Source organism: Lissotriton vulgaris, chromosome 10 (assembly GCF_964263255.1).
Source record: "Lissotriton vulgaris chromosome 10, aLisVul1.2, whole genome shotgun sequence".
Taxonomy (NCBI): domain Eukaryota; kingdom Metazoa; phylum Chordata; class Amphibia; order Caudata; family Salamandridae; genus Lissotriton; species Lissotriton vulgaris.
The window spans coordinates 507,585,824-508,162,539 of NC_141698.1; positions in this window are offsets into that span (position 1 = coordinate 507,585,824).

Here is a 576,716-nt window from a genome sequence, read left to right on the forward strand (position 1 = left end):
CAACAGTGAACCGTTCCCACCCAATAAAGAGCAAACTTGTGTGTTCGGAACACTTTAGCCAATAAAATGTCCATGTTGTTCCAAAGACGAGCAAGGAATGACTGCTAAGCCTTCTACTTTTAATACTTAACAGCCAATGAACATTAAACTTGGTAAATCCCGCTTGGAGCACGTTACCCCAATACTCCCCGAACAGGAAGGAATCCCTAACAAAACTTTTCCACAGACTTCTTCTACGACTAACGGTTCCTATGAAAAAAAATATATAAATCTCCAGCACAGTAACTATTTCAACTAGCAACATATTGTGGTGAACTTCTAACCTCTGTACTCATGCAAGTGATCCATGAACTGTTACTATGGTGACAGGCAAAAAGGTAGTGACTGTCCCAAAAAAGTTATATTTACCCTGGATCCTCTACAAGACAGAAACGAAACCAAAATACCACATTTACAACGCATTTGCACAGTTTTTTTTAATAAAAAGAGGCCTGGGGGGGCTCGAGTGGAGGAGGAGGTGGTCCCCGGAACTCCGGGGGGGCATGAGCCCCCGCATACATATAGTTAAAGATCTGGGGGGTAGCGATCCCCGCGCAGGGGAGACCCTTAAGGCCCCCCATTATGAAAAAAAAAATGCCCCAGGAATTTGGCCCCCCGGAGGCTAATTAACAATAAAGCGGGCTTCGCGTTTTTTTTCTTTTTTGCCCAAAACGCGTACCATGCGTTAAAAAAAAATATATATATATATATCCCGCGTGACGTCATATACGGTGCCCCGTACATGTACAGCACGAAAGATTCTAATTGTGCAAAAACATATTTATGTATTTAATGTACATATTAAGGGAAGGCATTATCTGGGATAATCATGAAAAAAGATTTTTGTAAAACTTTAAAAAAGTGTATATTACTTTTAAAATCAAATACGTAAATATCGGCCGTACGTCGTAAGAGTAAAGATAGTTTGAAGACTTATACATTTTATAAAACAATATACTACTGCACACTAAAGAAGAAAAGTCAACACAATCACTGACCCCTCTCCCAACATTTAAAAGCCCCTGGGAGAGGAGGTAAATTAATCGAGACTGAATACGTTAGTACAGCTTACTGTGCTTATGCTACCAGGAAAACACAACAACAGTACAAAGCCCAGATTTCCATTATAGTATACACCCACACCACACCTATCCAGCACATCTGTCACTACACACGTGACCCTATGTATAAAAAAGACGGGGCGCAAGTGTTCTACGCCATATTAGAGTTCTTTCTAAAGTACCTAACAAGGGGCCTACTACTACATGCGTGGCCTCTTTGGTCACTGAGTTTTTGGTGCCCGAAGCACTGAGCGGGTGAACAACCTGCGATGATAATGATGGGAGCACAAGTATGTTGTCAGCCATATACATTTACCACCCATGATAAAGTCATAAGCATGATAATAACTCTCTGGTGACGGACACGCGTTGTAATGGCTGTGGCTTACGTGCTTCAAATTAGTTTTTAGGTATACATGTGACCAAGTCTGATAACATATGAACCAAGGACAAACACAGGAAATCTCATCGATCACAGACAAGATAGGCGGAGGGTAAAATGAAAGTAACAGGTATAAAAAATAACGGAGGAAAACTTACATGCTGCTCTCTCTATTGAAAACCAATCTGCTTTCCTACTTGAAAGAGAGAGCAGATTAATGTACTCTCTCTTTCAGATAGGAAAGCGGTTTGCTGTGGTAAAGTGGGAACAGCGACGCTCCCGCCCTACCATAGCAAACAGCAGTGTCCCGGAGGTAGGCACCCGAGACACTGCAGGAGCCGGCCCTGGGGGGCGGTGGTCCCCAGGGCCATCAAGGGCTCCAGGAGGGGGGCCGCGCGACCCCCTCCCAACATTAAAAAGCACCGGGGGCGCAGGTCCCCAGGGCTGAAAGGACATTTTACATATTACTGCCCCAGGAAGGTGTACGGGGGGAGAAGGAGCTGAAAACATACTTTTTAGAAAAAAAAACCCAGAGGGAGTGACGGTCCCCGGGGCTGCGGGGGGCCTTACAAGCCCCCCCTTTATAGATACAAATTTCCCCCAAAATTTGCCCCCCCGGGAGGCTAATTAAGAATAAAACCGACTTCCAGTTTTTTTACCTATACGTGTACCCCGCAATTTCTTATTTATATTTTTATTTTTTTCATTGGGGGTCTAAAGATCCATGCGGGACCCCCTGAGCAGGCCTAGAAGGTCAGGATGTTTCTACAATGCCCCCTTTCCTTTTTTTTTTACTTTGTTGTACTGTTTTCTTGTGACTCGGTTCTACCGAGGCACAAGATGGCTGCCAACACTTCCTGGTTTGGAGTGTTGACAGAGAGTTGACATCCAATCAGCATGCAGCTCGTGCTCGTAATTATAGGGATTTCGGTACGCGTGTGGTACTTCGTCTCTAGATATCGCTATGATTTTACTTTTGATTTTCTCAGGAACTACTGAACGGATTTACAACATTTAACAAAAAGCACAATCTGCGAACCAAACTCTACCTCTCAAATTTGGTGTAATTCTGTTTAGCAGTTCGGGCTGTAGCCCTGGCTAAAGGTCCCTATGGAAAATTGCATGGGGAAAACATGTTTTGGGACCTCCCTTTTTTCTTGGCCCCCACTTGACGAATCACCCCCAAACTTTCAGGGAAGGAGCGCTTCAGCCTGTGCGGGCTCCCCCGCACAGGCTGAAGTATTTATCAGGGACTTGAACAGCAATAGTCTTAACTTAAGATTTACTGCTGACATCAGCACTTCGGAGGTGCACTATCTAGATTTAAGGGTCTTTGTGAACAGGGGGAGGTTGGAGACGGCCCTGTATAGAAAACCGACGGCCGGAAATAGTATACTCCATGCCAAAAGCAGCCACCCCCCAAGTCTGATCCGAAGTATACCTTATGGCGAACTTCTCAGGCTGAGGCGCAACTGTTCACAAGACTCTGATTTTGTAAAAGCAGCAGAAGAGTGCGTCATGAGATTTCGGATAAGGGGATATGATCAGGCAGAATTGGAGAGGACCTATACGAGGGTAGCCAGAATACCCAGAAAACAACTATTAGAGAGTAAGAATAAGAAAGATCAATTATCTGAGATTAAAAACAAGTTTCGTATGATTACGACTTTCTCAGATCAGGCTAATATTTTAAGAAATCTACTCTCAAAGAACTGGCATATTCTCCGCACTGATCCCATAATTGGAATTGAGGTTCCTCTGAAACCTTTAATAACTTTTAGAAAACTGGCATCCATTAAGGACAAAATTGTTCACAGCCATCTTACACCAGTAAAATCGAAAGTGAGTGGGTCACTTAAGGACAGGAAGGGATTCTTCCCATGTGGGAAATGCCGTGCCTGTGATAACGGTAAACGGGTATTTTCATATAAGATCCCAGGGATGTTCCAATCGAAGTCCATTAAAGAGTTTATTACATGTACAACCCCCTATGTTGTTTATTGCCTTATCTGCCCATGCGGACTCAAATACATGGGGAGTACTATCAAAAATGTGAAAATGCGTATCTTAGAACATCAGAGAGCAATCATGAATAAAGATATTGCATACCCTGTAGCTTGACATTTCGCCAAGGTACATCAAAGTAACAGGGAGCTGTTACAATACTTTGGCTTGGATCACACACACCAAAATCTAAGAGGGGGAGATAGATTACTCAGTCTCCGTAGATCGAGTCTTGCTATATCATTGATATGCAGACAAAACACCCGCAAGGCCTTAATAGTGGGGAAGAACTTACTGTTCACCTAGGGAGATGAAAAACGTATCTACAAAATGGGGAATGTATAAAACTGTAGTGATGGTGGATTTAATTCATTTCCTGAAGATGGTTTCTGTCGATTTTAATTGATATGATGTGGAAGGTTATGACTTGGATCTCAAATCTGTAATGAACTGTGAGATGTCAGAATTTATTAAATTAATCATGTTAACCCCCTCTCTCTCCAGCCCTGTAGGGAGTGGTGACAAGAATTTCTATACACCCTAATGTTTTATAATTAGGATTAAGATAAAGGCATGTTGACATTTTTCTTAAATAGCCGATACACAGCATTATTCTGTCTTTTCTTTTTCAGGTTATTAGTTCACATTGCATTACGCACAGAAGAATGTACTTTGACCATGATTTGTAATATCTGTAGCCATTGATGTCTGTGGCTGTTGCATATATATGCTGAATCACCTGTGTGTGCTCAATTGCTAACTGTATCACACTACGGGCCAATCGGTGATGTATGTGTAAAATGCCGGTGACATGCCGATACATGGCAATATTATAAACACGCACCGGCAATAGCGGCTCTTATGGCTTATATGAGACGATATGGGAGGTATTGTAAAATATGTATTACCTAACCTCCTTCAAAATGGCCGCTATATTCGCATGCACTTTCGTATTGGTCCGTTGTCAGTTACATCTGGAAGACGTATATATAATGCTGTCAGGCGGTCAAGAATGTGAACATTGACAAAGGACTTTTGTCCGAAACGCATCTGTTACACTTGTTTGTGGGCTAAATAAATCTTTGCTGCTTACCCCTGGAGTGCGTGTAACGTTTTCTTAACGGAAGCGATTTGGAGCTACGATTGTTTACCGAGAGTATCGGCGCGAGAATCTGCACCCGCTTGCGAGTGCCTCGGGATTACCGATGCGACTTTGGAACGTGGATATATATATATATATTTATATATCTCTACACGTACAATCCAGCGCAATCCTTCCAAGGTTGGTCAAAAAGGAATCACACAGGAGCCGTGGCCTCTATTCAAGTGCAGGTTTATTGCAGACACAACGTCCTACGCGTTTCGGAGTGGAACACTCCTTCGTCACGGGCAAACTTTGTGCATTTCATCTTTGTTAATAAAGTAAATTAACGTGTCACGTGATACAATCAACATAAACAAAATACTATTTCATATTATAATTCATATGAGTATTTCAAGTTTGTTAAAAAAGGTTTTCTAAAGGGAAGGTGAATGACTAGCATATTTTGAACATTGTTTTAAAGTTTCCACATATATAAAGGATGTAATTTCATGGTTTACGAGTAGCGCGTTTAAACAAATCACATTAATTTGTATCAGTTTACGGTCACTTCTCATTCTTATAGTCCATCTGTTCAATCAAAATTAAAATAAAACTGATAATATTCGTAATTCTGGACGACAAAGAAATTGTAAAATAAATTACAGCATTTATAAACATGTGTCAGCCGTCCTGGGATTCGAACCCGTCATCTCCAAAAGCAATTTATATATATATATATATATCTGCAAATACCTCGCAGCAGCGACGCTTTCCCCAGCGAAACACGAGGCAAGGACCATCTTTTTTTCAGCATTCTTTTATTCAGCCATTAGACAGGTTGTCATAATGCGTTTCGGCCGTCCCAGCGGCCTTAGTCACATGGCATTACAGATTGCTTTAGCCCTTTTTAAAGTGATATCGTGCAGTCACATGTTTTAATGATGGACATAAACAAAATACTACATGTATAAATACATATATATTTTTTCTCTCTTCCCATTACTAATGGTGGTTGATAACTGTATTAATACATAATGCAATCCTGCATTTGTTCATTTAGAGGTATATTTACAAATCTCTATTCACCTTTGGAGATATGTTTAAATATTTTGAACATTTGAATAACAGCATAAATGCTTAATCCTCCCACAAAAAAATGCAGACAAGATTCTATCAGTTTTGTCCATCAATTATTGGATAGCTATAGTGCATAATTGGTGCTCACCAACGTGTATTAAATCATAATACAAATAATAATAGTCTCTACTATTTCATAATAATAGAGTAAAAAAGATCCAAAAAGAATAACATTTATCTAAAAGGACCATGCAACAAAAGATGAATCCATATTGAACATTTTTCCAGCCACTAAATATTAGAAAAGAAGGTAGTAATACCACTTGGTATTATTTGGTTTATGAATATATTCTCAACTTTAACTATGTTATTGCATAAACTATTTTCCACAAAAGTTTTGTGGCATCAACATAAAGTGACATCGTGTCAATTAGTGCAATAAGAATAAAGTGACATTGTGTCAATTAGTGCAATAAGAATAAAGTGACTGGTGCTAAGGGATTACGATGGGATGAAGTGATATGGGGAGGGGAAAATTTGACATTTTTCAAGAATTATACTCATTTGATTCAAGACTAGGAAGAGATCATACAGTACCAATGAAGCAAATATAGAAAAAACAGCACCATAAAACCAATCTAAAAAAGGGAATCGGTGACATAACTAAAATCAGCTATCATAAAAAACACTAGGATAAAAAGTTACCCCAATATTTTAAAAGACGGCTAAAATCAATCAACTCATATATATACATCACACTAATTTATAAATGTTACACAATATATCAAAATATAAATACATGATGTGCAAAAAAGTGCAATGCATAATCCAACTCCTCTTATACTATGGTTAAGGTGCTGTTTAACATATGGCTCCAGTCTAGCATTTATTCAAGTAGGTCATAAATATGTGTGGAGGTCCTCCGTGGTGTTCAGACCCCCTGGCCACTTGGAATTAAACTCTAGAATATATTTGGTTTCCAGCCAGCGCATACATGCCTCTCTGTCGCCTCCTCTTTTAGTTAACGGAATTGATTCTATGGCAAAATATTTAAGACACTGAGGCCTACTGTTGTGACATGCCTCAAAGTGTCTAGCCACCGGGTAACTTTGGTCTTTGTTAACAATGGCGCAGAGGTGCTGTAAGATGCGCTTGTGGATTTGTAGTTTACTGCTACCAATATACCTGAGTTTGCAATCACATTCCAATATATACACGCAATATTCAGTTCTGCAGGTTATATGCTGTTTTATCTCCCTGGTAATTCTAGGAATTACTGTGGTGTACTTTTTGGTATTAACACCATGTTGACAAGCCTTACATGCCAGGCATTTGTAGAAGCCCCTACTAGTAGGCCGCCACGGTTCTTTTCCTACATGTTCCTCACTATTTTTTTGAGAGGATGGAGCCCATACTTAAGCCTTTACGATAATGTCAGAAATCATACTTGCGCCTGCCTTACTGTGTTTGGGAGTTGACAATGTGCAGTAAATAAGACGGGCGCTTAGCGAACTACATTACCCAGAATCCTCGGTTAGCCTATTTGAGTTCCTGTGACACGCATCCTGTTGCGTGTTATTCCGCTTTGTTGCTTTGATTGAGCGGAGGGAGAAGGAGTCGGGGAATACGTGTTTCAGCAGGGAGGTTCTGTGTTCGTTGTTACTCTTCCTCCAGGTAGGAGCGGTTCCCCGCCTTGTTGTGACCGCCATTGAGCGGAGCGCTGTGGGGGCTCCCACGCGTTGCCGTGATTTCTAGCGCGCAGTGACGGAACTGCGGCGCTTGTTTGTTTTGCTTCAGCATTGTTAACTGTGGGGCGCGGAGGAGCAGGTTCGCCTCCGTGGGACAAACGCTGAGCTCTTGGTTATTGCCCGTGGTGGCATATGGACGTTAGAGCGGAGCGTGGTAGTGTGAGGAGCTACACGCTGCCGTCTCTTATTTGGTTTCTTTCATTTTCTACTTCGAGTAGGTGGTGCACGGTGGTAGCAGCTGCTCCGTGTAGCCAGAACAAGCGCTTGTGTTTTCTATGCTCTATATCTATTAGTGAAGCTTGCGGAGCACGGCGGTGGTAGTCACTGCGTGTTACCGTGGCTCGAACACTTGAATACATATCGAGTGAGCTGACTCAGTATCACAGTATACCATATCATTCATATTACCTGCAATAATTCTTAAACGTTACATTCAAGTACCTGTGTTCCTAACAGAGGCTGGAGTGCATCTACTCGCAGAGCGGAGTGCTGTGGTTCTTGCTTCCCACGCATTACCGTGTCTGTGTGGCTAACAACAACAGCTTCTCCTTATTATTTTCTTTGGTGTTCAGTTGTTCCTTTATCAAACCTTCACCCAGAACTCCTTATTATGGATAGCTTGTGTTTCCGCCAAGGTATATAGGAGCTTTTGATGTATTCATATGTATGAGTTTATGCAGGTGATGTTTTTCCTAACTTATGCCTGTTTCCATTAGGGCCCAAGCCTATATCCTTAGAGGGGAATCCAAGACCACCCAATTGCCGAGTTTATGTTTGTTCTCACAGGTACTGAGTTGCAGAGGAATTAGTGGTTTATTTGATGTGTTGAGTGTATGGTGTTCTTACCTGTGTATGCTCTGTCGTTTCAGGTACATCCCTTCCCAGCTGACCCCTTCCTTCCCTTCCCTGTTTATTATTTTGACAATTACCCCTCGCCTAATGGCTCAAATCCTCTGTTGATATTTGTATATCAGAGTGTTTGTGACGTTTGGAGGTGGGCCTTCTATTCACCATCCGGATCCCGTGGAGCATATCCTGACAGAATAACACGCCCACGAATACAAGCTACACCCGATCCGGGTGGGGACTAAAATGGCTACCTTAGATGAAGTGCTTCAGGCATTGATATTGGTGCAACAGGAACTGGTTGCTTCAAAAGCAGAGGCTACTGCTCTGAAAGAAAAAGTAGATAGGCTAAGCAGAAACCCCTTCGATGCCTCTCCCTCACAAATACAGGTCACGGTACCACCTCCCATTCCTCTCGCTAATCCAGAAAGGTATTCAGGAGACCCAGCTAAGACACAGATCTTCCTGACACAGGTTTTGATGCATTTCTCGTGCAAGCCGGCCTCCTTCCCCTCCAATCACTCCAGAGTCGCTTTTGCCATTTCATATCTAATAGGTGATGCGGCCAATTGGGCAGTGCCGTTGGTTCGCAATGACGACCCCGTGTTAACAAATTGGAATGCATTCCGGGCAGAATTTGAGCGCGTATTTGACCGAAGGGCCACTACGTTTAGTGCAGATAGAGAGCTCCTGATGCTGAGACAGGGGAAAAGAGACTTGATTTCGTATTTGACGGATTTCAATAGGCTGGTGGCTGAAACAGCTTGGCCTGAGGAAAAAAGGATGTCTCTTTTTTATCAAGGATTAAGAGAAGGGCTGAAGGACATCATTGCTCAAATAGACCCTCAGCCAGCTACATGTAAAGACATGATCAATTTGACCCTACGTTTAGATGGGAGAATGAGTGACAGGAAACGTTGGGAGCGGGGTTATTCAGGGTCCGATTACAGTCCTCGCAGGACGGTGTCATCCCCCGAGTCCAGTTCAGAACCCATGGAGTTAGGGGCTGTAAAAACCCCTCTGTCTAAAGAAGAAAAGGAACACCGTCGAGCCCTGGGTCTGTGTCTCTACTGCGGAAAAAAGGGACACTATGTCAGGGACTGTCCTACTAAACCCAAGACGAGCGGGGGATGGAATCGTAACAAAAGATTAGCCATTACCGCTGTAGGGGTGACTGGGGATGAAGAAGCGAAGGTAGACCCTCCCCTAGCAATCAGGACTCCTCTCTATCAGATTCCATCCTTGTCAGTGATGACGCTATTAGAAACAGAGACTCACATACTCCTTCCCATGTATCTGGAGAGTCAGGCACAGAGTCATCAGGTGAAGGTGATGATAGATTCAGGAGCCACGGGGAATTTTATCGACAGTGGATTGGTAACTGCTCTGTCTTTAGTGCGAGTGCCAAGAGACGTTCCTGAGGACGTATTGGCAGTAGATGGGAAACCTTTGAAGTCAGGAAAGATTACGGAACATACAGACAAGCTTGTTTTGTCCGTGGATATTCCAGAGGGCTATCATAGGGAGGAATTGACCCTGAACATTATCGAGGCACCTCAATACGAGGTTATTTTGGGTATGCCTTGGTTAAGTCACCATAACCCCACGATTGATTGGAGAACGAAGGAGGTCCGGTTTGATTTCGAAGAGTGCAGAGAGCACGTGGTTTCCTCTTGTGGAACAACCACGGCTGTGTCATTCCTGCCCTTGATAGTAGCCACTGCTGCTGAGAAACAGGTGGTCTTACCCTCGCAATATAGGGGTTTTGAGGAGGTTTTCAGTGAACGTTTGGCGGAACAGCTACCGCCTCATCGTCCATATGATTGCCGGATAGATTTGGTTGATGGGGCTACTCTGCCTTCCTGTCGGGTGTATGCACTCTCAGTTCCGGAAACAGCACACCTAAGGGAATATCTCGACCACTATGTAGAGATAGGGTTCATTCGTCCCTCGAGGTCCCCTGCGGCTTCTCCTTTATTTTTCATCAAGAAAGCCAATGGGGAGTTGAGGGCGTGTGTCGATTATAGGGTGTTAAACAAAAACACAGTCAGGAATCGATACCCCTTGCCTTTAATATCAGTCCTGTTGGATCAGGTGAAGGATGCTAGAATATATACTCGTCTGGATCTCAGAGGTGCTTATCACCTGGTCCGGGTAAAGGAAGGCGATGAGTGGAAGACGGCCTTTAAGACCAGGTATGGTCTTTACGAATATACTGTCATGCCGTTCGGGTTGTGTAATGTCCCGGCGGCATTTCAGTATTTCCTGAATGATGTCCTAAAAGAGTTTGTCGACATATGTGCAGTGGTTTATATAGATGACATTCTCATCTATTCAAACACCACCACACAGCATCACGCTCAGGTGTCTCAAGTGTTACAGAAACTAGGAGAGAACAGGCTGTTCTGCAAATTGTCCAAGTGCGAATTCGATGTGTGTGAGGTGGAATTTCTTGGAGTGATGTTGAGCCATTCAGGGTTGCAAATGTCAGAGAGAAAGGTGAAGGCAGTACAGGAATGGCCGGTTCCAGCGAGTGTGAAGGATGTGCAAAGATTCTTAGGGTTCTCTAACTACTACCGTAGATTTATTGCTCAGTTTTCTCAGGTGGCTGCCCCCTTGTCCAGATTGCTTAGAAAGGGGGTTCCTTTTATGTGGACCAAGGACACTGAAGGAGCTTTTCAGACTCTAAAGAATGCATTCACCACCGCACCAATACTGGCCCATCCTAAGCCGGAACATCCTTACATAGTCGAAGCGGATGCTTCAGACGAAGCAGTGGGGGCTATCTTATCGCAAAGGAATCATATCTCAGGGCAACTACATCCTGTTGCCTACCTTTCAAAGAAACTCAATCCGGCAGAAAAGAACTACACGATAGCCGAGAAGGAACTACTGGCCATTAAAAAGGCATTCCAAGAATGGCGCCAATATCTGTGGGGGGCGGCGTTCCCTGTTACCGTATATTCCGATCATCGGAACTTGCAGTACATGAAAACAGCACGCAATCTCACTCAGAGACAAATGAGATGGATGCTGTTTTTCTCTGAATATGACTTTGTGATCACTTTTCGTCCAGGGGCTGACAACAGAAAGGCTGATACGCTTTCCAGGCAACATCAGAGGGAGAACTCAATAGGGATTCCCAAACTTGAGTCCATCGTGGATCCGGACAAGGTTGTGTGTGTGATACACGCGGATACCTTCTTGGATCGCGTCAGCCGAGCAAAGACCCCTGGAGAGTGGGTAGCATGGGCCACCCAGGGAAGAGGTCGCATGATAAAGAAAGGACTTCCTTTTCAATACACCAAACTCTTCCTCCCCGATGATGCTACAAAAAAGACCGCATTCAACTGGTGTCACGATTCTCAGTTGGCTGGACATCAAGGGGTGGGTAAAACAGTACAGTTGGTGCAGAGGTATTTCTGGTGGGACACAGTCAAGAGAGATGTGGTGGACTGGGTAAGATCGTGTAGTGAATGTGCCATGGCCAAGAACGAGACAGGGAAAAGGAAAGGTCTATTGGTTCCCCTTCCGACTCCTAAAAAACCATGGCAAACCATCAGCTTAGATTTTGTCACGGGTTTGCCTCCGGATCAAGGGATGACTGCCATATTAGTTGTGATTGACAGTCTTACCAAATTGGGCCATTTCGTTCCCTGTGTAAATCTGCCCACAGCCGGACAGACGGCACAGCTCCTATTGTCCAACATCATTAGGCTACATGGGGTACCCGAGGTCATTATATCAGATAGGGGTCCCCAGTTTATCGCCAGATTTTGGAAATTCTGGTGTCAGGCCTTGGGCATCCGTACCTCCCTTTCAACCAGCTTCCATCCGCAAACGGACGGACAGACGGAACGGTTGAACCAAACCTTGAAAAAATATCTCAGGTGCTATGCCGCGGAGGCACATGATTCATGGGTTTCCTTATTGTGGATGGCGGAGGTAGCATACAATAATGCTTGGCACTGTTCTCTGGGGGTCTCCCCGTTCTGTGCTACATATGGGTATGATGCTAGGATCCTTCCAGTTACCATCCCTGAAGCGATAGACAATCAACCAACAGTTTTGGGTCAAATGAGGAAAGTTCAAGCCATTCACCGGAAAATCAGGGTTCATTTGACCAGGGCTAAGAAAGAGTATAAGAACTATGAAGACAGACACAGGAAACAGGGACCAACGTATGCAGTGGGTGACAAGGTATGGCTGTCAACCAGGAACATCAAATTCAAACTCCGTAGCATTTTTCACCCTCGGTTCATTGGGCCGTATGTAGTGGTAAAGCAGATCAATCCGGTGGCATACAAATTGAGGCTGCCTGGTTCCCTTCGCATACACCCTGTCTTCCATTGTAGCCTGTTGAAACCTGCATTTTCAGACAAACACAGGGCTCCCCCTCCGGTGTTGTGTGATGGGGGCTTTGAATATGTGGTGCGGAGCATCAAGGATTCCAAGTACAGGAGGGGTGTGTTGGGTTTATCTGGTATCCTGGAAAGGATATTCGGTGGAAGACGACTCGTGGGAACCAGTATCCAATATCCATGCCCCTGATGCTATCCGGTCCTTTCATCGGAGGTTTCCTACGCGCCCTGGGCCTAGTAGGCGCTGAGAGGAGGACCTACTGTCAGAAATCATACTTGCGCCTGCCTTACTGTGTTTGGGAGTTGACAATGTGCAGTAAATAAGACGGGCGCTTAGCGAACTACATTACCCAGAATCCTCGGTTAGCCTATTTGAGTTCCTGTGACACGCATCCTGTTGCGTGTTATTCCGCTTTGTTGCTTTGATTGAGCGGAGGGAGAAGGAGTCGGGGAATACGTGTTTCAGCAGGGAGGTTCTGTGTTCGTTGTTACTCTTCCTCCAGGTAGGAGCGGTTCCCCGCCTTGTTGTGACCGCCATTGAGCGGAGCGCTGTGGGGGCTCCCACGCGTTGCCGTGATTTCTAGCGCGCAGTGACGGAACTGCGGCGCTTGTTTGTTTTGCTTCAGCATTGTTAACTGTGGGGCGCGGAGGAGCAGGTTCGCCTCCGTGGGACAAACGCTGAGCTCTTGGTTATTGCCCGTGGTGGCATATGGACGTTAGAGCGGAGCGTGGTAGTGTGAGGAGCTACACGCTGCCGTCTCTTATTTGGTTTCTTTCATTTTCTACTTCGAGTAGGTGGTGCACGGTGGTAGCAGCTGCTCCGTGTAGCCAGAACAAGCGCTTGTGTTTTCTATGCTCTATACCTATTAGTGAAGCTTGCGGAGCACGGCGGTGGTAGTCACTGCGTGTTACCGTGGCTCGAACACTTGAATACATATCGAGTGAGCTGACTCAGTATCACAGTATACCATATCATTCATATTACCTGCAATAATTCTTAAACGTTACATTCAAGTACCTGTGTTCCTAACAGAGGCTGGAGTGCATCTACTCGCAGAGCGGAGTGCTGTGGTTCTTGCTTCCCACGCATTACCGTGTCTGTGTGGCTAACAACAACAGCTTCTCCTTATTATTTTCTTTGGTGTTCAGTTGTTCCTTTATCAAACCTTCACCCAGAACTCCTTATTATGGATAGCTTGTGTTTCCGCCAAGGTATATAGGAGCTTTTGATGTATTCATATGTATGAGTTTATGCAGGTGATGTTTTTCCTAACTTATGCCTGTTTCCATTAGGGCCCAAGCCTATATCCTTAGAGGGGAATCCAAGACCACCCAATTGCCGAGTTTATGTTTGTTCTCACAGGTACTGAGTTGCAGAGGAATTAGTGGTTTATTTGATGTGTTGAGTGTATGGTGTTCTTACCTGTGTATGCTCTGTCGTTTCAGGTACATCCCTTCCCAGCTGACCCCTTCCTTCCCTTCCCTGTTTATTATTTTGACAATTACCCCTCGCCTAATGGCTCAAATCCTCTGTTGATATTTGTATATCAGAGTGTTTGTGACGTTTGGAGGTGGGCCTTCTATTCACCATCCGGATCCCGTGGAGCATATCCTGACAGATAAGTTATTAAAGGGTTTGGGGGCATCGCATCTCCAATTGTGGGATCATCTTTGACAAAATGCCAATTTCTTCTGACTATACTCCTGATTTCTTTTCCTGCTTGGAGTATGTCAAAACTAGTCTGACTTCATTAGCACTGTTACATTGCACTGTCTTCGGTTTCTCTTTGTAGGTCAACAAATCACCTCTATTCTTAAGCCTAGATTTCCTCATAGCAGTGTTCAGTATCTTGGCACTGTAACCCCTATCCACAAATCTCAAAAAACGTTCGTGTTGCTTAGCAATCATATCATCGTTATTGCTGCAAATACGGCGGATGCGAAGCATCTCACCGTAAGGTATTGATTTGATTAGATGTTGGGGATGGGCACTCGTTGCATGTAAAAGAGTGTTACCTGCCGTCGGTTTCCTAAAAAGGGTACTGGTAAGAATATTATTGGATATAAAAACCTGTACATCTAAAAATGTCACCGACTCCCTGCTTACATTAGAGGTAAAATGCAGATTAAGATAATTGTCATTGATTTCATGTATGAAATTTAAAACACTCTCCTCGGAACCATGCCATACAATAAATAAATCATCAATAAAACGGAGCCAACAAGTCATATTAGTGGTGCAGTATTTCTCAAATTTACGCTTAAGGACCAGTTCCTCCCACCACCCCATAAACAGGCACGCGTAACTGGGGGAGAAACTGGCCCCCATTGCTACACCCTGAACTTGTTGGTACATTTGTCCGTTAAAAATGAAGAAGTTATTGTTAAGGCAGAATGTTAGCATTTCCAGAAGCATTTTGGTATGGTGAGTCAATTCCATTGGCCTGCGACTCAGATAGTACTCACACGCACGCAGGCCGTCCCTATGCTTTATACAAGTATATAGAAACTAACATCCAGTGTTACCAACAGCAGATCTGGAGTCCACATCACCTCCTCTAATTTTCGCAGAAAGTCACTAGAATCTTGTACATATGAATTTAAAGATTTCATATGTGGCTGCAAAAAATAGTCAATATATCGTGAGAGGTTTTCCAGTGGACCACCACAAGCTGCAGTTATTGGTCTGCCAGGTGGCTTGGTGATACTTTTGTGGACCTTTGGTATAAAGTATATGTATGGTGTTAGTGGGTGATCTTTCTTTACATACTTGAACTCATCTCCACTTAGCATACCAAGGCCCTTTCATGCCACCAAGTTCTTACACAGGGTCTCTAGCATAGCCCTATATTTCTGAGGGTTGCTCTTGGTATAACATTGTATATCGTCCAATTGTCTATGTGCCTCCTCAAGATAATCCGTAGTGGGCCACAAAACAATGTTTCCACCTTTGTCCGAATTACGAACTATAACTTCAGCATTTTTAAACTTAGAAGATAACAGGTTTAATTTTCTTTCCTGGTTCGTATATTGTCGTTTATTAGTTTTGGTGTTTACGGCCATCTTTTTAACTTGTTGCACAATTGCGTCACTAAAAGAATCAAGTCCATCACGTGCCGCCAGTGGTATATATTTCGATTTTGGCTTAAATGGGGTTTTTGGTTTCATCTGTCCACTGGAGGCCACTATCTCCTGTGTCCCCATGTTTTCATCAATCCCCAGCTGGCACATATCACGGTATAGACTTAAATCACTGACTGCCAGTTCAGAGGTGCTTGCCATTGATTCAGTTGGAGCATTTCCGGTGCTGGCTGTTTTATGCAGGAATTGTTTTTTAAGTTTTAGTTTCCTTATATATCTGTAAATATCAGCCCTCGTTGTGGTGTAAGAGAAATTAGATTCGGGGCAGAAGCTTAAACCTAAGCTTAGAAGTTGCTGTTCCGCAGCTGATAGTTGTACTGTGCTCAGGTTTATTATAGATTTAGCTTGTTGTTCTTTGCTGATTTGTTGACTGTCCCAGCTCTCACTACTTGGAGGATCCATTGTGTTGTCTCTGACTAGACCTGGGGTTTCTTGTTCCTCCCCCGTCCTCGGCCTCGTCCCAGCTTGGTTGTCTCGCCTTTGTTTGGCAGCTTTTCTCCTGCCCCTCCTACGTTGGGATTTGGTTGTGACAATTTTCCCTGGAAGTGCGATCTTAGGGTTGCCTTTCTGCTGTCTTTTAAGACCGCCAACTCTTCCCCCATTGTCAGAACAACATTACTTTTGCCTCTGGCACCCTCATTATCAGAGCCACTTTCTGCGGCAGAGCTGTATACAGATATATCCTCAGACTCAGCTGGGGCTGCTCCTGCACTGGCTGCTCCTCTTTTGCTGGCTGTTGCTGCTCTTAAATTGTCGTAGCGACGTGCAAAGGTAATACAAATCATATTATATATATATATGATTTAGTGACCAAGGACAAGTGTTGTCCGAAATGAGTCAGATCTGAGGACTACATAAACAACAGTGACAGATTTCGTGTGGTTCGTGTTTCTCTGTTCGCCACATGGCTGTGCAGAAGTGTAGAGAATCCTTTGTTTTTTCAGAAATATATATATATATATATATGATTCAACTGACTCGGCCTCGACATCTGATCTGAGTTCCACTGTTGTCATCGATACCGGCACAGACTCAGAAGATGGCAGCATCACAAGTAGGGGTGGGTGGAAGTCGCGTAATGGACATTCGCGGAGAGGCACGGAAATGGAACCAATTTCCGTGCCTCTCCACAAAAATTTCCGTTACGTGGCACCTGCCCGCCTCCCGCCCACCTCCCACCCACAATAATAAACAGATTAAAGCCAGGAATGTGCATGCGCAGGCTCCCGCGCATGCGCAGTTTCAAGAAGAAGGCACGATAGACCAGTATGAGATGTCCCTGCGATAAGGTAAGTGTTTTAAATCTTTTTTCAGGCTTTAATCTGTTTAATATTGCAGGTGGGAGGCGGGCGGGAGGTGGGCAGGCGGTGGGCGGCCAACATCTGTTCCACCCGAGTGTGCGGAAATTTGCCCTGTTTTTCCGCCTTCTTTGCGGAAGGTGCAAATTTCCACACATTCCGTGGGCGGAACAGACATGTCCGCCCACCCCTAATCACAAGTAATAGTGGCCCCAGACTGAGAAACAACTTCAGCTTAACAGAGAAAATAGTTTTTTTAGTCGAAGACAGGCGCCAAACACTGCGGCAATGACCACAGAAGAAACAAAACACAGGCGGAACTGCAGAAGGAGGGAGCGCAGAAAGCGCAGGAAATTAAAAACGAAACTTCAACAAAAAAAGAGGCAATTGGAGACGAAAATGACTAGCTACTCCAATAGAGATATCAATCTCTCGAATACACAACTAAAAGAGGTGGAAAAACAACTTCTCTCTTTGGGTTTGACATACTGCCCAGAAAGCAGTTTTAATTACACCATAACTCGAATTGACATTTTTAATATCATTCGGAAACTAAAACTCATCAAATTTCTCAAACAAAAACATGGTAACAAATCCCCACCTTCCAAAAGCAGTGTGGGGGTTAACACACCAGATACTCCTGCAGTTTCAGACAAAACCACCATCAGTACTATGTCTGAGCTAGAAACTCTAAATGACGATCCCTCCACACAAGTACTATTAAATAACGCTGGCATTGACACACATACCGCCATCAAGAGCCCATTCAAGCCACCATCCACTTTCACTTCCTCCATGCCTAGAGATGCCATTGACATTAACAATGATGTCATTGTGGAAGAAGTCGAGAATTTGCACAAACGAAGTACCCGTGCAAAAAACAAAACGAATTTCAAACACAAACAATATATGGACCTCATGAGCAAATTTAAAGCCAGAACTGATTTAATCATCAACAAATCAGAAAAAGGATGTAACATTGTCATATGCCCTAAACACATGTTCATGGAAGAAGCACACAGACACCTGAATGATGCCATATGTTACAGGCCTACCAACATGAAGGAAGTGATTGCAAGCGGCAAAGAACTCAAGAGATGCCTGAACAATTACAGGACTCTAGGCACTCTCAGCAAAGATGAGTTCAATTTCCTGAACAATTAATTTCCTGTTTTACCAATCTTGTACTTCCTACCTAAAGTACACAAGTGAACATTGCCGGTACCTTGCCTGGCCTATCATATCGACACGCAAAAGCCTTTGCAAAAACATATCGAAGTATGTAGATTATTTCTTACAAGAGCACATCACCAACCTACCTACATACATGAGACACTAGCGATTTCTTGCTTAAAATCAAAGACATCCAGTGGTCACTGAACTGTATCTTGATGTCCCTCGACATAACTTTGCTCTACATGAGCATCCATCACCCTGATGGACTTAATGCATGCTGTAAATTTGTGACCAAAAGACCTATCCACTGTTATAAACAAAATGAACTCATTATGTTTCTTATTGAGTGGTGCCTACAGCAAAACTATTTCATGTTCAACAACAAGATTTACCAACAGCTCAGGATTGTGGCTATGGGGGCTTGCTTTTCCCCCAGCTATGCCTGCCTTCATGTGGGCTGGTGGGAAGAGCGGGTTCTCCAGGTCACACATTATGAAGCCTGGTCTAACAACATTCTTTGGTGGCTACATCACATAGACGATGTTTTTGTGGTGTGGAGGTTTTCTATGATCAGTGTTACATCGTTTTTCAATTATATCAACTGTAATGATTTAAATTTGGAGTTCAATGCCACCATCAGCACTGACACTGTAGAATTTTTAGATGCAAATGTTTATGTTTCAGAAAACACACTACAGTCCACCCTCCATAGAAAAATCACTGCAGGTAACTCTACCCTTTCACCCCACCAGCTTTCACCCAAAATATCTTATAGCTAGCATTCCATATGGAGAAATGCTTTGCTTACGCAGAATCTGCAGCAATCCCACTGACCGAGTCAAATGCCAATTGGAGTCCCAAATGAGATTCAAAGCCAGGGGATACACTGAAAAAACTATCACTGCTGCGATCACCAAAGCCAATTCATTTCCTAGAGAACTGTTATTACAGAACACATCCGCAGATACCACTGCTGATAAAGACACTCAAGCGGACCTGGACACTAAGGGATATGTAACCACTTGCCTCATTATGACTCACAACATTGAATCAAGAGCACTCAAATCCATTTTCAACAAACACTGGGGCATTATCAAAACTGACTCCACACTAGGACCCATGGTTTCCCCTAGGCCTGACATCACTTACCAGAGAGTCTGGTCCATGCATAACACTATAGTCAGGAACAGCACTGAAATAACCAATACCAACAATTGGTTAACTAATGCTAAAGGTTTTTGCAAGTGCAGCAGTTGCAGGGCTTGCAGATTTGGAGTTAACACCACCCAAATCTCAGCAGAATTCAGAAGCAAACCCATAATGATACAACAGATACTGACCTGCAGAACAGAATTTGCAGTGTACATTCTCACTTGCAGCTGCGGACTCAAATATGTAAGAAGCACTAAGCTCCAAGTGTACCTACGAATTTTGTAATACATTAGAGCCATTGTCAACAGTGACCCGACATACCCTGTCACCAGGCACTTGAAAGAGACACACCAGAACAACTTAGACCACCTCAAATACTGCGTCATTGTTAGCATTCCGCCACTCAGACGTGGTGGTAACAGAGAGAAACTGTTGAGACAACTGGAGTTGAAATACATAATAGAACTCAACACTAATGCCCAGCAGAAATAAACATCAGTGAAGACCTTTACAACTTTTTATAGTGTCCATTTACATTATTCACTCCAGTCTTGCGCGCTGTGACTTTCTCCAATCTGACATTTGTAGAAGTCGGCTGACTTCAAGTTGGATGTCCACTTTTTAATCCACTACAAACACAGTTTTTAACTATACTGCTCTAATCTCACCTATTCCTTTAGCAACTGTTTGAATTTTTGTCCTCACCACATCTCACGGCATTAACACTAAGTTTAACCACAATTATGCACTTTTTTATAACTTCACCCATAAGTGACTGCACTGTAGATCATTTTTGTCACCTATTCGACTTCTTTTTTAGCAGTTGACTCGATTTCCGTACATCAGGCTCAACCCTCAACATGTTAAGATTAAACTCCAGCAACATCTAGACCCTTCTTCTGCACCAGCCCTAAGCTTATAATTCTTGACTGAATTAGTTGCGCATCGACTGATATATAGACTTTGGCATTGGCTTTCACACACTTTCACAAATATGAATGTGTTAAATACATTGTTCCCCTCTTAGTTACAATGGTACACCACATTCCCCCCACATTTAATTGTGCCACATGACACTCATGGTTTCTAGGATGTATTCACACACCCACGATTCATGATGGATACCGTCTAATTTTGTTTTCCATCAGACAACATTTGGGAGACTTCAAACCCAATCATTGCATTCATTTATCATATTTCTTTATCTTTTACCATGCCCCAGGCACCACCAGCACACTAGCTTACCTTCTAATCTGCTGCGATCAACTGATGTTACAGAACATATGGCCATCCACACCTACATATAGAGGGGTAGTCTTTTCTCTATGCCTGCTACCAATATTGCATGTCATTTCTGCGCCTAGTCATCCCTCCATGACAAGATGTTTTACTACATGCTGCAAAAGTGTAAAATTGTATGCCTTGTCACTATGAAAAATTGAATGTCTCTCACCTTAGTGCACTATGTGATCAAGACCACAGGCATGTGGTCGAAACACGTCATCCTGACATGCTAAGACAATAACATTTCTTTATTGCATCTTTAACTGGAGTCTGTGCCCTTGTTTGGCCCACCGCGGTCGTTCTTTGGGATCGTGGTTTCATATATATATATTTAGGAGGAAGCTTAACTTCGTGGGCACTATTCTTTCTCCGCCGACCGGTTTCGGAGCCTCCTGCTCTTTCTTCATGGGTGTTTCCCTAAAACTACGCAGCTGTCAAGATATCGCTCAGCAGGCATTTGAATCCTTCCGCTATATGAAGCTTTCTGATAGGTATTCATTTCCTCCCTCTGGTGGGTTGGCCCTTTGGTGGGTTGCTTGCTGGGATTTGTAGTATAACCATCTGGTGGGTGCTGCATTGTTCGAGTGATAAAATAAATTTGAAACCCTAAGTTGTGCTCCGTGCCCCCAATGCTAGCTTGATTTCCAGGGCTCTTGCGTTGCTTGCGGGCTGATCACGAACGACCACGCCGTTTCGTCATTCAATTTGAATATATATATATATATATATATATATATATATATATATATATATATATATATATATATATATTACCTACTGGCGGTCGCCAGTAGGTAGTTATAGTTAGGATTTTTTTCAATGTTAAATCTCAAAATTCTATTTGGAATAACTTTGGCACCGGTTGACGAATCTGCCTGAAAATTTCCTGAAAATGGCCTCGTCGAGCTCCGGTCCTTCCTTGAAAGTTTGGGGGGGATACGTCAAGCGGGGGCCGAGATAAAAGGGGGGTCCCAAAACGCGTTTTCCCCATGTTAATTTCCATAGGGCGGTCGATTTCACTTTTAACCCGAACGGCTGAATGGATTTCCACCAAATTTGGCAAAATTGTAGGGATTGGTAGCCCGATGTGCCTTTGCTATGTCTCAAGATATGTGCTGCAGTGGATTTTGAGTAATTTAGGTTCAAAAAAAAATATATATCTATAGCAGCGCTCCGGTGCGCGCACCGGGGAGCGCTCCGGGCGCGTGACGCGAGGTGCACATGGAAAGCTGATTGGCTCTCGGGTGTCTGTAAACATTCGAAACAGTCCAGAGCCGCCGCCATCTTGTGTCTCGGTAAAATCGAGACATAAGAGGTGGCTAAAACAAAGGGGGAACTGACCATAAGGCGTCAGGGATAGACCCCTTTGACCCCCTAGGTTTGATGTGGGGGCTATAAAAGGGCCCCGCGGGGCATTTAAAATATTTTTTTTTTTTCGTTTTGCGCGGGGGAAGCGCCCGGTGCGCGCACCGGGGAGCGGCCCTGGGAGCGTACTATGATGGAAAAAGGTGACAGAGTTTTTAAAAAATGAAGTTTTTATTTAGAAATTGGAGGTAGTTCTAAAAAGAACTTTTTTTTTTCTTCTTTTTGTTGTTTTATATTTTTTTTGTGTTTTTTGAACTTTTTGAACTTTTTTTGGCTTTTCAAAACAGTTTTATATTTTTTTTTGTATTTTTTTAGGGGGAGAAACAAAAAAAGGGAATTGAAACTGGCTCAACTGGAGCAAAAAAACAAAAAACCCAAAAAATTACTTCTTTTTGGGGCACTTGTGATTATCACCTGCAAGGACGATGAGCTTAACGCTTTTTTCGCCATAGGCGATAAGCTTGCCACATGCAGAACAAGTGATTTTAAAATCAGCAAATCTCGGCTGAATGCAAGGCATCACCTCGGATGTTTCTGGTTCAGAGGAAGTGGGTTGGTTTCTTTGGGAGGGGGTCCTTGATGACTGGGGGAGGTTACTGGCCAGTTCCCGGAACTCTGCACTAGAGTAGTTGATTGGGTGCTTTCTGGTCATGTGCCGAATCATGGTATAGTTACCAAATGAATATTTTTTGTTTGGGTTGCCCCGTGAAAGTTCATCATTGCAGATGAGGCAAGTCACCTTGGGCGCATTCACCTTTTTTTTCCCCTCTGGAATTGAAAAAAACTCCCATACAATGTGTGGTTTGGGTTTGTATGGGGTATTTTCTTCTGGCAGCCATCTTCTTCTCCCCTCCTCCTCTTCCTCTTCCTCCTCCTCCTGTTCTTGACCACCAATATAATTTGGAGCTGGTCCTCTTGGTGGTTGTGGTGGTGGTGGTGGGGCAGATGCACCAGCTGATGCTACTAATGAAGCCATTATTTGGAGCAAAAAAGTAGAGAGAGCAACAAACAGGTCTTCCTCAGTCAAAGGACAAAGTCAGAATAAGGAAAAAAGGTGGGGTCTTTCATCATTTAGAAAAAAAAACTGTCCTGAACCAATGAGAAGTGTTATTTTCAGGTCACAAGACCAGGGGCTTCATCATTATGAAACTAAAACTGTTATGAACCAATGAAAAGCGTTATTTTCTGCTCACATGACCCGACGCGCTTACGCTACGCGCCCGGGGCGCGCCCGGGGGCGCGCCCCGGGTCGCGCAGCGTAAGCGCGTCGGAAGTTTACGTTGTGCGATCGTATTCGCTCGAGTACTTCCGGGTGCGCTTACGCCGTGCGTATCACGCGGTCGCGGCTACGCGATACGTCACGATCATGTTTTCGTTTGCGATATTGGCGCTCACGGGACGCTCCCCGGAGCGCGCCCCGGGGCGCTTTTCAGAAATACGCTTTTCGGGGCGCTCCCCGGGGCGCGCTCCGGGAGCGCTCCCCCCAAAAATTAAAAAAAAAAAAATGGGATAATTGTAGGGACAGGTAGCCCTATTCTGAAGTGGTTTGAAAAAAAAATAACTTTAGAAAAATATGTATTGTGCTACATTGGGCTTAATATATGTTAGAGCCAAAATGTAGCCCAAATGTAGCCCAAAGTAGCCCAATGTAGCCCAAAGATGGCCACCAGAGACCAAAAATTGTAAATGTAGCCCAAATTTCAACTAGATGTAGCCCAACTGTAGCCCAATGACAGAATGTACCAGAGTGTTAAAAAGAACAACTAGAGGGCTAACAGTCTTATTTATAAAGTGAAACTTATAGTTAGGAATTAGCATTTAAAAAACCTATGAAATTCACTGAAAAAACCATAGGTTTCACACCGGTTATAGTTAGGAATTAGCATTTAAAAAACCTATTAAATTCACTGAAAAAACCATAGGTTTCACACCAGTTATAGTTAGCTGGAAATTTTACTGATATAAAACCATTGAAATTCCCACGTTATAGTTAGTCGGACTCACTATAACTTGCGCGTGCAATGCACTGCTGATGACATCACATATTACATCACTCATGACATGGTCAGTGACATCACTCATGACATCACTGATGACACCATCCAGTGAATATGTGTCTTTCTGAAAAATAAATATTAGTGAGTTATGTTTAAATATTTAAATACATATATTAGTGTTTCACTTTGTGTATAAGTGGCTACATGTGTTGATAAGTAGCTACATGCGTATGTATATGGGTTATTTGATATTTTTATTAGTATCAGTATGAGTGTCTATATGGTTTGGTGGGGGTATTACTTAGCACATAGATGCATGAGTGACTGACTCTTTGTTTGTATGTGTTTTGAAGACAGCATATGTACAGGACTGTATGGGTGGATGAGTGTCTATATGTGTTTGTTAGTGAGTGAATGACTGTCTCACTAGTGTCTTTATCAGTAACTACATATGTTTTAATCTAGTATATATGAATATTGATGTATATAAGTGAGTATATGTGAGAGTAAGAGATTGTAAGATTTCCTGTTTAAATAAGTATGTGTTTCTATAAGTGATTGTTTAAGAGAATAAATATGTGTAATTTTCAATAGAAGTAAGGTGGAAGTGTGTGTATAACTCTATATTCAAATAAATGGTTGTTCAATAGTTTATTTGCACGTGTGAATATGTGTGTGAGTAACGTTTGGATGAATGTCGGTGTGTAACAGGATGTATAGGTGTATCTCTTCATATGATGAGTGAGTATATGTATGAGTGACTATATAGAACTGTTGGTGAATGAGTGGATGTGTATATAGATAGTGGAAGTACAGAATTGCTTGTTGTAACTGATATAGGTATGTCCATTTTTTAAAAATTTCAGTTTCTATTTTTGAATATGTGTCTCAAGGGTTACTTTACACTGAGAGGAGGTCTGTCACTGTGTCACAAGGATGGTGTCATCAGTGATGTCATGAGTGATGTCACTGACCATGTCATGAGTGATGTAATATGTGATGTCATCAGCAGTGCATTGCACGCGCAAGTTATAGTGAGTCCGACTAACTATAACGTGGGAATTTCAATGGTTTTATATCAGTAAAATTTCCAGCTAACTATAACTGGTGTGAAACCTATGGTTTTTTCAGTGAATTTAATAGGTTTTTTAAATGCTAATTCCTAACTATAACCGGTGTGAAACCTATGGTTTTTTCAGTGAATATATATATATATATATGTATGAAAAACAATACATTGGAACTGCACCACTTTTCTTAACATATGTGTACAAAATCCTAAATATCCACAACATCCACTAGGACCAATTGATATGAAAAGAGTTCATTATCCCATCAGTTGCCTATATTTTCTTTATTCATTATCCCATCCGTTGCTTATATTTTCTTTATTGCCAATAGAAAGCCATCAGCCAACGCATTTTGTCCTATTCAGGTAGGACTTCTTCAGGGCACCTAATCAATTCATGTGGCGCCCGCAATCCTAGTAAAAGAATGATTCATAACATAAATTATGTTGATTGAGAAATAAACAGGTTTCTCAACCAATGCCTCCTATAGAGGTCCTCTTTAATTATTGAAACCAGTTGTTGTTCAAATTAAACCCATGGACCGATGTATAAAGGTCCCAGGGTATTCTGGTATAGTAACCACAGACAGAGTAGGCAACATGTAAAAAGCCAATATGTGCGAGCACATATGGATGAGTATTATCCATACTCAGCCAAAAGTCGGAGCGGAAAGCGGCAGGCAGTTGGGTATATTGATTGTAATGCCTTCCAATCCTTCTTCCTGCATAAGGCCAGGGATATCCTCTCTGAGATTGATACAACTCCTGTCAATCATAGCTCCTTACCCCAGCTCCAAGACCCTTCCCCTTATCAGCTGCTTACCACTTTTCCCAAACTAGACTCCGCTTCCCTAGCATCTCTGATGAGTTAGATCAAATCAGGTTCTCCTGAAGATCCCTGCCCTCTTCTTTTGAATGGCTCTTCCTGGGTTGGAAAGACAGATCATCACCATGCTAAACAACTCTCTAGAGACCCCTTCTAAAGAAACCAGGGGCAGACTCAGCCAACCCTAAAACCTATAGGCCCATCTCCCAGCTACCCTTCCTGGTGAATGTTTTGGAACAACATGTCCTCAAAACAATCTCATCTTTCCTGGAGGAACACCATCTACTCCAGGGGTGCCAGGCCGGTTTTAGAGCTCATCACAGTACTGAGCTGGTGATGCTGTCAGTACTTGACAAGCTCAGAGTTATGTCTGACAGTAGAAAACCCAGCGCCCTGATTTTATTGGATCTATCAGCGGCGTTCGATACTGTCAGCCATGCACAACTGCTGGCCAGACTCACTACTCTGGGCATCCCCGGGTTGGCATACCAATGGCTTGAATCCTTCTTATCAGTCGGTCCCAGAGAATCCAGTTGGGTGAGCTGGTCTCGAACACGGGCATGCTTAGTTGCAGCGTCCCTCAAGGATCTGCCTTGTCCCCACTTCTTTTTATTATATATTTGCAGCCGCTGGTAGCGGCCTTAGCCAACTTTGATTGTAGATTTTTTAACTACGCGGATGATACCCAACACATCCTCCGTATTGACAACTCCTCCCATGCACATGACTTAGCACAAAACATTCTCAGATTTACAGTGAATTGGATGACAGCAAATTCACTGGATGAGACAGAAGTCCTTGTTATCCTAACTAAAAGCACCCCATGGAACGACCATTTTTGGCCCTGAGAGCTAGGTGCCACCCCCTACCTGTGCCGGTCATTAAGAGCCTTGCCATAAAAGTAGATTCTGAGCTCTCCATGGCCAACCAAGTCACCTCAGTGGTTGGCACCTGAACAGGCCTGATGAAGCAGTTGCAGAAACTCGTCCCCCTTCTCTCTACTACCTCACTTCAGATGATAGTATCAGCCACTATTATCTTGAGGCCCTGACTACGGTAATACTGACAGTCTTCATTAGAGCTGATGTTGCATAGTTTGGATCATGAAAAGTAAAACGCAGGGAAAATGCCCATGTGATCCTTAACAAAAATTATTGAAGGAAATATTGTTTTATAGGTAAGAACTCCTGTTAAATTAACAGTTTTAGACTTTCCTGTTGCTCCTATAACATGAGAGCATGGTCCTAAGCATACAATGTAGGTGCTTTTATTAAGAAGAATCATTTTAGAAGTGTCTGCAGTTCTATACAAGTAATGTAAAGTGTATGAGCAAAAGTGTAGAACATTTCCTTTTTTTTAGGGTTTTCAGATTAGTACACAGGAATACACCAATGTAAGGATTTAGGGTATGTCTGTGTTCTTTTTCTCTTGTCCTCTGAGTTTGATATATGAACACAGACTTCCTTGTCTGCTTGGGATTGGGTAATGTATTACTCTTGTCAGTTCACCAAAGAGGTCCTTTTATACTTGTCAATAGGTCCAGGATGTTGTTTTTTTACTCTCACATAGATATATGAAGTGGTTGTTGAGTGCCTTGCTAATATATGGGGCGTCCTAAGACTAGGAAATATTCGGAGACTATCCTCTCTGTTGATAGACTGTTTCTGTGCCTTGTCTAAAGACCTTTTGTTCTGTCCACCAATAGATATTTGCTGCCTTACAACCATTGCCAGAGGGGCCCGGACATCAGATTCAGCTTGGGGAGTCAGCGTCAGCACCAGTCCAGCTTGAAGCCAAAGTGAAGGTAACCAGCACAGGCATTGCTGGCAACTAGGACCTCAGTGAATGTGGAAGCCCTGAGAATAATTGTGTACCCCTGCCACTGTCTTGGGCGAAAGATGGGGTCAAAAAACAGAAAGGAGAAATTGTGGATAAAGTGTTTGATGCATAGCTGAGAGTCACAGTCCAACAACAATGGCGAGGAAGCTTTGCTTGAGGTGACCCATTTTGAAACAAGGGTTGCTTCAGAGATCCTAGCATCAGGCCTCTGAATCCTTGTCCTAAAGTGAATGCAAGTTTGCACGCACCTTTGTGTATTGGTCAAGAGATACCTGAGCACACTAGATGCAAATGTGTGGCCCCAACGAATGAGCAGTGCACCAGCAGAGCAATACAGGAGTTAGGGAAGGACTTGGTTTTAGGGTACAGGTGCTGTGTCTCTGGGGCCTGTTAGATTGAAGTGAAGAAAACTGGTGCACTGCCTGAGACACTGGACAGGATCGCTGAGAGCATTTGTCCTGTGGGGGACTGCCCTATCCTGAAAGAATAGATTTTTTCCTTGAAATTGGGCTGTGATTCTTGAGTTGCGACTTGTGCAGCTCCAGCGTGGAAACAAGAGCCGCCTGTGAGGCTCAAACGGACACAGGGAGAAGACTCCCCTCTGGCTTGGTTGTACAGCGGCTTCAATTTCCCCAAGGACTTCTTATTTTTCTTGTTAATAATGTCCCCCTTTAGTCGTCCCGTTTTTGAGGAGGAGCAGCCCTTTGCAGCTCATTGTCCTAATTCCTATGGCCCTGTGTGGTCCTCCTGGTCCCAAATATAATTAATGTTCTAGCCCTCTGTAACAACCGGATTTTTGGACCAGATAGAATCAGCTCACAAAACACCACCAATCCAGCCGAAATGTAACCATCTCCCTCCTCAAGACCTATTTATCCAGGCACCTGGGTATCTACCTGAGGATGGGGAATTAGCAATATACAAGCTCATGTCATCAAAAACACCACTAAATCTATAGGATTACTAGGAATACTCACTGATTACTAAGGACTTCCATGCTCTACACCACACTCATACCTTATAGTCTTGCGGCAACTCAGACCCAGACTATGCTACTCTCCTACTCATATTGAAGGGGGCAGTTCCGATAACATACCATTACACACTGACCACAATCAGTGCTCGCGCAAGCCACAATCCTGTGGGTATACACACTGTGTCCTCTCAGTGCTCTCATTATTTCATACATACACAAGCCACAATCCTGTGGGTATACACACTGACCACAATCAGTGCTCTCATTAACGCCACTTTCCCTAGCAGCGATCTCATTACACACCGGGTCCCTCCGGTGCTCTCGCAAGCCACAATCTTGTGGGTATACACACTCACCACAATCAGTGCTCTCATTAACGCCACTTTCCCTAGCAGCGATCTCATTACACACTGTATCCTTCCGGTGCTCTTGCAAGCCACAATCTTGTGGGTATACACACTGACCACAGTCAATGCTCTCATTAACGCCGCTACACAACGACGATCACTTTCCTATGAATACCTTCAGCTCTCTCTCTCTCTGTTGGGAAGTTTCTCTATATATATCTAATATCTACTGGGGATGTACAATTGTTATATTTTATGTGGTACACAAGAATGGCCAAATCACAATATGCAAAGGTTATTATCAAATACAAGTGCTCCTCTACTCCCTTGCTCAGTTACCATTTACCTGGACGGGAGATGCATCCGTTCACATAACAGCATCTGACTAGAAGAAAGGTTAACTTTATTATGAATAATAATACTTGCACAACTGTTCACTAAGAACTGGGGTTCCTTTATTATTATAACATCTCAATAATAGCAATCTAGACATAGCCTGAAAAGTAAAGGGGAATAGACACATACACATATCTGCGGGGTCTCTTTTATTATAATGGAAAGCTTTATTACTAACACATAAAAAGGAAATGGGTTATAACAGACTGCACACCGCTGAAAGAAAAAGGATTTATCAGTATTAATGTATATGGGCACTAATATAACAGGACAGATATCACCTGATTAGTATGAAGTCTTGTTCTAGTTGTCATCTGGGTTCCTCTCTCGTCTGTGCCTTGGCTCATCTCAGATTCTCTCCTGCACTCTTGGACACACATCTGCGCCGATCATTCTGCACTGGATTCCTCTCCCCCCATGAACTGTCTTCACATTCCAACTTCAGTCTAATGATATAGTTTCTGCCGCTCTGATACCGTTCGCTCCACTAGCTTCTTCACTCTGTCTGATTGCTCCAGCTCCAATGTCCAACTCACTCCAGCTGCTCCCACAGACTAATCCACGATATAACTTCAGTCTCTTCCAAAAGGCATCACTCCAAACTCCAGCTGTTAACTGCCTGCTCCAACTGATCACAACTCCTTCCGATAAGTAACTGCTTCTGACTGCTTTCTTCAGCTCCAAAAATCATCTGACTTCTCTCTTCAGCTCCAAACACCATCTGTCTTCTCTCTCCAGCTCCAAACACCATCCGCTTCTGACTACTCCAGCAACCAACTGACTTCTACCATTCCAAGAACCGACTGACTGCTCCGCCTCTTCAGCACTTCGCTAATATGGAATGCTCTCCCCTCATGGAAATTTCCAACAGAGAGCTGCCTCCCACCGAATTCCTGTGCCAGCTCCGAGGCTCCCTACGCAGCCTGCAGTGACCATCTGCATGTTACGTCTGGGCCCATGAGACAAACACATTCTTTCAATAAGATCCAGTCTCCGCTGGTTTTCCCCTAGCACACAACAGGCTTAACTATAAGCATCACCTTTACCCTGCAATCTCTTCAGTCAGCAGGGGCAGAAAGCAAAATGGAGTCTCTCTGGTTCTGGGCCTTGTAGGCCCGAAAAGGATGAAATAGACACTTAACTCTATCAGAGTACATACACAAACCATACCAATATGTAATATAAAGTCAGGACTACAGGATCCACCCTCTACTATAGGTAGGATGATGAACGGACACATAATTATGTCAAAGCCAATAGGCGATAGACGGATTAGAGTCAGGAATAAGGGATCTATCATCATATAAAGCGGCTATCCTCTAGTTTATGCTTCTAGGTCTGGAAAAAGGCCTGAAAAGGACCAAAACAAGCTAAGAATAGGGATCCAGGATGGTAGCAAGCTTAAAGTCACCATCACTCAGAAATAGAGCCAAAAACCCGGTCAGCACACCCTCACAAAAAGAAAATGGAAAAATCAAGTGAAAATGTTTTTATTAGAAATGTGATTTGGCTATTTTTAAATTGAAATGAATGATCACTTAAATGCATAGGAGCCCTGAAAATGTTTACTAGATGATTCTAGGATTTGCTTATGACTAGAAAAAATGATCATTTTGTTTGTGATAATTGGCATTACTCTCTCCAGCTATCTTTATGTTAATTATGACTCGATGCTTTGTTCCCTTTGTATTCCTGCTTATACCTCATGTGTACCAGCTTAATAACATGTTTAAAATGGAAAATGCCCACCTAGCAATGAATTAAGATATTGATAAATTTATTAAAATTAATGTGCAAATATTTTCTGTGTTCCTACTAGATCATAGGAATGTGTTTAGCTCATGCTAAAAGGACTCTGTTAAAGATTGCAGGGATTTGTTAGCATGAACTGAAAGCCATTTTTGTATTTGGCAGCCATTTTAGATAGCCATGTGCTCGCCATGTGCTGTTTCCCTCTTCGGAGCCTTGCACATGCTCAGAAGGGCCTAGCTAGTAGATTATTGTTGATGTATGGAGATGTATGGAGAAGTAACTCTCCTCCCACTTTGTTGAGCTAGCAGATCTTGCATGCCCATATTAGGCATTTTGCATGCTTTCATAAGCCAGGACTGCCCCTTGGTCTTATGCTGACTATGTAACCCTCAGATGTGAGACCCTTGCTCATTGCACCATCAGGATTCAAGCAAACCGGGCCGAAGACGGCTGTAATGCCAGAAACCGGTCCCCGGGAGCTTGTTTCCTTCCCAGTGTAAGAATTGGCTTTTGTAGTTTGGTTTGCCCTGTTCCCATCATGCACTGGGACAGGAACAGACTAATTTGCATACAGCCAGGTTCTGAAACTGGGATGGTGCAGTGAGCTAAAAAACGGTGTTGGATCTAGCCCTGATCTCTTGACTGGGTGAGAGCTTTCTGCTTAATTCAGAGACTCTGTCCCTCACCACCCCTTGTTGTAAATATTTTTGTCCACCCTAAGCGTGGAAGGGTATTCTCAGATATGAGACCCTTGCTCATTGCACCATCAGGATTCAAGCAAACCGGGCCGAAGACGGCTGTAATGCCAGAAACCGGTCCCCGGGAGCTTGTTTCCTTCCCAGTGTAAGAATTGGCTTTTGTAGTTTGGTTTGCCCTGTTCCCATCATGCACTGGGACAGGAACAGACTAATTTGCATACAGCCAGGTTCTGAAACTGGGATGGTGCAGTGAGCTAAAAAACGGTGTTGGATCTAGCCCTGATCTCTTGACTGGGTGAGAGCTTTCTGCTTAATTCAGAGACTCTGTTCCTCACCACCCCTTGTTGTAAATATTTTTGTCCACCTTAAGCGTGGAAGGGTATTCTCAGATGTGAGACCCTTGCTCATTGCACCATCAGGATTCAAGCAAACCGGGCCGAAGACGGCTGTAATGCCAGAAACCGGTCCCCGGGAGCTTGTTTCCTTCCCAGTGTAAGAATTGGCTTTTGTAGTTTGGTTTGCCCTGTTCCCATCATGCACTGGGACAGGAACAGACTACTTTGCATACAGCCAGGTTCTGAAACTGGGATGGTGCAGTGAGCTAAAAAACGGTGTTGGATCTAGCCCTGATCTCTTGACTGGGTGAGAGCTTTCTGCTTAATTCAGAGACTCTGTCCCTCACCACCCCTTGTTGTAAAGACTATGTAACCCTAAGCATATATAAGGCCCCAGTTTTCTGTACTCCTTAGACTGCATCATACAGTTTCTGAGGGTACTGTGTGACGTAGTCTCCCTCATCTAAGGTAAATAAATTTGTATTTTATATTTCAGCTTTTGTGCCAATCTCTTCTTTGTTGGTTTAAAAGGACCAGGTATCAGTGAGACCCCTGAGAAGGTTTCTATTTTCTTCAAGGGGTTGAGGTGTTGATTGATATAGCCTAGACAGGAGTGGCCAAAGAGCTTGCCCGTTGATTACATGACAGTTAGGATCCAAGTTCTTAAATGTATGACCTGTAATGTTCAGGGTTTGGTATCAGTGGCAAAAAGACAATGTACAATGTTACATGCGACGAAGGGGGCGTGAAAATTGCCATTCTGCAAGAGACTCATCTTACAGCGGCGAAGGCGGAGAGATTATGCTGCAGGTGGTGAGGCCAACTATTTGCTATTTATTTCTCCGGTTACATGAGAGGAGCTTTAATATAGATAAGACCCCTTTTGAAAGCTTGCACTCGCTCATTGATAAAGAGGGTAGATATGTATTTGTCAAAGGTAGGTTGCTGGGTAAAGGGATCACATTGGGTTGCGTCTGTGCTCCTAATCAGGAACAGTTGGCTTTCTTCCACTCCCTGTCTGTGACACTGGGCCAAATAATGGGCAGGGACATCCTGCTGGGCGGAGACTTTCACTGTGTTTTAGAAGTGACCCTGGATCCCTCCCCTTTACCTTTACCAGGTGCACCAGCCTATAATCTAGCTATGGGCTTTTGGGAGAGGGCACAGCATTGGGGGCTGAAGGACTTGTGGCATGTATGACACAGCAATAGCTGTGACTACTTCTCATCCATTCATACACTCCATACCCGTCAGGACAGCTTTCTTTGCTCTGATTGGTTGGATCAATATGCAACTGCTACTGAATACCTTGGCCGCACATTTTCTGACCATAGCCCTCTCTTGTTAGGGTTTAGGCCCATTGATGACTGGCCGATAATCCCTTCATGGCGACTGCAACAAGCCTCTCTTGAAGATGTATGTTATAAGGAATACCTACAGTCGCTTATTACTGATTATTGTGAGCACAATCAGGGTACAGCATCATCATCCTAGGGGAATGGGAGGCATTCAAGGTGGTTAGGGGACACTGTATGAGTAATTCCATAGGCATTACCAGGGAACTACATGACGAGTTGTCCACTCTGGATACCACATTACTCACATTGGAGAGCGCCCTGGTGATGGATCCAACAGCCCAGATACATCTGACTGATGTGAAGGGAGCTACAATGCAATTTTAGGTTGCTTGCGTTGCTACGACTATATAGGCGGGGCTCATGCAGAAGAGGTTAGATCTGGAAGGCTGCTGGTCCGGCTTTTCTGCCCGGTATTAATGAGGAGTTTTGTAAATATTAAGAGACCCTTTATTTAGAACCCAGGCATTGCCTGAGAGAGCATAGGATGAATTGTTTGGATAGGGTGTCTCACCGTTTTGCCACATACAACGCAAGAGGTATTGAGAGGACCGGTGAAAACTCAGGACATGGCCATGCAAAAGAATCTGGGTGCGGATGGCCTTCCGGTAGAGTTCTATTCTGCCTTTGTGGGCTCTCTGGCTCTAAAATTGGGAACAATATACACTGATACACTGAGGCTGGGCCATCTACCTGACTCCACTCGTTGTGCTACTGTAATCCCACTACTTAAGACTGATGTGATAGCGGTACCGACAACAGCATTCCGCTCACTGACTATGTTGAATATGGACTTTAAAGTCCTAAGTAAAATAATGGCAAACAGATTGCTCCCATACATGCAAACTTTAAAGCATAGAGACCAGAATTACTTTATATCACAACATAGCACATCTCAAAAAATCAGGAGATTGTTTCACATACTCTATCATCCTGAGATTCAGTGAACAGAGAGGCTCTTGTCATGTCCGCCGATCTCGAGAAGGCCTTCAACTCTATTCGATGGGACTTCCTCTTGAAGATCATATCCACTTTTTTTGTAATGTATGCGGTGTACCTAGGGGACAGTTTCTGACGTATAAATCTTTGGTGCAAACATTCTCGGATCTGTGGGCTAAAGGAGAAGAGCCCCCATGCCACGAGCTGCTACAGCTTCTCCTTTAATTCAGGTTTGTTCTGTACTTTGTGACATGGTTTAATAAAGCACAGAGTACATTGGAGAGACTACAACTGCAGATCCTGAAGGTGTGGTGGGCAGTGGCATTGGGACAGGAAATCGCAGACGTGGAGTGGGACAGGATGTTGGTGCACCCTAGGAATGTCTCACATAATACGCGGCTGAAATATGTACAGTTTAATTAATGACATATGACGTACCTCACCACTCATATGTTGCAATTAATATATGGTGGAGAGCCCCGGATGTCCTTGATGCCGAGAGTTAGACACAGATTTTTGCCTTATGACTTGGGGGTGAAGTGTACTGCAGACAGTGTAGGCTGTGGTCTAGCACGACCTTCGGCTTTGTTGGTGTGCACTCTTCCTTGCACTATACGGATCTGTCTCCTGGGTTCATTTCTCACACACAAGGCCCGAAAGGTGAGCTCTAGGTTCATCAATTTGGCACTTGCCTTGGCTTGATGAAGAATAGCTATTGTGTGGAAGTCAGAGAGGGGTTCAAATCTGGAGCCTTGGCCGAGAGACGTTTTGGTTTGGGCGGAAGCGGAGGATCAGGCACTTAGACGAAAGGATGCTAGGTCGATACGCAGGCACCCATTCGCGAACCTCTGGAGGGAGGTTGTGATGAAATGAGAACACCTTGAGGAAGACACAAACTCGGATACAGGCGACCCTGATGATGGATTAGGAGAACCCCTCACCAGTCGAACAAGCAGTTGCGAGATGCAAGGAGGGAGATGAGGTAGAATAGGATGGCTGAGAAAAGAGCCTCCCACTGATATATGCCATGCGCCTCCTGCAGTGACTGATAACCAGGTAATAATTGTCACAGAACCCCGTGCCCCTCCAGGTCAAGATAATCGACTAGGTCCTGTTACTGTTGCATATCGACTCAGGTGGAAGACCACATGAAACCAGAAACACTCTCTACCCCGAGGATACCTCCAGAGAGTAAGGGGCCCGTTAGGATGGCGGGCAGATCGCCCCTGCCAGGCCGGCGGTAGGCCCCGCCGGCCTGGCAGGGGTGATCCGCCCGCCATACTTGCCGGAATGACCCCCGCCATATTAGTATGGCTGGGGGGTCCGCGGCGGATAGAAAGACCATCCGCCCCTTTTCAGGCGACCGGGACAGAAAAGGGTTTATATGGTGGCGGTGTCTATCAGACGCCGCCAGCCATATTACCATGGGCATTTTCCAATGCCTTTCCGTGGCTGCAATGCCGCCTTGGAAAGGCATGCAGAGTTAAGGACTCCGGGGGGGTAGGGGATGCACATGGGGGTACCTATGGTACCCCCCTTGCATTTCAAAGGACAACGTGACAGGCACCGCGCGGTGCCTGTCACGTTGTGCTTTGAAATGCATAACATGTATTTTTGCGCCCGCCGCAATGTTAAAAATACAGGATGTGCCCGCCACTGTGGCGGCGCATCCTAATTCCCACCACGGGACCCCCGCTCTTATGGCGGGCGGTCCCGTTATCCAATAGGATGGCGGGCGGACAAAGTTCACCCGTTATCCTAATGACCCTCTTAGTTTGTAGATTTAGTACTGCTTTTTTTAGTTTCTTTAGAATATGGTTTACCCCAGTTTCCCCCTTCCACAAAGGGCTATCTGCTAAATCACCTGTTGTGTATTACAGCGAACACATTGGACTCTTTTAGATACAAGATGCATTCTATTGAAGTGGGACAAACTGAGAGTTAAAGAATAGAGTGCTCTGCTGGAAAGTTGGAAACCAATGAATATTGTAGATATATACCTATACAAAATGTGAATGCTAAAGCGTAATGGTTGCGTTTGTCCGAAATATAATGCATAATAAATAATGTCTGTATTATCATGTATGAGACTTGCAGTAAGTGTAGACGCCATTGTAAAGACTGTGAGTACAACCAAATGGTTGAATTCGAAATTCAAATACCAATAAACTGATAATTAAAAAATATGTATATTCTGTTGGTTAGTGTTTAATCATCTTTGATCAGTTTTAACTGAAAACCAGAAACCTTAATTTTGCTTCATTTTGATAAAAGACACAAAACTCATTCATTTAAGTATTGCCAAACTATACAGGATGCTCTTAACAACTAACACCTCTATAAATAGTTTATAGAAAATGGTAAATGAAGGTATTTCTATTTGTGTATTCTACGTGCAGAGCACATGATCGTCAGAAGATTTCTTGGCCCAGTGTTATTTTCACTATCTGGTATATGAGTCACACTAACAGGTACTGCACAATAATCCATGGGGATGTACATAGCCATTGTTGATTAATGTTTCTTCAATACATTATTAATTTTCATAATATATCCATTTATTTGCCCAATGCATTTCGGGCATTGGGCAAATGATTGGATATATTATGAAAATTAATAATGTATTGAAGAAACATTAATGAAGAAAATATCATGAAAATAAACATCAATTGTTAATGAAAAAACGAGTAAAAAAGAATTTTTGAGTGCGCCAAAGGGACGTTACACGGGCATCGTGTAACGCACATCTTCTTTTCATACAAACCTTGGGCCCAGAAGGTTCACTTCGGTACCACCAACTACACAAACAAAACCTAGAATCACAAAAAACTCATATGAAACACGCGAGTGCAACTACCACTAACCATTAGTTGGTCGTCTACTTCATAGCCATTGTTGTTCATCACACATTTGTACAAATGCAAATGCCAGGAATGTCTACTGATAAACTTAAACAAAATTCGATCGAGCAGTAGTAAATAGTTAACTCATGTGTAATATTACCCTACGACACAGTAACACTATATGGGAGAAATGTCAATGCAAGGCCCGGTGTTGGCATTTCAAAGTGTGTCCATCAAAGTTTTTGAACACTCACACGAAAGTCAGAATATGGGCTTTCACAAACTCTCTATCTCACCTTAGAAGTGGTCAAGTAATTTGCCTTTGCCAAAGGCAGACAGACATAATTTGCCAGTATAGGAAACAGAACAGGGACCGCCCAAATGTCATAGGGGTGAAGGGTAAAGGGTTTCTCCTTGTAAAAAAAATAATTTCCCTTTGGAGGGAAAAAAATCAAAGGTACCTTTGCACAAAGGTTCTGGTATTTGACTGAGCCTGATTGTACGTGTGTGACCAAATGGTGAACTTTCTCGATACTGGATGGACTGCAAACAGTGCTTCCTTTGTGGTTTCACAGTTCCTCCAATGTGTGAGCCCTTTGTTGCTTCTGGGTCACTTCTCTTAGCGATCCTTTGGTGGTTTATCCGCACCTTCAGTGGGTGAGCCCTTGGTTGCTTCTGGGTGACTTCTCATAGCACTGGCGTAACGAAATGTGAGGGGGCTTACCTGCACGGTACTTAGGGGGGGGGACCCTCCGGGCTCAATCAGGAGCTCTCCGGCCAGAGTGCAGTGCCGAGGGGGGCCCTTCGAGCTAGGGGACCCCCGCACCTCGTGGGCTGCGGGGACCTGTGTTACGCCCCTGTCTCGTAGCAATCCTTTGGTTGGTTATCAGCACCTGCAGTGGGTGACCCTTTGTTGCACCTGGGTCACTTTTCACAGGGCTCCTTTGGTGGTGTATAAGCACCTGCAGTGGGTGAGCCCTTCGTGCTTCTGGGTGACTTCCCATAGCGCTCCTTTGGAGGTTTGTCAGCGCCTCCAGTGCATGAGCCCTGTGTTGCTTCTGGGTGGACTTCACATGGCTTTCCTTTGATGGTTTAGCAGTGCCTCCAATGGATGACTCCTTTGCTGCTTCTGGGTGGACTTCATATAGCACTCCTTTGGCGGTTCATCAGAACCTGGAGTGGGTGATCCCTTTGTTGCTTCTAGGTGATTTCTCATAGCGCTCCTTTAGGGATTTATCAGCAGCTCCAGTGGGTGAGCCCTTTGTTGCTTCTGGGTCGACTACATATAGCACTGCTTTGGTGGTTCATCAGCAGCTCCAGTGGGTAAGCCCTTTGTTGCTTCTGGGTCGACTTCATATAGCACTCTTTTGGTGGTTTATCAGCACATCCAGTGGGTGATCACATAGCACTGCTTTGGTGGTTTATCAGCAGCTCCAGTGGGTGAGCCCTTTGTTGCTTCTGAGTCGACTTCATATAGCACTGATTTGGTGGTTTATCAGCAGCTCCAGTGGGTGAGCCCTTTGTTGCTTCTGGGTCGACTTCATATAGCACTCTTTTGGTGGTTTATCAGCACATCCAGTGGGTGATCACATAGCACTGCTTTGGTGGTTTATCAGCAGCTCCAGTGGGTAAGCCCTTTGTTGCTTCTGGGTCGACTTCATATAGCACTCTTTTGGTGGTTTATCAGCACATCCAGTGGGTGATCACATAGCACTGCTTTGGTGGTTTATCAGCAGCTCCAGTGGGTGAGCCCTTTGTTGCTTCTGAGTCGACTTCATATAGCACTGATTTGGTGGTTTATCAGCAGCTCCAGTGGGTGAGCCCTTTGTTGCTTCTGGGTCGACTTCATATAGCACTCTTTTGGTGGTTTATCAGCACCTCCAGTGGGTGATCATATAGCACTGCTTTGGTGGTTTATCAGCAGCTCCAGTAGGTGAGCCCTTTGTTGCTTTTGGGTCGACTTCATATAGCACTCTTTTGGTGGTTTATCAGCACCTCCAGTGGGTGATCATATAGTACTGCTTTGGTGGTTTATCAGCACCTCCAGTGGGTGAGCCCTTTGTTGGTACTGGGTCGACTTCATAAAGCACTGCTTTGGTGGTTTACCAGCACCTTCAATGGGTTGGTGATTTCAACTAATGATCTGACTCCCTATTCTCAACTATAGCCAAACTGATGCATATCAACAACATTTTCAACATTTGATACTGTCCATCCTAAAGCTGGCTGGTACCTGCAGGCTCAAAGGTGTCTATTCTCCGACTCTCCTTTGTATCCCATGAATATGCATGTCATCATTTGGCAAACTGTGCGTGTGCCTCATCACTCAAGCTTCAGGCACCTCACACAATGTGTTCATTATAAGCCAGACTAAAAACAGAAATCCTTTCAAGCCTTCCCTCCATAGGGGCACATGAACTCAATGCAAGTCAGAGCAGTTCTGTAACATAAATAGTGCAGTTAGATACCCCACAGACAGCGCTTTTTACCTCACAAGAGACAATGTATTTATGACTAATCTTCAAAGGCAGCTAATGCTGCTAGTATATTCCAACAGATTCATAAAGAACAACATAGTTTGTATACCTGGTTCTCATATTCCTATCACCCAAATGTCATTCGCACCCCACGTTAAAAGATTGAAATTGATCTACTGGTTAGTGATAAATGGAATCACACCTTATGCTAAACTCCGGATCCAGTGCCATATTAAGGTTTTTTCAGCGAGACATATTTTAGGGCCCCTTCTTCAGAACAACTTTGAAGTTCTTTAAACATTTTCTGCTAAATCAAGCTCACATGATGCTAAACAATATTGAAAGATACTTAAAAGTTCAGAAATGGAGTCATGTAAAGGGTGCACTTTCCCTGTTGCGCCTTAAAAAAGGTGGCCGGGCCCAAACAAACATAGAATGCGCTGCTCCCAGGGCAAATGTGAAATTTCAATGCCCTGTGAAAAACGGGGCGGCTGCTGTGAAGCCGCTTGATGTTTTCAAAGTGCAGACGGCAACCTGCCTGTACTTTTAAATGGGATGTCTGGGGGGGTCCATGTGACACCCTCCCCTCTTCCAGCGGACTGCAATCAGAGGACCCAACTATAGTGCGCCATCTTTGAGGTGGCGCACTGTCAGTGTGTGCCTCCTAAGAGCTTCTGTGCCTCTGCGTCCACATCTGTAATACGGAGTGGGTGCGGAGGTCAAAGGGATTCCCTCATTTGCATGGTTTCACACCCCATGCAAATGAGGGCACACCCTCTTGAGGAATCAATCAATCAATCAGACCACTTGTATAGCGCGCTACTCACCCGGAAGGGTCTCAAGGCGCTTGGGGCGTATTATGTGAGACATTCCTAGGGTGCACCAACACCATCCATCAAGGAAGAACTTTCAGTAGGAGGCACAAGTGTCTGCGGCCCCTACTGTAATACCAAAGAGCCCCAGGGGCACGCAAGTGGGCCCAAATGCCTATTGCACTTCTATAATATGGCCCCTGAAATATTTATTTGCAAGTGCCCCGAAAAGAATTTAAATGACACTTTGTAGCGAAAAAAGAGTAAGAGGTAGGGCTAAGCAGTAAGCATAGAGTGGATGAGGTAAAGACATATAGCTGGGATGAAAGAGAGAGAGAGAGGAAATCAGTTCCCTGGGGGCCCATTGCACACATTGACCATTGCCCTAAAATATATCTGGCCTGATCCCTCCAACCTCACCAGCCTCCAATGGAGTACAGAAGAGGAAGTGCCGACAGAAAAGGACTTTTCTGTCCTCAGTCAGTTAGCGGTGTTTAGCTGAGAGCTTTCATGAAAGTCAATCTGTGCCTTTTTCATGAATCACTCTGCTTGAAACGTCAGCCCTAGTTTCCTCAGTCGAACATCACAGTGTTCACAGCCTTCACTTGCCACGGGACATGTTGCAGAATCCCAAGAATTTCTCAGCGGTGTCATTTTGCTCAGAGTATTGTTTCCTGGAAAGAAGATGACTTGTAAACACTATCAGAAAATGGAAGGTGTGGAGGTAGCCGTAAATGCGCAGAGTTGCAGCAGGCATATTTAATTCAGAAGTAACAACAAAGTGCTGTGATCTGAAGCGGGCAGGCACCAAGGAGTCAGGAACCAGTGGGACAGAAATATTCGAGGAGGACGTCAGAGAGACAGTTTATTCGGTATTGGGCGGTGCTCCAGGCCATAGACAACTTTCCTGGAACCTTAACTTTTGTACTATTTATCATCTGCAGTGCGCCCTCTAGGAAATGGGAAGGCTGATTGTTTTACACGCACATTCCCCTGTAGTCATAATCTACTGGTTTTCATAGTGGTTGCATGTTCAGTACATGGTGAAAGGGAAATTCGCTTGGACCAAGGGCTTAAGAGTGGAAGCAGTATTGTGAATAAAGAGAGGGACCTTATGTCACAAGTCACGTGGGTCATCATGACATATTAAAGTGCGACTGCACTTAGATATCTCAGGCCATTCGCCTCCAGTTGTAAGCATTGATTAGGGCGTGCTGGCTGAACAGTGTGCACAGGATGGTGAAGACTTTTTCAGCGAGGAAGATTTTCTCTTTTTGATGTGGTTGGAATTTTTCTGATGTCTAAATCAAGGTATCACCCTTTGGAAGAACGCATAGTTGGTGATTCGCTGGTGTCTGCTCTGACAACGTCTCTGGTTTAAGAGTAGCAGTGGTAATTGGAATCTGTCTTGTTTCCACTCAAATGTGTGTCTTTTGCTTTCTCGCTCTAAGTGTGCCAGTATGGGGCCCTGGCCTTTTTGTGCCACTGGATTAAAGCTATCCTGCCTGATGAGGGGTGAAACTCTGAAAATGCCTGATTCTGGTCCAGGTAGAGCCTGGCTCAGAACCGTTGGGTCAGGACTGTTCCCATGAGGCACAGAGTCAAGACTGATTTGCATATTATGAGGTCTAAGCTGGGATTGCATGGTGAGCAAAAAAAATATGGATTTAACCCAGATCTCTTGACTGGGGGTGAATGTGTTGATTTGTTCTGCATTCCGTTCATCAAATGTGTGTCTTTTGCTTTCTCGCTCTAAGTGTGCCAGGTATGCCCAGATGTGGGTTCCGGGCTCACTGTGCCACTGGATTCAAGCTATCCTGGCTGATGAGGGGTGAAACCCCGAAACAGGTCCTAGGATGCCTGTTTCCGGTCCAGGGAGTACCTGGCTTGGCAGTTTGGGCTGGACTGTCCCCATGGGGCACAGAGTCAAGAATGATTTGCATATGGCCAGGTCTAAACTGGGGTGGCATGGTGAGCAAAAGAATGATGGATTTAACCCAGATCTCTTGACTGGGGTGAATGTTTTGATTTGTTCTGCATTCCGTCCATTAAATGTGTGTCTTTTGTTCCCAATCTACAGCCAGCAGTGGCAGTAAGAGAGAGAAGAGCACAAGCAAAGCCTAGACTTATTGCTTTCAAAACAGTAGTGCCATGCTATCAGTTTTGCTGATGCCTGTTTGTAAAACAATTTTTAATCAAGTAAACAAAAATCAAAAAGGCCACCAGTGCAGCACGCCTCATGCATGCACAACAAAAGCCATCTCAGAATACTTTTTGCTTGAGAACCCCATTCCAAGATGGCTGTAGATGAGTCATGACACACGTGCATGCCCCATGAAGTGCCAGCGACCATCTTGGAATGGATCTTGAAAAGCACTCCAACATGATCACCAGTGCATGTGCATGCATCGTGACTTAAAAACAAATGGATATGTGTCCTGATGTACTAATGGCTATTACGGCTCTTTGTTTTTAAGTTTCATTTTCTGTTTAATGATGGCCAACAGCAATTTCAGGGACAAACGTTTTTTAAAAAAAACTGCATGAGAGAACAAAATAAAATTAGCAAAAGGCCCAGTAGCAGGGTGCTGCTTTCAGGCTCTTGGGAATCTTTTTTTACATTTGTTTAAAGGGAAATTAGAAGGGGGCATGGCCAGCAGAGCCTAAGCCAGCAGCTTTTTGCTGAACCTCCTGGAGGGAAAATCCCAATGGGAATGCTGATTCTCTTGGGTGGCTGCCAGGGAGATTCTGGAGATTGCCCACCCCTTGAGTGCTACCTAAGGCCCAACGGAATATACAACTTTGGCAAGAGAGAACGTGCAAGCAGATCCAGGCTGCTTGTTCAGGCCTGTCACGGGGGCCTGGCAGGCATGATAATCCTGAGACTGTCACCGACAACATGGCAAAGGACATGGTACCCCTGAATCCAAGCATAGTAGAGAAATTCACCAAGCGCCTACACCAGGACGATGATCCAGCTGCGCACTAGACACACGAGACAGCCCGCCCGGCCTACCTTTTACTGACGATGGTGTGAGTGCGGCAATCCTACTGCAGGCCATCAAGGACTCCAGATTAGCTCTAGAAACCGTAGTAGGGAGGACAGGACGGGTGCCTCCCTGCTGTGCCAGGACCTCAGCAATACAACTGACAGGGTCAAGGAAGCTGAAACCCACATCTTGACCCTTGAAGACATGATATCCCACTTGCAAATGTTACACAAGCTCCAACTGACAGGCTTGGACATGGCATCCTGGGCAGAGGGCATTGAAGGTTGATCTATTCATAAAAACATATCATTTGTAGGATTCTCTAAGGGAGCAAGTCCCCGCCCTAAAAGTCTTGATTCCTGGCTCTGAATGTTCCTTCCTGTGGACCAGTTATCATCCTGCTTTCTCATCGAGTGAGTGCACAGGACCCTAGCCCTCAAAACTCCCCCTGGGGCGCCCAGAACAGAGAAAATATTGCTTGCTTCCTAACTACCAGGACAGGGACCCAATTCTATGCACAGTTAGAATTAAGGGTGAAACCTGCTTTGAATCCTTACAGATATTAATTTTGCAAGACTTTACGAGACTGGTCCTGGTCCAGTGCACATCTCTTGAACAAGTGAAGCCAAAACTTAGAGCAGTGGACGTGAAATATTAGCTACTTTGCCCTGGCAAACTAAAGATATTCTTTCAGGACGAAACTTTATTCTTTGACAGGGAGTGGGAATGGATCGAGGAACCCCCACAGGGGGGGGGGGGGGGGCAGGTGAGGACTCCTCCCACCCTGCAGCCATGGCCTCTACTCCTGCACATGATGCGGGATGGCGCTTCTCCGGTATGAATATGAAGCAGCGCTGGCACTGCCAAAGAAGAACTCTGCAGTGCAATCCAGGCCAGTTGAGGGACAGCACCTTGGCCTCCCCAGTCAGATGATGGCTGTGCCTCACCAGGACCTTCCTGGGCCGGTACGATGGGTGCTATATCCATGCATCCACCTGGGTTGGATAATGCCATAGCTTCACCTTGGTGCTCCCCGTGGTTCCTTAACTGCTTTTCCAGAAAGGTTCCAAATGTTGGGTCAACAGGTGCCTTCGAGAGGAGGGAATTGAGTGTTTAAGCCACTGGTTGTTTATTGTGGTCTATTTGTTCCTTTGTTCAACTAGATAGCAAAATGGGTTAGATGACATTGGACCCGTTCTCACACTATAAGATAGTAAGCTGGAACGTCAACAGACTCTTAGACAAAATCAAGAGGGGGTGGTTTTCCGATATGTTAAGAGGCTGTCCAAGGCCATCCCCCTCTTACAAGAAACACATCTCCTGGGCTCTACCTGCCCCATCCTCACCAGGTGCATTATACTAGAGTCTTCTATGTGAGTTTCACCTGGGGGCAAATGGTTTAGCTGTTTTAACACAAGACCTATCAAATCTCCATCACCCAATCCCAAAGCGACCTGCTAGTCATTTCATGCTCTTGGAGGAACCTTGGAAGGGAATCGCAGGGTGATGGGGAGTACTAATTGCCAAATAGCTCCAAAATCTCTCTCAACCCTACTACACACTCCCCCTGGAGTTTTCCTTCTAGGTGGAGAATTCAATTCAATAATGGATAGATCCCTTGACATGAACTCAGATGCCCAATCCCCCAGGCCTCTTGTGCTACATCATTGAACCACCTTACTGGGATCAGTCAACATATGGAGACATTGGCGCCCCCAAGAGAAGTCGTGCACATACTGCTCTACCTCCCACAATAGCCTCTCGCGACTAGACTACATATGCGCACCACTAAAATCACTTACCCTGATTACAGGTGCCCACATCCTGCCTTGGGCATTGTTTGACCATGCCCCAAATGAGATTCTCCTGAGGGCCACAAGCTTTGGTATACCAGAGATTTGGAGATTAAATGCCTTGTGGCTGCGACACAAGTCACAGACTGAAGTCATTGAAGTAGCCATTATGGATTATTTTGACTTAAACTTCCACTCTGTGGCTCCCCAGGCTAATTTATGGGAAACATTCAACACAGTAATATTGTCCATGCTTTTGCAGCAGTCTGTGATAAAGGATGGGATTGAGACCTTGAGATTGCACAGCTTGAAGACCAAATCCTAGAGTTGAAGGTCTTTACACAGCAACACCGGCGCGTTGATGCCCAGCTACACCTAGAATAACTGTCAAACACTACAGCAAACTCACTTGAACACAGCTCAAGTAGCAGGTGTCCTCACCACCCACCTCTCATATGAACAGGGCAACAAAGTTGGGAATTTTACTTATTGGTCCTCCCAGGGAATGACCCACCCCTGTACAATTCAAGCAGTCAATACACCAGACAGGTACACTTCAGCGGTGATCACAGCAGTCTTTGTGGAAAACTACTTCCTATGTAATATTTCCAGATTGACAACCAGCAGACATCTAGCGGCCCACATCCCTCCCTCCTTAGAAGCAATTCAAGTGTCATGTGGCTTCCAGGCATTTTTGGGCAGGTAAAGTGGCTCACCGTGAGGGAAACAGCAGAAACTGCCAAAATCAGAGAAGCAAAAATTACCACAATTCGCCCAAATGCAGCCATGGGAGACAGTGATAAATATTTGCCTCTCGATATTAATCAGGAAGAGGCTGAAAGTCGGCAGCCTCAAAGGGAGGTAATAGTCTGGATTTTAATAGTATCAGCGTGGCAGGAGCTTTAATTCAACTAGCTCTTGAACTTTACACAGTTCTGAGCAGCTTTCAGCCATCCCCATTAAGGCTCTATCAGAGGTAGGGATCTCTCTCGAAGAAAGGAGTTTATCAGCCCCACAATATATGAATTTTCTAACCAAGGACCCAGTGAAAGAATCCATAACCTTCAATCCAATCCAGTGCAGAAGGTTCTGAGATCCCATACGCAGTCTTCAAGGCCAATGAGGAACACAGAGACCCTCCAGACTAATGCTTTTTTAATTCCTTCATTGGCTTCAGAATGAGTCACGGCTCCTGAGGCAGATGGGCTGCATACTTCAACAGATGTTGGATGAATTGCATGAAATGAAAAACACTCAAGACAAAGTACACTCGGAGGTTCAGCTTCAGCTTAGTAATACGAATGCTAGCCTCCTCCAGATGAATTACAGATTGATGCAGGTAGAACAGTGACTCTCAGGTTCAGAAGACCGCCACACGAGCTCCGAGTTTGGTACAGCTAAAGTAAGTCGATAGATTGTGGAGTCGCATGCTAAATTGGAAGGATTGGAAAACAGGTCCAGACGTTTGAATCTCTGGTTTGTTGGCATCTCAGGACAAGAGACTGACCAAGATCCTATCAAGTTTATTGCTAAACTAGTTCAGAACTAGGTGCATCCAAATGACCAGGAGAAAGCAGACGGTTTCTAAATTATGAGAACCCAGAGTTCCCTTTTTCCAGTCAGTAAACTCAAGATATCCTCGTACATTTTTAGTATCCTTTGGGGATTTTCAAATAAAAGAAAATATTTTATCCGAGGCCATAACATCAAAAGAATTCCATATGGAGGAAAAGGGTCATCTCAATATCTTTTAGACATGTCTATGCAGCAGCACGCTGCGGATGAGAATTTAAATCTATGATCGATCCATTAAGGAAGCAAGGCATTCAAGCTGTACTAATACAACAATCCAAAATGTAAGTGCTATTGGATGGTAAAGTTCATATTCTAACCACAGTTGAAAAAGTCACTGAACTCTTGAAGCAGCACTGTCGATAGGAACATTTAAAATGACAAGCAAGGTGTCAATAAATGCTTATACAGTCATGAATGTATGGTCTTTGTGGGACCATGATTTAAAATTATAGAAATGCAGTGGAATCGGCCTCTCCACTATGTAGTATTTATTATGGCAGTGGCTATTGATAGAGCGGGCTCACCTGCTCGGGATTTTACCATACTCACCTGGGCCCATAAAACATACACACTTTGAACAGGTAAACCTATGCTAATCAGATTAGTGTTTTAACCATTTAGGACCTATACCACTGACTTACCAATCCTAGTCACCGGTACCTAGAGTCCTAAGGGGTCAAGGGAGTTAGAATAATAGGCAGTATATAAACATTTGCACTCATAAAAATAACCACAAACTCGGCAAATGATTTAAACACTTTATATATGTAAATTCTTAAATGTCAGAGTCCATACTAAATTAGTCACAACCTTTTTCAATCTGGAAGAATATAATCAAAGTAAAATGATGCAAAATTATTATGAGACTTTCTTTAAGCATTGAAACATAGGAAGGGTAAGAAACAGGAAACAGTACAATTACATACCCACATTAAGCATGGGCGAATTTTGCGAATCTCGCGTTCGCGAATTTTGCGGATTTGCGAACTCGCAATTCGCAAAATCCGCGAATTCTCGCGAATTTGCGGATTTTTTTTTTCTGTGTTCGCGCGGGTTTCTGCCAGTTCGCGAGGGTTTTGTACAATTTCGCAAACGCGAACTTACCTGTCGGGTCGCAAGTTTTGCGAACTTGTTGTTTCTACGTGTCCAGCCTGTTTGGGACACTCTTCTTCATCACTGCCACTCTCTGTCACCACTGCCACTCTCTGACTACTCATGCCACCCTCTGGCCCACCCATGCCACCCTCTGTTTCATCACAGCACCCTCTGGCTGTCCAGTCAGTGTACATTATTGTGGCAAAGCAAAGCACACCTTACCTGCCTCAAGTGACCTGAATTAATTTGGGGCTGATTAATGTGTCACAGAATATTTTTTTAGCTGGCACCTGCTTCCTTAGTGCTTCCTGATTAGTGATCTTTTGCACTTGCTAAGTGCTTTCATTGTTGCAAAATTAGTTACAACACCTGCCCTGCCCCAACTGACAATAATGAATTAGGGGCTGATTAATGGATTTGAACTTCCAGCCTGGCTCCTGCTTGTCTCCCTTAGCTGTAATTCAGGACCTTTGTGGCATATGTGTAACTATTCTGAGGTTCAGAGCAGGGTCACATAATAGTTGCAACTGGCAACTGAACTCTGGAGGGGCCCCTCAGGAAGCACTACAGGAAATGGCTACTAATGATGAGCCTGAACTTTTGAACCTGGTAAGTAGTTTCAGTTTTGCTAAGATCGTATTTCTGCAATTTAGCGCTTATTCGCGGGGCGCGAAGTTGTACTGGGAAGCCGCGAACTCACGCGAACAGTGCGAGCAAGCCATAAAATCCGCTGCTCGCGGATTTGCGGATTTTGCGGGAGATTTGCGAATCTTGCGGATTGCGAATTTACCGAAAATCCGCAAAATCCGCGAGCGAAACGGATTTTCCGCCCATGCTTAACCCACATGAATGTTATATTTACCTAGAATGGTGTGAAGACCAACCCTGGCCATGGGCTGGGATAAAGAACAGGACTTCTAGTAGTTCTGATGACAGTAAGAAAGCATAGGTGTAGATAAGGACCAGTGATGACCAAATTAAGATGGATTCAGGTCTGAAACAGGTACCCTTTGCTAAGTGCAACGCCAGTGTCACACCCCTCACTGCGGCTAACAGTTGGACCCCGATTGGGTGAGCAAATCTTCCCCCTCAGGAACCCCGATTGGGTTATCGAATCTCCTCCCCAGAACCATGATTGGGTTATTGATTCTTCTGACAGAGTGCTCCGCCAGCACCTCTGCTCTCGATCGCCTATTAAGTGCATGGGGTCAGTGACAGGTCAGCTATTTAGACAAGTCGCACAATCTAACTAGCTAAGCCGACCTTAGTTATACAATTTCCCAGGGCAGTGTACCACCCCCCAATGTTGCAAATGTGTGTATTCCCTCAATTTGATTGGTAAAAAGACGAGGAGAGTCATCACACCATACCAGTTATGAGGTCACTTGATTCAATAATGCAAATTATCTTCCCGCCCATAACTTTAATTTCCCATGCATTTTATTCCACCCAACAATGAATGTTCTAATAGTAAATACAATGTTAAACAATTTATCAGAAGCTTCTTCCTCTCGAGAGGTTGCGGGGTGAGTTTCACAGGCGCATCTTCAAGCAAGACTGTTGTTGGCATAGATTCAATGCCATGGCTTCTGGACTCCTGAGAACGCAGCACATGCGCAGTCGCGGGACCCAAGATGGAGCAACATTGTACTTGATTGGTCCAAACACGAGCTAATAGAAAGTCAAAGAAGAACAGTTTTAGAACAAAGAATAAATGAATGCATTGTATACCTTATCTCTACTCTATTCCCATTACTTTATTTTAACTGCAGCGTTAGGAATTAAGCAGAACAAACAATTTAATAAAAACAGCAATGCAAGCGTTAGCACATGAAAACATAGAGCAGCCATCTTTAGTTCTAGACTTTATACATGCAACACAGGTCCCATGCACACAGAAATCATATGTAAGAAATAAAATATAGACAGAATCAATCTATATTGCGAGTGACATGTCAGCCGGACAGTGGTCTCCAAAGTTTACTCAATATAAAGTTCAATACAACACAAGTAGTACCTTCCACAGTTTAGCCAGTGTGGAACACAAGCCTGTGCCCAGCACTTGCAGAGCAGGTACAAAGGTGGAATTAGAGAGCGAAGAAGGGCTTTTTAAGGCAAAGCTCGTTATCTGTCATAAATACAGTTGTACAGAATTTTTAACAGAGCACCACTACAACACATCGTAATCACGTTTATAGTATTAGGTGCTCAGTAAGTCGACGGCGTTTTGGAACCCCTAGTAAATCACGGGGACCATCATCAGGACATTTCAATGAAAGCCTTAACAGAAATTTAGCCTATTAAATGCCTAAAAAGGAAGGGGAAAAGGAGGGAAATTACATACAATAGGGGCAAGGTTGTAAATAAGGGTTTCAAAAACCCAGTGACTTGTAGTGAAAAGTGCAGTGCTACGTTCACAGGAGGGGCGGCTTGAAAGACCTACGTGGTTATGAAGTGGCGCAGATGGGCATGCTAGTTCATTTGGCCAGGAGATGAAGCAATCAAATTGACATGCACTTTGCATTGACGTTTTAAGCTGCTAGTAACGGTGTAGTGGCTATAACCGTGAAGGAACAGGGGCACATAATCGTGTGGAGCCGGGTGTCTGACGTATCACAGGGTTTAAGGCAACACTGAGAGCGTGTGGTGTCAGGTGATGATCGTGACACATGCACGATTGAGGGCACGGCAGTAGTGCAAAGAGCGGATTTAAATAACAGAGATAAGCCTCGAGGAACAACGTCCAGCCTAAACAGATGCCTGCTTACCGTTACGCTTGAATCAGGAACGGCAGGGTTAAAAGAATGGTGGCACAACCCTACAAAAAGGGAGTAATAGGGTAAACCAACGTGCGTGTTAACAGTTAAAATTAAGTGAGGAAGCTAGGTACCGGGTGCTTACCAGAATCAGGCGCGGAAGTCTGCGGTCTGATATGGAGATCTGTCGGAGCCAGGGGACCTGAAATAGAGCCCGAGGCATGAGGAATTAATTACGGGCTACGAGGAGGGGCTGGAGGGTGCGTCAGTGCGGGAATAAAGAACGAGCTTACCGGTTCAGTCGGTCGGCAAGGGTGCTTCCTGGCGTGCTGGTGGGGCGGATGTGAATGACCAATAAAGAGTGTGCTAATTGGTCAGGGACCCTGTGGGGAGTGAGGGCATAGAAATAAAAGATGGACTCACGCGCGACAGCCATCTTGAGAAGGTGGTTAACATCGCAGTGAGGTGCCCCAAGGAAGTGCATGTGACATTAACAAGGAACAGTTTAAAAAACCTCACAGGAATACAGTAATTAACTGACTCAGAATCCCAAACTAGATCAAGGCAGTCCATTCATCCTGCAAATTTAGTCCTGAATTCAGGCTATCAGTTTTCAGAATCCATTTGAGCTCTTCTCTGTTCAGTAAGTGCGTGAGGTCACCGCCCCTGGGTGGGAGTGTGACCTGTGAAATCACAGTCCAACGAATGTCATTTTCTGTGTGCCCTTTTTCCTGAAAATGTTCAACCAACGGGGCATTGGGCGTTTTACATCGAACACGGCTCCGGTGTTGGGATATCCTCAGCTTGATTTTTTGTTTCGTTTGCCCCACGTATATCATGTTGCACGGGCAGAAGATAGCATAAATGATATTGCAGCTGTTACAATTGGTGAATATTTTCAGTACATTTCTCACACTTTTATAAACAAATTCTTTACATCTATAGAATAATCGCATACAACACAAGTACCACATTTGGAGTGGCCACGGAGCGGTGGTAATTGCCAAAGGTCTTCCAGTGTAGTGTTTCTTACTGTTGGTAAAGCCGCCCTAACCAGCTGATCTTTAAGGTTTTTATTTTTCTTAAAGGCAAATAGGGGGGTATCCCAGTTTAGTGGACCTGAATTCAAAATGTGCCAATTCTTCTTTATACATTGCTTGAAACGATTTGAAATTGGGAAGTAGGTGGTTACACAGACCAGTTTGTCGGATGGTTGTTTAGGTTTAGGCTCGAGAAGTGTTTCTCGGGGGCAGTACCAGGCTCTTTTCATGGAGTTCTTTATCTGACGCCTGGGATAGCCTCTTGCTTTAAGTTTTTCAGATAGAGTATTGGCGTCACAGAAGTAGTCCTCCTTTTTAAAGCAGTTTCTTCTCAGTCTAAGAAACTGGGAATATGGCAAGCTATCCCTTAGCGCCCTAGGGTGACAACTGTCATAGCTCAATAGGGTATTTCTTTCAGTGGGTTTAGGGAACAGAGAAGTGTATAGGGAACCCTCTTGATGTTGGATATTAAGGTCTAGGAATGAGATGTTCTGCCTGTTGTGGGATAAGGTAAAAGTAAGACCATTACAATTATTGTTGAGCCAGTGTAGTAGTCCCTGAAGTTCATCCAATGTGCCACCCCAGATAAGGAAGATGTCATCTATATATCTCTTCCATGTATGCAACCCCTGATGGAATGGGTTGCTGGGAGACAAGATGCTATTGGTCTCCAGCCAGTCCATGTAAAGCATCGCTAGGGTAGGGGCAAAAAAAGCTCCCATGGATGTCTCCCGTACCTGCTGATAGAATTGCGAGTCATACCTGAAAAAGTTCTGGGTGAGGCAAATCTCTAGAAGCTGTACAATGAACAGAGTGGGGACCCTATGGGGGCTGGGCCGGGTGTTGAGTATACTTTCCATAACGAGCAAGGAGTCTCTCTGAGGGATGTTGGTATATAGAGACTCAACGTCAAGCGTACACAGAGTCTCATTGTTGGGATCATAGGGATAGTCTTCGATTAGGTTGATCATGTGCATGCTATCTCTAATGTAGCATTGAGTAGCTGGCACAAAGTCCTTCAGAAAATAATTGATGTAGTGACCCAGTGGTTCCAGTACAGACCCGCGGCCGGAAACTATCGGTCTACCTGGAGGGTTTTCTAGTCTTTTATGGATTTTTGGTAATGTGTAGATAACAGGGATTCTGGGGTTAGTGATATTCAAAAAATTGTATTTGTGTTTGCTAATGATACCATCAGATAAAGCCTCTGTAGTGAGTTGCCTAATCAGAGTCTGTATCTCTTTCGTGGGATTGCAAGGAAGTATACTATAATGGTCCGTGTTGGAGACTTGGCGTAGCAACTCGTCTTTATAGTTGCTGACATCCTGTAGAACAATGCCGCCACCCTTATCCGCTGGCTTGATAATCAGCTCATTGTTATTTCTCAGAGAGGCGATGGCAGTTTTCTCTTCAAGTGAAATATTAAAAGGTATGAAGAGATGTGTTTTTTCAATGGCTAAGATTTCTTTCATGATAACCTTCTCAAAAGTAACAATCTCCCTCTGGATCATATTAGAAGTGGGAGCAAAAGTAGAGGGTGGTCTAAGCGGTGTCACTACAGTTTTGGGTTCCGAAGGATTAAGTTCGAAATAAGAACGTAACCTTAGCTTACGGAAAAAGGCCATTAGCTCAGACTGAAGGTCAAAGAAATTAGGGTAGGTAGCCGGGACAAAGGATAGCCCCCTACGTATAAGGGATGATTCATGAGTAGTCAGGGTATATCTTGAAATATTGAAGATGGGGATCGTGTCGTGGCAGAGTCAAAGTTTACCATTGGTAAAATTTGTGTCTCGTCTGACGTTCTCCCGGTGGATTGTGCCATCGCTGCTGTTGTTTTACCCTTCCTCTCTTTTGCGGTTAGGAGTTGCCTCTGGCTAAAAAATGAGTTTGATTGCGCGCCTGGCCACTAGCACCCTCTCCAGGATCAGAACTATCTGATGATTCAGCTGAAGAGTCAGTGAAGCCCACCACTGTATTCCCTCTATTGTAGCGGCCCCAGGGTCTGGGGGTATGTTGGTGAGGGTGGAAATTGCGGTTTACGTAGAAATCTTTCTGTAGATATGGATAGGTGCGTTCAAGTGAGAAGAACTTAATATCCTTCTTTACTTTGTTCGATTTTTTATTTTGCTCAATGCGGTGGAATTCCAACACTGTTTTGTCAATTTTCTCTAACAAGGACTTTGCGTCAGTAATTTGTTTATCATCAGTGATCTGTTTCTGAAGATCCTTGATGATATCATCCAGCCTTTTGAGTTCCTCAACAGCTGTTTCTATCCCAAGCACTAGCCAGTGCCGGGAGCAAGTAGTACCAATACTGCTAAAGCCAGTGATATACTTGGGATTCTCGGTGAATACACCGGGAATATTTCTAACTTGCAAACCCAGGGGAATGGTATTAGATTTTAGATATTGGGTCAGCATTAACATCATCAACTCCAACCAAGCATGTTTTGTCTTTTGTTTTTCTAGATCCTCAGAGAGGCTGACATTGCCAGTAACAGTAGGATCGTCCTGAGTATCAAACAAGGAGGGACCTGCACAGATTTTATTAATATATTCAATGGAGTATAAAGGGGCTGAGTCAGACATTACAAAAGGACAAACAGTGAGGAGAAACAAAGTGTACGAGGCTGCTTGTACCAGGGTGAGGGGGCGAGGGACCACTTAGGCGAAGTGGAAGGAAGGAAAGTCCCTTGCAATCAAGCGATTGCGCAAAGTCCTGTTAACAACAACAAGGGGCCCCAAATCAGTCAGCAGGGACCTCAGGGAACATACTTTATACATGCAACACAGGTCCCATGCACTCAGAAATCATATGTAAGAAATAAAATATAGAAAGAATCAATCTATATTGCGAGTGACATGTCCAGCCGGACAGTGGTCTCCAAAGTTTTCTCAATATAAAGTTCAATACAACACAAGGAGTACCTTCCACAGTTTAGCCAGTGTGGAACACAAGCCTGTGCCCAGCACTTGCAGAGCAGGTACAAAGGTGGAATTAGAGAGCGAAGAAGGGCTTTTTAAGGCAAAGCTTGTTATCTGTCATAAATACAGTTGTACAGAATTTTTAACACAGCACCACTACAACACATAGTAATCACGTTTATAGTATTAGGTGCTCAGTAAGTCGACGGCGTTTCGGACCCCCTAGTAAATCACGGGGACCATCATCAGGACATTTCAATGAAAGCCTTAACAGAAATTTAGCCTCTTAAATGCCTAAAAAGGAAGGGGAAAAGGAGGGAAATTACATACAATAGGGGCAAGGTTGTAAATAAGTGTTTCAAAAACCCAGTGACTTGTAGTGAAAAGTGCAGTGCTACGTTCACAGGAGGGGCGGCTTGAAAGACCTACGTGGTTATGAAGTGGCGCAGATGGGCATGCTAGTTTATTTGGGCAGGAGATGAAGCTATCCAATTGACATGCACTTTGCGTTGACGTTTTAAGCTGCTAGTAACGGTATAGTGGCTATAAACGTGAAGGAACAGGGGCACATAATCGTGTGGAGCCGGGTGTCTGACGTATCACAGGGTTTAAGGCAACACAGAGAGCGTGTGGTGTCAGGTGATGATCGTGACACATGCACGATTGAGGGCACGGCAGTGGTGCAAAGAGCGGATTTAAGTAACAGAGATAAGCCTCGAGGAACAACGTCCAGCCTGAACAGATGCCTGCTTACCATTACGCTTGAATCAGGAACGGCAGGGTTAAAAGAATGGTGGCGCAACTCTACAAAAAGGGAGTAATAGGGTAAACCAACGTGCGTGTTAAGAGTTAAAATTAAGTGAGGAAGCAAGGTACCGGGTGCTTACCAGAATCGGGTGCGGAAGTCCGCGGTCTGATATGGAGATCTGTCGGAGCCAGGGGACCTGAAATAGAGCCCGAGGCGTGAGGAATTAATTACGGGCTACGTGGAGGGGCTGGGGGGTGCGTCAGTGCGGGAATAAAGAACGAGCTTACTGTTTCAGTCGGTCGGCAAGGGTGCTTCCTGGCGTGCTGGTGGGGCAGATGTGAATGACCAATAAAGAGTGTGCTAATTGGTCAGGGACCCTGTGGGGAGTGAGGGCATAGAAATAAAAGATGGACTCACGCGCGACTGCCATCTTGAGAAGGTGGCTAACATTGCAGTGAGGTGCCCCAAGGAAGTGCATGTGACATTAACAAGGAACAGTTTAAAAAACCTCACAGGAATACAGTAATTAACTGACTCAGAATCCCAAACTAGATCAAGGCAGTCCATTCATCCTGCAAATTTAGTCCTGAATTCAGGCTATCAGTTTTCAGAATCCATTTGAGCTCTTCTCTGTTCAGTAAGTGCGTGAGGTCACCGCCCCTGGGTGGGAGTGTGACCTGTGAAATCACAGTCCAACGAATGTCATTTTCTGTGTGCCCTTTTTCCTGAAAATGTTGAACCAACGGGGCATTGGGCGTTTTACATCGAACACGGCTCCGGTGTTGGGATATCCTCAGCTTGATTTTTTGTTTCATTTGCCCCACGTATATCATGTTGCACGGGCAGAAGATAGCATAAATGATATTGCAGCTGTTACAATTGGTGAATGTTTTCAGTACATTTCTCACACTTTTATAAACAAATTCTTTACCATCTATAGAATAATCGCATACAACACAAGTACCACATTTGGAGTGGCCACGGAGCGGTGGTAATTGCCAAAGGTCTTGCAGTGTAGTGTTTCTTACTGCTGGTAATGCCGCCCTAACCAGCTGATCTTTAAGGTTTTTTTTTTTCTTAAAGGCAAAGAGGGGGGTATCCCAGTTTAGTGGACCTGAATTCAAAATGTGCCAATTCTTCTTTATACATTGCTTGACACGATTTGAAATGGGAGAGTAGGTGGTTACACAGACCAGTTTGTCGGATGGTTGTTTAGGTTTAGGCTCGGGAAGTGTTTCTCGGGGGCAGTACCAGGCTCTTTTCATGGAGTTCTTTATCTGACGCCTGGGATAGCCTCCTGCTTTACGTTTTTCAGATAGAGTATTGGCCTCACAGAAGTAGTCCTCCTTTTTAAAGCAGTTTCTTCTCAGTCTAAGAAACTGGGAATATGGCAAGCTATCCCTTAGGGCCCTAGGGTGACAGCTGTCATAGCTCAATAGGGTATTTCTTTCCGTGGGTTTACGGAACAGAGAAGTGTATAGGGAACCCTCTTGATGTTGAATATTAAGGTATAGGAATGAGATGTTCTGCCTGTTGTGGGATAAGGTAAAAGTAAGACCATTACAATTATTGTTGAGCCAGTGTAGTAGTCTCTGAAGTTCATCCAATGTGCCACCCCAGATAAGGAAGATGTCATCTATATATCTCTTCCATGTATGCAACCCCTGATGGAATGGATTGCTGGGAGACAAGATGGTATTGGTCTCCAGCCAGTCCATGTAAAGGATCGCTAGGGTAGGGGCAAAAATAGCTCCCATGGATGTCCCCCGTACCTGTTGATAGAATTGCGAGTCATACATGAAAAAGTTCTGGGTGAGGCAAATCTCTAGAAGTTGTACAATGAACAGAGTGGGGACCCTGTGGGGGCTGGGCCGGGTGTTGAGTATACTTTCCATAACGAGCAAGGAGTCTCTCTGAGGGATGTTGGTATATAGAGACTCAACGTCAAGCGTACACAGAGTCTCATTTTTGGGATCATAGGGATAGTCTTCGATTAGGTTGATCATGTGCATGCTATCTCTAATGTAGCATTGAGTTGCTGGCACAAAGTCCTTCAAAAATAATTGACGTAGTGACCCAGTGGTTCCAGTACAAACCCGCAGCCGGTAACTATCGGTCTACCTGGAGGGTTTTCTAGTCTTTTATGGATTTTTGGTAATGTGTAGATAACAGGGATTCTGGGGTTAGTGATATTAAAAAAATTGTATTCGTGTTTGCCAATGATACCATCAGATAAAGCCTCTGTAGTGAGTTGCCTAATCAGAGTCTGTATCTCTTTCGTGGGATTGCAAGGAAGTATACAATAATGGTCCGTGTTGGAGACTTGGCGTTGCAACTCGTCTTTATAGTTGCTGACGTCCTGTAGAACAATGCCGCCACCCTTATCCGCTGGCTTGATAATCAGCTCATTGTTATTTCTCAGAGATGCAATGGCAGTTTTCTCTTCAAGTGAAATATTAAAAGGTATGAAGAGATGTGTTTTTTCGATGGCTAAGATTTCTTTCATGATAACCTTCTCAAAAGTAACAATCTCCTTCGGGATCATATTAGAAGTGGGAGCAAAAGTAAAGGGTGGTCTAAACGGTGTCACTACAGTTTTGGGTTCCGAAGGATTAAGTTCGAAATAAGAACGTAACCTTAGATTACGGAAAAGGCCATTAGCTCAGACTGAAGGTCAAAGAAATTAGGGTAGGTAGCCGGGACAAAGGATAGCCCCCTACCTAGAAGGGATGATTCATGAGTAGACAGGGTATGTCTTGAAAAATTGAAGATGGGGATCGTGTCGGGGGCAGAGTCACAGTTTACCATTGGTAAAATTTGTGTCTCGTCTGACATTCTCCCGGTGGATTGTGCCATCGCTGCTGTTGTTTTACCCTTCCTCTCTTTTGCGGTTTGGAGTTGCCTCTGGCTAAAAAATGAGTTTGATTGCGCGCCTGGCCACTAGCACCCTCTCCGGGATCAGAACTATCTGATGATTCAGCTGAAGAGTCAGTGAAGCCCACCACTGTATTCCCTCTATTGTAGCGGCCCCAGGGTCGGGGGGTTTGTTGCTGAGGGTGGAAATTGCGGTTTACGTAGAAATCTTTCTGTAGATATGGATAGGTGCGTTCAAGTGAGAAGAACTTAATATCCTTCTTTACTTTGTTCGATTTTTTATTTTGCTCAATGCGGTGGAATTCCAACACTGTTTTGTCAATTTTCTCTAACAAGGACTTTGCGTCAGTAATTTGTTTATCATCAGTGATCTGTTTCTGAAGATCCTTGATGATATCATCCAGCTTTTTGAGTTCCTCAACAGCTGTTTCTATCCCAAGCACTAACTAGTGCCGGGAGCAAGTAGTACCAATACTGCTAAAGCCAGTGATATACTTGGGATTCTCGGTGAATACACCGGGAATATTTCTAACTTGCAAACCCAGGGGAATGGTATTAGATTTTAGATATTGGGTCAGCATTAACATCATCAACTCCAACCGAGCATGTTTTTTCTTTTGTTTTTCTATATCCTCAGAGAGGCTGACATTACCAGTAACAGTAGGATCGTCCTGAGTATCAAAGATGGAGGGACCTGCACAGATTTTATTAATATATTCAATGGAGTATAAAGGGGCTGAGTCAGACATTACAAAAGGACAAACAGTGAGGAGAAACAAAGTGTACAAGGCTGCTTGTACCAGGGTGAGGGGGCGAGGGACCACTTAGGCGAAGTGGAAGGAAGGAAAGTCCATTGCAATCAAGCGATTGCGCAAAGTTCTGTTAACAACAACAAGGGGCCCCAAATCAGTCAGCAGGGACCTCGGGGAACAGACTTTATACATGCAACACAGGTCCCATGCACACAGAAGTCATATGTAAGAAATAAAATATAGACAGAATCAATCTATATTGCGAGTGACATGTCCAGCCGGACAGTGGTCTCCAAAGTTTACTCAATATAAAGTTCAATACAACACAAGGAGTACCTTCCACAGTTTAGCCAGTGTGGAACACAAGCCTGTGCCCAGCACTTGCAGAGCAGGTACAAAGGTGGAATTAGAGAGCGAAGAAGGGCTTTTTAAGGCAAAGCTCGTTATCTGTCATAAATACAGTTGTACAGAATTTTTAACACAGCACCACTACAACACATAGTAATCACGTTTATAGTATTAGGTGCTCAGTAGGTCGACGGCGTTTCGGAACCCCTAGTAAATCACGGGGACCATCATCAGGACACTTTTTAATGAAAGCCTTAACAGAAATTTAGCCTCTTAAATGCCTAAAAAGGAAGGGGAAAAGGAGGGAAATTACATACAATAGGGGCAAGGTTGTAAATAAGGGTTTCAAAAACCCAGTGACTTGTAGTGAAAAGTGCAGTGCTACGTTCACAGGAGGGGCGGCTTGAAAGACCTATGTGGTTATGAAGTGGCGCAGATGGGCATGCTAGTTTATTTGGCCAGGAGATGAAGCAATCCAATTGACATGCACTTTGCGTTGACGTTTTAAGCTGCTAGTAACGGTATAGTGGCTATAACCGTGAAGGAACAGGGGCACATAATCGTGTGGAGCCGGGTGTCTGACGTATCACAGGGTTTAAGGCAACACAGAGAGCGTGTGGTGTCAGGTGATGATCGTGACACATGCACGATTGAGGGCACGGCAGTAGTGCAAAGAGCGGATTTAAATAACAGAGATAAGCCTCAAGGAACAACGTCCAGCCTAAACAGATGCCTGCTTACCGTTACGCTTGGATCAGGAATGGCAGGGTTAAAAGAATGGTGGCGCAACCCTAAAAAAGGGAGTAATAGGGTAAACCAATGTGCGTGTTAAGAGTTAAAATTAAGTGAGGAAGCAAGGTACCGGGTGCTTACCAGAATCGGGTGCGGAAGTCCGCGGTCTGATATGGAGATCTGTCGGAGCCAGGGGACCTGAAATAGAGCCCGAGGCGTGAGGAATTAATTACGGGCTACGAGGAAGGGCTGGGGGGTGCGTCAGTGCGGGAATAAAGAACAAGCTTACCGGTTCAGTCGGTCGGCAAGGGTGCTTCCTGGCGTGCTGGTGGGGCGGATGTGAATGACCAATAAAGAGTGTGCTAATTGGTCAGGGACCCTGTGGGGAGTGAGGGCATAGAAATAAAAGATGGACTCGCGCGCGACAGCCATCTTGAGAAGGTGGTTAACATCGCAGTGAGGTGCCCCAAGGAAATGCATGTGCCATTAACAAGGAACATAGTTAAAAAAACATCACAGGAATACAGTAATTAACTGACTCAGAATCCCAAACTAGATCAAGGCAGTCCATTCATCCTGCAAATTTAGTCCTGAATTCAGGCTATCAGTTTTCAGAATCCATTTGAGCTCTTCTCTGTTCAGTAAGTGCGTGAGGTCACCGCCCCTGGGTGGGAGTGTGACCTGTGAAATCACAGTCCAACGAATGTCATTTTCTGTGTGCCCTTTTTCCAGAAAATGTTCAACCAACGGGGCATTGGGCGTTTTACATCGAACACGGCTCCGGTGTTGGGATATCCTCAGCTTGATTTTTTGTTTCGTTTGCCCCACGTATATCATGTTGCACGAGCAGAAGATAGCATAAATGATATTGCAGCTGTTACAATTGGTGAATGTTTTCAGTACATTTCTCACACTTTTATAAACAAATTCTTTACCATCTATAGAATAATCGCATACAACACAAGTACCACATTTGGAGTGGCCACGGAGCGGTGGTAATTGCCAAAGGTCTTGCAGTGTAGTGTTTCTTACTGTTGGTAATGCCGCCCTAACCAGCTGATCTTTAAGGTTTTTTTTTTTCTTAAAGGCAAAGAGGGGGGTATCCCAGTTTAGTGGACCTGAATTCAAAATGTGCCAATTCTTCTTTATACATTGCTTGACACGATTTGAAATGGGAGAGTAGGTGGTTACACAGACCAGTTTGTCGGATGGTTGTTTAGGTTTAGGCTCGGGAAGTGTTTCTCGGGGGCAGTACCAGGCTCTTTTCATGGAGTTCTTTATCTGACGCCTGGGATAGCCTCTTGCTTTACGTTTTTCAGATAGAGTATTGGCCTCACAGAAGTAGTCCTCCTTTTTAAAGCAGTTTCTTCTCAGTCTAAGAAACTGGGAATATGGCAAGCTATCCCTTAGGGCCCTAGGGTGACAGCTGTCATAGCTCAATAGGGTATTTCTTTCCGTGGGTTTACGGAACAGAGAAGTGTATAGGGAACCCTCTTGATGTTGAATATTAAGGTATAGGAATGAGATGTTCTGCCTGTTGTGGGATAAGGTAAAAGTAAGACCATTACAATTATTGTTGAGCCAGTGTAGTAGTCTCTGAAGTTCATCCAATGTGCCACCCCAGATAAGGAAGATGTCATCTATATATCTCTTCCATGTATGCAACCCCTGATGGAATGGATTGCTGGGAGACAAGATGGTATTGGTCTCCAGCCAGTCCATGTAAAGGATCGCTAGGGTAGGGGCAAAAATAGCTCCCATGGATGTCCCCCGTACCTGTTGATAGAATTGCGAGTCATACATGAAAAAGTTCTGGGTGAGGCAAATCTCTAGAAGTTGTACAATGAACAGAGTGGGGACCCTGTGGGGGCTGGGCCGGGTGTTGAGTATACTTTCCATAACGAGCAAGGAGTCTCTCTGAGGGATGTTGGTATATAGAGACTCAACGTCAAGCGTACACAGAGTCTCATTTTTGGGATCATAGGGATAGTCTTCGATTAGGTTGATCATGTGCATGCTATCTCTAATGTAGCATTGAGTTGCTGGCACAAAGTCCTTCAAAAATAATTGACGTAGTGACCCAGTGGTTCCAGTACAAACCCGCAGCCGGTAACTATCGGTCTACCTGGAGGGTTTTCTAGTCTTTTATGGATTTTTGGTAATGTGTAGATAACAGGGATTCTGGGGTTAGTGATATTTAAAAAATTGTATTCGTGTTTGCCAATGATACCATCAGATAAAGCCTCTGTAGTGAGTTGCCTAATCAGAGTCTGTATCTCTTTCGTGGGATTGCAAGGAAGTATACAATAATGGTCCGTGTTGGAGACTTGGCGTTGCAACTCGTCTTTATAGTTGCTGACGTCCTGTAGAACAATGCCGCCACCCTTATCCGCTGGCTTGATAATCAGCTCATTGTTATTTCTCAGAGATGCAATGGCAGTTTTCTCTTCAAGTGAAATATTAAAAGGTATGAAGAGATGTGTTTTTTCGATGGCTAAGATTTCTTTCATGATAACCTTCTCAAAAGTAACAATCTCCTTCGGGATCATATTAGAAGTGGGAGCAAAAGTAGAGGGTGGTCTAAACGGTGTCACTACAGTTTTGGGTTCCGAAGGATTAAGTTCGAAATAAGAACGTAACCTTAGATTACGGAAAAGGCCATTAGCTCAGACTGAAGGTCAAAGAAATTAGGGTAGGTAGCCGGGACAAAGGATAACCCCCTACCTAGAAGGGATGATTCATGAGTAGACAGGGTATGTCTTGAAAAATTGAAGATGGGGATCGTGTCGGGGGCAGAGTCACAGTTTACCATTGGTAAAATTTGTGTCTCGTCTGACATTCTCCCGGTGGATTGTGCCATCGCTGCTGTTGTTTTACCCTTCCTCTCTTTTGCGGTTTGGAGTTGCCTCTGGCTAAAAAATGAGTTTGATTGCGCGCCTGGCCACTAGCACCCTCTCCGGGATCAGAACTATCTGATGATTCAGCTGAAGAGTCAGTGAAGCCCACCACTGTATTCCCTCTATTGTAGCGGCCCCAGGGTCGGGGGGTTTGTTGCTGAGGGTGGAAATTGCGGTTTACGTAGAAATCTTTCTGTAGATATGGATAGGTGCGTTCAAGTGAGAAGAACTTAATATCCTTCTTTACTTTGTTCGATTTTTTATTTTGCTCAATGCGGTGGAATTCCAACACTGTTTTGTCAATTTTCTCTAACAAGGACTTTGCGTCAGTAATTTGTTTATCATCAGTGATCTGTTTCTGAAGATCCTTGATGATATCATCCAGCTTTTTGAGTTCCTCAACAGCTGTTTCTATCCCAAGCACTAACTAGTGCCGGGAGCAAGTAGTACCAATACTGCTAAAGCCAGTGATATACTTGGGATTCTCGGTGAATACACCGGGAATATTTCTAACTTGCAAACCCAGGGGAATGGTATTAGATTTTAGATATTGGGTCAGCATTAACATCATCAACTCCAACCGAGCATGTTTTTTCTTTTGTTTTTCTATATCCTCAGAGAGGCTGACATTACCAGTAACAGTAGGATCGTCCTGAGTATCAAAGATGGAGGGACCTGCACAGATTTTATTAATATATTCAATGGAGTATAAAGGGGCTGAGTCAGACATTACAAAAGGACAAACAGTGAGGAGAAACAAAGTGTACAAGGCTGCTTGTACCAGGGTGAGGGGGCGAGGGACCACTTAGGCGAAGTGGAAGGAAGGAAAGTCCATTGCAATCAAGCGATTGCGCAAAGTTCTGTTAACAACAACAAGGGGCCCCAAATCAGTCAGCAGGGACCTCGGGGAACAGACTTTATACATGCAACACAGGTCCCATGCACACAGAAGTCATATGTAAGAAATAAAATATAGACAGAATCAATCTATATTGCGAGTGACATGTCCAGCCGGACAGTGGTCTCCAAAGTTTACTCAATATAAAGTTCAATACAACACAAGGAGTACCTTCCACAGTTTAGCCAGTGTGGAACACAAGCCTGTGCCCAGCACTTGCAGAGCAGGTACAAAGGTGGAATTAGAGAGCGAAGAAGGGCTATTTAAGGCAAAGCTCGTTATCTGTCATAAATACAGTTGTACAGAATTTTTAACACAGCACCACTACAACACATAGTAATCACGTTTATAGTATTAGGTGCTCAGTAGGTCGACGGCGTTTCGGAACCCCTAGTAAATCACGGGGACCATCATCAGGACACTTTTTAATGAAAGCCTTAACAGAAATTTAGCCTCTTAAATGCCTAAAAAGGAAGGGGAAAAGGAGGGAAATTACATACAATAGGGGCAAGGTTGTAAATAAGGGTTTCAAAAACCCAGTGACTTGTAGTGAAAAGTGCAGTGCTACGTTCACAGGAGGGGCGGCTTGAAAGACCTATGTGGTTATGAAGTGGCGCAGATGGGCATGCTAGTTTATTTGGCCAGGAGATGAAGCAATCCAATTGACATGCACTTTGCGTTGACGTTTTAAGCTGCTAGTAACGGTATAGTGGCTATAACCGTGAAGGAACAGGGGCACATAATCGTGTGGAGCCGGGTGTCTGACGTATCACAGGGTTTAAGGCAACACAGAGAGCGTGTGGTGTCAGGTGATGATCGTGACACATGCACGATTGAGGGCACGGCAGTAGTGCAAAGAGCGGATTTAAATAACAGAGATAAGCCTCAAGGAACAACGTCCAGCCTAAACAGATGCCTGCTTACCGTTACGCTTGGATCAGGAATGGCAGGGTTAAAAGAATGGTGGCGCAACCCTAAAAAAGGGAGTAATAGGGTAAACCAATGTGCGTGTTAAGAGTTAAAATTAAGTGAGGAAGCAAGGTACCGGGTGCTTACCAGAATCGGGTGCGGAAGTCCGCGGTCTGATATGGAGATCTGTCGGAGCCAGGGGACCTGAAATAGAGCCCGAGGCGTGAGGAATTAATTACGGGCTACGAGGAAGGGCTGGGGGGTGCGTCAGTGCGGGAATAAAGAACAAGCTTACCGGTTCAGTCGGTCGGCAAGGGTGCTTCCTGGCGTGCTGGTGGGGCGGATGTGAATGACCAATAAAGAGTGTGCTAATTGGTCAGGGACCCTGTGGGGAGTGAGGGCATAGAAATAAAAGATGGACTCACGCGCGACAGCCATCTTGAGAAGGTGGTTAACATCGCAGTGAGGTGCCCCAAGGAAATGCATGTGCCATTAACAAGGAACATAGTTAAAAAAACATCACAGGAATACAGTAATTAACTGACTCAGAATCCCAAACTAGATCAAGGCAGTCCATTCATCCTGCAAATTTAGTCCTGAATTCAGGCTATCAGTTTTCAGAATCCATTTGAGCTCTTCTCTGTTCAGTAAGTGCGTGAGGTCACCGCCCCTGGGTGGGAGTGTGACCTGTGAAATCACAGTCCAACGAATGTCATTTTCTGTGTGCCCTTTTTCCAGAAAATGTTCAACCAACGGGGCATTGGGCGTTTTACATCGAACACGGCTCCGGTGTTGGGATATCCTCAGCTTGATTTTTTGTTTCGTTTGCCCCACGTATATCATGTTGCACGAGCAGAAGATAGCATAAATGATATTGCAGCTGTTACAATTGGTGAATGTTTTCAGTACATTTCTCACACTTTTATAAACAAATTCTTTACCATCTATAGAATAATCGCATACAACACAAGTACCACATTTGGAGTGGCCACGGAGCGGTGGTAATTGCCAAAGGTCTTGCAGTGTAGTGTTTCTTACTGTTGGTAATGCCGCCCTAACCAGCTGATCTTTAAGGTTTTTATTTTTCTTAAAGGCAAAGAGGGGGGTATCCCAGTTTAGTGGACCTGAATTCAAAATGTGCCAATTCTTCTTTATACATTGCTTGACACGATTTGAAATGGGGGAGTAGGTGGTTACACAGACCAGTTTGTCGAATGGTTGTTTAGGTTTAGGCTCGAGAAGTGTTTCTCTGGGGCAGTACCAGGCTCTTTTCATGGAGTTCTTTATCAGACGCCTGGGATAGCCCCTTGCTTTAAGTTTTTCAGATAGAGTATTGGCCTCACAGAAGTAGTCCTCCTTTTTAAAGCAGTTTCTTCTCAGTCTAAGAAACTGGGAATATGGCAAGCTATCCCTTAGGGCCCTAGGGTGACAGCTGTCATAGCTCAATAGGGTATTTCTTTCCGTGGGTTTACGGAACAGAGAAGTGTATAGGGAACCCTCTTGATGTTGGATATTAAGGTCTAGGAATGAGATGTTCTGCCTGTTGTGGGATAAGGTAAAAGTAAGACCATTACAATTATTGTTGAGCCAGTGTAGTAGTCCCTGAAGTTCATCCAATATGCCACCCCAGATAAGGAAGATGTCATCTATATATCTCTTCCATGTATGCAACCCCTGATGGAATGGGTTGCTGGGAGACAAGATGGTATTGGTCTCCAGCCAGTCCATGTAAAGGATCGCTAGTGTAGGGGCAAAAATAGCTCCCATGGATGTCCCCCGTACCTGTTGATAGAATTGCGAGTCATACATGAAAAAGTTCTGGGTGAGGCAAATCTCTAGAAGCTGTACAATGAACAGAGTGGAGACCCTGTGGGGGCTGGGCCGGGTGTTGAGTATACTTTCCATAACGAGCAAGGAGTCTCTCTGAGGGATGTTGGTATATAGAGACTCAACGTCAAGCGTACACAGAGTCTCATTGTTGGGATCATAGGGATAGTCTTCGATTAGGTTGATCATGTGCATGCTATCTCTAATGTAGCATTGAGTTGCTGGCACAAAGTCCTTCAGAAAATAATTGACGTATTGACCCAGTGGTTCCAGTACAGACCCGCAGCCGGAAACTATCGGTCTACCTGGAGGGTTTTCTAGTCTTTATGGATTTTTGGTAATGTTTAGATAACAGGGATTCTGGGGTTAGTGATATTAAAAAAATTGTATTCGTGTTTGCTAATGATACCATCAGATAAAGCCTCTGTAGTGAGTTGCCTAATCAGAGTCTGTATCTCTTTCGTGGGATTGCAAGGAAGTATACAATAATGGTCCGTGTTGGAGACTTGGCGTTGCAACTCGTCTTTATAGTTGCTGACGTCCTGTAGAACAATGCCGCACCCTTATCCGCTGGCTTGATAATCAGCTCATTGTTATTTCTCAGAGAGGCGATGGCAGTTTTCTCTTCAAGTGAAATATTAAAAGGTATGAAGAGATGTGTTTTTTCAATGGCTAAGATCTCTTTCATGATAACCTTCTCAAAAGTAACAATCTCCTTCGGGATCATATTAGAAGTGGGAGCAAAAGTAGAGGGTGGTCTAAACGGTGTCACAACAGTTTTGGGTTCCGAAGGATTAAGTTCGAAATAAGAACGTAACCTTAGCTTACGGAAAAAGGCCATTAGCTCAGACAGAAGGTCAAAGAAATTAGGGTAGGTAGCCGGGACAAAGGATAGCCCCCTACGTAGAAGGGATGATTCATGAGTAGACAGGGTATGTCTTGAAATATTGAAGATGGGGATCGTGTCGGGGGCAGAGTCACAGTTTACCATTGCTAGAATTTGTGTCTCGTCTGACGTTCTCCCGGTGGATTGTGCCATTGCTGCTGTTGTTTTACCCTTCCTCTCTTTTGCGGTTCGGAGTTGCCTCTGGCTAAAAAATGAGTTTGATTGCGCGCCTGGCCACTAGCACCCTCTCCGGGATCAAAACTATCTGATGATTCAGCTGAAGAGTCAGTGAAGCCCACCACTGTATTCCCTCTATTGTAGCGGCCCCAGGGTCTGGGGGTTTGTTGGTGAGGGTGGAAATTGCGGTTTACGTAGAAATCTTTCTGTAGATATGGATAGGTGCGTTCAAGTGAGAAGAACTTAATATCCTTCTTTACTTTGTTCGATTTTTTATTTTGCTCAATGCGGTGGAATTCCAACACTGTTTTGTCAATTTTCTCTAACAAGGACAATGCGTCAGTAATTTGTTTATCATCAGTGATCTGTTTCTGAAGATCCTTGATGATATCATCCAGCTTTTTGAGTTCCTCAACAGCTGTTTCTATCCCAAGCACTAACCAGTGCTGGGAGCAAGTAGTACCAATACTGCTAAAGCCAGTGATATACTTGGGATTCTCGGTGAATACAATGGGAATATTTCTAACTTGCAAACCCAGGGGAATGGTATTAGATTTTAGATATTGGGTCAGCATTAACATCATCAACTCCAACCAAGCATGTTTTTTCTTTTGTTTTTCTAGATCCTCAGAGAGGCTGACATTACCAGTAACAGTAGGATCGTCCTGAGTATCAAACAAGGAGGGACCTGGACACATTTTATTAATATATTCAATGGAGTATAAAGGGGCTGAGTCAGACATTACAAAAGGACAAACAGTGAGGAGAAACAAAGTGTACAAGGCTGCTTGTACCAGGGTGAGGGGGCGAGGGACCACTTAGCCGAAGTGGAAGGAAGGAAAGTCCCTTGCAATCGCTTGATTGCAAGGGACTTTCCTTCCTTCCACTTCGCCTTCAGTCTGAGCTTCCTTCCACTGCACCTTCAGTCTGAGCTAATGGCCCTTTTCCGTAAGCTAAGATTACGTTCTTATTTCGAACTTAATCCTTCGGAACCCAAAACTGTAGTGACACCGTTTAGACCACCCTCTACTTTTGCTCCCACTTCTAAAATGATCCCGAGGGAGATTGTTACTTTTGAGAAGGTTATCATGAAAGAAATCTTAGCCATTGAAAAAACACATCTCTTCATACCTTTTAATATTTCACTTGAAGAGAAAACTGCCATCGCCTCTCTGAGAAATAACAATGAGCTGATTATCAAGCCAGCGGATAAGGGTGGCGGCATTGTTCTACAGGACGTCAGCAACTATAAAGATGAGTTGCAACGCCAAGGATCCAACACGGACCATTATTGTATACTTCCTTGCAATCCCACGAAAGAGATACAGACTCTGATTAGGCAACTCACTACAGAGGCTTTATCTGATGGTATCATTAGCAAACACGAATACAATTTTTTGAATATCACTAACCCCAGAATCCCTGTTATCTACACATTACCAAAAATCCATAAAAGACTAGAAAACACTCCAGGTAGACCGATAGTTTCCGGCTGCAGGTCTGTACTGGATCCACTGGGTCACTACCTCAATTATTTTCTGAAGGACTTTGTGCCAGCAACTCAATGCTACATTAGAGATAGCATGCACATGATCAACCTAATCGAAGACTATCCCTATGATCCCAACAATGAGACTCTGTGTACGCTTGACGTTGAGTCTCTATATACCAACATCCCTCAGAGAGACTCCGTGCTCGTTATGGAAAGTATGCTCAACACCCGGCCCAGCCCCCACAGGGTCCCCACTCTGTTCATTGTACAGCTTCTAGAGATTTGCCTCACCCAGAACTTTTTCATGTATGACTCGCAATTCTATCAACAGGTACGGGGGACATCCATGGGAGCTATTTTTGCCCCTACCCTAGCGATCCTTTACATGGACTGGCTGGAGACCAATACCATCTTGTCTCCCAGCAACCCATTCCATCAGGGGTTGCATACATGGAAGAGATATATAGATGACATCTTCCTTATCTGGGGTGGCACATTGGATGAACTTCAGGGACTACTACACTGGCTCAACAATAATTGTAATGGTCTTACTTTTACCTTATCCCACAACAGGCAGAACATCTCATTCCTAGACCTTAATATCCAACATCAAGAGGGTTCCCTATACACTTCTCTGTTCCGTAAACCCACGGAAAGAAATACCCTATTGAGCTATGACAGCTGTCACCCTAGGGCCCTAAGGGATAGCTTGCCATATTCCCAGTTTATTAGACTGAGAAGAAACTGCTTTAAAAAGGAGGACTACTTCTGTGAGGCCAATACTCTATCTGAAAAACTTAAAGCAAGAGGCTATCCCAGGCGTCTGATAAAGAACTCCATGAAAAGAGCCTGGTACTGCCCCCGAGAAACACTTCTCGAGCCTAAACCTAAATAACCATCCGACAAACTGGTCTGTGTAACCACCTACTCCCCCCTTTCAAACGTGTCAAGCAATGTATAAAGAAGAATTGGCAAATTTTGAATTCAGGTCCACTAAACTGGGATACCCCCCTCTTTGCCTTTAAGAAAAATAAAAACCTTAAAGATCAGCTGGTTAGGGCGGCATTAACAACAGTAAGAAACACTACACTGCAAGACCTTTGGCAATTACCACCGCTCCGTGGCCTCTCCAATTGTGGTACTTGTGTCGTATGCGATTATTCTATAGATGGTAAAGAATTTGTTTATAAAAGTGTGAGAAATGTACTGAAAACATTCACCAATTGTAACAGCTGCAATATCATTTATGCTATCTTCTGCCCTGCAACATGATATACGTGGGGCAAATGAAACAAAAAATCAAGCTGAGGATATCCCAACACTGGAGCCGTGTTAGATGTAAAACGCCCAATGCCCCGTTGGTTGAACATTTTCAGGAAAAAGGGCACACAGAAAATGACATTCATTGGACTGTGATTTCACAGGTCACACTCCCACCCAGGGGCGGTGACCTCACGCACTTACTGAACAGAGAAGAGATCAAATGGATTCTGAAAACTGATAGCCTGAATTCAGGACTAAATTTGCAGGATGAATGGACTGCCTTGATCTAGTTTGGGATTCTGAGTCAGTTAATTACTGTATTCCTGTGATGTTTTTTTAACTATGTTCCTTGTTAATGTCACATGCACTTCCTTGGGGCACCTCACTGCGATGTTAACCACCTTCTCAAGATGGCCGTCGCGCGTGAGTCCATCTTTTATTTCTATGCCCTCACTCCCCACAGGGTCCCTGACCAATTAGCACACTCTTTATTGGTCATTCACATCCGCCCCACCAGCACGCCAGGAAGCACCCTTGCCGACCGACTGAACCAGTAAGCTCGTTCTTTATTCCCGCACTGACGCACCCCCCAGCCCCTCCTCGTAGCCCGTAATTAATTCCTCACACCTCGGGCTCTATTTCAGGTCCCCTGGCTCCGACGGATCTCCACATCAGACCGCGGACTTCCGCGCCCGATTCGGGTAAGCACCCGGTACCTTGCTTCCTCACTTAATTTTATCTCTTAACACGCACGTTGGTTTACCCTATTACTCCCTTTTTGTAGGGTTGCGCCACCATTCTTTTAACCCTGCCGTTCCTGATTCAAGCGTAACGGTAAGCAGGCATCTGTTTAGGCTGGACGTTGTTCCTCGAGGCTTATCTCTGTTATTTAAATCCGCTCTTTGCACTACTGCCGTGCCCTCAATCGTGCATGTGTCACGATCATCACCTGACACCACACGCTCTCCGTGTTGCCTTAAACCCTGTGATACGTCAGACACCCGGCTCCACACGATTATGTGCCCCTGTTCCTTCACGGTTATAGCCACTATACCGTTACTAGCAGCTTAAAACGTCAATGCAAAGTGCATGTCAATTGGATTGCTTCATCTCCTGGCCAAATAAACTAGAATGCCCATCTGCGCCACTTCATAACCAGGTAGGTCTTTCAAGCCGCCCCTCCTGTGAACGTAGCACTGCACTTTTCACTACAAGTCACTGGGTTTTTGAAACCCTTATTTACAACCTTGCCCCTATTGTATGTAATTTCCCTCCTTTTCCCCTTCCTTTTTAGGCATTTAAGAGGCTAAATTTCTGTTAAGGCTTTCATTGAAATGTCCAGATGATGGTCCCCATGATTTACTAGGGGGTCCGAAACGCAGTCGACTTACTGAGCACCTAATACTATAAACGTGATTACTATGTGTTGTAGTGGTGCTGTGTTAAAAATTCTGTACAACTGTATTTATGACAGATAACGACCTTTGCCTTAAAAAGCCCTTCTTCGCTCTCTAATTCCACCTTTGTACCTGTTCTGCAAGTGCTGGGCACAGGCTTGTGTTCCACACTGGCTAAACTGTGGAAGGTACTCCTTGTGTTGTATTGAACTTTATATTGACTAAACTTTGGAGACCACTGTCCGGCTGGACATGTCACTCGCAATATAGAATGATTCTGTCTATATTTTATTTCTTACATATGATTTCTGTGTGCATGGGACCTGTGTTGCATTTATAAAGTCTGTTCCCCGAGGTCCCTGCTGACTGATTTGGGACCCCTTGTTGTTGTTAACACATCTTTAGTTCTAGTGCGCAGAAGCAGAGATTTCCCACCAAGCTAAGAATACGTCATGTCACGGGAGTGTGACGGAAGCATGCGCAGAATAATTCCCACGTTGCGGCGGCCATTTTAAGATACTCGAGTTACGGTTAGTAGAAAACATTTTGAAAAGCTTCCCCTAGATACTAGAAATGTCGTGTGGTGCATTGTTAGTAAGACAAAACATGTTGATTAAAGTATTGTATATTATTTCGAGAGGGTTGAATCCGAGCAAGTCGCTTTACGAGTGAAACCTTGCTCCATCAATCCCCTCTTTGATGATATTTTATATCATCACCAATTAAAGAAACAGATGCCAACTTTTCAGCATTTACTCATTTCTATTTCTTCAAACATTTTAGGTTTTTCACCATTATTCATGTGAAAGTTTTTCAGCTTTTTATACAAATCCCCATTTAATTCTTCAAGTTCAGTTTCACTGAAGTTTCTTTTCTTCCCTTTCTAATTTACTGTTATGTCTTTTTATGTTTGCGGCATTTACAACAAATTATTATCCCTAAAATCAGTAGTGCTGCTCCCACCATTGGCATCAGTATTTTACCTACAAAACTCTTTCCTATGTTAGAGAACCAACTACCTATTGAAGAGAGGCCACTAATTAGTGTCTTCCATGCACTGTCAACCTCCAGTGGTTTCAATTCTTCTCTCAAATGTGTAAGATTTTTCGTGTACTTCTTAATTTCTACGCTTTCGTCTGGAATGTAAGTGCAACAATGTTGCGTCTTCAACATTCTACAGACTCATCATCCTTTTGCCAATAATATATCAAGAGCAAGTCAATTTTGTAAAACCATTGATCTTACCGCAACTAGTTTGGTATTGATCATTAGAAATCCACTAGCAGTGTCAGTCGATAAGCGATCCACCACTGTTGACAATTTGCAAATACTTTGAGTGTTCAGAACTACTCCCACTGAAGGTATTATTGCACTAAGAATGTCACCTACAATTTCAGCAAATGATGCTCTTTTACTATAAGTTAATCCATTAGTTTCTTCATTGCTTCCAGTGATTTTCTCTACGTGGTATACCTTTGGAAATACTATTCCAAAATAGCAACTCCCATACCAATGATCAGGCAATTTAAAATAGGCCTTGTTCCCACAAATGTAATAGATTCCAAAGTAAACTGGTTCAGTTTCATCTTTGAAACCCCAACCCCCAATAACTTTGAAATTATGTTCGCACTCACTGGAACCAATAAATATATTGTTATAATAATCTGTTTTCTCTCTATGGAGACAAAGTTTCCCTTTCTTTTTGAAATCCAACAACATAGCAGCTTGAGTCTTGCCGTTAGAGGTAAACTCTTTATTTCCAGCCCATTTAGGAATCTTTCGTTTATGATCAAATGCTTTCTTATTGAAATCCTGTCTCCTTTTCTCTACTAAATCTAGAAAAATCTTTTCTTTCCCCTGTAATGTACATGTTACATTTTCTTTGTGTGATTCGGCCATAGTTATTGATCCTATTGTTAGAAAATAATCTCCCATAAAGTGTGTATAATCTCTAGTGTTTGAAATAAAATTTAAAGTTCAGCGTAAAGGAACTTCAGAAAAAACGACATCAAAATTTGAATAATAATACTGTAATTTTCCAGTTCTGTAAAATAAACTAGCTAAAATTCTACATGAAATACCATAGGTCAGAGGTAAGTGATGGTAAGTGACCCCTTCAGCTACTGATGTGGGCAACTTCATGCACACGTAGCAGTCACTGATGTCCATAGCTTCTACATAATGTACTAACAAATTGGCAAATACATTTAAATGAGTTCTATTTCTAGCTCTTCTTTAATGTAAGTCTCCCTCATCTGGTGCTTCTAAACCTATTCCAGGTTGCTTAAGACTAACTGCTTTCCATTGTGTATTATTATTATTATTATTATTATTATTATTTATTTTTATAAAGCGCGTAGTCACCCGGAGGTATCCCAGCGCTAAGAACCCTAATACTACAGACCTGAGGAACCAGGAGCAGAGAGCAGGAAGAGAGGAGGGATGCGGATTCAGAAAGAGGGGGGGGCAAAGATAAAACTAGGGGAAGAGATGCGTCTTTAGCTGCTTCCTGAAGCGCAGATATTGTGGTTCAAGACGCAGGTCGCGAGGGAGTGAATTCCAAAGGCGAGCAGCTTGTACCGAAAAGCGTCTTCCTCCTGATCGGGCTTTCCTGAATCTTGGGGTATTGATGAGGTTTTCTGCGTTTGAACGAAGGGATCTAGTGGTTTTATAAGGGGTGATGAAGTTGCTAAGGACTGGGGGGCCTTGGTTATGCAATGTTTTGTAGACGAGGCATAAGGCCTTGAATTTGACTCGCTCCCTTATGGGGAGCCAATGAAGTGTATGTGTATCTATTTTCTTTGGGGAATCTACTTGCTCAGGTAAATTAGTGTTATTCTGCATTTCTTTGCTCATTAGGTAAGGTATAGATAATGTCAATCCAAACCACACTATAACTATTATAACTATACTACAAGTGCACATTCTACAACATGTCTTTAGACAATTTCTTTTCGGTCTTCTGTTAACATTATAATCAGCCATTTCTGACTAAGAAGACTTTATCCCCTAATTGTAACTTTTCCACAGACTTTAACCTGTAATTCTTTTCTCAAGTTGGTCTCACTTGTTCGTCAGTCTGATCAACAATCAGTTCGTCATCACTCAGTTCTAGATTTTCGAAATCTTCAAGGATGACGTAGGTCCATTCAGGTCCTTTGAACTTGTTATTCAGTCTTTTCAAACGTGGACTTCTCCTTCTTGGTTGCTGTGTGGATAGTCCAGCTTGGCTTGATATCTCATTTACTTGCTCTGGTTCTTCATTTATTGTTTTGGGGGACATTTTAGGCTTTTGACAAAACCAGGCCACTTATCTCCCTTTCTAAGTCTTGTGGCTGGCACTGTGCTTTGACTTTCTTAAGATGCTCTCGTATTTTTGTTCAGTTGTGACACTACTTGTTCTTCATCAACTTCTGAATTCCTCTCTATCTGACTTGGTCCAGGGCTTAACTTTGTTTCTTCTTCTGCCTGGATACTAATCTGGCCTTGTTCAGGATTTTGCTGTATTTCACTTTGATTTTGACTTTGACTTTGTTCGCCTTCTTCTTCCTGAACACACTTTTCTACACCTATCTGGTCCTGCTCAGGTCTTTGGAATTCGTGATTGTCTTCTGCCTGAGCTTTCGCCCTAAAACCTATCTTTCCCTCCTCAGACTCTGGAGTTCTGGCCAGAGTTTCAATTGTCTGAGTACACCAATCTTTACTTATCTGGTCCTCCTCAGAATTACTATTGACTTGGACTTCTGTAATCTGAGCACATTCTTCTATTCCTGACTCATCCTCCCTATCACTCTATCTAGATAGGTTTGACTTCTGGTTCTCACAAAGTCTACAGGTATGTCGACTACTGGAATCCATTCATCCTGACTGGTGCTCGGTTGTTCCTCATCAACTACTTCAGGATCAACTTCTTGAGACCCCTCAGATGCACAACCTTCAGCTCCTACATCATCAGGTTCAGTCACTCTCTTAGTATGACTCGCGTGGATCCAGTTTGGAATTCTCCTGCACTTCACAGCTGTGGTGGTAACCAATATCACTTGATGTGGCTCTCCCCACCTTGGTGCTAGCCAAGATTCTCGAGTATGTTCCTTTATCACTACCCAGTCACCTGGATTCAGGTCATGTGCTGGAGTTGATCATCTGGCAACAGCGTCTTCCCCAACCTGGTGAGAGATAGAACGCACTTGGTCAGCCAGTTCTTTGCAGTACTCGAGCACTAAATCATCAGATATATTTATCAGCTTGTGTCCTGGTACCCATGCCTGCCTCATTGCTCTTTCCATGAGTATTTCATGGGGATTCAAGCCTGTGTTTCTGTCTGAAATGCTTCTGAGTCCCATCAGAACAAGAGGTAAAGCATCAGGCCACTCAAATCTGGTAGATTCATACATCTTTCCCAATCGTGCCTTGATTGTGCCATTCAGTTGTTCTACCACTCCAGAAGCCTCTGGGCGGTAGGCACAGTGCAGTTCTTGCTCAATTTGGAATGCTTCACAGATCAGATGAATTATTTCATTATTAAAATAAGACCCTCGGTCTGATTCAATTGTTACTGGAAAACCAAAATGTGGTATGAGTTCCCTCAATAATAATTTTGCTACAGTGATGCTATCATTCCTGGGGGTAGGGTAGGCTTCCACCCACTTTGAAAACAGACAGACAATGACAAGGACATACTTCAGACCTCGGCATGGGGGTAACTGGATGAAATCAATCTGGAGTCGTATGAAGGGAACGTCTGCCTTTCCAATTTTTCCTGGCAACAGTACAGTTTTCTTTCCAGGATTCATTCGTTGGAATGTTATACACCTCTGGCAAAGACTCACTGTCACGTTCCTGAATCTCGCATTGAACCAACTCTGTCTAAACTGCCTAATCATCGCATCTTTACCTATGTGTGAACTTCCATGATGCATCCTAGCCATATGAGCAAGCATACAATCTGGTAACACAGGTCTCCCATCGAGGTAAACAATAACACCATCCTCAGCCCTTCTCCAACATCCTATTTTCTCCCACTCTTCCTTTTCCTTAATTTCAGCCTAATTTTGCAAATCTCTCACTTCCCATGTTTTCACTCTTTCAAGCAACATTAGTTGGCAGCTGTTTCCATGTGCATCAATTTTCTTATTTATTGCCATCTTATGTTTGGCACAATGCTGGGCTAGTTGGTCAGCATATCGGTTACCTGCTGTCACTCTGTCATTTCCAGATTGGTGAGCAGCACACTTGACCACAGCCACTTCTTTTGGTAATTGAATTGATTCCAGCAAGTCTTTTACATAATGTCCATTCTTAATAGGAGTACCCGAAGAAGTCAGAAACTCCCTTTGTATCCATAGTTGGCCAAAGTCATACACAACCCCGTAACCTTACTGACTGTCAGTGTATATGGTTACTTTCAAATTTTTCCCAAATTTGCAGGCTCTTGTCACTGCAATTAATTCGGCTACTTGTGCAGACTTGACTCCAGGTAAATAGGATGCTTCAACTGGACCCCACAAGGTACACACAGCATAGGCAGCACGTAATCCCCCCTCTTCATGTCTCATGCATGAGCCATTCACAAACAGCTCATATTCAAAAGTCAACAATGGCTCCTCTTTTATGTCTGGACGGGGCTTAGTACTTTATTATGTGAGGTCGATGCAATCATGCTCGACTTCCCCTTTCACTTCTGCGAAGTGTGAATCAGGTAACAGTGTAGCTGGATTTAAGACAGTGCATCTAGCAGTGGTCACAATTCCTGCACCTAGAAGAATTCGCTCGTACTTAGTCAGCCGACTAGGAGTCAAATACTGAGTATGTGTTCTGGTTAACAGAATCACCACTGAGTGTGAGACATACACAGTAACAGGGTGTGCCATAACAATGGATTCACTTTGCGTAAGACTCGTGCAGGTTGCAGCTACTGTTTTCAGACATCCTGGGAATGCAGATGCCACTGGATCTAGTTTGGGTCAAAACAGACAATGCACAATTGTCGCGTGCATCACAAAACAATGCAAATTCTTTTGAATAATCAGGCATCCCTAAGACTGGAGCTGAGCAGAGACAGTCTCGCAGCTTCAAGAAAGCAGTCATGCTTTCGTCATTCCACTCTACTGGGTCTTTTGCTGTCTTTGTTTTCATCTGTATCAGGGGTTTAGTTAGGGCTGGAAATCCCACAATCCACTGCATGCAGTAACCTACAACTCCAAGAAACATTCTGATTTCTTTCTGTGTTTGAGGTAGATTCATGTTTCTGATTATTTTAATTCTTTCAGAGGTAACTCTTCTGACACCTCTCTCTATCTGGTGCCATAGATATTTTACTGATGTGGTGCAGAATTGCAACTTCTTAGGTGACACTTTATGCCCTCCTTCTGCCAAATGATTCAGCAATGCAATGGTATCAACAACAGTCATTTTGAGTCTTAGACGCCACCAATAGGTCGTCTGTGTACTGCACCAGGACAGACTGTCCAGATAGAATCAAAGATTCAAGAATTTTTTTTCAATATTTGATTAAAAATCTATGGACTTTCTGTGTACTCCTGAGGGACATGGTTCCAAACGTAGACATGGTCGTCGAATTTGAACGAGAAAAGATATTTGCTACCTGGATGTAATGGTATGGAGAAAAATGAATGGCACAAATCAATTACCGTGAACCATCCGGCTCCCCATGGTATCTGATACATGATCACTGCAGGATTTGGCACAACCGGACAACAGGGGACGACAATTTTATTAATCTTGCGGATGTCTTGTACGACCCTATATTTCCCGCTCGGTTTCTTTATGCCAATTATAGGTGAATTACATGGACTGCTTATTATTTCCTGCAAAATGCCTTGTTCAACCAACCGCTTTATTTCTGCTGCAACACCTGCTTTTATTTCTGGGGTCATTTTGTATTGACGAATATTTGGGTAAACTGCACCTTCTTTTACTGTCACTTTTACCGGATCAACATTAGCTATTAAACCTATGTCTTTCCCAGTGAAATCCCACACTTCAGGATTCACCGTATTCTGTAATTCTTTTGGGAGATCTTCCACTAGCATCTTTTTTGTTTCCCATTCTTGTTGGGCTAACATTAATTTATAAACTCCATCTTCGTCTGGAGTTTGAATTTCAACTCCACTTGGGGTACAAAAGATTGTGCAATTCATTTTGCACAGTAAGTCCCTACCTAATAGGTTCACTGGACTTGAGTCGCACACTACACATTTGTGCATTTCTTTAAAATTCCATATTCTTATTTCCATGGGTTCTGTAACAGGGGTACTAATTTGTTTATTAGAAACGCCCACTAGTTGGATCGCTTCTCCCAAGAGGGGTAGGTTTGGAACGTCTGCTGTTCTTACAGTAGAATGGGTAGCTCCAGTATCCAACAAAAATGTAACATCATTTCCCTCAACTTTTCCCTCAATGTATGGATCTGCCTGCTCCACCGGCAAGGATGCACCAAGCACGCACTCCTCGTCCTCCCCTCTCAGGCACCATCAGTAACTATCTTCTTCGAAAAATGTGTCACTCAAAAGAAATTGTGATGTCACTGCGTCCCTCCTTCCACTTCCCTCCCGATTTGTGGTATCCACCTTGTAATTTGCTTGGCTCCCAGAATCTGGCATAGGTGCAAGTGGTAACTGGTTCTGCATTACCTGTTGCTGTGGCTTCCTTGATACCCCATTCTGCGTCTGTGAATTCAAATTGTCGTTTTGCACATTCTTACTCAATACAGCCTTGCACTTGTTCCTCCAACCCCCATTTTTCCGCACCCATGACAAGGAAACTTTTTCTTGGCCTCCTCTCTATTCATTCTACCTCTCGGTTTACCCCCATTTCATCTCCTTGATTCTGATTATTTTTTAATTGATTTATCTGGAGTTCCTGCTGCTCTGCTAATTTTGCCTATGCCCATATTAACTTTTCTTCTAAATGCTTTCGTTTATTGTCAATTTCATCCCCACAATATTTTGCGTACTTAAGTATTTCATCTACCGGCTTGGCCTGCCAGCAGATTTTATGATCTTTAATCATTTGCAAAATTTTCGGCTTTAACCCTGACACAAATCAATAAATAAAATGTGTCATGTCTTTTGTATCAATGCTTTACAAACCACTGTACTGAGTAAATACCTGTAAAAGGCGTTCATAATATACATGTACTGATTCATCTTTATTTTGGGTAGTTCTGTCTATTCTTGTCCAATCTGTTTCTTTCGGGGGTACTTTCCCTTTCAGAAATGTAATGACTTGATGATACTTTTTCATCACGTTATCTGATGATGCTCCTGTCTTTGGGTCTCTGGGGTATTTCTGACTGGGCCAGTCAATAGTAATTTTACATTCTGTCCAAAAAAATGCGGGTACTACAATGTCAAACAACCCATCTAAATCCTTTAACAGTACTTTTGAAACTTTTACAAATCTTTAAACTTGTCTGTACCACTCTACAGGTTTCTCTCTGAGTTTTGGGAAATCATTTGTAAATGATAAAATATCCTGTCGGGACCATTGGACATGCACATAACCTCCTCCTGGTACCTCTCTCATTGGACACAATCTTTCTACCTTTTCTGGTTCTTTTAATAAATATTCATTTGTAGTATATTTCGCTTGGGCTTCCTCCTTTTTCTTTGCCCATCTAGCTTTCCATTTATCTAAATCACCCCACTTTTGCAATAGGGACAGTAGCTCCTTGATTTGCACTTTTCGTCCTGACACATTCATATTTTCCAAATCTTTGTCAGAAAATTCAGCTCGGTAAGGTTTCTGTAAAACTTTAGATTTTCCAATATCAATTCCCATTTCAGAAGCCAAACTCATTAACTTTTCATGATATGTTTTAGTATTTCGAGTGATAATTCGACATATAAACAACAATTTGTCCTCACTGAAAGTGTTTAACCTATCCAATCCCACATTTCCAGCAATCATTTCCTCTAATTCAACTCTTAATTTCAAAATATCCAATACCTTTGACTGTGATTTTGGCTTTTCTATTTCTCTGGACCATCTCTCTATTTCTTCTGGGGATACTACAGTAGCGCTTCTTGTACCTGAGGATGTTTCCATTCATACCTCTCTAGAGGTTCCGGAGTGTTTTTCCTGATCGAGTCACCCACAGGTTCCCTTATAGGTAAATCCATCAGGGAAATCACTGACTCGCATTCACTTGCTTGATCATCAACTATCAAGGGTTCTTTTCTAGATTGCACTACAGGTGTAGTCAGAATGGGACGTTTAGGACAGGACTGCTTTTCTCCATATAATGGAACAACGGGACCTATGGTTACCGGAATGGTCAAGGCTTCAAGACTCATATTCAACTGTGACATTTTCTGAATTAATTCACTTTTATTTATGGCTTCTCGTTCCATCTCTTGTAGTACTTTAAAAAAACAAAAACATTTGAGTTTTACATAGCGCGAACTAGACCCGAACAGAATCAGGTATCAGAGCGCTTTACATAGTACCAGTTACGTTACATGAGGACACACATTCATTTTATGCACGGGGGATTAAGTGATTTGCCCAGAATCACTGAAGGTTTTGGCGTCGTTACCGAGACTCGAACCTAGATCCAGAGGTCCAGCGCCCTAGCCGTTAGGCCAACTCCTTCATGCACTAATTGCGGAACCAAAGGTGGTTTTAAAAATGGGGAGAAAGGGTTAACTCTATTTGCTTCTTCATGGTAAGGTTGCAGACTTTTGATTAACAAATCCTTCAAGTAGTCATCATCTGATTCACCACTAGCCATTACATTTCTCGTTTTCTCTGTGCACTTGCTTCCTGACGGTTCCTCTAAAGTCATTACAGGATATAATCCTTCTACTAACATAGACCGTCTCCATTTCTTCATTTGTTTATCTCTTGTCTCTTTAGGAAATCTGGGATAAAATATACTCCAATTTCTGTCGCTTCTGGGTCTATCTCGCTCAAAAGCCTCAGTTTACCATTCTTCTAATGCTTCTTACTGAGTTAATCTAGGTCTGGGATCTAGTTCATTCATGCGTGTTCTCAAATTGTACAAAATTCTACCATTAAAGGTACCATGCTCTGGAAATGCCAAAACACCATCATCGTTTGTGTATTCTGTACAGTTCTCTAACCACACACAGGTGTGGTAATCCCTTTTTACCATCATGTATGATGCGGGCATATTTGGTGGTGGAATAATAATCCCTTCTCTAGTTTTAATTGTTCTATCCTTCTTAAAGAAATACTTCATTTTCTTAAATAGCGAAATTTTTCTCTCTCCTCCGTACATGATATGAGGTCTTCCTCTTATGTATTGTTCCTGCGCAAAACCTAAGTACCTCCCATCGAGTCTATTACCTATAACTGTTGGATCTAAATGCCACATATACTGAGGATTTTAATATGCAGCTACACTCAATTTGTTTATTAAATACTTCACCAATACCAGCTGGTTTCTTCCAGTCCAATCAGTATTTAGAAATCAAATAAATTTCGACCAATAATTGTGCAGTTTTTTTTATGAGACAAGTTCCCACGCTCCTGCACTCACCCCTCCGTTACAATTATTTTCTCAGTTACACACCCACTGTTTCAACCAATACCAGCGCAGCTCTTGGTGACGTCAGTTCAGCACCGCAACTGACTGCCTCCTTTGCAAGGTAATACGAGAACTTAAATGAAATATTCATTAATTAACAACGTAGAAACATTCGCCACTGTGCCTAAGTGACTAAATTCGAAGGAAAAAATAATTTCTCTCACTGCGAGTAGATTCCTTCCGCCTACTCTTCATACAAACATTAGAGAACCTGTTACTCCCTCAGGCTTAACATTTTTTAGGTGAAATAAGGCCAAAGTTTCACCAGTGAACTCCTTTGCTATCATTTATTCACACATTTAAACCGAAAATCCTTAATCAGTGCTTCCAGTTTTACCTAACAATGCACTTACTTCCTTAGGCAAGTGACCTCACTGTAATGTGGCTTCTATTTACCACCCGCTATTCTGCCCCCGGAGATTCCAAAACAAACATAGAACAATACAAACAGGTTTTGGTTAATACATAAATCAAATACAATCAACTGATCAATACATGACTAACTACCTATCTTAACTAAACCTTAACCATCATACTGCTACCAAAACAATACTGATAGAGCGCAGGCTCACCTTCTCGGGATTTTACCATACTCACCCGGGCCCATAAAACATACACACTTTGAACAGGTAAACCAATGCTAATCAGATTATTGTTTTAACCATTTAGGACCTATACCACTGACTTACCAATCCTAGTCACCGGGACCTAGAGTCCTAAGGGATCGGGAGAGTTAGAATAATAAGCAGTATATAAACATTTGCACTCATAAAAATAACCACAAACTCGGCAAATGATTTAAACACTTTATATATGCAAATTCTTAAATGTCAGAGTCCATACTAAATTAGTCACAACCTTTTTCAATCTGGAAGAATATAATCAAAGCAAGATGAAGCAAAATTATTAATAGACTTTCTTTGAACATTGAAACATAGAAGGGTACGAAAAGGGAAACAGTACAATGACATACCCACATGAATTTTATATTTACCTAGAATGGTGTGAAGACCAACCCTGGCCACGGGCTGGGATAAAGAACAGGACTTCTAGTAGTTCAGATGCCAATAAGACAGCACAGGTGTAGATCAGGACGATGATGACCAAATTAAGATGGATTCAGGTTGGAAACAGGTACCCTCAACTAAGTGCAACGCCAGCGTCACACTCCTCGCTACGGCTAACAGTTGGACCCCGATTGGGTTAGCGAATCTTCGCCCTTAGGAGCCCCGATTGGGTTATCGAGTCTCCTTCCCAGAACCCCGACTGGGTTATCGATTCTTCTGAAAGAGTGCTCCACCAGCACCTCTGCTCTCGATCGCCTATTGAGGGCATTGGGTCAGCTATTCGGACAAGTCGGACAATCTAACTAGCTAAGCCTACCTTAGTTATACCATTTTCCAGGGGAGTGTACCACCCCCCAATGTTGTAAATGTGTGTATTCCCTCAATTTGATTGGTCAAAAGACAAGGAGAGGTCATCACACCATACCAGTTATGAGGTCACTTGATTCAATAATGCAAATTATCTTCCCGCCCATAACTTTAATTTTCCCATGCATTTTATTCCACCCAACAATGAATGTTCTAATAGTAAATACAATGTTAAACAATTTATCAAAAGCTTCTTCCTCTCGAGAGGTCGCGGGGTAAGTTTCCCAGGCGCATCTTCAAGCAAGACTGTCGTTGGCATAGATTCAATGCCATGGCTTGTGGACACTTGAGAACGCAGCACATGCGCAGTCGTGAGACCAAAGATGGAGCAACATTGTACTTGATTGGTCCAAACACGAGTTAATAGCAAAGTCAAAGAAGAACAGTTTTTGAACAAAGAATAAATGAATGCACTGTATACCACTTATCTCTACTCTATTCCCATTACTTTATTTTAACTACAGCGTTAGGAATTAAGCAGAACAAACAATTTAATAAAAACAGCAATGTAAGCGTTAGCACATGAAAACATAGAGCAGCCATCTTTAGTTCTAGTGCGCAGAAGCAGAGATTTCCCACCAAGCTAAGAATACGTCATGTCACATGAGTGTGACGGACGCCTGCGCAGAAGAGTTCCTTCGTTGCGGTGGCCATTTTAAGATACTCGAGTTACGGTTAGTAGAAAGCATATTGAAAAGCTTCCCCTAGATAGTAGAAATGTTGTGTGGTTCATTGTTAGGAAGACAAAACATGTTGATTAAAGTATTATATATTATTTCAAGAGGGTTGAATCAGAGCAAGTCTCTTTAAGAGTGAAACCTTGCTCCATCACTATCTCTGGTAGATGGCACCCACTTAGGGGGGAATAGGCGCCATGCCACTGCGCCTCTTCCCAGAGGGGAAGGGTTCACAAAGGAAGGAGGAGAGAGGAACTACACGAGGTACCCTAGGCAGGGAGGATTCCAGAGACACGGGAAGTTCAACGGAGGGAGAGGAGAAGTTTCACAGGGGGGTGTGGGTGATGAGCACCATCAAACAAAAAGAGATGATCAGGATAATAGGATGACACCACACATTAGCATAAACAGGTCACAGAAATTAGGCAGCAAAGGGTTAGCTGTGTCTATAGCTAGGAGCAATATACATGAGAGAGCGGTAAAGTGGAGTAATTTCTTGATTATCTGTAGACTCCAAAATGGAGAACTGTAGAGCAGTTTCATGTAATGTCAATAGCATTAATGACCAAAGTAAATTTAGGTCTAGCCTGTCTTGGCTAAAGGCTTCAAGCGCCCAAGTGATCTTACTCCAAGAAACACGCTTAACAACCTCCAAAAAACTACCAAAAATGCCCAAATTCATATCTTAGGCATTGTTTGCATCAGCAGGTGCAGCAGTTAGAGGTGCTGCTATATTTCTTACCAATAAGTTTGAAAGGGAGGTGATCCAGGTGATAATTGATCTGGGTGCAAGTTGGATTTTGGTGAATTTAAAAAGCTCTCATTAAGCCATGCATATTGTAAGTTTTATGAGCCCATAGAAGATGACTCGACACCTCTGGAAGAAATCTATAACATTCTAACTGCTCTTATGGGGATTTCAATCATCTTCAGCAAGTGGGGTGTGACTGCTAGCGTTTGAATAAACAACAGAATAAGCCTAAATTGGTGCAGGCCTTGACTAATCTAAGGCGCAACTTCACTTTGATTGATCCTTGGAGAACCAAGCATCCTAGGGGACGTGAGTTCACTTGCATTTTAATTCAGCATCACACATTGGCTATTTTTTAAAAAACATACCTGGAGGAGAGCAGGATCAGGTATTCTCTCAATTCTATTCTCTGATGACTCTGTACCCTATGGAGATCTCAATTCAACAAGCCCTGTGAAGGAAAGGCCAAGAAGGTCTTTGGATAAATCCCTACTTACGCAAGAAGGATGGTTTTCTATTATGCGTGCTGCATTGACTGAGTTTTTTTCAGCGCAATGTTGGCACATCCGCAAATCAATTGACTTGGGCAGCATGCAAATCCTTTGTTCGAGGAGAGCTTATTACATACACAGCCCAAATTAACAGAGGAAACCTAGGGGCATATTACCAAGGCATGCAATAATTTCATCTCCCTATTAGCAAGCTGTCGCTAACATCAGTTAGCGACAGTTTTTAGGTGGTAGCGAGCGGTTTGGGGCCCGCTTTGCATGTCAGAAATTTTTATCGCTAATGACATGCAAAGTGGGCGTATCCAACCTGTTAGCGACTGAAAGCAGTCGATAACATCGCTATCACCCATTATCAACGCAGGCGTAGCGACAAAAAAATTCGCGCTTAGCGCGAATATCGCTGAAAACTAACGCCTGCTTAGACCAGTTCTTAGCCTGTATATCCAATGGGAGGTGGATATTCAGGCTAAGTCCCTATTAGTGATAATGCCTGAATATCGCTGGATTTCCAGTGATATTCACGCATTTAGCGCTATCGCCGGATATTTTATCGCTTTGGATATAAACATTACTAATAGCACGTTATCTCTGCGATAAAATCTGAGGACATTTTTTGAAACATTTTACCAGGAGAGCGAGCATGCGGGACTCCTCTTAAGATGAGCATTAACCGCATCGCTGCAGCGGCTATTTTTCCGCTACGCGTCTTTTTTGTAAAAGCCGCATTAGATGACGAGCTCAGCTCGTCATCCGCACACGCCCCCTGCGGCTGATGACGAGCTGAGCTCGTCATCAGCATCGAAGGGGTTAAAGAAAAAAAGGAATCAGTCTGCGATTGAGGGAATTTTTGATGTAGAGGAAAATTGTGTAGTAATGCATATCGATCAGATATGAAGTGTATTCTTTAAAAAAAAAATATTGGTATTATTTTCAAAAACAAAAAATAAATCACAACAAGATTCAGTTACAGTCATACGGTATAATACAGTAATAAACAATGTTGCAAATAGTACATCTTTATAGCCTTTTTGTGCCCTTTGGAGACCTAACCATGTACAGCCCACAGATTTGTATACATTACCATGGAGTTTCCCTTTCTCTTTAGGGTTGAAAACCCTCTATTGGTCATTGAGCCTGAAAGGATTATCTCTCTGGGGTCCATCTAATCATCTCCTACTGTTAAATCAAAGCCATAATATTTCCACCACCTGACCCATACCTTGTGGGATTTCTTCAGGCATCTCCTCATCTTATACGTGATCCCTTCAGCCGCCATGTACATGTCCATCCCTGCTCTCCATTCTTGGAGTGTTGGTGCGTTTATGGCTCCCAATTTTCTCACCACAGCTCTCTTCGCCACCACCAGTGCAAATGTAGTAAAGATTATCTACCCAGGTCCACATTGTCGGAATTCCCAATAGTATGAATTTGGGGTCCGGGGGTATAGTGGCCTCCATTATGTTACTCAATTCCTGTAATATCTTTCGCCAATAGGCCTGGTTCTTAGCGCACTCCCAGATGTTATGGTAGAAATCGCCCTCCACATGCCCACCTCTTTGGCATTTAAGTTCTCTTGCTCACTCTATTCGGTCGTATTAGGCCCTGTGGAGTAGTTTATATGGAATGAGGCGAAGGTGCGATTTGATCTCCACCTCTCTAGGGTGCATTAGAGTTGCCTCCCAGTCAATGTTTTCCAGTTAGCCCAAGTTTCCTTCCCAGGTAGATCTTAGTTTGCCCAGTCTGTCAGGTGGATTATTATTCGGGGTCTTGTAGGTGAGTGATACAGTCTTGGTCGTAACATTTTCTTGGAGCAATCTCCCTTCCAATGGTGCACAGTCTGGCAGTGGGGAGTTAACTATGTTTTCTGTTTGCCATGCATGTCTAATCTGTATGTATTTGAGGAACTGGGAAGTCTGTAGTGCGAAATCAGTCTTAAGAGTGTTGAAACTTTTAAGTTTACTCTTGTCCAGGATATCTCCTATTGTGGAAATGCCTATGTCATCCCAGCCTCCAAATCCCTTTAGCTTCTGTATTTCTTTTAACCAGGTGCAGTGCATAGGGGCATTTGCTTGAAAAGTTTCTGTTCCCATCCCATTGCCTTCGTTGCTTTTCCCCATGCCTCTATTGTAGCTTGAGTGGCCGGGAGGAGCTTCCCCAATGCCTTTATTGCTTTTCCCCATGCCTCTATTGTAGCTTGAGTGGCCAGGAGGAGCTTCCCCTTACCTCTGCCTCCATATAGATAGTACAAAAAAGTATGTGGAGAAGTGTGGCTCAGGGGTTAGAGGCGGCAGACCCGGTAGCTGAGATCGGCCCTGGACCAGGGTTCAATTCCCCGCCTCGGCGGGTCTTGGGCTCCAAAAATTCCACGGACTCGATAATTCTCGCTCCGGTGCCTTCTCAACTCACGGGTTCACACTCTGTGACTCTGGGCAATAGCTTGCTTAATCTCCACAACGGCCCCTCGCGGCGGGATGCCTGGCTTTCACCTTGTGGATACCCTGCCGGGGTTATCTCACAGGGGAATACCAGGACGGGTTCCCTAAGCAAGCGCTGGGAAACCCTTTGTGGGTAGCTGTGCGCTATATAAGCTCAAATACATTTACACATTACATTACTTCTGCCCATGGTTTCATTCTCTAGTCTATAGGTAGGATGGTCACCTGGTGCATGTATCCACTCATTGATTGGAGATAGTTGTTCCACCCAATAGTAGGCCTCTATATCCAGGAGTGATATCCCTCCATTACACTGATTGTGATGCAGGTTATGTAGTGCAAGCCAAGGTTGTTTCCCTGGCCACAGGAGTGAGCCTTTATCTCTCAGAAGGTTAATTGTGGTAGGGGGAAATACATGTTTTGTAGGGCATACAGAAATTGAGGCAGAGTAATCATTTTGAACATAGAAGCCCGGCCTAGTATAGTAAGTTGAAGCAATTTCCATCGCTGTGCATCATCTTTGAAATTCGTGCTGATGCGTTTAATGTTTTTCTGGTAGCAAAGTTTCTTGTCCGTGGTGAGGTAAATTCCTAAATATGTGAACCCGTTGTGTGCAATCTGGAGATCTCCGGGGAGTGTGGGCCATGTGATCAAGATACCTGGGCTATATATCACTGATTTGTGCAGTTAGTTGTATACCCCGAATTTTGCCCATATCTGTCTATTGTGTGAAACAGGTTAGGTATCGTCGTAGCTGGGTGCGCAATATATAAAAGGACATCGTCCTCGTACAGAGAGATCTTTTCTTCCATGGTGTTCTCTGGCTTGATTCAAAACCCCTCTATCTCAGGACTTCGGCGGACCACACAAGCCAGAGTCTCTATCGTAAGGGTAAAGAGTAATGGGAATAGAGGTGCCATGTCTTATGGGGAAGTCTCTGGAGGTCTTGCCATTTACCCAAACCCTAGCCCCAGGGTATTTATATAGTAGTCCCTCCCATTTCCTGAAGTTGGGACCAATACTAAATTTAATCAAGGTAGCCTTGAGGAAGATCCAGTGGACTGCGTCAAACACCTTTTCTGCGTCCAATGATAGGAGTATGTGAGAAGTATCACAGTCTTTTACCTCCATTATCCAGTTGTGGGTTCTGCGCAAATTCCACCTGGTTGCCCGACCCAGCAGGAATCCCAACTGATTGTGGTGTACTAGGGTCGTTATTACTTGGCGTAGTCTTGTGACAAGGATGGTTGCCAGTATCTTCACCTCTGTATTGAGTAGGGATATTGGACAGTAGGATTCACACTTATCTTTTGGTTTCCCTTGTTTGTGTATTGGTAGTATTGTGGCCATACGCAAGTCTAATGGGAGGACTCCCTCTTCACAAGCTTCCTTAAAAAGGTTTAGAAGGTGGGGACTGAAGAGATCCATACATCACTTATATAGTTCTGCCGGTAGGCCACTAGCAGTCGGTGGTGGGAATAGCTGCCGGGCGGTGGCGTGGGGAGGAGGAGGGGCAGGGTGGGGGGATCGTAATCTATGCGTTCCAGAGGATTACAGGTAGGTAAACATATAAATAAATAAAACGGGACGCTGATAAAAATGATTTGGACTCCTACCTGCCCTTGTTCTTGCCGTGAAGGGAACGGCTGCGCCAGAGTCTCTTCAAAACGCCGTGAGGGGAACGGCTGCGCCGCGAGGGATGAGACCACATTTCCCAGGTGCCCCGGCAGCCAGGCGCACATCTGACACCACTACTGCGCCCGGAGGCGCTTGAAAAGCGAGGAGCGCCGAGCGCTCACTGGGACGCTGATAAAAATGATTTGGACTCCTACCTGGCATTTTCCTGCCCTTGTTCTTGCCGTGAGGGGAACGGCTGCGCCGCGAGGGCTGAGACCACATTTCCCAGGTGCCCCGGCGGCTAGGCGCACATCTGACGCCACTGCTGCACCCGGAGGCGCTTGAAAAGCGAGGAGCGCCAAGCGCTCACTGGAACGCTGATAAAAATGATTTGGACTCCTACCTGGCATTTTCCTGCCCTTGTTCTTGCCGTGAGGGGAACGGCTGCGCCGGAGTCTCTTCAAAACACCGTGAGGGGAACGGCTGCGCCGCAAGGGCTGAGACCACATTTCCCAGGTGCCCCGCTGGCCAGGCGCACATCTGACGCCACTGCTGCGCCGGAGTCTCTTCAAAACGCCATGAGGGGAACGGCTGCACCGCGAGGGCTGAGACCACATTTCCCAGGTGCCCCGGCAGCCAGGCGCACATCTGACGCCAGTGCTGCGCCCGGAGGCGTTTAAAAAGCGAAGAATGCCTCCCGCCCCCGTGGGACGGGCGCGGGACGAGCCGGGCGAAGCCCGGGCCCGTGTAAGCCCGTTCAAGACCGGACAAGGACGGGACGGGCCACCCCTCTTTCATCTGCTCCAGTGACTTACGGTCAGTCTATTTTTCAACTGTGCGACTGTACCTGACCCCTCTCATAAAGGAGTATAAGAGGCAGGCCCCTAACAGTAATCATGTCAACTGTACTATCCGATGCCCCGAATATTAGGAAGTCCACCGGAGGATCACTAATGGGCACCCTGGACAACTTCCTAGTCAGGGTATTGTCAGCACTGGCCAAGGATGTCGAACTGACTGAGCAGAGACTTTCCTTGGAAACCCCATTTGATAAAATATCTTCATTGGGAAGCCGGGCGAGGGTAAGATCACCAATTCACCACCCGTTTGACTCCCAGGACACATTGCCCCCCTCGGGAGTCGTGGAGCAAAGTATTACATCACAGCCTGTTGTTATCTATGAAACAAGCTTAAACTCCCCTACTGGGACGGACGTCCAGAATGTCCCAAAGATTATTCCCTCTCCCAATATTAAAACCCGCTCAGCCTCCCATGCAAAATCAGGTCTTCCCCAGCGAGATGCGGGAGTGGCCGCTAAAAGGAAGCGCACTGGGGCACAAACAATTGTAGGAGGCAAAAAAGCTAAAACTGGCAAAATGGATGTGCCTAATGAAGCCCCAGCTGCCAGTCTTCCTCTTAGTCCAGCCCATTTAACAACAATTGTTACAGAGGAGCATAGCGGGCCTAATTCTATTTTAGGGGAAGAAGCACAACTTGATATGGGCCCTTTGTTTTGGAAGAGACTGGAAAGCACCTTCAAAAAATGTTGCAACCCAATTACCACACGACTGGACTCAATTGAGAACAGATTGGTCTGCCTTGAACTCTCACTCGCATCACTCCAGCAGCAAGCGGGATTGAGGGCTAATGATTCTATTCACAGGCAGACGAAAACTTCAGGTCAAATACCAATTGACCCTAACGATGTTGCAGCATCAAACAGTCGTACTGTCCCCACACAAAGAACTCCTGCCTTATCCTCTGTCAATGAACAAGCTCCCAGCCCGCCAGCAGGTGCAAATACAGCCATAAGGGACAAACCTCAACAAGCAGCTGCTGGCAGACCAGCACCCAGACTACAAAAATTGCCCTTGGTCCAGAGTGTTGATTCCCTGCCCAATATTAACCTTCCACCCCAATCAGCGGCCTATGTGGTGGTTCTGGTGGAGGTTCCTGCTCTGGCCCAGGGGAAAAGGGAGACATACGTAGAACTTAAAAATAAGTGCACCTTCTGGCTCAATCAGAAATGACCGCTTCCAATAATTATAACAGCAGAAATTCTGTTTGCCAGGAGAGTGAATTGGATTGGCAAGAGCACTAAAACCATGGTGGGGGACTGTGTCATAATTAATTTTAGAGACTGGAGGTGCGTCGAATTTATTTGTAATTGGCCCCAAAATGTTTTGCTGCCTGGAATTCTTACACTGCCATTGTCCCATTTTTATGAACCCCGGCACCTAACCCCAAGAGACCTATTCTCACAGGAGGAAGCGCTGAACCCATGCCCTTTGGGGAACATCATGCTCTTTAATAGATTAGATGCCCTCTCAGGTCTGGGGGATTGCGACTGACGCTCTGTGCCCCAAACTCCAGCTCAGAATATTATATCTCTAAGTAACGGGGGACTTGTGGAAAAGGGGTCTGGTCAAGTTAGTGGCCAGCCACTACCAGATGTTAATAGGAGATTGGAGCAGAAGGGAGCAGGAGATCCCATTGATCTGCCATCATCCAGTGATGAATCCTTCCTTGATAGGGATTCATCACCGAGAGGATTAGCGATAATTCCACCAACAGCTTATATCACTGTACCTATTACTGCACCATCCGACCCAGTACGAAATGGGCCTATGAACGTTTCTGGTGGCTCGAATAGTTTGGTTAATTGTGGTAATTTGTCACCCAGAAATTATAACCAAAATACAACTTTAAAATTTTTATCTTGGAATATAGCAGGTCTCGCCGCCAACCAGGATAACCCTGAATGGTGTGCCTTTGTAGACCTCCATGGGATATGTATATTCCAGGAAACATGGGCTCTTAACCCCATACATAGACTGGTCTATTCCACGTACATGGAGCCAGCTTTGAAAGGTCCCAGAGGCAGACCATTGGGGGGATTATGTATCTGGATAGGTGCCCATCTTGGGTTTTCGGTGAAAAGAATAGACACCAACAGCCCTGACATAACCTGTATTATATTGTCACACACAAAAACACCTAAACTGGCACTTATTAATATTTACTCGAGGCCAGCAGGACTGGGGGGCACCTCCAAGACCTTAGACTCTTTGTCCTCTCTTTTGCACTCCCTTCCGGGAGATGTTGCGTTGATGATTGGTGGTGACTTCAATTGTCATTATGAACCACTTATTGGAGTCCCCCAAATCTCAACAGAAGAGGATGAAATATGGTCAATCCCGCACCCAAACATGTATCCAGCCAAACAATGGTCAGCCATAGTACTTTAGCTAACTTCTATAACCTACTCCTTTTCCATCAGAGCATGTAATGGGCGTTTTAAGAGGGATAGCCCAGGGCACTCAACCTACAGTGGAAGGGGTCACTCTTCTGTAATTGATTATTTTAAGGTTAGTATGCCCCTATGGTCTAAGATTCTCAATTTCCAAATCTCTAGTCGCACGGAAAGCGACCACAATCCCTTGTCAACTGAGATTAACTATGATTTGATAACTGAGGGTAATGAAATTTACGAAAACAGCGACCTCAGAATAATTCAAGGCGGGAGGAGAATCAGATGGGCAAACATGAAGAAATCCACTGAAGATATGGGTAAATTGTACCTGAGCATAATTCCCCTCTTAGAAAGGGCAAATCTAATCATGACTCTGCCATTTGGTAATAGAGCACAAAGGACCCTGTCAGGCTTACATGGGGAACGTATCACCCTGTTGGCGAACTCCTTTTATAAAATAACCCCTATTAGATCTAAAACCCATGTTACTAAACACCCTTGGTTCAATAAGGGCTGCAAAGAACTGAAGCACAGGTTACCTAAGGTACTGAAACAAGGCTCTCCCGCCGCCGTGACTGAAGCCAGGCGTGCTTACAAATTAATTACTTTTAATGCAAAAAAAGAGTGGGAAGAAGAACGATGGCACGCCATCAGATTCGCACTCGAGGCCAAAGATCCACGGTCCTTCTGGAATCTAGTCCACATGGAGAAACCAGAAGGCAGGACCTCGATTGATCCAAATATACCTGAAGAATCTTGGTCTCTACATTTTAAAGAGCTTTATTCTATTCCCCCAACATCAAAAAGCTCAGCCCCACTGCTTTGACGATTATGGACTCTAACTGGCCCACACCACTCTTTACCTTGGATGAGGTTCTTATTGCAGTGCATTCCCTGCAATCGAACAAAGCGCCTGGGTTAGATAGGATCCCAGGCGACCTCTTCAAAGAAGAACCGGTAGTTTGGGCCCCCTATCTTCTATTACTTTACAATGCAATTTTGCAGGGTTTACCTTTCCCAGGCACATGGTTGGGGGCGGAGATAATCCCCATTTTTAAGAAGGGTTCCCCGCTCGAACCATCAAATATAGGCCAATCAACCTTATCGATGTAAGCCAGAAAATCTATGCGAGACAACTTCTACAACGCCTACTGGATTGGGTAAATGATGACAATATCCTGACTCCTCTGCAGGCAGGTTTTAGGGCTAAAACGTCCACAATCGATCAACTGTTCTGGCTCCAGGTCCTTTACTGGAAGCATGTTGTCCTGGACCAGGGAAGTTTATATCTAACGTTTGTGGACCTAAAGTCAGCTTTCGATATGGTGGATTGAAATCAACTCTGGGCTATTTTACTATCAATGGGGGTGCCACCTTACCTATGCCACCAATTTAAACATCTCCATGATGGCACCTATGCCAGAGTACGCTTTGGAAAGTATGGACAACTAACTGGGCCCTTTCCGGTTGAGAAGGGGGTTAGGCAGGGCTGTGTTCTTGCCCCCACCCTCTTCTCCCTTTTTCTTAACGGGCTCATAGAAGACCTACTATCAATCAAAGATATGGACTCCCCAAAACTAGCCTCGCAGAGATTTCCTGCACTAATGTTTGCAGATGATACTCTGCTTCTCTCAAAATCCCCCATGGGCATGCAGAGGGTCTTAAACCAGTTCATTACATTTTGCAAACATATAAATCTGGTTGTTAACATTGATAAGACAAAGTATAAGGTATTTAATGCCAACACCACTAATTGTCAACATCCCATGATGGAAGGTAGACCACTAGAAAGAGTCCCAACATTTGATTACCTAGAGTTGACCCTAACCCACAAAATGGGATGGGGTGCACAAATGGCTAAGGCCAATCTAAAACTTATACAGACAACTGGGGGAATCTTAGAAGTTAAAAAAAACGGTGCCTACAAAATTATTAGTGCCCCACTGGAAATTTTTAAAGTTCAAGCAAGATCATCTTCCCTTTACGGGGCGGAACTTTGGGGACACGTTCCTTCTACTGATTTAACCACTACAGAAAATAACTGTATTAGGCAAATTCTAACCCTGCTTTGAAGTACTCCATTAGTCCCACTTAGGCTAGACCTGAATATTAGGCCCATTGCCGATGCTATCGCCTCACGTCCCCTTCTTTATTGGAGGAGGCTGTGGAGCAACCCTGAACTGGAAAGTTACAAAAAGGAATTAAAAATTGTGCTAGCCTCCCCAGGAGCAGGTAGAATTCATTGGCTACGTTTTGTTAGACAGTCTCTTGCTCAAATTGGATACGAAAACTTATGGGCAAACCCTGAGGCAACATCCTCAACTATTTCTAAGAAAACATTGTCCAGTGCTGTGAAGGACTTTAACCTCGGGAGGACCCTTCGCTTAGTTCCATCAACGAGCCTGACTGGTGCCTTCCTGAGTCATAAGTCCATATACAGCTTTGAACAAGAAATAGATGTAATCCAACCTACTTTAGCGAAGAAGCTGTACTTACAGTTTAGATTTGGAACACTGCCCCTTTATTCTATGACTGACAGGTGGACGGGGGGTTCTGTACATCTATGCCCTGGCTGTAGAATTAAAAATGAAACCATTTTGCATGTTACTCTTTTCTGTCCAGCCTATTCACTTATACGAAGAAAGTGGATAATACAAATATGCAACAATCTGGGCATTAGGGACTATCTAGCCTTCTTTAGGATTTTGAAGTCTGACACAAATCCATTGATAGTGTCCGCTATAACTAAGTTTTTGTTTTCTATGTGGTTTACACGAAGGAAATTACTTATCTAACAAGGTCACTTATGGACTTATCTGCAGAGACTTGAGAATTAATTGGATCAACAAATGTTATCTTAAATTTTTTTAACTTTTTAAAAGTATTTACATTTTTATAGTCTTAACAAATTGTCTTCTCCCTTCTGATTTCATATGATTTTTTTTAACACTTATAATTATCAATGAACTGTTGAAAAGTGAAAATGTATTTTTTATGTGCTTTGATGGTTAAAACAAACCGAAATAAAGTTTATTGAATGAATTGAATGAATAAAACGAATTTCGTTGCTCGCACTGCATCCCCAAATGCAATGCAGTGAACACAACAAAATTCTTTTTTTTTAATATGTTTACTTACCTGTAATCCTCCAGAATCCATATATTACTACCCCCCACCCTGTCCCTCCCCACGTCACCGCCCGGCACCTACTCCCACCGCTGACCCTGACTGCGGTAGGCCAATTGGTCCTGGGGTCTTACCTGGACGTAATTGGGTTATAGATAATTTAAGTTCTTCGATCATAATGTCAGAGTCTAGCCCCTCCCTGTCGGTGCCTTCCAGCATTGGTGAGTGTACCTCTGCTAAGTATTCTATAATGTCAGGGGTCGTACAGAGAGGACGAGCGTCGTAGAAGTCTTTGTAGTAGGATGTGGAGTTCCGCCATATGTGCTCATCTTTATTCTGTGGTGTCCCTTGTGGGTCTACAATACTTTCTACCCATTTGGCCTCTACTTCCTTTTGGCCAAGCCTGGCTAGGAGTTTTCCTGATTTGTTCCCTATGTCATAAAGTTTATGTAAGGTAGCCTGTGCCTGCATCTTGGCCGCCTGGGCTTCCAAGGCCTTGTACTGATGTTGTGTGTCCGTCAGCTGCCTCAGTATCTGGGAGTCAACTTGTATTATATTCCGTCTCTCAAGGGTTAGGATCTGAGTTTCTAGTCTGGTCAGATCTTCCTGTTCTTTCCTCCATTCCCATGCTACGCAGGACTGTTTAATACGTTTCCAGCAGTATTTCTGTCGATTGTGTAGCGTTCTTGTTTGCAGTTTCTGCGTGCATGAACTGAGAGAAGGGTAACATTTCTCCTGACCCATTTCCTGGTCACTCCAACAAATGTACCCTGAGGATGTAACCACGTTTGTGTCACGCAGAAGGGGGAGATTTCTTAATCAGAATCGCCACTCCCCTTAAGCTGGAGGTGTATTCAGCATGGGCTAGGACAGTATATGCCCCTCGCTATGAACCCGCATTTTGTGCCCATTAGGTGGGTTTCCTGCAGCATCACCACATCTGAGGGGATGCGTCTTAAAAAGGCTGATACTAGCCCTCTTTTGATTTTGACCCTGAGGCCATTAACATTCCAAGTCAAGGTGGTGAAGGGTTCACTTTCAGACCCCATCATCGTTGTCTATGGTGCATTTGTGGCATACATCAGTGGGTATAGGGTTGTATGACGTTTCAACGCATGCTTTTACCACGCATGCCTTTACAACGCAGGTATTACAACGCAAGTCATTACAACGAATTGCGTTGGGGGGCGCTGGATAGTGGAATAGTTTAATTTTCTATTCCAACTTCAGTCCCTGTGGATAGTAGGGAAGGTGTTGGATAGAAAATTAAACTATTCCCTATCCAACAGCGCCCTCCAGCGAAAATCGTTGTAACGACTTTTGTTGTAATTCCTGCATTGTAATGGTAGTGCGTGGTAAAAGTTTCGTTGTAAACGATGTTCCCCGGGTATAGTAGAACGGAGCCTCACTAAGCAATTGTGTCTGATCATGTGTTTTATGTAGATCCCCTGACTGAACCAAGACTGGTACCTATGCAACAACAACTTTTCACTTAATCTAAACCCGTCCTAAACGACTCTCCCTCCCTACCTCCCTCCCCTCTCATTTTACAGCCTTCCCCAGGGTACTACCCCTGGCGTTGTGAGTAAGGGCGGTAGAGGTCTGTCGCCCACCCTAACCCAAACCTTACCTTTCCATTCCCAACTCCTGCAGCATAGTAAAGAACTGAAGAAAAAACTGAGAAGAAAACATAACCAAAATAAGAGAAAGAGAGGGCAAGGGGGAAGAGCAAGGAAAGAGATGGAAGAGGGAATGGATACAACAGAAATCAAAGTCCCAGGCCTCTTCTGGCCTTTCACCTACTCTTGGTCACAGAGTGTCTGTCTCTGTGCAGGGCCAAGAAGTTGTTGTCGGGGGATGGCAGTTGTCGATCTCGGCCCTTCTGGTCTAATTCTATGGCATGTCCTTGAAGCCTTTGTTCATGAGTTTGAGTTGGGAGCCTCTCCCTGTGTAGCTGGTTTCGCCATCTCAGAGTCCTGTTCCATTGCTACTATTTCCGTTATCAGGGGGTGTTGCATTGCTACATCTTCATCATCGCCAGATGTACTTTCTCTAGTGTCCGTCTCTGTATAAGGTTCATGTCGCTTGGCTATATGAGTGTTGCGTGGGTTCTCGGCCCTCTGTGATTCTTGTGTCCGCATGATTTTCCTTCTTAGGCGTCCAGTCCCTTTAGTGACATAAGGCGTTGCTCCCTGTATACGTGTTATATGTAGGGTATTCTTGGAGCATTATATGAATCTATGTATGACTAGCAGCGACACATCACCTAGTGACATTTAGTACTTTCTTCATCCAATTAAACTTTCTGCTTTGGAAAATAGCTTGCGGGAGGGGACTGAAGCTCTCATCACGCGGGTAGAAGCTCTTTCATAATGCCAAAGCATGTGGAAGTGATAGGCTGCCATCAGAATTCTACAAAATATTCACAGCACAGCCTGTAGATTTTTGGGTGGAATTATATAATGACATTTTTAATGGTGGCAAAGTCCCAAAGGAATTTACTGAGGCTATTATTGTCCGCAGGCCCGGACTGGCCGTTGCGGGCACCGGGCAATCCCCCGGTGGGCCGCATGGGTGGGGGACGGTTTTGGGCCCCTGCAAAATCAGCCCTGTAACAAAATCGGCCGAAAACCGGCCCTGGCAAAAAGCACGGTCGCACCCGGGGGGGGGGGGGGGGGGGGGGGGGGATGGGGGGATGTCAGCGGCCGAGCACTCTGCCAGGGCCGGTTTTGGTTCCCAGTCCGGCCCTGATTGTCTGTTTTCTTTAAAAAGATAACCCCCACACCAGCCTAGGTCATATCGACCTATAAGTCTCTTGAATTCTGACTACAAACTTCTTGCCAAAATCATGACAGTTAGATTAGCCCCTGCCACATCATCTGTGGTTCATAGTGACCAAACCAGCTTTTTACTCGGGAGAACCTTGTCAATAAATACACACTTCCAGTGCAGGCTTTAGATTATTTCTCCAACAAGGTAGATATAGCTCTTATTATGTTAGATGCCGAGAAGGCTTTCCACGTGTTCAATGGGAAGTGCTATATACGATCTTCCTGCGATTTTGGCTTCTCTTCTAAATTGATTGGGTTGCTGAGTAATCTATATACAAACGCAGAGGTCAAAATTAAGGTAAATGCTCAGTCAGCAAGTACGATCTCTATATCTCAAGGCACGCAGCAGGGGTGCCCTATGTCACCAGTATTATTTGCTTTGTTTGTAGAGCACTTAGAGGTGGCTCTCAGACAAGACCAAGAGATTAGGCCACCACTCCCTGGCCTACCAAAGCTATAATTATTCGCCAATGATGTTATCCTATGTCTAGCAGGTACAGCTGATAACGTCAAAAAATGCTTTTTGCAAAATACAATCCTTTTCCAATATTGGAGGATATAAAATTAAGGGGCATATTATCAAGGTATTTATCTCCGCTTTTTTGGCTTTAACAGCCAAGAAAGTGGAGATAAAATTATCTCCCTATCAGCAACACGGTGCTAACACGCAAATTCGCATGCTAGAACCCTTTTTCTCTACGCTTCCCCTTGCATCTCTAATAAGATGCAAAGGGGGCGTTCCAGAGAAAAATAATAGGAGAAATGTTGTTAAGCGACATTTCTCCTATTATCAAGGATTTCGCTAACCCTGTTAGTGATAAAAAAAAGCAGCACTAACCGTGGTTAGTACTGCTTTTTTTACACCTGGTATTTTCCTGACTTAGCCATGATATCCTATGGAAGGTGGATATGATGGTTAAGTTTTTTGAGCACCTATCATCAAGCTAACGCCAAACTTCGAGAGATTATCGTTGGTTTTCCAGCGATAATCTCTCAATTGGCAGTTAGCGCAAGGATTTTTATCACTTCTGAGATAAACCTTGCTAATAGCAAGTTATCTCTGCGATAATTTCCGGCGATGCTCAGCGTTAAAAAATTTGTTGCTAAGCATCGTTAGCGATAAATATCGCTAAACGTTGGTAATATGCCCCTAAGTAACCAGGTAAAATATGAGGTGCTCTTATACCACTATCCTTCATGATTCTTCCAATGGATATGCAGCAAAATTTCTAGCCCCTTAAGCTTTTTAGGTACATTTTGTTTCTCATGACCGTTTAGATTTATTTAATTTGAACTACATGGCGGTTCTCAGCAAAATGCATACAATGGAGAGGAGTTGGCCTAACGGCTAGGGCGGTCGACCTCGAATCTTTGGGACTGGGTTCGAGTCTCGGCAAAGAATGCTCAACATCCTGTGAATCTGGGCAAATCACTTAATCACCCCGTGCCTGACAAAATTGAATGTGTCCTCATGTAATGTAACTGGTGCTATGTAAAGCACTCTGATACCCGATTCGGGTCAAGTTTTCGCTAATTAAAACTCTGTAAACAAAATGTTGATCAGTTGTCACAATCTGCCGCTCTTTATTATAGGATGGGTGGCGATTGTTAAAATGTTGCTTCTTCCCTTACAAATTGTTGTCTTCTCTAATGTAATGAATTTAGTCAAGCAATCCTTTTTTAAGGAGGTCGATAAAGTGCTTCAGTGTTTTTTGTGGCAATGGGCAAATGCCTTGCATCAAGCTATCAATGCTTCAATTATCCATGGAACATGGGGATCTGTCACTCCCTGTAGGCGGAATTACTATTAAGCAGAGTTTTTAGATTGAATCGTGTATCAGAGCATAGCCCTTCATCTAGCTTCTATTACCTACAGAAAATGCTGGCTGAATATGGAGTTCAACTACTAGCTTTTCTGAAGATTCCAAAGGTAACCAAGCGGGTACAGCAAAAGTTTTCGCATGTAATAACTAACACGCACTTGCAAGAAGAATATCAGATCTCTTTGATATATCCCTCAATACCCTTTAAAGAATGTGGGCCATTAGATGTATCTTTTCCACTTAGCATTATTAAGAAATGGGAGAAGTTGGGGGCATTACATTCTTTGTCATTTCTTGCTAGCAGGACAGCTAAGAATCTGGGACCAAGTAGCGGCTGATAAAGTCAATATATCACTCGATGTTATATTCTCCTACCGTCAAATTCACGTTCATTTGCGTACCAGATTTTATATTTGTATCCGCACTATGCCAAGGCTCTTTTGGTTTTCTCCTGTATTTCTCAATATCCAGAGAATAGGATGGATTTTTCTAGCTGGTGCAAATTCATTCTGATGGTTTTTAAGGCATTGCATGGAGCCAATTATAAGCGCATGGCATTCTATAAAAAATGAGCTTTATGTTATATCCCCTACTGCCTTCACAAGATCTTTTCATCCTAGTCTGCTAAGTGCTTAAGATGTGGGCATTCTAGAGGGGACTGAGTGCATGCTGTCTATAAATTCCCCAACTTATTTGACTTCTGGAGTAAGATCATGGCATTCTTAGGCACAAAGCTTCAGGATCTTGCAAAGGTGGAAGTCCTCAGCCCCACTGTCATATGAAAACCGGAGAGCAAGAATGGTTTGGGTTAGGAAATTTGAAGAACTGTACGCTCAAAGGGTGGGTACACTCGGAAAAGCTAAGGGAATTTGGGATTCATCGAGGGAGGGGGTGGCAGATGGATAACGTAAAGTAGTAGTAATATTATGAATTGCTGGATGTGTCTCAAATTATAAATTATGAATCGTGGTACATGCTGTTTATTCCTTGTCAAATGAATGGCATTTTACGGATTATATTCTTTTGATTTTATTTCTCTTCATGGTAATTGTAGTCCATGATAATACTCATGATTATCAACATGAAATAACAAAATTACAAAAATACATTGTTACTAGCATTACAAGAATGGTGAAATAGCTGAATATTTCAACCATTAAAATGTTTGCAATGATCTTATGAATATATGAATAGAAATCATACTGATACTCCTACCTTAAACTACCTATACTATAAAGAGCATAGTGATCGCTAGATCGCTTGGAGCAACCTAACTCTCCATTACCTGTGTGTAATACAACAGGAAACCATCTGGTGTAGAACAGGCTGCCGTCCTTTGCAGGATAGAGGTAGGAGTCAGCAGGGCTCGATGTCAGTCCCAAGCGAACGTTCCAGGATAATCCATCAAAGTGCTCCTCTGGCGAGCTAAGCACAGATACAGTTTTTATAATAAATGCCTGGCTCTATTCACACTGTGTCAGAGGTACATTGCTGATGTTATTGTTTTTGTTTCTGATTCAGAGCTGTCTCCAAAAGAAAAACAAAATGCAAGGGCATCAAGCTCAGTGTATTTTTCTTTGAACACAATTTACAAGTGTTGTGATAAAAATGCTCATGAAGAAATGTGCTTGCAAGCAGAACACTCTCTGAGTATGTACATGCAAAACATGTAAAAAGGCACGGTCTAAAAATATGTCAATTTTAAACGTGTAAGTCAAGATGGATGCTTTTGTGCACAGGCTCCGTTGAATCCCATAACAGTAGAAGATATTGGAGATCTGGATCATTATGACTGGCATGAGGCCAGTATGGCCCCACCGGTGCTGGCCATCCCGGCTACCCTGAGGCTAATTCAGTTCAAATACTTTCACAGTTCATGTTACAGTCCATACCATCTGTGGCGAATGGGGAAAGTCGAGTCACCATACTTCTGGCACTGTGATGACCCAAGGGATTCCTGTTATCACATTATATGGGCATACCTGCATATTGCTAATAACTGGAGCTTATCCACACCAGATTAGCAGGCAAGGGTGTAGCTTTGGGGGTGGGGTGTTTGGGGTGTTAGACCCTCAAATAAATATATTTTATGGTAAATGGGTGGGGCCAAGTGCTTTCAGTCATGTATGGTGAGGTGTCTGTCCGATTTCATCAGGAATTTTTACACACACATACACATACACACACATACACACACACACACAAAAAGCACATACACTCTCTCCCTCACATACACTCTCTCCCTCTTGATGTTATGAAACTCTTGTACTGTATTAGGATCGGATTGTAAAATTCTTAATGCTGGGGCATAACCTCTAGTCTCAAGTAGGCGACAGATAGGCTTTAGCCATTTGGATCTGGGCTTATTATAGGCACTGCAAACAAAAAAGACATGTGGGATAGTTTCCAGTTCAGCGATGCAGTGCGGGCAGGTGGCAAGCGTCTGATGGGGGGGTTTCCATTTGGAGGTGCGTTCGCGGACTGGTAGAGTTCCCATTCTAAACTGGATATATAAGGCCCTGTCTTTAGGTTTTCTAATGAAATCCATTTAGGGTTCAAGCAAGGGTACTGTCTTGTGCAGGCGAAACTCGTCTGTGAGTCTACCTAGATAATCCGCTCTAGATTCTTGGGCGTCAACCCACAACCAGTATGCCCGCTTAACCTCCAGTTTAGATATTGAAGCACCGGACTCCCATACAACCCACAGGCCAATGGCCATTAGGAGCTCCTTCACTTTAGGGAGCCAAGCAATTTTGTGAGACCCCTGCAAGTTCATAACTTCTTTAAGGCCGTCTTGATAGCTATCTAGCTCTGGTGTGCGCCACAGGTGGGCCCAATAGAGGAGCGGACGCAAAGTTATAAGATCTTTAATAGATCTGCGTCCAAGATCGTATTGGATGGGTTTGCTTGGGGTGCTCCTAGCGACAGACAAAAGCTCCTTATAAAATGTATTCTCCGCCATTACGAGGGAATCAACATTATTAAAATCCCAGAGCTCTGCTCCATACAGTGCACTGCCATCTGCTTTTGCAGAATAAATCTCCAGAGCGGGAGCTATGGGTCTTGATACTGAGGATCTATGCTCCCTGCCTAGGACGCCCACAACCCGTTTATGGTTTAAAGCCATTTTTTCAATGTGAGAGTTCCATTTAAGTTGGTCGGATATCCTGATCCCAAGATAGTCAAACATTTTAACCCGTTCCAATGGCTCTTCATTAAGTGTGAGCGGACGATTGGCTTTCCTACTGGGATTAAAATAAAGGAGCTTGGTTTTAGAAGTGTTAATAACCAACCCCCTTAGATTACAAAAAACACAGAACCGATCCAACAATTTTTGGAGCCCCATGGGCGTTTTGGAGACTAATAGCGTATCATCAGCAAAAAGCATGGCGGGGACTTTCACACCGGCCAAGCTAGGGGCATCAGCATTAATATCAGATAAAAAAGAAACCACCCCATTAACAAATAAGGAGAAGAGGGTCGGCACCAGGACACATCCTTGGCGGACACCTCTGTTCCGCCAAGGAATTTTTGCCGTTTTCTGCTCCTGCGTGCCCCGCCGAATGCATGCATTCGTTCCATCGTGCATGCGGGCCAACAAGTTCAGAATGGGCAAAGGAAACCCCATCTCATGAAGAACTGCCCATAAGCGCCCTCGAGGGACCAGGCCAAACGCGGTCTTCAAATCGATAAAGGCCAAGTACAAACTGCCCTTACCGATCGAGACTGTCTTCCAATGGAGTAATAACAGCCTGAAAGCCTGATCTACAGTACTTGTACAAGCCCTAAAACCTGCCTGGAAGGGGGAGATAATATTGTTCTCCTCTTCCCAAGAGAGGATCCTTTCCAGAAGGACTCTGCCAACCACCTTCTGGCCAGCGTCGATCAAGCTGATCGGACGATAGTTGGCAGGGTCACCCCTAGGCCCCTTCTTGTAAATAGGTATCACTTCAGCCTAGATCTAAGCCACCGTCATTAGTTTTTCTTACTAAGGCCCAGAATCGTTCACCGTTCCTGTTCTGGCTAGCCAGTTGTAGCTCTTCCCAGTGGGAATCATCCCAAACCATCTTTGCCACTAATAGTGCGCGCCTGTACACAGCTCGGGCTAGACAAACCTCTGTTGGATCTCAGGTTTTGATGGCACAAATCAGTTTGGACTTAGCCCCTCTGTATTCGTGGTTAAACCTCCTAGCTGTGGTCTTCCTACGCTTCAATTGACTTGCCCCACGTCCATCAAGGAAGAGAGCGGCCATCTTGTCTATTGTCTCCACGTAGACCGTGTTAACCTGGGCAGAACCTGGATCATCAGTACAGAGTGCAGAGAGCTTCTTAGTTTGATCTCTTACGATCTCCCCCAGGGCATTTGTCTTTTGCTTATTAATGGCAAATTTATGCCATTTAATGAATCTTTTACAATTCGAGGGTACTAATTCTCTAGTCGCCATTGTTAATCTATTGCTGAGCAGGGGATTCCCCACATTTGTCAGGTTGCACAAGCTAAGTGATAGTGGGTTATGGTCGCTATGGATAGATGGAATTACTGCCATATCTGACACATATCTCCACGGTCTCTTATCAACCAAAATGTAGTCTATCCTGCTGGGGCAACTAACCCTATTTAAGGCATCAATTTACATTCCTATCCGGTTCCACTTCCCCTCAAGTCCCACTCATATGTCCCACTTGTTGCATAATATATTTTAACACTATATGCCAGCATGATTGTTGGAAAATCTGAAGCTCACCCCCCCTCCACCCCACCCCCCTCCAATTTTACTGATCCAGATCCCCCTTCGATGACCATATGGGAGACCAGGATGAACTTTTGCTGCAGAGAAGGAGATTTACAAATGGAGGGGCTGCTTCTCTAAGCACCAAAATATCTGGGTCCCATGGTCTTCTGGGTCAATCGTCGCAGATGACTAGCCTGTGCATGCAGTACTTACACAAATCAATGTGAACTCAAGCACTTAATGCCAGCCATGCGGTTTACTGTTCTACTGTCTTCTGAACAGGAAAAGCCAATAAATATGTACGCAAAAAAAAGGGAAAATAAAAAGCATGGACTGAGAATGAGAGGTGGAGCAACGGGGAAGCAACGGTAGGATGGAGGAGCAAATATGTTTGGGGGAACAAGTGGACAGGACCGGTGAAGGTTATTGAGAAATGTGCTTTTATGAAGTGGTAAAAATAAAAGAAAGAAAAAAAATTAAAAATAAAAAGGCGGGGAGTGGAGAGGGGTGAGAGAGCAACGGACCACCAGTGGAGGTTGGAAGGAGGACAGACTGGAGATAATATAGAGTATAGATGTGAGAGGAAGAGAGTAGATGGGGGTCGGGTAGATCAAGAAAAGCCATGCACGTCTATGGAGTTCGACATAATTTGGAATAGCTCTTACATCACCCATGGAAGGATACAATTGATCTAATCAGACGTATGGTAAAGAAGACATACTCCAATTCTAGTACAGAGCAAAGAAAGGGGATGAAAGCCATTGGATGAGGAGTATGGATTGAGATAAACAATAAGCCATCCAGACATGAGAAAAGAATTGACCCAAAGTCCACGCAATGTATTGTATTGTATTGAAGCTAGCAGGATATGGTTTTCAGCAACAGACAGTTAAAGCTGTATGTAGAGAGACGCCCAAAAAGTGTCCACCTTAATGGCTGGCAGATAGAAGGAAATAATGGAATGGCGAAACGTAGCGATGGCAAAGCAGCGGAGAACTTTTTGCTCTGTAAAGAATGTGAAAAGGAAGGCTCTTAGAGTCAAATAAAACAGTGTCGACCTGAGAGGGTTGCCCTGTGCATTTTAAAATGTTCAGAAATGATTTGCATGCCGAGCGTTGAGTGGGTTTAACTTTTTTTTAAAGCTTTTGTCAAGTTGTTTTTTCATACATTTGTATTTATGTGCCTGTAGTTTAAAATTGATTTGCATACACCTCAGCACAGTTTTTGAATGATTACATCTGTTCTCTTACCATGTTTTATGTATTATAATTTTATGACAGAAAAGGCATCCGTCTGGAATACCCACCGTCTTGCAAAGCATGTACCGCTGTGTTTGATATTTCTGATTCATTTTTGTACATAATTGGCAGAACGATTTTCTCTGCGCCTGATTAATTTCGAATTGGTTTTACATTTCGCTTTCAAAAGTGAGAGTTATGTCGGAATCTTCTTACTCTTACTTTGCCCATTCATGTCTTCAGCTCGCCGGAATGACTTACTGTCATCTTCATATTGTCTACATGATTTATTTGCTCTCAAATGTTTCATGAATTTTAGCTTTTCCCTGACCCCATCTCCCAAAAATCCAAGACATAGGTTTTCACGTCGGAGGCCATTATCATAACAATGTGTATTGAAGGGCTTACAAATCAAAATGGTTCCTCAGTTTGCATATTCGAATGTACTTTATTTTAAGGAGTGCAGTTTGTAATTCCTAGAAGCCGTAGCGTGCATTCTAATGGGAGGCACTACTAAAATTCCGCACATCACATAACAAACCATATTGCCGCTTTCTTATGTAATCACCATATAACAGAACATCCAAAAATCACGACAGGCAACAAATGTATAAATTAAAGGAACCACTACTATATAAAATAATTCGTTCTTGAAAGATGACACGATTGAACCCAAATTCTGAGATATATGATGCACAGATGACACTGCAGTCTTGCTTGACTCTGGAGTCATTGAACTGGTTTTTCAGTGGGTGGTAAAAGAGGAACACAAATACGGTTTTATATAGGCAACACTTGCCATGATACTCCTTTCAGGGATCGCCTACCAGACAGTGCAAGCTTACTATGTGCTTCCATCCCATCCACTGCTTATCATTTGTTGCCTAGATTGTAATTCTCAATTGCTTGCTTCTTATTCAGAGGCTTGACTTCCTCTTTTGATGGTCCTCCCTCCTTGGAACATATCATTTTCGCAATGTTAATCAGCTGGCTTGTGTCGTTTTACTATTCTGACTTGTATTCTTCCACTGCTTACATTCATGGAACTCCTTTTTTCTTTTTGGTTAAGCACTACATGGGTAAGCATGTGTTGTCCATCTCTCTCCCTTCTGTGCTTCTTTCTCCCCAAATACCAGGCCTTAAGCCCTTGTGTTGCTCTCTCTTTTGTGCTGCTCTCTCTTGTGTGCTTCTCTCTTCTGCGAACCATGTGCTCCAATTGTATGCTTCTTTGCCGGCCCGGTGTTGCTCTCTCCATTATGTGCTAATTTTTCCCTACTTCTCCCTCCCACTCCATAGTAGCCAGCCTCACCCACTGTTCTTTTTATGTTTAGGTGTGATAAAAAAATATGATTTTTAAATTACTGATCAAAGTGGTATCCATCATCTTGAATTTTTAAATAAAAAAATAAAAATGTCACCTGCTTTATCCTGTAGATATGTGCATGTTGTGACTCACTTGCAGAATGATGCAAACTGCAACAGCAGTTGTGTCTTTCTGCTTTTTTTCCTTCCTTTTCCCCCGATGCATTTTGCATTTGCCAATGCTGCACAGCATTGGCCAACTGCATTGACAAAGCAAATAAGTCCCAATGGTGAGACCTCTTGGCTTTGCTGGTGCTTGTTGGTTTGACTTAATGAATCCGTTTAGCTGACATGGCTATGCCTATGTGAGGGTCCTGTAGTTTTGAAGACAGCACATCACTGCTGAGGCGCTTTATAGGCAAACATAGTCTAGATTTGCATTTGAACCCTTACAGGAAGAACAAGTTCTTCCCTGAAAGGAATCAAAAGCAAACCCAGACAAATTGGCTGAAACAAATGGCATCATTTTGACTGAAGCTAATCAGACAATTTTGAGATGTTTCTGGTGTGTAATTTATTGGGCTTGGATCAAATGAGGATTTTGGGACAGGAAACAACTGAAAGAAATGCTAGGCTGCTGTACTTTAAAATATTTTTACTAACCTCATAGAACATTTCTAATCAATCTATCAAATATCTTTATTTGGTCTAATAAATATAGACCATGAAAGCACATATAAATCAGATACAAATCCATAGTCTCAATGTATTAAATACAAAATGACATTTAATCAATGAATTTAAAAAGTGTGTTTACTCAATCTACGTTGATTCAGCATATTTATCATATAAACAAGTTAAAAGAGCATAAAACAATTTTCCATAAAAATGATTCTTGGGATTAACTTCTCATATGTCTCAGTTGGCAAAGGCCTTTACTAAAATGAAGCAAAAAGAAAGAATAAAAACCTCAGGAAGGGTCCGTCATATACTCACCCTAATATGAAACTGGACGGTAGATACTTCTGTACATATATAAGGGTAATTATAAATATATAGCAGCATTCAATTTTATGGCTCAATTTATCAAAAAAACAACAGCTAGGATAACGGTTTGGTCTGACAATAACTGTAAGTACAAAAGAGCCGGTCTATAGTGAGAAGTGTGGCTCAGGGGTTAGAGGCGGCAGACCCGGAAGCTGAGATCGGCCCTGGACCAGGGTTCAATTCCCCGCCTCGGCGGGTCTTGGGCTAAAAATTCCACGGACTCGATAATTCTCGCTCCGGTGCCTTCTCGACTCACGGGTTCACACTCTGCGACTCTGGGCAATAGCTTGCTTAATCTCCACAACGGCCCCTCACGGCGGGATGCCTGGCTTTCACCTTGTGGATACCCTGCCGGGGTTATCTCACAGGGGAATACCAGGACGGGTTCCCTAAGCAAGCGCCAGGAAACCCTTTGTGGGTAGCTGTGCGCTATATAAGCTCAAATACATTTACATTTTTACATAGTGATAAAAACTCCTGGCCCTTCGGATAGGGAGCAAGTATCCTTTTCATGAGAAGAGATACATCGGACATAACAGTATCAAATTTTCCAAGGTTTGTAAGGTGGTCCCATCATATGGGCAGGTTAAATTGGAGTTACTATTGTATTGTCCAGGAGGGAAATATAAGCTACACTATATTGAGCCCACTCGAAATCTTGTAAGCAGGGATCTCTTCCACGGATTTTTGGTCAAGATGAGGTACGGTTCAGTGCCTGGGTTTGTTTCTATTATCTTACAGGATCTCATAAATGCTTTATCCAGGGCCCTTGATTGCCTCATTTCAGTGCTTAGGCTAAGATATTTCTCTGTCATCCTTTTCCCATCAGCTTTAACAATAGACTGGGAATAGTAGTACAATTCAGGATGCTCCAGTTTAATTGGCATGTTTTTGATGTATGCCAGCCATGGTATCATATGCCCTTGATCGCAGTTGAGACAATCCTGAATTACTTCCCTGGTAAAAACAATATGTTCCTCAGCCCAGACTGAGATCCATTAGAGTAATGGGGAAAATTTAACAAAATCTTCCACAAATCCTATACCCACTTCAACATGGATAAACCCCCAAGAACTTACTGCAGACTTGGTTCTCATCCCTCTGTTTTTTGTGTGGAGTTTTGGTAACCCCAAATAGCTGCACCATGCACAAGGACTGGCAGGCATTTCTTCCTATATATTTGGAGAAGAGGAGCTATGGGTTTGTTTCCTATAGAGGCACATAACTTAAAATGGACGCCACATGATTGGTTAAAACATTGGCCTCTAACAGCCATACAGGGCCTCCAATTGTGATACTGGTCAAAGGTTACACCGAGGTATGAAAAAGAACTGACCCGCGATATCGCACTGCCCTTGATGGTTAAGGGCCTATCTGTGGTAGTAGTCTTCCGGCAGATCATTAAATAGGTTTTAGGGATATTAGTGTCCAGGTCGATATGATTCATACATTTTACAAACAAGTCCACTAATCCCTTTAGACCATTAACTGTACAAGATAACAAAACCGCATCACTTCCATACAGCAGAGTCGGTACAAAAACAGAATTTAATCTCAGCATATCCTTTATCTATTTAAAACATATTTAAACCATTGATATACAGTACAAATGTGAGGGTGCCAAAATACACTACAACAACAAGAAAACTTGAAGGTCTAGAGAGTTGAGAAAAAGAAGTGGCCACAAGGAAATATCACACACCACTATCACGACTAACGGTGAAGGACCATCAGTTGTAAAGAAGTCCTATCAGCCCACCCATATGGCGGAACATCGTCATCTAGGACCTTATCAGCAGGTTCTTACATGGCCAAGCCCAAAGGTCATTGCTTGGTGCCAGTAGATCCTGATACTGAAAGAAGATGTGTCCTCACTGAGAGTGGTGCTGATAGGGTGCAGTGCTCAGAAAGATAAGTGACGGTGATTGAAATGACGGTCAGGGTAGAAAAATATGTTTATTGGTATCTGCCCAGACGCCAGGTAAAAAGGTGTGATGGCAGTGTGAGAATATCACTGTACAGTAAGCATATATGATCTAGGCCAACATGTTTCTGCCGTTATGGTATTAGTTTACCGGCATTCTTCAGGGCCAGGCTGGATTATTAGCTACTGCAACATCCACCATAATTAGTGTGAAAAAATAATAACTAAATCAAAAGGATATATATAACATGGTTATAGAAAGTGGAATGGTGTGGCTAGATGAACCACCCTACCGTATCCTCGTTAATAACCGTGTAACGAGCAATCCTTTCCTGCAAACATTGAGAAAAGGGACAATTTTGTGACAACAATCGAACAACAAACTTTTAACCAGATGTGTGAACAAAAATTGTGGCATTCATTTACTCAGTGGGCCAGTCAATTTCATGACGGCCAAATTGTAACCTGTGCATTGTATATAGTCACATCCAGATAATCTGTGTACAATTAAAAGTAATAAATCTAACATACACTTACCCAGCTTTGTGTGGGAAGTAAGCATCACTTCACCCGGCAATGGCTCGGATAGAGAGGCCCCGCTCTATTAGACATATGGAGAAGGACAATTTCAGGACATGATGGCTGACACTATCTCTATATGTGTTTTAGAAAACAGAAATACTTGGTCAAAAAAGCCCATGAGGTCAAAAAACACGATAGGCTGCACTAAGATGGCTGCATTCAATTAGGGGTATTATTGTTACATCATATGCCCAATTTATATCATATTCCCAATTTACAACATTCAAAATTAAAAATTAGGAATTATGAAAAACATTTTAAAGTCTTAGTATCGACTTCAGCAAATAATTATGGTGTTGTGATCTAATGTCGACTAAAAGGCTCCAAAGCTGCACCCTTGTTCAGTGAACTAACATGGGTGGAACTGCCAGAAGAGACTAGGGCGGCTAGCGGGTGTAGATCAAGAAGCAGGTTCCTAGCGTCCTTACCTGTCCGTCGGTGCCGCCAGGAGTGTGCCTGAACCGAAAGGGAGGTACCGACGGACGGAAGGAACCGCGTATTTATACCCCCGCTAATTGAAATGGCATTAGCAAATTTTAAACACCTGCGAATTCGAGGCGTGGCAATGGACAACTCGATTCTGGGCATGCGCACATGTCTCTCTACTACATCATGCCGCGAGGCTGTTGTCACTGCCTCGCGCATGCGCAGAACGCTGAATACTTCGTGGCGGAGGTTGGTCCTTCTTCCAGGACATCCAATCGTGGTGCGGCACGGGCCAGCTCGATACTGGGCATGCGCGCTGGTCTAAACGCTACGTCATGCCGAGAGCAGATGTCACAGCCTCGCGCATGCACCGATTGGTATAATACTGTGTCCGAACTGCTACCACGATGGGGTAGTTGACGAATGTCACAGGAATTAACCCTGTTTCGCTAGATGTTGAGATATATGTATTTTCACGCATATGCAGGTAGAATGATATTGTCGTGGAACACTGCTTGCATGTATACTAATATAATTGTATTAAAGATGTTCTCACGCGTTAGAAATGGCAAAGTTTGATCTTGACACTAACCTGCTAACATTGCAAAATAACATATCTGCTATACATACACAATGATTAGAAAATTATTATGAAGAACTATGTGGAATGAAAACCAACAGGGGTACTTTTCATATGTCGGTTTCAACACTATTGTACTGGTCCTTAGTGGTGTGTGTTATTCATAGGACACAAAACCTCGTTTTGCAATTGTAATATACGTCCTCATGAAACGCGGCCAGTTTACTAGGGTGTGAAAAGGTGCGTGTCTAATAGTATAGCACGTATCCTCGACTGGAAAATCCTAATGGGTGAGCTGTGTCTGGTGCTATAACTGAATATGTCAACTTTCAGATAGACACCCAAGGTATATTATCATTCAACCCCTGGACATCCGTCCTAAGTTTAAAAATCCAACGTTGTTCCCTGATGAACAAAAAACGTGACACATCAGTTACGTGCGGGGGAATGAACGGTTGTTCCAGCACTACACATTGAAGTTCTTCTGCTTTATGTTTGAGCTCCAAAAGGTGATTCGTTAAGCGAGTAGATTGTTTATTGCACCGGATGGTGCTTTGTGCTCGCTTATACGGAGCTTGATCTTCCTGGTAGTATGTCCGATGTACACCAGCTTGCACGGGCATGTGATCATATAGATCAGTTTGTCTGAATTACAATTGGTGTGGTTATTTAGGCGCCAAGGTCTGTTGGTCCCTCTATCTATTGTCAGGGTTTTACATGTTTGTGGACAGACGGCGCATCCTCCACATGGATAGTGACCACGTACCGGTTCTGTGTTCCAAAGAGTATTGATGACTTCTTTTTGATGGTATCTTGGCCTAGTGTGGACAAGATTGTCTCTGATGCTAGGGCCTCTTTTAAAGGCAAACAGAGGACGTGGAACATCTCCCGACGCTGTATTCAGTATTTTCCAGTGTCTAAGGACAATTTTCTTCACACCATTGGAAAGGGTGTTGAAAGTGTGTACCATGGTCATACGATCTGTAGATGTTTGTCTGCTCTTGGGTTCAATGAGCGCTTCCCGGTTGTTGTTAGACGCTCTTTTGCAGGCACGTCTGACCAGATTGTTCGGATAATGTCGTTCCCTTAGTTGTGTCGACAATTCTTTTGCATGTTGTTGAAATGAGGTCTTGGAGGAATAATTTCTTCTGACTCTTAAGAATTGTCCTACCGGTAAGTTATCCCGGAGTGCCTGGGGGTGGAAACTGTGATAGGACAGCAAGGAATTGCGTGACATCGGTTTCCGGCAAAGTTCACTTTGTAGGCCTCCTGTTCCTGGAAAAATCAAGATATCTAGAAATGGAAGTTTCTCTTTGCTTGATTCCATAGTGAAGTTAAGATATTGATTTTGTGAGTTGAGCCAATTATGGAACAACTCGGCGTCATTGGTAGAACCTCTCCAGATGACTAACACGTCATCAATATATCTTCTCCACAGCAACACCTGGTGGAGAAAAGGGTTGCTGTGGTGAAGGATGTGATCTTGCTCAAATTGATGCATGTATAAATTTGCAAGGCTCGGGGCAAAAACGCTCCCCATAGAGGTACCGGAGACCTGTAAAAAGAGTTCGTCCTCATATTGGAAAAAGTTTTCCATCATGGCCAACCTGGCACATTCCATGATGAACCCTACCGGAGTGATGGTATTCAATTGTCTTGATTCAAGGAGACTTCTGATACATTCCAGTGTCTCTTGCTGTGGAATGCATGTGTATAAAGACTCGACGTCAAAACTGACCAAGAGGTCAGTCGTGACATTGAATTCCACTTCTGCCAATAATCTCAGAACATCACCGGTATCTTGAAAATATGTTGGAGTTTCTGATACGATTGGTTTTAAGAAAAAATCCACAAACGTGGACAGAGGCTCCAAAAGTGAGCCTATTCCTGAAATAATTGGACGTCCTGGTGGTGGCCTTTTATCTTTATGTACCTTGGGTAGGCAGTAAAAATAAGGTGTTACAGGATGAGTCGTGATCAAGTATCTCGCTTCTTGAGGCGTGATCCAGCCTTCACCTGATGCTTCTTCAATAAGGATTTTGATTTCATGTCCAATCCTGGTGGTAGGGTCCTCAGTGAGGCGGCGATAAGCTCTAGTGTCATTAAGCTGCCTCCTACACTCTGCTCGGTAGACCTCAGTAACCAGGAGCCCAATGGCTCCACCCTTGTCATCTGGTTTAATTGTCAAGGATGTGTCTTTACCCACATCTATAAGAGCAGCTTTTTCAGCTCTCGTGATGTTATGATAAGGTCTTCGCTGAGATTGACTGAGATTCTTGAGGTCATGGGTTACTGCTTGTTCAAAAGCGATGACCCGTGCTGGGACTTGATGGCTCAGAGGCGTGTAAGTGGATTTAGGTCTAAGGCCTGTGTTACAATCTATCAGTTCCTCGGTGTCCGCTGTCTCTCGGTTGGTATTAAAGAAAAAATGGAGACGTATCTTCCTGTAGAAGTTCTCAAGTTCACGTCTCAGAGTAAAAGGGTCACATACGTTCGTAGGAACGAAACCTAACCCTTTGTTCAGAACAGATTTCTCGTCTACTGTGAGTGTCCGAGTACTCAAGTTTACGAATAAGTCGCTGTCCCTGTCCTTGACGTGCTCGTCTGTTGTTGACCTGTTCGGGTGTCTGTATGTGAGGGGGTGGTCTCTGGTGCCCAATGTACTCCCTGTTGTCCTCTCCTTTTCCCTCGATTTCTGCCTCGGCCCTGCCATAAAAAAGACTGATCGTGGTAGAATTGCGGATGAGGTGGAAAATTAGGCATCTGATAGCCCACCGGGGGTAGACCCATCGGTGGTTGTTGGTAGCCCCAGGGAGCTGGAGGCCACCATTGGCCGGGATTTGGATAAAAGTTCGTCATCCCTCGTCCTCTGCTAGATCTTTTTTGGTAGCCTCTTCCTCTCTCTCTGCCAGGGGCCCCTGTGTTTGTATTGTTCGAATCACTAGAGTCAGTGTCCGAACCGGAAGAAGAATAGTTTGACCCGTATTTCTTGCCTTTAGAATTGTAGTCTGGGGCTACATACGAGTCACTAGTATAGGGATAAGCTTGTTCCATGGAAAACCGAGCTAAATCTTTCTTAAATTTGTCAATTTTGCTCATTAGGATATTATCTCTATAATCTTTATTCGTTTTGTTAGTTTCATCCATATTCTTTTTGAAAATCACAGGTCTGATTGCAGCGTTAATTTGTCCTTCTAGAATTTGTATCTCGATAAGCACGGCGTCTGCTGCTTTCTTAGCTGTCTTTATTATTAAAATCAGCCAATCACGCGTGCAGCGCCAAGCTATTAGAGACCAATTACGTAAAAATTCTTTGTCTGTAAGAAAAAGTCTGGGTACATTGGTTACAATTAGGCCCGATGGTGCACATTTACCCTGCAGGTATTCATTCATTATCACTCCATGTAGAGAAATGCGAGAATGGTTCTTTTTTAAATTCAGCAAAGTTACCCAGTCATCCTGAGTGGTGGTGATTGTCGTGGGTAAATCATCAAGAATGCTCGGATTGTCACTAATGATGTTGTTATGGTCTTCGTCATTAAATGCTAACCCACCAAAGTCAGCCATCGCGTAGAGACCTGTGGGGCTAAAGAATCAACCAAGTGAGCGGACAATAAAGCTAACCTCAATTGTGAGGAGCTAGAGAATAAAAAACCCGCAGCCGAGGCTGCTCAAGAACTAGGAAAACAACTGTCAAAGGAGGGTCTGGGGGACTATATTTACCGACCTATCAAGCTCATACCCCTCATGAACTATACTACAACAACAAGAAAACTTGAAGGTCTAGAGAGTTGAGAAAAAGAAGTGGCCACAAGGAAATATCACACACCACTATCACGACTAACGGTGATGGACCATCAGTTGTAAAGAAGTCCTATCAGCCCACCCATATGGCGGAACATCGTCATCTAGGACCTTATCAGCAGGTTCTTATATGGCCAAGCCCAAAGGTCATTGCTTGGTGCCAGTATATCCTGATACTGAAAGAAGATGTGTCCTCACTGAGAGTGGTGCTGATAGGGTGCAGTGCTCAGAAAGATAAGTGACAGTGATTAAAATGACGGTCAGGGTAGAAAAATATGTTTATTGGTATCTGCCCAGACGCCAGGTAAAAAAGTGTGATGACAGTGTGAAAATATCACTGTACAGTAAGCATATACGATCTAGGCCAACATGTTTCTGCCGTTATGGTATTAGTTTACCGCCATTCTTCAGGGCCAGGCTGGATTATTAGCTACTGCAACATCCACCATAATTAGTGTGAAAAAATAATAACTAAATCAAAAGGATATATATAACATGGTTATAGAAAGTGGAATGGTGTGGCTAGATGAACCACCCTACCGTATCCTCGTTAATAACCGTGTAACGAGCAATCCTTTCCTGCAAACATTGAGAAAAGGGACAATTTTGTGACAACAATCGAACAACAAACTTTTAACCAGATGTGTGAACAAAAATTGTGGCATTCATTTACTCAGTGGGCCAGTCAATTTCATGACGGCCAAATTGTAACCTGTGCATTGTATATAGTCACATCCAGATAATCTGTGTACAATTAAAAGTAATAAATCTAACATACACTTACCCAGCTTTGTGTGGGAAGTAAGCCTCACCTCACCCGGCAACGGCTCGGATAGAGAGGCCCCGCTCTATTAGACATATGGAGAAGGACAATTTCAGGACATGATGGCTGACACTATCTCTATATGTGTTTTAGATACAAAAAACAGAAATACTTGGTTGTTCAAAAAAGCCCATGAGGTCAAAATACACACCTGCCTAACCCCTCTCAAGAGCTTGAGAGAGTCATGTCCTTTAGGCTAGTCCTGTCATGTATGCCCCCTTTTTACATACACTGTCCCATCTACATGACAATAACGGTTCTGAACAGGTGACCTTTTACCTAGAAGTTTGCTCCTGTCTTTTCAAGACCAGGCTCTTAGTATTACATCATAATCCCCCTCTGTACCTGACACACATAAACATGTCCTCAGACACTGCATACTTATTCTATATAAGGGTCCCGCTGTGCATGATCACATTGTTTTAGAAAAACATGATTGTTTTCAAAACATTTATGATTGTTTTCAAAACATTTGGATTCTAGAAGAAACCTTGGAATGACCACTCTAGTATATAAGACCCTTATTCCACCCTGCAAATTAGAGGAGAATTCCTTCCACTCTGACATGGGGTCCTGCATGCTGACTCTTCGAAACGCAGTGGTCTGACACCTCTTGCGAGATGTCATCTTCGGAAGAGAGAGGTCCTTCATTTTCTACCATCAGGTGAGGGGGTTGGTTCTTCCGTAGGGGTTCTTGGCTATATAAATATATATCTATACACATAATACATGCTACACCTAGATCTAGGTTATGTTCATTCAGGCAAATTACGTAAGGTGGCATTATAGAAGTATGCAAGTACTATTGCCTTATCTGAACTGTATATGTTCATCTTCCTAGCACTATGGTAGAAATGTATCTACTGCTTACTACATTAGTACTTGTGATTTCTTCTGTATGCTTCGGTCTCCTGATTGTCGCAGCAAATATAGTTTACACAAGACTGACACTGGACCAATAAATACTTATTGAAACATCCTAATCGCCATCCTGTGTATTTTCTGAGAATAAGTAAGCACGAATGACTGAGCGAAAAGTACAGTACTGTTTTTCACGATCCCTGAGGCAGAAACTACCTAAACCACTGTAAGATACAGGGGTGACAGTGGCTCTGTAGAGCTAGCTGGTCTAACGTCTGACGTAGCCTGTGGGGGCGCCTGGAATCGGATTAGAAACCAAGGGGTCTATTAGGGTGTCAGGCGGATCGCCACCGCCCACATGGCGCTGGCAATCTGCCCGACATTTCCCTCTGCCCGCATCCCATTTCCCCTGCCATATTACGATGGTGGGGGGGTCTTTTCCAGTGGTTGACTCGGCAGAAAACATCTCCAATATGGTGGCGGTGTCTGCAAGACACCGCCATCCATATTAGGATGCAGGCGGAGATCAGCCTTTCCATGGCGGTGAAAGGCATCCGGTCTTTGGCATTGGGGGCCCGTTGCGGGCCCCCATGGTGTTGGGGGGATGCATATGGGGTACCTATGGTACCCCCCTGCATTTTGCATGCACAACGTGGCAGGCACCATACAGTGCCTACCACGATATGCATGCAAATGCACAAGCTGCATCCACAGCATTGTGGCGAGTGGCGCTGTGAGCACCTCCCGCCACAATGCTGGGAATAGGGGATGCCACCCCCACAGTGGCAGTGGCATCCTAATTGCAGGTGCAGGACCACTGCACCACTGGCACCGGGTCCCAGCGGCGGTCGGACATAAGCCATCAGTTTAGGTCATCCATACCACACAGGTCCTGGGGATTCCTAGGAACTACATGACATGGCGCCACCAACGTTGCTTTGGTTCTTATATTAACAGTTCAAATCTGAGTAGTTCAGTCGTGCTTTTTCAGAAAGTCCTACTCACACTTTTCAGAGATGTTTGAAGTGGGAAGGGAAATCCACCTCAGCTGAACACATATACACTGTTTATTGACTAAAGGTTAAAACAAGCTTGTATGGGTAAATGGTTCCCACAATGTGCAAAACCCCTAACTACTAAAACTCTTATTCTTCTCCTTTTGAGAATGCCTGACAATGTGAATGGTGGCTCGTGTTCAGGGGAAGATGAATTTGCCAATGCTGTCAACATTACAGAAAACTGCAGATATGCAGGAACTATAAATTTGTTAGAGCATGATGTACCCACAATAGGTGGCTGTGTTACTTTGTGATTGAGGCACACATACATTGTAGTTAAACCACCGGAAGAATACATTCCATACGAAGACACTGAAGTCCTGTTAACTTACCAGCAACACAGAAAGTGGTTTAAAGGCACCCTTACACACACAACATCTGTCGTAAGACTCGGTCCACTCAGCATAGAAGGAGCGACCTTGCCGGTTTTTGCAACATAAACTCCACATCCTGAGATAGATACACTATCAGTGGATGAAGTTCTTACAATATACAAAGACATAGTCCAGCTATGCAGACATATTGCTTAGTTTGTCATGCAAACATTAACAGTCCAACCTGCAAGAAAATGCTCCAGTTGGTCAACATTAGACCACACCTATATGTAGCCCACAAACACTAAAATCTGTAATGGGAACAATCCCCGCTATACTGGAGCAAATTCCGTTCTGCATAGCACAAAAACTTGCACCGATGGCAGCAGTATTTCCTCATACCGTCTGCAGGAAAAACATAGAATGCTAACAATTTGCTTGCCAATGAGGATGGTTCCCTTGATTAAGGATTGTACCACTTGAGGAACAATCTTTGCTGCCATTTCCATCAGAATACACAGTACCCCTTCCATAACAGTAATTCCAGATGTATTGAAACAGATGCAGAATTAGTAGAGGCAGGACCTGCCCTAGAATTGGGAATGACACTGATGGGTAATTTTGCCCCAGGCTCTGCAATAAAGCTGAGCATCATGAAAGGGGAGGCAGCAGCAGTGGCCATACACCACAGCCTATAGGAAATAGCTCCTATGAATAAGGAGCAATAGTTCCCAAAAAGTATTAAAGAAACCTTTGCCACATTAGGTAGAGCTAGCTTGGGAGCCAAACCAGGAACACAACAAATGGCGGATGGTCCTGGCAAGGACAACTCAAAGCAAGCACCTTCTTCTTCTAAAAAGAAATGGGATAACAAATAATCTAAATATAACAATACAGAAAAGAATTCACAATCTAGGGATGGGTCTACACACCCAGAGTCCTATCAAAAGAGCTATAACCTTAGGAATCGTGATAACATTAGGAAACCGGACAGGTATCAGAAAACTGATACATGTTCCTTTCGTTCCTTTCAGGGTTCATTAAAAAACTCAGAGAGGGACGGGCGATCAGAACAAGAGGCAGAAGATTGACCAAAGACATAAATGAAAACAAATCGTAATTCAGATTAAATTACTAAGCGGGAAGAACAACCTAGAGCGAAGCCTCAATTCAAAAAGGAGAAAGTAGCTGTCTTGAAAATTAGACATGCCCAGGGTCCTGAGGACTCAGCTTATGAATGGTGAATGGGCTCTGAGGATGCTAGGCAGCGCTGTAACAATAGCTCGCCAGAACCTGAAGGATTTTCTGGTGACAGCAGTATTGAATGAACATATCACGGTGGAAACACCTGATACAACAGTTATTGTCCCACATAGACTGTACAAAATCACTCTCCAAATAGAAGGGGGCATCTCATAAAAAGTTAAAGGTCCCTTTTGGGAGAACTTAACATTTGGATATGACATCCTCATGGCAGAAAAAGTTTGGCCGCCAGAATTTGTAATGGATTTCTCAAAAGGGGAAAGTGTAATTTTGCTTGCTTTCTCTGACCTTGTTCCAGAATCTTTTAAAACATTTATGCACAAAGAAGGGGGCACTAGTGCTAGCTCTGGCATTAAACCGCAACCATGTAGGGTGGGACGTGGAGTCTACTCACCACAAAATCCCATTAAATTGGACTCCAAATCCACAGATACAGTACCCTATTAAAAATGATGCAAAAATACAGGTCAAAGAAATCTGAATACCAAGGTGTGATTGAGACTTGGACCTCCCCAATGAACAATCCTTCGTGTCCAGTAACGAAACCTGACAACTCATATCATCTAGTTTTGGATTACCGACATTTAAACACATGCACACAAACATTTTCAGTTCAAAATGCACATAGTGCCGCATTAATGAATAACATGAGGAAGAAATACAAAACGACATTAGATATCTCGAATGGATTCTTCTGCCAAAATATAGCTCCAGATAGCAGATATTTGAGAGCATTCTCTGCCCTCGGCATTCAGCATAACTTCTGTCATTTGCCCCAGGGGTATAAGAACAGCCCGTGGCTATTTTCGCCAAGAGTGTCAGAATTATTTACAAACATGTGATGAAGAGGCGGTGCAGAGACAGTATATCGAGTCCAAAATATTGAGTTGCACAAACATTGAGTCATTAATGTTGTGGGTCAGGAATATCGACAGCAAGAATATTGTGGTCAAGAATATCTACTTAAGGTAAGAAATAGTGTTTTTAAAAATATCAGTGTTTATTTTCGTTTGCAAAAATATAGTTGTTAAAAATATCACTTTTTATTATTGTTATGTAGTTTAGTATAAATATATTATATGTATGTACGTTTTTTGTATAAGAATTGTTTATACTTTTAATGTATGTATTAAATATTTAGTAGTTATGCATTTTTTTAAACCTGAATTTTGCACTTTTAGTACCGTAGCGGGTTGTGAGTTTATAGGGGAATAGGGTGGGGAGTAATTTAATTATATTAAATTATTATTTTTTTTTTATGTTATTTTTGTATTGTTTAGTTCCGTAGCGGGTAATCGGTTTATAGGGAAATAGGGTGGGTACTAACTTAATCATATTTAATTTATTGATTAATTTTTTATTTAATAATATTTGCTTACTTAAGATGTTATAGTGTTAAATGTGTAAATTAATGTATTATTAATTAATTAATAATTGGTTGTTAATTCATTGTAATTAATTAATTGGTCATTAATAATGGTAATTGTGTAATTAGTTTTAGGTGTGTGTGAGTGGTGTTAATAGGTGTGAATGGTGGGGAGAAATTTATTTTTTAATTTATGAATTAATAATTGGTTTTATTTAATTTTAATTAATTAATTTGTAATTAATTATGGTAATTGTGTAATTACTTATCTTTGTGTGTGGTAGTTTTCATAGGTGTAAAGGGTGGGAAGTAAATTGTTTTTAATTGATGAATTAGTAATTAGATGTTAATTAATGTTAATTAATGATGGTAATTGTGTAGTAGATTTCATGTGTGTGTGATGTGCATAGGAGTAAAGAGTGGGAAGTAATTTGTGTTGAATTAATTAATATATAATTGTTAAATAATGCAAATTATTTGATATTTATTTTGGGTAAATGTTTTAATTTCTGTGTGTTTTGTTTTTATTTTTAAAGGGGTAAAGGGTGGGTATTAAATAAAATGTTGTTGTTTAATTATTAGTTGTTAATAGTAATATTTTTTTTAAATAAAATAATGTATATATATATTTTTTTGAAAACCTTTATTGCAACACTATAAAAGTACAAGTATGGGCCTACAACCGCAGGGGCCGGCCGCTAGTCAGAAATGTAACCAAACATATCACGGTTCAACACAGCTCATCAGCCGACAGCCCTGAGGTCCGGCAGCGAGTCAGGATAACGTTTATCTTGGAGCGTTTGAATAGGGTACAGAATATAATAAAGGTTTCATTTTATATTATAGAGATGGACGGATCAGGTGCCATATAATCCAGTTAAAGGAGACGGGGGACAGGTCAAGAAACAGGATATATGTCAGAAACAACAATATGAGGGACCCTGGCGCCAATACCTATACAGCGAGATAAACAACAATACAGGAGACAGTTTCATAAGCGCCAGTTCCCAGATCCTGCCCACCCGGACTGTCGGTTAACCTAGAAAGCACTAAATTCCAGAACACAGTGTAATCAGAATAGTACACAGACGATACTGACCCGAAAGGAAAGAAAGGGAAGGGAGAAAAAGGCCATAGAAAATAAGAAAGGCAAAATAAAAATAACCCCCGTCCAACCCCCCACCCTGCACCCCTGCCTATGGCTATAGCCTAACCCCACTAGCACCGTGCCTGTCGCCCTAAAAACTAAAACCCCTAAAAGAAGGGAAAGAAAGAGAAAAAACTGAGGAGGGCCTAGTAGTACTTGCCCCCAGCCCCTTACTCCCCCCGCCAGAAACAGGCACCCCCTATCGCAAAGAAACGGATGTTATGCGAGCAGTATGAAAGTAAATAGGGGGAACCATGACACACCGCCCAGCCTCTGAACTCAAATCATCATAAGTCGAACAGTCACAATAGCATTTCAATCCGCCCCGAGTTAAGTAATCTCACCCCTGACCCTTCCGGACCAGCACACAAGCCCTCCCCAACGAGACCCAATGGCATATAAGCAAGTCATAGAGGAGAGGAAAGTCACTGAAAGTCAATCCATTACCGCTTGCAGCAATTGAGTCTACGGGAGCTTCATGTACAGAAAGCCTCCCTCTCCCAACAAGACAGTCTCAATGTTTCTTGCCCCGGGGTAGCAACATTTCCAAAAAGGGGGGGAGACGATCAACAGATGAAAAAGGGCCCACAACACAAGTCTCCGGGGGTAGGAAGCCATTCAATTCCTCGAGAATCAATAACAGTGGAAGGTGCAGTGGCACTCTCACGACCTCCAGGACACCATCGTCCAGGGCTACGTCCGGTGATTCCAATACTCGCGTCCCCATGGGGTCCTCGCAGTGAGGCAAAATGGCCGCTGGTTGAATGGCTACAGATGGTAGTTCAAATAGTGGGGCAGGGTCCGGTACAATCTGCAAAATCCCCGACAGGCTTGCATCCATTTTATTCATGGAGACAGTCATTTGCGAATGAAGCGCCCAGAGTTCCGCCAACAATGGCCTCAGCGATGGCTCGGGTACAGTGGGATCCATGGTCTCACACCCGAGTCCGACCACAATCACCCACCGAGTGGATTGGTGTCGCCGGGGGGGACCGACAGGGATCACAAGAATGCAAGCGTAGACAGCAGCCCGTTGTTCTCCACAGCCGCGATCATCCGGCTTATCGCCGCAGGCCGGGGCCCCAACCCGCCGAGCCCCGGAGGGAGCCGGCACCGGGTCCACGGGACGGGAACCCCCGCCCGCCGCCAGCAGCAAGCAAGGTCACCACACCATCAGTGCCGAGCAAAAAGAGCAGTCACTGCCAATTCCAGGCGCAAAAGAAGCCTCCACTAGGATCGACCGGACCCTGCCTCGGTCTCTCAGCAGTTGTTGTTGCACTACCACTCGGCCACGCAGATACTCGAGGCCCCGGCTTGACTGCCGGAGTAGGCCGCAATCTGCAACACGGTGTAACTCCATGAAACCGGACGATAAAATTCCCCGGATTTCACATTCGGAATGAGGAACTATTCATGTACGCAGGGGCTGGGTGTAAAATCAGGATATTATGCAGGATCTTGCGGCAGGATACGGAGGTCGGCGGAGCCGAGAGCCTAAGCAGCCATCTTGTTTGCCATCGTAGCTCCTTCATAAAATAATATATAAGTGTGTTTTATTACTTTAATTTAGGTGTGTGTTGTGGATATTAGTGTTAAAGCTTGTGTACTTAATTAATGTTTTTTTTATTAATAAGATTTATTATTAATTATGTTAATTATGGAAATAAATGTAATTAAAAATGTTGAAGTGTTTTATTATTGGTGTGGTGTTATAGGGTATGAAATAAAATAAATACATTTATGTTTAAAATATTTTGTTGTTGTCAATATTTGCTACTTTTAAATAATTATAATTTAACTAAGCATGCAAGATTTCCCCTGTGCAGGCAAATTCTAATTGTGCGCAGATTGGATGGCCCCCGGCCGTCGGATGCACATGCCCACTGTGATGTTGAATGGCCGGGGGCCGTCCGATGCATGGAAGAGGTTATAAATGTATTTATTAATTTATTTTATATATTTTTTGTAGGTTTTTGTTATATGTAATTAATATTATAATATGTGTTCTTTTTATATGTTTAATATATTTAAATTTATATTTGTCAAATATTGTGTTTTTATTTTTATGATTTTTTAAATTTTGTAATAATTGTTTTCCAACTGTTTAAGTATTATTATGAATTTTTATCCCTCCGCTATCCAACACTTTCTCTACTGTTGCATGGTTTGGAGTGGGAATAGTAATTTTTACCCCTCTGCTATCCATTACTTTCCCTACTATTGCACTCACTGGAGTGGAAATATTAATTTTAGCCCCTCCGCTATCCAACACTTTCCCTACTGTTGCTATCATTGTAGTGGGAATAGTAATTTGTACCCCTCCACTATCCAACATTTTCCCTACTGTTGCAGTCACTGGAGTAGGAGTAGTAAATTTAATTCCTTCGCTATCCAACACTTGCCCTACTATTGCACTCACTGGAGTGGGAGTAGTAATTTTTACCCCTCTGCTACCCAACACTTTCCCTACTGTTGCACTCTTTGGAGTGGGAATAGTATTTTTCACCCCTCCACTATCCAACACTTTTGGTACTGTTACACTCACTGGAGTTGGAATATTAAATTTAGTTATTTCGCTATCCAACACTTTCCGTACTGTTTCACTTTAAATTATTGATATATATATATATATATATATATATATATATATATATATATATATATATATTTTTTTTATTCGATATCATTTTGACGTTTAAAAATTAAATAAAGATAATAGTTAATACATTATTTCAAATAACTATATTTATATGTATAATTTATTATGTTTGTGTGTTTATAGTTTTTTAACTACGTTTATTTGCTATATTTAGTTAAACTGTATATTACATTTAATTATTTGTATTAAAAATAAAATTAGTATTTAATATATATTATATTAGTTTATATATATTTTTAAATCGATATCTTTACATCTATATTTTTTACCTCGATATTTTGGAGTGGAGAATTTTTATACCTAACTTTTAAGGTATGGGATTCTATATTTTTTCTCGATATTTAGAACATCGTTGTTTGTGACATCAATAATCTATCAGTGAACTGAGGAAGCAGTGTCCTATGTAGATTACATCTATCTGACGGATGATGAATTACTCGAACAAGGTGAACAACATAATTGTGGGATTCGCCAAATTAAGCTACAAATTTATTTTCAAGAAAGCAAAAATTGCCAACCTCAATGTCCTATTTTGGGGATATGAGCTATCAGGTTAAGGCAAGAGCCTGGCAGCCAACATTTTAGAAAAATGCACGCTGATCCAACCTCCGAAGACTCTGAAGGGTTTGCAATCTATTTTAGGATTTCTAAATTTTGGCTTAACATACATTCTGGATTATGCAAAAAAGGGTAAAACCTTACTACAACTTAATAAGACCTGATTTCGCAGCACATCAGTGGACACAGGAATATACAGATGTTACCTGTTCCATTCAGGCTGACACGATAGCATTAAAACATTTGCACACTCGTATGAATTCTGCAAACTTGGTGATCCACGCGGTCCCTGGTTTCTCAGGGTATGCATACATCACTTTCAATGAAGGTTAGACAATCCCAATTGCATACAAATCACATTTATACATAAATTCTGAAATGCGATTTGCGGACACAGATACAAAATACTGACACAGACTGCTGTAGTGAGAGAAAGAGCACTAGCACAGGGGAAACGCATAATAGTTGTAACCCTGGTACAAACTTTAGAAGTGGTGATCAAAGCGAGCATTCTAAATGTGAAAGCACTGCATCCACGATGGCTACAATGGGCTATCTCCCCCACTGCAACTGACGTAGATTACAAATAGGATCCTACACTGAAAACACAAGCATTTTTATGGTACGAATACCCTCTCCCGAATGAAATCTTGCCTCTAGAAAAATATGAGTACATCATTTACACTGATGGTTCAACTCAGCCTACCATTGGAAGCAAACAACTGTATAGCGCAGCATGTGCTATAGTGTAGGGACGTATGAAGGATGGTAAGTTCCACTCTAGCACTACAACTGCACAATCTCTAGGAGATTACACAGTCCAGCTGGCAGAACTGAAAGCCCTGATACTCATACTACTTCACCTGTCAAGCCTGCAAATTCACCTGCCTCTGAACCTGCAGACCACCCATCGGACATAACATCAACAACAACCACCTCAAGTGCATCCTCCTCAACACATGCTCCGTCCACAAGCACGCCGTCAAACTCTGGGACCTCCTCGACACAACAGCATCAGACATCGCCTTCCTCATAGAGACATGGATGAACGCTTCCTCGGCCCCCGACATCGCCATAGCCATCCGGGACGACTACAAGATCACCCGGAAGGACCGCATCAACCAAACCGGAGGAGGAATCGCCATCATCTACAGGGACACCATCAACATCAACATCACGACCAACGGCGAAGACACACTCTCCACCGCCAAACACCTACACTTCCAGATCCACACCGACCCCAAGACCACCCTCAGAGGAACGCTCATCTACAGACCCCCGGGCCCGTGCACACAATTCAGCTAAACCATCACCGACTTCATCAGCCCACATGCCCTGGCCTCACCTGAATACATCCTCCTAGGGGACCTGAGCTTCCACCTGGAGAAAAACAACAACAACAACACCACCACCCTGCTCGACAACCTCACCACCCTCGGACTCAAACAACTGGTGAACACCCCCACCCACCTCACTGGCCACACGCTCAACCCCATCTTCTCCGCCAGCAACAACGTCTCCTTCAGCCACTCCACCGGATTACACTGGACCGACCACAGATGCATCCACTTCATCTTAAAAAAGAATACATCACACCACCGCACGCAACAAATCCCCCGTAGATGCTGGAGCAAAATCACCACAGACCAGCTCCTCTCATCACAAGCCAGAATCCGCCAGCCGACACCGCTGACACCAATGACGCAGCCCACAACCTCGCACAGTGGATCCCCAACTGCGCCAACGACCTCGCTCCACTGAAGAACCCCCCAGGCAAGACCGGCAACAGGAAAACCTCATGGTCCACAGAAAGACTCAAAGAAATCTTATCGAACCCTCGAAAAAACCTGGCGCCACGAACGGACAACAGAAAAGCTGATAGTCCCCAAGAACGCCACTCGCGAACACCACCAGCTGATCCGCACCACCAAAAGGGCATCATTCAAAGAGCGGCTAGACAACAACACCCACAACAGCAAAGAACTCTTCAGCATCGTCAAAGAGCTCTCCAACCCCAGTGCCAGCAACAACAACATCACCCCATCGCAAGACCTCTGCAACTCCCTTGCCACGTTCTTCCACCGCAAGATAGCAGATATACACTACAGCTTCGGACCCCAGACTCCGCCTCCAGCCACCAAAGCATCGACCACCACCACCACCCTCAGCACCTGGACCCCCATAAGCACGGAAGACACCACCCACGTCATGAACACCATCCAATCTGGCTCCCCCTCTGACCCTTGCCCCCATCATATCGTCAACAAAGCCGACATCATCATCGCACCCCATCTCCGGAACGTCATAAACAACTCCTTCACGTCAGCCACCTTCCCTGAGAGCTGGAAGCACGCAGAAATCAACGCCCTTCTGAAGAAACCCACAGCGGACCCCAAAGACCACAAGAACTTCGCCCCATCTCTCTCCTTCCCTTCCTGGCTAAAGTCATCGAGAAGACTGTCAATAAACAGCTGACAGCTTTCCTCGAGGCAAACAACTCGCTCGACCCGTCCCAGTCCGGATTTTGAGCCAACTAAAGCACCGAAACCGCCCTAATCGCAGCCACCGATGACATCAGGGCCCTGATGGACAACGGAGAAACAACCGCCCTCATCCTTCTAGACCTCTCAGCAGCCTTTGACACCGTATGCCACCGCACCCTAACAACCCGTCTCCACAACACTGGGATCCAAGGAAAGCCCCTGGACTGGATCACCTTGTTCTTCTCCGACAGAACCCAGAGAGTCCGCCTCCCTCCCTTCCGCTCAGCGGCCACCGAGATCATCTGCAGAGTACCCCAAGGCTCCTTGCTCAGCCCTACCCTCTTCAATATCTACATGAGCCCCCTCGCCCCCATCGCACGCAAACACAACATCAACATCATCTCCTACGCCGACGACACCCAACTGATACTCCACCTCACCAAAGACCCAAACGCCGCCAAAACCAACCTCCATGAAGGAATGAAAGACGTCGCAGAATGGATGAAGCTCAGTTGCCTGAAGCTAAACTCAGACAAAACGGAGGTCCTCATCCTCGGACAATCCACATCCGCCTGGGATGACTCTTGGTGGCCCACAGCACTGGGCTCCGCGCCAACACCCACGGACCACGCACGCAACCTGCGTGGGAACCAGAGATAACCATCTTTGCTCACTCTACATGATATTGGAAGTGCTGGAGGGATTGCCACCTGCGGATGCAATGTTCAGCGATGTTGAGTCTTCAGCACGGGATTCATAAACAATCTGGCCTTCCCTATGCTGGGAACTATTCAGAAATTTTTAAACATTTACCAAATTGAAGGACAAACTGACTTTGTTTTTTTTCTCCTTCTCTGCTCTAACTAAGGATAATGGCTTTTAAGGTGCTCAGTGTAATAATACCCATTACAAGTTTTGAGGACCTTTTGAATGCTTTTAGGGAAAATGGATTTTCCTTCATGGACACTTTTCACGGCTTTTTAAGTGTTTTTATTAATTATAAATAATCTTATGCTTTTAATGGCTTTAGCTATATTATTACCAAGCGGACCCTGTTGATCTTTTGATGAGGAGTGGGTGTCATGTCCTTTAGGCTAGTCCTGTCATGTATGACCCCTTTTTACATACATTGTCCCATCCACATGACAATAACGGTTCTAAACAGGTGACCTTTTATCTAGTAGTTTGCTCCTGTCTCTTCAATACCAGGCTCTTCGTATTTTATCATAATCCCTGTACCTGACATACATAAACATGTCCCAAGACACAGCATAATTATTCTGTTCATGGGTCACCACTTTTTTCATCCTTGGCCAACAAACCTGCTGTGCACGATCGCATTGTTTTAGATAAACATTTATGTTTGTTTTCAAAACATTTATGATTGTTTTCAAAATATATCGATTCTAGAAGAAACCCTGGAGTGACGACTTTAGGATATAAGACTCTTATTCCCCCCTGCAAATTAGAGGAGAATTCCTTCCACACTGATAAGGGGTTCTGCATGCTGAATCTTCGACACACAGCTGTCTGACATCCCTTGCAGGGTGTCATCCTCGGAGCAGAGACAGGGTCCTTCATTTTCTATCATCAGGTGAGGGGTTGGTTCTTTGCTAATGAATTCTTGGCTATATATATATATATATATATATATATATATATATATATATATATATATATATATATATATATATATATGAAGCTGAGCCCTCTGTAGGAAGCAGCAACTGATCGGAAATTTGCATCCATATCATTTTGGAGCAGATGCAGCAGGAGACGCATTCGGGCACAGTCATCTCTCCTTTCTCATGCCAACTGGTTTCGGGATCATCCTCCCTTTTTCAATGGCAGCTGGTCACTCTGAAAACGTTACGTGCATTTCCTTGTTAAGAACCTGCCCCAGTGGGCGTGTCTGAAAGACGGCATTCTGGTTCTTGTGGTGCTTCTAATCATTACTCAGGTGAGTTGGTTTCAAGTGGCAGCGAAATAAAAGTTTGTAAAAACTCCGGTGGGCTGATGCACTGTGGCGTTGGGCATCCTGTTGTAATTATTCATCTGCTCACAGGACTCCGACCTCCCGTAAAAATGACGCCGGTTGGCGCCATCCCAGGTCCGCCCTGAAGCGGCTTACATGCTCCCCGCGGCTGGACTCGAGCCGCAAACATCCCAACACGTATATATCTATACACTTATACATACTACACCCACATCTAGGCTAGGTACATTTAGATAAATTACGTAGGGCACGAGTTATAGGAGTATGCTAGTGCTCTTGTTGTATCTAAACTGTATATGTTCATCTTCTTAGCACTATGGTAGAAATGTATCTACTGCTTACTATATTAGTACTTGAGATTTCGTTCGTCTATGTCTGTCTCCTGATTGTCGCAGCAAAAATGTTTTACACAAGACTGAGGCTGGACCAATAAATACTTATTGAAATGCCCTAATCCCATCATGTGTATTTTCTGAGAATAAGCACGCACAAGTGACTGAGCCAAAAGTACTGTACTGTTTTCTATGATCCCTGATGAATCAGAGTTGTCATGTTCAGTGGTTGGCAGAAACTACCTACACCACTGTAAGATACAGGTGGGTGGCAGTGGCACTGTAGAGCAAGCGGGTCTAATGGCACACATAGCCTGTGAGGGTTTGGACACCAAGCCCTCAGTTTAGGTCATCCAAAACGTGTAGGTCCTGGGGATTCCTAGGAACTACATGGTCTGTGCACTTTCCACCCTGGCCGAATCTAACAGTAACAGCTAGTGCATAGCCTATAAAAAGTCCAGCAGGGCTTTGGGCAAGCCCATATTCTCCAATATGGACCACAACCTTGACCTATTAACTCAGTCAAAGGCACTGCTTGTGTCCATGAATGGCAGTACTTTTCTTTGCCACCTCATACTTTCCAATCACCAGCTCAAGGTTTAGTCATGACTTCATAGTTCCCTTCCCTTCCCTAAAACCATACTGAACCAGACTTAATATGTTGTTGGTTAGGCACCATTCCTCAAGCCTCCCTAAAATAACTTGTCCTGCCAACTTTAAGATTGAATTTAGCAGAGAAATTGGTCTTTAACAGCTAGGATTCTGACGATCCAATTTTTTAAAGACAGGTACAATTGTGGCACACTTCCATACCTTGGAGATTCCTCGAGCTGCAGCTGTAGCTGCAGCTGTATTAAGGAAATTGGTTAGTAAGGGGGCCCAAATGGGGTATTTAGCTTATATGGGTCCATTGGGATCCCATCAGGGCCAGGGGCCTTGTTGGTGGGGCTGATCCTAATTGCCTCTCTTACTTCCTCTAATTCAAATATTATGGATAGGGGAAACTCAATTAAATCCTCATCATCAGGATTATTCCTGCTTGGGTCATTTGAATAAATCACCGAAAAACGTTTTGCCACTGTTCTGGTGGGATATTTGTACCTATATCCTCTTGGGTGTCTGTAAAATTATCGTTACCCTTGACAATTTTTCCAGGAGCCCCTAGAGTCCCCCTTAGCACCGGCAGTCATTAATCTTTACCATGTTTCTTCCTTTAAAATTTGCTTCCTATATTATATGGCCAACTTATAGCTTGTTCTTGCCCGCTAAACATCAGCTTTATTCTTAGGACTGGCATTAAGGGTCTCTCTTAGCCGTTTATTTGCTAATCTGCATTCCTATTTGAACCAGTCTGATTTCTTTTGCTTACCTGGGGCATATAAATTCTCCATGAACTCATTGGTTGTATTATTAAGGGTCCCAAAGGCATCCAGAACCTCACTTGGAGGAGGATCAGCTCTAAGCAGTGGGTCCATAAGCAAATCCCGGTTAGCACCAACTAGGGACTTAAATAGCTCTGGAATCTGGATGTTTCACCACCTTATTCTGTGTCCCTTATCTATGGTTTTTAGTTGATCATTCTTGTTTCCCCTGAAGCTATCAGTAGATCACACACTAGGGGGTTATGATCACTGTAACCGGTTGGGTATGACATTGCCTGATTTGACCCGTTCCCCCATTGAACTTGATAAAAATATAAAATCAATGGTTGTTCCCTTTCCCCATCCTATGAAAGTTGGTTTGTTGCTAAAACCTTGCCCACTTAATGTGCCCAAGTCTATTAGATCAGTTTGACCTCAAGCTCTTATCAACCGCTTTCATCTTATGTCAGCCACGTCTGAGTGGCTATATTGCACTTTCCTATCAAAAGGATTCTCAACTAAACTAAGTTGACTTATTTTAGCATTAAAATTACCCCAAGCATCAAGTTAAAATTCTGCAACAAAAGAAGAGCCCTTGTTTCAAGGGTATGCAGTACCTTAAATAGTGCAAAGATTTGACGTCCCATGTTAACCACTGATTTATCAAAATTGATCAGAAAGAAATTCAAGTTTTGAGTTGCCACCACCCATATTACCTGTATCCCCTTATACTTAATGAGAACAATTGTGGTTTTAAATACAATTGTTATGTGGATCAAGATAGATAATCCGCCGTGGGCTCTCCGTCCCCCCACACATATTGCTGGGATGTGAAAACACTTATAACCAGCAACATAGACCATTTCTAATTAGTAGGAATTTGTTGCGAAAGTCAGGACTCTAAGGATGCTATACACTGTTATTTATCTGAATTGTTTTGGTGCCTCTTGGACGATATAAGTGTGTGGCTTAATTATGCAAAATCCTTCTACTTGGGGAATTTCTGGACCGATCATCCAGTTGTAAATGACAATGTTGAACTAACTGCTGGTGTACGTTTCACTCAGGAGAACAGATGAATTTATGTTTGCGAGAATATGCACATTAAAATGTGTGTGTAGCTCACAAATTAGAGAAATCCCCCTTACACTAAAGGGGTCTGTGTTTGACCAAAGTGGCTGTACATAATGTTTTTGACCAAAGTGGCATTACACGAGTTGCTTGACTAGTTTTCAATAAATATGAAGGACTTGGTTTCCCAAATTCACAGGCCTCCACCTACATTGACACACAGCCAGTGGACCGCTGGAGAGAGCTGGGCTCCATCCATGGAGGAGCAGAGGATGAAATTATTATTATTGTTAGACCTGTAAGCATTAGGGAGGTATTCCACTAAACTTTTTGCCTTCTCCTCCTCTTGTTTTGCCGAATTCATGCCTTGGGACTCTGTAATCTTTACCACTGCTTACCAGTGCTAAGGTGATTGCGCTCCCTTCCTAAAACATGCTAAAATTGGATTACACTTGAACAAATTATTTAATTTACTTATGAGTCCCTAGTAAAGTAGTACACCAAATACATAGGGTGGGTAAATTAAATGCTACTAGAGGGCCTGTGGTATGTTTTGGGAAACCAACTTAAGTAGCCCCTTACACCAGCTACCCGGCTTGCCATTGCAGCCTGTGAGAAGTTTTAAATTGCCAATTAGACTTCCCAAAATAAACTCCTGGTCAGTTGAAAACCCCTTTTTTATTACATATATTCCACCCCTAAGATAGGCCCTAAACAGCCCATAGGGCAGGCAGCATTGTATTTAAAAAATTGGACATGAACATTTAAGTTTTAGTTGGCGTGGCTTGGGCACCGATGTGAGCGGCAGAGGATCCCGGAGCTCCTCCTCGGCCGCCCTTCTCCCGCAATTATCCTGGCACTAATTTGGGCCCCCAACCCCGTAATGTGTATCGGAAGGGCTGGTGCACCTGGTGACTGCTGCGTAGAGAACCGCAGTGCCCCACAAACCGAGCAGAGGATCTTTTCCCCTGCAACCGGAGCAGCCGCGGCCTGAGCTCTTACAATGGCGGCCGGCGTCATCGGACGAATTGCCTGACTGCAGCGCGGTGCTTGTGGTGGAAAGCGGCTAGTGGTAACCAGAGCGGTGTGAGTGGAAGTGGACTGATCCCACGGGCTTCTAAAGGTGGAGTGCAGCTCTCTGTGCCCTCCAGGGACATCGTGAGCAGCCCAGCAGCGCGGTGCCTGACTCTAAAATGGCGGCGCCTCACCGGGGGTTTTGAATACACCTCGTCGGTGTTGGGGAGATGGCAGAGTGACCCCTGCAGCTCACCTCTTGCACTACTGCCCATGCTGCACTCGAGAAGGTGTGAGGAGTAGCAGATGACTGAGTGCACCTCCTGAGTGACCAGCCAGATGAGAGGGTAGACTGGGGCCCTGGGGTCTGGTGGTACTATACTGGATCAGCAGTGAGGTGAGGGAGCGGAGAGGCGTTGGGCCACGGGAAGGTGTTGACCTGACGAGATTCGCCACATCCTCGAGCGTCTGAAGCAGAGGTGGAACGCGGAATACCGCTTACTGGGGCCTTGTGGGGTCCGAGCCAGAGTCCGCGGCTGAGACATTGAACTGCAGGTGCACAAATGCCATGAGGAACCACGGGCTGGCAGCCTGGTTTTTCCCTGGAGGGCTCCTGAAGTGTGTGAGCTCATCGCTGGCGGAAAGGACCCGATAGTGTGACTGGTCTGAAATTGGCTGGGGCTGAGAGAAGAAATCTCGAGTGATCCTTCCGCGATGGAGTGTACACAGGTGGCGGCGAGAGGCTGTGCTTTTCAAGATGGCAGATTGACTACTAAAAAGAAGGGGTTTGAGGTCTAGACGACCCGGGGCACGCCATGGAAGAAGGGTACTCTGCGACTGGGAGTGGAGTTCCTGTGCCACCGCAAGACCCCTCACTGGGTGACATTATGCAGGCCATAATAGCCTCGCGTGAAGCTCTGGAGAAAATAATGGACCTTTCCTTATTAAAAGATAACCATCGCAAACTCAGAGAGTGAGTGGTGGCTAACGAGATAAACTATGAAGGATGTCCCAGGCCCGGTTGATGCCCTGCAGAAAACGCTGAAGGAGGTGGTACAGAGGGTGCATGCACTAGAGCTCCGAGCAGAGGGCAGCGAAGGGCGCTCCAGATGCAATAACCTACGTGTGGTAGGAGTGCCGGAATGGGAAGAGGGACCCGATACTCTACAATTCCTGGAGACATGGCTAAAGACAGAAGTGGCGCCGGAGGGACTCTCCCCCTTTAACGCGCTGGAAAGAGCTCACAGAGTGCCGGCCCGGCCGCCGAGACCTGGGGCCCTGCCACGCCCGATTGTGGTGCGTCTGCTGCATTATCGAGACCGGGACCATATCATGCGGTCTTCCAGGGAGCTACAGAACCTGCGCATTGGCAACAGTAAAATAACGATTTTACCAGATTACACCCGAGAAGTCCAGCGCCACCGAGCCTCTTTCTTAATGGTGAAGCAGAAACTACGGCAGCTACACCTTCCCTACGCCATGTTGTTCCCGGCCTGGCTCCGAGTGTCCACTGATGGAGGTACGCATTTTTTCACCATGCCACAGGCCGCCTGGGACTGGTTAGAAGCTCAAGGGGAATCGCTGTCCGTTGTTCTGCCTCGCAATCACTCCCCATCCACACAGTCAATGCAACAGCCCGTATCGCCCATAGATTGGCATCAGGAACGAGACAAGGCGATGTTGGCGGTGGCAGCCATCAGTCATGGGGAACTTAGTCCGGCCAGCAACGTCTCGGAGCGCACGAAAAGTGGAGAAGGGAGCCCCGGTTCTAGCAGCGCCCACGGACTTTCGAAGCCGACCTTCCTGAAGTAACCCCGCAGACGGCGGATGGGGTATTTGACCAAAGAAGCAGCATGGACACTGTACCTGACTGTAGGGGGTAATTCTGCCGCCTAGTGGGCCTTGGGCCTTACTCTGATTTGGAGGGTGAGATGTTTGAGAGCAGTTTGGGCACCTAGAGGGGGGCCTGAACTGAGAGTTGCTAACCTGGGAGAGGGGAGGGGGTTGGATGGAGATCCGGGGTTATTGAAGTTGACGTCCTAAGCAGCCTAACCTGAATAGATTTTCTTAGTTTAGTTTTTGGTTTGGATGGAGATGCCATGTTGGATGCCTGTCCTGGGGAAGGGGAGTTGGGGTTGTGTTATGTGGAGGGTTTGGGTGGGGGGACCCGGGCGTGTCAGGGGGGGAGTGGAGTGGACCTTTGCCTGCATTACACACAGCAATGGGACCCGCATTAGGATACACTTGTCTCACATGGAATGTACGGTGTATTCATACTATGAATAGGCGCCACATGATACACGCTTTTTAAATACATAGGGGTATACATATTGCCTTCCTTCAGGAAACCAACCTCATCGCAAAAGAAGGGAAAGCTCTTCAGTCTTTTAAACTACATTCTCTGCATATGCGAGGGGGGTCTTAATCTGGGTAAGAGTGTGGGTTCCCTTCCAGGGCACTTCACAGATGATAGACCCTGAGGGCAGATATGTGGTGGTACAGGGGAAATTAGACGGTAGAGACTAAACGCTGGGATGTGTTTATGCACCTAACATGGAACAGCCCGCCTTTTTCTCTCTCTTATCCCACAAACTGGCGTCAGTACTGGTAGGCCACTACTTCTTGGTGGAGATTTTAATTGTGTAACGGATATTGACCTAGATTGATCTCACCTCCCCCTTTCGAATGCACCAATGGGCAAGCTAGCAGTGGCGAGATCTACCTGGCAGCAGACTTGGGGGTTACTAGACACCTTGAGGGTTCAACATCCCTTAGTCAGAGATTATTCCTTTTTCTCTGCCCTCCACGAACTACATGTCCGACTTGATGCTTTCCTCTGTTCCCCAGATGTGCACGGAGAGATTTCCCGGAGTGAGTATATCACTCGAACTATTTCAGACCATAACCTATTGCTAGTTCAACTGGGATGGTCGCGACTGCACCCCAAAATCCCTATATGGCGTTTGCGCCCAGAGGCGCTTGAGGATCAGGTATTCTGCACTACTATAGCCTTGGCCATTGAGGATTATTTTCGAATTAAGGAGGGGTTTGCGGGTTCGGTGACCGTTGAATGGGATGCCTGTAAGCGGTTGTGCGAGGCCTATGTATTTCGGCAGTGGCGGGAACCCGGAAAGCTCTACTGCTGGACATACGAAGAGATGATGAACGTTTGAGGGTTTTAGAGAGGGAGCGACCTGAACATCCGGATATTAGAGGTAAAGGAGGCAGTAGCAGCGAATGTAGAACGATTACGTTGCTTTGATTATAAAAATTATATCACACAGGCGCATTCAGAAAGAGATAAATCGGGGGCGCTTTTGGCCTGGATGGCTAATCCAGTTCGTCGCGGCTCGGTCATCCTGGAGCTGAGAGACCAAGGGGGGAGGGCCCGATATGACCAACAAGGGATTAACAAACTGTTTTATGACTACTACACGGAGTTATACCGTAGCCGTGTGCTTTAATCTGCTGAAGAGTTGCAGGATTTCATGGGGGGGGTCTGAACTTACCCGAATTGGGGGACGAGGATGCGAAGTTGCTGGGTCGGGCTATTGAGGTGCGAGAGGTGAGAGTAGCCATCAAAGGTATGGCCCGTAATAAAACGTCCGGTTCCGATGGCTTCCCAGTAGAATTTTACCTTACTTATATTGATCTCCTTGCCCCTCCCCTTGCGGGGTTATATAATGAAGCCAAGAAATTAGGTAGGTTGCCAGAATCCACCAGAGAGGCGATCATTATTCCCTTATTGAAGCCAGGCAAACAACCCTGGGATAGAACGGCCTAACATCCGTTGTCCATGCTCAACCTAGATTATAAAATCCTGAGCAAAGTTTTAGCGGCTCGACTGCTGCCCCATTGGACCAATTGATACACGCCGATCAGTCTGGGTTTATACCTGCCCGCAACATGGCACTTAATATACGACAGCTTCTGCATGTGTTGGAGGCGGATTCCTACGAGGCGGATACTGCTGCGATCTTTGCTGTAGATATCGAAAAAGCTTTCGACAGTTTAGAGTGGGAATTCTTGTTTCATGTAATGCAGCAGATGGGGCTTTGCTATACGCTGATTCTAAGGCCAGAGTTCAGACAGGGAAAGTAATAGCAGAAGCCTGTAGGGTGGGTCGAGGCACGCATCAGGGGTGTCCTCTCTCCCCATTATTGTTTGCCTTGGCGATCAAGCCCCTCGCGGCGCATGCTCGATTGGGGCAGGCATATCAGGGCCTGGACGTATATGGGCAGGTCCATCATATAGCCCTTTATGCTGATGACCTCTTAATGTTCATGGCGGATACAGATGTGAATCTGGAAGGTGCTAAGTCGTTGTTGCGAGCCCTTAGTGTGGTGGCGGGCTGAAAGTCAACTGGGCAAAGTCGTGTTTGTTCCCGGTGCGGGGGGTAGGGCTCGCCCTCTGTCAGTAGACGGGGTGAACTGGGAAGAGCGGCGGCTTCCTTATTTGAGCACGCTGATTTACCATGAGCAGGCGGACGTTCTGGAAGGGAACGTGGGGAAGGTGGTCAGGGGAATCAAAGCAAACTTTGAGTTCTGGAGCACTCTGCAATTGTCAGTGGCAGAGCGAGTGGCTCTACTTAAGATGGTGACCCTTCCGCGGTTGCTATACTACTTTAGGACCCTCCCGATATGGATACCGGCTAAAGTCTATGATTACCTCGTTCCTGTGGGGTGCGGGTAGGAGTAGGGTAGCACTCACTACACTCATGAGGCCCCGGGCAGAAGGAGGGCTGGCGGTCCCAGACTATGAGATGTACTATTTAGCAGCTCAACTTCAATGGCTTATGCAGTGGGTAGCGAGGGCTACTAGGGGGGGAGAAGAGTCGGGAAAACTAACGGGTCCACTGCTGGTGTTGCCCCGCATTGTCTTGCGCCTTCCAATTGGGGATATGCACCTTACTCAGGAGTTTGACACAGCCCGGAAGTGCTGGAACAGATACCAGCGACGAGGGAATATATCGACCCCTTATGTGCCGGATATCCCACTGAAGATGTACACGGAGCTGCCGCACGGAGGAACTTCATCAGGATTCAAGCAAGCCGGGCCGAAGAAGGCTGAAATGCCAGAAACCGGTCCCCGGTAGCTTGTCTCCTTTCTGGTGAAGAATTGGCTTGGTAGTTTAGTCTGCCCTGTTCCCATGATGCACTGGGCCAGGGACAGACTGATTTGCATATAGCCAGGTTCTGAGCTGGGATGGGGCAGTGAGATAAATAACGGTGATGGATCAAGCCCTGATCTTTGGACTGGGTAAGAGTGGTCTGTTTAACTCAGACACTCTGTTCATCACCACCCCCTTTTCTAAATCGCACGGAGGAACTTGGCAGATACTAGAGTTATGGGAGCAGCAGGGCTTGTCAACTATGGATGACTTGTATGAGGAAGGCACCCTAATGCCATTTGATGTCCATAAGGACCGCTTTGAGTTGCCGGGGGTGGATTTTTGTTGCATGCAGCGTTCACAACAGCAGTGCGGAAACACTGGAAGTCGGGGATGGTGGAGCCGCCTATGTCTATGGGGTGTCAATATGTTGTAGTTGCGGCGGGCAAAATCAAGGCAGTAACATGTTTATACAGGCGAATGACCCTAGAAGCCCTGGTCCCCTTGACAGCCTTAAAAACAAAATGGGAAACAGATTTAGGGTGTGACATTCTGGATGAGGCATGGGGTGGAATAGTGGAGAGAGCTTGAAAAAGTATGCGCAACGCGCGGTTCCATTTGGTGCATTTTTACATCCTGCATAGGGCTTACCTCACACCTGACTGCCTTCATAAATATTTCCCAACCCTGTCGGCGTCCTGCCCTGGATGTTCCATGGATGAGGCTGATTTCAAGCATATGCTATGGGACTGCCCACTGCTCGAGCCCTTTTGGCAGGGAGTGACGGCTTTGCTGAGGGAAATCACTGAAAGAGACCTACAACCCTCCATGGCACAGTGCATCCTCCATTGGTTTCCTCACACCTCAAAGAATGAAATCACTAGTAAATTTTTAGACCTGGGTTTCCTTCTAGCTAAAATATCTATAATCTCCCAATGGAAGGCGAATAAAGGCCCTAGCCTAGATAAATGGAAAGCTGAATTTAGTAAATGGGCCGGGTGTGAGGGAGAGGTCCGGCTCCAAATTGCACACCGAATGGGTACTGAACAGGCGTTAGAGAGGGCGAGGGCCTGGGAGAGACTGGTCACGGAACTCACACTCCCGGAGGATGAGGAGGGGGTGGGTCTAGATGAGGGTCCTGGGGTAAGTCCACACTAAGTTGAAGAGGTAGCTGTGGACGTTTTTAGTCAGAGTGGGGGAGGCTGCTTGCTTAGGGGCCCGCCCCGACATCCGCGTTCCAATTACACTGGCATTTCCTATACAACTGGTGTCCAAACTCAGTTCCTACTTGTTGGCCGAGCATTTGGCCTTCCCGAGGGGTTGTGTTGGGCCGAGATGGTGTTGGTTTCCAATAGACATGTCGTCTATACCACATGTTTTGCTTTGATCCAGTTGCTCTGCACGATCACAGCTTTATGCTTCATCACGCTCCGATGAAGACACTCTACGACACACCCGGGAGGGGAGGGGGGGTGAGATGTAGGGGGGGAGGACTTAGGGAGGGACAGTTGGGCAAAGTCGCAGTTGGGTGGGGGGGAGTATGGGTGTGTGAGTGGGGGTTTTGATCCTGTTTCCACATTTGGCTTCCACTGTCGCTGTTGCCGGAAAATGTACGCCAAAAAGGGACTATTCTGAATATGGCCGTAATGTTTGTCAATCTAACTGCTATGAGGAATGCCACTGCACATGGTACCTATTCACTTGCTGGAATGTTATATTTTGTGCTTTCATAACAATAAAAATTGTATGGAAAAAACAAATTAACAATTAGGTTTTATATTTCCTGGTCCTGAAAACCTCACAAATGTGTTTTTCACTATTGTGAGTCCTGCCCCTCCCATCAAATATCATTGGGTTACATTATTACATTTAATAAGTGATAACATGTGTTTGGGAGCAGGTATAAATATGATGTTTGGTGCCTAAGGCATTATAATTTAAAATCCTCTTTAATGGTAAAGTCGGATTATAAGTCACAATTCTGAAAAAGCCTCTTTTAGAAATTTGTGAGTGGCCTAGCTCCTTCTCAGGCAGCTAGGACTCTAACATGCTACAACCATGACAATGTCATATGTCATATGTTCAAATTTTAATAAAAAACCATTATGCAAATCAATTTCAACAAAGAAATTCATGAGTATTTACATCATACATCTGATTTCATTAAATCCAGCTTGTTTTCATACATTAGAACGGATTTGAATATAGACAAATGTTTCAATTAAAAAATAACTACACTCCAACCCTATGCATTTTGGGACGAAGTCCCTTCTTCAGGGGTTATCTGTGAAAGAGAAAATTGGAAAGAAACAAAATTAATTTTTCCCACAACGTCAAATTCTTCTATATATTGATAATCTACATAAATGACCAAAGTAATATGCTCGCTGTGATGTGAACAGACCTTCACCCAGTGAAAAAACTGTTAGTGCTCACTCTAAACTTACTGCAAAATGTCTGAACGATTGCTGCCGCCAACTGTAAAAATATATAAAACAATGTTGGTCATAAGATAATGCCTGAAGGTGAAACTATGCGTCGAAGTTTGGCATTAACATACCTTAAAACATGGTGCTTTGCACGTGTCACAACGATGTATTCAAAAGATACATGGATGTGACCTGAAAGTGAGATTCACAAATTAGAGAACATCGTACGTAAGTATATCTGAGCGTAACGATGTGTTGATATGCTCATATGCTCACCACAAGAAGATAGTAGCAGAAAAAATAAGCGATCAGTCTATGAGTTTTTTCAGGAGTCCGAGGTTGCTGAAAGAGTAAATATGAATAACTAATCTATCATCAATAAAACATTATCAAAAAGAAGATAACCGTCAATCTCAATGTGCTCACCTGAGGAGAGAACAAAACATTCCACAGTGGAAGGAAATGGAAATTCGATAGAGGTACCGTAATCGATCTGAAATGCAAGAATGAAACCAAGTAAAGAAATTTGTTCTAAAATGAACGGAGAAGAACTACTTTCAAGACGGGTGCTCACCTAGTCACTCGTGGTAACCTTTATCTTAGGCAACTAGTCAGCTTTTGGATTACCATAATGTGTAGTGAATCTTAAAGAGAGGGGAAAAGCGCAAGTTTTTAGAAAATTGAGGAAGCCTTAAATCAGTCCACATGCGAGCAAAACGATGTTGTCACCAGAATCGTGATGTATAACTCCTCTGGTCGCGTCTTGTTCGATGCACCGAATGCCAAGTATGCTACGTATTCTCCTAGCGGTCAAGTCCCTGTTGTGTTGAGTCACGTGATGCAAACAATGCGCACGGAAGAGAGACTATCCTTCTCTCCGTGTGCTTAATACGTGCGGGTAGATATGTAACGATAAACCAGTTTACTTTTGGAGATTCCCTATGTGCAAGTTAAATAATAAAAGAGGATAAAGTGAAATAAAAATACTGTGTCATAATTCCAAAAAAGTGAATAGAAAGGACAGACGTTATTGATCAACGGGTCTTAGTTGTAGTCATAGAAAACGTACTTAACTGGAAAAAACGGACTCTATGAATCAAAAATTAGTGTCCCAAAATCACCCGATGTATTGTAGTTTAATTGTGATAAGTTAGTGAACATATACAGTGATAAATAAATGTTAATATTAAGTTGCTGAACACCATGTAGGAAACTTCGAATTCTGGTTGCGAGGTCAGTATTGACCAATGATTATCACCTTGAAAAGAGCATTAATTATCCACAAATAACAATAAGTTGTCAATGATGATAACACCAACAGTAACACCATTAGCTGACCACCTGATTTGTTCCTTCTGAGTGTACTAACCCTGATCTTTTGGAGAAACCTATAGTGCAATGTGTTTGAATGTAAAACATGCTAATGACTTCTTTAGAGGAAACACAACATTTCAAGTTTATCATTGAGTCCTGAAGGGGTCATTATTTTAAACTTTTTTATCCAGAATACTTCTCTTTGAAGAAGTTCCTTAAAATTGTCTGCCTCTGGTTGTTTGGTAACCTGTTCAATTATTTGGAATTTCAAGTGAGCAATTGTGTGATGTAGTTCAATCTAGTGGGTTGCGAGATGGGAAGTTAGATTCCCAGTGCGTATCCTGCTTTTATGTTCAGACAGCCGAGTTTTCATTTTACTTTCAGTTTTTCCCACATATAAAAGTCCACAGGGAAATTTGATGATGTAGACAAAATGTTTTGAGTCACAGGTGGTGCGATTTATCAATTTGATTTTGGTCCTTGTTCGGGGATGTAACAGTATGTCTCCCAAAATTGCGTTGTTGCAATGTATGCAATTTACACACTTGAAAGTGCCTGATTTTCTTGGTAGTTTGAAGGTTTCTGCTCTGCCCTTATTGGTAAGGATTTCTTTAATGTTTTGTGCTCTGGTATATGCAAATAAAGGTTTTTCTGCAAATAATTTTTGAAAATCCTCTTCAAATTTTGAGTAGATCCCACTGTTTCATGATAGTTTGTTTGATGTCTCTTGATGTAGTGGAATATTTTGAAACGAACACCATACGTTTGGTTGGCAATCTTTTTGTTTTTTCCAAGAGTTTTTTACGAGGCATCAATCTCGCTTTCTCTATTTTATTGTTTATCAGAGTTTCTGGGTATCCTCTATCCAAGTAGTTTTGTTTTTGTTGTAAGAAAGTTTCTTCACAAGTTTTGAAGTCTGATGAAATGCGACGAATTCGTAAGAATTGGGATACTGGTAAATTGTTGATCAGAGAGGGAGGATGAAAGCTGCTGTACAATAGAGCGTTGTTTTTATCTGTGGATTTCTTGTGTACTCTTGTATGTAGAGTGCCATCTACTAATTCTATGAAAACATCCAGAAATTGGAGTGATTTCCTGCTAATAGTTCATGTGAATTGGATTCTCGGGTCGACCAGATTAAGACTGCGTATGTTGTTCAATAGTAAAAGTTCAGAGCCTTTCCAGATTAAAAACATATCATCCATGTATCTTCTGAAAAAGATTAAACCATCTTTTCAAGTGATGTCCGTTAGAATGAAGTTATTTCCAAATTTTGCCATGAACGTACTGGCATAGGTCGGTGCTCCCAGAAACCCCATTGAGGTTCCGTTGAGTTGAATATAAAATGTATCATTCCAGGTGAAGTAACTATTCTGTAGGCAAAATTCCAGAAGTTGGAGAATGAAACATTTCGGTGCATCTCGATTTTCATCACTCAACAAGGCCCATTCGACTGCTTCTAGACCACTGGCATGGGGAATTGAGGTGTACAATGCAACCACGTCTATGGTGCAAAGGATCCACTCGATACTGGTTCTGGGATGTTGTTTAGACTGCGAAGAAAATCTGTAGTATCTTCAATATAAGTTGTCCATTGCTGGACAAACGGTTGTAGATAATGATCTATGAATCTTCCAGGGTTTTCAAATATGGATTCACATCCTGAGACAATTGGCCTGAAGGGAGGATCTGTGAGGCTTTTGTGAATCTTGGGTAAAAGATAAATCCTTGGTCTTCTTGGAAATAAATTGAGTAAAAACCTTTATGTTGTTGAATAAATCCAATTTAATTCCTCTGCTTTATTCAGGATTTCTTTAAGATTCTCTGTGATTTCAAATGTTGGGTCATTGGTTAAATTTCCATACATGGTTTTGTCATTCACATGTTCGAAGACTTTCCGTTCATAGTGATCTGTATCCTTGATTTCTAAACCTCCTCCTTTGTCTGCTTTTTGGAAAGTTATAGCTTGATTCTTTTCCAATCCATTCAATGCGCTGTATTCAGCACAGCTGAGATTTTTGTTCTTCCTTCTGTAGTTGTGTTTTTTTATGTCCTTTTTCAATTAGTACCTCAAAAGTATCCAAAGTCTTATGGGACACAGGTGCCATGAAAGTACTTTTAGCTTTAAATACAGGTATTTCCTTGTTTGGATCCGGAGGACAGATATTTGTAAAGAAGTGTCTTACTCTGAGAGTCCTCATAAATTTGAAAATTTATATTTCAGTTTCTATTTCTGTGGAATTGTAGGTGCTCACAAACGATATACCTTTGTTGAGTACTGTAGTTTCAAAATTTGTGAGTTGAATTTGTGACATGTTGACCACCAAACTCATTTCTGTGTTTGACTTCTGAGACCTTTCTTTGCTTTCTCTTTTTCTTTCTCTTTTTCTTTTTCCTTTTGCTCTTCTAGTTTTTTGTCTTGAGTTTTTGCTGATGATTGTGCTGTCATTGCCTCTGGAGGTCGCGCTGACTCCATGCTTCCCTCTAAAAAAGACACACTTGGGGAGTATCCTGATGGTATTAAAGATACTTCCTTACTAGTGTCCGTTCCGGCTGTTGGACGGTGTATTCTATGTCCGTTTTCTATGACTACAACTAAGACCCGTTGATCAATAACGCCCGTTCTTTCTATTCACTTTTTCGGATTTATGACAGAGTATTTGTATTTCACGTTATCCTCTTTTATTATTAAACTTGAACATAGGGAATCTCCAAAAGTAAACTGGTTTATCGTTATATATCTACCCACACTTATTAAGCACACAGAGAGAAGGATAGTCTCTCTTCCGTGCTCATTGTTTGCATCACGTGACTTAACACAACAGGGATTTGGCAGCTACGAGAATCCGTAGCATACTTGGTATTTGGTGCATGGAACAAGACGCGATCAGAGGAGTTATACTTCACGATTCTGGTGAGAACATCGTTTTGCTCGCATGTGGAATGATTTAAGGCTTCCTCGATTTTCTAAAAACTTGAGCTTTTCCCCGCTATTTAAGATTCACTACACAATATGGTAATCCACCCGCTGACTAGTTGCCTAAGATAAAGGTTACCACGAGTGACTAGGTGAGCACCCGTCTGGAAAGTAGTTCTTCTCCGTTCATTTTAGAACAAATTTCTTTACTTGGTTTCATTCTTGTATTTCAGATCGATTACGGTACCTCTATCGAATTTTCATTTCCTTACACTGTGGAATGTTTTGTTCTCATTCCTCAGGTGAGCACATTGAGATTGGCGGTTATCTTCTTTTTGATAACGTTTTATTGATGATAGATTAGTTATTCATATTTACTCTTTCAGCAACCTCGGACTCCAGAAAAAACTCATAGACTGATCGCTTATTTTTTCTGCTTCTGTCTTCTTGTGGTGAGCATATGAGCATATCAACACATCGTTACGCTCAGATATACTTACATACGCGGTTCTCTAATTTGTGAATCTCACTTTCAGGTCACATCCATTTACCTTTTGAATACATCGTTGTGACACATGCAAAGCACCATGTTTTAAGGTATGTTAATGCCAAACTTCGACGCATAGTTTCACCTTCATGCATTATCTTATGACCACCATTGTTTTATATATTTTTACAGTTGGCGGCAGTAATCGTTCAGACATTTTGCAGTAAGTTTAGAGTGAGCACTAATAGTTTTTTTCACTGGGTGAAGGTCTGTTCACATAACAGAGAGCATGCTACTTTGGTCATTTATGTAGATTGTCAATATATAGAAGAATTTGACGTTGTGCGAAAAATGAATTTTGTTTCTTTCCAATTTTCTCTTTCACAGATAACCCCTGAAGAAGGGACTTCGTCCCGAAATGCATAGGGTTGGATTGTAGTTATTTTTTAATTAAAACATTTGTCTATATTCTTATCCGTTCTAATGTATGAAAACAAGCTGGATTTAATGAAATCAGATGTATGATGTAAATACTCATGAATTTCTTTGTTGAAATTGATTTGCATAATGGTTTTTGATAAAAATTTGAACATATCGCATATGACAATTGTTATGGTTGTTTCATGTTAGAGTCCTAGCTGCCTGAGAAGAGGCTAGGCCACTCACATTCTCTAGTTACATATATGCTCAGTAGGCATAATTCTAACATTGCACACATATCAAACCTACACATAGAGTTATCATTGAATAGATTGCGCTTCTCCACCCACTTTCATCTTTTAAGAAAGTTGTAATTTTCTTGTCCAATCAGAGGGTGCCTGCAGCTAGTTTCCTGGCTCACATGACTAGCTGTAGATGACAGTTGGCCTTTATGCATTTCTCCATCACAGTCACACAATAGAGGGACTGGGTGTTGGCAGGATGGGGGGCGGAGATGTGCACAGCCCCACTTGCTCTTCACAGATACTGGCTCAACTCATACACAAGGAACTTCACATTAGCATATTGCCCCTGCAGACAGACTGGGACCAGGACAGGGAGAGAAGAAATTCCAGATACTTCGGTAGGGAGGACATTCGAGAAGTTTTGTTCTCTTTAAAGCTGACACCAGGTATAACCCATCATTTGGCTCACCACCTGACCTATGGCAGGCCTCTAATAGGACTGTGCAGCAACCTGTGGCATACTATGTACTTCAGAAGACAGTACTGCTGCACCAAGAGGACTGTCGCGCTGCCCGTGCCCTCAAAGGACTGCCCTGGTGCTTCAGACCTGCTTTTCTACTTGAACCCAATTTGCCAGAATGACTCCAAGGCCTAGTTGGCTGGCCTCCTGATCAGAGCAACAGGGAGAGAAACGGCTCCAATCAACTTGAACCTGCACCTGGACTCAACCTGAGTGAGTCTTAACCATCCAAGTTGTGCCCCTCCAGTCCTGGACCGTTGGAAGTAGTGTTAAAGGTCCCCAGATAGCCCAAATCCCGAACTTGGTACTTGGAAGATTTTCATTCAAAATGTTGTCTGAAAACCGAAAGGAAACCAGAACCTACCAGCTTGCAAATTTGTCCAAGGTGCATCGCAGGTCAGCCTTACTTCACACAGCTGCCTCTAAGTTCTTCTCCACAGCAGCAAATCCTGTTCAGCGGCTCCTCGCAGAAGGTGTATCCTGCCATGTGGTGCTCTGATCAGCTACAGCCTGCAGCTTGATCCAGTTGGATATTTTGGACTTCTATACAAGAGACTAAGGGCCCCATTACGATGGCGGGTGGACTTTTTCTGCCCGCCAACATAACGGAAAACGGGACCGACCCCCAGTGGTGCCGCGGTCCCGCAAGGCCAATTAGGATGCGCCCACCACACTGGTGGGCGTATTCTGGACTTTAGCATTGTGTCAGGCGGTGCTGTAAGCAGCACCCGCTGCAATGTTAAATACGTGCTGTGCCTGCCACCTTGTGTATGGCAATGAAGGGGGGGTACCCCCCAGTGCAGCCACCTACCCCCACTCCCACCGGGGCACCAACGGGCCCCCAATGTCATACTCAACATGCCTTTCCATGGCGGAGTCTCCTCCATGGAAAAACATGCACACTGCACTCATCATAATATGTATGGCGGTGCCTCCAAGGCACTGCCACCATATTGTGGGCCTTTTCCGCCCGGAAGGCAATCATGACGATTGCCTGCCGGCAGAAAAGGGACAGTTGGTCTTTCCGTCTGCTGCGGTACCCCCGTCATGGTAATATGGTGGGGGGTAAATAGCGGGTGGGCGGGGAGTTATGGCGTGCGGATTGCAACAATGGTCGGGCAGTGGCGATCTGCACGCCATCATAATAGGCCCCTAAGTCTGAACCTTGAAATCAGCACTGCGACTACAACTCCTTCTTGGACACCTCTTGCTGACTTGTCCTACTGAACATTACTTTCCCAGACATTTTTCTTCAAAAAATCTTTCAAGTACAAAGGTAAGTGGAGACTGGGGCCTAATCCACAGTGTGTATCCAAATCCCTCTCCATCAGATTTGGCCATAACTTTCAACGTTGCTTCGGGCTAACACAGCTTGATGTCTGCAGTTGACACTTTGATCTTGTAAGTGCTATTTTTTACTTTAAACTTTTAAAATGTATAATTCCAGTTCTACTGCTTATATTTTTGGCATTGTGGTGTCAATAAAATTATTTCATTTTACTCCATTGTTTTAAATTGTTTTGGAGTTTGTCTTTTGCTGAGTTTTCACTTTATTACTGTTTACATGCTGCATAAACACTGTGCACATTGCCACTAAGTTAAGCCTGATTGCTTTTGTGCCAAGCTACCAGAGGGTTGAGCACGGCTAACATAGTGTCTTTTTCACCCTGACAAGGATTGTGACAGTTGCTTGAGTAGGGTTTCACCCCCACTCAATTAACATCCCAATTTCTCAAAATGATGAGCTTTAAAAACCTCTTTCTCATTAACGGATCCATTGGGATGTAGGGCGGATCGCCAGCCCCCGCATGGCGGTGGCGATCCGCCCTACATCCTTCCTCGCCTGCCACCAATTTACCCCGCCTTCTTTTTAGTGGGGGGTACCATGGCGGACGGGAAGACCGTCTGCCGCTTTTCAGCCCTGTCAAGAAGTCAACCGGGCAGAAAAGGGTTTAATATGGTGGCGATATTAGCATGGGGCGGAAACATGCCCATTGCCGCCATGGAAAGGCAGGCAGACTTTGCTTTCGGGGGCCCGTTGCGGGCTCCCAGGGCATTGGGGGGGTGGGGGTGTACATGTGGGCTACCTATGGTACCCCCCTGCATTGTCATGGACATGGTGACACTCACTTCACGGTGCCTGTCACCTTGTGCAGGACAATGCACTCAGTGCATTCCCAGCATTGTGGCGGGCGGTGCTGTGAGCATCACCCAACACAATGCTGGGAATGGAGGATGCCACCACCACAGTGGTGGTGCCATCCTAATCGCCGGTGTGGGACCGCCACACCACTGGCTGCTGGTCCCAGCACCGCTAGGGTGGCGGGAGGACAGAAGTCCGCCGGCCATCCTAAAGGGCCCCTAAGGCTTTACATGGTTGTATAATAATTATCTTTCTCCCCTAACTCTGATTCTGAGTATCTTGGAACAGGGATGGTATTTGCAGCACCCGGTAAATGCTGATTCCATTAGGCGAGATAGATATGCACCTAGTGCAGCAATATCCTCTATTCTGAGTTTTGGAGGGTAAAATAAGGCATTCTGTGTGGATTTGTGATTAATTGCACACAAATATGCATTTTTGCAATTTTCCTCTGCCTGTTCCCCCTATACATTTTGGCAGGTTTACCATGCCACAATTTGTTAGGGAAAGCAGCTTTTGTATGATAATAATCACACAATTTGTATTTCAGATCCCTGTATAAACTCTTGTTTCTTTAGGATAATTAATAGGTAGGCCTATCATACACATTCCCTAATAACTTCAGCATTATTGCCCTGCCACAATTTGTCAGCACAACTGTTGTGTGACAATCATCACACAACTCAGAGTTCAGATCCTCCTGTTTTGTAGGATCATATTTGGATTGCCTTACTGTGCATATTCCCACAATACATTTCAGAATGTATGCTCTGCCACATCCTGTCAGGGAAAAAATCAGTGGTGTGATAATTATCCCATAAGTCACATTTCAGATCTCTGGACAAACTCCTGTTTAGGTAGAATCAGAAATGGTTAGGTTTGCCAAACTCAGAATCGGTGTACAAGAGATGCACTCATGCCAACCTCATACCATAACTTTAATAGAATGTTCCCAGGAGAGAGGGAGGATCTAAGCATACACTAACAGAGTAACTAAGTACAAGTAAAGTCTAGGGGTATTTCTTCAGCAGGAGATGGGTTGCAGGCTAGATTATAAAATTAAAAACATTTCCACTATGACAAAATAGTTGTTGGTTTCACATTTCAGTATTCAATAAAATTATCAAATACATTCCTGGGAATCCCATCTTCCAACCATGGCCTTATATCTAACATTGCTGTGCATTCTTGGTATTGTAGTAATGAAAGTCCTAAAATCAACCAAGTGGATGACAATTGTAAGTAGAATTATTTTGAATAGGATGCTACACTAGAAAGTGATATTCCTATCTGGTTTTCCCACACTTCAATAGAATATGGATGACAACTCAAAAGTCTACAGAAATGTACATTATCACTAATTTTAAGAATTTTTCAACCATCATCTTCTTTAAACTGCAATCTTCATCTAGATATGAATTTATTTGCAAGGTAATGAGAAATCATTAACTGCAACTAAATTACTACAATCAAACAGTGGGAAATCCCAATGTCTGCTACTCAATATAGTGCATGGATTGCTTTCTCCCCACTGCTTCATCTAATGGAAAAGGGACTCTTAACAGTTGCCATTTTTTGTAAAGAGAAATATAAAGGAAGCGGGTATATGCTACAATTTAAACAAGCATTTACAATGCAATAGGTCTCGCAGCATTAAAGTTTGAGTTATTGGCATTGTGTATGACAATGCCAATAGTTATAACTTTTGCAAATGTAACACCTATAGCATTTGTAACGCAATATGTGTTGTACTTACGTGACTTAGATTTATTGATATTACCAATAATAATGGCTGTTAATATTTTTAATAATTAATACTTAAATAAAAGTTATTGCAATTGAGTCGGTGGAAAGGTGAAGTGGGTCGTGTCCCCGAGTGATGTTGTGGTGTAAATGACAATGCCTTAACAATGTCTTCACTGGGGCTTTAATGCAGCGTGCCTTCACACATAAGAGGCAGTATTTGTTTCTTCAGTAATGAACCATTACCTCAGAAGCTACTGCGGTTTCTGTGCACACCTTAGGGACAGGGAGCTCGAACCAGGTCCTACTGCAGCTTACCCAACTCCTGACAATGGCCCAGACACCCCTCCCTCTGCACTTCCTCATTCCCCTGCAGCCACGAACTTCTCTGCCAATTGGGGGACACCAGAGTCGCCGTTCTTTGGCTTTCTGTTTTCAAAGTAGTCAGACAGACTGTCATCACCAGGCCTGGTGCACTATCGCTAGCTCTGCCCGGCCCGCTCCTTTGGTACTCTGCCCAGTCACTCCCGGTATATTAGTGCCCGCTCTGACTGCACTGTGCCGGTCTGGGCTTACCTTACCTTACATCAGAATTCACAGTCCAAAGAACTCTCTCCGTGTCCCCAAGTAGCCCGGCTCGCTGTCTTGACAACTTGCACCCACTAACCCGACGTTACGACGTGGTTGAAACATTTCCCAGAGCAACCGGCTCATGCCAGGGAGCAACTGCTGCCTTTAACCACCTGATGCACGTGCACTGACTTAAACAAAACCAGTGGTGGCGGGGCGGGCCACAGCAAAGCAACTTCCACGCACAGCAGAGAGCCCGAGGGAACACGAACCCAAAACACACAGCATTAGTTTCAAATCGCAGGGGTGGTCGCTAAGCCTCACCTAGCAGTCTCTGGGCAGCTGAGACCTCGGGTGGCTGCGGTCTCCTCTCTGGGCTCCAGCAGAGGTCGGCTCCTTGTTTTGGCCGCGGGTGAGGTGAAGCAGCTGTCAACCTGCGGGTGTCCCCAGCCCTCGTGGTCCGCTATTTGCTGGTCCGCCCGCTCTGGAGTCTGTTGTTCGTCCTCATCCCCGGCGGGCGCAGCATCGAGGGCGGGGCCTGGCGGCGGAGTCCACCCTACACGGACTCCCAGGAAAGCCGGTTCTAACGCTGCTGCCGCTGCAGGCCCCGACGATGAGAGAACCCTGAACCGCAACCCCCCCCCCGCTCCGCTCCCCACCCCGCGGATAATTAGAACAAGCACGGAACTGCACCACAGAGGAGCTGGCGCGCGCACCAGAGAAGCGGGGGCAAGGGAGCGAGAAGACACGCTGAGATGAGGTAGGAGATGTGTGTGTGTAAGCGCCCGGGGTTCTGTGTGTGCGTGTGTGTATGCTCGGCAGGGGTGGGGGGGGTCCTGTATGTGTGTGTATGCGCGGCGGGGGATTAGGCTGTATGTGTGTTGTGCATGTGTTGTGAAGAGCCTGCTGGAATCGGAGCGCGTGTTCATGCGCGCGACCTGATCCGATTCCGGCAGGCTGCTTGCGCTTAACAGTCTCTTGTCCGCTCTGCCTAGTCCTTGAAAGCAAAAAGGACTGAAACGATTACAATAGACTCGCTCTGCGACAGCAGGGGCTTTCGCCCCTGCAATCGCAGGTACGAGACCTAAAAAGGAAGAAAAACACATGCTCTTTTAAGATTTCATGTGCCTCCTTAGATCACCGAACTTGAACAATAACAACTTTAAAATGGAGAAGGTAGAGACGCGTAATATGGAATAAACCTACATCAATTCTTAAGCGGGAGTAAATACAATATTTGTCTTAACACTCATTAAGAGTGCCTCAAATTTGGTGGAATTTGGTAGTGCTAATTCCACATTTACTGATACTGTGAGTACCAGTAAACGAGAGGAGGTTGAGTTACAGGAATTACAGCAAAACCATGAGGGGCGTCTGAAATATTACAAGGGTGATAGAGCGCTGGGTGCTCCCAAATTTTGTAGGGGTGCATTATACTCGTGAATAATATGCACTCACGTATATCTTGTTGTATTACTGTAATTTATGTTATTAGAATGGAGCTTGCATCATTATACATAAAGATACTGGGGTGAAATCTGTAAGGCTGTATACAAGAATGAGTAGGAGTTTGCACATGTTTAGAGAAATCATGTAATTATGCATGCACATTATGAATATTATGCAATATGGGGAGCGGAGCTAGCTCGGGAGCGTGATGGCTGCCTGAGCCCGGAGCGCCGTGAAGCCATCACACAATCCGGCAATTATCCTGCAGCAAGGGCATGATTTATGCATCTAAAATAGCCCCCGCAGCATCAGAAGCAGACCGGAAGAGCGAACTGGCCCAGTGATTGCTGGCCTGCGTAGCGGCAACGCGAGAAGGAGTTACCCTTGGCGGCTGGGCCGTAGATCCCTGGCTCACAGTGACTCACGAGGCCGGGCTGCGTGGTGAGACGTGTGGCTGAGGAGGGCCCCTGGTGCCACGGGGGGCGGGGCTTCGGAGGAGCGACCCCGAAGGAAGCTGTGAATGCCCCGGCGTTGTGAGGTGCACCAAAAGGCAGCTGCGGACTATGAGTAATACCAGCTGAGGGGCGCTGATAGATCCGGGCGCTACGGAGTGGCATCGGGAGGCTGGCGGCAGCGGCTGGGTGCTTCCTAGTGGAGAGAGCGCTGGACGTGGGGGAAGGAAGCCTGTGGCCTCCACGTGTTTGCACATGGAAGTGGAGGCCCATTCAGGACGCCCACGCATCAGCCCCGCAAGATCCCGACAATTTGGTGGACTCCTGAGGCCGGTTGCAAGCGAGGTGGGGGGAGCAGAGCTAGGCCCTGATTGAGGCCTTGTCTCCCCGGGATTGACTGCTAGTTATAGGGAGTGCGGGGTATGGCGACCATTGCGGGTTGGTTCATGATGGGTGGTTTTTGCGAGCTGCAACCTAGAGGGTTATTCCCCTTCCACTATGTTGGGTGATAGTACTTGTACCATCCACTGTACGATTTCCCTTTTTATTTCATTCCCCTACCCTGCTGGTTGACGCCGCCTACCCGAATGGGATGTTGGCTAAATGGCTGTGTATACTCAAACAATGCGTGTGCTAAGTGTCTTCTGTTCAGATGGATCGAATGTGCAATGACGTGTTGTGTGAATGTCAATTATTGCAATAAAATGTTTAAAAAGAAAAAAAATGAATATTATGCAATATAAATGTATCTACTTCTTTATAAATGGTTTGTATAGAGACTTATGTAACGGGTGTGCATTAACAAATGTTCTTAGATTAACCAATCTAGTAGGCCTAACTTTCGTTTCTCCAAGTTACATTTCTCCTTGTCTGCTCTCAAGTTATAAGTTAATTAGAATTTATATTTGTGTGGAGAGTTTCTTTCTCGCCCTACTGCATGTGCAGGAATACGACCTCATTATTTAAGATTTAAGAATATAAGAGGAGAGGAATGTCTTTGAAGAGCCTGAACAGATAGAAGGGAGGATGCCTTTCGTGTTTTGTGAAACCTGGGAACCAAGGTCATTGGATAAAGCCTAAATTAATTAGAATTTTGTGGAAAGTTACCCAAAGGAGGTCTTCACGGAATAGGTTACCATGTGACCTGTCAGGGGTGTAACTTTGTCTTTTTGTATTAGGAACAAGGAGAGATTTGGAGGACTCTGCTTTGGACTGAGGAAAAGGAGCATCTGAGAGCGAGCTCCATAGCTTTCTGCCACTTGACCCATTGAGCTAAGTGTGCTTCTTAGGAAGTCGTCACAAGCTGACACCTTTTTGAAGGGAAACTAACTGAGAAGTTAAGTAGGGATGTCACTCTAGAAGTAGAGTAGGGACAGATTATTCCCTTAATTTTGGAAATACAAATGAAAAGGTATTTGGACACAGCGTCATTATTCTGTGCCTATTGTGTAGAATGAGTTATATTCGCAGCCTTGGCTCTGTATTGATATTCATGTATCTCTATACTCTTGTATTGAGGTGTGTCAATGTCCTACTCTTTTTGGCCTTATAATAAATTAGAAAACTTGAATCGAGAGTCTGTGATCCTTTAGACTCTTGGGGAAGGGGGAGTGGCGTAGCTAGAGCTTCTGGCTATCCCTCAGATTGCCGCCCATGGCCGGGGGGCTGGAGAAAAAAAGACAGCGAGCAGCGGGGGAGGATTGGCAGGGTTTAAGTTATAACGCCACTGTCTACTCCACTGCAGGTGAAAGCAAAGGTCGGAGTGGAGGTGCTGCGCAGGTCCACCCACTACTTTCACAGGGTGAATGCCGTCCACCCTGCCAAGAAGTTGGGCCACACAGAAATATGCTGAACTTGTCCCGGTGTCATTTTCAGACTCCTGGACATGTTCAGCAGCACCTTCACATTGTCCTCTTTTCATTTCCATTAGCAATGTGCTGGCAGCGAGGGGGGCTTTTTATCTTCACCTCCAGATGGGCCAAAGATAAAAGCCAAGTTAAGGAACCATTAGGCCTCCCTTTGATGGAGTAGCCTGGAAACTTACACTTAAATGTAAATGCAATGGAGGGAAACAAAAGCACACAGCTTGTTATCTCTTCACAAGTTCTTAAGAGAGGCATGCTTTTGACTTTGTTAGGTCCCTTTATGTAAGTGTATGAACTGTAAGAATGTCATATGCGTTAGTCTGTCCCAGTATTTACACACAATTTAAATAGCACTATTTTCATGCAAGTGTGTAAATCAGTGTACAAGATGTGTTGCATGAGTCAGTGAGGGTTAAAAGTTGTAGCAGTCACATATCCTACATAGCTCACTCTGCTATATTGAAAGGCTTACTATTTATGAACTGCAAGTAACGAAAGGATCTGTGTTCAAAGCAATAACCCACTTACCTGGCTACATTAAAAAAAAAACATTCTATCATCTGCATATTACATTATATGCTTTCCAAGCACATTAACCTTCTATACTACTTCAAGTCAATTCTGGGACTACACAAAACAGAAATCTCTCCAAGAAATACTTTAACCGCCCGGGTTATCTCACCAGTTATTATTCCATGATATATACTGTCGGCCTGTATCAAATAACTAATGCACTGGGCCTAAAAACAAACGTAAGGACCAACCGTTTAGGTAGTCCATCATGGCTCTTGTATGGGACAATCCTTACCCATTAATACAGCATATACCATCAGATTCCAAATCCTGTACCCCTGGGCACAAGTCCTAAAAAAAGAAGTGGGGATACTCTCCAAGTCAGGTGGTGTGACAGGAAGTGACATCACGACAGGAAGTGACATCACGACAGGAAGTGACATCACGTGTGCAGCAGATCTATCCTTTGCACGTATTGCAAGATTTAACAATGGAAGCTGCTCATTACTTAAGCCTGTGACTTAAGGTCTCTGTATAGAGGAATTAACAGCCCAAATGTGGATGACATTTGGTGTACAAGCGAGGCATACTAAAACATGGCACCATGAACAAAAGCAAATAGCTGCCAAGTTTTCATGGTGCTCAGTAAAATAAGTGGGGGGACGCCGTCCACCCATGTGGTACCCCGACTCGTGCCCTGTCCATTATACTTGGGTGGGTGGCAACGCCAGCAGTGGCTGGATTATGGCAGATGATGTACTCGGCGGGCAGAGCCTACTTAAGGTGCGGTCATCTTGCAGCTCGGCAGCAAGTTAGCATCTACGAAAACTATAAGGAAACAAATTAGCCCAGTAATATTCAAAAATCAATGCAACTGTGCTAGTCATGTGCTGGCCACAATGTCTGCATAACGTGTGAAAGGGGTGACAACATTATCTAAATGTTAAGCAACTTTGTTATACGGTTACCTCAGTTGGCAGTTTGTCCTTTTAGGCTCCTGAATTGTTCCAGAGCAAATGTGAGCTTGTTGTGATGTTGGAAAGCTCTCACACATGAGCTAAAGTAATCAGACCTGTACCTCCTCTGGCTTTCCTGCTTGAGTTGTCCCCTCACCCCCTCCCTCATTGCAGCTTGCCCTCTTCTTGCTTGCTCCTTTTGTGAACATCAAGCCACATCTGCACAAGCACTAGTGGTTTCAGTAATTCCAAATGCAGAGAACATGACATTTCAGTTTAATGCTTCTCTGAAATAGGCAGCACTTGCTAACACCACCAACCACTAAACATGAGGATAAATCCAAGAGGAGATCTGAACATATTGTCTAAATGATGCAGGTGCATCTGACAGCAAGTTAGCATCTAAGAAAACTAAAAGGGGACCAAAGTATCCCAGTACTATTAATAAATCAATGCAGCTGTGCTAGTCATGAGCTTGCCACTATGTCCGCATAAAGTCAGAAAGCTGTGACAACACTAAGTGTTACACAACTTTGTTACACCTCAGTTGGCAGTTTGCTCTTTTAGGCTGCTCAATTGTTCCAGAGCAAACGTGAGCTGGTTGTGATTTTGGAAAGCTCCGACACATGAACTAGTCTGACCTATAGCAGCGTGTGGTGATATGACGCTGGTTCGGTGCATACACATGATCCCCACAATGGTGCTAGGACAATTTTTAGAGGTGGGTGCTGCTGCCAAAAACTACTGCACTGAAAAAACTTTAGAAACATGAAACAAATCTGGACAATAAAAAAAAACGATTTGCCTCTTTATTGTTCATTCTACAGCGAAACTTTCAAGTTTTATGGGGGTGTTTTGAACGCCGTTGCTGCTGTAAGCTTCTTGTATATAAGCAGTTAATGTCAGTTAATGTCACATGTAAAGCATTCTGACACCAGCCGGAAAAGTGACCTCACAGAAAAACAACGTAAAACAAATAGATAAATATTATAATTGCCTTTATGTAGCGCATACTACCCATGACGAGTTGATGAAACTCTTTCCGCAAGTAGTACTCTACTATCCACGCTAAGCCTTAACAAAAGAGGAAACCCTGTGCATTCATAAAAGGTATGAAAGGAGTAATAAAAACCCACGTGTTAGATAAACCAGGACACCATTCTAATCCCACTAAATAGGAATGTACACAGCATGAATTTATTCTCCAGTCATCAAGAGTGGGAGGGACATCCCCTCCCCCCCCACTGCACCGTGCAGTATTTTGTTTCCCAGTTCCACTTGGTGATAACATGATGACCTCTTCTGCTAGTGTATATGTCTGTACTTCTGATGAAGCTAAATGTGAGAAGCCCAGTGTCACCTTCCACTGTTTCACCGAGTTTCACACATTACCCACATGTTCTTCCTCTGTGCCCACCAGGCACAACGCCCTTTGGACACAATGATACATATAGAAGGGGTCCCCGCAAGAGAGACGTGTTGTGTCTAACAACCATCAACTATTGTTTAAACAACTTCATAGAACAAGAGATGCACGAAAAAAATCAATCTAGGTACTGTAATTTATTATCAATACCATGAGGTAGTTGCACAATCAAACATTTAGCCCCAGAAAAAGGGAAAGGGAAGGGAGAGTGCTCAAGGGAGTGTAAGATAAAGGAAGGGATAAACACAGTTAAGGAAACAAGTGATGAGTACAAAAGTTTCCAACAAAATCAAAGTGATTCAAATACATAAGCCCAAAAATCAGGGCACACAATGATGAATTATTACACAGATGAACTTTCAGCGGACACACAGTCAATTTAAAACTGTAGAGGGCTTGTGCCGGAAGTTTAAGAGGAAAGCCGTCGACGTTTCGACCCCTATGTGTAGGCCACGTTCAGTCCTTAGGTGGGGTCTTCATCAGGACATATGCAACAGGGAAAAATAAGGGGCAATCCATGGAGTCGTGGCCCAACTGGGCTCAGGACGTGGAGGTATGATGGACTGTGCAGTGGTCACAGGTCGATCACAGCGTAATTAATTCGCAGAGCTTTCCGTCGGTACACCTTGCGTCCCTCTGAGCAATGTGATGGTTGTTAGACACAACACGTCTCTCTTGCGGGGACCCCTTCTATATGTATCAGATATCGCCCAGGTCCCCGCGACTGCATGGGTTCAACCCCCCTTTTTGTAATGTGCTTTGGACACAATTGGCTTCAGCCCCCCTGTTTGTGTGTGTCAGCCCGGGCTGAGACATCTTCCCGGGAAGACAGTTTTTGAGCTGCCAGCCACCCCAGAGCACTTCACAGGTCTTTAAAAGACCATTCACTTAGTAACAAGGCTTTGTGTGGGTTTTTCACACCTTCTTAGAGCCCCTGCAGCTCCACGCTGCCTGTGGCCGTAGGAATTAGCCCCCCCCCCGAAATTTTTATCAGCCCCCCAGCTGGGAGCGAGGATAATCTTACCAGGATTAAAGTCCCATAGCCAGGAGTATTGAAACTACGCGGTAGCCAGCCCTGTCTTTGGCAGCGGCAGTGAGGGCAAATGATGCCATCAAAGAAAGCCCAGCTTTTGAGCAGGGGGGACGGTGTCCACCCGGTAAAATAAGTGGGGGGATGCCGTCCACCCGCGTGGTACCCCGACTCGTGCCCTGCTGTACCCTCTGAAATGTTTATGAGCAGTAGACCCTCTATGTGTGGTCTTAGAAATGTAACTCCAGAGTTTCCAGTGTCTGCTTCAAAGCAGTGCTTAATTTGAGCAGGTAGTTTCCGGTGCTGGGCACCAACACTTAACTGTCAACATTGGTGCTTTGGACAGCCTTCCAAAAGTTGGTGCTGTCTGGTTAATTTAGAGATGACCATTACAACAGTTAATTATTAAACCAATATACATTAAAATGACTTTTACCTGCCTCCCAAGCCATTTTTATGGCTTTGGGGCCTGAAATAGTCCGAATTGTCACACTTGTAGGAGTGTGAAAGTCACTATTATTGACAGCACTATCATTGGCAGCACTGCAGGGGCAATGTGTGGTGCATGCTGCAGTGGCCTCCTGATGAGAGCTATGCCACTTATTTTTCTTACAAATTAAGCACTGTTTGAAAGCAAACATCTGGCGATAGCTCACCATTTGCCATCACTTTGGCGAAAAAGGCCTAGTTTTAGTCTTCGCTTGTCACAAACTCCAAACATGGCACACAGGGACAAGAGCACAAAGTGCAATACGATCACAAACGTCTGCCCTCCATCGTGTCTTCTCCAAAGCTAGCCCACGCTGTTAGGATGAAGAACCTTCTGCAAGAGGATATGCATTTTGTCAAATCCATTTAATCCTGCCTAAATATTTGCAGTTCGCTGTCTAAATCGGATGTTATCCCATAGTCTGAGGCCGCATCGTTTCCCACTGTGCCTCCACTAGGTTCGAAAATTCAAAGTTTAGTAATGAGGCCGCCGCAGCAGCGATTGACAAGGCATCAATGCATGCTTCGACCGCACCAGAAGGGGACGGAGTGTCGGATTATGGCCTGTTAAAATAAAATAATTTATTCGGAAGGATGGGCCCGTTCTGAAGGTTCGTGCTGGTGTGTTGTTACAGTCGCCCAACAGATGGGCTGCCCCGTCGCTGATACATTGCATTTAAATAACCCCTTGCACATTTCACATAATACTGCTCTTTGAAAACCTCGAAAATGGCCTTGAGTCCATCGCAAATACAAGTCTGAGGAATAATATATTGCATGCTCAAAACGGACGGTATGACTACTATGTCGCGGTAAAGGCCTTTCTGGTTTCAGTTCGCACATGTGCCTGGCGCCCCCATATTAGTGCCGCCTAGCGCGGACCGCCCCTACCGCCCCCCAGCTATGACAGTGTGGAAGGGAATGTATAATGCGTAAAATTTGTCGTCTCCCCTCCACACCTTCTTAGCAGGCAATACAGACCATCGGCCAGAGGTTTCTGAGAAAAACTAGAACGTGGACTCCGTCCCCATCAAGGGGAATTGGGAATTCTGCATCTGGTTCACCAGTTAATCCCTCATTTTTATAATCCCCCCCTGCAGTTTAGCGAAGAGATTTCAAACTCATTAAGGAGTGTTGGTGGGTATCTGGTAATTCCAGTAACAGTGCCAATCGGAATTAGTAGGCCACTGGTAAGGACGTCTTTACAAACTTATTTCTTGGTGCACGATTGTTTGTCTGAATGTGCAGCACATTGCTACACAAGTTGCTGGCAATGGTGAAGTTCAGTATAGGAGACAGAAGAATTTTTTTGTAGAGGAGGGCATGTTAGTGCAGGGGTAAGGCTAATGTTTAAAGCCTTGGTAACCGGAACTGATTCGAAGTCAGCATTCTGTTCTTTCTCATCGTCATTTCCATTATATTTTTTTATTTGTAAAACATACATTATTCTTTTTCACTTTTCGTCTTTGTTAATTTCTTTTTTTCGCTATCTCTTTTGATAGTAAACAGTTTTTTCTGTGGAAACAATGTGCAAATAAGAAAAACAACTGGTTTTCCACTCATTTAATGTCACTGGCCCCTTAAAAATTCTTAGACCAGCTTTTCACGGTGATGGGAGAAATGGTTCACATGTTGGTAAAAGGGATTCGGAGATTTTTGTTGAAGAGTCTCTAGGCAAGGCTTAAAACCGCCAACTGCTTGAGTGTCAAAGTGTTAATGTGCTTTATTAATCCCAGCAGAGATAATCCGCTCAGAGCATGAAACAGATTTGATGAGGTGAGAAATTTGTTTGAAACCTGAGGTAATGCTTTTGTTTGTGCTCAGATGCTGAGAGGAGAATTATCCTGCGCTGAGAGCGAAAATAAATTCAGATTTTACTTTACCAGGCAGGAAAATGGCGATGCTATATTAAGTGGAAATGCATAAAACGGACGTGTGTAGTAGTTGTGACTTTTTTGTGGTTACATTTTTCTCTTTTTAGCAGCGTTAAATATAACAATAGATTGCATTGCAATGCATTTTCCATTTTAATTATGAAAGGGCTAAAGTACCTCTGCCGCACATTATAATGATATTGTGAGACAGCAAGGAGCTTCATAAGCATATAGAGGAATGAGGTCAAAGGTTACATTCCTTTGTAAGGTTATCGAAACTCTGATGTTATGGAAACTCTGATGTGACTTGCAATCTCCTTATCATATACAGGAGGGGAGGGTGGCTTTTCCCCACATAATACGTGGTATCACCATCACATCACCTTTCCCACACACCACATAAAACTTTGGTGCGTAGCTCTTTCATATGAAAGAACGAGCATGTTTGCAAACATGAATACCACATATAAAACCTCCATCGCAAAATTAAACACATCAAACACGTTAGATATTTTTTGCAACAGATTTTGGAAACAGTTCAATACAAGTCAGTTGAAAAAAAAGATGCAGTAGCACTAACTATGTAGAAACATGCAGAAAGATTCTAGCTATTCTCTATCTGAGGAGTGCAAAAAACTAAATATATGGAAAGGGGCGACCAATCGGTCCCCCCGAACGTATGGCAGAGTACCACGATCCCCCCGGGAAGCCATCTTGGGCGGGAGGCGAGTCTCGGCTGGTATGCCCGAAGCGGCGTAGCCGGGGCGCGCCTTTTCCCGCCCTCGAGTGGGTTGGCCTAGACACTGACGCGGCTGGCCACGCCCTTGGGGCAGGCAGGGGCGGGTTTACGCCCGCCCTGAAGACGGATAAAAGGAGAAACAAGACCAGAAGGCATCCTCTTGTTCCTGTGCTCTGAAGCTGCACCTCCTCGCTGCACGTGAGCTCGAGACGGAACGAAGAGCCAATTTTGAGCGTTGTAATCGTTCTTGTTTGTTTTTCAGATACTCTGTTGGAGAATGCCGAGGAAGGCGGGAAAGCGAATGACTACCGACCAGATGCTGCGTGTTCTCATGAAAGAGGTGACCGACCTAAAGAGGCGAATGGATAAAGACGAGGAAGGGGGGCCGAAACGTCCTTTGGCGGGAGCAGCCCCGGAAGGAAAAGGCAAGAGGCCCAGGAGGGGAGCAGCTGGGGGAGACATCCCGAGTCCCAGTGTCCCGCTCGAAGCACCCACTCCCGTGCCGCTGGAGAAAGGGAATCCGATTCCCGTTGTTGTCACCCCCGCGTCCGGGGATGATATGCCGCCCGAGCTGGCGGCACAATTAGCAGCGTGGTTGGGTAAAGGTAGCGAGGGCGCCACGGCTGTCGACGCGCAGGTGTTGATGAAGCAACTGCGTGAAACTCGGGAAGCAGCGACGATATCCACGCCGGCTGCGGCCGCAGAGAAGCCACGGGGGACGGTTTTAGTCGCAGAGACAGCGTCCGGTGCAGGTAAGCGGCCATTGCCGATTGCGAGGGAGGAGTCGGCACCCTCTCGAAGGGAGAAGTTGGGCCAGCATGTCCCTTTAGCTATTAAAGAAAAGATATGGGCAGGGGAGTATGTAAACATCTTCTCGTTGCTTACTGATCATTATGAGATGGAGCATGTTAAGGGTCAGAAGGACCTCATGCATCCGAGTGTTTGGCGCGCAAAGATGGCCGCCTTTAAGGTAAATGAGAACATTGGCAATTGGGGCAAGGCGTGGGGGGTTTTCACATCGATCTTGGGAGAACGAAGGCCCGAATTGCTACCCGAATTGCCGATTTATCAGTCACGAATCATGGGGTACTCTGTATCACACGAGGGTAATCATTGGTTCTGCTATGATAATATTTTCAGAAAAGCAAAAGAACATGATAAAAACTTAACTTGGGATTGTTATGATTCTGTGTCCTGGTCCAAAATGAAGGATACCGGTATGTTGAAATTGCCATTGGTAGGGAGTAACGTGGGCGAATCCTCCCGTCAGTATGCGGGGACGCCCTTTCGCTCAGGTACGGGTACCGACAATCACTCGAGGCCTACCGGCAATGCAGGTAAAAAGGGGGTGTGTTGGAACTTTAACAGGGGCAAATGTACTAGGCCCCAGGGGTCGTGCAAATTTAGACACGAATGTAGTGGGTGTGGGCAATCATCCCATCCTGAGTCCACGTGCAGAGCCAAAACGGGTGATAACGGGGGTAGAGGAGGTGCCAAACAGGTCTAACATAGTCCGAGGGGCGCCTTTACCTACCCCGATTGATACCTTGGCAATGATTCCCTGGCTCAGCGAATACCCGGATCGTGCTTCCGCTGGGGTGGTGCGGAACGGGTTTTCATATGGTTTCCGCATCCCAGTGGGGGACTTTCAGGGTGTGGAAAAATGCAAAAATCAGATATCGGTCTTGCAGCATACGACCGTGGTACAGGAAAAGATCCGGAAGGAGGTTACTCGAGGTCGAGTCGCCGGTCCGTTTAGTGTACCCCCGGTTGCTAACTTTGTTTGTTCTCCTTTAGGGGTGGTTCCCAAGAAGGACCCGGGTGAGTTTCGGCTGATACATAATTTGTCAGCCCCACGTGGTCTTTCCGTAAACGAAGCGATAGACCCGGAAATGTGTTCGGTGCGGTACGCATCCTTCGATGAGGCCGTAGCCATTTTGAATCGCCTGGGGCCCGGTGCGCTGATGGCAAAATCTGATATCGAGTCAGCGTTCCGGTTGCTCCCGGTACATCCAGACGATCAGCGTCTCCTGGGATTCATGTTTCAGGGTCAATATTACATGGATAGGTGTATGCCGATGGGATGCTCTATATCTTGTGCCTATTTTGAGAAATTCAGCAGTTTCCTACAATGGGTCTTCACAAAGAAGACGGGTTTCCAACGTGTGATGCATTATCTAGATGATTTTTTGTTCCTGGGGGCAGCCGGGGATCCGGAATGTGGGCAGGCTTTGGCTGCATTTTGTGTTTTAATGAATCAGTTTGGCGTGCCACTGGCACCAGGTAAGACTGTGGGTCCTTCGACTTGCCTCGAGTTTTTGGGGATCGAGTTAGACTCCGGAGAGGGTTGTTTCCGTGATAAAGTGTTAAAGTTCAGGGCATCCCTGCAAATGTGTATGAGCGAATCTAAGGTTAAGCTGCATCAATTACAGCAGTTAGTGGGACAGTTGAATTTTGCCCTAAGAGTTATACCAATGGCCCGCCCTTTTTCCCGTTCGATCGCTCAAGCCATGGTCGGACTGAAGGAGGGCCATCATCGCACAAGGCTCTCGGCAGAGGTCCGCCAGGACATGCGCATTTGGTTGGCATTTCTGGCGGATTTCAATGGTCGAGTCGTCTGGAACAAACCGGCCGTGTCCTCTGAGGAGCTGGGGCTGTGGACAGATTCGGCAGGGAGCATAGGTTTCGGTGCCATTTTCGGCACTCGATGGTCTGCACAAAAATGGCCGGCATGGTGGCATGACAGTGGACTGACAAGTAACATTGCTTTCCTGGAACTTTTCCCCATTTTGGTGGCCCTGAGAACGTGGCCCGAAGGGTTCAGAGATCACTCTGTGGTATTTTGGTCTGACAATATGACCGTGGTTGAGTGTATCAATAGCCAGGCAGCACGATGCAAATGGATTTTGAGACTGCTTAAAGAAATCGTATTACTGTGTATGCAATTGAATGTGCTATTCAAAGCAAGACATGTCCCGGGCGTTATGAACCAGGCGGCTGATGCCCTTTCTCGTTTTCGTATGCATGCCTTCTGGGGTTTTCTTCCCACAGCGGACCCGGAGCCGGCACCCTTTCCCGAAGCTCTCTGGTCTCTCGGTGCCCCGAACTTCGTAACCTCGTGGGAGAGAGTTTAGCACCCAGGACGAGGAAGGCATATGAAGGGGCGTTCCGGTCCTATTTAGCCTTTTTGGGGACTGCTAGTGAGGAGCTTTGGGGCCAGGAGGAATGGGTAGTGAACTTTCTGATGTCTTTACATCTGGCTGGGAAATCGGTGGCCACGGCCCAGAGGCATCGGGCTGCCATTTCCTTTGTTGCTAGGGCTCATGGGATCCAGGACCCGACAGCGTCTTTCGTTGTGCAAAAAGCGCTGCGTGGGTGGCAACGCCTTGAGGGTCGCAGAGTAGATGAGAGGCGCCCGATAGGTTTGGATAGGTTGGCACAGTTATTATCCGGACTCCCTACAACATGTTCATCTCACTTTGAGACAGTGTTATTCCGAGCCGCTTTTACGCTGGCATTTCATGGGGCTATGCGGGTAAGCGAATTAGTGGCGAGGAACAAGGAGGATGTTACGGGAGGGCTGTGCGCAGAGCACGTTCAAATCAGAGGGGAGACAATGATTGTCTCGTTTGTAAGGTCCAAGACCGATCAGAGCGGGATGGGCGACTGCATAATTATACGCAGGATTCCCGGGTCGTCCATGTGCCCAGTGAAGTGTTTAGAGGATTATTTAACACGAAGGGTGGCATCATGGTGGGGGACCTTGTTGAGACACGCGGACGCCACCCCACTGACAAGGTTTCAGTTTCAGCGGGTGCTTGCGATGTCGATTACAGCTGCGGGCTTGAACCCGGGCGAGTTTGGGACCCATTCCTTTCGGATAGGGGCTGCTACAGAGGCTACAGCCAGGGGTCTGAATGTAGAACAAGTTAAACAAGTTAAACGTGTGGGGCGTTGGGCCTCCAATTGTTATAAAAGGTATGTGCGTCTGCACATGTTGTGAAGCTGTAATGATGTACTCACGCTTCTTGTTTTGTTTGGTTTTCAGTTACGCAGGCCTACGAGGCGGGGCGGACTATGCAGTCGACCCAACACCGGGACAGCGGTCAGACATCACCGGCTGTGAAAAAGGAGGTGTGGGTCGTGGGCCACTCATACGTGAGGCGTGCCGCGGACGTATTCAAAGCAGGTGACATGGTGCACGTGGCTGGGGAATACGGGTACAGTGTGTCCTTCTAAGGAAAGGGCGGTCTCTGTATTGACCAATTTCAATCATTTTTCGAGGGTTTGCTAGGGCGGACGAGGTCACCGCCGTCTGTAGTCATAGTACATCTTGGGGGCAATGATTTGGTCACCACTGGTAGACGACTTCTCCTGGAGGCGATGCTTTCCACTGTAAGTTGGTTAGCGAGGAGAGTTCCAGGGTGCACAATTGCGTGGTCCCATATGATCCCACGAAAAGTGTGGCGGGGGGCTTTTTCTGTTTCTGCTTTAAATCACTCTGTGAGAAAAATTAATAACAAAGTGAGTAGGTTGTTCAATGCACTGCATTCTATTTCGCATGGATGTATTAATGATGACAGTATGTATTTGGGGGACGGTGTTCATTTGTCTCGGGTGGGGAATGAGTTACTCATAGGAGACTTCATAGCTTGGCTAAAGACGTTAAAACATGACCTTTAGATAGGAGTGGTGGGGGGTCCGGATAGCCGGTCAACTATCCGGACCTGTGGCGGTAAGGTCATGATCGGTGAGCACTAATTGGAAGATCCCTATGAGTGGGCGTTACCCATTACGGATGGGGGCGCTCGGGGGAGGTGGCCATTGGCCCCTCAACGGGGAGGCGGTCCCTTCTAAGGATGGGTCGCCGAAAGGAAAGGGAAGGCGGTCAAGGCCCCTTCATGGGTAGGAGGGGTTACAGCCCCCTCCTGGTGAATTTCCCGGGGCCAGGACGTCTGCGACGGCAGATGTGGTAAGTTGTGTGGGGTGTGGGGGGGGTCTACGCTACCTTCTAGATACCTCACACGAGCCTCGTACGACCTTTAAGTGGCGTCGAGTTTTATTGGGGCCCCCGTCAAGTCAAGGGAAATTGGTAGTTGCACTTGAGGTATGCCTCCGTGCCGCCCCTCACAAGGGAGGGGGATATGTCTGGGTTAGGGATCTTGACACCGGTTACGACCTTGCCGTTGGCCCTTAAACGTTAGGATGTACAATTTCAAAAATTTCAAGTAAATGTTTTGTAGGATGTTAGTTCGGCTAGGAGAACCTTTGTATTAGAGGATATGTTAAGGTTAGCCAAACATCGCAATGTGGTAATGAAATTGTACATAATATGAAACTGTTGATTTAATGTTTTAATTTTGTTTCATATTTTAATAAATACGGCCGGGAGAGTCACTCCCTCCCGTCTTCCAAAAACTTCAGAATTGTTTCCGGTTTCCCATCCTTGGGGATTGTGTTGAGAGGGGGTGGCGGGTATCTCAGCCATATGGAAAGGGGCGACCAATCGGTCCCCCCGAACGTATGGCAGAGTACCACGATCCCCCCGGGAAGCCATCTTGGGCGGGAGGCGAGTCTCGGCTGGTATGCCCGAAGCGGCGTAGCCGGGGCACGCCTTTTCCCGCCCTCGAGTGGGTTGGCCTAGACACTGACGCGGCTGGCCACGCCCTTGGGGCAGGCAGGGGCGGGTTTACGCCCGCCCTGAAGACGGATAAAAGGAGAAACAAGACCAGAAGGCATCCTCTTGTTCCTGTGCTCTGAAGCTGCACCTCCTCGCTGCACGTGAGCTCGAGACGGAACGAAGAGCCAATTTTGACCCACCCACCAGCCCCTGAAGACAGCGAGTGGTTTTAATAAAGTTTGATGGATATCTCTGATTTTCGTTTACAGGTTGTGGTATTATCGTGAAGATTTTGAGTATGCAATAAAGAACGGTCGATTTGTGTTATGTTTTGCGAATAAAGTAATTCTGCTTTAGTGTTCATCAGTACGCATGCTTTGAATAAAGTTCTTGTTGCTACTGGTGGTTATATGTAGTCATTTAGTATTTAGTTAGCATTGTCGTATTTATTTTGGTCGGGCGGTAAGGTCATGATCGGTGAGCACTAATTGGAAGATCCCTATGAGTGGGCGTTACCCATTACGGATGGGGGCGCTCGGGGGAGGTGGCCATTGGCCCCTCAACGGGGAGGCGGTCCCTTCTAAGGATGGGTCGCCGAAAGGAAAGGGAAGGCGGTCAAGGCCCCTTCATGGGTAGGAGGGGTTACAGCCCCCTCCTGGTGAATTTCCCGGGCCAGGACGTCTGCGACGGCAGATGTGGTAAGTTGTGTGGGGTGTGGGGGGGGGCTACGCTACCTTCTAGATACCTCACACGAGCCTCGTACGACCTTTAAGTGGCGTCGAGTTTTATTGGGGCCCCCGTCAAGTCAAGGGAAATTGGTAGTTGCACTTGAGGTATGCCTCCGTGCCGCCCCTCACAAGGGAGGGGGATATGTCTGGGGTAGGGATCTTGACACCGGTTACGACCTTGCCGTTGGCCCTTAAACGTTAGGATGTACAATTTCAAAAATTTCAAGTAAATGTTTTGTAGGATGTTAGTTCGGCTAGGAGAACCTTTGTATTAGAGGATATGTTAAGGTTAGCCAAACATCGCAATGTGGTAATGAAATTGTACATAATATGAAACTGTTGATTTAATGTTTTAATTTTGTTTCATATTTTAATAAATACGGCCGGGAGGGTCACTCCCTCCCGTCTTCCAAAAACTTCAGAATTGTTTCCGGTTTCCCATCCTTGGGGATTGTGTTGAGAGGGGGTGGCGGGTATCTCAGCCATATTCTTTCTGCTTGTCATTATATGCTATTAAGATAGATTGAGGAAAAAAAACAGCATTCCATTTGGTGAGTTAAACAGCTACTTTAATTATGTAAATGTAAATTGATACTTGTATAGCGCACTACTCACCCACAGGGTCTCAAGGCGCTTTTACAAATACCGCTGTGGAACCCATCCTGGCTTTCCCTGTGAGGTGTCCACTCCTGGGCACCCCCAAGGTTGAGGCCAGGCATCCTTAGCGTTGTGGAGATTAAACAAGCTATTGCCCAGAGTTGCAGAGTGGGACTCCATGATTGGAATATGCACCGAGGCGAGAATTATCAGGTCCGTGGAATTTTTTTAGCCCAAGACCCGCCGAGGCAGGGAATTGAACCCTGGTCCCGGGTTAAACCTCTGCATCAGAGTCTGCAGTTCTAACCATTGAGCCACACTTCTCTGCTCTGTAACCTGGCCTGCCTTTCACTTAGGCTGCTGACTCTGGCAGCAGGCATTGTGATATTCAGAATTAAACTGTAATAACATTATAGCAGTTGAGTTTCTGGCATCACAATACAACCTCAATACTTTATTTTGATTTATTTCAATGCATAAAAGTGCAAAGTTTAGTTGCAATAATTGATTTTTTTCCCACCCAAAACAAAAACAGCGAGGGCGCTTTAATTAAATGCAAGAATCAAGCAACCCACAAGACCCACAAGACCCAAACTTCCAATAAGAACACATTTTACACATGCAGGATAATACACACCCAGACAGCCAACCGTCTTGGTACCAACAGTATGCAATGGTACTGCAACACACTGAACACCAGACAACAGTAATTGTTACTGCAATGTGTCTACCTTGTTTGAATATAAAAATCCAATAAAAAGGTTTACAAAGAAAAAAACACATCAAAAACTTCACACACGATGAGGGAAAGACCTGTGTGCACAGTGAGATTTAAAAACACAATTTCAATCATTCTATAAATATATTAGTACTGCGCTCACTTCCTGTGGCCCACCGTTTAAACCACTTACAATATACAAAACACCAAACAGAAGGAGCACTGTTGTAGTCTTAGTGTTAACACTCAAATTCTGAAGTTCGTGAATTATCCACTTCCACTGCAAGCTTTTTTTTTCTCAATGACTGAGTCCAGTCCTTTATTAATATATGATTTTTATTATATATTAATCTTTCTTTGCATTCAAAAGAATTTTTCAAATGGACACATCAAAAAATAAATCATAAAATGCACAATACACACTCCACAGCCTAAGCATTTCGTCCCCACCGGGACATCATCAGGGCCCGAGTAATGCTGAGTAAGTCCTAATCTTCCTCCATAAACAATCACCTTATTCGTATTGAACCAGGTCAAGCATCTATATTCTATACCTTTCTATTACGATCCAAATTTATCACTGATTAGGTTTTCATCAATCAACCATTCTAGAGTGTTCTAGCTTTCAATAATCAATCCTGATTATGAAGAGATACCTTTCTATTATGATCCAAAAATGATCACTGATTAGTTTTTCATCAATCAACCTTCTAGTGTGTTCTAGTTTTCAATAATTAATCCTGATTATGAAGAGATACCTCCATAAAGAATTTAATAATCTATGTATTCAAATGTAATCTCAAAAAATATCCAGATCCAAATTTCCAAGTGACATCTATTTTTCATAAACCACACCATCTATTCATCCCACGGGATTTATCAAACCAAGTTGTCCATGGAAGGTGTTCGGAACAGCGAGTTCCGCTATGAATAGATGGTGCGCCCTTAGCGTTAATTTTCCCTGTTCCTTGTTAATATGCCCCTCAGTCCTCAAAGAAATATTGTTCTTGAACGTCACAAATTCCTACAACGATAAATAGCACAGATAGGGGTCCATTACGATGGTGGGAGGACAAAGCCCGCCCGCCATCGTCACAGTGAACAGGACCAACCGCCAGAGGTGTGGCGGTCCCTCTGTGCCCATTAGGATGCAACCGCCACCCTTGTGGTAGCATCCCATGTATTTGATATTGTGGTGGGTGGTGCTTTGTGCAGCACCTGTCACAATAATAAATATGCATTTTGTGCATTGGCATACACAACATGACAGGCACCGCGCAGTGCCTGCCACCTTGTGCATGCAAATGTAGGGGATACCATAGGTACCTCACAAGTGCACCCCCCCCCAACACCACAGGGGCTTTCAACTGGCCCCCAAAGCCTAAAACTGCATGCCATTCCATGCTGCCATCGCCGCCATGGACAGGCCAAAATCTGCACTCATCATAACAACAATTGCCTGCGTGCGGAAAGGCGGCGGAATGTCTTTCCGTCCGCTGCTGTGCCCCCGCCATTGTAATAAGGAGGGGGGTAAATGATGGGCAGGTGGCGAAAGATGTTGGGCGGATCACCACCGCCGGTCGGGCGGTGGCGAACATCCCGACATCATAATGGCCCCCAACATGTTTCCGGTCTGTACTTATGTTTAAAAACTTAAAAATATGGAAAATTTTACTTCTTGTGGGGGACTTTCCATCTTGTCTTTTGTGATTTCCATGACAACAGCTGAGCAGATAGAAGGCATGGGAAGTTAAAAAACAGGTTGAGATTTCCCTATATCGAGGCATATGTTAACATATATTTGTATTATAATGCTGATATGTACCTGTGGCTATAGTCTCTTGCTATATTTGGACGCCTAATTTGCTAAAACGAGACTGGTACCAACGTGTGAGGGCATATTTATCAGTTAAATAAATGTGGATTAAATAAATGTGCAAATATCAAAACACAAAATAAATCTGGATAAATACCAATAAGATGCCCAAAAAATAAGTATGTGTAAATACAGACCAAAATGTAAAATATGTTTATACCATAAAACCGGAAGCCCTATTTACAACTTAATTAACATCCCACTCTATACCGCTAAAAAAGTAGCAGCTCACAACTAAAATATAACTAAAATAAATCAGTATTACATAATGTACATCATTGATTCTCAATTACATAATTAATATAAATGCACAATGTATAGCTAATTAATGATTACTTAACTTCCCACCCTACATCCCTACAAACCCAGCAGCCTACACCTAAAACATAACTTAAATATAAAGTTATTGCAGATTTTACATAATTAATAATCAATAAAAAAATTACCTGTTGATTATTTATAACTTAATTTATGCACCCCTAAAAACCCAGCATTACACACATAAAATATACCTAAACATATAATTACCACACAATTTACATAATTCATAATCAGTTAAATAATTTACAATAAAACAATAATTAATTGTTTATTAATCATTAGTTAATCTACAAAGAGCATAACATATGAGAACAAATATAAATAGTGCGCAATTTGCATAATTAATAATCAATTAAACGATTAATAATAAACTATTAATTAAATGTTGAGTAATTACCATCATTTTATTAACTTCCGAGCCCATACCCCTACAAGTGTAGCAACCCACTACAAAATTCTAAATTACAAACGGCATTTAAACAAAAAATGATAAACCTCTTAAACTTACAAACTATATTTAAAAAATATTGTGACAAAATATACAAACAATAATAACACATACAATTATGGTATGAACTAAAACAGAATAGGAAAATTAAAAAACAATAGATTTTTACATCTACATTATTGAAAACAATATTAACGACAGTGATATTCTTAACAACGATATTACTTACCTGAATAAAAGGCTATGGTAGACAACGATATTTTTGATTCACAACATATTTGAATCACAATATTTTGCTTCCTATATTTCTGTCTCCCGATATTTAAAACTCAATATTTTATCTAAATACCAATTCAACCTACTCATGGTCACCTGCCTTTCTGAATCCTCCTCATTTGTCCTCTATTAGGGGTCCTAGAGGTTGAAAGGCTAATTCTTATAGCTTATGTTTGCATGGTAAAGGTAGCATCCAGTATAAAACAGCCTTGGCACCGAGCATACTTTTATACCCTTCATCGGCACAAGTTTTAGAGCTAGTCATAGGATATAGGATTTTTTGTGGGGTTTGGTTTTCAACTGGATTTAGTCATCTATATTGCCTGGTCATTGAGACACTGTTTAAGCATTCATAGGTTCTGAAGTTCACAAAGTTTTCAGGACTGGCTTCTTGCCATCTTGAAAGTATTGGAATTTGACTTTTGTTATCTGAAACCTCACCTCTTTAGAGTTCAGCTCCCTAATTTACTGTGTTGTCTAGTCATCTAAAACCCTTTACCTCCATTCCATATTCCTGTGTTGCCTGTGTTATCTGTAAAGTGCTTACCTAGTGGCTAGGCTTGTACTATATATTTCCTTCAGATAAATATTAAATATTAATAAAAAATAACTGCACTGCCACGTCTGTCCGCTACCCTTTGTTCAATTACTTTTTAAGTGTAATCCCAGCTCAGCATTTACTAACATGACCCTAACTAATGTTGCAGTGCTCCACAGCATGGGATACAGAAATAGCTGCTCCTTCAGATATTCACTTCCCCATTGAAACATTTGAAAACAACTCTCCCCTTTGCTAATCACACTTTGTTAAATCACCCAAAAACCCACATCCACCTCCCCTTTAGACCATCATCTGGTCAGATCATTTTGTACAAGTCCTTGTACAAGTTCCTTATGCCAGTATTCCAATCTGTATTTGAGCCTCTTCCCCTTACCATGGACCTGCAATCTGCACAGGTCAGCATATGTGTGCTCCAATATACTCTCAGGATCTAAACATTTTATTCAAATGAAGAGGATGCAGGATTCAGTCTCACCCCAATATGGAGTGGCAGTACTATATGAGATTATTAAATTGGCGCAATTTCATGTCACCTTGGTTCATGTGCTAGTAGTATGCTTGAGGGTAACAAGCCTACTATAATTCTGGGGTCTAGGCTCTGTGTTGTGTGGTATGAGTGGTAGCAGAAATATTTCTGTAACTTGTCAGCATTCTGGATACTGTGGAGGGGTCTGTGTGAGAAAAAGTGCAGTCAGTCAGAAACATTTTGTTATCACATCACAGGGTCTACCACATTGGTTACCATGTTTGTTGTCTTGGATTGGTATAACATTGAAATGCTTGGCCGCGTGCTGGGTACAGGTGTGTAGAGTAGAGTGGTGTCAACATTGTAGACCTGATTCACAAAAGTAAACTTACATGTATGTGCAAGTACATGCTTTTTCAGCATTCACAAAGCTGTATTTTAATAGTAAGTTTACAAGTGCAGAGACTTTGCAGTTGGGGTGGAGTACTCCTCACATAAAAAGATAGGCTTGCCCTCTCTTTCAGATTTACTATTAGCAATGTACCCCATAGCCACATTGGGGAAAGTGATGTACTTCGGAGAGACTGGATTTATTCCAAATTCAAAGTAAGCAACACTGGGGGAAGTACTGGATTTCTAAGGGCAGATTTACTATTCTCACTCTAACCAACACAACATTTGTAACATTTTTAAATTGGGAGGAATTTATGAAATATCACAAAATAACTAAAAAACAAATTAAATTAAATTAGATTATAAACTTGGGGGTGAGATTTACAATTAATACGGAAAATAAAAAATAGTTTAATTAATAAAAATGGTAATAAATGTTATAAACATCACTAAAAAATAAATATTTTCAGTAAATGCTAAACTAAGATGTAATATGGAGTGGCAGTACTATATGAGATTATTAAATTGGCGCAATTTCATGTCACCTTGGTTCATGTGCTAGTAGTATGCTTCAGGGTAACAAGCCTACTATAATTCTGGGGTCTAGGCTCTGTGTTTTGTGGTATGAGTGGTAGCAGAAATCTTTCTATAACTTGTCAGCATTCTGGATACTGTGGAGGGGTTTGTGTGAGAAAAAGTGCAGTCAGTCAGAAACATTTTGTTATCACATCACAGGGTCGATCACATTGGTAACCATGTTAGTTGTCTTGGATTGGTATAACATTGATATGTTTAGTCACGTGGCGGGTACAGGTGTGTAGAGTAAAGTGGTGTCAACATTGTGGGCCTGATTCACAAAAGTAAACTTACATGTATGTGCAAGTACATGCTTTTTCAGTATTCACAAAGCTGTATTTTAATAGTAAGTTTACAAGTGCAGAGACTTTGCAGTTGGGGTGGAGTACTCCTCACATAAAAAGATAGGCTTGTCTTATCTTACAGATTTACTATTAGCAATGTACCCCTAAGCCACATTGGGAAAAGTGATTTACTTCCGGGAGGTTTGATTTATTCCAAATACAAAGTAAGCAACACTGGGGGAAGTACTGGATTTCTAAGGGCAGATTAACTATTCTCACTCTAACCAATAGAACATTTGTAACATTTTTAAATTGGGAGGAACTTATGAAATATCACAAAATAAATAAAAAACAAATTAAATTAAGTTAGAATTTAAACTTGGGGGTGAGATGTACAATTAACACGGACAATTAAAAATAGTTTAATTAATAAAAAATGTAATAAATGTTATAAACATCACTAAAAAATAAATATTTTCAGTAAATGTTTAACTAAGATGCAAGTGTATAATATGTTCAGAACATTAGACATTTTTTCATGATAATTGTAAATATAAAAAAACATTAAAACAAAATCAACTAATAATTAATGAATGAAATATAAAGGTAACTACATTAAAAAAAGCCCTGTAAATATTTCATTAAATATATCTATTAATAAACAGTTCCAAACTTACTCCCTAACAAATCCAACAGCCCACCCAAAAATAAATAAATAGTTACAAATAAATATTACAATAATTTAAACTTAACAAATACACATATACGATTTAAAAAACCTTATCAATATCTGAACAATTCTATTAAATTAAAAAAATTAAAAAAGTGACAACCTATTACCCAAATATTTAATTACTAAATTTATTACATTAAAAAAATGACCAATTTATAATAAATAAAAAACGTACGAAAGATACGTTCAATAAGGCACTTCCCACCCACTGCCTTACAAACTCAACAACCAACCAAAAATACGAAATAATTAAGAAACAAAATAATGAAATATTTAAATAGGAATAAACATAACAATAAAAAAACAAAAATATGTCTTACTATAAAGTAATGGATACACAGAAAAAATCATTTGCAAATAATTCATAACCTATTCATGAAATACTAATGAAGATTACTAAATAAAAAAATGATCAATTTACAGTACAAAACTCATATAAATTAAAGCAATTCCCACCTGGTGCTCTACAAACCAAGCAACCTGACAAAAATAAAATTATGATACTAACAAAAATTTCTACATTTAACAAAAGAAATATATCCCAAAATACAAAACTCCATAAAACATAAACAAATACAAAACTAAAAACAATCAAAAAATGGATAAAACCAAAAAAAGAAACAAAATATATGTTATTAAAGAAATGAATAATATTTACATCAATAGTTTCTGCAAATTTATAATAAAATTGTATTCTTACCTTTGATATTATGTCCCATGATAGTTTTGACGTCCCAGAAATTGTCCCACTACATCATGTACCAACAAAATTATTGAGTTGATATTTATGTGGAAAACCACAATCTAATTTTACAGTGTGAGATTATTTTGTAATGATGAGTAGTAACCCTAGTGTTCTCAAGGGTAGCAGCAACATACTCTTTTCAAGTCAGTTCTCTCTCTCCAGCACTCTAGTATGACTCCAGCAGCTAAGGAGAAAGCTATTAAAGTCCCTGAAATTTAGATAAATAGCAGATTGGGCCACCTGTATAACAAGTGGAGTTTAGGTAGCGTACTGTTGGTCCTTGAAGCATAAGGTCCTCAAATCTAAACCAAGTACATGGGAGAGTTAGAATACATGGTTAAAATATATGCAGAGTCACAAAACTGTACAAAGTCAACCTGCAAGACACTGGGAACATAAGGAAGCCTTAACAGCTCAGGCTGAGAGCTTGAGGTCCTGTAGGACGGGTAACAGGAAGTGCCGATAAAGATTCCAAAATACCTCTAAATCATAATATTAACCTTTTGACAGGTGGTACAATCTCTCTGGCTCGACCGCCTGATTGGACACCATCCAATAAGAGTAACCTATGTGACTGCTTACAGAGTAGCAATCATCTATGTAGTACAATTTAGAGGGCCTTTATCAGGTATTTTCTATTACTCAGGTTTTCATATCAGTCACTAGTAACCAGGAAGCCTCTTGAATATCTATCAATAAATACCAGATTGTTTACACCTAAGGTCAGGTGTTTCTAAATTCATATCCTAGTAGTCTGTCTGGGCTTCATTCTGCAGTCAGAACTAGGTACCACTGAACAATTGTAATTGTAGAAGTGCACTCTGCTCTTTCAAAAAAGAGACATTGAACCTATGACAAGTGGGTGGTTGGTGTGGCTAACTGAAAGTCACCATTTGGTCTCGCTGCATAAAACCATGTCTTGGAGGGTGACCTACACTTGTCCATGTCTCTGGCAGAGTTCCCATCAGTGGGTCTTTGCAGCCCTGAGTCTAGAGACCAATTTCAATTGTTCTCTCTCCATCTGCAATGACATATTGTCACATCTGTCAAAGTTTTTTGTAGTTGCTAAGGTTGCATATGTGACAGTTCCATACTGGTTTGGGTGTTGATGTCCATTGCAGGTGAGTACAGCAATTCTAAGAATTTAATCAGATCCTCAGTGTCATGGAATTCTCTATGCTTCCCATGGATGGTGTTTGAAATTTCCTCAATTGTGGCCTCAGTGCCAAGAACCTTTTGCACCTCAATTTAGTATTGTGAAGTTTTATACTACATTATTGTGCCCAATACTAGTACTCAAAATTAGGTAACACCCAACTACCTCATCCAAAGGCATGAACGCACTCCTGCCTAATTTCCAAAATAATAGCCCTAAACAGATAAAGGAACTTGAGAAGCACAAGAAATTTGATAACATTGCAACACCCTATATGTGTTAGATGTTTAATATTAAAAGTGCCAGCTCAAACTTCATTTTCCGAACTGTAGGTGCACAGTTAGAAGGAACAATACTCTCCTGTTTTAGGGACTATCTTGAAGATTCCTAGATAAACTATGCTATCTGTCCTAATGGTATCCCAACAACTAAATATTGTTGGTAAATAAGATTTGTGTTTTACTGTGATTTAAATGTACCCTGATTTTTGCCCAAAGTGGACAGCCTTCTCCTTTACCGCAAGGATTGAGTAATCTGGATCCAAGAGCGATGACATTAGCAATATCGTCCGCATATGCTAACAGCTTATAAATGATATCACCGGAATAATAGTGGTATTATTCAAGAGTTTCTGTAGAAAGGAGAGCAGGGTCACACCCACTGACTCCCCAAGTAATCCTAATGTTATCTGATTCAACTCCAATTATCTGTAGTTTTGATTTCAAGTTATGATACTTACAGCAGATAGCTGTTTGAAAGTCAAGCCCAACCCTGGACTACTCTAAAATCTTACAGACATATTGCCAGCTGACATGACCAAAGGACTTCTCCGCATCAAGCATGATCATTGCCATCCGGGTCGATGACTCACCGTTACAGCAAACAGTGTAAAGGCCCTTCTTACATGGTCTGTCTTACTGTAGCCTGGCACAAAGCCCTCTTCCATTGGAGAGACCAGTTTGGTAATGAACCCAAACAGTACTTTAGAATATATTTAAGCATTACTGTTTATCAGTATAATAGGCCTATATGACCCTGGGTTCAGCAGTGGTTTTCCTTATTCTAAAAAACACCACCATATTTGTTGTTGCCCAACACCCTGAGGTCGCCTTGCCATACTGTGCCTCCAGAAGAGTAGCTACCTTGTCTGCAGAAAGCAAAAAAAAGGTGCAATATAATTCCTCAGGGACCATATCTGACTCTATGACTTTCCTCCCCTATATGCTTCCCCAAATATAGCCCTGTACAGCTTCCCCGGGTATTGCTTGATTTGATCTGGAGTAGGAAACTGGTTTTCCCGATACAAAGTTTTTAATATTCCCCAAAATCTCTAGCAATGTTGCTGGTAGAAATAACCACATTTCTGGATTTACCATAGACTGCATTAATCCCATGCACAACCTCTTTATACCTGATTCTGAGAGCCAGATACCCCACTACGATATCACTGTAGCCACTGAATCATAGCTCTCCATTTTATATATATGATATTTCTCTGCTGCTGTCCTGACATGTAAGCTGGTGGTGTCTGCCTTTAGAGCTGCTATTCTTAATAAGCATTCCTGATCCACTTGGCCCTTTAGAAATAGCCCTCTATGGAAGGATTTTAAACTGACAAGTTCCTCGAACTTGGCTTTCATTTTATTGACTTTTTCTTTCTGACTATATAGGCGGAAGCTACGAGTTTCACCACTGATCCTTGCTTTAATTGAGTCCCATATCACCCCAAATGGAGCATTACCCCTATTTATAATTTGAAAATCTGTCAACTGTACCTCCGTATGGCTTACATATTCAGAGTTCAGAAGCATTGCTCTGTCAAAACCCCCCAGATGCTGTGGGCGAGCATTGTCAGGGAGACATAATTTAAGTACTAGAGGATTATGGCCTGAGAAAACCTGGGGGAGTATTCTGACCCAGGTTGCTAGAAATGGAGGTCTCTAATTGGCAGAGGTAGGTACCTTTGTCCAAATAGGGACCCTTGCTTCTAGTCAGGGTAAGGGATATGCACACTTTAGATAACCCCTGCTCTCCTCCTGGTTAGCTTGGCATGAGATGACAGACTTATCCCAAAGGCAATGTGTAGAGTATTTGTACTCAAAACACACAGTAATACAATGATAATACCACAAATGGACGCTACACCAGTTTAGGAAAATAAAGTATCTTTATCTAAACTCAACAAGACCAAATCAACAAAAATCCAACATACAGGTAATAAGAATATTACTTTAAAAAGGTTTCAAACAACTTGGCCCGTAGAAAACAATGGATGCGTGATTTCTCTCAAAGTACCTGTAGTTGCGACAACATTCACAAGACCAAGGATGTACCATGTTACAACGCATACCATTACAACTACCTACTGTTACAACGCGACCATTACAACGCATACCATTACAACGCATAGCGCTTTGAGGTGCTGGATAGTGGTAAGTATAATTTACTATTCTAACTCCAGTCCCCGTGGACCCTAGGGAAGGTGTTGGATAGTAAATTATACTTATTCCCTATCCTAGAGCGCCCCCCAGAGCAATGCGTTGTAATGGTATGCGTTGTAATGGTCGCGTTGTAACAGTATTGCGTTGTAACAAATGCGTTGTAACAGGTGTATACCCAAGACCAAACATTCACAGAGATAGGAAGCATTGAAAAACAAAGCATTGTGCCAGTTCATGAGACCATGGGGCGGTGATGTAACAGTTATGCTGCACACAGGAGAAGTGTTGAGTCAAATCCGGTCTGTAGGGGGAAGTGTTGCGTCAATTCCTAGACTGTTCTGGTCCCCAGGTGATGGGTCAGGAAAACTTGCCACACAGGTAGGATTCATGGAAATTTTGGATGTGTTGTCAGTCGATGCAGTAGCGTTGAGGGGCGCTGCGTCAGTTTCTTCAGCCACGATCCCTTGATGCGTCAGTTCTTGCAGCGTTGAAAGGCTCTTCACCGGTTTTGGCAGCGGCGCGGCAATGCGTGGAGATTCTACTCGCACAGCAGTGCTGCATCGGAAATAGAGTCACAAGAAGAGCGATGCGTCAATATTCTTGTAGTTATGTTGCTTTTCCAGCTCCCAACAACAGGAACAACCTCCAGAGGCCCAACACAGTCACAGGCACCTCTTGGCAGGTCAGAACTCCCAGCAAGGAAGTTCAGGGGAGCTGGGGAGAAGTCTTTTTTTGTCCCTGAGACTTCAGAACAGGAGGCAATCTCTACTCAAGCCCTTGGTGATCTTCCTCAAGCAAGGGGACACAGCACACAGCAAAGTCCTTGTCCTTTCCTTGGCAGAAATAGCTGCTGCAGGCCAACTCCAGACAACACACAGCAAAGGGGCAGTCCTCCTCCTCAAGCTTCTCCAGCTCATTTCCTTGACAAAGGTTCCTCTTGATTCCAGAAGTAGTCTAAAGTTCAGGAGTTTTAGGTCTAATACCAATACCCCAAAATGTCTTTGTTCTCTTTGTGCAAGGGCCTCTGAGCCCAGTCCAAACCAATTCTGCCATCACTGTTGCAGTATGACCACATGGGGGTGGAGACAACATTGTGCAAGGGAGACAGAGAAATCTCCTCCCACTACTCTAAATTCAGCCGAAGTCTATTCAGCTCAGCTCTGAGTCATCCAGAAAGGGCCAGGCACTTCTCAATCCCAAGGGCTGTCTACAGTGAATGCACATCATCAGCTCCTGTCACTCCAAAACCAGACAGTCAATACACAAACATACATAGGCACACAGAATGGTTAAACAAGAAAATGCCTACTTTCTAAAAGTTCAGTTGAAGCGGGTAGGCCCAGGAACCAGTGGCTAGATAGGGCCTAGTTAAAGTAGCACAATAGGAAATCTAGCTACCACTTTTTCTGATGTTCTCTACTTAAACAGATGAAGAACCAATATCTGAATTAATTAGTCATGGTTAGTTATTCAACCATTCCTTCATTTTTACATTTTTACATTTTTCAAATATCATATATGTTTGAGATAGAGAAGCACTTTTTTTTAAACAAATACATTACATAAATTATAAACATAATAGACAACAATACATGAACAAGACTTCAAAGTAATACACCAGTCAATCATTGGCTACCAGGAATCATCTCCCAGGCATGCGCTGTAGGAGCGTTTTAGGCCATTTCTATAATTGCTGTTTGTTTCTTTATTTTAGCTAGTACAACAGTGACGTTCTGTCATCGTCTTTCCGAATCATAGCACTCAAAGGAATGGTTGAAGAAATAACCGGGACCAATAAATTCAGCTATTGGTTCTTCGTCTGTTTAAGTAGAGAACAACAGATAAAGTGTCAGCTCGATTTCTTGTTATGCTACTTTCTAAAAGTGGCATTTTCAAACACACAATTTAAAAACCATCTTTACTAAAAGATGTGTTATTAAGTTCAGAGAGCCTAAACTTTATTTCCCTATCTTGTCCCAATAGGAATTTATGTTTGTAAGAGGTTACATAGCATTTCCCATTCTATCCTTTCAATAGTGAAAAACGAAATTGGCAGTATTTCCCTGTCAGGACATATCACACACACCAGCACATGTCCTAACTTTCACATACACTGTACCCTGCCCATGGGGGTACCTTGGGCCTACCATTGAGGTGCCTTACATGTAAGAAAAGGGAAGGTTAGGGCCTGGCAAGTGGGTGCACTTGCCAAGTTGATATGGCAGTTAACAACTGCGCACAGGCACTGCAGTGGCAGGTCTGAGGTACCTTTTCAAAGCTACTCATGTGGCAGGCTAAATCAGTGCTGCAGGCTCACTAGTAGCATCTGATTTACAGGCTCTGGCACACTTCAGTGCACATTACTAGGGGCTTATTAGTAAATCAAATATGCCAATCATGGAGAACCAATTGTAACAACAATTCACACAAGCAAATTATAAACTTAAAACTCTGAGATTTGTAGTTCAGCTAATAGCCAGAGACAGGTTTGATCTGAGGCGACGCTATTTATATAGTGCAAAAGCTTGCCCTGACATGTATATTGACACATCTGACCGTTGAACCTTAGTTGGTATTCGACACCACAACCTCACAAATTTTTCTTATTGATCCGGATATGAGGTTCCTGAAGTCATACGATATCTTCACTCAGAGACCTCAATCCTTCGCAACACAAGAGTGTTTAGAACTGTTGTTCAGTCCCTGAATATTAATTCATATGATGCAAAAATTACCCATAAACGCGACTTTCGGCCACCATAGTTATCCCAGCGCCCTATTAAAAGCTAAGAAAAGGGCCTCGCCAGCCTGAGCCATCCAAGCCACCTGTCGTACCATGTTACCAAAAAGATCTCCATAGATCGCAAATTGTGTTCCCTCATCATTTTCTAGTACGGTTCCGCCCTGACGTCCCCTCAACACTTCCCCAAACCCCCCTAAAGAAAGTCCTCATCCCCCTCCACCCTTTCACACACCCCTCAGATCCACCAAACAACCCTCCAGCCCTGATGGCACGGTCAGACCAGCTAATCTGATCTGGATGATGGAGGAATAATCCCCCCTCCCTTGTGAGAGCAACCATCAATAGGCAAACATTAGAAATGAACCTAAATAGCTCCTTAAATACACACCTACTATTTCCTCGCAACAGAGTACCTCACAATTGGCTCTTCCTTCTGATAGATACTACACATTAGCAACTACATACCCCACTCTATAGATTTAATTGTCACCTAAATTAAATCATTGCTTATTCCCAAACATAATACCATACAAAATATAAGGATTGCATCTCCAAGATGGGGACTTCAAAACAAATTGTCTAGATAATGCTTGGCCTTAATCTCTGAGTTAAACATGTTTTTTTAAATTATGTCTGATCTTTAAATTTGCAGTATTCAACAGAAATGCCTGGATTCCTTTAGCCTGAAAGGGCTTAATCATTTGCTGGAGTCTCTATCGCCTCTCAACTATTGCGTGACAGAAATCGCGATACATGTCCATCTACACTACACCTCACATCTGGATGTGCTTTTTTGAAAACTGCCAGGCAGAGTAGGTAATTACCAAACAATACAAGATTAACCCTAGGCATAGTGATAGGAGAAGTCCCCAGGTTTTTCCAGTTCTGCTTCTGATAGAAAGGGAATCTACGTTCTTCTTGCACCTCCCGTTCCTAATCCCACCGAGGAATATCGGGGAAGGCAGCTTTAAAAGGTATATTAATAAAACTCCTTGAGTCGTCTCTCTCAACACCCTCCTCGGTCAAGAGCACCCTCAGATTGTTGTGTGTCTGCTAATTTTCAAAGTCCCCCAATTTCCAAAGAATATCAAAGATTTAAGAATCATGACCCGAGGACTGCTCCCTTACTGATGCTAACTTAGATTTGAGGTTAGCTGTCCTGTCCTCTACCACTGAAATTCTTGTTGCTATCTCGAAGCAAGTTTTGGATATCTTGCAAATGGGCCTCACATTTTCCGTGCAGTGCTGGTCTCCTACTGTCAGTGTGGGTCTCATCTCGATAGGCCATAAGGCCTTGATGGTTATCTTCCAGGGTAGGCTGACCTGATTCCTCAATGGCGGTCCAGGCACCCCCGTAGCAAGATCTGGTAAATCAGAGACTAAGGGGCTCATTACGAAGGCGGGCGGACCTGATTCCGCCCGCCATCGTTGCGGCATGTGGGACCACCCGCCAGACATGCGTTGGTCCCACCACTGCAATTAGGATGTGCCCGCCATACTGGCGCGCGCATCCAGGGCATCTAACATTGCGGGCGGTGCTGGCTGCAGCACCGTACGCAATGCCAAAATGCCTAGCTGTGCTATTCCCTGCACCACGTGGCAGGCATAATACGGTGCCCGCCACACAGTGCAGGGAAATGCAGGCGGGTACCATGGGTACCCTCTCCCAGTGCATTGCTACCCCTCCCCCCACACAAGGGGGGCCCGCTATGGGCACCCGAATCCGTTTCCGCCTGTCTATTTGTGGCGGGATGACTGCTGCGAAATGACAGGCGGAAAGGGATATCCTATTCCCTCTGCAAGGCACCGCCGCAATGTTGGCCCATAGTTTAATTCCGCAAGGCGGGCGGAAAAGGACCACCTACTGGAACCGTGGTGGACTGTCTTTGTGTTGGCCACGCGTAGCCTGTGGATTCCCCCCACCATCATAATCTGGTGGGGGCAAAATTGCAGCCAGATGGCAGAGGGCCCGCCACTGCACGGCTGGTGGTGGCAGTCCCTCCGCCATCGTAATAAGCCCTAAGTGTGGGGACACCGATTAATCCCATTTCTGATCTTTTCTTAAACCAAGGTTGCTGGCCATTGCCCTTAGTACCTCCGGCTGTCCTGCGGATTGTGGAGGTGGAGTTCCCAGCCCAGACATCAGCCGCAGATGTAGTATCACTTAATTTGCTTGAATCCTTATCAAGACTGCTCTATCTCTTCTTGTCAGACCCCTCACTATCCTCTGAATCATCTACAGAAAGGTCTGATAAAGAATCAAATCGCTCCACAACATCGGTATCCAAGATATTCCTACTATGCCTGGTTTTGCAAGTCTCCTTTATACTAGCAGTAACATGTGAGGCCTGACTCTTCAGCCTGCAAAACCCCTTGGGGATGGTATCACCATCCTGTGAAAGAGCCATTGTAAGTGTCCCCAAATCAGGTCCCCCTGATATAGCCTTTTGGGCTGCCAGTACCTTGTTAGTGTCCACAGATGCCCCAATGCGGAGGCTGGAGTTAAGGTCAAAGTTGACATCAGGGCACCCCCTTCCGAATCACAAGCTAATATAAAGCGCATGCTCTGGGCACCATTTGACTGGTCCCTTCATTAACAAAGTAGCCAACAGTCTCTAACATCAGTCATATCCTTCATGGTCGCTGCTCAACCAACCTGTAATCCAGCGCTGGAGTCCTCCTGAGCCATTTCTTTAAGGGTTACAGACTCCATGATGATGGCCCTAGAAGAGAGCATTGTCGTAAATAAAGCAGAGAGAGTCCAGAATGCATTTCTCCCCCAAGGCCCCTACGCAAACACTTCCTCTATTTATGCTAGATATTTCACATATTGATGCAGATATTAATTCAGACAGGTCAGATCGGCCTAGTTTATGTCAAGTTGCCTAGAAACGCCCTTAATGACATTTCTTGCTCGTAGACTACATGTCCCAGAATCCTTAGCGCTGTGGGAGGAGTATAAAAGGGGGAACCGGACAAGGCTGGGTGTTGGATATTCTGGTTCCGAACCCGGTGTGGAGCGTAGTGTTTCGTTGGAGTCCTGTTGTGCTTCCCTGTGCCTGTTCCCCAGTTCTCTTCAGTCCGCTTCTTAGTTCTCATGGGAAGAAGCCATTCTTGTACCGGCCCGGTTGGGTAATGGACGAGTTGCTGTTCTGGCCTTGACTCGGTCTTGTGCACGCATCAAGTGGCGGCGTGTATTTAAACTGGGAGTGAGTCAGCCTACCGCATCTTACCGTTACAGCGTGTGCGGTATATATCAGGCGTTAGTCTTTTGTCACGTACCTTACGGCGTCCCCGTTGGCTGAGCCTTTTTTCACCGGCTCGTGCGGGGAACGTCAGTCCTTTGTTTTTTCGTTTCGGCGTCCCTGTTGGCTGAGCCTTCTTGCACCGGCTCGTGCAGGGAACGCCAGTGTTCTGAGTCTTACATCGGCGTCCCCGTTGGCTGAGCCTTCTTGCACCGGCTCGTGCGGGGAACGCCATTCGTTTGTTTCATTCATTTCGGCGTCCCTGTTGGCTGAGCCTTCTTGCACCGGCTCGTGCAGGGAACACCAAGTTCTCTTTTCCAGTGGGGGCCATACCTGAGTTTTCGGATATCAGGTACTGTAATTACTAATCTATAGGGTGACGTAACCCAATCTTTATTTTACTGTTTTCATACCTTTCCATTCGAAACTTTGGTCCGTGCAGTAGGATGTTGTAACGTTCCTAGCCACCATCAGTTTATGCCTGGTATGTACTCAGTGATAAATCATAATTAGTTACCAGAAGGGTCTTATCTGCGCTAAGGATTCTTATGCTTGTGTATTACAGGTGGAGTTGCTATACGTTTATATCTGTATCTCGGACCTGAGAGTAGGGGGAAGAGAAGCATCTTCAGGGCCTACTTTTGTTTATTTACAGGTATAGGGGACAGTGTTCCTGTAGTTTTGCTTGTGTGTCACATATATCAGGAAAACAATATGATCATTATTCTCTCTTTTGTCGTTACAGTTCTCCCTCCCTGCTGTTCCCTTCCTTTCCTTCCTGATTATTATTTTTTCCTTCTGCCCTCGCTTGATCCTTCCTGGACCCAGGCTATCACAGCATTCTGGGTTCGGTTAGATCAAGAGGTGGCCTTTCTCACATCAACCTGCTGATTCCGAGGACTTGGAGGATAACAGAACTGTCAAGTTGCCTAGAAGCGTCCATAATGACATTTCTTGCTCGTAGACTACATGTCCCAGATCCTTAGCGCTGTGGGAGGAGTATAAAAGGGGGAACCGGACAAGGCTGGGCGTCGGATATTCTGGTTCCGAATCCGGTGTGGAGCGTAGTGTTTCGTTGGAGTCCTGTTGTGCTTCCCTGTGCCTGTTCCCCAGTTCTCTTCAGTCCGCTTCTTAGTTCTCATGGGAAGAAGCCATTCTTGTACCGGCCCGGTTGGGTAATGGACGAGTTGCTGTTCTGGCCTTGACTCGGTCTTGTGCACACATCAAGTGGCGGTGTGTGTTTAAACTGGGAGTGAGTCAGCGTACCGCATCTTACCGTTACAGCGTGTGCGGTATATATCAGGCGTTAGTCTTTTGTCACGTACCTTACGGCGTCCCCATTGGCTAAGCCTTTTTTCACCGGCTCGTGCGGGGAACGTCAGTCCTTTGTTTTTTCGTTTCGGCGTCCCTGTTGGCTGAGCCTTCTTGCACCGGCTCGTACAGGGAACGCCAGTGTTCTGAGTCTTACATCGGCGTCCCCGTTGGCTGAGCCTTCTTGCACCGGCTCGTGCGGGGAACGCCATTCATTTGTTTTATTCATTTCGGGGTCCCTGTTGGCTGAGCCTTCTTGCACCGGCTCGTGCAGGGAACGCCAAGTTCTCTTTTCCAGTGGGGGCCAGACCTGAGTTTTCGGATATCAGGTACTGTAATTACTAATCTATAGGGTGACGTAACCCAATCTTTATTTTACTGTTTTCATACCTTTCCATTCAAAACTTTGGTCCGTGCAGTAGGATGTTGTAACGTTCCTAGCCACCATCAGTTTATGCCTGGTATGTACTCAGTGATAAATCATAATTAGTTACCAGAAGGGTCTTATCTGCGCTAAGGATTCTTATGCTTGTGTATTACAGGTGGAGTTGCTATACGTTTATATCTGTATCTCGGACCTGAGAGTAGGGGGAAGAGAAGTATCTTCAGGGCCTACTTTTGTTTATTTACAGGTATAGGGGACAGTGTTCCTGTAGTTTTGCTTGTGTGTCACATATATCAGGAAAACGATACGATCATTCTCTCTCTTTTGTCGTTACAGTTCTCCCTCCCTGCTGTTCCCTTCCTTTCCTTCCTGATTATTATTTTTTCCTTCTGCCCTCGCTTGATCCTCCCTGGACCCAGGCTATCACAGCATTCTGGGTTCGGTTAGATCAAGAGGTGGCCTTTCTCACATCAACCTGCTGATTCTGAGGACTTGGAGGATAACAGTTTAGCACACCTGGGCAACAACACTTGACTCTGTAACAAACGGGGGTCTCCAGCCCACTACAAGCCCTGGCACTCTACAGACCAGTACCCGCCCCTTTCTACAGTCGAGCTGCTTTGTCTCCTTAACATATCAACAATTGAGGGTCTACTTCTGGCCGGTTGGATTAGTCCAGCAAACTGTAATGCAGAAACAGAAGATGCCCCCTCTGGTACCCTTCTGCGTGACCAAAGTCGATATGCCTAAAAGCAATCCAGCAAGTACAAAGACATCAGAAGCAATGGAGGGTGTGGCGGAAGCAGCGGAGATAGCTGGAGCCCCAGACACAACATGCCCCAGAGGCACAGACTTAGCCGAGCCAGAGCATCTGCTGTCCTTAGAGGCAGGTCTTCGACTTTGATTACAGGCAGGCCACTTCCCCTGAATGACATGTGAAGAGTCCATGGCCTGTGTTGCACTTCGAATCCCTCTGGGTTTGGCCACTTTTGCTTTCGGTGCCATCCCAGCGACTGTAGTTCTCCCAGGGATCAAACGTGCAGCAATCACGGCAGGCAGAGCTGATCTCAGGTGCGCTGAAAAGTGATAAGACTGTAAAAGGTAAGGCCGATTTCAACCGATAACCTTTAAGTATTGCCCAGCGTTAGCCGCCTCTCATACCACTCGAAATTATCAAACAAAGAGGCAGGCGCTGGAGACTGGAAGGCAGGAAACAGGAGTTTATTCCGACGGAGCAGAACACATCAAATCAGACAAAAGGGTATCTTCTCGAGGTGCTCTAACCGCATCTCTGAGGCCTGGCATCTTATACACAGGTTTATGGCTTTATTGCATGAAACACATCTTTGTCAACACTTTGATGTACGGAAATACATCCTCGGAATCCCGGCTTCCAGCCCGTTCACATTTACAGTAGAAGTCCCCACCCCGATCTCAGTAGGGGATGACTGTCGCGCAGCTGGACATTCCGCTGGTTCCCGGAATGTGTGCGGCTGATCGGATCTCATGGGGTGGGGGCTTTGATCAGTCGTAGATCCTTTGAAGAGGGCAGCTTCCTACTGTAGGGGGCAATAAACTGCATCCGCAGGGCCAGGTGGTCGCCTGGGATCGAGCCGGACAATCGGGCACAGAGGAAGGGGGTTCATCAAAGGATGTGTGGTGATGAAAGAGATGGAGGGACGTGTTAGCCGGGTACGGGATGTGGGTCCGAGGCAGGGTCGTGCTGAAGGGGAGGTTTATGGCCCAAGCATGTGAGAGCGGGGGCTGTCGGTGCACGGGGGGATGCTTGCGAGGTCAAAGGGAGAGAGAGAGAGACGCGCTGGCTATCGGCAGTGGGCAGAGAGGCCGTGGCATTCAAAATGGCTGCTACTTACGCGCACATATGAGCCTGAAAAGGGACAAGATGGCGCCGATAATGTTGATGTCGCAAACTAGATTTTAACAGTCCTCCCTTTTCAACATATCTAGCCAGTTTGTCAATCTATGTCTATCCCCATTATATTTCGGATTTCTACTTCATACAAAGCTTTCATGGGTTCAGCTTCAAAGTCCAGAGTCTTAGGGCAGATACAGTTAGCAAAAAGTGACCACAGGGGTGGCAAGCATTGAACACCCAGGCAGAATCCACATATTACGACAATCGGTATTAATACGATCATAAGCAACCTCCACCCCCAGTCCTTTACAGCACTCCAGAACCAACTCCCAAGCGACCATTCTTCTTGTGCCTGATGAACTTCTGAGGAAAGTCTGTGGAGGTGTTCAATGGCTTTGTAAACTGAGGGTGAATTGTCCGGTATGTAGGTGCAACAGCTAGACCCAATGATACGGCATGCTCCTCCACGATCCGCTAGAACCACATCTAGAACAAGGCGGTTCTGAAGAGCCACCAGGCGGACCGCCTGAAGCTCGGCTGTATTGTTTGTGAGGATGCCAGCTGTAATGTTCACTGTCATTTCAACTGCCTGGGTCAAATGTCGGATGGCACGGCTGTTCGCCATCGGGCCCCAGTGTGGAACAAGTCCCTTCATTGCGTCCAGGAACTGTGCTCCGGTGGAGTCGGCTTGCTCAATGTCTTTTGCTCGCTTTTGTCAGTGATGGTTTGCTGGAGCCACATAGGTCGGAGGAAGGATGAAGGCAATGTAACAGGTACCCCCCCCCCCAGCCTTTGGGGAGCCAGGTGTAGACTTTCGTACCATAAACAAAGTACATGTTCGGAGAGGTGACAAAGGAGGGCGGATCAGTTGAGTCCAAAGTTCTGGTGATGCGACAAGCGCTGTGGCCTACCAGCTGTGTCCCAAGGCCTTCGATCCATACAAGGCCCGAGACATTGACGACAGATAGGGCCACAGTCAGGGTGGCAGCTGTTCGCTTCCGGAGATAGGAAAAAGTGGGTCTGGCTGGGTTGTTGAACACCTGCATTTCAATCTGTTCTTTGGCAGGGATGTCCATATGAATAGAGGCGTTGGATGTCAGAGGGCAAAAGGGAGCAGCAGTTCTTCCTGTTTTGTTCTGCCAGACCCCATGATAAAAGTGTGCCACAGTTCTGCTGGAAGTGGCATTGTCCCTGTAACTCTCTTGCAGGAGGATCAGCCAAGCAAGGCAGGAACCATGAATGGAAAAAGGTGAAGGGAAGAAGGGGATGGAATGTCCAGTGGCATGTGGTAACAACCCACAGATCCAGCAATTTGTGGCATTGGCGGCAAGGTTGTGTAGGTGCAGCAACTGCATGAAGGAATTGTTCCAGAACTCCTTACGTCTTTCTCGGAGTTGAGGTGAAAGAGAGACCAGGTAGTGTTCTTTCATGGTAGTAGGCTGTGCAGTAGTTAGAAATGTCTTATTAGCTGGTGCGCTCTCTTCCACGATCCAGAGGGTGGTCATGAGGAGGAGGCAAAAGAGAAGGGCGATAAAGAGGGCAATAGTCTTTGAGCTGTGAATTTTGTCAGTCTTTGGGTTTCTGTAGTGGGTATTCGGATGTCCGGTTGCTTCCATCATCTTCGTATCGGGCGCTTCCATCATCTTCAAGGGGCTCGGTAGTGGGCAGAACCACAAAACTTCATTTGGCTTCTCTCCTGGCAGCCTTAGTAGTGTTAGGCCTCCGCTCTGAGAATTGTAACTTAGTCAGTGGTCTGCTTAGCCGAAGCTCCCTCCTTTCGTCGCAGGTTATACCCTTCTCTGGATGGCACAGTGGGATCAGGGAATTCTGCCAGTTCAAGTGTCTCTGTATCAGGATAACAGCTCAGGGAAGGTCGATCTTTGTTCAGGAGCTCTTCTTGGGTGGCCACGTCTTCGGTCGTCGTCAGGGTGGAGGAGATCTTCTTGTAGTGGTGTGCATGCAGCCAATTTTTCTTCCCTTCCACTCGAAGAGCTGTTCGGGTGGTGATCAAGACTTGCCAGGGGCCCGTCCACCGGGGTTCCAGACTCTTTGCACGCTGGAAGTTCCGGATCAGCACGTAGTCCCCGGGTTGGATGTCGTGTCCGGGACCCCTGGAAGCATCAGGGATGGCCTGCAGCACCTGTTGATGGATAACAGACAGTGTCTCAGTCAGATTGTACAAATAGTCAGACATTAGGACGTCCGGGACGCCGTGAATGGATGTCGGTTTTGGTGCGGACCAAATGCTCATAGGTCGGCCGAAAACGACATCGTAAGGGGTCAAATGATGTTTGGTGGGGGTGGAACGCATTAATAGCAAAGCCAGTGGGAGAGCGTCTGGCCATTTCATTCCTGTGGGAGCCACTATCTTAGCTAGTTTGAGCTTCAGCGTGGCATTATGTCGCTCAACTAGTCCAGCAGATTGGAGGTGGAAGACTGCATGGAATTTCTGTTTTACACCCAACCCCTTCAAGATGAGATGGATAACCTCGGCTACGAAGTGGGGGGCATTGTCGCTCCACAAAATTCGACAAAGGCCGTAGCGAGGGAAGAATTCTTTCAGTAATACCTTTGCAGTGGCAATGGCAGTGTTGTCGCGAGTTGGATAGGCTTCCACCCACTTGCTGAACGACAACAAGCACATACTTCAGACCTTGGCATCTTTCTAGCTGGATGTAGTCCATCTGTAGGACTTCAAATGGATGATTGGGGACCCCAAACCCTCCCCGGGGTACTACAGTTCCTTTCCCAGGGTTGTGTTGCAGGCATATCAGACATTGTTGGACCAGACGTTTAGCTGAGTCTGTAATCTTGTCATTGTGCCAAACTTTGGAGACAGGTTAGGCCATAGGGGCAGATCCTATGTGTGCAGGGGAGTGTGCCATGGTCAGTATGGGGATCAGGTATGAATTGGGTAGCAACCATTTGTTCGGGTCTTTTGTCCGCCAGCAGCCTTCATCGTCTTTCAATCCCACCCGTGCCCATTCAGTCAATTCGTGTGGTGAGCTGGCCATCTGGATGTCCCTAATAGTTTCTCTAGTGTCCGTCAATTTTTCTGCTTGTGACCTGGTCACATACATGCGTGTCGTTGTCCTATTCTCGGCTGTGGTCCGGGCAGTGATGTCGGCCAGTGCATTCCCCTGCCCAATGATGTCCGTCACCTTTTTGTGTGCCTGGCATTTGATTACAGCAAGTTGTTTGGGAAGGAGGACCGCTTCAGTCAGGGCGGAGACTAGGTCTCCGTGTAGGATGAGTGTGCCGTGTGAGGTCAGGAATCCCCTCTCCTTCCACAAGAGCCCGAAATGATGAACCACCCCGAAGGCATACTGGCTGTCGGTGTAAATATTTGCTGTTGTTCCTGCTGCTAGGATACACGCTTGTGTGAGGGCAATCAGTTCTGCTACCTGTGCAGATTGTTGTGTGATGCGGGCTGTCTCTACTACAGTTCGGGCTGTGGTAACTGCATAAGCAGCTGAGGTGGTACCGTCGGGGAGTTTGATGCAAGAGCCGTCCACCCACAGCTCTCCGTCAGGGTCTGGGAAGGCAGTGTCTCGGAGGTCAACCCTACTCCTAGTCTGTTCGTCCGTGAGGGTCACACAGTCATGTATAGGGGACGCATTGGGGTCGTTCTCAGGTAGGGGCAACAGAGTGGCCGGATTCAGCGTGGTGCATCTTTCAGTGTGATGTGGGGTGCAAGCAGAGTCAGTTCGTACCCAGTCAGTCGTGCACTAGTCAGATGTTGCGTTTTAGTCTGGTTCAGGAGGGTGTCGACTGCATGGGGTACTAACACTGTGAGGGGGTTCGAGAGCACGATCCCCTCACTTTGTCGGATAGAGACAGCAGCGGCAGCTACGGCTAGAAGGCAGGCAGGCAAAGCTCTGGCTACGGGGTCAAGAGTAGCAGAGAAGTAAGCACATGGGCGTTGCTTGGGGCCAATGGACTGAGTCAGGACAGACAAAGCGCACCCCTCCCTTTCGTGAGTGTAGAGGGAGAAGGGCTTTGTGTAATCGGGGTTCCTAGGACTGGGGCTGAACAGAGGACATCTCGTAGTTCTTTGAAGGAGGATTGGCATTCAGGGGTCCAGGGGCGCGGGAAGGGGACATCTTTAGCCAGCAGGGAAAGTAGTGGTTTCACAATGAGGCTGAAATTTGGCAACCACTGTCGACAGAAGGAGGTGAGGCCTACCAGGGAGCGGACTTGTTTCTGGGTCTTAGGGACAGGGGTTTCTAGAATGGCCTGAATTCGATCAGGTGTAAGCTTTCTCCCGTCTTTGGACAAGAGGTGGCCTAGATAAGTGACCTGGGGTTGGCAGAATTGCAACTTCTTCTTGGAGACCTTAGGGCCATTTTCCGCGAGGAAGTGCAGAAGTTGGATGGTGGCTGTGACTGCAAGTGGAGTGGTGTCGGCCGCCAAAAGGATATCATCGACGTACTGTATCAACACCACTCCATCGGGTAACTGGACTGCGTCCAGTTGTCTCTTGAGGGCCTGGCTATAGATGCTGGGACTTTCAGTGTAGCCTTTGGGTGCTCTACAGAATCTATATGAGCGGGCTTTTAAGGTGAAGCCGAAGAGGTATCGGGTGGATGGGGATAGAGAAGAATGCGTTCTTGAGGTCGATTACAGTGAAGGTGGTGGCGGTGGAAGGAATCAGAGTCAGAATGGTGGTGATGTCTGAGACTACGGGGTACTGAGGTACAACTACTTTGTTAACCTCTCGAAGGTCGATGATGAAGCGATACGCTTTCTCATCTCCCTCACTCTGCTTCTTTACAATGGGTAGGTGAGGGCTGTTGCAAACATTGCTAACTACTTCCTCTACCACTCCTGCATCTTTCAGGGACTGGATAATCTTTACCAATGCCTTCTCGCCCTCGGGTGATATCCGATATTGTGGAAGTTTTGGGAGTATTGCGTCCTGTCAAACAGTTATGTGCACTGGGTCGATCATCATGCGCCCTACGTCAGAGTCAGTTTTGGCCCACAGATATAGAGGTAGAGTGTCAAGCAGGGACAGGTCGGCATCAGTGATGGAAAACATGTGTCGGTGGGACAAAGTCTGAGCAGGGTCGGGTTGTCGTACAAAAAGACTCGAACTTCGTCTTGCGAACACCTAATAGTAGCTCAGAAATGCTTCAATAAGTCAAGTCCCATAATGGCATCGGGGGTGTTGGATGAGAGCAAAAACGTTGTGTCAGTGGTGTTATTTTCCAAGTCAAAGGAGATCGGTGTGGACAAGGGATTAGTGGAGGGCATTCCATCAAAACCTATTGATGTTACGTGTGAGCCAGACAAGGGTGCCCTTGGAATCAGTCGTTTAGATAACGCACTACGTGTTGCGCCAATGTCTACCAAAAATGGAGACTTCGTACCCAGGACCTTAGCGGTGACATAAGGACCTTGCTGGTCAACATAGAGCTCGACTGGATCCCTCCCTTGCCCTTGGTAGTCCTATGCGAAGTCGTGGGTGTCGTCGCAGTCAGACTGTTGGTACTGGTTCTGTCGGGGATGGTCAAATGTGTTCGGTCTGCCTGGCCTGTCGTTGTTGGTGTCGTTCGTGTACCCTCGTCCCTGTCCTCTATTTCTTGGCCCACCCGCTACATCTCTTGTGTCCCTATTTTTGTTTATTTCTAACAGCTCCAGACACTGGGACTTCCAATGACCAAATCCTTTGCAAAATGCACACTGATTCTCGTCGATGTCTTTACGTCCAGCGTAGGGTGCGGGTGTACGGTCTTTAGGGGGTGGATTTCTAGGAGCATTCGAATGGTAATTTCCTTTGTACTGCTCCCTTCCGATAGTCACTCCCTGCAACTGTGCGATCATCACCCTTTCCTTCAGGTCCTTTTTCTTTTTCTCAGTTGCCCTATCATTCTCGTTCTTCTGATGTTCATAATACTGGGCCATCTGAAGGATAGCCGCAAGTTTGGAGGCCGCCCAACTACTCTTGCTAGTCTGTAGTTTCTGTGAGACCTCCGGTGACAGACCTTTGACATAATTCTGGACAAACAGATGATGTCCGGTTGCAGTGGTCATGTCCTGGCCACTGTAATCGGAAAACACAGTCTCAAACCGGGAGAAGTATTCTGATACATCTTCCTGGGGTTTCTGGTGGCAGGCCGTTACTATCGACCAGTCCACCTTCTTTTCTGGGATCAGGGTCTTCAATTTCTGCACAATCTTGTCTGGGAGTTCTAAAATGGATTTCAAAGGTTTCTGTCCAGGCTCTCGTTGTCTGTCTATGCCATCGAGTTGTGACCAGGTATGTCCGAACAACTCAAGGTGGTCGACTTTCCGGATTTGCTTCCACACATGAGCTGGCAGACATAACCCGAAAAACAAATTAATGTCAGCTAGGGTCATAATTGTTGAACCTAAGGCGGTACCTAATTCAGTGTAAAAGGCAGTGGGGTTCTTCCGTAAATCGGGCAGGGATTTTCGGAAAGTCAGGATATCTTGTCGATCCCATGGTTGGTAGACCCAGTTATAAACTACCCTCCCTCTAGCATCTTGATGGTTAATGTCATCATACGTTCCCTGACCTCGTGGGGTAACCCAGTAGGGAGCGGCCTCCTTTATAGGCATCATTGTGTCAGTTTTTTCTGTTCGGGGTTCGGTCGCTACAGGAGTCGTAGTCTTAGCTTCTAATCTCTGTTCAGTGAGGTGGCGGAAAACTTCAAGCGTACTCGTGAAGAGGTCCGTCACGTCACATTGCCTTCATCCCCAATGTCAACCTTCCTATACAGGATCGTTAGGCTCTCAGGACCTTTGTCTTGGTATCGGTCCTCATAGGCATTGAGGGTGTGATAACAAAATCGCACAACAAAGTGTCGTCTGTGGCTATCGGCATATGAATTGTACATATCCGTCACATATTCCTCGCTCTCCTTCCGTTCCACCAGTGTCCTTACTATCTTATCGATCCCTGCTCTTCATCCATGCTCAACCGGTTCATTTTAGTGGAATCTTTCTTTCGGGTCTCAGGGTTGTCTAATGTTGCTGCTTGCGCTGCATTGAGTACGAGGGGCTCGGTCGGCGCGGAGGCCGTGAGGACCGAGGCCCTGGCACTATTCTCACCTGTGCTTGGGGGCTGCGGGTGTTGTACTAAGGGTTGGGAAGGGGCGTATGGAGGGGCCATGTAGATGATTGGAGGACCCAGTAATAAATCATCATTCGCTCGTTGTTTCGAGGGTAACTCAGGGTAGAGCGTAGAGGGTGTTCTAACGGGACACTGGTCCGATGTTTCGGACTCTTGCTTCTGCTTGGCTTCCTCTCTCTCCTTTATCTCTTCCTCTAACTTTTTGGCAGCTAGGTGAGCTGCTTTTCGTAGCTCTTTCTCTAATCTAACTTCGTTTCTCCTTTTCCGTTGTTTTGCTTCTTTGCGCCACATGCCGAGACTATCAAGCATAGTGTGCGTTGTCTTATTGTTACGAAGGGCTGTTTCCAGCCCGTTTATTTTATCGTCATCAAAGGATCCTGTCAGTGGCCACTGACTTTCCTGATCCTTTCTTGTATATTTGTGCCATAGCTTGCTATAGGCTACAGCGACTAATCCATACTTGGTGAACATGTCCTTATTAGGGGTGCCTTCCAGTGGAGCTGGATGGTTCATCTCTAATAAGCGGTCCGGGCTGAACCAACTACCAATCAGTGGGGAGAAGATAGGCATGACAGATTACAAAGGGGGACAAAGGTCCGCACTACCTATCCTTCACTACTTGCAAAGACTAGACAGAATATTTCTATTCTACGTTCTTTGCAAACAGAGAATATCTCAAAAGAACCAACTTCGAACAATCAATATTCAGACAATCAATCAATCAGTGGGGAGAAAAATAGGCATGACAGATTACAACGGGGGACAACAGTCTGCGTTACCTACCCTTCACTATCTGCAAAGGAAGAGAGAATATTCCTATTCTTCCCCGTTTGCAGGCAGAGGATATCTCAAAAAACAATCAAAGAGCAATACTAGTATTTTCCAAACAATCAAACAATCGTTTCGCAATTTGTCGTGTTACACGACCTTACCCGGACCGCATGGAGTCAAGTCAAGTCAAGTCAGAGAATTTGTATAGCGCACTACATACCCGGAGGGTCTCAAGGCGCTTAGGGAGGGGAGGAGGATTACTTGTCAAATATCCACGTTTTAAGTTGCTTTCTGAATGCTAGGTGGTTCTGGGTAAGGCGAAGGTAAGTGGGGAGTGAGTTCCATGTCTTAGCAGCCAGGTGAGAGAAGGATCTGCCTCCCATGGTGGTCTTGTTGATGCGAGGAACAGTGGCGAGGGCCTGGTTGGAAGAACGTAGTTGGCGGGAGGGGGTGTAGAAGGACAGGCGTGAGTTGAGGCATTCTGGTCCGATGTCGTAGAGTGATTTGTGTGCGTGGGTTAGCAGTCGGAAAGTGATCCTCTTATTGACGGGTAGCCAGTGGAGGTCTTTCAGGTGAGCAGAGATGTGTTCGTTGCGCGGGATGTCTAATATGATCCTGGCTGATGCGTTTTGGATTCGTTGTAATTTCTTCTGGAGTTTAGCGGTAGTACCTGCGTAGAGGGTGTTTCCGTAGTCCAGTCGACTCGTGACCAGGGCATGGGTGACAGTTTTTCTGGTTTCGGTGGGGATCCAGCGAAATGTTTTTTTGAGCATGCGGTTTCTCGTCTTCCGCTTCCAGCGCCCGATCGTCCTCTATTCTCCGTAATTGCCGCGGCACTCCTGATGGTTCCCAGTCAGGACCGTAGATCACTCGAGAGAGGTCTGCTTGGAACCGGTGAAGTTCGGATGATCGGCTGCCAGACGAGGGTCTATCGGGCAGGTGCATTCCCGATCGTTGCAGTCGTTCACTCTGTCGTCAGGACCTCTCCCACTGGATCCACGTTTCACTGATGGGCCCCACGTTTGGGACGCCAATTGTAAAAGGTAAGGCCGATTTCAACCGATAACCTTTAAGTATTGCCCGGCGTTAGCCGCCTCTCATACCACTCGAAATTATCAAACAAAGAGGCAGGCACTGGAGACTGGAAGGCAGGAAACAGGAGTTTATTCCGACGGAACAGAACACATCAAATCAGACAACAGGGTATCTTCTTGAGGTGCTCTAACCGCATCTCTGAGGCCTGGCCTCTTATACACAGGTTTATGGCTTCACTACATGATACACATCTTTGTCAACACTTTGATGTACGGAAGACATCCTCGGGATCCCCGCTTCAAGCCTGTTCCCACACACATTTACAGTAGAAGTCCCCACCCCGATTTCAGTAGGTGATGACTGTCACGCAGCTGGACATTCCGCTGGTTCCCGGAATGTGTGCGGCTGATCGGATCTCATGGGGTGGGGGCTTTGATCAGTCGTAGATCCTTTGAAGAGGGCAGCTTCCTACTGTAGGGGGCAATAAACTGCATCCACAGGGCCAGGTGGTGGCCTGGGATCGAGCCGGACAATCGGGCACAGAGGAAGGGGGTTCATCAAAGGATGTGTGGTTATGAAAGAGATGGAGGGACGTGTTAGCCGGGTACGGGATGTGGCTCCGAGGCAGGGTCGTGCTGAAGGGGAGGTTTATGGCCCAAGCATGTGAGAGCGGGGGCTGTCAGTGCGCGGGGGGATGCTTGCGAGGTCAGAGGGAGAGAGAGAGAGACGTGCTGGCTATCGGCAATGGGCAGAGAGGCCATGGCATTCAAAATGGCTGCTACTTACGCGCACATATGAGCCTGAAAAGGGACAAGATGGTGCCGATAATGTTGAAGTCACAAACTAGATTTTAACAAAGACACCTGCTGCAGCGATCTCTGTGTGCTCATCAGTTTTGAGGGGATTATATTACTGGCAAGATAACCATAGTGGTTAACACACTTCTGGGAAAGTTCTGTGATTTGTCCATTCACAGTTCTGACTCATAAAGTAGCATTGAGGGTTAATGTACCTGCTGCAAAGCACAGCATGAAACATGCAGTTCAGAGAATTGTATTTTATCTAGATAGGTAAGTGGGCTACTGTGTATGACACTGAGATCATTTTGTTACCTCCCGTTCATAAGTTGCAATCCTTTGAAGATAGCACAGAGATCTACTTACTGACGTCCAGGAGCTGCATGCAAACTGTAAATCATGGGTTCAGATTCTTAGGGCCTCATTTATGAGAAATGACGCATCGCTACGTGAAAGCAGCGATGCGTCACTTCTCAGTGCGCACTCCTTGCGACATACCTGATGCGTCATATATTTAGTGTGACGCATCATGTCGCAAGGATTTACAGATACGTCAGTTTTTCTGACGTATCTGTAAGCGCAAAAGTGATGCATTGCTGGAGTGTGTCACAAAAGTGACGAAACTCCAGCAATGCGTCCTTTCATATGGGGCAAGCCCCATGTGAAAGGGCCTGCATCGTTCTTACGCCTGCTGTGAGGCAGGCGCAAGATTTTGACGCAACGGCGTCCTGGAAGTGACGCAGTGAAATCTCATAGATTTCACTGCGTCACTTATACAAATCTTTTTGGGGAGGAATGCCCCCCTGCATACATTATACCTGACGCAGGTATAATGTAGCGCAGGGGTTTACAAAGTGACGCATCTGCTTAGATGCGTCACTTTGTAAATAGTGCGCAACAGGAGGCATGTTTTACGCCGCCGATGCCTCACAAATAGTGATACATCGGAAGCGCAAAACTGGTGCAAAGCCTCATAATTGAGGCCCTCATTGTTTTTTTCTCACTCTGTTGTTATTCTAAGTTGCAAGTTAGTTACTTTAGGAAGTAATAAAGTCTTGTTAGTACGACAACCACAATCACTGATTTACGTTTTATATCAGGCTTTGTGTTTCTCCCTAAGATTTAATCTTAACATTTAATGTCTAAATGTGTGGATGAGATGTGATTCCTACCCCTTATGACCCTCATTGTCCTATGTAACATTTCCTGTACATTGATTTACCCACTTGTATGATTTATTGTGCATCTGTGTGCTGTAAAGTGCTCTGACACCCTACAGTGTAATGAACAACGCTGTAAAATAATTAAATAAAAAAATAGCAAGTGCCATTTAATCATTATTTGTGTAATTTCACACACACACACACAGATAAATCTTCCATTCTTACAGGGCATGCACATATCTTATATAAGGGGTTGCTCAAAGTCAAAAACCTGCCTCCAAGTCACAGTTTCTCTGAAATACTTGAAGTGACTAGCTGTGTGGCTTTGTTTCCTTCCATTACATTCACATCTAGATAATAGGCTCCAGATAGCTCCCAGTCAGGGTGGCACTTGAACAAAGGAAGGGCTGATGCCCTTAAATCAGCCCTTTGCTTTGGGCATGGCTGCAAGTGATAATGAGAAACCCCCTCGCTGCTTACAAGTTCGTGCTCTGAACGGAATGCATGCAAACTTGTGGGCTTTGCTTAACCATGTCCCTGTGTTGAGAAATTACGCCAGATCATTTTCAGCATGTTTCCCTGGGTTGGCCGGATCCCAGATCGGCCCCAGAAATAGCTGCCAGGACCAGAATCCGGTGGATCCCCTACTTTCTAGAAGTCGTGTGACAGATAATGCCACAGTGTGAGCTGTCAGGTCTGCTTCACCACAAGCCAGACACATAGCCCTTGCTTCGTCTCTTCATGCATAACAAATAGTCAACCTGACAATGACGTATCTGAATCAAGTGGATGGCTTTTTAAGGCAAGCAGCCCATCTTGAAAGAGACCTGGCCTCAAGGCCAGTTAATGGGGTGGGTGTGATAAACAAAGAAGCAATGCATTTGCATGGGATACAAAACATAACTTGCCTAATGAATAATAATTATGTAGGTCACAATTTGTTGCCCCTTTTGATTGGCTGTGAATGCAAGGGTGAAGACCTGCACAATTCTGGTCTTGTGTTCCTTTCTTAAATGGAAAACATTTTTAAGCAATACCTGCCTCTGTAAGGAACAGGTGCAGCTTTCGATAAAAATAATTCTTGATGGGACGCAATTGAGGAGGAGGCAGTGATAATCTAGAACAATGTCTGCATCTTCTTATCTCAGGACCACCGACATGATTCCCAAATGGAAGATATCGCAACAGGATAGCTTCCCCTTTGTGGTTCAGTTATGACGCCAATTGAGCAGTCACAAATGTTAACCAGTGTGTGGTTGAAATTTGGGCCATGAATGACAAGTAGGAGGGCACGACCTTTCAGAACCCTTCTAATTGCAATTTGAAAAGGGTCTCAACAACCACTTTTATAAACATGAAAGGATTTTGTAACTCGCAAAATGACTTTATTACAAGTGAAAATCCCTTTTGTCGTGGTCATAATCTTTGTAATTTTGAGACTCACAGTGTTTGTGACCCCAGAATGGCTTTGGGTGTCTGACCCTATATTACTACACAATATTATGCTTGTAGCGTTTATGGCCTCATCAGGTTACTTACCAATTAGTGACAACAAGATTTAGCAACTGTTCAGCATTGTCAAAGTGTTTATTTGCATTGAAATCCATATTGCTGCTTATAGATATATTGCCCACATCTCACTATTGCTTGTCATGCATCAAATGTTATATTGAAATAGATAATTCTACTCTCAAATCTCCTATTACATCTGCCGAAGTCCACGCTCGGACCGGGCTCAGGGTCAGTCCCCCTGGTCGTGGAGACCCAGATTACTTGAGATATACAAAACATGAGCTCTTGGGGCTAAGACCCGGAGGAGGTTTGCCAAGATGCACACGGTATGCCTGTGATTCAAGACACAGCTGCCCTTCAGGGGCATGTAAACACTGTGGCTACCAATTATTTAACATACAAGATCAGTCGGCCAGAAGACATCATAATATGTCTGATGAAGTAGCTGCTAAAGACAAGCAAACTAAAATTAAATGTGTACTTATAAATGGCAGGTCCCTGATCAAACATGCCACAGACTGTGCGCTATTCCTAGAAGAGAATAACATTAAAATTGCCTTCATCACAGAAACCTGCGCTGACCTTGCTTCGGGTCCTGAGTTGGCAAAAGCAACTCCCCCTGGTTTTCTATGTTTTACCTTGAATAGGCCTCAGAGGAGGGGTGGGGGCTGTAATGTCTTATTACTTACCGGTAATCTTCATTACCCCGATTAGGGTCCTCCCCGTCCCAGTCCTAACAACGTGAGGCAGTCCTGCCTCCACCCAGCCAATCACAACGCCAGTATTCAAAAGTTACATAAGCCCCTCCCACCTACCGCCATGCCTGTTATCAACAAGACTCCGACACAAACACAGCGGGAGGGCGGGAGGGTACAGGACTGGGACGGGGAGGACCCTAATCGGGGTAATGAAGATTACCGGTAAGTAATAAGACATTACCCCCTCATGGGTCCTCCCCGTCCCAGTCCTAACAACGTGAGGAACTCACAAGCAGAGAACCAACAAAAAACGCAGGACACCAGGGATCCATGCAGAGTACAAATCAGTAAAGATCAATGAACAGCAATGTCCAATACGCCAACAGAAAAACAGCCAGCAGAGGCATGCAAAACAACAAGCCAAGAAGGTAGCACAAATACGAGACGGGACAGCGGGTGGCCGCCCAACAAAATCCCGGATAGAAAACTCCTGCCGCCCCAGCCCAGGAAGCAGGCACAGAACATGTCTAACGACCCAGCACCAGAGACGGAGGAGGCAGACCCAAAGGACCGAAAAGGCAGGTAGACCGCCAAACGCACCCACTGACCAAACTCAGAACCGGAAAACCATAACCCCCAAGCCACACCTCCACAGGAGACAAACAGGGCAGGAGAAAATGGAAAAACACCAGGGAACGAAGGTGGGAAAAAACCGGAGAGTCCAGCGGACCACCAAGGAAGGGGGAACAAGGGACCCCCCAGCAGGTAAAACAGGAAAAACACCTCCAGCTGCCAAAGGAAATGGGAAGAACCCCCAGGCAGAAAGACCGGAACAAGCCACAAACCAACCCAATCCGGCAGGAACTCCCAACTGGGAAAAGAAACGAGCAGAGCACCCAAAGCACCCAACCGACGAGCAGAGGTGATGGCCAGCTAAAAAGCCACAGTAGCTGACAACCAGAACAAGACAGCCACCAGCAAGAGCTCAAAAGGGGGCAACAGCAGACCCCCCCAAACAGCAGGCAAAAACCCAAGAAGGCACGAGTACAGGAGAGACCGGCCGACGAAGCCGAAACCTAGAAGAAACCGACTCCCCAAAGGGGCAAAAACCACCAAGGAGGCTCCAGGACCCCGACAAGCACGAACTGCCGCCCACTGAGAAGACAAAGCGGAAGGGGCAAGGCCCCGTAAAAAAAATAGTCCTGAGAAAATCCAACACAGAGGTAGGATCCCCCAGCACAGGAACGACCCAATGGGAAGAACACAAAGAGAAAAAAGAACCCCAAAGACGACCACAGCACCCAAGGGCCGAAGGCCGACGTGACAACGGGATGCCACGAGCCACCACAGAGGAACAGCCCGAAGACGCCAACCACAGCCGCACAAGAGCCAGGCCGTCAGAAGCAAGTGACATCAGGGCAAAAAACAGCTGTGGACCAAAAAGCGGAGCCGGAGTCAATGAAGTCCGGCCAAACCCGACCCCCGCCAGCAGCAGCAGGAGCAGAAATCAAAGACAGAGAGGTTAACGATACAGACACCTACACACACCCCCTTACATCCCCAGACTATGCAGGAGGAGAAATAGGAGGGAAGGCACACAGAAAGCCCAAAGGCCAAGGAAATGTGCAGGGGCCATGCAAATCCACACCAAATTGAACCAAACAAAGAAAATGCGCCGCTGAAGCGAGCACAGAGGGCACAAAACAGAGGACAGGTGGAAATGGCCCAAGCAGGGTCTACAAACGAAAACGCAGACAGTCCTGAACACAAACTTGAAGCCCAGAGAGGAGACACGGCCCAGAGAGAGCTGCTGGAGCCCGAACCACCAGAGGCACAAGACACACCAATGAGCCATAGCGTCGTGGGAACAACACATGGAAGCCAGCAGGAACAGAGACATGCAACTGGTCCCCCCAAGAAGGCCCAAGCAGCAAATAGCCACGGGAAGGCCAGCACGAATCAAAAAACTCGCCCGCCACCAAGGACCCCATTGTGGCGCCCAACCCCAAGGACAGGCGTCCAAGGACAACAAGAGGAGAGAAGGGAGCTGAAAACGCACCCCAAACACCAGGTCGGGAGAGCAAAGCCACCAGGCCAAAGTAGGAACCAGAACAGGGGAGAGAGGAACCAGAGCCATGTAACCTGCACGGAAAAGGACCCAAAGAGCCAATCAGAAGAAACACCAAGGACAGGAGGAACAGGCAAACCCAAGGAACCACAGCCGTGGAGGCAGCCACCACCTCCTGGAACCGCAACCAACCCCAAAGGGCAGAAGGGCGACCCAGCAGGACCCACAAAAGAGCCAACAGGGAAGAGAACCGAGCCGGAGGGTGAAAACAACCCCCTGCAAAGTGACGAACAGGCCCCGAGAAACTGAAGGCCCCGAACAGGAACCAGAAGAAAAATGGCCAGAACCACAACGAACCCCAGTAACCGGAGCAAGGACACAACGCCACCATCGCCAGAACAGTCACAAGGAGGGTGGAAGCATAAACCGAACAAAAGCCACATAGGGAAAAGCCAACAGCACTCCCCAGGCGGTCACCCATCCAGGTGTGGACCAGACCTGACCCTGCATAACATAGAACAACAGGTGCAAGCAGAGCGGAACCGCCAACCAGCAAAAAACCTGCACAGCAGGAGCCAGCACCGCGGAAAAAACCTGGTGAATAGGAGAGAGGCCGAAAAGCAACACCCGAAACAGAGAAAGGAACCCATCCACAGTAAACCGCAGGAACCGCGGACCAGCCAGACGGATGGAACGTGAAAAACAGACAATACCCAAATCCAGGGAAGCCCAAAAAAAATAAAAAATAAAAAACACCCACCAGGAAGAGGGGAATGACAGACCGCAAGGGGAACAACCGACCAGCGGCACCAAACGGTATAAAGCCCCGGGACACAGAACCGTGCAGAAAGGAACCAACGGGCGCCAGGACCAAGAACAAAGAGGAAGAGGAACCTTGGCCCGCTCCGCCACCGGAATCAGCACAACAGCGCCCAGAGACAAAAAGAGACCGACGCCCAAAGAAGAAGGTAAATGCAACACGGGTCAAAGGACAACGGAGCAACCGTGAAAACAGCCCAAAAAGGGGGACAGCCCGGAAAGGAAGCCGGAAACCAAGAGCGAAGACCGACAGGACCCACCAGTCGGAAAGCAGACCGGACCAACAAGCCAGGAACAACGGATCCGAGCCCCCAAAACCGTAACAAAAACAGCAACGGAGACAGGGAACCCACTGCCAGATGAACACCAGGAGTGGGACACAGACCCAAAGAAAAAGAGAAGCAACCGCAACCACCAGGTCACAGAGACCCCCCTCCCAGGGCACAACAATACCCAAAACCCTGGACGACCAACACCCAGGGGCAGCCGTAGGCGCAACAGAGGCCGGGAACCAAACGGAACACAGCCTCCCCCACCCCCGACCACGAAAGGGCCGAGAGGAAGACAGAGCACCACCACACAGACTGTCAGTAGAGGGAGCCAAAAAGCCAAGGAGCCACAGAAAAACAGACAGTGGACCAAGACGCCAGGACCAGGTCAGCCGAGAAGAAAACTCAACCCATCAAGCCAAGACAGGAAGGAAGGCCCGCAAACAGCCAAACTCCACACAACCCATGAGAAGGAACAGTGAAGCACAGGCCGAACAAGAGCCAGCACGCACCCCAAAAGAAGAAGCAACACATGGAAATGCAGGAAAGTGAGAGACAAAGTCCGCCAGGCGAAACCACCATCCCAGAAAATGAGGAAAACCCTGCATAACTGCCGCAAGCCATGCAACAGACAGGATATCCAACAGGACAACATGGAAGGAAAAGGTCAACCACCACAGAGAAAACAAACTGTGCGGAAAACCCCACAGCATCCAGGGATCTAGGGCCACAACCCAGCATCACCCTAATAAAGACCTATCCGCAGGACAACGCAAAGTAGGCCCTGGTAGCGCATACTGGGCAGCCAATACCAACAACTGTGGAAAAGCACAGATTGAAACTATATCAACCCAGGTAATTGGACAGCATAGGCAGGAAGATCCCGTGAACACCAGTAGCCCTTCACAGTATTCAGCGCAGCCCCAGAATCTGCAAAAATTACATCCACCTGCAGAACCTGGAAACTATGCCGCATGGAAACAGCCCAGGCAGGCACAGGTGAAGACGACCCTTCACACATGGTGAGTGAACCCGAGCAATCGAACCAAACAGGAACTCGCCACACAACAAAGGAAGTGCCCAGCAACCTCCAAGCAACACTGCCCCCAACCACCAAATCACACAACGTGAGACCGGTGAAAATTACAATGGGCAGCCCTGTAGTCTCCACCCACAGCCCCAGGTCAAAAGACCAAGACCGTGGGGGCCGGACGCTGCACTAGAACCACAGCGCCGGAACGACCCGGGGCCAGGACACCACAAAAACTCCCCGCCCCAGCCCAGCACATGAACGGGGAGAGTCCCTGACCCCAGAACAGGAGCGCAGCTGACCGGGGGACCGGAGCAGCCGCGCAGAGAGAAAAACCCACAGGAAACAATGCAGAAGTAAAAAACTGCAAATGAAATAATCCCGTGAAATTCACACAGTAAAACAACGCAAAAGCATAAAACTGCAAATGAAACACTCACGGCACCGTCCTGAAGAAAGCCAGAAACAAAAACAGGAACCGGGAGCACCAGCGTTCCGACAGCCGTCGGAGCAGAAAAAAAACAGGCATGGCGGTAGGTGGGAGGGGCTTATGTAACTTTTGAATACTGGCGTTGTGATTGGCTGGGTGGAGGCAGGACTGCCTCACGTTGTTAGGACTGGGACGGGGAGGACCCATGAGGGGGTAATGTCGAGCCCAGCACTGGGCGAGTCCAGGAGTACCCTAGTTTGAGGGGTTTTACACCCCCTCCCCTCTGAGCGTGTGAACAGTGGGCCATCCTAGCATAGTCGCAGGCGGCACGCTGTGAAGTTAATAAAAGCCCAGGGCTCTGGCCGTGGCGTCAATGCAGTAGCCGGCCACTATAGTGAAACACCGGTGTCCTGTGCATTATTTAAAGTGGGGCCTACTGAGACGCTACATTGGTGACAAGGGGTGGTCTCGCTACCCTGTCGTGCCCACTCGTACCCTAACGCTGGTACCTTGAGCACTGCCGGCCGCACAGCCACGTTCGGCCTGCCTCACTTGCCATATCGCGCCATGCGGCGCTGTGCCCTCCTGGGCCGCGAGTGCGTGGAGCCATCCTTCGCCCTGCCCGGCCGGGCCCAACCTCCGAGCGTTGGTTCCCCAACTCCAGCGCTCGGTCTCTGGCCTCCTGCTGCTGCCGCCGGCCGTCCTGCACACCGGCTGCGCAATTGCGCACACCCGGCAACAACCAGTCGAGCTCTGGGCCCACGGACGGGCGGCAACTGAGGATGTGAGAGCGCTGCCAGCTCCCAACATCGAAGTCTGCCTCTCAGCCCGGCGCTGCATCCCACACAAGCCCACCGGTGCCGCCTATCCTTCCCTGCATTGCTGCGCTCCCCGGAAGGAGGGGGGAAAAGGATCCAAATCCCCAACGTCGGAGCCCTGCCATTCCTCACGGATCTTGCGTGTGCTGTACCCTGCCATTTCTCACGCATTTCGCGTGTGCATGCGCCAGCCTGAAACATCAGGGTCTGTTTCCTGCACATTTCCCACTATTTGTGAACACGGAGATCCGCAGCACACCCCACCTATTACCCCTGTGCCAGGCGTACTCCGCCACGTCACAAGTCGGCCTTCGCCCTCCACGCTGGTCCCCTGCAGTCATGACCACCGTACCTCCCCTGGAGCCATTCACGATCACAGGCCCACCACCGTCGCAATCTGCGAGGTGGAAGAAGTGGGTGGAACGCCTTGAGATCTTCTTCATCGAGGTTGTGCGGCGGCATGCCATGCTGCTGCACCTCGGAGGAGAGGCGATCCACGACATATCAAAAGAAGTTGTGGAAGGGGGGCTGCCCAGAACCTACACCACAATGCGGAACGCAATTACCGCGTATTTCAAACCCTTCGCCAGTGCTGACTACGAGAGGTTTTTGCTCCGCCAGGCCCGCCAGCTCCTGGAAGAATCTGTAGACGTTTTTTACGCCAGATTGAAGAAGCTAGCCAGCATGTGCACCCTCTCTGATGCTGATGACGAAATCCGTGCCCAATTCATCCAGGGCTGCGCGTCATTGAAATTACGCGAGAGGGTATTGGAAGTGGACAATATGCCCATGCGCGACATCCTCGCACTAGGACGGTCTAAGGAGTTATCCAAAGCCAGAGCCGCGCACATGGAGCCGACAATCAATCTGATGGCAGCCAGCGTGTACCGGACACTGGAGAATGCACCAACACTCCATTCCACGAGAGTGTAAGTATACGCCTACGGCACCAGTTGCCTCCTACGCCTGTGCGGAATGTTCAGGACGGACCTGTCCTCCACGACTCTACTCGCCTACAACCCAAAATCTATGTGTCGCAAGAAGGATCTGCATTCCTGCTTGGTTGCAGAACGGCCCAAGACCTCGGGTTGATCCATTTTGCGCTCACAGTCCAAGCCCACAGCATCGACCATATGGTATGAAAACACCCATTGCTGTTTGAAGGAATCGGCTGTTTAAGGGGACCCGCCATCCACCTCCACATAGATGGTGGCCCTCCGACACCGACGCATAGCGTTCCACCTACAACCCAAGGTAGAAGCGGAACTGCGTTTGCTCGAGCAGGCTGGAATAATCGAGAGGGTAATCTGCCCCACTCCCTCAGTGTCGCCCATCGTGGTAGCCAGGAAACCTAAGCAGCCAGACGCCCGAGCGAATCTGCGTTGAAATGCGCATCCCCAACCTCGCTATCAAGCGTGAGCGCCATCTGACGCCAACAATAGACAACATCATTGGGGAGTTGTCTGGTTTGAAATGGTTCTCCAAGAGGGATCTGAGATCTGGGTACCACCAAATCCCCTTACACCTGGAATCATGCCCGATTACCACCTTCTCCACTCACGCCGGACTCTGGCGATCCGCCCGCCTCAATTTTGGTGTATCAAGTGCAGCGGAGGTGTTTCAAAACATCATCCAGAATGTCCTGCAAGGGCTAGACGGCGTCCTAAACGTCACTGACGACATCCTAGTTCACGCACCCACTCTCGAGGAACACATCTGACGCCTCCAGGCAGTATTTACCCGGCTTCAGGAGCGAGGCCTAACCCTCCACCGTGAAAAGTGCGACTTCCTGTGCAAGGACATTAGCTTTTTTGGCTATCGGTTCTCTAACCAGGGAATAGGCCCGGACCTGGAGAAGGTCAAGGACATCCACGAGGCTCCCGCCCCGACATCAGTGACAGCAGTCGGCAGTTTTTCTCAGGATGGTCACCTACTGGGGGCGGTTCATCAAGGACCTCTCCGATCTCACCGGCCCCCCTTCGCGACCTCACGAAGTCCACTGCCACCTGGGAGTGGGGCCCAGAACAACAGGAGTCATTTCAGAAAACCAAGGCTGCACTCTCGGCTGACACAACGCTGGCCTATTTCAACCCCCGGAATTAATCGCAACTCATGGTGGACGCCAGCCCTACAGGCCTTGGAGCAGTATTATCCCAGCAGCAAGCATGCGGAGAATGGGCCCCAATTGCGAATGCAGGCCGAACCCTCACACCAACAGAACAGCGATACTCGCAGATTGAAAGGGAAGCCATCGCCATCCTGTGGGGGTGTCAGCACTTCCACATATACTTATATGGACACCCCTTTGTGGTGATCACTGATCACAAACCCTTGGTCTCGCTGTTCCAGGGGTCCTCCTCCCGTCCTCCTCCTCGGATTGAAAAATGGGTGCTCCACTTACAAGAATTCCAGTTCACCGTGGAATACCGACCAGGCACCCGAAATCCTGCCGACTTCCTGTCAAGACACGCCCGCCCAATTACCGATTCAGAAGCTGCAGAAGCCGCTGCTACGGAGGAGTACGTCAGGATGTTCGTGGAAAGGTCAAGGCCGCTGCCGATCTCTCTAGAAGAGGTGACGCGAGCCACCAAAGACGACGACTGCCTGCATATCGCCATTCAGGCCCTCACATCAGGCAACTGGAAGCCACTCCAAAGCCCGGCATCCTTCCGCACACCAGGAGCCTAAGCAACTCTGAAAGCTCTACAACAAGTCCGAAACGAACTCTCTGTATCTCCTCAGGGATGTCTCCTGAGAGGTCCTCGCCTGGTACTACCCGAGTGTCTCACCCAACAAGCAGCCCTCCTGGCTCACGGTGCACATCAAGGCATAGTGAAATCGAAGAACCACCTTCGGAACAAGCTCTGGTTCCCGGGTCTAGACCGGATCGTGGAAGCCATCGTCCAAAGGTGCCCAGTGTGTCTTGCAACCAGTCTGCCCGACCACCCTGCTCAGGTAATCACCGAGGAAGGGCCAACATTCCCGTGGGAACGAGCCAGTGTAGATTTTGGCAGCCTCCCAGGTGGGAAATACATGTTTGTCGTAGTGGACGATTTCTCACGATATCCAGAAGTAGAAATACTGTCATCCACCTCCGCCTCAGAGGTCATACCAAAGTTGGAGAAAATCATCGCCACCCATGGCCTCATCGGGGAGCTGCGCACTGACAATGGGCCACCCTTGAATGGGGCTGAGCTAGGGGAGTACCTGCTGTCTCACAGTATCAAACACCGACGCATAACCCCAAGGTGGCCCCAAGCAAACGGGGAAGTCGAACGGCTAATGAGGACCCTAAGCAAGACTATCCAGATATCTCTAGCGGACGGCCAAAGTCTGGAGTTAGCCATCTATCAATTCCTGCGGGAATACAGACTGACACCCCACTGCACGACCAGAGCCCCGCCAAGCCATCTCTGTTTTGGCAGAGTAGTCACAGATACCATCCCACACCACCCAATGTAGGCAACATCCCCGGCCCCACTGAACCAGTCCATGGAACAAAGAACTAAGACAAATGCAGAAGCGTCCCGCCGGAGGAAAGCCATCAATGGTCCGATTGAAGTTGGCGACCAAGTGTTGGTAAAATATCGCCACCCTCGGGGAAAGTTCAGACTACCGTTCGAATTGGACCCTTGGACCGTAATCCACATCAACGGTACCATGGTCACAGCATCCCGGCGGGTGGAGAAGGTCACGAGAAATGTGTTGTTCTTAAAAAGAGTCCCAATGGATGAAGACGGAGCATTCCCGGAGCCGAGAAGTTGCCACCAGGACACTCCACAGGGTCCAAGCGGAGAGTCTACAGGTGATCAGCCGCCCAGATCTTCCAGCCCAAGGAACGCACCTGCCAGGCAAGACCAGGATGATAGCCCATCGCAAGGAGCAGAGAGAAGCCAAGATCCAGCTGAAGGTGACTGTTCTGAGGACACGTTTCAAACCCCGCCGAGCAGGGGCAGTCAGGGCAGGTATCAACTGCGCCCCTGTCCAGGACCGTCCCAGAGGTACCGAGACTTTGTTGCCAGCTGCCGGCCAAAGAAGAAGGGGGGGACCTGTATGCAGTCAAGACCAAGTAAGACTGTTCCAATCTGTTTTGTGGTTTACGGAGACTGAGACGTTGTGACAGGCTGTCATATGCATGTTTGTTTGTTTTATGCAATGTTTTTCATCTCTAGGTAAAGGAGGAATGTAATGTCGAGCCCTGCACTGGGCGAGTCCAGGAGTACCCTAGTTTGAGGGGTTTTGCACCCCCTCCCCTCTGAGCGTGTGAACAGTGGGCCGTCCTAGCGTACGCCGGCGGCACGCTGTGAGGTTAATAAAAGCCCAGGGCTCTGGGCGTGGAGTCAGTGCAGTAGCCGGCCACTATAGTGAAACACCCTTGTGCTGTGCATTATTTAAAGTGGGGCCTACTGCAACACTACAGGGGCCTAGCAGTCTTATATCATGATTTAGCAAGGGCGAATTTTGTGAATTCGCAATGTGTGAATTTGCGGATTTGCGAATTGGCAATCAGCAAAAATCGTGAATTCGTGCAAATTTGCGTATTTTTTTGTTTTTGCGTGTTCGCGGGTGTTTGCGAGGCGCTTTGCGTGTTCGCGGGTTTTTGCGAGGCACTTTGCAATTTCGCTAGGTTTTTTTTTTGCCTGCTTAATCACTGCCACCCTCTCATTTTTTATGCCCATCTGCCCTCTGTACCACTCGTTTCTGTGCCCTTCTGCCCTCTGCCCCACTCATTTTTGGTCCCCTTCTGCTCTCTGTCCCACTTTTGTGCCCTTCTGCCCTCAGCCCCACTTAGAATGGCGCCGGCAAGCTGCCAGCGCCATTCTAAAATAGCTAGAAATAGCTTCAGCAGGAAGCACTAATAGATAAAGTAAAGCAGGTGCTCCAGTTGAAGGTCAAATTAAGTTACACAATCATTAATCACCCGAAGTTTGGGGTGATTAACCTAAGCAGTGCCACGGGCCGATCTAATCGGCCCTGTGTTAAGAGTGAAAGTGCTCTGGCCGATCTGATCGGCCCAAGAGCTGACACTCATTTGGGAGGGGTTTATTTCAAGTTATGCTGCTTGAAAACCGAAAATTGCTTCAAATAACTGTCTGGAACACTTATCTCTTTCTTTTTGAAAGCTGTATTTGCCCATATTCAGTCTCACTCGCAGTAATTTCTTCATTTGAAAGTAAGGCTGTAATCGGGTTCAGGAAACGAGCGTTTTTGAAGCTGCACTAGCCGTTGTTCACCTCTAGATGGCTCTAATCTGCCAGCAGCCCCAGAGACAGTGCAGCAAGCGTCCGAGCTGGAGAGGGTTGCACTGCAGAAGCTTCTGGCAATCAGGCTGAAAACATCCACAAACCAGCACAGGTACGGCTCATTAAACAGTACAAATTACTTGGTTAATGTGACAAATTTATCTGGCATCAAAAGTATTCATTTAATGCAAAATTGACCGTCACTTTTAATTCTCGGGTGACTCTCCGACTCATTTTCTAAATTAACTGTCCATTCCCGACCCGTCTAAATACTTCCAACCTTATTTCCACTTGTATTTGATCAGTTACTAAAAGGCCGTTCTCTCCTCTCAGAGCAGTGGCGACAGGCCTTGGAAGCAGGCCTACCGAGCATGGCCACGATGAAAATAAAGCGAGTAGGCAATTTACAGGGTTTGGGGGAAGTATCACACATGTGCAGGCCAATATTTTAAAATATTTAGCATGAAAATTCGAGCTTTCAAGAGTGCAGGGAACATCTAACAAATAAATGAAGGGAGCACGTAACAATGGCCATAACGAGGTTAGTGGTTCATGTGATTTTATCATGCACAAGGGGTGAATTTCGTGGACAGTGCCTTTGAAATCAGAGCTTTTCTAACTGAAATTAAACTGACTATATTGTAATGTCAATGGGTTTGCATTAATTTCGGCCTGTTTTCCTCCTCAGTTCTTACAGTGCCCTCACAAGCTGCAATACAAAGGATTTATGTGATAACGATCTCTCATGCACTAGAAAATGTATTGCCATGAAATGAAAACATAAGTTATTGCTTCGTAACTGTCTTTACTATCTAACAGCTTTGGCAAAGAAAGGCTACGGTTTGAAAGCTGTGTTTGTGTGTTTCGTCTGTGTTTTGAGAAGCAGCTCAGTTTTCTAAATTATAGCATGTACATAGTTCTATAGCTTTCTACTGTATGCAACATAAGCTACGTGGGAAGGGAAATAATTGGATTATTTGCTTTAGGATGGATGGATGGATTGACGAATGCAGTGTTTTCAATGCTGTGGCCTTCTTTGTCGATAGGCTTCAGATTACATTTGTTAAAAAACAGACCTGTATTTTTTTGGGGAGTTGAGTTGAGGGAGGATGGAAGGTGCAGGCACAGTGACAAGCTTGGTGTTGGACTGACATTCACTAGCAGCCATGAAATATATTCGGACTTGTAAAGAGTTTTGCACCCAGTCACAGGCAGAAGAGGGACAAAAAAGCCACAGAATGCTCATCTAATTTTTGAGGTAGCACTTCACGTGTCTATCTCCCTGTCATCACAAGCCCTTACCATTTAGCAGATTCAAGGAATCTGCTTGTGAAAAACATCATGAAGAGACCAGTGTGGCTGGAGACACCTTGCTCCTATCACCTACCATTTAGCAGATGAATAGGGGCATAGGTAAGCTTTGTACGTATTGTTTGTGTGTCTGTTAGATTTTTTTGCTTGCTATCCCAATCATTCGAAATTGAATTTTTTGCTGACTAGCATGCAAAGATACACTACTATTTACAGACAGAGGCCCAACTGCAGACCGCAAAATCAATCAGCCTCTGTTTACACTTGAGAAGCTTGATTTTCTTCCCATTTTCACAAATAGCTGCATGACACATTTTTCTGCAGGGAATGCACTTTGAAAATTAGTTAAAAAAAACAAAAGGACAGCCCGAATTTCCCGATGCATATTTGTATTTTGCATATTATGCTTTTACTTGATGGGAAAGCATCAGGCTAGACCTGCATTTTTCTTTTGCTCTGAAAATGTATCATTGTTGAAGTTGAGCATTTTGCAAAAATGAAAAACATCCTTAGCTACCACTTCACAGGCTAAAGTGTGCAGACCTCCTTGTTGGAGGGAACTGTGTAATCTTAAGGCTGTGGTATGCGAAGATAGTCTGATGAAAGGTAAGCTGGTTTTATCACTCGGGTGAGTTGTTGTGATCCTGCACCTCTTCCCATCAACCTCTTTCTCCCCTTATGCTGAGAAAAGCGGAGAGACGGAGATGATTCTTATTACGAATAGCATGGTATATACATTGTGGCCCTTATTTATGAGGGCGTCCACCACCGTTGCATCACCTTTTTGTGTCAATGCGGTGGTGTAAACAACGCGCCACACTGCACCCTATTTGCAAAGTGACGTATCTAGGTAGATGCGTCATTTTGTAAATGCATGCGCTACATTATACCTGTGTCAGGTAGAATGTATTTTGGTTGGGCGTTCCCCTGAAAAAAACCTTGTAGAAGTGGTTTAGTGAAGTCTATGTGATGTCACTATATCACTCCTACGACTTGACTGCGTAACAATCCTTACGCCTGCGCCAAGCAGGTGTATGGAGTGATGCAGGGCTTTTTACATGGGACTCGTGTAATGACACATTGATGGAGTTGCGTTAGGTATCCGACACTCCAGCAAGGCGTCATTTTTGCGCCAAATTGTATGACAGGATTCCTGACATATCTGTTGAATCCTTGATACATGGAGCTCTGTAATGTAATTACATCACATCCACAGTGTCACAAAGATTTTGTAATTAAAAGTGACGCATCACAGTTTTTAGCCTGCGATGTGTCACTTTTCATAAATGAGGCATTGTGAGAGTGTTTGAGTATTCATATGTGTTGCTTTATATGTACTGATTGGTGATACGTTAGACTGTGTTGCTCTCTGTGGGTATGCATATGGATATTAGGTGTCTGTGATGTTGGTCATGTCTGAGGTATTGGACTTTTTGCTTTTGGATGTATGAGAGTGTCTCTGGGTGTTTGTATAGCTAACTGTGGCAGTTTGGATTCTGAAGAGGAAATAGTACACTGTATATCGAGTGTGAAGAGGTGCCTGAGATCTTAGTGTCTTCAGGGCGATTGGTGCGCTATTTAGCTGTTTAGGGAATGTGGTGGGAATGTTTTTACTGGGCTGTTGGGTGTGATTGTTGGTGTTTGGAGGGAATTGTAAGAGTCTCTGGAATTTTATTTAATGAAGCAGATTAATTTTTGGGCCGAGTAGTTGTTAGGATTTTTGGTGGTGTTGGTTGAGTACCTTTGGATATTTTGAGGGTGATTGAGTGCTTGTTGAGGGTTTCTGAGTGCTCTGAGGATGTACACACGCAATGCAGGTTCTTGAGTGGCATTAGAAGGTTATGTGGGTACATTATGAGGGCATCTAGGGTGTCCAGGGAAGTGGTTATAGTGCCTTTGATGCATTTGGAGTATTAGGATTTTAGGGGCCTGGAGTATTAGCTTTTGAGGCACTCTCACTGTGCCTTCTTTCTATATTCTGGCAGATTCTAGGAGGTGACCCCAGGTGCTGCCCACACTAGTGATGTACATCAAAGGCTGGCTTTGGCCTGGAAAGTTTCCAGAACTTCGGCGAGCTCTAACAAGTCTCTCAATATGGCCCTGCTTCCATCTTACACCAACCGCGGTCTTCAGACAACTCCAGGATCCACGGTGCTTCTCTACTCTGTGCTCCACACTGAGCAGTTCTCACTGTTTCCTTCCTGTGGTCAGCTGGATCAGTGTCCTGGGGAGGAAGCAAATGGCAATGGCTTTACGGTGCAAAGGCTCTACCACCTTCATGATTTCTGCTTGTAAGTCAGTGAATCAGTGCCTTTTGGACTTGTTCTCGAACACCTCTGCTGGCTGTGGGGACTCCTCTGACATGGCAATGGCCCTAATGGTGCCCGTGGCCCCTTCCTGGTGTACATGGGTCACATATAATGATGGCCGTCCCGATCAGACCACATACTCAGGGTGACTGTCCCAACAGCCTGTTACCCCCTCCTCTTATACAAGAGGTCACAGACACAGGTGATGGCCCATAGTCTCAGGTGATTGGGCGACAGCCAAAATCTCAGCTGTATTGGCGATGGCCCTCCACACAGGGTCACAGACACAGACATTGACCTCAACAGGATGAGTGTTACAAGGTAACTGCCCGCTACTTCACTGTACCATCAATCTCGAGGCGCAGTTTGTAAAGATGCATGACTGGGGAAGAATCACAAGGAAAAGGGATCTTTTGAGACACTCATAAAATACAAAAGGTTTTTAGAGCAGAAATCTATTTGGAAGGGGCTAGTAAATACACACAGGTTCATAGGCTGGCTGGCTGAGCTCCTCCATGCCAGGGTTAATGATTGGAAGGCACCAACAACACTGGATTGCAAGACAAAATATCAACCACAAATATATTGTGCTTCTAAAAAATCAGAGCCAGAATATCAACTAAAAACAGAGTTATGTTGAATCTGTGTTTAACTTGTCACATCTACAGGTGCTTTAAAGACAGAGGTCAAATGTCTAACTATGTCTTCTGACAAATTACTGCAGGATTGGTGTTTACTTTTCTTTGTCTGACTGCACAGTGAGAGGAGTTTTAAAAGTGCCTGCATTTCTGTGGCTGGACTGTGGCAACCCATACATAGTAGTGATGGAGGATAGAGCCAGGTCCATTCTTAACATTTCAATTGTAAGTGTAATTATATTTGCACTTATTTCATGCTTACTACCCCAGACCAGGCTTCAAATCATTTTTTCAATGAGTAGCGCGATACTACGGAACCCAAAAAGCATTAGTTGTGAATTAGTATAGAGAAATGTGAAAGTGGTGGACATGTTAGTCACTTATTTGGATTCAGAAGGATAGCGAATTGATAGAAGAGGGAAAAAGGTTTACATTTATATAACACTTGTTACCCCATATGGGGTGTTGAAGTGCTTTTTTGGCGAGTAGCACGCTACTCCAGAAACCATAAAGGATTAGTGGATAATTAGTATAGTGAAATATGAAAGTAATTTAAGTGGTGGATATTAGTCAGTTATTTTGATTGAGTAGAGTAGTTGGAGAGATAGTAGAGGGAAAAAGGTTTGCATTTATACAGTCCTCGCTAACCTTGATGGAGTTTTGGTATCTTGTTGTCAGGGGGATGGTCAGATGCGGTGTTAGTCTAGCAGTCAGGGTCCTGTTCTGTGACTATCTTTTGATCTCAGCTTGGATAAACAATGAGCTTAGCCTTCATGACCTTGCGGACAGTGCAGAGTAAATAGAACTACTCTACTCTGCATAATAAATAGCAGTCCAACTTATCAGAAAAGGATACAGAGAAGCATACGGTGTTTACTGACAAATTGGGTGGATATAAACCAGTGGAAAGTCAGTCACGTTTGATGTGGGGGTGAGAGATGGTGACCAATGTCTTTTTAGAAGTGATTTTATTGCCCTTGGTTTAGCACTACATGGTTTCACTAATACCAACAGTGTTCTGCATGAGAGTTTCTGATGGGATTCTCTGCTTCTAAAAATGCTACTTACAATCCAACTCTGCATAGTAAAAGGGCGAGTATCAAGTAAATGGATTTGTGCGATTTGGGGATGTGTGACTAGTAGTACTTTAAATCATTAAATTATCTTTTTTCTTCACATGCTGGAAACCGTACTCATGAGAACACTTGGATGGTGTCTGTGATGAAGGTGAAGAAGATGAATAATCACGTCATGCTGGAAATACTGTTGGATGTTGCCAAAGAAGCATCATTCAGGTAAGTCGGTGACTAGAAGGTATACCAAATCTGTGGACCTCCTGGGAAGCATCTTGGTATACGCTCTAGGAATCCGGATCTAGTTTTTACTCTTTCAACAAGAGGAGCACAGGGTCAGGATATAGACATGCTCGTTTTCCCCTCCTAAGTGGACCAGGAACTTCAACAATAGTCAAATACACATTTAGCTTAGGGACAGCTTGTTGGTTCAAGGCAACCTGCCTCTCGTTTTTGTATCTCCTCGCTCTGCCATGAATGTGTAATACAGGGACAGGTTGTAGGCACACTCTCTCTCTTTTTCCCCTTCTAGGTGGACCAGAACATCAACAACCATCAACAACACATGTTTAGACTAGGGAAAGTTTGTAGGTACATGCTTTGCAGCTTGCCTTGAGCTAATGCCCTCACTGAGGTGCGTTTGCAGCCAGCAGACCCACAGCACCACTTTGTACAGTTGGTTCAAGGCAACCTCCGTCTCCTGTGGTTTCTCCTGGCTGTACCAACAATGTTTAGTAAAGGGTCAGATTATAGGCACACTCTCTCTCTTTCTTCCCTCTAGGTGGACCGGGTCTTCAACAACCGTCAAGTACACATGTTTAGCCTAGGGACAGCTTGTAGGTTTATGGCAGCTTGCCTTGTGCTAATGCCCTCACTGAGGTGTGTTTGCTGCCACCAGAGATTCAGCACCACTTTGTACAGTTGGTTCAAGGCAACCTCCGTCTCATTTGGTTTATCCTGGCTGTACCAACAATGTTTAGTAAAGGGTCAGATTATAGGCACACTCTCTCTCTTCCTTCCCTCTAGGTGGACCGGGTCTTCAACAACCGTCAAGTACACATGTTTAGCCTAGGGACAGCTTGTAGGTTTATGGCAGCTTGCCTTGTGCTAATGCCCTCACTGAGGTGTGTTTGCTGCCACCAGAGCTTCAGCACCACTTTGTACAGTTGGTTCAAGGCAAACTCCGTCTCATTTGGTTTATCCTGGCTGTACCAACAATGTTTAGTAAAGGGTCAGATTATAGGCACACTCTCTCTCTTTCTTCCCTCTAGGTGGACCGGATCTTCAACAACCGTCAAGTACACATGTTTAGCCTAGGGACAGCTTGTAGGTTTATGGCAAACTCGCTCCTATTTGGTCTCTCTTGGCTGTGCCAACATTTTTATTTTTTAACATAATTTACAAAATATATTCCAATCATATATTCATAGCACTTCTCAAGGATGTAATCAATATCTTTAACTGTTATCCCCAGTATGAGATATGACCCCAAATGCATCCCCGGTTGGTGGTGCCACAGGGTTTCAACATATGTCCATGGGTTTCTGATTCTGCCTGTCTGACGTATTTATCTAGGTACCTTAAGGTTATTTATTTATTTATTTCTATTTTTTGTCCTCATATTGCGATAACGGTGTGATTTCGGAGAATCAGGTATCTGCCTCTTGTTTCTGTTCGACACTGCCCCTCGGTCTCTCTTGTCTGGGGAGTTTTGTCATCCTCCTGATGATCTTTAGAGGAGTTTCCTTTGCTCGTTACATACCATTACCTCTGATTTTGGAGCGGGGGGAGCTAGTCACTTTGACTACTCAACAAGTACCATACTTGTCTACCAGAGGATGTATCGCTTTAATCATAGGCCTAGTATTTCCCTCCTTGCAAGTACTATTAATACAAAAAGAAGATTTTCTTGCCCTTTTGTGAGCCCCCCTTCATTTGCTTTATCTTCGATCCCAAACAGGATAAGAGTGGTACTTACAGTTAGTTAGTTGCTTGTTCAGGATAGTACTCAAGGTCTTACCAACTTCGTCCCAGAATGCTTTCAATTGGGGGCATTTTTTGAACATGTGGTCTTTTGCGTAGGTTCATTTATTTCTGTGGTTCCTCCGAACGCATTTGATCTCTCATTAGCTCTATGAGGGCTTTCACCTCTTCTGGCTCTTTCATGTTTCTCATTTTATTTCGCCACATTATTCGAAGCGAGGGTGGAAATTTCATCTGCACCGTGGCGCCTAGTTGTTGTAGTTCTGAAATTAGATTCCCCAATTCCCACTGCCTAGTCTGGGAGGCCTTTGACATGTCGGACCTTATTCTAAAAGTCCAACTGTCTTTATTGTAGGTTCCCTTCTTCAATAAGGTCAGTTATTTATTAACACTATGTGTAAAATACCTCTAAGGGATTTTTCAGGATACCAGGTAACTGAATAAGGTGTTTTGACATTTTTCCGTGCTCCCCATGTGTCTAAGATAGGAACTATTGCAGTGGCCATTCAGCAAAACAAAAAAAAACGTATAACAAACAATCCTATCAGTGGTCATTCTGGGCCATATAGTGGGTTCCCAGTTGTTCGTCATATAAATTGCTTCCAACACTCCAGGCCCACAGGCAACAGAATCCCCAGCCACAGGAGGTCCCTCTTTCAAGCCAGAAGCTTCTCTAGTAATACTTCTTGAGGAGTAAATCTACCCGTCAGGCCTGTTTCCTCCCTGCAGGAACCCGCCGGCCTCTGTGCCACACACTGTAATTGGGCAGACAAATTATAAAACTCAAAGTAAGGGGCTCCCAAGCCCCCTGTCAATGGGAGAGCATTGAAGAGTCTCCATTGACACCCTGTTTTGACCACCATTACACACCACCCAAAAGAAATGCTGCCAGGTCATGCTGGTCTAAGGAGAGTATACTTGTAATGCCATATTAATTTCCCCAGGGGCACATACTGGGGTATTGTCATCCAAACTAATTTGGGTGATGTGCGTCCCTCGGGACTCAGGTCTAATGAGCCATGTCAACAACTACCAGGTCTACCCTCCTAGTCATGCGCCCACGCTATGTATTCTTTATAGGCGTGGCACCATAAACACTCCATTGTTTTGTTAGAGTTCCCTGTCCTCCCCGAGTTGGGTTTGTACGTGTTTATCTGGTCACATAACATTGTCCATTTTACGCAAACTGGTGCACAGTATGCCCTCTTGTTATTATTGCGCTGGTTAGGCCCCTCCGCATCCTCTGCGTGTCGTTCCAGGACGCACATTCTCTCTGAGAGGTCCCCTACATTAGGGTTCAATGCCTTCTGTTCTAGCTATGACTCACTCAGAGAATTTTCATTGTGTCCATCTGATCTGCTAGTTTGCTGTGTTCTGCCCAGATCAATCCCAACCCCATCGACACAGCACTGATCTCCTGCTGAGTTTTACTACATTAGTAACTTGGGACCCATTCAAGTAAAAGGTACTCCAAAAATATTTACGTATACTATACTACAGGTTTGAACTATAAAGAATAAACAAAGAAAGAATAAACTTTTTTGTATTTTTTACATTTTTATGTATTTTTTTGTTTTTTATTTTTTATATTTTTTTATAACTGTTATTTACTCAACCTACAACTACTTCAACTAAACTGCAAACACTGAAATATTTTAAATAGTAATGATAATGTAAAATATTATGATAATTATGAAGAAAATTGTAAGGCAACAAAAAGCTAGTTCTGTTCCTCCTGAACACTAGGAGAGGGATGACAGTGACTTAACTGGGGATAACATTGCTCATGAACACCAAGTTTACAGGCAGGACACCAGTGGCGGGACCTTTTTCTCCCCCCAGGCTGACTCCTGTCAGAGCACACAGCACAGTCTCTCTCTTTTCGCCCAGGCAACAGCGCAAAGCCGTGCTCCTCACTACAAAGAGAAAGTAGTGGTGTTGTAGATATTTGTTCTTGAGAGGCACCATCCTGCCGTAGACAAAGTGCCTCTACAAGACTCACTATAAAACTGTGGCGACTCTGAACATTGCATGGATCAGTATTCAATTTATACAATTCGTAAGCATTCATGATCGACACATCAATCAGATTACGCCAAACCTTGGACCAGTATCTGTGTGTTGATCTCTCTGCTGCAAATTCGTATATTTTGCGGTCGCTTACATCAACCCCACCCATTCCTTTATTGTAGTCTAGAATGACTTGAGGTTTGATGATTGACTTCCCAGACCTTGTCTGTACAGTCACATCATCTGCTAGGCTAGAGGTGGACAGCAGTAGAACAGGCTTGCGTTGGCTTTTCTTTTCTCTAAAGGCGCATGCCAATACCCCTTTCTTTCTCATATACTTAGACATTTCTGCCTGCAATTTGGCCCTTGCAATCTCTGGAGGCAGCCCTTTAGAGTTTGCCCGCACTGTGCCTGTTAATAGAGTTTTGTTCTCTAGTAGCTCCTCCGCTAGACTGACACTTGTGTAATAGTTGTCAGTCATTAGATGATACCCTTTACCAAGTAAATCACATGAGCGGAGAAGACTCATCACCTTGTTGAACACAAACCCCTTTTCTGTTCCTATTGTTTTATCCTTCCCAGAATATAAATCTACATGAAGGACATAACTGTTACTGCTGTCACATACCTCAAATTTCTTAATGCCAAACCTAGCATGCCTTTTATTAGGCATGTATTGAATGTAAGCCACCCTATTTTTCATGCCAATCATTGATTCGTCAATACAAATCACCTGATGTGGCACATAGTACCGCTTGAAAGCATGGTTCAATGAATCAAGTACTGGCCTAATCTTATGCCACGGGTCATAACCTTCAACTCCCCTCACCTTTGCAGTGGCATTGTCATTTATGTGAAGCATTCTTGTGACAATAAGGTATTGCCACAATGGCATGACTTTCCCAAAGAAAGGTGTGGCCTGAGAAGGGTGTGACAAATCCCAGTAATGTTTCACATTACGTTTCTTTATGAGGCCCATGTTAATAGATAAACCAATCCATTTTTTCAAGAGGCCTACAGTCAAGCCCCCATTCATCCATCGACGTAGCCGTGAATGGGGATGCTCACTGATCCAGTTTGCCATTTTGTCCAGCAAATCTCTTGCATACTTGTTTGTTTCACGAACTATGTGTACAAGCAGTTCCATAGTTAAAAACAATTGCAAATATTCAACTGGGGGGGAATTTCTTGGTGGAACTTTCCGGACTCCTGGATTCCTCACAATAAACTCAATACCATAATTGTTATTATCATTGCCTGGTGCAATTTCATCCCAGACAGTCTCATACAGATCTTCTTGAGATAAATCTTCTTCTTCTTCTCCTCCACACTCACCAAAGTCCTCATCACCTTCACTCTCTTCCCCACTGCTGGACTCCAGACCCTCCCCAGAATCCACCTCAATGTCACTGTCACCCTCTGAATAAATATCTGGAGCTTCATCCAAACATTTGAACAAAGATTCCTCTGTGTCAATCTTAAATCGTTTGGTGTTCATGTTCTTAATTAGAAAAAATGCACAGGTGAAAAAATTAGCACCCTCCCTCACAAGCCTTAGTTGTGTAACTTCTGTGAGGTAAAAATGATTAACCAACACGTCCTACTCCCCAAAAATTGGTGAGGACTATGGTTAATGTAAAAAAAAAAAAACAGAAAAACAATCCAAACCCTCCTTCACACTGCCCAAGTTTTACTTAAAATAATTGAAAAATGAATTCTAACACACCCTATATATTCACAAAAAAAGAATCTGTAGCATTGAAAAAACAAAACAATTATAGATTAGTAATTCTCTCACAAGCTCCTAAAAACCCAACCACTCTCCAGCACACCCAAATCCCTGTCAGAGAAATTTCTGTCAGTGAGGGGGCTAATGTATCTTTTTGGCTGCTCATGGCAGGAGTACGCTGACAGAGAAGAAGGACTAGCAGACACAGTCCACCTTTCAGTGGAAAGAGTCGGCCATTTTGTATTAACTGTTTGAGGTAATTTTTCAAAAGCATCGCAGCCATATATATTTTTCTCAAACTGAAAAAGATAGCCTAAAACAAATTTGATATTACCAACATGACTTATTTTTCTTCTGCTAATTCTGCTTATAGCGAAATAGGTATTTACATATATTTTCACTGTTAGTTTTGAATAGCTGATAATACTTTTAATACTGGTGACTGAATTTGTTTGGAATGTTAACCTCTACTGTAATGATGGTCTAATTTTCCATTTCCTAATAGTTAATCGCTTTGAATCTCTCCATTGTATCCAGCTTTACTTTTCTTTCTCTGACTGCACAGTGAGAGGAGTTTTTAAAGTGGCTGCATTTCTGTGGCTGGACTGGTGCAACCCATACATAGTAGTGATGGAGGCTAAAGACTGGTCTATTCTTAACATTTCAATTGTAAGTGTAATTATAATTGCACTTATTTAGCATTTACTATCCATGACCAGACGTCAAATCACTTTTATTTTCCTCCGGAACCCAAAAAGGATTAGTGGTGAATTAGTATGGTGAAATGTGAAAGTAATTTGAGTGGTGGACATGTTAGTCAGTTATTACAGCACCCCTTTGTACAGTTGGTTCAAGGTGCCCTGCCTCTCCTTTTTGTCTCCTCGCTCTGCCATGAATGTTTTGAACAGGGACAGATTGAGGGCACACTCCCTCTCTCTTTTTCCGCTTCTCGGTGGACTAGAACTTCAACAACCTTCATCTACATATGTTTAGCCTAGGGACAGCTTGTAGGTACATGCTTTGCAGCTTTCCTTGAGGTAATGCCCTCACTGAGTTGCGTTTACTGCCAGCAGAGCCACAGCACCTTTTTTTACAGTTGGTTCAAGGCAACCTCGCTCTTGTTTTGTCTCTCCTGGCTCTGCCAAGAATGTTATTTTTTTAACATATCTTTATTTTACAACATACATTTGAATCATATATTCATAGCACTTCACAAGGATTTAATCAATCGCCTTACAGTTATCCCCAGTATGAAATATGACCGCACATGCAACCCCGACTGGAGGTACCACAGGGTTTCAACATGTGTCCATGGGATACTGAGTCTGCCTGTCTGACGTATTCATCCAGATACCTTAATGTTAGTCATGTATTCTCCCTGTGTGCAGAATACCTCTAAGGGAGTTTCCAGGATACCAGGAAACTGTATAAGATGTTTTGCCATTTTGCAGTGCTCCACATGTGTCTAAGATAGGAACTATTGCAGTGGCAGTTCAACAAAACAAAGGGTAAACTTATAACAACAAACCATCCTACCAGTATTCATTCTGGCTGTATAGTGGGTTCCCAGCTGTTTGTCATATAAATCCCTTACAACACTCCAGGACCACAGACAACAGAATCCCGTGCTGTGGAACGTCAGCCTTTCAAGCCAGAAGCTTCTCTAGTAATGCTTCTTGAGGAGTAAATCTACCCGTCAGGCCTGTTTCCTCCTGGCTGGAACCAGCTGGCCACTGTGCCACCCACTGTAGTTTGTCAGATAAATAATAACATGCGAAGTCAGGGGCTCCCAAGTCTCCGTCAATAGGAGAGCATCGAAGAGTCTCCATTGGCAACCTGTGTTGACCACCATCCCACACCGGCTCTCAAGAAATGTGCCAGGTCATGCTGGTCTAACAAGTCTGGTCGTCCATATAAGGATTCATAGTATATTTGGAAAGGTCAGCTAGGGCAAAGGGTAAGGAGAGTACCAAAACTGCACCACCAGTGGCACCGGGGCGGCTTGGTGCAGAGGTCAAAGTCGGAGGTTGGCCCAATGCTTTCAAATGGAGACTTGGAATGCCTAGAGCTACACTGCTTGCAGAGAAGTAGATTGGTTGCAGGTGCCAAGCTTTGGGGGTTAGCACAAGCACATGGGGGGGGCTTCAGAGCAGAACCAAACATACACCACCAGGGGCACAGGGGTGGCCAAGTGCAGGATGCCAATTCAGTTCCAGGCGCCCAATGCCTCTCAATAGAGTTTCTTCTTTTGCCAAAAAGTCTGCAGGCATGGCACCGGAGGTTGCAGGCGAGAGATCAATGATAGCAGAGGTAAGTAGAGGTGTAGAGGGTAATATGGGCAGGAAGGATCCAGCCGTAATGCATTAATGACATTGAAAGACTTAGAAAAGTGTAATTAAAGGTCAAAGGTCAACAGACATGATCCCCGTCACCAATGAAACCAATGAAAGCACAAGTATTTATCAAGACAAGTACAATAATGCAACACAAGTAACACATTATCCAAGGGTAGTGTGCAGTAACAACCTTGATACACCTAAACAAGTATAATTAGAGGTCAAAGGTCATAAAGCATAACCTCCTCCAACACAGTAACTAAGGAGGATGCAGGTACTCATCATTACAATTCCAATAATGCCTCAATTGTAACAAATGATCTAACAGTAATGGATTAAAGACCATGAAACACTTAGAACAGTGTAAATAGAGGTCAAAGGTCAAATCACATGACCCCCCTCCTACCAATTTAATGAACAAAAATGTAAGTAATTATCATTAAAATTCAAACACTGCAACACTTGTAAACAATGGTCTCACCGTAATGGAATAAACTCCGTAAACATCTGCAATAAGGGCAAATAGAGGTCAAAGGTCACATTTTATGACCTCTACAATAATTTGAACAAGGGAAAAAATAGTACTTTGCATGCCGAGTCCAATAATGCCACACTTGTTGAAATTGATCCAAGGGTAACAGAATAAACAGAAAAAAGGTTAAAAAAATGTGTATTTAGGGGTCAAAGGTCACGTTTTTTTCACCTCTTATAAAATTTGACTAGTTGACCTGTGAGATCAGACAACGACCTTTACAAAGATACCTCACTTTGAAAAAACAATTTCACTGTTACAAAGATATATCCTTTGCACACTTCCAGTAGCTACCATTTAGGGTCAAAGGTCAAGGACTGTGACCTTCAGGAGTTATATGCATGAAATCATATGCCAACCATTCACAAAATATGCATCACTACTGTGCCTAAAAGTCAAAAAATATATTTTGAGATGTTGAACATATGTCCAATAACAAGATTGAGATCATTATATGAAAAACCCCAATAGACGAAACAGCATGTCGGCCATTTTGTAGCATGAAAAGTGCTGTCAAAAGCATCAAAAATATGTATTTTCATAAATTTACTAACGGTAGTCTCTGAACCATCCATTTTACTTCTGTGAACCAATTCTGCTAGGCTTATAAGTTTAGATTCTGCACAACAATAGAAAAAACATGACAAATGTTTGTGTTTATATCTATGTCATAGTTTGACAAAGAGCCATAAAAAACACAAAAAACAAAATCAAAATCAAAATCTGCCCTATTACCATTGAGCAAACAAACTAATAAATATTTCTGAGTATCAGCTTTTGGAAAACACTATTTTTTTTATTACCCTACCAACGCGGTCATTTACACATATCATTTTCTCAGTCACCTGGCGGCCATCTTGAATTGTGTCATGTGACTTCAGGGTGTTTTATAAATGTAAGTTTTATATGCAAATTAATAGTTTAAGAAGTACTGAAACCAAAAATGTATAGTTTCCCAACATTATAATCATAATTACACAAACTACAGCATGTTAAAGCAAAGCACTCCAAAAAGTCATTAAATGGCTTAGCACTGAAGGATTTTCAATGGGCACTAATAGGGTTGATGATTATGTAACTGAATTTGAGCACCACCTGCTTTACTTTATCTATTAGAGCTTCCTGTTGAAGCTGACTTTTGTAACTATTTTAGAATGGCTCTGGCAGCTTGCCGGCGCCATTCTAAAAGAGTTACAAAAGTCAGCTTGAACTTTTGACCCAATCCGTTCCGTTCGCGGATTTTGCGGGAAATTCGCAAATCTCATAGATTGCGAATTTACCGAAAATCCGCAAAATCCGCGAGCGGAACGGGTTTTCCGCCCATGCTTAATCATGATACTATGAATCCCATTTTTCATCCAGCTTCTAACACTTTTTGTGAGGCGCTTTCCTTTAACTTTACCATGGAGCTATATAAAAACTTCAAAGGGCTACTTCTCTATCACCCTCCAGGCCCCAGAGCTGGGTTCCTGGAAACAATAGGCACCCTACTCGAAGTTGGAATGTGCTTAGAATCATTCGTGGTATTAGGGGATTTAAATTTTTTCCTCGAAGATACCATGGACCCGGATACCATTAACATTAATAGAATAATGGAGACTGGGGAATTGAAGCAGCTAGTGGAAGGTCCTATGCATTTTAAAGGGCATACCCTGGACGGGATTTATTCTAACAACCCTGATCTCGCCTGGCATGAGGTCCAAAACCCTTGGCCTGGTCCGTTCATAGGGCCATTATTTTTAAGTTACAGGAATCAACAGCCCCTAAATCCAAATCCAGGCCCACAAAGATGCTGGAAAAAAGAATATGGAAAGAATTAGAGAGGGCCCAGCTAGAAGAGGAATTAAAGAGATCCTTTCTCCCACTCCCCCTTGAAGTAGATGAAGCTGTGGCGACATATACAACCTGGCTAGATTAAGCCTGTAAAAATTTGGTCCCCATAAAAAGGTGGACCCCCAAGCGGGCCAAACCCTCGGCCCCCTGGTATTCAGACAAGCTTAACTCTCAGAAACTGGTCTGTAAAAAACTCGTAAGGGTTTGGAGGAAGAAATTCAAAAACACTGATAAAGAATTATACAAGCACAGTCTTAAATGTTACAAAGAACTGTTGTTTGCGCCTTGACGCCCGCTGGGCTAAGTTGCGCGGTCACAAATCACACTTCATTCATTGTTGGAAACTAAAAAGAACTTCTACTCGCGTGAAATTCTTCTAGCGAAGTCTAACGCCAAAGAATTATTTAAATCGGTTAAAAAACTTGCCTCACCAAACACTCCTAAGATTGCTAGTAGCCCTGAACTGTGTAATAAACTGGCTACTTTTTTCCGACATAAGGTGGAATGCATATATTACATTTTTGTGCCAGTCCAGAAGGAAGAAGGAACATTCCCCAGGGAAATGGGTCAGACAGAACCCAACATGGGGCCTGTATTTGATCATTTCATCTCCTTAGAAAGATCAGAAACCATTAATCTCTTGAATTCCTTATGCTCAGGCACCCCCAGAGACCCTTGCCCAGTCTCGATCCTGAAAACCATTCCGGAAAGTATAGGATCCGCCTTACACCCCCTGATCAATAATATCTTTGCTTCTGGGTGTTTCCCCAAAGAGTGGAAGAGGGCTTCTATTCTCCCCCTATTGAAAAAAACAACAATGGACCCCTCAGATCCCAGTAGTTATAGGCCTATCTCACGGCTTCCATTGCCAGCAAAAATCATTGAAAAGGCTATGAACATCCAGCTTAGCTCTTATCTTCAAACCAATCATTTACTTGATCCAACACAATATGGTTTCAGAACCGAACATAACACAGAACTGGCTCTTATTAAATCTTTAGAAGAAGTAAGGGAGGCGTTGGACAGTGGAGGGAAGGCTGTATTGATCCTGTTAGACCTATCGGCAGCCTTCGACACGGTCCATCACATGGTTCTGATGGACCGGCTGCCGGAGGTAGGAGTACAAGCTGCTGCATTCCTTTCTCTCTGATAGATCACAGACGGTCGATCTGGATAATAACAAGTCCCATCCTTTCTGCCTTTCTTATGGGGTCATTCAGGGGTCCTCAATAAGCCCCACGCTTTTCAATATTTACATGATATCGCTGGCTAGCCTAATAAAATCTTACTGTTTTCAGCTAACCTCGTACACCAATGACACCCAAATAGTGTTATCAATTAATGATGGCGAGGAAAAAGAAACAGAAGTGGGTTTTCATGATTGTATGAAGGAGATAGCTGGGTGGATGGCATCGAACTGTTTAAAACTAAATTCCACCAAAACCGAGATCATTGTTTTCCGAAATAACCCTCATGTTTGGACACCTGATTGGTGGCCAGCAGATTTGGGCAACTGCCCTTTACCGACACTAAAAGCTAAGAACTTGGGGGTAACATTTGACAGTAGATTGATATTTAGCAATCACATCAGTGCCCATGGTCTCTGCTTGTTTCCTGATATTACTAATTTTAAGGAAAATTAAACCTTACCTTACCTCTCAGAAGGAAATTTCAGGACAGTGGTCACGTTACTCGTTATGTCAATACTGGACTACTGGAATGGTATCTATCTGAATGCCCGAAAACAGGACATCAATAGGCTTCAGATAGTGCAAAATGCAGCAGCCAGGCTGCTGTCAGGTACTCCCAAATTCGTTTCAGTGGAAAAAGAGCTAACCAGGTTACACTGACTTCCGGTGAAGCAAAGGGTTCGCTTTAAGGCCTTATGCACAGCTTTTAAGGCTCTTAATGGTAAAGACCATGACCACTTGAAGAATAAGTTCAAGTGGTATGTTCCCGCTAGCACCCTTCGATCGACTTGAGCAAAAAAGGTCCTAACCCCCACGGAGTTTTACTGTATGTACTTGTAAGGCTTGGAATGTTCTGCCATTTCATCTGAGGAATGCCTCGGATCTCCTTCGTTTCAGGAAGGAGCTGAAGACGTGGTTGTTTACCCAATGACCCTCTCCCCACTACGGCTCGGCAGTATATAGCGCCAGGACACCCCAGGGTAACCGCTGCGCTCTACAAATTCAATTAACATAACATAACATGAAGAGACATAACTAGGCAGCAAAACAATCCCATCCTATAAGAGGAAATTTCCTTAAATAACTCAAAAACGATATATATCAAGTTATAATACGAAATACAAATTATACTAAAACAGTGTTGGATTTGGCCCTATCTGCAGGGTCACCCTTAAACCTTTTGCCTTCACTCCTCCTATTTTTTCTGAGTTCGTTTCTGTTGGCTCTAGGACTTTGTGCACTCTACCACTGCTAACCAGTGCTAAAGTGCTTGTGCTCTTTCCCCTAAACATGCTGAAATTGGTTTACACCTGATTGGCATGTTGAAATTTATTATAAGTTCCGTTTAGAGTTGTATACCATATACACAGGGCGTGTAAATTAAATTCTACTAGTTGGCCTGCTGCACTTATTGTGCCACTCACTTAATTAGCCCCTGAAAACATATCCTAGGTCTGACTTTGCAGCCTGCATGGAATTTTAAACTGCCAATTCGACTTGGAAATATAACCCCAGTGTCAATCCTTAAACTCCCCTTTTCTTGCATATAGATCACTCCTAAAGTAGGTGCTAGGTAGCCCGTTAGGCAGGGTGCATTGCAATTAAAAAGTTGGACAAATAAATTTAAGATTTACCTGTTCCAACTGTGAAAAATGTGTAAATTTGTTTTGCACTACTGTGAGGCCCACCTATCATTTAGGATAACATTGGGTTGCCGTATTTCATTTAAAAAGTGCTAATATTTGATTGGGATCAGGTAAGCATGTGGTGTTTGGTGTCTGAGAAATTACAAATCCACTTTAATGATAAAATTGGAATTTAAGTTACAGTTATGAAAATGCCACTTTTAGAAAGTTGGCATTTTTCTGGCCACCTATGTGGTGCCTGCAGCCTGCTCCTAGGTCACATGACCGGGTGTACCTGACAGATGGACTTGGTTTATTGCTCCAAGACACCCACACGATAGAGGGATTTGGTGTGTCTTGATAGGCCATCAACTGGCAGGAAGGGGGGGCAGAGCTGTGCACAGCACCACTTGCAATTAAATAGGCTGCGCTCTGTCTTCACAGAAAGGATTGTTCAACCCTGCATTGTTCATAGAGCCAGCTTGGAGCCAGAGCATGGGAATCAGGAAAGTTCAAGGACCTCAAAGGGAACCCTCTAGAAACTTCTCCTAGATCAAAGGAGGCACTATGTATAAACAGGGTACTCTCAGATCCACTCTTCAGTTCACTTTTTGGACCGGCGGAAGTACTCTCAGACTCCACAAGAATGCTTTGCTGCACCTGAAAGGACTGCTCTGCTGCCTGGAGCCCGCCTTGAACCATCAGAGGACTGCCATGCTGCTTGAGTCTTGCTTCATCACCTGAACCCAGGACTACCAGAGTGACTTCTAGGGTTAGCTTGCTTGCTTCCTATCTAAGAGCCTCAGGAACAGAAAAGTCTCCCACCTTCTTGAACTTGCACCTGGACCCAGACTGAGTGATTCCTAACACCCCCTTCAATCCTGGACCCTTGTTGTTGGTGCTAAATATGCCCAGATAGCCAAAATGCAAAACCTGGATCTTGAAAAAGTTTGCCTAATAACTGGTCTAAGAACCGAAGGAAGACCGGGAGTAACCTGCTCAGCTATCTGCCTGTTAGAAATGGTGGTCTCTAGTTGACAATGGTTTGCACCTTTGTCCAAGTAGGAACCCTTGTTCCTAGTCAGGGTTTGGTAAGGGGGATACAATTCTAAAATAATTCATGCTCAGGCTGAGAGCGTCGCTGTGAGCCGCGAGCAATCAGCAGCGGTAGCAACGGAGACGCAGGCCATGGCCTCAGCGTCAGGAGCCCAGAGTACGAGTATTCAGGATGTGCCGGCGGAAGGAGCTGCTGTCCTTACTCCTATGGAGAAACAATGCGTTCACCAAGATGACGACCGGCGGCCCCAAGCAGAACAGACCCAGGTACAAGGGCAAGAGCGGGGTGATGGCGAAGATGCAAGGTCATTGCCAGGAAATGAGGTGCTTCTTAAAAAAGGGGTGGTTCAGGAACACGCTCAAATACAAGTACAAGAGCTTATAACTGTAGCATTGACTGAGGCTGCATCTGAGGCAGTATCTTTACGAGCAGTGACAGCGACATCGAGTGGGTTTAATATAACCACATCTACTGAGCTAGGGGCAAGTGGAAATTCTGCGGAGTCAATTATGATCATGGACGATGAGTTGCCAAGACAAGACATTGGTGGTGTGCCCAACGTGAAGAGCCTTTCTGACCTAGGGGTCCTAAGGGAAGACAAGGCAGAAAATGGAGAGGAATATGCTACTGAGTCTTCCTTTGTTCAAGGAATAACTTTGCCAGGCTCACCTAATGATGAATGCTTTTATTCAGTCAATTATGAAGAAGGCGCCTCTGACACGGATGTGGATTCAGGATTAAGTGAAAGCGGTAACACTGAATCAGACTCAGATGAGGCCTCCCTTTCACTAGATCACCACACTGGAAACTCAGAGAGAGAAACATCAGAACCTGAGCGAGCAACGGTAAAAGGGGCCCCGGGGCGTCCCAAGTCGAACAGCGCCAGGAGGAGGGCACACATGAGAGTTCGTACTACGTTAAGCCCAACACAGAGGGCAGTAGCTAAGAAGCTAGACTGGGACTACTCTGCTACATCACAGGTTTACCCTGAGGGTTTAGGTCCTGTGCCTCATCAACTTGAACAATCACTTGGTCTTAGCTCTAACCCTGATCCTAATTCTAATCCTAACCCCAACTCTAACTCAAGCGCTAACTTTGATTTGTTATTTGAAACTTTAAAACAAATGCAGAGTGAGGCAAGAGCTGAAGGAAGAAAGGATAGACATGCTAATAAAAAGATACAGGGGTCACTGCGAAAAGTCAACAAACTATACGCAGACATGGCTGGCAGAGTTGCAGAAGTTGAGGATAGAACTGGGAAGTTGGAGGATTTGGTTGCGAAGCTCCAGGTGGACAAACAAGACCACGAAAAAACAACATCAGATGTCCTGTGGAAACTTGAAGACTTTGAGAACAGGCAAAAGCGAAATAACATAAGATTGCTTGGAGTGGATGAAGGAAAGGAGGGACAAGATGCTCGAGCATTTGTGGTGGAGTTGTTCAGAGGAGCATTCCCTGAAAATACTAAATGGGATTGGGAAAAAGAGGTGCAGCTGGGCCCACCGGTTTCCTCTGGTTCAGAAAAACGGGAGTACAATCGGCAAACCAAGGGCAATACTGGTGTACATTGGGAACTTTTTGGCAAGGGAGGAAATAATGAGCAAAGCAAAGCCAGGGGCTTAGAGAGTCTACAAGGATGTTACATGTTTTGCACGGCCGAATTTCTGCCATACCACCGTTGAGAGAAGGTGGCAGATGAGACAATTAATAGCTCCCTTCCGAAATGTTGGGTGTGAAGCTTACCTGATGTTCCCATCTTGTCTCAAAGTAGGAAGCAATGGGCAGTTTAGGGGTTTCTATTCTGAGATAATGGCTCAGGAGTACCTCTCATCACTGAAGGAGAGCAGGGGCCACAAAAACCAGTCAATGGCTTTAGCACAAGTCAATTGCAAGGCTCATAAGTAAGAGATCTCTAGATAAATACTAGTATAAAAGGGCAATAAAAGATATAAAATCAGGATCAGCACATGAGAAATAAACAGTTAAGGAAAGGGGGAGGGGGGAAGACGCCCTGGGGCCCTGGCTGTCAAACATAGGTCAGGATTGACCTATTTGCTAGTAAGGGGGGGGACCACAGGGGTGGGTTGTCCGGGGAGGGAGGGACGAAGGGGGACAGGGCACAACAGATAAGAACAAGCACGAGTGATACAGATTTTGGTTTGGGAATGGCTTATTATGTTTTGCACACAGAAAAAGATCAAAATAATAATAACTGAACAGAAGTTAGAATCAGATGTAATTGCTATCTGTGAAGGGGAAATAGAAGGAAAAAGTTTTACTTTTGGTCTTTTGATTATATTGATGGTAATATGTCCAAAATTACTTAATGGTAATTAGTATAGTAACTTGGAACGTTAGTGTCCTGAATGATTGTCAGAAAAGGCAAAAGATTGCAGTTTCATTAAACGGGATGAACGTTGACTTTATTAAACTAATATTATCGTTACACAGGGATATCTCTTGGATCAATTAGGCTTTAAGGTATTAGCACACTCAAAACAAGGTTCAAAACACAGAGGGGTTGCTATATTATCTAGGAAAAGGAACTTGATTGTAAGAAAGAAACTTGAAGATCAATGGGGTAGGTGAGCACTAATTGAATGTCTCTTGGAGGGAGAGTGGTACACCTTAGGGGTAGTTTATGGCTCAACGGAAGATGACCCGGAGATCCTCAAGTTTTTAGATGTGGAATTAGCCACTTGGGCCCCTCGTGTAATACTGGGGGGGGGGGGGGATTTTAATATTAATGGAGTGGATGGGCTGGGTGCATGGTCATTTGGGAGATATATGGGGAGGAAAAAGAGAGTCCACCGAGCACTAGGACAGCTAGTAATTAATAATATGCTTACAGATGTTTGGGGGAAAGTAAGACCTGGGGATAAAGGGTTCACACACTATTCTGCCCCCCATCGGGTGTGTGTGAGACTTGATTACTTTTTTGCCTCTAACTCATTGATCTCTAGGGCTAAGATTGAGATACTTCCCCGAATATTGAGTGATCACAACCCGCTGGTTCTAAGGCTAGATATAACTACTAGGGTTAGCAAGGAGAGATTCTGGACTTTCGAGTGAGGTCTCCTACAGGATCAAAAGTATATATTGCACATTACTCGTGGATTAAAGAGTTTTTTTTAATTAATAGGGGGAGCACGACTACAGGGATAGTTTGGGACGCCTTTAAGGCGAGAGCACATGGGGAAACCTTAAGCTTTAGTACCTATAAACGAAACCTGGAACAGACTATGAATAGAGATCTGGCAAAGGCAGTGGTGGACGCAGAGGAAGAGTTACATCTTTGTGTCGCATCAGGGGCTCAGTTGGATCAGGCCCTCATAAAAATAGCAAAGGTAAAAATGGAAGCTGAAGAAGACATTGCAAATAAAGCAGCTAAGATTTTTTTGACCAGAAGGGAGAGATGCCACGAGTTTAGCGAAACAGTGGGGCGGACCCTAGCCGTACGTACAAGGCAAAAGGCTGCGTCGGGAGAAGTAAGGGAAATCAAAGATTCTGTAGGTAGATTACATATAGATTCAGATGAAATAAGAGAGGTATTTAGGGAATTCTACGCCACATTGTATGACGATCAGCAAAGACTAAGCCTGGAGGCTGTGAGATATTTAGATGACATCCCAGTGACGCGCTTGACGGAGGTAGAATCGGAAGGATTGGAAAAACTGTTAGATTCAGAAGAGATTAAAATTGCTTTATCAAATCTTCCCTCTGGTAAAGCATCAGGCCCTGATCAAATTCCAATAGAATTTTATAAGGTATTCTGGGATGTTCTTTGGGAGGACATGGCAACAAAGATGCGGAAGGCACAGGCTGGGGATTCTATACCGGGTTCATGGGGTGGTGCTGATATCGTGATCATTTTAAAAAAGGGAAAGCCAGCCAATGAACCTGGATCGTACAGGCCAATCACACTGACGAAATCCGATACTAAAATATTCTCTAAGGTTCTGGCAACAAGATATGCTATAGTAATAAGTTCCCTCGTGAGCAGTAACCAGCACGGGTTTATTCCGGGCAGGGGTACAACGCACCACACGCATAAGGTCATTACATTATTTGACGCCATGGAGGTAGCAGGAGACCCGATGGCGGTAATGTTATTAGATGCAGAAAAAGCTTTCGATCGGGTCTCCTGGGACTTTCTGTGGCATATTTAAAAAAGAGCAGGTTTTGGTAATGGTTATATTAAAGCGAGTTAGGCATTATATAGAGATCCGAGTGCTGCTATCAGGGTAAATGCAGGTTCAACCCGCACCCTTACAACAAGGAGAGGCACTAGACAGGGTTGTCCGTGCTCCACGCTTTTATTTGCTATGTACATGGACCCACTGATCCGTAGAATAGAGAGTTGTGAGAATATTCCCCCACTGTATACGCGTATGGGTCAATGCAAGGTGCTTGCATACGCTGATGACTTGGCAGTAGTAACACCTAATCCCGCAGAGGCATAGTACAAGTTGAGATTGAGGCTAAGAGATTCGGTCAAGTCTCAGGATATGCTCTGAACACCAGTAAAACGCAAATAATAAAAAATTGTTTTGTGGAATGCTCTGATCACCGAGTGGTGCAGGCTGGAGTATACCTAGGAGTAACCATCTCATCTGATTTAGACACTTTAGTGGAGAAAAATATAACACCAATTTTGACTAAAGTTAGGAAAGATTTGGACAGGTTAGAAAATTTACATCTTTCAATTGTAAGACATACCAATATTGTAAAGATGATGGTTTTTCCTACATTTTTATATATTTTCAGAGCGATTCCACTTCTGTTTGATCTTAAATGGTTTAAGGGATGTGAGCATATGATTAATAGATTTATTTGGGCAAAAGGAAAGACAAGGAGAGCACTTAGGTATATAGCACTGCCCCGAGATAGGGGAGGATGGTCCTTGCCGGATTTAAAACTTTACTATTGGGCAGCGGCGCTACAAAATATGGCAGGTCTTTTAGGAGGGGCAGAAGCAGAAGGGCAGGACGAGTTCGGCACATTAGCAATATACAGTTTAGTTATGGGAGCAGAAGCAGAGAACCTGTTTTTGAAGTTTACAGATTTGAGTTATTTTAAAAGGACACGATTTAAGACGATCTTGGCAGCTTATACTATCTGGGAAGCATTCGCAAAAAGTTTTGGATTAGGGAAATATAATGCTTAAACTAGGATGTGTGCGAATCCTACTCTCCCTGCAGATATATTTACGGGTTTGGCTTTTGGAGAATTGGGGAGGAGGGGATAAGGATGATTGGTGATATTAGGAATACACAAGGGGTATTACAATTTTCGGAGTTGCAGACAAAGTATGGAATAGACCCGAGACACTTTTTTAAATTTCTACAAGTAAGAAGCTTTATCGAAACAAAGGGGGGGGGGTTGGCAGGGTTCGGTAAAATCACAATTATGGATATTATACAAACAGGCATGGATTGTACGATCACAAGATTATATTCGGAACTGATAAAAGTGAAGCAGGATGACACTGACAGGATGGCGGAGAAGTGGGCGAACAAGCTGGCAATAGGAGAGGAATGTTTTCAAATATCGGTAGAGCTGGGGCATAATATCCTATGTTCTGCACCCCTACAGGCACAGCATTATAAAACTCTATTTCACCTATATTATACCCCTGCGAGAATTGCACAGTGGGGAGGGATTTCAGGAATTAATTGTCCTAGATGTGGAAGTACAGACGCTGATCTAGTCCATATGTTTGCGACATGTACACATTTGCAAACAACTCAAAAAGATATAGAGAGATTTTTTAGCAGTGTGCTTTGTAGTAATATTAGTCTTTCACCCTCGATAATCCTCCTTGGCGTCAATAAAAATGATAGGCATATGGAGCGGGGATATCTCATATTAGTCGCAATGGCAGTGTTGAGATTATGTATTGCTTCAGCTTGGTTGGACGTTATACCCCCAACATATCATCATTGGTTAGCCAGGTTATTGTCGATATATAATCTAGAGACTGCAATATACGCTAGAAGGGGGAAAAAGGGGAGAAAGTTAGGGGAGCGAATTTGGGATCCGATTAGGCAATGGAAAGAGGAATCTAGACCGTGACCTGGATTTATTATTTTTCTTTTTCTATTCTCTCTCTCCTCTAACTCTTTACTTTGCTTCCATGTTTTCAAAGAAAGTCCTGCCTGTGATTGTATATCTCCTGCTATCTATATAGCAAGAGGAAAATGTAGAAGGTGCTCTTTATAACCATTATGTGCAAAGTATTTATTTGTTTGATTGTATGAATTTTTGATTTCAATTTCGTGCCCTGTATCGTATTAAAAAAAGGGGGATAAAATGTTCAATAAAAAAAAAAGGTAAGCGGGTCACAGGTCACGGTTTACCCGCGAGACCTGGTCAAGCTGTAAGGGGGACAGGGAATCAGAAAATGAACAGTCCCAGCTCACTCCCCACAGGCTCCTCCCCTCGCATTGTGCGTCGTTGTGCGTTGTTGTCGGATAGCCGTACAGTTTGTTACCCAGTCATCCGAAAGCATCAACCAATCAAACACACACCAAAATAACAGGAGGCAAAGGTATAAATACAGGGGAAACCTCACGCCAATGGTGCCAGGTCTAACAACGCCCACGTTGCACCGTCAGTCTACTTGACTTCACCGCAGCTTGTGATAAGTTTTTCCCCACAGCAACAAAACTTGTTCAGCTGCTCCTCTGGGAAGGGTGTATCCAGATTCCTGGAACTCTCATCAGTCACAGTTTCCTGCCTTATCCTGCTGGAGATTTTTGACTTTTAAAAAAGTGACTATGTCTGAACATAGAAATTGTCACTACAACTTCGTCAAGCGGTTCCCAGATGAAGACGCTCCTTCCTCCGACACTGCCTAAAGCCATGCCCCCCAAGACATTACCTTCTCAGAACATTTTCCTGAAAATTTCGTCCAAGTCAAAAGGTAAGCACAGACCTGGCTCAATCCACTTCTTGTATACGATCCTTGCTCCATTGCAGTCAGCCATATTTCTTAACTTTGACCCAGTATCGGACGACAAGATGCCAGCAGTTGGCCCTTTGATTTTTTAGATGCTAGATTTGTGCTTAAACTTTGAAAAATCATATGAACTCTGGACCTTCGGATTGGATTTTTGTTTTTTTGTTGTCAACTAATTTATTAAAGTTTCTCTATTTTTCAAAGTTGGTGTGGGATTTTTGTTGTGCTGTCTTTTCAATGTATTACTGTTTGTTTGCTGCATAAATACTTTACACATTTCCTAGAGGTTAAGCCTGACAGCGTTTGTGCCAAGCTACCAAAGGGTTACGCTCAGCTTAATTTTGTGAATTTTGTAGTTCACCTTGACAGGGATTGTGGCTGTTGCTTGAACAAGGGTCATTCCCCCTTCAACCAACAACCCAATTTCTCACAAACAGCATTATGAAGGGGTGGTCAGCTTGTATACAAGTTTCACCATAAAATAGGGCGAGGTCTGGATGCTCAATAGACTGACACATTCACTTCTTTCATTTGTGTTTGACCCTCTGGTCACAGGTTCAAATCTCAACAGTAACACTTAACTGTTCATCCTTCTGAATCCGCTACTAATGAGTGCCATTACGTTTGGTAGCAATAAACAGCTCTTCAGAGGTGGCCGGCACAGGTAAGTGCAGTGGGGCAGGGCAGGGCTGGGCGCTGCAGAGGGTAGAGTCGACAGACGGAGTAGGTATTATTTATTTATTTAACTCTACCTATTCCATCATCTGTCGACTTCTCCCCCTCCCACCCCGCCCAGCCCCACCCCACTGTTCTTACCTGTGCCGGCGACCGCTGCAGCTCTTATGTGTCAATAGCACCAAGAGGGTGCTCTGGGGTTGAAAGTTCACCCTCCCGAAGAAACTGTTATGTTCAATGTCACATTGAGGCATTGTATAACCTTCCAGCAGATGCACAGTTGGTAACCTGTTTTTAATACTGCCATAAAATTATTTGGGTGGTAAAACACATGGGTACTACCATTGTGCAATATGTTGAAATCTTGGCACGAGGCTCCTTTGTTAGCGAACACCTTTCCTATCCAGAAATATGTAAAATATCTAGAAATATGTCACATTTGTGAAATATCTCACTTTGAAAAATACAAGTCATTGAATTCACTGCCAAAATTAAGGATTATTTTACGAAACTGCCAATAAACTGAGCTGAAAGGTTCTTTTGAAGTGCTCTAAAGCGCCCTCAAAGCAGACTTGTCTTTTCCAGTGGTTTGAAATGCCCACTTCCGGCGAGCTTTGCTCATTAGGCAGCTTTCTAAAGCTGAGTGACTGCCAATTAATATGGAGTACAAATAATTGCGTTATACACTTGTAACTGTAAGGCACGCTAGAAAAACATGGCTTCGAAAAAATGCCACGTAAGTACAGGCTCATTGGTACCATTTGCTACTTTATTCAGCACCCAATTAAGCCAATTATCATATCTCTGCTGACAGCCATTCATTCATCCTGTTATAAATCGTGTTGACAGAATAGGATGCAGGTATTTTGGGAAATATCTGGATACATATAATCAGGATCTATTTATAATCTACCCTATATTATACAGTAATCTATCCAAAGGGTCTCATGACATGACCCCCCTCCATCATTTTGTAACAGCTGGACTGGAACAGTTGGTGGGTACCACTGGGCAGGTGTGTGTAACATAAAACCTTAATATTGTTATGCAAGGCTTCTTTGGGGTTGATTCGCGGACTCGGGCTCTGAACAGGAGCTCAAAAATAACAATGCATGCGTTATAAGATTTGGTATCAAACGAGACAAGAGAGCACAAACCGAAAAAATAAAGGAAGGGAGGGGCGGTGGAGACAAAGGTGGATGGGGGAGAAATGCATGGAAGATGGCGAGAAGTCTGGATGGAGAAAACTAAAGATGGGTGCAAAAAAGTCGGGGGAAAAAAAGAAGCCAATAAAAGAGGGAACAAGAGGGAAACGTGACAAAAAGACAGAAAGAAGGAAAAGCCTCTGCCGTTTTTTTGTTACAATTTTTTGACCCATGACTAACTCCCTGAACAAGTGCCAGGCTCGACTTCCTCACTCGCTCATTGGATGACATTCGTGACTTGGTGCAGAGTGGGGGATATTTGAGTGTTGTGGCCACCCCCTTGTCCCACATCAGCATATTACGCTACCGCTTTATTCTCGTTTCCGCTAGTAGCTTGAATCACTGATTTATTCATGATATCCTAATTGTCTCTATTGAATACAAGTAATAGACATGAATTGTTTCAGTTGTAGTCTATGCAATATCCTCTACCAATATATTGTCATCCTCATTAAAGAAATCATTATTCACCGAGAAGAGCTTTCTCGAGGCTATTTTCTCATCTGACTGGAAAATGTTTTATTTGCTTAGGTGTTTCCAAACAAAATCATGAAGTCAATTCCCTTTCTGGTGGAATCTGTGAGTGTAGAGGATTAAACAAGTATTGGCAAGGCCAACACACCTGGCTTTAATTTGCTGATGCTGTTTACATGCATTACTATTACTCTCGAAGCACATAAAGGAGAGAGGAGTCTACAGCGAGACCAAGGCGCTGCAGACTGCAGTTCAATAAAATGGAAGCCAGAGAGTTTGTCTGCTTTTTTTTTCGCAGCACATTCCATTCCGTCCTACGATATTTCACAGAACCGTTTCCACACATGTCCAGGGCCGGACTGGGAACCACAACCGGCCCTGGCAAAGGGCTCGGCCGGCCCCCTCCCCACTCGGGGGGTTGGAGGTGCCGCTGAGCTCTTTGCCGGGACCGATTTTCAGGTACAGGGCCGTTTTTGCAGCTATTCTGCAAAAACGACCCTGTAACAAAAACGGCCCCCTGGGGCCCAAAACCGGCCCCCACCCATGCGGCCCACCGGGGGATTGCCCGGTGCCCGCTATGGCCAGTCCAGGCCTGCACATGTCAGAGTCTGCCTTGACCTTAAATCTCAGAGATCCAGGTCTGAAACATTAAAGGAAATGCTCTCCTTTCATCCATGGAGCTCAGAGCTTACTTTCGTTCAGTTCTTACATAATGTCATCAAGAATAATGGATTTTCTTTTCTTTTTTTTTCAGGGTTGGGGAGGGTTCAGCCTGCATGTAGCAGAATCATCATGCTGCTGCTAAAGGTACAGTTCCTCAAGTCAGTCCTTAAAGTGTCTCTCACAAAGAGCTAGCACTGCAAGCTGTTACAAAATGTCCCTCTTGAGTCAGCCCCCCTCAAACCAAGGCTAAAAGAGAAGTGCAAACAGAGCACACCCCCTTAAATGTCTCATTTTGTTGAAAGTGGAAAGCTGTCGGTGGTGGGAGTGCTGCCAGGCGGTGACGTAGGGCAGGGGAGGGGCAGGATGGGGGGTTGTAAACTATGGAATACGGCCAAATACAGCTAAGTAAACATATAAATAAATACATCGAATTTCGTTGCGCGCACTGCATCGACAAATTCGATGCAGTGCGCGCAACAACATTTGTTTTATTTATTTATATGTTTACTTACCTGCATTTGCCCGTATTCCGTAGTTTACTACCCCCCACCCTGCCCCTCCCCCACCCCACGTCACTGCCCGACAGCACTCCCACCACTGACCGCTCCTGGAACAAAGCAATGGAAAAAAATCTCAAAAGTGTTCTGGAGACAGCAGATCATAACGAGTTTGTGGCTTCTGCACATTTGCATATACAATTTAGCTTCTTTTCTGTGGGCTAAATATATAGGTAGTGTGTAGTGGGCTGGCCCCACGTGTTCAGGTGACATAGTAGACGCACCCAAGCATTCCACTCATGTCAATCACACTAACATTCTACACAGAACTCACACACTGGCTGAGCAACTAGTTACAAGATGAAGGGGAACATAAAGACATAAAATGAGGATACTACATAGTGTTGGGGTAGGATGAGGCTGTTCATTATTCGAAAAAACAAGTGGGAGAGTAAGGGATTGTGTCCACATACGATGGACGAGGGATACTCCTATTCCCCTGGTCAATATTGAAAAACAAATGGAGGAGTAACACCCGATGAGCAGGCTGAAGGTTTTCCAAAAGTGGAATAAATATTCCTTTTTATAAAACCCCTCACTCACCACCTAGTGGTGACATGCTTCATCATCGGGGTCCACCCTGGTGGCCTAGCGTCACCAGGGTGTGCTTCGACACCTGGAATGCAGTGGAGCAGGTTGTGAGGTGTAAGTGCAAAAAAATATAGTGTTAAAAATTGTCCTGGTTTAGCTTTGTGAGTAAGTTTTAATGAAAAGCAACTGGACAATATTAAAATAATAAAGAATGAGATACTGGAAGGGGAGTTACGACCTACGTATCTCAGTATGTGTTCATAGTGCGTTGGTCAACATGTTTCAACCGTCAGGGAAAATTCCCGGTATTCATCAGGACCAAAGGAGATGGAAGGTATGAGCCCCCTAAAAGACTCACCCTGTCCTAAATCCTTAATAAACCAGTGGTAAATTGTACCAAAGGTGAGGTGCTCTCAAAAATGTGGAGCATCAATAAAAACTTGAGGTGTTTTCCTAAAATACTTCAACGAGCAGGGGGTAGGTGCATCACGCGGTACAACGTATTAGTTTCCAGGCGTGGCAGGCGGCCTGTTACCTACGTCTACCTACGATTTTTTAAAATTTGATATAATCTTGAATTTTATTCCTTCAAAATTACACTGAATTGCTTTTTCAATTTCTCAGCAATTTAAATAAACATGTATGTGAAGGTCAGACCTAATTTCTCCAGGAATAGATAGAGCAAGTAAAGGACAAAACAAAGCCTTATTTTGCAGAGAACATTGGAACTGTGTAAGGAAATGCCTCTTCTTGCATGATCAACCCCAAAGATTTGTTGGTGTTTTGACTCAGAGATTGCACTGCGGCCTGCCAGCCAGTGTTATGACCCTCCAAAGTATATGGTTTTTGGCTTACACCCAATTGGTATAAATGTATTTACTTATAAGAGCCTAATATTTGGTACTAGTGGTACCAAGTGCCTGTAAGTTAAAGTGTCCTACCAAAGCTGCAGCACTTATTGTGCCACCCTGGTTGCGACAACGTACAAACATGTCTCCCAGCCTGCCACTGCAGACTGGCAGAGCAGTTTTAAGCTGCTAACTCAATTTTGCCATTTAAACTATTTGCAAAGCCCAAACAAACCTCTTGAATACAGATGTCACCCCTACAGAAGGTCTATCGAGCCCGAAGTCGAGGTGCAGTTTATTAAAGTGTAAGACATATATTTTTATATGGTCCTCACAATAAAAACCCCAAATGTCATTTTTACTGCAGAAACATTAGAAGTCCCCTCAGCGGGTACAGGGTTACTTGCTGACACCTCAGCTGTACTAATATTTGAACGGGACTACTAAATGTGAGGAAACGGTGTGTATTGTATAATGTGGTTGTACAACCTCACAATGTAATACACTCAAAAACCCCTTTAGGATCCTTAGGTTTCGTTAGTCAAAACCTTCAGCTGAACTCTGGGTAGCTGTAGGCCTGATCACCAAAGCTTAAAGAAAGAAACAAGCGTAAAGCATTTAAACAGCACCAAAACAATTGAAGAAGAAATCTACAAGACACTAAGCAAACCTAATACCAATTAATCAAGATAGACTACATATTATGTATTTTTAGACACCACAATAAAAAATATCACCCAGGGAGGTTCTGGAGATATAGATTTTACAAGGCATACTAAATCACAGCATTTAACTCAACTACCAATAAGCACTGGGAAATGAAAGAACTTTGACACTTAGAAAACTTTGTCAGTAAAAAGTTGTGAAAGTTGTAATGCGGTAGGTTAGAGTTAATTTGGGAGACCAACTTCAGTGACCACTCTAGCAAGGAGCCAGTTAGGGTGACCAGCAAGGCCCTCAGAAACACTTACCTCCTCAGAAGATGGAAGTGGTCCTGATGCTAAGGATACAGGATGCTTGAAGATGCTTGAGGATGCTTTGGATGTGTTGCAGTCACATCCACAGAATTCCCTCAGTCCACGAAGGTGATGAGGGGCCTTGCACTTAGCAGGCTTCTTTCGCTGTTGTGTCCCTGTGATGTGAACAAGAGGCCAGTCGGCTGACCATTGGAGTCTCTTCACATTGGCTGGGCTCTGGAGACCATTTCTCCCTGAGCAGGATACAGTAAACACAGTTCCACTCCTTTGCTAGGCACCAGGATCAGTGGGTGCAGTCCACGTCAGTGCAGACTCTCTTCACCAGGAACTTGGTGCAACAGGGGAGTCCTTCTTCCGTCCTTTTTCCAGTCCAGTCAAGAACTGAGCTCTGGGTGCCTGGGGTGCCCTATTTATGCACAGCAAATGCCCTCAGGGAAGGATGCGGTTGGTAGCCAATGGGCTACCTAGGTTCCCTTCCCCCTGCTGATCACCTTCTGGAAAGTGTGGCATCTGGCTGTCCCGGGATACATCATTCTGCCAATTCCCATGATTGCAGACCCCTTCTCTTGGCATCCAGAGCTCCCTAGCCCACCCCAGAGGTGTGGCTATAAATTGGAACTACACTCCTCTCAAAAACCAGTTTGACAACAGGTTTCCCCTCTTCTTCCTGCTAGTCTGCATAAACAATGCAGCTGCCCCTTTCTGAAGGGTTACACATTTGCCCTTCTAAGGCAGCTTCAGCTGTGAAGCTCGCCTTTTGGCCCAAAACATGACTGGCTTGCTGCATGAGGGAGGTAACACCTCTCTCCACTGCAGGCTCAATTTGTCTCCTTTCCTGGCAGTCATGAGCACATCTCTACAGGAGGACAGAAAGCTGTCTTGGGTTTAAGTTCTATGTGCAACCATCAAGGGCACACTACCTAAAGGCACCTGTACAGCCCATGAAGAGCTTTAGATGGCCTATCTCTACGATCTGTTGACCATTCAACCCCTTTTATTGTGGATAAAAATAGGGCTCTGCAAAGGGACTGCTTTAAACAAACACATTTTTAACCCCTTCGCTGCTAGGCCTTTTCCCCTCCTGTGCTAAGCCCTTTTTTGGCGATTTGGGGTAGTGCGCGCTTAGGCCCTTGTAACATTTTGACCACATAAGGTATCCACGCCTAACTTGCGTCCTTTTCTTCCAACATAATGTGGATTCTAAAGGCGCCCAGGGTTTGTGGATTCCCTTGGAGGGGCCCCGGAAATTAACCAAAATATAGTGTTTTTTTTGTTTTATTCAGAAAAATGGGGAAAACGGGCTGCAAATGAAAGCCTCTGGGTTTTTCCCTGAAAATGTTATCAAAAAAGGGTTTGTGGGGCTGAAATCTCCATTTTCACAGCTTTTAGGAAATGACAGTCTTTTGTCAGAGAATTGACATTTTTTACACAGTTTTGGCATTTTTCTGGGACATAGCCTATTTTTGCTATTTTTAGAGCTTTCCACCTCCTTCCAGTTAATGGTAGAAATGAGTTTGAAAGCAATAATGGATCCTAGAAAGCTGTACATTTTCGAAAAGTAGACAAAATTCTGAATTCAGAAAGGGGTCATTTGTCTAAATCCATGAAGGTTTCTTTATAGAAACTAACAGTTAAATATTGGAATAATTGAATATTTGTTGAAAAAAAAAGCCTTTTGTCTCAACGTTTTCACCTATAACTTTTTCTAATTTTGACAGCTCTTGGAAAGCAATATACCGTTACATCCGTTAGACGTTCCTGGTTGTGGGGATATATAGGACTTGTAGTTTTACCAAGAACCCGACGAACCCAGATCCAAAAACTGAGCAGCAACTTGTAATGGTATTTTTTCATTTACTGGGTATAGAGCACTTTGTCGTGGAAAATGTATACATGGAAAAATCTGTATGAAAGACACCTATGTATTTCTGAATTGGGTACAAATTATAGAGTTCAGAAACAGTATATAATTGCTAATTTTCAAAATTGGGAATACTCATACTAGCATGAGAATTATTGGTCATTTTTCAATTTTTTTTTTTTACACAATGTCTTTCATTGAAAGGGAGAAATGCGCAAAAGCTCAATTGGTAATAACAGTTGATTTACAAATCTGAATTACCCCAAGTCTCCCAATAAAAACGGTACCTCACTTGTGTGGGTCGGCCTTGTGCCTGCGACAGGACACGGCGCAAACTGCAACGTGGTGACACCTAAATTTTGCAGTTACAAATTGACCCTTTTTTAGCAAAGTGCCTACCTGTAGTTTTTGCACCCTAGCTCTGCCGGCACCTAGGGAAACCTAGCAAACCTATACATTTTTGAAAAGTAGACACCCAGGGAAATTCAGGATGGGGTGACTCGACTGCCTACCACCAGGTCTTGTTACCCAGAATCCCTTGCAAAGCTAAGAATTTGACAAAAAATACACATTTTCCTCACATTTCTGTGGAGGAAAGTTCTGGAATCTGCGTGGATCAACAAATTTCCACCCACCCGGTGTTTCCCCAGGTCTCCCGAAAAAAATGGTACCTCACTTGCCTGGGTAGGCATAGTGGCTGCGACACGAAACAGCGCAAAACGCAACGTGGTTGCACCTCAATTTCCCAGTGAAATCTGGCGCTCTTTGGACAAAGAGACTACCTTTTGTTTTTGTGCCCTAGCTCTGCCAGCACCTAGGGAAACCTAGCAAACCTATACATTTTTGAAAACTAGACACACAGGGGAATTCAGGATGGGGTGACTCGTCTGCCTACCCCCAGCTTTTGTTACCCAGAATCCCTTGCAAATCTAAGATTTTGACAAAAAAAACTCATTTTCCTCACATTTCTGTGGAGGAAAGTTCTGGAATCTGCGTGGATCAACAAATTTCCACCCACCCAGTGTTTCCCCAGGTCTCCCGAAAAAAATGGTACCTCACTTGCCTGGGTAGGCATAGTGGCTGCGACACGAAACAGCGCAAAACGCAACGTGGTTGCACCTCAATTTCCCAGTGAAATCTTTCGCTCTTTGGACAAAGAGACTACCTTTTGTTTTTGTGCCCTAGCTCTGCCAGCACCTAGGGAAACCTAGCAAACCTATACATTTTTGGAAACTAGACACACAGGGGAATTCAGGATGGGGTGACTCGTCTGCCTACCCCCAGGTTTTGTTACCCAGAATCCCTTGCAAAGCTAAGATTTTGACATAAAAAACACATTTTCCTCACATTTCTGTGGAGGAAAGTTCTGGAATCTGCGTGGATCAACAAATTTCCACCCACCCAGTGTTTCCCCAGGTCTCCCGAAAAAAATGGTACCACACTTGCGTGGGTAGGCATAGTGGCTGTGACATGAAACAGCGCAAAACGCAACATGGTCGCACCTCAATTTCCCAGTAAAATTTTGCACTTTTTGGACAAAAAGACTACCTTTTGTTTTTGCGCCCTAGCTCTGCCAGCACCTAAGGAAACCTAGCAAACCTATACATTTTTGAAAAGTAGACACCCAGGGGAATTCAGGATGGGGTGACTCCTCTGCCTACCCTCAGGTTTTGTTACCCAGAATCCCTTGCAAAGCTAAGATTTTGACAAAAAAAACACATTTCCCTAACATTTCTGTGGTGGAAAGTTCTGGAATCTGCGTGGATCAACAAATTTCCACCCACCCAGCGTTCCCCCAGGTCTCCCCAAAAAAATGGTACCTCACTTGCGTGGGTAGGCATAGTGGCTGCGACATGAAACAGCGCAAAACGCAACATGGTCGCACCTCAATTTCCCAGTAAAATTGTGCACTTTTTGGACAAAAAGACTACCTTTTGTTTTTGCGCCCTAGCTCTGCCAGCACCTAAGGAAACCTAGCAAACCTATACATTTTTGAAAAGTAGACACCCAGGGGAATTCAGGGTGGGGTGACTCCTCTGCCTACCCTCAGGTTTTGATACCCAGAATCCCTTGCAAAGCTAAGATTCTGACAAAAAAACACATTTCCCTAACATTTCTGTGGTGGAAAGTTCCGGAATCTGCGTGGATCAACAAATTTCCACCCACCCAGCATTCCCCCAGGTCTCCCAGAAAAAATGGTACCTCACTTGCGTGGGTAGGCATAGTGGCTGCGACATGAAACAGCGCAAAACGCAACATGGTCGCACCTCAATTTCCCAGTAAAATTTTGCACTTTTTGGACAAAAAGACTACCTTTTGTTTTTGCGCCCTAGCTCTACCAGCACCTAAGGAAACCTAGCAAACCTATACATTTTTGAAAAGTAGACACCCAGGGGAATTCAGGATGGGGTGACTCCTCTGCCTACCCTCAGGTTTTGTTACCCAGAATCCCTTGCAAAGCTAAGATTTTGACAAAAAAAACACATTTCCCCAACATTTCTGTGGTGGAAAGTTCTGGAATCTGCGTGGATCAACAAATTTCCACCCACCCAGCGTTCTGCCAGGTCTCCCGAAAAAAATGGTACCTCACTTGCGTGGGTAGGCATAGTGGCTGCGACATGAAACAGCGCAAAACGCAACATGGTCGCACCTCAATTTCCCAGTAAAATTTTGCACTTTTTGGACAAAAAGACTACCTTTTGTTTTTGTGCCCTAGCTCTGCAAGCACCTAAGGAAACCTAGCAAACCTATACATTTTTGAAAAGTAGACACCCAGGGGTATTCAGGATGGGGTGACTCCTCTGCCTACCCTCAGGTTTTGTTACCCAGAATCCCTTGCAAACCTAAGATTCTGACAAAAAAAACACATTTCCCTAACATTTCTGTGGTGGAAAGTCCCGGAATCTGCGTGGATCAACAAATTTCCACCCACCCAGCGTTCCCCCAGGTCTCCCGGAAAAAATGGTACCTCACTTGCATGGGTAGGCATAGTGGCTGCGACATGAAACAGCGCAAAACGCAACATGGTCGCACCTCAATTTCCCAGTAAAATTTTGCACTTTTTGGACAAAAAGACTACCTTTTGTTTTTGCGCCCTAGCTCTGCCAGCACCTAAGGAAACCTAGCAAACCTATACATTTTTGAAAAGTAGACACCCAGGGGAATTCAGGATGGGGTGACTCCTCTGCCTACCCTCAGGTTTTGTTACCCAGAATCCCTTGCAAAGCTAAGATTTTGACAAAAAAAACACATTTCCCTAACATTTCTGTGGTGGAAAGTTCTGGAATCTGCGTGGATCAACAAATTTCCACCCACCCAGCGTTCCCCCAGGTCTCCCGAAAAAAATGGTACCTCACTTGCGTGGGTAGGCATAGTGGCTGCGACATGAAACAGCGCGAAACGCAACATGGTCGCACCTCAATTTCCCAGTAAAATTTTGCACTTTTTGGACAAAAATACTACCTTTTGTTTTTGCGCCCTAGCTCTGCCAGCACCTAAGGAAACCTAGCAAACCTATACATTTTTGAAAAGTAGACACCCAGGGAAATTCAGGATGGGGTGACTCCTCTGCCTACCCTCAGGTTTTGTTACCCAGAATCCCTTGCAAAGCTAAGATTTTACCAAAAAAAACACATTTTCCTAACATTTTTGTGGTGGAAAGTTCTGGAATCTGCGTGGATCAACAAATTTCCACCCACCCAGCGTTCTGCCAGGTCTCCCGAAAAAAATGGTACCTCACTTGCGTGGGTAGGCATAGTGGCTGCGACATGAAACAGCGCAAAACGCAACATGGTCGCACCTCAATTTCCCAGTAAAATTTTGCACTTTTTGGACAAAAAGACTACCTTTTGTTTTTGTGCCCTAGCTCTGCAAGCACCTAAGGAAACCTAGCAAACCTATACATTTTTGAAAAGTAGACACCCAGGGGTATTCAGGATGGGGTGACTCCTCTGCCTACCCTCAGGTTTTGTTACCCAGAATCCCTTGCAAACCTAAGATTCTGACAAAAAAAACACATTTCCCTAACATTTCTGTGGTGGAAAGTCCCGGAATCTGCGTGGATCAACAAATTTCCACCCACCCAGCGTTCCCCCAGGTCTCCCGGAAAAAATGGTACCTCACTTGCATGGGTAGGCATAGTGGCTGCGACATGAAACAGCGCAAAACGCAACATGGTCGCACCTCAATTTCCCAGTAAAATTTTGCACTTTTTGGACAAAAAGACTACCTTTTGTTTTTGCGCCCTAGCTCTGCCAGCACCTAAGGAAACCTAGCAAACCTATACATTTTTGAAAAGTAGACACCCAGGGGAATTCAGGATGGGGTGACTCCTCTGCCTACCCTCAGGTTTTGTTACCCAGAATCCCTTGCAAAGCTAAGATTTTGACAAAAAAAACACATTTCCCTAACATTTCTGTGGTGGAAAGTTCTGGAATCTGCGTGGATCAACAAATTTCCACCCACCCAGCGTTCCCCCAGGTCTCCCGAAAAAAATGGTACCTCACTTGCGTGGGTAGGCATAGTGGCTGCGACATGAAACAGCGCGAAACGCAACATGGTCGCACCTCAATTTCCCAGTAAAATTTTGCACTTTTTGGACAAAAATACTACCTTTTGTTTTTGCGCCCTAGCTCTGCCAGCACCTAAGGAAACCTAGCAAACCTATACATTTTTGAAAAGTAGACACCCAGGGAAATTCAGGATGGGGTGACTCCTCTGCCTACCCTCAGGTTTTGTTACCCAGAATCCCTTGCAAAGCTAAGATTTTACCAAAAAAAACACATTTTCCTAACATTTTTGTGGTGGAAAGTTCTGGAATCTGCGTGGATCAACAAATTTCCACCCACCCAGCATTCCCCCAGGTCTCCCCATAAAAATGGTACCTCACTTGCGTGGGTAGGCATAGTGGCTGCAACAGGAAACGGTTCAAATTGTACGGTGGTGAATTTACAATACCCAAATGCAAAACAACCTTGATTTTTGGGGGGGGCTCCTGAGTCTTTGGCCCGGGGATCGGTGGTATTCTTTGGACACTACAAAACCCAAACAATTCTGAAAAGTAGACACCCGGGGGACTCCAGGGAGGTATGGCATGCGTAGGTCCCCCAATGTTTTCCTACCCAGAACTCCTTGCAAACCTTAAAATTAGGTAAAAATATCACTTTTCCAAACTTTTTTGCGTGGGATCTCCGTGCCGGCAAAAATGTCCTACCACCCAGCGTTCCCCTTGTTCTCCCGAGTAAAAGGATACCTCACTTGTGTGGGTGCCCCAAAGCAGAACAGTCCGAAAATACATTTTGAAAAAGTAGTATTTGAGCTTTACAAATTAAGCCCCCTGCCTTAGACAGAGGCCTTTGGCCCACCCACACAAGTGAGGTATCCTTTTACTCGGGAGAACAAGGGTAACGCTGGGTGGTAGGACATTTTTGCCGGCACGGAGATCCCATGCAAAAAAGTTTGGAAAAGTGATATTTTTACCTAATTTTAAGGTTTGCAAAGAGTTCTGGGTAGGAAAACATTGGGGGACCTACGCATGCCATACCTCCCTGGACTCCCCCGGGTGTCTACTTTTCAGAACTGTTTGGGTTTGGTAGTTTCCAAAGAATACCACCGAGCCCCGGGCCAAAGACTCAGGTGCCCCCCCCCCCCAAAATCAAGGTTGTTTTGCATTTGGGTATTGCAATTTCTCCACCGTACGATTTGGACCGTTTCCTGTTGCAGCCACTATGCCTACCCACGCAAGTGAGGTACCATTTTTATCGAGAGACCTGGGGGAACGCTGGGTGGGAGGAAATTGGTGTGAGCCCAGTGACGCCACGCTTTCCCACGCATAAAAAGTGTGAAAAAACGGATTTTTCCAGCAAAAATTGAGGTTTGCAAGGGATTCTGGGTAAAGGAACGTTGGAGGATCCACACAAGCCATACCTCCTTGGAAGCCCCCGGGTGTCTACTTTTCAGAAATGTATGGGTTTGGTAGGTTTCCCTAGATGGCCGTCTAGCACGGGGCCAAAAACCCAGGTAACCCCTCTTGCAAAAACTGGCGGTATTGACATTCAATACAACCAGCTTTTGCAAGAGGGGTTACCTGGGTTTTTGGCCCCGTGCTAGACGGCCATCTAGGGAAACCTACCAAACCCACACATTTCTGAAAAGTAGACACCCGGGGGCTTCCAAGGAGGTATGGCTTGCGTGGATCCTCCAACGTTCCTTTACCCAGAATCCCTTGCAAACCTCAATTTTAGCTAAAATAAAATCAGTTTTTTCACACTTTTTTGCATGGGAAAGCGTGGCATCACTGGGCACACACAAATTTCCTTCCACCCAGCGTTCCCTTAGGTCTCCCGATAAAAATGGTACCTCACTTGCGTGGGTAGGCATAGTGGCTGCAACAGGAAACGGTCCAAATCGTACAGTGGAGAATTAAGTTTTCAATTTGAGAGCGTGTGATTCAAGGAAATTGTGACAGACAATTTCAAGTTTGCAGGAGATTCTGGATAAAAATCAACAATAGAATTCACCAGAAAGACATGACCATATACTTCCATGGTTTAACAATAATAAATAAATTTAGTAAGTTATTTATGGCTATAATGTACACCGTAACAGAGTTACTCAAAAGTCAAACATTCAAGGCACGGCTAACTATTCCTCAAAGACACACACATACAGGTTGGATTTGGCACGAGGGCGAGTGATGGTTCAGTACATAAAATTTAATTAACAAGATATTTCAAAAAATGAAATGCTCTGTCAATAAGTAAATGCATAAAAACCGAACCAGTGACTCGCAACTCGTGAGCTGTAAAGCCACGACAAGGCACCAACCGTTTTACAGGCCATTCGCGCGCCTTTCATACCTGATACAAACCAGACCATTGACACCATCCAGAAAGAACAGCAACACATTACAACAATCACAATAAGGGACAAGGTACACCCTACTTCAGAAAGAGATAAAAGACAAACATTACTGCACAGCCATCAAATCCGCAAGCACACACACATTCTGGTTGGATTTGGCACAAGGGTGAGTGATGATTCTGTACATACAATTGTATTTGCAAGTAATTTCAAAAAAATGAAATACACTGCGTATAATTGAAAGTATGATAAACTGAACCACTGACTCACAGCTCGTGAGCTGTAAAGCCACGTCAAGGCACCAACCTCTTTACAGGCCATTCATACACCTTTCGTACGTGTGACACATACAAAACATTCACACCGCCAGCCGCGGACCCATCACATTTCAACACTCACACCAGCAGACAGCGCCATTCAAGGGCCCATCACTTTCACACACCCACATTTCTGACATTTCAACAACCCAAAATGATGGACTGCGTGGAGTGTCACTCACCTAGCAGTGTGTGTAGTGACCAAAGTAACTACTCACACACCGCCAGCCGAGCGCCAGTCCACCGACACCACCACCCAAGCACCAGACCATGCACACCACTAGCCAAACACCACTCAGCGCACACCGACAGCCAAGTACCACTCCACACACACCACCAGCCAAGCAACACACCACGCACACTGCAAGCCAAGCGGCACTCCACACACAACGCCAGCCAAGCACCACTCTGTGCACAGACAGCCAAGTACCACTCCACACACACCGCCAGCCAAGCACCACTCCACGCGCACCACCATCCAAGCACCAGACCATGCACACCGCCAGCCAAACACCACTCAGCGCACACCGACAGGCAAGTACCACTCCACACACACCACCAGACAAGCACCACTCCACGCACACCCCAAGCCAAGTGCCACTCCACAAACACCGCCAGGCAAGCACCACTCCGTGCACAGACAGCCAAGTAGCACTCCACGCACACCACCAGCCAAGTGCCACTCCACACACACCACCAGCCAAGCGCCACTCCACACACACCACCAGCCAAGCGCAACTCCACACACACCGCCAGCCAAGCACCACTTCGTGCACAGACAGCCAAGTATCACTCCACGCACACCACCAGCCAAGCGCCACTCCACGCACACCACCAGCCAAGCGCCACTCCACGCACACCACCAGCCAAGGACAAATCCAAACACAACACCAGGCAAGCGCAAGAGCACGCACACGGCCAACAAAACACCAGACCACGCACACCGCCAGACAAGCACCAGTCCACAGACACCGCCAGACAAGCACCAGTCCACAGACACCGGCAGCCAAGCGCCAAACCATACACACCGTCAGACAATGGACACTACACGCAAACCAACATCATACTTTAGTTTTTTTTGAAAATAAAAGAAAAACAAAAACAAATTGCAAATTGATACAAATCTACTAACTCAACAACTACACTAAAAAGACTACACAAATGCAAACTTTGAAACTGAACAATAAGACCAACCAGTTCACTTTACCACTCATTGATACTCCCAAAAATTATTTTGCGTGTGGTACAATCTATAACAAGCAGGTACACACAGCCCGGGGTTTGAAGGGCAGTCAGGGCAGTACATACGAACCTCCTTCCGCAAACCTCTTCGCCAACAGACTCTACATCTCCGACTGGGAAAGTCTTTTGAGGTTGTAGGAGGAATTTGACCAGGAAAATGGCGATCTTTCAATCTGGCAATATCCTCCACCACTCCAACTCTAGGAACACTTGCCTGTTCAACTAAAACAAGGCTGCCTATTACAGACTCCTGAAACTTTTCAAAAGTAACCTTTGACTGGGGACAAGATTTCTGGAACACAACAAAAGCATTAAAGGTTGCCAAGTGGAAAAGATGGATAGCCAACTTCTTGTACCAAATGTAAGCCTTACGAAGAGCAGCATACGGTTCCAACCTCTGATCTACTCTGTCAACACCACCCATGTACTTATTGTAGTGCATTATGCACACAGGTTTGCGCACTTCTGCAACCTGACCCCAAACAGTCACCGGTTCAGTGCTTTCATCATGTATTGTAGTCAACATGTAGACATCTCTCCTGTCTGAAAACTTCACAGCTAGAAGCTCCTCACAACGCAATGCACTACACTGTCCCCGAGCAAGCTTCTGACACACAAGTTCTTTTGGGAAACCTTTACGGTTTGAGCGGATTGTGCCACAAGCAACAGTGTCCACTTTGCCCAATTCCCTGAACAACCGCACACCAGTGTAGAAGTTATCGACATACAATGATGGCCTTTGTTAAAAAATCCACGACCAAGTTCCCACACAATTTTCTCAGTCACTCCAAAAGTCGACGGACAACCAGGGGGGTTAATCCTGGATTCCTTACCAGTGTACGCCCTGAAATTAGAGACATATCCAGTCTCACTGTCACACAGCATATACAGTTTGATTCCATAGCGTGCCCTCTTACTAGGAATGTATTGCCGAAATACCAAGCGGCCTTTGAACAACAGCAAAGACTCGTCCACTGCAATTTCTTTCCCAGGATAAAAGATCTCAGAAAATCGATCAACGAAATGATCAATGACAGGCCGAATCTTGAAAAGACGGTCACAATCAGGGTGATCTCGTGGCAAAGCAAGACTATTGTCAACAAAATGCATCATCCGAAGCAGAAGCAAATACCGATCACGACTCATGACTGCCGGAAATATAGCTGTAGCCATCAAGGGACTACTAGACCAATATGAAGCCATTGATGGTTTCCTAAGCAAGCCCATCAAAAAAGTTAAACCCAAAAACTTTTTCATCTCCTCCAAATTTGTGGGAGTCCACCGGGTAGCTCTAGCGTGGGGCTTAAGGCTGGCACTGTTCACCCTCAAAAAATTTTCAGCATACAAATTAGTCTGCTCTACAATCTCTGCCACAAACACATCATCCATAAACAACTTGAAAAAATCAATAGGCAAAAAGTTTTCTGTGTTCACCCTACACCCTGGAACACCAGTAAATTCAGGCAATGCCGGCTGCACCATGCCTGGTGCAACCCAGAGGTCAGAACTTTCAACATCAAGTCTTGCAGCCGCAGGCTGCCGCCCAGCTGCCTCTCGTCTCACTGCACCAACTGGAATACTAGCAACCCCAGGCTGCAGCCCAGATGTCTCTTGCCGCACTATTGGCACAGGAATGTCCTCCGCAACCACAGACACAACAATGTCCTCTGCAACCACAGGCGCAGCAACGTCCTCCGCAACCACAGGCACATCATCCACACCAAAAGTAGCTTCATCAGCACTCAGAGTGTCTTCATCATCAGATGAAGCCATGTGTAGAGAAAACTCACTACCTGAATCTTCACCTCCCACCTCTGGTTCAGAATCAGAGTCAGACTCTGGACCATGGTCAGAGGAAGAATCAAAAAGCAATCCAACAACTTGCTGAGCAGTAATCCGGCGGCTAGCCATTATCCTTACAAATAAAGGAGTCTGCACAAACAACTCAACAACCCCAACACTGCGCAAAGTAAGATAACAAATGTAAGCCTTTTTAAAAAAAAACTAATTTAGAAAATATATACAATTCACTTACAAGACACAACTACGCTCACCAGCACCTACTCTGCAAAGACACAGCAAAGAGGCAACGATATCCCACTAGAAAGAAGAAGAAAAAAAACGTACATCTACAGAAGGACACATCAAAAACAAATGCAAAACATGTTTTACAATCACAACAAACAGAAACCAAACATACTCGTATTTTACTACACACTTTGCAAAAAAATACAATCGCAGTACAATTGAACAAAAAAGAGGTCTCTTACCAAACACATACAACTACAGAAACAGCAGAACAACAGAACCACCAGTAACGGAACCGCACACTGCAACACTCTAAAGAGAAAAAAAAACAATACACATTACAACAGGCTATGTCACAAATGGGGGGTCTGTCCCCAAGGGGGGGAGATTATAAATCATTATAAACGTGGGCCCCCTGGAAGCAACCTAACGGAGGGCAGAGAGCCCAAATAAAGACACAGCAGAACATACTTTTGAAATGGGCACAAGGAAGCAACCCTTGGCCAAAGGGTCGCTCCCTATAAAAAAAAAACCTGAAGTCTAGTGGGCTTTTCTATCCCCCCCTGGATCCATAAACGGTAAAAAAAGTTGAGGGGGGCAGAACAGTCTACAATATTTATAATGCCCCCTGGAAGCGACCCTTCCCCAAGGGGTCGCTTCCTTTTCAAAATACAAACAAATCCCTGGTGACTAGTGGGCTTTTCTGCCCCCCCCCTGGGTGCAGATTGGCCAAAAAATGACCAATCTGCCCCAGGGGGGGCAGAAAAGTCTGAAAAATTATTTATCCCCCTAAGGAAGCGACCCTTGCCCAAGGGGTCGCTTCCTTTATAAATATACATTATTCCCTGGTGTCTAGTGGGCTTTTCTGCCCCTCCTGGGTCCAGATGCGGCCCAAAAAACGGCCAATCTGCCCCCAGGGGGGGCAGAAAAGTCTAAAAAAAATATTATGGCCACTAGGAAGCGACCCTTCCCCAAGGGGTCGCTTCCTTTTCAAATAAAAACAAATCCCTGGTGACTAGTGGGCTTTTCTGCTCCCCCTGGGTGCAGATCGGCCGAAAAAACGGCCGATCTGCCCCAGGGGGGGCAGAAAAGTCTTAAAAATATTCTATGCTCCTAAGGAAGCGACCCTTGCCCAAGGGGTCCCTTCCTTTATAAATAAAAATCAATCCCTGGTGTCTAGTGGGCTTTTCTGCCCCCCCCTGGGTCCAGATGCGGCCCAAAAAACGGCCGATCTGCCCCAGGGGGGGGCAGAAAAGTCTGAAAAATGATTTTCCCCCAAAAGGAAGCGACCCTTGCCCAAGGGGTCGCTTCCGATTTCAAAAACAAAGTAATCCCTGGCTCTAGTGGGCTTTTCTGCCCACCCTGGGTGTAGATCGGCCAAAAAAACGGCCGATCTGCCCCAGGGGGGGCAGAAAAGTCTGATAAATATTTTGGCCACAAAAGGAAGCGACCCTTGCCCAAGGGGTCGCTTCCTGCACAAAAATACATCGCCAAAATCACTCCCTGGTGTCTAGTGGGGCATTCCTGGTGCACGATCGCGACGCTGTGCGCGATCGGGCACCAGGAATGCCCTGCATTGGGACATCAGGGGAGAGGAAACACAGTTTCCTCCCCCCCCGATGCCTCAAGGCACCGAAAACCGCCCCCCCCCGCCCCACCGGAGCACCAAACACGCACCTTGCTCCTGGACGCGCTGGAAACAAATGGCTTCCAGCGCGTCCAGCGCTTCCTGATGACGTCGGCGCGTGCTGTGCACGCTGACGTCACCAGGAAGCGTGGGGGGGCCAGGGGGTGGCAGCGGAAGGTCTTCCGCTGCCACCCCTGCAAAAACAACTAGGATCCCTGCACAAGGGGGGGAGCGCCAGCGCTCCCCCCCAGGGCTGTACTGATGACGGAGCGGTTCCGTCATCAGCACAGCCCAACCGATGCTGATGACGGAACCGCTCCGTCATCAGCATCGAAGGGGTTAAAGAACTGCATGACCCTTGATCACGTCTCCCATATCTCGTGACTCAAATATATCAGGGAGTGTTTTTCAAGCCTGGAAAGAGCAGACCTTTTTTTAATCCGGAATCAAGCAGCATGAAGAATCTGGGTTGAATAAAAGAGACCTTTTTTCGACAGTGGTCATCAGTCAGGGAAGACCGGGAGCTAAGGAAGTCCAGCGTACATAGTTTTATTATACTAAAAACTATGCAATTCACTGAACTTTATTAATTAGGACTTTTAAGCTCTTATGATCAGTTTCTATTGACTAGGTTCCGGTTTGACCTCTTTCATCTTCTTCTTGCCCATCCAAGGGGGCAGACCAGTGGCTAGAGTTTCCTGCCCTGTGGCTGTGACAGAAAGTCTCCACAGGATATGCTCCATTTTTTTTAATGTTTTGCACCTTTTATGAACTACTAGGAAGACTTATATTATCCCTATTTAAAAAGGCTAAATTTAGGCAGCAGCGCCCTGCCTTTACCTTTTTATTAATGCTTTCAGGAAATACAGTATCATATATTCTTATCTTTTTGAAGTCTGCTGTTAGGCTCAAATCTAGCTGTGATTAACAAGTGGAGGGCATATCACGGCAGGACGCGAGCTGGGTATTCCCCTTTTTTATCTTGTAACCTGTTTACGTACTTTTATCTTTTTTAAAAGAACAAATAAGTAAAGGTACAACATTTATGTACGCAGCACCTGATGTGGCAGTTGTTTTCTATAGATTTGATATCTTGTGTATATTTTTGTTAATTTGACTTTCATGGTTGTTTGCAAAAGCAGAATAAAGTTGTTGTTGATGATATTATTAAGGGCACAGGAGATGGAAGGCAGTAAAGTGGCAGCTTTGTAAAAGTTGTGCTCTGTAAATTGTTACAATAATTTTGACTTGAGAACCAAGTCAGGCTTAATGGAACAAGTTGTTTGATACCTTGGAGAATCAACTTTAGTCGCACCGTTCAGGAGTTAGCACTGCTGGGGGGTCAGCGTGTAGCCCTTCACTCATCAATGAGGTGAAGCAGTCTTTCCGCAGTAAAAACAACAGTTTTTTGTTTTTACTGCCAGAACATGTAAAATACATGTTGTGCCCATAGAATATACTGCACTCTGCCTTAGGGCTTGGTAGGCCTGTCGTAGGGCTGACTTTTTCATGTTTCAGTGGGAGAGTGGACTTTTCCATGTCTATTAAATGATAAAGATGGGCTAGCATTTGAAATTGCCCTTCCAGTCTGCAATGGTGGACTGGGAGACCTTGTTTTAATCCTATCATCCCAGAGTGGAAACACCTGTGCTGCAATCCCTGGCAAGAAACTCCCTAACTTACAGACCCCGGGGACCCATGGTACCATATAATTACAGGTAAGTTAGTCTATGCAAATTGGGAATAGCCAATGAAACAAACATGTTTTGGGTTCTGAGCACTGGCACTGAGGTCTGGTTAGCAGGCCTTAGTGCACTTTCAGATTAAAAAAAACAGCAGCATCAGTCAAAAAAGTTTGTCTTGACCATACAAAAAGGCATTTCCTTACACTTAAGATTATATTTCAAGGTATCAAAATGATTGTAGCAGTTAACCTGACTTGATGCTCAAATCTGATTTCATGTACCTTTTTAAGAAATGCAACTTTGCAAAGTTGCCACTCTGTTGTCCAAGTCTGTGGCCGCTCACTGATGTTGGATACTAGGCAGCCTTCTGCCCTCCTGATGAGAAATGTGAACGACTACCAGGACCACAAACCATAGAGGCCTGCCATTGATAGAGGAGCCACCTCTCCCTGGAAGGAAGCCACACAGAAGGTGAGTCCAAAAGGAGAGCATGATATGGGAAGCCACCTTTGAAGGGCAAATGGTGAACATACATGACAGGGGTATGCCAATTGCCAAACTGTTTTTTCCCTGGGCGTGTAGCCCTCAGGTTGCCACACCCCTAGGATGAGATACCAAGCTCCACATACTGTGAGTGAGAGGTACTGCCATCTTGGAAGTGGGCAGAATAGCACAGTCAGGGACAGCTAGATCCCCCACAATGCAATATGTCGTCAGGAGGGGAGGTTCCTGGTAGCCCATTGGGTAGTACCTGCCCCATCCCCAGAGGACAACTTCTGGGCATACATATTGCACTCCTAGCATCCAGACCTCAGATCACATCTGGAATGGAGAGAGGACCAAAGAAGGAGTGCCCAGCTGATTCCTGTCAAACAGAGGCTGCACCAAACACTGGACTGCACCTGCTGATCCTTGAGCTAGCAACGAGAGGACTGTGCTTGTGGTGCCTGACTCATGGAAAAGTCACTCCCAAGCCTCAGACGGAAGAGGTGAACTCCAGGAGTCAGTTAACTAGATTTCTATTGCAGCACAATGGCAACATAAGCATAATAAGCCATTCTGGACTGTCAGTAGCCACAATTTCCTGTTTGGATTGCCACTGACCCTAGGTATGCATTCCAGATGCCCAAGTCCAGAGGGTCAAAAGCTGCACCCTAGTGTTCCAAACCTTCTAGAGTCTTCCAATTGCTGCCCAATATGGACACCAGCCTTCACCAAAGGGAACCACTGGTTTTGCTGTGACAGGAGACTAGTGGCAAATAAAGACAACATCCTCAGCATCTTCAGTATCCTGTATCCATAGCATCAGCTGGAAGCCAGAATAGCCAAAAACAACTCTTGTGAAGTTTTACAAAGTTTCCAAGCTTTACGGTTACCAATCCTTGTGGGCTTTTTTGAGTGAAAATCTGAGATTTACGTTTTACTTTTTGAAAACAGTATCTCCGGAACCCTCTGGTGGATTTTGTTAATTTGGATGTCTACAAATTTATCAACATTGAATCTAGTTGTATAAAATGGTGTCAGATTTCCTTTATGTTGTGTGATTTTATTTTGCTGTTTTGGTACTTCTAAATGCATTACACTGTTACTCTGTTACTTTGTATATGCCTGACTGCTAAAAGCCACAGCTACACGGATAGATCTAAGGTTTAACAAACAAGCCGGACTGGACCCAAGTTGTTTTTGTAAGTGTATACTGTTTTGACTTTGCACAACTACACCATATAATATACCACATTTCCTCACAAACTGCATTTTAGGGTTATATCTGGAAGACGTATTAAGCCATAATCCCAGACCCGCCCATTCCACTGAGTCGGTCATTCTCTCAGTGACGGAGGAGCTGCGGAGGATAGCAGACTCCAACATCAGCCAGGCCTTGGTACTCCTGGATCTGTCGGCCACCTTTGACACGGTCGACCATGATATTTTGGTCGGTTGTTGTCAGGGAGGCCGGCATCCAGGGATCGGCCCTTAATTGGGTCTGCTCTTTTTTGAGCAACCGTTACCAGGCTGTTCGTCTCTCCCAGTTCTCTGCTGAGAAAGTTGGCATGACATGTGGTGTCCCACAGGGCTCTTCCCTCTCTCCTCTCCTTTTTAATGTGTACCTTACCCCCCTCATTCGGTCTTTACAAAGCAGCAAGGTCACCGCATTTAATTATGAACAATCTGATTATAATTTTCAGTCTACCCTGTGTCACATCAGTGACTGGATGGGGGCAAACCATCTTAAAATTAACCCCGATAAGACCGAGTTGGTTCTTATCGGGGGTGCCTCTAATCCGTGGAGGTCTAACTTTTGGCCAACAAGTTTGGGCCTTCCCCCCCTCCCTACTAACTCAGCAAAAAGTCTTGGGGTGATCATCAGCAACGATCTCTCGATGAAGCCCCAGATCAATGCAGTAGTCTCTTCTAGTTTTTTTCATTTACGTAAAATCCGCAAAATTGCCAGTTTCCTCACCACCGATGCCCTCACCCTGACCCTTCTGGCTTTGGTCATTTCTAGAATAGACTACGCCAACTTTCTCTATGTTGGTATCCCTACCTATCAACTGAATTGACTACAGCTGGTTCAGAATCAGGCTGCACTGTTAATTTTCAATCAGCCCAGGCACCAGCATGTGCGTTCCCTGCTGAAGACCCTTCATTGGCTCCCGGTAGCAGAACGCTGTTATTTTAAACTAGGCTGTATCATCTTCAAAGCCCTAGCTGGCCTTGGCCTGTAATTTATCTCTTCTTTACTCCACCATTATGTCCCCTCCCGCAATCGTCGCTATTCCCACTTGGCCCTACTTAAGACCTCTGCTTTTAAACGCAAGAAACATGGAGGGCTTAGATTCTCCTTCTTAGCCCCATCCTTTTGGAATGCACTTCCCTCAGAATTTAGGCTTACTGTTTCCCACACCCATTTTAGGTCCCTCCTTAAAACCCATCTGTTCCGTAAAGCACACAACTGAGTCCCCTCCTGATCTGCTTCCACATGCTCACAGCACCAAGAAACCGCCAGGTGTTAGCTGCGCTTTACAAATACTTTTACATAACATAACATAACATAACATGATGAAAGGAGACACTATTGCTTTCTCTTCGCATATGAAGAAAATTCAAGAGCTCAAAATACACATTTTAGAGCCCTTGAAAGCGATTGTATCCCGATCTCTGACTGCTGCCATGATAGTCTCTTTTAGGTGGTAGTTAAGTACACAGGTGAGGATATCTTGTGGTTGTCCAGGTACTAGAGAGGGATGGCTGGCCCTGTGTATGTGTGGTTCAATCTGATTTCCTTGTCGGCCAAGTCTGGGAGCACGTGGTGAAATGGGTGGATGACGCAGCTTTTCAGGTTCCCAAGTATGCTTGGAAAAGGGTTCCTGTTCCATATGTTTGAGTGGTCGGACCAGTTCTTCAGATCCTCGATAAGTTGTTGCATGTCCTTACCCCGCTCCCGCAGATCCAGGAGATCCCATCAATAGGATTCCAGTTCCTCCTCTCTAGTGTCCCCTTTAGTTTCCAAGGTGGCCACCCTCTGTCCCAGCTCCACTAAGTCCCTTTTGACCTCTATAATGTCAGCGGAAAAATCCTTCTAGAGCACCGCAATGTCCTCTTGAAGTTTGTTGAAGATGGTGGCCATGAATGAGTGGGTAACGGGGCCAGTGCATTGTCCCCATTGGGTGCAGTGTTGGTTGTGGTCGGTATCATGGGGTCTGTGATGGCCAAATCTATTGAGGGGTCTAGTTGTCTAGCAGCTACCTTAGTAGCAAGTTTTTCACAGTGCGTCCTTTTTCATTTTGGGAGCCTCATGGCAGGGGCTTCAGGATGGGCCGGGGCCATATGGAAGGTTGATTGGGATAGGTGCTATTTTGGATTGGAGTTGTCACCTATGTGTGTCTCTGGTCTACTGGGGGTGTCAGAAATTCACCTCCAGATGTCATGTCCCTGTCGGGAAGCCCTTGCTGGGGTGACAGTGTCTCAGTTAGTGGTGCACATCCAGTCCCTGTGGCTGATGTGGGGCCCCTCGTCAAGGGGAGGAGGACCCTTTGTATGCACAGTTAGTAAGCGCATGAGGGAGATTGAGGAAGATAAGGAAAGGGGAGGATGCTCAGCATTCAGTTTTGCAATCTGGTGGCGGCCTTAAATGCTGTAGTGGTGAGGCCTGTTTCCCACCCTCAGCCTTATTTGTGTGGTGTACTGTTTCTCCAGGCTGCTTAGCTGGCCATCACTCTCAATGTCTCTTCGGGGGTCTCTAGGGTCGCCACCTGGGTTGCACTGCTGTTTGCCTCTCCCTGGTGGTCAAGGGGAGTACAGCTGGTATGGCAGCCATTCTTCAAGGCCCATTCCCCTCGCATGGGCACTCCCACTTTGCGAACGCAGGCGAGGGTCCCGCATGCAGGTTCTGTTTGGCACACAGCAGGGGGAAGGGTCAGCCACGGCGGTGTCTCTGTGGCCCCCTGCTTTGGCACTATGAGCAGTTTAGCAAAGTTGGTGCAGCTCACTGAAGAACATTAACACAGCTCATCAGCTGCTCCTCGGTTGGCGTCGGGCCTCGTGGCTCTGCTTGTCTGTCACGTGCATGACTGCTCACCCAGCACCTTTGACTATCCATACCTGGGCTCAGGAAGTGCATCAGGGGGCCGAGGACTCAGTGCTCTATGGCGTAAACAGTGGTTGTTGTCCCTGTATGGAGGAGCTTCCCTGAGTCACTCCCTCCTCGCCACCATCTTGGCCACACCCCCTATTATTTTTTTAGATGCCCAAAACATATTTGATTATGTCTTCTGGAAATTATTGTTCAAAGTTTTACAGGTGATGGGATTTCCGGCTCAACAAAATAGGGTTTTGATATCCCTATATGAAGGGGCAACAGCCACAATAATAGTGAAAAGAAAAGCAATCAAGGAAATCATTATTTCACAATTCATCCAATATTGCTGCCCTTGGCAATATATATTGATGTGTTAGCAACAGCCATTACATCCTGCCAATCAACTAAATAGGCAGTGGGGATGCGGTAAAATTGCATTTATACAGGTATATAATGAACAAAAGCTAGAGAATGAAATATTTTTGTTCAACACAACCACTCAGGCCTTCGGGCATTGCTATAAACAATACTAAAATGCCCAAAAAGTATTTTGGGAATATGGGTATCTCAAAATTTGGTAGTACTTTAGTACATAAATTTCAATCCCTTAGTATTAGAATTTAAAAATGTATTAGAGAGATGGAAGAATTTACCACTTTCAAATATAGGGAGAGGCACGCTCATTGAAATTATCATTCTTCAATTGTTGGTATTTCTTTTCTCCACATTACATTTCTTGGAGCTAATAAGGAGGTGATTCATAAGTTACAAATTGTTCAAAATACTGCTGCTCGCCTGCTCTGCCAGATTCCCAAATTTTCTTAAGTGTCTAGTTCTTTGCGCGATCTCCACTGGTTGAAAGTGGAGAATCGCATTAAATTTAAGACCTTAACCTATATGTATAGGATTAAAATGGGTAAGGCCCCCCAATATTTGAGATCCATTGCTCAATTGTACGTTCCTCCTTAATCTCTTAGTTCAGCCAACCAGACAAAATTTGTGGTCCCAAGGTAAAGATTATTTAGAGTAGGCGGTCGATCCTTCTCCTACCTAGGGCCTACTTTGTGGAATTCTCTTAATTTGTCTTTAAGGAATGAACCTAGTTTTGTACACTTTCGTAGAATGTTGAAAACCTGGCTTTTTAATCAATAGGCTTCCATCCTTCTCTGCATCTGACCTTTTTTCAGGCGGCGCTGGGAAAACCTTGGGTAGCTGAGCACCTTATAAAATTAAATAACATAACATAACATACTATGTATACTCTCTGATGAAAAGGTCTTTATGTGAACCAGTGAATTGGGTACGCATGATATGGCTTTGCATCAGCTCAAAATGGTTTTGGAACACATTTCACCAGTTTGTGATGAATTCTCTTGAAACTCAGATACATTTAGACACAATCCTGTTAGGCAGTATAAGCCATATGAGAGGCAGACCCAAATCTGTAAGACGTTGGTTGTGTACTGCATCCTTAGCTGCAAGGTCTGTGATCACCACCCATTTGCTGTAAAAAATTGCCCCACGAAATGAAAAATGTATATAATGAAATTTCACAGTCAAAAATATATTATTGATATTTGCTAATCTGAGTACTTCTGAAAACCAGAGAGCATCTAACCATGTGGAGAGAATCCCTGAACCTCTAACATATGATGAGTACAAATGCCAAGAAATGTGCTGGCTAAAGCAAAAACTACGAGCTTAATAAGGGTGGAATAGGCCATTTAAATAATGCAACTCTGGCCCAGGAGTTCTAAAGAGCTAACCAACTAATGCTTTTATTGGGAGAAAACGTATGTATCCAATTTAAATAAAATTCCAAATGTGCTCTGCCTGAATAAAAATGCAGCACGATTTCGAAGTGGGAAGTCTCCAACAAGATAATTAAAACCTGTTTGATGAGACTGCACCATGCCGGAGAGAGAGAGAGAGAGAGAGAGAGAGACAGAGAGAGAGAGAGAGAGAGAGAGAGAGAGAGAGAGAGAGATACAGAGAGAGAGACAGAGAGAGAGACAGAGAGAGAGAGAGAGAGATACCACGTTAGCATATATGGAGAATGTATTGATAAAAATATGTGCAGATATTTTCACACAGGTACCCTTACAGACATTATAAGATGTCCGCTTGAGTCAGGCTAATGCTGTTCACGATTTTTTCACAAAGATACAACACTGAAAGCTGTTACAAGATGTTCCTTTTGAGTCAGGCTCAAGTCCTTGAAGAAGCTTTCACAGGCATGCATTATTTGATGTCTCCCTTGAATCAGAGCAACCCATTGACGTGTCTTTCACAAAGGTGTGCACCTTCCTGCAATTACCAGATGGTGATCAAGAGTCAGTCACAAGTCCTTGCTCTTCTCTGCCAGACTGAAGTACTCAACCTAGAAGTTCTACAGGCATCCCCGGTTAAAACAAACACCACTGTGACTTCAGTCTCAAGTTACCAGAGAATTATGAACGGAGCTAACCTTGTTGAATGTATCCTTTTGTTGAAAGTTGATGGAAGTGGTTTTGGGCAAAACTGATCACAGAGGAAGTGCGACTTCCATACATTCAACAAATTGATATATTTACTTTTTGTAATCTAATTATTTTTGATTCTTTTTGTATAGGCTAAATAAATATGCCAGTTCTGCGTTCTGGTGTGCTAGCCATTGAAGCTCTGAATCCATTTCCTCTATTTTCAGAAGTGGCAGGTGAAGATATTCTAATATTTATAGCTTTCAGCAGTCAAAAGCGTAGGAGGACTTGGTGTTACTTGATGTCTGCCTACAGTCAGAACAAGTGCTTTAAGATTCTTTCACAAAGGTACTGTTCTGCAGGCCATTACTCTCTCTCCTTTTGGAGTCAGGGACAAGTACTTAGTGGAGCGGGTTACAGTACCTTCAGGATTTCTTGAGCCTAAGATGGACCAGTAGATCCTCCGCTATGCGGAGGAACGTCACCCCTAACCCCGCCCGCACCCTCAAAAACGTGAAAAATAACATTTTAATAAAACAGGTTTTAAACCTGGTTTATTATCATTTTATTTTTCTTCTAATTGTGCTGAGTCATGGTGGCAGGCCAGTGCAGGACAGGCACTGAGGGAGAGTGGTAGGTGCATTGCCTTCAGTGCACCTGTGGGTTTTGCCAGCTATCTGAGGACAGCTAAATCAACATCTGAATTGAAGCTGTCTCCAACCTGAGCTGCATTGCCAGGATGGAGACAGAAGGCACATGCTCCTAGTCTCCCTGGGAGCGTAAATCAAGGGTGATTAGGCCAATCCTGACACTGTTCTCATGCTGTTAGAACAGCATCAGGATTGGCCACAGGGGATTCTGGGAGCCTGTGTGCAGAGGAGCAGAAATTCACAATGTAGCTAAAGGCAAGTTCATATTTTTTATTATTATTTTTCAGCCTAGTCTATCTTTAACATCCCCCCACTTCACCACCCTTCTGGGACACCAGACGCCACTGCTAAGATGGCTGTCCTGAAGTCTCAGATGATCCTGGCTTTTGATGTTGATTTTGTGCAATTTTGAGCACTCATCTTGGATAAGGCCATCCTATTCTGCAAAAGGAGAAAACAATGAGAATAATAATCTTATGGTCAGTCTCGTACACAATTCCTGACCCATACATTAAAATAAATATAAATAAGTTGATGCACGCAAAACGAATTTTTTTGTTTAATATACTGCCACTTTTTAAATGACATCATAGTAAACAAATAGCTAGAAAAAGCTAGCAGAATTGTTATCATTTTGTCAACTATTCTCCAAAAGCATCATCATTTAGCATTGTTGTGGATTTTTGTACAATGTCTTTATAATGGTCTTTAAATGACTGAGGTGCAAAATGAGTATCTAGTAGCTCCTTTCACATTTTTAGCCTTCCATTTTATAGTTCTCATAGATCTTTATTGCTGGAACCATAACTCTACTGTATTATTATTATTATTGCATTTATTGAGCGCACAGCCACCTGGAGGTTTCCCGGCGCTTGCATTGGGAACCCGTCCTGGCTTTTCCCTGTGAGATAGCCCCTACAGGGCATCCCCAAAGTGAAAGCCAGGCATCCCGCCGCAGGGGGGCCGTTGTGGAGATTAAGCAAGCTTAATGCCCAGAGTTGCATAGTGAGAACCCATGATTAGAGCAGGCATCGAAGCGAGAATTATCGAGTCCGTGGACATTTGTGCTCAAGACCCTGCCGCGTCGGGAATTGAACCCTGGTCCCGGGTCTGACCTCAGCTTCCGGGTCTGCCTGCTCTACACCGTGAGCCACACTTCTCCACAATCAGAAGCAGAAGTATCAGTTTCCAAAAGCAGATATTTTTTAATGTTGCTTGTTGTGGCAGAATGAGTGTATGCGGAATACAGCATGATTCAGATGGTGTCCAAATCTTAGTGGACATGGGTTCATTTTCTATCATCTTCAGTTTTGTGTGCCTTAAACGACGTGTGTGGGTAAACTGCTGCCATCTTCCTAAAAATGGAAAAGGCCATTACATTTGTAGTGTTCTTTTGAATTGCTAGAGACTACCAAGTATTGGCCAGCTTTGGACATTAGCTCATGATTTCTTGATGCATGTTAGACTGATTCTAGACACCAAATAGTTCAAAGGTCCTATCCACCAAGGCAGGCTCCTAATCATCCTCATTCTAGAACACAATCTATCCCCTTCAAACCTCTCCATCGCTTCATCATCTTGGACCAACCACACACTAATAAGATTCTCGCTTTCCACACCCACAAACACAGGTGAAACAAAATGACCCAAAACAAACTCATACAGTTTTACGTGAAACTACAAAACACTCCTCTAAATGCTCTATCTTCAGTGTATTACTCATCCCCCTATTCAATTAGATATCTCAAACAATCCTTACTATATCACAAACAAAATATATTTCAAATGCAAGATGAGTCTTGATTACCTAGCGCCACTTTAGCCTAAACATGTCTCTATGAAAGACAATGTGCACAGTCTGGTTCAATCCACACCTCACCCAGCTGAAGTAACAAGAAGAGGCTTGAATGACTGACTAAAAACCTACAAGGAATCACACAAACAAGTCTATAAATCACGTCACTTCAAATATATGAGAGAAATTTGTGTAGAACCTTCGCACACAGAAATCTTGAAAATCCCTATCATATATATAACGAAACTGGCCCCCAGGGGTCCAAATCTGGCCCCCACCTTGGTGGCCCACCAGGGAAACGGCAATATGGCCAATCCGGCCCTGCCTATAGTGCTTTCGAATTAGGCATAGATGTAATTGGGCCAGAGATTGAGGGCATCAATGTGTTCTCTTTCCACACAGGAAGAAATATGGTCAGCAGTGTATTTCAAAGGTCCAATTTCTTTAGCAGCTTTTTTGACAGTTTACATTGTGATGGGAGCCAATGTGCTGACATTTAATTACTGATACTCTAAGAGTATGTTTTTATGATTTCGCATTTGAGAGCCAGAAGAGCTCCTTTCTTGTGTGGAAGAATTGAGTGTGTTGAAAAAACATTATAATATGCAAGGATCATTTTAATTTGGGATGACATGGTATCTCTTCTATGTACCATTGCAGATTAAAACCTCTTGTAAGCACATTGTCATGTGTAAAGAGAACTAGATCAGCCATCAATTCTTCCATATCTCAATGAAGAAGTAATGTCCTATGAGTGACAAATTATACATAGTCTTAAATGTGTTTCTCAGTTGAAGTGGAGATATTTTTGGTAAGACATTCAAAGGAGTGAGAGGCATATGTAGGTAATTCACATTTTCCGATTCTCAAATAGCGAATTGAGAATTGCAAAATGGAATGTAGGTAATAAATCACAATTTTTTTGAGAATCTCTAAAATTCCTTAATTGTGATTAGCAAATTGCGAATCGCAATTAAGGAATGAGTGTTCAATTCATTCCTATGGGCCAAGAGGCCCATAGGAATGAATGGGGATATATTCTCAAATTGCGATTTTCTATGAGAAAATCGCAATTTGAGAATCGCAATTCCAAGGGTGCCAGAATGTCCAAGGGACACCTGTTGCACCCCTGGAATGTGCCTGTAAGTACATGTGGTGCGGTGTACAGACAAAATATCGACTCCAAAATATCGACTGGACATAATATCGAGTTTTAAATATAGACTGGACAAAATATCGACTGGACATAATATCGACTACAAAAATATCGTTTTTCAGGTAAGTGAAGTAATATCGACTGTATAAAATATAGATAGCAAAAATATCGAATTTTTAATAATATATAATATTTTATAGTGTATTTTTATGTAATAATATGTGTGAATAGTGTGTATTAATGTTATAAAATATTTTATTAAATGAATTTTGTTTTTATAATAATTGCGTAATGTAATTCTGTAGCGGGTTGTGGGTTTATAGGGGAATAGGGTGGGAAGTAATTTAATAATAATTAATTAATTAATATATGTTTGTTAATATTTTTAATTAATAATTAATTGATAATTAATTAATATTAATTAGTTAATTAATTAATATAATTTTGAACATATTTTGTATTAGTAATTAATTGTTAATTAATTAATTGTAATTAGTTAATTACATTAATTAGAGTAAATTTTTAATATATATAATTTTGTGTTATTTTTAAGTAATTAATTTGGAAAAAATAATATTAATTATTAAAATAATTACAGCTAATGTTCTAATATATTTACTTTATTGTTATTGTTAATTAATAATTAATTGGTAATTAAATAATATTGATAAATTTTGGGTAAAGGAGCATTTTTAGGGTTCAGGGTCAGTTTTCAGTTTTAGGGTAAAGGGGTATTTTTGGGGTTCAGGGTCAGTTTTCAGTTTTTGGGTAAAGGGGCATTTTTAGGGTTCAGGGTCAGTTTTCAGTTTTAGGGTAAAGGGGTATTTTTAGGGTTCAGGGTCAGTTTTCAGTTCATGGGTAAAGGGGTATTTTTAGGGTTCAGGGTCAGTTTTCAGTTCATGGGTAAAGGGCTATTTTTAGGGTTCAGGGTCAGTTTTCAGTTCTTGGGTAAAGGGGTATTTTTAGGGTTCAGGGTCAGTTTTCAGTTTTTGGGTAAAGGGGCATTTTTAGGGTTCAGGGTCAGTTTTCAGTTTTTGGGTAAAGGGGTATTTTTAGGGTTCAGGGTCAGTTTTGGGTTTTTGGGTAAAGGGGTATTTTTAGGGTTCAGGGTCAGTTTTGGGTTTTTGGGTAAAGGGGTATTTTTAGGGTTCAGGGTCAACAAATAAGATTGTAAAAAAATATTTTTATTATTTTCATTTATTATTTAATTATTATAATTTAATTTAAGTAGTTTTAAGTATATTTTAGTAATTAAAATTTAATATTAATTTAATTTAACACTGTTTTTAATAAAGTCAATATTTTTTACATCTATATTATTGTTAACGATATTTTGTACTCAATATTTTTGTACTTACCTGTTTGTAGATACAAACTCGATATTTTGACTGTCGATATTTTGTCCACGATATTTTGGCAAGTCGATATTTTGTCCCTCGATATTATTTCAGTGATCCATGTGGCGCACATACATGCCCAAGGGCATGCCTGTGCGCCACATGGCACTTTGAGTTAAAAGAAAAAAAAGCATTTTGACAGGAAATCGCACAATGCCACCTATTTGGAGTTGTTGGTATTTTGCGATTCCTTAGGCCAAAATCGCAATTTGCAAAGCATCCTTACATAGCATTTAAGGAATCACAAAATTGTGATTCCCTAAATGCTTGAGCAAAATAAGGAATCGCAATTTTTGCGATTCCTTATTTTGCTATGTGGTCCCTACATACCAAAACGCTGTTTGCAAATTCTGGCATTTGCGAATCGCAAACGCCTTCCTACATATGCCCCTAGGTGTTTTGATTATGTTTGCAGTGAGATATGTCCCTATGTTCCTAGTTCTTACTTGCAATGTGCACGGTGTACCAAGAGAATGCAAATTGTTTGAGGCCTTTAAGCAATAACTACATACCATCCAACTAATTAAAATTATACTATTTCTCTCAATTCAAATTTACTTTATTCGGTAATTGATAAAGTTGACCATAAAAGTTCATTTACTTAAGTCAATACAGTTAAAAATTCCAATTGCTACAAAGTTTAAAAACCATAATAAAAACTTTACAAAAGATTTGCGATATTTAAAAACATGTTTTAAAAATGCAGTTAGAGAAGCTATAATAAATTCATTTTCTAGCGACTGCAAAAAATGGAACGCCAGTTTACATTGTCTCAGGCCTGATGTTTTTAAAACTGGAATAATCCACATTTTTTTGGGGTTAGGATAAAATTTACAAAAAAACATTACATGCAATGTAGATTGGGTCGAGATGTCGTCACAAGGACATTTGCTTAATATTCCTGACCAGTCGTTAGGAGTTGGAAAGATCAGGCTTCTATGTAGAATATTACATCTCAACCAGGTCAGCAAAAATCTCTCATAATCATTAGTAGTCAGGGTGATATACATTTGTATTCCTGTATGTGTATAGGTCATAGAGTATATTTGGATCGTGGACTTCTTCAATTCTGTGGTGTTTCTAATTTCACACAAGGGTTGTATACACATTGCTTTGAAGACTTTCCTTGATACAGTACACAGTGTTGAAGTTAGGTGTGAGTATACGTTCCTTTCCTTTGAATAGATGAGTAAAAAGGGTAAATCCTTCTTATCTTTTGTTTAATCTTGGCATAGGCCATAACCATGTCCATTCAACTCTTAAATAATTCATTTAATTTTTGTTGACTTTATCCATGTTTTATTTATTGAACAAAAAAACCAAGAACAGTCGACACGTGTTTCACACTATGTGGGGAGTAGCGCCAGGGCTTTCTCAAGGCTAAATGAATTGGGTTACATCTTTCTCTGATTTTTTCAGTTTTTCAGATGCAGGATAACACAATGTTTTTGTTTCACATTCAATTTTTCAATGAAGATAAATCTCCAGATGTAACAAGGTCCTCCGGGTAATCCGGTTGTCGGCGTGAGTCCCATGAACCGGGTCAGCAAAAATCTCTCATAATCATCATTAGTAGTCAGGGTGATATACATTTGTAAAGCTGCATGTGTATAGGTCATAGAGTATATTTGGACCGTGGACTTTTCCAGTTCTGTGGTGTTTCTAATTTCACACAAGGATTGTATACACATTGCTTTGAAGTCCTTCCTTGATACAGTACACAGTGTATGTGGTTCTTTATACTATTCAGGACGGGCTAAGTAGGTCAAAAATGTTCTCACATATTCCAACTATCTTATCTGCCTAACTCCTTCCAGCACACGGACATCTATACATATATATTGTGATTAAAGGCCATCTCTTCTGACGTCCAAACTTTATGCCATAGGAGGACGTGTTGGATCCTAATTAAATCCTCCAAAAAGTGCATACCCAGTTCTTGGTGACATGTGTAGTTTGCTGTGCTATATGGAACACCCAGAAGCGACCTGAGAAACTTATTTTCTGCAATTTGTAATATATTTACATTTGCATTCCCCCATATTCCTGCTCCATAAGTGGCAATGGCCACAAATTTAGCTCTATAAATCTGTAGCATTTCAGATGGGCAGCGTCTGCCTATTTGTTTGTTAAAAGTTTGCAAGGCCATCAGGGATTTAATGAACAGAAGTCTTCTGGACTTGATCGCCTGGGTCCAAAGCCCTGAGTGGTCAAATAAAATTCAGAGATAGGAAAAGGTTGAAATGTTCTCTATAGGCTTGGATTCTATGTGGAGGATTTTTGACTTCCTTTTTAGCCCAGTCCCAAGGTACATTGTATACGTTTTCGAGATTTACTATTGCCCTCAATTTTTGAGGTGGTCATAAATGTCTGTTTCTTCTTCAACATCTCAAAGGAAGCTGGACGCTGGACCAAGACGAGTGGTGAAGGAGTGTTATACAATATATGATGGAAACTCCTAAATAATACAGACTATCACAAGAGTCTCAAGGGGACACAGATTTGAAGCATCACTTTCACCATGGAATCAGCCAAGATTTCTGAAGTGATGACATATGTGGATCAAGAGATTAGACCCCTGACATAAATGGCCAGCTGTGGTGCAAAAATACCTCATAGTGAATAGACTGGGAGTGGACATGAGGATACTTATATTTACGGGGCTGATATTGTGAATAATTTGACATAAAATTGCCTTGGAGGCTGCTTAGTGCTTATGCATATTACCTATTTGTGCAGTTGGGTTCAGGTTTCCATCATCATTGACCCAGGACTATTTTTTGAAGGGGTTTGCTGCATTTCTTACATGTTGCCATGACATCCAAGGTGTAGATCCAAGTTTTTGTTCCATTTGCCCTCAATTATTGATGGGACGGGGGTGCTAAGGTTAATTACTGAATTAGGGTTGGGATCTGATCATGAGAGATGTACCAACAATAATATTGTGATGGTAACCCAGTCTGAAATCTAGCTACAGAAGTGAATATGAGTGTTTTCTCTAAGTGAGAAGGATGCATTTTGGTAACTGTGATATCAAATCAGAATACTGTGGTAAATGGGCTACTATGGGTATCTCTAATGGTTAGAGGAATCAACAGTTGTTGGACTTGGCCCTTTTTGCAGGGTCACTCCTAAACTTATTGCCTTTCTCCTAGACTTTTTTCTGACATGGTAATGGTGGTTTTAGGACTCTGGGCCCTTTAGCACTGCAGTCCAGTGTAAAGTGCATGTGCTCTCTGTGATAAATATGGTAAGATTGGTCTACACCTGTTTGCCTATTTATTTTACCTGTCAGTCCCTTGTATAGTGGTATCCCACATACCTGGGGTTGGTAAATTAAATGCTAATGGTGGGCTTGCATCCTTTTACTGCATATCAGTCACCCCTACGATAGGCCCTAGCTAGCCCTATGGGCAGGGTGCATTGTAGGTAAAAGATAGGACATGTACCTTAAGTGTGTGACATGTCCTGGTAGTGACAAGCAGCCAGTTTGGTTTCTCACTACTGAGAGGCTGCCCTCCCATAGGGATGCATTGGGCATTCCCTGTTCAGTGTTTCAGTTGTAATTCCTGATATGAGAGGAGCAGTTTGGTCAAGTTTGGTATGTTTGGAACAGTAATAATAAATGCTACGCAATGGTATGCGCAGATTTATTATCACTATTTTAGAAATGCCATTTTTGGAAGTGGGCATTTCTGTGTGCTATGTGTCTGTCTGCCTGATGTGGATTGCATGTCTTGCTTTGGAGTGGCAGGGGCTGGTGAGGTGTGTATGGCCGCAGGAGGGGCAAGGTGAGTCAGCGCTAGGCTGAATAGGGCATCTGCATTTGGAGTAGTGGGAGGAGTAGTCCCTGACCCTGAATGGGATTGTGCCTGCCTGGTCGAACGCTGGCTCTGCCCACCAGTGGTGTGTCTGATGACAGAGCTCCAAACTGACAAAGGAGGGTAGGAACCCTGTAAGCAAAGTGCTCCACACCCCCCTGGACCAGTTGCAACTGGTTTCCCCAGCCCTGTACCAGGGCAGAACAAAGGAAGTGTGGATATAAATATTTGGGCTGTGACCCTATAAAAGGTGTGCTTCCTTGTGCTTATTTGGGGACTTTCTGCTGCTGGGACCCAGGAGGAACCAGCACGAGGGACTGCCTCCCTGCTGGAGGGCCATGTGTGCTGGCCTGTCTGGACCCACCTGTGGCCCCTGAACCTTGAAGGCCTCTTGCACCTTGTGAGCACTTTACTTTTACTTCCAGGAGAAAAGGAGCGTGGGTGGCCCGCAGCGCTGTGCTGCTAGTTGATTTAGAAGGAATCCTGGTGCAAGGATTCCCCCGAGTTGCTGGTAGTGGAGCTAGAGACCACCCCGCATTCATGCCCTGGAGTTGAACGGGTGCCCACCCTGCACTTATGCTTCTTTGGCGGGTGCCCACCCTGCATTTATGCTTCTTTGGCAGGTGCCCACCCAGCATTTGAGTTTTGTCCTACAGCGGGATCCTACCCCGCACTTCGCAGCGAAGACCAAAGCTGCCACTCCCGGAGTGACCCAGGAGCCAGGCGGCCTTGCTTGGTCATGGGCGGGGCCAAGAAATAGTAGTCCGGCTGGCTGGAGGCAGACAATTGCAGCGCGGCAGACCCAGAAGTCAGGCTAGCGGGTGCCTGCTAGTAGGTGGGGCCCCCATGACCAGAGAGAGCCCTGCATGCTATTCTAACCCCTTTAGTGAGGCGAGAGAAGAAGCCGGGGGACCTTGCGGACTCCCTGCCGAGGTTCCACACCGCCAAGCCAAGTGAGGGAAGGAGCTCGACCAGAGTCTCCCCAGGTGACCGGTGACGAGGAGGAATCCGTCTTAAGCCTTGAGGGCTCCATGTGCAGGTCGACAGAGTCTTCCCCGGCCTGAGAAGAAGACGGAGGAGTCCTGACTGAGATGCCCCGGTGAGTGGGGGCTGACAACACAGAACCGGGGAACCGAGTTAGAGCTCCCACTGCACAGTTGGTGCACAGAAATTTGCACCGTGAACGGAGCTCCCTGGGGCTGGTTTCTTGTTGGAGGCATTCTATATTTAGGAGTTCCGGAGAGGGGCTACTCGTAGGGCAGAGTAGTACTAGAGTCTGTTTTTTCTCACAGCTGCACCTCAGTTGCAGGCAGCTGCAACGGTTGGGCAAGTGATTGTAGGAGTCCCAGAGGTGAGCACCCAAGTGGCACAGTGGTGCCAGTGCGAATTCTCTTTAGGGCAACCTTATTTTAGAGTCCCAGTGGGAGACTCAGGAGGCACAGCAGTGCCAGGGCTCATTTTCACAGCTGCCCCACTGGACAGTGGGCAGCTGCAATGTTTGGGGGCATTTTATTGGTGAGGAGGCAGGGGGTGTGTAGCACCCCACGCCCCAGTGCCTTTGCGCAGGAGTTTCGCTGCATTGGCAGCTACACCTTGACTTTCTGGACAGAGGGCAGTGGGGCCCCCCCATTTAGAGGCCAGTTCGCCTGGGGTCCTACTGTGTTCTAGGCTAATGTGATTTATGCCTTCTGTTATTGCCTCAAGGTGATACCTATTGTGCAATGTGTTTATGCTTATGAGGTTGTTGCATAATGTGTTAATGCTGGTGAGGCCTAATACGTAATGTGTTTATGCTTATGAGGCGATTGCATAATGTGTTTATGCTGGTGAGGCCTAATGTGTAATGTGTTTATGCTAATGAGGTTTGGGCCTAATGTGTTTATGCCTAATGTCATGCTATGATATTTTAGGATGGTGTCTAATGCTAATGTCATAATGCTAAGGTCATTGTGGTACCAGTTACTGGTTGTGTTTTATATTTACTACCTGCATTCTGATGGTTCTGACCGTGGCCCTATTGACCTGGTCCTGTATATAATCTCCTGTAAATATTGCCTAGTGCCAGTTGGCACAGTGTAAATGTGTGATTATGTTTCTAATGTGTTTATGATAATACAAAGGCTATTTGTGATATAACCTTGTGCGGAGTTTCTTTTGTGGGGTGCCTAGTGTGTTGCTGCTGTGTGTGTGTGTTGCACAAATGCTTTACACATTGCCTCTGGGATAAGCCTGACTGCTCTTGCCAAGCTACCAAGGGGGTGAGCAGGAATTATCTTCAGTGTGTAACGTCCTTGCCGTCACTAAAGTAGTGGTTTCTACCTGGCTTAAGCGCATGCCCTAGCGAACCAGAAATCCCATTTCTAACACCAGTCCATTAAAACAATAAACAATTATGCAGTACTTTAAGCTAAGGGAGATAGTAGTTGCATCCTTACAGGAAATGCACATTTAGAGGCAGGTAAGCCGTGAACCAGCTAACCAGTAGAGAATTTGGGGGCAGTACGTTTTCACCTTTTCCATCAATTGCTGGAATTGGTGGCATTTTATTCAAAAGAAACTCCCATTTTACCGGACTTCAATAGTGCAATGATGTCCAAGGTAGATGGATAAATAACCTGCACCTAGTGTCTGAAATTGTTTGTTTGGGGTTTGATTTTTTTTATTTAAACCTTTATTTTTCAGTTTCTTGAAAAATACAAACCAATACAACAGAGCACTTGGTGGAGTACAGTATATAAGACATGACTAGTGGCACATAAAACTATTCTTTTTTCCATTCAACACTCAAACTGCTCTGCTAGGGCACCCTGTTGTGTGTGTCCCATCCCACCAATCCTACAAGCGTAGTTGGGGGTTGACTTTGACACTTTATCAAATATGTCACTAGATAGGTCTCCCCACTGAAACTAGAGAAGCATGTGCAAAACGGAATGAGCAGTTCAAGCTGTATGAGATTTTGAAGTTGTCAAATTATCAATCAAGAGGCCATGCTAGTCAGATGGACATGGTTCACATATATGTGCTGACCACATATTAATCATGAAAGTCGATACATCTCTTTGAAGAAGTGAAATATGTGTTAGGGTGCTTTCTGGTCTTCCCCCTTTAATTAAGACCATCAGGGGGTGTAATCTCCAGGAAACATCTCCATGTGCGGTGATTTCAGACCGTCCCCACAGATGGACCAGGCTTCAGGCATAGATTGAGACATGACAAAGAGGAATACTAAAGGTCAATCTGGGGTCGAGTGACGGATTTCTTTTGTTATGAGAGGCTTCCTAGAACCATGTGCAGGCCAGCTTTGTCAGAAGCGATTGCGAGCCCGAGTTTACAAGCTTAAGTGAGTCTGCCATAGACTGAGGCCCTGCCTCAAAGTTTAGAACAATGGGCCCGATGTAGGTAGGCCGTTACCGATCGGTAACAGCCGAAAATACCGATTTTCGGCCCTTACCGATCGGTATACAGCCATCAAGATGTAGGGCAAAGAAAATCGTCCAAATCGGTACATATACCGAATCAGAAACACTATCGAATCGGAAATAATCCAAATCGGAAATACCCCGATTCGGAAAGATAACGAATCGGTAACATACCGAATCGGAAAAAAATACCGATTCGGTCCATGTACCGAATCGGTAGTGACACCGAATCGGAAAAAATACCGATTCGGTCCATGTATCGAATCGGTAGAGACAGCGAATCAGAAAAATGCCGAATCGGATAACCTACCGATTCGGTAGAGTTACCGAATCGGAAAATCTCCGATTCGGACAGATAGAGAGATGTAGGGAAGCACTGAAATACCGATTTTGGCTCAAAATCGGTATTTCAAAATCGGTATTTACCATGGATTACAATCAGGTGGTAACCAACTCCAGCCCATAAAAATAGACCCAAAATGCATTGCAACTTGCAGGATGGCTGCTTTTTATGTCATTGCAAGGCGGCTACGGCTACAGCAGGAAGGAGAGAGGGAATGGCAAAGAGAGGAACAGGTCTACAGGCAGAGGATCACCCTGTTCATGCTCACAGAGGCAGAGATCCTACAGAGGTACAGGCTGGACTCAGACATCATTCTGGAGCTCATCAGGGACCTCAAACCACTGTTGGACCACCCCACCCCAAGGGCACAAGCCATCCCAGCGCACGCCAGGTGCTATGCAGCCTACTCCCTGCAACCCACGCAGAACTGGTACAAACTAAAGCTGACTTTTACCAGATGGCACAATTTCCCCAAATCATTGGCTGCATAGATGGCACGCACATTCCGATTTGCCCCCCAGCTGACACAGAATACATATACCGCAATAGGAAGTCTATGCACACCATCAATGTTCAGGTGATCTGCAATGCGAAGTGCACCATCACAGACCTGGTAGCAAAATTCCCAGGGAGTACCCACGACTCCTACATTTTTGAACAGAGCGGCATCTATGCACGGCTGATGGCTGGCGAATTTGGTGAAGGATACCTCCTAGGTGAGACACATCATCAGACCCCCATAACACAAAGTAGCTAAGTGAAATACATGTATGCTTGTGAGTAATGTTACCCCTTTTCCTTCTAGGCGACAGTGCATATGCCCTCCGCTCATTCATACTCACCCCCTACCTCAACCCCTCTACACCCAGCCAAAGGAGGTATAACCGGGCCCACAAAAGCACAAGGAATGCAGTTGAACGGACCTTTGGCATCTGGAAAAGCAGATTCAGATGCCTGCACAAGAGTGGAGGTGCAAGGCAGTATACCCCCATCACCTGCTGCAAGATCATAGCTGTCTGTGCAATGTTGCACAACCTTGCGGTGAAGAAGGGCACTGAGGTGGAGTTGTCAGACTACGAGGACCATGACAACGATGTTGCTGTGCCACAAACACAACCTGCTGGGGTGTCTACGCCAAGTGATGGCAGATACAGACGTGAGGAGATTACAGAAAACTATTTCTGAGTGAGTACAGATGCACAGACAGGTAAATGGTTGTGAGGAAAAGAAATTTTTAATAATGTTGCAACACCGTTACTGCACTGATGTGCAACAAAAGAAAATGTTAACGAAAAGTAGTTCAATGTCAATGGTCCGGGTTGCCTCACCCGCCCTGGCAAGCCTATTTTTTGCTGCGCTTAGCAGCCCCACTGGGGTGTGCCTCTCCCCCTTCCGCATGTCCAGCAGCTTCAGCAGAGCGCCTGGTGCTCCGGCGCGGCTCCGACACTGCGCTGGCCGGGCTGCTGCTGTCCCCAGCCTCGCCCAGGTCCAGGGCTGGATTGGCCACAGTGTTTGAAATAATCATTGCCTCCATGGCGGTCATTATGCGGGCCATGCCCCTGGTCACCTCAGCGGTGTTCTGGGTCATTGTGGCCTCCATATTTGCCCCACATTGGCATAGTTGTGTGGTAGCAGCAGCAAGGCGGCTTATTGATCTGTTGTGCATGTGGGCATCCCGGCCGCGAGAGTGCTCGTGCTCGTCAAGTTTGGTACATAGCTGTGTGATGGCTGTGGTCACACGGCCAAGACCTGCAGCAATTTCCTTATTGCTTTCGACAAAAGCCTTAAACCCCTGCGCCATCTCTCCCATTTGCAGGTTATGCTGCCGCATCTGGCGCTGGCAGGCCATGATGGATTTCGCCTGCATGCGCTGTATCTTCACCATGCTGCCCTCCAGCCCTTGAAAGACGCTGCCCTCCTGTGCCGTAAGTGCAGTGCTGGAAGTTGTACGCCTCCGGGGATTGCTGCTGCCCTGCTGTGTGGGCTGGGGTGCCACTGGTGTTAATGTGTTGGTAGCTGGGGCCTGACCCGCTGCTCCCTGGAAGGGGTTCAGTGGAGCCACAACAATACTCCTGGCAGGAGATGTGGCAGGTGCAGGGTGGGCCGTTGTTGGTGAGTTCTCTGGGGAGAACAGCAATGGGGGTGTGCCAGATATTTGGGGGGAGTGAAGAAATGTGAAGGAAAGTCCTAGGTCTTCCTCATTCCCCTGGGCAATGGTGTTGTCATCCTCCTCCTCCTCCAGGGCTGCTTGACTAGTGCGTGGCCCTGCCACCGCACTGGAAGATGTTGCTGGTGCTGGTGCCTCAGTTGCTTCTGCTCCTCCGCCTGATGGTGCCCCTAGGTATAAAGAAGCATTTGTGAATTGAGTGCCGATGTATTACAGTCACTACAATTAAAGCATTGCACATGTCCTTTCATATACTTTGATTCTGTTCCACTGTTTTTTTAATTATGCTTCTGCACTGCCATATTTTGCCTACTTCTGCTGACTACATTTACCATGATGCATTTCTCTTGTCTGTTGGTAGCAGTACTGGGCTGGGGTTTGGCTGTGCATTGTGTCTAAAGGGGAGGTGTCTGGTAGGGTGTGTCATGATGCGCATGCTTCTTACCTTTAGCTGTAGCTCTGGCTGAGCTATCCAGGTTCTCGATTCCAGACACACTCTCCCTCTCGATGGTGGTCGAAAGTAGTTCCTCCAGCTCAGTGAGGGGTGGCGCCGGGTTCCTGCCTCCACCAGTCTGTCCAGCTTGCCTCTGCAGCTCTGCCATTTTGCGTTTTGTTAGGCTGCGGATATCATAGAACCTTTTTTTTAGGTCATCAAGGCTCCTGGGGGTAACACCAACTGAGTTAACTTTCTCCCCAATCTCGCTCCACAGCCTCCTCTTTGTGCTCTCCGGTACAGTGAGGGACAGCCTCCCAAAAAGCTGCCTGTGCACCCTCACCACCTCCTCCACCAACACCTGCAGCTCCATGGTACTGAATTTAGGTTTTCTCTTGTGGCCAGCCTTCTGGCTCTCACTGCTGCTAGCCATCTTTCTCTCACAGTGCTCTGGATCCTGCTTCCACTGCTGCTCACTGTGAATGTTCAGCTCAGGCTGCCTCTCCAGAAAGTTCTTAATGAGCTGCACCTGCCTGGGTAGCCACTCCCTGCTTGGGTGGGGGAGGGTGGATCCACCTCATTGGCTGTTGTCTCTGGTTTCAGTTTGACTAGCTTGCTGAATCGGATTTTACCGATTCGGATTTTACCGATTCAGATTTTACCGAATCGGATTTTACCGAATCGGAATTTTCAATGCATTCCTATGGGCCTTTTGGCCATGGGGGTGTATTGCGATCACCGAATCGGTATTTGCCGATTCGGTATTTGCCGAATCGGAAAATTCCGATTCGGTGGTAGCCGATTCGGTACATTCCGAATCGGTGGATGCCGATTCGGTACGTATCGAATCACAATACCGATTATGACCGATTCAGTATTTTTCCGTTTTTTTTTTCCTACATCTCGTTTTCCGATTTCAGAATACCGATTCGGTGCGATTCGGTATTTTCAAATCGGAAAATGCGTTTTACCTACATCGGGCCCAATATCTTTTGAAGGAAAGATAAAACATGTCAGATCTAGCATCTGACACCATCTTAGATCTGTTTTAATTAGCAAATATGGCAGCCATGCTTTAAAATGTATAAAGAAATGTTACAGCATGATACAATGCTCAAAAGTATAACCCCAATGCCCAGTCTTTCTGACAGGCCTGGTGCAGTGTGAGGTGTTTCACAACTGAAATAGATGCTACTTGTTCAGGACACTTGAATGGCTGGAGAGGTCATTAGGGATCTGCGATTGAGACAGGGTGAGGATTTAGAAGAAGAAGACATGGCTGAAGATTTTTGTCTCTTAAAAACAAACTTCCTGACTTAGTGCTGGTGTGGTAGCTAGCACGATTTTCATAAAAATGGCCAAATGTTCTTCCTCTGCATAAAACAGGATTATTATATCCCTCAAGGCCCAATTTGCTAACATTTATACAGCGCAGGAAGTATGAAACTCTGTACTGCTGTGTCACATGAACAGATAGAAATAGCGCACTGCCATCTATAGTAAGATCTGTGTCCCAATGATATAAATGGTGGAGCTTGTTCTAAAAAGGTGAGCCAGCATTGCCTTGCATGAGATTTGTTCTGTACTCCAGGTACATCCTCTAATACATATTTCAGTGCAAGGTCAACCATTGAAAGTTAAGGCACGTACAACGTGTCCTTTGCAAAATGTGTTCGTGCTATCCACAGGAATAAAACCACATGTTCTACTTGTCTTCTTTTATACCTGATTTAATTTAGCATTAGCAATTCATTCAATGCCAGGTCTTTCAATTATAGTAGGTCTTGATTTGTATGAAAACCTACACGTTGTTTTTGCTGTTCCCGCTCTGGTGTGCTGCCTTTGCATAGATAATATTGAGTGGCTGCTTTGTGAGGCAAAGGGATTTGAAGAAAGATGAAGAGGACGCAGTTGTAGAAACAAGATTAATATTTATTGGAGGTACAGAGAGCCGTCCCAACATGTACAAGGCACAAGCAGCAACTGCCACTGACAGAAAATTCAGGGCAGAATGCCCGCCAACACTCTAGGTGACATCACAGAACACTCACATGCAGAGGCCTGTGAGGCACATCACCACACATCCCCTTTTGATAAAATAACTTTAAGATAGCAAAAGGAGAAAATATACATAATGGAAAAAGGGGCTAGTGAAAACAGAAAAAAAGAGAATAGCAAAGTAATAAAACGTATACATCGTATTGTAAAACTTTTACATAGTCTTGTCATTTTCGTGGTTTAACATGGATTCTGGTGCTCTTCCTAACACCATCGTCCCCTGAAACATTTTGGTTGACCTTGACAGTTTCGGAATGAATACAATGATCTTTGGCAACAGGAGAAGTGCTCCACCAATTTCCATTAGACAACTTAACAGCGTTCTTACGGATGTCTACAATTTTTTGTGAATCTAGACATTTAGAAAAACCTTTTCTTACTGAGATAGGATTTTTGACTCTGACCTAGTCTCCAACACAAAGTCTGTGAGTTTCTTTCGTGGTGGGGAATTGATGAGGTTTGGAACAAACTTCAGTGGAAGTTTTCTTGGTAGATTCCCACATACACTTTATGTCGCAACCTTGATGGAAGGATTTGACCATCCAAAAGGGATATACTTGGGAGGAAGCTTTTCTGCCCCTCATCAGTTCAAAGGGATAAAAATTGGTAGCGACATGAGGTGAAGTGCGATATGACCAGACAAGATCCTTCACGGCTTGAAAAACACAGGACTTGGATCTAAAGGCTGCCTGCATACACTCCACTACAACCGTGTTAAACCTCTCAGCTTTGACCTTACTTTGAGGATGGTAAAGTGGAGTCCTGGTGTGTTTGATGCCACAAGAGTGCAGAAATGAATTCATTTCTTGTGAAACAAATTAAACACCGTTATCGGTTAAAATTTCCTCAGGGTAACCCTCCCTGAGGAAGATGGCATTCAAACAGTTAATAACGCTCTTGGAATTGGGTGTAGTAATGGGTTCAACCTCCACCCACCTGGCCAGATGATCAATGAGGACTAAAAAGTATTTAGAGTTGGAAGGAAGAATAGGAAACGGTCCAAGAAAATCCATACCAAGTCTTTGCTAAGCTCCCCCAGTAGGGGGTACAGGAGATTCAACTGTACCTTCGAGTACTAGGACTTTGTCGCTAGCATTACAGCGTGAATATTGCCTTACCAAGTCATCAATTTGGGTGTCCATTCTAGGCCACAAGAAGTTGGTCCTGACTTTCCTTTTTGTAATGGTTGCTCCAAGATGACCAGAATGTGCGGCTAGAATGATCTTTTCTCGATAGCAAGAAGGAGGGATTAGTTTGTCACCTTAGATTACTTTTCCACCTTCCATTGAAAGCTCATCACCAACTTTCCAGAACATCTGTAGATCGGGTGAGAGACGCCTCTCTTTGGGCTAGCCTTTCTTAATTAAGGCTGCAACTTCTTTGAGAATGGGATCCTTGTCAATCTGCACAATCCAGTCTTCTTCTGCAAAGGACAAGTTATCTTGACCAAAAAGTGCCACAAAACACTCTTCGACTTCAGTTTCCCAGTCTTGTTCATCAGTGTCAGAAATGGGGAGTATTGATAGGCAGCCCACTCTACAGTTCTTTCCTCCAGGAATATATTCTACAGTGAAAGTGTATTCTAAGAGTTTCGTGGATAATCGTGCTAAATGAGAGGTGGTGTGTTTGACTTTTTTACCAGAGAGAATATAAACCAGAGGACGATAGTCAGTCTTGAGGATGAAGGATATGCTCCAAACATATGGTTTAAATTTTTTAATGCTCCAGACACAGGCTAAGAGTTCTTTTTCAATAACAGAATATTTCTGTTCAACAGGGCGAAGAGTCCTGGTTGCAAATCCCACTGTGTGCTCTTTCCCATCAGCATATTGCGAGAGAACAGCTCCTAGACCATACTAAGAAGCATCATCAGTGACAATGCTTTGCTTTCCTTCTACAAATGCTTGCATAGCAAGGGCTTGAACTATGTGGTCTTTGATGGACTGGAAACCTTTTTGACATTCCTCAGAACATACATAGATTGCTCCTTACTTTAGTACCGCCCTGAATCATTCTGTGGTTTTGGCAAAGTCTTTCATATACTTAGAATAGAATTCACAGATGCCAAGAAAGGGCATGAGTTGTTCCTTCTTTTGGGGAGGAAGTGCGTCAACTAAGCTCTTTCTTAGACTTGCTCTGGGTGTGATGCAGGGTTCCGAGATGACGTGACCTAAGTACTCAATCTCCTTCACTTTGAAGGTACATTTGCTTTTTTGTAAGGTGAACCCTCTGTTTGCTAGAACGTTGAATACCTAATCAATGGCAGAATCATGCTCCGCTTCAGTTTTGGTGAATATGAGAATGTTGTCTTGGTAAATAACAACATGGGTATTGTGATGGAACAGCTCAGTCATCAATCTTTGGAATACGGCAGCAGCCGAGGCGAACCCAAAGGGGAGGCGTCAAAATTGAAATACGCCACCCGGAGTAACAAAAGCTGTGAGGTGTCGGGACTGCGAATGTAGGTCGACTTGATGGTAGGCAGCTTTAAGATCGAGTTTCGTGTACCATGAGGAGGAACCTACTTTGGCGATGAGATCTTCAATATGCGGGAGGGGAAAACCGTCAACCCAGATGGTTTCGTTAAGACTCCTCAAGTCGACACACATCCTCAGGTCCCCAGAACTCTTCTTGGCTAAAACAATTGGTAAAATCCAGAGAGTGGACTCAACTTTTTCGACTATGCCTTGGTCACATAATGTATGTAAATGCTTGGAGAGATCATCTCTAATGCTCAAAGGTACATTGCTCAGTTTATGCTTGATGGGCACTGCATTTTCTTTTATTCTTAAGAAGTGTTGGAAGTTTGTGATTTTGCCTAGACGGTCCTCAAAAAATGTTACTGTACTTATGTTCCCAAGCACTTGCAAATTGAGTACTGGACAGAGAGCCAATATCTCTAGTGGGAGAAAAGTGATTATGGTTGGATTGATGGTCAATAAAAACTGGGTTGGGTAAGCCAGGTTTGATAGTCAGACCAAACCCAGCCTGATGGATAAGACCAAGAACATTGATCCCACGTTTAGCGACATACACTTTAACACTAATGACTACTCCAAGAACACTTATCTTAGCCCATAAGTAGCCTATCAAATTAATCCTACTGCCTTCAAAGGCTAATGTAAGTATGTCAGGAGGTAACAAACTCTTAGTGGACCAACATTTTATGTACTTGTCTTGGGATACAAGGGTGATGTGTGCTCCTGTGTCAACAAGAAGCTGAATATGATACGTCTCAATGGTAACATCAACCTCTGGATCAGGGATCTGTTGTGTAGTGCATTTATCAGAGCAGTTCTTGACTACTACAACATACTCTTGATTTGTGACATCATCATAAAATTGCTCATCATAATCATTGAGTACATATATTACACTTTCTCTTCTTCCCCCGTACAAACTTTTGTAAAGTGACCCATTTTACCACATTGGCCACACCGTTGATTAATAGCGGGGCAGTTTTTGAAAGAAGAAACAAACAAGGATGACCCACACCTATAACAACTTATTTTGTAGTTAGACTGTCCGTTAGGGGTGTAGGATTTTTCACCTCTGTTTGGTGTGAAGTTTCTCCCACCCCTAGGTATGGTAGAACCTCTAGAGATGTTTGAGAGAGAAGGGGAAGAAAAAGGAGCTTTAGTGGTGACAGCACCATACATACTGGAATTAGATAAAGCAGAGATTCAAGTTGCTTAGAATCATCCATAGAGTCGTCTAGAGTTGGCAATGTCCACTGCTTCATCTACAGTAGGGTCTTTACAAGTGAGTAACTTTTCTTGAATTTTTTTGCAGTAGCATCGTGCAACAAGTTGATCTCTTACGTGTTGAGAAGTAAAATTGTCAAAATCACATTTTGCAGCAAAAACTTTTTAAGCTGTAATGAAAGTGTTTATTCTTTCATTGGGTTTTTGTGTTCTTGTAAAAAATGTATATCTATGTACTACAATGTTTTTAGTTTTAGTGAAATACTTGTCTCATTGCATTACCGCTACATCGAATTCATCTGGGTCTTCACCTTCAGGTGGTTCGTAAGGAGGTAGATGGTCAAACACATTTTGACACTCGACTCCCAAATGATAATACATAAGATTCTTGTTCCTTTCAGGTCTGAATCTTTGACCGTCAAACGCGCCTAAATATGCTTTGAAGGATCTAATCCATAGTTTCCATTCAATTTGCGGTTCTCCGGGTTACTGTAAAAAAAGGCGCAGGAGCTGTGACACTCTGCATGTCTGTGAAGAAAGAAAAAAAAATGGAGCCAAGGAGAAGAATGTAGAGAGAACCAAAACAAAGAGAAATAAGAAAAGAGGAAAAGAAGAGAAAGAAGAGAAAAAAATTTGAAAAAAAAAAGAATGGAAGTGAAGAGAAGAAAAAAAAAATATGGTGTATCGCACTATGGTAGTGGTCTTGTCAATAAGCTTTAATGGAGAGGTAATAACTGTGTGAGTCAGTGCAAGTAACGATAGCAATAGGAAAACAAAGACACATGATGAAAACTGCTGTGCGTGTCAGCGAAATTGCAAGTAAATTAGTATATTGACACGCAAAAAAACTGTGCGTGTCAGCGCAGAAATGGAAATGAAAGCTTTCCCATTAAAATTAAGACGTAATGCCAGACATCAAGACATTCTTCTCAGCCAGTCAAAAATCGGCCGGAAGTATAAGGCGGGACATCACGGAGACAACAATTTCCTTTTTCCTTTTCTCCTGCTCGGGCAAGGAAAGATGAGGAGATTTGACGACTCGACTGACAAAAGTAAGTGCTGTGCGTGTCAGCGGGTCAGAACAAGGCCTTCCGGGGAATACAGCGCTCTGTAGTAGAAGCAGGTTGCTTTAGCAACGGAACAATCGGGGTGCGCGCTGGAGACTCGCACAGCTTCGTGAATAGACTTGGTTGCTGGGCATCCACTGGCGAGGAGACAGCTCGCAAAGTTTGCTCGTGAAGCTGGAGCGAGGAAATAGTTTGAGTGGAGCTCGTGGAATAGTGTGTGAACAGAGTCAGTAAAGCACTGCGGCTCTTGTGTTGTAATACATGTAGAACGTCTCAAAGATCCCAGTTTTTATTGTCGGGGAACATAGGCACAACACAGCGGCATCTTTACAACGCAGCAGGGAACACTATAAGCAAGTTTAAAAAGAGCACAGAGAAAATCCTTCGCAGCAAGTAGAAATACAGTTTGGAAAAGGCACTTAGAAAATGTATGAAAACAGGTACGGCTCTCTGTACTGATTCACGCAGGACTGCCTTGGGTAGGGAAGTAATAAAAAATGTTTTACTCACAGCTGCACTCCGATAAATCAGGCAAGAAATACTTGTACCAAAGTCCACGAAGATCATCAGTAAGTAGATATGACTGTGGATGGATCCCGTCTTCTGTCGCCACTGAAGAAAGGTGAAGAGGATGCAGTTGTAGAAACAAGAAAAATAGTTATTGGAGGTACAGAGAGCCGTCCCAACAGGTACAAGGCACAAGCAGCAACTGCCACTAACAGAACATTCAGGGCAGGATGTCTGCCAACACTCTTGCGGCCATATTATCAAGCAAGGGCGATACATTATCGCCGCTTTTATCGTCAGGAAACTGCCGCTAAAGCGGCGATAATGGGCTTGATAATATGCCCTTGTGAATTACCATAGCAGCCCAGGTTAACACCAGAACCTGGGCTGCTATAGAAATTCACAAGGGCATATTATCAAGCCCATTATCGCTGCTTTAGCGGCAGTTTCATGCCAATAAAAGCGGCGATAATGTATCGCTCTTTCTTGATAATATGGCCCTAGGTGACATCACAGAACACTCACAGGCAGAGGCTTTTGAGGCACATGACCACAGGATTTCTGTGCTCTGTTCATGTCAGTTTCAGAACAATATATAATGGATCATATCATATAATAAAAAAGGCACTGTAAGGACTAAGTTTAAACTCATTCACTGCCACAATTTCGGGCTGAGGTGTGTTGAGTTACTGAAAACAGAAGAGCCGCAGCGTTTTACCACCTTCGACAGTGGCAACACGGAAACATTAAAATAATGCGCTGCTTTTTGTTTGGAATATAGCAGAATCTGTTGGTATATCTAATTTAAACAACAGAGCATAACACAAAATCATACAGACACCAACACAACTTATTTAAAAGACAACAGGACACACCACAGCAAAACTTTCAAAACAGAAGACAACACAACTACTGTAGCACAATCCAACAAAGTCATATTGCGATATTGCATTTACAAAACACAGCCACATAAAAACAACAAAACTCATCACCACCACAATAAAATACCACACAACTAATATGCACAAACATTCTTGTCACACATTGCCATCTGCACATTCTTGTTTTCATAATACAGTCGGGAAAAGTGCTTGCAGCAAGCAATGCTGGGTCGGTTGAAAGGCAGGCAAAGTGATTGTTTATATACTCCGCACCTCCCTGTTGTGTCATATACTACAGGAGATCCTGTCCCTTGCCAGCTGAACATGCCTGGAGCCTGCCTGCTGGTCTGGAAGGTAAGTAGAGAGAAGAGCGAAGTCTGTTTCAAACTAGATACCCAAGATAAAGTAGGTTTTGTTCCAATCGGTTCCTGCAGTTTCTGTGGCTCAATTTCCCCAATCTCTGGCTTGTTGCCCATCATTAAGCAGTCCCCATGGGGTAAAATGTTAAGAACAGTTTCTGCTGCCTTGGAGTGCAGGGGATAAAAAATGTTGAACTGGGCCCACTGATGGGCATTCAGCAAGTCGGGGAGGGGGGCATGAAAAACAAGTCTTGAGCATAGAAAATAGGGCCTGCCATCTGAGGGGCATGTATCAGGCCCAGGGTCTTATATAAACATGGACATTTGGATGCATTGCCCATGGAGCATACAGCAGGCCCTGGGGGCATGTTTATGGAAAATCGTGCCCATCACCTGTTGAGCAAGTGCCAGGCCATGAAGGCATATTCAAACATAGAACATTGCACCTGCCACCCGTGAGGCATGTGGTGGGTCGAGGGTCACATATTAATATGAAAAATCAGTCCTATCATCCATGGAACATGCGGTAGGACCTGCTGGCCATGTGAGGCACACGCTGGTTCCTGAAGGCACAATTAATATTAGAAACCTGGGCCTGCATCTGTCACCCATTCGCCATCTACCAATCACATGCACAAATATTTTGAGAATGGGACATATAGTGAGCCCCCAGTCGAGCAGCCCCACCACTCAAAAGTAAGTTGCGCCCACAATGGGCACCCAGTCACCCCTTTCATACTCAAAGCACCACTGTCCCCAGACCCTCCTATCACCCAAAGCACCAGTTCCCTCTCCTGAATATCTTGCTGGTGGGGTGGCAGGGCAAAGGAGTAGGACAAGGGTCAGTGTTTTTTTATATGCATTGACAGGCAAGAAATCAGTCTTTTGGCAGACACAGGTATCATACTGGCCAGATCAATGGCAGTGTTTGGGGGGAAATTGTCAAAGTAGGGGCCAGTGTGTGGGAGTAAGGGGCAATCTTTTAGTTTCAGGATGGCAGGGGAAGGGTCCTATGTTGGGTTAGAGTTAAGGGAAAGGAAACAGTTAGCTAAAACGTTTTTTTTTTGTTGAGTTTCAGAGTAAATAGTCTGCCGGTTCTTGAAATGTTGGGCATTCAGCCTAATACATGAAGTGCTTGCTGTTGAACTGACAGGGGCTCAGGTAAGTCTGGGGCTATGTATACTTTGTAGAGGCAGTGACACAGAACGTAAGGATCTGGATTTGGATTTTTTAAGTGGTACTCAATTGGCACGCCCCCATTCGGAATGCCCTATTGTGATACTAGATAGTCCTTTTGTGTAAGAGAGTTGGGCTCCTTTCAGAGGAGCAATTCAACTTCAACTTTTTTTACAGTCAAGTATTATACTTTATTTTTTTTGAATTTTGCAAAAATATTTTTGAGCTCATAATTGAATCAAGATTGCTTTTTTGACATTTGTCCAAAAGTTAATTCAAGTACAAATACTTAACATCTTTTTTTTCTTTCCTTTTTTTCTACATTTAGAATTTTGAATTAAAACATTCATGATTCATCCTTTTAGTACTACAGGTTTTTGGGATTGCCAGGATTCTTTTTTAAAACTGCATTTCTGTTAAAAACTGCTTCCATGTAACTTAGGTTCAAAAGATTTCTTTTAGTTTTTTGTCAGCTGACTGTTTTATTTTTACAGGTGTTCATGGATCTGTTCCAAACAGTGCCACCTTTCCCATTCTTCACAGCAACCAGTCTTCCAATGCAATGGTTTCAGTTTTGAATTCCCTTCTTTGTTGCTAGTACTTTTTAGCAGATTTTGGTGAATGCTAATTCCGATTTTCCTTAAACATTTCTTCTCTAAAATTTGTGCTATTGCACAGGCTTTAAATTCTGAAATCATGTTTCCTTAAAACACTGTTACATGACCTTATTCTTTTTCTCAATTTCTTTCTTCTTCTGAAGTTTGGAGTATGTTAAATTACAAAGAGTATATTAACAGACCAGTCCAACAGCAGTGTACCAACTCCGCACTGAGGACTTAAATTTGCCTAGATGGATCCAACTAGTAATCCACCTGACCTTAATGGACTTATGATTTCCTGTAATGAAACTCTGCATACACATCTTTGTTTCGAAAGATTTAATATTTTTATTTCTTTGCAGTTGTCTGTGCCTGTTTTTAAACCGTGTTTATAATTCCGTCATCATTGGTTTGTTTTTTTTCAGGCATTTTAGCGCTGACTTCGGAGCCTTATGAAATCATGCTTTCCGTAAATGTTTACTTTTTTTCTCCAATTGCGTTTCCATTTTTTCCTATGTGGTATGTGAAGTAACAGTCAATATATTTGTAGAACAGTACAGTGACAGTGTACCACTCACCCACAGAGGACTCTAACTTGCCTAGTGGGATTCAACAAGTCTGCACCAACTAACTACAAGGACTTTCTTGTATTTCCACTCTGTGATCATCACTTTACTGCAAAAGGTTTCAAGTTTTCTTTTATTTGCCATTGACTTCTGTTTTTAAACTGTATTTGCTCAACTCCATTTAAAAATACTTCAATTTTCTCTTGCGTTTTTGTTTCAAGCCTTTTTATTTGTATCTGCAAGTACTTTATATAGGATTTAGTGTGATTTGAATCACGTTTTTCTTAAAAGATTTGGCTCTGTTTTTTTATCTGATTGTATTAACTGTTTTCTCTTTGGAATAATTGAAATAATACTCAATATATGTACCATACCCTCACTAAGGACTTTAACTTTACTCAAGGGACACAAGAAATGTGCCACCTGACTACAAAGACCTTCAGCCTTCCAAGGGTGCAGCCAGCAACCACACCTAAGGCTCAATAGAGAAATTGTTGCAGCCAGTGAAGAATCAATCACCTTTGGCTACCCAAATAATAACAGCAGAGAATATAGTCATGTTAAGCATGCTGATGTGGCAGTGGTCCATGTTCAAAAGCATGCAGTGGAAATGCATGTGTGACCCCAAAAACATATGCAGCATTGCACTGATGCTGCAGAATGCCACTTTTCAACAAAACATTCCTGTCAGACGACCACAAACTCGCTGTTCACAAAGCGTACAGCTGTCAGTGCATCAAACCATGAAATAATAAGTGAGCGGATCAACATCTGTACAGAACTGAACATTTAATTGAGCAAAAGCGACCATCCTGTGCTGCACAGATATTCTCATGAGCAAGTACAAAATGGAAGAGTAATTCCAATAAGTCATCAGTTTCAAGAGCGTTATCTCCCAGAAATATATTTAGTATTTAAGGATGACTTGAAAAAGCAGCTGCAGGATTGAAAGATCATTGTCATATTCAATGAAGTGCTTGATGTTGATGCTTGCTGTGCACTGAACATTTTATGTGCAGTGATCTTATGACAGACTGGCAGTCAAATCAAATCCCACCCAGCATGCACAGTGTTCCTTTTGCAGTACAAACATGGGACTGTCACACAAACAGTTCTGCAAGTTCTTACAGATTACAACATTGCATTTCACAAGATAGTTTCCTTTCCTTTAAGACACCTAGTGCTATCCACAGGCTCAATATATATAACAGTGAGTTAAAAAATCTATATACTAACCAATACACATCACCTGCTTGGTGCACATCATGAGCTTTATTGAGAAGTCCTTTCGGAAGCCAAATGTAGACCTGATTGTGTTTCTCATGAATCTTGTACATGGCTGGTAGCAGAAAGAGAAGGAACCTGTAACAAAATGAAAACAGAAATGTACCTAACTCTTGCAGCACTCCGAGGAATTCTTGGTTCACTCCTGTCCAGTATCGCTGCAAGCACTTTGACACTGGGTTTATTGAGTCTGAGTCTGAACTCAGCAGGTCTCCCCCTGATTACCTAGGAAATCTGCAGAGGATTCTGAAAAGTGACAGCATACAGATGATTATGAACAATGACAACAAGAAATGTATTAAAGTTTTATTGAACATTATGTAAATATATGTCAAAACATTTTAAGTCTGATGGAACAGTTACAGAGTCAGTGACAATGAGAGTTTATGATTATCTGGACAAACTCTATATGAACATAACAAGCAATTAAGTACTCACTGTGGAGAGGCTGCGGCTATTCCTTTACACTACTGTTGGGGTGAAATTGACTGTCGCTCAGAAAAAACAGATTTCCCTTAGCTCAATGAAGCATCTGAAAAGGCCCTTGAGAACTTGGACAAGTATGATGATGATGCCCAACTAGACCTTGAATACTAAACGCAAGTCTGCCAGTTCCATGCTTCCCAACTCTGCATCTTATCCCAGGAGAAAAGTACATATGTGGTCATCACTGGTCTGAGTGAGGTTCCTGATCAGTAGCTTCACCTCTACTTTGAACATGTTGGCCCAAAAGCAGTTTCGGCATCATTTTTAAAGCTGATTGATACTGAACCCTTTTGGTGTGGGAAGGCTAACCGCATGCCAGTTCTTTTACTGATATCAGCTGTGTACAAGGACTGCATGATTAGTTCTGCAGATGTATCTTTAAAATTATTTCATCAGATAGATACTGCTCCCTGATAGAGCAATCCATATATGCATTATTATTTTTACACTACAGTCAGCACAAGGAATTTGCACTTGATATGGGCTGCCTGGAATATTTTTTTCAAAAACAGCGTGGAATGTATTTAGCGGCTGTGAACATGATGATCGGTCGGGAGCTTTCACCTTCGGGAAATGCAGCGCAGTGGTTCAATTGTTCTATGGTCTGGGTTGTGCATTTTTACTGTATCGCCGCAAGGGCTGATGTGGATGCGGCAAGGAGAAATGCGTTGATTTACAGCAGCAAATGTGCTTCACAGCCTCAGAGCAGTGTCTGCGTGGGCTGTGTCACCAGAGTCAGTACAAGCAGCAGCGACCTAGGTCCTGCAGGAAAGACCCAGTTTGATGCCTGAGTGTCTTGCAGGTCCAGTAGAGGAGGTTTGAATAGTAAGGAAGGGGGGAAATGGACGGCTGCTGATTACAGGGAGAAGCCTATGGAATCAAATAGGTAGAGGATTGAGGGTAAGAATACATTTGGGGTTCCAGCATTGTTTTCGGGAGCATATAAGCATACCGGTAATCGGACTATAATAGACAATGTGGAGTCTGTGGACGAGGTGATCGACAAGCAGTATAGGTTAAAGTCTAAGACTCTCCTGTTTGCAAAAACTGACACTTTAGCTTCAAGGGGAAAGGGAAGAGCAGAAAACCAGATCAAGCAGATAGCGGGACTAGTGCATGATTCCCCCTCCCCCCCGCCAAGAAAATCTTGAATAAGGTACTTTGGAAAAATGGCATGGAGGTTAAGTGCCAAGCCACTAATGTAGAAATATCTATGATACACCAGACAAATTAATCACAAATAAGTTTACACCCCTGGCTGGGAAAGCCTGATACTGAGTAAAGAGAGTAGAGAGGTGGGAGATATGGCAGACCGGTCTGAGGGGAGGATTCAGTTAATCTCTGGCGCCCTCATTGCAGAATCAGATGGTTGGTGGGGGCGAAAATGACTCTGCTTAGCAGTGGAGGAAATGTTTGCCCAGCTGCCATGAGATATTAAAGAGAGATTCTTAACCTCAGGTGCAAACCAAAGGGAGATACAGGCGACATTCTTGAGTCTAGAGGAGAAAATGTCGGTCTTGGCCCAGGGCACAGAGGCACTAGAGAATAGGGTTCATGAACTTAATTTAGGAGAACAGGCATGAGATAGCCTGGTTGAGGCAAAGAGAAAAAGTGCTGTCAGAGAAGCTTGTGCGACTCGAGAATAACTCAAGTAGGAATAACACCAGAATCCTGGATGTGGCAGAAGGTGCGGACAGGGCTGATGTAAAACTATTTGTAATATACCTGTTAATTAAGGCCTTCCCTCAGGAGACTTCCTCTGTAGATCCAGGGGACGGAACCCAGAGGGTATTTCGAGACCCATTCAAACCAAAGCCAGGGTATAAGAGACCCCGGAAAATACTGGTTAATGTTCGGTCATATGTAGTCAAAGAAAAAAGCCTGACTGCTGCCTTAAAGCTAAAGTCTCTCCGGGTCCAAGGGGCTGCATTCAAGATCTGGTTTGATAGCTCTTGTGCAACGGAAGACAGACGGTGGAAAATGGGCAACGCACGGGCAAACGCATGGAGTATATAAGGACAATGGGGGAGGTAGCTCAGTTAAGATTTCCAGCAATTTTGAAAGTTATGTGGGCAAAAATATGCATAACTTCCTAGCACCAGAAGATGTCGATAACGTCATAGCCCAGATTGAGTCAGGGGGCAAATAAAAGATGCAAAATATAGGGGGAGAACAGATTTTCATATAGGTGGTTCCCATAGGGGTGAGCTTGACTAGGCACAAGAATGCCAAGAGGCAAGTGTGGGAGAGTTCCCAGAGGGAGCACACGAGGAGGGGAGCATGAGGAGAAAAAGAAAAAAAATCCTCGACCGCACTGGGTAAGGTCACAATTACTGGGTGAAATTTGATTAAAATGAATCTCAGAGATTATTGGGAGAAAGGATGACCAGCAAGTGGACCAAGTCCTCTTGATTTTGTGTTGGGAAGTGAATGGGCTGCAAGTGAGAAGAAGGCAACACTCAGTCCTACAGTACTACAGTACTTGAGTGATAATACCTCTCAAACCATTATGTTTTGCATGTGATCCATATGCTGAGCTCAGAATGCTAAAACTCTTTTTGAAATATAGGTGGGTTGAGAATATGGTGGCCACAGATACCTTACACTGTACAAAAGGGATACCCAGCTTAGTTAAGACAAACAAACTCAGGAATGGAAATAGTAAGATATAAAGCTGATGAAGGTGGACAATGGATAGGAGCCAAGGTTAAGTCCCAGCAGAGCTTGCATACGTTAGTCAGTAACTATGGCCCATAAATAGATGAGGTTTTGTCACTGTCCGCTCTTTTCCCTACCATGGTAGAATTTAAAGCCCCTGTTATTTTAGGTGAAGATTTCAATATCTTACTGGATAATCACCTAGACCAGTATTTGGTTCATACACAAATTAGCTCACCAAGAATGATGACATACGTCCTCTTGATGGTGGAACATCTTAATCTATGTGACGTGTGGTGAAGGGTAAAGACAAATTGCAAGAAGAACACCATTTATAGCAAGAAAAATGGCCCTTACTCAAGGATAAACTATTTCTTCATTGAGACAGTAGAGGTAGAGAGGCTTTGGGATATAGAGCAACTTCCAATCCTCCTAGCAGATCATGCAGCCTTGCTATTAAAGATCAGATTTCCCATAAGAAAGCAATTCAGATGGTGGAGAATTAATAGGAGGTTATTCCTCCAGCTGAGAATCATGCATAAGGTTCAGAAGGGAATGGGAAACTTCTTTAGGTGGAATATGACATCTGCCCTTATTTACATTGTATGGGCAGCATATAAGGCTTGGTTGAGGGGGCTTTGAAGAGCTCCTCAACCGCGTTAAATAGGAGAGGGAGGATGCAGACATCACAAATAGAGGATGAGTTTGCTGCTCTAGAAACAATATTGAAAACAACCCAAGTTCGGGGGCGAAGGAAAAGGCTAGAATTTTTTTGGGAGGATTTGCAACTGAAGTTTAAGCTGAAACTGGAAGAATAAGCATTACAACAGTGGGAAACTAGAAGGGTCAGGGAATATGAGCAGTACGAGTTGAGGAAAATTGCTGGCATGGAAGGCCAGACTGGATAGAATGCAGAATTATACCAGGAAGTTTATGGATGAGGAGGAGGATTTGGCTGTGGAGGTTACCAAAATCACTTTTAAATTGTGATTACAAATCTTTACAAGCCTCCTAAATGGCCGCTTAGGTAAAGTAGTGACAAGTTTCATAAATGAGGACAAGAAGGGTATTTTACCTGGGAAGTAAATGAGGGAACTGACCCATACTTTACTAGAATCAATTGACTTAGCTGCAACCTAAGGAGTTCCCCTGGCAATTGTAACCCTGCCAAGACTGCCAAGACTTTTGGATGTGTCAACTGGAGATATCTAGCAGGTGTACTGAAGAACTTTGGAATAGGGGATGAGTTTCTGAATGTGCTGAGCAAGATCTATAGTACACCATGTGCCCAGGTATTACTTAATGGTAGCCATACTAGACCATTCAAAATAGGTAGGGAGACTAGGCAGGGTTGTCCTCTGTCACTTATTCTTTTTGATCTGTACATTGAGACCCTGGCTCAAAGCTTGAGATCAAACAGGGAAATAAGGCCATTCATGATAGGTGCTTTTTCTAAGAAAATAGAATTATATGGAGATGGTTTAATACTATACATTTCAGATGCTGGGTCTGCTATTCCACACCTAATGACACAGGTAAAGTGTTTTGGAAGTTGTCTGGTTATGAGATAAATGAAAGTATTACAGAGATAATGGTATGTAATCAGGATTGTGAGGGTATTCAAATTTTGAGAGGGATAAGATATCTGGAGTTAACAATAACTCAGGACCTGGAGAAAGTTCCAAAATGTGAATATGGAGAAAGTTTAGCAGGAGGTGGGCAAGACCTTAACAAAATGACAGAACCTCCCCCTCAATCTACATGGGTGAGTAAACATAGTTAAAATGTCTATTCTACCTAAATTTTTGCATCTAGTCCATAACATCCTGTTAAGTTTTGATTAGACGTTTCTTATGAAGATACAGAGAAGAGTAACTTCTTTTGTATGGGCTAGTAAGGGGGTCAGGTTTTCCTGGAAGAAGCTGAGAAGAAAGTTGGGGAGAGGTGGACTATGGCTTGTGGACTTTCAACTGTACTGTTGGACTTCACAACTGAAGAACATTAGAAATGAAATATGAGTGTTTGTAAAGCGCACACCTACCTCCGAAGTGGTGTCCAGGTGCAGGGGGCCCTCGGGAGGATTAAGCGAGCTATTGCCCAGAGTCACATGGTGCTGGGCTGACCTGCGGCCAGAGCAGGGGATCGAACCGTGAGTCCCAGATTCCAGCGTCAGTCGTCCTGGCCACTGCGCCGCACCTCTTCCAGGATGCTGCTTCTTACGGCTAGACAGGTCATCAGTGGGTCTTATGTACAGTGCCATGCTGAATAAATTATCCACTGTGCAGGGCCGGACTGGGAATTGTAAGCAGCCCTGGCCAATTTTCCAAGACCAGCTCTGTCCGGTACATAGCAAGTGAGCGTAGCGAGTAATCCTGAACACTATTAGGGGGGGGTTGGGGCGGGTCACCCCCCAAGATATTTTAGAAAAAGTCAGATCAAAATGGTGCATTTTACAGCACAATTTTCATTACATACTTAATTGTATTAACTTTGAAACCACAGTAAATAATAAATGATGACCTTATGGTACACCAGGATACAGTCATAAATCACAGACATTCCTACAGAGAACACCAAAAAATGAAATGTTGAGCACAAAATGTGAATTTAAATATAACTGATTTATTTGTATTATAAAATATTATTAAAACATTTAAAAACGCACTCAACCTCAAACAATTGCAAAGGTTTAGAGGAAAAAATGTACAAAAATGTTTTTTATCCTGAGTTTTGTAAACCGTGCGAAAAGAAAGCATCTTATGTTAAGTGCAACAGTCCACAACATTATGATTGTGGGCATTTTGACATTTCAAACAGTTAAAATGACCTGCAGCAATTTCCTTAATATGAAATACTGTAAAGACATAATAACGTACTTCATCTCAAACTAGTGTTATATTCAATCGAACTTCACACTATTGTGCATTAATTTGTGTCAAGAGGGAGTTTCATGGGTGAGATGTAGAAGTTGCCAAGCAACCACCCATGGGCTTTGATGTAAAGTCCTAACTAATAACAAAAGTAGACCTACATTTAAGCTAAAAACTGACGCCTTCTTGAGGTTTTCCAAGAATGCATACGTGGTCTACAGTACAGCATAAATACAGTGCAGTAACATTTTAAAGTTAGCTCAAGCACAGGATTTTGTACTGGATGGATATTGTTTCAGTGCAAATCCTAAGCTAGACATAATGCTCACAGCCTTTCACTATGGTACAAAGGTGTGTACATGGTGCAAAGTAGGCTCAAAGAGGAGGTGAACTCTGGTTGTTGCACTGTGTTGTTTGATATTTATAAATCGCCCTCGAAATGTTGATGGTAATGTGCAAAAGTCAAATGCCTTTCATGTCCAGAGTGCAGTCTTGAAATCAAATATTCTATTAGTAGTGCTCTGCTTCAAAATGTGGCAACTTGTATCGGGCCCTTTACTCGAAGTCCTTCGACCGGCAGATGACGGGCCCCACCCGTACGGCGGTCCACACTTGGCGGGCGGTTACTAAGGCGCAAAGATGGCAAGGCAGACTCACAAGGTTCACTCCCCTCTTTGATTCGGACATCCTGGGTAGACTATGGCACACCAAGGGGTTTGATAAGTGGGACCTTATTGGCATCAGTAGGGTTGATGACATGCTCTCCAGGGGCTCCATTAAGACCTTCCCCCAGTTACAAACCGAATACCAGATGGGCGCGACGGAGTTTTTTCGTTATGCTCAACTGAGACACGCGCTGCTTTCGGCCTCTCCGCCGGACGGCGTCATTCCTGAGAGCTCCCCTCTGGAGGACAGGATACTAGATGGGCACATGCCGGACAGCGCTATCTCCCTCTCCTATAAAAAATTGATCAATGTGCGCACAGACCTCCTCCTTAGTTTGAGGAACCAGTGGGTGGCGGATGGTCTTGAGCTGGATGATGAGGATTGGCAGAGTGCAGTTTCCTCCCCTAAGGAGGTTGCCATTTCTTCCCGTCTCCGCCTCGTGCAGTTTAAGATCCTGCACCGGGTGTATATGACTGGACCCCGACTAATGCGCATGGGATTTTCGCCTGACGGTCTCTGCCATAGGGGCTGCGGAGCTCTTGCCACTTTTTTGCACATCCTTTGGGAATGCCCAGTAATCGCCTCATACTGGAGGAGAGTTCACCGAGTTATGGAGGAGGTGACTGGCGTGGCTGCCCACGCGGAAGCCCGTAGATGCCTTTTGAATGTATGGGAGCCTTCCGATCACAACGTAGCGCAGACTAGATGGGTTACCCTGGGGAACATGGTGGCTAAGAGGGATATAGCCCAGAAATGGGGCGCGTCCGAGGCCCCCCTGCTGGTACAGTGGAAAGCCAACATGGACTGGTGCATGTTCCGGGAGAAAACAGTCTATGTGGCTAGAGGGAGACCTCGAACTTGGACTAAAATTTGGGGAGCGTGGAATGAGTACAGGGGAGATGTGTGCTTACCGCCTGAACCAGTCAGCCTGCATGATAATGTGTCTCCCTAGCCTGTGATGCCAACTGAGCTCTATTGTACTATATTCTCCTGATTACCCTCCCCCCCTCCTCCTTCCCATTCTGGTAACTTATCCTTGATGAACATTTCCCTGCCTTCCTCCCCTACCCATCCCTAACACCCAGCGTCACGCTGCCCCCATTGCCACTTTCGCGCCCTCGGGCGCCCTTTTGTTGTATTTCATCTTAATATAAAATTAACCTTCGATGATTATGTCTAAATTGTTTGACACTACTTCTCTCCTGCTACCCCTGCTGCCTTGCCTCCGGGATGTCAGGCTGAATAGCTGTGTGTTCTGATTTCAATAAAGGTTTTCAAAAATTTACAAAAAAAAAAAAAATGTGGCAACTTGAGCTCACATTTTAAATTGTTAACATCTTTTGCATCAATTTGCTTTTGGAGGCAAAAAGATCAATGATTTTCTCATTGCTTACTTTTTCTACAGACATAAGCATAAACGCTTCCAAACGTGACTGAAAGAGAGAATTCCACAGTCTGTTCAAGATGTACTTGTGCTTAGAAAAAGATCTTTCACAAGCCACCTGAGAGGAGGAAAGAGTCAATGTCAACCTATAGGCATTAAAGAGACAAGAGTAGGCTTTACTGTACATGTTATAATACAATAATTAACTATAGCAGCAAGCAATACAGTCCTTGCAAGTCTTGCACTTAACTTTTTTTGCCTAACATTAGCGTGCTGTACTATCTCATCCTCAAAGATAATGGGTGTCTAATTCTTGCTCATCTTGCACTTCTTTGATGATATTGTACTCTTCCTCTTCCTCATTTCTGAGTTTTAGTTTGCTCCACTTAGATGCAAAATCAAGCAACTCATGCTGCAGTTTTCAACAGATGCTTCTGGATCAAATCTAGTTAGTTAATAAGCCACTTAGTCGTTGAAGGGCATTTTAGAGAAAGTTCTGGAGGATGTCTTCAAAGTTTCTGGGGTCCAGACATGTCAAATCTGCCAACAACTGACCATGAGATGTGAATTGACTTTGCAGGGTGGTAACTACTTTGTCTATTGCAGTATTACAAACTTCTATCCTGTATTTATCAGTAGCTGACTTGATGGGTTCATCAGTCACAGTTTCGCCAGGTATCATATTCTTCCTGCGTACTCGAACCTCTGGGAAGTGAACTTGAAGCAAGATTGTGCTATCACACTGATCCAATTTTTCTTTTGCCCAATTGATGCATTTGTTTGTAGCATCCATTACGCAGCTGAAATCCCGACCCTGTAGCTGTATGGAGTCAATGGTTTTAGTTATCATTTGATATGTCTGCAGTAGATCAATACCTGTGTTTGCAAGTACAGAGATAAAGAAGTGGTATTTTGAAAATTAAACAGATACATATGTGCAGTTAAAATGGTATCAAAAGTAACTAGTGAATTTAGAAATGTAATGGCTTTGTATCTGGTCTCATCAGTGAAGTTATCTGATGTGGATATCTTTTCCATAGTTTGAAGAACCTCAGTGTACACAGATTTGCTTGGGTCATTGTATAGACCAAAAATTGTTTTGAGTGCTACATCTTTGGCCCACCATCTTGTTTCTCCAATTATAGAGATGGAGAAAAACTGTGCTTCAATACTTTTGTCTTGCCACATGTTTATTCAAAGTTATAAATCCCTGAGAAATACAGCACAAGAATGTAACAGCCCAAACAGTGATACTGCAGCTAAAGAGATTTTAGTGACAACAGTTATGACAAGGTTAAGTACATGCCTGTAGCACCACACATGAATCTGATCAGGTGATTTTTTACTCATCACAACAAATATATTGGAGGGTCTAACACACAGTGTATCCTAACAGGGTGCCCTATAGCAACTTCAAACCAATTGTATCAGAAACAGGAGAGTCATCCCCATGGTGATCAAGGAGGGATGCCCATCAGTCACCACACAGAACCACCCTTCATCATTTGGGATTCCACCAAGACCACTGCTGGGATAGCCAATCAACTATCGCGGTCGGGGGTCCTGATGTAGGAAGGAGCTCCACCGCCGAACAGTAAGGTCTAATTACGGTCTTGCTTCTCAAGTTCTGAGGATGGAAATATCAAAACTTGGGGACTGATGTTGCTGTGCTCAAAAAGTGTAAAAATAAGAAAAAATGGTGAATGTAAAATAGGATAGGGGGTACTTATAACTTTATTCTGGTGTTACCCTGACTTCCAATGTTAAAAAGTAGTAGTTAATGACAGTCAACAAATGTATAAAGACCGTCTAGATGTTTAATGTGGTCGACATGTTTCAGCAAATTCTAGGCATATTTGTCATTTCTTTCTTCAGGACCATGTTAATAATAGCTACTGCAAACTAAGTGATAGTGAATGCAATAAGAGCTCAAAATCAAAATAAGATACAGAGGTCACCTGATTTCACTAGGTGTTCTGCTCCCTCTTAACATGACTTCTGAAAAAAGAGGAAACAGAGAAGGTTTGAAGACTGCAGTCGAGGGTGTTCTGTTAGAAAAAACACTTTAACATTAAATACATAATTATGATTAATAATGAGTAACAACACAGTTTACTGAATGCCTCTAAAAAAACTGAAGCGCATATATATAATCATTGGACCTAATCTGTTTGCTGCCAATGAAGAACTTTAGCCCCATCTTACTATTTTTGTAAGAGGTATAGACCTCACCCCACCTGGCCACGGCTCAGGAAAGAGGAGAAGCACCGCTCTGAGGTAGAAAGAGATGTAAATATGCACGCATTAATACACTCAAGCTAACATTTTACTCCAAGGGTCGAAATAGCGCAAGTCAGACCAGGAGATTGCTCACTTTAAACACACATACATAACAGCATATATATAAACGGCTAAAAGTGTGCCATCACAAAAGTAAACGCTTCAGTGAATAAAGCTCCATAAGTTTGTTGTTGCTCCCTAATCTCGAAAAGATTGGAGTAAAACGAAGCCCACACATTGTTTATATATCTATGTTTTCAAGAATCAAGTCTGTACTTCGTGGTTAAAAACCGCACGAAAAAGTGAAGTCTCGTGTGGCCCGTTGTCCGTGTGTTATCACTGGCTCACATACTATCTCCCCCATTCAGCGTGTCATGCACACAAAAGCAGGAAAGAGGCATTTCAGACCGTAAGAAGACCCGGTGAACCGCTCGGAATGACAGATTCATTCCAGTCCCATGAGGTCCCTTGTCCATGTCTTATCACTGGCACACACACTTTATCTCACCCATTTGGCTCGTCACACACAAGCTCAAGGAAAAAGCATTTCCAAACTGTAAGAGGCCCCGGTACATGTTTCTCACCTGTCCGTCTGTACTACAGCGTCGGCATGCAAGCCGATCGGGGAGGTACCGGCGGAAGGTATGGGACCCGTTATATTGTGTCGTCTGATTGGTCCTTCAATGCTCACATGATGGTTTCTCGTGACCGTGATGTGAGCTCTCTTTTGATTGGTTGAAGAGAACAGACTAATCGCCAATCAGGATGCCATATTTGTCGGTAGGCTTACTGCAATTTGTAAACACTCCGTGCATACAAGCTTCAAATAACTTTATTAGTTAGGATCGCTGAAGACTGAGAAAACGATCAAGCTTCAAGGCACGAATAAATATACTGCATGTCTTTCATTTCGGACGTGTTCAAGACCACGATCTCCCGAATGAATATTAGACACTCAACCCAGGGTCTCTTGTCTTAAAGCTAAAACTCCAGACAACTGGGACATGTTGTAAAAGATTTTACATAAGATCATCCAAGAAACACAATAGACTGTTATATATCCAATGGAATCTTTTGGCGATGTTACTAATAAAAATAATGCCTGATGACGAGGTAAACACTTAAGATACCCACAGAGTTTTTAGAGGGTAAGGGGATATCCCAACCAGATGATGGGTGAGGGGATATCCCAACATAGGCATTGATTGTAGCAAACCATAATGTAATTTCTACCAATGTACAGAATCAGATATCTTCAAATTAAAGAAAGGATGATTGTACCTTACAGGGATGTCTTGCCATTCATCAAAGATGTTATAACTGTGGGAAGGTGTAGAGTCTCCACGTCATCACTCATCCACAAATTATGTCGAACATGTTCAATCACATTAAGTGACAAAAGGTGTCAATGTGGGGGACGAAAACTCGTCTTCCATATAAGTGAAGGTTCATGTTGAAAAATGCACTCACACTCCCATTATATATTACAGACCCTAGATAATCAAAAGAAACCTATTAAGGTCAGAGGGTTGACCAGGATATGTCATCATTCAAACCCACCCGGTTGGTGCCCATCTTAAACACTCATCTCTGTTCCCTGAGTAAAAGGTATTTTGATACATCAGTGCGTAGGGATGTGAGGCTGTTCTATCACAGTCCACTGGAACGCAGTTGAAGGATGACGTGCTTCTAAGAAGTGGTTCGTGAGTTTAGTTGCTTGTCTCCTACACCTAATGGTGCTCTTGTGTTCGGAAATTCTTATCCTGATCTTACGAGTTGTCATCCCTATGTATTTTAACCCACAGGGGCAAGTGAGTTTTTTACTCAGCCATGCTGTGAACGCATTATACTGTCCCTGCATATTGGAGGCTCCGTCTGTTGAGTTACAAACACAATTTGCAATGTTAATGTTTATGGATTCAAGTGCAGTGCAAACTCGCTCACACAATGCCTTTCTAGTTGTCATTGTATAATTCACACAAGACATGCGACGTTCGTGGACAACATCGGTCACATATCTGATCATAATAGAGCAATGGTATACAACATTTATGTCCTGTGTTGTATCCAGCTGTATTAAGAACATTTAAGCTTCCCTGATTTCTTCAGCTATACCCTATTTTAGTAATGAGCAAATAATACCTACGAGAGAGTTCACAGGTGTTTTTGAAATCAGGGTAACCAGATTGCCACCCTCTTTATCACTCTTTGCAACCTCATGACATTTATTTTTGTACTCCTTTTATGAGATCCTCTAGATGGCTTTTCCATAATGGATCACATTTTTTAAGATACTAAAGAAGTTCCCAAAAATTTCCATGATCCAAATATTCATCTTATATGGTGTAGGTAGCTTCTGTAGTTGCTCGATTGTTAAGACCTCTTTTGCCAATCAGTTTTATTGTTTCCACTACTCTTTCTAAATTGGCACGTTTTTGCTTGACTTCCTCTTGTTTTGCAGTTGTGTGCTTTTTAAAAAGACGGCTACATATATTTATGTTTCTTGATCGCATCATGAAGGATTCCAGAGTATGTGATGAAGGATGCTGTGTTCATGCTCATCAATTCTTTGGTACATGTGCCTTTTATCAGAACAAAGGTCTTACATTTGTTCCAACAACAACCACAAATGAAATGGAGACCGAGGGAGCTTTCTTCAGATTCATGAGGACATTAAAATTAAGACATTATTTTGAAAACGTGGTTGAACCAACAGAGCACACAGAAGATAATACCATGAGAAAATTCAAACCGAAGAGTGTGTTTCAAGCACCCGTGTCACATAAGATGCTGGACACTTTCGAAATAATGGTCAAAAAGGATCTACAAGAGTTAGACTACAAACGAAAGCGACATAACAATTTAACCAAATCAGAGCTAAACACAATAAAAAATCTGGCTAACAATGTCACACTAACAATACAACCAGCTGATAAGGGCGGAGCCCTGGTACTAATGGATACGGTTTTTTATGATCAAAAAGTCAATGAACATGTTGCCGATGATAACACTTATCTCAAATTACCATCGGACCCAACAACATCAGTACAACAAATGTTAAATAACATTCTGAAAACAGCAACAGATGAAGAATGGATTGATGAACCGACTTCAGCATATCTTACTCAAAAGAACCCCAGACGACCTATTCTTTACATGATCCCAAAGATCCATAAACACCCAACAAACCCTCCATTAAGACCAATTGTATCAGGGTGCGGGTCAATTTTTGACCCCCTTGGTAAATACATTGATCATTTTTTACAACAGTTTGTTCAACAATGGGGGTCTTACATACATGATACGACAGATTTTCTGAACAAATTGAAATGGTTAGAGGAAGGATTTCAACAACATTGGATTATGTGCACCATTGACGTGGTGGCACTCTACACCTCTATACCTCATCATGCCGGATTGGAATCCATTGAATGGGCACTGCTAAAAATGGAAGATCTACCAACAAACAAAAACATTTTTTTGCTACAATTATTGAAATTTTGTCTCTATAATAGCTATTTCTCATGGAAGAATGAATACTATGCGCAGTTAAATGGAACTTCCATGGGCTTTGCAGGGGCCCCTGCCTACACGAACACCTTCATGGCTCAATACGAGGCAAACAATCTGATGTCAAGGAAAGAATGGTCACATGTGAAAATGTACAGTCGTTTCATTGATGATGTCTTCTTAATTTGGGATGACACACAGGAAACTCTCGAACAACTGATAATTTCATTGAATCAAGTGGATACCAGAATTCAATTTACTCATAAGATAAGTGATGAAGTCATCGACTTCCTGGATGTAAGGATCACCAAAACACCACATGGGTTTGAAACTGCATTATATACCAAGCCGACGGATCGGAACAGTGCATTGATGTATACGAGCTTTCACCCCAGGAGCCTCATCCAGAATTTACCTGTGTCCCAGTTCATAAGAATTAAACGTATATGTTCTGATATACAAGTCAGTCAAACAACACTAACTAAACAGGTACAAAAATACAAAGAAAGAGGATATCCAGCAGAAGTACTAGAAAAACAACTAAATAAAGTACAAACAATGAACAGAGAGGATTTACTAAAACCCAGCAAAAAGAAAACACACGACAGAATGGTATTTGTAACCAAATACACAACTCTATCAGCGAAAATCAGACAAATTATCAACAAAAGATGGGAATTATTGTCTGCAGAACCAGATTTTCATGGCATTTTCAAAGATCTCCATCTACATGCGTACACCAGAGGATCAAATTTAAGAGCAAGACTAAAATACAAACCACTTCCTACATCTCCAGCAGAATATAAGGGCACCATGAGATGTCTAAACTGCACCAATTGCAACAATGTGATTACAGGAAATACATGTACACATCCAACCACTGGCAAACTCATACACCTGAAACATACCAGCGACTGTAACACACAAAATGTTGTATATGCAATCAAATGCCCATGTGGCAAAATGTACATTGGGAAGACGGAGCGCAAAGTGAAAATACGGATTACAGAACACAAAAGTAGAATCCGGAATCAGAATCTCACTTCACCACTGGTACTCCATTGGATGGCAGAGAAACACACCATTTCGCAACTAAGATTTCTCATCATAGAACAGTTACAGATTCAACAAGGAATTGCCAATCACCAAAGATTGATGATACGTGAATTATTTTGGATTAAATATCTAAAAACTTTAGCACCAACGGGACTAAATGACAAATATGATTTATCTTGTTATCTGTAAGGACATAATCCAGTTTATATCATGTTGACAAACGAGACTCAGGCTAAGCATACAACCATCCCATATACATTAAAATCAAGAGCTTTTCACAAACTGAGAATAACAAAAGTAAACAAAATAAGCGTGACTCTCATGGCCTAACAACATCATATTAGGTTCATATTGGATAACTAAAATGTTTGAGTAAGAGAGCTTATTAGAAAGAACGAACATAAGTTATATGATATTGAAGTGACTGGTTGTTTGACAACATGAATATGAAATACTAAGTTCAAACAGAGTATTAAAAATATTGTTTATGCATATCAACTGTATGAAATAGGTTTGTTGATTGTAAACATATGCCCCACAACACACAGACACAGGACATCACCTAGCAACCAATGGTTTCATTTAACACACAGAGGGATTAGAGAGTTGGCTTATGCTAGCAATAGTCATTTAGAACGTGTAGGACTAGTAAGAAGAAATTAAGTTTTACACCCGTGGGGTGTGTATGGGATTTCAGTAGAATTCACTAAATTGTGGGTTGCTTAGCAACACGATCGCTCGTTATAGACTTTTCAATCAAGTACCGTTCATATCAACACAGAGTCCGTGTAGGATCGATCAGGTGAATTAACATGAAGATCCTCGCCTTTCTAGCGTTCTATGAGAGCACAATATAGATGATAAGATACGCTATGGTTAACTTTATTTTTTACGCACAGCTCACGCATGAGTTGGTTTCTAACAACTTCCTCCCAGATTAAGATGGCGCCCACACTAGAAGACATCGGGTAGGCGGTAGTTCATTTTCGATCTCTAATTCCCCACCACCGGGCGGAGTACGCGGAGTTTAAATGAAGTACACCCACTCCTTGGGTGTAACAGCAATCACAGGGCTGCGTTTTTTCGTTACTGAGCAGATTTCCGGCATAACAGGTACGGGAACCTTAGTATAAAGACGTAATCTAACAGTATGGGATAGAGTGCGTAACATTTATTTAGTGATTTTTCACGTTTTTTCGACTTTCAGGAGAACAGGAATATAGAAGATAAGGTAGGGTTCTTGGAATTATGGTTCTAAGCATCCTTTCTTCTTACTTTTTAAGCAGTATGAGTAGAGTTTTTTGACAGGTTTTGCTTATTGTTTCAGGCAACACAAAGAACACAAATCAGGTATGTTTACTTAAGTAGGATAGGCGCACAGCCAGATATCAAGGTTTTGTATATAAGACGTGACTGGTTTTTGATTACATTTTTTGTAATTCATGCAGTGCATTTTGACAGAGGCAAGAACACAGGTACATCTACAGTGGTAGATAACAGGTACGACATAGATTTAATTTAGTTCACACCCCCATGTACCACCTAAGAAGAGACACTTACAGAATGTATATTTCTTTTATTTTCAGAGTTGCCCCTGATGAAGGCACCACAGAGGTGCCGAAATGCATTGGGCTTTTTGTGAACATTTGTATGGATATATATATATGTTATGCTAAAATAAGTGAAAATGTAATAATGTTACTTTATGTACAACTGAGAAAGTGAACAATGTGTTGATATTAAAAACAAAGAAAAAAGATAAAAACAAAGATGCAATAACGGAAACTAAAAATAAAAATAAAGTTGACAAACAAGAAAGAGGTTGTTAAGAGTATATCAAATGAATAAGGTGCGGAGCACCAGGTGAACAGTGCATGATTAGGTGGGTTAAGGACCCAACATAACCATTTTATCAGAACAGCCATTAATGAAATAACTCCTATCTGTCTGTTTGCTAAAAGCTAGATCTTACCACACAGAAAAAGGTTTCAGCTTTGTGTGAATAAGTCAACCACTGTGTTAGTTTCCCAATTCTTTGCTGATATCATCTTTAAGCATTCTAACGTAGATCATCTGGTTGACAGGGGTGAAACTTAAAAAAGGCATTCACATTTTCAGATGTTGGTCTAAAAAACTATTGGTCCTCCACTGGATTGAAGTCATATCAGTACATGCTGACTTCTCAACTACTGGGTCTTTTTGACACTTCTCTTTGGCATCTACACCCCTTTCTATTTCAATGTAGCCTTCTAAAGACTTGGGAGCTGCCTCAGTTACAGTACCGTCATTGCCTATTTCAGTTATTTGGCCTTAAGAAGTTTGTTCAGCACCTTCAGTACTGAAGCTGGTGGAAGTGCTGCCACCTTCAAAAGAGATTAAATCTTTTTTTGGACTAAAAATATCAGTCACTTTTTGGTAGTGGCTTGCTTCATTCTCTTGCATTTTTTTCTTTTTCACGTTCTTTCTCATCTCCTCCTTTCTTGTTTGATTTTCTCTTCCCAGCAGATTTCATATCCATAGTAAAAATTTTAAATGATAGACGAGAGGGTTTTTAAAGCTGATGCAAACTGATAACAAATTTGAAACAAGATATCCTATAGTATACGACAGCACAACCAAAACTATTGATACCAGAATAAAAAGAAATGACCAGATTTGATATCAATCTGACACGTTTTCTGTGTATCTATTCTTGTGACAAGGTGTCACAGAAGCCCCCACTCAAGGTTTCCACATGAAACACATATGACTACTATCATAGATATGTGATGCTTTTTCTGGGAGAAAAACCATAGTTCACAACACCTAATGCATGGGGCTTGGTTATATAGTATGCAGAAACTGTTGTGTCACTTGTGCATAGAGCAGCCTTTGCACAATTTCATTTCCCAAACAGGAAATCCCACAGATTCAGGCAGCTATTACGTGATAAAGATCGGATCACTCACTCTCTTGCAGACACACATTATGAATTTCAAACATTTCAATAATTCCAACTCAAGAATTCTCAAAAATTGGCTCCCTTTCAGTCATGCAAGTTTTCATTGGGAATTAACATCATTAACACTAGAATTGCTTTTTTTTTGTTTCATTATTAATAATGATGTCAGTGCCGTCTGTTTCATTCTTTCTATCAGTCTATATGCACATTCTTGGGGTCCACAAAAGTATTGACATGCCTGAATTCATTTTTCAGAGTGCTTCTCAGAATTTGTTGAGAGACTGCACATGGTCAAGTAATATCACATGGGAGTGGTGGTGTCCAAGACAGAGTAAGAGGCTTCTCTGCAGTGCAGTTTAAGAAATTGTATACTATAGTGTGGGATCATGTTTCACAAACAGACAGCACAATGTTGAGTGATATCACAATTATAACCCTTTAAGAGAGTGTTTCCCAGGACAGGCTCAGAGAAACTGTACACAAGCTCAAATTGCAACAGAAGGAGAGACCGCTTCATTGAACAGACTGAGGCATGGTGTGAACCAGAATAAGATCACAACTTAAAGAAGAGACCACTCCCTAGGACATTCTCAGAGATAGCACAGTACAGAGTGAAACCACAAGTTAGAGATTACTAATTGGGTGAGTCTAAGAGAGAGTGAAATTGCATACCTTGCTGCCAAGGACTCTTCAAGGGGCCGTACAGTAACACCCTTTGGGCCACTCCTGTCGTTTCAGCCAAAAGTACTATGCATTTTTGGCTTTTTTTAAGACTGTTCCAACATCATAACTTTACAGCATAAGAGCTACATTCTGATCTTTTTTTTTTATTTTCAATAAATTGTCACTCGCATTGTTACGCATAAGCCCCCAGGTAGGTAGCCAGGAAGCATGGAAATTTCATACATAAGCCCTCAGGCCAGGCCAGAAAACATGGAAATGTCACACATAAGCACCCAGGAAGCCAGAAGGCATTGAAATGTCACACATGGCACCCAGGCCAGAAAGCAAGAACATTTCACACAAAGGCTCCCAGGCCAGTGGCGCTGGAATACCTTTCCGAATGAGGATGCTGCCATCAATGTTCCATCACTGAAGTCATGAGATTGTGAAAAATTAAAGAATCACACAAATAGCAATGGTAGCAAATGATTCTCATCTATTCTGGGACAAATACAACTTAAAAGTATATGCCAAACCATTTAAATACACTGCACTCTGCATACCGTACCCTGCCTTATGGACAGTCAAGGAGGGGCTTGCCCTTGTGGTGGCATATGTATTAAATGGGAATATTTTTAGTCCTGGTCAAAGGTGCACTCACAGGCTGCAATGGCAGGCCTTGACACATGTTTAAATAGGCTACTTAAGTAAGTGGCACAATAAGCTTTGCGGGCCCACTAGCAGCATATAATTTACTAGCCCTGGGTACATGTAGAACCACATTTCTAGGAACTTACAAGTAAATTACATTTTCCAATTGGGTGTAAGCCAATTTTACCACATTTAAAATTAATAGCGCAAGCACTTTAGCACTGGTTAGTGGTGGTAAAGTGCATAGAGACCTTAGATCCATAACAAATTGTATAAAAAAACAGGAGGAGTGAAGGCAAAAAATGTTTAGGGGTGACCCCACAAAGCACGCCAGGTCCAACGTTACTAATGTGTGTTCCTATTTTTTTTTTTAGTTTAAGGGCTTCACTAGGGTGGAAAGGAGGTGCAGCCAAAGACGATGCCACCCCCTCTCCTACCCCTGAGGATCGTATACATCTTTCCTCCAAGGCTACATAAAAAGAACCATTTTGTAGAGCCATTTTGACCTGATTCTGCGCCAGAAAAACCTTTATTCGTTGTAGCAGGGGCTCGCATGAGCACCCATGAAGGATCTGAGTGCCACCTCTTGCCCATTCCTGAACAGTCAATGAGAGGCATAGAATACAGACCATAACTTTTATTGCCTACATTTTACACCTATCGATGCTGCCAATTTCTTTGTGGTATACTTATTTAAATATGAACATAGAATATTCAAAACCCATCATTTGCATGCTAATAATTCCCTAATTGCCCAACTTTAATGCACCGGCAGAGGATCTCAAACAGGTCGAGGGTAAAAGAGCACAGTTGAAAGAAAATAGGCAGGATTTGACAAAATAGAAGTGTGGGAAAAAAGACAACGAATAATGGCAGCAACAAGGAGAATGGAGGGAGGAATGGCAATGGCTGAGAGGTAGGTGGAGTGGGATAGAACGTAAGACAATTGCAGAAGAGCTGTCATGTTTCTTTTTCTACAGTTTACATATTAGAAAATAACTGCCATCTTCCATTCATTATGTATAATTTTAACATACAACGATCTATAGTATTAGTAAATACATTTATGTAATGATCTTCATACATCATCATTATATATCGTGTACCTGTGCAGAATTTGAACATGTACCAGATGTGTAAATAGTTTTTTAAAATATTGTTTTTCTTTATTAGCCTCAAATGTTAAGACCTGACTACCGAAAAAGGTTGCCTTCTGTCTACCGTCCACTGAATATTAGAGGCCTACAATATAAATACGTTCTTTGTTTACATACAGCAGGATCGAACATCTCTCTGCTGGCCATTTATATGAGAATTAGAAATTAATATAAATATGCATAGTGACCAACCAACTCTTTGCTTAATAGTGAATTGAATTTTACCACTGAAACACAATTTAAGCTGTGCTTTTCATTCTGTCCAGCATATATTCAAGCTATAGTCATAATATGACAGTGCTTCAATATAAAAGCCTTGTACTTCTATTTGATCGAGTCGCGCAGATTTTAACAAATCGATGAAGAGAGCTGGGAGAAACAGAGAAATAGATGTGATGGGTTCCTAAGTAAGAAACCTGCTCCTTGCTGTGACAAGGCAAAGCCAGAATCCGCATTTATTAGCCCTAATAAATAACTGCATATAGGGGCCGATTAGGATTGAGGTGAATCCGCATCCTCCGGGCCGGCGGAAGCCATCGCCGGCCCGGAGGATGTGAATTCACAGCTGCGGTGATTGCAAAGACCCCCCACCAGATTAGGATGGCAGGGGGGTCATCTGCGGACATGAAGACCCTCCGGCGCTTTTCCGCCGCGGTCCCGCGGCAGAAAAGCTCTAATATGGTGGCGGTGTCTATCAGACAGCGACAGCCATATTAGGATTCATGCGGAAACATGCTTTTCCACAGCGGGTTTTCCGCCGTGGAAAAGCATGTGGTCTTTGGTGTTTGGGGGCCGTTGCGGGCCCCCGGGGTGTCGGGGCTGGGGGATGCACATGGGGGGTACCTATGGTACCCCCCAGAATTTACATGCCCAAAGCGGCAGGCACCGCGCGGTGCCTGCCGCTTTGTGCATGTAAATGTTAAAAATGCATTTTTAACCTTGCAGCGGGTGCTGCTTCAAGCAGCACCCGCCACAAGGTTAAAGGAACAGGATGTGACCGCCAGGGTGGCGGTCACATCCTAATTTGAATGTAGGGACCGCCGCTGCCCATGTGGACGGTCCCTCTTCCTCGGGGGTGGCGGACGAACGGAGGTCCGCCCGCCATCCTAATGACCCCCTTAGTTTGGTCCTCCCCGGACGAAAATCTGCATGCACCTCTATGCACCGGGCATTTGCTCTATAATTTTGATAGTTTTTAACCAGCTAATAATCACTTAGGTAAAATGACAGCTGATGCCATAATTATTTTTTAAGTGTGCTTCTGGTCCCTGCGCACTCGCGTTTGCTCAATGATCACAAAAAACACACACACCATTCATAATGAGGGATGGGGTGAAAAGTCAGCTCCCCTAGGACCCCTAATAAATGTTGCCACTTCTAACCTGCTGATATTTAACGGAGAGAAAATGCCAAGCAAATACTGTGATTCACAGATTTCAATGCAAAATGCATCAAAATCGTGTTTTGTGCCTATTTTGAAGGGGAATATTGGAATACATGTTTGTTATTGGGTGTGATATATAGGCTACACTGCTACAGGGCTCTCTTTACAGACACCTTATTGGATAAAGAGGACAAAAAAAGTGCTTCTATCTTTTGTCACTAGTGAGATTTTTGTAGGAAATTTGCAAACATATTTGGGATTTCTCGGCAACAAGCTCACTTAATGGGAAAGGCATGATATTTGTTTGTATTTAACATCTTGGCACAATGGTCCTTTGATAGCACGTTTCTAAAATACATGGCAAATTAGAGTGAATAAGAGACTGTTAGAAGCCTTTTTTGTTTGCAATTTACTAGTAGAACTACTCATTACAGCTGCTAACTTTATGACAATGAAGTGTCTCTGGCCTCTTGTTGGCAGTAAGCAGAACTCGAGCAGGGCAGGCCAGCTAGGGTGCCTGTGTGTGCCTGTCAGTCTCTGACTGACTAACAGGATGATGTGCTCACTTCTGTGTGTGTGTGTGAGAAGTAAAGCACTTTGATACCCTGCAGTGGTATGAGTAGCTGTATAATAAAAATTACATAAAAATGGTAAGTGCTATTTATATTGTTACCTGTGTAATTATTCATTCATACACATCTGATATTTTTAGAGTGTGTGCAAATCTTGTAAATACAGGGGTTAAAAAAAAGTCAAAAATCTGCATCCAAGTCATAGTTTCTCCCAAGTACTTGTGAAGTAATAACAAGCAGGGTGCCTGTGTTTCCATCTACTGCATTGGCATCTCCGTGTTGGGCTCTAGATAGCTCCCAGTCAAGAAGAAACTACAAGAAAAGAAGGGTGGATGGCCCTTTAAGTGGACCCAGATGGATGTTCAAAAAGGAAACTCCAATCATGCACTGCAGGTTGCTGCTCAGATCAGAAAACAGACAATGTGTGGGTGGTGCTGAATGTCTACCTGTGTAGGCAAATTACACCAGGACACATTCAATGTATTTTACTGGGGACGGCCCCATGAACGTCAGTTCACCAAAATGCCTGGGGTACCAGAAGTGACATCATATGATATGCCCTTTAACCTTTTCTTTCACTCACACACCCTCATATACACACACATCCCTACATACAAACACTCCCTCACATAACCACACTCTCACCTGCAAGCATTCACACAACATGCATTTAAAATCATTTATTTATTTACCTCACCTGCAATTAAGGGAGTGTCCCATTTCAGCTAATAGTACTCCATGTGTTTCATACACTAATAGTGAATAATGTAATATTATTCACTTTTAATGTAATAAGAAAATTGACAGACAAGAAGAAGAGTGGAGCCCCAAATGACGTCCATAAGTAGGAGCTGCTCTTGTATTATTTACACTGATTTTGCTACCTCTGGTGTCAGGGGTCACAAAGGCAGTGCCAGCGGTTGCAACTGCGACCCCTGAATTACGTCCATTGCCTGCCCAGATCTGGCTCAATAATACTTACCGGATCCAGGACCCGACTGAATCCCCCTCATTTCCTGCACTGGCTGAGTTCCACTCGATGCATAAACACAGCTACGTGATCAACACAATATGAGAAGAGCACACTACTCAAATCTACATCAAAACACTTCCCACGTGTGTCACACCACAACACACCCTCACAACCAAACCCAACAATGATATAAAGCTGAGTCACTGTAGGCATTAGGCTTCCGACCTTCACTCACTACAAGCACATGAGCAACATTTACTAGATAAAAGCACCACCCACTCTGGTAATCAAAAACAACACCAAAACGTTTCCCACGTAGCCACACCCTGCAACCCAAACCCTTCCAACCAAGCACAAAATATGACAAAGCATGCATGCTATGGTCAGCCAATGTGCTTCGGCACTTCTATAGGGTATGAGGCGCTTTGCAAATGAAAAAACAATACAATTGGAATTTTCTCCACTGCAACCCATGTATGCCGTAAATATTCATGTAGATTTACCCTGCAATAAATTGCCTTTACTGTAAGTTGTATGTGAATCAGCCGGGAAACTGACTTCTTTATGCTGCAGGCTGCGGTGCTGGCAGGTGAACTTGGGGAGGGGGTGCAGTCGCAGATCTTTGGTCATACTCGCACATCGCACTGCGTGATGTGGGAGTTGGACCAACGATCTGTGCCCCTCCTATGTCACTGCCTACATTTACGGCGGGTCAAGTGACGGGTCACGAGTGGTGGCAGTTTTTGCACTGAAAGTGTATGCAGCCTGTGCACACCCTGTGCAGTGCGCACACAAACTATTAAATTCAACCATAGTGAACTCAGTTTCAGTGCACTGCACTCTGACCTCTGTCTGTGTGGATAAAAAGCACCACTGCCATTGAGGAGCCGCGCCAGCGACCAAGATGGCCGCTTGAGTCTCGGCTCCGCCGGCCGCCACATCCTGACAAGCCATCCGGCATATTATCCTGCTACCCGTCCCTGCCATCGGGTAGGGGAACAGCACCTGAGTCACTAGGTGAAATTCTGGCTCAATTGGACGTTCTGGTGACATAATACCGTCGTCTGAAATTTTGAGGCCTACGGACGAGAAAGCCGGGACCCCAAGTTTGGTGGGGTCCGCAGTGGAGTGTGACAACATCGACTTCCGGGAACGGAAGTGGTCGGTCGGATCCTGGCTCATCGTGAAAGGTCTTGGTGTGAGTGCCCTGAGTCCACCTACATTGGACTAGGGTCACGCTGCTGGGGAAGTAGCCAAGACCGTTGGCGGTGACAATGGCTTCGAAAGGAGACCCCGAGAAATCCCAGCCGAGATCGATGAAAAATAACCTGCAGGTCCAGACCATCAAAATCGATAAGTATGCCCTCTCTAAGGAGTCCCCAACTGATGCCAAGCGTACCCCTCCTGGGAGTCGGGAAGCCGATTTGGTCGTTGAGGACCCTACAATGAGGGACTTAATGGCGGCGATCACCGGGGTCCGCTCATCCTTGGACAAGATGGACACTAAATTGGATACGGTGTCGATCGGGGTGGGTCTTATCAGGGCTGACCTGATCAAAACGGCTGAAAAAGTTAAGGGCTTGGAAATCAAGATGACTAGCCTCATCGAGAATGTATCGGAGCTTCAGAAGGAGGTGCGGGATCTTAAGGTGTCCCGGACCCAGTTAGATCGGAAACTGGACAAATATGAAGGGCGGGCGCGCCGCAACAACATCCGTATTTTGGGACTACTGGAGAGGTCGGAGGGGATGACCCCGGACCTCTTGTCGAGGAACTCGTCCTGGAACATCTCAAGCCTAAGGGCCTCAGCAAATTCTTTACGGTCGAGAGGGCCCATAGAGTTCCTGGTGGTCGCCCGAAGACGGGGGCACCTCCTCATCCCATAATAGCCCGGGTCCTGAACTTTAGGGACCGAGACGCTATCCTGCAAACGGCAAGGTCCACGGGCCCGTTGGCCTATGAGAACGCTTCGCTATCATTTTTCCCGGACTTTACTCAGATGGCCCAGAGGCAACGGCAGAGCTTTATGGCCGTCAAGCGACGTTTGAGGGACCGGGAGATGAAATACTCAATGATGTTTCCGGCCCGTCTGCGGATCGAACATGATGGGAAAACATTGTTCTTTGACAATCCTGAGGTGGCCGCGGACTGGCTGGACCGAATTGTGGGCTCGGACACTGGGGGTCAAGCCCGGACGGACGACGGAGAACAGTGTCTTCCCACTGTGACTATACCGTATTAACGTCCCTAGTGATGTAATGGAACTGGTCAGGGTTGTTTTTTTCTTTTCCCCCTGGACTATTTTTGGGGTTTTCCTTTTATATGTATGTCAGAATGGGGCGTCAATGGTTGGTTGGGGTGGTGAGGGAGGGCGGCCTGTTGTAAGGTCCTCCTCCGTTTTCTACTTTTAGATACCTGTAATTAGTTGGGGGCGACAGACACACTGCGAGTTGGGGATGTGCATTTGCTGCATGCAGGGGTGCAGGGAGGGGGGTTGGGGGATTGTTCTTGGGGGGGATTTGTTTTTTGACTTGTCTGTTTTCCGTGACCAGAGTTCGCTATGGGTGCCTATGGATCTCCTGTTACTTTTCGGAAACGAAAATGGATTCCGCTAGATCGGGATTGGGGTTTTCCATCCTTAGTTGGAATGTGAACGGCCTGGGTGATAAGATCAAGCGAACCATGGTGAGTCAGCTGATTAGGAGGCACATGCCCAACGTGGTGTTACTGCAGGAGACTCATCTCATGGGCAAGCGCTGTATGGCACTACACAGAGGAGGCTATAAACTACTGGCCCACGCTGATTTTGCATCCGGCTCTAGAGGAGTGGGGATTTTTGGTTAAAAACTCTTTTCCCCTTACTATCCAGTTGACATGGTCGGACAACAGAGGTCGATATGTTGGTATTTCTGGGTTATGGGAGGGTAGGCTTGTCACTTTGTTGTCTATCTACGTCCCCCCAGCGTTACAGGTGGATACTTTCCGTGACCTGGGCCGGGTGTTTCTGACTTTGCCCATGGGCACTGTGGTGTTGGGCGGGGATTGTCCTGGACGGTGAACTGGACAGGCACCCCTCCGGTGTGCTCTTGCCTTCTTGTAGATGGCGGGCGGATTTCACAGCCGCATCGGGCCTGGTGGATGGATGGCACCTTAGGCATCCTGGTGATATTAGCTATACACACGCCTCTGCGGCGCATGGCTCATTCTCCAGGATAGATTATGTTTTGTTACCAGCGTTTCAGGCGACTTTTGTTCAGGAGGTGACTCATTTGGCGCGGGGGTGTCTGATCATTCTCCGATATGGCTTTGATTGCGTATGGGACAGGGTGATGTGGGTAGGGTGGCGCCGATTAATGCATAAACAACAGGTGATGGACCGAATGTGGATCAATGTCACACACTCACCCCAGTCCAAAGATCTGGGCCCAAATCCATCGTTTTTTTGCACTCCACACCACCCTGGGTTAGACAATGGCGATATGCAAATCAGCTCTGACCCTGTGCCCCATGGGAACAGTCCAGTCCGAACTACAAAAGCCATGTCCTTCCCAGAACGGAATCAAGCATCCGAGGACTGGACCGGTTTCGAGGTAACACCTCTCATCAGCCCGGCTAGCTTGACTCCAGTGGTGTGGAGTGCCTGGGACCAACGTCTGGGCATCCCCAGCGCACTTAGGGCTGAATATGCAAAAACAACAGGCGTCTAAAAGACCCTGTTGTTAAGAAGGAACTCGTGCGTGTTACGGATCATTACTTTCAGGAGAATGTAGGCTCGGTCACGTCAAAGTGTTCCCTGTGGGAAGCGTACAAAACTGCTGCTAGGGGGGAGGTTCTCTCCCTGAAGAAGAAGAGCAGGGCCGAAATCGATAGGGTGGAGGCGGAGCTATTGGTCTTGGAAGCCTCTGTCTCCTCGGGGAGCGACCCTGGGGCGGGGCACCGCCTCGGGTTGCTTCAGGACGAGTACAAGACTCTAACACATGACAGAGCAAAGACGCAACATGCTACTACGCAGAGCAGAATCTATGAGCACGGCGACAAGGCCGGCAAGTTAATAGCTTGGCTGGAGAAGGGTGATTGGGGATCTCGGTTGGTGCCGGAGCTGCGCATCGCGGGTGACGCGGTCACGTCAGACCCACAGTAAATTGTTGACGAATTTGCCCGTTATTTTGAGGAGGTGTATACCTCAGTAGGGTACTTTACGGAGGTAGAAAACGCGGACATAATTCGGGATATACCGATGCCGACTCTGTCTGCCGAGCATAGAGAATTTCTGGACTCTGCCCTCACGAGCGACGAGGTGTCGATGGCTATCAGGGGGTCCACTCTGGTAAGGCTTCCAGCCCAAACGGTCTCCCCATTGCACTGTTTAAGATCCACGCTAACCGTTTGGCCCCTCACCTGAAAGATATGTTTCTGGAGAGTAGAGACCGCGGCGAGTTGCCTTACGATCAACGTATAGCCAATATTGTGCTTATTCATAAAGATGGTAAGCCGCGTTTGGATTGTTCGTCGTACCGCCTGATCTCCCTGTTAAATGTAGAGCCCAAAGTGTTAGCTAAACTGCTCGCCACTTGACTGGTGAAAGTCATCACGACATTGGTGCATCCGGACCAGTCCGGTTTTATGCCGCGTCGGAACACCGCCCTTAATCTCAGACGGCTCCACGGGGTGGTGGCGGGTGCGTCTCGCATACATGAACCAGCGGTGTTGTTGTCTCTGGATACCACTATGGCCTTTGATCGGGTGGAGTGGCGCTATCTCTTTGCGGTTTTGGGGAAGCTGGGGTTCGGCTCCGAATTTATTGGCTGGATTCGGCTTCTCTATTCGGCACCCCTTTCTCGTGTGGTCGTCAACAACCACAAATCCCGCGACTTTTCACTTGGGAGAGGCACTCGTCAGGGTTGACCTCTCTCGCCCCTCTTGTTCGCCCTTGCACTGGAGCCGCTTGCGGCCTGGGTGCGGTGGGACCACTCGATTAGGGGACTGCGTTGGACATCGGAGTGGGAGGACAGGATCTCGCTCTATGCTGATGACATCCTTTTGTATCTGACCTCCCCTCGCTGTGGTATTGGGTTCCCAAGGCCTACATGCTCCGCAGAATACCCACTTACACCAAAAGAACTGTTGGCACGGAAACTGAAAAGTACAAAAGACAAGTTTATTAAGACCCCATGGGGTGGTGGTACATTCCTACAGCACCCTTCGGCAATGCAAGAAGTATCACACCGAACGTTGGTGCGAATCCTTCTTTTATACAATTTACAGGTAATAAAAGGTAGGCGGTACAAGGTTACAGAGTTTAGGTACATATATGGTCATTTTTGGAACACTGCCAACTCATGGGAGGGGTTACAACTCCACTGGTCAGTTTTGGCGGAACATTCCTGAGGGGTGACTGGTCAGCGGGAACTGCGCATGTACAGGCTTGACCGTTTACTAAGAATAGCCTGTTGCTGGGCAAAGTCGAGTGGTCAGCGGCACGGACAAAGGACTAAAGGGCATGCTGACCACGAGGCCGCTCATTTACTAAAATGGCCGCCGTAACATACAAAATGGCGTTTTCAAATAAGGCCAAGTTAAGGGAAATAACGTGTAGCAAAGCCAAGCGCTAACCCAGCCATTGTCAAATTACGACAGACGACCCTTTTAACGTTTAGCTGAAGCTACCTCATAGTGGACATAGTCGGGACTCGGGATACTCATCTTCGATATCAATTAACATAATTTGAGCTACTTCTTTATGAAGCATCAATTCCTTTTGGGCAAGAGTTCGTCTAGATGGAATACAAGCTGATAAACACATGGAACATAATGCAGGGCCACATTGTATGCATAAACACAAGAAGAACAATATCCCAACTATGATACATAAAACCGTCAGTAGCTTCCCGCCCCATGTACTAAGCATTGACCAGAACCACCCCGAAAGGGTCCATGTACCATTATCCGGGTGTATTTCAGCAGCAATTTTGTGGAGTTTGGATATAGCATCATATACAGATGGTGCGTTATCAGGCACGTAAACACAACAGCTACTTCCAATAATTCTACATGCCCCCCCTCGATCAGCTAGAACCACATCAAGAACCATTCGGTTCTGAAGCGTAACAATTCTGGATATTTGAAGTTCTTCCGTTACATTCCCCAATGCAAAGGCGGTATCATTAGCTACAGCCTCAACAACACGGGTCAGTCGTCGTATTTTCCGACTATTCAGAGCAGCCCCCACAAAGGAAAACAATCCCAAATTGAAATCTACATATTGTTGTAAGGCAGTATCGGTCTGGTCAATATCATCCAAGACTACAGCACGCCTAACTCTATTTAACACAAAATCGTGGTATAAAATATAATCATTATGGTACATTGGTGGGGCAATGAATACAGGGGGCAATACAAAAGAGATATAACATGTACCTAGCCATCCTAACGGGAGCTGATGGTAGCCTTTATTACCACAAATGAAGTATGTATTTCGGGATGCCACAAATGATATGCCATTTGGACTGTCAAATGTAAGTGTAGTATTACATTCACTTTTTCCAACCAGGATTGTACCTTTATTTCGCATACACAGATCCGCTTTAGTATCAATGACATTTATAACATGAGAACTGGACATATTAATGTTCCTTTGATTACTGTAAACCCGGGGTGCAGAGACATTATCGGGACGGTACTCCTCCCATTCGAACCGAGTACCTTCAGCTTGTGGATAGCCATCCCTGTCATGGTAACATATTTTATTTAAACGGAACAGCACCCCCCCTTTCGTTGGCCAGCGTAAAGTGAATAAAAGGGTGTACCAAGCATTGCAGGAACCGTTATGGGAAAACGGGAGTGGGATGAGCGGTGTGCCCCCTTTCTTCTGATGTCCAGGCAACATCCCACACACCCAACAGTTAGAAGTGTTCGTCATATTATGAGTATGATGCAAAATTTGAATGAAGCTATTGTTCAAATAAGTCTGTCGGTGCCGTTCTTCATGGTAGGGTAAGGTGAAATGAAAATGTTCTGATGGAGCCGGGGTAGTTGACAGCAAATATTCTCTTACAGGCACCACAAGTTCTACTACCCAGGCTATCACTGCTATTACCACAATTGTCAGTACGAACAAGATGGCGCCAAGAATTCTCTTGTCTCGCGATGCAGTAGACGCCATAGTTCAAAAAGTTCACAATGTCTCAAATACACAAGTTAAAACGTTAGTGCTGAGCTCCGAGGTAGCCGTTGTTTTCTTCTCCGGGGTCAAGACGAGTGTCGCTACTCTTGGCAGAACTGACCCCCCCCCCTTGAGATTCCCGGCTTCCGTTTCACAAACCCCAGAGCGGTAACCAACCAGTCTTGCACCAAAAAAAAATCTTCCTCCTATCTGGGCCGCAGATCGTAGCGCTGTCGTCCAGAAACAGTGTGGTCCGGGAAGGCTCCCTCAAATTCGGCCGACATCACAGCTGGGCTCTTTTCTCCGTCCAAGATATCTCTGTAGTCGGACAGCACAGTAGGAGTCACCAGGTCCGGAGAGACACGACGGCAGTGAGTTGAATGCACCCACCGCTTCCTGTTGGTCACTCGCACAGCCGTTCGAGTTGCGAGCAGGACTTGCTGGGGCCAAGCCACCTCAGTTCCAAGCTGTTCGCTCTCTCAAATGACTTAATCATGACATAATCTCCAGGACGGAGATTATGAGCCTCTCCAATGGAATTGTCAGGGAGCGCTTCTCGAACCTGTTGGTGAATGGAAAGTAAATCATTTGTTAATCGTGCCAAATAATCGTTCATCATTATACAAGGCACATCATGTAACAATCGCGGCTTAGGAACTCCCCATATATTCATAGGCCTTCCAAACACCACTTCATACGGTGTGAGGCCAGTTCGAGAGTGGGGCACTGATCCAATAGAGAGTAATGCTAGCGGCAAGTCATCCGGCCACTTCAATGACGTGGACACCACAATCTTAGCCAGTTTCAATTTCAACGTAGCATTATACCGCTCGACAAGACCTGCTGACTGAGGGTGGAACACAGCATGAATCTTCGGCTGGATCCCCAGTCCTTTTAGCACATACTCCACAATTTTCCCAACAAAATGAGGACCATTATCGCTCCACAAAAATTAGCAAACTCCAAATCGAGGGAAGTACTCTTTGAGCAAAACCTTAGCTGTTGTCAAAGCTGTATTATCTTTCGTGGGGAAAGCCTCAACCCATTTGCTAAAAGCACACACCACCACTAAGACATACTTAAGGTTATTGCAACGCTCAAGCTGGATGTAATCCATTTGGAGTACCTCGAATGGTGCGGAAGGTGGAACGAACCCTCCTTTCGGAGTATGCGTCCCTTTTGCAGGATTGTGCTGTAAACATATCAAACAGGTCTGCACTACTCTCTTGGCAGTATTGGCAATCTCAGGATGCTCCCAAACTTGTATTAACAGTCGAGTGATTGCAAGAGCCCCCACATGTGCCAACCCATGTGTCATCTGGACCATCGCTTGCAAGTAAGCTGCAGGCAATTTCCATCTCTCCATGTCCTTGCTCCTCCAACAACCCTCGTCATTCAGTACCCCTTCTGCTGCCCATGCAACAAGTTCTGCTTCAGTCGCTGATTTCTGGATGTCTAGTATCTCCGCTCTAGCATCATGCCATTGCTCGGCCTGCGACTTCACTACATACATAGGGGAGTCATTTCGAGACATAGCTGTTTGTCTTGCTATACTGTCTGCAAAGGCATTGCCTTGTCAGTGACCTTTTTATGTGCACTGCATTTGATTATCGCTACTTTCTTTGGACAAAGCAACGCGTTTAGGAGATCACGCACTAGTTCTCCGTGCATAATGTGTACTCCATGAGAGGTCAAAAACCCACACTCTCTCCAGAGTAGGCCAAAGTCATGCGCTACTCCGAAGGCGTACCGGCTGATTGTGTAGATGTTCACACATAAGCCAGCACTCAGTTCGCAGGCTCTTGTCAAAGCTATCAGCTCCGCTGCTTGGGCTGATTTCTGGGGTATTCGTGCTGTTTCTACCACCGTCTTAAGCGTCGTGATCGCATATGCTGCAGAAGTCGTGCCATCTGGCAGCCTTAAACACGATCCATTAACCCACAGTTCCTCATCCACATCTGGAAGTGGCATATCCTGCAAGTCGACACGACCCTTTGTTTGTTCCTCGGTCAGGAAAACACAATCGTGATGTTTTATCCTCCTGGCCCTCTTCAACTGGATAAGGCAATAAAGTGGCGGGGTTCAGGGTAGTACATCTTTTCAGTGTGATATGTGGCGCTAGGAGTGTAAGCTCATATCCTGTTAAACGTGCGCTCGTAAGATATTGAGTCTTTGTTTGATTTAACAGGGCATCTACTGCATGGGGAACTAACACCAACAGTTTGTGCGATAAAACTATTCCCTCACTCTGCCGTATAGCTACTGCTGTTGCTGCAACTGCTCGGAAGCACCCAGGTAACCCTCGTGCTACAGGATCAAGGATGGCTGAAAAGTACGCACATGGCCTCTGCTTGTCCCCGTGTGCCTGCACTAACACTGATAATGCGCACCCATCTTTCTCGTGCACGTACATTGTGAAAATCTTTGTGTAATCTGGTGTACCTAACACGGGTGCAGAGCAAAGGGCCTGTCTCAATTGTTCGAAAGCATTTTGACATTCATCTGTCCATTCAAGGGGCATTGGTGTAGTTTTTGACAGTAACGCTAACAACGGTTTTATAATGTGCGAAAACCCCATGATCCACTGTCTACAAAAGGACGTTAGTCCTATGAAGGCGCGTACATCTCTCTGAGTGCGGGGGACTGGCGTATCTAGAATTGCTTGAATTCGATCTGATGTTAATGCACGCCCCTCCTTAGACAAAAGATGACCGAGGTAGGTCACCTTGGGTCTACAGTATTGTAGCTTTTTCTTAGAAACTTAATGATTGTTCCGAGCCAAAAAGGAAAGCAGAGCAAGTGTACTCTCCTCACATTGTGCATGGGTGTCCGCAGCCAACAAAAGATCATCAACATACTGTATAAGGACTACTCCGGATTGTAATTCAAATGAGTCAAGCTGCCTCTTTAAAGCCTGGCTATAGATGCTGGGACTCTCAGTGTAGCCTTGGGGAACACGACAAAATCTATACGATTTATTATTTAACGTAAAGCCAAATAAGTATCTGCTGTCGGGATGAATGGGAATGGAAAAGAATGCATTTTTAAGGTCAATAACAGAAAAGGTCGTTGCTGTTGGGGGGACCAATGTAAGCAATGTTGTGATGTCAGACACCACCGGGTATTGGGGAATGACAATTTTGTTAATTTCTCTCAAATCAATAATAAATCGATAGACTTTGTTGTCAGTGTCTTTCTTAAGGATCGGAAGAATAGTGCTGTTACAAACATTGTAAGGAACCTCCTCCACTGCTCCCGCCATGATCAAATCCTGAACGATGTGTGTCAGGGCAATTTCACCTTCCCTAGAAATCTTGTACTGTGATACTCGTGGCAAAAGTGCTCCCTCCTTGACAGTAATACGAATAGGTGGAATAAGCATCTGTCCCACATCCGTATCTGAGGTCGCCCATAACGTGTGCGGGAGAGAGGCCAATGCTTCAATCTCTTTCATTGTACAAAATCTGTCTGATTCAGGGTAATTGTCATTCAAAATAACCCGCACTCCCTCAGGAGCGCAGCGTATTGTTGCTCGAAAGTATTTGAGCAGATCAATGCCCATAATGTTATCTGGGATGTGAGGGGACAACAAAAATGGACAAAAGCTGAAAAATGTGTCAATACAAAGTGCAAGGGGTTGTGATAATGGGCTAGGAGAGGGTGTGCCATCAAACCCTATACATGTTATCATTTCGCCAGACAGGGCAGCCCTTGGAACCAAGTTTTTGGACAAAGCACTACGAGTAGCCCCTGTGTCAACTAAAAACTGATCAGTAGAACCCAAAATGCCCGCTGATACATATGGACCTCTTTGATCTACTGGCTCTTCAACTGATTCCGTACCCCATCCTACGCAATCCTATGCATGCACATAATCTTGATGCTCCCCAGTCTCACCCTCCGATATCTGATATTGATTCCGTCTATCAAAGGTATTTCGCTCATCCTGACCACGACCCCTCGCTTCAAACCTACCACGATCACTTCCACCACCTCTCGCTCCCGAATAACTATTCCTAGACCTTCCATCTCCTCGACCACGCTGACTACGTTGCTCACGAAGCACTGGACAATCTTCAGCCCAATGCCCAAACTCTTTACAATATGCACATTGGTCCTCATCAATGTCGGTGCGACCGTACAACGTATTACCCCCTCCTCGCCTGCCTCTATCATTCCCTCTAGATTGTGCTCCGCGAACCTGCGTCAACATCACCTTCGTTTTCAATTCCTTCGCTTTCTTATCCACACTTTCCTTAGCCTCTAATTCCTGCCGCTCGTAATACTGGGCCATAGTTAACAAAGACGCAGGGGTCGCAGTGGCCCAGGAACTTTCACTTGTCTTTAACCGCTTTGCAATCTCTGGTAGGAGATTAGCCACATACTTATCAACAAACAGATGCCTACCCGTATCCTCTGTTAACGATTGACCACTGTAATCATGAAATGCTTCTTCAAAACGTGTAAAGAAATCTGATACCGATTCATCTGGCTTTTGTTTGCACGAAGCTAGCATAGTCCAATCGATCTTTTTAGGAGGAACAAGCGTTTTTAGTTTGTTCAAAATAGCCGCTGGGAGTTCTAAAATTAAGTCACATGGTTTGCATGCAATTTCCCTGTCTAAGTCAGCCTGGCTTATTTCTTTACAAGTTGCCCCAAACATCGTTTGATCATTAGTCTTACGAATCGACCTCCACATATCAGGCGGAAGAATTAACCCAAAGAAAAGATCTATATCGACAAGAGTCATAACACAAGAGGAGATGGCCCCCTCCACCCCTTCGTAAAATGCGGCAGGATTCTTACGGAGATCAGGTAAAGCGTTTTTCAGTGCCATAATATCTGCTCTATTCCAAGGCGTATACACCAATTATATACAAAATACCCCTTTGAATTTGCCGACGTTTTATCTTCATCTGTACCGTCCCCTTTGGGGGGAACATACAGAGGTGCAGCTTCACGCATAGGCATTACATGCACTTTAGAATTCTTATCTGAACCCAGGATAGAACACTGTTTGGACTGTTCCGTCGACCCCGGCAAGGGCTCCTTAGCTTTTTTACCTTCTTCCCGCAATCTGGACGCCTTATCCCGTAGCTGGAGCAGCCGCGTGAAAAAGTCATCTGCATCTGTAAGAACAAATACACCTTTACCCAAATTCTCACGGTGAACTGACATATCCTTAGGCTTTAGAATCTCTGAGTGTTTACGAAATCGAGTAATAACTTCTTCTGCAAAAGTATTCAGAAAACACATCAGTTCTCGTTCTGCCCACTTATTTTTTTCAGCTACAATTTCTGACACAGTTATCTGATTCATATTTATTTTTTCTAGCAAAACTACGCAACTCCGCTGCTCTCTGCGCAGATAACCTTATACTCGACTTATCCGACTTATCCCGTTCTTCATCGCCAGAATCTTCAGTCGGAGCCGTAGGCTGAACGTACGGAGGCGGAGACCGATCTAGTAACGAAAAATCATCAATTTCATTATTAAGGACAGGATAAAGCGGTCGCCGAATAGGAAATTGACCGGTCGTTTGCAAATTACGTTCCCGTGCCTCCCTCTCTTTCTTTTCCTGCGCCTCCTTTTCCTCAAGCTGTAAAGCTTTATCTCGAGCAGCCTTGCGCTGCTCTTTGTCCGCCAAGGCAACTTCACGCTCCATACGTTCACGCACCGCTTTCTCCCACATTCGCATACAATCAAACATATCCTGTCTAGACCTGCGCTGAAACAAACATTGCTCCACAAACTGAACCTTTCGCAAATCAAACGACCCATGTAGTGGCCATTGCAACTCGGGATCAGTTCTAGTGTATTTATGCCATAATTTACTGTACAGTATGGGGGGAAGGCCAAATTTCACATACATCTCACGATTGGGAGTTCCCTCTGGAGGAGCCGGCTGAGATTCCGCTAACCTATATGTGGTACCATTTCCAAGACAGCACATCCCTCGGAGTGTGCTTAAAACAGGCATGTTCAAAAAGTACCACGAAAACGTGATACCGTAAAAATGGCACTTACAATGATTCACACAAATGTGCTGCTCAGAGTACAAACAAAGTTAGAGAAACATCTCTACATGCCTGCCTATGTGAAGTGCACTACACATATATTCAAAGGTCACAAACTCAAAATGTTAGCTAACTCAAATCGTAGTCACAATCATAGAACTTCAGTAAGCGTCCGTAGACTACCTTACCGATCACAAATCTTACCCAATCTCAAATATCCAGATTCCAACTGCCAAGGTCTTTAATCGAATCAGCCAAACGGGCACTGTACAGCAACGCAGACGATCAGGATCTCAGTCGGAGACCGGCGCCACCTGGAAGGTCAGATCAGAAGGAAGGGAAGAAAACACAGTGGGTGCCAAGACTCGGGTCACTCAGTGGCAGCGTACCCGTCCATGGCGAGTTTCCAATCCTTCGTCACGACCTCTCCTTCGGGCATCCGAGTCGCCGATGAGTCCCTTCGTGGTCGCCAATTTGTGGTATTGGGTTCCCAAGGCCTACATGCTCCGCAGAATACCCACTTACACCAAAAGAACTGTTGGCACGGAAACTGAAAAGTACAAAAGACAAGTTTATTAAGACCCCATGGGGTGGTGGTACATTCCTACAGCACCCTTCGGCAATGCAAGAAGTATCACACCGAACGTTGGTGCGAATCCTTCTTTTATACAATTTACAGGTAATAAAAGGGAGGCGGTACAAGGTTACAGAGTTTAGGTACATATATGGTCATTTTTGGAACACTGCCAACTCATGGGAGGGGTTACAACTCCACTGGTCTGTTTTGGCGGAACATTCCTGAGGGGTGACTGGTCAGCGGGAACTGCGCATGTACAGGCTTGACCGTTTACTAAGAATAGCCTGTTGCTGGGCAAAGTCGAGTGGTCAGCGGCACGGACAAAGGACTAAAGGGCATGCTGACCACGAGGCCGCTCATTCCCTAAAATGGCCGCCGTAACATACAAAATGGCGTTTTCAAATAAGGCCAAGTTAAGGGAAATAACGTGTAGCAAAGCCAAGCGCTAACCCAGCCATTGTCAAATTACGACATCGCAGTTCCCTGGTGTTTTTTATGGATATTCTTTGTATTTTTGGGAGATATTCCGGCTTCGCTATTAACTGGGCAAAGTCGGTCCTTTTTGTATTAAGTGGTGATCCGCCTAGGGTACCGGCGAACTGCCCTGTGAAACTTGAATTGACCAGTTTTTGTTACCTGGGGATCCAGATATCAAAAGACCCTAAGGTGCGGTTTAGTCTGAATCTGTTACCCCCTTTGGCCAGATTGCGAGGTGATGTTGCTAGATGGAAAGGCTTGCCGATCTCTTTGTTGGGACGTGCGGTCTTCTTTAAGATGATGGCCCCCCCACGCTTTTTGTACGTCCTGCAGAATTTCTTTGACCCGGTGCCCCCGTCGTATTTTAATGAGATTGAATCGTTGCAGCGCGGCCTGCTGTGGCAGGGGAGGCCGGGTATTGCATTGTCAAAACTGATGTTGCCTTGGTACGACGGGGGTATCGGTCTGCCTAATATCAGGAAATATTATTGGGCGTCTCAACTGGCTCCTATCAATCACGCAATTTACGGCTTAACGGTTGACCCGGGCTTTGAGATGGACCGTGGCCAGGTGCCCGGGGGAGAGTACACCAGAGGGCTGCATGCGAGGTGCGGCCGTTTTCCTTTGGTGGGTCCTCCATCCACAGCGACGAGGGTATGGCACGAGGCCAACAAGGCCCTCAACTGGGGAGGTCGGATAACACTAGCTACACCCCTATGGAGCTCGGAGATGTTGGGCTCTCTCTGGGAATCGAAAGAGTTTGACTGTTGGGATTTGATAGGAATTACACAAGTGCGTGAAGTGTGGGGTAAAGATAGGGTGTTGACGTTTGTGGAGCTACAATTGCATGATACAGAACGGTTTAGATACCTTCAGGTTAGTCACGCTTTACATTCTGTGATCCCCAGTGGAGTGACACCCCCAGTAGCTTCCCCGCTTGAAGACAGACTGTTGGATGGCTATCTGCCCACCAAAGCAATTTCACTGACTTACAGGAAACTCATTTATCACACTGAGGATCCCCTAGTCCGAGTCAGGGAACAGTGGGTGGCAGATGGCTTGGTTCTGGATGAGGAGGAATGGAGGGAGGCGGTGTCATCCCCTAGGGTAGTGGCGGTTCCGATGAGGCTCCGATTGGTCCAATTGCGGTTTCTGCACCGCTCCTACACTACGGGTCCTGGTTTATTGAAAATGCGGTTGGCCGCATCAGGGGATTGTCGTCGAGGGTGTGGGGCGCCTGGTACATTCCTTCATATCCTATGGGAGTGCGAGAAGGTCCGTGAGTTTTGGAACAGAATACACCTGAAGATGAGTGAAGTTTGGGGAGGGCGGATTGAGTTGGAGGCGCGCCACTGTCTGTTGAATGTTTGGGAGCCCACTGATCCCTCGATTCATGGCAGGGTTTGGGTCACATTGGTTTGTGCGATAGCCAAACGTAATATTGCACAGCTCTGGGGTGCCTCTCACGTGCCTCGGGTGGGGATGTGGATGGAAGAACTCGACTGGTGTATGTTTTGGGAGAACGCTGTATATGTGTTGAGTGGGCGACCCCGTAAGTGGGGTAGGGTGTGGGGCGCCTGGAACGTCTACCGGGGTGATATCTGCACTCCACCTGATGTGGATCCCGACAGTGAGGAACCGGAGGACACCTAAGTCCGTTCGTCATAATTTTTATTTCTACTTATTTATCTTTATGGAGGTCTATGTTCTACATTTGCAGTCACTCAATGCGCTCTGGTCAGTTTCGAGTTGTGTAATGTAATGTTTTCATTATTCGCTTAATAAAAAGATTTTTTTTTAAAAACACCACTGCCTTTTGGGAGATGAGGTCACCTCACCAATGGCAGTGTGCTTTTTCCCAGCACAGAGGTCAGAGTACAGGGAGACTGACTCTGTGATGGAGGGCCTTTTAATTTTGTTGCTGGGGGCTGATTGTGCGAAAACACCCCCCCCCCCAGTAACAAAACAGGCCCCCTGTGAAAAAAATATCCCCCACCCCTCCCGGCCTACCATGGGATTTCATGGTGCCTGGCATCACCAGTCTGGCCCTGCACGGTCGTTGTTTTTTAAATACGTTTGGGGCTCCTAAATTATGGATTGGTTTAGAACCCAAGGGTGGACTGAAATTGAGTTGACCTTCATCGAAAAGGATCTCCAGAAACCCAAGGCAAGAAAGAAGGAGGTACCATGTTGGTATCAGTGTCTCGTGTAAGCTGCAGATGAAAATATGAAGCTCCCTCACCTGGTCTGTAATGGAAACTTGTCAAGCGCATTCTTGGAACAATTATGGCAAGTATCAATGAGTGTCGGGTGAGCCCAGTATATGCCAGATTCCACAGGAGTGAAGAGGAAAGTGCCTCGAACTTCCAGAGAACAGCACTCAGAATGCAATTTGAAACACACTCACAGAAGGCTGTTCCCTAAAAGTATGGGGGAATAAACCAAGGAGTGTCCTCTACTCTCCCCATATGCTGATGGTCAAGCTGTTGGTAATGAGCTGCCAGGAGAAACAGGTACTGCAAACAAATAATATGTGTGGTAAACAAGAATGCGTAAATACACTATACTCTCATAACATTAACTTATGTTCAGTTCATATGCTCCACTTACTCCAAAGTAGTCCCCAATGGTCTTGAGTAGGAGTTCCACAAAGAAGGAGTCAAGAGTAGATGATGTCTTTGGTAGCGCAAAATTCCTATAAGGGACTGATAGGAGAAGGGTACTCTCATACAGCATTCATGGTGAACAACCTTTACAACGAAACTTTTACAACGCACTACCATTACAACGTGAACCATTACAACGCATTGCGCTGGGGGGCGCTCTAGGATAGGAAAAAGTTTATTTTTCTATCCAACACCTTCCCTAGTGTCCACGGGGACTGGAGTTGGAATAGAAAATTAAACTTTTCACTATCCAGCACCTCTAAGCACTATGCGTTGTAAAGGTATGCGACGTAAAAACCGCGTTGTAAAGGCAGGCGTTGTAATAGCCTGCGTTGTAACGTCATACATCCAGCACTCATACCAGGGAAAAAATATGGTGAAGGAAGAGAAAAAGAAATCAGGAAGAGGTGAGACGTCCTGCTCCAAGAGATTAATAGGAGCAAAACGACCACACTCAAGAAAACAGAATGAGAAGCTCTGTCAGGCTCGGAGGGCTGTTAGAGCGGAACAGACAAACCTCCAAACAGAAGGGGAGGGAGCTGAGGTGTTCCGGCTGGTTCCCGGGAAGGAACTACGGGAGTGGAGCAGCCACACACTCAGGAGGTGTGCCGTCCGGCTCCAGGGGCTGTGATAGAGCGGAACAGCAGCACGCTCGAGGAAGGGAAAGAGGTGTGCCGTCCGGCTCCAAGGGCAGAGATAGAGTGGAACAGCAGCACGCTTGAGGCAGTGTAGGAGGTGCGCCGTCCGGCTCCAGGGGCAGAGATAGAACGGAACGGCAGCACGCTCGAGGAAGGGACGGTCCACAAAACAGTTGAGAGCGAGCAGAAGGTTCTGCAACAAAACAAGTCTTCCTCAAGGGAAACACCAGGAAGCAGGATAATGGGCGGGGTCACGTCAGAACACAGACGTCCTTTTACGCTATTTAGGGACCGTCTCCAAAGTACTAAATGCGAAGGGGAGAACAGCGCTGAACATACGCTAAGGTTTTCCCTGCTCCTCGACCATCCATAACAATGAGTACGCTTTACTCTGTGATTACATCAGCTGCGTTAAGGAGAAACCACTTCTACACCCTACACAGAGTCTGCTGGACCCCGCTGAAGCTGGCCAAGCTAAGTGAAGATGAGGGTTCCTGGTGTAGATGGTGCAGAATCAGGGAGTTGGATGATGTCCATATGTTCGCTAGCTGTCCAAACTTGGAAGGTTTTTGGTCAAGTGTGGATAAGACAATCTCTGACATCTTAGGAATGAACGTGGAGGTAATACTCACCTTGACTATGTTTGGTATGGTGCAGCAAGAGACTGGCGTCATGGTTCCCTCGAAATGGCAATGTAGGCTGATCTTAATTTAGTTATCCTGGCGAGGAGGGAGATATGCAAAAAGTGGTGTCATCCCTCACCCCCAAGTTGGTGGGACTTGTGGAAGTTATTGAGGCATTTCAGGGATTTGGACAATACGTGTAATACACGTAAGAACGAGGTAGATGAAGGAGTATTTTGTAATCTGTTTTAAATTTGATGAAGACCATCATGTCCTATTGTTATACCTCTTGATCAGTTTTGGCCGGAGAGGTACTGGTAAGGTATTTCAGCCCATGAATTTGATTGAAATCGATCCAGACATATGCACAGGGGCAGTTTCCATCAAGAGGGTGCTTACTCGAGGTGATATAAAGACAAAAAAATGAAGATCTGGCTACACATATGCTTTAAATAATTTCTTGGTGTAAGCTTCCAAGTTCGTTATATAAAAATATGTTTCCTCTATTTGGTGCAAAAATATTAGCACAAAGTGCTGGACAATTGCCACAATCTTTCTATTTTTGTGCTGAAAAATTTCAATTTCTGTGTTGCTAAATTTACTACTCTATGCCACAATATCCTGTGGGTGTGTTGAGAAAGGAATCTTGTGATTGCACCTAAAGTGCATCAAAGGAAAACTTCATTTACGTTCCTGAAAGATATTAGAAAAGTTCGTCAAGGACTACAAAAAAACACTGAAAACATTGTAAGAAATGATACATTGAAATAAAGGAATCCCTTCTGTGTATGAGCACAGCACCAGATTTGAGCATAACTGCTTTTGCTTCTCTCTTCATAATGTTTATTTTCAGTACTTTATCTTATGGGATTACACTTAATATTTGTAAGTTAATTTACATGATAAGATGCATACATGCTCTCAGCAACAGAGAACTAATCTGTGAACCACCACTGAACAAATGCGATATCATTGAGAAGAGGAAGGGGCCTCGGACGAGGAGTCACTGGCAGAACCCAAACGTGGTTATATTTGCCTCCAGACAAACTTAAAAGCATCTTTAAAGTGTGAAATATCCTGGCAACAAAATGAATGCAGATCAAGGGCAGACACAAATTGTTCTCCTTGAGCAAGGATCATGGGAGGGATTTTGCATTAATTCAGAACATGCCATAACCATTTTAAAAACTGTTAGAGCTATGTGACAATACTGAAAACATAAATACTGGCTCTATTAACCCCTTGTATGCTCATGACGGAGCCGCTCCGTCATGAGCCGCGGTTGCGCTGTGCTCATGACGGAGCGGTTCCGTCATGGCCCTGCCGCCGCCACTGCGCGGCGCTGATTTCGCGCCTGCGCAGCGCGTTCTATTAAGCGGGCAGGGCCATGACGGAACCGCACCGTCATGAGCACAGCGCAACCGCGGCTCGTGACGGAGCGGCTCCGTCACGAGCATGCGAGCGCCGCTCGGCCCCCCCCCCTAGCGCTGCGGCGGAATTGCCGCCGCAGCAAAGGGGTTAACTGAACTACTGTCAAAACCGAGACACAATATGGGATTTGCTTACCCAAAGTAGCACAAACTACAGTGTCAATCAACATGCTGGTGGTAACGTTTTCCAGAGCCGAAAGTTGACTCTGGCAGAGGGCCATAGCATCTTTGCACTGCGAGGCGACAACCCCTTATTAAATGGCACAAAGAAGGCCTGTCGTGTACGAAAAGGCACAAACACCCCAAGATTGTGTTGCAAAACCAAATCAACTAAAGTAACCTGACCTGCATTTACGCAAATTCTTGTGCAAATCACACGTTGTACGCAGCTAACCCATGTGCGTCTGTGTTTATTTTGGAATGTGTACTCAAGGGTGTACCACCGGTACAAATCCTAAACTAGACCCTTTTTGCTTACATTTGCTACACTGCCTAAGTCTGAACATGATGCTAAGATTCCCTTTTTATTGCAATGACATCATTGGCGGGCACCTCTTTATAAAACTGATGCTGCAGCTGCACACTTTTCCTATGTTCGTAGAAAGCAATGCTTCAATTTTTCATACATGAAAGACAGTAAATGTGACTAAAAATTCAACAGGCCAATGGATAAACAGGGCCCACCAATAGCACTTGTCCGTATGCATCCGTTTAAAATGTGTTTTGTAAATTTTTGGGGGGATATTTAGAAAACTTGACGGTGGAGAAACAGCAAAAACAATCTTGTGGCCAGACTGAATTAACACGTTAGCAAAGAAGCCTTTATTGTGACCTGAAGCTCACAAATAAATCAGTGTCATTGCATGCACTGGTCAAAAAGTGGGGCCAGAAGAGTCCCTTTAGGAGCTTAGACCATGAATATCTTCGTTTCATGGAAGATTTAGCATGTTGAAAGTTAGACAGAAACAACCACATGCCTTGGAGCAAAGGACAACATGGCCCCTGCTAGCAGAGCTACTCAGAAGAGTGAATTATTTGGTCGCTGCTGAGGTCTGTTAGTGAATCACAGGCACAAATTGGAATTCCAACAGCACCGGATCAGCATTTCATCCTTCTTAGATTAACAAGTGGAGTGCTATTAACCCCTTGGTTTCAACAACAGCTAAGGTGCACCACAAGCAATAATGTATAAATGGATATTACAATGAGTTGCAAACAATGATTTTCATTTTATGGGTTTTCAATCTTTATTCAGCAAAAATGGAGTACCACACAGCCGACGCTTTTCGTCCCACGCAGGGGACTTCTTCAGGGCTTGTTCTAATTAAAGCGGACCTTCCGATGAATGTGACCTTTGTTCTATAAAGCGGCGTTCATAAGGCCTCAATTGTCAAGTAGTATCTTAAAGTTTATATGTCTGTATAGCCTGAACTTCTATTCAGGGCGTATTCTTGGCTTGAGAGGCGGTCACAGGCTAACTTTTATCCCCAGTCACAAGGTGGAGATCAAAATATAGTGGTCTCTTTAAAATTTGGTTCAGGTCCTTGGTCGTGATCGATGCTTTGAAAATAATATAGAAACATGGAATTTTTCCAGATCCAAGTTGATTCTATATTTTATTTTAGAGAACCAGTCTTAGTGGAGCTGCTCAGTAGATATCAAAAGGAAAACTTCCGTCTGGAGCATGATAAGTCCGGTCACACGGAAGTGATGTAAGCAGCGTGTTGGTGCAGTTCATACATTATCAATGCTGCGCTATGGCAGGGAGAAGGGAAATGATGCTGGGTTGTTGCTAGGCTGGTTATCTGTGTGGTTTTAACTTTCTTTTGTTTATTTCTGCACTGTAACAACAAAAAGTGTGATTAGATAATGCAAGGTTTGTTACCATTGGCATTGGCGCACCTGAACTAGTTTGAGGTTTCTGCCCTTCTGTTCACAGAGTGATTACAGGATGAACCGAATCCCACTCCTTTTGAACTTCCTACCTAGACGAAATTGCTCCTGCAGCTTTGTGCTATGAGTAATTAGTGTGTGCAAAAAACATTTACACACCTTATTCTGAACTGTTTATGGGAAAAGACATCCAGTAACGTGCACATGTGCCAGTGCTTAGTTTGTAAAGAAAATTGTCACTTCAAACTGCAGCTAACAGTTAAAGTTTTATAATTAAAAATATATATAATATTAAATAGTTTAATACTCCACTAACGATCGTTGCTTGAAAATACACCACTGCACCCCGACGTGTTGGTGTGTCAGAAGTCTGTGCCAGTGTTTACAAATAAGGGCTGGTGCTCAGCACCGGGAAACACCGGAACAAATTAAGCACTGCTTGATGTGGCACTTATATGAGGCTGTTTTTTCATTCATTGGTACTGGACAACTTGGGATAAGGCTCTTCGCAGTATCACATTTTGGGGGTTTGGAAAATCATGACCCCTTCAAGGGGTCCGGCCTACTTGAGTTGCGTGATAAATGTTGGTTTCTCTCCAGAGCTACACATCTTCTAGGTGTGACTCAACTCACAAGATCATCTTATAAAAGATACCTCAATCAATGTGTGGATAGATTTGACGAGCTGCAATGTTGTTGTTTACCTTTGAGAGGAGTATCGTCCTTCCACCTGTACCCAAGGTATCTCTGACGTCACCACAGCATTCTTTCCTTTGAATACCCCTCACATCCCCATGAACAGCTATGCCGGCCCATATTTTATGGGTGTGGACACTTACTGTGGATGAGATACCAACTGTTTACTCAACTTTTCTACAAGTGTTCAGTCGGGTCTGGTGGCTTAGTGAACTAATGCCTTCACTGTCACAGGTTCAAATCCCGGCAGGTCCAGTCAGCTTGTCATCCTTCTGAGGTCGATAAAATAAGTACCTTCGAGTTGGTTAACGTTAAACATCTGTTATTCAGCACCAATATATCCTTCGCAGTGAATGTGCACTTTACAAATAATACACATTCTGTTATGCTTTGTGCAGTAATTATTTCGTTGAAAGTGATACTGACTCAGTGAAAATGCTAACCAAGAGGGTGTCATGTTTGTTTGGGAAACTCGTGACAAAGTCTTTGCAGTGGGCACTTTTCACCTGCACCACATTTTCTTACGTTTTTACCTTGTAAAGCATTTAAATACTCAAGCAACCCTTGTAAAATAAATTATCCATCCAACAACAACTTTAAATTTAAAATAATGAACAAGTTTAATTTAAAAGGATTAGCGATTTAACTAAAATGTTACTGGAGTAACATAAGATAATAAATATGGCGTGGTGGTCACCAGACATCTCTGGGTATCACAGGCGTTGAACACATGCAAGGACTGCACAGACATGGAGAAAGTGGTGAGAAGAGAGAGTTTGGTGTTTCTGGTGGCACGCATTGCCAAGAAATTTTTGAGCACTTGCCAGCTTTTGTGCAAAACAGTAAAGAAGAGGAGTTAAACGGCGGAGGGGACTGGGAGGCTATTACAGAGGGCAGAGAGGCATTTTTGCAGCAGGCCTCTGCTGGTCAGGTGGCACGAGTTGTTTACAGAGAGCAGACAGCCACATGGACTACACATGCGTAACTTCACTAGAAGACTATCACTGTCTACGTCAATGCCGTAGCACTGTGCGGAGCAACTCGGAGCAGCCACAGAGTACTAGTCAGTGCTATGGGGCCCCCTGCAGCTCGAGGCCCCTCCGCAGTGCGGGGGCTGCAGGGGCCTGTGTTACGCCCCTGATACCAAGAAAAAATTGAGTATAAGCCAGCTCTGAGGTCCGCATCCTTTGTGGTGTAAAATTGAATCAGGGCCAGGATACGGCCCCTATGCAGAGCACACGCTGTGGAGCGCTTTGAATCAATGTGGATCACTTTGGAGGCAGTCTATATAAAAGTACGTAACTATTATTTTTGAGGAAAATAAATCTGAAAATACACAACTGAAGAACGGGCCAATGGTAGCAATCATTGCACAGATTAAAGCACTGCATTTCAAGTAGCAACATTCATACTCTGTATTAAAACATCTAAAATGTCTAAACAAGCATATCTGAACCAAGTCTAAGACAAACAGAGGTGGCCAAATATTTGCAGATATCCATACACATCCAGGGGAAAGACAGTGCAGAAAGACATCTCTCTCTCAGAGCTCCCTGGTTAGGCACACACCAATAACACATATTTAGAAGTCCTGGGCAGATCTCGCGGAGTTCCACTTCACTTCCACGGAGTTACCGGAAAACTCCGCTGAATTCCGCAGAGTTCCGACTCCGAGAGCAGGCGGAGTATTGCTTGGTCCACTCCTGATGAACCCATTTGTCCTCGAGCCTTTTCATGACACTACTCATCATACTAAAAGTCGTATGGCGGAGCCTTAAGGTTGGAAGGAGCACTGAACTGCCTGCAATCGAAGTGTACAGTTAGGCCCTCATTCGAATGGCAGTGGTAATCCAGACTCAGGCATAAACCTGAATCTTTGTTACAACCCATGCACAAATACTGCACCTGGGGGATTTTCCGCGTGCCAATTGAACCACATACAATCTGGGGAATCAGTGATATTAGCACACCATTTTACAATGGCCTGTAGAATAAAAGCCTTTCTGTAAAAGGCCAATATCCCTTAGGGCATGATTCAGGATTCATTGAACAGCCTCATTTCTCAACACTGCCCATGAGATGATAAATATTCTTGGAGGAATGCCGCTACTACTGTTGCCCAAGCATATACTCACATCATGCTCGTCATATCAGTGCAAACTTTAAGGTTCACTGCCATCCACAGCATTTCTGTAACTGCCACTAGACATTAAACAAGAGCCAAATAGTGAAATGAATAAAGACATTCAAAGGGATTTTTTTGTTAGGATACTTTTTAGTGCAATGTTTAGTAGTAGTGCAGGAATAAAATTAATAGGTGAAAAAATAAAAAAAAACATTGGCATAGTCAATAGGCCTGGATTTAATGTGGTGACTCCTGCAGTGATAGCACATTGAAGCCCGACACATGGGAGGGAACCAGCAGAAGAGGGCAAAAGGGCTAACATTGTATAGTAGTTCCATACCTGTACTTGAGGGAGCGAAAAGATACAGTGAAACAACCAATAGCTTTAGGTGGTACATAAATACTCCACTTGGCTGAGCCAGGAAGTGATTGACAAAGTGTCAAGCCAATGGCTGAAAGAGTCTGGTTGAAGAAAGCCAGTTGATGAGAGGGGCAGACCCTAATCCCAGTCTGCTCATCGTTATCAATAGACTTCAATCTGAGCTATTATAACCTCAACATAAAAAATAGATTTTCTTGGCTTCCAAGCGGGACTAGAACAAAATAAATGCCCTAAAGTCATACACAGTTAAAAGATGTAATACTTGGAAATTAACCATTTATGACCTTTTCGAGGCATTGTTTAGGGTCTGCAGTCAACGGTTTTCATCAAACAGTTGACATTTTCTCTTGAACAGAAAATAACTCCAAATGTTACTTATATCAGAACCCATCATGAATAAACACCTTTTAAGGATTCAAAGTGCCAAATCGACCATTTTCATAGACTTTTATTCATACTCAAAATCTTGTTTTTTCACCTGCGAGAATGAAAACTTCTTTAAACACCCTTATTTTAACTCCAAAAGAGAAGATCCACATCCAAAAGTCCTGGATCAGGCTAAGCGTTCCGCAGTACAGTCGGAGGGCAATATTGGCTCTACTCCTTTAACAAACAGATACGGGGTCTTAGAAAACCTAGACAATTTGGAAAATGCGGATGAGGCTGAAAGTATAACAGAAACCTCGGCTAACTCAAATAAAGCACCCTCAATAGATAAAATGCGAGGAAACCAAGACACCAGACCCAAGAGTCAGGTTGCAACAGTTAAACTTGCACAAAGCAGCTCTAAGGAGGCAGAAGAGGAGACTAGGAGATTGCACGCAAGTAAAGATAACCAATCAGACTCAAGCGAGCAGGAAAGGGGACCTTTTTCGATCCCTGAGAGGCGACATGATGTCGAAATTTGAGATATCGGAAGCCAATCAAAAAACAATACAGGACAGATTCGATGTGCTAGAATCTAAGTTAGAGGAGGTCACTTTGCGTACAGGCAGACTTGAAATAGAAACGGCTGCTTTGGACAAAACGGTACACGAAAATAAAAAAGACATAGAACATCTTAAAGCCCAGAATAGATCATTGGTTATGGACATTGAACGGATGGAGACCCATGCTAGGAGGAATAACCTAAGGATCTTGAAAATACCTGAAGGGGAAGAATTGGAAGACTTAAAGGGATTTGTATGTAAACTCTTGAGGGATGGTGTTTTAAATGATCGTCCGGACATAAATTTGGAGGAAGAAATCCAGAGGGTACATAGAGACCCCTACAAGAGGCGTACTGACAGGAAAACTCCTAGGAAAATACTTATAAACTTTCAGACATACAGCGTAAAAGAGCTTATCCTAGGGCGATCCCTTACGAAAACAGATCTACGTTATAAGTCCAGTCCTTACCTTATCAGGTCAGACATTGGTGCAAAAACCGCGCAAAGACAATGGGAGCTGGGCACTAGAATGCCGGACTTAAGGTCATTGGGAGCACATGTCCAGATGAGATTTCCAGCTATGCTCAGGATTATGTGGAAAAACAAGACATATAGTTTCACACAGCCAGAAGAGGTTGACAATCTTTTAGACCGAATAAGAAGTGAGCAGGAGGAATAGGACCAGATGGATAAGCTGAGTACTTCAAGGAAGAAATAATAAAAGGAAGGAAATAATACAAAATAAAAAAAAGATAAAAGAAAAATAAAAAAAAATAAAAAAGGGAAGGAAATGAAAAAAAAAAAAAAGAAAAAGAAAAGGGGAATGGTGGGGGGAGAATCTGAAAAAAACAATGGATTGTATAAGTTGGCTGTATGATAAATAGGGGACACGAAGATTTATTTGTAATTTAATTGGTCTCGCTCGAATACAGTAAACTGGGGAATGGTGTGGGGGGAATCTGAAAAAGCAAATGATTGTATAAGTAGGCTGTATGATAAAAATGGGGGACATGAAGATTTATTTGTAATTTAATTTGTCTCGCTCGAATACAGTAAACCGGTCAAGGGCACCACTCGGTTGCTCCGAAAGGCGAAGTCATCGCCAGGTATGTTGGGGGGGTTCCTCAGGGGGGAGGTGTTCAATGGGTGGGGGGAGTCAGGGGAAAAAATAAAAAATAAAAAAATCCTCATATATAAATAATTGTTTGATGTATAAAGGAATGGTTGGGTACGAGCGTACATTAGAATTATGACCAATCCATGTAAGCTTAAGGTTCTGTCATGGAATATCAATGGTATAGGGGAAAAAATAAAACAGAATAGAATTTGTGAATTCTTAAGAAATTCGGATGCCCAAATTATAATGCTACAAGAAACACATTTGGAGGCAGCAGTATGTGATTCTCTTTTTAAAAAGTGTAGGTGGGTTCAGGATATAATCAGTTCCAGGCAATTAGGTGTTACTAGGGGAGTTTCTATTATAATTCGAGCAAACAGCGGGATAAGCTTGAGAAGCTTTGAGACGGATCAATCGGGTAGGTGGCTAGTCGCACAAGTATACATTCAAACTACCCCATATACATTTGCAGTGTACTATGGTCCAAACGAGGACAATCCAGTTCCGCTCTCCAAATTAGAACTAGCTTTATTTACGACAACTGGTCCTCTAATTCTTGGTGGGGATTTTAATCTGGTCTTCGACCAAAAATTAGATAGAACTTCTAGGGCCAAATACCATGCTCCCTTAAAATCGCTTGCCTTCCTGGATGTTTTAATGAAAGACTTTACTCTAGTAGATGTCTGGAGAAAAAAGTACAGATCTCAACCAGGTTTTACTTTTTATAGTAAAAAATATAAGAATTACTCCAGAATAGACCACTTCTTAGTTGACCAACACCTTCTCAAAGACATTAGCTATCTCTCTTTCACGCCCTCAGGATTATCGGACCATGCTGTACTAGAACTGGAAATTAAACTGAATATAACTTCACCAAAACCAAGGTGGACACTGGAGAGATCATTTCTATTAGATAATCAGATAAAAGTAGTAGTTAAAGACAAAACATCAGAATTCTTTTTAATAAATTTAGGATCCTCCTCCTCCCAGATAGTATGGGAAACTTACAAGGCTTACTTGAGGGGTGTTTTAAGTTCTTTAATGTACCATAAGAGAAAAAGTATAAAAATAAAAAGAAAGGAAGACTTGGCAGCAATAACTAGAAAGGATCTCGAATTACAAAATGCAATTCTAACAAACTCTAGAGAAATACATGTGTTAGAGAAGGAACTTGTTGACTTGCAGCTCCAGTTAAAAATTTCGGATGAAAGAATTCTTAAAGAAAAATGGGAGTCCAGCAGATTAAAAATTTTTGAGTACGGAGAGAAGTGTGGAGCTCTCCTTGCCTGGAAAGCTAGAGAAGAGAGAACGAGAAACAATATCAAAGCTCTGGTACATAGACAGTCAGGAGATTTGATAGAAACAGACGCAGAGATAAGAGAAGAAGCCAGGTCCTTTATGAGGAGTCTCTACACGGAAGATAAAGATCCCACGGGGGCGGATTTAGAATCCTGGTTGAGTATAAAGCATTTGCCGCAAATGTCCGAATCAGAAAAAGCATACTTGGAAAGTGAGATAACAGATGGGGAAATCTTAGGTCAACTGAAGAAAATGAAAAGGGGGAAAGCTGCAGGTTCTGATGGGTTGCCAGTGGAGATCTATTCGGACAATAAAGATCAATTAATAACTCCATTAAGGGAACTCTTCAATCTTTTATTGATCCAAGGCTATTCTATACCTTCTTCATGGGGAGAAGCCACCATTACGCTTATACCCAAGCCAAATAAAGACTTGAAAAGAATAGAGTCCTACAGACCTATTTCATTACTGAACTCGGATATGAAGATCTACTCAGGTATTTTAGCCACTAGATTATCAAAGGTTATAAAATCCATAATTCACCCTGACCAGAGAGGCTTTATCCCAGGGAGACAGTTAAATGAACTAACGTTTCAAGCAATAGGGGCTGTAGATTATGCTAATGCTAAAAATCTCCCACTGGCGCTGGTAGCCATAGATGCGGCTAAGACCTTCGATCAGGTCAATTGGAAGTATCTATGGGCCACAATGGCGGCTTTCGGGTTCCCCCAAATTTTTATAGAGGCGGTCAGATCCTTATACCATTGCCCAAAGGCTAAGGTTTTAGTCAATGGAATTTTATCTGAGTGGTTTGATATATCTCGAGGCACTAGGCAAGGTTGTCCTCTGTCCCCCCTTTTGTTTGATGTTTACATGGAGCCCTTTGTTTGTGGGATTAGAGAGGACAATATCATTCAACCATTTCAGCTTGGAAATCTGTTTTTGAAGGTGGCGTTGTACGCTGACGATCTTCTTTTATATACCTCTGATCACTCGGCAGCAATTCCAAGGTTATTTTTTCTATCGGAGGAATTTGGGAAACTGTCCGGGTACCAGATTAATAAGGATAAAACAGAGATCATGGGGTGGAATAACAATACACACATAGTTGGTGCAAAACAGAACATGAGGTACCTGGGAATTCACTTAACTCAATCTTTAAAAGATACCACTTCACTCAGTTGGCAAAAGGTGGTTAAAGATATTAATAAAACTTTAACAAGATGGGGGAACTTGCCTTTAAACATCTACGGTAGGGTCAACCTTATTAAAATGACAATACTTCCTAAATTGACCTTTTTATTTAACTGCATCCCCTTATCATTTTCACTGAAAGACATTAACATTCTACAGGGTAAAATTGGATCCTTTATATGGGCCTGCAAGTCAACAAGAATTGCATGGAAGAAACTGAGGAGGGGTTTAAAAACAGGAGGGCTCGCCCTCCCTGACCTTTTGTCATACTGTCATGCATTTCATTGTAAAAATTTTAGGCTTCTTGCAAACAAGCTGGATGCATCATCACAGGGCCGCCTGTTTCAAGCCTTGTTAACTGATTCACCTTATGACCATGATTATTTTACTTTCAAGTTTGGAGACCAGAATTTTTTTTTAAAAATTCGCCTTAAAATTTTACAGACTGCATTAAAAAATTGGGGGTTCATGAGGAAGACATTTAATATTCCCTATTACCACACACACTCCCCAATATAGGACTCTCCTGGTACACCTCAATGCCTCCAGGATCAACTATCACAACCCCTGAAAACAGCTGGCTTTAAAAAATGGGGAGATCTCTGGGCAGATTCATGCCTAGTGAGTTGGAACACGTTGGTACAGCTTACAGAGGGACAGTTGACTAGGTTTAAATACTACCAGTTGTCCGCCTGGTGGTCCAGTCAAAACATGCAAAGGGAGGAAGATACAGATATTCTTGATGCAATCGGCAGAAGGGGGAAATGGGTAAAAGAGTTATCATTTTGGTACAATTTAATGATCAAAGAAGAGGAGAGTAAACTGTACTTGGAGATAATAAAGTTATGGGGAAACTGTATAGCCGAGCCCCCTGAAGAAGTCTGTAAGGCATGGTTAGACTCCTTTTCCCTTTCACAGAGGCTAATTAAACCTGCTAATTTAAGGCGCAACCACCTGTTTACGGCTCATAGAGTCTATTGGACTCCGGCCAAACTGCATAAGATAACACGAAACAACTATTATTGTCCCCGTTGTAATCATAACGCCGCTGATGATATCCACATTTTTCTGGAATGTCCAGTCATTCAAAACTACTGGAAAGCGATAATGGATTTTTTGGGAGATGTACTTTCAATAACTATTACATGTTCTCGCAGATTAGTCCTCTTTGGTTAACTGAAAGAATACAATATCAAAAATTTGGATACTCAATTCATTTTCTACACAATAGTTATCGCAAGGAGACAAATCTGCATGGAGTGGAAGTCAGCGGCTCCCCCTAGATTTGCAGTATGTCTGAAGTATTTAATGGAAGTGTGTAAAATGGATCAGGCTGGCCGCAGCGAGAACACGGAGAATGTCTGGTCTAAACTGATGGTCTGGATAAATAGGTGAGCAGTCCTGTGATTATGCCAGAGGTTGTGTCGGTCCTGTCCTCCACCAGGCCTAGGGTGCCTAAAATAGGCCTGGAGGAGTAGGATAAGGAAAGCAGCCTACCTCTGGGAACCCCTGTCTGCTATGATACTGTTTTCCATGGCGGACTCGAAAAACAACAGTATAAGAGGCAACAGCGAGACCCATCTAGAGCATATATATTCTGGTGGCATATATGAGGACAAAAAAATGAATAAACACCTTTTAAGGATTCAAAGTGCCAAATCAACCATTTTCATAGACTTTTATTCATACTCAAAATCTTGTTTTTTCACCTGCGAGAATGAAAACTTCTTTAAACACCCTTATTTTAACTCCAAAAGAGAAGATCCACATCCAAAAGTCTTAAAAGTTGTACTATTAGAATGCAAACCATTTTTAGCAATTTCTTAAGGTCCGAGGTCAGAGATTTTCATTAAAAAATCTGATGCTTTGCTTGAGCAGAAAATACATTAAAATATTGTTAAAATAACACCCCACGTTACTTTACAGTCATTGTTAGGACTTACAACCCCTTTCAGTGAAGGAAAGAGAGGGGTCCGCCCAGCGGGTCAGAAAGGCAGGCTTATGAAGAAAGAGGGTTAGAGCTGCTTTGCACAGGAGCCATGTCTTCGCTTTGCAGAGCTGCAAATGAAAGTAAAAGTCAGTAAGATTTTCTGATCCACTACCAACATTCAATATCAGGTGCTAATTGTATTAATTGTTTCATTTTTTGGCTATCAAAAATCAAGAGTATGAAGGTGACCACATTATATCTAACAACAGAACACAAAAATGTTCACATAATCACAGAAATCAGGTACACATATGGAGGGTCAATTTTAAGAACAAAAGAAAACCAGGCTCCTTCTTTATTAACAAAAATAATGATGTATGAGTGACCATGAGAAGGACACTAAGTATTTCTCGAAATCATGCAATTCAACCCTATCCAACACTGCACAACATCTCATTTTGCACACCGTATATCTATCTCTTGTCTTGAGTAGCTTCCAAATGGTGCTTAGTCAACCATGTGCTTAGTTACCTTTCCCTTCTCGTTTACTAAGAAGTCAATCAATTTTAGCACATTTCTTCCACTCCCTGGGTCCCAATAATACGCCAAGAAAATGCTGAATCTATATCAATAATTTGTTGTTTTATTCAGAATAGTACCAACACCCTAGTGTTATACATCACAATGGGCTCTCCTCTTGGTCTTGGTCAACTAAGACCCTACATCTCAATAATACCCTCTTCATGTAAGGCCTCCACCAAACTTGTTTCGGTCCTACAGGAAGAGAACGCAGGCTATGGTGGGGTTCCTCTTCCAAAAGTACACATCTGACTCATCCATATTGAGTAATTTGTGACCTATTTTGCTTGTGTCTCTTCCAATAAAAATGTTAAAGAGAAAACAGCTCTTGGCTTTTCTGGAGAATTAGGCTATGCTAGGCCCTATTGATCCAGGTTTCTGCCCCTCTCCATTGGACTATGCAGACATTGTGTTACTCAATATTCTACATGACCTGAGAACTGCTATGGATGCTGGTGGCTGTGCCATCATGGTGCTATTGCATCTCCCTATCACTTTTGATATTGTGTCTCCCTATCTACAGCTTACTCACTGTAGTGTTGTGTAAATAAAGTATACCAGAACTCTTTTGGTCTCTGATGGACTCCGTTGACCTGTGATGTAAACTTTCAAGGGTAATGAAGTGAAGGCAGGTTTAGAACGTTGGGTTCTTGCTTACACACTGAAGAATAAAAATGTGCATAACTACTCTTTATTTGTGGCGTGGTCTTCGGCCTTGTGGACATTGACACTGGTGACGAGTGGGGGATCAGTAACCCGTAGATTGACAGAGAGTTTGATGTGGTCCAGCAAACTGCTTGTGCATGCCACTTGTGCCACAGTCAAAGTGCAGAATTAATGCTGGCACCTGTGTAATTTCAGCACAACGCCAGCTTGCATAAAGCATTTGCAGAGAAAGAGGCATCATTAAAAATCTACACATCAGTGGGAAAGAATCAAAAGAAAAGACTGCAAACAGGTACAGCGCAACTAGGCGAATTAATGCTATATGTCATATGAAGAAATATTGCTAAAGGTGGATTCAAACAGGTCTTGAAAAGCAGTGTATTGTGACAATCCTGTGCAATTAAGCTGCAATCTGATGTACTATGAAGCAGGGATCAACTAGGTGGTAATTATTAGACATTTAAGAGCAAAGTCAATTGAATATCATAACATTATCTGCTTAGCAAATCAGTTGAATTTGAAAAGACTTGTCTACTGAAACAACTAAAGAGAATCAGCATACCACAGTCTGCTGTGGATTGGCCCCTGAGCGAGGACCGGGGTTGTGCAGGTGGTGCTGTCCTTAAACAAAGCAGCCCCCCACTAAAGCTGCTGAGTAAGGGCTCAGCACAACTCTACAGATCTCCATCAAAATAAAGAGTTCCAATGGAGAGCAAGGGTTAGGCCAAAGCTCCACCAACTGTCAAGGTTGACCCTGAAGCCAGCATGTCACAAGGCTCTAGAGCACGGGTACTCATAGTACAGCCCGCGGGCCGCCAGCGGCCCGGCAAGCCTTCAGTGGCAGCCCACGGACTTAGCAGCCATCGTACCTGTGTTTAAAAAAAATGGTGTCAGCAAACGCCCGGACTCTCAGAGACTGATTCCAGTGATTGTCAGAGTGGAGATGCAGGGGCACTAAGAGGTGAAATACAACTAAGCTTAATTAACATGTAAATGGTCTTTTAAAGACCTGTGAAGTACTGAGGTGCGCTGTGTGTGTGCGCTGGGGAAGCTGTCTCAGCCCGGGCTGAGGGCTGACATACACACGGGGTGAGATGACAGAGGGAGGGAGAGGGAGACAGAGGGAGAGGGAGGAAAGGAAAGGGAGGGAGGGAAAGGGGGGGAGGGAGACAGAGGTTGACAGAGGGAGGGAGACAGAGAGAGACAGTCAGGGAGAGACAGAGGGAGGGAACCAGAGGGAGGGAGAGGGAGAAGGAGGGTGACAGAGGGAGCAAGGGAGACAGAGGGTGACAGAGGGAGGGAGAGGAAGGGAGACAGAGAGAGACAGAGGGAGGTAGGCAGAGAGGGAGGCAGAGAGGGAGGCAAAGAGGGAGGGAGACAGAGGGAGAGGGAGGGAGGGAGAGGGAGACAGGGAGGGAGACAGAGGGAGGGCGACGGAGGGAGACAGGGAGAGAGACAGGGAAGGATACAGAGGGAGGGAGACAGAGGGATGGAGAGGAAGGGAGACAGAGGTTGACAGAGGGAGGGAGCCAGAGGGTGAGAGAGAGAGGGAGACAGAGAGAGGCAGTCAGAGGAGACAGAGGGAGGGAGACAGAGGGAGCAAGAGGGAGGGAGAGGGAGGGAGACAGAGAGAGGAAGTCAGGGGGAGACAGAGGAAGGGAGAGACAGGGAGGGAGAAACAGGGAAGGAGACAGAGGGAAGGAGTTAGACAGAGGGTGACAGAGGGAGGGAGAGGCAGGGAGACAGAGAGAGACAGAGAGAGGCAGGCAGAGAGGGTTCAGAGAGGGAGGCAAAGAGGGAGGGAGACAGAGGGAGTGGGAGAGAGGGAGAGGGAGACAGGGAGGGAGACAGAGGGAGGGAGATGGAGGGAGACAGGGATAGAGACAGGGAAGGAGACAGAGGGATGGAGAGGAAGGGAGAAAGAGGTTGACAAAGGGAGGGAGCCAGAGGGTGAGAGAGAGAGGGAGACAGAGAGAGGCAGTCAGGGGAGACAGAGGGAGGGGGAGGGAGAGGGAGGGAGGGGAGGGAGACAGAGGGATGGAGACAGAGGGGGGAGGGAGACAGAAGGTGACAGAGGGAGGGAGACAGAGAGAGGCAGTCAGGGGGAGACAGAGGGAGGGAGAGACAGGGAGGGAGAAACAGGGAGGGACACAGAAGGAAGGAGAGAGACGGGGAAGGAGACAGAGGGAGGGAGACAGTGGGTGGGAGACAGAGGGAGGGAGACAGAGAGACAGGGAGGGAGACAGGGAGAGAGACAGAGGGAGGGAGACAGAGAGACAGGGAGAGAGACAGGGAGAGAGACAGGGAGACAGACAGAGGAAGGGAGACAGAGGGAGGGAGACAGAGGGTGAAAGAGGGAGGGATACAGAGGGTGACAGAAGGAGGGAGACAGGTGGAGGGAAACAGAGCGAGGGAGACAGAGCGAGAGAGAGAGAGAGCGAGAGAGAGTGAGAGAGCGAGAGAGAGAGCGAGAGAGAGATATGCGTGTATACCATGTCTGGTGGCTCAGTGGACGAAGGCGGTTGGTGCAGGGACCTGTGTTCAACCTCATGGTCACAATTCTTTTTTGCTTTAGCCCCGCCCCCTCCCCCTCTGCCCCCGCCCCCACCGATACGGCCCTCAGCTAAAACCACACTGTAAATTTTGCCCCAGAGAGAAAGTTTGCGAGTACCCATTCTATAGAGAATGGTTTGCATGAGTGTTAGAGAGGCCACTGTTGTCCACCAATGGTTATACTGCTGCTGCTTTTTTGAAAACTGCCATCATCATTTAATACTGCCAAAAAACATAATATTGGCAATAGATAGACTGCTTGGATAGAGACTTTTGAGGAATGCATAGATGCAATCAATGAAACAGATTACAAAAAGATCACCAGGTATCTGGCGAACATGGCTGGTGAAGGTCTAAAAGAGGCAATAAAAAAGATACCAAAGGATGGTGAAGTGAGATGCGATCACATCAAAGCAGCTTTGAATGTCAAGTTCAATCCAGTGCCAAATGTAGATTACGAATGATGCATCTTCAGTCTGGAACACCAGAGAGTAGGTAAAACCATCAATGAATTGGTTGAGACACTAGATAGCCTCATAAAGCACTGTAAGTTCAATTAATTTAATGATGAGGAAGCTATCGCCTCAGAGTGATAGGTGGATGTCTGTTAGATTCCTTTAAACGATGAATGCTGAAGGAAACTCTGACCTTAGAGCTAGTCCTCATGGCTATCCGAGCTGAAGAGTGGCTGACATGGAGGCCAGCGGTCTCCAGAGTGCATCAGTCTTGAACATGAATAATAAGCCAAAACATAAAGCTGAGGGGCACAAAGCAATTTCTCAGCAGAAAGTGAAACTGTGCTTTAAATTGGTATTGTCATTTCCACATGATAGTAGATGTCCTGCCATTGGACATATTTGCTATGGCTGTGGCAAAGTGAACCATTTTGTGATGGATTGCAAGCTGAAGGGAAAAGTAAGTGCGTCACAGCATGAAGACAAAATGGCTGTCTGAGTATTGCATCAACGTCATTCGATTTACTCCTCCAAGGCCAAGTGGTCACATCAACTGAGGTAAATCGACACCAAACAAAGTTGATCGTCATCAAAATCATCATCAAAAGTTCCTCAGTGTCGTTTTGAAGTGAAATTGTCTATGATAATTGTGGATTGTCGATGTGTTCTTCTGAGAGACATGTACATGTGGGACTAGTTAAATGTGAGAAAAAACATAGATGAAAAAAATATCGATATGAAAAAGCACCAAAGACCTACAGACATTGAATATACCCTAAAGATAAATGGGTGTTCAATACCTTTTATTATTGATAGCGGTGTGTCAATCAACGTTATGCCTAGGGAGAAACATCCTGCATTGTCTCCATTACCACAAGTCATGCAATCAAAAACTAAAGTATATACATTGACTGCGTGGACACCTTTAAAAAGTAAAGGTTCACTTGTAGATATGATGAAACATAAGAACACGCAGATACAAGCGCCTATTCATGTACTTCAAGGTATGCTTTCAAGTGCCTGTATGCTCAGTTTTAACATTGTTGTTGATATGTGACTGATATCAGTGAACTACAGTATGAATGCTCAGCAGGAAATGGTAAGTCAATTTCCTTCATTATTTTATTGTTTAGGAAAGCTCAAGACTATGAAAGTACAGTTACATATAAATGAGGTTATTCATTCCTATTGCACAAACACACAGATGATTTGCATTTCAATTGGAAGCTGTTGAAAGAGAACGTAATTTGTTGCTCAAACACAATATCATTGACTGCTCCACTGGCCTAACGCCACAGGTTTCTCCCATATTAATGGTACCTAAAAGAGACAGTGAAGGACTTGCATGCATTTGCTTTGGCATGTGTCAGTCCAACAAGGCAATCGAGAGTGAACGGACCATACAGTCTGTTTTAAATGCCTTAAACTATAGTGATGACATAATAGTCTTCAGAGCTACTCAGAAAGAGAATGACAAAGAACTCATGCAAGTACAGTGTTTGCTGAATAATGCTGGTTTGACTTTGAATGCTGACAAATGTGAATTCCATAAGACAAAATTTAAATTCTTTGGCCATATCTTTTCTGATGGGGTATGCACCTGATCCAGCCAAAGTTCAAGCGCTCTCTACTGCTAGTCGCCCACACAACATTTCTATGTTACGTTTAGTCCTTGGAATTGACAGTTACTGTTCTATAGACATACAAAACATTGCCACGGTCAGTGCACCATTACGAGAATTGACAAAAAAGAATGTTGGGTTTCAGTGGTCATGTGAGTGCAAAAAACATTTCAAGAGAATCAAGCACAAAAATGCCGCAAAAATGGCCCACTTAGATCCCAAGCTTCATACAGCGGTTGTAGTTGATGCTAGCCCTGTTGAGATCGGTGCAATTCTTGCACAGCAAAATAGACCGCCAAATGCCCAAAGGCATATTGTGGTTTACGCCTGTAAAAGCTCGTCAGAAAGTGACCATGCTTATTCATAACCTGAGAAAGAAATGTTGGAAGTGGTGTGGGCAGTGGAGACCGATAATCAAGCACCATTGACAATATTTGGAAATCTTAAAGTCAAGATGCCTCCTCGTACTAAACGCTGGGGTCCGAGATTACAAGAATACCACTACACAATTGATCACTAACCAGGGAAAGATAAAAATCTTGTTGATTAGTTTTTCAAGAGTGCCATTAAAATGTTCTGGTGCTCCATATAAGACGTCTGAATCCCATATAAATTTCATTATAAAAATGAGCACATGTCATTAGAATAAATTGTTACTGCTACGAGTCAAGATAGTGGCATACTAAAATTGAAAGACATTATTGCTCACCAATCTTGGAACCAGCACTCTGGACTACTCACAAGTGACAGTGAGTACTTAAAATTCAAAAATATCAGAGATGAACTGACTGAAACTCAGGAAAGCCTCATTTTGCGAAATATACAAATTATCATTCCGAAGAGTCAACGACAACAAGTAATTGAAGTAGCCCATGAGGGACATTAAAGAATAGTTGCCACAAAGAGAGCTCTTCAAGGCAGACCCTGGTACCCTCATCTCAATGAAATGGTTGAAAGAAAACTAAAGGACTTTCACTTATGCAACTGTCTCTCTTCCCACATTACTCAGCATCACTTAAACATGTCAGAATTGCATAATCATGCTTTAGAGAGAATTGCTGTTGATTTCTTTGGTCCTCTTGAGAATGGACATCATCTAATGGTCATTGTTGATGAATAATCTCATTTTCCATGGTGGAAGATCTTTCATCCATCACTCATGAAAAGATTAGTGAAAGATTAGAAGGCATCTTTGCAACATGGGGTGTCCCTGTGATTTTGAAATCTGACAATGGTCCTCCTTACTTCAATAGTTAGGAGTTCAGAGACTTTCTGAGCCATCTCAATGTAAATAATCAGAAAAGCACTCCTCTATGGCTCCAAGCCAATGGTCTTGTGGAACTATTCATGAATACTCTAAAAAAAGCTGTGCAGTGTGCTGCGTTAGAGTAGCTCAACTTCAAGGCTGTTTTGAAAGCCATTCTTCGAGCTTACAGGTCAACCCCTCGCTCGACTACAGGGGAAAACCCTGCAACTTTAATGTTTGTTAGAACCATTACGACCAAGTTACCTCAATGTACCAACCTCAGACCAAAGACAGATAAGACCTTTGCACAGAGGATTCTGGTCACAAATGAAAAATGAAAATCTATGCTGACAAGCGATTTCAGGTGAAAGATATCACTTTCAAGAGAGGAGATCAAGTACTAGTTTGACAATCAGGAACATAAAAATCTCATGCTCCTTTTGAGGCTGATACCTTTACTGTGACAAACACCAGAGGACACATGGTGACCACCCAACGTCTTGGAAAGTCCCTTTGTAGAATTCTTCTCACATTAGACATGTGGCTAATCATTCACCAGACATATATGTCACTGTAAAGCCTAGGTCCAGACAGACAATGATCCTGCAACTACTGTTGTTTCCACCTCACCTATGCAGATCACTGACACTTCAAATGCCAGCTCCTGGTTTCCAATGACCAGGCCAGGATGTGCGATCCAGCCACCCCAAAGGCTCATTGAAGAGTTATGAGTGAATAGGAATTTGTAAATATTTATTTATTTATTGTAAAAAGTTGTCACTTTTTATTTAAGAAAGGGGAGATGTGTCATTTGAGTGTTGGAGCGTAAATAAGAGAAGGCAGGTTTAGAACGTTGGGTTCTTGCATACATGCTGAAGAATAAAGACATATACAACTACTCTCCATGTGTGACATAGTCATTGGCGAGTGCCCAGATGCTATAATCACCTCCATCAAACTGATACTTATGTCATAGTCTAAACCTGTATAGCCTTCTGCTATGCAATCATTCCCAGACAGTCAATCTTCCCGCGTTTAGTTCAAGGTGAAATCTGGAATTCACAGCACTGTTCTATGAGTTTTGTAACCATTAATGTTTATGTTTCTCAATTGACAAAGTATGTTCACTATTTTAGTTATAAACTTATGACCTACACTGTTGCTAAAGATTGTCATTGGCTCTGAAATGAATTATTTACGTTTTTGTATTGCTGTGGTAATTTTGATCAGTTCCCTCTTCTTAATACTGAAATACTGAATACTGATAAAGCCAAATACTATTATATATTATTCTTGAATTTCCTAATCCACCAACTGTTGGCCATCTCTGTTTATAACCTTTAATACCTTTTAACTTTGTGTGAAATTTGGGATTCTTGTTTGATGAATCACAGTCCCTGGTGCACAATCAGTAACTTCAGTTTTCTTATACATGTTTTCCAAATGGCCTCTCCTCTTCTAACTTTTGCTGTATGTATCTGTAATCGCTTGCACCTTAGTGCGAGGCTTCTTAGCAATGAGCTCCCATTTTGTAAGGCAATAACATCTTGGGTTTCTTCTTTCACCTATCCAGCTAGTATCTAGTTAGCAGCAGGGCAGGCTTTAGGCCATTTGTCTTATCTGAAAATCTGATCATCATCAGCACATCAATACACCAGCACAACCTGTCAACTCAATAACCACAGCACCACAACACATCACAACCCAATGTGGCAATACAACTACACAACTACAGCACACCATTATACCAACTTAAAGTAACAACAAAGCATACAATACAAACAACACAGCACAACACTACATTAACCCAATGCAAAACACCATTGCACAACATATCAAAACATAACACAACGCAAGCATACATGTGTGTTGCGTTTTGTTGGTGCTATTTTGTTAGGGTGTGTTGGACTTTGGGTGTTACACTACTGCTGCTTTGTGTGTGTAGTCTTTTATTTCTTTGATTTGATTTTTGTGGGGTTTAATTGTGTTGCTGTGATGTGTTGGTATTATCATTAATTGCATTTGTTGTATTGTGGTACTGTACTGTTCTATGGTACACTGATAAATTTTGTTGTGCTGTATTGTGTTACTGTGTTGACACTTTTATACTAAGCTGTTTTACTCATGTTGCACTGTGCTGTTGTTGCAGTATTGTATTCCATTGTGGTTTATTTTGTTATTATTGTGTTCTGTAGCTTTGGGAACGGAAAAAATATACGTGTTGTATTATTTTGGTGTCCTGCTTATTATGTTGTGTATTTATGGTCTACTGTTTCTTTGTTGGTATTTTGTTCGGCAGTAGTTCATTGCTCATGCAGTACATTATGCTTCTGTAGTAGTTTATGTACATTGTGTTGTATATTATGCTACAAGATGTTATTATTATAGTATAGTGTGACTGTGTTGTCATCCTGGTTTTGTATTGTTCTTGTCTTGAGTTCTGTTCTTTGTGGTTGTTATTTCGAGTTCTATTGTGTCATAATATGCATTTATTGTGCTGTTGTTCTATTGTGCTGCAACTGTGTTTTAATTGTGTTCTTGTGTGTTTTGTATTTCCTTTGCAGACCACATTAATTACTGCTAGGATTTAAGCCGAAAGCAGCACATTCCATGTTCTGATGAAAAGCACTGCCAAGGTGATAACATATCGTTATCCCAGCTTTTAATCTTTTAGAACACTAAAAGGTGCCTAACAATGACACTCACAATGACATTTATATGTTCTATTCTTACACCCAATTTATACAGAGAGTAGGATTATTCTAACACTATCTTCAAGTTTCAAGCAAAAGCACACCACTGTTTACATCTGTAGAGCTCTCAATCCCTTGACTTGTATCACCTAGATATGAAGCTTGAATACCGTCTAAGAGTAAAAGATAGTTAATTTTACACAGAGTATATCAGAAAGGGTAGCACATTAAATCTGCCATTACGACAAGCTGCCTCCATCAATAAAATTTTAAGTTGTACCTAAATCCATAACTGTACACTATGTCTGGTTGTAAGTAGAGTGCATTACATCTATAGCTTCTTAGAAACCCAGGCACATGTGAGTAGCTCCCTTACCTTTTAATAAGCAATTTGGGGATGATGGAGTGAATGGATGGATAAGCCCAACTCCCGTAAAAAACAGCTAGGTTATTCAGGCTGTTTTAAAAAAAGACTTTTGTCACATTGTGGTGTGTAGGCTAGGAATTTTGAATCCAGAATATTGACAGGTCACAATATCGTGTCCACAATATCAAGCAACAAAAAATTAAAAGGTAAGTTTCCATATATATATAAATATCAAGTCGATTGCAGAATCCAAACCTTCGGAAGGAACCACTCGAACACATTTTCTTCCCTTTTACATCTTTAATGACCTCCTGCCAGCAGAGAGCCATTCACTGGAGCATTAAAATAACATCTTGAGACCTCATGCCAGACGCGTTTCAGGGCTGTGCGCCCTTTCTTCAGTGGCTTCTCGGAGGCACAGGGGGAAAACAGTTTTCAAAGCGCTTAGTCCTTCATTTATATCTCCCGCACATTCGGGCGTGGCTTAGAGCATTCTGGGAGTTGAAGTCCGCTTCGTTCATGAACCTCAGTGGGTGTTTTCCCTAGTGTCTTACTTCCGTTAATAACACGATGCGTGCTCTTGTAAATGTCTCTGCCCTGCTTTGCGGATGCCATTGGCCGTGGAAGACTTCTCTCTGCTTGAGGGTCTGCCAACTGGTTCGTCCCGTTCTAAATGCGGCATATTCGACTTGATTTTTGACGGCCCAATCCAGGGTCGGGGAAGGAACTCACTACTCCGGTGGGTCCGTGAGTGTGGCAATCGAATATGCCGCATTTAGAACGGGACGAACCAGTTGGCAGACCCTCAAGCAGAGAGAAGTCTTCCACGGCCAATGGCATCCGCAAAGCAGGGCAGAGACATTTACAAGAGCACGCATTGTGTTATTAACGGAAGTAAGACACTAGGGAAAACACCCACTGAGGTTCATGAACGAAGCGGACTTCAACTCCCAGAATGCTCTAAGCCACGCCCGAATGGGCGGGAGATATAAATGAAGGACTAAGCCCTTTGAAAACTGTTTTCCCCCTGTGCCTCCGAGAAGCCACTGAAGAAAGGGCGCACAGCCCTGAAACGCGTCTGGCATGAGGTCTCAAGATGATATTTTAATGCTCCAGTGAATGGCTCTCTGCTGGCAGGAGGTCATTAAAGATGTAAAAGGCAAGAAAATGTGTTCGAGTGGTTCCTTCCGAAGGTTTGGATTCTGCAATCGACTTGATTTTTGACGGCCCAATCCAGGGTCGGGGAAGGAACTCACTACTCCGGTGGGTCCGTGAGTGTGGCAATCGAATATGCCGCATTTAGAACGGGACGAACCAGTTGGCAGACCCTCAAGCAGAGAGAAGTCTTCCACGGCCAATGACATCCGCAAAGCAGGGCAGAGACATTTACAAGAGCATGCATCATGTTATTAACGGAAGTAAGACACTAGGGAAAACACCCACTGAGGTTCATGAACGAAGCGGACTTCAACTCCCAGAATGCTCTAAGCCACGCCCGAATTGGCGGGAGATATAAATGAAGGACTAAGCGCTTTGAAAACTGTTTTCCCCCTGTGCCTCCGAGAAGCCACTGAAGAAAGGGCGCACAGCCCTGAAACGCGTCTGGCATGAGGTCTCAAGATGTTGTTTTAATGCTCCAGTGAATGGCTCTCTGCTGGCAGGAGGTCATTAAAGATGTAAAAGGCAAGAAAATGTGTTCGAGTGGTTCCTTCCGAAGGTTTGGATTCTGCAATCGACTTGATTTTTGACGGCCCAATCCAGGGTCGGGGAAGGAACTCACTACTCCGGTGGGTCCGTGAGTGTGGCAATCGAATATGCCGCATTTAGAACGGGACGATCCAGTTGGCAGACCCTCAAGCAGAGAGAAGTCTTCCACGGCCAATGGCATCCGCAAAGCAGGGCAGAGACATTTACAAGAGCATGCATCGTGTTATTAACGGAAGTAAGACACTAGGGAAAACACCCACTGAGGTTCATGAACGAAGCGGACTTCAACTCCCAGAATGCTCTAAGTCACGCCCGAATGGGCGGGAGATATAAATGAAGGACTAAGCGCTTTGAAAACTGTTTTCCCCCTGTGCCTCCGAGAAGCCACTGAAGAAAGGGCGCACAGCCCTGAAACGCGTCTGGCATGAGGTCTCAAGATGTTATTTTAATGCTCCAGTGAATGGCTCTCTGCTGGCAGGAGGTCATTAAAGATGTAAAAGGCAAGAAAATGTGTTCGAGTGGTTCCTTCCGAAGGTTTGGATTCTGCAATCGACTTGATTTTTGACGGCCCAATCCAGGGTCGGGGAAGGAACTCACTACTCCGGTGGGTCCGTGAGTGTGGCAATCGAATATGCCGCATTTAGAACGGGACGAACCAGTTGGCAGACCCTCAAGCAGAGAGAAGTCTTCCACGGCCAATGGCATCCGCAAAGCAGGGCAGAGACATTTACAAGAGCACGCATCGTGTTATTAACGGAAGTAAGACACTAGGGAAAACACCCACTGAGGTTCATGAACGAAGCGGACTTCAACTCCCAGAATGCTCTAAGCCACGCCCGAATGGGCGGGAGATATAAATGAAGGACTACGCGCTTTGAAAACTGTTTTCCCCCTGTGCCTCCGAGAAGCCACTGAAGAAAGGGCGCACAGCCCTGAAACGCGTCTGGCATGAGGTCTCAAGATGTTATTTTAATGCTCCAGGGAATGGCTCTCTGCTGGCAGGAGGTCATTAAAGATGTAAAAGGCAAGAAAATGTGTTCGAGTGGTTCCTTCCGAAGGTTTGGATTCTGCAATCGACTTGATTTTTGACGGCCCAATCCAGGGTCGGGGAAGGAACTCACTACTCCGGTGGGTCCGTGAGTGTGGCAATCGAATATGCCGCATTTAGAACGGGACGAACCAGTTGGCAGACCCTCAAGCAGAGAGAAGTCTTCCACGGCCAATGGCATCCGCAAAGCAGGGCAGAGACATTTACAAAAGCACGCATTGTGTTATTAACGGAAGTAAGACACTAGGGAAAACACACACTGAGGTTCATGAACGAAGCGGACTTCAACTCCCAGAATGCTCTAAACCACGCCCGAATGGGCGGGAGATATAAATGAAGGACTAAGCGCATTTAAAACTGTTTTCCCCCTGTGCCTCCGAGAAGCCACTGAAGAAAGGGCGCACAGCCCTGAAACGCGTCTGGCATGAGGTCTCAAGATGTTATTTTAATGCTCCAGTGAATGGCTCTCTGCTGGCAGGAGGTCATTAAAGATGTAAAAGGCAAGAAAATGTGTTCGAGTGGTTCTTTCCGAAGGTTTGGATTCTGCAATCGACTTGATTTTTGACGGCCCAATCCAGGGTCGGGGAAGGAACTCACTACTCCGGTGGGTCCGTGAGTGTGGCAATCGAATATGCCGCATTTAGAACGGGATGAACCAGTTGGCAGAACCTCAAGCAGAGAGAAGTCTTCCACGGCCAATGGCATCCGCAAAGCAGGGCAGAGACATTTACAAGAGCACGCATCGTGTTATTAACGGAAGTAAGACACTAGGGAAAACACCCACTGAGGTTCATGAACGAAGCGGACTTCAACTCCCAGAATGCTCTAAGCCACGCCCGAATGGGCGGGAGATATAAATGAAGGACTAAGCGCTTGGAAAACTGTTTTCCCCCTGTGCCTCCGAGAAGCCACTGAAGAAAGGGCGCACAGCCCTGAAACGCGTCTGGCATGAGGTCTCAAGATGTTATTTTAATGCTCCAGTGAATGGCTCTCTGCTGGCAGGAGGTCATTAAAGATGTAAAAGGCAAGAAAATGTGTTCGAGTGGTTCCTTCCGAAGGTTTGGATTCTGCAATCGACTTGATATATATATATATATATATATATTAGACACACGAAGAGTTTCCCCCTTGGAAGAGCCACAACAGCAGTAAGGTGCAAATCCGTTTATTTACAGAAAGCTGCAGCAAAGCGGGTGAAAGACCACCAAAGTTGTAGTTTGCCTTCAAGTCTGCCTGACGCGTTTCATACTCCACAAGCATTTCTTCAGAGGCAAGGCGTCCATGCACAGTCATTAGCTAGTGTTCTTATATTTACTCCACCTACCCAAGTGGGCGTCGGCTCTCGCAGAGCCTGATGGTGTTTGTAGTTCCACCAGCTACTGTGATGCTCAGGACAAAAGTTTTTCCACAGTGGGTCTGGAGGTGTTCCAATCTGACGCTATGATGCACAATAGTCTCTCTGAAAACGACCTTTCTGCCGACTGCCGCCAGTCGGGTGACTGCAGCAGACACCGCATCAGCGCGGTCGGGCTTCTTCCACGGCCGGGACCAGCCGTTAATTGATTAGACACACGAAGAGTTTCCCCCTTGGAAGAGCCACAACAGCAGTAAGGTGCAAATCCGTTTATTTACAGAAAGCTGCAGCAAAGCGGGTGAAAGACCACCAAAGTTGTAGTTTGCCTTCAAGTCTGCCTGACGCGTTTCATACTCCACGAGCATTTCTTCAGAGGCAAGGCGTCCATGCACAGTCATTAGCTAGTGTTCTTATATTTACTCCACCTACCCAAGTGGGCGTCGGCTCTCGCAGAGCCTGATGGTGTTTGTAGTTACACCAGCTACTGTGATGCTCAGGACAAAAGTTTTTCCACAGTGGGTCTGGAGGTGTTCCAATCTGACGCTATGATGCACAATAGTCTCTCTGAAAACGACCTTTCTGCCGACTGCCGCCAGTCGGGTGACTGCAGCAGACACCGCATCAGCGCGGTCGGGCTTCTTCCACGGCCGGGACCAGCCGTTAATTGATTAGACACACGAAGAGTTTCCCCCTTGGAAGAGCCACAACAGCAGTAAGGTGCAAATCCGTTTATTTACAGAAAGCTGCAGCAAAGCGGGTGAAAGACCACCAAAGTTGTAGTTTGCCTTCAAGTCTGCCTGACGCGTTTCATACTCCACGAGCATTTCTTCAGAGGCAAGGCGTCCATGCACAGTCATTAGCTAGTGTTCTTATATTTACTCCACCTACCCAAGTGGGCGTCGGCTCTCGCAGAGCCTGATGGTGTTTGTAGTTCCACCAGCTACTGTGATGCTCAGGACAAAAGTTTTTCCACAGTGGGTCTGGAGGTGTTCCAATCTGACGCTATGATGCACAATAGTCTCTCTGGGTGGAGTAAATATAAGAACACTAGCTAATGACTGTGCATGGACGCCTTGCCTCTGAAGAAATGCTCGTGGAGTATGAAACGCGTCAGGCAGACTTGAAGGCAAACTACAACTTTGGTGGTCTTTCACCCGCTTTGCTGCAGCTTTCTGTAAATAAACGGATTTGCACCTTACTGCTGTTGTGGCTCTTCCAAGGGGGAAACTCTTCGTGTGTCTAATCAATTAACGGCTGGTCCCGGCCGTGGAAGAAGCCCGACCGCGCTGATGCGGTGTCTGCTGCAGTCACCCGACTGGCGGCAGTCGGCAGAAAGGTCGTTTTCAGAGAGACTATTGTGCATCATAGCGTCAGATTGGAACACCTCCAGACCCACTGTGGAAAAACTTTTGTCCTGAGCATCACAGTAGCTGGTGGAACTACAAACACCATCAGGCTCTGCGAGAGCCAACGCCCACTTGGGTAGGTGGAGTAAATATAAGAACACTAGCTAATGACTGTGCATGGACGCCTTGCCTCTGAAGAAATGCTCGTGGAGTATGAAACGCGTCAGGCAGACTTGAAGGCAAACTACAACTTTGGTGGTCTTTCACCCGCTTTGCTGCAGCTTTCTGTAAATAAACGGATTTGCACCTTACTGCTGTTGTGGCTCTTCCAAGGGGGAAACTCTTTGTGTGTCTAAAATATATATATATATATATATATATATATCTCCATCACAAATCCAGGAACCCAACTTGGAATGGCCACTCAGAAGCTTCGTAAAAAGACGTTTCTTTATTGCAGCATGCCAGTATGCCAGTGAGCAAATTCAGGGAAACACTTCAAAGTAAAGTTCACCAAACGCGTTTCAAGAGTCCCAAGCTCTCTTCTTCAGTGGCTGAGTGTAATGAAACGAAGTTGCACATTGTCGATTCTTAAAACACCTGCCCCTCAATGGGTGTGGCCGCGCACGGCCTCCTGGGTGTTGTAGTGTTCATGATAATGTCCAAGTGGATGCGCCCTTCGTACCTTGTGTACACAATAAATCCCTTGTGGGTTGGAGTGTGATTCGCCTGCCTTTATTCACCCTGCTTTGCTGCTGCAATACCATGGGACACGCACGCATGCCTGGATAGCGTCGCTCCCCTTCTGCCTTTGATGCCGCGACACCTGCCAGGTGCCCGAAAGGTCGTGGTACACGTAGGGCCAATTCCGCGACCAGGACGGCCGCTAAAATCAATCACAAATCCAGGATCCCAACTTGGAATGGCCACTCAGAAGCTTCGTAAAAAGACGTGTCTTTATTGCAGCATGCCAGTGAGCAAATTCAGGGAAACACTTCAAAGTAAAGTTCACCAAATGCGTTTCGAGAGTCCCAAGCTCTCTTCTTCAGTGGCTGAGTGTAATGAAACGAAGTTGCACATTGTCGATTCTTAAAACACCTGCCCCTCAATGGGCGTGGCAGCGCACGGCCTCCTGGGTGTTGTAGTGTCCATGATAATGTCCAAGTGGATGCGCCCTTCGTACCTTGTGCACACAATAAATCCCTTGTGGGTTGGAGTGTAATTCGCCTGCCTTTATTCACCCTGCTTTGCTGCTGCAATACCGTGGGACACGCACGCATGCCTGGATAGCGTCGCTCCCCTTCTGCCTTTGATGCCGCGACACCTGCCAGGTGCCCGAAAGGTCGTGGTACACGTAGGGCCAATTCCGCGACCGGGACGGCCGCTAAAATATATATGGAAGGAACCCTGGCCGCTACCAACGCGGACAAAGCAGGCGCAGACCACCTCTCCCATAAAGTTACTTCAAAAAGAGATTTTCAGAAGCCGCCATCTCACCGTTAGTCGTGTTTGCAGTGAAGATTTTATTTGCAGCATTGACAGAGCAAGTGCTCTCCTTGACGCGTTTCTCTCCGTGGGCGGAGCTTGATCACATGACGCATCAGGAGTAGGTGTTACATTTAAAGTGATTAAAAACCATAACAGCCTTAAAAAACGGATGAAAGGCAAAAGTGAATGTGATGGCTCAGTAGCTGACAGAAAAGGAGTTTGACAGGTAATACAATTCAAATAACAAATATGCGTAAAACGATAATGTGAGCATAGTGCTCATGTTTGGATCTAATATAACGGAACACAGATGAATCTATATGAAATGGGCGTGAGTAACAAGGTAAAAATACAAATACATTATTGTAATCAAAGCGTAATATGCAGCCATTCATTAAGAATAAAGTGCAAGTGCAAAGGTGTCATTCTCGACTTTTTTTACATAGAACTATGTAGATAAAATATCTCACGACATGAACTCTATGTTAAAGTCAAGTGCAGGTAAAAAATGCATTTAGAATAGGTACATAAAATGCGCTTGGAATTGTAGTAAAAATAAAGTAAAAATGCAAATGTACTCATTATACCCATCAGTTCTAAAAAGTTCCTAGTTTTTCACTAAAGTGGTAGTCACAGTATGCTACTGGCCAAATGTAATAAAGTGCTGGTGCCTAAAAAATGAAAACACTCTCAAAATAAGAGTGTAACAGTGGCGGCTGCGCCCCCAATTAAGCAACCTGATAAATCTATACATTTTATATGTCTGGATCTCAATGTTCAAGACAAAATCATACTAGTTTACAACAACAATTCTAACAAATAGGAAGTTTTTACCACAGACTAAAAATAGAGTGAGCACAACTGATACAGTGATATCTTATTTACAAGAAATTGCGCAGTTCATCAATTACGTTTAATCCATTGGGGGCCCATGAATCTAACAATAACATGAAGTAAGTCTCTTTTTGACTAAGCAGCTTTTCACGATCACCTCCCCGTCCGGGGTTGGGGACCGAGCCTAACAGTGTGTATTGTAAATCTGCAAGTTTGTTATCGTGGATGGCTTTAAAATGGCGAGCCACTGGATAATTACTATCCGAATTAACTATGGCTCGCACATGTTGCAGAATACGTTGGTTTGCTGGCAACTTCGTGCTGCCAATGTACGATAAGTTGCAGGTACAGGTTAGTTTATAGATGACAAACTCACTGCGACAAGTTAGATGTTCATTAATTGCAATGGGTTTGTCACTGAATGCAGATTTGTAGTGTGTTCCATTTTTGGCAAAGGAACAGGCATGGCACGAAGTGCATTTATAAAAACCTGTTTTAGCCAACCAGTTGGATTTAGGAGTTAACTCAGGCTGAGACTTGTCCAATGCATCCTTCATTGAGGGAGCCCTCCTAAAGGTGATTGCAGGTCATTTTGGAAGAATAGGACCTAATATGACATCAGTTAATACAATAGGCCATTCTGAATTGATTATCCGTCTAATCTTAAGTTCTTGTGTGCAGTAGTTAGTAATAAGACGGACAGAGCAATTAGATTCGGATATGGTCATGTTACTAGGAGTCAAAAATTCATCTCTCGAGTGTAATGACGCTCTTGAGAGCGCATGGTTTAGAAGTTTTAATTTATATCCACGCTTCAGAAACCTCTGCACTGACTCTGCTTTCCACCAAAATGCTTCCCAAAATGAAAAGGCGGAGGCCCAACTGGAACAGGTAGGAGGCTTTATTGTGTCAGTATCTCACTATGGGCGAATGCATTTCGGCATAATAGCCTTCGTCAGCGCCGTGAGAAAACAAGGGGAAGGGAAACAGAGCGCACCTTTAAATGTCCTGCCGCTGCTGGATAGGTCGCGGCTGCTCCACCCCCAAAGGGCTCTGCCTGTTGTAGTCCTTACTGTAGGTACTTGGACTACTGGACCCAGAATACAGCAGTCCGTTTCCTGGTCCCGCTGCAATGGTGAAAAACTGAATGAGCCACATCGCAGGACAGTGTGCCCCATAGTCCCAAATGTCCTCCTGTTTTGCAAAATCGAAGCCTCCTTCCTTCCCTGACCGCACAACCACTCTGTCCAGGCGTCTCGTCAGCGGGGGGCATGTGACAGTGCAGCTAGCCTAGCGTGAGGATCAATGACCTCCACACGCGTCTCTTCGACCTGCATGCGGTGGTGGGTTAACCGTGTCATTACCATGACTTATGCAGGAGCCGAAGCGTTGCCTGAAGTCGGATCATATATATATATATCCCAACAAAGAGTTGAGCCCTCGATGGAAGAAGCCACTTGATCGGAATATTGCATCCATTTCATTTGTGAGGAGCAGCTGCAGCAGGAGACGCCCACTTAGGGGAGGCCCTTTAAATTGCATGATGAACATTCAAGGTATGCAGAAGCCATTGAGAAAGGGATTACATTCCCGAAACCGGTCTGGCTAAGAAAAGACGATGACTGTTTCTTCTGCGTCTCCTGCTGCAGCTGCTCCTCACAAATTAAATGGATGCAATATTCCGATCAAGTGGCTTCTTCCATCGAGGGCTCAACTCTTTGCTGGGATGTTTTGCGGCACGAGCCCAGCCGCAGGAAGTAAGCCAGCCGCTTCAGTGCGGACCCGTGATGGCGCCACATGACGCTATCTGTACACGGGAGACCGTGTCCAGGAGCAGTTGAATAAGGACAACAGGACACCCAGTATTACAGCGCATCAGCCCACATGGGTTTTAATTTGTTTTAATTAACTGCTACACTGAAGAATTCGCCGGAGATTAATGTTCATGCACTACAGGATCCAGAATGCCGCAGTTTGCGGACACGCCCACTTAGGGGAGGCCCTTTAAATTTCAGTGCGTGCTTTAAGGTATGGAGAAGCCATTGAGAAAGAGATTACATTCCCGAAACCGGTCTGGCTAAGAAAAGAAGATGACTGTTACTTCTGCGTCTCCTGCTGCAGCTGCTCCTCACAAATTAAATGGATGCAATATTTTTAAATATTGTCTGAATCTCGTTTCCGATCAAGTGGCTTCTTCCATCGAGGGCTCAACTCTTTGTTGGGATATATATATATATATATATATATATATATATATATATATATATATATATATATATATATATATATATATATATATATATATATATATATATATATATATATATATATATATAGTTAGTTGCACTAACTATATATCGCGCACCCGCAATCCACTGCTGATGATGTCACATATTACATCATTCATGACATGGTCAGTGACATCACTGATGACATCTCAAATGACATCACTGATGACATCTCAAATGACATCACTGATGACATCACTGATGACATCTCATTTGACATTACTGATCACATCACTGATGATATCATTCATGTGATAATACGATGAACCTCTTCAGACTCAAATATAACCTTAGATACAATCAGTGTAAACAGACACTCACAGACTGTCACTCATCCATGGAGTTACTCACACACCTAGTCAGTCATGCAAAGAATCAATCACACCTCCATTTCCTCAACTATACAGTTATACAAACTTTACTTATTCAAACATATACTAACACATATTTACTCTCTTATACAATCCCTGATACAAGTTCACAATGATCCATACAGCCACTCACACATTCACTGGCTCTTATGCACAGTTATTTATATATGTCAACTCTCACATGTACTGTGTTTTACATATGTACTTACTTTGACATGTAGCACTGAGATATCCATTCACTCACCAATACACTCATGCACACAGTCAACCGCCCATACAGCTGTTTCCACATGCACTTTTGAAACCATACATCTAGTGAATCAACTGCTCACACATCTATGCACAGAGTCATACACCTCCCAGCCACCCACACACACACTCAGTCTCCCATACAAATACTTGGGCAACCAATCAATAACCCATATAGTTACTCATATAGCTACTTATCAACACATGCAACAGTTTACAGAACAACAGACATAATGATGCACAAATTAAGACAGTTTAGTCACTAACCCATGCACTCAGTGAGACACATTTAATCACTCACTCATACAGTCAGTCATGCACCTACTAAATCCTTCATCCAGACACTTATACATCCACTCATTCTTCAATATGTAAGACATATTTTAACTTTACAGAAACATACAGTCACTGGATGTTGTCATCAGTGATGTCATCAGTGATGTCATTTGAGATGTCATCAGTGATGTCATCAGTGATGTCACTGACCATGTCATGAATGATGTAATATGTGACATCATCAGCAGTGGATTGCGGGTGCGCGATATATAGTTAGTGCAACTAACTATATATGGAATTTCAATGGTTTTGTGTGAGTAAAATAAGGTTTTGTAAATGCGAATTCCTAACTATATATGGTCTATAACCTATTGTTTTTTCAGTGAATTTTCAAGGTTTTGTAAATGCTAATTCCTAACTATATATGGTCTATAACCTATGGTTTTTTCAGTGAATTTTCAAGGTTTTGTAAATGCTAATTCCTAACTATATATGGTCTATAGCCTATGGTTTTTTCAGTGAATATATATATATACATACATATATAAACATATATCATCTGTATATCTATATAAATACAAACATAAATGCATGCATACATATACTTATATGCATACAGATGCATGTTATTTACATGAAAGTTGAAAAAACACTAATAAAAGCTGGCTTTAACTTAAACGAGGGCGAGATCTATTGCATTTTCAATGCTTGTTTACTTTGGTTCCATCAAGAAGGCATTCAGATGTGTCACACATTTGCCATAAATTCTGAATGTTAGCACTCTAGTTGCACATTAGATCACTGTAGTAAAGCTACTGCTCACCAGGGACGTCTGCTGCTGGTATTCAAAGTGCATGTTTCAGTCTGCATGTCGGAATTTTTTTAATGAAATAGAAGAGGATTTGAGAAGTCACTCAAAATGATCCCTAATTTTTCTTTCTGAAGCACTAATCATACTTTCTATGGCAAAATTAACCCCCTCATGTTGTTCCTTTTTAAATTGAGTGTTTTCAGACTTACCACTTCATTCCAATCAAGATGGCTTCTGGTGTGCCATACTTTTGTCATAAGTAAGACTGTTAGCGCTCTAGTTGTTCTTTAGAACACTCTGGGACATTCTGTCATTGGGCTATACTTGGGGTACATCTGGGTGATATTTGGGCTACATTTAGGCTCTTTTGTCTCTGGTGGCCATCTTGGGAGACTGTATGTCAGAATTGTTTAATGAAATTGAAGAGGGTTTGAGAAGTCACTCAAAATGTGCCCTAATTTTTCTTTCTGCAGCAGTAATCATAATTCATATGGCAAAATATACCCCCTCATTTTGTTCCTTTTTAAATTAAATGTTTTAAGAGTTACCACTTTATTCCAATCAAGATGGCTTCAGGTGTGCCATACCTTTGTAATAAGTAGGACTGTTAGCGCTCTAGTTGTTCTTTAGAACACTCTGGGACATTCTGTCATTGGGCTATACTTGGGCTACATCTGGGTGATATTTGGGCTACATTTGGGCTCTTTTGTCTCTGGTGGCCATTTTGGGAGACTGCTTGTCAGAATTTTTTAATGAAATAATGAGGATTTGAAAAGTCACTCAAAATGTGCCCTAATTTTTCTTTCTGCAGCACTAATAATACCTTCTATTGCATAATATACCCCCTCATTTTGTTCCTTTTTAAATTAAATGTTTTAAGAGTTACCACTTTATTCCCATCACGATGGCTCCAGGTGTGCTATTCCTTTGTAATAAGTAGGACTGTTAGCGCTCTAGTTGTTCTTTAGAACACTCTGGGACATTCTGTCATTGGGCTATACTTGGGCTACATCTGGGTGATATTTGGGCTACATTTGGGCTCTTTTGTCTCTGGTGGCCATTTTGGGAGACTGCATGCCAGAATGTTTTAATGAAATAGAAAAGGATTTGAGAAGTCACTCAAAATGTGCCCTAATTTTTCATTCTGCAGCACTAATCATACTTTCTATGGCAAAATATACCCCCTCATGTTGCTTCTTTTTAAATTAAATGTTTTAAGAGTTACCACTTTATTCCAATCAAGATGGCTTCAGCTGTGCCATACCTTTGTAATAAGTAGGACTGTTAGCGCTCTAGTTGTTCTTTAGAACACTCTGGGACATTCTGTCATTGGGCTATACTTGGGCTACATCTGGGTGATATTTGGGCTACATTTGGGCTCTTTTGTCTCTGGTGGCCATTTTGGGAGACTGCATGTCAGAATGTTTTAATGAAATAGAAAAGGATTTGAGAAGTCACTCAAAATGTGCCCTATTTTTTCATTCTGCAGCACTAATCATACTTTCTATGGCAAAATATACCCCCTCATGTTGTTTCTTTTTAAATTAAATGTTTTAAGAGTTACCACTTTATTCCAATCAAGATGGCTTCAGCTGTGTCATACCTTTGTAATAAGTAGGACTGTTAGCGCTCTAGTTGTTCTTTAGAACACTCTAGGAGGCTGCAGTAGAACACAAAGGAATCAACTGACAGTCTCTGTCCTTGTTGGATGTACATGTTTTACTGAGAATGTCAGACTTCATTTTCACATGACTGAGAAAGATAATGTGAATTTACAGAAAATATGCTTTGTGTTTAGCTTATAGATCCCCTTCCAAACCACTGTGGGAAAATCATGAGATATTAGTTTTCTTTCAAACAATATTCATGATATCACAGCAGAAGGTTTTTTCACATGGTAAAATCACCTTAGAACCCACCACAATTCCTAAAACGAGTATGGTACCATCAACAAATGATTTATAATGTAACTAAAGTCCTAAAACCCTCTATTAACTACAATGCTTTTTAATGAGGTGCTATCATGTATATTGGTCCCAAGATGGCTGCCAACACTTCTTGGATGAAGTGCTGACAGCCAATCAGATCAGATGTGTGGTTAGGCTCCGCCCAGATATATATCTTTTTTTTAACCTAAATTACTCAAAATCCACTGGAGCACATATATTGAGACCTAGCAAAGGCACATCGGGCTAACAGTCCCTACAATTTTGCCAAGTTTCGTGCAAATCCATTCAGCCGTTCGAGCTAAAAGTGAGGCCAACCGCCCTATGGAAATTAACATGGGGAAAACGTGTTTTGGGACCCCCCTTTTTTCTCGGCCCCCCCTTGATGAAACCCCCCCAAATTGTCTGGGGCTGCTCAGAAACAAAATGTTCCATTTTCCTGAAAATTTCAGCCAATTCCGTCCACAAACGCCAAAGTTATTAGACATAGTATTTTCAAAAATCCCATAGAGAAAAAATCCTAACTATATATACCTACTGGCGACCGCCAGTAGGTAATATATATATATATATATATATATATATATATATATATATATATATATATATATATATATATATATATATATATATATATATATATATATATATATATATATATATAACTCCTTCCCAGTAAAGTAAGAAACGGCACTCTGGGATGAAAGAGACCCAGTTTACTCCATCAGGTCACTCCAGACAGGACGTGTTTCGGCTGCATAAACCAGCCTTTGTCACCTAATGAGTGCCATTTTTAAACCTTTATATACTCTTTTTACATGAACATTTCCAAAATACTATTACGTTTCATGCACGCACTTAAACAAATCTGCCGCAGTCAAGGTCATGGGATAAAAACAAAGCAATATGGTAAAACCTGTAAACTTTAACTAGACATGCTGTTGCACATAAAAATGTAACACTTAAACTCAATTCTGTATCATGATAAAATAGCAAATTCATACCCTGCTGAAATGGCAAATAAATACCCTTCATGTTAAACCACATTTCAATGACCACATATTGACTTCTGTATCTCATGCGCACTTAATGTTAAACATTGTGACTGAATTTCCTGTTTCTCAGCAACATTTAACCAGAGTTAAAACTGTAAGCTTTTAAAGACACGCTCGAAAAGCACAATCAGTTGGACCTCATTTTATCAGCATTTCAGTGCTTGAGGTCTCTGCACTATTGGCTAAAACCTCCAACCAAATTATTTAACTCAAAAACATCACATAATGCACGCTTAATAAAATGTACCTCGATAGGGACAGCTAGTTCTCTGTACTCCGTTGTTGCTGCAAGAACCTGAATAAAGTTTCACTGTTCAAAAACGGCTGATATGAACAGTCCTTGCACCTTTTGTATGCAGAAATAAAAGTGTTTAATAAATAATCGCTGCCAGGACAAATTCTCCTTCCATTTTTCAACTGCATAAGTCATTACAGCTGCATGCTGCAATACTTTCTCCACACCAGTGTGTTCCACTTGCCCAAACGTGTGTAAGCTTCCATGCCCCACCCAATGGCAGATGCCAAGGTGCCCAGTTCCGAAATACCATGCCACTCCAGTGAAGGGTGCTGGCTACCAGGAAAGAACGACCCCACCGGGAGCACACAAGGGCTCTCCACGTCGGACCCTCCAACCCTTCTAGCCTGCTTCCACAACTCCAGCATTTCCATGTTTTCGGGCCCACCAAATTGGAAAGGATGGAGAGCACAAGAAGAGATGTTGCAGCGAAATTGGACCCTAGACCCTGACTGTACGAGTTGGAGCCCGAGAGCAAGAGGTCAGCGTGGATGACCTGCAAAAAGTCAGCGAGGATGGCCTGAAGGATGTCAGCAAGGATGACCTGCAAGAGGTCAGCGAGCATGACCTGCAAGAGGTTGGCGAGGATGACCTGCAAGAGGTTGGCGAGGATGACCTGTAAGAGGTCGACGAGGATGATGTGAAAGAGGTAAGCGAGGATGACCTGCATGATGTTGGCTAGGATGACCTGCCAGAGGTCAGAGTGGAGATGACCTGTGAGAAGGGAGGTAAAAGATGACCTGCCTGGGGTCAGTGCAGATGACCTGGAAGAAGGTCAGTGAAGTGATGACCTGAGAACGGTCCAAGAAGGTGATCTGTGAGAGGTCAGTGAAGAAGACGACCTGAGAGAGGTCAGTGAAGAAGACGATCTGAGAGAGGTCAGAGAAGCGAGGACGGGTGAAAGGTCCAAGAAGATGACTGAGCACCGGTCTGAGGAGAGGTCTGTGTAGAGAACCAAAGAGAGGTCAGAGAAGGAAGACCTGAAATCAAAGAATAAAGACCGAGGACGAGTCGTAAAAAGAAGAAGGTTGCAACAACAGGTCTGGCCACCGAAAAAAGAGAATGCATTGTCCTAGGGGGTGGACAGGGCCAGGGAGACCCATGTGAAGTGCACGTCACAGGGAAAGGCCTGGTCAGAGAAGAAGTGCAAGATATGATGGGACTAGACCGCGTAGCGAAGTGAAAGTACCAGAAAGAGGAAATCGTGTGGCATGATGCCACCGCATAAGAAATTTCTAGAAGAAAGGAGGGTGTGATCAGACAACTCGCACACCAGAGGATCGAGGACGACTGTGTGCAAGAACATCTTGAAGGAAGCACAGTACTGTGGTAACATCGGTGACACTATGAGAAGCTAGCTGTACAAGACTCTTCGCAATGCCAAGCAACCCTGGCGACTGTGAAGGCAAGCAAGCTGGACTATTTGTAACATCCACCTTTGGGGTCGAGACTGGATAGTGAGAATGCTCAGATGCCGTGAAGCAGAGGATCTGACCACTCCACACCAGGCAGTGGAGATCCAAGGGGCAAAGGCCACAGGGAAGCCGGTGAGAGTGGGTCCCGCCACGAGAGATAAGTTTACAACCGCTCCTCCGCAGGTCCCAGGAAGATGACGAGCTTGTGCTACCTGGCACTACTATACACATACCAGGAAGCTGCTACAATCCAGGTGGAGCAAAGGACTTGAAGGTGGGACTTGTAGCGATTCCTCCACGGACCGAGAGGGTGGCATTGGAGTGGCACAGTGAAGTACACCCAGTCCAGTGGAAGCCTTGTGAAGAGGGTCTCCGGGACATCCAATGAGAGGGGAACACCAGCGAGAGGGGCATCCTGGTGAGAGAGGGATGTTTGTAACTATCCTGCCATTCTGTGGAGACAAGCAATGCTGCACTTGTGAAGATGCCACACCGACCAGGACTGATTTAGGGAAATGTGACATCACCTAGATTCACCAGCACTCACCCTGCACTGTCACAGAGAACTGTATAGAGAGAGACTTTGGTGTCTACTTCCACACATTGAGTCAGAGGGGGACCGGACCTGCAGGGCACCACTGAATTGTGCCAAGCGGAACTGGCGATATAAGCTGCAGTCATACCATCATCTTCTTTCTGCAAGCAGCTGAACAGACTCAGTGGAAGTTTTCTGCTATTGTTTTATTCTCTCCAACAGGTTGGACTTTGCTGTTCCAGTTTGAATAAAGTTTTGGAGGGATGTAGTGACCTGCTGGTCACTGTTCTAGTTGTTCTGGCTTACACCCCACCCCACACCCATCCACCACAGGTGTCACCGGACATGTGACCCTGTCAATAAAAGGGGCCGGGTGCATGTGCCCTGGGCCACTTCTACCAACTAAGATACTGCCTCTGTGTCATTATTATTAGTGCATGGGGGCCTAGGGCCCCACAGCATTACAGTTACCCCTGCTGGCAGGGGCGGATTGGCAAGGCGGGCATTCGGGAATGTGCCGAAGGGCCAGTGCCTCAGTGCCCTCTGTGGGCCGTTTTTTTTCTCCCCTGTCCCAGTCCACAGAGAGTGGACTAGGAAAGGGGAGAAAAAAAAACGGCCCACAGAGTGCATGGAGACAGAGACACAGAAAATTAAAGCAGCCTCGCTGTGCGGCCAGACAGTGATTGTCAGCTGTGGCCTCTGCTTCACCTCTGCCCTGCCAAGCAATCAAGCTGAGGCTGGGCTGGGGAGGGGTGATTGTTTGCAATAATCGGCCTCCCTGGGGGCCAGGTGTTTCTCAGGCCTTTGAGCCATTTGCACCTCGGCCCCCTGGCGCCCATGCAGCCCAGAAACGGTGTTAGTCTTAACACCTCGCCCACAGCCCTTCACATTCAGGGCATAGTGGGTGAGGAAGAATGGGTCTTGCTGTGGGGGCCAGGTGATGTTTGGAATTTTTTTGTTATATTTATTTATTTATGCGATTTTATATGGCGCGGACTTTACCCGAAGGTGTCAGAGCGCTTCACACTAGGAACAGCAATAATATATGAGGAGAAAATTATAAGTGGACAAATTACAAAAGCAAACGTTAAGTTACATGAATCAAAAGTGACAATAGTGAGCAACCAAAATACAAGAGGAGCAAACGATACATTACAGGAGGAAAAAGTGATATGTGTGCAGGTTACAAAAGCGTACAAAATACAAATAGAGGTATAATACTGCAATTAATGGCAGACACTCCAGCACAAGAACAAACGTTACGTAGGCAATGGTGGCACTTGTGCAAGTATCTAAAGCAAACAAAAATGAGAGGTAGCAAACAGTGTGTTACAAGAGAAAAGTGACGTGTGCAAGTTACAAAAGGGTACCATACACAGGTACAAGGGTAATACTAGAGTAAATGGTAAATACTCAAACTGCCAGAACACACTGGGAAGGCACTTCCCATGCACCAGCTTCACCTCAGCCTCCCCCCTGGCTACCTGGCTACCTTGGATGACCCAGAAAGCTGTGTTTTGTGCTCCCCTGCCAGGACATTTTCCCAAGGCCTGGAGGGTTGATTAATTTGCCAATTGCAGGGGCCTTACCTCTGTTCATGTGCTCCTGAGCTGAAGCTCTGGGGAGGGCTGAGTAGGTTAGCAATAGCAGGGGCTTTGCTGCTTTTCAGGTGCTCCTGTGCTGGAGGGCTGGAATAATTTTGTGACAAAAAGGGGCCTTGCTATTTGTTTTAGTTGCTCAGCATGTAGGCCATTGTCACCTTGGCCCTGTGTCCTGTGCAAGAACAGTATCCTCCCACTTTCATTCCTTGTCTGTGCAAATGGTGTTTCATGAAAGGGCACGCCCCTTTAATGTGGGCCACGCCCCTTAAATATGGGCCACGCCTCTTGAATGTGGGCCACTTTTTTCGTCAGTGCCCGGGCCGAATTGTGATCCCAATCCGACCCTGCCTGCTGGTGTCAAAATTCCCACTTAGTAGGCCTCATACGCTGCATGCATGCAATAAAACAGTTGTCTCTTCCGATTGAGTGAAATCCCCCTCACATGAAATTGGCCCATGCAAAAATGGCCGGTCTATTATGAACACCCAAACCACACTCCGAGACCAAATGCATAGTTTTAGATTCTTCCAGCCCTTTTTCCTCAACACAGCTCTAGAATGGAACATTTACAGGTAACGATGCAGTCCAATAAGAAATAACAACTGTACCCTCAAAGGTACCTCGGATACCACAGCCCAGCACTTACAGACCATCGTATTGACACGGGGAGTTGTGAGTTATTAATAACCAGTATATATATTTTTTTAAATGCTGAGTCTTATAACAGATACTCCTATTAAACTGGTATTTATGAAAGGTGTTCGTAAAACTTGTTTTTAAAATAATATGGATTCATTTGTAAATAAATCTAAATAGGAAATTTAAACAAAAATAGCTAATATAGGTTTAAGAGGCTATACGTTGTTGTAAACTGTCCTGTGAGTGGGGAAACACACAATGTGAAGTCAGTGACCAGAGGAAGCTGTCAATTATAAAATGTAGGTGCATTCTTGCTCACAACAGATTTCATGTCTCAGGGGAGTCGTTAGGAACAGGGAGTCTTTGAATAGGATATCAGGCAGGAGGCCCTGCTGAATTCGTTCAGACCCGAGCCTTATGCTTTCCTCTGAGGGCTGAAATGCCTTTGATGTGTCAATGATGAGAGAGCTACTAGCAAGAGATATGATGCTCTCCAATAGGCACCTGTGCCATCTTTGTTGATGGAAGAAGGTGGGAGGGAGAGTACTGTGAGTTAAATCCCACAGGACTTTGATGACAGCACATTGTGTTTAAAGGAGCGCCAGTAAGCACTCTTCGCACATTGAGGCACTACAGGTAATATTTTTGATTTGCTACTTCTCTCTATTTTTTTCATATAATGCTCTCTTTTCGAACCGCGTTTTTTCCATGCTACATAAATGGTTAACGAATCTTTTAATCCAAACATATATTATTGTTCTTGTTCATAGCCGCATGCCAACGGTCAAGGCCCGAATACTAAAGAGACCAAACAGCCACCAAATAAAATCTCTGCAACACCTAAGCCCCTTGAGGGATCAGAGGGAAGGCCACAAAAAGACACAATGCAACAACCAAAATGGCACAGGAGCACACTGGCAGAAGTTCAGTCTCAAAAGCAAACTACAGGAAAACCCAGAAGTAGGGCCAAAAGACATGGGTATGGCAACATAACTGTGACTAAAACATGAAGGCGAAGACCTTGCACAGTGAAACGGCACACAGTGCTAAAAACCCTCAAGAAAGACCTAGGGGAAGGGCACCTTCAGTAAGCGCCACACCTTGGCATGCCACTGAAGGTGACAATCACAGAAGACAAGCGTAGAAACAGAGAAGCAAAGGTGAGGACAAAGACGGTTTGGACCTCCAAAAAAGAAGCCAAACAGGGCAACAAAACCTGAGAATCTGTAGCAAAGAACCAAAGAGCACTAGAAAGCAGGTTTAGAGGCTCCCTTTTGCCCAACCAGGAGCACAGATCAAAATGCATGACAAGCTCCACGTCAAAAACAGATTGAGTATGTGTGAACCCAAAAGTCCAACAAAATGTAAATCCATATTTGTAAAACTACTCACCCTTACAGGCCGTGGAAATTAAGTGAGCTATTGCCTAGCATCACATGGTGCTGAGATGAGCTGCCGCCGGAGACGGGGATCGAACCATGAACCCTGTGCTCCGAAGTCAGCTGCCCTGGCCACTGCACGACACCGCTCCACTCTTGGTCCACACAATTTGAGAATTCAGGCTCAGGGTATGCCAAACAACCATCCACATATGGACCGCAGCAGGATAACACCACTAGCACTCATAGCCAACAGGTCCTATTAAATGGGTTCAGACAACAGAAAAAGCATGCCCAGCACATCCTATGCTTCAAACTCCCAGGCTCAATTGTCAGTCAGGACTATTTAATTCAAAGTTAACAACCAGAGGCACAAGAAGGTAGGGGCATATTATCAACAAATAGCAATATTTATCGCCAAGTAGGCTTAGCAGCAATTTTTTTTATCGCCGCGCATCACAGGATTTTATCGCTGAGATAACGTGCTATTAGCAACGTTTGTCTCAAAAGCGATAAAATTCCTGGCGATAGCGACAAAATCTGTGAATATCGCTGAGAATACAACGATATTCACGCATTATCGCTAACAGGGTATTAGCCATTATTTGCACCTCCCATTTGATATAATGGCTAAGAACTGGTCTGAGCAGGTGTTAGTTTTTGGAGATATTCGCGCTTAGGGCGAATATTTCCATCGCTACGCCTGTGTTGCTAATAGGCGATAGCGATGTTAGCGACTGCTTTCAGTTGCTAGCAGGTTGGGTACGCCCACTTTGCATGTCATTAGCGAGAAACATCGCTGACATGCAAAGCGGGCCCCAAACCGCTCGCTATCGCCTACAAGCTGTCGCTAACTGCTGTTAGCGACAGCTTGCTAATAGGGCGATAGTATTATCGCCGCTTAGCGGCCAAAAACGTCAGCTAAAGCGGCAAAAATTGCCTATCACCCCCCTTGATAATATGCCCCAGACCTTTCGGAGGGTTAGTAGGCTGGATCATCAAAGAAAGCCACCATTGCAACAAAGAGTAAGTAAGCACCTGAGAGCGGGTAAGGCATGGCCATCAAAGGCATCCACACCAAAACTCCAGCGCACTGCAGAAGAAGAGGCTGTCTCACAAAGGACACTAGCCTCAGACATGAAGCAATCCTCAGCCTGAGCTGAGCATAGTTTTTAAAAGAACTTTGAACATACAAAAGTGTGGGATAGGTTCAGAGGAACAAGAAGGAAAAAGCTACACCAAGGCAGGTCAAAGCAGCTCCATTACACTGAAGGGCAAATAGTGACAAGAGAAGGAGGGACACAATGTAAGGAGCAACAACCAGCCAGGATTTCTGTGAGAAAGTGTTTTTTTGAGGAGGGGGTAGAAGAGCAAAGGAGAATATGGCTCCTGGTAGCAGAGCTACTCAGAAGAGTGAATTATTTGGTCGCTGCTGAGGTATGTTAGTGAATCACAGGCACAAATTTGAATTCCAACAGCACCGGATAAGCATTTCATCCTTCTTAGATTAACAAGTGGAGTGCTATTAAATTGAGTCATAGCAAGTTGCGCCATTCACAGCATTACCAATGGGAAACAATCAGTGATTGCTAGATCTATATAAAAATGTTACACCACAAAGGACACGGCGCTCCAACCAGTGCGATACCAAGAATAAATTGAGTATAAGCCAGCTCTGAGGTCTGCATCCTTTGTGGCGTAAAATTGAATCAGGGCCAGGATCCGGCCCCTATGCAGAGCACCCGCTGTGGAGCGCTTCGAATCTATGAGGATCTCTTTGGAGGCAGTCTATATAAAAATACGTAACTGTTATTTTTGAGAAAAAGAAATCCGAACATACACAACTGAAGAACCGGCCAATGGTAGCAATCATTGCACAGATTAAAGCACTTCATTTTAAGTAGCAACATTAATACGCTGTATTAAAACATCTAAAATGACTAAACAAGCATATCTGAACCAAGTCTAAGACAAACCGTGGTGGCCAAATATTTGCAGATATCCATACACATCCAGTGGAAAGACAGTACAGAAAGACATCTCTCTCTCCGAGCTCCCTGGTTAGGCACACACCAATAACACTGTAATAGGGAGGAACGATCCATGGAGGGATAGCCTACTACAGAAGGTTGGTGGTCCCACATGCCCCTCTCACCCGACTCTGTTTCATCTCAACAGCAGGACAATCCCTATTTGGACATCGATTGGCAATCCGAAGCAGAATCCCTATGGAGCCACCGGGAAGAAGGAGGACATGGCTCCTTTAAATGGTATTTCTCTACCGGCGAGACTCCGCCCCTGTCAAACGTCATTGCGTCCTGCTCGTCTAAAGAGGAGTAACCAGGAAGTTGACGGATGGTGTTTCCCTGGAGAAGGAAGAAGACGAGTGCGAACGAAGAGGAGGAGAGAGACCTAGGTTAACGGAGCAGGAAGACGAGACGAACCAGGCTCAGGACTACCGAGGCGTTACCAGCAAGCCCTGAGGCCACCGACATCACGAGCCGCCCCGCCACGCTCCCGCGGGAGGAGCGTGGCTTGAACAGGTACAGGGCAAGGTTGCGGGTTGGGTAGGACTGCGTAATCAGGCTGCCGCTTAAAATCCTGTATGTACATAGTGTACAGTCTCCTGAGAACCTTTTCCCCACCACGAGCACTTGAGCACAGTAGTGTAGCCTGTGTAGAGCACCAGTGCACTTGGTTTCCCTCACTCCCAGTCCCTCGTCGTTCTTAGTCCCGGACCCCTTCCTAATTTCTGTCCATATCTCTTTTCTTTTGCTTTCCGGTGTGGACGGAGCCTCTCTCCTGTAATTCGGTTTACCAGACTGGCGTCCCGGACCCATATCAAGACGGACCCAGCAGCCTTTGCCCACGAAAGAATAACAAGTCGGAGACGGAAAGCATACATAAAAATAAAACCATCTCTTAAATCACTGATTCAAGCCTCTGACTCCCTTACTCCTGCTCCAGTAGCGCCTCCAACAAACACATATTTAGAAGGCCTGGGCAGAGCTCGCGGAGTTTCACTCCACGGAATTCCACGGAGTACCGAAAAAAACTGCTGAATTCCGCAGAGTTCCGCGAGCAGGCGGAGTATTGCTCGGTCCACTCCTGATTAACCCATTCATCCTCGAGCCTTTTCATGACACTACTCATCATACTAAAAGTCGTATGGCGGAGCCTTAATGATGGAAGGAGCACTGAACTGCCTGCAATCGAAGCTCTACAGTCAGGCCCTCATTCGAATGGTTCATCACCTTCAGTCCGCAACTTTTAGTCCGCATACCTTCATTCCGGATACCATTATCCCGCAAGTACTTTTATTCCGCAGAATATTACAACGCATGTCATTATATCTTATATGCTTTTATCACGCATGCTTTTACAACGAAATTCGTTGTAAAAGCATGAATGGTAAAAGCATATGTTTTTAAAATTTAGGGGTAAGGTAAGTATATGGTTTACGTTTGGGGGTGCTGGGGTGTATGTTTTAGGGGTTCAGGGGTATTTTATGGGTGGGTTTGGGTTATGGGGTACAGGGGTAATTAAGGGTTATGGGGTATGTTTGCGTTTTGGGGTACAGGGTTATTTTTAGGGTTCGGGTAGCTTTGGATTTTGGGGTACTGGGTTATTTTAAGGGTTCAGGGGTAGGTTTGGGTTTTGGGGTACTGGGGTATTTTTAGGGTTCAGAGCTTGGTTTTGGTTTTGGGGTACAGGGGTATTTTTAGGGTTCAGGGTTAGGTATGGGTTTTGGGGTACAGGGGTGATTTAGGGGTCAGGGCTCGATTTGGGTTTTGGGGTACAGGGGTATTTTTAGGGTTCAGGGCTAGGTTTGGGTTTTGGGGTACAGGGGTATTTTTAGGGTTCAGGGCTAGGTTTGGGTTTTGGGGTACAGGGGTATTTTTAGGGTTCAGGGCTAGGTATGGGTTTTGGGGTACAGGGGTATTTTTAGGGTTCAGGTCTAGGTTTGGGTTTTGGGATACAGGGGTATTTTTAGGGTTCAGTGCTAGGTTTGGGTTTTGGGGTACAGGGGTATTTTTAGGGTTCAGGGTTAGGTATAGGTTTTGGGGTACAGGGGTAATTTAGGGTTAAGGGGTAGCTTTGGGTTTTGGGGTACAGGGGTAATTTAGGGTTCAGGGCTAGGTATGGGTTTTGGGGTACAGGGGTATTTTTAGGGTTCAGGGCTAGGTTTGGGTTTGGGGGTACAGGGGTATTTTTAGGGTTCAGGGCTAGGTTTGGGTTTTGGGGTACAGGGGTATTTTTAGGGTTCAGCGTTGGGTATGGGTTTTGGGTTACAGGGGTCATTTAAGGTTCAGGGGTAGCTTTGGGTTTTGGGGTACAGGAGTAATTTAGGGTTCAGGGCTAGGTTTGGGTTTTGGGGTACAGGGGTATTTTAGGGTTCAGGGCTAGGTTTGGGTTTTGGGTACAGGGGTATTTTTAGGGTTCAGGGCTAGGTATGGGTTTAGGGGTACAGGGGTAGTTTTAGGGTTCAGGGTTAGGTATGGGATTTGGGGTACAGGGTCATGCTGGGGGTAGTGTTTTAGGGTTTTGGGTAGTGTTGTAGTGTTTGGTCATGCTAGGGGAAGTGTCATAGGGTTTAGGGTAGTTTAGTGTAGGGTCATGCAGGGGGTAGTGTTTTAGGGTTTAGGGTAGTGTTGTAGCGTTTGAGTAGTGTAGGGTCATGCAGGGGGTAGTGTTTTAGGGTTTAGGGTAGTGTTGTAGCGTTTGAGTAGTGTAGGGTCATGCTGGGTGTAGTGTTTTTGGGTATAGGGTAGTGTTGAAGTGTTTGTGTAGTGTAGGGTCATGCTGGGTGTAGTGGTTTAGGGTAGTATTTTAGTGTTTGTGTAGGGTCATGCTTGTTGTAGTGTATAAAGGTTGTGTTTTGGTGTTTGTGTAGGGAAGTAGAGTGCTTTATGGTAGTGTTGGGGGGTCGTGCTGGGTAGTGTAAATATAGGTAATGGACTGTGTGTTAAGGGTGGGTGGTGCAAGGGTTCTACTTTAGAGTGTAGTGTAAGGCAGTGTAGGATAGGGTGCTCTTACTTTCTTTAACAACTTTTAAAACGAGTATACATTTAACATTCATGCCTTTTCATTTTAAATATTTACAACAAGGGGTGGTGAGGGACAGAGTCTCTGAATTAAACAGAATACTCTCACCCAGTCAAGAGATCAGGGCTAGATCCAACACCGTTTTTTAGCTCACTGCACCATCCCAGTTTCAGAACCTGGCTGTATGCAAATTAGTCTGTTCCTGTCCCAGTGCATGATGGGAACAGGGCAAACCAAACTACAAAAGCCAATTCTTACACTGGGAAGGAAACAAGCTACCGGGGACCGGTTTCTGGCATTTCAGCCTCTTCGGCCCGGCTTGCTTGAATCCTGATGGTGCAATGAGCAAATCGATTTTGGCCACTATAGGTGTGGCAGGGTATACTCAGACATGAGTCCCTTTCTCACTGCTCCATCAGGATTCAAGCAAGCCGGGCCGAAGAGGCTGAAATGCCAGAAACCGGTCCCCGGTAGCTTGTCTCCTTTCTGGTAAAGAATTGGCTTGGTAGTTTAGTCTGCCCTGTTCCCATGATGCACTGGGCCAGGGACAGACTGATTTGCATATAGCCAGGTTCTGAGCTGGGATGGGGCAGTGAGATAAATAACGGTGATGGATCAAGCCCTGATCTTTGGACTGGGTAAGAGTGGTCTGCTCAATTCAGACACTCTGTTCATCACCACCCCCTTTTGTAAATCGATTTTGGCCACTATAGGTGTGGCAGGGTATACTCAGACATGAGTCCCTTTCTCTGGTAAAGAATTGGCTTGGTAGTTTAGTCTGCCCTGTTCCCATGATGCACTGGGCCAGGGACAGACTGATTTGCATATAGCCAGGTTCTGAGCTGGGATGGGGCAGTGAGATAAATAACGGTGATGGATCAAGCCCTGATCTTTGGACTGGGTAAGAGTGGTCTGCTCAATTCAGACACTCTGTTCATCACCACCCCCTTTTGTAAATCGATTTTGGCCACTATAGGTGTGGCAGGGTATACTCAGACATGAGTCCCTTTCTCACTGCTCCATCAGGATTCAAGCAAGCCGGGCCGAAGAGGCTGAAATGCCAGAAACCGGTCCCCGGTAGCTTGTCTCCTTTCTGGTAAAGAATTGGCTTGGTAGTTTAGTCTGCCCTGTTCCCATGATGCACTGGGCCAGGGACAGACTGATTTGCATATAGCCAGGTTCTGAGCTGGGATGGGGCAGTGAGATAAATAACGGTGATGGATCAAGCCCTGATCTTTGGACTGGGTAAGAGTGGTCTGCTCAATTCAGACACTCTGTTCATCACCACCCCCTTTTGTAAATCGATTTTGGCCACTATAGGTGTGGCAGGGTATACTCAGACATGAGTCCCTTTCTCACTGCTCCATCAGGATTCAAGCAAGCCGGGCCGAAGAGGCTGAAATGCCAGAAACCGGTCCCCGGTAGCTTGTCTCCTTTCTGGTAAAGAATTGGCTTGGTAGTTTAGTCTGCCCTGTTCCCATGATGCACTGGGCCAGGGACAGACTGATTTGCATATAGCCAGGTTCTGAGCTGGGATGGGGCAGTGAGATAAATAACGGTGATGGATCAAGCCCTGATCTTTGGACTGGGTAAGAGTGGTCTGCTCAATTCAGACACTCTGTTCATCACCACCCCCTTTTGTAAATCGATTTTGGCCACTATAGGTGTGGCAGGGTATACTCAGACATGAGTCCCTTTCTCACTGCTCCATCAGGATTCAAGCAAGCCGGGCCGAAGAGGCTGAAATGCCAGAAACCGGTCCCCAGTAGCTTGTCTCCTTTCTGGTAAAGAATTGGCTTGGTAGTTTAGTCTGCCCTGTTCCCATGATGCACTGGGCCAGGGACAGACTGATTTGCATATAGCCAGGTTCTGAGCTGGGATGGGGCAGTGAGATAAATAACGGTGATGGATCAAGCCCTGATCTTTGGACTGGGTAAGAGTGGTCTGCTCAATTCAGACACTCTGTTCATCACCACCCCCTTTTGTAAATCAATTTTCATTTTAAAGGCATGCGTGCTAAAGGCATATTCGTTATAAAAGTATGCGTTTTTTTTGTTTGCGGCCTAATGGTATTTGCGGGATTTTTTTTGCGGACTAATGGTATGCCTACCACCGTACAAGTCAGAGGCCACCGAAGTCATCTGCGGCGTCCCTCAAGGATCCTCGCTGAGCCCCACCCTCTTCAACGTCTACATGAGCCCCCTCGCGGCCATCGCACGCCAACACAACCTCAGCATAATCTCCTACGCCGACGACACCCAGCTGATCCTCTCCCTGACCAACGACCCCGCCGCCGCCAGAGCCAACCTGCACGAAGGGATGAAAGAGGTAGCCGAGTGGATGACGACCAGCCGCCTGAAACTGAACTCAGACAAGACGGAGGTCCTCATCCTGGGCTCTTCACCCTCCGCCTGGGACGACTCCTGGTGGCCTCCCGCCCTGGGCACCGCACCCAAACCGACAGACCATGCACGAAACCTGGGCTTCATCCTGGACTCCTCCCTCTCCATGACCAGGCAAGTCAACAACGTCTCCTCGGCGTGCTTCAACATCCTACGCATGCTACAGAAGATCTTCTGGTGGATCCCCACCGAGACCAGGAAGACCGTCACCCAGGCCCTCGTCACTAGTCGACTGGACTACGGCAACGCCCTCTACGCCGGCACCACCGCCAAGCTCCAGAAGAGACTCCAGCGGATCCAGAATGCCTCAGCCAGACTCATCCTCGACATCCCACGAACCAGCCACATCTCCGGACATCTGAGAGACCTGCATTGGCTCCCCGTCAACAAAAGAATCACCTTCCGCCTCCTCACCCACGCACACAAAGCCCTACACGACCAAGGCCCGAGCTACCTCAACAACCGAATCAACTTCTACGCTCCCAAACGCCACTTCCGTTCAGCCAACCACGCCCTCGCCGCCGTCCCCCGCATCCGAAGAGCGACTTCAGGAGGAAGATCCTTCTCCTACCTGGCCGCCAAGACCTGGAACGCCCTCCCGACCGACCTGCGTCTGACCCAAGACCACCTCTCCTTCAGGAAGAAGCTGAAGACCTGGCTGTTCGAGCAGTAGCGGCACCCCCCTCCCCCCCAGCGCCTTGAGACCCTACGGGTAAGTAGTGCGCTCTATAAATGTCATTGATTGATTGATTGATTATGCAGGATTTTTTCATGCGGGATAACGTCATATATTCCATTCGAATGGCTGTGGTAATCCCGACTCAGGCATAAACCGGAATCTTTGTTACAACGCATGCACAAATATTGCACCTGGGGGATTTTCCACATGCCAATTTCACCACATAAAATCTGGGAAATCAGTGATATTAGCACACCATTTTACAATGGCCTTTAGAATAAAAGCCTTTCTGTTAAAGGTCAATATCACTCACTGCATGATTCAGGATTCATTGAACTGCCTAGTTTCTCTACACTTCCCATGAGATGATAAATATTCTTGGCGGAATGCCACTACTATTGTTGTCCAATCATATACTCACATCATGCTCGTCATATCAGTGCAAACTTTAGGGTTCACTGCCATCCACAGCATTTCTGTACCTGCCGCCAGACAGTAAACAAGAGCCAAACGGTGAAATTAATAAAGACATCCAAAGGGATTTTTTTGTTCGGATACTTTTTAGAGCAATGTTTAGTAGTAGTGCAGGAATACAATTAATAGGTGAAAAAAATACATTGGCAAAGTCAATAGGCCTGGGTTTAATGTGGTGACTCTTGCAGTGATAGCACATTGAAGCCTGACAAATGGGAGGGAACCAGCAGAAGTGGGCAAAAGAGCTAACATTGTATAGTAGTTCCATGCCTGTACTTGAGGGGGGGGGGCAAAAAGATACACTGAAACAACTAATAGCTTTAGGTGGTACATAAATACATAAATACTCCACTTGGCTGAGCCAGGGAGTGATTGACAGTGTCAAGCCAATGGCTGAAAGAGTCTGGTTGAAGAAAGCAAGTGGATGAAAGGGGCAGACCCTAATCCCAGTTTATTGTTAGCAATAGACTTCAAGCTGAGCTATTATAACCTTAACATAAAAAGTAGATTTTCTTGGCTTCCAAGTGGGAATAGGACAAAATAAATGCCCTGAAGTCATACACAATCAAAAGATGTAATATTTGGAAATGAACCTTTTTTGACCTTTTTGAGGCATTGTTTAGGGTCCACAGTCAACGGTTTTCATCAAAAAGTTGACATTTTCTCTTGAACAGAAAATAGCTCCAAATGTTACTTATATCAGAACCCATCATGAATAAACACCTTTTAAGGATTCAAAGTGCCAAATCGACCATTTTCATAGACGCTTATTCATACTCAAAATCTTGTTTTTTCACCTGCAAGCATGAAAATGACTTTAAACACCCTTATTTTAACTCCAAAAGTGAAGATCCACATCCAAAAGTCTTAAAAGGTGTACTATTAGAAAGCAAACCATTTTTAGCAATTTCGTAAGGTCCGAGGTCAGAGATTTTCATTAAAAAATCTTATGCTTTGCTTGAGCAGAAAATACATTCAAATATTGTTAAAATAACACCCCACGTTCCCTTACAGCCATTGTTAGGACTTACAACCCCTTTCAGTGAAGGAAAGAGAGGGGTCATCCCAGCGGGTCAGAAAGGCAGGCCTATGAAGAAAGAGGGTTAGACTTGCTTTGCACAGGAGCCACTTCTTCCCTTTGCAGAGCGGCAAATTAAAGAAAAAGTCAGTAAAATTTTCTGACCCACTACCAACATTCAATATCAGGTGCTAATTTGATCAATTGTATCTTTTTGGGCTATCAATTAAATAAATCAAGAGTATGAAGGTGACCACATTATGCCTAAAAACAGAACACACATATCTTCACATAATCACAGAAATCAGGTACACATATGGAGGATTAATTGTTAGAACAAAAGAATACCATTCTCCTTCTTTATGAACAAAAATAATTATGTATGAGTGACCATGAGAAGGACACTAAGTATTTCTCAAAACCATGCAATTCAACCCTATCCAACACTTCAAAACATCTCATTGTGCACACCATATATCTATCTCTTGTCTTGAGTAGCTTCCCAAAGGGTGCTTAGTCAACCATGTGCTTAGTGACCTTTCCCTTCTCGTTAACTAAGAAGTCAATTTTAGCACATTTTTCACTCTCTGGGTCCCAATAATACGACAAGAAAATGCTGAAGCTATATCACTAATTTGTTTGCATATTCAGCATAGTACCAACACCCTACTGTTATACATCACAATGGACTCTCCTCTTGGTCTTGGTCCACTAAGACCCTACATCTAGCTGTGAAAATGATCTTTTCAAAAATACCCTCTTCATGTAATGCCTCCACCAAACTTGTCTCGGTCCTACAGGAAGAGAACGCAGGCTACGGTGGGGTTCCTCTTCCAAAAGTACACATCTGACTCATCCATATTGAATAATTTGTGGCCTATTTTGCTTGTGTCTCTTCCAATAAAAATGTTAAAGAGAAAACAGCTCTTGACTTTTCTGGAGAATAAGGCTTTTCTAGGCCCTGTTGATCCAGGTTTCTGCCCCTCTCCAGTGGACTATGCAGATATTGTGTTACCTAATATTCTACATGAACTGAGAACTGCTATGGATGCTGGTGGCTGTGCCGTCATGGTGCTATTTCATCGCCCTAAGACTTTTGATATTGTGTCTCCCTTTCTACAGCTTACTCACTGTAGTATTGTGTAAATAAAGAATAACAGAACTCTTTTGGTCTCTGATGTACTCCGTAGACCTGTAATGTAAGCTTTCAAGGGTAATGAAATGAAGGCAGGTTTAGAACGTTGGGTTCTTGCTTACACACGGAAGAATAAAAATGTGCATAACTACTTTCTATTTGTGGCGTGGTCTTGGGCGTTGTGGACATTGAAACTGGTGACGAGTGGGGGATCAGTAACCCGTAGATTGACAGAGAGTTTGATGTGGTCCAGCAAACTGCTCGTGCATGCCACTTGTGCCGCAGTCAATGTGCAAAATCAATGCTGGCACCGGTGTAGTTTCAGCCTGCATAAAGCATTTGCAGAGAAAGAAGGCATCATTAAAAATCTACACATCAGTGGGAAAGAATCAAATGAAAAGACTGCAAACAGAGGTACAGTGCAACTAGGCGAATTAATGCTATATGTGATATGGAGAAATAATGCTAAAGGTGGACTTAAACAGGTCTTGAAAAGCAGTGTATTGTGACAATCCTGTGCAAGTTAAGCTGGAATCTGATGTACTATGAAGCAGAGATCAACTAGGTGGTAATTAATAGACATTTAAGAGCAAAGTCAATTGAATATCATAACGTTATCTGTTAAGCAAATCAGTTGAATTTGAAAAGACTTGTCTACTTACTAAAACAACTAAAGAGAATCAGCATACCACAGTCTGCTGTGGATTGCCACCTGAGAGAGGACCGGCTATGTGCGGGTGGTGCTGTCCTTGAACAAAGCAGCCCCCCACTAAAGCTGCTGAGTAAGGGCTCAGCACAACTCTACAGATCTCCATCAAAATAAAGAGTTTCAATGGAGAGCAAGGGTTAGGCCAAAGCTCCACCAACTGTCAAGGTTGACCCTGAAGCCAGCATGTCACTAGACTCTAGAGCACGTGCACACATAGTACAGACCGCTGGCGGCCAGCGGCCCGCAAGCCTTATTTGGCAGCCCACAGACTTTGCAGCCATCGTACCTGTGTTTAAAAAAAACTTGTGTCAGCAAACGCCTGGACTCTCAGGGACTCTGCCCTGTAGGGGCGGGGGGAATCCAGTGATTGTCAGAGTGGAGATGCAGGGGCACTAAGAGGTGAAATACAACAAAGCTTAATAAAAATGTAAATGGTCTTTTAAAGACCTGTGAAGTACTGGTGTGCACTGTGTGTGTGCGCTGGGGAAGCTGTTTCAGCCCGGGCTGAGGGCTGACACACACACGGGGTGAGATGACAGAGGGAGGGAGAGGGAGACAGAGGGAGAGGGAGGAAAGAAGAGGGAGGGAGGGAAAGGGAGGGAGGGAGACAGAGGTTGACACAGAGAGGGAGACAGAGAGAGACAGTCAGGGGGAGACAGAGGGAGGGAGAGGGAGAAGGAGGGAGACAGAGGGTGACAGAGGGAGGTAGGGAGACAGAGGGTGACAGAGGGAGGGAGATGAAGAGAGACAGAGAAAGACAGAGACAGGCAGGCAGATAGAGAGGCAGAGAGGGAAACAAAGAGGGAGGGTGACAGAGGGAGAGGGAGGGAGAGAGAGAGGGAGACAGAGGGAGGGAGACGGAGGGAGACAGGGAGAGAAACAGGGAAGGAGACAGAGGCAGGGAGACAGAGGGATGGAGAGGAAGGGAGACAGAGGTTGACAGAGGGAGGGAGCCAGAGGGTGAGAGAGAGAGAGAGGGAGGGAGGGAGACAGAGGGTGACAGAGGGAGGGAGACAAAGGGAGACAGGGGGAGGGAGAGAGAGGGAGACAGAGAGAGGCAGTCAGGGGGAGACAGAGGGGGCAAGAGGGAGGGAGAGGGAGGGAGACAGAGGGAGAGAGACAGGGAGGGAGGGAGGGAGACAGAGGGTGACAGAGGGAGGGAGACAAAGGGAGACAGAGGGAGGGAGACAGAGGGAGACAGAGAGAGGCAGTCAGGGGTAGACAGAGGGAGGGAGAGACAGGGAGGGAGAAACAGGGTGGGAGACAGAGGGAAGGAGTTAGGCAGGGAGGGAGACAGAGGGAGGGAGATAGAGAGACAGGAAGAGAGACAGGGAGACAGACATAGGGAGGGAGACAGAGGAAGGGAGACAGAGGGTGAAAGAGGGAGGGAGACAGAGAGACAGGGAGAGAGGCAGGGAGAGAGACAGAGGAAGAGATATAGAGAGACAGGAAGGGAGACAGGGAGACAGACATAGGGAGGGAGACAGAGGGAGGGAGACAGAGGGTGAAAGAGGGAGGGAGACAGAGAGACAGGGAGAGAGGCGGGGAGAGAGACAGAGGAAGAGATATAGAGAGACAGGAAGGGAGACAGGGAGACAGACATAGGGAGGGAGACAGAGGGAGGGAGACAGAGGGTGAAAGAGGGAGGGAGACAGAGGGTGACAGAAGTAGGGAGACAGATGGAGGGAAACAGAGCGAGGGAGACAGAGCGAGAGAGAGAGAGAGAGAGAGAGCGAGAGAGAGAGAGAGCGAGAGAGAGAGAGAGAGAGAGAGAGAGAGAGAGAGAGAGAGAGAGAGAGAGAGAGATATGTGTGTATGCCGGGTCTGGTGCAGGGACCTGTGTTCAACCTCATGGTCACATTTCTTTTTTGCTTCAGCCCCGCACTCTCCCCCTCTGACCCTGCCCCCACCGATACAGCCCTCAGCCACAAACCACACTGTAAATTTGGCCCCAGAGAGAAAGTTTGTGAGTAATCATGCTCTACAGAATGGTTTGCATGAGTGTTAGAGAGGCCACTGTTGTCCACCAATGGTTATGCTGCTACTGCTTTTTTAAAACTGCCATCATCATTTAATACTGCCAAAAAACATAATATTGGCAATAGATGGACTTTTTGGATAGAGACTTTTGAGGAATGCATAGATGCAATCAATGAAACAGATTACAAAACGATCACCAGGTATCTGGTAAACATGGCTGGTGAAGGTCTAAAAGAGGCAATAAAAAAGATACCAAAGGATGGTGAAGTGACATGCGATCACATCAAAGTGGCTTTGAATGTCAAGTTCAATCCAGTGCCAAATGCAGATTACGAATGATGCATATTCAGTCTGGAACACCAGAGAGTAGGTAAAACCATCAATGAATTGGTTGACACACTAGATATCCTCATAAAGCACTGTAAGTTCAATTAATTTAATGATGTTAGATTCCTTTACACAATGAATGCTGAAGGAAACTCTGACCTTAGAGCTAGTCCTCATTGCTATCCGAGCTGAAGAGTGGCTAACATGGAGGCCAGCGGTGTCCAGATTGCATCAGTCTTGAACATGAATAATAAGCCAAAGCATAAAGCTGTGGGGCACAAAGCAATTTCACAGCAGAAAGTGAAACTGTGCTTCAAATTTGTATTGTCATTTCCACATGATGGTAGATGTCCTGCCATTGGACATATTTGGTATGGCTGTGGCAAAGAGAACCATTTTGTGATGGATTGCAAGCTGAATAGAAAAGTAAGTGTGTCACAGCATGAAAACAAAATGTCTGTCCGAGTATTGCATCAACGTCATTCGATGCACTCCTCCATGGCCAGGTGGTCACATCAACTGAGGCAAATCGACACCAAACAAAGTTGATCGTCATCAAAATCATCATCAAAAGTTCCTCAGTGTTGTTTTCAAGTGAAATTGTCAATGATAATTGTGCATTGTTGATGTGTACTTCTGAGAGACAGGTACATGTGGGACTAGTTAAATTTGAGAAAAAACATAGATGAAAGTAAGATCGATATGAAAAAGCACCAAAGACCTACAGACATTGAATATACCCTAAAGATAAATGGATATTCAATACCTTTTATTATTGATAGTGAGTTTCGATCGACTCTATGCCTAGTGAGAAACATCCTGCATTGTCTCCATTACCACAAGTCCTGCAATCAAAAACTAAAGTATATACATTGATTGCATGGACCCCTTTAAAAAGTGAAGGTTAATTTGTAGCTATGATGAAACATAAGAAAACAGAGATACAAGTGCCTATTCATGTACTTCAAGGTATGCTTTCAAGTGCCTGTATGCTCAGTTTTAACATCGTTGTTGATATGTGACTGATATCAGTGAACTACAGTATGAATGCTCAGCATTAAATGATAAGTCAACTTCCTTCATTATTTCATTGTTTAGGAAAGCTCAAGACTATGAAAGTACAGTTACATATAAATGAGGTTATTCATCCTATTGCACAAACACACAGATGATTTGCATTTCAATTGCAAGAAGCTGTTGAAAGAGAACGTAATTTTTTGCTCAAACACAATATCATTGACTGCTCCACTGGCCTAACGCCACAGGTTTCTCCCATATTAATGGTACCTAAAAGAGACAGTGAAGGACTTGCATGCATTTGCTTTGGCATGTGTCAGTCCAACAAGGCAATCGAGAGTGAACGGACCATACAGTCTGTTTTAAATGCCTTAAACTATAGTGATGACATAATAGTCTTCAGAGCTACTCAGAAAAAGAATGACAAAGAACTCATGCAAGTACAGTGTTTGCTGAATATTTCTGGTTTGACAATGAATGCTGACAAATGTGAATTCCATAAAACAAAATTTAAATTCTTTGGCCGTATCTTTTCTGATGGGGTATGCACCTGATCCAGCCAAAGTTCAAGCGCTCTCTACTGCTAATCGCCCACACAACATTTCTATGTTACTTTTAGTCCTTGGAATGGACAGTTACTGTTCTAGAGATATACAAAACATTGCCACGGTCAATGCACCATTACGAGAATTGACAAAAAAGGATGTTGTGTTTCAGTGGTCATGTGAGTGCAAAAAACATTTCAAGAGAATCAAGCACAACATCAAAAATGCTGCAGAAATGGCCCACTTTGATCCCAAGCTTCATACCGCGGTTGTAGTTGATGCTAGCCCTGTTGAGTTAGGTGCAATTCTTGCACCGCAAAATCGACCGCCAAATGCCCAAAGGCATATTGTGGTTTTCACCTGTAAAAGCTCATCAGAAAGTGACCATGCTTATTCATAACCTGAGAAACAAATGTTGGCAGTGGGGTGTGGGCAGTGGAGACCAAATATCAAGCACTATTGACATTATTTGGAAATCCTCAAGTCAAGATGCCTCCTCGTACTAAAAGTTGAGGTCCAAGATTACAAGAATACCAGAATACCACTACCCAATTTATAACTAACCAGGGAAAGATAAAAATCCTGTTGATTAGTTTTTCAAGAGTGCCATTAAAATGCTCTGGTACTCCATATAAGACGTCTGAATCCCATATAAATTTCATTATAAAATTGAGCACACTAGCTGCCATGTCATTAGAAAAAATTGTTACTGCTACGAGTCAAGATAGTGGCATGCTGAAATTGATAGACATTATTGCTCACCAATCTTGGAACCAGCACTCTGGACTACTCACAAGTGACAGTGAGTACTTAAAATTCAAAAATATCAGAGATGAACTGACTGTAATTCAGGAAAGCCTCATTTTACGAAATATACAAATTATCATTCCGAAGAGTCAACGACAACAAGTAATTTAAGTAGCCCACGAGGCACATCAAAGAATAGTTGCCACAAAGAGAGCTCTTCAAGACAGACTCTGGTTCCCTCATCTCAATGAAAGGGTTGAAAGAAATCTAAAGGACTTTCACTTATGCAACTGTCTCTCATCCCACATTACTCAGCATCACTTAAACATGTCAGAATTGCATAATCATGCTTTAGAGAGAATTGCTGTTGATTTCTTTGGTCCTCTTGAGAATGGACATCAGCTAATGGTCATTGTTGATGAAGGCTCTCATTTTCCATGGTGGATGATCTTTCATCCATCACTCATGAAAAGGTTATTGAAAGATTAGAAGGCATCTTTGCAACATGGGGTGTCCCTGAGATTTTGAAATCTGACAATGGCCCTCCCTTCAATAGTTAGGAGTTCAGAGACTTTCCGAGCCATCTCAATGTAAATAATCAGAAAAGCACTCCTCTTTGGCTGCAGGCCAATGGTCTTGTGGAACTATTCATGAATACTCTAAAGAAAGGTGTGCAGTGTGCTGCTTTAGAGAAGCTCAACTTCAAGGTTGTTTTGAAAGCCATTCTTCGAGCTTACAGATCAAACCCCTCACTCGACTAAAGGGGAAATCCCTGCAACTTTAATGTTTTTTAGAAGCACTACGACCAAGTTACCTCAATGTACCAACCTCAGACCAAAGACAGATAAGACCTTTGCACAGAGGATTCTGGTCACAAATGAAAAATGAAAATCTATGCTGACAAGCGACTTCAGGTGAAAGTTATCACCTTCAAGAGAGGAGATCAAGTACTAGTTTGACAATCAGGAACATAAAAATCTCATGCTCTTTTCGAGGCTGATCCCTTTACTGTGACAAACACCAGAGGACACATAGTGACCACCCAACGTCTTGGAAAGTCCCTTTGTAGAATTCTTCTCACATTAGACATGTGGCTCATCATTCACCAGACATAGATGTCACTGTAGAGCCTAGGTCCAGACAGACAATTATCCTGCGACTGCTGTTGTTTCCACCTCACCTATGCAGATCACTGACACTTCGAATGCCAGCTCCCGGTTTCCAATGACCAGGTCAGGATGTGTGATCCAAGCACCACGAAGGCTCATTGAAGAGTTATAAGTGAATAGGAATTTGTCAATATTTATTGTAAAAAGTTTGTCACTTTTTATTTAAGAAAGGAGGAGATGTGTCATTTGAGTGTTGGAGGGTAAATAAGAGAAGGCAGGTTTAGACCGTTGGGTTCTTCCATGCATGCTGAAGAATAAAGACATATACAACTACTCTCCATGTGCGACATAGTCATTGGCGAGTGCCCAGGCTGGGTAGGATGCTATAATCACCTCCATCAAACTGATACTTATGTCATACTCTAAACCTGTATAGCCTTCTGCTATGCAATCATTCCCAGACAGTCAATATTCCGGCGTTTAGTTCAAAGTGAAATCTGGAATTCACAGCATTGGTCTATGAGTTTTGCAACCATTAATGTTTATGTTTCTCAATTGACAAAGTGTGTTCACTATTTTAGTAAACCTATGACCTACACTGTTGCTAAAGATTGTCATTGGCTCTGAAATGAATTATTTACATTTTTGTATTGCTGTGGTAATTTGGATCAGTTCCCTGTTCTTAATACTGAAATATTGAATACTGATAAAGTCAAAGACTAATATACATTATTCTTGAATTTCCTGATCCACCAACTGTTGGCCATCTCTGTTTATAACCTTTAATACCTTTTAACTTTGTGTGAAATTTGGGATTCTTGTTTGGTGAATCACAGTCCCTCGTGCACAATCAGCCACTTCAATTTCCTTATACATGTTTTCCAAACGGCCTCTCCTCTTCTTACTTCCGCTGTATGTATCTGTACTCCAGGCCATTCTTTACTCACATTTGGACTATGGGAACTCCCTGTGTCTGAGTTTGTCTCTTTCTCTTTTAGCTCGACTTCAGGTGGTTTAAAAGGCAGTGACTCACATCATTGATAGCCTCCCTCACCAGACTCTTGTCTTCACTTCCTTGTCATCTCTACATTGTCTCCAGGTTACTAAAAGATTCATCTTCAAGAGCCTTTGTTTTGTTTATTTGACTACAAACAGGACTGAATCAAAATACCGGAATACAACATTTTATTAATTGGTTTTGGGTTTGTTAAACAAGTACCGGAGGCCTTTATTACATCTGTTGGCCATACATTGGAATCGCTTGCACCCTAGAGCGAGGCTTTTTAGCAATCAGCTTCCATTTTGTAAGGCAATAAAATCTTGGGTTTCTTCTTTCACCTATCCAGCTAGTATCTAGCTAAATTCTCCATATTTTCTAGTTAGCAGCAGGGCAGGCTTTAGGCCATTTGTCTTATCTGAAAATCTGATCATCATCAGCACATCAATACACCAGCACAACCTGTCAACTCAATAAGCATAGCACCACAACACATCACAACCCAACGTGGCAATACAACTGCACAACTACAGCACACCATTATACCAACTTAAAGTAACAACAAAGCATACAATCCAAACAACACAGCACAACACTACATTAACCCAATGCAAACACCATTGCACAACATATCAAAACATAACACAATGCAAGCATACATGTGTGTTGTGTTTTGTTGGTGCTATTTTGTTAGGGTGTTTTGGATTTTGTGTGTTGCACTACTGCTGCTTTGTGTTTGTAGTCTTTTATTGCTTTGATTTGATTTTTGTGGGGTTTAATTGTGTTGCTGTGATGTGTTGGTATTATGATGAATTGTATTTCTTTCATTTGTTGAATTGTGGTACTGTACTGTTCTATGGACACTGATATATTTTGTTGTGCTGTATTGTGTTACTGTGTTGACACTTTTATATTGAGCTGTTTTACTTATGTTGCACTGTGCTGTTGTTCCTGTATTGTATTCCATTGTGGTTTATTGTGTTATTATTGTGTTCTGTAGCTTTGGGATCGGAAAAAATATACGTGTTGTATTAATTTGGGGTTCTGCTTATTATGTTGTGTATTTATGGTCTACTGTTTCTTTGTTGGTATTTTGTTCAGCACAAGTTGATTGCTCATGCAGTACATTATGCTTCTGTAGTAGTTTATGTACATTGTGTTGTGTATTATGCTACAAGATGGTATCATTATAGTATTGTGTGACTGTGTTGTCATCCTGGTTTTGTACTATTCTTGTCTTGAGTTCTGTTCTTTGTGGTTGTTATTTCGAGTTCTATTGTGTCGTAATATGTATTTATTGTGCTGTTGTTCTATTGTGCTGCAACTATGTTTTAATTGTGTTCTTGTGTGTTTTGTATTTCCTTTGCAGACCTCACTAATTACTGCTAGGATTTTAGCCGAAAGCAGCACATTCCATGTTCTACTGAAAAGCACTGCCAAGGTGATAACATATAGTTATCTCAGCTTTTAACCTTTTAGAACACTAAAAAGTGCCTAACAATGACATTCACAATGACATTTATATGTTCTATTTTTACACCCAAGTTATTATGATTGTCACTCCTTCTACACTATTTACCCTTTCCTCATTTTTCGAAACTTCCCTTATTACTTTGGATCGAAACATGCCACAAACAAAACAATAGCTCTTAAAGACAGTATATTAAAATCCATGTTTAGGACTTCCATTGAGGTACCTCTCCGGTCTAACATTTTCCTATATTTTCCAAAATAAATTTGTTTTAGCTTTACGCAATGCATTACTGAATCATTAGTTTCAAAAGAATGCTCTAGCTTACTTGGAGAGTACTGAAGACAATTGTAGGGTCTATTCTAAATTGATTGTATTGTCTGCACATAGAGAGTAGGATTATTCTAACACTATCTTCAGGTTTCAAGCAAAAGCACACCACTGTTTAAATCTATAGAGCTCTCAATCCCTTGACTTGTATCACCTAGATATGAAGCTTGAATACCGTCTAAGAGTAAAAGATAGTTAATATTACAGAGAGAATATCAGAAAGGGTAGCACACTAAATCTGCCATTACGACAAGCTGCCTCCATCAATACAATTTTAAGTTGTACCTAAATCCATAACTGTACACTAGGTCTGGTTGTAAGTAGAGTGCATTGCATCGATAGCTAGTGCTCTTAGAAACCCAGGCACATGTGATTAGCTTACTTACCTTTTAATAAGCAATTTGGGGATGATGGAGTGAATGGATGGATAAGCTCTACGCCCGTAAAAAAACAGCTTGGTTATTCAGGCTGTTTTAAAAAAAGACTTTTGTCACATTGTAGGTGTGTAGGTTGGGAATATTGAATCCAGAATATTGGCAGGTCACAATATTGTGACCACAATATCAAGCAACAAAAAATTAAAAGGTAAGTTTCCATACATTCTCTATACCTAACTACATCTATATATACCTTGTGAGATGCTTACGTTACGCGCTGCGCGCCGCGCCCTGGATCGCTTCCGGGAAGCTGCGCCTCGCGCACCGGAGCACTTCCGGGTGCGCTAATGCGGCGCGTCATATGATGCATTACACGACAACGCAGGTCCAGAATATAGTCAAAATGTCTCCACCAACCAGCGGTCCGAACAGAACCCCTTTCAGCAGTCCAAAAAGTTCTGTTAAATGACAACAGAAGGGACAGGCAACAAGAACCTTCAGTCAAAGAGGGGAGGGCAAGTTCTTCTCTACCGGGTCACGTTGGGGCTCCACCGGAACTGATCGAATTGGTAGTCTACAGTGTTTCTGGATGTTTCAGATTGAAGCTGGCATCAGCATGAGAGCACCCCGTGGCTACGTCGTGGCCATTCCGCGAGCAATCATGGCAGTCGCTCCCCACCGGAAGTCTGCGGGAGTCGGGGGTCCCGGTGACTGTTGTAGAATCTTCAAGGCTGAGGGGACTCTTTTGGGAATGGGGCCCATGCCCTAGCAGTCAAGCGTCTGAGTTCCACGGTTGCCCAGAGCCATCCTTGCAGGCCAGGCCCAAGTCTGTGGAGCCGACCGCCATTTTGTGAGCTCCGTAGCAGCAGCCTGTCGCTGTACCGCAAGATTGGGTGCAATTCCGTTGGATGGCGGGTGAGACGTTGTAATAGCAAGAGCAGGCGCAATTCAGCTGGCCGAGCGAGGCACTGTGCCGCAAGAGCGGGCGCAAGTCAGCTGGTCGAGTGAAGCGCTGGGGTGTAGCTGAGAAACCTCCACCTGGGGAGGTGGGGGAGGCTCGTTCGCGCCGCCTCTCCCTTCTAGTGCACCCCACGCCGTCTCCTGGTGCAGGAATATGTGATGGTCGGACTAGGGCACCGCAGGACGTGTCTTCAGGTCAAACGGATTGTGGGACAAGGTCCAGAATGGAAGAGTCACTAAAAGGCAAAAAGTTCCGCCTGACCCCGGGAGCCGGCCGCCTATATCGGGGGCGATCTTAGGCCACATCAGGGCCACAAGACTTGAGGAGGGGGTAGGAGAAATCCCGGGAATGGCGGCATGCATTTGGATCGATGTTGCAGCAGGCTGCCATGTAAATAGTATATTTAATAAAACGTTTTACCCTGTTACTTTGCTGGTGTGTTGTATATATTTATAATATTTGCATAGGGTTTATTGTTATTTTGGGCGGGGTGGGCGGCGGAGCCGAGCTGTCTTGCAGCCATCATGGTGTCGAGCTCAGTTCCTCTCACTAGTTTCGTATTACTTATGAGGGGTTGTTCCTAATGTTTCTATTTTAGCGAGGTCAAAAAGAGATCCCATTAGTGGCCTACTGATTTTGCTTGATTCATTTTGTTTTTATAACGATTTTTCACTATCTGCAAAGACTAAACAGAGTATTGCGACTCTGTGCTTCTTTATAAATAGAGAATGAACCAAAGAGAACCAATTCCAAAACAGTAAATGCTTGGATAACAATCAATCAAATGGAGAGGGAAGCAGGCACGACGGATTACAATGGGGGCAAAGGCCTGCGTTACCTACCCTTCACTATCTGCAAAGAGAGAATACTCCTAAAAGAAAAGAGGGGGGGGCAGCGTTCAAAGCACATCAGCGTGCATAAACACGAAAATGTTTTTACCTACCACGTACTTGACATTTTAAAGCTTTTGATATTTGCTATTAAAAAACCATTGAAATTCACTGAAAAAACCATAGGTTATAGACCATATATAGTTAGGAATTAGCATTTACAAAACCTTGAAAATTCAATGAAAAAACCATGGGTTATAGACCATATATAGTTAGGAATTAGCATTTACAAAACCTTATTTTACTCACACAAAACCATTGAAATTTCATATATAGTTAGTTCCACTAACTATATATCGCACACCCTCAATCCACTGCTGATCATGTCACATATTACATCATTCATGACATGGTCAGTGACATCACTGATGACATCACTGATGACATCTCAAATGACATCACTGATGACATCACTGATGACAACATCGAGTGACTGTATGTTTCTGTAAAGCTAAAATATGTCTTACATATTGAAGAATGAGTGGATGTATAATTGTCTGGATGAAGGATTTAGTAGATGCATGACTGACTGTATGAGTGAGTGATTAAATGTGTCTCACTGAGTGCATGGGTTAGTGACTAAACTGTCTTAATTTGTGCATCATTATGTCTGTTGTTCTGTAAACTGCTGCATGTGTTGATCAGTAGCTATATGAGTAACTATATGGGTTATTGATTGGTTGCCCAAGTATTTGTATGGGAGACTGAGTGTGTGTGTGGGTGGCTGGGAGATGTATGACTCTGTGCATAGATGTGTGAGCAGTTGATTCACTAGATGTATGGGTTCAAAAGTGCATGTGGAAACAGCTGTATGGGCGGTTGATTGTGTGCATGAGTGTATTGGTGAGTGAATGGATATCTCAGTGCTACATGTCAAAGTAAGTACATATGTAAAACACAGTACATGTGAGAGTTGACATATATAAATAACTGTGCACAAGAGCCAGTGAATGTGTGAGTGGCTGTATGGATCATTGTGAACTTGTATCAGTGATTGTATAAGAGAGTAAATATGTGTTAGAATATGTTTGAATAAGTAAGGTGTATATAACTGTATAGTTGAGGAAATGGAGGTGTGATTGATTCTTTGCATGACTGACTAGGTGTGTGAGTAACTCCATGGATGAGTGACAATCTGTGAGTGTCTGTTTACACTGAGGTTATATTAGAGTCTGAAGAGGTTCATCGTATTATCACATAAATGATGTAATCAGTGATGTGATCAGTGATGTCATTTGAGATGTCATCAGTGATGTCATCAGTGATGTCACTGACCATGTCATGAATGATGTAATATGTGACATGATCAGCAGTGGATTGCAGGTGCGCGATATATAGTTAGTGGAACTAACTATATATGAAATTTCAATGGTTTTGTGTGAGTAAAATAAGGTTTTGTAAATGCTAATTCCTAACTATATATGGTCTATAACCCATGGTTTTTTCATTGAATTTTCAAGGTTTTGTAAATGCTAATTCCTAACTATCTATGGTCTATAACCTATGGTTTTTTCAGTGAATATATATATATATATATATATATATATATATATATATATATATATATATATATATATATATATATATATATATATATATATATATATATATATATATATATACTAGCAGCACGCCCCAGCGTTGCCTGGGGCAGAAGGGGGCGGGGGCAGCATTTCAGGTTTGCGTGCACTCCCGCCCCGACCCCTGCCCGCCACTACATTGTCTGTGTCCCGGACAATGTGGTGGCGGGCGGGGTCTGGGGCGGGAGTGCACGCAAGCCTGAAATGCTGCCCCCAGACCCTGAGCCTTACCGCAGTTGTTCCGGGCCAACCTCCCGCACTGGCTCCCTCCCGTCCCGTGTCCCTGAAATGCTGGAAAAAACAACACAAAAAGCAAAATAAGATTATGGGAAAAGTTAAACAAAAAAGAGATCAACAAATCTTGGGAATTAATTTCTTTGCAGAAATATTTGGAAGCACAAAGAGTCCCGAGAGGACTAAGGATCATGTTGATGCCCGGCCAACAAGACGCTACAAATGATTTATTACAGGAATGGGGCGAATTTACACTCAACTCATCCCTAGGATTAATAAAGATACTAGTGAAACATATCGAGATTGCCCTGGATAAAATAAAGGAACAACTAAAAGAGGTAGAAAAAGAAATGGAAACGTTAAAGCTCAATCCAGAAATGACTACATTCAAAGAAGACTTAAAGAAACAAATAGACAAACATGAAGAAACTGCGAGACAAAGAAAACACAATAAATTCGTGAGGGATGCCAATGATTATTCAGAGGGAAGAATCTTCACGTTTGCACGCACATTTGATCCTTTTAAAAAACATCTAGGAATAACAACAACGTCTTCGACTAGCGTATCGTCACTCACGTCCGATGAATTAACTGAAGAAGATCCAACAATGGATGACGCCAGGAGGATTTTTTTAGGGGATGTGTGCTTCGTTCTCCAACAACGCCGATGGGAACAGGATCGGGGGCGCAAAGACAACAACGCGGACGGGGAAGAGGAAGAGCGAAACCATGGCAACAAAGGCAAAAAAATCAACAACAAGAAGAGGTTGGAGAAGGAAGCACTCCACACGAAAAGATTGGTACAGAAACGAGAGGTATGAAACAGAGACGGGGCAAATGAATGAAGAATTACAAGTAATACATTTATCCAAACGGGATATAACACCATCTGAAATATCATTACTCAAAAGAGGCATACATTTTTGCCCCACGCAAAGAATGGACATGGCACATACAAGAATTGACTTTTACTTATATATAGGTAAAATCAAATTGGCTAGACACTTCATGGAAAGAAAAAACAAACCAAAGTTGAAAAAACACCCTTGAATCCGACTTCCAAACTATGTCCAAAAGATGCGGAAGGCTATTTAGCCTTGATAAACATGGAGGTCGAGGATGATCAGGAAATACAACTGAAGACTGTGATACCCCAGTTGGGGGCTGGAAAAAGCTATAAAAAAGCCAAATCCAAGTTCTACCCACAATTAACACCAGGCAACAAAATTGATATATTCCAAGAGGCGGTAATACATGAACTACACAAAATTACCAAAACAAACTGCAAAGATAATTTAACCCCCCAAGAACGGGAAGCTTTATCCTCTCTAGTCAATGACCAAGGGATGGAAATGAAAATGGGGAACAAAGGGGGAAAAGTAGTGTTATGGGACAGAGAACTATACACTACAGAAGCAATGAGTCAATTGACAAACCCCCTCTATTATGAAAATCTACAAACTAACCCTCTTGACAGGATCAAAAGAGAAATTGATCAAAAATTAATGAATTGGGAAAGAAAAAACCTAATTGACTACAAGGAGAAAAAATATCTGAGCGTAGATTTCCCACGCATGGCGACTATGTATTTTCTGCCGAAAATACACAAGGATTCCATGAAACCACCAGGGAGACCAATTGTGTCGGCGAAGAGGTCACTGCTGGAACCGATGGCCAATTTCATTGACTACTTTCTGAAACCATATGTTGAAAAATTAAGATCTTACATCAAAGACACCATGGATTTCCTTTGCATGTTAGCAAATTTGAAGTGGCAAGATCAGTACCTATTAATATCAATGGAACTGATCTCCTTATATACGAACATTGACAATGATCTAGGTCTGCGGGCCTGTCAATACTACTTAAAAGAACGCAACATACATTACAAAGATCATAATGAAATGATAATGGAAATGATCTCCATAGTATTGACTAACAACATCTTCCTCTTTGGTGATCAAATATACCGCCAACGAAATGGAGCTGCTATGGGATTTTCCTTCAGCCCAAGCTATGCTTGCATAGCGATGGGCTGGTGGGAGGAGGAGGTGGCATGGAGCAGAGAAAACTCAATCTTCACCCAACACATAGTCACCTGGAAAAAATGTATAGACAACGTATTCATTGTATGGAAGGGGAGTGAAAAAGAATTTCAACAATACTTTGACGTCTTAAACAAAAGCACTCCAGGTTTACAATTCACATTTGTGAAAAGCAAAGACAGAATAACCTTCCTGGACACAGAGGTGTATGTGAAGGAGAATCGGGTAGAAACAACTTTACACCGAAAGGCAACATCAACAAATGCCACTTTGGAAGCTTCCAGCTTCCACCAACCTGCTTTAATCAAAAGCATCCCATACAGAGAATTCCTCTGGATAAAATGTATCTGTAGTGAGAAAGATGAATGGGAAAAACACAGTGCAGCAACCATCAAACGTTTCCAAAAAAGGAAATATGGCAAAAAACTGATTGACAAATGCTGGGAGAGAGCTAACCAGAAACAAAGGTTGTAGTGTTTGAAACCCAAGGAGGAACTAAACAATGCAGATGAACCAATCAGATTAATCCTAGATTACAGTCAGGAATTGAAAAAGATCACGCAAATATTGAGAAAATATTGGGGAATTCTGCAATTAGACCCAATAATAGGACAACAAATGGGGGAACATCCAGTGGTAACATACAGACGAGCAAAAAACTTAAAAGATCAAGTAGAGCACAGCCACTTCATCACAAAAAAGAAAAAGCAACGTGGTTACAAACAACAGGATTCACAAAATGTTATAACTGCAAAGTGTGTGAAAATGCTAAACCAACCAAAGAAATAACAATGGCAAACAAAAAAGTGTGGAAAATAAGAGAACTAATAACATGTAAGAGCCACTACACCATCTACATGATAGAATGTCCTTGCCAGCTCCGCTACATAGGGAGCACAATTTGTAAATAAAAAAAACGCATATTGGAACATGTGCGGGCCACAGTAAATAAAGACAGAGGAAACACAGTGGCCAAGCACATGGAGACACACCATAATGGCAACTGGAAACTACTCAAATTCTTTGGATTGGAAACATATCTTTGTCAGAAAGAGGTGGCCATCGAGAAAAACTATTGCGACAAAAAGAGTTGCGTCATATTTTGAACTTTCGCACAATGACTCCTTTTGGACTGAACCAGACGGAAGAACTGTACATACACATATAACAACTGATTGACTTCTCAATCTACTCCGCGAATACTTATCCCATATCCCACATAATCAAAATTAACAAAACACATGCACCTTTGAAAGGACACGAAGGATCACGTAGGCCCACTGGAGGGCGGTAAGGACATGAGATATGTGAGGACATTGATTTAAACATCTCCCACTTTTAAATGTATCATTGTGAGTGCTTGAATCAAACAGTAAATCAATTGTAATCCATGCCAACACATTTATTGTACATGAAATGAATGTCAATAATCAAAAGTAGAATGAAAATAACTGTGGGGGTAATGTTTAATATCAACTACAAATCCCAGATTTCCTACCATGGTGACAGGAACGAGGTTAATCACGTGATTATTGTGGGTGGGACCTCCTTTTAAATAACAATCAGCAAACAGTTAGTTAGCAACCGTGAACAAGGTAGAAGGAGCTACCGAAACGCGTTGGTTTTGCTGTGTCATATGCTGAAATGGATTTAAGAATAAATTAATTTTGTCTACACAACTACGAGTGACTGGAGTGGCGGCTTTATTTGTTTTCTTCGGAAATCGTTGTTGGAATAGAAAGCGGTTTGGTTCAACCGTCGAAAGCCACGCACCCACTGAGCAGCGCCATAGACGGGAGGCCTTGGAACCAACTTGCTGTAATATATATATATCGTGGAGTGGTGTGGCTCACTGGTTAGAGGTGGCAGACCCATAAGCAGAGAACGGCCCGGGACCAGGGTTCAATTCCCGACGCGGCAGGGTTGTGGACCAGGGTCAAAACGGACTTGATAATCCTCGCCTTGGTGCCTACTCTAACCAGGAAACACACTCAGCAACTCTGGGCATTAAGCTTGCCTCATCTCTACAACGGCCCCCCACAGAAACCGGGGATGCCTGGTTTCACCTTGGAGATACCCAGAAAGGGACCATCTCACAGGGAAAACCAGGACGGGTTCCCCAGCGGTCTTCAGCGCCAGGATACTCCATGGAGTTGCAGTGCGCTTTACAAGTACACCTACATTTACATTTACATATATCCAGAATGCCGCAGTTTGCGGACACGCCCACTTAGGGGAGGCCCTTTAAATTTCAGTGCATGATGGACCTTCAAGGTATGCAGAAGTCATTGAGAAAGGGATTACATTCCCGAAACCGTCTGGCTAAGAAAAGACGATGACTGTTTCTTCGGCGACTCCTGCTGCAGCTGCTCCTCACAAATGAAATGGATGCAATATTCCGATCAAGTGGCTTCTTCCATCGAGGGCTCAACTCTTTGTTGGGATATATATATATATATATATATATATATATACATTACCTACTGGCGGTCGCCAGTAGGTAGTTATAGTTAGGATTTTTTTCAATGTTAAATCTCAAAATTCTATTTGGAATAACTTTGGCGCCGGTTGACGAATCTGCCTCAAAATTTCCTGAAAATGGCCTCGCGGCGTTCCGGTCCTTCCCTGAAAGTTTGGGGGGGATTCGTCAAGCGGGGGCTGAGATAAAAGGGGGGTCCCAAAACGCGTTTTCCCCATGTTAATTTCCATAGGGCGGTCGATTTCACTTTTAGCCCGAACGGCTGAATGGATTTCCACCAAACTTGGCAAAATTGTAGGGACTGGTAGCCCGATGTGCCTTTGCTATGTCTCAAGATATGTCCTCCAGTGGATTTTGAGTAATTAAGGTTCAAAAAAATATATATATCTATAGCCGCGCTCCGGTACGCGCACCGGTACGCGCACCGGGCGCTTACCGCGACTTGCGCGCAGAAAGCTGATTGGTTCTGGGGTGTCTGTAAACATTCTAAACAGTCCGGAGCGGCCGCCATCTTGTGTCTCGGTAGGATCGAGACACAAGAGGTGGCCAAAACAAAGAGGGAAATGACCATAAGGGGGCAGAGTAGACCCCCCTTGACCCCCTAGGTTTGATGTGGGGGCCATAAAAGTGCCCCGCGGGGCAAAAAAAAAATATTTTTTTTTTTGATTTTCGCGGGGTGAGCGCCCGGTACGCGCACCGGTACGCGCACCGGTAAGCGTACCGGGGAGTGTACCATGGGGAAAAAGAATGACAGTTTAAAAAGTAGCTGTTTAAAAAAAAAAAATGTTTTGTTGTTTTTTTATACATACACATACATATATATAAATGCATATGCATATATATATGCATATATGTGTATATGTGTGCGTGTAGAGAGAGGTAGAGAGGTAGAGGTGTAGAGGTAGAGAGGTAGCGGTAGAGAGGTAGAGATTAGTAGAGAGAGAAGAAGAGAGAGGTAGAGAGGTAGAGAGTGAGTAATAGAGAGTAGAGAGTGAGTAGTAGAGAGTAGTAGAGAGCAGTAGAGAGAGTAGCAGAGAGTGAGTAGTAGAGAGTAGTACAGTGAATAGTAGAGTGAGTAGTAGAGAGTAGTAGAGAGTGAGTAGTAGAGAGTGAGTAGTAGAGAGTAGTAGAGAGTAAGTAGTAGAGTGAGTAGTAGAGAGCAGTAGAAAGTGAGTAGTAGAGAGTAGTAAAGAGTGAGTAGTAGAGAGTGAGTAGTAGAGAGTGAGTAGTAGAGAGTAGTAGAGAATGAGTAGCAGAGAGAATAGTAGTGAGTAGTAGAGAGTGAGTAGTAGAGTGAGTAGTAGAGACTAGTAGAGAGTGAGTAGTAGAGAGTGAGTAGTAGAGAGTAGTAGAGAGTGAGAAGTAGAGAGTGAGTAGTAGAGAGTAGTAGTGAGTAGTAAAGAGTGAGTAGTAGAGAGAGAGTAGTAGAGTGAGTAGTAGAGAGTAGTAGAGAGTGAGTAGTAGAGAGTGAGTAGTAGAGAGTAGTAGAGAGTAAGTAGTAGAGTGAGTAGTAGAGAGCAGTAGAAAGTGAGTAGTAGAGAGTAGTAAAGAGTGAGTAGTAGAGAGTGAGTAGTAGAGAGTGAGTAGTAGAGAGTAGTAGAGAATGAGTAGCAGAGAGAATAGTAGTGAGTAGTAGAGAGTGAGTAGTAGAGTGAGTAGTAGAGACTAGTAGAGAGAGAGTAGTAGAGAGTGAGTAGTAGAGAGTAGTAGAGAGTGAGAGGTAGAGAGTGAGTAGGAGAGAGTAGTAGTGAGTAGTAAAGAGTGAGTAGTAGAGAGAGAGTAGTAGAGTGAGTAGTAGAGAGTAGTAGATAGTGAGTAGTAGGGAGTAGTGAGTAGCGAGTAGTAGGGAGTGAGTAGTAGAGAGAGAGTAGTAGAGAGTAGTAGAGTAGTAGAGAATGAGTAGTAGACAGTGAGTATTTGAGAGTAGTGGAGTAGGAGAGAGTAAGTAGTAGAGAGTAGTGGAGAATATTCCAAAGTTTGGCACAGCACCACTTTCACAATGAGTCCAATCAAATCATATCACTTAGAGTCCTTATTGAAGCGCTGAATCTTGGGGTATATTCAAATGCTTTTATTTTCCTTAAGTTTATGTACCACAGCCAGCCGAAACGTTTCGTTCTGTACAACAGAACTTCTTCAGGGCGTTCTTATTTCCTTCAAGTTATGTCGGTATCCAGTTGTCATATAACTAGATATTTCTTCCAAATGTTAGACGAGACATAAGTATATTCTTATTCAAAGTGACTAGGTATCAATTTTACCCACACAATTCGGGCAGACGAGTAATTTATAGCATCCTCAAAGTCTGTCTTTCAAAAATTCAAAAGTATAGGGCATGATAATCCAAATCCAAATGTTTCTCAAGAAAAGTCATTTACAATCGTTCGGAATATCGGTGTTTGGGCAGATATGATCCAGGGACCCCCAGTATGCAAGGGGAATTAGTCCCCCCTCTGCAAACGCGCCAGTGGCCTGCATTGCAGAGAGGTGTAACAAGGGTTGTGGCTTCATTACACCTCTCTGCAATGCAGTCCCCTGGCGCATACTGGAGATTCCTGGTGGGCTTTCAGGTCTTATATAGTTAGGAATTAGCATTAAAAAAACCTTTGAAATTCACTGAAAAAACCATAGGTTTCACACCAGTTATAGTTAGGAATTAGCATTTAAAAAACCTTTGAAATTCACTGAAAAAACCATAGGTTTCACACCAGTTATAGTTAGGAATTAGCATTTAAAAAACCTATTAAATTCACTGACAAAACCATAGGTTTCACACCAGTTATAGTTAGCTGGAAATTTTACTGACATAAAACCATTGAAATTCCCACGTTATAGTTAGTTGGACTCACTATAACTTGCGCGCCTGCAATGCACTGCTGATGACGTCACATATTACATCACTCATGACATGGTCAGTGACATCACTCATGACATCACTGATGACACCATCCAGTGAATGTGTGTCTTTCTGAAAAATAAATTTGTTTTATATATGTATTTGTAAAGGTCGATGGAAGAATAAATGTTTAAATAAGTGTGTAAATGGATGTTTTTAAAAAAAAAATTGGTTGGTTAACTGGCTTATTAATTGTATCTTAGTGAATACATATATTAGCGAGTATTGTTTAAATATTTAAATGTTTGTATCAGTGTTTCTCTTTGTGTATAAGTGGCTGCAGGGGTTGGTGACTGACTCACTGTTTGTATGTGTTTTGAAGACAGCATATGTGCAGGACTGTATGGGTGGATGAGTGTGTTTATGTGTGTGTTAGTGAGTGAATGACTGTCTCACTAGTGTCTTCATTAGTAACGACATATGTTTTAATCTAGTATATGTGAGTATTGATGTATATAAGTGAGTATAGTATATATAGTGAGAGATTGTAGGAGTTCCTGTTTAAATAAGTATGTGTTTCTATAAGTGATTGTTTAAGAGAGTAAGTATGTGTAAGTTTCCTTAGAAGTAAGGTGGTAGTGTGTGCATAAATGTATATGCAAATAAATGGATGTTCAATAGTTTATTTGCATGTGTGAGTATGTGTGTGAGTAACTTTTGGATGACTGCTGATGTGTAACAGGATGTATAGGTGTATCACTACATATGATGAGTGAGTATATATATGAGTGACTATATAGAACTGTTGGTGAATGAGTGGATGTGTATATAGATGGTGGAATTACTGAATTGGTTGTTGTTACTGGTTTGGGTATCTCCATTTTTTTGAAAATGTTTGTTTCTATTTTTGAATATGTGTTTCAAGCGTTACATTACACTGAAATTAGGTCTGTCACTCTGTCACAAGGATGGTGTCATCAGTGATGTCATGAGTGATGTCACTGACCATGTCATGAGTGATGTAATATGTGACGTCATCAGCAGTGCATTGCAGGCGCGCAAGTTATAGTGAGTCCAACTAACTATAACGTGGGAATTTCAATGGTTTTATGTCAGTAAAATTTCCAGCTAACTATAACTGGTGTGAAACCTATGGTTTTGTCAGTGAATTTAATAGGTTTTTTAAATGCTAATTCCTAACTATAACTGGTGTGAAACCTATGGTTTTTTCAGTGAATATATATATATATATTCTCACTAAACGCCCTTGCGCTCAAGAGGGGCACTCGACGCTGTCCACAGTGTTCGCCTCTTGCCGACTGCTTGCTGTCAGCCCAGAATTCCATCCATGCTCGGCGCGTTTCGAGGCATCACGCCTCTTAGTCATGAGCTTGTACACAGAGAGGCGGATAACATCACCTGTTTCATACTTAATTTATTTTCAAGAACCGCCTTTGGTGGGTGTGGTCGACAATAGTTGTCCCTTGGCATGCTGGTAATGGTAGTTCAGCAGGTGAGTACTTCAGTGATTCCCTATAGTAGGCTCCGCTCCTCTGTCACAATTAAAAGCATTGAAAACCTTTAGTAGGAAGGGGCTTTCTTCATGCAGGCTTGTTATGCATTTGAACAGCGTGCTTCACGCGGAGGGAGTGTTTCCTTCCACAGCCTTCCCAAGCATAGGAAATGGTGCTTTTTCACCTAATGAGCGCCATTTTTAAACCTTTATATACTCTTTTTTACATGAATATTTCCAAAACACTATTAAGTTTCATGCACGCACTTCTCTTTAAACAAATATGCCGCAGTCAAGGTCATGGGATAAAAACAAAGCAATGTGGTAAAACCTGTACACTTTAACTAGACATGCTGTTACACATAAAAAATAAAAATCTAACACTTAAACTCAATTCTGTATCATGATAAAATAGCAAATTCATACCCTGCTGAAATGGCAAATAAATACCCTTCATGTTAAACCACATTTCATCGTCCACATATTGACTTCTGTATTTCATGCGCACTTAATGTTAAACATTGTGACTGAATTTCCTGTTTCTCAGCAACATTTAACCAGAGTTAAAACTGTAAGCCTTTAAAGACACACTCGAAAAGCACAATCAGTTCGATCTCATTTTATCAGCATTTCAGTGCTTGAGGTCTCTGCGCTATTGGCTAAAACTTCCAACCAAATTATTTAACTCAAAAACATCACATAATGCACGCTTAATAAAATGCACCTCAATAGTGACAGCTAGTTCTCTGTACTCCGTTGTTGCTGCAAGAACCTGAATAAAGGTTCACTGTTCAAAAACGGCTGATATGAACAGTCCTTGCAACCTTTTGTATGCAGAAATAAAAGTGTTTAATAAATAGGGGCTGCCAAGACAAATCCTCCTTCCATTTTTCAACTGCATAAGTCATTACAGCTGCATGCTGCAATACTTTCTCAACATCAGTGTGTTCCAATTGCCCAAACGTGTGTAAGCTTCCATCCCCCACCCAATGGCAGATGCCAAGGTGCCCAGCTCCAAAATACCATGGCACTCCATTGAAGGGTGCTGGCTACCAGGAAAGAACGACCCCACCGGGAGCACACAAGGGCTCTCCACGTCGAACCCTTCAACCCTTCAAGCCTGCCTCCACAACTCCAGCATTTCCATGTTTTCGGGGCCCACCAACTTGGAAAGGAAGGAGTGCACAAGAAGAGACGATGCAGCGAAATTGGACCCTAGACCCTAACTGTACGAGTTGGAGCCCAAGAGCGAGGATGACCTGCAAGAGGTCAGCGTGGATGACCTGCAAGAAGTCAGCAAGGATGGCCTGAAGGATGTCAGCAAGGATGACCTGCAAGAGGTCAGCGAGGATGACCTGCAAGAGGTCGGCGAGGATGACCTGCCAGAGGTCGGCGAGGATGGCCTGCAAGAGGTTGGCGAGGATGACCTGTGAGAGGTCAACGAGGATGATGTGAAAGAGGTCAGCGAGGATGAACTGCATGAGGTCAGCGAGGATGACCTGCATGATGTCGGCTAGGATGACCTGCCAGAGGTCAGAGTGGAGATGACCTGTGAGAGGGCAGGGAAAAGATGACCTGCCTGGGGTCAGTGCAGATGACCTGGGAGAAGGTCAGTGAAGCGATGACCTGAAAACGGTCCAATAAGGTGACCTATGAGAGGTCAGTGAAGAAGAAGACCTGACAGAGGTCAGTGAAGAAGACGATCTGAGAGAGGTCATAGAAGCGAGGATGGGTGAAAGGTCCAAGTAAATGACTGAGCACCGGTCTGAGGAGAGGTCTGTGAAGAGGACCAAAGAGAGGTCAGAGAAGGAAGACCTGAAATCAAAGAATAAAGACCGAGGACGAGTTGTAAAAAGAAGAAGGTTGCGACAACAGGTCTGGCCACCGAAAAAAGAGAATGCATTGTCCTAGGGGGTGGACAGGGCCAGGGAGACCCATGTGAAGTGCACGTCACAGGAAAAGGCCTAGTCAGAGAAGAAGTGCAAGACATGATGGGACTAGACCGCGTAGCGAAGTGAAAGTACCAGAAAGAGGATATCGTGTGGCATGATGCCACCGCATAAGACATTTCTAGAAGGGATAAGAAGAAAGGAGGGTGTGATCAGACAACTCGCACACAAGAGGATCGAGGACGATTGTGTTCAAGAACATCTGGAAAGAAGCACTGTACAGTGGTAACATCGGTGACACTATGAGAAGCTAGCTGTACAAGACTCTTCGCAATGCCAAGCAAACCTGGCGACTGTGAAGGCAAGCAAGCTGGACTATTTGTAACATCCACCTTAGGGGTCGAACTGGAGACTGGATAGTGAGACTGCTCAGACGTCCTGAAGCAGAGGATCTGACCACTCCACACCAGGCAGTGGAGATCCAAGGGGCAAAGGCAACAGGGAAGCTGGTGAGAGTGCGTCCGGCCATGAGAGATACGTTTACAACCGCTCCTCCGCAGGTCCCAGGAAGATGACAAGCTTGTGCTACGTGGCAGTAGTATACACATACCAGGAAGCTGCTACAATCCAGGTGGAGCAAAGGACTTGAAGGTGGGACTTGTAGCACTTCCTCCACGGACCGAGAGGGTGGCATTGGAGTGGCACAGTGAAGTACAACCAGTCCAGTGGAAGCCTCGTGTAGAGGGTCTCCGGGACATCCCATGAGAGGGAACACCAGCGAGAGGGGCATCCTGGTGAGAGAGGGATGTTTGTAACTACCCTGCCATTCTGTGGAGAGAAGCAATGCTGCACTTGTGACGATGCCACACCAACCAGGACTGATTTAGGGAAACGAGACATCAACTAGATTCACCAGCACTCCCCCTGCACTGTCACAGGAACTGTATAGAGAGAGACTTTGGTGTCTACTTCCACACATTGAGTCAGAGGGGGACCGGACCTGCAGGGCACCACTGAACTGTGCCAAGCCGAACTGGCGATATAAGCTGCAGTCATACCATCGTTTTGTTTCTGCAAATAGCTGAACAGACTCAGTGGAAGTTTTCTGCTATTGTTTTATTCTCTCCAACAGGTTGGACTTTGTTGTTCCAGTTTGAATAAAGTTTTGGAGGGATGTAGTGACCTGCTGGTCACTGTTCTAGTTGTTCTGGCTTACACCCCACCCCACACCCATCCACCACGTGTCACCGTACATGTGACCCTGACAATAAAAGGGGCCAGGCGCATATGCCCTGGGCCACTTCTATCAACTAAGATACTGTCCCAGTGTCATTATTATTAGTGCATGGGGGCCTCGGGCCCCACAGCATTACAGTTACCCCTGCTGGTGTCAAAATTCTACTTAGTAGGCCTCATACGCTGCATACATGCATTAAAACAGTTGTCTCTTCCGATTGAGTGCAATCCCCCTTACATGAAATTGGCCCATGCAAAAATGGTCAGTCTATTATGAACACCCAAACCACACTCCAAGACCAAATGCATAGTTTTAGATTCTTCCAGCCCTTTTTCCTCAACAAAGCTCTAGAATGGAACATTTACAGGTAAAGATGCAGTCCAATAAGAAATGACAACTGTACCCTCAAAGGTACATCGGATACCACAGCCCAGCACTTACAGACCATCGTAATGACACGGGGAGTTGTGAGTTATTAATAACCAGTATACATTTTTTTTAAATGCTGAGTCTTATAACAGATACTGTTATTTATTAAAGGTCTTCGTAAAACTTGTTTTTAAAATAATATGGATTAATTTGTAAATAATCTAAATATGAAACTTAAACAAAAATAGCAAATATAGGTTTAAGAGGCTATACGTTGTTGTAAACTGTCCTGAGAGTGGGGAACCACACAATGTGAAGTCAGTGACCAGAGGAAGCTGTCAATTATAAAATGTAGGTGCATTCTTCCTCACAACAGATTTCATGTCTCAGGGGAGTCGTTAGGAACAGGGAGTCTTTGATCAGGATATCAGGAAGGAGGCCCTGCTGAATTCGTTCAGACCCAAGCCTGATGTTTTCCTCTGAGGGCTGGAATGCCTTTGATGTGTCAATAATGAGAGAGCTACTAGAAAGAGATATGATGCTCTCCAATAGGCACCTGTGCCATCTTTGTTGATGGAAGAAGGTGGGAGGGAGAGCACTGCGAGTTAAATCCCACAGGACTTTGATGACATCACTTTGTGTTTAAAGGAGCGCCAGTAAGCACTCTTCGCACATTGAGGCACTACAGGTAATATTTTTGATTTGCTACTTCTCTCTATTTTTTTTCATACAATGCTCTCTTTTCGAACCGCGTTTTTTCCATGCTACATAAATGGTTAACGAATCTTTTAATCCAAACATATATTATTGTTGCTGTTCACAGCCGCATGCCAACGGTCAAGGCCCGAATACTAAAGAGACCAAACAGCCACCAAATAAAATCTCTGCAACACCTAGGCCCTTGAGGGATCAGAGGGAAAGCCCCAAAAAGACACCATGCAACAACCAAAATGGCACAGGAGCACACTGGCAGAAGTTCAGTCTGAAAAGCAAACTACAGGAAAACCCAAAGGTAGCAACAAACCCTTTTGTGATTCCTAAATAGCGATTTTTAAGGAATCGCAATTTAGGAATCGCAAAATGGTATGTATGAAGAAATTCGCTTTTTTTTTACCGATTCCTTAATCTTCCTTATTTGCGAATTCGCATTTTGCGAATTCGCAATTAAGGAATAATTTCAAATGCATTCCTATGGGCCAGGAGCCCAATAGGAATGATTGCGAAATAATTCTCAAATTGCAAATTCGCAATTTGCTAATCGCAATTTGAGAATTATTTCAAGGGTGCAGGGGTGTCTCAAAGACACCCTGCTGCACCCCTGAAATGTACATGAGTGGGCATATGGCGCACATACATGTCCTATGGGCATGTGTGTGCATCACATGCCACCTTCAAAAATGCCAAATTGTGCATTTTTTGAAGAATTCGCAAGTTGCCATCAACTACAAGTTGGTGGTAATTTGCGAATTCTTAACCATAATTTGCTGCCCAAAAATGCTACATACATAGCATTTAAGGAATCGCAAAATTGCGATTCCTTAAATGCTATGGCAAAATAAGGAATCGCAAATCTTTGCTATTCCTTATTTTGCGAATATTTCATACATACCAAAACATGCAAAAAGGCCTTTTGCGATTCGCAAAGGCCGAAATTCTGCAAATTTCAGCCTCTGTGATTCGCAAAAGGCTTGATACATATGGCCCCAAAACATGAAGGCGAAGACCTTGCACAGTGAAACGGCACACAATGCTAAAAACCCTCAAGAAAGACCTAGGGGAAGCGCACCTTCTGTATGAGCCAGACCTTGGCATGATACTGAAGGTGACAATCACAGAAGACAAGCATAGAAACAGAGGAGCAAAGGTGAGGACAAAGACAGTTTGGACCTCCAAAAAAGAAGCCAAACAGGGCAACAAAACCTGAGAATCTGTAGCAAAGAACCAAAGAGCACTAGAAAGCAGGTTTAGAGGCTCCCTTTTGCCCAACCAGGAGCACAGATCAAAATGCATGACAAGCTCCACATCAAAAACAGATTGAGTATGTGCGAACCCAAAAGTCCAACAAAATGTAAATCTGTATTTTTAAAACTACTCACCCTTACGGGCCTCAAGGTGCTGGGGGCCATTGTGGAAATTAAGTGAGCTATTTCCCAGCGTCACATGGTGCTGAGCTGAGCTGCCGCCAGAGCAGGGGATCGAACCATGAACCCTGTGCTCCGAAGTCAGCTGCCCTGGCCACTGCACCACACCTCTCCACTCTTGGCCCACACAATTTGAGAATTCAGGCTCAGGGTATGCCAAACAACCATCCAAACAGGGACCGCAGCAGGATAACACCACTAGCACTCATAGCCAACAGGTCCGATTAAATGGGTTCAGACAACAGAAAAAGCATGCCCAGCACACCCTGTGCTTCAAACTCTCAGTCTCAATTGTCAGTCAGGACTACTGAATCCAAAGTAAACAACCAGAGGCCCAAGAAGGTAGACCTTTCGGAGGGTTAGTAGGCTGGATCATCAAAAGAAGCCACCATTGCAGCAAAGAGTAAGTAAGCACCTGAGAGCGGGTAAGGCATGACCATCACAAAAGGCATCCACACCAAAACTCCAGCGCACTACAGAAGAAGAGGCTGTCTCACAAAGGATACCAGCCCTCAGCCTGAGCTGTGCATAGTTTTTAAAAGAACTTTGAACATACAAAAGTGTGGGATAGGTCCAGAGGAACAAGAAGAAAAAAGCTACACCAAGGCAGGTAAAAGCAGCCCCATCACACTGAAGGGCAAATAGTAACGAGAGAAGGAGGGACACAATGTAAGAAGCAACAACCAGCCAGGATTTATGTGAGAAAGTGTTTTTTTGATTGAGGAGGGGGTAGAAGATGCTTCTCAAGCAACAACCAAAATCTTTGTCAGGGTGAACCACAAAAGACACCAAATTGACCTACTCTTAACCCTTTGCTAACTTGGCACCAAAGAGTCAGGCTCAACCTAGAAGCACTGTTTAAAATAGTTATGCAGCACATAAACAGTAATAAAGTGAAAACACAACACAAGAAAAATCCCAAACAATTTAAAAAAATATATTCATTTTTGTAATAAATAATTTGAGACAAAAACAACAATAACATCCAGTCAGTAAGATCTGGAGATGTTTAAAGGCTTAGATAAAAGTAGCTCCAAAAGGCACACAGCTCAAACTCTGGGTATTTGGTTGCACTGGACCTGGACAAAGTTACACGTTCAGGCCTACCGTAAAGGCACACAGGCCAGTCACAGGACCAAGCTTGATCCTCTGAGAGCTGTATCTTAAGTCCTTGGTGTGAGGTGTTGCTTTGGGAGGCTTCTTGTTGTCCAGCCTCTGCTCTAATAAGATTGTGTGGTGAGGCTTTGGGGAGCTTTGTGTCACTGAGCATCGGCTCCAATGAAGGATTCCACTGTGAGGCAAGGCTTTGAAGGACTCTGTGTTACTTAGCGACACGTCGGGTGAAGCTTTCATCTGTGCAGCATGGCTTTGTAGGGCTTTGCATAGCGCGCTGTTTGTTCCTATGAAGCTGGCAGCTGTGTTGATAGGCTTTGAGGGGTGTGGGTCGCTCGGCGTTGGTTTCAATGAAGCTTCCAGCTGTGCATGAGGCTTTACAGAATTTGAGTTGAATCGCGCTTGATTTGATGGAACTTTGAATTAGGCCCTAAGGTGTTGTCTCTGATGCCATCCAAGGGTCCGGGGAGCACCTCTTGGGGATCAGGAACTCACTCCAGCAGAGGCAAGCAGGGCTTATCCGATCCATTTGCAGGAGGTTAGCTGGACAGTTGCAGGGTGGCCTCTGGAGCTTGTTGTGGCCCTGTAGTTCAGAACAGTAGGTCAGCCAACTGATCATTGGAGTCACTCAGGTAACCTGAAATCAAAGGTGAGGGATCTCTCTCCTTCAAGCAGAAAGGCAGGCTTCAAGCATCAGGGCAGTCCTCTGAAGAATAAGGTAGGTCTCACGCAGCAGAGCCAAACTCTAGTAGCAGCACGACATGCCTTGGAGAAACAAGGCAGGCCTCAAACAGCAGCCCAGTCCTCTGAGATACAAGGCAGTCCTTCTAAAGCCTTCACATGCCCAGGAGTGTACTGAAGAGTAGGTCCGAGGGCCCAATATATATACCTGGTGCCAGCCTTTGAAGTGGGAGAAACTTCGAGACTTCCCCACACATCTGGTTTTGGAAATGTCCTTCCTTTTCCTGCCCAGACTACAAGTGTTCTGTAGTGACAACAGGCTGGTGTCAAGTTCTTTGTGAATGTATTAAGTGTACTAGAGGCAGCCACTTTGAAATGTAAGTGGTTGGATGGCCCATCATGCCAACATCTAGTCCCCAATGTATGTCACTGTCTGGGAGGAATGCACAATGGCCAACTGCCGAATATACCCAGTCTCGTGAACCAAATCACAGGCTGCAGGCACTAAATGGTTAGGACAAGAAAATGCTAACTTTCTAAAAGTGGCCTTTTCAGAATTGTGACTTAAAATCCAACTTTGACATGAAAGGTATTTAAATTATCATTCTTTCAAACCGAAGATGACATTTCTACCTGTTCTCAATCACAAGTTAGCATTCAATAAATGCAGTAAGGTAATCCAATGTTCTCCTATGGGAGAAGCAGGCCTCATAATTAGGGCTCCCGGTTTTCCGTTTTTACGGATTTATACATATAAATACAGACGGAAATCTATATTTCCTATGTCTGTATTTATATTTATAAACGGCAAAATACTAGTAAATTTGGCACACTGGCGTCGGGTATTGCAACGACGGGGCACTTCGAATGGAAGATAAGGCACGATTAGATAAGATAAGGCAAGGGCTTTAGAGAGCAGCAGGGCGCTGAGTAGAAACAAAAGGACACTGACAGATGGTAGCAAAGTTTTGCTAATGGACTTGGGCATGTGTAAAAGGCAGCTCTCACAGGGGGTAGACACTGCCTGCAGTCTGGTTAGAAGGGGAGAAATAAACAACAAAGCCTCGTTAACTGTCTTTTTAAAGGAAATTCCCCTCTGCCTTCTGTGATTAACAGGGCCATTAGCGCGCGAAAGCGCTACCTAATGGCCCTGCACATGCCCTCTGACTTGTCTCTAGTTACCTGTCATCAGGCTGCACGCCGATGGCTCTTAGAGTAAGTAGGGTGGATCACCAACTTTTTGAATTGTAGTACTAAAAGATCTTGCATAAGATGGTGAGCTGACGTGCGCAGATTATCCAACAGGTGAATATTTAAGTCCCCTAGAACTGCAAAGGTCGATGATGCAAGACTATCAGCTGCTACAGTTTCGGGCCATTCCTGTGCAAATTGAGCTGCAGGCCCTGGAGGGCGGTATAGAAGCATACATGAGAAGGTCAATGTGTGGGAAAGTTTTCATGAAAACACAAAAGACTTTTGCAGCCTGTAATGGTGATGGAATATGATTTACAATGAAAGTGCTCTTTGAAAAGAATAGCTTCGCCCACCCCCTTTTTTCCCCATCCCCCTCTGTCCTGTGTCCGAGCCCGGGCTGCTGCTGCAGCTTGAGCTGTTGTTTCTGGCGTCTTATCTGACAAGCACACGTTTTTCACCGGTCTTCAAAGGAGCATTTACATTACTTAGAGAGGTTTTGTTGACTGATTCCAGTATCCCATGTGTTCACAATCTGCCTATTCGCTATTTCTTACTTTTTATTTTATTTTTACTGCCACAGTGGGGAAATGCATGTAGTGAAATAGTGAAAAAGCCTCTCACAAGTAGGGATCACACATCCCACCCCCCCCCAAAAAAAAAAACTGACCATTTTTTTCTGTTTACAGAGTCTGCAAGAGAACATTGTGTTAAGAATATATTATTACTTAATTGTAATTTTTGTTTAATTTAGTCATTAATGTTGGTTTCCCAGAGCTATGACATACTGCTTGATTGGAATCTTTTAAACCTGATAACTATTTTCTTATGAGGGCATTAATTTTTAAGCGTTGAATGCAAGTTTAACTGTTTTAAAAATGTGCACGCTTTTGTTGCAATTGCATACTGTGACTATTATTGCGTAGCCTCAAAATCAGTGCTCAGCTGTTGAAGCACCTATTCTTCCACATGCAAACTGGTGCCACATGAACCTTAACAAGCATTGGCATAGCCAATAGGTCTCGCCTTTGGGACGTTATAAGTCTTTATCCATGTAATAGTTGATATTGTTGCACCAAGGATATTGTACTGCATAACTAAATACTTATAAAGTCCCAAAGGCTAGACTTATTGGCTATGTCAATGCTTGTTATTTGTTTTCTAGTACAATATAGACTATATTGTACAAGAAAACGAATAAAATTGTCAATTTAAATAAATGTGGAAAAATACTAGCTCTAGCGTCGTCTTTTGTTTGTGCCAAAAATTAATGTGGCTAAATACAGAATAAATGCCCAAAAAATAAATATGGATAAATACAGACGGAAATGGCAAAAAAATAAATACCATAAAACCGGGAGCCCTACTCATAATACTGAAAAAGCAATTGTAGGTGTTTTTCGCTTCCACATCATGTAAAACTTAAAAACCTTTTTAATACAACACACCCTGACCAATGGGCTGTTTAGGGCCTCCCTTAGGGTTGACTACTATGTATTAAAAAGTGAGGTTTGAGCTTGGTAAAAGGTTTATTTTGCCAGGTCAGATTGGCAGTTTCAAACTACACAAAAGGCTGAAATGGGAGGTCTGAGACATGTTTTAAAGGGCTAGCGTGAGTGGTACAAAAAGTGCAACAGGCCGACTAGTAGCATTTCATTTACAGGCTCTGGTTACATGTACTATCACTTTATTAGGGCCTTATAAGTAAATTAAATGTACCAGTTCGGTGTAAGCCAATTCGACCAAGTTTATTGGAGCAAGCAAAATGATTTTAGAAGTAGTTAGTAATGGTAAAGTACAAACTCCCGAAGAGAACAACAACACATTTCAGCAAACAGGAGGAGAGAAGGCAAATTGTTTGAGGTAAGAGCCTACCAAGGCTCTCAGGTCTAACAGAGTACCTTAACTTTACCAGGGATCAAGGGTAAAAGGGACAACAGTAGCAAGCATCCAATAGGATGCAAAGGTCCCATTCTTAGAACGTGGACATGCAGTAGTACTCCTGCAAAGTACAAGTAGGAGACCAGTCACTGCAGCTGAGACTCAGTTAGCACCCAGTGTGGTTGACAGGGCCACACAGGAATACCTCAATACCCGAGCATGGCTGGGACTGGGGGGAAATCTAATAAAAACCTGTCATGGTGAAAACAGGGCCAGACAGACCACCATGGAGCAACGGAGAACTAATGGGAGAACCAAGAGGACAAAATAGCCAGACCCTGGGATAAGGTAAAGTCCAAACAACAAGTAGTGCGTAGAAAGCAAACTATTAGAATGCACACCAAACAAACATTGGAAAAGCCAGTAACCTCACTTTTCAATGGTGCCACCTGCAATTTTGGCTTGGAATTGCTTTTGTCAATGATGTCCTGCATTGCTGTTGCAGCACAGTGAAATGTACACATGCATACATTGCCAAAGATAAGCACGCATAGTCATTTTTTTCTCACTTCTTAATTACTATGATGGCTGATGTTAATCTTAAATTAGTAAATTAAAAAACATCTACAAAAACATATTAAAATGAGAGAAGTTGTCCAGTAGCAAATTGCAACCAGAAAGAGTGGGAGCAATACAGGAGCAATAATGTAGAAGGAGTAGCAGTGAGCGGGGTGGCAGAGCAATGGATGAGTTGCAGCATGGGTTGAAAAGAAAAAGAGCAAAAAATACCAGCCAATGTAATCAATGTATGAGCTTTGGGAAGAGGCGATGAGCAACTCAGAAAGTATGCCAGTGGGATTTGAAGGGAAAGTGAAAGCTGCACACTGAGAGGAGAGCAAGATAACACATGCACCCCCGCGATGTGCTGAAAAAAAGAAGGAACACAGTTTCTTGGTTTGAAGCTGTGGAAGGATGCAGATCATCCAATTATACTGATGGTAAGGAAACTCTGTCCAGGGAAGGGGGAGGGGGAAGCACAAGAAGAGGAAGAAAAGCCATCAAATAATTTTCAAACAAATGTGATCTGCATGAATATCAACCAGTGGTAAACAATAGTCTGATCACTTCACTTTCTGCAGCATCAATAAAGTAATGCAAAGTCTGAGCAGAGAGACAGAAGGCAGCACCAAGCAGAACATGACCAGCTACTATAAGTCCAAAATCGACTAAGAAGTGAGAGAAGCACGGCCATAGGAGACCATAAGGCAAATATTGATTTTACTTCACAGAAGCAACACAGTGAGAGGGTAGTTCCCCGACAGGACAAAAGAAACCCATTCCTGGATAAGGCAAAGTCACTTCAAAAAACACTACAACAGAAAACCAATAGACTGCAGGCCATACAAGTAAGACGGAGACAGACACCCTCTGCAGTACCACAGAGGAAATATGACATGACCCCTGGCCCCACTGTACAAACGCTGGGTAAAGGGGCAGGAAGTAGCAGCAAGTAACACATGAAAAAAACATAGGCCTTAAATCCAAAAGATAGTGACATGAGCACACCCACAGCAGAACAATGAAGCACAGGGAAACCAAGCAAAAGACGGAAAGGTGACAACCTGGAGAAAATCCAATTCCCATCAAAGAAGTGACATCTTCGGATGGGATTGGGGGTATGACGCAGACACCCCAAAAAAGTAAAAAAAACGTGAATGGTATGATGAAATCCTAAGGAAATAGTCAGAGGCCATCTCCCAACAGCACAATTGGAGGTGCTCATCCCAAGTACCAATCAACAGGGGAAAACCAATTAGCAAACCAAAAGCACAAGCTAAGTAACGGTTAAGAGAAACCCCAAGAGAAAGCCAATCTTCACCCAGTTTTACACTAGGACACCCAATTAACTAGCCCCTGGTCCAAACCTTGCCATAGCAGAAACCATACAAACATTTCAAAATCAAACACAAACTTAGAAAAAAAAGATTGCCAGATAGGCTAAACAAGAAAGAAGTAATCTTGAACAAGGATGGGGGACTCTCCCTATAAACATCAGCCTTGAGGTCGATGTAAATGAAATGGCAAAGGTGCAGTATAAACAAGGGAAGTCAACCCATGTCCAAAGCACCTAGATCAGCTCACCAAAAAAACCCAACCCAAACAAACGGAGTCGGCAGATTGGACTTCAAGTCAGAACTGGGAGGCAAATCTTAATTCTAAAAGTATTAGGACATTCTGCAATGCATACAGAGGTGACCATGCCTGGGAGGGCACAAAGAAGAGTCCCATGACAAATGGTGACTCCTAGAAATTAGAAACGGGGTAGGCCTGAAAACAAGGAATTGTAGAGAAGATGCCAGGGCATATATATTCCACAATCCCAACCCCAATGGAAGTATAGGCAAAAGGCCAATCCCAGTTTGCACTTCATTTAAGGAGTATAAACTCAATCCCAGCCCAAAACCTATCAGCAAAGCAGGGATGAGCAGGTCAGACATCAAACACCAACTTAATAAAAAGAGATTGAGGGGACCTTCCCATAAATATCAGCCTTGAAGTCGATGTAAATGAAATGACAGAGGTGCAGTGTAAACCTGGGAAGTCCAACCCATGCCCAAAACCAAACGAAGCACCTAGGTTAGCTCACCAAAAAATCCCAACCCAAACAAAAGGGATTTACAGATTGCACTACAAGTCAGAACTGAGAGGCAAACCCTAATTCTACACATATTAGGTAACCCTGCAATGCGTACAGAGCTGACCATGCCTGGGAGGGCACAAAGGAGAGTTCCATGACAAAGGGGACGCCTATGAACATAAAACAGGGAGGCCTGACAACAAGGAATGGTAGAGATGATGTCAGCGCATATATTCCACGAGCCCAACCCCAATGGAAGAGGTTGAGGAGGCTTTCTATAACTATTTTGGAACTTTGTATGAAAAGGATTTGGTGTCAGCCGAAGAAGAGAGAAATAGGTGGCTAAATTGGGGCGCAACAGTGGCATTGGAAGAAGAAAAAACACCTTTTTGAATACTTAAATTCAAAAGGGGGAAGTGGAGTAGGTATTGAAAAAGGGTAAGCGGGAGAAAGCACCTGGTCCAGACAGCCTACCTTTAGAAGTGCATAGTGCACTAAAGAGGTTTTGACTCCAATCCTGACTAGAAGGCTACAATTTCCCTAATCCTAAAACCAGGAAAGAGCAAAAACAGATGTGGTTCTTATAGGCCAGTGTCGCTTCTAAATTGCGACAACAAGATATTTTCTAAATTTCTGGCAGACAGACTCAATGACCTTATGGGGGACTTGGTGCATGAGTGCGAAAGGACCAGAAAGGTTTTATGCAAGGAAGGGCATTACACGAGCTAACTTACTCCCTGATAGGGGCAATTGATTTGGCGGTAGCGAATAATGCACCATTGCCGGGTATAGAATTGGATGCCACCAAGGCATTTGATCGTGTAAACTGGGCTTTTTCATCATCAGTTATGGAAGCGGCTAAGTTGGGAGACAGATTTTGTGGAATAATTGCGGGGTTTTATAAGTCACCAAGGGCAAGAGTCTTAGTGAACTTAGCATCAACCTCAGCTTTTATTATTAGGAGAGGAACTAGAGAATGGTGCCCGTTTTCCCCACTTGTATTTGATTTGTACATGGAGCCATTGGCAAAAAAAATTAGGGCAGAGCATGGGATAATACCCTTTCAGTGTAAAGATTGGGTTAAGAAACTGGCATTATATGCTAATGACTGGTTGATATATACGGCGGAGCTCGGAAATACAATGACTCATGTAGTAAAAATTGCAGAAAACTTTGGAAGAGTATCAGGGTAAGAGATAAACAGGGAAAACGGAGATACGGAGATGGTGTGGAATATAGATGAAGGGGTAGAAAAAACTACAACTGAAATGAGATATCTGGGAGTTAGAGTGACTCATGACATTAATAAGCTTGTGGAAACCAACTTTAAGAGGGTAAAAAAAGAAGTCTGTGATTTAATGGCGAGTTGGATGCACCTACCTCGACTATTTTTGGTAGAGTTAATCAAGTGAAAATAATTCTACTACCGAAGCTGACCTTTCTCTTTAACGCTACACCTCTGACGTTTAAGGAAGAGGGGCTTATGAAGTTACAGGGCAAGACTGGCTCTTTTATCTGGGCAGCAAAAGGCCCACGTATCTCATGGAAAAAATTGCAGAAGATGAGAGAAAAAGTGGGCCTGACACTTCTGGACTGGCAAATATATGCATGGGCTTGCTTTCCAGTTTAAGAATAGTAGGATGCTTTTGGATAGACCCCTAGATTCGGAATTAGGGAAGCTGTTTACTGGATTGCTAAAAGGAGTAAAAGGAGGGGCTTCAGGCTTTATGATGAAGTATGCAGACCCTAGATTTAAAAAAAAAGTTATATTGAAGATTCTTAGAGGTGCGGCAGAAACCTGGTACAGGATCAGAAGGAGACTGAAATGGCTATATTATAGCAATGTGGCTTCTATTTGGGACTCACCCGGATCACTGGAATGGACGAAGGACAAATTTGCAGGGACAGAAAAGAAGGCTGGAGTAGAAAGAGGGGATGACCTACTAGAGGAGGAAAAATTGTTGATTTCATGGGAGAGATGTAAAAAAAAAATCAAGTCTCAAGGTTTAAATATCTTAAAATTCAAAGTTGGTTTCAAGCATTAGAAAATATGGTAGGAAGTGTCAATGAACTTGAAGAAATGTTGAACTTACATGCCCCAAAGAAGAAGGAAACATCATATTGGTATTGGGGGATGATGGAAGAAGTGGAGAGGGAGTACATTCAGCCACTAGAGCTATAGGGGACTGGTTTGCCAGGAGTAACGCTGGGAAATTATGGCAAGTATCCTTTTCTACACTTCATAAAGTGATCAAGCCCGCCTATTTAAAGAGAAACCACCCTTTTTCTATCTATAGAGTGTACTGGACTCCATACAAGCTGTTGAAAGTTGGGAACAGAGGAGAGGTGGTGTGTAGCAAATGCAGCTTGAAGCTGGCGGATGACCTGCATATGTTCTTGAGGTGTCCAAAGATTTAGGTCTTTTGTGGAGATGTGTGCAGTGCTTTGGCTGACATCTTGAGAATACAGATTCAGGAAAGTCCTCTCCTGGTGTTCTTTGGGGTGGACAGCGAGTTTGATACATATAAGCAAAAACTAATTTTCTATGCTATGTTGCTGGTACGAAGAGAATTGTGTAAAAAATGGGCTGGCCCAAATTCTCCTACATATACAGAGTGGAAATCATCTTTGAAATATATTTTGAGTTTGGATGCAATCTCCCTGGAAAAGAGAAGGTATGCCTTTTGGCATCCGTTAGCATAATGGTTGGAGAGGTAGGAAGGGACTGTCCAATGATTATGCCTAAAAGTTGACCTCTGTATAATGCACATGCCACTCCCAAGAATTTTTGTACCTCTCCTGGTGGATCCTATTCAAGTGATGGCTTATGGTTTGGAGAGTCGAAGGTTAGTGAAAATGGCTATTGAATTGCAATTGGCAGGTCTCTGATAAGTAAGGCAGTTTCAGAACCTTTCTGTCCCAGCACGGATAAAAGGTGGTCTCGGATGGAGGTGCTGTAGAAGATAATCTGAGGCTAATGAGAACAAAAAAAGAAAGAAAGGCCAAGGTCAGTCTGCACCTCATTTAAAGAGTGTAAACACTCAATCCCAGTCCCAAACCTATCAGCAAAGCAGGGATGAGCAGGTAAGACATCAAAAACAGCCCTCCATGGTTACACAATGTTCCCTGCAAGCAGTCCTGGGCACAGAAACAGACATGAAGCACATACATGGCATATATCTCACAAGCACCAAACCCAGCAGATAGCACTGAGAAAGGAGAGGTCCAGCAAACACACCAGGAAAAAGGGAACCCTCATCTGTCCACCTCAAAAATAGGCTTCAGCACTTCACTTTGAGTAGACACACTCCAATTCTTAAGCCCAGTGGGAAGCCATGGAAAGGTAGGCCAAACACTGGGGACTAATACAACACAGCCCACAACTAGCCCAGCAGGGATACATAAAGCCACTAGACAGGGAGACAGGGCACCATCCCACAAGCCCAAAGCTCAGCAGGGAGCATAGGCAGAAGTCTAAGATTAACCTGCACTCAAGGACAAGGGGTGGTACTCATCTTGTCAACAATAAAGGGGTCTCCGTAGTTCACACAGAGCAAGCGCAGCCTTGTCCCAAGAAGGTAGCTCAGCATGGTTGCCCACATCAAAATCTTTGGAGAGTCATTATGCTTCAGAGAGGTCGACACAATCTTCAGGCAGAGGTAAATGAACACTGGCCATAAGCCTGGAAGCCTATGAAGAACAGTCCTAACATCATTAGGGCACTACATATCCCAAAACAAGTCAAGCAGGGACTCTGCGGCACAAAGTAACCAACAAAAGAGCCACTGAGAAATGGAATCTGGGAGTTTCCATAAGGGCCCAAACCCCACAGGGAGCATAGTGAGAGGCCCAAGCCCAGCCCCTTTGCTCCAGGGGAGGGGACACCAGCAGTGACCAGCTGACAGGTACACACTTGCCCACTAGAACAGCAAAGAAAAACACAGGCAAAAGCCAACACCCAGCGCTGCAAGACTGGGGAGAAGCCACATGCATTGATAGAGGCTCTTCGCAACATCCAATGAGCAACCCTGACTCCTTACCCAAGTTGAGCAGTGAGCCAAGCAAGTGCAGGGAAAACATTGTAACCAGCACCACATAGACCCTGGCAAGCCAGGCAAGGAGGCATCTGTTCCCGTAATGCCTGAAGAAACTATGCCACAAGCCCAGAAGTGGCTGAGTAATCAAGCAAAGACAGACACAGTTCACAACAGAAACAAACAGCAAGCATAAACGTTCAAACAGATCCCGTAGGGTAAGCCGAAACTCCTGCCCAAAGAAAATAGCACAGAGGTCCTGTCTTTAAAAGCAGACAGAGAAAACAGAGGGTTCCTGGCTAGAGGTGGTCTTTTATAGGCACATCTGAAAGACAAGGAGAGGTAATCAGCTAGGTACCTGTAATCAGAGTTTGACAGACCTCATTATGTAAGGATATGGAGGTGATGAAGCTGAAAATCTAGCCTTATAACCAACTGCCGAGGGCTATGCCTGTTGTTAAAGGCCATAAATCTAAATTATAGGCCAGAGTCTGGTGCGTAGCACGAAGCAGATGGCTATTAGACTATTAGAATATATTATCCACTGAGGGTAGAATGGAAATTAAAAAGGAGAAACAAAAAGACAAATATTGTAATGTTGTCACAGTAAGCCTGCTTGGACCAGCAATTATAAGCCCTGAGCCACTTCATTGTCTTCAAAGGAGCTCCCAACTTTCCAATGTTCTAATGTTCCTTACATTTCTAAGCATCCATAATTGTCACAGGAAGCTCTGTGCACCCTAAAGAAACACCCAATTTAATCAAACTCCGACCTTCAGCAGCACAGCACTTCATTACTTCGAGCTGGCACAAGGACTGAAGCTTGGTACACTGCCACTTTTCAATGCGATTAATCTATACCTCAGACATGGGCTCCATGGTAGGCTTTTAAATCACGAGTCACCTCAAAGGAAAATGAGGGTAGTTCAAGTGCAATGAATTGGACAGACTTCCTTAGGCTTGACAAACGAAATCCATCCATCACCAGCACCGTCCATTAAAAACTGGGAATGGGCCAGGTACAAATGAGAAAGAGTCCAGCTTGAAGCTGCACTAGATGCCATGACCATGCTGACTTCTCTTGTTGGGACTTTTCCGAGCCTATGCAATTTGCATTTATTTTTGTAAATTACTGCCGTGAATTATATCCCAGATTGAACACCCGCTATGGATATTGTTTCCTGCTAGCATGTAACAGATGTCTGGCTGAAGCCAGACTATTTAAAAATGTAAATATAGCTCCCCGTTGTTTTGTTGGAAACCCACAAGCCCTCAAATCAGTTGCATTATGTATTTTCCAGCTCTCCGTTTCTTTGTCAAATGCTAACAGTTGTTTGGCATTTTAGCTGATTATATTACATTATAAGAACATCTTACCAAGTCCCAGGGCTGTAACTTCAGAACTATGAAAGTCATTTATAGAATGATACCATTAAGCTAAAATACCACCAATTGTATTTGGAGAAATAATGACGCTGAAAACCAGATTTGCAAATAGATTTAATTAGCAAGCATTTATGGGTATGAAAAAATGCAGCATCAGATTGCATTATTATTATTGAAATGGAGAGAAGTAATTTTCTGACTCTAAATCAAGTCCATACCTCTGTAAACAATAGCGCGTTTGTTGTTGCAAAAAAAACCGAATGTAAAATAATAACTGCAACGGAGAAAGACGATCTGATGACAATTTTGAGAGCGATTCGGTTGCATTTTTTAAACAAAAAGTTACTGATCGTGAAAAACTCAAGATCAACATTCAGAATACAGAAATAGATTTGTGCCAGGTGTTTGATGCTATCCAGACACCTGCAAAACAGTTGCACATTTTCTAGGATGCCTGTTCAACCGAACAAAACCTCTCAATTTAAAGTTGTCTTTTCCCTTTAATAGACATTCCTACATGATCTTAACACCTTCACAGATTCATATGTGATATTGGCACAGTGAAGATTAGCCCGGCTTTTACTGAGGTACTATTCTGGTACTGTAATGAAGGGAAAACAAAAAAATGTCTCCTCCTGAAAACTAAGGCAGATCAAATAATAAGCAATGACTTACAGGCCACAAATATCAGAGTGTGTTAGCACAGTTGTCAAGGCGATCTGTCTTAACTTGCTCTTAATCATGAACTCATTGCTACTTGTCTCTGTGCATCCAACAGAAATAGGGAATCGATGAAACTATGGCAGACTCAGCTCTTTTCTCAGTGATGGCTGATGCTCGTGTTGTGGTGCAAACTTTAGCCATTTTGAACTAGGTACCTTAAATATGTTTAGATGTGCTTAAAGAATGTAAATGTAAATGTATTTGAGCTTATATAGCGCACAGCTACCCGCAGTGGGTTTCCCGGCGCTTGCTTAGGGAACCCGTCCTGGTATTCCCCTGTGAGATAACCCCGGCAGGGTATCCACAAGGTGAAAGCCAGGCATCCCGCCGCAAGGGGCCGTTGTGGAGATTAAGCAAGCTATTGCCCAGAGTCACAGAGTGTGAACCCGTGAGTCGAGAAGGCACCAGAGCGAGAATTATCGAGTCCGTGAATTTTTAGCCCAAGACCCGCCGAGGCAGGGAATTGAACCCTGGTCCAGGGCCGATCTCAGCTTCCGGGTCTGCCGCCTCTAACCCCTGAGACACACTTCTCCACCTCTGAGCCACACTTCTCCACAAAGTAACACATAATACCCGCATGAAGGCCGTCCGTGTGGTTCATAATATTAAGGCTCTTTGGGGCATATTTACTAGGAAGTGACAGAGTGCAGCATTAGCCTTTATGGCTTAACTACGCACTGCACCACCTATGAAATGCAGGGCTGCACCATATTTACAACAATATGGTGCTGCCCTGTGTTTCTGCCTGCACTGGCTCAAAATTTAGCAGCCTAGCGCCAACGCAGACACCTTTGCACCATAGTGCAATGGTGTCTGCATTGAGGGGAAGATTTCTTATGTGCAGGAAGGTGTCCCTTCCTGCACATAAACTATCTTGAAATTGCGTTTTGTAACTTCTGTGTGTGCTGCTTAATGTGGTACAAAAGGGGGTGGTGATGGATGGAGCATCTGAATCAATCAAACACTCACACCCAGTCAAAAGATCTGGGTTTAATCCATCACCGTTCTTTAGCCCACTCTGCCACCCCAGTTCAGACATGGCTATATGCAAATCAGTCTGACCCTGTGTGGGCTTAATGCAGCACACATAGAAGCAGCAAAACGTCATTTTATTTTCAATGATTGTTTATATGCAGGAAGGGTCACCATCCTGCACATAAAACAATCAATGGTGTTTTGCTGTTTCTATGTATGTTGCACAACTCTGCACACATGGAAACAGCAAAAACAAGGACAATGAAGCATTTCTCCTAATTTCGCCTGTTTAAGACCAGGATTTCTCTGTTCTTAATGTTGACTCTGCCTCCTATTTACACCACCCTTGTAAATAGGGGGCAGTGTCAAAATCAATGAGTGTTGAGGTGGAACGCCCACAGCAACACCCATTTCCCTCCCCTTTCACGCTAAGTGTAGTGTGAAAGGATGCCTTGTAAATAAGGTAAAGCCACTATCGCCAACACAAAGTCTGAAAAAGTGACTTTGTAGTGGCGATAGGGGCTTATAAATATGCCCCTTTGATTGTAATTAAAGGGCTCATGAAACCTTCCACAATCCTGTGTGGTAATTGTGCAGCTGATAACTACTGGCATTGATGTATGTGATATTTAGCAATTACAGAATTACCACACCTCTTTGAGTGTCAGATCCTGGAATTGGAGATAACATGCAACTAGCATGTATTTTAATCTGTTCTCAGGTGTGCAAAATGTGGATGTGCAGTTGTTGTCAGCACTATTTGCACCAGGTTGTGGCTGGTGCGAACCGTGCACGCACATTTTTTTAACTTTATTTTAAAGTTCATAATATTTTATTAAATATTAGACCAACAATCCGACATGTAAAAAATGCCTCTGAAAAAAGTATGAACTGTCAGAAAAAATAAAATATAGCGACTATGTGCAATAAATGAATGTATATAGGTTAAACTGGAATAGTAAATAAAATTTTATTTTATTTTCGAGATTTTTATTGCGCAAACAAATACCCGAAGGTGTCTCGGCGCATGTGGAGGCTAGAGGGACCGAACAGCAAGCTTACTGGTTGAACAACCATGTCTTTAGGAGCCTACGAAAGCTCATCAGATTGGGGGCAGTTTTAATCATGAGTGGCAAAAGGTTCCAAAGTTTGGGAGTAGCAACCAGGAAACGCCTGTCTCCCCAGGTTGCCGTTCTCGTGCGAGGTACCGGCAGGAGGCAGGTGTTGGCGGATCTCAGCTGCCTTTTAGGGGTATACAACTGAAACGCTTCAGTCAGAAACTTAGGTCCAACGCCGTGCACTGCCTTGTAGGCAATGCAGAGGGCCTTGAATTTAATGCGGCCCTCTACTCTTAGCCAATGCAGATGACGAATGGCGGGAGTAGTAGGCTGGTGGCGGGGGATGTCAAGAAGGATTCTTGCAGCCGCATTCTGTATGGACTGCAACTTAGATAGAACGAGTTTCTGAGTATTAAGAAAGAGGGCATTCCCGTGGTCAATTTTAGAAAACACTAGGGTAGAGACCAGGGTCTTCCCAGCTGAGGTAGGAAGGTAAGGCAGTAATTTCCTAATTTTCTTTAAGATAAAGAACGCGGATGACACAACCTTATTGACGTGAAGGTTGAATGACAGCTTGCTGTCAAAAATAACTCCCAGGTTTCTGGCTTTTTCTACTGCGACAGGGGGAGAGCCTAGCTGGTTAGGCCACCAGATGGAGGACCATTCCGGGGAGAGTTTACCGAAGGTCATGACCTCGGTTTTGTCCGAGTTAAGCCTCAGACAATTGGAGGACATCCAGGTACTGACAGCAAGCATAGCCCTTTGGAAATTAGCTGCCACCACTGGGCCGTCCTTATGGATCGCCAGAACCAGTTGGGTGTCGTCTGCGTAAGATGTAAGTCGCAACCCATGGGCTTTTATTACCCTCGCTAAGTCCGCTACATAGATATTGAATAGCGTTGGACTTAGCAAGGAACCCTGTGGGACTCCACATGGGAGTGCAGAGAAAGAAGAATAGAAATTACCCAACTTCACTGTTTCGGTACGGTTGGCCAGAAAAGATGAAATAAGGTCTCTAGCCATGCCGTTTATCCCCAGGGCTGTGACACGGTCGACCAGAATAACATGGTCGACTGTGTCAAAGGCTGCGGACAGGTCCAAAAGGATCAGGACGGCCACACCTCCCTGGTCCATAATGGCTCTGATCTCATCTGAGGACTTTATTAAAGCGGTCTCGGTTCCATGCCCTTTCCTGAAGCCAAACTGCGTTTCGTCGAGCAGTTGGTGAGTATCGACGAACTCTGAGAGTTGTTTATTCATCAGAGATTCACATATTTTGGCAGGAAAGGGGAGACACGCAATAGGTCTATAGCTGGCCAGAGCTGTAGGGTCCAGGGAGGGTTTTTTCAAAAGAGGTTTGATCACTGCCTTCTTCCAAGAAGCTGGATAGTGCCCAGTTTGAAATGCGGTGTTACAGATTTCCATAAGTGGACGAGAGATCACCTCACTGAGGTTAGCCATCACTGAGGGGGGACAGGGGTCCAAGGGGGAGCCAGACTTGATAGTAGACACGAGTCTGCTGATTTGATCTTGCGTGATGGGGGCAAAAGAGGAGAAGGGATCATGGTCAATGGCTAGTCCTTCCTCGCTACAGGCTCTGGATCTTGTCCCTGCATCCCCTGCAAAGGATGCGTAAATATCTCCCACCTTAGTGGTGAAAAAGCTGGACAGAGCGTTACAAAGAGACTGAGAGGGTTCAGCCCCGGGACCCATAGAAGGGGTGGACAGAGTAGTGACCACTGAGAACAGTTCTCTAGCAGAGTTCCTGGCATTCTCTATTTGAGCTGAGAAGAAGGCACTTTTTCGGGCAGTAATAGCCTTTTTGTATACTGTCAGGGCATCTTTGTAGGATTGCTTGGCTATGGGGCAATAGAATTTCCTCCAACGCCTTTCTAGGTTCCTGCAATGTTGTCGGTGGAGCCTAAGCTCTTCGGTGTACCAAGCCGCTGACGGAGCTGTTCTATTGGGTCGCATAAACTTCTCCGGGGCCACCTGATCAGCAGCGTTCCGAATCCAATCTTGGAAGTCGGAGGCTGAGAGAGCAGGGTTGGCTCTTCCCGTGGGAGAGGAAAGTGTCAGGATATCCACCATCTGAAGAATATCTGCATTCTTCCAGGCACGAGTCCCTATCCTTGTTCGTGGCCTGGAGGGGGGGGGTTAGCAAGCCGGGTATGTAAACCAAAGATAATCGCCCTGTGATCTGACCACGTAAGAGGAAGAGTGTCTAATACAGAGATGTCTGGGTTGTTGGTAAACAAACCATCTAGTGTGTGTCCCGCCTGGTGTGTCGTTCCCTTTACCAGTTGTTGAAGTCCTAAAGTTAGGAAGTCAGCAGTGAGTTGAGTGGTGTCGTGGTTGCCCTGTTCTTCCAAAGGGAATTGACCTAATAGAATTTGGAGTTACCATGTACAAAAACAATATTATTCATAAAATAAAAGAGTCGAAATAAAGTCACAAAATAGTCTAAGACAGTTATATATATACTCACAGGGTGGTGAGTGAGGGTTTTCTATACTGACCTGAGAGGGGTCATATACTTATTGTTTTTTTGCTCCATTTGTACTCAAGCTGTGTTTTTTGGACACTCTTTTCTTGTTTAAATAATCATTGAAAGGAACCACCATGATGCTAGATCCTTTGAAGGTAAAGAGATGACCAATGAGTTGGCGAGCAGATCTAAATTTGCAGGATGATAGTCTTTTAGGATGGGGGAGGTAATGCCATCCGCCACAATGACCAATGGAGAACTCTAAATCAGGACCGTCGCTTTAAAAAGATTGGAGGGATCCAGAAACAGTTGCTTAATGAAAAATAGTTGATGGTAAAAAAGAGACAGGTGATACCTAGAAAGATTGCATAACCATATTTGCTGCTAATCTTCTCATCATTTCAACTTTATTTCTGTTCAAAGCTCCCTAAAATTACACGATAACAACATTTCAATAATATACAGATAAAAAAGGTACCCAATTAATTACGGTACATCTCTGTGATAAATCAATATCATAAAACATCTCTGTGCAAAAATAGAGCACAATACATCTCCACAGCAAGGTGATTCCGTGTCATCTGATACACGATTCATTGAAGAAAATAGCTTGGAAAGAAACAAATTATGATCATATTGCATCTATTTGTGCTAAAACACAGGAGAGTAACTTCCTGCTAAGCAAAGCCCAGTACAGCAAAAACCTCAGAAAGGGACTATAAATAGGCTTCAGGGACGTCCGCTATGCCGACAGTAATGTTTAAGCAGTATGCACTGGTTCAGTGATACCGGCGTTAGCTCCAAGAAGTGCATAGTGCATAAGTAAAAGTATTAAAACATCAATCAGGGCAGGTTTTGTTTCGATTAGGATCATCCTAAGGAAGCACATCAAGATATAACACAAGACAAAATAACCCCAATTACTTGCAGTTATTCACAGTTCATCGTTATGCAGTGTCAGAGGGACTGTGAGACAGTAAAACATAATGTACGTTAACATTTCAACCCTCTCTTCCTTGGTATATGGCTCACTGCAAGCAAAAATCTGCTGACACAAAATACAATTAATCGTGAGCTGTCTATCTGCAAAATTCTTAGAGCCTCTGAAAATTTCCTAATCCTCAAACCCAGGGACATTGGTTTTATCCATTTTCTTTTTAGGACAGCGGATTCCGGACAGGAAAATAGAATGTGTGCAATGTTTTCTTCGGCATCTAATGAACATAAAGTGCATTTGGTTACTGTCCCTACTATTTGACCAGCCAACCATTTGGCTATAATTTAATTGATCTGGAGAGTCTCATATCGAAACTTCAAAAAAGAGTTTTTGCTAATTGGAGTTGGATGTCATCCAGATAAGGTTCAAAGCTTAGCAATGGTTTGAAGGTTAGAAATTGTGTAGTGAGACTTGCCATTCTACAAACATGACGGACCTTATCCGCTCTAAACTCCCAATAAATGCACTTTAGTTTGTTCTTAGAGTATACAGTCAGTGAACTAGGATCAGTCCAGAAACCACTCAGACCGATCTCATGGAACCACTTACGAATGTGACGAACCCAAGGAAAAGTAAGCTGGCCATCAAGTTCCAATAGCTCTCTCAGTCCTTGTCTGTAGGGTTTTAGTTCTTCTGTGACCCATATTTTTATCCAGTATTATAGGGGTCTCAGTATCATGGAACAGTGGACTCAAAGCTGTATTTTGGGGAGACACATTAACATTTGAATCACTTTGTTTTCCCCCTTGACAATCAAATTCAAATTCTCCCCACCCCATACTTCTGCCCCATAAAGGGCTGCTGTCTGGGCTCTACATCTATAAACTTCCAGAGCTGGAGGGACTCGGTAGCTTGCTGCTTTTAAACAATTGCCATAGTGTTTTGAAGCAGAACTTGAGTTTCCTTTTTAATGTGAGGTTTCCATGACAGTTTTGAATAGATTGTTATACCAAGATAACTAAAATAGGATATGTGCTCCAGTGGGGTTTGGTCGATCACTATATCAGTCTCAAAACTTTTATGTGGTCTAATGGCTTTGTATTTGGTCTTGCTGGAATTTATTTTGAGACTGTTTAGTCCACAGTAGTTGCTAAAATTGTCAAGTAGTCTTTGAGCCCCGCGGGTATGAGACAGCGAGATTGTGTCATCTGTGAACATTAGAGCACATATAGAGGCCCCTCCTAATTTCGGTGAATCATGAGTGCACTTCTGTATATGCTGAACTACATCCCTGACGTACAATAAAAAGAGAGTGGGTGCCAAGACGCAGCTATGCCTCACCCCACCTCATGACAGGAGTAGTCAATCTTCTAGTGATAAGCATAAAGAAAGCTCGACATTCCAAAAATCTCTGATGTTTTATACCTTAGACGCAATAGACCCTATTTTATTTAATACTTTTTATTGAAGTTTTAGTTAACATACACATAGCAATTCCACAGTACTCTCTTTTCAGTATTACGGGCAAGTACCTTTGTCATAGTGTAAGAGCACCAATACACAATTTAAACCAGACTGTTTTCTTCACAACCATTGCAATGTAATATGGCGTCTTAAAATCCAGGTAACATAACAACTGATTTGAGAGTTCTGATTGTCTTATCAGGAGTGTCCCAAGGGGAGCTAGTTAGGTACATTGTCCTGATGTGATGTATGCGTGGCCCCGACAGTGCCTGCTGCTTGTGGGGTGTGCATTAAGTACGTCTTTAGTGGCTCCCATATGTCTTGAGGTCTGGAGCTAAGTGGTAATAGTTCTGAGTATGTTGTTAATTGTTCCTGGCAGTATAACAGATCCTGCATCCATTCTTAGGATTTAGGAGCCCTTCCCCGGCCCCATCTGCACTCAACTCTTCGCTTGGCTAGTAGCAAGCCTAGGGCCACAAATCTTCTGACAGATACTTCGATGTGCTCTGTGTAGTCGATTAATGCGTTGAGTGGGGTAAGGCTGATATGCTTTCCCACCATTTGGGATATAGCTTTCCCAACCTCCTCCCACTAGTTGAGAACTAGTCTACAGGACCAGATCAGATGGATGAAGTCTGCTCCCTCTGCTCCAAATCTTTCACAGCGATCAGTGGGTCTCAGGCGGTACCTACACATTTGTGCCAGGGTATAATATATCCTATGCAGATATTTATAATGTACGATCCGTAACCTGCTGTTTGCTGTTATCTTTCCAGTCATCTGACAGCAGTATTCCACTGTGCATCTTCCAGAGAGAAACTTAGTTCTGCCACCCAGTTTTCCCGTGACCTGTCCTGGGGCTACTCCTGTGTAGCGAACATCCTTCGGTACAGTCGCACCACCGCTTGTGAAGGGCTGCAGCCTGAAGCATAGCATGCATTGGAGCTAAAGTTTGCAGCACCTCCGGGAAAGCCGTGGTAGACACTGTAACATCCTGCCTTAGCCTAGTGTACAGGAACAGCTCCGTCGGAGAGGGGTTACGTCCCCTAAGGAACTCTCCTCTGTTACGGAATTTCCCATTGAGATACAGAACCCCCATGTGCTTATAGCGCAATGGCACAGCATGCGGCAATAGAATTTGGCGTGAGTTACAAGGAGATTGCTATGATAGTCTATTGGTAACGCAGAGGAGTACACCATAGGAGACCTCAGTCTCTGTGCAATGTACTTCCACGCTGTGTTGGTGCAGGCTACCATGGAAACCCAACCCTGCCCTCTCTCAGTCCACCCAAGGAATCTAGTCAGTGGTGTGGTAGCCATGTTTCCCTGCTCCACCATAAGATGTGGCATAAATGGTGGTGAGTGAAACCAGTGAAACCAGTATAGTTCATAGTGTGCTTGTGCACACAGTTCCGGTGCTTCAAAACCCCCTATGGAGAAAGGTAAAATGAGAGTGGTCCACCAGATTCTAGGCTGCTTACCTCCCAGGCAATGCAAATTTACTGTGTCCTCACGGTCCTGAAAAATTGGTGCCCAGGGGATGTTTATAGGTACAGCCGTCGCAGTAGAATTATCATTTTCATGAGCGCCATGCATCCTGCCATGGAGAGGGACATAGCAACCCATTGGGTAATGAAGTCAGTTATGCAGTCTAACACCCTGCCATAATTTTCTCTCAGAAGATCCTCTCTGTTTCGAGTGACAGCTATGCCCAAATATTCCAACTCCAATGCACTCCAGCTGAGTGGATCATCCGAGTGATAGGGCTGAGAATTAGAGGTGAGAGGGAATATCTGAGATTTCTCACAGTTTATTGTAACACCTGAGTAATCTCTGAATCTGATAAACTCCTGTAGCACCCTATTGAGATTTTCCTGGGGGTCCCTGACATAGAGTGTAATGTCATATGCTTAGAGTGACATCAATGTGTGTCTGGTAGGATATCTCAATGCACATTCCCGGTGGTTTTGCGCAGAATGGCCACCAACAGCTCCACCGCAAGGGCAAATAGGAGCAAGGATAATGGGCAGCACTGCCTGGTTCCCTGAGTTATATCAAATGAAGGGGAGAGCGCTCCATTAATAAGCAGTTTTGCCATAGGTTTGTGATATAATAACCGTACCCATGTGCAGAATCTTGAGGGAAACTCCACAAGCTGCAAAACAGACAGCAAATAGCCCCACTCTAGGGAGTCAAAGGCCTTGGTGGTGTCAAAGAAGACTGTCACCATGTTGGACTCTGGGTCTATGTCTTGTATAATTGAGAACTGGGTGCGTAGATTACATGAGGTGGCTCTCCCCCTGATGAATCCTGCCTGGTCTGGCCATCCAAGCCCATCCATCAGCAGGCTTAGGCAATTTGCCAATAATTTAGCCACTATTTTTAAATTGCAATTCATTAAGGACAATGGCCTGTAGGAGTCTGCATTATCAGCGGGCTAGCCTGGCTTTGGAAGGGATATAATGAGGGCCTCTCTCATGGTATGCAGGAGAGTGCCAAGCAGTGGCGCCTCCTCATCAAGTTTTTTAAGAAATGGAGCCAGCGTGTCTATGTATGTTTTATAAAATTCTGCCGACAACCCGTCTGGCCCAGAAGCCTTGCCCAACCGCAGTTGCATAAAGGAGGCTCCTATTTCGTCATCCTCAAAGTCAGCTTTGAGAAATTCATGTTGGTGTTTCACTCAGCCATCCCAGCTCTACCGTTTCTAAATAAGGATTTATGTCCCCTCTCTGCATTGTGTAAAGCAAGGAGTAATTCACCAAAAAGGCTTTCAGTATCTCCTCAGTGTTTTTGTGGGAGGTCCCATCTACACTTTGGATCTCCATGATAAAATTGGAAAAATGGGGTTTGCACGTCATCTCTGCTAGTTCTTTCCCGGCCTCTCCTTTTCTCCATATTTCCTAGCTCTTTGATCATTACCTCAGAGTAGACCCACACGTTCAGCTGTATTTTGATACTCTGTAAGTGTTTCCGTGATTCCAGCATGCACCTTCTCCACCCCAGTAGAAGCGAATTCAGCTTATAAACTCCGTAACTTCGTCACCATGTCCCTCAAGGTATTTCTGATGTATTGTAAGATACTACTGATTTAGCAATACATGTGCCCCATACAGTCACCCTCAGGCCTTTCCAGACCGTCCCCACGGCGGGAACCAAATCTATATTGCGTTTGAGAAATTCCTCCAGTTCCCGCCCCAGTTCCGATCTAAAGGGGGTGTCCAATAGTGACTGTGTGGGGAGGCTCCAGGACATGTGGGTGACTAGGTTTCCCAGTGGGCACAGCCTCAGACAAACCGGGTAGTGGTCCGAGTATGTTCTGGCTAGATGCTGAGTCTGAGTGATTCAGAGCCCAAGTCCCCTGGACACCAATCAGGAGTCTAGTCCGGATCAGATGTAGTGAGCCGTGGAGTAGCATGTGCACACCCTATGCATTTGATGAGCAAAGCACCAGGAATCAAGCAGGCAGTGCTCCTCAATGGTTGACTGTAATTTTGCCTGAGCCCTTGTGTAGCGCTGTGCGTGGGGGTGAGAACAATCAAGGGTTGGTTGTAGAGTGAGGTTGAAGTCCCCTCCCCAGAATATGTAGGAGGAACCAATACCAATGACCAGCCCTCACAAAGTAGTGAAAAATATCTCATTGTCCGTTTTGGGTCAATAGCAATTAACCAATGTAATTGAGTGGGAGGCCAATCTTCCCCAAATTACGTTATACCTCACTTGCGGGTCATTTATGGCGCACTCTGCCACATAGGGGGCCTGTTTCCATTCAAGGATGGCTGTTCCTCTCGAGTGGGAGGAATAGGAGGAAAATATCTATGCATTACCCGTCCAAATATGGGAGCAGTCGCAAGGCTGTGTGCATTTCCTGCAAAAAGGATATATGCATGTTGTGTCTATCTAGGTAGTGTAAGAGATGTTGTTTATTTCGTGGGTTCCCCAGTCCCCAAATAATCCATTTTAGGAAGTTCAAGCCTGCCTGCTCGTTGCTACCTGCCATGCGATCTTGTATTACTCAAGGTTTCAACCATGCCACCCTCTCTGGGTCTTAAACTATATCTGGTTGTGTAGGTCTGCCTTCCTGCTCGAGTTTTGTGTGTGTGCTGTGTCACCTATTCATCCTCCTGCCCCGCCCACATCAGCTTCCCTAACTTGCTGTGCAATGTCCCCCCCACCCGTTCCCCCTAGCAGGCCAACTTGCCCCAAAACAGTAAAGCATCCCAATGTTGGGGTGTTCCAGCAGCTTGGGACTGTATTTGCAATCATCACAGGTGCTGTGGGAGGCAACCTTAGAGCAGTGGACAGAAGAAACTGAGTAAAAAGAGTTCCAACGCAAGAGAAAAATAGAATGAGTTGTAGAAAGAAAAGGAGGTTATTTAACAGAAACAATGAGAGAAAAAACCTCATATCACCTTGGATGGTTCATCTGTCAGATTGTCTTGCTCAAAGGCCAATGCAGCACCCCCCTTCGTACAGTGCAGTGATGGGGGTGTCCGGGGCTGCAGTGTGATGCGTCCACAGCATCCATTTTTCCAACAGTGATCCTGCGCTTGTAGAAGTAATGGGTACAAGGCTGACCATTCATTGTATCTCTGTAGGAGTGCAGCATCATACAGGTGTTTTCTCCCCTGTTCAATTAGAGACTTCTGACTAGAGTGATGTTTGTGTGCCGTGCATGACCACAGCCTTCTTACATCGCCGACGGGCCAAGCTTCAGTCAGTGCATGGCACCCTCCTCTGTGTGTATTCCACATCAGATGTTGATGACGCAGCTCCACTTCCAGATGCCTAGCCTACCACCCGCCTGGACTTTTTAGGTAATTTGTTTATGAACAGCATTGCATGTAGTGGGGATTTGCGAAAATGCTGTTTGCCCTGGTGAGTAATTTGCAGCTTTACTGAGTACAGCATCGCATATGTGATGTTGGCTTGTTGTAGATTCTTCTGGGCAAGAAGAAACTTCTTTATTGCTTCTTGGACTGCCATTGTGAAGTCTGGGAACAGAGTGATATTGTGTCCCTCGAACAACTGTGGCCGTTGTTCTCTAGACAGTCGTAATGCAGTGTTGCGGTCTCTGTAGTAGAGTATTTTGGCCACTATAGGCCTGGGATGTGCTCCAGGGGGCAGTCTCACCACGAGCGACCAGTGTGCTCTCTCAACCACCAGCAGCAAACAAAATGTCTCCTTCCCAAAGCAGGTCACTAGCATGAGCTCCAGATACCTCCATCCTCCTAGTGTTGGTAGATTTGGGTATTCCTAAGATCCGAACGTTATTCCTTCTGGATCTGGCCTAGATGAGTCACATTGTGAATAGGCTGCAATGTGGCACATTGTTTAAGATGCCGCTGCACAACGGCAGCTCAAAAGTGTCTCAAAGGGCTTTTAAATCTGTCCCTTAGTATTCTCACTCCAGTGTGCGTAACAGTAGGGAAAGCGTAGGACTCAGGAAAGGTTCAATTAACTATTCCCACTGTAGTGTGTGCACCAGTAGGGAAAGCGTAGGTCTCAGGAAAGGTGAAATTAACTATTCCCACACCATTTGGTAGAACAGTAGGGAAAGAGTAAGACTAAGGAGTGGTTACGTTTAATATTCCCACTCCAGCCTGTACAAAAGTAGGGAAAGTGTTGGACTCCGGAAGAGTAAAATACTATTTCCACTCCAGTCAGTGCAGCAGTAGGGAAAATGTTGGACTTAGGAGGGGTTAACTTTACTATTCCCACACCAGTTGATGCAACAGTATGGTAAGCGTTGGACTCAGGAGGGGTAAAATGTACTTTTCCCACTCTACTGTGTGCAACAGTAGAGAAAGCATTGGACTCAGGTAGGATAAGTTTTACTATTCCCACTCCAGTGTGTGTAACAGTAGGGAAAGTGTTGAACTCAGGAGGAGTTAAACTTACTAGTCCCACTCTAGTAGGTGCAAAAGTAGAGAAAGCATTGGACTCAGGGAAGGCTACATTTAATATTCCCAGACCAGTCAGTGCAGCAGCAGTCAAAGAATTTGAGTCAAGAGGGGTAAGATTTACTAATCCCACTCCAGTCAGTGCAACAGTAGGAAAAGCTTTAGACTCAGAAGGGGTAAAATGTACTATTCCCACTTCATTCATTGGCACGTTACTTCACTTTCATACAAATAACATATTTTAACAACTCTATTAAATACCCGAAAATATAAAATTCTTAAATATAAAAATTTATTGTTTTAATGTTAACAAACAAAAATACATATTAAAACATTTTAGTATTATAATCAATTAACACAAATCTTATTAATATATTATAATGGTACACTATATTCCCTCAAACAGAACAGCCAACAAGTAAAATGTAACAGAGATTAAACAAAGTATAACATAATTAACGTATTAAATAATAAAAAACTAAATTTATGTAAAGGAATCTTTTATTTATTTATTATTACTTAAATACCTTTCTCCATTCCTCTACAAACTAAACAACACAAACCTAAAATATAACTTAACAAATATGATAAGTTCACAATTAACATAATTATCAATTCAATAATTAACAAGAAATTAATAATTAAATAGCAATACATTATTTCTTAATTAGTTTCTCACCTTGTAACCCTAAACACACAACAACCAGCCCCTCACAGATAATTTTTAAAATATCTTAATTGCATAATTTACATAATTAATTACTAATTAAATGATTCATAATTTAAATTACATATTAATTATTGCCAATTAATTTACTTTCTACCTTGTTCCCCCTACAAATCTAACAACCTGCACCTGACATATAATTTAAAAAATCTTTTATTACACAATTTACAAAATCAATTATCAATTAAATAATTATTAATAATTAGCATTAGGTATTAATTCATTATAATTAATGTACTTACCATCCTGTACCCCTATGATCCCCACAAACCGCACCTAACACATGACTTTAAAAAAAATGATGACATGATTTGCATAATTCATTATCAATTAAAGTATTCATAAAAATATTAATGATTCATTAAGAACAATTCATTTACTTCCCACCTGTATCCCTACAAACCCCATAACCTGCACCTAAAGCATAACATAATAATTAATTACACAATTTGCATTATTCTTGATCAATTAAATAGTTATTAATGATTACCAAGGTAATTCATAATTAATAATAACTAATTTACTTTCTACCCTGTAGCCCTACAAACCCTACAACCTACAACTAAAACATAACTTAAAAAATGAATGAATTACACAATTTACATAATTAATTATCAATTAAATAATGAACAATAATTAAAAATGTATTGTTAAATATAATTAAATTACTTCCCACCCTATACCTCTATAAAACCCACAACCTGCTACGAAGCAAAAAAATGACGATAAACAATTAAATTAAATTAAAAAAACAACTGCAAATTTACAAACTATATTAAAAAACATTAACAATAATTAGAAAAAGAATCTAAAACATATACAATAAAAATATATACTGCAATTCATTAAAATAATTCAAAAAACATCATTAACAATGATATTTTTGTAAACGATATTAACATCATAGATATTTTTAACATTGATATTAACAACATAGATATTTCTGTAAACAATATTAACAACTTAGATATTTTTTACATTGATATTACTTACCTTAGAAAATCGATACACTTGTCAACATTATTCCTGCAGCATGACATTTGAGGATCACAATATTAAAAACTCAATATTCCTGCATCTCGATATTTTTTACACATTATTTTGTCTGAATACCAATCCAAGATATTGCTTCCTTATGGGATTTTCTTTCCAGAAAAGCTGGGGCATCAGATGCACACAGGGCCATATTTAGAATAGTTTTGCGTCAATCGTTCGCCACACAAGGTAACTCAAAGGGTGATGCAAAACCTATTTGAGATTTACCAAGCAAATAGAAAAATTGATGTTTGCAAATGTTTCCAATGTTTGCAAGCATCCATGCCCTGTGTTCCAGGCACCATGTGAATGTTTGGGGAGGGTACCACAGGTTCCCCTCTGGGCCCAATGCGCAGGTCCACGGAGGGCAGGCCCTGCTAGGGGCCCCCAAAGTTCCATTCTGGCTGGTAGGACCGCCATGAAAAGGCAGTCGGAATGGGCCATCATAATCCCTACTGCGATGCCTGAGAGGGCATCGCCACATTATAGGGTATGACGTTCCGACCAATGGTCAGACAGGCTCCTTGAGCAAGTCGGAAGCGTAGGTCCGTCTCTCTGACCGCTGCCTCCATTCGCAGCGCATCATAATGTGGTGGTCGAACTGCTGCACAAGCGGTTGGTACGACCGCCGTCTGACATCCAAACCAGGCCCATAGATTTAAAAATAGAAATTGATTTAACGGAAAATGGCGAACAAAAGTAAAATTAGGAAAAAAACAAAAAGAAAAACTGAATTTGATCAATAAGTGAAATGGCTATGGCATTTTTATATTGTATTTTACAATTTTTAACAGTAGTAATAATGCTTTAAAATAATCAAAGCTCTCTGTCTTCCTAGTGTGCAGCTGTTACAAACAAACTAATGCTTCCCAGGTAACATGAGCATTGGAGGGGGTTCTAGGAGAAAGGACGTGAAGCGTGCATAATCAGCCATATTTCTCCCTTCAGGCAGCGCACACCGGCTTATCAAAGCAGCTGGCCCCGGAATGATCGTAAAGAGGAAGAGACAAGGCGCGTATAAAAATAACCTCTTTGCATGTGAGTCACGGCTCATTCTATTGTTTTACAGTGCTCATACCTCCACCCAAACCATTTCAGACATGTCTATTGATGTTGGAAGACATTAATTATTTTGAAATATGTGTGGGATGGAACGGAGTTCTACTTTTGCAACAGGAACTACGTGAGAGAGCATAGAATCTGAAATTGCAGATAAATACGGCATTCAAATTAATAGGAAGGTTCCACTGGTTTCTAAAATAGGTTCCAGCATCACCAGTCCACCGAAAATGCATTTATTCAAAAGAGTTATCGTTTTAAACAGTCGATTTTTTATTGGTCGTAATTTTCCTTGCTCTGTATATTTATTCTTTAGTGAGACTTTTATTTGTCCACATTTTTTTGTAATTCTGCACAGATATTTTACATAACTATCTGCGCAAACAGGGGCTTACTCTGGGGTCGGAAAACATCTACTCGTAAACAGACCTATAAAGTTGAATTTCAAAGCACAATAATGTATACACCACGCAGACTATGGTACACATAAAATAAAAATTCACATTCAGTGTAGGTCATTTTATAACTGTTCAGGATTTGCGCAATTCCTTTGGCGATAGATGTGTGCTTCTTAGGAACATAGGGCCTCATTTATGAAGGCCTTGCGCCACTGGTATGTCACTTTTTCCCATTTTAAAAGTGACGCACCGGTGGCGCAAGACCTTCATAAATAAGGCCCATAGGGCCTTATTCATAAAAAGTGACGCATCGCTGGTAAAAACAGCGATGCGTCACTTTTCATTGCTCCCTCCTTGCGACATGACGGATGCGTCATATTTACTGTATGACGCATCATGATGCAAGGAATGTCAGATACGTCAGTTTTACTGACGTATCTGTTAGCGCAAAATGACGCATTGCTAGAGTTGTGTCGGAAGGGTGACGCAACTTCAGCAATGCAGGGGGAGTGCTATGAATATAGCACTGCGTCACCCTTACGCCTGTCATGAGGCAGGCGTAAGGTTTTGATGCATTTGCGTCCTAGAAGTGGCGCAGTGAAGTCTCATAGATTTCACTGTGTCACTTCTATGAGGCTTACATGCGTGGGAACGCCCCCCTACGCATACATTATACCTGAAGCAGGTATTTTGTAGCGCAGGGGTTTACAAAGTGACGCATCTGCTTACATGAATCACTTTATAAATAGGGCACAACAGGGGGCATGTTTTACGCCACCAATGCATCACAAAAAGGGACGCAACGGCTGCACAAAACTGTCTCAAGGCCTCATAAATAAGGCCCATAATCTTTCATCTTGAGGCGGGGATAATTTTACCGTTATTTTTCCTTAGTGGGCTTAAAGTATTCCTTTGGTACTAACAGCCTATTGTAGCAGTCTTAATGGGTCATTTGTAGCTGATCAGCCAGTTAGAATATTCCTTACTAAATGTAGCTACCTTTACAGGCTCAAAAAGGGAGTTTTATGTGGTTACCAGCCCCCTGCTCCAGTGCACCTCGTACTGGTGGCCAGCACACTAACCTGTACCCGTGCTTTACCAATGGCTCCTATAGACTCCCAGCACCTGCTCTCTTTCCAGAAGCCTCTCTTGCTGCCACTCAGTGTCGGTGAAGCAGAGCTGGATGGTGCTTGCATCGCGCAAAACGTTGGTGCAAACTCAAGTTCCTACTTAACTCGAGTGGATGGACCTTTGTCTCGAATTGAGGCTTTTCAACAAAACAAGGGGACCCAATGAGTACCTAGGGACCTTGGGCAATCAACTATTAAGGAGAACAACGGTCCTTAGGGTTAGAATTTTCAATTCAAATGAAAATATAGACTCCAATCAGTACTATATCAGTCAATTTTTCAGTACCCAGCCGGGCCTGAAATTTTATTCAAGTATAATCATAGATAAAAAAAGACCACTAGAGGGGTCTAATTCGGAAACTGATAGGGTACAAGCCTGTACCTATCCAGAACACACTCGAACAGAGTTCGGGGGTGAAAAAGGTAAGAAAAGAAAGGAAGTAAAGAATATCAGGCAAAAAGGAAAAGGGGAGCCAACTGTCCCTTGCATCATTAGCACATTTTGCAAAGCAAGCTCAGACAGACAATTACTGTAACAATTATTAACACAATGGAAAGGTTACAGAATTGTAAGCGTGTCGACGGCGTTTCGATCCCTGGCTCCTAGTGAACTGGGATCATCATCAGGACTTTAAAATATATTGCCTGTTTGTACCTTTTGTGAAAACCTGTTAATAGTAGGGAAAAGCAAGATGGGAGAAAAGAAAGAGAAGATTCTTGTTTACATACAGCACTTGTTTCAGGTACTATGCACTTAAATTCACATGTTATTCATGCGTATCATTCCGAGGTACTTAACAGTAACTTATGTCCATTCGTGTTGACATCATATTTCAAGTGGTCCAATCTCATGCTTTCAGAGAAGGTGCACACATATCATTCCAGGTGCTTAACGGTAATTTATGCACATTCATATTGACATCATATTTGAGTGGTCCAATCTCATGCTTTCAGAGAAAGTGCAAACGGTTTATAAATTAGCACGAATCGGTTCATTACACTGTGAACCTACCGACAATATCGTGATTGTGGCTAGAGTGTCGATTCCAAGTGTGGAACAGTGGTGGTTGCGACGTGTCACAGGCATTCACTGCCCCAACCTAATCAGAATCCTGTTCCCTTCCAGACCTTGAAATAATTCGAGTACCCACCTCGTGTGGGTTGGATATATCGTATTCTCCCTTCCCGGATGAATCATTACAAACGGGATAACAGTATCAGTAACAAGCCTTTATAACAGGAACTCGAGGTAATCACTCGTCCCGCGCTCACACACTGCCTGTCGCTGCATGCAAAGTTGCTCGATCGTAATTCAACCCTCTTCAATTCAGGCACGAGTCCTCCCTCCAATCCACACCACCCTGCCTTGATCCACAGCAGCGGAGTGTACCTCGCTCTGAGAGGGTTGTCCCTTGATCACATTAACAATTTCGGAATCACTATAGGCACTGAAATAGTCTTGTCGGATTGATTCATTGATCTTTACGCTCTGCATGTACACGTCGCAACCACCACTGTTCCACACTTGGAATCGACACTCTAGCCACAATCACGATATTGTCGGTAGGTTCACAGTGTAATGAACCGATTTGTGCTAATTTATAATCCGTTTGCACTTTCTCTGAAAGCATGAGATTGGACCACTCAAATATGATGTCAATATAAATGGGCATAAGTTACCGTTAAGCACCTGGAATGATATGTGTGCACCTTCTCTGAAAGCATGAGATTGGACCACTTTAAATATGATGTCAACACGAATGGACATAAGTTACTGTTAAGTACCTCGGAATGATACGCATGAATAACATGTGAATTTAAGTGCATAGTACCTGAAACAAATGCTGTATGTAAACAAGAATCTTCTCTTTCTTTTCTCCCATCTTGCTTTTCCCTACTATTAACAGGTTTTCACAAAAGGTACAAACAGGCAATATATTTTAAGTCCTGATGATGATCCCAGTTCACTAGGAGCCAGGGATCGAAACGCCGTTGACACGCTTACAATTCTGTAACCTTTCCATTGTGTTAATAATTGTAACAGTAATTGTCTGTCTGAGCTTGCTTTGCAAAATGTGCTAATGATGCAAGGGACAGTTGGCTCCCCTTTTCCTTTTTGCCTGATATTCTTTACTTCCTTTCTTTTCTTACCTTTTTCACCCCCGAACTCTGTTCGAGTGTGTTCTGGATAGGTACAGGCTTGTACCCTATCAGTTTCCGAATTAGACCCCTCTAGTGGTCTTTTTTTATCTATGATTATACTTGAATAAAATTTCAGGCCCGGCTGGGTACTGAAAAATTGACTGATATAGTACTGATTGGAGTCTATATTTTCATTTGAATTGAAAATTCTAACCCTAAGGACCATTGTTCTCCTTAATAATCGAATTGAGGCTTAACATCAACAAATCATTAATGCGGTAATAGCGGTGAATTCCATTTGGCACCACAAAGATGACAGACAGTAGTAGATTTGCAAACCATGAAGGTTTATTAGCAGATTACCAAAGCTACAAATTCAAACCATTCAAGTTAGTCACAAATCAATATTCATCTTATAAAAGTGCTCTTGAGCATTATCCAAAATGAGTCAAATAGCAAATACAAAGGCACGTTATTTAAAGACTGGCATAAGAACATTGAGTAAAATTCAGTTTCCCTTGAAGAGAAATTCCCGAATGCTGACCTTAAGGATTCAGGTATAGTCGGGGAAATTTAAGCAGCAGGTGTCAGCAAGAAAAGCCTCTAAAGGCAGAAACCAATGAATGTTCAATGGGGTAAATGAGAATGGATTTGTTCAGGAGGTTAACTCTGTGAGCAGGGGCACAGGCAAGTAACAAGTCTCAAGAGCAAGGAAAGGGGCATCTGCTTTTAAGCAAGTGGGAAAGCATATCTGATTCTAACTAGCTCAATAATGCACAATTAAACATACAGGGCCCGATTCCCAGAATGAATTTAAGACTCAATCCTAAACTTACTACTATTTTGGTATTCACAGAATGCACTTACTACTTTGGGCATTCACAGAATGAACTTACTACTTTTGGTATTCACAGAAGTTAGGATTTTGTCTTAAATTTGTTTTAAGACAGATTTAAGACAAACTTAAGACAGACTGAAGACAGACTTAAGACAAACTTAAGACTGACTTAAGACAAAATACTAACTTAAGTCTGTCTTACGTTTGTCTTACGACAAACTTAAGACAAAATTCTAACTTCTGTGAATACCAAAAATAGTAAGTTCATTCTGTGAATACCAAAAGTAGTAAGTGCATTCTGTGAATGCCAAAAGTAGTAAGTGCATTCTGTGAATACCAAAATAGTAGTAAGTTTAGGATTGAGTCTTAAGTTCATTCTGTGAATAGGGCCCAATATTTTTCCACAGTGAAGAACAATTCTCGACGATTCCCAGGAGACTAAGACCAATCAGTATTGAATTTTCTCCAATAAGGAAATTCTGCCCGTTTACTCAGCCATCAAACAAAGGGTGCTTACAGCAGCACAGCCTTCAGGAGATATCTCTTGTAGGGGGATACTTCACAGGCAGACCGTCCCTTGCACAGGTGTAGAAAACTCACTATTCAGCTTTCAGTGAAACTCACAATTATGTCAGTTCAAAAAGGAACCAAGCAACTGAAAGAATGAATCAATTAAAACTACTTCAGCTTAGAGCTTGGCTCCTGAAACTAGAGAAAGAGTGAGAACACACAGCAGCCAAAGAACAATTTTAAATGTTAGCATAAGTCGTTTAAATTGAGGCCTAAATTAAATATGGCTAACAAAGTGAGCGCACTCAATTATAACATGTGAATCACTGACTATGGTCAAACTTAGCAATAAAATCACACTTTATGTATGATTATGATATGTAAGTTTATAAGCATTTTAAGCCAAACCTAGTAATGATAAAAGTTAAAAGTGGGTCAGCGGGTTCAGAAGAAAGATTTGCTGCTGCAACAGTCATGAGGGGCTGTTTGCCCCACTAAGAAGTGAATTTAATGCAAGGGGCAGCAAATAGCTTTTCTGTCCTTTGAGGGCAATAACGTTTTTTAATTATTGCCTCCTTGTTATTGTGCTGAGGAAAAGTAGCAGCTGCTTTTTCCTGAAGGTACAAGCAATAACACCTAAATATATTAGAACACACCAAACAATCTATGAAGAGCGCAATATATTTTGCGTACTCAAAAGATACATATAGGTTGTGGCACTAAGGGTTTGGTTTAGAGAGTTTGTAGCCTTGTTGTTATAAGGAAGAAAAGTAAAACAGATAAAGTAAGTAAAACAGATGTTCAATTCGCATAGCATCGATACAAGGGCCCAGCTAGTTCAACACCTCCTCAGACATATCTCCAGTCGTCACTGGCGTGACTAAACTTGAGGGGAGGGGGGCACCACTGCAAGGCACGTGGAGGGGCATCTCCAGATTCAATTAGGGTCTCGCCGGTCAAAGCAGTGTGCTGAGGGGCCCCCTAGAGCTTGCCCCGCACCGCAGAGGCTGCCCGGGCCTGTGTTATGCCACTGTCAGTCATCCCTTGGAATCATCAAGCCACAAGGTTCTGAAGGTTCCATGTACCTAGTACAGGAAAGGGGTAGCAGGGGAAGGTACCAACAAGGGAAAGGGAAAGGGAAAATATAAAGATGATAACTATAGGAAGTATCAATTCCCTCAGCATAAAACTCAACTTAGTTCTAAAAGTATATGTCTAAATGGTGAACTATAAAACATATGGAGCAGAGTGGCCTCCCCATTCAGGCACTAAAACCTTGCTGGGCGGGCCTCGTGTTTAGTGTGCCCACACAGCAAAGTTTTTGTTTATGTTGAAAAACAACAATGAAATGTTCTTGACCCACTGAGTTTTCTCTCAGTGCGTGATGGTCATTTCTTTGGTTCCCATTCAGGACTGCTAGTCTTGAACAGGTAAAAACTACAGTCTTTGTACATTAACCAATGGCCCTAAGTTCAACGGGTCTGTAAGTCAAAGGTTTCCACCGACAAAGGCGGAAAATGCCCTGCCATCGCAGAAGCAGTGCTTCTCCCACTTAAATTGAGTGGGGAACTACACACTTGGGGGACATCCACCCCAGTTATTAAGTAGTACCCTGTCCAACAATCTCAACATCAGAACGGAATAGAGTGAGAGTCATTTTGCTGCACCCGTTTGCACAGTGTTAGGATTTGTGAATGGTTGAAGGTGTTAGTTAGTGTAGGCATAATCTGCCTTTCAAGCGGTGCTGTATGCCAAAATACTTCACTTGTGCAATTTGCAAACTGTTTGGTGCTTGTATGCAAAATTACAGTTCTAGTTCTGAATTAAATATTTAAGAATTCATATTAGAGTAGTCCAGTGTGTAATTCATAAGTTAACAAAATAGTTCCAAATGATGGACTTCATGCACATTGCCTCTACTAGTTAAGGTGCCACAACTCTAAATGTAGCTGCCTTTGTAGATAATTTCCACAAACTCAGCTGCAAGTAGTATACTTTGAATGTGTACACAGACTCTACAGTTGGTGCATTCATGTGCATCATCTTAGGTGTTCAGAATGTACACGAGTCAACATATATGCTCTGTAGCTACCAATAGACTAAAATAAAATTTAGTAAAGTGTGCACTGCCCAACTGCTTAACGGTAATCTGTAATGGCAACAAGTTGTCTGTTCTGCAGCTTACAAGCATACACGGCAAACACTGAGTCATGATATGGATGACATAGCCATGATATGATATGTCTTCCTCTATTTCCTTGGCCCCTCCCCTCTTCTTCTTTCTCCTTGTCTCTTCCTAGTATTCCCCCATTCCTTTTTCCTCTCTGGCTCCTTCTGCTTAGTTTTACACCCTATGCTTACCCCTCCATTTCCCCCTTTGACTTTCCCCTTCTCTCACCTTTATGTAGAATTCCCCAGATTACATTGCGGCTCTCCACAATCTCTGGTTTTGAAAAACTATGCTAAGCTGGGTAACTGGTCCTACTTCATTATTGATGGCATCATGGGTATGCACCTGTTACAACGCATTTTTTACAACGCACTACCACTACAACGCAGGCATTACAACGCATACCATTACAACGCATAGCGCTGGGGGGCGCTCTAGGATAAGAGGTAAGTTTAATTTACTATCCAACACCTTCCCTAGGGTCCACGGGGACTGGAGTTAGAATAGTAAATTATACTTACCACTATCCAGCACCCCAAAGCGCTATGCGTTGTAACGGTATGCGTTGTAAATACCGCGTTGTAATGGTATGCGGAGTAAAAGTATGCGTTGTAACGTCATACATCCGGCATCATGCCCATCAAAAAAGTATCTCTCTGCAGAGCGAACAGCAGACCCAATATCAGAATCTTGTTTTCCCCCAATCTGAAAATGAGGCAGAGAGCAAAGATTTATGTCATAAGTCCCATTCAATCAATCAATCAATAGGGCTTGTAGAGCGTGTCTTATCCCCCCTGGAGTTCTGCAGGCGCTGAGGTTCTGTGAGCCTCCGTCGGAATGCTATGAGGGTCGAAGAGCCACGTTTTGAGCTTCTTCCTGAAGTCTTCCAGTGAGGGGGAGGTGTGTAGGTGGAGGTCATTCCAGGACTTGGCGGCAAAGTAGGAGAAGCAACATCTGCAGTGGCTTCTGCTGATGTGAGGATGTGGTCCAGAACGAGGGTGGAGTAGCAGACCTCCCTGGTTGTTTGGTGGAACATCAGGTGGTTTTTGATTTTGGCGTTCTGGATTTGTGGAGGGCTTTGTATGCGTGAGTGAGGAACTTGAAGAGGCTTCTTTCCCAGACGGGTAGCCCAGAGGTGAGGGGAGATGCTGGTTCTTCTGGGGAGGTCGAGGATGAGTCTTGCTGCTGAATTCTGTATGGTCAGGAGGCTCTTTAGTAGCTGTTTGGTGGTTCTGGCATAGAATGCGTTGCCTTAGTCGAGTCAGCTGGAAACTAGGGCCTGGGTGACTTTTTTCCTGGTCGAGACAAAGATCCATCGGAAGATCTTGTGGAGCAACCAGAGAGTGTGAAAGCTGGAGGAGGAGATGATGTTGAGCTTCTGCTACATGGTCAGTTGGCTGTCCAAGACAATTCCAAGATTTTGTGCAAGGCCGGTGGGGGTGGGTGAGGGACCAAGTGCTTTGGACCACCATATTTTGTTCCAAGGAGAGGGCTTGTTTCCAAAGATGAGAATCTCTGTTTTGTCCGAGATGAGTTTTAGGCAGTTGTCCTTCATCCAGGTGTTAATGTCGGTCATGGTTTCTAGGATGTTGGCTTTGGTGGTGTCAGCATTTTTTGGGAGGAAGAGGATGAGCTGAGTGTTGTCAGCATATGAGATGATGTTGAGTCTGTGGGTCCGGGCAATGTCTGAAAGTGGTGTCATGTAGGTGTTGAAGAGGATGGGCTGAGGGAGGAGCCCTGGGGGACACCGCAGATGTCATCTGTGGGTGCGGAGGAGAAGGATGGTAGGTGTACCCTCTGTGTAAAGCCAGAGAGGAAGGAGGAGAACCAGCTGAGTTCATTGCCTTGAATGTGGATCTGGTGGAGTCTGGTGACAAGGGTGTGGTGGGAGATGGTGTTGAAGGTTAAAGAGAGTTCAAGGAGGACATCCAGTTGGAGAAGTTCTGAACGTTGAGTTAGAGGGTGTCAGAGGGGACAGGTCTTGCTTCTTTGAGGGCAGAGATCCAGAGGGGTTTGATGGCTACGCTCCAGTTTTGGCATGAATGGGTGGGAGGTCTCATCCGGCTTATAGCGGGCCATCAAGGATGAAGTGGAGAATATTGTTGTCTGTCCACATGAGCTCAGTTGTGTGGGAGTACTTTACTTTGTCTCTGGTGGAAAAGATATCACCAAGTGTGTGCCCTGCACTGTGGTGGGGATGGTGACCAGCTGCGAGATACTGATGAATGATGCTCAAGTTCTCTAGGAGGGTAGTGGAGTTGGCATTTTTGGGGTTCTCTAGGTGGAAGTTCAAGTCTCCCAGGAAAATATATTGGTTGGAGTCAATAGCCAGAGGGGCGAGGAAGACAGGGATGGAGTTGCAGAAGCTGGGACGGGGCAAGGGGGTCTGTAGGTGAGGGTTCCCCTGATGGTGGCTTTGGCGTCTGGCCAGACCTAAAAGTTGAGGTGTTTCATGATTGGCGTTGTGTCGTCGTCTATGGGGGTGCATTTGACGGAGTCCTTGTGGATGATGATGAAGCCTCTGCCCTGTTTTCCTGGGTCGTGGTGGATCATCTTAGGGGTGTTGTGGTGGTGATATCAGGTGCCGATGAGAGGGTGAGCCAGGTCTCTGTGATGAAGATCATGTCGGGGTGAGGGCGGTTATGGAGTCTCACATTTCTGTGGCGTACTTGCAGAGGGATCGGGCGTTAAACAGCATACAGTGGTGCTGTGGGGTCTGGTTGGATGTCTGCTGGGTAGTGGATGTGGGGGTTCCAATGTTGCAGGTGAAGTGGCAGTGGAGGCAGGTGAAAGGCCTTTCCATGGTGCAAGGAGAGGCAATGTGGCGGGTGCTGTCCAAGCTCTTGGACGTGAGAGTATGGATCTTGTCAGATGTGTTGGGTGGTGGAACCAAGGTGTCTGGCACTTAGACCGGTCCAGGTGCGGAAGGGCGCAGGCGGGCTTACCTTTGGCGCACCTTCAGAGTGCCAGCAGCACACCCACTGCATGCATCCCCTGTGTGACTGCGCTGCCGCCTCCATTAAGGAGCACTGGGAGGAGGGATGGTGTAATGGCTGGATTTTCTGAGTAGGTGGGATCAGCCCCCAGGGGCCCCTCCAACCCAGCCAGAACGTAATCACCTTCCCTCCTCAGGACCACCTATCCAGGCACCTGGTACCTACCTGAGGATGGGGAACTCGCAATATACAAGCTCATATTATCAAAAACACCACTAAATCTATAGGGATACTAAGAATACTCACTGATTACTAGGGATATCCATACCCTACACCACACTTATTTACATCAGTTGGTCTCGCGGCCACTCAGACCCAGACCGGTCTACCCTAGGGCAGATATTGCGCACAATCCGGTGCGACTACACATGGGCCTGCAGAACCCAATGCTCCCGTTTCCAAACGCTCAACAATCCTGTCGAACTCCACGTCAGTATTCCCCCCTGACGCTCTCACTTATTCAAGCCACAATCCTGTGGGTATCGGCACTGGTAGTCCTCCCCAGTGTTCTCACTAACGCCGCATATCAACGACGACCACATTCCTATGAACACCCATACATATATATATAGTGGGAAGTCTCTTCACTAAGGGTCTGCTACTACAATAATAACTTTGAATATAGTTCCAGATTATATAGTGTACTCCCTGCTCTTGGCATCAAAGGTCCACTCACTCCCTATTTATGTGATCACCACTTACCTGATTGGGATTACTCATCCATTCACATACCTAGTACTCACCTAGGAGATACATTTACCTTCAGTGAACAAGAATAGGGGCTACACACCAGTTTGTTATAAACTGGGGTTATTTTATTACAACAATATAGATACATACACAGATCTGACAAAGACTATAGGTAGAACACTCCGCTGAAAGAGAAAAGATTAGCAATGCAAAAGCCCAGGGAATAAAGATAAGATTAAGATGCAAGTGTAAAGTAAATTAATATAACAGGAACGCCTTCACCTTATTAGTGTGTAGTCTTGTTCTAGCTGTCATCTGGGTTCCTCTCTCGTCTGTGCCTTGGCTCATCTCAGACTCTCTCTCTCTCCTGCACTCTTGGGTACACCTCTGCGCTGATCGCTCTGTCTCTGGACTCCTCTCCCCCACACGAACTGTCTCCACCTTCCAGATTCAGTCTTAATGGTTCCTGCCGCTCTGATCACCGTTCATTCCACTAGCTTATTCACTCTGTCTCTGCGCCAATGTCCAATTTAGTCCACGATCTCTCCTCGGTCTCTTCTAAAAGGCATTACTTCAGACTCCAGCTATTCACACCTCCTCCTGATAAGCACTGCTTCTGACTGCTTCCTTCAGTTCCAGCTCACTATTCAACTCAGCTCTTCTCCAGCTTGAACCCTCTCTCTCTCTCTGCCAACTCCACTCCACTGCTCTCCACTCCTCCACCTTAACACGACTCTCTGGCTGACTGACTCTCTCTGCTTGACTCCCTCTGCTCGACTCTCTCCTCGGTCTCTTCTAAAAGGCATTACTTCAGACTCCAGCTATTCACACCTCCTCCTGATAAGCACTGCTTCTGACTGCTTCCTTCAGTTCCAGCTCACTATTCAACTCAGCTCTTCTCCAGCTTGAACCCTCTCTCTCTCTCTGCCAACTCCACTCCACTGCTCTCCACTCCTCCACCTTAACACGACTCTCTGGCTGACTGACTCTCTCCTCGACTCCCTCTGCTCGACTCACTGACTCCGCATCTGCACTTCACAAATATAGAATGCTGTTTCCTCATGGAAAGTTCCAGCCATCAGCCCGCCGCCTACCAGGTCTCTGCATCACCTCGCATCAAGGACACACACCCAGCCGGCCGGCCTTTTGTTGTGTCTTCTACACAGAGAATAATACAGCCTACCGATAAGGGCCGGCCCAGACCGGTTCTCTCCAAGTGAAAAACAGCCTTAACTATAAACATTGCCTTTGCCCTGAAAAGTCTCTCAGCTTCATCAAAATGGAGTCCCTTTAGCTCTAGGCCTGTAGGCCTGAAAGGGGTGAAATGCTCCTTAGCTCTGTCAGAATACCTACATAAACCATACCAATATGTCTAATATGTCAAAGCCAATAGGCAATAGACAGGTTAAAGTCAAGAATAAAGGCATATTAAGCAGCTATCCTCTTCTAGATCTGGAAAAAGGGCTTAAAAGGGCCAACACAGGCTAAGAATACCTATACTAGATGCGAGCAAGATTAATGATCTATATCACTTCTAAATAAAGCCAAAAACACTGCCATTACATTGCACCCTAGATCCTTATCTTGCGAGCATCTTATAAACAACAACAACCATCTAAACAAACATCAACATAATCTATCCAACATAGGCTAAAAAATACCTATCCTAGATGTGAGCAAGATTAAGATCTATATCACTGCTAAATATCTCTGCCATCCACCCTTAGATCCTTATCTTGCGAACATCTTATAAACAATAACATCTAGATAAACAAACATCAACACAATCTATCAACAAATCAAAACCTAAAAAACTCCCTAAAAACAATGACAACTCAAGGAAATTCCACCTGAAACTCAATTGTAGGGAATAGAAACCTAAAAACAAATCAAAGCACCCTTGACTTGAATGCCGAAACATATCTGAGATTGGATCTGATAACAACAGAAACTAACCAAAGCATCCTCAAACTAAATGTGCCTCAACTTCTAGTGATAACTGGTGAAATCTAGTGATGTAGGGACTTATGTGTTGAATGAAAACAGCAAGGGGCCTAAATGGGGCCTACTTCGGACAACTTAAGGCTAAATGAGGCCTACCTACTATTGTCAACTTAAGAACTAAATGTTTTTCGACTCCTAATGAGAAAACAACAAAGGGCCTAAATGAGCCCTACCTACTATAGGCAAGGTAAGCTAATGATGACTCATGAAACTATTGGTGTAGGGGCTAATATGTGAGATGAAAATAACAATAGGCCTAAATGAGGCCTACCTGCTGACATTTGTCAATTTAAAGTGAAATCTGAGAAATAAACATGACAAACTGTTGCAAGGTCTGGATAAACATTAACACATAATCATACTAAAAGACACACCACCCAGAACAATCCAAATGTTAAGGTAACCACCCTTTGATCAATCAAGGTGAAAATGTAAGAACAGTAAAAAAACTATAACCCCAGTTCTACAAGATAGCTAGTGTAACATCAATCTTAAATCACACAGTGGAGCACATGTGTGCGCCGCCATTCAAAAAAGTCCTTCATTGGCAAAAACTGTTTTGAAGAAAACAGAAAAACTATAATAGGTGACATATTTTTTTTTTGCTTCAAAAGTGGGGCCTGCTTGTCCAAGGGATTATGGATCAAGTCCTTTTATAATTCTGTTACAAATAAAACATATTTGTGTTATTCTTTTTTTTTTTAAAAAGTGGGGCCTGCTCGTAGAGATGTTAACAAAAAGACGCAGGCCAAGCGATTAAATAAGTCAGTCCAAATTCTTCAGTGTAGGCCACCACCCTGCATCTTCGGTATCCAGACACTTCCTCCAATGCGGCCATCCATCACCCTTCCGGTCTGGTCTGGTCTGGTCTGGTTCCATCATCCAAAAACAATAAACTAAAATAAGAACATGAAAGTAAAAAGCTAAAACAAGAAAAGGAAGTGGAAGGGGGACGGACCCACGCAGAACCACAACCACAGCAATCCTAGGAACAAGAGAACAAGTATCATTATTCTTGCAAAAATAAAATTTTCCATTTAAAAAGCACCCCGGGTGCCTTTCAGTGTTGGGAAAAAAAACTTAATTAATTAAAAACAGGTTTCTAAAGTCAAGACATAATTAAAATCATATATGTATTATTATTAGTTTGGGCAAAATCTAATTGTTTACATGCACAGGCAGAAGGGCCTATTTCATACACTAATCCTTCATGGGACAGCCCCTCCCTTCAGAGCAGGAGCCATGCTACAGTGTGACGCTACTTTGGAACACTGCCATATGACGAGCCTCTCAGCCTCAGCAGGGCACTGCAAGCCTCCCATTTCCCTGGTCAGAGAAGCCCGCCCAGACCCATCATGACTAACTAACTCCAAGGGAAGAGCCAGGTCACCCCGCCCTTAAATAAACAAGCCGTTCGCGGAAGAAAATTGAACTGTAGCCAATCATAACAAACTGGGACGTGATCGAAACTTGCAGAATGAAGGGAAGAAAAAACTCGTCTGCACAGACCAGCTGGTCTGCCAAGGTCAAAAAACAAATTCCTTTTGCCTGTTCTCATGGCCTGATTCTCAAACTAACGGAAGCTAATATTAAAAAAAAAAATTCTGTTACAGTGTACTGCCAATTAAAAAAGCTCCAGTTTTTAAAAAGACTTTAGTCCAACTAATTCAGCTAAAGGCAAGACATTTAAAATATGGGCACTTATTTAGAAAGGGGCAACTACCTTTGGCACACAAGATTATACATTCTGCATTTGAGAAAAAACGAATTAACATGGTCCATTTGTCAAAGAGAAATAATTTGTAAAACAACATAAAATGCAGATACATTTCAACATTGTATTTAATGTAAGGTTTTGCTGACACATTTATAAAAGCATACATTTTAATTCACATTTGGGAAAATAATAATGTTACATTTTAACATTTTTTCTTTCAAAGGCACATGGTTGCCTTTCACTAATTAGAAGCACATGTCACCATGCACAGTCGGGCAAGATTTAATAGTCTCAAACCAACACATTCCTGTCTAGATGGAAACCCCTCACAGAAATAATTAATGAAAACAGCTCCGTAGCGTGCACTCTAACGGGCTATCTTTTTAACATTTCACTCATTTTAAAAAAAAACACAGCTTCCTCCGTAAGGTTGATTTATAACCACATCAGTTCCAAGGCGAACCCACACAAAAATTCGTAGACACATTTCAAAAGGAATGTGAAATGAACAGAACCCTTCACAAAACACAAGATGTTACCTTTCCGTCAAGAAACTGACAAAACACATAGGCTGACCAAGGAATCAAAAAAAAAGTCAAAATCAAACCATCAAATAATCCACTGACTTTTATAGTCAGGTCAGATAACCATGCATGTTGACAGCATGTAAAAAATAAAGACTGCCATCTCAACTCAAGATATTAACCCTTTGGCAGCTCAAGCACAATCATTTCTTCACGTTCACAGCTAACACGTACACATATTTTCAAAAACGTTATCCCCAAGCACCCGAGAGAGATCCAGCTCTCTCCTGCCAAACGTAATGAGAACATGCCCTGTCCAAGCCATGACCACATGGCGCTATTCACAAGCCATAATTACAAGACAAGCCTTTCACAAACAACATTTCCAAGGCGCAATGCACAAGGAACACAGCAAATTAACATAAGAACATGCACCTCACAAGCCACATTAAAATGGCGCTATTCAAAAGCCATATTTACAAGACAAGCTTTTCACAAACAATAAATCCAAGGCGCAATGCACAAGGAACACAGCAAATTAACATAAGAACATGCACCTCACAAGCCACATTAAAATGGCGCTATTCAAAAGCCATATTTACAAGACAAGCTTTTCACAAACAATAAATCCAAGGCGCAATGCACAAGGAACACAGCAAATTAACATAAGAACATGCACCTCACAAGCCACATTAAAATGGCGCTATTCTAAAGCCATATTTACAAGACAGTAAACAAACTCAAAAAATGACACGCTTTTCACAAGGAATATATCCAAAGCACCATTCACAAGCAACACAGCAGATCAACATGAGAACATGCACCTCATAAGCCACAATAATATGGCGCTATTCACAAGTCATATTTACAAGGAGCTATATTCAAAAAACTCCACAGATCATATTAAAATGAACACATTTCACATTGCACAGCATAAGCAGATGCAGCAAGCAATTTAATGGGCAATTTAAAAGCACTTTTTACACACATTTAAACAATTGGACCATCACAAAGATGTAACTGGCTTCCTCATGTAATGCCATCCTTCAACTCTGACAGTTTAAACACCAAGATGAAAACCATTCCTTCCACCCTGAATAAACCAAATGCCATGATGTAATGCAATCTCCTCACGCTGCCACTGTTCAAGCCTATAGGTCTAACAGGCTACATAAACTGCAACATTACGCCAGATGGAACCAGCGTTCAGGGCACTCCCTCAGAACACATGGGAAACTCTCTAAGCACATGGCCAGATCACACAGGTTAGGTAAACCGTTCGACTACGCCAGATGTTATGGCGTTCATGGCACTCACTCACAACACATGGGAACCTCTCTAAGCACATGGCCAGGCACACAGGCTTCGTAAACTGTCCGACTACGCCAAAATGTAATGGCTGGATTTTCTGAGTAGGTGGGATCAGCCCCCAGGGGCCCCTCCAACCCAGCCAGAACGTAATCACCTTCCCTCCTCAGGACCACCTATCCAGGCACCTGGTACCTACCTGAGGATGGGGAACTCGCAATATACAAGCTCATATTATCAAAAACACCACTAAATCTATAGGGATACTAAGAATACTCACTGATTACTAGGGATATCCATACCCTACACCACACTTATTTACATCAGTTGGTCTCGCGGCCACTCAGACCCAGACCGGTCTACCCTAGGGCAGATATTGCGCACAATCCGGTGCGACTACACATGGGCCTGCAGAACCCAATGCTCCCGTTTCCAAACGCTCAACAATCCTGTCGAACTCCACGTCAGTATTCCCCCCTGACGCTCTCACTTATTCAAGCCACAATCCTGTGGGTATCGGCACTGGTAGTCCTCCCCAGTGTTCTCACTAACGCCGCATATCAACGACGACCACATTCCTATGAACACCTATACATATATATATAGTGGGAAGTCTCTTCACTAAGGGTCTGCTACTACAATAATAACTTTGAATATAGTTCCAGATTATATAGTGTACTCCCTGCTCTTGGCATCAAAGGTCCACTCACTCCCTATTTATGTGATCACCACTTACCTGATTGGGATTACTCATCCATTCACATACCTAGTACTCACCTAGGAGATACATTTACCTTCAGTGAACAAGAATAGGGGCTACACACCAGTTTGTTATAAACTGGGGTTATTTTATTACAAAAATATAGATACATACACAGATCTGACAAAGACTATAGGTAGAACACTCCGCTGAAAGAGAAAAGATTAGCAATGCAAAAGCCCAGAGAATAAAGATAAGATTAAGATGCAAGTGTAAAGTAAATTAATATAACAGGAACGCCTTCACCTTATTAGTGTGTAGTCTTGTTCTAGCTGTCATCTGGGTTCCTCTCTCGTCTGTGCCTTGGCTCATCTCAGACTCTCTCTCTCTCCTGCACTCTTGGGTACACCTCTGCGCTGATCGCTCTGTCTCTGGACTCCTCTCCCCCACACGAACTGTCTCCACCTTCCAGATTCAGTCTTAATGGTTCCTGCCGCTCTGATCACCGTTCATTCCACTAGCTTATTCACTCTGTCTCTGCGCCAATGTCCAATTTAGTCCACGATCTCTCCTCGGTCTCTTCTAAAAGGCATTACTTCAGACTCCAGCTATTCACACCTCCTCCTGATAAGCACTGCTTCTGACTGCTTCCTTCAGTTCCAGCTCACTATTCAACTCAGCTCTTCTCCAGCTTGAACCCTCTCTCTCTCTCTGCCAACTCCACTCCACTGCTCTCCACTCCTCCACCTTAACACGACTCTCTGGCTGACTGACTCTCTCTGCTTGACTCCCTCTGCTCGACTCTCTCCTCGGTCTCTTCTAAAAGGCATTACTTCAGACTCCAGCTATTCACACCTCCTCCTGATAAGCACTGCTTCTGACTGCTTCCTTCAGTTCCAGCTCACTATTCAACTCAGCTCTTCTCCAGCTTGAACCCTCTCTCTCTCTCTGCCAACTCCACTCCACTGCTCTCCACTCCTCCACCTTAACACGACTCTCTGGCTGACTGACTCTCTCCTCGACTCCCTCTGCTCGACTCACTGACTCCGCCTCTGCACTTCACAAATATAGAATGCTGTTTCCTCATGGAAAGTTCCAGCCATCAGCCCGCCGCCTACCAGGTCTCTGCATCACCTCGCATCAAGGACACACACCCAGCCGGCCGGCCTTTTGTTGTGTCTTCTACACAGAGAATAATACAGCCTACCGATAAGGGCCGGCCCAGACCGGTTCTCTCCAAGTGAAAAACAGCCTTAACTATAAACATTGCCTTTGCCCTGAAAAGTCTCTCAGCTTCATCAAAATGGAGTCCCTTTAGCTCTAGGCCTGTAGGCCTGAAAGGGGTGAAATGCTCCTTAGCTCTGTCAGAATACCTACATAAACCATACCAATATGTCTAATATGTCAAAGCCAATAGGCAATAGACAGGTTAAAGTCAAGAATAAAGGCATATTAAGCAGCTATCCTCTTCTAGATCTGGAAAAAGGGCTTAAAAGGGCCAACACAGGCTAAGAATACCTATACTAGATGCGAGCAAGATTAATGATCTATATCACTTCTAAATAAAGCCAAAAACACTGCCATTACAGATGGGTAGTCCTGGAGGTGGGAGGGCTGGGGCGGTGAACTGGTAGGGACAGGAATGCAGCAGAGAGAGCCGTGGGAAAGGACCCAAGGGGCGCCTAGGTGAGAAGAGAGAGCAGGAAAAGTGTGAAAGTCACCTGAAAAAGCAGGCCCTGAGGGGTGAATCTGAGCTGAACTGGAAAGCGAGAAAGAGATGGAAAAAGAACAAAAGGGCTAAGGGGGCAAGAAAAAGGAGAAATTATGAATGAAGAAGAGAAAGCGAGACAGAAAAGGCAAAAAAAGCTGAGCAGAGTGAAAAGGCGAAACGGAGAGAGGAAAAAGGTCTAAAAAGGGCAAGGGAAAAGAGAGAGAACCGAAGAGGGTGCAGAAAGGACAGAAGCAGAAGGGAAAAAGACTAAGGCAAGTATCGAGAACATGGTTCAGAACACAGGCTGCGGAGATTGGAGGTCCAGGGGAAGTGCCCCTGAGCTGCTGCAGAGTCATGAGGGAGGACAACCTGAGACCAGAAGACGTCTAGGGCTACCTAAATTACTACCACTAACAGCCACATCTCCTTTAATAAGATACATTCCAATATTAACCAGTGATTTAAGGAACCTTGGGCCAGCAGGTAGCATCGCCCTCAGCAAATCATGCTCTTTTTCCACTTATAAAAATAGTCACACAGCATAGTAAAGATTTGTATTCCGGATTCACTTCCATCAGAGAGGTAAAAAGAGAAAAGTAATGTCTTATTGCATTATTGGGGTCTCAGTTCTCAGTCCCTGTCTTAAACATTCATGACCCCAGGCCATAATTATCTTCACTTCTGCCTGACTTGCTTCTGAGGATAAGTTCTCTATGTGGTGATGAAAGTTCTTTTTATCTCCCAGCCCTTCACATGTTTCCTTTTTCCTCTCGAAAAAGCAGTTAGATACTCCTCGGTCTTCATACTTGGATAATGATAGCGTTTTCCTTTATTTGCACAAGGTCTTGCAGGTCATATTTCCTCTGAATAAAGAATGTTGGACCGAGTAGTCTGGACACACTTCAGACAGATTAACGACATATTCTAATGCTGCAAAACATTCAATGGTTTAGAAAGAAGAAAGTAGCACAGAATTAGAAAAAAAATCTTTCACCTCTTTTTTGGTTTGAGAAAAGTTGTTAGGTTTATTTGGAAGAAATCAAAAGGACACTGATTCCCAGGTTTAAAATAAGCCTGAGAAAATTTATCGAGATTACCATTTAACCCACTGTTTTGTTCTTTTAATTAAAGTTTGCATTGATTGTCTATTGTATATGTATTGTATTCACATCATTATAAGCCCTATGTTATTTTGGCATAACTGTTATTCACTGTATTATTGCCACCTCACGTGGTTTTTATCTTGAATGTGTATTCTTGTTTTTTTAAATAAATGAATAACATACTTTTTAATTTCATTTGCTGTTATCTGTTCAGTACACGGTAGCAGTTGTTAGCCATGTGTTGATGTACCTGATAACCTTCAGGACCCTCAAATTGCCTAGGATTAGTTATATTTGAAATAAATTTATGGAGGTGACATTCGCAAAATTTCAAAAATGTTCACTGTTTGAAATGTATGTAATGTCTTGAAATTTTGCATTCAATGATATTGCATAATCTGTGCATGCGGAAGAGTGGCTCAAGCAGAAAATGTGTCGATGAGAGACATTTACTTTTTGAACCAGCCTCCTACAAGTTTTTTGCATTTTTTTTTATGCAAGAGAAACCCCTGCTTGAAAGAAGTTATGTTATGTTATGTTATAACAATTTGTATAGCACTCAGCTGCCACAGCAAAGGGGCATCCTAGCGCTTACAGCAGCTGAAAGAATAAAATACTACGGTGGAGCCCAGCATGATAGTGGCCGAAATAAACTATTTTAGGGGAAAAAGGTGAGTTTTAACTGCCTTCCTGAAATACAGCAGGCAATCCAGTTCTCGTATGTGGACCAGTAGTGAGTTCCACAGTTTGGCTGCCAGGTAGCGGAAAGAGCTACCTCCCGCTCAACAGCGTTTCACCCGAGGCACCGTAACCAAGTGCTGTCCCAAAGAACGTAATGCACGGGAAGAGACATACGGGGTCAATAAGTTACAGAGCAATTTAGGTGTAGCAGATTTCAGAATTTTAAAAGAAAGACATAACGTCTTAAACTGAATCCGCTGTGCCATAGGGAGCCAATGAAGCCTCCGGATGGTGTCGGCGGTGGAACAGAACCGTGGAAGACCAACTAAGGCTCTGGCTGCCACATTTTGGATACGCTGCATCCGGGTGATCTCAGCTTGGTTGGCCCCCAGAAGCAGGGAGTTGGCATAGACCAAGCGAGAAAGAATAGTAGAAAGAATAGTAGACTGGACTATCAGCTGTCGAGTAGATGAGTCGAAGAATTTCAAAATAGGTTTAAGACCTCGTAAAATGCCAAAGCATGTGGCAGCAACATTTTTAGTGAGGAAGCAGAAACTAAGAGAGGAGTCCATCCACACCCCCAAGTTCTTGACTTCTTTCTTATGTTCCGGGGCCTTACCCAAGCATTAGGCCACCATTGGTCACCCCATAAATCAATGTTCTTGCCGACTAGCAGAACTTCCGTTTTGTTTGAATTTAATTGCAAACAATTGGATGTCATCCAGTCTGCCACAGCCGTTAGGCCGCTTTTGAACCTGGAGACATTCAGGGTCAAACCTTCAGTTAGAGCAACCACCAGCTGTGTGTCGTCCGCATATGAGACCATTGTAAGGTCCCACTGCCTGGCGACTGCCGCTAGTGGCTGAACATAAAGATTGAACAATGTGGGGCTCAATGCCGAGCCCTGGGGGACACCCTGCTCAATAGGATGTGCCTGGGATAAGAATGGAGGGGTGCAGACACAGAAAGATCTTCCAGTTGGGAAAGATCTAAACCATTCCAGGACCAGGCCCGAAATCCCTGCCTCCTCCAGACGATAGAGCAGAACCTCATGCGAGACCGTGTCAAAGGCGGCACTAAGATCCAACAGGATCAGTGCCGCCGTTTGACCAGAGTCGAGAATGGTCCGCAGGTGTTCCGTAATAGCCAGGAGTGCAGTCTGTGTACTATGACCGGCGCAGAAGCCATGTTGCATTTCATCCAGAATGTTATTGGAACGCAAGAAGTTGGTAAGTATGATGTTAGCATGAGCTTCCGCAACTTTCGCCACCCAGGGAAGGAGAGAAATAGGCCTAAAATTCTCAGGCTTAGTAGAGTCTAAGGTAGGTTTTTTAAGAATGGGAGAAACCCAGGCCTGTTTCCATTTTGCCGGCAGCATGGCAGACGAAAAGGAGGAGTTCATTATCTGACGCAAAGGCGTCAGACAGAGCAAGGAGGACTCTCTGAGCTGAGCAGGCTTAAGTGGATCCGCAGGAGAGCCAGATTTAATTTTCACTCTCAGCCTACTCAGTTCCTCATAGGAAATCTCTGGGATAACCGTAAGGCTAGAGGCAAGCCCTGGCCTAGGGGGAGTATAAGTACAGGAAGTGGTCATAGAAGGAAAGGACTGGTAGATCGCACGTACTTTCTCCACGAAGAAGGAGGCTAGTTCTTCACAATGGAGTATGGAAATAGTTATAGGCACCGAGGTTTTCTTGGCACTGAGATCTTTTAGGACTTTAAAAATGAATTTGGCATGGTTAGGGCTAAGTTTATTCTCAGTGGCATAATAGGCCGCCCGCAAATGGCTCTATGATATGATTTAAGTTCAGCCAAGTAATGTGCTTTTTTTCCAGGGTCATAGTCTTTCCTCCATTCGTGCTAATTTCTTTTACACGCCTTCCTCAGTATAGTCAGGACATCGTTATACCAGGGGCTAGACTCCTGGGAGTCATGATAGGTAATGGATAGGTAATGGAAAGGTATATTTTACAATAAAGATTAATTCCACATAATTTCGTGAAACATCATGAAATTTCATGAAAAAAACATGCAGGGTTTCACACCCGACCTCCAAACGTCTACTTTTAACATGAAGCACAAAAAAGGGTTTTGGACCAGGATATCCTAGAATATTTATTGTCTGACTAAACAATATGTTCTCAAATATCATTCCCCAAAATATCGACCGATTGAAGTTAATAATAGTAAATTTATACCCACTGTGACAATATATTTGTGAACGACATGTAGGATACAATATATATGTCAGATGATGTTTTGTTTAATAATCTGACCTAAAACCCACCCAAAAACACATTTGCGCTTCAAAGTTCTCATCTTGATTCAGAGTCAGAATTTGTAGAATGTGTGAAAGCACAAATTGTAATTAAGATAATAAAAAATCTAGCAGAATGGTGAATGTTCTGCCAGTATAAACTCTGTTGTTGGCATTTGGTGTAATCACACAAGATTACAGCATTTCCCACAAAATGAAGAGCAATAATGAAAGGAATTAACACAAAAATACATAAGAACAAAAAAGTTGAGGGTGGCTAGGGCTGAAAGAAAAGGAGTGGGGAGTGGGCGGTGAGAAGGATCATTTCATGACAGCAGAATATGGTGCAGAGCATGCAATTTCACAACCTGTAAATGTGAATGAATCAGATTAAAAATGCACACTAACCATGAGCCAGAGAGTCAGATCATATGTTAAAGACACCTGGTGACAATATGAAAACATGTTTTGATGACAAGGATCTCAGGCCTGATGGATGTGCAAACCCGGTACAAAGGGGGGTGGTGATGGACGGAGCATCTGAATCAATCAAACACTCACACCCAGTCAAAAGATCTGGGTTTAATCCATCACCGTTCTTTAGCCCACTCTGCCACCCCAGTTCAGAGATGGCTATATGCAAATCAGTCTGACCCTGTGCCTCATGGGAACAGTCCTGCCCGAACTGCCAAGCCATGTCTTCCCTGGACCGGAAACAAGCCTCCGAGATCCGGTTTCTGGCATTCCAGCCGTCTTCAGCCCGGCTTGCTTGAATCCAGTGGCAAAGTGAGCAAGGGACTCACGTCTGAGCATACCCTGCCACACTTATGGTGGCCAAAAGCGGTACAAAAGGGGGTGGTGATGGACGGAGCATCTGAATCAATCAAACACTCACACCCAGTCAAAAGATCTGGGTTTAATCCATCACCGTTCTTTAGCCCACTCTGCCACCCCAGTTCAGAGATGGCTATAGGCAAATCAGTCTGACCCTGTGCCTCATGGGAACAGTCCTGCCCGAACTGCCAAGCCATGTCTTCCCTGGACCGGAAACAAGCTTCCGAGGACCGGTTTCTGGCATTCCAGCCGTCTTCAGCCCGGCTTGCTTGAATCCAGTGGCAAAGTGAGCAAGGGACTCACGTCTGAGCATACCCTGCCACACTTATGGTGGCCAAAAGCGGTACAAAAGGGGGTGGTGATGGACGGCATAATCAATAGATGAAACAGTGTCAACTGACAAGAAGACCTCTAATAGTGTGAGAAATATATATTTTAAATCTAATTTCAACTTGCATACCGTATTAGAATTTCACTTTAAAATGTATATTAATCTCTTTGCAGGAATAATATTGCATAGAAAAACAACACATAGGTAAAATGTGCTTGCTTTAAACATGTAAGAATAACTTTAGAATGCACTTAAACTCTACTGAAAGAATTCATAAGTAAATCACATGTAGGGAAAACGTACTGTGTTAAACGCGTAGGACAAATAATGTGAAGGATAAATATTTAGTAGGCTGTCATATAATATTGTGCTCCTGTAACTAGATCCAAACCATTTTCTCTTGACTCTTGTTCACAGTTAAATAGACATTAATTAAAACATTTTGCCTAGCACCAGCATCCTACTAAAGAATGTGATGACTATAAGATTATGTTCCTTTGCTTCATCACACCATATTAGATCTTTGAGTTTTAACAATCAACTTTGTTGTGGATTCATAATGAACAGACTGTTAGAATCGGCTAGAACAGATATCCTCAGTCAGATGACTAGCGATACATGTTTGGAGTCACGAAAGAGACTAGACTTCCTAGCGGCTTGTTCTCTCAGGACAGTCCAGCGTGAGTGGCGCCAAGAATATTTGTATTGGAACTGCGCCCTTTTTCCATTGATCGTGAGGATATCTGTTATAGCCGATTCATAAGGCCCTTCCGGTGTCATGGACCGAGAATTTTTTTAAGTTGAGACCTCGTTGGCATAAACTGAATATTTGATCAGACATAAGGGACTATTTTAAACATCTCAATCTTTGTCCTGAAGATGGTCTAACGGATACATTTACCAAGAAAGACCAAAACGTCAACAAGCTCATCTAATTCCTTAGCCATTTTTAAGTCTCGCACCCAGTTTTGCAGTGTGCAGCACTGCTCGTGCAGCGCGAGACCTCTTGTAAGGGGGTTTTAAAAGCTGACCACACGCTCATGCATGTGATTAGGTTTTTGCTGGCAGGCATTGGCTTTCGCGTGTTTTTTTTTTTTTAAAGGCACGCGATTGGGCAAAGGCAGGCGCATGTCCCGCCTTTGCAATGCCCTTTCCCGTCCGTGTCTAGCACGCGCAGCTGTGCACGTTCCTCTCGCTTCCGCACTCCCTCCCCCGCTCCTCTGTGGTGGACGCGCACCACTAGTTTAATACATTTCCGGTACTGTAACAGTCCTGTAATTCGGGACTGCAAACATGTTTGTAAACATTGCACGTCTATCCCAGGCGGAGCCAATATTACAGCATTTTTTATTTGCAAGCTTTACACCCTAACCAGCAATGCACGCACAAATCGTCCAATTTTTCTCCTTTTCACATTCTCAAATCAAGCGATATACAAAAAAACAGTGTTAACCTGGTTGGCGTTATGTTTTGGGAGGTTTTAAATCATAACTGTGGAAGCTGAGTGAGACCCCGCAGTCAAACACAGAAAGATGGAGATTACTAGATGGACAGCAGGGATGTCTGAGATCGGTAGAGGTCTTCAATAAGGCGGGGTGGGGCGTCTCCATTCGGTGTTATGTGTGGAGGAGAGGGGACCCTCGCAGACCCTGTCCCAGACACCAGGACCCCTGCGCTCGTTCTCTTTTCGTCCCGGATGCGTGTCCATGGACACTTTGTTAAAATACTCAAGTTACAACTGACTGACAGTGATGTCACATAGCCAGTGTGTTAAGGGCCCCACTGTATGGAAGGAAATGCATAGTGGCTGCTGTTTGAATAATAAAATACACCAATGATCAGATTTCAATACACCCTGGTGCCACTGCAGCTGCCCCATCAAGTATTCATGTGAGCGCAGTCTTCACTACTAAAACAATGGGTTAACAGTCAGCAAGTGTAGGGAGGCAGGGTATTTGGTTTCTTCAATTCATTTGTCGAAAACACCCCCGGCCTGATATTGCATCCACGGGCGGTCAGACTTCTCTGCCCGACGCCCAATCCCGAGTGTGTGTCCCCTTTCCTAGCTGTCAGAAGATGGACACCAGCAGCTGACATGCCTAATGGGAAAGACTCCGACTGACAGCGCATGAGAAAGAATGCGACTTCCTCGCACAATATGACTGCTCTTAATCATCATTTGCCTTTAAGAGGCCATATGGAACATGGCAGCAGTGAAAGGGCTTTTATAACTACATGCCACAGCTGCAGGTCTTTAACCTTTAGGACTAGCTGAAAGCGTCACCGGCCAGCTCCCCTGGTCCAGGCATGGCACACTCTGGAATGCAAGGTGTCGTGTTGAGCTCGCCTGGCATGGGGCTATATCCCCATTTTGTGCAGCAGCAGTGGGCTGTAAAGGTTCGGAGTAGATGGAAACAAAAGGCCTTTGACCAGCTCAGGCATTTAATAACAGGAAATGGCTGATTTTGCGGTCAGTGTTTCGAGGAACATTTCCATCATCATGGGGTGCACTGACAAATTCCCCCACACTTTGAACACAGCCCCCTTGGTGGGGATGTTGTGTGGTGGGGGAGGGGAATTGTTTTTCCAGCAGATCTCAGCTCACTGATTTCCCAAATGCAGAGTGTAAATCACTGCTGTAGTTTGCAGACAGGTCCCTAAATACTGCGTGGAAGCATTTCATAACAAGCATTTGCAATGCAATAGGTCTCATAATTACGCAAGTTTGAACTATTGGCATTGTAAATGACGATGCCTTTTATTTATGTTTTTGTTTGTAAAACATAAATAAAAGGTATTGTCATTTACAATGCCAATAGCTCAAACTCACGTAAATTTAAGACCTATTGCATTGCAAATGCTTGTTGTGTTTAGGATTAATTTCCTATTTGCTGTATTATTTAGAATAGATGTTCACACCCATGATTTGAAGGTTTATTCTTTTGCAGAATATTCAACACCCTATATCATGGTGTTTGTTATAACCTTATGTGCCCCCTCCTAATTTGTATATATTACATTTGCTTTCAGTTCGAAAAATACATTCCCGTGTTGTGAAACTGTTAATTATAGATTTTTCGTATTCCAAATAAATGCATTGATGCCCAGATTATATTATAGTCAGCAACCATTTGGGGCATGACCAATAAGTAATAGATCGGAATAATTTAACAGAGTACATTGAACAAAATCCCTTGTAGACATATTTACCTATTACTAGTTGCTTTGCCCAAGCCTCCAAGGTTGTATTGGGTTTCCCACTTTTTTGCTCCTACAGCACAGTGAAACACAATTATTGAAGTTGACAGTGTATGAATCACTGTGTATATTAGCGTGTGAGCACATGGGGAGAAGGACACACTGTAGGACCCTGCAGGTCATCTTTGACCCATCTGGTAGGCATGCAGTCCACCTAGATGCTGGACCTCTGTCCAGCATGGAAGGGTAGTCACAAGTATTGCTTGGTGACACTACTCCTGGCATTATGGAACGTTGAGCTGGAGATGAGCCCTTGCTCATATCAGACTGGTTGGCAAGAGAGTTCATCTGTACTTGTAAAGAGGGATGGTTCTTCAGCAGCTTACATTTGATCTCTGGTGATGGGCTGAGTGGGTTTTCTGGTTCTCTCTGTAAGTGGCTGGTGGATAGTTGGTCTTTCTGGGGGCTTCTACACAGGCAAGGCAGTGAGCAAGGGAAGCAAGCAGAGCATCAGCAGTCCTGGGGCTTAATCCTAATATCGAAGTTTTGGGAACCATGCAAGTGCATTCTCAGAAAAAAACTTCAGAAGTGTCTATGCAGGTCTGTTTTTATGTAGCTTTTAAACAAAAGCTATAACAGGCTGTAGGTTATCGTCACGATTATTGGCTACTCAAAAGCATTTCTCTACCAATTGGGGGTCAGTGTCCCCCAACAACCAGTTTGGGGCAGAACGTCACACTTAGGACTATTCTGGTCGGAGCATGTGTTGCCATGATCACTGAATGTATTGTGAGGCCCCGGCACTGTGAGGTTAAATAGGTCTCGGACAAAAACACTTCCATTATACAGGGCCATGTGTAAAGTTAACATCTTCTCAAACTGTGACTTTTACCTCACAATTTCTTGCACGCCTGTAAGGGACAATGTTCACGGAAAATGGTTTGGTTACACTTACACGTCTTCATAGGCACATTATCTGGACTTGGAACATTCTATACAAGCAGTTGGTTAACTGTGCAAAATGTTGCTGTCTGTTTGGCGACAGCTCTGAGTGGGTGGAATCAGCAATAACAGCCAACCAGAGCTCAGGCACAGAACAAATGTATCCATTTCATTATATATACTGGACTAAGTCTTTATTTAGACAGAGGAGCATTTCAATGGGTGTTCAAGGTTGCCCATGCCAGAATTATAGCCCAGTTGAATCCTGTTACTATTCTGATAAGGAAAGCAGCCTGTTCTACACCAAGACTGTCTACCAGATGACACACACATGTAGATAAATAGGATGTTAGACCACTCTAAGGTATTCTGGCAGACCCACACCCTATGCTTTATAGGATAGGGAAATATAGGTAGTAGTGCAAATATATGTATTCATATAATCCAGTACAAATGCACAATGGTTGAATTGTTCCTTTTGTTCACCATCCTTGTAAAGCTGGTAACATTGCAGCACATGTATTTCACTCAAGAGCATAATTGCTTCAATAAATATTTGAAATGCCAATTTGCGTACTTCTTGTGTATTCCTTTGGGCATGCCTGAATTGCTAATGAAATGGAGGTATTTGTGTCCACAATTTCCTTGAGAACCCAGGGTTGTCATGTGCTGAGATTGCAGACACCATCCGGCACCTTGCAAGGTTTAGAGGTCCATATGGCACACTGTGAGCTAACAAGGAATTTGGTCAACATATTCTGATGGTATGCACAAACCCAGTCCCACACAGTTTTGATGCTTATGTTGCCCAAATTCGCAGTCTTACTGGAACAGTGGGACCAGTATGACACTGGTGTATATTGAACATCAGACAGGTGCAATGTCAAGCACCTTGCTGTAGTACCAAACCATGTGCATTTCCGAGAGACATGACCTGGCGACAAAGAAGACAAAAGAAGCTGAGAATGGAAGAGGGAGTGGGATTTGGGGCTGTCCTTTTCTTGTATGTTTGCAGCAGCCTTCCTCGATCTTGCACTTATTCTCTAAACCAAAACATTTTTCACAATTAAATAAGGGTAACACCGAAAATATGTTCCCCAAAGATGATTGTGATCAGCCTTCTATCCACACTCATTCTCATGTTCCCTGTAATTACTGAAAAACAAAGCACCAAATGTTCGTGATTATCCACATTCAATAGAAAAAAAACATGTAGGACCCCCTTTTTCACTGGCCACTGGAATGCACGTACATTAAAAGACTAGTGGGGTTCACCCTTGGATGCAGTTACCTCATCCCAAATATATGTTTGGGCCACCAGGAATAAAAATTGTACTTCCTATTTGTGAATAATTTTATAGATGTAGTATAAAAATCTAACATCAAAGAACAATTATTTGCACAATCAAACTATATTTTCTCATTAGCTGTAGCAGAGAGTAATGGTCTTGCTGCACTCCTCTGGAGTACCTCCTTCAGCCATGAAAAGATTCAGATGATTTAATTATATGATAATCCATTGGTCTCCTTTGACCTTTTGAATTGTGGTAATGGTTTGACTTAGACACTTTGCCTTTCAGACTTCTGATAATTGACAGGGATCTGCAGGAAGGCTCTGCTGGATTGATTTGCTCTGTCCCAGTCTAACATTTAAGTCTCACTCCATTATTGAAAAGCACAACCATTTTGGTTGTCTTCCTCTCAAACTAGTTGATCTTCAACTCTTTTTCATGGATAAGCTGTGCAGGACAGGTTTGTTAATACTGCTTGAATGTTTATGCTCCACTCGATAACTGTAAAGCAACTTTGAGGATATCCTCTTTCTTTGGTACCTTTCCCAGATGCTCAAAATCTTTCCCCGATGATGCCCCAGTAGGAATCAAACCTCATTGGCCATCTGGGTAGATAGGACTTATAATTTAGGTATGCACTGATAATGTGTTGCCTGTGCCACAAATTATTCGATTGATAAGACTATTTTACCCTGTCTCCTGGATTTTTCACACTGTATCCTCCTTTTTATCCCTTTTGTCATGTCATCCCTGCTCACAGGACATGTCTGTTACGGTACACAGTCAAAATATCGATTGTGTTATTTCGACTTACACTAATATCGAGTTGCTAATATCGATGGGACAGAATATCGATGTCCAGAATATCGATGGCCAGAATATCGACTCTAAGGTAAGTAATATCGAAATTACTTATATCGATAGCATATATATCGATGTAAGTAATATCGACATTACTTATATCGATAGCATATATATCGATGTAAGTAATTTCGATTTACTAATATGTGTTAGAAATATTAGTTAAGTATTTAAATTAAATGTTATAATATGTGTTTAATATGTTTTTATAAAGAAAAAATTTATAAAAGTAAATAATATGTTTTACTGCCAGAGCGGGTTGTGGGTTTATAGGGGAATAGGGTGGGAAGTAATTTATTTGTAATTAAATAATTATTTTTTAATGATTAATTTATTTTGCTATTCAATAGTAATTGGCAATGAATTATTTTAATTGATTAATTGATTAATTAATTGCTAATTTATGTATTTTTTAAAGTAAATTATATGTTTTACTACTGGAGCGGGTTGTGAGTTTTTAGGGGAATAGGGTGGGAAGTAATTTATTTGTAATTAAATAATTTTTTTTAATGATTAATTTATTGTGCAATTCAATATTAATTGGCAATGAATTATTTTCATTGATTAATTGATTAATTAATTGCTAATTTATGTATTTTTTTAAGTAAATTATATGTTTTACTACTGGAGCGGGTTGTGGGTTTTTAGGGGAATAGGGTGGGAAGTAATTTATTTGTAATGAAAATAATATTTTTTAATGATTAATTTATTTTGCTATGGAATATTAATTGGCAATGATTTTTTTAATTGATTAATAGAATAATTAATTGATAATTTATGTATATTTTTAACTAAATTATATGTTTTACTGCTGGAGCGGGTTGCGGGTTTATAGGGGAATAGGGTGGGAAGTAATTTAATTGTAATATTAATTTATTTTGGGTCAATGAGTATTTTTAGGGTTCAAGGTCAGTTTTGGGTTTTTGGGTAAAGGGGTACTTTTAGTGTTCTGGGTCAGTTTTGGTTTTTGGGGTAAAGGGGTATTTTTTGGATTTATGGTCAGTTTTCAGTTCTTGGGTAAAGGTGTATTTTTTGGGTTCAGGGTCAGTTTTCAGTTTGTTGGTAAAGGGTTTTTTTAAGGGTTCAGGGTCAGTTTTCAGTTTTTGGGTAAAGGGGTATTTTTAGGGTTCAGGGTCAGTTTTCAGTTTTTGGGTAAAGGGGTATTTTTGGTGTTCAGGGTCAGTTTTCAGTTTTGGGTAAAGGTTTTTTTTTAAGGGTTCAGGGTCAGTTTTCAGTTTTTGGGTAAAGGGGTATTTTTAGGGTTCAGGGTCAGTTTTCAGTTTTTGGGTAAAGGGGTATTTTTAGGGTTCAGGGTCAGTTTTCAGTTTGTGGGTAAAGAAGTTTTTTAAGGGTTCAGGGTCAGTTTTCAGTTCTTGGGTAAAGGTGTATTTTTTGGGTTCAGGGTCAGTTTTCAGTTTGTTGGTAAAGGGGTTTTTAAGGGTTCAGGGTCAGTTTTCAGTTTTTGGGTAAAGGGGTATTTTTAGGGTTCAGGGTCAGTTTTCAGTTTTTGGGCAAAGGGGTATTTTTGGTGTTCAGGGTCAGTTTTCAGTTTTGGGTAAAGGGGTATTTTTAGGGTTCAGGGTCAGTTTTTAGTTTTTGGGTAAAGGGGTATTTTTAGGATTCAGGGTCAGTTTTCAGTTTTTGGGTAAAGGGGTATTTTTAGGGTTCAGGGTCAGTTTTCAGTTTTTGGGTAAAGGGGTATTTTTAGGGTTCAGGGTCAGTTTTAGGTTTTTGGGTAAAGGGGTATTTTTAGGGTTCAGGGTCAGTTTTCCCTACTGTTCCACCCACTGGAGTGGGAATAGTAATTATTTTTAAGTAATTATATATTATATATTATTTTTAATTATAATTTTTTTAATTAAATATGTATTATTATTTTTTTTCTCCATTATTACATATATTTAAATATGTTTAAGTAATTAATAAGTATTATTTACAGTATTTTTTATGTTATTTTAAATTTTAAAAAATCGATATATTTAACATCGATATTTTTAACATCGATATTATTTTTTCGATATTTTGGTACTTACCATGTTGTACATAGGGCGTCGATATTTTTGCTATCGATATAATCACGCCGATATTTGTGTAGGTCGAAATTCTGTCTGTCGAAATTCTGTCATAGATTCGTCTGTTACAAGTGAATATCTATGCAATTTAGTGATTTGTCTCTTTGAACAAACATATAAATATTACAAATTTAGGAGAATACCTGTGATGCCTAATATATCTTGTTCTTTTTATGATGAAAATCTGTAATCATAAGATTACTAGATCTCCTCAACATTATGATATAGCAAGGATGTACATAAGGGGCCCCTTTTTAGCCAAATCTGAGCAAAAAGGAAAAAATACAGGGGAACCTCTAATGAAAAGGAAAGGTGACAAGGATGAAACACCTGTACAGATAGTCAGATGACTTATGTCCTTAGAGCTCACACTATCCAGAGAAGACCTGAAGCAACAACCTATTTGCCAGGTAACATCTAACTTATCTAATATACTAAACTTCTTCAAAAATCCTCACATTTTCCCATGGATAGCTCCATAGTTCCAGCTTTGCACTTAATGGTGAAGTCCAGATTACCATGGAAATAGCACACAGGAGAAACATTGGATTGTTTCCTTGTATGGTGAGCAACTATTGTCAGTATTGTAATAGGTCTGGATGCTAGACAAGGGTCTACAAAAATAAGACTAGAACTTCAATAAGTCTGTTGTGTCCTTACCAAACGTAGTCGAATTGAGTTTTATGAATAACTTTATTAACTTCTTTGTTGCAGGATGGTAAATATATATCTCTGTATATATGTCTGGTTATTCTTATAATCCAGTTTCTTCAACTCATACACCAGCCCCACCAGGAGCAGCCTACCTGCTCCTCAGCCCATCACCAACTGTCACCCCTCATCCACACAGGCACCCAGGCATTCCATGCATCACAGTCACATCAATATTCCAATACCAACTCTCACTCTCATCTATACATAACTTCCAGTTCCTTAAAGGGATTGCTTGGATGAAGAGCTCTTCTCCCCTGAAGAAGTCCTTAAATAACGGCTCTTGAAAAGGTCCAGGTATTTACAATCCTTGTTTTATGTAGTTTTGGTGAGTGCAACTCTTTAAAAGCAAGTACCACTAGTCCATATGTTCCTAACTGATCTTAAGAGAGAAAAGTATTTAGGGTTTTCTAAATTTTTACGGCGAGGTATCTGGCCAGATGGGCAAAAGAAGGGGGTTTCATTTTCTGGCAGCAGCCACTGTAAAAGACTTGCTTCTGATCCTAGATCATGTAACCTAGGGTCTAGTAGAAGAAACGGATTTACTGATATTAAAACGTTGTGTGGTTTGTACCAGTTGAAGCAGAAGGGCACTTTCATCATTTCCATTAATCTTTCCCTTTTAAATCCCTATTCAAAATGTTAGAATAAATCCACGAGATTTCAAGAGCATAAACTTAACACAACCTGAACTACAAAGAAAAGAAAGTATGTATTACTCATCTACTACCTATTTACTTCTAACCTTAGGTTCCAGAGTTGCTTGCTACTCAACGCAAATCACTTCATCACCTCATCAATGGAGTAAGCACTATAAAAATTCAATTTACAATTACTATTACAATATGAGTGTTTGTGCAGAAGGCACAAAGGTTTAAAAAGAACTTTCCTCACCGGAAGTCAGTGCGAAGACGTCAGCGGTGGACTAATATGGTCAGTTCTCTTCAGGCTCTGAACTAATCTGGCTACAGAGATTTGAGCCATCTGAAGATTTTGCACAATGTAGTGTTGTGTGGTGTTTTAATCTCCGAGTGAATTTTCCAGATTCATGCCCTTATATAGGTACAATTCACATTGCCCTTATATAGGTATAGAAATCAAGCTCTTATTTAGGCATAGCCCATGCTACCCAAATACAGGCAAGGCTACTTCCCTAGGGGTTCTTTCCTAACATTCAAATGCCCGACTTTACGTCAAACTATGGCATTCCTAAACACCTTCAAGGTATAAATATACCTACACTTGCTTTAGCAAGATACAGTGGTTCGGAGCAGTTCGAAGACCTACTTGCCCGACGCAGCTCGCTACTGCAAGTGCAGAAGGAAGCCGACTCTCCAGCTGACGCACTGATAAGGATGCTGCCCTTCTCCTGCAGAGAATCCAGCTCCAGTGTTTCCGGCTCCCCTTGCGGGGAGTTGGGAAATCGAGTCCCGAGACAGAGATACCAGACCTCCTTCATTCTAACCAAGTTATGGAGCTGATTAGAACCTATAGAAACCTTTGGTAGATTCTTGGCAAAAACGAAACCTATACTTACTTCTTCCCTCGTACTAGACTTAGGTTAGGTACATTGGGGTAGGCGTATTTTAGAAGCACCAGTTGAGTATTTTAGTCACTGTTATTTATGTATGTATTTTATATGACTTAGATCCCATACAATGCTCTTACAGTATTATTTCATATTACTGTTTACGCTGTACGCATTATACTTTGCAATATGCATAACGATTGTAGCAATTCTCTTCTCTTGCATAAGAAAGAAGAATGTTCAATAAACCCTTTTTTATTGAAAACACCCGTCTCACTATTTCTCTGCAACTCTGTAGAAACGAAGCATGCACGATTAACTAAGTGAAATACTTATCTATTGTTTCACGACTCTGAGAGATATATTCTTATTCTTGGGAAACAAAGTTGTCATGTTTATGGGGTTGTCAGAAACTAATCCCTTCTTGTGTATTCAAGAAATTTTCTAGTGACATCTGAGTTAGCTGGCACACACACATTTAAGTTTAGTATATTCGATAGAGACCTAGTTGACCTCAGTCCTACGTCTAATCTATAGGATATATTATTCAAATGCGCAGAGCCTATTAGGAATATAGGAACTACACTACAGTAGTGCGGTAAGCTGACAGGAATTGTTCAAAATGTGTGCATTGTGAGGGTCTGAAAAAGGATGCATAAGCCGTATGTAAATTGCAAAAAAACAGGAGCTGAAAGTGAACATATTTATTAGCAAGACCGGGTTGCGATTCCGATTGGATAACAATATTTTATACACATGATGCGGTTACCAGTTTGTTACCAAGAGACTTCAGCCGGGATGGACATTTCCAGAGGTGTGAAGTTCTGAGAGGTACTCGAATTTCTCCCTTCCAACCTTTCAATTTAAGTTGAACACACACCCAGTGTTCAACTATGTCAAGGCATCATGAAAGTTGGAGGCACCTTTTCCTAACTGTCTTGACGTTGTATACACTATGCTTAATTTGTCAAAAGTCCTGGTGCCCAAAGCTCTGCTCAGAAGCTCAGCGGCCATTGCATAGTGTAGTATTCTGTGTTTGTGCCCTCTTGGCACTGTTAGTTGGAACCCTGAGTGTTGGGAGTTCCGAGGTTTCGAGTAGAATGTTGACTGCTCTGGCAGTTGGATGCTGTGCTTTGAGGCTGTCGCTGTGCTGCTCTTGAGCGGATTAAACCTACTACAGCAACCTACGCCTGCGACTCGTTATTTATCACTACAGAAATGTGGCGACGATGCTCAAGAGCATGAAACGGACCTACTGCCTCACCTCGTCGATCAAGGAGAATCCTGAGTGAAGATCGGTGTGCCCTAGCTCGGCAAAGAAGAGGAGTCGCGTTGAGGGAGAAGAGCGGAACCCACAGAAGGAGCCTGTCCTGATCGGAGCGCACGACGAGGGACACTTCCAGATAAGTGCTCCGTCTTGTTTTCCTTGCGCGTCCATCTAGGGGGCGGAGAGCTGCAGTGCAACGGTCGTGGTTGGCGCTGTGGAGCGTGTGGTTGGCAGCGCAAGGCACGCTGCATATGACCCGGCGGCCATTTTGACGGCGACGCTTGTGGTTGGCAACGCGAGTCCACGCACGCAGCGGCCATTTTATCTCCCGAAATCTACGTGGTTGGCAAACCACAATACTGTTGCGCTACACGTTCTGGGACAGCTGTTTTCTGAAGACGCGAAAAGTAATCAACAGAGCTTATTGTTGCATATTACACGCTGTCAAAGTACTTTTAAAAACTTAGCAACCCTCTTCTCCATAACGTGATACTTCTACATTCACAGTCTATTGTCAATAAAATTAATTCAAGGAAAGCCAGCAAAGCGGAATCTTCAATGCAAAACAAGTCTCCTTCTCTGCATCGTGTTTCGTTGCTTTACAAGCCTGTATTCTGAACGTTCCAAGGGTGAATTGTTCTTCAATTAGCACAGCGACATCAAAGGACTTGTTTTCTTTCTTTCTCTTTTCAATTCCAGTTTACTTGGTCAAGCGATGCAATCTGTTTCGCCTCCACCACCTTTCCTGGAAACACCAGGGAATCCGCCAATTATTTGGAAGAAGTGGTTCGACGCCTTCGAAACATACCTTGGTGCAATAGGCGCGTCTAGATACCACGCAGAAAGGAAGAAGTGTCTTCTCTTGCACTCTTTGGGTTTCGAGGGTAGGGAAATCTTCAAACATTTACCTCCTATTCCAAGAAACAATGAAGATGACATCGATGAATTTGTTGAGACAAGGATGAAATTGGAGCTGAGGTTTGACGTGAAACCTAGCCTTGTCGTGATCAGGCATAAGTTCTTCAAAAGAGATCAACTCCCAGGCGAAGATGTGGAAACCTATGTATCCACTCTGAGACAATTGAGTGCTGAGTGTGAGTTCGAAGGTTTCAGAGAACAATTGATCAGGGATCAATACATCTGCAAGTGCACAGACAAGTCGATACAACAGAAATTGCTCACGTTAGGGAATCCTACTCTGGAAGAAGTAATCCGCACTGCAAAAAGCATTGAGTTATCAAAGAAAGAAGTTAAAGAACTTGAAAGGAAGAATGAAGAAACAGTCTCCATTGTGAGGTCCAAGGAGAACAGAGAATCCAGAACTGGACCTGGTCAACAACCTGTTGAGAGGAACTCTTCTTCTTATCCACAACGCTACGATAGGAATCTGTTTTCTAGACGGGACATTTGTTATAGATGTGGGAATCCCTCTCACAATAAGGATAATAAGTTCTGTCCAGCTAGGAGTGCTACTTGCCGCACCTGTGGAAAATTTGGTCATTTTGCCAAAATTTGTCAAAACCCTAGGCAGGGAAATATGAGTTTTGGCAACAAGCCACAGAGTCAGGTCAACACTTCTGGAGTAGGTTGTGTTACAGAATGCAATGATAACTCCAGCAGGGGGGAAGATCACATTAGTACCATCCAAGATGACCTTAGAGATATGGTTGTTGTGGTTCATTAGGGCGAAGTTTCCGTTGATGTGTCTACCAAAGTCGACAAAGACATGGTCATAGCTGTGCGTGATGATGGGGTCATTGTTGGTGACCCTGCGGATTGTGTTGATCCATACGAAGATTTCGGTGTGGGTGACAAAGTAATCTCTTTATTAGTAGACTCAGGAGCAAAGGTCACTATGATCACCCAAGAACTATTTAATGAGACTTGGCCAGGAAGAAAACTTGAACCTCCCGACAGAGCTCCTTTGTCCTTTGAGGGGCGCAGAATAGCTTTAGATGGGTATTTTGAGGATATCATTCAGTTCAGGGGCAGGAAAATCTTTGGGAAAGTTTATGTGGCTTGCAAGGGTCTTAACATTTTGGGGTGGTTCCATGGTGGTTTGTTTCGGTTAATATTAAGACCTGGAGCAAGAGAACAGGTTGGAATGGAAGAGGATGTTTTAATTCCTGAGAGCTTGGCAGTTGTAGAAACTGATGACTATGTTGTGGGTTTGGCAATTAAGTTTCCCTCAGTCTTTAGTAAAGGCCTTGGAACAATTAGAGGTTTCGAACACGAAATCAGAGTTAAGGAAGGGGCCATTCCGGTCAAGCACAAGGTAAGGGGTGTCCCTTTTAGTGTCAGGGACAGTCTTGAAAAGGAACTCATGGATTTGTGCAAAAAGGGTATTATTGAACCCATCGAGTCATCGTTGTGGTTGTCTCCCCTTGTTGTTGCAAGGAAAAGAAATGGGGATTTACGCGTCTGTGTCGACTTACGCAGCCTTAACAGAAACATCTGGGTTGACTCGCACCCTTTGCCTAAGATCACGGATTTATTGTCTCTAACTAGGGGCGCTAGGTGGTTCACTAAGTTGGATTTGGCATCTGCTTACCACCAGGTGGTGTTGAGTGAGTCCTCTAGGCACCTAACTGCTTTCGTTTCGCCTTTTGGCAGCTTCCAATACTGTAGAATGCCCTTTGGTCTTGCCTCTGCGGCAGCAGTTTTCCAGAGGTTGATGAGTCAGATGTTCAAGGACACTCCCGGAGTCATCGTTTTCCAAGACGATGTCTTAATTTTTGGGCCAAGCAAAGGGGAACATGACGTTTCTTTGGATCAGGTGTTAGGCATTATGCAAAGTAAAGGCGTTGTTCTCAAAAGGGAGAAATGTGTTTTCCTTAAAGATAAAATGGAATTCCTTGGGCATGTAGTCTCTCACAAGGGGGTTGAACCACGTCCAGGTTTAGTTAAAGCCATTGTCGATGCCTCTCCTCCTTTGGATAAACCTGGTTTGAAATCTTTCATAGGGTTGAGTGAATTCTACTCTAGATTCATCAAGGGTTATGCATCAAAAATTCAACCCTTAACCAACATGCTCAAAAAAAATGTACCCTTTGTGTGGGATGTGAATTGTGATGAAATTTTTCGTTGGATCAAGTCTCAGCTTGTGAGTGACAGTGTTCTCAGAGCTTTTGACCCCAATAAGGAATGTGTGGTGACTGTTGATGCCAGTGGGTTTGGTCTTGGGGCTGTGCTCACCCAGAAGAATGGTCAGGTCGACAACACCATAGCTTATGCGTCAAGAGTTTTGCGTGGTGCAGAAATGAATTTCTCGGTCATCGAGAAAGAGTTATTGGCCTGCTGGTGGGCGGTCAGAAAATTCAATTCCTTTCTCTGGGGCAGTCATTTCACCATACGCACTGATCATAGTCCCTTGGTCTCAATTTTGTCTGGTGAAAAGATTAAAGAGCACACCCCTTGAATTGCAAGGTTGTCAACCAAGCTCCTACAGTACGATTTTGACATTACTTATCTGCCTGGAGCAAAAAATGTCAGGGCAGACTATTTCTCACGTTTTCCTATCTCTGGGAATGACTCCGAGGTTGAGAGAGAAGATGATCAAGAGGATTGTTTTGTAGCGGCTTTGGACTTAGAAGGCATGTGTGCTGTGAACGAATCTGAGTGGAAAGCAGAATTGGCAAAGGATGTTATCCTTGCTCGTGTCATTGATTTTTTGAAGTCTGGTTGGCCGAGGGAAAAGTATGTCTCTGGACCCTTTCAGACGTATGTTAAGATTGCTGAAGAACTCACCGTAGAGGATGGTATTCTTTTGCGATGTGGCAGGCTGATTCCTCCGGAGAGTTTGAGGGCGCGTCTTATGGATGGTGCACATGAGGGTCACTTAGGGAAAACTTTCACTAAACGCAGGTTGCGAGATGTCTTTTGGTGGCCACAAATGGATGCTTGTGTTGATGCGATGATTGATGGTTGTGTCATATGCAACAGTTCCGACAAAAGTCTCAAGGTGAGGACGCCCCCCCTGGAACCAGTTCAACTCCCGGAGAGAGCTTGGGAAAAGATTGGAGTTGATTTGGTCGGGCCCTTTAACCTTTTACCTTCCACCTCACGATTTGCCATCGTGGCCATTGATTACTATTCAAAGTGGCCAGAGGTTCGGTTCATCAATGAGCCCTCCTCCGCTAATGTCATTTTGTTCCTGAAGGATATTTTCCTTAGAGAGGGTTTTCCTTCATGTATCATGACCGATAATGGGGTACAGTTTGTCAGTTCTGATTTCGAGTCTTTCCTTACCCAAAGTGGAGTCTCTCACAAGAAGAGTTCTTTGTACCATCCCCAGTCCAATGGCCTTGTCGAGAGAATGAACCGTGTGTTGAATAACTGTGTCCAATGGGCTATTGCCAGTAAGTGTGTGTTGGAGAACGCTGTTCGCTCCATGCTATGGTTTTACCGCACCACCGCACATTCTTCCACTGGTTTTTCCCCTTTTGAGCTTCTAAGAGGGAGGAAACCGTCGACTAAGATTTGTCCAGGTTGGATGTCCAAGTGGGTCAAGATGGATGTCATAGATGGCATTGATGGTCTTGTGAGAGAAAACGTTAACAAAGCACAGGCTAGACAGAAAAGCCATTTTGATGAGAGGGAAAGGGTGGTGTCTCATGGCTTCTGTGTTGGTGATGTTGTTCGCATCAAGAATCCTGCTCATGTCACCAAAGGCAGGAGTAAATTCTCTGAACCGTTTGTTGTCAACAAGGTTTGTGGGAATGCTGTGCAGGTTAACAACAACCATTGGTGGAATGTATGTAAGGTTGTCAAAGTTAAAGTTGCCTCCTCTGAATCCGCAATTTCTGGCAGCAAACCTGCTAATGAAGATCTGTCGCCCACACTTCGCAGGAGTGTGAGGGTACCCAGGATTCCTGTCAGGTTTAGATAGTTCTTTTCTTTCCCTGTCCTGCTATGTGGGGTTTTTGGTCTGTCTTGTGGTTGTCAGGGTTTCTTTCTTTTTCTCCTTCTTTTCTTTCCTTTCCTTTCTGGTTTCTTTTCCTTTAGTTCCCTTTCCTTCTGTCAATTCCTACACTCTTTTCTTTCCTTCCTTTTGTTTGCAGAAATGAGGATAATGTAGTATTCTGTGTTTGTGCCCTCTTGGCACTGTTAGTTGGAACCCTGAGTGTTGGGAGTTCCGAGGTTTCGAGTAGAATGTTGACTGCTCTGGCAGTTGGATGCTGTGCTTTGAGGCTGTCGCTGTGCTGCTCTTGAGCGGATTAAACCTACTACAGCAACCTACGCCTGCGACTCGTTATTTATCACTACACATAGCCTTAAATCTACCTTGGGCATCTTTAATCCACTACCAGCCAGACCCCCTTGCCTTTTATCTAACTCTTGGAGGCTCCTGCTTTCTCTCTTTATTATGTTTTTTCTGTATTTCTTTTCCTCCATCTTTCCACTTTGTTTGTTTTACTCTCGTTTGCTCTCAGTAAATGTATGCTGCTGAAAAATAAATGCTGGACCCCCAAATAATAGTGCTGGTGGAACTTACCAGCAGCCACTGGCGCAAATTAAGCACTGGTTATGCTGATTTGTACCCTCAAGGGATGCACCCCATCAAGCCTGTATGATCTATTTGGCTTCTGTGAAGCTGATTAACCACAAAACAATATCTGGGCTAACTTGTGCTTCTCTAACCATTACTGTCATACACTATACACACACTTTAGGGTCTGCATTCACCATAACTGTACAGGAAGTAGATGCAAGCTCCCCACAAAATCGTACAGCTGGGACTGTATTCACCAATATGGAGTCCACAAAAAAATGCCCACATATTAAGGGAGTGTAGTAGCTTCTAAAAGTGGTGTCATGAAGAGGTTGTGGATATTTTGAAGAAGGTGTTTATACTTGAGCAGTGCTTGTTCCTGAATGGACATATAGGAGGAACAGGGCACAATCCGGAAGGGGCTTTGTTAAGCAGCTGATGGACATTTGTCAGGGATAAGGTTTAGAGTAAAAACACAAGACATATTATCACAATTACATGTTTTAACAGCTCCAGTTCAAAGCATTCTAAATTGCTTAACATTCAGTCCAGTGAGGGGCTTTCGGTTGTGACATATTGAGAGCAAGAAACCACAATTTTCTTTCTTCCTTGATATACTGTGCTAATTGATAATGAAGTGATGGTCGAACAATGTTGAAGATGCCTCCAGAGACCATGTCACTGGGTAGTAGACACACCAGTGTTTAATGTGAGCCAGTGACTGCAGGTGGGGACCACCGGCTCTCATTTTTCGGGACTAGCACAAGAGAGAAAAGCACAAAAGGAGGAAAGAAGGTGTACTGGAAAACAGGGCCGGACTGGGGACAGAAATTGGTCCTAGCAACCTGCTCGGCCAGGTCCCGGGATGGAGGCCAAGCTGTTTGCCAGGCCCGGTTTCGGCTGATTTTGTTACGGGGGCAGATATTGCAGCTATGCTGCAAAACCGGTCTGGTAAGAAAACGGCCAACCAGGTGCCCAAAACCGGCCCCCACCCTGGTGGCCCACCGGGGAAACACCCACTGCCTGCTACGACCAGTCCGGCACTGCAGGAAATACAGGAAAACAGAGAAAAAGACAGAGAGCAGGTATAAAAAGGGACTTGAAAGAGTGAAATAAATGGGCAGGCAGTGTTTTGTGGTGGATGAAAGATGCATGAGTTGGAATCAAGACGATGCAGCCTTGTTATGCGGCACCCGGACATCATTAGCACCAGCCACTGGCTTCTGAGCAAAACTTTGGACCCTGGCACTTATCCTGTTACAAATTAAGTACTGGCGCACAGCCTTTCCTTCTTTGACTAATCTTAAAGGTTAAACCAGTCCAAGAATTGACTGTTCACTCAAAGGGAGGTTTCACAATGTCCCTTCTCTGCAAAAGAGACATTTCTCCTGTAATTTACAATTACTCTAAGGATTACTACTGCTGGCTTCCTATTAAAACACAGCCAATGTTTGTCATGCACCATTTTCCAATGGACTTGCAACCAATTCAGCACTCACCATTTTCGGTGTCACATCTAAGAGTGCATTTTTGAAGGCTTTGGTTATTGATTAACAGATTAAAAGTTTGAAGCAAGGTGACGTCAGATAAATCACAAGTCAGGAGAATTGAAATAAAAATGAAACGATGTATTGTGCATTCCAATTTCGGTACAGGAAACCGTGAACCCCCTGTATTGCACTGCTTGAGGAAGGCGTCATTCGTACAGACCTGTGAGCAAATTAATTTTCACTTTAACCGTGATGTATGCTGGGTAGTTCGAAGCCGAATGTTCCCTTTATTTTGCAAAGCTCAGCAAAATCGAAAGAACGCTGATGGAGTCTGACAGCCCCTAGTGACATGGTAAGCAAGGTGTGATTTTAACCCTGTTAGACAAAGCCTCACTCTCACGCAGATCCCTTTTCCTCTCCCCCAGGCCTCAGCAGGGAGGAAAAAAATTGGGGCACAGAACTAGAAAGCCCATAAATCATTCAGATAGCTGTATTAGCAATGTCCTGTGTGGAAGGTTGAAAACGCCTTCATTACTGGGAACTAATGAAGAACGCAGTGGGAGGCTCTTCTATTTAAATGTACTGGAACAAACCTTCATCATATGCATGAATATGGAAACTAATACGGGGAACATTTAGAGGGCAGAAGAGAGGGGCCTAAAAGCCCTTTTTAAGTTTAAAATGCTTAATTGAAGAAATAAAAGCAATGTAAGACATCATTACAAAAAAAGAAATGAGCAGGAAATAGGAAAAAATTAACAATTTGGAATGCAAACAAACTTAGAAAAACAATGTCCTATAAATATAAGTTATACTTAATAACAAGAGCATTTTGGAATAAAAGCCCATTTAACACAGTAGTAAAATGATCAGTCGGTATCAGTCCTAAGAAGTTGAGGATCGCGACCCAGATTTGCTAACACTTTGCACTGGGCTTGTGTCACAAAAATGAAAATCAACGCAAATTGTTGAAATTGGGAAAATAGCCCTAAAGTAATGCTAAGTATCACTATGCGATACTTCGCTGTACTTCGGCCCTGAATATGAGTGGGTCGTGCAGGGACTGGGATCAGAATTACGAGTTGAGTGTTGTTTAGCACACCCAGTCATCACTGGGTGTGTTAAATATTGCACCCTTTGATACCATTTGGCAGGTGAAACCTGCTGGAATTTGACAGGGGAAAGAAAATTACACGGTATTTACCGTACTAAGGGGCATATTATCAATGACCAGTGTTAAAATTATCCCCGTTTTATCGGCAGAAAACTGCCGATAAAACGGCGATAATGGACTTGATAACACGCCCTTGTTAATTCCCATAGAAGCCCATGTTAACACCAGAACATGGGCTTCTATGGGAATGAACAAGGGCGTATTATCAAGCCCATTATCGCCGTTTAATCAGCAGTTTTCTGCCGATTAAATGGCGATAATTTTAACACTGGTCCTTGATAATATGCCCCTAGGTTATTCTCCAAACACTCATGTTAGATTTTATTCCCAAAAGACTTGTGATAGATGTTCTTTGTTGCATCTGATAACTAACAAACCTTGCAGAATTGTTATTTATGAAGTGTGATAAGTAGCACCTATGTTCAGATGAAATCATAAACAGGGCCATAGCGTCAAGGGGATGTAGCATGGGCGGTGCATGGGTGTTCTCCCGCTATCACTCATGGTTTTTGAATCAAACACCTATCTACTAAAATAGGTAGACATTGCTTTGCTTCAGGTATTATGTTGGAGAAAAGTTTTTTTCTTCAAACTTTTCCAAGATTGCCTGTGTGATGTACTGCCGCTGACCGCGTGACCCGCAGGGGAGCATGGGCGGGGCAGCGCCTTAGTCCCACCCAACAAGCTCCAGCCGACACCGATGGGGCGCCCCTCCCCGTGCCCACCATTCACCGGCCAGGGGAGGGACTACCTGTGGGAGGGGCGTGCCCGCTATATAGTACCGCGGTGGCCTGGGCTCGGCCTCTTTCCACCTCAGTCCTCCCGCAGCTCAAGCTCTGTCGACCGGGGGTGTGCCACCCTGACAGGGGGGGCGGGAATATAACGAAGTTGGTAATGTGCTGCACCGTCAGAGCATAGACTCGCCGTGCAAGATGGCTCCGTAGGCATGCGGGACAGCGAGGGGCTGCCTGCTTTGGATCGCCCCAGTAAGATGACCCACCTTAAAACGTCATACGTGTGTTGTATGAAATAAACCTGCAGCAGTTCTTTCCCATAAATATGTCTCCAGAGTTTCATTGGGTAGGAATTGTGTATATGTACAAGCGGGCGGGAGTGAATGGCGGTGTGGGCACTATGTACAGGACACATACAATCTTTGAAAATGTTAAACCACTTCTAAGGATAGTTCTTTGTGCTGAAGGGTACCCTTCCACTATAAAGCCTATGCTACACATCACACACACACCTTTGCACAAATAAGGCAACCTAAAGTGAGCAAGTGCAGGGGGGAAAGATGCAGCAACATATCTTAGTAGATATAGTGCAATTCGGCTCTTTTACGTTCAAATGTAGCACATCTTTGGTTACTGCGTTGTGTGAAACATTACTAAATTTTTCCCTAAGTTTTAAAAGGCTATTGTGTAGCTTCATAAAGCAGAGTCCAACTTGACAAATAACGTGTAACTAAATGCAGATGTGCACCAATGGGAAAAAAGGGGACAGTTGCAATAGGCCAACTGAGACCATCAGGGTTCAGAAGGAGAAGAAAGTTTTCATGTGCTGTCCATCGGTCCGTTGATGGACACCGTACTAAGACTGATGCTGGGCATCCCTAAATCTGGGTCACTCAGGTCCTTCTGTGGTGACACAGAGGGCTTTATAGGGACCCGTGAAGAGACTCCGGCACTCTGCAAAGTATGCAGAATGGCAAACGTGGGCTTCTTCTTCTTCATAGTCAAACGCATGCTATGAGCTCTTGGAAAAGGCAGAACCAAACCTTATCAATAGCTCTTTCCAAGATGATGATCAGTCCATTGGAGGATGTCTGAGTCTAAATAACAACAAAGCCTGTAGGTCGAGTGGAGCTGAGATGTGCCCAATAACACTGGTAAGAAATGCACGGGAAAATTTGAAAAAAGAGACTATCAACTGTTGCTGATTAAGTCCTATCAGCCCACCTGATGGCGGAGCCTCATCATCTAGGACTTCCAAAACCAGGTCTGTGTGCAATCACCCTGTTAGATATCAGCAACGCATCACAAGACCAAGGTATGGTTACCACAGTTGTAAGTCCTGATAGTGGGACTGATATGTGCAGTGCAAGAAATACAAAAAAGTGTGAAGTGCGTTAAAATGGCTATCAAGGCAAACAAAGACCTTTAATAGTGTTTGCCTGGACGTCAGGTTAAAAAACAGTGGAATGACAGTGTGAAAGAATCACTGTCTAACTTGCTTGGTAGAGGTCAAGACAAAGATCGAAGAAAGGGCCAACATGTTTCTGCCTTATTGTGAGGTATCACTGGCATTCGTCAGGGCCAAGCTATAATCTGCTACTGCAAGAGCACTGTAGTATGTGCTCAACTAAGAAATAAAAAATAATTAGTGATCAATTTAGGAACCATCCTACCACATCTTCTCAGTCAGTGCTGTTGATGCGATAGGTCTTTCCTGTGTGAGAACAAAACGGAAAAAAGGCATTGTAGACATTGCATATGTATCATCCTCACAATTGAATCTGCAGCAAAAAAACATTAGAGGTTGCTGTAACACGTGCACACCCAGTGGAAATATGGCATTCTCTCAGACTAGACCATCACATCTCTGTGATAGTCACATATAAATGTTTAGTACATCACAAAAAGAATATACATTCAAGGGTTTGACACTTACCCATCAATTTATGGGAAGTGGACCTCACCTCACCCGGCAACTGCTCGGACGAATAAGGCACCGCTCTAAACGTACAAAGACAAACTCAATGATAGATGCGTGTCTTGAGGATATGGCCTCAGTGTACTGTTTCATAAACCCACCTATTTTCTAATCTGTCTATAACAGGTAACCCACTGGTGTCTCTGATGGCTGCATCGGACGAATGAGGTATCTATTCCCCTTCGATTATCTCCCAAAGGGGTACTCTATAGTTGTTCCTCTCATCTGATGATGCCTATATAAACAGTTGGTTGATATTGCTGTTTAAAAATGGAGGGAAAAAGAAGGGAGGGGGGGAAAGTTAGTTATGGGGTCCACCCTGTACTTGAGCTGTTCCTCAAGTAGGAAAGCCACACTTTTTATTTGTTGGTCTGTTAATCCTGAAAACCGGTACCCAAAGCATGCCAGGTATCAGGTCCCTTTCAGTGTATTCATAAGGGGGTTTAAACGACAGCATTGTACCAGGGCCAGAGGTAATGTCTAAAGAGACAGCAGTTTGTTGTTGTTACCTCATAGCTGGTGGAGCAATGTCCCCTCAGTCTTCACTACATGGAGTGGCAAAACTATGAACCAATTCCTTACACCCCCTAAGGTCTAAGATAACCCGGTCCCAACTTACCTGTCCGTCGGTACCTTTCGGCGGAATCACGAGCCGAAGGGGAGGCACCGACGGGCAGGACATGCGTCTATTTATAGCGCAGGCGATTGAGTGATTGGATCCACCTGTACCATGTCATTACAGCGCTACCATTGCGCTGTGTAGGACAGTGATCCTGCGCGCATGCGCACGATCACTCGTGAAAAAGAGCGCGCATGCGTGATGACGAGTGCGCCCTCCTGAGTACACAGCGCATGCCCATTAGCGGTGTACTGTCTTAAGATTTTCGCCGAAGGCGAGACACTGCCTAAATATGTATCGCGCTTGCGTGAAGAGTGTTCTTGCTCAGCACTGCCTACCGCATCAATGCGGGGAATGCGAGAGCGGTATTGTTGTTATAAAACCTGGCACCATGGCGCAGTAGTTAGCTGGATTGTAACAATAAACCATTTCTATGTTAGTACCAGTGGGCGAAATGTAATTACTGGAGTCACTGGGTAATTGCCAATCATTGGTAGCGTGAAGGACGCTATACAATCTACACCAACAGACTGGATATAAATAAGGGGAAAGGTATGCTTAACCTGCTTCCCTGGACCGCTCGATGCTATCAACGAATAATAATCAGGGGTGGGACATCAGGATGCAGGTCAACGTTGAATATGATCAATGTGCCTACTGTGTAGATGAGACTGGAGGTGGGTAAGTCAGTGGACGCCCAAGTTTTTTGAACCTGAAAAGTGATTAAATTGGTGCCTGATACAGTGAGCGCCCCAACCTTAGTGGGAGGCTCGATGTAAAATGGTCAGCGCACCAAGTGTGATATCGAAGAGCACCCACAGGCAAGTGTTCTACTCAGATGGATAACCATGGAATGCTGTCATTCAGTCCGTTAACATCAGATTTCAATCTGAAAATCCAGCGTTGCTCCTTAACAAAGAGGAAGTGGGAGACATCTGTGATATGTGGTGGAATATATGGCTGTTCCAGCACAACCCAAGACAAATCCTCAACTTTGTGTTTCGCTTCCAGAAAGTGATTAGTGAGGCCTGTGGATTGCTTCCTGCAACGGATTGTACTTTTGTGTTCGCTAATGCGAGACTTGATCATCCGAGTTGTATGACCCACATATTGCTTCTTGCAAGGGCAAGTGATCAGATATATTAATTTTTCGGAATTACAATTTGTATGTCTTGTCAATCTCCAGGGTCTGTTCGTGCCAATGTCAATAGTCAAGGTCTTACACGTCTGTGGACAGGCAGCACAGTTCCCACAGGGATAATGACCTTGGACTGGATTACTATTCCACAGAGTGTTAGTAATTTGTTTCATCTCGGTGCAGGGTCTAGTGTGCACCAGGTTGTCCCGAATCGAAGGTCCTCTCTTGAATGCAAATAACGGGCGAGGTATTGACCCTGCACTTGTATTGAGAATTTTCCAATGCTTTAATATGATTTTCTTCACTTGGTTGGTAGATGTGGTGAATGTTTGGACCATAGTCATCCGGTCCCTGCAGGTCTCTGTCCTCTGGTGTTGTAGGAGTGCCTCTCGGTTGTTGTTGAAGGCTCTCTTACGTGCCCGGCGTATTAGCTGGTTAGGGTAATGCCGATCTTTCAGGTTGAGTGCCAGTTCCTTGGCATGATGTTCATATAAGGTGTTAGACGAACAATTCCGTCTAACCCTGAGGAATTGTCCAACAGGTAAATTCTCGCGTAGTGATTGGGGATGAAAGCTCTGAAACGACAGGAGCGAGTTACGTGCCATGGGTTTCTTAAACAGTTCGCTCTGTAGGCCACCCTCTGCCGGGAAGATCTGGAGGTCAAGGTATGCCAATCTATCTTTACTACTCTCCATGGTAAACTTCAGGAACTGGTTCCTAGAGTTTAACCATGTATGGAAGGACGATACCTCGGTAACCGTCCCTCTCCAAATCACCAGAATGTCATCGATGTATCGTCTCCACAGTACCACCTGATGGAGGAAGGGGTTACTGTGGTTCAATACATGGTCTTGCTCGAATGTGTGCATATAGAGGTTTGCCAAACTAGGCGCAAAGACACTCCCCATTGAGGTCCCTGACACCTGGAGATAGAGATTGTTTTGGTACTGAAAGAAGTTTTCCATCATGGCGATCCTTGCACATTCCATAATGAAAGGAACGGGTGTTATGGTGTCCATTTGTCTGGCCTCGAGGAGGCTCCTGATACAATCCAGTGTTTCTTGCTGCGGGATTGACGTATACAATGATTCAACGTCAAAGCTAACTAAAAGGTCTGTCTCAACGTTGAACTCAGTGTCGGCCAGTAGTCTAAGCACGTCACCAGTATCCTGGAGGTATGTTGGTGTTTCCTTCACGATAGGTTTTAGGAAGAAATCCACGAAGGTGGATAGAGGCTCAAGCAATGAGCCTATGCCCGAAATGATGGGCCTTCCGGGAGGCGGTCTCTGGGCCTTATGTATTTTAGGAAGGCAGTAAAAGTAGGGAGTAACCGGGTTTGTAGTTATTAGGTATCTTGATTCGTGAGGGGTAATCCAGCCTTCTGCTGTTCCTTCCTCCACCAGACTCTTGATGTCATTCGAGATTCTGGGAGTAGGGTCTTCATTAAGGAGACGGTAGGATTTGGTGTCATTTAGTTGTCTTTGACATTCTTGATGGTATATTGTGGTGTCCTGTAGCACTATGGCTCCGCCCTTGTCGGCCGGCTTGATAGTCAAAGACCTGTCATTGGACAAAGTTGAAAGTGCTGATTTCTCTAAGTTAGACATGTTATGAAAGGTCTTGTGTCGTTGTTCGATATTGGTAACCTCATGTGTCACTGCTTGTTCAAAAGCTAAGACATTTGCTGGTACTTGCTGGTTCAGAGGAGTAAATGTCGATTTGGGTCTGAGGCCGGTATTTTGTTCAACTAGGTCAAGCGTATTAGACTCGTTCATATTCGAGCTAGATGTTTTGAAGAAGAAGTGCAGCCGTATTTTCCTATAAAAACTTTCAAGCTCACACCTCAATTTGAACATATCGCCTGTATTGGTAGGAACAAAGCCCAGCCCTTTGTTCAAAACAGTGTTTTCAAGCGGTGTCAAAGTCCTCGAGCTTAGGTTTACTACTAGGTCGCAGCTCCTGTTGTCGGACCTGTCTTGTTGGGTTGAGGTGCCCAATTCACAGTTTGTTGACCTCTCCTTTTGCCGCGGTTCCTGCCTCGGCCCTGCCATAAAAAAGACTGGTCATAGTAGAATGACGGGTTTGGGGGATACATGGGCATGGGGTGGCCCATCGGTGGAGGGCCCATCGCGCCAGGATGATAATTCCAAGGGCCTGGAGGCCACCACTGTCCCGGATGTGGGTACTGTTGTCCTCCCCTGCCTCTATTAGGTCTTCGTTGGAAACCCCCACCACGTGTCCCGGTGTTAGGGCCCATGTTGGAGTTCCCTTGATCACTGGAGTCCGAGTCCGAGCCAGAAGAAGAATAATTAGACCCGTATCTTCTCCCTTTGGAGTTGGCACGAACAGACCCTGGAGATTGACAAGACATACAAATTGTAATTCCGAAAAATTAATATATCTGATCACTTGCCCTTGCAAGAAGCAATATGTGGGTCATACAACTCGGATGATCAAGTCTCGCATTAGCGAACACAAAAGTACAATCCGTTGCAGGAAGCAATCCACAGGCCTCACTAATCACTTTCTGGAAGCGAAACACAAAGTTGAGGATTTGTCTTGGGTTGTGCTGGAACAGCCATATATTCCACCACATATCACAGATGTCTCCCACTTCCTCTTTGTTAAGGAGCAACGCTGGATTTTCAGATTGAAATCTGATGTTAACGGACTGAATGACAGCATTCCATGGTTATCCATCTGAGTAGAACACTTGCCTGTGGGTGCTCTTCGATATCACACTTGGTGCGCTGACCATTTTACATCGAGCCTCCCACTAAGGTTGGGGCGCTCACTGTATCAGGCACCAATTTAATCACTTTTCAGGTTCAAAAAACTTGGGCGTCCACTGACTTACCCACCTCCAGTCTCATCTACACAGTAGGCACATTGATCATATTCAACGTTGACCTGCATCCTGATGTCCCACCCCTGATTATTATTCGTTGATAGCATCGAGCGGTCCAGGGAAGCAGGTTAAGCATACCTTTCCCCTTATTTATATCCAGTCTGTTGGTGTAGATTGTATAGCGTCCTTCACGCTACCAATGATTGGCAATTACCCAGTGACTCCAGTAATTACATTTCGCCCACTGGTACTAACATAGAAATGGTTTATTGTTACAATCCAGCTAACTACTGCGCCATGGTGCCAGGTTTTATAACAACAATACCGCTCTCGCATTCCCCGCATTGATGCGGTAGGCAGTGCTGAGCAAGAACACTCTTCACGCAAGCGCGATACATATTTAGGCAGTGTCTCGCCTTCGGCGAAAATCTTAAGACAGTACACCGCTAATGGGCATGCGCTGTGTACTCAGGAGGGCGCACTCGTCATCACGCATGCGCGCTCTTTTTCACGAGTGATCGTGCGCATGCGCGCAGGATCACTGTCCTACACAGCGCAATGGTAGCGCTGTAATGACATGGTACAGGTGGACCCAATCACTCAATCGCCTGCGCTATAAATAGACGCATGTCCTGCCCGTCGGTGCCTCCCCTTCGGCTCGTGATTCCGCCGAAAGGTACCGACGGACAGGTAAGTTGGGACCGGGTTATCTTAGACCTTAGGGGGTGTAAGGAATTGGTTCATAGTTTTGCCACTCCATGTAGTGAAGACTGAGGGGACATTGCTCCACCAGCTATGAGGTAACAACAACAAACTGCTGTCTCTTTAGACATTACCTCTGGCCCTGGTACAATGCTGTCGTTTAAACCCCCTTATGAATACACTGAAAGGGACCTGATACCTGGCATGCTTTGGGTACCGGTTTTCAGGATTAACAGACCAACAAATAAAAAGTGTGGCTTTCCTACTTGAGGAACAGCTCAAGTACAGGGTGGACCCCATAACTAACTTTCCCCCCCTCCCTTCTTTTTCCCTCCATTTTTAAACAGCAATATCAACCAACTGTTTATATAGGCATCATCAGATGAGAGGGACAACTATAGAGTACCCCTTTGGGAGATAATCGAAGGGGAATAGATACCTCATTCGTCCGATGCAGCCATCAGAGACACCAGTGGGTTACCTGTTATAGACAGATTAGAAAATAGGTGGGTTTATGAAACAGTACACTGAGGCCATATCCTCAAGACACGCATCTATCATTGAGTTTGTCTTTGTACGTTTAGAGCGGTGCCTTATTCGTCCGAGCAGTTGCCGGGTGAGGTGAGGTCCACTTCCCATAAATTGATGGGTAAGTGTCAAACCCTTGAATGTATATTCTTTTTGTGATGTACTAAACATTTATATGTGACTATCACAGAGATGTGATGGTCTAGTCTGAGAGAATGCCATATTTCCACTGGGTGTGCACGTGTTACAGCAACCTCTAATGTTTTTTTGCTGCAGATTCAATTGTGAGGATGATACATATGCAATGTCTACAATGCCTTTTTTCCGTTTTGTTCTCACACAGGAAAGACCTATCGCATCAACAGCACTGACTGAGAAGATGTGGTAGGATGGTTCCTAAATTGATCACTAATTATTTTTTATTTCTTAGTTGAGCACATACTACAGTGCTCTTGCAGTAGCAGATTATAGCTTGGCCCTGACGAATGCCAGTGATACCTCACAATAAGGCAGAAACATGTTGGCCCTTTCTTCGATCTTTGTCTTGACCTCTACCAAGCAAGTTAGACAGTGATTCTTTCACACTGTCATTCCACTGTTTTTTAACCTGACGTCCAGGCAAACACTATTAAAGGTCTTTGTTTGCCTTGATAGCCATTTTAACGCACTTCACACTTTTTTGTATTTCTTGCACTGCACATATCAGTCCCACTATCAGAACTTACAACTGTGGTAACCATACCTTGGTCTTGTGATGCGTTGCTGATATCTAACAGGGTGATTGCACACAGACCTGGTTTTGGAAGTCCTAGATGATGAGGCTCCGCCATCAGGTGGGCTGATAGGACTTAATCAGCAACAGTTGATAGTCTCTTTTTTCAAATTTTCCCGTGCATTTCTTACCAGTGTTATTGGGCACATCTCAGCTCCACTCGACCTACAGGCTTTGTTGTTATTTAGGTAGTTACACAGGGGGTATTAGCCTGTTTGGTCATTAAACACTTCCCTCGGACCCTCTCTTACGATTTGTTATGATAGGATGTCTGAGTCTCCCAATCCAAGATGTTGCAGAGGCTCTTCCTGTGATGTCCGTCCGTAGTGAAAGCATTTACAAAGAGGCTTTCAGGAAGGACGATTTGGTGCAACACATTTAATTCCCCAATTTTTCGTTGTGTCTCTGCCCCTTTCTACTATTTTTATTCCTGATTTTTGCTTTAAGCAGATTGTTTTTTTTTTTTGTTTGAGATCTTCACTTAACATAGCCTGTCTCGTTCCTGTTTTCAGAAGGAGTTTTGTGCCTTGACATTACGACTATTTTTATGACTTGCATAGATTATTCAATAATGTGATAAACTGCCTCACGCCATAATAATTCTGTGTCACATGACTAAGAATAAAGGAAAACCTGAGTAATGAAATCTTCGAAATCTTCGAAATGTGCACTTGCAGGGGCATATTTACAAGCCCCTATCGCCACCACAACATCACTTTTAGTAACATTGTGATGGCGATAGGGGCCTCACCTTATTTACAAGGCAGCGTTCAGTCACTTAACATGTCTTAACGCTGGCTTGTAAATAAGGTACCCTTTCACGCTGTATTAAGCATGAAAGAGTAGCACAATGGGTGTTGTGGTGGGCGTTTCATCGCAATACCTATTGAGTTTGAAGCTGCCCCCTATTTACAAGGGCAGCATAAATAGGAGGCAGCACCAAAACTAAGACCAGGGAAAACCTGGTCTTAAACAGGTGAAACGAGGTGAAATGCTTTAATACGTCTCATTCTGGAGGTTTCCAGCAAGTTGCTCATGATTGTTTATGTGCAGGAAGGTCCCCCTTCCTGCACATAAACAATCATTTAAAAAATGCTGTTTTGCAACTTCTATGTGTGCTGCATTAAGTAACACACGTAGAAGTTACAAAATGGCATTTAAAGATTTTTATGTACAGGAAGGGGACCTTCCTGCACATGAACAATCTTCCCACCAACGCAGACACCCTTGCACTATGGTGCAAGGGAGCCTGCTTTGGCACTAGGCAGCTGAACTCAGCGCCAGCACTAGGGGAAATGTAGGGGTGTGCCGCATTCCTATGAATACGGTACATCCCTGCATTTTCAGAATGGAGAAGTGTGGCATTAGCAGTATTTGCTTAATGCCACTCTTTTCCATTCTGCTATAAATATGCCCCACAATACCACACACATTTTTCTTTCATGCCAAAATAGCAATTACAAAGGGTTTTTCATAAACAAGATCATAAGATTTCCAGCTCTTACTGTCAATCACAGAGTTCACCCTAAAGAATGTGTCTGAATGGTTTGCAGGTGTAATTTGCTTGCTACCGCTCGACAATGACAGGATCTGTGGCAGCCCTGCGTGGTCTGGCCTCAGAAACACAAATCCCAAACTCAAATTTAATATGGTTGAGGAGCCTCAGAAGGAGAGTGGTGAGTGACTCATTTATCAGCACAGCAGTTCCCAAACAGCATCTGGGCCTTTCCCAGCCTGCGGGTCAAACGAAGACAAGACACCCTAACAAAACAATGGGGCTTTAGGGACATTACAAAATGATCGCCGCTTCTCAATCAGACACATTTAATGGCTAGGTTGTTCCAGATCTGAAGAACAAGTACCAAAAAGGACCTGCCACCAAACTCATTACGTAATGTCTGGTAATAAAAAAAGTTTATTCCAGGGCCAACGTTAATGATTATTGCCCTTTTCTCCCCAGTTGTCAGCCATCATACAGTTTCTGTCCCCTGGATACAGAATAAAATGCGGAAGCCTTTTGGATTTAAAATGTGTGTTGCCACGACTTGTAAATCTTGTCATCAGGTAGGGCAATATCCCTCAGAGTATAGCACTCCTGACTAATAATGATGTCCCAAGACAATTACGCTTTAAACATGCAATGGGCAATTACAGAAGAGCTAACTAATGAAGAGGTTAGAGGGGGACAAGAAAAGTCCCATGGGCCAGGCAAATAGTTGAATCACTTTGCAGTAATTCCATTGTTCCTCAATCCATTAATGAAATTATGAAGTGTACAGATAACCAATAGGAAGGAGCGAGACGTGTAATGACTGGAACAAGGAAGAATGGTCTCAGAGTAATGCAATTACAGTTAAGAAATTCAAACATTACCTATTCCTCCATTTCCAATGATGACATTATCGGAAATGCCCAAGGTCAAACAGAGGTAGGACGACTTGAATACAAACAGGGAGTACTTTATGTTGATGGACTTCACTGGCTCTTCTGTGATGGCTTCAGGACTTCATTGACCCCTCTACTAGGAAAAAGGCCACTAAAAATGTACTCAGCTTTTCTGGATCAGGCCGCTTGTTCTTCTACGGTCACAAACAAGCAATATATTCAAGGCATGCTGTCTGAGCTGGGCTGTGTCTGTAATGCTTGGTAATATCCCAAGATTGTGCCAACTGTCTCTGCTGTCCATTGGTGCAGGCTGCATGTTCTGCCCAACATTCCAATCCACTGGCATCCCATTGATCAGCAGCTGAATGGGATGGTTCAGCTAGGATGGCCGAGAGCAGGCCATGTGCAGTGCGGCTGTGTAGTTCATCCAGTGCCCATTTGGAACCATCCCTCTCAGTCCAGCATTTCTCGCTGCCCATCTGTCTACCAGCTGATGCCCACCCTTCTCCCCCTTTTGTGGAGTGTTTACATCACATGCAGGACTGAGCCCCAGCTAAGGAGAAGGTAAGTTTAAGTTCACTAATCTTACTTTTAGTCAAACCAGGCTGTCTTGTGAAAGCAGGGCAGCTGCAACTCCACCCAATGAGGCTGGTACTAAGGGGCCGATTAGGATTGCGGTGAATCTGCATCCTCCTGGCCGGCGGAAGCCACCCCCGGCCCGGAGGATGCGGATTCACCGCTGCGGTGATTGCAAAGACCCCCCGCCAGATTAGGATGGCAGGGGGGTCATCTGCGGACATGAAGACTGGCCGCCGCTTTTCCACCGCGGTCCCGCGGCGGAAAAGCTCTAATATGGTGGCGGTGTTTATCAGACACCGCCAGCCATTTTAGGATTCATGCGGTAACATGCATTTCCACGGCAGGTTTTCCGCCGTGGAAAAGCATGTGGTCTTTGGTTTTTGGGGGCCCGTTGTAGGCCCCCAGGGTGTCGGGGGTGGGGGGTGCACATGGGGGGTACCTATGGTACCCCCAGCATTTACATGCACAAAGCAGCAGGCACCGCGCGGCGCCTGCCACTTTGTGCATGTAAATGTTAAACATGCATTTTTGACCTTGCGGCCGGTGCTGCTTCAAGCAGCACCCGCCGCAAGGTTAAAGGAACAGGATGTGACCGCCAGGGTGGCAGTCACATCCTAATTTGCATATAGGGACCGCTGCTGCCCATGCAGACGGTCCCTCTTCCTCGGGGGTGGCGGACGGACGCAGGTCCGTCCGCCATCCTAATGACCCCCTTAATTTGTTTGCAACAAAAGGTATGCTTCTTGCCCTAGTCATCCAACGAAGAGAACATCTACCTACATAAGTTTAAGGCGCTTAGAGTTCTAGAAATAAATGGGCCTTTTTGGGGTGTATATGATCGACGTTTCTGTACCTACCAGTCCTCTGTTTCTTAGGCTTGATATTCTGCTCTGAGCCTGTCACTCTTCGTTGTGGAGTTTCCAATTTGTGCATGGTATGCTGCAGTCAATTTTATTATTTTACTGCCAGCAATATAGCTTCCTTCCCCTCTGTCACCTCCGGCTGCCGGTATGGACAACTTGGGCATCTTTACCCAGGGCCAAAACAGTGAAAATGCTTGATAATAGAAGTTTCCATGTTTGTGACAATACATTGGAGAAAGTAGCAGAGTTGTCTGCGACAGCATTCTGCCTTTCAAACCCTGCCTCCAATGTTCTTAGCCTCCCGGGGAAATGCCCGACAGAATAAGCCCTAACCATCAAGGGTGTGTCACTTAACACACTTCATCTATTGGAGAGTGAAGGCATCGAGTGCCCACGTTGCTCCACCTTACTTCATCCAGTGGATAGTGGGGGCAACATGCACACAGACTGCCTTGAAATTATTTTATCTAGTGAAGAGTGAAAGCAAGGTATGCAAATGGGGTACTACATTATCAGTTCACGCCATGTAGAGTGAGGGCAACATGTGTCCACATGGGTGCCATCCTACTTCCCCCAGTGCATAATGATGGCCAAATGTGACAGGGGGTGCCACCTTCCAGCTTCATACAGTACAGACAGAAGTCAGAGCAACACGCCAAAGTGGAATTTCATCCCACACGGTGTTAGTGCATGGGGTGCATATGGAGGTAGCGGCATAGCTTGGTTGCCAGCCCTCGGGGCAAGGCAAGTATCCTTCCACTTTTCATTTAAAATTTTGCACGCTTATGAATTCCCCTGTGCGACTAAGAATGCCCCTAAAAATGTTGCACCCAGGGCAACCGCCCCTGTGGTCCCACGGACGCTACGCCACTGCATGGAGGACATCCTTGTAACTTCATCAAGTGCTGAGCAGAAACCTGTATAAACGTGTTACCTCATCCAATACTAAGTGACGTCAGCATGTGATAATTGGGTGCCACCTTTTTTGGGTTATTTTATATCCACTTTTATAGTGCAATGACTCACCCGGGGGGCATCTCAGCGCTTACCTACTGAATTTATTCATTTGGTGCCGGGTGAGGGCAAAATGTGCAGATAGGGTACACACTCCTCTTCTATGTGCAGGTGTCAGCATTTTGACACTTGATCGTCATTTTAAGACTTTCCACGTTTATGTTTTATGAGTTGCTTTCCTCTGCTCCTAAAACAAGTAAACATAAATTTTTACTCCTAGACAAATACATGTAGTTATATGTGCTTGGTGCCGTAACATCATATGCCTTTTTAATAGAACTACCCCATTAAGCAATTGTAGCAATAACAAGGTTGCAAGGTGTCTCCATATCATCATTGACTTTGTTTTTCAGGTGCGTGGCTTGATTTAACAAGCTGAGGCATTCTGGGTGTTGGGGTCCTATGTTGCCTCTGTTAGACTAAAAAGACAGATTCTTGCCTTTTCTAGATGAGAAGGATGAAGTGGCTTAGGTGTCCATGAGGACATGCAGCCAATTGGTAACCATAATTACTATTTTATATATAACTTGATGTATAGATAATATGAATTAAGCCGAACATGGAGGTATATTTTTAGTAATTCAGACCAGAGTCATCAGCACAGTGGAGGTAAGTTTATTACTACTAAAGAGCTACCCAGTAAAAGATAGCGAACACGCAGGGACCCCTCTGCTGCCAGCATCGCTCAGCTACAGTTCAACTGCCAACGCAATCACCCCTACATTCTATGAACACATACATCATAACATTCTACATTCGAAGAGCACCTGCATCATATTACTTCAACCCGGAATGTGCAGTTCATAACACTCTAACCCAGAGTGCACAGTTCTGAGGGTTCAAAGGGACTGAACTCGCCAATTAACATAAAGGTATTACAATATTCTGTTAGATATTAACACATAATCAGATAACTACTCTAGCAGTTGTTGAAAATTGTCAAACATGTTGGACTCGCCACAGACCCTGTTACTGCCATGTAATATATAAATATGTTGGCCTAATATTTACTCGAATTAGTGGCACAAGACCCCTCTTCGTGTACCCTGCCCCATGCCCTTCCCGCCAAACTTGCTCGGTGAGAGCAGCGCGACTCAGCAGACTCTGGCGGAACTCCGCAGAGAGCGACAGAGTTTGTTCGGCACGTCATGGAGTTCTGCGGAGTAAAACCCAACAAACTTTACCAGGGCCTACCCTTGAACCACCCAATCACCCTCTTTGAGAAAGACTGCCTTCCTCACTTCGTTACTTGCAATCCTTTGGTCTATGCAGCAGTGAAGCTGTCAGTGGAGAAACCGGGAGTCACAGGTATGGGGATGTGGGTGGCACTAGTGGGTGGGGACAGTGGGGGAATTATGCAGCGTGTATCTGGAAACTGGATGGCAACCTCTAAGGCTAAATGTATTTCTTACAGATTGAACACGGAATCAAAACAAGCAACTACTTGTTCTGCTGCACACAAAAATGAATATGAAATAAATCTCATGCATATTACTTTAACTTTCAGCAGACAGTCCCTTAGGTCGAAATCTGGAATGTCTGGCAGGGGTTAAAGGAGAAGTCTCAAATTTTAGTTAAAGAAGTACCCGGAGATTCTACCCTTTGTGATCTTCCCTAAACCACAATAAGGGCAAGGAACGTCCTGAATTTGCTAAGCCCAAGTCCAGAATTTTACCCAAAGACTCAATGTTTGGATCAAACGCTTTTCACTCTTTCCTATTAATACCAAAATTAAAAACAATACATCTGGTTGGTAAAAAGAATACAAGAAGGCATGCTAAAAGTGTTCTTTTCGCATCCAAAGAAATTATTTCAACTTCCCCATTAGAAGGAGAGGGGCAAAATTCAGGTATAATAATCTCCTGCAGATGAAATTTTAAGAATGAGGAGGGCCAACATCATGATACTCCAGAGAAAAGATGCTTCCAAGAAAGAGCGTAACTCCCCAACCTCTTTTTGTGGTAATTGCCATACAAAATCATTTGATGGTTATCTAGGATCAATCGATTGTAAGAGCTCAAACAGAGGTATTTTCAAAACTTCATAAACCAACAAAAAATTCCAGCTAGTAACCAAAGTTCTGCAGGAAAAGCCAGCACTACAAGACCACTTTTGGAGACATAATGCAAAGGATTTACAACCCTTAACTCTATCCTAAGGCTCTCTAAAAGCTTCATGGGAAGCCCATTAACCAATAATGGGGGCCATTTTCAGACTCAGCTGCAGACCCTCCTGAAGAAAACAAAAAAATATTCAAACGAGCAAGACCCTTTTCTTTACACCATGCCCTAAAGAATTCTCAGCGGTGTGAACGTGCCTTACTGGTTGATTGCCCTCTAAAAGCCTGCCCTGCAAAGACTAACTCTGGGCAGTCGTGCTCCCTGTAAGCCAGTCTGTTCAATGTCCAATTGGAGACGATTTGGCATTACTGCCAGAGCTGCTGACTTTGGAACTGGTGAACCAGGTGCAAATCTCAGCCTGTGGTTCTGGGCAAATCACTAATTCTCCCTTTGCCTAAAAAATAAAAAATAAAAAATATTGTGTCCTTTTGTAATGTAACTGATGCTCATGTAAAGTGATCGAATACCTTCGGATTAAGTTCCCACTATATAAAACTGTAAAAAAGAAGCAACTCAGACTCTCCTGGGACAGGTCTGGAATCCCCAAGAGAGGGGAAATATTTGTGACAATCACTTGAACATGTTTTCATCAAAGACGGAATAGAAAACCCGGAAGAGTGGGGCCAACTAGAGCAATCAGAAAGTCTGAGGCTCCTTCCATATCGGTGACAATACCTTCAAAATAACAAGGAACATGGGAAAGGCAAACAAAAGTCCTAGCGGCCACAGCCAACAGACTTGGGGACCCCTCTTCCCGAACACCTTGAACAAAAACTGAACAGCAGGGCAGTCTTTAAGTTTGCAAAGCGAACCAGCGCCAGCACGTCTCATTTTAAATATTGGGTTGAAACTGGAAACATGTGAAGTCGAAGGCATTACTTCCGAGAGAAGGGGAATGTTGTGCTGTGTTTGTTTGCTACTATATTCTGTATTCTCTGAAAGCAAATCACATACAGACACAAGGAAACCCCTCAGCCCACCGAAAAATAGTGGTGCCATCATTGAATGGATGTCATAATGTACTTCTGAATCTGAACTGCTTTGTTTGTTTATGTTTATGTTTATGTCGGTTTATATAGCACCAAGTCACCGACAGGTCTCAGGGCGCTTTTGACCGCAATGACATCACAGCTCGGGCAGCAACAGGAGGCGAGCTAGGTCTATACTGAGCTCAACGCTGTTCTAAATAGGGTTGTCTTTAGGGCTTTCCTAAAGCGAAACAGGTTTCCTTCCTTGCGAAGAGCTTCCGGCAGCTCATTCCACATTTTGGGCAGTAGGACCGAAAAGGATCTCCCTCCTTTTGTTGCTAGTCTGAACCGAGGACATACAAGCAACTGAGCCTCGGAGGACCTTAGGCTTCTTTCGGGCCTGTATATGACTAGTCTTTCCTTGATATAGGAAGGGGCTTGCCCATAGATGGCCTTGTGGGCTATGCAGAGGCTCTTGAAAGCCGACCTTTGCGTCACTGGTAGCCAATGAAGATTCAGCAACAGCGGGGATGCATGTGATTTCCTTGGAAGTCTGAAGATTAATCTTGCAGCGTCATTTAAGACTACCTGCAGTCTATTTGTTAAGGCTTTAGGTAAGCCCAGGTAGAGCGCATTTCCGTAGTCCAGCCTCGACAGTATGGTGGCAGAAACTATCGTGCGGATCGTGGACTGGGAAAGAAGTGGAACAAGTTTGCGCAGTTGTCTTATGATGCCGTTACAGGTACCTACTACCGCAGAGATTTGATTGGTCATTGAGAGGGCGCCGTCTATTCTAATGCCAAGACTTTTGACCACGATTACTGGCTTAGGGGTGGGCCCTAATTCCTGGGGCCAGTAGAGGTCACACCAGGGGGAACAGGTGGATGACACAATTAACACCTCTGTTTTCTCAGGGTTAATCTTCAGGAGATTCCTGGACATCCAGTTGACTGTGTACCTAAGAATCTCCTGTGCCAGTGACTGGGCCCGTACGGTGTCATCTATGCTCAGCAACAACTGGGTGTCGTCTGCATAGTTGAACACCCGACAGCCCATCTCAGCCAAGGTGCTTATTAGTGGTTGCAGGTATAAGTTGAACAATAAGGGGGACAAGGCGGAGCCTTGGGGTACCCCGCATGTCAGGTCTCCTGCTCCTGATACCTCCTCTCCCAGCTGAATCCTCTGGGTTCGCCCGGACAGGAAGGATTCCAGCCAGAGGTAAGCAGAGCCCCGAAACCCAAACCCGGCCAACCTATCCAGGAGTATGGTATGGCTGACGGTATCAAACGCCGCTGATAGGTCTAAAAGTATCAGGGCGCTTGATTTCTTTTGGTCAGCCAACCCTCTAAGGTCGTCCAGCACCGAGAGCATGACTAACTCGGTGCTATGGTGGGCAAGGAACCCTGCCTGCATCTCATGGAGCAGATGGTTTCATCCCTGCTTGAAGAGGGATGAAACCAAAGATCTCTAATCAAACTGCTTCCAAGTCCCTCAGGTCGAAAGAATGTGTGTCTTTTTGAAGAAACCACCTCCTCAGAAGAGTTTGCTTCTCCATTTATGCTGTTAGACCTGGCATTTCTTGGCGTGATTACCCCTAACTTTTTGCCTCTACCTCCTCTATTTTTGATGCTGGGATGGATTACGTTTTACTGTCTTAGATGCTGTGGGCACCTTGCCACTGCTGATCAGTGTCAAAGTGCAAGTGCTCCCTGTTTAAAGTGTAATGGTAGTTGGTTATCCATGAATGGTATGTTTGCCTTACCAGTAAAGTCCCTAGTAAAGTGCACTATGTGTGCCAGGGCTGGTAATGCAAATGCTACTAGTGGGCCTGCAGCACTAATTGTGCCACCCACACATGTAGCCCTAAAGAGAGAACTCAGGCCTGCCACTACAGTGCCTGCGCGCAGTTTGTTAAACTGCCATGTTGTCCTGACAAGTGCACCCACTTGCCAGGCCTTACCCTTCCCTTTTTATGCACATCAGACACCCCTATTGTAGGTCCAAGGTACCACCCTGGACAAGGTGCAGTGTATGTGAAAGGTAGGACATGAACTGAGGTGTATACCATGTCCTGACAGTGAAATACTCTCCATTTTGTATTTCACTGTTGCAAGGCCATCTTTTCCATAGGACAGAATGGGGAAGGCTGTGTAATATGTTTCCAGCCTATCTTCCCATGTGTTTAAGATGGAGAGGTCAAGTTTAATGTGCCTGAACTCACAATTTAATAACACATCTTTTTGTGAGGTGGTTTTTGCATTGTGTGTTTACAAACCACGCTTTTAGAAGTGGCTGTTTTTTGTGTTCTAACATTTCTGTGTGTCTCTGCCTGGTTGTGGATTGACTGTCTGGATTTGAATGTGATAGGCTCTGGGGAATGCCTTGACCCGGGGGTGGAGGTGAGACAGCAACCAGCTGACCTGCATCTGGAGTGTAGGGGGAGGAGTAGCCCTGGAGGTGAGGAGGCCTGGGCTACTGCCATAAAACAAGGGCACCATTCCCTGCTGAGTGATTGAAGATCCAGACCCCCACTATCAAAGGAAGAAGGTGTCACTGGCAGGGAGACACCCTGAACTGATTTGGACAGTGGTCAGCGCCCCCCTGAACACAAAGACTTCAAAGACATTTAAGGGTATGACTTTGAGAGCTGAAACCCCTGAACACTGGAATGGAACTGTTCAAGAACGAAAAGGATTGAAACTACTTCGTGGTCAAGAGGAAGCTCAGCCAAGGAAGTAACAGCTGAAGGGACTGAAGGAAAGGACGGACCCTTGCTGTGTGTTCTGGGACTGGCCTGCAGTTTCCGGATTTAACCAAGGAGAGGCTAAGGGACTTTGCTGTGTGAGGTGTCCCTCTGCTTGAAAGGACTTTGCTGTGTGCTATGTCCTGAAGTAACTTGTCCCCAAGTGTCTGAGGAGAGCTGGCTCCCTGTTGTGGGAACTCAGGAACATAAAAGTTTCCAAGTGTGACTCAGCGACGCTGTGTGCATGTGCTTTTTGCAGCCTGAGACCCTCGTAAGAATTTCCCTGTGATCGTGGGCATCTGGAGTCCTAGTGAGTCTTAGTGACGCTATGGGTGTGTGCTTTGTGCAGCCTGAGACCTTCATTAGGATTGCCCTGTGATCATGTGTACCCGGAGTCCAAGTGAGTCTCAGCGACGCTGTGTGCGTGTGCTTTGTGCAGCCTGAGACCTTTGTGAGGATTGCCCTGTGATCATGTGCACCGGGAGCTCAAGTGAGTCTCAACGACGCTGTGTGTGTGCTCTGTTGCAGCTTGAGACCTTTGTGAGAGACTGCCACGTGACGGTGTTTCCTGGAGCAGTCATGTTTTCTGAGTTGATCGACAGCATGATAAGAAGTGCTGCAATTGTCACTTCCATCTGCCCGGACCGGCATCCCCAGAGGAGCTGTGAGGATTCGCAGCCGCCGGCCCGAGCCTGCCTTTGCCAAGGAGAGACCTCGAACCATCACATCTGGGGTCCGTGTTCCACTGCCCAAAATCAAAAAAGTCATATCGGAGGCCCAAGCCGCGAGGAGAGGAGAGTGAGATCGTACCCCCCAGGTAACACTCAGCGAGCATGCATGTGTCACACCTGGGGCTGGGTGCGGGCTCTGAGAGAAACGCTCTCGGCCTTTCTCATCTTTTCAGCGTGAGCATCCCCTCAAGTTCGTATCGTGGCCCGTACTGAATGGGAGCGGCAATACCGGGGCCGGAGTGTGGAGCTGCACTTTGTTTCACACCATACCCGTGTTGGAGGGCATATTTTGGCAGTAGCTGACCGCGAGTCAGTAAGAGTGGCATAGAGACCGTCCAGAGCACAGTGATCAGTGCCGGAGTACATTATTGTTGGCATTACAAACTGCCTGATTGTTGCATTATACATTGCATTATTTTTGCTTTATGAACTGCCTGATTGTTGCATTACGCATTGCATTATTTTTGCATTACGAACTGCCTGATTGTTGCATTACGAGTTGCAATATTTTGGCATTATGAAGTGCCTGATTATTGAGTAACTAACTGCATTATTTTGACATTACGAAGTGCCTAATTCTTGCATTGCGAATTGCATAGCATTGCATTAGGACTGCATTGGATCATTGAGAATTGCTCATTAATACTGCAAGAACCTAAACGGCTTGCTGGCCTAATAACCGGCAAGGTGAACTATTACAAATACGCATATGTTGGATTTTCATTGTGTGGTCTCATCGTATATCTTTTTTATAAACATATAATTGTTTTTTTATGAAACTCATGTGGAGTCCATTTGTGGTGTCATCATTGGGTTGCTGGGAGCATGGTTGCAAATACTTTACACATTTGCCTTGGAGCTAAGCCTGTCTGTTCGTGCCAAGCCAAAGAGGGGGTGAGCAGGGGCTATCTGAGAAAGTGTCCTTCCTTTCTCTGACTCAGAAGCAAGGGTCCCTATTTGGACTAAGGTAGCTACCTCAGCCAATTAGAGACCCCACTCACAGTGATTGGTGTACATCACTAGTTTAGCACAGACCACGACGCAACCACAATTTGTGTTTTGATGTTTTGGTTCTATTTTTGAGCGACCTTTCAAGCCACACATCATGTCTCAGAGGAGGCAAGTAGCCAATGAGGTTGCAGAATTGAAGTTCTACATTGAGGCATTGCTTACCTTCAAAGTTGATCAATTGAGGCAATTCATGAAAAGGAGCGCCAAGAATGAGGTCTCTGCAGACGGCCTTGAGGGCCTGGTGGGAAGCAAAAGAGCTTCAGGAGACAAGGGATGTTGAGGTGGATGAGGATGACTCAGGGAATTGATTTGGTCCACATGATTTGCCAATGGAAAGACTAGCCTCAGGGGCTGGTAGTAACCATTTAGGGAGGAGTTTTTCCCCAGAGGAGCTGGAGGAAAACCAAAGGGTCAGAGACCATGAGTTGGAGGTTTTAAAACTTAAATCTGAAGCAGAAGAGAAGAAGCTGCTCATCGAAAGTGAAAAGCGAGCAGAGGAGAGCAGGAACGCTTACACCTTAGAAGAGAAGAAGATTCTCTTATCTCATGAGTTAAGCATGAGGGAACTGGACATGAAGGTTAAACAGGCAGAGTCCAGTTCAAATGGTGGCAGCACACAACCAGTGCCAGTGGGTAAGGTGTACATTCCCAAAGACTTAGTGCGAGATTACCAAAGGGGTGATGATATTTATGTGTGGTTCATGGCATATGAGATCGCACTGAGGATGAATGGGTTTCCTGAGAAGCATTGGGGGGGCCTATGGAAACACTTTGAGGCTTCAGGGAGGGATGTTTTACCCCCTTTAGAGAGGGCGGGAACCCTGACCTACGCCAATATGAAGGAGGCTTTATGCCTCCGGTATGGGCTCACTCCTGAACAGTACCTGCAGAAATTCTGGAACTTCAAGAAACTGGAATTCAGTACTTGGGTTGAGTGTGTGAATGCATACACATGTGCACTGGATGGTTGGATGAAGGGCAGCAAGTTAACTGATTATAAGGGCTTGTGCAATTTAATTAGTTGGGAGCACTTGAGTAGTTTGTGTGTTCCAGAGCTACGCCAGCATCTCTTGGACAGTAATCTGACTGATCCCGGTAAGCTTGCTGAGGAGGCAGACTGTAGGACCAGCACCAGGGTCCATAGGGGGATTGGAGGTACCACTACCAAATGTGTACAGGGTCCCCCACAGAAGGTGGGGGAGGACAAGGGTAACCACAAGGGGTTCTCTAAAGGGGCCAAAAGTAGTTCCCAGGTGAAAGGGTCTCGGTCCCCCAAGATTAAAAGGCCCTGCTCCCCTAAGGGCAAGCGGGACAACAGAGGTCCTCTTACTTGTTATTTCTATAAAGAAGTGGGTCACATTGCCCCTAAATGCCCCAAGAAACCACCTGTATCCACTGGTGCTCCAACACTGGGTTTAGTGAGGGTAGCGCTGAGGGAGGAATTGAGTCCTTGGAATGTGGAGGAGCAAGCAGTTAGGGCCCTGGTCTCATTAGCAGATCGAAAGATGGTCTAGGAAGCCTCCCTGCCTGAGAATACTAAGAAGTACAGGCAGTAGGTTACCATCAATGAAAGAAGGGTGGAGGCTCTGAGAGACACAGGGGCCAGTTTGACATCTGTCAGGTGTCAGTAGGTGTCTGAGGAGCAGGTCATTCCCAATGTACTTCACCCTGTAGTTGCAGCAGACAACTCAGTGGGCATCTGCAAGGTGGCGCCAGTTCCCTCTGAGTGGGGGGGGGGTCGCAGGTTCCTTGAAGATCATTGTAAGTCCGTCCATGCCTGTAGACTGTCTGCGGGGGAATGACCTGGAGAGTTCCCCATGGAAAGAGGTGGAGCGCCAGGCGCATTTGGAGATGTTGGGTCTGCCTGAGTGGGCTTGTGGGACCACGCGGTCTATGGCAGCCAATAAAGGTGTTCAAGAGGACCTGGAGCCTGAAACAGTGGCCCAGGTGCCTGCCTTAAAGAGAAGAGGCAGGGGGCATGGGAAACCGGACCCCAAAGTTCCCATGGTCCAGGAGGACACAAACCTTGAGGGGGATGCCCTGGAGCCTACGGGGGAGCAAGTAGCTGAATGGGGGGACCCACCTAAGCTAACCGAATGGAGGCAGGAGGGAAGGCCCTCAATGGAGGAATTCTGTGAGGATCAGAAAAAGTGCCCTTCTCTTGTAGGTTTGCGGCAACAGGCAGCAAACCTGTCAGCAGATGATCCGTCCAGGTCACACTTGATTTACTCTGAGAATGATCTCCGATATAGTAAGCCTAAGTTTGCTGAGCCTGGGTCAGCCCATGCGCTGGTGGTACCCCAGCGCTTCAGAACCTTCCTACTGGGGTTGGCTCATGATGCACCTTTAGCAGGACATTTGGGGCAGGACATGACCTTTGAGAGGCTTGTCACCCACTTCTACTGGCCTCAAATGCGCAAGACTTCTGATACTCATTGCAAGACCTGTCAGACTTGCTAGGGAAGTGGTAAGAGTGGGAGGAATCACATGTCTCCTCTCCAACCTTTCCCTGTAGTCAGCACCCCCTTTGAAAGAGTAGGCATTGAAATTGTGGGACCTCTGGATCCCAAGACCGCCATGGGCAACAGTTTCATCCAAGTCTTGGTGAACCATGCCACCCGGTATCCGGAAACCATCCCTGTCTGAACGGTGATAGCCCCCATGGGGGGCCGTGCACTGATGGATATTTTCTCGCATGTGGGGTTCCCCAGAGAGGTGGTGTCTGGCAGGGCTATTAATTTCATATCTAGGTATATGAAATCTCTGTGGAAGGAGTGCGGTGTAACCTATAAATTCATCATGCCTTAGCACCCCCAGGGCAACGGTCTGGTTGCGAGATTTAACCGGACCCTGAAGGGCATGATTATGGGTCTTGAGGAACCCATGAGATGTAAGTGGGACGTCCTCTTACCATGCCTGCTGTTTGCTTACAGAGAGGTGCCACAGCAGTTCTTAGGGTTCAGTCCCTTTGAGCTCCTATATGGAAACCCTGTAAGAGGAACATTGAGTTTGGTGAAGGAGGGCTGGGAGAAGGCTCCTAGTAAACCCCCCCAGGATGTATATAGCTACATGCTGGCCTTCAGGAACCAAACTAGATGTTTCAGGCAACTTGCTCAGGCGAATCTGGAAGCCAGCCAGGAAGAAATGAAACAGTGTTACGACCAGTGTGCCACTCTGGTCGAGGTTCAACCTGGGTAAAAAGTGTGAGTGATGGCGCCAGTGGAGCCTAGCATGCTCCAGGACAAGTGGACTGGGCCTTATGAGGTGGTGGAGCGCAGGAGCCAAGTGACCTACCTGGTTGACTTACGGTGTCCTAGGAACCCTTTGCGTGTCCTCCATGTGAACTGTCGCAAACTTCACTTTGAGAGGTCTGATGTGACTATGCTCTTGGCTACAGATGATGGGGCGGAAGAGGAGAGTGAACCTCTTACTGACCTCCTGTCAGCCAAGGAAAAGGATGGGTCAGTGGATGGGGTGAACCTCTCGCCTACCCTGACCCCGGAACAGCATAGGGACTGTCGCCAGGTATTGGGTCAGTTCACCCCCCTTTTTTTCCTGACCCCAGGAGTCACCCATTGGTGCATCCATGATGTGGACACTGGAGACAGTCCGCCTGATAAAGCAAACATTTTACAGAGTAGCTGATAAGGTCAGGGCCAGCAACCTTTGACCTTTGCAGGCAGGTCGCCCCCACTCTGCTGCTTGGCACCTGACTGCCTGGTTGCCTGGTTCCTGCCCCTTGCTGCCTGCCTCCTTGTTCCTGGGTTTCATTTTCCCTCCTCTCTGCCCTGCATGCCAGTTCCCCCCGCTACCCCACCTCTCTTGATCCCAGCCCTTTCCTGCCACTGCCTCCCTGCGGCCCACCCTCCTGCACACCCATTGGCCTCCACACCTCCCAGCTGCTCCTCCCTCCCAAGCCATCTCATATGCAGGCTGAGAAGGCAAGCCCATCTGCCCCCGTCCGCGCCTGGAACACGCCCAGCGCCAAAATCCCTGGACCCCGCAAATACCACAACACCAGAATCCACTGCGACGCCAGCACCCACTCAGTGTCGGCTTAAACCACATCTGCTTCCAGGCCGCCCCGAAACAGACCCATGGACCCTTCTCCTGCCACACCTGTAGCTTCATCTGCAACAGAACCACCAAACCCCCAAGGACTGGACCCAACTACCTTCGCTGCATACTCCTCAACACCCGCTCTGCACGCAAACACGCCATCGAGCTCTGGGGCCTGCTCGACACCTCTGCCCCAGAGGTGGCCTTCCTAACCGAGATCTAGTGGAATGACTCTTCTGCGCCCGACATCGCTATATCCATCCCGGACGGCTACAAGATCACCCGCAGGGATCGAACCAACGGAATCGGAGGAGGAATAGCCATCGTCCACAAGTCCACCCTCATGGTCGCCACCCATATAGACGACACCCTCAACACCGCTGAACACCTGCACTTCCGGATACACACCGACCCAACACCACCCTCAGAGGAACACTCATCTACAGAGACCCCAGATCCCCGGCTCAATTCAGCGACTCCATCGCCAACCTCCCCAGCACCCACACACTCACCTCCATGGACTACATCCTCCTCAGGGACCTGAACTTCCACCTTGAGAACAACAACAACGCCAACTCCGCCATCCTGATCGACAACATCGCCAACCTCGGCCTCAAACATCTCGTCACCACACCCACCCACGCCGCCGGCCACACACTGGATCCCGTCTTCTCCCACGTTGCCTTCGACCACACCACCGAACTCCACTGGACCGACCACCGCTGCATCCATTTCACCTTCAAGAAACCAACCACGCCACCGCACCCAACAGCTGCCTCGCCACTGCTGGAGCAAAGTCACAGAAGACCAGCGGATCACCTCCCTCGCCAAGAACCCAACCACCAACCCCACCAACCCAGACGTCGCAGCCCGCAACCTCAGACAGTGGATCAACAACTGCGTCAACACCCTCGCCCCCTCAAGAAACCCTACAACAGCCACGCCAACAAGAGAGCCACCTGGTTCACCAACGAGCTCCAGACCTCCAAACGCTCATGTCGGAAACTGGAGAAGACTTGGCTCCACGAACGCACACCGGACAACCACGCAGCCCACAAGGACACCACCCGCAGACACCACCACCTCATCAGATTAGCCAAGAGATCCTCCTTCAAAGACCGTTTTGATAACAACACACACAACAGCAAAGAGCTCTTCAGCATCATAAAGGAACTCTCCAACCCCAGCGCCAACGACATCCCGCCCTCATAAGAACTGTGCGACTTTCTAGCCATCTTCTTCCACCGCAAGATCGCTAACATCCACGACAGCTTCAACACCACGACCGCCCCGACTATGCCAGACTCCACCCCCCCTGTAAACACCACCAGCATCATCCGCCTGACCTCCTGGTCCAACGTCAACGACGATGAGACACACAAGGTCATGAACTCCATCCACTCGGGATCTCCGTCTGACCCGTGCCCTCACCACGTATTCAACAAAGCAGACGCAGCAATCGCACCCCAACTACGAAAGGTCATCAACATCTCCTTCGAAACAGCGACATTCCTGGAAAGCTGGAAGCATGCCAAAATCAACGCCCTCCTCATGAAGCCCAAAGCGGACCCCAAGGACCTCAAGAACTTCCGGCCCATCTCCCTGCTCCCCTTCCCGGCAAAGGTCATCGATAAAATCGTCAACATGCAACTGGCCCGCCACCTGGAAGACAACAACATCTTGGACCCGTCCCAGTCCGGATTCAGATGAAATCACAGCACCGAGACAGCCCTCATCACCGCCACAGACGACATCAGGCACCAACTAGACAACAGCGAAACCTCAGCCCTCATACTTCTGGACCTGTAAGCCGCCTTCAACACGGTCTGCCATCGCAATCTAAAGACACGCCATCTAGAAGCCGGAATCCAAGAGAAGGCTCTCGACTGGACCAATTCCTGCCTCGCGGGCAAAACCCAGAGCGTCCGCCTCACACCCTTCCGATCTGAAGCCACCGACACCATCTGCGGCGTCCCCCAGGGCTCATCCCTCAGCCCGACAATGTTCAATGTCTACATTGCCCCCCTCGCACAAGTGGCCCGCTATCACGACCTCAACATCATCTCCTACGCCGACGACACCCAGATCATCCTTTCCCTCACCAAGGACCCACACGCCATCAAAACCAACCTCCATGAGGGAATGAAGGCTGTCGCCGACTGGATGAGGAGCAGCCATCTGAAGCTGAACTCGGACAAGGCGGAGGTCCTCATCCTTGGACCCACGCCCTCAGCCTGGAACGACTCCTGGTGGCCGACCACACTGGGAACAGCACCAACACCCACCGACCACGCACACAACCCTAGGTTTCATCCTCAACTCCTCTCTCTTCATGTCTAAGCAGGTCAACGCCATCTCCTCCTCCTGCTACAACACCCTCCGCATGCTCCGCAGGATCTACAAGTGGATCCCAACCGAAACAAGAAGAACGGTGACACAGGCCCTCGTCAGCAGCAGACTGGACCACGGCAACACACTCTACGCAGGAATCCCAGCTAAACACCTACGACGACTACAAAACATCCAAAACGCCTCCGCCCGACTTATCCTCAATGTCCCCTGGGGCAACCACATCAACCACACCTGAGAGACCCACACTGGCTCCCCGTCGACAAGAGGATCACCTTCAAGCTCCTCACCCACGCACACAAAGCACTACACAACGCCAGACCAGCCTACCTGAACAACAGACTCAGCTTCCACATTCCCACCGGCCAGCTCCGCTCCACCAGCCTCGCCCTCGCCGCTGTCCCCCGCATCCAACGGACGACCTCCGGCGGCAGATCCTTCTCCTACCGTGCCACCAAGCCCTGGAACACCCTTACCACCCACTTATGGCAGACCCAAGACCTACTCACCTTCAGAAGGCCCCTCAATACCCGGCTCTTCGAGCAGTAGCAGCATCCCCCCCCCTCCTCTCAGCGCCTTGGGACCCTCATGGGTAAGTAGGGTGCTTTACAAGTACTCTGATTGATTGATTGATTGATTGATTGATTGATTGATCAAGGAGGAGGTTTCCAAGATGCTGGCGCCAAGGGTGATTGAGCAATCCAGCAGCCCCTGGGCTAGCCCAGTGGTCCTTGTGCCAAAAGCTGCTGCACCAGGTGCCCCCCCAGAACTCCGGTTCTGTGTGGATTACCATGGGTTCAATGCGGTCACCAAAACTGATGCTCACCCCATCCTCAGAGCTGATGAGCTCATGAATCTGCTGGGAGCTGCCCGGTACCTCAGTACATTTGACTTGACATCTGGGTACTGGCAGATTGCCTTGACCGAGGGGGCCAAAGAGAGTTCAGCGTTCTCAACACCAGCGGCGCACTACCAGTTCAGGGTTATGCCCTTTGGGTTGAAGAACGCCTCTGCCACTTTCCAGAGACTGGTTAACCAGGTGAGGAGTGGGCTGGAGGAATTTAGCGCTGCCTACCTGGACGACATTGCTGTGTTCAGCTCCAGTTGGGAGGAACATTTGTGACACCTCTGTGAAATGTCGAAGGCCTTGCAGAGGGCAGGCCTAACTATCAAGGCAAGTAAGTGCCAGATAGGGCACAGTTCAGTGGTGTACTAAGAAAACCAGGTAGGGAGCAGCCAGGTGGCGCCCCTGCAGGCAAAGATTGATACCATTCTGGCTTGGGAACCCCCCAAGACCCAGACGGGAGTGAGGGCCTTTTTAGGGCTCACTGGGTATTACAAATGGTTTGTGAAGGGGTATTGCACCATTGTTGCCCCCTTGACAGAACTGAAGTCAAAGAAACAGCCCAAGAAAGTGATCTGGACTGATGCCTGCTAGACTGCTTTTGATGCCCTGAAAACTGCCATGTGCATGGTGCCCGTGCTCAAGGCGCCTGACTTCTCCAAAGAATTTGTAGTACAGACACATGGTTCAGAGCATGGTCTGGAAGTGGTACTCTCACAATTGAACGACGAGGGCTTAGACCGACCCAGAGCTTCATTAGCAGGAGGCTGCTTCCCAGGGAACAGAAGTGGAGTGCAATTGAAAGGGAAGCTTTTGCTGTGGTCTGGGCGGTGAAGAAGCTGAGGCTCTATTTGTTTGGGACTCACTTCCTGGTTCAGAACTACCACAGGTCGCTCAGATGGTTGATGCAGATGATGGGTGAGAACCCAAAACTGTTGAGGTGGTCCATCTCCCTACAGAGAATGGACTTCATGGTGGAACACCGACCTGGAAGAGAACACGTCAATGCTAATGGTCTGTCCAAATTTTTCTGCTTTAGTGATGACAACTCCCATTAGGGTGGATAGTTTCCCCCACTTTTTGAGTGTAGGGGACACGTGTTAGACCTGGCATTTCTTGCCGTGATTACCCCACACTTTTTGCCTCTATCTCCTCTATTTTTGATGTTGTGATGGATTTCATTTTACTGGTTTAGATGCTTTGGGCACTTTGCCACTTCTGATCAATGTCAAAGTGCAAGTGCTCCCTGTTTAAAGTGTAATGGTAATTGTCTGTCCATGATTGGTATGTTTGCCTTACTAGTAAAGTCCCTAGTAAAGTGCACTATGTGTGCCAGGGCTGGTAATGCAAATGCTACTAGTGGGCCTGAAGCACTAATTGTGCAACCCACAAATGTAGCCCTGAAGAGAGAACTCAGGCGTGCCACTGCTGCGCCTGCGTGCATTGTTTTAAACTGCCATTTTGTCCTGACAAGTGCACCCACTTGCCAGGCCTTACCCTCCCCTTTGTATGCACATTAGACACACCTATGGTAGGTCCAAGGTACCCCCCTGGGCAGGGTGCAGGGTATCTGAAAGTTTGGACATGTACTGAGGTGTGTACCATGTCCTGACAGTGAAATACTCTCCATTTCGTTTTTCACTGTTGCAAGGCCATCTTGTCCATTGGACAGAATGGAGAAGGCTGTGAAATATGTTTCCAGCCTATCTTCCCATAGGCTTAGGATGAAGAGGTGAGAAGTTTAGTGTGCTTGAACTCACAATTTAATAACACATCTTTTTGTGAAGGTGGTTTTTGCATTGTGTGTTTAGAAACCATGCTTTCAGAAGTTGCTGTTTTTTGTGTTCTAACATTTCTGTGTGTCTCTGCCTGGTTGTGGATTGACTGTCTGGATTTGAATGTGATAGGCTCTAGGGAATGTCTTGACCCAGGGGAGGAGGTGAGACAGCAACAGACAGACCTGCGTCTGGATTGTAGGGGGGAGGAGTAGCCCCTGGAGGTGAAGAGGCCTGGGCTGCTGCCATAAAACATTTTCTCCATCTCCTGCTGAGTGATTGAAGATCCAGACCCCCACTATCAAAGGAAGAAGGTGTCACTGGCAGGGAGACACCCTGAACTTATTTGGACAGGGGTCAGCGCCCCCCTGAACACAAAGACTTCAAAGACATTTAAGGGTATGACTTTGAGAGCTGATACCCCTGAACACTGGAATGGCACTGTTCAAGACGGATAAGGATTGAAACTACTTTGTGGTCAAAAGGAATCTCTGCCAAGGAAAAAACAGCTGAAGAGACTGAAGGAAAGGACTGACCCTTGCTGTGAGTTCTGGGGCTGGCCTGCAGTTTGCTGATTTAAACAAGGAGAGGCTAAGGGACTTTGCTGTGTGCTGTTTCCCCCTGCTTGAAAGGACTTTGCTGTGTGCTGTGACATGAAGTAACTTGTCCCAAAGGGCCCGTGAAGAGCTAGCTCCCTGTTATGGAGACTCAGGAACATAAAAGTTTCCAAAGGGTGTCTCAGCGATGCTGTGTGAGTGTGCTTTGTACAGCCTGAGACCCTCATAAGAATTGTCCTGTGATTGTGAGGATTCTCCAGTTATCGTGTGCATCCGGAGTCCAAGTGAGTCCCAGGGACGCTGTGTGCATGTGCTTTGTGCAGTCTGAGACCTTTATGAGGATTGTCCTGTGGTCGCGTGCACCCGGAGTCCAAGTGAGTCTCAACGACGCTGTGTGCATGTGCTTTGTGCAGCCTGAGACCTTCGTGAGGATTGTCCTGTGATCGTGTGCACCGGAGTCCAAGTGAGTCTCTGCGAAGCTGTGTGAGTGTGCTTTGTGCAGCCTGAGACCTTCGTGAGGATTGTCCTGTGATCGTGTGCACCCGGACTCCAAGCGTGTGCAGCCTGAGCCCTTCGTGAGGATTGCCCTGTGATCGTGTACACCTGGAGCTCAAGTGAGTCTCAGAGAAGCTGTGTGCATATGCTCTTTTGCAGCCTGAGATCTTCATGAGAAATTGCCCCGGAGCACTCTTGTTTTCTGAGTTGATCGACCGCGTGACCAGAAGTGCTGCGATCGGCCGGGACTGGCATCCCCAGAGGAGCTGTGAGGATTAACTGCGACCGGCCTGACCCTGCCTTTGCAAAGGGGAGACCTCGAAACCATCACGTCTGGGGTCTGTGGTCCACTGCCCAAGATTAACGAAGTCGCATCGGAGGCCCAAGCTGCGAGGAGCGGGGAGGAGAGAGAAATCGTACCCCCCAGGTAATGCTCAGCGAGCGTGCATGTGTCACGCCTGGGGCGGGGTGCGGGCTCCGAGAGAATCGCTCTCGGCCTTTCCCATCTTTGAAGCATCTTTGCAGCACAAGCCTCCGCTCAAGTTCGTATCGCAGCACGTACTTGTCGAGGAGTGGCAGTACCGGGGCTGGTGTGTGTAGCTGCACTTTGTTTTACACCATACCTGTGTTGGAGGGCATATTTTGGCAGTAGCTGACTGTGAGTCAGTAAGAGTGGCATAGTGACCGCCCACAGCACTGTGATTGGCGCCGGAGCACATTATTGTAGGCATTACAAACTGCCTGATTGTTGCATTACACATTGCATTATTTTTGCATTACGAACTGCCTGATTGTTGCTTTACGCATTGCATTACACATTGCATTATTTTTGCATAACAAACTGCCTGGTTGTTGCATTACGAATTGCATTCTTTTGGCAATACAAACTGCCTGATTGTTTCATAACGAACTGCATTATTTTGACATTACGAAGTGCCTGATTCCTGCATTACGAATTGCATAGCATTGCATTTGGACTGCATTGGATCTTTGAGAGTTGCTCATTAATACTGCAAGAACCTACAAGGGCTTGCTGGCCTAATAACCGGCAAGGTGAACTATTACAAATACGCATATGTTGGATTCTTATTGTGTGGTCTCATTGTATATCTTTTTTATAAACATATAATTGTTTTTTATGAAACTCGTGTGGAGTCCATTTTTGGTGCCATCATTGGGTTGCTGAGAACGTGGTTGCAAATACTTTACACATTTGCCTTGGAGATAAGCCTGACTGGTCGTGCCAAGCTACCGAGGGGGTGAGCAGGGGCTAACTGAGAGGGTGCCCTTCCTTTCCCTGACTTAGAAGCAAGGGTCCCTATTTGAACTAAGGTACCTACCTCAGCCAACTAGAGACCCCCAGTTCAAACATACCCCAACTGTTCTCATTGGCATCTGCTATGGCTGCAGCTAAAGCTGGAGGAGAGATAGGAGCTCTCCTTTGAAGCTAAGTCAGATCCAGCCACCCCTCCTGCACCTTCCTGATGCAGTGATCGCTTGTTACTCTGTGGTTGTAGTCTTGAGATGATGAACTCCAAGAAGCTGGGATGTGAATCGTTTTTATCTCCAGATTAAATCTAGCTCAAAGTACCACTGTCAATGAAGCTGTAAGGTGATGCAGCATCCGCAACCAGGAGCTTCTTATTGGAGCTTTCTAGGTCAGAATGGATATGAAATTAATTCTGATATTCTGAATTCTGCTTTCTGCCTTCTGTAAAACTGACAGGTGCTCAGTGTATGGAAAATGTGCTTCTATAAACTCCACATCCTGCGCTACCTCTATATTTAATTAAATTTGTCAACAGCATATGATGTAGGAGAACTTTCAGGGAAGCATCCCTGCCTCTGATCAACTTGAAACACAGTGGGAGAATGAATGAACTACCTGTCTAGATATTGATGTAACAGGATGCCTTCCCTATGCAGTATACCAATAAAAGAAGTTATCACCTTGGTGAACTTTGGGCTTGACATTTGGCTGAGTGGGAAAACGGCAAACTTAAAATGCTGTTTTTCTCTTGTGAACCTTAAGAATCTTTGATAATTGTGTTGGATGGAAATGTAAAGATAAGCGTCTTGAAGAGCTAGAGTAACCACGAAGTGCCCTAATAGAACCATAGATCTTCTGCATATGATCCAACATGAAATAGGTTGTTCTGACCTAATAACTGAAATCTTTCAAATCCAACACCTTTTGGTATCTTCCTCAAGCATTTTACACAAAGAAGAGAATCAAATAAACTAGCTAGCGTAGTTCCATCATATGAACTGGATTGATAGCCTTGATTAACTCGTAAATTACTTCCTATTAAGCACTTGCATTAGATATTTTTCTGAGCATGAGATTAAGGATAAGATCCAAATCTGATGGCCTAGAAGTCAATGACATAGCCATGCACAATATCCATTACCCGTTGATATATAACATCTTCACATATGAGCAGAAATTCTTGGATCTGACCTCCTACAGTTCCAGGATTCACACCTCCTCCTTCATAGTCAGGGCCTCTAGTACGTTTTGGCCTGACACCAGGGAGACTAAGTCTTCCTTGTATGTCATATTTCTTGGTTGGAAATGATTGCTGATTAAGTACCTCGATGAATGAAAATATTGCTAACTATGGTACCACTTTTAGTACCATGCTAAAGAAGATTTGTTGTCCTTCTCAGGTAACCCATGCTTTCTATTTTTAAAAAGCTTTGTGATTATCTTATCTAGCTGTTTACCGAATGCTTTCCTGAATAGGAAAGGAATTTTCAATAAAATAACCTTTTCTGATATGTCTTCAGTTCAGTTCCTCTGCCACATATGGCTTTAGTAAAAACCAAGGCGGCAGAGGTAAATGACTAAGCTCTAATGGCATTGCATGAAATATCTGATCAAAAGGATCATGCACCTCAGTTTGGAGCAGTACATTTGAACAGTCCTCTCCCTCTTGCACAGCTCCTGCCAAATATTTAAAGTTTTTCCTGGATACACTGATGTAATGGTACCATATCTGTCCGTTTCTAGAGCTAAATTAATTCCCTCATAAGATGTCTACATTACATTTTCACTTCTGTTGACCTGTGGATCTAATGGAGTACAGTCCTCTTTATTTACAGGCATGCACCTAATCAAGGGGATAAAGATTAAGTCAATACTTATGACATGAGGGAGGACTTATTCTGCATTCTCTAAGACATACAGCCTCTTTTTTAAATATGGAATGTTAATATGGTCCAAATCTCCGAATTCTCCCAAAAGCAAGGTCTTGAGTTTGTCATGCAAAGGTAAAGACAAGTTTGAAGGTCTGTTGCATCCTCTTTTTCTGGCGTGTTTCCAAGAATAAGAAGCGCTTGGCTCAGCTACTGAAATGTTGGACAATGAATCGCTATGATCCTGATTCTAAGATGAATAGTGATGCTTCTTTATCTCGCTGGGGCACAAGCCCCCAATACAGTGTCCTTAATGAGCCTTTGGATTTCCATGTCTGACAAAACACCAGGATTGTCAGGATCAGTGACTAAAGAGTACCTAGAAATATCCCTTTCCTCCTTCTCATCGCTCCAAAGTGCTTAAGAAATATGCTTTGTATCGAAAGTGTTTGCCTTTATAAGAATGGAAATGACCTAGACTGGAAGGAGATGGCTACTCATGTTTGAAATTCCACTAATCAGTACAAATTGAGGCATGCACATTCTCTTGTTTTTATCTTTTCACCAATAAAAAGCCTTGGAATGAACATGAGTAGGAACATCTAGCTCATTATTAGGTGTAGGTGATTTTTGATTTCAACAAGATTTTATTGAGAGAAATAATGATCCAAATAATAGCAATCAAAATACAAAGAGGCGATACATTCTGATATAAGTAGAACGTATAGACATGAATAACATTTGAGAAGTATTTAAAATCAATGTAAGTAAAATTGGAATAAGGCAATCAATATGAAGTTAATGATATGAACCAATAGCGGTTTACAATATTCAGAACACAGAACGTATCATTCTCTAAATTGAGGATAGAGGCAAGGAAGATGATAAAGGCAAAAGGAAGAAAGAAGGAAAGAAAGGAAAAAAAGCAGCAGAAAGAAAGAACGGGATGAGAGGACAGGAAAGAGGGAGAAAGAAAAAAGAAGGAATCCCACAGGAATAACCCAATGTAGCACAAATAACAGACAATATTTAGGTAGACAGAACAACAGGAAATTGAGGGACTACACCTTTCGAGGAGAGTTCCATATAATCATCCAAGGTTGCCCAAACCCCATTAGAGATGGAAGGCGAAAGGTGCGCTAGATCTACTGAGGTGTGGGCCCTGCGTAGGAAGGAAACCCATGCCCACCACGTATGGTAGGAGACAGACGAAAAAGATTTCCATTCCATAAGGATAATTTTGACCGCAACAGATAAAAGAAGGTCTAGCAGTTGTAATTGCAACGGTTCAAGGGGAAGAGGAGTAGGAGCAGCCCAGGGGCCTAATACAACTAAAGGAAAGGAAAGCTGGAGCTCAATGTCAAAAATAAGAGACAAATGTTGCTGAATAAGGTCCCAGAAAGGTTTAAGTAAGGAACAGTTATAAAACATATGTGGAAAATCACCAGCCTCCAAGCGGCAACTCCAGCAGAGGTCATCTTCTTTAAGGTTGAGGGAATGGAGACGCACAGGTGTCCAGTGAAGAAGATTGATCGAGAAAAACTTGGATTGCATTAGGGAAGGAGCTATTTTATTACGGAGCGCCAATTTACCAATGGATTGCCACGCTTCGGAGGAGATATGGTCCGTGATATTGTGATCAAAATGACGCAACCATTTTTGCTGTGCAACCGTCTGATCAGGAAGCGAAGTAGAAGACAGAAACTTATAGATTTTGGAAGCAACATGACCAGCCTTGAGCCAAATGTGGAACAGCGAGATGGTGGAGGAGGAGGGGTGAAGACGAGTTTTTGAAACAGCAACCTTGATTTTAAGAAAGGTATAGAAGTCTAGATTTGTTAGGGAGTGTTTGAGCGCCAGGGTAGAGAAAGGTAAGGGATCACCAGACTCATTATACAAATGTTGGGCAAGAGAGACACCCTTCGTAGCCCAGTAGGACATAAGGGTGGGAGTGATATTAAGCTTAATTTTGGAATTACGCCAGATGGAAGACCATCTAGTTTTGTGCAGAGGAATTGCCATCTTTCTGTCCACTTTCTTAATCGCGGTAATTGTATCAATAATTATAGAGCGGGAAAACAGAATATGCAAAGTGGAAGTAGTACAAAAAGAGGCAATTGGTAAAGGTGATGCCAATTCCTGTTCTATGAGTAGCCATAAGGGAATATGACGGGTTGGGGGAGAAAACCAAAAAGCACCTTGAGAGGCCTAGAAAGCGGTCTGGTATTTTTCCCAATCCGGAAAATTACAACCCCCCATATCACAAGGTCTACGTTAATGTTTATATGCTAACCGAGCACGTTTGTCGTTCCATAAAAATTTAGAGGTGATACCATCGATTTCCCGAAAAAAGGAATCAGATAATTTAAGCGGAATCATGGATGAGACAAAATTGGCAATCGGCGTGATCATCATTTTAAGGGTTTGTAGGCGACCCCACCATGAGATATGTTTTGGAGACCATGTATCTAGAAGACGACGAACTTTAGTAATAGTTTGAGATTCATTATAGGCAACCGTGGCATGTAGCGTGGAACAGAAATAAATGCCTAGATATTTGAGATGTGTAGATTGCCACTTAAATCCAGCCGAACCCATATGAGCAGGAAAGCAGTAGGCATTTAAAGGGAAAATTTCTGTCTTGTCTTTATTTAGAGTATACCCCGATACCTTAGAAAACAAAGAGATGGTGTCAGAAATAGCAGGGATGGCCAACGCGATATCATCTGAGAAAATGAGAACATCGTCAGCGTAAGCTGCAGTTTTAAGACAATGAGAGCCAAAAGAAAACCCTTTAATATCAGGATGTAAATCAATCAGCCGAAGGAGAGGATCAATAGATAATAAAAACAAGAGAGGGGATAAGGGACATCCTTGTCTCGTACCCTGGCAAAGATTAAAAAAAGAAGAGGTAGTACCATTAACTCTAATATTAGCTTTAGGTTGGGAATATAAAGACATTACCATGTTAATAAAAGACTCCCCAAGGTTATGTGCACACAAGACAGCTCGAAGAAAAGGCCAAGAGACCTTATCGAAGGCCTTTTCTGCATCGAGGGCCAAGGCCGCGGCAGGTAGTTGGGATCGTTTGGCCGCACCAATAATATGACAGAAAGTGCGAATATTGTCCCTTGCCAGACGACCTTTAACAAAACCAGTTTGGGAGGGATGTACCAGAGTGGGAATAAAAGATTCTAAGCGTTTAGCCAGGATTTTAGCAAAAATCTTCGCTTCCATATTGAGAAGCGAAATAGGGCGGAAATTTTTGGGATCCGAATGGTCTTTCCCTTCTTTCGGGATCACAACTATGGTGGCCTCAGCAGCCGTACCAGAAACAGAGCCATTACGAACAAAAGCGTTAAAAACAGATTGTAATTTAGGAACAAGCAACGGGAGAAAGGTTTTATAAAATAATATTGGGTACCCATCTGGGCCAGGTGCTTTCCCCGAACGGGTGGCCTTGATAGCAGCAACTATTTCCTCGGGTGAAATAGTTCATTCAGAGTGGAGCGATCTGCTTCTGATACCGATTGAATCGGAATCGATTTTAAAAAATCTTGGCACTAGTCAAAAGAAGCTTGGTTAGAGGGGGTATATAAGTTGTTATAAAAATCACGAAAAACTTCAAGAATTTCCTCAGTTTGGAATTTTTTAGAGCCAGTGTGGTCTTTAATAGAAGAGATCTGTGAGGACTTATAGGAAAAATCTTGGAATTTTAAGGTAGCAGCCAAAAGTTTTCCAGACCGATTTTTTAAAAGTAACTTTTTGGACTTTTGTGCTTGGAAACCAATATGAGCTCTTTTAGTGACAATTGTATTATATTTGTATTTTAGGAGCTTAATCTGTTGCAGGGTAGTCTGGTCTTTGGTGTGTCTAAAGGAAGCCTCCAAAGTCTTAATTTCAGATGATAAATCAGTAAGTTCTTTTTTAATCGCCGAATTACGTTTGGACATACACTTAATGACTTGGCCCCGAAAAGTGCACTTAAAAGAGTCCCATAAAGTTATTGGAGATGAGACAGAATCCTCATTTTCACGGAAAAAAGTGTCTATATCCGTTGAAAATTCCTCCACCTGGGAAGAATCGTGTAACACTTCCGTATTTAGTCTCCAGGAACGACCACGAGGTTTCGGAGCAAAGGTCGATAGCGTAAAAGTGACCGCAGAATGATCAGAGATGACAATGGGATGTATAAGCGGAGAAGAAGAAGCTGAGACAAGAGAAGAATGAACTAAGAGATAATCAATACGAGAGAATGAGGAATGAGGCGAGGAGAAGAAAGAAAAGTCACTGCCAGTGGGATTGTGGAGACGCCAGATATCATGTAATTTAGCAATGGAACACATGTTAAGCATCTGCTTGTGTGCTTTAGGCAGACGGAACTGAAATGCAGAATTCCTGTCCAAAAGAGGATCCATTGGTAAGTTAAAATCGCCACCAACAATGAGATTGCCAGCATGTGGGGTGTCATGCAATTTTTTAGTAATGGATTTCCAAAACGCTGGGTCATCAACATTTGGAGCGTAGATATTCATAACAAACAACTCATGCTGTCCATCCGACAATTTAGATAAGAGCCAGCGACCCTCAGAATCATGCTCAGAAGAGAGAATTGATAAACCCGAGTTCCTCGAGACCAACGTAACAACTCCATTTCGTTTACCAGAAGCATCCGAACAAGAAACATCCGACACCCACTCTTTCTTTAAGAACAACGCTTCTCTGCTAGTGATCTTAGATTCTTGGAAAAAAACTAAGTCCGCCGAGAGAGACTTACAATAATCTAAGATTTTAGATCGTTTCACCGGATGGTTCAAACCCTTAACATTAAGGGATAGTACATTTAAACCTGGCATGTAACAAAAGGGGAGACAAACGCAGACAACATTGATAACAGAGAAAGGACAAACTTCAAAAATATAAGGGACCAACCAGTAATCAAAATAAATGCTACAGGAGCATCCATGTGGGAGAACCAGGAAAAAAGAAAAGAAAGGAGAAATGAAGAGAGAATAGGAAGGAGAAAGAGAAGAGGCAGAAGGGGAGGTCTAAAAGAGACCCATATCATGCAAGGGAGAACGTGGAAAAGGCGAGTAAGGAGACCCGTACTAGGAGCAGAAGTGGGTAAAGAAGAATAGCCCGCTATTAAAAAGAGCAACTGTCAATGGGAAAAACAAGGAAAAACATACCATTAGAAATACATTTTGATAATGAATTACTAAATTGCTATAAGAAGAATATTGCAACTCAAAGTAGACTAACAATATCTCAGCGAGAAACAAGATCGTATATTAAATAACAATAGTAGAAAATGTAATAAAAGCGTAATTATGTACGAAACAGCCTAAATAGCATATGTCATCTAGTGAATACAATATCTAATATGAAATGAAACAATATACTGAATAATAAAGAATACCTGCGTATAACTATACTATGAGGTGGAATTGCAGAAGGAAAAAAGAGAGGTGCGTGAAAGAATGAAAAAAAGAAAGAGGACAGCATATAGCGAGGAGGAAGAAACAGAGAAGGAAGATTAAAAGTAGCGTAAAGAGTAAGGATAATTCTACATAACCATAATATAAGGATACCTAGTATAAGGCAAATGTAAGTAGAAATGCTAGTGAAATAAGTAATAATACATTAATTACATACAATAACTCTGCATACAGTAGCTATAAAAAGGCAGGTTAAATGTATGTTTAAACAACAACAATATAAGTGAAACACATTGTAACAATAATAGATAAGAATAAAAAGGAAAGTAGAGAGATAATACAATAAAGAGGCAAAGGAGGTCGGATGAAAAAGAAAGAAGAAGAAAGTGAAAGGATCGGAAAAAAGTCTTCTCGAAGGATAAACAACAGAAAAAGACAGGGAGGTCGGATATGAGGAAAAAGGAGATATTCAAGAGTAGTATGGAAAAGAGAAAAGAGACAGGACGTACAATAGCAGAGGTGGAGATCGACGTGTAAACTTAGCTGGAAAGAAAGAGGAGACATCTATCCAGAAAAAAGATACAACCAGAAATAGAGAGAAAACAGATCAGGTTCCTGAGGCACCAGGAGACTGCGAAGTTGCTCTTTGGATTTCCATCTCTATTTCCACCTGGTTATCCAAGAACGTTGCCAAGTCCGCTGGTTCATCGAAGATTCTGGAACGCCCTTTATGTGTAATGCGAAACTTGGATGGGCCAGAAAAGGAAAAAGGAATGCCCATTCCGGTGAGTCGTTTTCGAAGGTTCAGGAAGCCTTTCCGTCTTATGACTGTGTCTCTGGCAAAGTCCTGGGAAATGGATATGCGATGACCATCCCAGCTGAGTTGTTTAATCTTACGCATATGAGACAGAATCAGCTCAGTGTGTTGATGTCGTAAGGGCTTAAAAATGATTGCTCTTGGCTGGGTTGCTGCCTTAGATCGGAACGTTGGAACACGGTGTGCTCTTTCAATCTCAAAATCTCTGTGGAAAGATAATTGAAGTGTATCCGGAATCCAGTGAGATATCATAGAGGAAGATGATTTCTCTGAGTCTTCCGGTAGGCCAAAAATACGCAGATTAGATCTCCGATTACGGTCCTCCTGCTCCGTGAGATCTCTGCGCATCGCCGCCATTGAGCGCTCCAATTGAGTAAGGGACCTGGATTGCTTTTGCATACCATCCTCTGCAGAACTTATTCGTGTTTCTGTCGCTGATACACGAAGAGAAAGGGCTTTAAAGTCGTTCCTGATAGCAGACACTTCCACTTGTAGTAAGTCTGTGTTAGTTTTTGTTGACTGCGCAATATCATGAACTTCATTAAGGCGCGCTAGAATTGTGTCCAATGTGGAAGTATTGTCTGACTGAGGAGATTCAGGCGTCGGAGAGACAGACTTAAGTCTTTTCAATGATGTGCCCGGGTCCTTAGAGTCTTTGTTGGTCGAGGACCGATTCATAATGGCAGTGTTGAAGTAGAAGCCTATAAGAATAACACTTGAGTAGGCTATAACACCAAAGTTGCGCAAAGTGACCAGATACAGTGAAAAAAAATAGGAGCTCACGCTAAAAACACGCTAAGCTAATCTAGCGGTTCAAGTATGAGCATAGCAGAGCAGGAAATCACCTTAATGAGGCGGTATGAAAAAAGTCGACACCTCCATGAAGAGAACAGATTGAGAGAAAAATAGCCTGTGAACAGCTTAAAAACCAGCCAAGAAGCAAGAGAGTAACATCAAAAAAGTAAAAATGTTACCAGTTTAGACGCCGTAGGCAGATTTCCTTAGTCGGACACTCGACACTGCAAAATTGTATCCGTGGCGGCGCCTCTGAAGTAAAATGACAGGAACGTCATGAGCGGGAAAATGGCGGCCGCTCGTAAGGAATGCGAGCGCCAGTGAAGCGTGAGGCAGAAATCATATAGCCGATGGCAAAAACATCAGGAAAACAGCGTCATTCAGCTCTCCACACGTTCCGCTGCTGATGTATGCTTTTTACGGCCAGAAGGGCAAGAAGAGACGGAGAAAATCGCTCGACGGGACAAACTCGCCTCGGAGCTCAAGTGCAACACGCCATGCTGCAGCGGCGCGCAAGCCACGCCCCAAGGTGTAGGTGATTTAACTGCAGCTCCCCCTCTTTCCCGTCCAGCCACAGAGGTGCTGCATAGCCATCTGATGAGCGCTAACGCTTTCTTCTCCTCCTCGCATTTCCAGCAGTCATTGTAGTGACCAATCAGGATGTTGGAATCTCTCATCCTTACCTGAGTAAAAACAGCCCACTAACTCTGCCAAACTGTGGTGTCATACCCAGGTCATTCCACCAGACTAAGGCAGCCCGCCACTTCAGGATCCCTCCATCTCCGCACAAGTATTGTACTGGCTGAGGGAGACATGAAGGTATGGTGTAGCTGGGATCTATGGGATAAGAAATATTATCTCCTCGTCCGTCTTCCTTGCCACAGTATTGACATTTTGAGCTTTAGCCTCCCACAGTTAAAGTTAGCATAGCAGCCGCCCAACCCTCCAATATGGCAGACGCTGGCATCCACCAATGACATAATAGGAACAGCCTCCCCCCATAACATCCTGTAACCAAAGCCACAAGAAAGATGAAGCCCCACACGAAACAGGGCAAGGAGGGATGGAAAACTATACTGTGGCGAGGAAGACTAGAACTTGGAGTAATAAAGATTACCAGTAAGTAATCGGGGCATTCCTGCTCACAGGAATATGGTCATCTATAAGAAAAACACGGAATTGGATATGCTGGGAGTAGGTGGTCCAGTTATTTATTGAAGGCAAGTGAGACGGGCTAAAGGTTTCAATATATTTGATGCAGTGGCACAAGATAGACACACTTCATCTCAATGTCATGACTTAATGAGGAAAAGGCGAAGAGGTAATGGTCTTGAACTGGGCCGGCTGAGCAACAGGGAACAAGTGTAACATAACCACGAGCTTCTAAAACCAGGTGAAGAAAGGATGAATTATGAAGCCGCCTAACTACCATGCATTAGGGTTTTAAGGCAATCGGAGAAAAAGATGCAGAGGGCCACATGATAAAATATTCACCTGGGCCACGGTAACCCTACCCTTCTTCCTATTCCAGTGTATGACGTATGAAGTTTCTTCATGAATAAGCTGGCTCCTATTATAATAGAAAGGTCATGGCAGTGTATACGAATCTATAGGAAAAATGCAATTAAACTCTTGACTGCTTCGCCATGGAAAGGCAGTTAAAAATGTCATATTTTTTCCTCTATCCTTGTGCCAGGCTAATAGTAAAAGAATACTTCCTTTGCTGTAATTTGAAAATTATACCATAACGCATGAGAATGACTTTCAAATATTTATCTTTACTCATTGAAAGCGTTAATAGATAATCTATAATTCATAACGTTTTTTGCATTTGCCTGCTCAGGAGTTATTGGTTAGGGAGAAATAACGGTGCATGTGGGCGGCCATTTCAATTAGTGAGGATTCTGGGAAAGCAGCAGGGACGTGTAAGTCATGACCTCTGGTTAGAAAACTGGGAAATGACCCGTTCTGGAAACTGAAAATATGTGCAGTCGTTCACACACACTATTTATAGCATGAGTGTAAACAACTAAAATATAATGAAATAAAAAAGCCTCGTTGCTAAACTAAATACAAAAAAACACTTTGAAATTGATCAAGAATGTCACGAACGCAGGGACGCCAGTTAATACTCCTAAAAGCGGAATATCAATGCCCGACTGTGCCTTTTCAAATGAACACTTTTTGGAGAGTTTAAGCCAAACGGTCTAATGAAAAAAAATTGTAGATATGCTCCTTTAGCTTTGTTTGCTAACGTTTTTCAGTATTTCCCCTGGAAGCCCGTGGCTGCCTTAGGTTTCGCCGATGTTTCCTAGAGAGGTTTTGTTGAATTCCAAATTCCGATTATACAAAGATAGCAGACATGGGGATTTCATTTAGGGGACAATGACACATGCAAGAATGCCTTTGCATTGGTGCTATTCCTCTTGTCTGTTTTTTTCTAATGGGGTAATATTTTTCGTTTGGTGAAACCCTTTCCTGCACACCACCAAATTTGGAGGCCTTTCTTTCCCATTCCCACCAAATTTGTTTACTTAAATATGTATGGGCGTCATTTATGTGGTATTACCGTAGGGCAGTGCCGCGGGCCTTCCTGCTGCGCTGCCCTACAGTAAAAGAAAAGGGCAGGAATGCGCCGTATCTATCAGATGCAGCACATTCCTGTCCTTTCCCCCTGTGCCGGCGCACAATGGCTGCTTGCCCCAATCCAGGCACCCTTGCCCCATGGTGCAAGGGTGCCTGCATTGCGGGGATGATTATTTTTGTGCAGGAGGGGAAACATTAATGAGGCTTTTACCTCTTTCTATGTGTGCTGCAGAATGCATCACACATAGAAAATGCAAAAACGAGGAGAAATATATTCCTCCTCGTTGTACCTCCCTTACACTTCCCCTGGGGAGGCGTAAGTTTTTGGCGTTGCCTCAGATTTACGATTTCTTGTAAATCTGGACAGTGTGAAAAAACTGTGAATGTTGCTTGCAACGCCCCCAGCAACACTCATTGCACACCACTTTTTCGCAGAAAACTGTGTTAAAAGGAACCATATTAACGAGGCAGCATTACACCAAAAAAGTGACGTTCTGGGGGTGCAAGGGTCATAAATGAGGCCCTTATGTGTTTTGAAAAGCGTCTGTTTCCTTTTTATAATAGCTTTGAACCCTAGCAGACACAGAAAATAAGAACACAAAAACATATATATTTTAATTATACATTTAACTGGATGGTGACCAGTCTGTTAGGGTTGTTTTCACCACTACCTTTTCCAGTCACACTCTGGGACGAGTCGTAAGGAAAGTATTTCTCAAAATGTTTGTAATTCACAAAAAATAATCCCTCTGTGTGAGAATCGGGGGGAATATTTATCCAGAAATCATTCAGCGCAGTAAGCCACACTTGCTGGGCTGTGTGATAGTGAAAGGGCAGAAATGCATGATATTTAAAAATGTCAATTTTTGATTTTTGGTGCTATCAAAACAATTTTCTAACTACTAAAGAAAAAAAAGTATACATTTCATAGGAAGATTGGTCTGGTCCACATAGTATACCTGTTATACAATTACTTAGTCTAGATGATACTTGCCTAATTTCAAAAACTAAAATTCAGAACGTTTGGATGGAACGAAGAAACTAGAGTTCTCCATATTGCAAGTGACATAGGCTGTAATGCACACATTATAAGGTGGACGGCATATCCGCCACATTTGTGATGGAGTATCCCCTCTGCAAACTTTAAATAAGGCCATATGTGTCCTAAGAGAGGAATGTCTGTGATGTACAAATATGATTTGGCATGATGGACCAAGTGTTTGAGACAACAACAGGCCATTTCAACAATAATGGAAGCCCTGTCCAATTGATGGATGTGGTTTTCGTTTTTGGAATAAGACAACAAGACGTACATTTATCTCCAATCTGTTAATTTGTTTGTTACATAGCATGGAGAACATGATGAATAGTTTGTTACTAATTCATTTGAATGTTCTGGTAGAGGCAGATGTTATCCTCCTCAATCTTCACAAGTAACTCTGTTTTCTGCAGTATTTCCCTTTCTTGTGTGCTTGTCATTTTCATTCACTGGTTACTCTGCCTCATTCCAGTGGTCACCCTGATTACAAGACAGATCACTGAATACTAATCAGGGTGACCACTATGTTCCATTATATTTAGTATTTTACCATTATATCTAGTATTTTGCCATTTTGTCTACAAAAGGGTTCAGCCACAGCACCAGATGCATATCATAAAGAGTGCAACATAACAAGGCCTGGGTAAAATTTCAATTGTTCAGTAGTAATCGCAGTAATTTCAAAATTCTGCATTACTTTCTGATACACAATTACTGAAAATAATGCAATAATGCCCACTCGCATAATTAAGAGTAATTGTGTGGTAAAGACATGGTACTGTGGGAGCACATTTAGAGAGTGCAAGCAGCTGCTTGCACTGCTGTTTATGTTCTATTGCATTTAGCTCTATTTTCTTAGCGAAAAATACATCCTTATGTTCACTTTGGACTCAAAATTGTCCTAAGAAGAAAGTGTTGAATGGCTGAAGTAAGTTTGGGGAAAATCCCACCCCAAGCTAACATTTAGCGAGCAAGAATGGTTGCGCATGCACACTATTCATGTTCTGTTGCATTTAGAGATATTTCCTAGCACAAAATGCATTCTAGCATTTAAAATAGATTTAAATGCAGATTTTCTATTCCTACTTAATTCCATGTAATCTCGCAGAATTGTAAGGCAATTTTGTGTGATTACGTTACACAGAATTACATGAGTTACGCCCATCCCTAATGATAACATTAGGATACAGGCCATTCCACAAGTGCCCACATGCACATCAATTTTACTCACAAATGATTCAAGAGAGAGATACATCAGAACCCAACCATTGGCCTTATATTGACTTTAGTAAAGCCCATGAAACAATATCCACATTCAACATTGTTTAACATTTTTGAAGACATTCTTACCTTCAATAGACTACCCACTCTGCCATCATACACCAATCCATACAATGGCATCAGTTATCAAAGTTTAAAGGAGTTTGGCCATCCCCATAAACAGGTAATATTGCACTTAGCACCACGATGGCTGTGCTCCTAAAGATCTTGTTATTTATGGGAAAAGTTTATTCACCCAACAGTGCCATGCATGCTTAATCCCTTCTCTACATTTCATAAAAGTTCAATGTCCAATTCCCACCGAGGTTTTAGTGAATTTAAAGCATCTTGGAAGTTGTTGATTGGAATTCTTTATACCGTGAATATTGCATGTCTTGTCAGTGGAACGGACAGTAGCCATTATTCTATTGGTGATTCGTCCTTTTCCTCAACTGGGAATGCTTGACACTTCAATAATATTTGCATAGAAACGGGGCAACCCTGTATTCCTGGGAACAGGGTCACATCAGAGATATAACAAACAATGGTTCTCTCGGGCGAAGTAGTACACCTAGATTTCCTTGGCTAAACAATTCGTATTAACTATTGTATTTTATGCAAAAAAAATGTTGATATCATATAGAGTGCTCCTACATTGACGGCGCAGCGCAAGTGACTAGTGACAATTGTCAAAGAAATATGTGCAGTACTATATAAAAAGCATATACATAACAGTAAGGGCTGCTATAAATACAAGCTTCAAACCATGACATTAATCAGAGGTAGAGTGTGTCCATCAATTAAATTAATATCAGTCTGCCAGAATGGTTACAAATGTCTGAGACAGCATTGAACATTGTTTCATGTCTACCACCATGCCACGTTCAGTACATGATACAGATCCGTTGATGGTATGTGTGCTTATTCCCTATTGATATCGCTTCCATTCGGTTGATACAGTCATATTAGCCAATAGAACTTTGGGGGAGATTACAATTGCGGAAGGGCTCCAGTTCGTCCACCATCATATCGGGTACTGGGACTGCCCGCCTACAAGGCGGCGGTCCCACAGGGCTAATTACAATGCGACTGCCACCATGGTGGTCGCAATGGGCATGTTTTGTATTGTGGCTGGTGCAGCGCTCTGCAGCACCTCTGGCAACACAAAATAGAGACCCCACACATATCTCTGCACTATGTGACAGGCATCAGGCCTGCCACATGGTGCAGGGATATGTGGGGGGCATCATACGTGCCCCCCAGTGCCCATTTCTGAGGTGCAGGGAGGAAGGGGGGCCGCAACGGCCCCCAAAGTCCCTTTCCGCCTGCCTTTTCATGGCGGGATACCCGCCATGGGAAAGGGTCATCATAATCCCTACGGCGGTGACTGGTAGGCACCACCACCATTGTAGGAATATGATTCCCCTCTGACTGGCTCCTTGACCTGTCAGAACTGTGGCGGTGGGTGTTTCCGACCGCCAAAGACACGCCTGCCACATTACATTGTAATGTGGTGGGCGTAAAACCTGGTTATGATGGTGGTGAAACCGCTACCGACAGGCTGTGGGTGGCGGTTTCACCACCATCGTAATCAGGCCCTTTATTTGGCAAATTATTATTTTACTTTGGAGGCCGTGGACCTTTTAACGACATGCCCACTTTAATTTTCACCATTGTGCTCGTGGCAGCCTGCTCACCCTGGGCCATCTCTCCCTTCACCCCGCCCCCACCACCCCTCCGAGATCGCCGCTTATATTTTAAGTGATTTGCCCAAAATCACAGAATGTTGAGCCAACTCTGAGACTCGAACTCCTGAGTCAGCAGCTGTGATTGCACGCCCTTCACACACCTTGTTTGATGTTGTTTCATTGCAGTTTTTTAAATGTTGGCAGATGGAATAATTTATAAGCTCAAATGTTCTTCAAGTCACATTGAGTGCCGTCTCTCCCCACCCCCTCACCACTTTCATTTTCACCATTGCGTCCTGATTCCTGCTCGCCCTGTGCCGCTTTTCCCTACCCCTTCACCCGCACCGACCACCCTTCAGTGATCGCTGCTTGTATTTTAGGAGCTTTGCCCAAAATCACAGAACACTGCTTTCTCTTCAGCGACTCGCAACCCTGTAAACTTCAGGGCCGCACCATATTCTGCATTACTAAATCCTTATAAGGTCCCAAAGGCGAGACCTATTGCATTGCAAAGCTTGTTTGTATCTGTTCCCAGGTCCACCATGTCTTACAGAGAGGCTGTGGGCAATGAAAACCAGTGACAGTCACACTGTCCTAGGGAGGACAAGAAGACAATCTCTGTGACCTGGTCAAGATTGAAAGGTCAAGGGTTTTCAACCATCTGAGGCTTTAACATTGGAAAACTGGCAGTTCTGCCATTGCTACAAAAGGCGGTGAAACCGCAAGTTCAATGAGGCGGTGGCACTGCTAATATACGGAGGTGCTCCTGATTCTAAATGAATGGCAAAATGTTACATTATGAGCATTTATTTCTGCAGCACTACTGCCATTTGTAGCCCCATGCCCCCCCCCCCCCCGCCCCCACCACTTCCTCCCCCAGCACTTTCCGAATCTGGAAGTCCGAAGTGGTTCTGAGGTATTAGTTGATCAACGTCCAAGTAGTCTGGTGGCACTGAATTTGTATTTCATACAAGGAATCCCAGTGTTGAATACACTAAAATTAAACAAATGCAAACAGAATCAAAATCTGCATACAAAATAACCAAAAAACACAAGGAATGTTTCTTTTCACTTGAACACAGAAAGTTAAGTAGGAAATGTTTCTTCATTGTCCCATGGCTAATATACATGTCACGCTTCAATGTGCACTGCAAATGTATTTAATTATAAAGAAATCGGGGTGGGAATGCCTTCTCCGACTTTCAAAGAAAGATTAAGTCATGGAAGCGTCGTGTAACATACTTAAGTGCAGCGTTGCTGGAGAGCTCGCTGTCACTCGGCTGTGGCCGAATACACGGGAGGCAACACGTGGTTTTACATTAGCGGCCTTTTCGAACAGGCTGCGACAAATCCCCGGTGATTACCGACAGGTTTCACATGAAAGATTCAACATTAGCGCGTTTATTCAGCGCGCGCTCCTTGCAACCCGCTAACTCGAGCTATCATCTTCAAGGGCACAGCATCTTATGAAAATGCAGATCGGTGATTACATGTAGATGTCAGTTTCTTCGCGGGGCTGTTCAGCGGCGGGCGCCCAGATGCAAAATGGCGCCCGTGATGCCCCTTCATTTTCATTTCTAATTAGGATTCCTGACAGCATTGAGAGACTGGAAGGGGCTTCTCGCGGCCGATGGATCATTGGAAATGATGTGTAAATCAGAAAATCTTGTCGCTGTGTAGTAGTAACAATGGATGCTGTTTAATGCGGCATGTTATCGTGAGCTGCGAAAGTAGCTTTACATTTTCAAGGGCATTGCGGGACTGATGGTTGCAGAACTTGTGTGAATACAAAACAAGGAACTCCCCTGGCTTCTTGAAAACAATGTTTATTTAAGTGGCGCAGCCATGAAGGCTTGGGGAGGGGGGCGGGGGTGCTCTCCCCCAGTTCTTCGGGCGGATTGGCGCCAGTGGGGTAACACAAAGCAATGGGGCCCCCTGCAGAATGTGATGAGGGGTTCCTAAGTTTCCTGTATCTCACAGATATGCACTGTTCTTGGGCTCAGTCAAGGTCCCCTGAATGGTTAGGGGCCCCCTCTGCCCCAAATGGAATGCAAGAGCATGTGTTACGCTCCTGGTTGATGCGACCCAGGCAGTGCGCAGGAATGGTGGTAAGGGCTTGGGTGAGATAATTTAGGCTGGGAGAGGATGTCAGTGGGTCCTCTTCAAGTGAGTAGCGTCGCTGGGAGGGCAACCTGCAGGGAGATGAAGGTAAAGCTCACCCACATATCCCTCCGCTTGCTTTTGAGTCAGGTGTTTTGGGGATAAATACGAGGTTAGAGTGGTTGACTTCAATGATATAGGTGTCTAGGCAGGATGGCCAGAGAGGATTTGTTCTTGGTGCTGTAATACTTTGTCGCTGATGGGCAGTTTCAGTCACAGGAGACAGGTTGGTATGTTTTTAGAGACAGGTTACAAGCATTGGCCTCTACTGGCCGTGTGGTCCAGTTCGAGGGAGGAAGGGGTTTTGGCATTGGTGGAAGATCTGAAATTGTTGGAAGTTGGTGAGATATATGTTTGGAACAGTTTTGACCTTGGGGTCTGACTTAGGTTTGAATGTTTGCGAGTGGGGAATAGTTTGAAGGGTTATCTGTGGAAAGCTATCTGGGTGCTTGTTAGCTCAGGATTATGCTAATGTCTTGTGAGATTGTTAGCGTGTAAGACATTTGCCAAGTTATGTATGCTTTAAATTTGAATTTAAATGTAAAACAATAGTGATTTTGGAGGCCAATCGTGCTAAGTTGGATTTTTGGAGGTCCACAGGGACTCCCTCGGCTCTAGTAACTTTCTCTGAATGATTAATATGTAGGACAAGCATAACGTTGTTGTGCTCAAATAAGAAGTGGACCTCGGATATCTCGGATGGAAATGTGTTAGGAAGAACTTCATTGATATTATTAGCAAAAATGTTATTCAAACGTGAGATAAAAGACCTCTGTTACTGTTCATGTGTCTTGAAAAAGGTTAATAGTAAAATCCTTGATTAGGCTAATCCAATTGTTGTGTAACCTTTAAAGCAAACCACCTATAATCCAACAAAGTAAGCTGGATGTAAAATTCTCCCAGAAATTGTTAGGAGCAGAGGTATTCAAATGAATTTAGAATTAACAAATAATGTGTGTTTATTTAACATGAAAAGATCGTAAATAATATAGTTGAACTGTATTTACCATAACACAGCTTTTAGTTGACATGATTAGGCCTCGAATTCATTTTCACTGTAGCACTATGCACATTATAAAAATATCATGGTTGCTTGTTTCTCTCTCTGTACAGCTCGATTTCAAATGCACCCTTCAGCCTTTTGAAAAATACAACAATGCAAGTAGTTTTACAGTCTTGTTTTGTTCTATCTTTAAAATATATTCTTCTTTATGTTCCCGATGTTCAAGGAGGAAGGAGTAGAGCTTGACTGTATCTTTACAAGTCTGCTTCCTCTGGCTGAGGTTTTGTATGTATGTTAAATGTGCCTTTGTGTGTGGTACAATGCAGAATTATTTATTAGAATTACAGCAAACGTTATTTTCCATGTGATGTGCACTCTGCTTTACCTTGGGATATTGTTAGGTACTATTTGTTTCACACCATGTAAACAGTGTGAATTTTCTGTTTGAAACACTACATATCATAATTAGGGCTCTCGGTTTTCCGTTTTTACTGATCTTTGCAGTTAAATACAGACAGTGAACTATTTATTAGCTTGTGTGTATTTATTTTTAAGTACAGAAAAATAATAAACAAGCTCCCCTTAGTGTTGACTGTAGTACTGACACTGCAGTCAATACTAAGTATGGGCGAATTTTGCGAATTCGTGGTTCGCAAATTCGGGCGAATTCGCAAAACAAAATCCGCGAATTCACGGATTTCCCCCGAAATCGCTGATTTTGTTGCAATTGCACACTATACCCAACTGGAGTACTTTCTACTGGCTAATCAGTAAGTGCTACCTCGTTGGGTAAATGTATAGTGCTTTTCCTGCACTACAGCTGTGTAAAGGCCCAGAAGAGTTGTCTCCAGTGAGCCTGTGTGTCTGTAACTCTCCCACCGCGCCCATAGGCGCCGAGGTCCCTCGAGTGAGCTGTCCATCACAGTGGGGGAAAGGGCGGGAAGAGGTTGCATAGCCTAGTGTGTGCGGGGCCGGGCTTCTGTGCGAGTTCACATGCCTCTTGTTTATAAAGGTCAGAGGCCGATCAGCGCAGCAGATGAGGAGAAAACAGTAAGTGCTACCTTGTTAGATAAATGTATCGTGCTTTTCCTGCACTACAGCTGTGTAAAGGCCCAGAAGAGTTTTCTACAGTGAGCCCGTGTGTCTGTAACTTTGCCACCGCGCCCATAGGCGCCGAGGTCCCTCGAGTGAGCTGTCCATCACAGTGGGGGAAAGGGCGGGAAGAGGTTGCATAGCCTAGTGTGTGTGGGCTGTGCTTCTGTGCGAGTTCACATGCCTCTTGTTTAAAAGGTCAGAGGCCGATCAGTGCAGCAGATAAGGAGAAAGCAGTAAGTGCTACCTCGTTGGGTAAATGTATCCTGCTTTTCCTGCACTACAGCTGTGTAAAGGCCCAGAAGAGTTGTCTCCAGTGACCCAAGTGTCTGTAACTTTGCCACTATGCCCATAGGCGCCAAGGTCCCTCGAGTTAGCTGTCCATCACAGTGGGGGAAAGGGCGGGAAGAGGTTGCATAGCCTAGTGTGTGTGGGGTCGGGCTTCTGTACGAGTTCACGTGCCTCTTGTTTATAAAGGTCAGAGGCCAATCAGCGCAGCAGATGAGGAGAAAGCAGTAAGTGCTACCTTGTTGGGTAAATGTATCGTGCTTTTCATGCACTACAGCTGTGTTAAGGCCCAGAAGAGTTGTCTCCAGTGAGCCTGTGTGTCTGTAACTTTGTCACCACGCCCATAGGCGCCGAGGTCCCTCGAGTGAGCTGTCTATCACAGTGGGGGAAAGGGCGGGAAGAGGTTGCATAGCCTAGTGTGTGTGGGGCCTGGCTTCTGTGCGAGTTCACATGCCTCTTGTTTATAAAGGTCAGAGGCCGATCAGCGCAGCAGATGAGGAGAAAGCAGTAAGTGCTACCTCATTGGGTAAATGTATCATGCTTTTCCTGCACTACAGCTGTGTAAAGGCGTAGAAGAGTTGTCTCCAGTGACCCAAGTGTCTGTAACTTTGCCACTATGCCCATAGGAGCCAAGGTCCCTCGAGTGAGCTGTCCATCACAGTGGGGGAAAGGGCGGGAAGAGGTTGCATAGCCTAGTGTGTGTGGGGTCGGGCTTCTGTACGAGTTCACGTGCCTCTTGTTTATAAAGGTCAGAGGCCGATCAGCCCAGCAGATGAGAAAGCAGAAAGTGCTACCTTGTTAGAAAAATGTATCATGCTTTTCCTGCACTGCAGCTGTGTAAAGGCCCAGAAGAGTTGTCTTCAGTGAGCCCGTGTGTCTGTAACTTTGCCACCGCGCCCATAGGCGCTGAGGTCCCTCGAGTGAGCTGTCCATCACTGTGGGGGAAAGGGCGGGAAGAGGTTGCATAGCCTAGTGTGTGTGGGGCCTGGCTTCTGTGCGAGTTCACATGCCTCTTGTTTATAAAGGTCAGAGGCCGATCAGCACAGCAGATGAGGAGAAGGCAGTAAGTGCTACCTTGTTGGGTAAATGTATCGTGCTTTTCATGCACTACAGCTGTGTAAAGGCCCAGAAGAGTTGTCTCCAGTGAGCCTGTGTGTCTGTAACTTTGCCACCAGGCCCATAGGCGCAGAGGTCCCTCGAGTGAGCTGTCCATCACAGTGGGGGAAAGGGCAGGAAGAGGTTGCATAGCCTAGTGTGTGTGGGGCCTGGCTTCTGTGCGAGTTCACATGCCTCTTGTTTATAAAGGTCAGAGGCCGATCAGCGCAGCAGATGAGGAGAAAGCAGTAAGTGCTACCTCGTTGGGTAAATGTATCATGCTTTTCCTGCACTACAGCTGTGTAAAGGCCCAGAAGAGTTGTCTCCAGTGAACCTGTGTGTCTGTAACTTTGCCACCGCGCCCATAGGCGCCGAGGTCCCTCGAGTGAGCTGTCCATCACAGTGGGGGAAAGGGCGGGAAGAGGTTGCATAGCCTAGTGTGTGTGGGGCCGGGCTTCTGTGCGAGTTCACATGCCTCTTGTTTATAAAGGTCAGAGCCCAATCAGCGCAGCAGATGAGGAGAAAGCAGCCTCCTGGTCACTGGAAGTACAGGGGGATTGCGCTCGATAAACTCGTGGATGCCTAGACCTCCATCACGGATTACAGCGATTTGGGGAGAAAGCACACCTGCCTAGCATTGACCGTGCTGACTAGAGTCTTGGGCTGTTGATTATAATGCGTTAATGAATTTGAGCTTGAACTCGGGCACCTGATTTATATCTGTAAGTGCTTCCTGGTGAGGTAAAATTTTTTTGACAGGAGCCTCATTGCCTAATTGTAACTATTCTCTGACCCTGCTTCGAGGGTCAGAGCAGGGTCAGAGAATAGTTGCAAGTAGGCAATGAGGCGCCGCTCAGGAAGCACTTACAGGGTTACATCAGGTGCTCAAGTTGAAGTTAATTTCTTTGTAACCATTTTGTAAATGGTTACAAAGAAATTAGCTTCAACTTGGACACCTGCTTTAACCCTGTAAGTACTTCCTGAGCAAAATTCGTCCCGCTCGCAGATTCACGGATTTTGCTGCGATTTTGCGCATTTCGCGGATCTCGAAATCGCGGAAAATCCACAAATTCGCAAGCAAAATGAATTTTCCGCCCATACTTAGTCAATACTGGGAGGAGCGCAAATTGTGCACTGCATGTACCATGATGCAAAGTAGCAAACTTTTCTGGGTTATGATGTAGTGTCTGGACATACCCTTTTCCCTGCCCAAACTATTTTTCATGACCTCCTCTACCATTTATCATACCTTCCTAATGTTCCTTTTTATAAAATTTGCATTCCAGCCCATTGATTACATTTTATCCGGCCCGAGCTGGAGATTACGGCTCAGGCCGGAGAATACGGCCCTAGCCGGAGAGTACTGTGCAGGTGCGGAGAGTGCGGTCTGGGTGTGGAGATTCTCACCTCTGTGCCTACTCTAACCAGGGATCACACTCGGCAACTCTGGGCATTAGCTTGCCTCATCTCCACAACGGCCCCCCACATACGCCGGGGATGCCTTGTTTCACCTTGGAGATACCCAGTAGGGACCATTTCACAGGGAAAGCCAGGACGGGTTCCCCAGCGGTCTATTGCGCAGAGATACTCCTTCGGGAGTCGATTCTAGCGCTTTAGAAACCCGCAATTAAATTAAATTAAATGCGCTGATTTTACCCCGCAACTAAGTCGATGTGTCAGTTCTGCTACTCGCAACGCGAAGACAGGAGATGCATTGAAGTCAATGTTGCAAGTATCTGGGCCACTTTTAGTGAGCCAGGCACAGAGGCAGAGATAGAGACTTTGATTACCCTGAGTCTCAAACAACAGGAGGCAAGTCAACCAGCCCTTGAAGATCACTTGGAGGGAACTCAGAGTCCAGCTGTCTTTCAGCAGAGTCATGGAGCAGCAGGGCAGCACAAGAGAAAAGCAGTCCTTCCAAGTTTACAGTTTAACAATTAGTTGTTTAAGCAGCACAGCAGTCCTGGCACAGGATCAGTTCAAGATCCAGAAGTGTCTGATTTTAGGGAGTCGGAGACCCAGTACTTTTGCCAAAAAGTGCCTTTGATGTGGGGGGTGACTTCAAAGCAGCTCTCTGAAGTGCACAGGTCCCCCTTTCTGCCCAGTCCTGTATGCTATGCTATCTCTTAGGGGTAAATCAGCCCTTTGCGTGGGAACAGGACCATACCTATTCAAGTGAAGTATTAGCCCCTCCCTTCCTTCTTGCCCAGACAAGGCCATCAGAAGACAGATGTATGTACCTGGGTACTTGGATACATCTGTCCTTCCTGTGTTTTAGTTGTCTAGAGGGAATGAAGGAAATGAAGCAGTCACCCACCTCAGACTTATACTGAAGACTGGCTGTCAGGCACACAGAGCAGTAAATGCAGAGAAATTTCCACTTTCTAAAAGAGGCTTTTCTATAATAGTAATCTTAAATCCAACCCAACCAGTAAGTAGGATTTATCAATACCATTCCAAGCATTTGAAACATGAAAAAGCTAATTCTCTTGGATCAGAAATTACAGCTTAAAAACGCCTTAAGGGATTCCCAATGCAAGCAAAAGAGAGGGGTAAACCTCACAGTAGTAAAAAACAAATGTGGGTGTTTGTCACTATTAGGACATGTAAAACATAAAAGTACATGTCCTACTTTTTTTACTTACATAGCGCCCTGCCCTTAGGCTACCTAGGGCCTACCTCAGCGGTGACTTAAATGTAATAAAAGGGGGTTTAAGGCTTGGCAAGAAGTTTTTGATGGCAAGTCGCAGTGGCAGTAAACTGCACACATAGGCACTGCAGTGGTAGGTCTTAGCCAGGTTTGAAAGGCTACTTCTGTCGGTGGCACAATCAGTACTTCAGTTTACTAGTAGCATTTAACTTACAGGCCCTGGTTATATGGTAGACCACTTTACAAGAGACCTACAAGTAAATTAAATAGACCAATCAGGTGTTCAACAATTACACACATGTTTAGGGAAGAAGCACATGCACTTTAGTACTGATTAGCAGTGCTCAGAGTCATAATGCCAACAAAAAGATTCTGCAAAACATGGAGGTAAAAAGCAAAAAGAATGGCGGGAGATCACATTAAGGCTGATAGGTCTTACAAAATCCATGAGAGGTGAGAAACTCTCAACTCTACCTAATGATGTAATGAAAAGAGGGAAGGAGTGGTAGAAGTATCCAAGTTGGTCACAGGAGTAGTACAACCGACAAGGGGCATCCATAGAGCACTGCTCCAGAATGAGAGACTACCATATAACATGGAAATCTGAAAGGTGTATGTACCACAATAGTGAGTATATCAAATAGCGCAACAGCATTTAGTGCAGGATATCGACTACCACTAAATCATTGAGGTAAGTATATATAAGAAGGGTATAGTTTTAACACTTTTAACTCACATTTTTGTACCTCTATGATATATAGGTGCATGATACAAAGATCTGGAAAATAGTCAATGATGTACAACCTCCTGAAATAAGGCAGGGTGTCAGAAGTCATTTTAGAAAATATCTTCAGGGAAATGTTAGCAAATTCACGTAGCAATGGGACAGCTTTGCAACCCAAGTGGTCAGAATAATTACAAAGAACCTGAAAAGTGCATTGTAACAGGATACATTTAATGGATATTAAAAACAAGGTAAGCATTAGTGAAAGAGCAAAGCTGCAAACATTACAAGACACTGTGCAAAGAGCATGAAGCACATGTGCCTGATGGCATTTATCTGCTGTCACCTTCTATACACCCGTATATCAAATCTAGGGCTTCTAAGGATCTGAATGGAAAGCACCTTATAAATAATACACTTCATTAATTGTGAAATTGCTTTTGCCAATTATGTACTAAGAGGCCTCTGTAATTTAAAGAATGCAGGCAGCACAGACAGAAAATTAAATCTGAGAATAATAGAGCACATAAGAGCAATTATAACAAAGAAGAACAATACCCAGAAGCATCACGCTTTGCATAAAAAATGGCAGTACCCTCAAATGCCTGCAATTCAGCGACATTTGTCACACCGCACTGAGCCCTGTGAGGGTAACATGAAAGCATCTGCTTGCAAAAGAATGCAAGTGCCGTATGCAAATTGGAAGTCAGAACCACAAGGGCAGGCTTTCAATGAGATACTAACACCTGTTTCTGATGTAAACAATCTGATTCGGGACTAAATATGTTTCTGGTGCAAACCTACCAGACCAGAAGACCTTTTCTAATATTTAAATAGCTCTAGCGAAGCCTTGGCGTCTGGTCGACTTCCGACCTGAAATTGTAGATCAGATTTAAAAAACATAATTGTTAGTACAGCATCAAAGTATTTGGGCACTGAATTCTGAGCACATTTACCTCCCCATTAAACAAAACACGTTAATTTTAGCTTTAGAAAGCAGGAATCCTCTTTTTTTTTAATTTTAATGATTGAGTTCCATTAAACGATTTGATTTAAGTAAAATAACTAGGTTTTGAATTACACTAAACAATTGAATTTCTCATAGTAAGATTTAGGTCTCACTTAGGGCAGCATTAGCTGTCTATCTAAGCATATGAAAAGAAGAAAACAAATAGGGGGGTCTCTGGATCATCCTTGTCAGCCATTTCTTGCTGGAAAAGTCATTTTCAGTTTGGATTAACCCATCTGACATGTATCAGAAGTAGGGACGGCCAATCATGGCACGGCAGATGCTCACTTTACAGCAGTGGTTGGCTAAGGAGTGAATCCTGAGGCCACCGCTAATAAGAAAACAGAAAACTTCAAATGCAGTTAGGCACCGCAAATAGGAGTGCATAGAGGGGAGTCCCCCATTCTACCTGCAAGCGCTTGAGGCAAGCGGGGTCCTACACTGGTAACTTACTGCCTCTGCTTTTGATGCCTGACTACTGTAGAAAATGATAGCAATCATGGGACAGCTTTAGTGTTTCAATATGGCCTATGACACACTAAAATAGCATTATCATATGTTTATTTGTAATGGTCCAATTATTATTGACTACCGCATGTACAAGGCTATCCCGTCCTTCCAAAATGGAATCCTGTGTAGCTAAGGTCAACCTGAAAATCGCTACTTAGAAGGTCAGGCAAGGACCTGACATCCCCAATTTTCCTCATGTAAGCTCTCTAGCTAGGTCTCCATTATGAGTTCCCCATTACTTCAGAGCAAATGTACGAGACCAGAACTAACGGTTCCGTCCGGTATCTCACCACGAGTTAACAGGAATTACAAGTTCACCTCCCTGGAATTGGAAATAACTTGCTGGGGCCAAAATGACTGCGTCCTCCCGGCCACCCTGCCCTCTCCCTCTATCAATAGAAGCCACCGTCTGCCTGCTGTAAATGACTTCGGATAGCTGGGCAAAGTGACAGAGCCACCAGCAGCACCCCATAGCTTCCAAAACTGGCATCCAATGGCCTCAGCACACCGGCGTAAATGCTCGATGGAATAAAAGGCCAGTCTGGCCCCGGGCAGAATTTAACTTACAACATATTTTGAAATGTAATGTATCCTGTTCTCACCTGTATGGTCCCATATTATAGCAGTGGGACTTAATTAGGGATTTGCAGCACTGTGCTTTCGACTTGCACTTGTGACTTTATCCTTAAACCTTTCATCTCCTCTTGCAGAAGAGCTAAACAAGGGTTGGGTCCCAGTTGGGGTCAGACTGCAGTCAATTGCTAGTTAACATGCAACTCTACACCAAAGGGAGCCCCAGGACCCTTGGACTTTGCTCATAATCAAGAGCAAGGTCTGTTCTCATTACAATGTCCCCAACTGCCATTAAAGTTAAACTGTGTTATTTATTTATTCATTTATTTGTATAGCGCAGCTAGTACCCTAAGGCGTCTAGGGTGTTAGAGTCCAAATTAAAAAAGAAAATCAGAGAAATATTCAATTGGGTCATTTGAATAATCATATCCTTTCAAAGAATATATTAGATGATAAAACTTACATCTAGTAAATAGTTCCACTTCATAAAATGGCCAATCTGAATCCTGAGAATCTCTAACCAATAAAGTGAACAACTGGATAAGAGAAAATATAATGAGAATTGAAAGACATGCAAAACTAAGCAAATTGACCTTAGATTATAGTTTAGGAGAAGTGCAATTGCAACTGGTTTTCGATCTATGGGGTTTATGTCTATCCCAAGATCCACTACTCATGTACAGATTAAACAACTCAACAGACAAATCCACTTCTGCAGCCATTAAGTGGTCTGCCAAATGGCTAATCAAAAATGACTTGGCTGCTGGCTATAGCGCCAATTGTATTGTATTGTAATTGCATTTGTATAGCGCTTACTACCCCTGATGAGACATGGAAGCGCTTTTTTAGAGAGTACCACGCTACTCCAGGACCCATAGAGGATTAGTTTTGAATTAGTATAGTGAAACATGCAAGTACATTTTAAGTGATGGATATGTTAGTCCGTTATTTGGAATCAAAAGGATAGCAGAAGGATGGAAGAGGAAAGAAGGTTTGTATTTATATAGCGCTTCTAACCCCTGATAAGGGTGTTGAGGCACTTTTTTTGGCAATTAGCACGCTACTCCGGAAACCCATAAAGGATTAGTGGTGAATTATTATGGTGAAATATGAAAGTAATTTAAATGGTGGATATTAGTCAGTTATTTGGAGTGAGAAGGATAGCGGAAGGAGAGAAGGGAAAGAAAGGTTTGCATTCATATAGCGCCTGTTACCCCTGATGGGGTGTTCAAGCGCTTTTCTGGTGAGTAGCAGGCTACTCCAAAACTCAGAAAGGATTAGTGTTGAAAATTAGTATAGTGAAATATGAAGTAATTTGAACGGTGGATATGTTAGTCAGTTATTTGGATTGAGAAGGGTTGGGGAGGGGTAAAAAAGGAAAAAAGGTTTGCATTTATATAGCGCTTGTAACCCTGATGAGGTGTTGAAATGCTTTGCTGGCAAGTAGCACGCTGCTCTGGAACCATAAAGGATTAGTGGCGAATTAGTATAGTGGAATATGGAATTAGAGAAGTGAACATGCTAGTCTGTTATTTTGATTGAAAAGGATAGTGGAGGGATAGAAGAGTGAAGGATTTCTTTTTTTATGTCATAGCAGTAGGAGGAGGCTTTTGGATGAGTAAAAAGGATTTTGGGAGGGGAAGAGTCATAGGGAAGAGTTTAGAAAGGTTTGTTTTGGGGGATCGGTATAGTAAAAGAGGTGTCAGATGATGCGAGGAGGGGTAGAGTAGGAGAGAGTCAAGAAAGGGTTATTTTGGGGACCATAGTAGCGGTATGGGGTTTGGGTTAAATGAGAGGAAAATAACAGACACACAGATCCAAGAGCATGGAGGTACAGAGATGCACAATGGAAGCAAGTACATGTAGACCAAGGATGATTTTTTCTTTTGTTTTTGTTTTCATAACAAAATAATTATTGTACATGTTTATACAAAACAATACACAAAGATAGGCACATATCTTTTTTTTATTTTTTATTTTAATTCCCAGGAAGCAATAGACACATTCTCTTCTTTAAGACATTTGAATCATAAGAAGACCAACAAATAACAGGCATCGTACCGAAAGAACACATATTGTCTATGGGAATGTGCTCTATCTAGGGGCCGATAAGGCCACTATAAATAAGCTTCAAGTGGTGCAAAACTCGTCAGCTCGTTTATTGTGCAATGTACCCCGGAGATCCTCCGCAGTTCAGGCTCTGCATGAACTTCATTGGCTTAAAGTCCTGAATCGTGTAAAATTTAAGACCTTATGCCTCCTCTTTAAAATCAGGCAGGGTTCTGCCCCTAAATACCTGCAGAACCTTGTCCAAGTCTATAAGCCTGGTCGGACTTTAAGATCTTCCACTAGTGGCGATTTCTCTGTTCCCAGAATTAAACTGGGCAAAATGGGCGGTCGCTCGTTTTCTTATCTTGGCCCAAAGATGTGGAATGCTCTTCCGCCGGCTTTGAAAGCCGAGACTGATCTTCTCCTTTTTTGAAAAAAACTGAAGACTCTTTTGTTCAATTAATTTCCCTGCACTGTCTGTTCCGTTTTTGGGCCTTATGCTTGTTTTTCTTTCTTTTATCTATCTCTGGTGCCAGGAAACCCATTGAGGGTAGCTGCGCGCAATATAAGTTCAAATAAATAAATAAAATAAATAGTTATACAAAAGAAAAAAAAGGGAAAAGGCCATATCATGACATGGATAAATGGATATCCACCTATTTCACCTACTGTTCCATCAATGGCCCCAGACTAGCAGACCCCTTGCCTTCCCCCTTCAACATTTACATTTATACAATGCCATTTCCAAATTGAATATATGAAAAAGTCTGGCATACCTTGCCTGATAAGTTGGAGGGTCTTCATCCTTCCACTTAGCAGCAATCAATTTGCGATAAATAGCTATTACCATATAACAAAGATAAACTTGGGATTGTTCTAACTGTAGACTTTCGGGGCAACCAAATAACAACATGGTTGAGGTTAAAGAAACAGCCCGCCCCATGTTTTGCCCTAAAAACATTTCAATACCTTCCTTCAATATAACCAATTTGCTGCAGTCAGAAAAACATGTGAACCATATCGGCCGGGTCCTGGCCACACCTTGGGCATTTGTTGTTATCCCTTTTCCCCCATGGCCAAAGTTTAGCCGGAGTATAATAAAGTCTAAATACTGTTTTAAAATTTGGGCTTTAAGATTAGCCGATAGATATACTTTTTTAGATAATTCTAATGATCTGCACAAATCTACATTAGTATTGGCCAATTTAATCGCTCACCCACTTTCTACTCTAGCTATGTCATCCAGATTGGCCTCCACCAGCCTTAAGTACAGATCCCTAACTTGGGCTGTTGTTTAGTTAAGCAGTCTAAAAGCGCAATACGAGCAAGGTTAATGGGTTGTAAGGCACCGTTTTTATTATCTCCCTTACTTGTATGTACTTAAAAAATGTGTTGCGTTCTAGCCCAAATCGTTCCTGAAGTTCACCGAACGAAACTACCCCGTTCAGGTCAGTGATATCTCCTATAATTTTATCTCCTGCCTTTTTCCATGTTCTGCTTATCACCTTGGCTGCTTGAGAGATTCCTCTCCTGTGCTGGGCCCTAATAGAAATGGGTGTGGTCATGACGAGCTCAGCTCGTCATGAGCACACGAGCACTGTGCCTCATGACGAGCTGAGCTCGTCATGAGCACCGAAGGGGTTAAATTATCATAAAGTGGAGCCAGAAAGACTGAGAAGCTCCATAAAGACACATACCTCTGGATTCTGGGTATTTTCAGCGTTTTACTAACCTTCCGCCATACATTCCATACTGCTCTTAAGGTCTTAAAGCGTGTTTTTTTATAGTAGCTACCCTCCAGCTGCCTCAACGCTAGCCCTGGTGCAAAATTGCCCACTGCTAGTTCATAGATAGATGGCGATGTCTCGTTGTCCAAATCTACTGTCATAGCCTGATCCCAAGCTTTTGGCCTAAATAAGATAGTCATGTGCTGCAGCATTACAACCCAATAATAATATAAAAATTAGGGACTGCCAACCCTCCTTGATGTTGCGGTAAAGTCATCAATTTTAGCGACCTCCTAATCTTCTTGTATCCCCATATAAATTGGGAAAACAACCCATCTACCTTTTTAGATACCGAATTTGCGGGATCCAAAGGTATACACCGGAGAAAGTAGAACAGCTTATGGAACATCGTCAACTTTATGACATTAGCTCTTCCAATAATGGGTCAATGTAAATTATCCATTCTCTTCAAGAGGAGCCAAATTAATTTCCCATATATTTTCCCAACTTCCACTGTAATCTTTATCCCTAAATAGGTGGCTGACTCCATCCTACGAGAATCCTGAAATTGTGTGGTCTTAGTACACACAATTTGAGTTTTGTCAGTATTTAAACTATATCCTGATTGTTTTCCAAATTCTAAGGCCAGCGCTTCGATCCTAGCCATTGCGCCTTTTGGGTCGGGGGTAACAACCGCGATGTCATCGATGTATGCTAACACCTTGGTGTTGTAGCCCCAGATCTCTAACAATATTAAAGACATCTGTGTGCTTGTGGCTTCAGCTATATCAAATAAAGATTTTACCCTTCGGACATGGTCAGTTATTCCTCTGCCCGGGATAAAACCATGTTGCCATGGGCTCACTAAGGACCCAATTATCTTTGAAAGTCCTAAAGCGATAATCTTAGAGTATAATTTTTTATCGGTGCTAATTAAAGATATTGGTCTGTATGAGGCAGGGTCCTCAGCGTTCTTCCCCTTCTTCAAAAAAATCACAATATTGTTTACCTGCCAGGATTGGGGTGGAACCCCCTTCTGTTGTACAGCTAGGAATAAATCTAACAGTAGAGGGGCCAACTCTGTCTGTAAAGCTTTATATATTTCCTTTGGGATTCCGTCTGGACCCGATGCCTTGCCCAAGCCCATCGTCTGCAACCCTCGAGAGATGTCTTCTTCTAGCTCCGACAGCTGAGGGGACATACTCCCTGTTGCTGCACCTATTGTCGTTAGACCAGAATCCCTAGAGCGATACAAATCTTAGGTAAAATCTGTGAGTATTTTTAATATACCTGGGAGGTCTGTAACTATCTTACCTTCCTCCCCTCTTAATTTAAGAATGTTGTTTGCCGCTGCCCTTTGTTTCAATCGAAGTGCCAAATGCTTCCCCGTCATCTCACCCTATTCATAGTTATCCCACGTATCAGTTTGAAATCTTTCGGCCACTTTTTTATTGAAGATTCCAATAATTTTGGCCTTGGTCCTAATTACTTGTAGCTCTAATATGTTTGCAGGTCTGTCTATTTTTGACTTATGGCTACCATATATTGTTTCTCATAATTACTCAGCTCCTCTGTAAGTGCATATATTTCATCCCTCTGTTTGTGCCTATGAAATCACCCAAAACTTGTTATTTCTCAACTAAGCCCTGCTTTAAATGTGTCCCAGATGTTTTCTCTCGATGTGCTGAATCTATTTATGTTGAAAACTGTTGGGTCCACCCCCTGATATGATCTATAAATCCTTTTGTGGCTAGTCATTTTTTATCAAAAGCCCACTTTGTAAATACTTTTGCATATGCTGGGACCTCAATACTCGACACCAGTGGGTTATGGTCTGACACGACCTTAGGCAGTCTTCTAATCTGTGCTCCCTCCATAAAAGAGGCTGAAGAAAAAAAATATGTGGACATGAAAAATATGTGAACCCTGGATCCCCTGCATTTTTACATGACCAAATGTCTACCAACCTATGACTAAGCATAAGTGCCTTTAAAGCTTTAAAACTTGTTGGTGTCCTCCCCTTATACCCTCCCCTACCAGAGCCCCCTGAATCTAGATGGATATTCAAATTGCTGCAGATAATCAAGGGCGTTGGCCAAGAGGCCAATTCAACCTCAAATTCGGAAAACAGATCCGGATCATCTGTATTTGAACCATATACTGTACAAATAGTAAAGCAATTTAGGGATGAAAGCTATAGCCCACCTACTTCATTTATCTGACTTTATTTGCTTAATAGGTAGAACCTGATTAGAAACATGTATAGCCACCCCTCTAGTATTGGTGGATTGAAACAAACAAATTACCTGGGAATACCCTGGGATAATATTTAGCCCTCTTTTCTGCCAGTGGATGTGAGACTCTTGCTGGCAGATAATGTCAGCACCTAGTGCCCCCAACACCCCCCAGCCCTGCTTCCTTTGCCTCTATCATTAAACCCCCCAATATTGATTGTGCAAATAGTCAACCTACCCATACTTGCGGCTTCCTCGGTTCCTAAATTGCCCTTTAATCTACTCCTTTAAACTGATTCTGGTACATCTCTTTTTCTGCACCCTTTTTTCCTGCACCCATGCATTGCTTTCCTGGATTTTCTGCAATTTACACCCCCTTCCCCACCATCCCCCCTCCGCCTCATTCCCCCATCCCTCCACCCCTCCCCCTATGCACCCTCCCCTCCCTGCTATGTGAAACAACAGACCCTCCTAGGTCTTTGTGTGATGAGTGGTGGTTCCCTTCCTTGAGGTCACATATTAATACCATTTGTGACTTTATTTCTCCCATGTGAAATTTCTGGACCAATATAATCAAAGAACAATTAAGGACATCCAAGAAACCATATACAGATGCCTTTTTAGTCCTGGTCCTGGTTATTCTAAAAAACATTAAAAAAACTTTTTTTTTAAAGAAAAAATGATTCTAGACACAGGAATTTAAGAATTCCTTGGCCTTAATCTCTGATGTAAAACATCTAATTTGATCTTTCCATATAACTTTGAGTTGGGCCGGATTGAGGAGGAAGGCCTATGCTCCCTTCTCCTGAAATTGGGTAATCATTAAGCATGGGTGAATTTTGCGAATCTGGCGTTCGCAAATTTTGCGAATTTGCGAACTCGCAATCCGCAAAATCCGCGAATTCTCGCGAATTTGCGGATTTTTTTTTGTGTTCGCAAGGGTTTCTGCCAGTTCGCGAGGATTTTGTACCAGTTCGCGATTGCGAACTTACTTGTCGGCACGCAACGGTCGCGACTATGTTGTTTCTACGTCTGGTTCATCATCACAGGTTCACAGCACCCTCTGTTTCAACACTGCCACCATCTGTTTCACCCATGCCACCCTCTGGTACATCAATGCCACCCTCTGGTTCATCATCATCACTGTAGATTATGGGGGGAAAAAGCAAGCACACTTGCCCTGCTTCAACTGACATGAATTAATTTGGGGTTGATTTATTAATGTGTCACTGTTTTAAAATTCCAGTCTGGCACCTGCTTCCTTATCTGTAATTTGCTTTCTGTTGCAGTGCAATTTTTTTTTTCCAGGACCTTTGTGGCCTACTTGTAGCTATTCTATGATCGCTGTGAGGGTCAGAGCAGGGTCATACAATTGTTGCAACTAGCAACTGAACTCTGGAGGGGCCCCAGTCAGGAAGCACTACAGGGAATGGTTACTAATGATGAATTTGAACTTTTGCATCTGATGCTGAGTGCTTTGAGTTTAGCAAAACTCGTTTTTCTGCAGAACAGCAAATGTAATTCCCCAAACAAACTTACTTGTGAAAGTTTATTTCTAATCCAAAAGTGATCCAAAGAAAGTCAAAAGGCCTCAAATCCAAAAAAGGGCAGGCAAATATCAACCTGAGGAGTTATTCTGATAAAAATCATCATTTTCAGAAGGTCTATGCTGCTTGCCAGTGGATTTCTTGTGCAGAATTGCAAATTTTGTAATTTCGCGAGTGCGAGATTGTTGCTGCCCGCCGCACCTACATGTTCGCAATTGCGAACTTACACTGCACGCCGCAAAATTGTATCACCAAGAAAAAAAAATCTGCTGCTTGCGAATTTGCGGATTTTTGGTAAATTTGCGAGCGTTCGCGGATCGCGAATTTACCGAAAATCCGTAAAATCCGCGAGCGTAACGGATTTTCCGCCCACCCTTAGTAATCATTTGATGCAGACATCATCTTCGTTCCACCGTAGTGTGGCAGTAGTCTGACCTAGCAAAAAAAGTAAATCCACCCGGTCTTGCTTTCTCGAACACATTTTGTCTCAGCAAATAATTGCCAAAATACAGCAGCAATGCCAGAGGTTTGGCATCTGGGCGGACTGGCTGCCGAATATTAAACGGGACTCGATGTGCCCTTTGCATTTCCTGGGGCCACTTCCACCCTTCCAGCTCTGGGAATGGTTTCTCCAGAAGCTGAACCATAAAAAGACGTGTGTCAGACCCCTCCTTTCCCTCCGGAATACCAAGGAAGTGTAAGTTATTCCTCCATTGATGATTTTCGCCTTCTTCAAGTTTCCACTGAATGTCCGTGAGTTGTTCCTCATGAGCTTAAACTTGCCCTTTTGAGCCAGCTATGTCCACTTCCGATGCATAGCTCCGTCATCTGATCACTAATATCTTTGCATGTTCTTGCAATTTTTCTTACAGCCCCCTGAAGTTTGTGAGTGGCATTCTGGGAGCATTTACTTTCCAGCCGGGCTTCTTCCCTATGTACCATTACACACTGCAATATAGATTCTAGGGTGGGGGAAGGCGCAGGGGACCCGCCGCAACTTCTTCCACGTTAGACTGGTTGCTAATCCCCACCCTCTGGTAAAGTAGTCCCACATAAAATCCTTGTGCTTGTGCTATCTGCTCTCCCCGTTCGGGGAAATGCGTTCCGTGCAGTAGTAACCATTTCCTGGCCTCTAGCCTCAGTGCCCGGTATACTCTCTTCCTTACTTGATTCTATATTGGACCCGGGATCTGAGCCCAGACCTGACCAGGTGTCATCTGAGAGAGGGTAGTAATCGTTTGCTTCTGAATCAATGTCCCTCTCCCTACCATCCTGCAGTATCCTGTGGGACTTTGGGGCCCCCTTAGGTTCTCTCAGCTTCCCCATTGTCCTCTGTCCACTAATGTCCTACCCGGTTCCTTCCTCCTGTTGGGTCTCAATCTGCCCCACCAATTCAGTGTTCTGGCCAGCATTGCCTAAAGCTGTCTCTCCCATACTCTCAGCAGCGTGAGTGGCTGGCACAGTTACATGGATTTTCCCCCTTGCCGTGTCTGTCCCACATAAATCCCCCTGGACCTTGTAGATATGTCTTGAAAGCCTCCATATCGCCCTGTTCTGGGTTCTCCCCGGGTCACATTGGTGGCTTACCAGTTATGTTCTGCACACTTCCCTTACCCGGGGCCGGAATAGCCAATTGCTCCCTTAGCTGACTGGAGGCTGTTCCAGTCCCTGCTCCTCGAAACAGGTCAATTATTTTGGCGGGTGAGGCGGCTGGGGATGCGCGCCCGTTCCCCTTCCCTTCCCATCTAGGAGATTCTCCGGTCCGCCCCTCTGCCGGTGTCCTTGAACTGGAGGGGCGGGAGCTGTCTCTGTGTCTTCTAAGCTCCGCTGCAGGGATACCATGGGGGCCTGTTGCCAAGGATTCCATTTGGCTTTTGTGCCTGCTTTGGGAGCCATAGTAATTTTGCTGGAGGCTGCGCTACAGCAGCTGCTCCACCTCGAAATCCGCAGTAGCTCCTGCTCGAGACCTCGGCAGCCAACAATCAACTGCTCCGCAATCCCAGCCAGTGCCAGCGCCCAGCACGTCAATCCTGGTAAGACCCTCTCCGCCTCAGCTCTATCATTTAATGCATCGTTTCTTGCTTGTGGATACGTCATTCAGGTCCTCTGCATCCTTTAGCTTGCTGATTCACGCCGTCACCCAGGGAGCCCACCTACGACCGATTTCACTCGGCCGCCATCTTGCTTCCAAGATAGACACATATCTATAGTGAAAATAAATGCTTTTAAACAGAGGGACAAATACATAGGGTGGGTATTAATGAATGGGAAAATGGGCAACGTTCCTGGCCTTGGTACGGACCAGTCTCGAACAGGCTCAAAAAGACACGCACCTTTGTCCTCTCCACCCTTAGCCTCGACGCCTGGGATGAGATTCCCTAAGCCTTGGCGGTTTATAGCCCTAGTCATCAGGTTACCCCTTCAGCCAATGGGAACCCTAGCCCTAACAATATCCAATCACAGCACTAGCCCTAAAATCTAGAACCAATAGGAGACGAGGACCTTACAGCCAATCTTAGCCCTAGCCCAAACAGCCAATCAGTTTCAAAAACCCTGATCTCTACATCCAATAGAGGCCCTAACCCTACCAGTAGTCTCAACCCTAGTCCAAGTAACCACTGGCACAGGAAGCCCTAGTCCCTACTTCCAATAGAAAGACTAACCCTACTCTTAGTCTCACACCTAGTCTAGCAACAAATCACACCATAAGCCCTAATCGCTCCTTCCAATTAAAGGCCTAACCCTAGCTCTAGCCCCACCCTAGTCCCAACAACCAATAATAAAGGAAGCCCTAGTCCCTACTTCTAATAGAAATCCTAACCCTAGCCCTTGTCTCAACCCTACATTGATTGAATCACAGACCCAGAAACCAAACAGAACCCTCAAATACCCAACCAATGAGGACACTACACCTAATCCAATAGAAACATCAGATACAACCACCAATCTGTGTACACATGTACCAAACAATATCAGACTATATGTAAATGTGAATTTAAATGTAAATTGCATTTATATAGCCCATAAATCACCTGAAGGTCTCAGAGCCCTAGCAAATCCACCAGACAGCGAGCAGGGAAGCTGATCAGAAAAGCCTGGTTTTGAGGTCTTTACAAAATGTCAGATGGTTGGGATGTGTCCTGAGGAGTAGGGGCCGGGAGTTCCAGGTTTAAGGAGCTGTTTTAATGAAAGCCCTATCTCCGTTTCTGACAGTGCGGACTTTTGGGACCGTTAGGAGCTGCTTGTTAGAGGATCTGAGAGTTATGGCCGAATTGTGGAGTTTAAGCTTTTTTTCCAGATAGGCAGGACCTTGCCCATGGATGGTGTTGTGTACTAGGCAGCATAGTTTGAATTTTATGCGTTTCTTTATGGGGAGCCAATGCAAGGTCCTGAGGGAGGGCAATGATGGCGTGCGGGGAGAAAGGTCAAGCACCAATCTGGCAGCAGTGTTCTGTAATACCTGAAGTCTCGCCAGAAGGTTTTCGTTTATAGCAGTTAGGAGGGCGTTCACGTAATCTATACGGCTAATGATGAGGCCTTGGACAAGGGGCATACGGGACGGGAGGGGGATCCATTAAAAAATTTTCTTCAGGCTGCGCATCAGGCCAAAGCTAGTGTGCACAACTTTGTTGACATGTTCAGCCATAGATAGCCTGTTGTCAATAATCACCCCTAAATTCCGGACCGAGGACTTGGGGGAGGGACAAGGTCCAAGGGTAGTGGGCCACCAATCGTCAGTCCATAACTTGTCAGCTGTACCGAAGAGCACAATCTCCGTTTTACTGGCATTTAGTTTTAAAAAGTTGTTGGTCATCCAGTTGTCAATTGCGACCATCCACTTTTGGAATCTTAATTTGGTTTCAGCGGGATCTGGGCCGACGGGAATCAGCAGCTGAGTGTCGTCAGGGTAAGATACGGTTACAAAGCCGTGGGATCTGATTACTTTGGCCAAGGAGGATACATATAGGTTAAAGAGTGTGGGGCTAAGTATTGATCCCTGGGAAACACCTATGATGTTTTTCTGGTAGCTGGAGGAGTGTATTCCTACTTGGACCTTTGAGTGCCTTTTAGACAGATAGCTTTTAATCCAAAGTAACGCTGAGTTGAAGGCAGCAGACAAGTCGAGCAGGACCAGTATGGCAGATTGTCCTGCACCGAGAGACATCCTGACATTATCTACTATTTCAAGCAAGGCAGTCTCAGTGCTGTGGAACGCCCTGAAGCCTCATTGGAAGGGATCCAGGAGTTTGTTAGTCTCCAGGTAAGTGACTAGTTGTTTATTAATCAGGGATTCCATGACCTTTCCAAACAACGGCAGAAGAGAAATTGGCCGATAGTTAGAGAGAGTTTTTTAGGGTCGGCCGAAGGTTTCTTTAGGATTGGTCTAATTGTGGCCTCCTTCCAGTGCAGGGGGACAGAGGCATGAGATAAGGAGAGATTAAGGGTCTTGGTTAGGACAGGGATCAGGGCGGGTGCGATTTTCACGAGAATCTGAGAGGAGGTAGGGTCGCCAGGGGATCCTGATTTGATTTTGCGGAGGGTGGATTCTACATCTATTTCTGAAAAAGGTATAAATTCATTAAGGCTGTGACTGGGAGATCCGGGTCTGTATTGGCTAAATTGAGCAAGGGTGTGGTCTGGATAGGCGGAGTTTTTTGTGGAAAGAGTTTATGTATAACATTGATTTTTTCATGGAAATAAGAAGATACAGAGTTGACCCAATCTTGGGATGAGGTAAGAGCGGACTGACAGGCGGGGGGGTTAGTGAATTCTTTAACTATTTTATATAACTCTTTCGGCTGCCTGAGTTATTCTGTTCTCAAGATAAGCTTTTTTTGCCGTAGCGATTCTTTCATATATAGTCTGTTCGTTGTTTTATATTGTTGTCTGTCATGTAGGATTTTTGTTTGTCGCCATTTTCTTTCTGCTGCCCTAACAGAAAGTTTAGTTTTTTCAAGGTTCGGAGTGAACCAAGGGGAGGTTCTAGTGGGAGGCCTGGAAGCCTTTAATGGCGCAATTATATCTAAGGCCGAAGAGATAGCAAGTTCAAGGTTGACGGCTGCTTTATTAGGCTCAGTGGTTTTAGTGATAAGGGGGGGAGTGAAATGGGTGACGAAACAGTCCAGATTGATCTTGTTCCATGGTCTTCTCAATTTAGCTTGATTGCTGGTCTGAGGCTTTGTGGGGGTGCCTAAGATGTGAAAATTGATAACATAATGATCAGACCATAGTACTGGAAGTGTTTAACTGATTTCTACAATTGGGGAATTACTGCATAGCAGATCGAGTATATGACCAGCTATGTGAGTGGGGTCTGTGGTTAATACTCTTACAGCCTGATTCATGAAGCTAAATTGCGCTCACAATAGCTGTGAAAATGCTATCGCGGGCGCAATTCCCATAATCGGAATTCACCACGAAAATTGAGAATTGGCAAACACAGAACTGCAAAATCGGTAAAAGATTCGCAGAATCCCGGCAGTAGACCATTTGCGAATCGGAAATAGCGAGAAATCACGGATTCTGCAAAAATAATAGCGAAATCGCAAATTCCTCGCAATCGGGATTCATGACAAATCGCAATTAGCGAAAAACCTCAAAATCGCATTTTGCGAGGCGCAATTGAAGGACAACCCAAAGCAGGTGGTAACCATCAAACCCATAGTAAACATTTTTTTGAAAAACCGTTGGCCTATCAGCAACTGGTGCTGGCCTGCCCAAACACACTTAAGGAGAAGCAGCATCAGCATAAGGAGCGTCACAATGCCAGGAATGTACATGGTGGTCAGGCGGCGAAGGCTACAGCGAGCAGCATGGAGGAGATGCAGAATCCAGGCCCGGATCTTCCGCCAGCGTGCCACCCTGCTGGGCCAAACCAGAGAGCAAATTTACGCAAAGTACCGCCTGAATGGGGCAATGATCATCAAGCTAATTCAGGACCTTGACCCCCTGATGCAGCACCCAACAAGGCGGACCAATGCCGTGCCAACACATGTCCAGGTATTGTGTAGCCTGCACCTCCTGGCCTCCGGGAGCTTCCAGGGGATAGTTGTGGCTGCTGGGGGGATATCCCAGCCCACCATGTCCCGCTGCCTTGGGAGTTTCCTTGACGCAATGCTGACCCAGCTACACCACCACATCAAATTTCCAACAAGCCAACAGGAATTGGATGAGACCAAGCATCAATTCTACAATGTTGCTCATTTCCCACACGTGATAGGATGCATTGACTGTACCCACATCCACATCTGCCCACCAGCTGCAACGGAGTACATGTACCGCAATCGCAAGTCCTACCACTCCCTCAACATCCAGATGGTCTGCAATGCAAAGACATACATCACGGACATAGTGGCAGAGTACCCGGGGAGTACACATGACACATTCATATTCCGGCACAGCGGCCTCCACACACGACTGGCCAGGGGAGACTTTGGGGAAGGACACCTACTTGGTAAGTACACTTTGGCCACAAGGTCACAGTGCGATGAAGTAGCTGCGCTGCACAGGCACTCACCCTCTGCTCCTCTCATTCAGGTGACAGTGGCTACGCCATGCATGAATACCTCCTCACCCCATACCTCAACCCTGCTACACCACAGCAACGGCGTTACAACGTATTACACATACGCACAAGGAATTGCATTGAGAGAACTTTTGGGCTACTGAAGAGCAGATTCCGCATACTTCACAAGACAGGTGGGGCCATGTACTACAGTCCTGATGTGTGCTGCCGCATTGTGGCATTGTGTGCTATACTACACAACATTGCTACCAAGCGCCGGATACCTGTCGACATCTCTGGGAGTGAATCGGAAGGGGACGACCGGCCACCTGCCAATGCACACCATGCACGCAGGGAGAACCCAGCTGAAGGCCACAGACGCCGCAACCACATCACAATGAACAGTTTCTAGTGCACCCTCTCCCCTCACCCAACAAATCACAATTGCATGCAAAATTTAATAATGACACAACGCCAATGTGTGATGCTAAATTAAATATTATTGTTTGAATCACAATAATGGTTCCAGTTGCCATCCTTCCATTGCAAACAGTATTGCCCCATACTGCTGCGTCCAATACACAGGGCAGGCTTATGTTCAGCCTGTGCCTGTACAAGTACATTTCAGTCAGGTGCGCCTCCGGCGCGAAGCACCCAAGCGCCTTTCCGGCTCCTCCTCAGCCACCGCACGTGACCCTGCAGTGGGCCTGGTGCTGCGTCTCAACGCCCCTACGTGTGAGGCAGAGTGGCTGCTCACACTTGATGTGCCCTCGCTGGCATCGTCCCCCCGACAGTGGCAGGTAGAGCAGGATGAAGTGCCATCACGGCAGTGGTGAGGTGCTCTAGTACCCTGGCCACATCCTCGCAGCATTGAATGAGCTGCTGCTGCTGCGCCAGGGACCGGCGCGATAGCTGCGACGTGGCATTGCCAATCACATAGTTTGACCCGGTGTAAGCCGTCAGCCGCGTCAGTAGCTGACGGTGGCGGCGGGGGGCCGTGTTGCGCTGTGAAATCATAGCAGCTGTGTTGGCCTCCATGGCTGCAGTCATGCGGGCCATCCCCTCCCCCACACCTGCCATGGCTGCCATCATGCGGTCCACCCGGTCCCCCACACCTGCCACATTGCGGCCAATGTTATACCGCTGCAACTGTATGGCCCCTTGCCGGCGTGCCTGCAGCTGGTGAATCCGTAGCATTCGACGTTCGACACTCATGCTCGGCAGCCGCTGTTCATTCCCCCTCCTGGCGCTGGGAGCATTGGTCTGCAGGCGAGCCCTGCCACGCCTGCTCTGCTGACTGGCCACAGTGGGTGGCCGCTGTGTCACCGCTGTCGCGGGACCTGATGTGGATGCACCAGCTGCTGGTGGAGTCGAGCTAGGCATTGATGGTGCGGCAGACGCTGGAGGCACAGTGGTAGTGGGCTGGGCTGCAGGGGTTGGTGCTTCGGCAGACGCTGGAGGCACAGTGGTAGTGGGCCGGGCTGCAGGGGTTGGTGCTGCGGAAGACGCTGGAGGCTGTGTTGGTAACGGCACCTCCTCGTCATCCTGTGCTTGCTCATCTATGAGCAGCCTCTCACTGTCGCTGCTGTCTGCGCCACCTGTGAGGGGAAGTGGACGTTCATTAGTTGCATGTATCTGTCACACGTGCAGTTGCTACATGCATGCTGGGTGACATTCCCTGACTGGCTATGGCATTGCGTACTTTTGAACCTGTCTGGCTGCATTGGGGTACTTGTACATTGTAGCCACACTACATGTCCCACAATGCTTTAGGGCATTACCTGATGTGCACCGATGGCATGACTTTGGAACATTATGGGAGGCTATAGGGTCATGGCCATTCATAGGGGACAGGGTCGCAGTCGCATGCCACTTACCTTGGCTCTCTTGGGTGGGGCGGGATGAGTCCAATCGGGTGACTCCTATGCATGCCTCAGCCTCCAGCGTGTCTTCAACGCGATCCTCCATGGGGGTGTTTGGAGGGACTGTAGGTCCTCCCCCTCCAGTGGCCAGGGACTCTCCCAGCCTCTCGGCGACCTTCTCCTTGGCACGACCTCGGAGGTCGTATCACCTTTTCTTCAGTTCATCAAGTGACCTGTCGGCCACACCCACAGAGTTCACTGTGGCCGCTATCCCGACCCAGATCCTGCGCTTCTCCTGTTCGGGCACCCTCCTCGACTCTCTCCCGAACAGTTTGGAGTGGTTCTCCACCACCCCTTCAATTAGGTGCTCCAACTCCTGCTCGGAGAACTTAAGTTTTCTCTTGCGCCCGGTGGTGTTGCTGGGCCCAGGTACTGCCTCCTCAGCCATTGCTGCAGTGGAGTTGGAAGTGGTAGTCCAAGGTGTCCTTGCAGGAGCTGTCTCTGTTGCTGCCTCGAGGTCTGCCTCACTGTGGTGAATGGGGGTGGGAACTGGCTGCTTCCTGGTTGTGATGTCATCACTGTGCTCGAAATGCGACTTCCCGTTTTCCCGATCTCGCGATTTTGCGATCTCGCTTTTTGCGATATCGCTATTTGCGATATCGCAAATCCGACACGGATGTTGCCAAAAATTGTGATTTTTCTGCGATTTTCGATCATCGCAAACGGTTTTTGCGGCCGCGTGCGAATCGCTTATTTTTTTCGCTAAACATCATGAATACCGCTCTGCGATTTCTCAATTGCGATTCGCAGTTAATCGCTATTTGAGAATTGCAGATTCCGGTTTTCATGAATCAGGCTGCTAGTCCTAAATAGTTGATGCTTGAAATAAGGTCATTTGTATGGGGGTCAAGGGTTTGTTCAGCATGGTAATTGAAATCCCCTAAAATGAGAAAATTATCAGATGCCAAGGCATGTGGAGCTAGTGCCTCCATCAGTTTGTTTACAAAATGGGTTTTAGCGCCTGGTGGTCTATAAATAAGGGCAGCCTTCCATGAGTCCTTGTGACCGGTAGTTATGGTGGCGACGCACATTTTGCCCCAGTTTTCTTAGAGGGAATCGTTGACATGGAGTTTAATGTAGGATTTATGGATGATTGCGGTGCCCCCCCCTCTTTGCCTTGTCGGTCAAGTCTATATAAGGTCCCAGCTACCTCAGACAAGGTTGGCTGGCCAGGGAGTTGGAAGCCGCTCATCTATTCAGAAATCTCCTAGGAGACAGACTGGCTCAATCCACACTTAGGACTTCTGCAGGTAAGGCCCCCACAAATTTGTCCTCTAACAACACTATTTGTATAAACTTGCCAAAAAAGTGCACAGTCCCTATTGAACACAGTTTAAACAGCTTACAGCGGATTACTGCTGTCTCAGGGGGGAAGGTGGGGGCTGCTTTCACTGACTTGTTAACACAAAATAGTTGCTGGGGGTGCACTGCTTATCATACAGGTCTTAGCATAGAGCAAAGGAGACATTTGGAGGGAAAAACTGATAGTCCCGGGGAATGAGAGGGAAAAACTACAGAGTTTGGACTACAAAAATCCCACAATTCAACAGGTTAAATGGAAGCAGTCACAGGAAGGAAAAACCACAAGTTTAAACACAAAAACATGGGATAAATTATACAATCACTGGCAGGTTAAAACTGCAAGTTTAAACTGTAACAACCACAGGCAAAGACAAAGAAAGAAATTTAAAAAGAAAAAAATAAGATGATGCGATCTCAGGTAGGGAAAATAGTTTTTTAAAACTTTTTTAGGAAAGAGACAGGACTAGACTGTCTCCTTACCACTTCCTGGACTCTGCTCACTGCAATCTGGGGCACTGGTAGGCTGCAACTCACAAGATGGAGGAGAATGAAGATATATGTAATCTGAAATTGTTCCCTTCCTCTATCGGTCCGTCAAATCAAGACTCCTGTCCCAGTAAAGCCATTCCACAAAACGGTACAAAATATTACCACCCAGCCAATGTCTTTTAGTCACCTAAAGTTGATTTCAATACTGCCCTTAGGATAAGTCCGTGTGATCTTTTAAGAAATTCTGGCAATAACGTGCAATGAATAGGGAGGGAAGGCAAGCAAAAAAAGGCATATCTAATATTTCTTTCCTTTCGTGGTGATAACAAAAAATGTCCTTCAAGTGGAATGATAAGAAGTAAATCTATGAATGTAGAGATCAGTTTAAGTAAAGGTAGATGTAATATGAAGTGGGATGCCAACAATATACTAATGAATTTTTAATATATAGCATAGATCACTGCCCCTTTTTGAAAAATGATGAGAACTGGAATCAGGGTTAGTGAAATACCAATTCCTGAAGTAGACTATTTTCAACTATTTTCAACTTTGGTAAAAAAACAAGGGAAGGATCCCTCGGATCTTACAAATTATCGACCTATCTCCCTGCTGCCCTACCTCTCAAAGGTGCTGGAGGCTCATGTCTCTAAGAGTGTCTCTAATTTCATCGAGACCACCAACTACTTGGAGCCTAATCAAGCGGGGTTCCGCCCAGGTCACTCAACAGAGGCGGTGATCCTGGCGCTTCAAGACAACCTTAGAGCCAATGCGGATGTCGATACACACCAAGCCCTGGAGCTGCTTGACCTCTCGGCTGCGTTCGACACGGTTGACTATGACATCTTGCTCAACCGTGTCGAACAGGCTGGCCTGAGAGGACCAGCGTTGAGCTGGATCACTTCCTTTATCGAGGGCCGGACTCAGGCAATTCAACTAGGCAGCTTTATAGGCACTAGGCATACATCCACCTGTGGAGTCCCGCAGGGGTCGTCATTATCCCCCTTATTATTTAATCTTTATCTCCGCCCTCTTCTTCATTCCCTTAAGAAATTTAAAGTCACGGTGTTCAATTATGCGGACGATTTACAGCTATTATTCCAACTGAACATCCCTGATGCTGTGTCCGAATTTCAGAACACCATGAGACACATCCAATGCTGGATGAACGAAAACCATCTAAAACTTAACCCGGGCAAAACAGAACTACTTTTGCCCGGGAACAGTTTATCCAGCTGGAGTGTCAACTACTGGCCAGCAGACCTGGGCATTCCCCCTGTAAGGTCCACTGCTGTAAAGAGCCTAGGTATCACGCTTCATACGGACCTGTCCTTAATAACCCAGGTGGGTGCCGTGGTCTCCGCAAGCTTTTTCCAAATGAGGAAAATAAAAAAAATTGCTCACTTACTCACCCAGTCTGCCTTAATCCAGGTCACTATTGCCTTGGTCATGTCCCGCCTGGACTATTCCAACAGCGTCTACCTGGGACTTCCAGTGGGCCTGTCAAAGAGACTTCAACTAGTCCAGAATCAGGCGGCAAGACTCATTTTACAACAGCCAAAATGGTCTTCTATTAAACCAGGACTAGAAAAGCTACACTGGCTTCCGATTTCCCAGCGCATAGCCTTTAAAGCTGGCTGTATCACCTTCAAGGCCACACAAGATAAAGGCCCTGCCTGTATTCGCAGTCTGGTTTCTAAATATACCCCCTCTAGAAGCCTGCGCTCTGCTCAAAAATCCCTATTGGAGGTGCCTCGCTTTAAAAGGAAGCGACAGGGTGGCTGCTGCTTTCGCCATCTAGCAGCCTCACTTTGGAACTCCATCCCCTTACCGATTAGGCAGAGTAAGGATTTGCTCACCTTTCGTAAGGGATTAAAAACCTGGTTGTTCTCTCAAGCCTACCATTAGCCATTGTTAGCTTAGTGTTATAAAAAGGGGGTGGGGTCGCACACCACTCACTCACCAGCGGGATCGCCCCTAAGGACTATGGTCAGTGTGGTTCTGTATTCCGCGATGTATCTTTCTTCGCCATCCCTGGACACGTGTTTCGGGGTATTTACCCCTCATCAGCAGGGAATAGGCCATCTTCTTATCTTCTGGGGTTGCCGGTGGCTGCCAAATATTGCCAGGTCTAGTACCACACAGGCGCGCGGGTGCGGGGTCCCAGGCTCGTCAGCCCGCTTAAATATTTCAAAAAGGGGGTGGGGTCGCACACCACTCACTCACCAGCGGGATCGCCCCTAAGGACTATGGTCAGTGTGGTTCTGTATTCCGCGATGTATCTTTCTTCGCCATCCCTGGACACGTGTTTCGGGGTATTTACCCCTCATCAGCAGGGAATAGGCCATCTTCTTATCTTCTGGGGTTGCCGGTGGCTGCCAAATATTGCCAGGTCTAGTACCACACAGGCGCGCGGGTGCGGGGTCCCAGGCTCGTCAGCCCGCTTAAATATTTCAAAAAGGGGGTGGGGTCGCACACCACTCACTCACCAGCGGGATCGCCCCTAAGGACTATGGTCAGTGTGGTTCTGTATTCCGCGATGTATCTTTCTTCGCCATGCCCCTAAGGACCAGAGTCCTTAGGGGCAACTTCCGCCGGTATGTGAGTAGTGTGCGACCCCACCCCTCTTTGTAACTTAAAGCTCCCTTGAGCAGCGGGCTGACGAGCCTGGGATCCCGCACCTACGCGCCGGAGTGGTACTATACCTGGCAGATATTGGCAGCCATCGGCGACCCCAGAACACTGCCTATCCCTGCTGACGAGGGTTGATAACCCGAAACACGTGTCCAGGGATGGCGAAGACAGCGAAGATAGCAAGATCGAAAGATGATGCATCGCGAACACTCTACTACAATGACCAGAGTCCTTAGGGGCAACTTCCGCCGGTATGTGAGTAGTGTGCGACCCCACCCCTCTTTGTAACTTAAAGCTCCCTTGAGCAGCGGGCTGACGAGCCTGGGATCCCGCACCTACGCGCTGGAGTGGTACTATACCTGGCAGATATTGGCAGCCATCGGCGACCCCAGAACACTGCCTATCCCTGCTGACGAGGGTTGATAACCCGAAACACGTGTCCAGGGATGGCGAAGACAGCGAAGATAGCAAGATCGAAAGATGATGCATCGCGAACACTCTACTACAATGACCAGAGTCCTTAGGGGCAACTTCCGCCGGTATGTGAGTAGTGTGCGACCCCACCCCTCTTTGTAACTTAAAGCTCCCTTGAGCAGCGGGCTGACGAGCCTGGGATCCCGCACCTACGCGCCGGAGTGGTACTATACCTGGCAGATATTGGCAGCCATCGGCGACCCCAGAACACTGCCTATCCCTGCTGACGAGGGTTGATAACCCGAAACACGTGTCCAGGGATGGCGAAGACAGCGAAGATAGCAAGATCGAAAGATGATGCATCGCGAACACTCTACTACAATGACCAGAGTCCTTAGGGGCAACTTCCGCCGGTATGTGAGTAGTGTGCGACCCCACCCCTCTTTGTAACTTAAAGCTCCCTTGAGCAGCGGGCTGACGAGCCTGGGATCCCGCACCTACGCGCCGGAGTGGTACTATACCTGGCAGATATTGGCAGCCATCGGCGACCCCAGAACACTGCCTATCCCTGCTGACGAGGGTTGATAACCCGAAACACGTGTCCAGGGATGGCGAAGACAGCGAAGATAGCAAGATCAAAAGATGATGCATCGCGAACACTCTACTACAATGACCAGAGTCCTTAGGGGCAACTTCCGCCGGTATGTGAGTAGTGTGCGACCCCACCCCTCTTTGTAACTTAAAGCTCCCTTGAGCAGCGGGCTGACGAGCCTGGGATCCCGCACCTACGCGCCGGAGTAGTACTATACCTGGCAGATATTGGCAGCCATCGGCGACCCCAGAACACTGCCTATCCCTGCTGACGAGGGTTGATAACCCGAAACACGTGTCCAGGGATGGCGAAGACAGCGAAGATAGCAAGATCGAAAGATGATGCATCGCGAACACTCTACTACAATGACCAGAGTCCTTAGGGGCAACTTCCGCCGGTATGTGAGTAGTGTGCGACCCCACCCCTCTTTGTAGCTTAGTGTTATGTTGTACGGATTCTTCACACTTCCTATAGCGCCATGAAGCCCACGGGCATACGAGCGCTTTATAAATTGATTTTAACATAACATAACACTACCTCAAAGCCTGGGTAGGAGCTTTTCTAAGATAATGACAGCTCTTCAGGGTATGATGAGCAGTTAGCATGATGCGTAAAGTCAAGAAGTGAAGGTAGACCGATTTCAGCAGTCAAAGGGAAATTCACATATTTAACTAATGCATGTAGGGCTTTTCGTAAGATGCTTATTGTAAAAACCTGAATCAGCATGTTGCCCTTCAGTGGGAAACCCTTCAAAACCTATTTGTAAATAAGGATTGGAAAGGTTTCATGTCCTTAGCTGGTAAATTGTAAACTGATCAGTTGATTGAGCCTGAACGCCATATTTTACCCATTTTACCCATTTTTCAACTTCATATTGCACAGAAGTCTCATGCTTCTCCACCCTGCGTTTGGTTGTAAACGAAAAAGACATGCTTATTTGCCTGACTCTCTGCTGTTGATTTCTGCGGAGACGTAAGGTTCA